At 43.8% G+C, this 576,716-nt stretch overlaps 1 protein-coding gene and 1 long non-coding RNA gene across 2 annotated transcripts; both read left to right on the top strand.

Annotated features, from left to right (window-relative positions):
• The first annotated feature begins 129,777 nt into the window (after positions 1–129,777).
• OLFML2B (olfactomedin like 2B) lies at positions 129,778–501,960 on the top strand. Its single transcript, XM_077452619.1, has 8 exons — positions 129,778–130,439; positions 313,998–314,261; positions 324,877–324,984; positions 325,899–326,075; positions 351,380–351,590; positions 436,925–437,452; positions 445,222–445,398; positions 488,999–501,960. Exons 1-8 carry the CDS (start codon positions 130,242–130,244, stop codon positions 489,598–489,600), a joined length of 2,265 nt encoding a protein of 754 aa, XP_077308745.1. The 5' UTR covers positions 129,778–130,241; the 3' UTR covers positions 489,601–501,960.
• A 34,154-nt stretch (positions 501,961–536,114) lies between these two features.
• On the top strand, positions 536,115–542,978 carry LOC143928030 (uncharacterized). The gene is made up of 2 exons (XR_013262368.1): positions 536,115–536,700; positions 540,598–542,978. It is a non-coding gene; the product is annotated as an uncharacterized LOC143928030 (long non-coding RNA).
• The last annotated feature ends 33,738 nt before the right edge of the window (positions 542,979–576,716 follow it).

Below are 576,716 nucleotides of genomic sequence, written 5' to 3'. Positions count from 1 at the left end.
CAGTGCCCCCCCCCCCTGTTCCCCCCCCGCACTCTGCACTCCCCCCAGTGCTCTTCCCCCCCAGTGCTCCCCCCTGTTCTTCCCCCCAGTGCTCTCCTCCCTGTTCTTTGCCCCCAAGTGCTCTCCCCCTGTTCTTTCCCCCCCAGTGCTCTCCACTCCCCCCTGTTCTCCCACCTGTTCTCCTCCCCCAGTGCTCCCCAGTGCTCTCCCCCATGTTCCCCCCTGTTCTCCCCCAGTGCTCTCCCCCGTTCCCCCAGTGCTCTCCCCCCTGTGCTCTCCTCTCCCCCAGTGCCCTCCCCCCTGTTCTTCCCCCAGCGCTCTGCACTCTCCCCCCTGTTCTTCCCCCCCAGTTTTCTCCCCCCTGTTCTTCCCCCCCAAGTGCTCTCCCCCTGTTCTCCCCCCAGTGCTCTCCACTCCCCCAGTGCCCTCCCCCTGTTCCCCCCAGCGCTCTGCACTCTCCCCCCTGTTCTTCCCCCCAAGTGCTCTCCCCCCTGTTCTTCCCCCCAAGTGCTCTCCCCCCTGCTCTTCCCCCCAGTGCTCTCCCCCTGCTCTTCCCCCCCCAGTGCTCTCCCCCCGTTCTCCCCCCAGTGCTCTCCTCTCCCCCCAGTGCTCTCCCCCCTGTTCTCCCTCCTCGGTGCTCTCCACTCCCCCCAGTGCTCTCTCCCCTGTTCTCCCCCCTAGTGCTCTCCATTCCCCCCAGTGCTCCCCCCGTGCTCTCCCCCCCCCCCCCCCCAGTGTTCTCCCCCCTCAGTGCTCTCCACTCCCCCCAGTGCTCTCTCCCCTGTTCTCCCCCCCAGTGCTCTCCACTCCCCCCAGTGCTCCCCCCGTGCTCTCCCCCTGTTCCCCCCAGTGCTCTCCCCCCAAGTGCTCTCCACTCCCCCCCAGTGCTCTCCCCCGTTCCCCCACCAGTGCTCTCTCCCCTGTTCTCCCCCCAAGTGCTCTCCACTCCCCTCAGTGCTCTCCCCCCTGTTCTATCCCCCAGTGCTCTCCACTCCCCCCAGTGCCCTCCCCCCTGTTCCCCCCCCCCCCGCACTCTGCACTCCCCCCCCAGTGCTCTTCCCCCCAGTGCTCCCCCCTGTTCTTCCCCCCAGTGCTCTCCTCCCTGTTCTTTCCCCCCAAGTGCTCTCCCCCTGTTCTTTCCCCCCCAGTGCTCTCCACTCCCCCCTGTTCTCCCCCCCAGTGCTCCCCAGTGCTCTCCCCCATGTCCCCCCTGTCCCCCCCAGTGCTCTCCCCCCTGTTCTCCCCCAGTGCTCCCCCCTGTTCTTCCCCCCAGTGCTCTCCTCCATGTTCTTTCCCCCCAAGTGCTCTCCCCCTGTTCTTTCCCCCCCAGTGCTCTCCACTCCCCCCTGTTCTCCCCCCTGTTCTCCCCCCCCCAGTGCTCCCCAGTGCTCTCCCCCATGTTCCCCCTGTCCCCCCCCCCAGTGCTCTCCCCCCGTGCTCTCCTCCCTGTTCTTCCTCCCAAGTGCTCTCCCCCCTGTTCTCCTCCCAGTGCTCTCCACTCCCCCAGTGCCCTCCCCCCTGTTCCCCCCAACGCTCTGCACTCTCCCCCCTGTTCTTCCCCCCAAGTGCTCTCCCCCCTGCTCTTCCCCCCCAGTGCTCTCCCCCTGCTCTTTCCCCCCAGTGCTCTCCCCCCGTTCTCCCCCCCAGTGCTCTCCTCTCCCCCCCAGTGCTCTCCACTCCCCCCAGTGCTCTCCCCCCTGTTATCCCCCCAGTGCTCTCCACTTCCCCCAGTGCTCTCCCCTCTTTTCTTTCGCCCCTCCAGTGCTCTCCAGCTCTCCCATCACTCTCCAGCCCCCACCCCAGTGCTCTTCAGCCCCCCATTCTCCCCACCCCTGTTCTTTCTGGCCCCCTGGTGCTCTCCAGCCCCCCCAGTGCTCTCTACCCCCCCCCCCCCCGCGCTTTCCACCCCTGTTCTTTTTGGCTCCCCCAAGCACTCTCCACTCCCCACTCCTGTACTCTCCACTCCCCCCTGCATTTTGCCCCCATCCATGTGCTCTCCAACCCTACCAGTGCTCTCCACCCCCCAAAATGCTCTCCAGTCCCCCATGCTTTCCACCTCTGTTCTTTCTGGCCCCCACTGGTGCTCTCAAGCTCCCCCCCCATTGCTCTCCAGTCCCCCCTGCTCTTTGTACCCCCCCAAGTACGCTCCAGCCCCGTGCTCTCCACCCCTGTTTTTCTGCCCCCCCAGTGCTCTTCACCACCCCACACTCTACCGTGCTCTCCATCCCTGTTTTTTTGGCCCCCCCAGTGCTCTCAAGTTCCCCCCAGTGCTCTCCGCTCCACACCCCTGTGATCTCCACTCACCCCTGCTTTTTGAGGATGGCTGAAGGTGCAGGTGGCCAGGGACCACTCCATCTCACAGCAAACAGATCCTCTGGAAGGAGCACCATCCCCATCCAAAACGAGAACAGAACCCTGCCTGCTGCTGGCCGTAATGGATATCCTGCTGGCATGCAAGGTACTGTATCGAGCATCAACAACACACCTTCCCACAGACAGGGACTGCAGACTGGGAAATGGGGCACAGGAGGGGCTGCAATGATGGGCACAGTGAGACTGCATTCACGGCACAGTAAAGCTGCATTTGATGGACACAGTAAGGCTGAAATGGTGGGCACAGTGAGGGCGCAATGTGGGCACAGTGAGGGCGCATTTGTGGGCACAGTGAGTGAGCATTTGTGGGAACAGTGAGGCTGCATTTGTGGGCACAGTGAGGCTGCATTTGTGGGCACAGTGAGGCTGCATTGATGGGGACAGTGAGGCTGCATTTGATGGGCACTGGTGAGGCTGCATTGAGCTCTTGTATCATGTCTGCAGTCTCTGACCATTTCCTGTATCATGTCTGCAGTCTATGAGGGAGTCTGGAATTTGAATATATATATATATATATATATATATATATATATATATATATATATATATACAAAGTCCTATGTGATTTAATATCTATATATAATATTCTCTTCATCAAATGTGCTTTAAAATGTATGGTTTTCCCTTTCATGAACAAGAAAATAATGGCGTTATGCTGTTGGGCTGGTATAATAATGCTGTGGGGCTGGTATGACATTTTTTCCAGGGCTGGTTTTTATTCCCAGTCCAGCCCTGCATCAGTTCCCTGATGAACTGATAAAATAATGGATATTGTAAAACACGTCTTCTGATTGTAAAGCATGGGGAGAGGTAACCAACCTCAAGGGACTTTTAACGGTATCAGAAATGACATATAATAAAGAAAATCACATAGTAATCACTCAAAAAGAACATTTGAATAAAAAATTCTTAGAAATTTATTATACACAAAAGTTACACAAGAGAATTCGTTGAATATAGAGTGCATGTTCCAATGTTCAAAATCAAGGTTTCAAAAAGAATCCAAAAGGTAGATATGATTACTACAAAAAAATCACAAATATACTTTTTATATATATATATATATATATATATATATATATATATATATATATATATATATATATATATACAAAAAACAGGGCATCTAGGTCGTTCAGGGTCAAAGGGGCTGGAAGATCACATACTCACCCACTGTATATTCACAAGATAATTCAATAAAAAAAACCCCGTATAGAATAATAGCAAAAATGGAGAGCCTCAGTAGTGGTAGGGGAACATCCGGGCTATAGGTGCTTGCAGGGAAACGCTTTAGAATATCAGTCTAGGTACAAAATCAGAAAAAGGGAACAAAACCCCCTATAATTTATAAAGAATTATATTCCTCTTTGAAATCGCAAATTTAGCGATTTCAACAGGATATATGCAAAATACATAAATGCATAAATAATCTGAAGTAATTACCTGATAGGATCAATTGGATAAATTAACCCAAAAGAAGGGGACAGGGGCTGCCGTAGCCGTTCTGAGGCTTCATAAAGAGAGAGGTATCCCCCGGCCGCTCAGATCAAGAATCAAATTAACTTCGCAGTGCAAAGAGGCATATCAGATCTAGTAAAAGTAAAAAGCAAAAAACAGACCACAAACAAGGACCGCAGGTTAGCTCTGGTGAATACCTTGATAAAAAATCAAATAGAATCAATAGCCAAGCTGGTTACAGCGGAGACAGTCAGCTGCCTACCTTATTGTACAGACATATGGACTTTCCAAGCACCAAGTCCTCCACAGAGAGGGTGAAAGGCAGTGAAGCGCTGCTTTATAAAGCATCTCCCCCCACTGGGAACGCTGCCGGAGGGCAGGCGGAAGTGCCCCAACAATCGATCTCGGAGGAAACCGAGGAGTGTTCCGCGCATGCGCGCCGCGACGTAGACCGTTCGTCACCCATACACGGCGGCCATTTTGGAAAGTCCTACATCCACCCACAGTGATGGCAAACAGGAGAATTCCAATGATACAACTCCTGCAACTGCGTTGGATGGTAAAACAACACAGGAAATGCCATATTAACTGAGGGAAAGCCCACAATATATATATAAACTTATATTTATGATTTTTTTGTAGTAATCATATCTACCTTTTGGCTTCTTTTTGAAACCTTGATTTTGAACATTGGAACATGCACTCTATATTCAACGAATTCTCTTTATGTGTCTATCCATACAGTATTACACTTGTCAATGATATTTAAAGCTACTGAAGAAACTCGTCTATGAGTGAAACATGTTGAGCACCATATCACATTGACTGAGTTTGAAAATGATTCTTCAAAATCTCCATGTATTGTATGGATCTGTATTTGTGTTGATAGTGTTGTTTTAGCAAAATGTGTAACTTTTGTGTATAATAAATTTCTAAGAATTTTTTATTCAAAGTTCTTTTTGAGTGATTACTATGTGATCTTCTTTATTATATGTCATTTCTGATACCGTTAAAAGTCCCTTGAGGTTGGTTACCTCTCCCCATGCTTTACATTTTATAATTAAATATTTGGGATGTGGTATTGTTATGTTTTGGTGGCTTCACTTCACTCTTTAAATTACGTCTTCTGATTGGTCATTACGTCACTTCCTGTCTACGGAGCTTGCGTTCCACGCTGAGGCGCACTTCCGGTTACGGTTTTTCAAAGTGTCGGATGCTGAATGCAATATAAATCACCACTACTACAGCATTCGCAAGGCAGCCAATTTAAAAATTACTGTAGAGATTGTACTGCCATACCCCTTTTCTTCTCACCAGTGATGTATCATCTCTGCCTCTCTATTGGACTAGTGACTCTGGATACAACCAGCTTTTTGTGAGTAGCCATTTGGCTGTGTGATTTTATTTCATTAAAAGTTTTTTATACATACTGCACTTAGGTATGGCGCATTCCTCCTTTCTCCTCATCCCTATTCTACACTGACAATAGAATCACAATAACACACTATAGCACTCTAACTGTCTAGTAGCACTGAACAGAGCCCTTCTCTAAATCTCTCCATGCTGATATCACACTACAAATGGCTGCTATTGAAAGAATACTTTTATAGTGTCGGGCAGGAATAAGAGCAATGAGCCATGATTGGATAGAGTCATCATGACAGCGTCCAATCATGACTCTGGCAGTGCTCTGTGCCCTGAATGGGCAAAGCTTTCATTGCTTCAGTCAATCAGGGATTCCAATGCACTGTGTGGCAGTGCAGCGCATTGTGGTAATTTGGCCAGCTGAACAAATGATCGAACACCTCGATAATTTGGGCATTCGTCGAATGGGTGAAGAGCCAATTCTCAACGAGAACTAATGCTCGGGCTGAACCATTCGCCCATCCATAGTCATCAGGATTGACCACTGGCTGGAGCTGCTGGGCTGCCCTGAAGCCAACATGCTCTCTGTAGATTCATTCAGTGTTGCAGGAGGCTTTCTGACAGACAGTAGTAGTTAGTAAGCCCCTGCTGCAGATGCTGCTAATTTAACATTGTGGGAGCCTGCTATCCTTTTTTAAAATATTTTTTTCTGCTTTCCAAGCTTCTTTTTACAGCCCCAGGCCATGGAAAATGATCTCACATGCTGCCATCATTGCCACGTCTAGTCTACTTGAGCAGACCCTGACATTATGCGCATATCCTTCTACCTGCCACTGTTAACATATCCTGCCACTGTTGTACTCCTGCTACTATTGCCATATAAAAATGGGTCCAAAACCACTTGTTATTTGAGCCTCACATTTTAGCAACTGTTTTACAGTTGCAAATGCTATGAACTTTGTTAAAAATAGTTCACCCTGGGCTCTGAGGCATTTTATCTGTAGAGTTACAGTGTTCCGGCACCACCAACACCCAAAACCCATTTTTTTTTGCAGCTGTGTGACAGGTGCAGATACGGTGAATGTTTGTTAAAGCAGGGTTCATTCTGTCCTTCTGCCCTCTTCTGTACAAGAATTTTTCTGTAAAAGTACAGGGTTATCATGTTTGGGCACCAACAACACCCAAAACCAAATTTTTTCATAGTTGTGTGATGTGATGGTACACAATATACATATATATCGGGTTAGGGATGAGCTTCGTGTTCGAGTAAAACTTATGTTCGACTTGAACATTGTCTGTTCGGCTGTTCGCCGAATTCCAAACATTATGGCCCGCTTGCGCCAAATTCGAGAGGCACGTCACGGCCCATAATTCACTGCAGCATCCCACACTACATAAGGCCGCCTGCGTGGCGGCCTTGTGTAGTGTGTTGTAGCGGTGGTTAAAGACAGACAGAGAGAGAGACAGTGTCATTTCATTTGAGTTAGATAGCGAGTTGGTTAGCTTCAGTTACAGTGTGTAGAGGATATATATGCATCCCAGGTGTGTTGTATATATATTTATATACTGTATTCAGTTTAGCTAGATCCGTTCCTGTTATTCTCTTCATAATATACTGACAGGGAGGGAGCTGCCCTGCATGTTCACTAGTGTACTGTGGCCTTTGCAGAGTGTGCACCTAAAGCTTTACCTGAATACAATTGCCAGTGTTCTCATACAAATACAGACAGGGAGCTGCAGTATTTAGTTTTAGTGTCCTTTGCAGAGTGTGCACCTAAAGCTTTACCTGAATCCAATTGCCGGCGTTCTCATACAAATACAGGCAGGGAGCTGCAGTATTTTGTTTTAGTGTCCTTTGCACAGTGTGCACCTAAAGCTTACCTGAATACAATTGCCGGTGTTCTCATAGTAATAATACTACAGGCAGGCAGTTGATTCTGCCAGCTGCAGTATAATCAGATTATATATACGTCCCAGCTTTGTGCAGCTACATCTCCCTGCAGGCCATTAGTATGTCTGGAAGGCCAACAAGGAGAGGTAGACAGTCACGAGCCAATAAAAGAGGGCAAGCAGGCTCTGTGTCTAGAGGCAACAGTGCTGGTCATGGACACAGTGCATCCTCATCAGCACGTGGCCATGGGACACACTTGTCCTTTTTTTCGGCAGCTGGCCATATTGAGCCGCAACATGCCGAAGACTTGGTAGAGTGGATGGCCAAGCCGTCCTCATCCTCCTCATCCTCTCTCACCCAGGCTCAGGGTACTTTGTCTGGCAAAGCAGCTGCCAATCCGGCCTCTTCCCTCAGCTCAATGGCATCAGTCACTCCTTCCCTAGCCCCACCAGGTCCTCCTGAGAAGTCCCCCGAACTGTTTGAGCACAGTGTTGGGAATATGCTCCAGGAGGATGCCCAGCATTTTGAAGGCTCTGATGATGGTACCCAGCTAGAGGAAGGCAGTAACATGAGCCCAGAGAGAGGGGGTGCCTAAGAAGGACAGCAATCATGCAGTCATGTTCCCCCAACTGCATCATACTGCTAGGTTTGCTCCAGTGATGAGGAGGGAGGGGATGATGAGGTCACTGACTCTACGTGGGTGCCTGATAGGAGAGAGGAGGATGCACATCTCCAATGAGGCAGGATGCCCTCCAGGGGCCAGTTTAAGGACAGCACACCGACTGCATCACACTGCAGAGCTCCGCATGTGCAGGGCGCTGCTGTCTCCGCGCGTTTTTCAAAAAGTTCTTTGGTGTGGAACTCTTTTAAGATGGGTGCATCAGATCGCACTGCTGTTATTTGCAACATATGTCTCAAGTGTATCTCGTGTAGCCAAAACATCAGCCGCTTGGGCACCACATGCTTGACCAGACATATGTCGACCTGACATGCAGTTTGTTGGCAAGCGTACCTAAAAGACTCACACCAAAGAACCAAGTGGACCTCTCCTTGCTCCTCATCAGCTAGGATCTCCAACCCCACTATACCTTCAGTCCTCTCTGAAACCTGCACTGAGAAGAATGAAGGTGTAGAATTAGGTGTGTTACAGCCAAGTACTTGTGGGCAATCTGCCATCAGTACACAGACGTTAGATTGTACCAGGCAAATTTCCCTGCCCCAGCTGCTGCACCGCCAAAAGAAGTTCACTCCCAGCCATCCACATGCCCAGTGGTTGAATGCTAGCTTGGCTAAATTGCTAGCACTTCAACTGCTGCCTTTTCAGTTGGTAGACTCTGCCCCCTTCCGTGAGTTTGTGGAATGTGCGGTTCCTCAGTGGCAGGTTCCCAAATGCCACTTTTTCTCACAGAAGGCAATTCCAGCTCTTTACTGACATGTAGAAGGGAATGTCTTGGCTTCGCTGGACAGGGCAGTCAGCGGTAAGGTGCATATTACCGCTGACTCATGGTCCAGCAGGCATGGACAGGGACGTTACCTATCTTTCACGGTGCATTGGGTGACTCTGCTGGCAGCTGGGAAGGATGCAGGACAAGGTGCAGTAGTGTTGGAGGTTGTTCCGCCACCACGCCTCCAAAATGCTACTATTGGTGATTCTGACACACCTCTCTCCTCCACCCCCCCCTTCTTCTTCCTTCATGGCCTCTTCCTGTGCTTTGACCTCGGAATCAGAGGTGCTCCGTAGGCTTTCAAGGGGCTACGCAAGTACGCAGGCAAAAAGATGCCATGCAGTGTTTGCGCTGGTGTGCTTGGGGGACAGGAACCACACTGGGGTGGGGATTCTTTCAGCTCTACAGGGGAAGGCTGAGAGGTGGTTGATGCCCCACCAGCTTAAGCCAGGAATGGTGGTTTGGGACAATGCCACCAACCTCCTCTCCGCCCTCCGACAGGGACAACTGACCCATGTGCCCTGTTTGGCTCACGTCCTTAACTTGGTGGTGCAGTGGTTCTTGGGCAGGTACCCGGGCTTACAGGATGTCCTGAGGCAGGCCAGGATAGTCTGTGTGCATTTCCGCCACTCATATAATGCCAGTGCTTGGCTGGCTGACTTTCAAAAGGAATTTAACCTGCCCAAGAACCGCCTAATTTGTGACATGCCCACCAGGTGGAACTCAACATTGCCCATGCTGCAACAGCTGTACACGCAGCATCAATGAGTACCTGTGCGACTATGGAACTAGGACAGGGTCAGGGAAGCTTGTTTTTTTTTCCCTACATCAGTGGGCCATGATCAGGGATGCATGCACTGTCCTGTCACCATTTGAGGAGGCCACGAGGATGGTGAGCAGTGGCAGTGCATGCATCAGTGACACTGTCCCTCTTGTCCACCTGTTGGAGCACACACTGCTTGGAATAATGGGCCGGGCACTTGAGGCAGAACAGAGGCAGGAAGAGGAGGACTTCCTTACCTCCCAAGGCCCCCTTTATCCAGAAAGTGTTCCTGCTGGCCTGCTGATCACACATGAAGAGGAGGAGGATTGTGTCAGCATGGAGGTGGAGCCTGGCACTCAGCATCAGCAATAGTCTTTAAGGGATCATTTACAGCCAAAAGAAACCCATGAACTTGTACATGGCTGGGAGGAGGTGGCTGCGGATCATGTCGCCTTAGTGACCCAGAGGACTCCAGACCGAATGCCTCAGCTAACCTATGCTGCATGGCCTCCTTGATCCTGCAAAACCTACGGAAGGATCCTCGTATTTGACAGATCAAGGAGAGGGATCATTACTGGCTGGAAACCCTCCTTGATCCACATTACAAGGGTAAGGTTGTGGACCTTATCTTGCCGTCACAGAGGGAGCAGAGGATGAAACATCTCTGGGAGGCCTTGCAGAAAGGTCTGTGCAATGTGTTCCAGCAACCATCACCAGCGTCTGATTTACATGGTGCAGGAATAGTTAGGGGCAAGATCAGACTTGGACACCTTTCCCACCAAAAATCCTCTGGGCTACTGGGTCTTGAGGATGGATCAATGACCAGAGCTTGCACAGTATGCAATTGAGCTACTGGCCTGTCCTGCATCCAGCGTTCTTTCGGAACACACATTCAGTGCTGCTGGAGGCTTTGTAACCGATCACAGGGTGCGCCTGTCCATCGACTTGGTTGATCGACTGACCTTCATAAAAATGAATCAGTCTTGGATTACCACCAGCTACCAAGCACTTGATGCTGATGTAACCAAATATTTTTTTTTAAATGTCAGATCCCTTCAAGACTGCCTATGCTGATGCTGAGTGACTATCCTGTTATGCTGAGTGACTATCCTCTTCCTCCTTAATGATCATGCTGATAGCTTGTAAGAACATTTTTGGCTCTGGGCGTCACCACCAGTGGCTAAGGCCCAATTTTCAGCCCCTGTTTAACAGGGGCGTGTAATTACAATTTTTTATGCAATATTTTGCCGGACTGTTCGTTGCTGCGCTTAACTACAATATCTGTGAGGGGTTGCAGTGTTGTGGCACCAGCACCAGTGCCTAAGTCCCAATTTTTTAGCCCCTGTTTAACAGGGGCGTGTAATTACAATTTTTGATGCAATACTTTGCAGCAGAGCTCATTCCTGCGCTCCAACTAGAGTATCTGTAAGGAGTTGCAGTGTTGTGGCACCAACACCAGTGCCTAAGGCCCAATTTTTCAGCCCCTGTTTAACAGGGGCGTGTAATTACAATTTTTTATGCAATACTTTGCAGCCGGGCACATTCCTGAGCTCCAACTAGAGTATCTGTGAGGGGTTGCAGTGTTGTGGCACCAGAACTAGTGCCTAAGGCCCAATTTTTTAGCCCCTGTTTAAGAGGGTTGTGTAAGTACAATTTTTGATGCAATATTTTTCAGGAAGGGTTCGTTGCTGTGCTCAACTACAATATTTGTGAGTGGTTGCAGTGTTGTGGCACCAGCACCAGTGCCTAAGACCCGATTTTTCAGCCCCTGTTTAACAGGGGCATGTAATTACAATTTTTGATGCAATACTTTGCAGCAGGGCTCATTCCTGCGCTCAAACTAAAGTTTCTGTGAGATGTTGCCATGTTGTTGCACCAGTGCCTAAGGCCCAATTTGTCTGCCCCTGTTCAACAGGTGCATGTAATTATAATTCTTGATATAATATTTCACAGCAGGGCCCATTCCAGCGCCCACCAAGAGTAACTGTGAGGCAACACCAACACCTAAGGCCCAAATTTCTGCAGAGCATATAGGACAGGCCCCTGTTTTCAAACATCCAACTTATAAACGACTCCTACTTGCAAACGGAGGCAACAGGAAGTGAGATGAAATCTACCCCTAGGAAGAGAAATTCTCTCCTATAAGTGTTGACAAAAAATGTGTCTCCTCTCCACTGATGCTTTATCACCAATCCATGTTTCACTAAAAACCCCGTCTTCTGAAGAGGTGCACAGACAGCAAAACAAATGTTACAGGGGTGATAACCCTTCCCTATGTTTTTGGCTGGAGCTATACTTTAAAATGTACCAGTTCAAAATTACAAACAGATTCTACTTAAGAACAAACCTACAGTCCCTGTCTTGTTTGCACCGCCTGTATACTGCTGTTCAGAGTATATAGGGTTTGGGGGCCCCACGCCTTTCCTTTTTTAAATTTGGGTGCAGAGTTCCCCTTAATAGCCATACAAGACCCAAAGGGCCTGGTAATGGACGGGGGGCGGGGGGGGGTACTCATGCCGTTTGTCTCACTGATTTTCATCCACATTGCCGGGACCAGACATTACATTAAAGCCGCAAGCAGTTTTAAATGACTTTTATTCCTTTAAAAGTGTAATTTTGTGCAGGGACTGTTCTAAGAATGGGAAACATGCACCACTTTACAGGCGTACTATAGACACCCCCCAGGTACGATATTTAAAGGAATATTTCACTTTTTTTTTCCACTTTAAGCATCATTAAAATCACTGCTCCCAAAAAACTGCCATTTTTAAAACTTTTTTTTTGCATTGATACATGTCCCCTGGGGCAGGACCTGGGTCCCCAAACCCTTTAGGACAATAACTTGCAAATTAGCCTTTAAAATTAGCACTTTGATTTTGAACATTCGAGTCCTATAGACTTTAACAGGGTTCTAAAGTTTGCGCAAATTTTCGGTCCGTTCGCAGGTTCTGGTGTGAACCGAACCGGGGGGTGTTCGGCTCATCCCTACCTGCCAGTAAAATGTAGAAGAGTCTATGCAAATGTTTTGTTGGGGCGTATACACATCTGCAAATTTTTGGGACATGCAGTTACAAGGAGCCTGAATTTTGTGGAGCTGACAATAGTCAGGTCACCTCGAGGATGACAGACAGTATTGTCATTGAAATGCATGAAACACATAATATTTTTATATCTACGTCTAGCCATTGCACCACAGAACATGAGCATATGATGAATTGGGAAGAAATAAAAGTGCAGCGCTTAGCCTCTAAATATGAATGTGACTTAATAAAAAAATATATAAATATTTGTGAAAAACCTAAATAATGTGAAAGTCATTAATGAAAAATACTTTCAAAGCTCAAATGTCCAATGAAATCAAAAGACGTTTATCTATAACTCAAGTGTCTAATAGAGTGAAAAAAACAAACTATAAAACCAAATAATCATAAAAAATGATGCAGCACAGTATAAATAATGTCCCAAGTGAATATAAAACAAAAAGTGATTAATCTTGTTTGTTCAAACAACGATAATAATGCTTGACCACGTGGACCCTTCACCTCTGTAAATCAATAATGAATGGAGGCTTACCAGATCACCGGTGACCCCCTGTTAAGGGAGGTCAGTCTGGGCAGATACGATCACATAGACGTTTTGATACAGGAAGCCGGAAAACGACCCAATCCTTCGGATATCACGTAATCTCCAAATCTGCTCGGATCCTCTCATAGGCCTCGAAGCGTCATATCACCAGAAAAAACAAAACAAAAGTGCGCCAAATCGTGTAGTATGGTTTGAACAGATTTTTATTCAACTGAATAATTTGAGCGCTGAAAAGTGACTCCACTGAGTCACACGAAAATAAACATAACGTTTAAAAACGAACAGATTGCTAGCAAAATAAAAAACAAAAAAATGAATGCTAATGCACAAAGGGTGTGAGCGTGGCTACCCGATGATCGTTTCGTCAAAGGTCTGACGTCATCAGGGGTCGTCAGACCTTTGACGAAACGATCGTCGGGTAGCCACGCTCACACCCTTTGTGCATTAGCATTCATTTTTTAGTTTTTTATTTTGCTAGCAATCTGTTCGTTTTTAAACGCTATGTTTATTTTCGTGTGACTCGGTGGAGTCACTTTTCAGCACTCAAATTATTCGGTTGAATAAAAATCTGTTCAAACCATACTACGCGATTTGGCGCACTTTTTTTTTCTGGTGATATGATGCTTCGAGGCCTATGAGAGGATCCGAGCAGATTTGGAGATTACGTGATATCCGAAGGATTGGGTCGTTTTCCGGCTTCCTGTATCAAAACGTCTATGTGATCGTATCTGCGCAGACTGACCTCCCTTAACAGGGGGTCACCGGTGATCTGGTATGCCTCCATTCATTATTGATTTACAGAGGTGAAGGGTCCACGTGGTCAAGCATTATTATCGTTGTTTGAACAAACAAGATTAATCACTTTTTGTTTTATATTCACTTGGGACATTATTTATACTGTGCTGCATCATTTTTTATGATTATTTGGTTTTATAGTTTGTTTTTTCACTCTATTGGACACTTGAGTTATAGATAAACGTCTTTTGATTTCATTGGACATTTGAGCTTTGAAAGTATTTTTCATTAATGACTTTCACATTATTTAGGTTTTTCACAAATATTTATATATTTTTTTATTAAGTCACATTCATATTTAGAGGCTAAACGCTGCACTTTTATTTCTTCTGTTTTCGTTGTGCCCGGTATCCTGGTTACAGTGTTCAGCTGCTGATTTTTATTTTATCTTATTTTATTTTACTAAGCGCAGATTTTTTATTATTTATATGATGAATTGGGTCTGTGGACAAATATGACTGCAATTCATTATTTTTTGTAAAGCCTTTGTTACAGGTTAGGCCCAAAAAAGTCTTAAATTTGAAAACTGTGATATGTTTCCATTCAATTAGACTAGCAAGGTAGGAATTAAATCAATCAATCAATTAAAGGAATCAGATTATAGAGGTCTTCTGTGAAAAACAGCTAAAAAAGTCAAGGGGTGTTGTTAAATTTGCTGTTTCTACCTGAACCCCAGGCTGTAAATGGGAGAATAACAGATGTTGATGAATCTGGGGGCAGCCAATTAGGGTTTGTAAGCACCTCTGGAAGACTACTATGGGCTCTAAGGGCCTGTGCTCAAATTCTTGGTTGCTGCATTTGCATTCCCCTACTAGTGCTAGCTACCTCACCAGCCTGTACTGCACTTCTGGTACTAGCCACTTCACCATGGGAGCTACTGCAGTGCCAGTGTCTAAAAGGCCAGGATTTACTAGGCGACTGGTGCTTGCCAGATCACCAAAAAGTAGTCCAGTGCTAGTACTGGCACTCTGCTACATATGATAATAATCATGCCTTTCTAGCACCTGCTAGGTTGCTGACCTGGGGTCAGGTATGCCGAATCTGAGCAGCACTCCTTCTCCATCATCTGAGCTGCTTTGTACATGTTCTTATTCTGAGCTGGATTCAGTCAGTGAGGCTTCCCCTTCGCTCTCATCTGACATTCTCAGAATCCTGTAGGCCTCTTTAGTACAGGTACCTAGTGCGACTATGGGAAAAAGAGCACCTGGCTGTCAGGGACTGCTTGCATACTAGAAGAAAAATATACGTGTTAGTTAGGGTTGCCACATGTTCAGGATTTACCAAGACAGTCAGGGTTTTGAATCATCTCTCTGGGTTTCAGGCGGACTGAAACCTGGACACATTATTCAGACCAGGCTGTGGCTCCCCAAGTAACCAAGATAGTCACACACAAATCTGTTGCCTTCCGGGAGCTGCGGGCAGCCATTTTGGGGCAGGTTTAGCATCACTGGGGGCAGGGTGATGATGTCAGCAAGAGCAATTTGGCCAAACCCACTATTCTCTGCACACTATGCACACGGCATTACTACTCTCCTTGGGACACCCAAAGGTCTCCCGGGCTGTGTTCAGGCTTGAAGAAAAGGTGACAACCCTAATGCTAGTGCAAGCAGAGATCAGGCCTGATCTCGCTAACACTGCGATATTGTGTACAATGTATCAAGGGTGGCAGTGGTCAGAGATTATACTGACACTGCACTTGCTGGGGGGGAAATGGGGGAGGGACTAACGCAAGTGCTGGCAGCGAACTGGGCTGGTCCGGCTAACACTGCCTTTTTGGGGAGACTATACTATTAGAGACACTAGTATAGTTCTTATTGTAATCAAGATACTGATCTGATCAGACACTATACTAGGAATGGCTTTATAGTGTGACTGTAATAGTGTTGCTCACAATCAAGAGGTTACCTATGGATGGTGATAGTGTGGCAGACAATCTGGCACTATCTGATGCTAGTTGGGAGGGACACTAACTGACTCTAATGCTACCTGAAATCGCCTGTGACACTAAAACAGTGATCCAGTACTGTACACTGTGCAAATTACACTGTGACAGGGCAATCAAAGGCTTAACTGGAGAGCAAACAAAGGGTTAAATGTGCCTATCTAGGTGTATGCAAGTGTGTATACGCTGTTTCCACTCACACAGGACCTATTTTCTTCTTTCTCTCTGAACCAAAAAGGGCTCAGAGAGAGAAGCGGAATTCAGGTCATGTGTCTGTGTTTACTAACATCGACACAGGCTGTGCTGTGATTTGCTACAGATGATTATCAGGTTCCGGGCCAAAATCATTGGCTGGAAACTGATGAAAAAATTGTGCTGTAGCAAATCACAGCACAGATCACCCAGGGGCGCACACGCATGCCCTAAACCTGGGACAGGTTAGAGGATGTAAATGTACGTGATCTAACTTGTCTATGCTGCTCTGTGTCCCAATAAATGTACTGTGGCCAGGCGGTAAGTGATTAATGGGTAGCGAGTCTCTACAATATTCAGGACTGCCATGTTTGTAAAATCACATTTCTTATACAGTGAGGGAAAAAAGTATTTGATCCACTGCTGATTTTGAACATTTGCCCAATGACAAAAAAATATCACTCTATAATTTTAATGGTAGGTTTATTTTAACAGTGAGAGACAGAATAACAACAAAAATATCCAGGAAAAAAAAACATATTTAAAAATGTATAAATTGATTTGCATTTTAATGAGTGAAATAAGTATTTGATCCCCTATCAATCAGCAAGATTTCTGGCTCCCAGTTGTCTTCTTTACAGGTAACGAGCTGAGATTATGAGCATTCTCTTAAAGGGAGTGCTCCTAATCTCAGCGTGTTACCTGTATAAAAGACACCTGTCCACAGAAGCAATAAATCAATCAGATTCCAACCTCTCCACCATGGCCAAGACCAAAAAACTGTCCAAGGATGTCAGGGCCAAGATTGTAGACCTACACAAGGCTGGAATGGGCTACAACACCAATCGCCCAGCAGCTTCGTGAGAGGATGACCACAGTTGGTGAGATTTTTCGCAAATAGAAGAAACAGAAAATAGCCATCAATCTCCCTTGGTATGGGGCTCCATGCAAGATCTTGCCTCGTTGAGTTTCAATGACCGTGAGAATGGGGAGGAACCAGTCCAAAACTACACGGGAGAATCTTGTCAATGATCTCAAGGCAGCTGGGACCATAGTCACCAAGAAAACAAATGGTAACACACTACGCCATGAAGGACTGAAATCCTGCAGCGCCCACAAGGTCCCCCTGCTCAAGAAAGCACATGTACAGGCCCGTCTGAAGTTTGCTAATGAACATCTGAATGATTCAGAGGAGAACTAGGTGAAAGTGTTGTGGTCAGATGAGACCAAAATCAAGCTCTTTGACATCAACTCAACTTGCCGTGTTTAGAGGAGGAGGAATGCTACTTATGACCCCAAGATCACCATCCCTGCCGTCAAACATGAAGTTGGAAACATTATGCTTTGGGGGTGTTTTTCTGCTAAAGGGACATGACAACTTCACTGCATCGAAGGGACGGTTGACGGGGCTATTTATCATCAAATCTTGGGTGAGAACCTCCTTTCCTCAGCCAGGGCATTGAAAATGGGCCATGGATGGGTATTCCAGCATGGCAATGACCCAAAACACATGACCAGGGCAACAAAGGAGGGGCTCTAGGAGAAGCACATTAAGGTCCTGGAGTGGCCTAGCCAGTTTTCAGACCTTAATCCCATAGAAAATATGTGGAGGGAGCTGAAGGTTCGAACTACCAAACGTCAGCCTCAAAATCTTAATGACTTGGAGAGGATCTGCAAAGAGGAGTGGGACAAAATCCCTCCTGAGATGTGTGTAAACCCGGTGGCCAACTACAAGAAATGACTGACCTCTGTAATTGCCAACAAGGGTTTTGATACCAAGTACTAAGTCATGTTTTGCGAAGGAGTCAAATACCTATTTTACTCATTAAAATGCAAATCAATTTATAACTTTTTTGAAATGCGTTTTTCTGGATATTTTTGTTGTTGTTCTGTCTCTCGCTGTTAAAATAAACCTACCATTAAAATTATAGACTGATCATTTGTTTGTCAGTGGACAAAGGTACAAAATCAGCAGGGGATCAAATACTTTTTTCCCTCACTGTATTGCTGCATTGGGCCCCAATCAAACTGATTGCATACTCTCCAGTAACTGTAAGGACATTTTTGGTGTTGTCTCTGAATATGGCATTGACTTTTTTTATTGTTTGGCAGAACATTTGCCTTAGCTCTAAAATGTAGATTTGTGGTTTGTACAAAGCAGTGGAGTATCCAGGGTATGGCAGATATGGCAAGTGCCATGGATGCCATGTGAAGGGGGCACTTGTGAGTGGCTGGACAGTAAGGCACTTACCACATACTTGCTGGCAACAGTCACAATTTTGTTGGGACATTCCTGGGTTTTGGACCTGTAGTGTCCGATATCCCACTAAAAAAACTTGAATTGCTCCGCTGTCACCCAGCTCCATCCACATGGTATTCTGGGAGGGATGTAGCAGCCAGCTACTAGCTAAGGAGATAACAGGGGCATCCTAACCAAAGAGTGCCTGGGGTACAGAAGGCTCTGCCCTCCGAGGTGTCAGCTGATTGCAACTGCCGTCACATGACACGTCTGTAATTAATGATTATGTGTGTGCATTGATTTTGTCATTGTTTTTGTATGAGTTACTGTGTGCACCAATGTATTTTAATGAGTGTGCCAGTGTGTTGGCATCATCAGTGATTTTTGTATCAGTGTGTGCCCGCAGACCATTGTGTGTGTGTGTGTGTGGGCTGAGTGTAGAAAGAGAAGAAACAGAAAAAAATGACTTTGAGCACATCGTAGACCAGTTTGCATCCGTGTAAAAAGTAAGGAAAGTAAGGAAGGTACAGTTGTAATTTTTATGTAGTGCCAGGCCATAGTTTGTTAATTGAGAGATTAAAGAGCTTGACTTGTCATTTTGTTAGCTGTTTTTTTAAGGTTATCTGAAAGATGGGTTTCAAATGTTTTGACAGGGGAACAGTTTCAAAGCTTGCCATAGGCGCAATTTGCACTAAGTACATTGGGGAAGATGTACTATAACTGGAACACACAGAATCTGTCACAAGTGTGCAAAGTCACCAATCAGCTTCTAATTTCAGCTTGTTGAATTAAGTTTTGACAATAAAACCTAGACGGTGATTGATTACTATGCACAATGCACCAGATTCTCTGTGCACCAGTTGTAGTAAATTTCCCACATTGTGTTACTGATTAGGAAATCACAACAAGCTATGCTCCGTCACTCACTCTTCTCCTGTTTGGCAATTTATATTAGGTTAATACAAAGCTTTAATGTTTTTTTTTGGTTTTTTTAAATGTATACCTTATGGTATTTTTTAGATGTATTATAATAAATGTAGAATTTCGCGCAAAAGTGAAATAACTCAAAATTAAAAATACGGAGCCTATGGAAGTGATAACTGCTAGGAAGGTGTTTTCAAAATATATTTTAAGTGTAAAAAAGATAAGTGCAGTGGAGAGGAAAAGAAAAAAAAATGAAAGTGTACAAAATAAAGTAAAGATAAAAAAAAAAAAAAAAGTGAAAATAGAAAAAAAATAATAAATAAAGATAGAAGTGAGAATCAAAATAAAAAATAAAATAAAAATAAAACTAGAAATAAAAATACAAATAAATATAAAATTAAAAATTAAAAATAAAATAAAAATAAAGATTTAAAAATGTAAAAAATAAAAAATTGAAAAAATTGGTGAAAAATTGAAAATATAATCAAGGTGAGGAGTGTATAAGGTATACAACAATTAACTCGTTAATCCCTCTTGGATAAATATATGTATGTATGTATGTATGTATATCAAAAAGTGCTCAGTGGGCTAATTAATAAACAGCATAAATAAATAAATACAATACGAGGGTAATAAGTATATATAAATAAGTAATAAGGTTAATCGTGATGGAGTATAAACAACATTTGTGAATAACATGTATGAATTCAATCAATCAGGGGTAAAGTTCATAAAAAAATTATAAATAACTAAAGTTCATAGGTGAAATTCATAAAGGGTTAAAGTTCATAAAGTGCTGACAGATATTCTTCCAATCATATGGTCTGTCTGGACTTTCACCTTCTTTCTTTATATTAAGTGCATATAATCTTCTATTGGACACTTCCATATACTGCTGCATAGTGGCTCTGGGATCAGATCAACTTCTGAGTAGAACTCCTCTCTGTGTTCCTCCACACATAGGATCTTCATCTCTCTGCAATGTGTCAAATAGGAAAAGAGAAAGAAAGCCTCCACTAGTGCAGTATGTTTAGACCAAAGGAATGTATTTATTAAATAACTATAGATGGTCTCTTACATTGTAACAATATAAAAACAGCAGAGTAAAAAAATGGTAACAGGTCGGCGTCAGAAACGCCTTCTCACATATCTTGTGACAAACGTCCGTCTCAGCCAATCCCCACGCGTTACGGCTGGGTGCCTTCACCTTCCATAGGCTCCATATTTTTAATTTTGAGTTATTTCACTTTTGAACAAAATTCTACATTTATTATTTTTCTTTTGGTGTCATTGTGAACACGCAAATTTTGCAGCACTTGTGAATACACCCACATTGGTTTATACACACATAGTCCTTCCCTATTTACTTCCAGTAGCGTGAAGGCCTTCACTACTTCTACATTTTTAGATGTATTGCCTCTGATTCTTCTTCCAAAGCTCAATTATGACTTCTACACCAAAAAATGTGTTGTTTTGGCCAAATCTACCTAGCACATATTTCTTTTGAGGTGGAAATCAATCATATTGGATTGTTGCTGCTGTATGTGAGTGTAGCACTCCAAGGCTGCATTGCTAGAGTGCTAGGATTTTTGATTGTTAGTGTAGGTAAATTTCAGGTTTGGCTGGCAGTCAAGCCTGTGTGTTTCTTCTTGGGTTGGGCAGAGATCCAGGGAGAGCTGGATGACTCACAGGCAGCATCACTGACACCTCCTCCTTACTTCTAAAATGTACTGGAACCTTCTAGAAAAATTGGAGGAGAAGTAAGGTTGAGCTAGAGGGAGCTTCCCAGTCTGGGGGGGGGGGGTGAGCTTGGGCCTGGGCTCGGGTGTTGACAGGACCCTCTTCAAGACACATAGAGGTGTCCTGGCTAGGAGGCCTGGGAGCAAGGAGAGGACAGCGGGAGAACACTACCAGGCAAGTCTCCAATAAATAAAGGAACAGCCAAGAGGGCTGGTGAGTGACCCCCATTTGGAAACTGGGAGGCATGCCTGAAAGGACTGGGATGGAGCAATCTGGGATGGATGTAAAAGCCAGTTGGGTGGATTGTGGAGAAAGGGGCAGCTGCAGTCAGGAGGGCTGGCAGTGCCTGTAGATATGGTACTGGGAGCAGTAGCCACAGATAGGACAGCTAGCACCAAAGACTTCTATTTTTTGGCTACACCTTAGGGCCCGTGGTCCCTGCCTGCAAAGGGAATTTGTCCAGGTTCAACTGAGACTGAATCTGAAACTGTGCTAACTGGTTCTGGGAGTTGTGGTTCTACAAGCAAGTCTGTGTTGGAGGTATAAGAGGACAGTGTGTATATACTGGGTGTATGTAGTTTAAGTCCCTAACGAGTTCTACTGATCAAATGGGCATCCCATATCTACTGTTTCCTATCCAGGTTAAATTCCCATAACAAAAAAACAAAACAGACAAAGCTGTAAGGACTGCTTCTTGTCTCTTAACTGAATGTAAAATTTGTGTGTCTGGTTGTGCAGGTTGGGAGACAATCACATTCATCAGCAGCCCTACATTGATAGTGCTACATAAGCAAACCAATTATATAAAAGTAATATAAATGATTAAACAAGCAATTTATGTGATGCCAGAATATGGTGTTACTGACGTTGTCCCAGAGAGTAATTAATAATGTTCTGTAATTCTTGTGTAGCTTTAAGGTATGTTATTTAAAGGAATTGCATATTTTTATGTTATCCTTTAAGGTTCTCTAAAATGGCCTCTCCATGTTAAACAATATTTTTCACAAAAAAATGTATTGGTATATAGCACCCTGATGTTTAGGCAGGGTTGCTCTTAAATTTTATGAAGTATAAAAACAAGAGAGAGTGCACGCCAGCCCTAGTGTATTAACATTTATTTAAAATAACCAATGTTAAAAAAACAGTTATTGCACTCACAGACTGCCAATGTTATTATGACATTCAGATCAAAAAACTCCTCCACGGCTGCCTCTTCTCCCGATTTGCAGGCTCTCTATGATGGCTTACAGGGAGGCTGAACGAACATATGAGGGCTTAGTATAGCTTGCTACGTGCTGACACACTATCCCACTCCATTCGCACACATGCACGAACCAGCCGGCTGTGCGTGACGTCACTCGCGGCCAGGGGGAGGATCTCTCTGCATATGCACTGGCTCCTGGAACGCACAACAACCTGTTACCATGACAACATGTTTCGGGGATGTGGCCTCCTTCTTCATGTGATGCCCTATGGTCAAATAGTGACTTAAATATGCACATACCCTACCGCCCTTCCTCGCTTCCTATATAATATTTATATATTAATCAATTTATATATATATATATATATATATATATATATATATATATATATATATATATATATATATATATATATATATATTTTTTTTTTTATGAGATCCTGTTGTGTGCATCTTTTTTATTCCGCTCGTATTGTGTATAAAAATTCTTATTATAATTTTATTATTCGATTTTTAATTTATAGCAATATTTGCTGCACTATGGTATATATATATTCTCTTATGTTTATATTATATGAAATACCATTGTAAAATTACAATTGGTAAATGTATGTTCTTTGCTGTTACTAAATTGCTCTTTCTATTAGTTAGACTTGTCCTTAGGCATGCCCTCTGTCCCTAACATGATGCTGTCTGTGATTGGCTGTCAGCGAGGAAGGGCGGTAGGGTATGTGCATATTTAAGTCACTATTTGACCACAGGGCATCATCTGAAGAAGGAGGCCATGCCTCCGAAACATGTTGTCATGGTAACAGGTTGTTGTGCGTTCCAGGAGCCAGTGCGTAGGCAGAGAGATCCTCCCCCTGGCCGCGAGTGACCACGCACAGCCAGCTGGTCCGTGCATGTGTGCGAATGGAGTGGGATAGTGTGTCAGCACATAGCAGGCTATACTAAGCTCTCATACGTTCGTTCAGCCTCGCTGTAAGCCATCATAGAGAGCCTGCAAATCAGGAGAAGAGGCAGCCGTGGAGGAGTTTTTTGATCTGAATGCCATAACATCGGCAGTCTGTGAGTGCAATACCTCATTTTTTAACATTGGTTATTTTAAATAAACGTTAATACACTAGGGCTGGCGTGCGCTCTCTCTTGTTTTTATACTTCATAGATGTGTCTGCCACCCAGTGGACTTTGGAAAGAGCTGCAACACCCGGAGTGGAGTGATTTTATAAGATGCACCCAAGTGAACTATATGGGTGGAGACAGCGCCTATCTTGATTCAGGTTATATATATTTGCTCTTAAATTTACCTGCCAGGTATAGTTGCCTTGGCTAATTGTTAGGGATCAATTGATTTCACCCTAAGTCTGGAATTTTTGCACTTCTCTCTTCTGCTAGGTGGCCGGGTACCTGGCGACATTAGATAAGACAAGAGCAATAGTGACAGATTAGCAGTATTTGGCGTATCTCAGCCAATGGACAAGGGTGTTTTTAAATCCCTTGGCCTGCTGGGAGAACCTATATATTTGGGTGGAGTCAGGTAATCAGTGTTCTGTGCCACCTGGACAGCTGTCTGGGTGGACGTTTGTTGTGCTGCCCGGCTGCTAGGCCAGAGTCTGAGGCCTATCCCAAGGACATCTGGCTGCTAGGCTGTCTGAGGGCCTATCCAGAAGCAAGAGAGCAGCGTAGGGTTGGGCTTGCAGTCCAACCAGAAGTGATGGTTCTGCTGGCCAGAGAACCCATTGTGGTCAGAGGTAGAGGGGAAGCTAAGGGACCAGCCACCTCATTACCAGGGACCACAGTGAGTAGCTTAAGCAAGTACCAAAACAATGTTCTCACCAACCAGGGGATTATGAAGAATTGGAAAACGTCAGCAGGTGTCAAGCCAGGGACCCAGCCAGCGGAGATGATGCTTACAGAGCAGGTTTGTGTGCCAAGCCAGGGACCAAGCAGGCCAGTGGGGTGAAATTTGAGAAATATCTGGAGTGCCAAGTTGGGACCCAGCAGGGAAGTGGGACTGACGCTTGAGGAAGATACTGAGTGTAAAGATTGGAAGAGCTCTGGGTATCCAGTAGCAGTGGATCAGTAGGTCTAGTGAGAGAGACTGGGAGCTCAGCGGAGTGAAGACCTATAAGGAGTGAAAGTAAAGGAAGTGAAGAAGTTTGTTACAACTTGTGTTAGAAACTGTTGTAAGACTGTTGCCATAGGAGACAGTGATCCTACACCGTGTGACCACCACTGTAGGACCACCATTCTACAGATGTGGTGTCTGGCTGGGTGCCTTTCCCTACATGGCTGTCTACCTATAGAAGTCTTGGAGTCTGCTAATTAAAGTGGGAGTCCACCGGGAGTTCCGCCGTTTAAAAAAAAAAAAAGCCAGCAACTACAAATACTGCAGCTGCTGACTTTTAAAATAATGACACTTACCCGCCCAGCGTGCCCGCGATGTCGGCACCCGAAGCCGATCTCTCGATCGTCTCTCGGGTGCTGCCGCCGCCATCTTGGGTATGGGAATCAGGAAGTGGAGCCTTTCGGCTTAATTTCCCGGTTACCTACTGCGCATGCGCGAGTCGCGCTGCGCAATAAGGATGGTCCCCGCTGTCTCTGGGATCCATGTGTTTCCCAGCAGGCAGCGGGGGACTTTCGGAAAGGGGCGTAGATTCTGCGGAAAGGGGCGTACCTTCTGCAGAATCTACGCGGAAGTGGGTGCAGATACCTGTACTGTACAGGTACCTGCACCCCCCTCCCCCCTGAAAGGTGCCAATTGTGGCGCCGGAGGGGGGGAGGATTCCAATGAGCGGAAGGTCCACTTTAGGGTGGACCTCCGCTTTAAGATTGCAACCATCTAAGGGTGTCCTGGCCCTAAACCCTCTCTCCCACAGTTCAGTTCAAGAGACAATAAATCTTTTTGCATTCAAGAAGTGTCTGGTGCCCATGAATCTACCTTGCATTACACCCACCATGCCTCGTAACCCACTCTACATAGAATAATTTCAGTTGTCTCTAAATCTGGAGGTAACTATTAGGCCTAAAGAGGCCCGGGACTTTGCTACAGGTACATGTCCATTAGGTCAGTGCCTGGCAGGCCCTTTCTTTGTCAATCTTTTGACTTTTAGCTTAGAAAATGTTCACTGCTGAAACAAACCTTTGCCCTACATGCCTTTTGTAATGTGTGCAGCTTCTGACAGAGACCCCCAGGATCTGGAGAAGATGGAATTTTGCACAGCACACTGAGAACCAAATCTGTTTTTAACCCCCCTGTGAAAGATAATAAACATTAGTGATGGACGAACTTCCGACGGGACGTTTCGCGAACGCGAAACGCGAACGGACACAAACGTTCGCGAAAACGACCGTTCGCCGCGGGCTCCATTGACTTCAATGGGAGGCGAATTTCGCAAACCTTTAGGTCGAATTTGCGGCCACGGGGTAATTATTAGGGGGTAGCACGTAGTCCCACCACCTGGACAATAGCATAATACATGTATGAGGTGAATTTGGGATCGATAACTACAAGCATTTTTTTTTTATTTGGGAAATTGTTCTGACAATTCAGGACTATGGAGCTAATGAAGGCAATGGAGGAGAGGGAAGGTCAGGGACCAGGGTAGGCAAACAAGAGGGTGCAGGAGATACAGAGCACTGACAGCAGCACCGTAATACAGAGCACTGACATCAGCACCGTGACATACAGCGCTGACAGCAGCTCCGTGACATACAGCGCTGACAGCAGCTCCGTGACATACAGCGCTGACAGCAGCTCCGTGACATACAGCGCTGACAGCAGCTCCGTGACATACAGCGCTGACAGCAGCTCCGTGACATACAGCGCTGACAGCAGCACCGTGACATACAGCGCTGACAGCAGCTCCGTGACATACAGCGCTGACAGCAGCTCCGTGACATACAGCGCTGACAGCAGCTCCGTGACATACAGCACTGACAGCAGCTCCGTGACATACAGCGCTGACAGCAGCTCCGTGACATACAGCGCTGACAGCAGCACCGTGACATACAGCGCTGACAGCAGCTCCGTGACATACAGCGCTGACAGCAGCTCCGTGACATACAGCGCTGACAGCAGCTCCGTGACATACAGCGCTGACAGCAGCTCCGTGACATACAGCGCTGACAGCAGCTCCGTGACATACAGCGCTGACAGCAGCTCCGTGACATACAGCGCTGACAGCAGCTCCGTGACATACAGCGCTGACAGCAGCTCCGTGACATACAGCGCTGACAGCAGCTCCGTGACATACAGCGCTGACAGCAGCACCGTAAGCAGCCCCAGGAGGAAGTCAGCACAGCACAGGGATGGTGTGATCCCCTCATAATAAGAACCCCCAGGAGGAAGTCAGCACAGCACAGGGATGGTGGGAGCCCCTCATAATAAGAACACCCAGGAGGAAGTCAGCACAGCACAGGGATGGTGGGAACCCCTCATAATAAGCAGCCCCAGTAGAAATATGACACCGCTCAACCTCTTCAAAGAGGAGGGTAGGGGCATATAGTACGGTGTGCTTTTTTGGGTCAGGGAAGTGAGCCAAATGAATTAAGAAGGTCTGTGTGCTTGATTCCAAAAATTGTTTATAGACATATACATGGTCTACTGATCACATGTGTTGAATTCCTCCGAGATCCATGCCTCATTCATTTTTAGAAATGTGAGGTAGTTAACACTGTGGTGAGCTAGGCGAGTACGCTTATCGGTCACAATCCCCCCTGCTGCGCTGAACGTCCTTTCGGACAGGACACTGGATGAGGGGCAAGCCAACAGTTCGATTGCAAATTGGGCAAGCTCTGGCCAGAGGTCAAGCCTGCCCACCCAGTAGTCTAGGGGTTCATCACTCCTCAGAGCGTCCACATCGGCCGTTAACCCAATGTAGTCGGACACCTGACGGTCTAGGCGTTCCCTGATGCTGGATCCGGATGACACCTGTCGATGGGTCGGCTGAAAGAATGACCTCATATCCGAAGTCACCAACACATCTTCAAACCGGCCTCTTCTTGCAGGCGCTGTTGGATTGGTACCCGCAAATCCTTCTCTGGGAGTGGGAATTGCTCCTCTGCCAGCGCACGCAAAAGCAGAATGCAGCATTTCTCGAAGCAAGGCCTGGAAGTGCTGCATTCTGACAGCCCTCTGCGACGGCGGTAACATTTCCGCCATTTTGTGTTTGTACCGGGGGTCTAAGTACGTTGCCACCCAGTACTGGTCCTTGACCCTCATGCTTTTTATACGGGGGTCCCTATTAAAACACTGGAGCATGAAGGCCCCCATTTGCACTAAAGTGGAAGCGGTGTGGTGGCCTGGCTCCTGCTCATCATCCAGGATAATGTCGTCCTCTTCATTCTCCTCTCCCCATCCTCGCACAACAGGGATCCCAGAAAGGTTTAAAGCATGCTCTTCTTGCTCCTGCTCATCCGCCCCGGCACCATCCTCCTCTGACTCCTCATCAGACTCCTGTTGTTGACTTGTCTCAGATAGAGTAGCCCCCCCTGGGAATTCATCCAGCATTGCGACTTCCTCATCTTCCCGCTCCTGCTCCTCCACAGCCTGATCAATGACACGACGCAATGCACGCTCCAGAAAGAAGGCATAAGGTACCATGTCACTGATGGCGCCATGGCTGCGACTGACCAGTTTGGTGATCTCCTCAAATGGCCGCAGAAGTCTGCATGTGTCGCGCATGAGCAGCCACTGGCGCGGTGAAAAAAAACCCAGCTCCCCAGAACCGTTTCTTTCGCAGAGTTCATACAGGTAGACGTTAACTGCACGTTTCTGCTGGAGCAGCCTATCAAGCATATAGAAGGTTGAGTTCCATCGCGTCGGGCAATCGCAAATAAGACGTCTGACCGGCAGATGGTGTCGCCGCTGAATGTCAGCAAGGCGAGCCATGGCCGTGTAAGATCTTCTGAAATGGGCCGAGATTTTCCTTGCCTGCCGCAAGATGTCCTGGACCCCAGGGTATTTGACAAGGAATCGCTGCACGACCAAGTTTAAGACGTGTGCCATGCACGGCACGTGCGTGATTTTGCCCTGTTTCAATGCGCTAAGCAGATTGGCACCGTTGTCACACACCACTTTACCAACTGTCAAATTGAGCGGTGTTAGCCACTCATCTGCCTGTGAACGCAAAGCTGAAAGGAGTGCCGGGCCAGTGTGGCTCTTTGCTTCCAGGCACAACAGACGCAGCACGGCATGGCAACGTCTCACCTGGCATGTGGAATAGGTTCTGGGGAGCTTGGGCGGTGCAGTGGAAGAGACGCTAGCAGCGGAAAAGGAGGAGGCAGCTGAGGAGGAGAGGGAGGAGGATGGAGTAGGAGGAGGAGAAGAAGAGTCAGGCCTGCATGCAATCCGTGGCGGTAAAACCAAATCTACACGGGTGCCACGGGTTACATGCTTGACGGCCGTCAGAAGGTTCACCCAGTGGGCAGTAAAACTGATATACCTTCCCTGCCCGTGTTTGCTAGACCACGTGTCTGTGGTCAGATGTATCTTGGCACCGACACTGTGTGCCAGAGATACATTCACTTGCCGCTGAACATGGCCATATAGCTCTGGGATGCCCTTCTCTGAGAAATACTTCCTTCCTGGGACCTTCCATTGTGGTGTTCCAATGGCCACAAATTTGCGAAAGGCCTCCGAGTCCACCAGTTTATATGGCAGTAGTTGGCGGGCTATGAGTTCTGACAAGCCAGCCGCCAACCGTTGGGCAAGAGGGTTATCCGGCGTCATCATTTTTTTACGCTCAAACATTAGGCCCACGGAAGCCTGCCTTTTTGCAGAAAAATGTGAGCTTGGCGTGATGGAAGGTGGAGTGGAGGACAATTGTGAGGAGAGAGGAGAAGGAGAAGTAGAAGACGAGGCTGGACGGTGAGAGCCTGCAGTGTGGCTTTGTGTGTTCCGTTGCTCCCACTGGGCTCGGTGATGGCTGCTCATGTGCCTTCTTAAGGCGGTCGTCCCTAGGTGAGTATTGGGCTTACCGCGACTAACGCGTTGACTGCAAAGATTGCAGATGGCAACGCTATTGTCAGCAGCGGACACGTTAAAAAAAGCCCACACTGCGGAGCCATGTGCCGGTGTCCTGGGAGCGCCAGATGTGACCGTACATGGTCGATGACTCGCTCCTGATACATTTGCAGTCTGCTTTGTCCCTGCTGTGCAATGTAAGTCATTGCTGCTTCTCCTCCCTATCTGCTGGTCCATATCTCCCTCTGAACTCCCCTCCTCTTCCTCTCTTGTGGGCACCCACGTGACATCACTAGACACGTCATCATCAACGTCACCTTCCCCACCGCTATAAGTAGAGTAGGCAGCAACACCGGGGACCAACCTCCTCCTTGGGCTGATCTGGGTACTGGCGTCAGACTGCTGAGTAGCGCTTGTTGCTACCTCCTCTTCCTGATCCAATACCAAGAGTGGCTGCGCATCAGAAATGTCCTCTTGATATGGATCGGAAAATAATTCCAGTGACTCAAGCGGAAGGTATGTGGTGGTGGTGGTGGTGGTCGTGTTGTTGGTGGTAGTGTCTTTGGGGGTGCACATAGCAGAGAGTGAAGAAGAGGGTGCAGATCGAGAGGATGAGGAGGGTGCAGAAGAGTAAGGCTGAGCGAGCCACTCAACCAAGTCTGGTGCATCCTTTAAAGTAATTGAACGCACCTTCTGCAACTTCCCACTTTGGCTCAAGCCTGTTGCTCCTGCCCTACCCCTACCACCCCTGCGGAAGGGCCTGCCTCTTCCTCTGCATGTCATTTTTTAAATGACCCTGTGACAAAACTCTTAGTCCCTATACCGCTGAAGGACTGCTGCAGTATAGGTGAGCGGTCAGCAGTGGTGCACGTCAACCCTATCTATTGTGGACCTATAGCGGTCCTTACAGAACAGCAGACTGTACCGCACTCAAGCCTATGTACCGTAGCACCCTATACCAAGTTACCAGTCCTTATAAGAACTTTTGTGGACCAAGCAGGTTGTGTATTAGTGTTTAGCAGACTGTACGTCAGTCCCTATACCGCTGAAGGACTGCTGCAGTATAGGGCAGCGGTCAGCAGTGGTGCACGTCAACCCTATCTATTGTGGACCGATAGCGGTCCTTACAGAACAGCAGACTGTACCGCACTCAAGCCTATGTACCGTAGCACCCTATACCAAGTTACCAGTCCTTATAAGAACTTTTGTGGACCAAGCAGGTTGTGTGTTAGTGTTTAGCAGACTGTGCGTCAGTCCCTATACCGCTGAAGGACTGCTGCAGTATAGGGCAGCGGTCAGCAGTAGTGCACGGCAACCCTATGTATTGTGGACCGATAGCGGTCCTTACAGAACAGCAGACTGTAACGCACTCAGGCCTATGTACCGTAGCACCCTATACCAAGTTACCAGTCCTTATAAAAACTTTTGTGGACCAAGCAGGTTGTGTGTTAGTGTTTAGCAGACTGTGCGTCAGTCCCTATACCGCTGAAGGACTGCTGCAGTATAGGGCAGCGGTCAGCAGTGGTGCACGTCAACCCTATCTATTGTGGACCGATAGCGGTCCTTACAGAACAGCAGACTGTACCGCACTCAAGCCTATGTACCGTAGCACCCTATACCAAGTTACCAGTCCTTATAAGAACTTTTGTGGACCAAGCAGGTTGTGTATTAGTGTTTAGCAGACTGTACGTCAGTCCCTATACCGCTGAAGGACTGCTGCAGTATAGGGCAGCGGTCAGCAGTGGTGCACGTCAACCCTATCTATTGTGGACCGATAGCGGTCCTTACAGAACAGCAGACTGTACCGCACTCAAGCCTATGTACCGTAGCACCCTATACCAAGTTACCAGTCCTTATAAGAACTTTTGTGGAACAAGCAGGTTGTGTGTTAGTGATTAGCAGACTGTACGTCAGTCCCTATACCAATGAAGGACTGCTGCAGTATAGGGCAGCGGTCAGCAGTAGTGCACGGCAACCCTATGTATTGTGGACCGATAGCGGTCCTTACAGAACAGCAGACTGTACTGCACTCAGGCCTATGTACCGTAGCACCCTATACCAAGTTACCAGTCCTTATAAGAACTTTTGTGGACCAAGCAGGTTGTGTGTTAGTGTTTAGCAGACTGTGCGTCAGTCCCTATACCGCTGAAGGACTGCTGCAGTATAGGGCAGCGGTCAGCAGTAGTGCACGGCAACCCTATGTATTGTGGACCGATAGCGGTCCTTACAGAACAGCAGACTGTAACGCACTCAGGCCTATGTACCGTAGCACCCTATACCAAGTTACCAGTCCTTATAAGAACTTTTGTGGACCAAGCAGGTTGTGTGTTAGTGATTAGCAGACTGTACGTCAGTCCCTATACCAATGAAGGACTGCTGCAGTATAGGGCAGCGGTCAGCAGTAGTGCACGGCAACCCTATGTATTGTGGACCGATAGCGGTCCTTACAGAACAGCAGACTGTAACGCACTCAGGCCTATGTACCGTAGCACCCTATACCAAGTTACCAGTCCTTATAAAAACTTTTGTGGACCAAGCAGGTTGTGTGTTAGTGTTTAGCAGACTGTGCGTCAGTCCCTATACCGCTGAAGGACTGCTGCAGTATAGGGCAGCGGTCAGCAGTGGTGCACGTCAACCCTATCTATTGTGGACCGATAGCGGTCCTTACAGAACAGCAGACTGTACCGCACTCAAGCCTATGTACCGTAGCACCCTATACCAAGTTACCAGTCCTTATAAGAACTTTTGTGGACCAAGCAGGTTGTGTATTAGTGTTTAGCAGACTGTACGTCAGTCCCTATACCGCTGAAGGACTGCTGCAGTATAGGGCAGCGGTCAGCAGTGGTGCACGTCAACCCTATCTATTGTGGACCGATAGCGGTCCTTACAGAACAGCAGACTGTACCGCACTCAAGCCTATGTACCGTAGCACCCTATACCAAGTTACCAGTCCTTATAAGAACTTTTGTGGAACAAGCAGGTTGTGTGTTAGTGATTAGCAGACTGTACGTCAGTCCCTATACCAATGAAGGACTGCTGCAGTATAGGGCAGCGGTCAGCAGTAGTGCACGGCAACCCTATGTATTGTGGACCGATAGCGGTCCTTACAGAACAGCAGACTGTAACGCACTCAGGCCTATGTACCGTAGCACCCTATACCAAGTTACCAGTCCTTATAAGAACTTTTGTGGACCAAGCAGGTTGTGTGTTAGTGATTAGCAGACTGTACGTCAGTCCCTATACCAATGAAGGACTGCTGCAGTATAGGGCAGCGGTCAGCAGTAGTGCACGGCAACCCTATGTATTGTGGACCGATAGCGGTCCTTACAGAACAGCAGACTGTACTGCACTCAGGCCTATGTACCGTAGCACCCTATACCAAGTTACCAGTCCTTATAAAAACTTTTGTGGACCAAGCAGGTTGTGTGTTAGTGTTTAGCAGACTGTGCGTCAGTCCCTATACCGCTGAAGGACTGCTGCAGTATAGGGCAGCGGTCAGCAGTAGTGCACGGCAACCCTATGTATTGTGGACCGATAGCGGTCCTTACAGAACAGCAGACTGTAACGCACTCAGGCCTATGTACCGTAGCACCCTATACCAAGTTACCAGTCCTTATAAGAACTTTTGTGGACCAAGCAGGTTGTGTGTTAGTGATTAGCAGACTGTACGTCAGTCCCTATACCAATGAAGGACTGCTGCAGTATAGGGCAGCGGTCAGCAGTAGTGCACGGCAACCCTATGTATTGTGGACCGATAGCGGTCCTTACAGAACAGCAGACTGTACCGCACCCAAGCCTATGTACCGTAGCACCCTAGACAGACCAAGTTACCAGTCCTGATAAAGAGCTTTGTGGAACAAGTGAGTTGTGAATGATTAGCAGACTGCAGCAGAAGGGCAGCAGTCAAGTATAATATTCTTTCTATATTTGGAAGAAAGAATATTATACGTGTACAAGCCTATTACCGTACCACTGATACCAGTCCTGAAAAGAACCTTTGTGGAACTAATAGTAACAGCAAGTCTTTAAAATTATCCTCACTGCCTGACACACTGCTTCCTGCCTGTCCCTATACAAATTGGCAAAAAAGAGTAGGCTGGAACGATTAGCTGGAACAGCTCTTTTGTGGACCTGATAGTAACAGCTAATGATGATGATGATGATGATGATGAAGAAAGACTAATCTGGCTGAGCTGTCCCTAAAATAGCAGCATACAGCGCTCTGTCCCTTTATCTAAACTGACAAAAGAAACTCAGGCTGCTGACCTAACACCTATACCAGTCCTGAAAAGAACTTTTGTGTACCAAATAGCTAGCGTTTTCTCTGTCCCTACTCCACACAGGATCCTTTCCCTACAGTGACAGAAGAAAGAATGTAAAATGGCCACCGGATCGGGTGTATTTATAGGTTAGGGGGAATGTCCAAGTGTCCATGAGCTGTCATGTCTCAATTGGTTGTCCTGTAACACATGATAAACGTGTCACGAAAGGTTAAAGTTCTTGTATACATTAAACACGTAAGTCCGCCGGGGCGAACGACGGAAAAAGGCGTTCGAACCCGCGGACGGCGAAAGTCGGAAATTCGCCGCGAAACGACCGCCGGGCGAACCGTTCGGCCATCACTAATAAACATATTGAGATTTTTAAAAGAGTGGTTTTAGAGGAAGCAAAGGATCTAAAGATAAAGAAGAAGGAAGAACCGAACTACATAAAAAAGTGGCATTTGTAAACTCACAAAAAGGAAGGACCTTGTCATTCGTCCAGCAGACAAGGGAGGTGCGATTGTAGTCTTCTCAAAGGAACAATATCATAATAGTATGAAGGGTATGCTTGAGGATGAAAACATTTAATATTAAACTATTGGGCAATCCCATGTTTTGCACTTGAACAAGTAGTGCACCTAGCATTAAAGAAAAACATACTTAAAAAAAAAGAAGCCAGATTTTTAATACCAGACTCATGTCATCTACCAATAATATATTCACTCCCTAAAATACATAAAGATAATATCAATCCACCACTGAGGCCAATAGTGAATGGAATTAATTCATTCACCTCCAGAATAGGTCAGTACATAGATCATTATCTACAACCAGCTGTACAGAGCACAGAAGCATACCTAAAGGATACAAAACAGATGTTACAGATCGTCAAGAGTATCCCTAAAGAAGATGGCCTGTGGATAATGGCTACCACAGATGTTTCATCTTTATATACGATAATACTACACCACCAAGCTTGTGAAGCTCTGAAATGGGGTTTGAGGACACATACTAAGCTACTGTGTATACAGAGAAAGTTTTTAATAAAATGTCTAGATTTTTGTCTAAAGAACAACTATTTCTGGTATAATAAAAACTATTACCATCAACAGACTGGAGTTGCGATGGGAGCCAAATTTGCTTCAAGTGCTTCAAAGATATATTGATGACGTCCTTATCCTGTGGAAGGGAGATCCCAATCAACTTATTCTATTTTTTGAAAATCTCAATATAAATGACAGGAATATCAAACTGTCTTGGGACATCAATGAGAAGATAATAACATTCCTAGACTTGCAAATCATACAAGAAGAATCGACAGTGAGGACACACACGCATTTTAAAAACATTGATAGGAACAGCTACCTCCTGATAGAGAGCTGTCGCCACAAAAACTGGCTCTTCAATGTCCCCAAAGGACAACTTATGCAGGTATAAGGTGCAATTGTACGAATATAGACATGTTTCTGGATCAGGCAGAGAAGATGGGACAGAGATTCACCAGAAAAGGCTATGATCATCTGTTTATTAATAAGAAGATAGCAGAAGTGACAGGTATGAATCGCAACGCACTAATTAAAGAAAAGATTAAACAAGAGTCAACAATGGCGGTAGCACCCATAATTTTGGACTATAGTGTACAGCACAAGAAGAATTATTTAACGACATTGGCATATACTTCTGGCAGATAAACAACTACAAGACACCTTACCAGCTAACCATAGATTTATATATAAAGGAGCATCAACTATTTGGGATAAAGGTGTGAAAAATGTACAAGATCCATCCAAGTAACCGTTTACTTTTTTCAGAGGAAAAGGTTTCTACCCCTGCAAAAGATGTTTTGCGTGTATGAGAACCAAAGTCAAAATGAAAAGAAATTCGAGTTTACATCCACAAGCACGGGAGATACATATGAGGTCAAAGACTTTATTTTCTGCAATACAGAAGGAGTTGTGTATGTCTTTGAATGCAGCTTCAGCCTACAATATATCGGACGCACTAAGAGACCCTTGAAGATCCGGATTAAAGAACATGTCCAAAATATACTTAAGGGATACGATAAGCACAGTGAGTCAAAACACTTTTTGTTATGCCACAATAAGGACCCCACTGAGTTAAAATTCTGGGGAATAAAACCTTATATCAAACACTGGCAAGGTGGCCATAAGTTTAGAACCCTCAGTCAGCTGGAATCTAAATGGATCTTTACGTTGGATACTTTCTCGCCCAGAGGTTTAAATATTTAATTTGACCTGCTTTCTTAGCGACTTTTAGATTTTTATCATTTTTACCCCCCGTATTTATCCACATATTTGTTTCCCAGTGGGCTATTCCATCCATATCCTTAATTTCAAAATTTTAGATGCACCCCTCTCTTCCGTCCACACATTTGTTTCCCAGGGTGCTATTCCATTCGTATCCTTAATTTCAATATTTTAGATGCACCTCTCTTACTTCTCTTCTCGTTTAAACATGTATTTTATATACGTACACACATTTTGTCTCTCAGAAACTTTTTTAAAAATTCTAATTTCTTTTTTTCAGGAATGTATTGTATTTTATTATTTTTTTAATGATACTGTGAGGTATTTTGCACATTTTCAGTATTTATCATAAAATTTATTTCATGCATACATCAGTGCTGATGTCTATTTCGACCCGTTTTTAAACATAATTAACATCTGATTTTTTAGCCTATATTTATGCACTAGCTTTGTTGTGTGCAGCCCATGCCTTTACTCCCCTTTTTTTCATCCTTTTGGCTGCTACTGCACACCATATAACCCAATGAATGAATAATCCAGTCTAACATAGAAGATGTCTGGGTATGTGGTCACGCAGAGTACGAGATAACCAAGTAATTGGCCACGCTGTATAACAATTGACAACCAAGAAAATGGCCATAATCCATAGTAATAAATAACCAATAAAATGGCTGCGTTTGTATACACACATAGCCTCTGGGAAAATGGCCGTTATACCATCTTTTGCATTGAGCTACAAGAAAATGGCTGCTCGTTATAGTTAATACTGGAGACTATTTAAAGACATTTTTCTGTGCCTTCCCTTTATTCCCTTGATGAAGTCACGTGATCGTGACGCCACATGTAGGGAAGGAGAGGCACTCAGACTGATGTGGGCAGATGAGCTTGCCGGTCTTAGGAGATAAGTTCATTGATTACATATGCTTGTGAGTGCCACTTTGCTGTTGTTTTAATAAATGCTACTTATGTTTTAAATACTACACTATACAGAATCCCCCTTCTCTTTTTCACTCTCCTTTATATGCGGATTAAAGATGAATATTTAACCATATTGCTTCAAGACACAGCTATCCCAGGTGTATATATATTAAGGAAAATTGTTGGCCATACTTACCGTAATTTTCCTTTCCTGTATTCTCCCCATGTCAGCCTACTATGGGACAGCTCCGCCCCCTCTGACCCCTCCAGGACCACCTTTTTTCCAGCCCATAAAGGGCGGCTGTCGGATCAAGATGATGTTCCATCACCCTTCCTCTCGACGGATGATAGGGTGGGAATATCCCGCTGGCATGGGGAGGATCCAGAAAAGGAAAATTACGGTAAGTATGGGCAACAATTTTCCTTATTCCTGGACCTCCCCATGTCAGCCTACTATGGGATGTAGCAAGCTTCTTTCAAAAAGGGAGGGAAGAATAAAAGACTGGGAGAGAGAACTGCTGCTAAACAAATGTAATGCCCGACAGCAGCAGAAATCACAGATGAACCAAACAATTCCGTAGGAGAGAACGCTACATTCAGCCTATAATGCTGGATGAAAGTGTTGGGAGCACTCCGGCTTGCTGCTCTGCAAACTACCTTGGGTGACACCTTCGCATAGGCTGCCCATGATGCTGTTATACCTCTAGTCGAATGTGCCCTAACCTCCGCTGGCGGGGGAAGACCTAGTGACTCGTAAGTGATCTGGATGGTCTTTACACTCCAGGATGAGACAATCCTAGGGAAAGATGAACAGTTGATCGTGCTTGCGAAACTTCTCAGTCCGCTCTAAATAAGCTGAAATAGAGGAGACCAAGTCTAGCTTCTTCCAATCACCTTGGGACTGATCTACGGTGAAGGCTGGCAAGATAGTCTCCCAATTCATGTGAAAAGCCTTAGAGACCTTCGGTAGAAAGCTAGGAAGCGGCCTGAGAACAATCTTGTCGGGAAAAATCATACAAAAAGGCTATTTGGATGAAAAAGCGCATAATTCGGAAACTCACCTAGCGGAGGCAATGGCCGTCAGGAATACTGTCCTCAATGTCAAATGAAATACCGAACAGGATGATGTTGGGTCAAAAGGAGGAGCCAACAAGGCTTTTAAGATCAGAGTCAGGTCCTATTTTGGAAAAAAAAGACTTCGGGGAGGTCTGATCTTAATGGCTGCCTTCAGGAACAGACCACGAGCGGTTCCATTTCCCACCTGGAGTTCGTCATTGCTGAAAGGGCCGAAACCTGGACCTCCAGGGAGTTGTAAGCCAGGCCATCATCTAGTCCCTGCTGGAGAAACTCCAAGATGTTTGAGACTGAAGGAGATTTGGGCTGCCAGCTCTTCTTCACAGTGATATGACAGAAAGCCTTTCATACTCAGTGATAGGTCGCGTTTGTCAATCTTTTCCGAGACTGCAACAAGGTGTTCAATACTTCCTCCGAGAAGCCTAAACTCTTTAGAGAACTCCTATCAATTTCCACGCCATTAGCCTCAGACTCCTGGGATTTGGATGACATATTCCGTTCTGGAGTAGGAGATCCCGACAGCATGGCAGCGGGATTGGCTGACACATTTTCATTCTCCACACCAGCGGGAACCAAGGCCTTCTGGACCAAAATGGTAGAATTGCTATGGCTGTCACTTCCTCCCTGTAAATCTTCAGTATGGTCTTGAGGATTAAAGGAAGCGGAGGGAACACATACACCACAGGGAAGTCCCACGGTTTGGACAGGGCATCTTGGCCGCAAGCTTGTGGATGGTATGTTCTGGAGAAGAACCAAGTAAGCTGGGCATTCCTCCCTGATGCCATGAGGTCTATAACAGGTAAGCCCCAAATCCTGAAGATCCTCCGCAGGAATTTCGGATTCAAGGCCCACTCGCCGGGATCCACGAAGTTTCCACTCAAATGGTCCGCTAATGTGTTCACGGGGCCCGGGAGATATGCTCCCATCAAAGAAACAAGGTTCTTCTCTGCCCACTGGAATATCTAGCATGCAACCTGAAGTAGGACTCAACTCCTGGTGCCCCCTTGATGGGACACATATGCAACAGTGGCCTTGTTGTCGGACAGTATTTTGACCGCTTGATCTTTCAAAAGTGGCTGGAAGGCTAGAAGAGCGTGCCGGATGGTCTCTAACTCCAAGAAATTCGATGTTTGCGGGACGTCGGGGGGCCACCGACCTTGAGCCTGTTGACCCAGGCAGTGGGCTCCTCAACCCCCGAGACTGGCATCGGTAGTGAGTACTACTGGTTCTGGAGGCCGAAGGGATAGGCAAGGTTACATGAAACTGTCCACCAACGAAGGGATTGCCCTATCGACCTCGGAATGCATATCCTCTGACTCAGGGAGTGACGATTCCATCGGAGAAGGAAATTGCGGTGAAAAATCTTCTCCACCTGGCCCAAGATACTACCGGAATCGTGGCTGATAATACTCCGAGATAGCGCATGCACTCTCTTGCAGCAAGGAATGCCAATCCGAAATTTTCCTCTGAGGAAGAAAGACTCGACCTTGTTTTGTGTCAAACTTTACCCCCAGGTATTCTAAAACTTGGGTTGGCTGCATCTAACTTTTTTCGATGATTGACTAGCCAGCCAAACCGGGCTAGTGTCTCGCAGGTGAGGGCCACATAACAAAGGAGAAGATGATCTGAAGACGCTAGTAATAGCAGATCGTCTAGATAATGAAAAATTTGAACATCTCTGACTCTGAGGGTGGCGATGATGGCTGAAAGTACTTTCGAAAAGGTTCTGGGTGCTGTGCACAGGCCAAACGGGGGGCACCGAAACTGGTAATGAGCACCTTCCACCGCAAACTTGAGGAACCGATGATAAGCTGGATGGATGGAAACATGTAAATAGGCGTCTGCCATGTCTATGGAGGCCATCCAGTCTCCCTCCTTCACCACAGAAATAATGATCTCCAGGGACTCCATCCTGAAAGGCAGGACCCTCATGTATGAGTTCCGAGCTTTCAGATCTAGCACTGGTCTGAAACCCCCCGAAGCTTTCGCCACTAGGAACAATGGGGAATAAACCCCTAAGCCCTATTCTCATCTTGGCACCGGGACAATGACTTTTGCTGTCAGCAATCCACTTATATAACCTTGCAAACACTGTCTCTTCTCCGGAGAAGTCGGAACCCTGGTTTACACAAACAGTGACTGCGGAGGCATTGACCCGAACTCAAGACAATAGCCGGCCCGAATTATGGCCAACACCCATGAGTCCTGAATTTCGTCCGCCCAAACCCCCCCTCAACTGAGCGAGCCTTGCTCCCACGTGAGGGAGAAACCTTCAAAAGGCCTTATCAGCGGACTTCGGGGGTTGGCCCTGCTTGGGCTTAGAAGCCTTCGGAAAGGACGAACCAACTGGCCTCCATTGCCTGGAGAATGGCCTACCGTAGGAAGGGCTGCATGTGTCTGCTCCTCTCTTGTGGGATTAAACCTGATCTGCCACCGGACACACGTTGGATCGCAAATTCCAAAGGCTTACCGTAAAGGAGTTTCCCATCAAAAGGCACCGAACATAGACTCTGTTTTGAAGAATTATCCGCCGCCCAGTGCCTTAACCATAATGCTCTTCGAGCTGTCACGGAGTGGGCCATAATCTTCGCCATCATTCTGACCTAATCAATGGTCGCTTCAGCCAGAAATTCGACAGCTGTTTTCACGAACTGCAGGGGCGAGGAACACCCCGATCCAAGTTCCTCCCCAGAACAACCATCCAATTCTGCCACCCAAGTCTTGGCCTGCACGTCGCCCCCGCTACCGAATATAACCTCCTCAGATCCGTATCCACTCTCCGATTCATGGGATCCCTAAACGAGACTGAATCCTCTAACGGAAGAGTGATATGACGGGCCAAACGCTGCAGTGAGGCATCCACCCTGGGGGTAGTGTCCCATAACTCCGCATCCTTCACACTAAATGGATATAGCTTCAAAAATCTGTTGTTGATAGTAAACCTTCTTTCTGGCCTAGCGCATTCATCTTCCAAAATTTCCCAGATCTCAAAGATGAGAGGAAAAAAGGCAAGGAGTTTTTCAATTTCGGATAGTATTTCCGTTGCTTTTTGGGGGGAGGAGTCTCTTCCTGCCACAGTAATGCGTCCTTCACCGCCTCCACCAAAATGGGGACCAAGGCAAAATCGAAGGTGCGTTATTGTGGAATCCCCTCCGCCTCTGAGGAATTAGAAGCGGACCCTCTGCCTGACTCCAGAACCAAATCTGAAGAAGATGCTGAACGGGCGGTCTTCCTGGATGCTCCTCTCAACCCCTCTCTGACTGCCGATTTATTGCAGGATTCCACACGTCGAGCATCAGGAGCGTCATCCCGCACGGCTTCTTTAAGACAGGAAGCGCACACCAATCTCCCCGGAAGGGCTTCAGCCCTAACAGCCTGCTGGAGAGGGGGACCTGGACGAAGAGGAGGCCTGTCCCTTGTGCCTGCCAGATCTGGTCTCTTTAGAGGCTCTATGATGGCTTGAACCTCCTTGGCTCGGGTATGAGTGACTTTGATGAGGCTCTGAAGAGGGAGATCTGGAATACCGAGATTGCGGAGAGAAATGCAGGTGCATGCGACTCTGCGACTCGGCATGTCGCAAATTCCTCTTGCTCTTTCGTGGTAGCGGAGTAGACTTAGAGCCTCTCTGCGGGCATTTAGCTTGCACTGGGCTTTTCTCTCTGTAAGAAAACACAGAGGAGATGCTCTCTTTAAAAAAAAAAAAACACACACACCTTTCCATGGGCTCTTCAGTGCAAATAGGCAGGGTACACAGGCAGGCTGATAGTCCTAAAAGGAAAGGAAGGCTAAATACATGCACAGTGGTATAAAAATAAACAACTAAAAAACAAAGTAGCAGCTGAAAAGTTCCTACCTAAGTGCAGAGCAGAGCTTACTGAGCTGAAGCGCTTAGTGCTGATCTCTCCCAGACTGCAGGGAAGCCCAGAGCGAGGGAGACCACCCCTTAAGACAAGACAGTGTCTGAGTCATCAGAGAGCGCCTCAGAGGTTGCTAGGCAAGCGGACGAGGAGGGGAATAGCAGTGACGTCACCCGCCCAGCACAGCGCCGATCTGCAGACACAAGGGAGGGCTACAGAGCCCCAGACACACCAGGGAAAGGTACAGTAGGTGACCGCGATATTATGTTAATCTCGCCACTTTTATTGACACCTACGAGCCCGGTCGCGGGAGCCAGTGGCGAGCCGGCTCGCATCGGGAAAGGAAAAATGTTTCTTTTCCTTTCCCGATAAGCAACAAGCATCGCTGGCCAAGTTCACACTGGGGCAGGAATCCGATTTGGATTCCCGCCAATACCAGGCACTGTATTTGGTATGAATCCTGAGGGAGAACTCCAAACCAAATAAATAAAAAAACGGCATGTGTTCCCCCTCTGGAGGCATACCAGGCCCTTAGGTCCGGTAGGGATTTTAAGGGGAATCCCCTACACCGAAAAAAACGGCATGGGGTTCCCCCCAAAATCCCTACCAGACCCCTATCCGAGCACGCAGCCCGGCTGGTCAGGAAAGGTGGTGGGGACGAGCGAGCAGCCCCCCTCCTGAGCCGTACCAGGCCGCGTGCCCTCAACATGGGGAGTGGGTGCTTTGGGGGAAGGGGTGCGCCCTGCGGCCCCCCACCCCAAAGCGCGCCTTGTCCCCATGTTGATGATGACAAGGGCCTCTTCCCGACAACCCTGGCCATTGGTTTCGGGGTCTGCGGGAGGGGGGCTTATCGGAATCCGGGAGCCCCCTTTAATAAAGGGGCCCCCGGATCCCGGCCCCCCCACCCTATGTGAATGAGTATGGGGTACAATGTACCCCTACCCATTCACCTGTGAAAAAAATGTAAAAAAAACACAAAACACAAGGTTTAAAAATAATTTATTCCACTGCTCCGGGGGGTCTTCCATCTTGGGGGGGTCTTCTCGCCGGACTCCTCTGCTATCTTCTGCTCTTTAACTAGCTCTTTTAGCTCTTTTTTTCTTTTTCGCCACCACCGCCCGGGGGTCTTCTTCCGACTTCGGGGGTCTTGTCCCCCTCTTCGGTTCTTCTTGCCGGGCCTCCGCTTTCTTCCTTTAGCTCTTTTACTAGCAGAGGCCCGGTCTTCCGTCGCTGCCGCCCCTTCTTCCGACTTTGGGGGTCTTCTCCCCCTCTCGGTTCTTCTTGCCGGGCCACCGCTTCTTCTTCCAGCTCTTTTACTAGCGGTGGCCCGGCCCTCTGCTGCCGCTGCCGCCGCCGCCACCTTCCATTCTTCTTCTTCTTCTGCTTCTTCCTTCTTTTGATGTTGACTCAACGCTCTCTCTCCGGCCGCAATGCCAGGGATGCGGTGTGCGGTGACTTATATAGTGACAAGGGGCGGGGTCACAGGTTGATGTCACATGGTGACCCTGCCCCCTTATGATGTCACAGTCCTGGAGGATGCCCCTTGTCCCTATATAAGTCGCCGTGCACCTCGTCCCTGGCATTGTGGCCGGAGAGAGCGTCGAGTCAACATCTCAAGAAGGAAGAAGCAGAAGAAGAAGAAGAACGGAAGGCGGCGGCGGCAGCAGAAGACCGAGCCACCACTAGTAAAAGAGCTGGAAGAAGAAGTGGTGGCCCGGAGAGAAGAACCGAAGAGAGGGACAAGACCCCCGAAGTCAGAAGAAGGGGTGATGGAAGACCAGGCCTCCGCTAGTAAAAGAGTTAAAGGAAGAAAGCGGAGGCCCGGCAAGAAGAACCGAAGAGGGGGACAAGACCCCCGAAGTCGGAAGAAGACCCCTGGGCGGCGGCGGCGAAGAAGAAAGCCAGGCTCCTCCGCTAGTAAAAGAGCCAGTAAAAGAGCAGAAGATAGCAGAGGAGTCCGGCGAGAAGACCCCCCAAGACGGAAGACCCCGGAGCAGTGCAATAAATTATTTTTAAAGAACAAATTTTGCTGGGTTTAGAAAGGCTGCACACCCCAAAGCTGTATTAAAAAAAAAGATATAGAGACACTCCCCATGGGATTTTTTAGCAGCAAATGAGAGACATTGATAAAAAGTTTCAAAAGTTTTTATTATTATTAAACACTAAGTGATAGGTATATCACAGTGAATTAGATAAAAAAATCTGAGCTCTGGTGTAACAATACAGATCTGCAAATCTCTATACAGTATTATGCGATTCAACAATTGTTCACAGATAATACATATCTCCATTATATTAAAAATCTACTTTTAAGTTCCCACATTTTTGTTTTTACGTATCATAGAGAAGCCACTTAATGTGAGGAAATACCCCAATGCATTTAGACTTGGGACTGGTCGCAGTCTTCCTCAGGGGGTTTCTTTATTTCTATCAACATAATCAGTGGACAATTAGTATTAAAAACAATATCATTCAATGGGCAATTATACAGACATCTCTATATAATATATTTACCCTTTCCGTGAGATACGAATATGTAAACCAGAGACTCTCATGCAAGTATCCAAATTCATTGAAGGCAAACCCGAACTGTCTCCATCCCACTATTCAAATCCACCAAATCTCCCAGGAGGGGGAAAGAGGAGAGAGGGGGAGAAAAGATATGTTTTTTTACATAAAGCGGGGGTCCTTATGACCTACAAGCGGTCACAAAGCTTTTGAGGCTTCCACCATCCAAGCGAGGGAACAGAGGATTTTTCCTAAAGAAAAATTATTTAATTAATTTGTTTTAAAAAATGATGAATCATTTTTGTATCTACTATCTAAAAATAATGCATATTGACATGTGATGTATTTTCACATGTTCATACATACACATACATGTTTCACTGCATGAATACGTTTGGTCATCTGTTGAATATATGGATCATGTATAACACACACACACATACATATATGTGTAGTATTTAGCCACATAAATGTATTACTTTACCATTACTTTCCTTTCCTCCTCCCTGTATATCGGATAGTCAATACGCATTATTTTTAGATAGGAGATACAAAAATGATTCATCATTTTTTCAAACAAATAAATAAAATAATGAGGGCACGCAGCCTGGTATGGCTCAGGAGGGGGGGCTCGCTCGTCCCCACCCCCTTTCCTGACTGGCCGGGCTGCGTGCTCGGATAGGGGTCTGGTATGGATTTTGGGGGGAATCCCACGCCGTTTTTTTCGGCATAGGGGATTCCCCTTAAAACCCCTACCGGTAGTAAGTGCCTGGTATGCCCCCGAAAGCATGCAGGCTTCATTAGTGAGGCGACATTATCGCCACTCTCTCGCTCGCTCGCTACTATATATGACATTTTCTTATTGCAGCCAGCGCGAGAACCAGCGCAACGGGATTGCGCTGGTTAGAGAAGCCTGTCGCCGGGAACCAGCGCGATCTTGTCGCACACAATATCGGTGGCACCTACTGTAAAAGCTGAAATAAAAATGAAGAGAGACTTACCCCAGCACCTCCACAAGCCTGCCTGTTCTTCCTCTGCCACACACACAGTTGTTTAAACTGAAGCATAGATCCCAGCACCATGGGAACCCACCACCTTGGGAGATTTACAGCCCGTCTGGGGGGTTCTTCTGTGCCGGGAGAGGCTTAACCCGGACAGGACATAAAACCGGCCCAGATTAATATATATATATATATATATATATATATATATATATCTTCTTTTTTACATTTTTTTTATAAAAATAATTTGAAAAGGCATCCGGATCGAGGACAAAAAAAGAACATTGTCTTGGTCCGACAGCCGCCCTTTATGGGCTGGAAAAAAGGTGGTCCTGGAGGGTACAGAGCTGACCCATAGTAGGCTGACATGGGGAGGTCCAGGAAATATGTATATATATATATATATATATATATATATATATATATATATATATATATATATATATAGATAGATAGATAGATAGATAGATAGATAGATAGATAGATAGATAGATAGATAGATAGATATAGATAGATATAGATAGATATAGATAGATAGATATAGATAGATATAGATATACGGTTGCCGCAAAGGTAAGATACACACCACTTTTATTGGTGTGTATCTTTACACGAAGAGGAGATGTGTATCTTTCCAGCACGTTTTTTGTACATTTGAATGCTATTTTGTACAATTGTCATTTTCGTACATTGATTTTAACTACTGCGTATTGTATATTTTACAGTGGTATTAGCAATTTATGTATGCACTTTACACTGCCCTGACTACTGTTTGGAATTAATCTTTTAATTTATTTTATTTTACGATTTTTTATTCACATTGTTGATTTATCCCTATTGACATTTCCTATATACTGCTGCCTTTAGCAGTGACTTTTTTTTACCCATTTTGTTGGGAACAGCACAGCACCACCTTTCTTTGATTCTAATTACTATGGGTAGGGTTTTACCCTTATTCGGTGCCTGCGGCAGTTCCATTATCTTCTTTATATGGTAGCGCAGGAATAATTATACACTTCACAGCTTCTGACATTCTTCTGTTTTATGTAATTAGTATTTGTGAATTTATGCCCTTTAAGTGGGCTTCAGCTACTCCAGTCCTAAGGATTTATTCACTCCACATTTCTCAGAAAGTGAAATATAGTTGAGAATATTCATGAGTTTCTAAAAATTATAGGGCGAAACAATACATAAAGAAATGCTAATCCTTTTCACAGCATATTATGCCAGAAAGACACATATATAGTGCCTTTACTGAGCAAACTGAACATACAGTAACATATATTTAAATTTAAAGCTGGGAATATTACAAAAACCATCAGTGCACACTAATTGTGTTACATATAGCATGAGTAAAACAAAAATAAAACCTTACAAAACTTCATCATGAATTATATATATAGTATAAGACGATAAAGGCAGGGCCTGGAGGTACACGCTCTTGGCCCTTAAATTATCACTGGCAATTTCTAGCACAATTCTTATAGAAAGGTGGAGGGAGGGAAGGGAAAGAGGGAATAAAAGGAAACATTTTTATTTTATTTTTTTGTTAGGGGAGGAAGGTAAGGGTAGAATCAGAGGTGTAAATTTCCCAAGTTTCTCCCTCCTAAATTATCATACTTTCCTTTTCTTGTTGAAGCTGTTATGTCACAAACACAGGGAGCGAGGGGAGTTGGGGGATAATGAAGGGGAGAGGACAAGTGGGCAGGGGAGAGGTAGATTTGGGGAGCAAGGATTAGAATTTTGAGATTTTTTTTCTTTTTCGTTTTTCTATTCTTTTATTTATTTATTTTTAGCAAGGAAGACTATCTGGAGTTTTTGTATCTGTATGCGCCCCCCCCCCCCCCCCCCACCTCTCTTGCATACCCTATGGGGAAGTGGGGAAGAAACGTGATGCATATTGCTATCTTGACTAAGAGATACACCGTTTACAAAATGTATGTTTGTGTATTTATGTTCTGTCATCTTTGAAATGTTAGTCCATTGGAAGAATACTGCATTGGCTTTTTTTTTTTTAAAGAAATGTTTTGCAATTGTTTTTTCTTAAATTGAATGAAAAAACGATTTAAACTATGAATCTAATTTCAATTTAGAGGACTAAAGGCAAAATTACTGCTTACAGATCTCAGCTGAATATTTAGCTCAGTTCAATGAGTACATGCAGCAGACTGTGAAAGAAAGGATCCCTAGCTAAGTACTTTAACATTTGTGGGTTACAGAAACTTGATCTCCATCACAGTGTCTTCAACCATGTCTCTGTGTTGCAGTATTAAAATAGTCCTATAGGTGTCACTTTTTGACCACAAATCAGTCGAACACAGTACTTGAGACTGATGGTATAGCTGACTTGGCTATTTAAAACCCAATAATATATTACTGGACAAAAATATATACCAAAGATCAAAAAATACAGACCATCTGTTCTGACAATATAACCAAGAGGTTCACCTTTTTTTCCTTTCTTGTCATGTAAGCTAAAATGTCAAAAGCGGTTTTACTGACTTGAACATAGCAATTAGCTGACAAACTAAAGCCACTGTGTTCACTCAATGGATATCTTGAGTACGAGTAATGCACAGCAAGATCATATAAAAATCAACAGACAAAACGTGCAGATATGAAAAGGGCCACAAAGTAATATATATATATATATATATATATATATATATATATATATATATGTAAAGATTTTTTATTCTGCAATCTACGTTTAGATTCCTTGTATGATATGAAATTTAGCGAGTAACCACTGAAATTAAAGGGTAACTCCACTTTTGTGGAAAAAAATGAATATACCATATACAATTGCTACACAAGTTATATAGTAATTTATTATTATTAAAACAATTCCTTTTTTTTTTTTTGCAAACTGCAGCTGCGGTAATTTTCTGTCAAATTCTGTGTGATATGACAATCTGTAGTGTTCTGTACACCATTGCGTACCGTGTACAAAATGCCTCCATAAATTAGATTTCCAGTTTGTGACAACAACGCTGCACTAAGATACAAGTCGGGTTTGGGCATCCTCTGCATAAAAAAATTTAATTTTTGATCAAATAAGCTCTAAGGGTTAATCACTTCTAAAGGGATGCAGACACTACTACTCAGTGTTAATTTCGTTGATGAAAAGACTATGACTAAAACTATAAAACTAAAATTGTTGCTCTGTGTGTAAATATCCAAAAACAATACAAACAAATAAATATAAACCATATATCTTGATCAGGTGCTACTCCTTTAGGCTAGATTCACATTGCAGCGATGCGGGAACGCAGTGAATTCGCGGTGGGTTCCCGCATCACATACCTCCCGGCGGCAGTTCACACTGCCCTATGCGAACTGCTGGGAGTGTCAGTGAAACGTTAATGACACCCCCAGATCAGTTCGCATATCGCAGTGCGATCTGCAAACTCGGACAGGAATGGGATCGCATGGTGTGAACACCAATGCGATCTGATTCTGCTGCGGACAAAAAAAAGGGTCCTGTGCGAGTTTGGGCCGTGTGCAATGCGAATTCAGCCATACTATCTGTATAGCTGAACTCGCATCGCACAGAGATCGGATGTGATTTGCACTGCAGTGCGGTGCGAATCCCATCCGTTCTCATAAACCGCTGCAGTGTGAACCCAGCCTTAATGCAAATTATTGTAAAAACCATAACTGTGAACCAGTGAAAAAAAGTGTGAAGTCCATATGAACTAAGTGTCCTTATACATAAATATCCAATAAAAAGAAATTGTGTCCATCTTGTCATTTTAAACCCAACAGTGTGTAATCAGTGCTCCCACCCCTGCTAAAATCACAGCCCCTTACTAGATCGTTCAACCCCAAATTATAGGTGGTCTAACAAGGCATGAAGCTGCATGGATCTTGCTTGAAGGATCTTATGGCATTAGGCATATGGGTTTCAAGTGATAAGATCGACACGATTTCTTTTTATTGAATATTAATGCATATGGTCACTTAATTCATAGGTGTACAAATCAAAAAGAGGGGGAAAACACTGCTCTCCCTATATAAGTGACAACAAATTGTGATATAACACAAAACAGCAGCTAACATACAAACAAACTAAGTCAAAATAACGAATGATAACAAACAATGTAGCGCTATAATGTCAAAAAATGTAAAAAACCTAGACATAAATCACCAAATGATCTGATAGTGAAATCAAACTTAAAAGGTCAGCACACATATCATATGTGCAGTCTAGTAAGGAATACAGAAAATGTGCTTCAGTGAACTAACAATATGAGCATAAAAAAGTCCAGCTATGACAAAATAATGTGAAACGTGAGTCCAGATATTCCGTTGGTATGAACTATGTATAGCCTTCCGTTCACAGCCAGAAAATATTATAGAAAACGGTGGATACCCTTACCGAAAATGGTGGACACAAACTACTGTATAGTAAATGTGTCATGCAGGCTTATGTGCGTCACACACCATTCGTACACGTCAGGTCATGGATCACCATCCGAATAGTCGCTGCCCACTTCAGGATCGGTACACCTCAGATCTCCAGGGTTTTCAACTCTCTCTCGAAGGTTCCGGTCAGCTAGGAGCTCAGAGCGGGTTCACCATAAACAAAAAGTAAGGACACAATGCCTCTCATAGTGAAATTCCACCATTAAAGGTTTTATTTGAAAAAAAATTCCAAATGATATATAAAAAATGACATAAAAAATATCCAAAAAGAATCACGTGATCCAATAAAAATGAACGATAAAAAGAGCAATATGGGGAGCAGGAAACGCTAGCCCGATGCGTTTCGACTAATAAGCCTTCTACTGGGGCATGGCTGTGAATGGAAGGCTATACATAGTTCATACCAACTAAATATCTGGACTCACGTTTCACATTATTTTGTCATAGCTGGACTTTTTTATGCTCATATTGTTAGTTCACTGAAGCACATTTTCTGTATCCCTTACTAGACTGCACAACATGTGATATGTGTGCTGACCTTTTAAGTTTGATTTCACTATCAGATCATTTGGTGATTTATGTCAAGGTTTTTTACATTTTTTTACATTATAGCGCTACATTGTTACTTAATTCATATGGCTCACAGCTCATGGTTGCAGTGCAGTTTTTCTACTGGAAAATGCTTCTTGGGATGTGGGAAAAAAAATATTCAGGAGGTGACAGGCTTGCCTTCTGAAGACCTGCCTACCTATTATACTGCCCTCTGAAAAGCAATCCACCACAGATCACTTCTCAGAGAGCCACAGGCACTGTCACCTATCTGAAAAAGATTGCTTGCTGCAGAGGCCACTGGGCAGTGACATTTATAAAGCAACTGAAGCATGCTGCAGATTCATTAGTAAATAGTGTAGTGCTGCTCTTTATTAGGGATGAGCCGAACAACCCCCCCACTTTGGTTCACAGCAGAACTCGATTGTCTCACGGGGAGGCTGAACAGGGAGATGCCGATGTAAACAGCATCTCCCCTTTCTGCCTAGCAACTGACACTGATCTCTACTCCCTGTGATTGGAGCAGAGATCAGTGTTCACTAACACACAGCCACGCCCCCCACAGTTAGTAACACGCCCCTAGGACACACTTAACCCCTACACTGCCACCCCTGGTTAACCCCTTCACTGCCAGTGTCATTTACAAAGGAATCAGTGCATTTGTATAGCACTGATTGCTGTATAAATGACAATGGTCCCAAAAATGTGTCAAAAATGTCCGATGTATCCTCCATAATGTTGCAGTCACAATAGAAATCACTGATCGCCGCCATTACTAGTTAAAAAAAAATTATTAATAAAAATGCCATAAAATTATCCCCTATATTGTAAACGCTATAAATTTTGTGCAAACCAATCAATAACTGCTTATTGCGATTTTTTCCCCAAAAATATGTAGAAGAATAGGGATGAGCCGAACACCCCCCTGTTCGGTTCGCACCAGAACCTGCGAACAGACCTAAACTTCATGTGAACTTTAGAACCCTATTAAAGTCTATGGGACTCGAACATTCACAATCTAAAGTGCTCATTTTAAAGGTTAATATGCAGGTTACTGTCCTAAAAAGTGTTTGGGGACCTGGGTCCTGCCCCAGGGGACATGGATCAATGCAAAAAAAAGTTTTAAAAACGGCCGTTTTTTCAGGAGCAGTGATTTTAATAATGATTAAAGTGAAACAATAAAAGTGTAATATTCCTTTAAATTTCGTAGCTGGGGGGTATCTATAGTATGCCTGTGAAGGGGCGCATGTTTCTGCTGCTTAGAACTGTCCCTGCACAAAGTGTCATTTGTGCAGGAAAAAAAGTATTTTAAAATCACTTGCGGCTAAATTGTTGGCTCCCCGTAATACAGAGAACACTCAATGAGTGTTCTCTGTATTAGCCGACAATTCATTCATTCATTGATAAAAAAAAAAAGCGTGGGGGTTCCCCTAAATTCAATTACCGGGCCCTTCAGGTCTGACATGGATATTAAGGGGAACCCCGTGTCAAATAAAAAAAAATTGACGTGGGGGTCCCCCTAAATATCCATACCAGCCCCTTCAGGTCTGATATGGATATTAAGGGGAACCCCGCATCAAATTAAAAAAAAATTGACGTGGAGGTCCCCCTAAAAATCCATACCAGACCCTTTATCCGAGCACGCAACCTGGCAGGCCGCAGGAAAAGAGGGGGGGAAGAGAGAGCGCCCCCCTCCTGAACTGTACCAGGCCACATACCCTCAACATTGGGAGGATGCTTTGGGGGTCTGTGACCCCTCAAAGCACCTTGTCCCCATGTTGATGAGGACAAGGGCCTCATCCTCACAACCCTGGCCGGTGGTTGTGAGGGTCTGCGGGCGGGGGGCTTATCAGAATCTGGAAGCCCCCCCGATGGATGATCATATCCAGCGACGGGGGATCTCTCAGTCCAGCGCTGTCCATACATCCTTCTTCTGTCTCCACTGCGGAGACTGCGGAGATCCCAGCGCTGACGTTTCTTATATTAGGAGGGCGGGGCCACTCGTCATCTGACCCCGCCCCCTCTGACGCTGGTGAAGGGAGCCAGGGGTTCCCCAGTGATGTGTGGGTGACCCCGCCCCCTCTGATGTAACGGAAACCTGCGTTACATCAGAGGGGGTGGGGTCACCCACACGTCACTGGGGAACCCCTGGCTTCCCTCTCCAGCGTCAGAGGGGCGGGGTCAGGTGACGGGTGGCCCCGCCCTCCTAATATATGAAACGTCAGCGCTGGGATCTCCGCAGTCTCCGCAGTGGAGACAGAAGAAGGATGTATGGACAGCGCTGGACTGAGAGATCCCCGTCGCTGGATATGATCATCCATCGCTGGACCCCGGAGATCCGTCGCTGGATAGCAAGAGTGGATTAGCAACGCTGGAATCTTTTTTTTATTTTTAATAAAGGAATTTTTCAAAAGTGTGTTTGTCTTATTTAACCATTTTGACACTTTCTTTGTGAAATGGTAGGGGTACTTTTGTACCCCCTTACCATTTCAAACAGGGGGGGGCCGGGATCTGGGGGTCCCCTTGTTAAAGGGGGCTTCCAGATTCTGATAAGCCCCCCACCCGCAGACCCTCACAACCACCGGCCAGGGTTGTGAGGATGAGGCCCTTGTCCTCATCAACATGGGGACAAGGTGCTTTGAGGGGTCACAGACCCCCAAAGCATTCTCCCAATGTTGAGGGTATGTGGCCTGGTACAGTTCAGGAGGGAGGGGGGCCTCTCTCTCGTCCCCCCTCTTTTCCTGCGGCCTGCCAGGTTGCGTGCTCGGATAAAGGGTCTGGTATGGATTTTTAGGGGGACCCCCACGTCAATTTTTTTTTAATTTGATGCAGGGTTCCCCTTAATATCCATATCAGACCTGAAGGGTCTGGTATGGATATTTAGGGGGACCCCACGTCAATTTTTTTTTTTTATTTGACACGGGGTTCCCCTTAATGTCCATGTCAGACCTGAAGGGCCTGGTAATTGAATTTAGGGGAACCCCCACGCTTTTTTTTTTTTTATCAATGAATGAATGAATTGTCGGCTAATACAGAGAACACTCATTGAGTGTTCTCTGTATTACGGGAGCTGACAATTTAGCCGCAAGTGATTTTAAAAGACTTTTTTTCCTGCACAAATGACACTTTGTGCAGGGACAGTTCTAAGCACCAGAAACATGCGCCCCTTCACAGGCATACTATAGATACCCCCCAGCTACGAAATTTAAAGGAATATTACACTTTTATTGTTTCACTTTAATCATTATTAAAATCACTGCTCCTGAAAAAACTGCCGTTTTTAAAACTTTTTTTTGCATTGATCCATGTCCCCTGGGGCAGGACCCAGGTCCCCAAACACTTTTTAGGACAGTAACTTGCATATTACCCTTTAAAATGAGCACTTTAGATTGTGAACGTTCGAGTCCCATAGACTTTAATAGGGTTCTAAAGTGCACACAAAGTTTAGGTCTGTTCGCAGGTTCTGGTGCGAACCGAACAGGGGGGTGTTCGGCTCATCCCTAGCCAGAACATTGACCTCCTTGCTACCCTAGAATCTATCACTTTACCAGGTACCATGCCTAAGGACTGGTTGCTTGTTTCTTCATAGTCCTTGTTTACTCATAGCAACTACATTCCTTCTTCTTGTCTAGCCCAGTTAACTCTTTTTGTAGTAGCTGAGATTCATACTTCACATGTGCTTTACAGACTCAAGTTCTTTTGATATGCCAGAATCAACATCCACCCCTTTGAATAACTTCAGACCAGGCTGGGATCAGTTGATGCAACTTTACCTAAAGTGATTGTAAACATTTTTTTTTTTTTAAATAACAAACATGTATATACTTACCTGCTCTGTGCAATTGTTTTGTGCAGAGGAGCCCTAATCCTCCTTTTCTGGGTCCCCCCCCCCTGCGATCCAGACCCCTCCTCTTCATTGATTGCCCCCACGGAAAGCTGCTTTCCATGGGGGCACCCATGCAGGCTCGCTCCAGAGTTCCGCTGCTGCGTCCATTGACACAGACAGTGGGACTAGGCCCCACCCCCTACTTCCGTGCTTTCGATTGACAACAGCGGGAGCCAGTGGCTCCTGCTGTTATCAATCTATCCAATGAGGAGGGTGACGGTGGCTGGAGCCACTGCACTCGTGCTCATTGCTGGATTGGATCAGGCACAGGTAAGAAAAAGGGGGGGGGGGCTGCAGCACAGAAGGTTTTTCAGCTTAATGCATAGAATGCATTAAGGTGAAAAACCTTAAGGCTTTACCACCACTTTAAAAGTCTTCCAGTAATAAAGTTCAATGTGAACAGAATCCATTTCCTAACCCTAACTACAACGGAATGGCTGCCCAGGCATACCTATGCAAGATAGTAGTCCATTTTGGCGTTTGCCATGATTGGATGATCTCCAGAACCCTGGAGCCTTCTCAATGTGATTCACAGCATGTCTTGCCTGAGAGTTAACAGAAAGCCAGCAAGCACGGGAGCTGTCCCAAACCCAGCCTTCTTCCATATTTATATTACTGGTGAGTAGACTGGATCCAAAAAGCCTGGGAACTGACCACACAGACTTAACTCCCCCCCTCAGCCTGGGCCAGCCATTAACTGAGTAGTGCAGCAATAAACAACCTGCCTACAAGCTCACCAAGCCAGCTCAATCTGTCAGAACTACACCTCCCATAATCCTTGCAGTCCACATCCTGTGTGCCTTCCTATTGAGTGGAGGGCAAGTGCACAGCTCTACAATAAGATCTGCTCCTGTAGCTGTGCCTGTGTAAAAGTATTCTCTCAGCTACCGGACACAGAATGCTTATCCTGTTAGTGCCACAGACTGGGCTACACATTAATATATTCAACAAAAATGTAATTGTAGAATGCAAGCGACAGAAGATTCCTTGTTGCATTTCATTGCTCTATCTCTGTTATTAGTAAATGCAGGGATGCAGGGCATGAGAAAATATCTTCTTTCAACACTAGAGGAGCAATGGCCATTATGGTGGAAACCAAGAGTGGAAAAAAGGACTGTGGCTATCTGCCATGACTGGCTAGGAGGATGGCTATCCCCTAACAGTAGAGAAGGATCCTGATTTGCTATGTGGCCAGGAAAAACTGTACCTCTCTCCAACAGACACAATAAGAAATGGGATGAAGGCCTGCGCAATGTATGAACTTCAAGGAACCATGTTGAGGCAAGGAAGGGAGAGAGTTCACTGCCTGGTTGCCTACAAGCGCCAGGAGCCTTGGAGGTAATTTTATCTGCCTACCTAGTAATATGCTGGTGAAACCTACAGAGAGCCAGGACCAGTGTGCAGAACCACTGCATTGAGTCTAAAGCCTCGTACACATGATCGTACTTTCTGTCAACAAAACCGTGGAATTTTGTTCGAAGGGTGTTGCCTCCAACTTGTCTTGCATACACACGGTCACACAAATGTTGGCCAATAATTATGAACATAGTGGCGTACAAGACGTATGAGGAGCAGATAAAAAGGGAGTGTAATAGTCATGCGCCACCCTTTGGGCTCCTTCTGCTAATCTTGTGTTAATCTCGTGTTAGTAGAAGTTTGATGAGTGACAATTCCTGCTTTTCAGTTAGTTTCTGCTTTTCAGGTTGTGCTTGTCGGTTTGTATCTGTTTTTCAGTGCGTGTTTTGTCAGGTCATGTCTGTTTTTCAGCGCGTTCTATTTATAGTTATTTATAAGAACTTTCAATTGAGCAGGCATCCAATTCGTGCACGAAAGCAGAGATCTCCTCCCTAAGAAGCCAGGAAGGGCTCCTTCGGCATAAAGACAAGATTTTTGTCCCACAGCAAGCCAGGCTTCAAGTTTTGAGAACTTTTCATGACCACCAGCTGTCTGGCCACTTTGGGGTCCGAAAAATGACCAAACTGGTCCAACCGTCTTTATGGTGGCCCACTCTGAGATCCGATTGTAAGGAGTATGTCAACTCTTGTACAACATGCCAGTGGAATTAAGGGTCCACTGCTAAATCCTGGGGCCTGTTAAGACCTCTGCCAGTCCCGGAACAGCCTTGGAAAAATATTACATTGAACTTCATTGTAGATTTACCGCTTTAGAAGAATTCACAACCATCTTGGTAGTTGTAGACTAGCTGTCCAAGATGGCACACTTCTTGCCAATGATGGGCACACCTTCCGCCATGGACACAGCAAAAACCTTTATCAGAAAAGTAGTCAGATTGCATGGTGTACCAGACAACATTGTGTCAGATAAAGGTGTCCAATTACCATCTAGGTTCTGGAGGAACCTTTGCAAATTGCTGTCAGTTGAGATATGTTTTTCCACAGCCTACTACCCCCAGAGCAACGGTCAGACGGAAAGGACTAACCAGACGCTAGAGCAGTATCTGAGATGTTTTTGTTCCTTTTCTCAGGACGAATGGATTTCATTATTGCCCTGTGCGGAATTTGCATACAATAACTCTGTGCACACTGCTACCAACCAGTCGCCCTTCTGGACGAATTATGGCTATCATCCTTCATTTTTACCCAATATCATCCCGAATCCTCAGTTCTGGCAGTTCAGGACAGCTAAACACACATAATGTTATTGTTGTTAATGTAAGTAATGCATTAATGATAAAAAATATTCATCCTTTTCAACTCCATTAATTAATTGCTTGGAGTCCCTAAAATTGCTTGATTTTGGTAGATTTTACAGCACAGTGGGGGTTATTTACTAAAGGCAAATCCTCTTTGCACTACAAGTGCACTTGAAAGTGCACTGAGAGTGCACTTGTAATGCAAAATGGATTTGCCTTTAGTAAATAACCCCCATTGTCACTGTAACTACACCAACTTAACGAATAAACTGGTATTGAGCATTGAAATAAGAAGCCACACATTGTTAAGTATAAAACATTTTACTCCAAGTACATTCACATGTGCATTACAAACGGTTTTGGAACAAACCAACATCTTGGTGTATAACATGTATGTTTGACATAAATTTGCCTTTTTTGGGGCTAAACAGGCATGTTTAAAAACATAACATACAATCTCTTATATGCGAATGTTAAAGCGACAGAGAGTAGAGCGTGTAAACAATGGGAGAAGGATCTTTCGATCCCAATCTCAGAAGAGAACTGGGAGCAAATTTTCCTCAACATCCACAAGGGTTCCATAAACGTACATGCGCAGGAAAATGGATATAAAATTCAATCCAGATGGTATCGCACACCTACACTCCTTAACAAATTTGACCCGACTATCTCCGACGCCTGCTGGCGTTGCCATCAGGCAAAAGGTACCCTACTACATATCTGGTGGGAATGCCTAGCCCTACAAACATTTTGGAAAGAAATCCAGCGCATTACCTCCAGAATCACCTGTCTTGACATACCATTCTCTCCAGCACAATTTCTCCTTCACCACTCGCCAATTCCTCACAAGTCGTATCAGAAGTCCCTGGCACTACACTTAATAAACGCAGCTAAACAGTGTATAGCCATACACTGGAAATCATCACATACACCGTCGCTCAAAGAATGGATCGCCAAAGTAAGAAAAATTGCTGAAATGGAAAAGCTCATACACATGGCCCATGACACCCCAACCAAATTTAGTAAAAAATGGTCCGGTTGGAAATCCTTCCAAACAACGCCTGAATTCGATACATTAATTAACTCCTCTACCTAGACCATGTACGACATATGAGAAGCAGGGGGTGAACAATTGAGAACTCGTACAACCCACATCATCAACAACACCCATAACTTGCTGACCCCCTCCTCTCCATACACAAAAATACCAAAATATAAGCACCTAACCCTATACTTTTATTCCTCCAGTCAACCGGACAACAGATTCTCCTATCCAGATTCAGTTAACAGGAAGTCAGAGACAATACCCCCCCTCACCCCCCCCACCCCTTTTTTTTCTTCTTCTTCTCTCCCTTTCCCCTTCCCTTGGTCCCCCTATCCTTCTGTCAATCCCATTTCCCTCTTTACCCCTCCCCCCTAGTCCGAATGAACTGCAGTCTTACCAATTTCGCTAATATGCCTTCTTTCAGACTACATAAACATAACCTTAAATATTGAATTTTGCTCACGAGTCCATCACTTTATCACCTTATCATCTCCACATAAACTCAATTACTACTGTTCGCCGACTGTTGTTCCACAACACACTATCTGGGACTCCCTCTCTCACACATAGTCACCAAGCTGAATCTCACTCTGTGTTATGCCGCGTACACACGATCAAACAAGCGGGTGGAAAAGTCCGGCAAACTGAAGTCCGCCGGACAATCCCCCCATGTGTAGCCTCCGGCATACTTTTTTGACCCGAAAGTACGGCGGACTTAGAAAGTAGTTTTGCACTCCAATCTTCCCGCCGGACTCGCATTTCGGCGGACAATCCGGCCGTGTGTGTGCCAGTCCGCCGTACTTTTGAAATGAACGGACTTTTCCCGCCCGGAGAAAAGTACACTCATTTGAGCGGGTCTCCAGGTAGGCGGGGCCGGCGAAGGAGATGTCACTGGCCCCGCCACCTGGTATGGACTTAAAGGGGAGCCCCAACACCGAAAAAAATCGCGGTCCACATCAGACCCTCGTCCGAGCACGCTACCTGGCCGGCCAGGAAAGGGGGGGACGAGCGAGCGCCCCACCCTCCTGAGTTGTATCAGGCCGCGTGCCCTCAACACGGGGGGTGCCTTGGGGAAGGGGGGCCGCGCGGCCCCCCCACCCCAAAGCACCTTGTCCCCATGTTGATGAGGATAAAGGCCTCTTCCCGACAACCCTGGCCATTGGTTGTCGGGGTCTGCGAGGGGCTTATCGGAATCCGGGAGCCCGCTTTAATAAGGGGGCCCCCGGATACCGGCCCCCCCACCCTATGTGAATGAGTATGGGTTACAATGTACCCCTACCCATTCACCTGTAAAATAAAGTACAAAAAAAACCACACAACACACAAGATAAAATAGTTTATTGCACAGCTCCGGGGGTCTTCCGTCTTTGGGGGTCTTCTCGCCGGACTCCTCCGCTATCTTCTTGTAGCTCTTTTGCTAACGGAGGAGCCCGGCATTCTTCTTCGTGGCCGCGGCCTCTTCTTCCGACTTCGGGGGTCTTGTCCCCCTCTTCGGTTCTTCTGCCGGGCCACTGCGCCTTCTTATAGCTCTTTTACAGGTGGTGGCCCGGTCTTCTGTCGCCGCCTTCCGTTCTTCTTCTTCTCCTTCTTCTCCTGGAGATGTTGACTCGACGCTCTCTGTGGCCGCAATGCCAGGGACGCGCTGCGTGGCGACTTTTATAAGGACAAGGGGCAGGGTCATCTGTTGATGTCACATGGGTTGATGTCACATGGTGACCCCGCCCCCTTACGATGTCACAGTCCCGTAGGATGCTGGGACTGTCGCCATGTGACATCAACCCATGTGACATCAACCCATGTGACATCAACCGATGACCCCGCCCCTTGTCCCTATAAAAGTCGCCGCGCAGCGCGTCCCTGGCATTGCGGCCACAGAGAGCGTTGAGTCAACATCTCCAGGAGAAGAAGGAGATGAAGAAGAACGGAAGGCGGCGGCGGCGACAGAAGACCGGAGAGGGGGACAAGACCCCCGAAGTCGGAAGAAGAGGCCGCGGCGACGAAGAAGAATGCCGGGCTCCTCCGCTAGCAAAAGAGCTAAAAGAAGATAGCGGAGGAGTCCGGCGAGAAGAACCCCAAAGACGGAAGACCCTCGAAGCTGTGCAATAAACTATTTTATCTTGTGTGTTTTTTTGTACTTTATTTTACAGGTGAATGGGTAGGGGTCCATTGTACCCCATACTCATTCACATAGGGTGGGGGGCCGGTATCCGGGGGCCCCCTTTTTAAAGGGGGCTCCCGGATTCCGATAAGCCCCTAGCCCGCAGACCCCGACAACCAACGGGCAGGGTTATCGGGAAGAGGCCCACAAGGTGCTTTGGGGTGAGGGGGCCGCACGGCCCGCCCTTCCCCAAGGCACCCCCCATGTTGAGGGCACGCGGCCTGGCACGGCTCAGGAGGGGGGCACTCGATCGTCCCCCCTTTCCTGGCCGGCCGGGTAGCGTGCTCGGACAAGGGTCTGATGTGGACCGTGGGGGTACCCCACGCCGATTTTTTTGGGCGTTGGGGTTCCCCTTTCAGTCCATAACAGGTGGCGGGGCCAGCGACGTCTCCTTCGCGGGCCCCGCCTACCTGGAGACGCGCTCGAAATGAGCGGACTTTCCTCCGCGTGCGTGGGCGAGTCCGTTCAGTAGGGCGGATAGTACGGCGGACTTAGTACGCCGTATTAGTCCGCTGAAAAAGTGCCGTGTGTGGGCAAGTAGCCCATTCGGAAAGTTCGGCGGACAGTCTGGCGGGAAGTCCGCCAGCAGTCTGGCGGGAAGTCCGCCAGACTAAGTCCGTCGGATAGACGGCTACGTGTGTACGCGGCATTAGAGTCTGCAAGCTTAAGTTAATGGAGATGTACCTATAGCATAGCCAAAGACTATTATGTTTACCAGAATTGCTACTATGCTGTTTCTGATTTATGTGCTCGTGTTAGTTTTCTGTGCATGTTATTTTATGTACTGCCTGTTATATTAAATAAAATAAATTTTGTGAAAAAAAAAACATAACATACACATCCCCAACTCAGGAACTTACAAAGTTCGACTTTGCTAAAGTGAAGGCTATATGAGACATTAGTATGTCAAAACTGTGTTGATCTTGCCTTCATCATATGGGGTGATCTCACCCCTCTAAAAGCCAAATTTTGAAGATACACACAAATTGGGACTCCAAATTTGGATTTCCCTCATGATCCCATGCATAAAATGTGTGTCTTTTCCCTACATCTATTATGCTAAAGCCACAAAACACACAGGGGGTTATTTAATAAAGGAAAATCCACTTTGCACTGAAAGTGCACATGGAAGTAAAGTCACTGTAGATCCGAGGGGGACACGTAAGGAAAATAAAAAACAGCATTTTAGCTTGCATATGATTAGATGATAAAATCAGCAGAGCTTTCACTCATTTCAGATCTATCCCTTAGATTTAGAGCAGCTGCACTGGCAAGTGCACTTTCAGTGCACTTTCAAGTACACTTGCAGTGCAAAGTGGATTTGCCTTTTCGTAAATAACCCCCACAGTGTGTCAACATGTGCTATCTCCCATCATGGGATATCAATGTACATGTTTTGTGAGTGCAACCTCTTCCTCCAAACTAAAGTAGGTGAGAGGAAGGGGTTGCACCCCCAAAACACATCCATTGATCCCCCATGATGGGAGCTAGCTCATGTTGACACACTGGGGCTTATCTCAGAAAGGACAATCCACTTTGCCCTACAAGTGCACTTGCATTGCACTAGTAAGGCAAAGTGGTTTTGCCTTTTTGAAATAAGCCCCAGTGTGTCAACATTTGCTAGCTCCCATCATGGGGGATCAATGGACATGGTAGGGGGGTACAACCTCTTCCTCTCACCTACTTTAATTTGGAGGAAGGGGTTGCACCCGCAAAATGCGTACACTTTGCGGATCTTCAAAATTTGGTTTTGCAATTCATTTAAAACTGGAAAATACGTACAACATAATGACAACTTTAAAATGTATTTTTTGTTTAGCTTTTGCCTAATATATCTATGATGTTGCTCAGTCTTTTTTGAACATCATGGATGTTTTGTTTCACCTTTTCCTAATCAAGATTACAAACCATGATCTCACTGATCAGGATTTGTGCACTTGCACTGCTGAAGTGAGTTTCTTCTTCTACAACATCCACATCACCTAAAAAAAAAAAAAACACACCATGGGGGTTATTTACTAAAGGCAAATCCACTTTGCACTGCAAGTGCAAGCTACAAGTGCAAAGTGCACTTGAAATAGCACTGAAAGTCCACTTGGAAGTGCAGTCGCTGTAGATCCAAGGGGGACATGAAAGGAAAATAAAAAAACAGCATTTTAGCTTGCACATGATTGGATAATAAAATCAGCAGAGCTTCCCCTCATGTCAGATCTACCCCTCAGATTTACAGTGACTGCACTTCCAAGTGCACTTTCAGTGCAATTTCAAGTGCACTTTGCACTTGTAGCTTGCGCTTGCACTTGTACTGCAAAGTGGATTTGCCTTTCATAAATAACCCCCCATGTATTATAAATATGCAGACATCCATCTATTACCTGAAACTGTGGTCTCAGACACTGACCTGTTGTCGACACCATTTCTAACACTTCACCCAGCACTTCCTGAACATCTGCATCCACATCTTCAGGGTGTGTGGTGAGTCGCCTTTCTTCATTCAGTGTGGGGTTACTGGTGTCCTCAGATGACTCTATTCTTTTCTCCCCTATGTGAATACAAAAAAGGTATACTTAGCAGACACATATGTTAGGCTACAAATAGTAATATGAAACATTGCTTGGAAGTGTCTTCCAATTGTCTGTTTTGGCAGAGTTCCAAGCTGAATTCATGATTTTTTCCCTTTCAAAAGCTTGAATACTCACCTGTTTTGTGCAAGTTTCACACATAAAGAGATCTCTAGTATCTACTGGAGCACCTGTGTGGGACACCACAACAAGGGTGTTATGGTGTCCCACACTAGTGCTCTTGCATCCAGATGTGTAAACAGCTGCTGAGTGTCCTCTCCTGACATGGAATAAAGTTGTAATTTCATTATAGTTTCAAACACATCTAGACAACAACGTAATAAACGTATTTTAATCAAAATAGGCCTGAACAAATGTAGCATACCTTGTATCTGCCAAAAATGACATTAGTGGTCGAACGAACGATGTTTAATACAAACGATTCCTGTGTCCACAAACCTCAAACTTGGCATTTTAACCACTTAACGACCGCCACATGCCATTGTACGTCATCGCAATGGCATGTACAGGCACAAGCACGTACATGTACGTGCTTGCCTTCCAGCGGGTGGAGGGTCCGATCGGACCCCCTCCCGCTGGATGCGGCGGTCCGGTTCGCTTCAGGAGCGATCCGGCATGAGGGGATGAGGGGATGGCCGTTGGTTTCTGGCCATCACTGTCAGGGCAGTTAGTGTTAGGTCCAGGGTAGCCCCCTATCACCCCCAATAAATATTTAACCCCCTGATTGCCCTTAGAGTTAACCCTTTCACCCCCTTTTGCCAGTGACACTAAGCGATCATTTTTCTGATCGCTGCATTAGTGTCGCTAGTGTCGCTAGGTAGCTAGTTATTTTTTTAGGTTCACCGCCAGGTTTTTATAGCGCTAGGTACCCCGATATACTACCCAATAATGGTTTTAACCCCCTGATTGCCCCTAATTAACCCTTTCACCCCCTTTTGCCAGTGTCACTAAGCGATAATTTTTCTGATTGCTGCATTAGTGTCGCTAGTGTCGCTAGGTAGCTAGTTATTTTTTTAGGTTCACCGCCAGGTTTTTATAGCGCTAGGTACCCCGATATACTACCCAATAACGGTTTTAACCCCCTGATTGCCCCTAGTTAACCCTTTCACCCCCTTTTGCCAGTGTCATTAAGCGATAATTTTTCTGATCGCTGCATTAGTGTCAATAGGTAGCTAGTTATTTTTTTAGGTTCACCGCCAGATTTTTATAGCGCTAGGTACCCCGATATACTACCCAATAACGGTTTTAACCCCCTCATTGCCCCTAGTTAACCCTTTCACCCCCTTTTGCCAGTGTCACTAAGCGATCATTTTTCTGATCGCTGCATTAGTGTCACTAGTGTCGCTAGGTAGCTAGTTATTTTTTTAGGTTCACCACAGGTTTTTATAGCGCCAGGGACCCCCATATACTACCTAATAAAAATTTGAACCCCCTGATTGCCCCTAGTTAACCCTTTCACCAGTGATCACCGTATAAGTGTTACGGGTGACTCTGGTTAGTTAGTTTGCTTTTTATAGCATCAGGGCACCCACCATTTATTACCCAATAAAGGTTTAACTCCCTGATCACCCGGCGGGTGATATCAATTAGGTTTTAGGGTCAGGGTCTGAGTCGCCCCAGGCAGCGCTAGGCTAGTGCCAGTACCGCTAACACCCACGCGCAAAGCATAAACCTCCCGTAGTGGTATAGAATCTGAACAGATCAATATCTGATCTGATCAGATCTATACTAGCGTCCCCAGCAGTTTAGGGTTCCAAAAAAACGCATTGTTAGCGGGATCAGCCCAGATACCTGCTAGCACCTACGTTTTGCCCCTCCGCCCAGCCCACCCAAGCGCAGTATCGATCGATCGCTGTCACTTACAAAACACTAAACACATAACTGCAGCGTTCGCAGAGTCAGGCCTGATCCCTGCGATCGCTAACAGTTTTTTTTGGTAGCATTTTATATTTAAATCCGGAAAGCAGTGCTTGGTTTTCGGGGTCCCGTACGTCGCTAGGCTCCCAAAAAGTCCCCCACATGTGATATCCCCGTACTCGGGAGAAGCAGCAGAATTTATTTTGGGGTATAATTTGACTTATGCCCATAGCATGTGTGAGCAATATATCATTTAGTGACAACTTTGTGCAAAAAAAAAAAAAATTTAATATTCCTGCAACTTGTGGCAAAATATAAAATATTTCATGGACTCAACATACCTCTCAGTAAATAGCTTGGGGTGTCTACTTTCCAAAATGGGGTCATTTGGGGGGGTTTTGTGTTATTTTGGCATTTTATGGCCTTCGAAACTGTGATAGATAGTGAGGAGTGAAATCAAAAATTTGCACCCTTAGAAACCCTGAAGGCAGTGATTGGTTTTGGGGGTGCCGTACGCAGCTAGACTCCCAAAAATTCCCACATATGTGGTATCCCCGTACTCTGGAGAAGCAGAAGAATATATTTTGGGGTGCAATTCCACATATAACATGTGTGAGCAATATATCATTTAGTGACAACTTTTTGTAAACTTTTTTTTTTGTGTCATTATTCAATCACTTGGGACAAAAAAAAAATTCAATGGGCTCAACATGCCCCTCAGCAATTTCCTTGGGGTGTCTACTTTCCAAAATTGGGTAATTTTGGGGGGTTTTGTGTTATTTTGGCATTTTATGGCCTTCGAAACTGTGATAGGTAGTGAGGAGTGAAATCAAAAATTTGCACCCTAATGCTGCGTACACACAACCGGAATTTCGACAGAGTTCTGACGGAGTTCTGACAGAGTTTTGACGGACTTTCCGAATGAACAGACTTGGCCACACACAATCACACCAAAGTCCGACGGATTCGAATGTGATGACATACGACCGGACTAGAATAAGGAAGTTCATAGTCAGTAGCCAATAGCTGCCCTCCCATCGGTTTTTGTCCGTCGGACTAGCACACACAAGAGCGGATTTCTCGGTAGGAACTGGGTCCGGCGGAGTTCTTTCGTAAAAATTTGAAACATGTTCCATTTCTAAAGTCTGTCAGACTTTTGCGAATCAAAAGTCCGCTGCAGCCCACACACGATCGAATAGTCTGCCGGAATCATTCCGTCAGACTTTTGATGTTGAAAAGTCCAGTCGTGTGTACGCGGCATTAGAAATCCTGAAGGCAGTGATTGGATTTTAGGGTGCCGTATGCGGCTAGACTCCCAAAAAGTCCCACATATGTGGTATCCCCGTACTCAGGAGAAGCAGCAGAATATATTTTGGGGTGCAATTCCACATATAACTATGGCATGTGTGAGCAATATATCATTTAGTGACAACTTTTTGTAAACTTTTTTTTTTGTGTCATTATTCAATCACTTGGGACAAAAACAAAACAAAAAAAATATTCAGTGGGCTCAACATGCCCCTCAGCAATTTCCTTGGGGTGTCTACTTTCCAAAATGGGGTCATTTGGGGGGGGGGGGTTGTACTGCCCTGCCATTTTAGCACCTCAAGAAATTAGATAGGCAGTCATAAATTAAAAGCTGTGTAAATTCCAGAAAATGTACTCTAGTTTGTAGACGCTATAACTTTTGCGCAAACCAATAAATATACGCTTATTGACATTTTTTTTTACTAAAGACATGTGGCTGAATAAATTTTGCCCTAAATGTATGACTAAAATTGAGTTTATTCGATTTTTCTTATAACAAAAAGTATTTTCCAGTTTTTCCATTTATATCGCAAAAAATAAAAATCGCAGAGGCAATCAAATGCCATCAAAAGAAAGCTCTATTCGTGGGAAGAAAAGGACGCAAATTTCGTTTGGGTACAACATTGCATTTACCAGTTAAAGCAGTGCAGTGCAAAATTGTAAAAAGGCTGAAAATTGGTCCGGGGCTGAAGTGGTTAAACTGTACAACAGTAAAGAAAAGCACATGGATCAGCACAGAAGTAATAATAATAATAATAGGAACACACGACAAATACTTTTTTGCAGCACTTTCCTGATCATTCATTCTATACTGATCTTGCTCACTCAATTTCAGGTCGGACCAGCGTTTCCTCAATTGATCCTTGGATTGTCATACCCAAAAATTCCTGTGCAGACTTCTGACAACTTTGGCCTTACTCACATTAGGGTATCTGTACGGCTCATGATTGCCATCATAGTCTGTCCTCTTTAAGATTTCCACCATCTCCACCATCTCTTCAAAGGACTTATTTGAGGCCTTATATCTCCTGCTGGATCTGGAACTGCCTTGCTCCGGGCTTTCGTCACTGATAACAGCACACACCTGTTGTGTCTCCGCCATGTGCTCTCCCACTGCCTGGAAAGAGAAGAGGCGGGGAATACACTAGAAAAAAGGACAGGGGCATAGTTTGACGCATGCACAGTGTATATAAAGCATAATACGGGGGCGACGTATGTACAATCTGTGAGTGGAGGACAGAGGATAGTTATCGCTGATCATTTAAACAAAGGTACAATTGTAAATTGGGGCATCAGTGGTTAGTGGTCTATACTGCTTATAGATTGAGGCCTATATTGGGACAAGATTATGAGAGTTTAGGCTGACATTAGGGTTTGTCTTGTGTTGTGTCTTGCAGATAAATTGGTTGACAAATTTACGGCCCCAGATTTTCTGCCTGACTTTATTGAAAAATACCTGGAGCTGCCATGTCTCTGGCAACTAAAATGCAAGGACTATTCAAACAAGATAAAGAGGAAGGTAGCGATGGAGAAACTGTTGGAATTAGTGAAGCCTGTTTATCTGACGGCAGACATCAACTATTTGAAGCTCAAAATTGGTAGCCTGAGGAGCACATATTATAGGGAGCGCAAGAAAGTCCAGATTCTCCAGAGATCCGGAGCAGAAACAGATGACGTATATGTCCCCAGGCTGTGGTACTACAACAGCCTGCGTTTTTTGTCTGACATGATGGAACCCAGGGCATCGCTCTCAACACTTCCTTCAACATCAGCTGAGGCTCCTGAGGTTCAACCTGGTCTTTCCACCCAGGAAGAAGATGTGGAGGAGCCCAGCTTAACCCAGGTATAGCATTGTTGAACATATTTCTTGTCAAAAATTGAATAATGTTAACTAGATGTTATCGATCAGAGATTTAACAAAGTAGTTTACATATAAATAGACAGTAGTAGCCAAAAATGATTGGGACAAGAATGAAAAATGCTGGGGTCAGAATGATAGTCTTTACTATTTGTTAACATTCAATTTGCAACAGTCATGAGCTCAAAATTGTGTGTGATTGATGACCACAAACCTAAAACCATGCACCATTTTTATACACAGGAAAGCCTCAGCCAGGAGGAGGCCGTGGCAAGCAGCCTGAACGATTTGCAGGTTCCTCCCCTTTGCCCTCAAACCAAAAGGACCAGGAAGCCAAGGAATCTGGAGGAGGCTGCTTTCTTTTGACATGCCACAGTGGCAATTAGTATGGCTCCTGATGGCCAGGAGGGGTTTTTATGTGTCACAGCCAATACATTAAAATAATTCTGCAGGCCTTAAACAAGGGGACGAGGGGCAAACTCACCCATCAAACATACCTCTGAGTTGGACCATGGTCCTCTACCACCTCAACCAACACAGCCCCCCCCCCCCCCCCCACCACCACCACCACCACCACAGCAGCATGGAAGGAAGTCTGGAAGAAGGTGTTGAGAGTGATGGCTGGGTTCAGTGTGATCTGGCAAAAAAGGCAGGCTGTTGGAAGATCACAGCCTCGGGACATATATGTCATCTGCTGTTGTTCCAGAGTCCTGGACCATATTGTGCTCCTTATTAAATTGACTCCTCAGGTTACCAATTTGGACAGTCAAATAATTGATGTCTGCCCTGGGGTACAAAGGCTTCACCAATTCCAACTATTTCTCTATCGCTGGCTTCCTCTTTATTTTGTTATAACCTTGTGCTCCCTAATAAATTAAAGATTTTTGCTTTGCTTTGCCAAATACTTGGCTGTGTGTTTTACTTCAAAAAGGACAGTTTTTATTTGTGAGTAGGCAGGTAGATTTAAAAAATAGAATGTCAAATTAACAAGAGACACCAACATAGTTGTATCTTTGAGGTTAAAAAATACAAGATAATAATGGTGTTGTGGTAACTTGACACACAAAACTAAAAAAAATTATTCTGGAAAAATATTATGGAAATCATTAGAAAAAAAAAAATATATATTATGGAGATCACTAGAAAAATAAATATTATTCTGGAGATCACTAGAAAAAAATGATTATGGGGATCACTAGAAAAAAAATGAAAAAAATATTATTCTGGAGATCAATAGAAAAAAACACAAAACATAAAATATTATTCTGGAGATCACTAGAAAAAAAAAAAAACACAAAAAAACATTATTCTGGAGATCACTAGAAAAAAAAAGAAATACGTTTGTCAGAACTCTGGATATCAGCAGCAAAGCAGCTTCATTGTTATACTATTATAAAGAAGAAGAGAATGCGCTGAATTGAGAGATTTCATAATTTGCCATGTCACGAATGTGATATCTCCATTACAAACGCTAGTTTTACAGGACCGATCGCTTCCGGCTCGTACTTGATTCCTAGCAGGCGTGTTTGTACTTTGGACTTTTGTCCGACGGACTTGTGTACACACGATCGGAAAGTCTGGCAATACACATTTGTTGGTGGAAAATTTGAGAGCATGCTAGCTAACATTTGTTGGCGGAAAGTAAGACAACAAATCTCCGACACATGGCCGGACTTACTGCCAAGCTCAAATATAACATTTCCCGTCAGAAAAAGGGACCGTGTGTACACGGCATAACAGTGACTGTGCTACTGAGAGCTGTGAGTACAGGGTTGCTGTGTTGAGCACACCAAACCTTTGCTGCTATTCCTGTGCTGATGTGTTGAGCTCAACAGAGACTGTGTTACTGTTCCTGTACTGCTGTGTTGAACCCATCGGAGACTGCATTGCTTGTCTGGGCATAACTGTCTAGTTAGTGGGAGCTGAACATCATGTATAATACCAGTAACACTACTGCTGTTATACATGACAGTCATTTACTGTGAGACAAATGGAAAGATAATAATGTGAGCTATGGACTCAGGGAATATGGGTAATTGTGTGCTGAATGGATTGAAGCATATATGATTATACTCACATATGGACTTAAATTGCTACTATCCTAAACCACCATCATTTGGGCTTGATATGGATTTTCTATTGTATGGTTTAAAAATGAATATGATAAAAGGAGATATGGAAGGACAACTGTTCAAATCACTGTGCTTTTTCATCTAAAGTTGGCCAGTGAATAGTTGTAAAGAGAACCTTAAAGAAGTATTGTCAGAAATTGAAAAGGACTATAAAACCCTCATGAGCACCCTGTGCACATAGAACCACCACTATGGTTCCTAATCAGCATTGTCAGCTTTCTAGCTTCTCACACCACCCACCACTATCCAACAACGCTGGAAAAATGAAACAAGCTTTTAACAAACAGCACAGAGGAGAGGGGAAGTTCCAGACACAGAGCACCCAGGGCTTGTCCCCGCCTCCTCTGGACAGTGGACACAACAGATCAAACATCTTCAGCCCTCCATGCCATGCATCCTTGTGCCCTCTTTTGCTCCATGTGTATACATGAAATATCTCCTGCAGCCACCAGTTAGTTAAGAGGAGACTACTCCAGTAGTATCTGATGGCTTGTATTGTGTGAATGACAACGACTTATGAGCAGCACTGGCCATTCCCAAAAACACAAGCCAACAAAAGCATACGCCCACAGTTACTACATTCGTTTGCTGTAGTGTTTGTGCTGTTTGTTCTGTTGTCGGCTTGTGTGTGCAGTTGTCAGTTTTTGTTTTTTTGAATGGCCAGTGCTGCCCCCAGCCACTGTATTTGTAAGCAGGTTAGATTATCCAGTTAGGTGCTGTTCTGGCTGAGAGGGTAGGAGATAATGCCTTTCCCAGTTCTTTGCTTTTTGGCAGGTATCTTTGGGTCCAATCCTGTGATATATAAATTGGGACAGTGGTCAATATGAAGGACTCAGAAGTGTGGAGCCCAGAGCCCCTGAGGAAGCCAGCTAAGGTTGGTTCAGATTCAAGTTATCTCCAGCAGCTTGGTCTCAACAAAGGCCTAGCAGAGAGCTAAGACAGGTGTCCATAAGGGAGAGAGATGGCGAATAAAACCCACGAGAAGCAGAAGGATGTTGCTTATCATCATTGGAATGTAAAGTCATCAGAGCCTGGGGTCATCCTGAAGACACAGCACTGAAGATGCCTCTGAAGGACTTGCATCTACATGAGAATCCTTTTGAAGGACTTATAATTGCTTGGACTTCACGTTTGCAGGTATGCCAAGGCAGCACAGCCTGTAGTTAGAGTTGAGAAATTAGGGAAGAATTGTGCCTTTGAATGTTGGACTCTGTAATTGCCTTTGTGATTTTCTAAGTAAAGCATTTGAAACGTTGTCCCTGCCTGGTCTGAAGTACTGAAAGGGGTGTAATGCAAGTAACTGCCACACATAGTTCACAGAGTGGGCCCTAAACACATTGGGGTAGGAAGACATAAGTAGTTACCTAGGTTAACAGAGGTATTACAGCAGCCTGTCGATAGCATGTGCCTGTTATAGGTGGAATGCCATCTAGCAGTGAGGGAGATGTTGTCGGCACTGCTTCTGCCAGCGGTCTGTCTCCCATAGGCAACAGAAACAGTTTCACACCACAGAGGTTCCCATCCTGTACAGAGGTACAAATGTTCATGAGTTAAGCTGAGTGCATGTGTGGAGCACATGCAGAGCACATGGTGGGGCCCACTCCGCTACTGGGAAATAGTAGTGGAAAATTCTGAACAGGTGGATGCGGACAAGGATCAGTATGTTTCTCCTAAATGCAGACTACAGAGAAGGTGTACATTGTCACAGGGAACCGAGAATTACCTGGAGAACAGTTGCAGTGCAAGTGTACATGGTGTAATTTCATATCTAAGAGTAGGGGCCCGCCTTAAGGTCGAGTATTCCCCCATGGAAGCCTCATCCTCATCCCAGGGCATTGATGAAAACAATACAAAGCATAGGTATCCCATGTGTACTGAAGTGACCATGTACAATGTGCCTAGCGTAGCCAAGAAGAACCCACCCTGAGGTAGGCTTCCTATGTGACCCACACTTGGCACTCAATGAGAAGGGCAACATGGCGGAAGTACCAAGTAACTAGTTAGTGACTGTCAGAGATTGTGGGCTCAGTCTTTTATTCTTACAAATGGATCAGATGAAGCACAGAGATTCATGGCACAGATGGATGTAGAATGTAGTGGGGGTAGGGCTTCAGTGCAACCTGTATGTCCCCCATAGGAACTCCCATTATTTGGGCTTCTGCATGGGGTGGAGCTACAGTCAGCACTGACGGTAATAACAACTGCATTTTATTTCCAAACAACAGCACAGATTTCAAATGGGAAAAGTGCTATGCTCACTAACATCAAGTGAGGGTTCTTCTTTAAGGGGAAGATGTAAGGATAAAAATATGGTCTGCCATTGCTAAGTGCTGGTTCCAAGCTGTTGTTTACTCCAGTGAACTTGACTTTAAAATAGTGCACCAATGTTGTATCCTCAGCAACATGACAATTTTAAGGGCAATCAACTGTCCACGCCACTCGATCTTTTTCTCCCAGATGCTATACAGATAGTTCTGCTACCTGTGAAAAAACAGGTAATGAGAATGGAAATGTAGGAAGCACCCACTCTTCCGAAACATTTATTTTTATAATTCTATGGGATGGCTAATAAAGACAGCGTGATCAAAAGTAAAAACGAATGACTGGAAATATGGAAAAAGTAACCTTAGCTCATATTTACTCTAGAAAGAGAGCAAAAATAAATCCATAAATCACCTAATATATTCAAAAGCAAATATACACTCTAGCAAGGTTTCTCTGAGCAGAAAATATTCAACCAATCATAGAAATAACACTAGAGGGCGCAGATTCACTTTGTTATAAGTCAGAGAAAGGCAACTTGTGCATAAATGTATGCTTTTAACATGTATCTATAAATCTAAGTAAAGAAACCACAAACTATGAACATATAAAGAAGCATGGATAAATAACTTTGAATTAAAAATGATAACGTATTGCTGAAAAAACATATATAAAAGCTTTTATAATACTAATGGTACTAATGTGAACAAACATACCCGTTTATGAAAAAATCATATATTAATATATAAATGAATAATGACATGGTAGTATGAATCAAAGACAATAGTAACAAAAAGATAAAAATTTGATCATTGCATGCAAGGTGCTTTACATCAAGTTAGACAGCCCATTAAAAATGAATGAGCTATAACGCACCTCAACACCCAAAAATGTCTGTCCTGCAGAATTTTTTGCAGTATCTCAATGCACACTAAAGAAGCTGGAGTGTAATAACTCCAGAATTGGTGTTAGTGGCAGTAATAATAACCCCCAGCATTGTTGTCAGTGTGTGCAAAAATAATCCCCAGCATTGGTGTCAGTGAGTGCAATATTAACTCCCACCATTGGTGTCAGTAGACATAACAAAAACCTCCTAATTGGTGTCAGTAAGTGCAATAATAACCTTCAACTCTGGTGTCATTAAGTGCAATATTAACATCAAACATTGATGTCTGAATGCAATAATAACCCAAAACTAACCCCCAACATTGGTGTCAGTGGACACAATAACAAACCTATAATGATAGTGTCAGTGGACACAATACTAACCCCCAACATTGGTGTTAGTGGGCGCAATAATAACTCCCAGCATTGGTGTCAGTGGACACAATATAACATCACCTGCATTGGTGTCAGTGGAATCAATAATAACCCCCAACATTGGTTTCAGTGGGTACAATAAAATGTCCCTGCATTGGTGTCTGTACTATAAGTACCCTATATGCACCCAAACCCTGCATTGGTAGTCAGCGGCAATGGAACTCCTCCTTCCTGCTTTGGTGGTTATGTCAGTAAAAGTTAACCTCCATTGGAGGTCATAGCAGTGAAGGATAACTCCATCCCCTCACATTGGTGATATTTTACCTGGTCACAAACTCCTGCGCTGCTCTCTTTCTCCCCCATGCCAGGACTTTAGACCCCTTTCACACTGGGGCGTTTTTCAGGTGCTTTAGCGTTAAAAAAAGCGCATGTAAAATGCCTGAAAGAAGCCTCATCTGCAATTCCAATGTGAAAGCCCGAGTACTTTCACACTGAGACCCCTTTCACACTATGGTGTTTTTCAGGCGCTTTAGCATTAAAATAAGCGCCTATAAAGCACCTGAAAGAAGCCTCAACTGCAATCTCAATGTGAAAGCCCAAGTGCTTTCACACTGAAGCGCTGCGCTGGCAGGGCATCAAAAAAAGTCCTGCAAGCAGCTGCTTTGCAGCGCTTTTGGAGCGGTGAATACACCTCTCCCAAAGCACCCCTTCCCATTGAAAGCAATGGGAAGCACCTGCAAAACACCTGAAAAGCGCTTGCAAAGGCGCTTTTGGCAGCAGCGCTTTGTGGGCGCTTTTAACCCTGTATTTGGCCACTAGCAGGGGTTAAAAGTGCCCCAATAGCGCTCAAAAACGCTGGTAAAGTGCTGCTAGTTTAAGCGGTGATTTACAAGCGTTTTTCGGATGCTGACATTGTGAAAGGGCTCTTAAAGCACTTGGGCTTTCACATTGGGATTGCAGATGAGGCTTCTTTCAAGTGATTTACAGGCACTTTTTTAACGCCAAAGTGCCTGAAAAACGCCCGTGTGAAAAGGGTCTTACTTGTACTTTGAGATAACTCTGCATTACAGTACAGTCTCTCTTTCAGTTCAGTGGGTATTGGAACACAGGGAAATTTCCAGCACCCAGCACCCTGCTGTCTAACTGGTGCCCAATAGCTCAAGGGCTGCATGCAGCCTGGATGTTGGGTAAAAGGGTTTTAGCCACTTCAGCCCCAGAAAAATTTACCGCTTTCCTGACCAGAGCACACTTTTTGCGATTCGGCACTGCGTCGCTTTAACTGAAAATTACACGGTCGTGCAATATTGTACCCAAACAAAATTGATGCCATTGTTTTCCCCACAAATAGAGCTTTCATTAGGTGGTAATTGATCGCCTCTGCAGATTTTAGTTTTTCCACTATAAACAAAAAAATGCAACAATTTTGAAAAAAATGTTTTTGCTATAATAAATATCCCCTAAAAATATATAAAAAAAAACATTTTTTTCCTAAGTTTGGGCCAATATGTATTCTTCTACATATTTTTGGTAAAAAAAATCGCAATAAGCGTATATTGATTGGTTTGCGCAAAAGTTATAGCGTCTACAATATAGGGGATAGATTTATAGTATTTTTATTATTCTTTTTTTTTACTAGTAATGGTGGCGATCTGCAAGTTTTATTGTGACTGTGACATTATGGTGGACACATCAGAAAATGTTGACACATTTTTGAAACCATTGGCATTAATACAGCAATCAGTGCATTGATTACTGTAAAAATTTCACTGGCAGTGAAAGGGTTAACACTAGGGGGACGGTGACGGTGATGGGTTAACTGTGTTCTTTGGGAGGTGATTCTAACTGAAGGGGGAGGGACTAACTACAGGAAGTGACAGATCGTAGTTCCTAGCTAATAGGAACACACGATCTGTCACTCCTGTCAGAACAGAACAGGGAAGTGTGTGTTTACACACACTCATCCCTGTTCTGTCTCTCCTCTTCACGATCGCTTGGCCATGAGCACCGCCACCCCCGCTGTGCTGCAGGGGTGCATGCGCCTGCTATCCGGACCCCACAAGCCCACATACAGTTGCGTGGTTTCATGCAGGGGAGCCAACCTGCCGCAGTAAAACTGCGCCAACTGGTCCGGAAGTGGTTAAAGAAAAATATGTAGAAATTGTTGAGAATGGTGTTTGCAAATGACTTCCCTCATTTAATTACATAACATCTGCCTAATTTTACCCAATTAAAGATAATTTTCCCTAGAAATGCACTACTGTAATGACATCATTGAGAGTGGTATTTCCTTTGTAACCAATGATGTCACTAAAGACAGGGTTACTTTAAAGGCTTGTTCACACCAGGTACGCTTGGACTGTGCTGTGCATGCTTTATAGGTGTGGTGGTGGGGTTGTTGCAGCGTGGTGCGGCAGGGATAACATACATAATCCAAGTGTGATGAAAGAACTTGTATTGAAACAATGCAAAGACAGTTCACAATAAACTCAGTGGGAAGACAACCCAACCCGGAAATTTCAGAGATCCATGTAGAGAGCAGGTTACAGCTGAGCTGACAGCACCTGTTAGGAAGGGCAGAATGCGACTTGGTCATCTCATGCCCAATCCAGAGAAGTTGTGAGCCCTACACTTTCCCTCCTCGTCAGGAACCTTTCCCTGTCATTAGCTCTGTTCCCACCAGGCGGCGTACCTGTCTGCTCACTCGCAAAATGAGCACCAAGCCTGGGGGCCAGGGTCTTAAAAAGGCTCTGCCTGAACCAAGTTTGCTGCTAGGGTCAAATAGGGTGGCAACATCCAAGTGGATAGCTTCTCCAGTGACCTGGCAAACTATAAAGGAACCATGATCCTTTTGACTTCCACTCCAACTGTAATGCCCCTGCAGAAGAGAGTTACCTGCAGTGGAAAAAGTAGACTACACCTGCCTACAGGTAGCCCAACATAAGACATGGCAAAAGCCTTGTTTTCTATGAGGGCTATTGACAACATTGCATTGCAGTGGTCTGTACTCTTTATTAAAGCACAGAGGGTTGTGATGCAAACAATTGCATTACATAGTTATATAGTTGGTGAAAAAAGACACCAGTCCATCCAGTTCAACCTATGATGTGTGTGTGTGTGTGTGTTTATGTCAATAGTATATTGTATACTACTGTTTGTTGTGGTCTTTGAGGTGCCCATCTAATAGCTCTTTGAAACTATCAACGCTCCCTGCTGATACCACGTGTGTGGAAGAGAATTTCACATCCTTACCGCACTGACAGTAAAGAACCCTCTACACAGTTTATGGTTAAACCCCTTCTCTTCCAACTTTAGTGAATGGCCACGTGTCTTTTTAAATTCCCTTTCACTAAATCATTTTTTATCTATGCTAGGGTCACCAGTACGGTATTTGTACATTGATATCATATCATATCCCTTTTCAATTACATTGCTACTGTGTGAGTAGATCTTAAAGTAGGAGCTCATCCACAACTAACTCTAAACCTACTCGCAGCCACATTCTACAACTAATCTAGCTAGCCCTGCAAAGATAAAATCACTATACTTACCTGTGCTGCAGCTACTCCAGTCCCTTGCTGAGCTGTCAGCGGTGGTTTCAGGAGTGTGCAGGAGAGGCAGCTAACAACAGAAGCCCCATAGTAAGTCTATGGGTGACGTCACTTCCTAGGGATTTCCCATTCATTGTTGGTTCTCTCCGGCACACAGCATCCACCGATGAGCACCACACCAAATCTGCTTCAGAAAAGATATGTATAGTGATTTCTTCTTTACGGCTAGATAGATTTGTTTTAGAATGTGGCTGAGGGTAGATTTAGCATTAGTTAGGTTTTGGATGAACTTCTACTTTAATGAAATCTCACATCATTTTAAATTTAATAAAGATCTAACATAAAAAAAGTAAACAATGCGATGCACTAGGATTGTCGCATCTATACTCTTTCCTCCCAGCACACATCAGTGGCCATGTAATCAGTGCGGCTTGCTGGTGTGAATAAGCCTTTACAACAATCAAACTTCAGTGTCAGTATTAACCTTTACTACTGTTAGGTGTGACTACTGCAAGTCACCTATTCATCAAGTTATGTTACCGTTTCCCAATTGTTATTAGAGTTCTTATCTAAGCAATGAGACACGGAAAGAAGTTCTCAGTATATCTGCTCAGAAGGTCGCACCCAACTCTGAGGTTCTTTATTAACACAGCTCTTTTATGCACTCAAAAGACAGGCGTTAGAAATGTTGAAACAAAACAACAATTTCCATAAAAGGCAATTTTCTAAGTGTCTTCTGCTTTTAGAGTTGATGTGGCAGATGACCCTTACGACATGGTTTCCTCTTATGTGTACGTGACTGCACCCATCCGGACTTAAGGATGATGTGTCTTTAAGATACTGAGAATAAAACAGACGAGATAAGCATTTAGTGAAACATACTGTCAACCATCTTGGTTTCTTATACCTTGATCCTCACAATTTCCCCCTTTGACATCACCCTTCCCTCTTACCCTGGGTCCACCTGAACAAGTTCTAGTCGGCCTATGTCCAAAGTACTCTCCCTGACCGCGAGTTGTCAGAGGGGTATACACCCATCCCCCTGGATAGTACCAACATCTAAAATTCAGGAAGAGTGGCTTTTCTGAAAGATGGGTGATGTCAAGGAACCAAATCCACCTATCTTATCCAACTTACAAAAGTTCCATCTTTTCTACAGCATTTACCTTGGCTTTCTTGCAAAAGCACATGAGCAGTTTAAAGCACGCATAAAGAAGAAATACAAATAAAAGCACCACTATAATTGTCATCGCTGCCTTCTTAAGCCAAGAGAATAACCCTGAGAAGCTAAAAGTTCCACCAAACGGATCCCAGTCACGGCCAATATTACGGGCCTTCTCCTGTAGATCCTTTACTTCCGTGCGGTGTCGTGCAATGATGTCATAATAGTCGGGTATCTCGATGCTGGTGTTATGTATCCAAGTACAACATTCATAGTCTTCTGTAGCCTCACAGAGTCCTGTTAATGCTGCACTCATACTTTCAATTGCTAACTCATGTAATTCTATTTGTTTTGTGATGGCTCTGGTCTCTAGATTTAACTTAGTAATGTCATCAGAGTTTTTCTCCAAAATATCATTAATTATTCCAGTATAGTTATTTAGTCGCTTCATTAAGTCTATACCCCATCCTGTCCAGGACGGGAACCAAGCCCATGCCATGTCCTGCTCTAAGAATATTTCTCTCTTGCTACGATATCTGAGGGGATATCTGGGGTGCATACTAGCTTCTAGTAGGTGATCACCTCGTTCATCACCCACTACTCCCATTACTGGTACCAAACTTGCGAGGTAGCACCATCCCTGAGCCCTTCTAGGTATCCAGGTATAACACTTATCCCCACAACAGATGTATATATTGTTTCCTAGAGCTACTGATCTTGAACTGATATTATTTCTATAACGAGAGGTGTATCCATAGAGGGATAAGTTGGATACTAACCACCTAACATTATTATCCACAATGTTAGTGAGGAAGTCAGATAATGTCTGGTGTGTGCTGGAATTACTGGGGTAGAAGCTTCCATTTAATACGACAATGGACAAATTAAACTTGCTGTCTTGGCATTCTCTATTTCCTCCCGTTGTGTTCCCTAAGTTGAAACACCAGGCAGGGGGAAAGGCGAGACCATTTGATTTAAACATTACTGTCTTGCTGGTATTTGTTCCAGTTATGTTAATGCTACTGTTAGCAAGGTCAGTATAATTTATAGGAACTGCCATCAGTGGTATTTTTGCTGTACTGGGGTGTAATTTACTGCAAATCCAACATTTCTCATATCCTGACTTCCGAGCATAAGCATATTTAAACTTCAGTAATAACATTTTTTTAGAAAATCCTTCATCCTTGTGAATTTCATTCTGTGAGGTAACCAAACTATTGGTCAGGATTACTGAAACAAAAAGAATAAAAAGATACATGTTGTCATTTGCCAACTGGCTCCTTTTTACAGTGTGAAGCGTGGATCCAGGTAGGTTTCCCTTCCAATTTCACTGATGTTGCTGTAGTCAGTAGCACCTGGAAAGGACCCTCGAACCTTGGTTCCAGTGTCTTCCTGGTATGTTTCTTTACATACACATAGTCTCCTGGCTGTAGGTCGTGTGTACCTGTGACAGAATTAGGGTCTGGAAGAGAAGAATACACACTCTTGTGGATTTTAGTTAGACGCTGTTGCAATTGTATCACATATGTAGTTAAACTATCACATTGCAATTGCATACTTTGAGGAAAATATAAACCTAATCTGGGTACACTTCCAAAAAGTATTTCATATGGGGATAACCCGGTTTTTCCTGTTGGAGTGTACCTAATAGAGAACAAAGCTAAAGGCAGACATTCTGGCCAAGGTTTATTTAACTCTTGCATAGCTTTTTGTATTTTTAACTTTATTGTCCCATTTACTCTTTCTACTGATCCTGAACTCTGTGGGTGGTAAGGGGTGTGGAAACTTTGTTGAACCCCTAACATAGCCATTACATTCTGCATGATTTCTCCTGTAAAGTGTGTTCCCCTATCTGATTCTATGGTTTCAGGAAGACCAAACCTAGGTATTAACTCTGTGATCAGTTTCTTCGCTGTGGCTTTCGCTGTGGCTGACTTCACTGGATAACTTTCTGGCCAGCCTGAAAATAAGCAGATGCACACGAGACAAAATTCAAATGGGCCGCTCTTAGGCATTTGGATATAATCAATTTGCAGTCTCTGAAAGGGATACTGGGCCCGGACCTGATGTTTACGTGGGGTTTTCACTCTCTGTCCTGGGTTATTTAACAGACAGATTTGGCATGCAGCACAGTAGTTCCTTGCAGTACTACTGAATCCAGGGGCTAGCCATCCTTGGCTTACAATCCTATACATAGAATTGGAGCTGACATGAGTGGGCAAGTGGACAGCCGCTGCCATTGCGGGGTATAGAGAGGCGGGTAGACATATTTTGTCTCCCTCTCTCCATACATTGTCAAGGCCTGGTGCAGCTCCCTCCTTAACCCAACGGTCCTTCTCAGTAGTCCCTGCTTGTTCCTGTAGTTCGATCAGCTGCTGCCATGTGGTTTCGGGCATACTCACCTGTACCGTGGCTAAGGTCTCAGGGCTTACTTCCCCTAGAGCTGCCTTCTTTGCAGCTAAATCTGCAAATGCGTTTCCTTTTGCCTCAGTTGTTTTTGCGCTCGTGTGTGCCGCTATCTTCATAATGGCTACTCTTCTAACTTTTTGAAGATTGTTCAGGACTCTTTTGATTCCTTCACCATGTTTAACAGGTGTGCCTGCTGCTGTAAGGTAACCTCTAGCTTTCCATATGTGGCCATAATCATGTGCCACACCGTAGGCGTATGCAGAATCAGTGTAAATGTTCCCTTCTTGTCCCTCTAAGTGTTCTAAGGCTTTTTCTAAAGCTGTTAGTTCCGCTTCTTGTGCAGACATGTGTGCTGGTAGTGACTTTGCCTCAATTACCTGTGTGTCCGTTACCACAGCATAACCTGTGTGATATTTACCTTTGTCATCGGCAAATCTACTACCATCTATGTACAGTGTGTGTTCTGCATTTGCAATGGGTGTGTCTGTGACATGTGGGAACCCCGTGGTCTCTTGTTCCATAAGTTGAAAACAATCGTGTTCATCAGATGTTATGTCATGAAATGAAAGTGTGTCAGAATCCTGAGTTTCTTGTGCTGTGCCTTCACCATTACTCCCCCCTGTCAAATCTGTCTGTAAGGGTAAAAGTTGTGCTAAGTTAAAGGAAGTGCATCGCTGGAAGGTAACATTGGGAGGTAGGAGCAAGGTGCATTGCAGACGCAGCTGCCTCGCCATTGATATGTGTTTTGGCTGAACTTGTGACAAGATGGCGTGTATGTCATGTGTGGTATGTACCACTACAGGATTGTCTAGGACAATTTCTGAGGATTTGTCAATGATAATTGACACTGCTGCGACTGCTCGTACACAGGACGGTGATCCTCTAGAGACAGGATCGAGAGCCGCTGAGAAATATGCTACCGGCCTTTGTTTGATGTGTTGTTGTGTCAACACCCCTGTTGCGTGTCCCGTGATTTCAGCAATGTACAAATGAAATGTTTTGGTATAGTCAGGGATCCCGATCGCAGGTGCCGAAATTAGTAACTTTCTTAAGGTGCTAAAAGACTTATGACCTGCTTCTGTGAGTACATAGGGTACTATTTTCAAGCAATCATATAATGGCTGCATCAGAGAACTGGCATGTGGTATCCATTGTCTACAATATGACACTATTCCCAGAAACATACGAAGTTGCTTAAAGTTGCGTGGGACATTCATTTGTCTTATGGCCTGGACTCGTTCTTCAGTGAGGTGTTGAGTACCCTGGGATATACAGTGGCCCAAAAAGACAACCTTTTTCTGGCATACCTGTAACTTAGTTCTATTCACTTTGCACCCTTTTTCAGCCAGGAATTGTAACAATGATAGAGTGGCTTTTAAACAAGTATCGTTATCCAGACAACATAACAATAGGTCATCTACATATTGCAACAATACACAAGTGTCAGGTGGTTGCCATTCCCCCAACACTGTCTGTAGGGCTTGCGAGTATAGAGTTGGCGAATGCGCCATCCCTTGCGGTAGGCGTGTCCAGGTCAACTGGCGGTTTTTGAGACGGAACGCAAACCACGGTTGACATTCCTCCGCCAGGGGTACAGAAAAGAAAGCATTAGCCAAGTCTATAACAGTAAATGAGGAGCTATCTGATGGTACTTCTGAAAGTAAAGTATGCGGGTTTGGTACTAGTGGCGTTATTGGGGCCAATATTTTGTTTACCGCCCTTAGGTCTTGTACCATTCTATACTTTACTGGGCCATCCCCCAATGTCTTTTTCTTGACTGGATACAATGGGGTATTGGCTGGTGACTGTATTTCTTTTAATGCTCCACTTTTGAGTAGAGCCTCCACTTGTAGTTCTATAGCTGCTTCCTGGGGCGTACTGAGTGGGTACTGTTTCTGCTGGGGGAGAACTGCTCCTGGAATCAGCTGTAGAGTAACCGGGGGTATGGGCAGAAGCCCAACGTCTGCTGGATGTGTTTCCCATAGCCCTTCCGGAAGGCTAGACAGAATTTGATCTATTTCCGGCGAGGGTGCATTGGACAGTTCTGGTTCTTCTTCCAAGCATTGTATTTTATTACAGATTTCTATACCCTCTGGGTCATCTCCTATTGCTAGGGTGACCATACCATCTGGATGATAAGTAATGTTTGCTCCTATTTTCTGAAGAATATCTGCTCCTAATAAATTAGTAGGGGCTCCTCTGGAAATCAAAAAGCGTGACAAAAACATGTGATTCCCTATTTTTACTTTTAAAGGTTTAGTCAGTGGGGCATCGGACAAAAGACCGTCATAACCACTTATGGGTATGGTGTCACGGGATGTCATGTGTGGAGGGACTACTGAATCAGATAATAAGCTGCGTGATGCTCCCGTGTCAACTAAACAAGGAATATGTTTACCTTCCACCTTCATCAACACGTGGAGCATTTTATTCTCTGATTCAGCTAGGACTGGGGCAAGTCATGCGGTCGGATCGTCCCTATCGTTGGTACGCCTCTGTCTGTTGTCCCTCGTGTCTCTGTCCGTGTTTCCTTCCTGTTCGTCTTTTATTCTTTTCCTACAGTCTCTTTTTATATGTCCCACCTTGTTGCAGTAATAACAGGTAAGAGGTTTACGGGAGGAATTCCCTCCTTCATTGACCCGGGCAACAGTGTTAACTCCCGGTGTCCTTCTGGGTTTAGTTTCTGCTAAATCAGCCTCTATGCCTTGTGCTTTCTGCAACAATGTTCCTCTGTCCCGTATGGCTCTCCATTCGGGAGTACATGCCTTCAGTTTGTCACCTATTTGGGGTACTAGTCCTTCCATAAACTGCCGATTGAAAGCCCTAATGGTGACGGGTAAGGCTAAATCTAGACCTTCGTCAGCCATCATGCTTTCCATGTTGAGGTAAAATTCTGTAACAGTCTGACCTGGGGCCTGTTTTATGGGCGCTGTCGAACCCCTTTCCTGCTGTTTCCTTTGGCAAAATTCTCGTAACTGATTAATAAACAGGGGTCTAGAGTCTATATGACGGGGGTGTACTCCTGGTGGATTTGCCGCTGGATCCCCTTGTGGTCTATGTGGAGCAATTTCATTCATAAATTGATTAAACATCGTTAGTGTCATTTTATGTCTACACAAATCTTCCCCATCTTGCCAAGCTGCTTCATGTGTGTCTAGTAATTGTGTCACGAATCTACAGAATGCGGCAGGTTTTGCTACGGGATCAGGAGCATTCTGTATTAATGCCATAAGAGTGTCAGCCGACCAAGGTGTCCATGTCCTCAGAACGACTTGTTGAGTCACTGTAGGTGGCTGTCCTGCTTGACCCGCATTTGGATTATTTACTTGTATTACCCTAGTCCGACTGTGGACTGGAGCTACGGACTCTGGTCTTTGAGCTCCGCAATGTACACATTCCTGTGCCCAGTCTGTATTCTGGGTACCGCATACTCGGCATACCCATCCTCTTCCTCTTAAGGAAGGATAAAGTTTTGGTCTTTCGTTACCCGGTGTGGTAGTGGTATAAGGAGGTGGAGTACCTTCCGTTTTTACTCCATCCTCGGGAGCAGAATCGAGACTCTTGCGTCGGACCTTCATGTCCCATCCACCCTGTTCATGACAATACTTCCATCCCTCCTCTTTAGCCCTGTTGGAAACCTTAATTAAACATTGTATTTGTGATACCCATCTGTTCTGCAGGACCTCTCCCTGTCTGTCTCTCTTTATATTCTCCCAACCTTCTACACTTAGCCCATTTTCTCCATCCATTCCAAATTTCTTGAGAACCCTATTCGTGCCCTGTGCCTTGTCCTTCCCATACAACATTGTAATTATGTCTTTAACAGCATAACATTTCTGAGATTCCTCCTGGGGTTTACCATGTGTCTGGCCCATTTTGACAGTCCTGCCTAGGTGGCGTTTGGATCACTTACTAAGTGTCTCGTTGCCTTCTCCTCCTAGGGTGCCAAAATACTAAAACTTTGTCTGGGGTACTTATTCTGAAACCGAACTACTTTTACACCCCAACCAGATAAATGTGACTACTAATACAACAGAAACAATAATCACAATCATCACTTGTAGGTGGCCAAACACATATGACTAGATCTCCGGGACTTTGTGGAGACCTTATTCCCTTCCCTTTAACATGGAATTTCTCAGCAATCGTTTCTTATTCCTGCTTTATTGAGGCAGTCAGGACTTATACTTTCAACCCGTTTTTAGGCTCATGAATCAAAAAGCGTATATCAAACTTAAGTGTCGGACCCCCCAAGTACTCTTACGAGTTAAGGGCGCATTCCGTTACTCATTGGGATGATATATGTTTCAATTCACACCATACAAACAGGGCTTATCTCAGTCACAACAGACAGATGACAAGGAGACAGACAAGAAACAACGGTAACATAAGTCAAATATTAAATTCAAGACTCGCTTACTACAGAGGTTGGTATTACCTGAAGAACAATACAGACAGATCGGGTGGGCACAAATCTAAGAAGCACAGAGTTTATAAGAAAATAAAGCTTTTCTTACCTGCGCAGGTTTTGTCTGTGGTTCCTGATGTGCCCGACCTCTTCGTTCCGTCCTTATGTTCGTTCGCCTCTTGTAGTTTCTTTAGCGAAGTCCCTGTTCGTGCGCCAGAATGTTAGGTGTGACTACTGCAAGTCACCTATTCATCAAGTTATGTTACCGTTTCCCAATTGTTATTAGAGTTCTTATCTAAGCAATGAGACACGGAAAGAAGTTCTCAGTATATCTGCTCAGAAGGTCGCACCCAACTCTGAGGTTCTTTATTAACACAGCTCTTTTATGCACTCAAAAGACAGGCGTTAGAAATGTTGAAACAAAACAACAATTTCCATAAAAGGCAATTTTCTAAGTGTCTTCTGCTTTTAGAGTTGATGTGGCAGATGACCCTTACGACATGGTTTCCTCTTATGTGTACGTGACTGCACCCATCCGGACTTAAGGATGATGTGTCTTTAAGATACTGAGAATAAAACAGACGAGATAAGCATTTAGTGAAACATACTGTCAACCATCTTGGTTTCTTATACCTTGATCCTCACACTACTCCTTCACAGTCCAAGCTAGCATTGCAAGTGCTCTTAGCAGTCTGTACCCATTTCAAGTTCCCTTTTTGCAAGTTCCTAATGGTGTGATTTAATTCAATCTTCTTCCTTTTTTATGTATGTTTAACCACTTACAGACCGGACCATTTTGCTGGTCAAAGACCAGACCACTTTTTGCGATTCGGCACTGCGTCGTTTTAACTGACAATTGCGTGGTCGTGCGACGTGGCTCCCAAACAAAATTGACGTCCTTTTTTTCCCACAAATATAGCTTTCTTTTGGTGGTATTTGATCACCCCTGCGTTTTTTTTTTTTGCGTTATGAACAAAAATAGAGTGACAATTTTGAAAAAAATGCATTATTTTTTACTTTTTGTTATAATAAATATCCCCCAAAAATATATAAAAAGACATTTCCTGACGCATCATGGCAGCACACACACTGGGTTGTGACTCCGCCCCCACAACCTGATAGGACTGGTTAGCTATAAGATTTGAAGAGGAGTCCACCGTTGCATTCTCCTTTTTTTCCTCACCTGAATAGGTCATCACGTTTGCGATCGGTTAGCAATGGAGCCCCTTACCGCACTACCCCATCTAGGTTCGGCCTCTCCTACCTGGAAGCCCCTGTCCGTACGGTCTCTAAATGAGCTATAACGCAGGGGGCCCCACTCTGGTGGTCTCAGGGGCAAGACAACAAAATCAACATACAAGATCTTTAAAAGACAAAACCTTAAAAAGGTTTTAATAGTTTGCAGCGGTCTCCCTCCTATCTGTTTTGGTTCCTACTTACTTCCCAGGCATGCCTCTCTTTCTGCTTGTTTTTCTCTTTTCTTCACTTTTTTCTCCTTTCTTTTCGCTCTGGGCACGCTGAGCCCTGTAGTTCCACAGCGCTGTGACCTCTCCATCATGGCGGCCGCATTCTGACGCTCGGCGCTCAGGAAGTGACGTTTTCCCCTTGCCCTCTTCATTTGCCAGCATCCAAGATGGCACGGCGCGGCCGGCCAGTGCGCATGCGCGGCGGTGACGTCACTCCTCCAGCGACGGCGGGCTATTTAAAAACTGACTTTTTCGTTCTAAAGTGCTGCTTGTGTTTTCTACACCATCTACCACCCTGGTCTTTGCACACAGCCTGCTGCCTTGCAAGACAAGTCCTCCTTGATCTCTGGTAAGCCTTTTTCTATCATCTTTATGTTACTTTACCATTTATTTCTGTGTCAGCACCTTCTGCCCATACTCTGCATTGGCTCTTACACTGAAAAACCTCTGGTCACAGGTGTACTCTATTCTTCCCTATGGAGACCGCTGCCTTAGTAGACCATCCCAGAACTACAAGGTAAGGGGACGTATGGATTGGTAAGTAGTGAAGAGGAGAAAAAGAGAGCACTGCCATTAATACCTTTCATTTTGGTAGCTCTGGCAGGTCATCGGGGTCATCCCATTCTAAAAGAAAGGAACGTTCCCCCTCAAGACACTCTCACTCTCGGCGTAGTCGGTCAAGGTCTTCCCGTCATCGCAGAGAAGCGTCACCCTCACACTGAGAGGAGCACCATACCCGTCCTGCGGGTAATACCTGCTGGGTCTGTGGAGCGCAAGCATTACCTAGTAAGCTTGTTTGCCAAATCTGTCTGGAGGAAGCAACTCGAGACAAAGAAGCTGACGCTAGAGAAGCTTCCAATATTATAAGAGACTCGGTTAAAGAAACAATTTTGCAGGTGACATCATATGATCCAATCAGGTCATCTAACTCAGCCTCAACTTCTCACACCCCTCAGGATCCAGATGACTCCCAGGGGATGAGGAACCCCTGGCCCCTACAGTTTTCGACTTCGCATTAATAAACCCATTTGCGAAATCAGTGAGGGGGCGATCGGTTGGGAAGAAGAGAGAGACATCCCACCTAAGTTACGGAAATATTTCCCTAACCTAAAATTTATTGAGGAGCTAGAGGAGCTCATAAAAGATGAATGGCAAAAACCAGAAAAGAAGTCCGGCTTGAATAACAGATTAGCAAAGCTCTATCCCCTAAAAGAGCCAGCAGTGAACCCTCTTATCTCCGCTCCCGTGGTAGACTCCTCACTGATGCGTTTAGCGCGCCATGTAACCCTACCAATAGAAGATGCCGTAACTTTTAAGGATGTGATGGATCGCAAGATCGACCTCGACCTTAAGAATGCCTATTCAGCAGCGGGGGGGGGCCTGTAGGCCAGCAATTGCTCTAGCAGCGGTCGGTAGAGCCATCACCTCCTAGACGTCTGGCGTTGAAAAATTAATTATGGAAGCAGCAGACCAAGACAAGATTATTTCAGCACTCAAGGAACTCAGCCTTGCGGGTGATTTCGTAGCAGAGGCGGCGGTGGACGTTATACGGTCCTCAGCAAGAGCGATGTTAGCCTCAGTAACTTCCAGAAGAGCTCTCTGGCTGAAACCTTGGGTTGCTGACGCAACTTCCAAATCCAACTGGTGTAAGATCCCTTATGATGGCACTAACCTTTTTGGTTCAAAATTAGATTCCGCAATATCAAAGGTCACGGGGGGAAAATTGGGTCTAATACCGTCGGACAGAAGATCCAAACAACAGAAAAATCCGCCCTTCAGACGACACTTGCCAAAAAGTTACCGGGACGTAAGATCTTATAGACCCGGGAAAGAATTCAAACGGAATTGGCGAAGCACGTAACCCTCTTTTGTGAGAGTCCAAAAATCAAAGACAACCATTCCGGGAGACCAACAAAAATCTTTTTGATGCCACGCATGCCCAGCCCGCAATAGTAGGTGCGAGGCTGAGGCTATTTGCCCAAGTATAGATAGACAAAATAAAGGACCCCTGGACGATATCCACCGTTCAGCAAGGTCACAGGTGGAAGTTCAAGCAAAAACCGCCAAAAAACCACTACAGGCCTACCAAACTACCTTTTTCGTGCCTGAAACTAAAGCTTTTGGTCAAATACATTATGGAGTTACTCCAAAAACAAGCAATCATAGAAGTTCCACAGGAGCAGAGAGGAGAAGGTTTTTACTCTCCCCTTTTCTTGGTGTTAAAGAAAACAGGAGACCTGAGGCCTGTGTTGGACTTAAAAAAGTTGAACCAAACGATTCTAGTCGAATCGTTCAGGATGGAGAGTCTCCAATCAATATTACTAACAATAGGAGAGAAAGATTGGATGCTCTCGGTCGATTTGTCCGACGCTTATCTACACATTCCAGTGCATCAAACCTTTCAAAAGTACCTGCGCTTTGCGATAGGCAGGCAACACTTTCAATTCAAAAGCCTCCCATTCGGGATATCGACGGCACCCAGGACCTTCACAAAGGTGGTACTTCCGGTTATAGCACTATTGAGAGAGAGGGGTCTAAGAGTCCTACACTATCTCGACGATATTCTTCTTCTAGCAGACAATCGAGAAACACTTCTACGACATCGTTCAATTCTGATTTCCACACTCCAGCAATTCGGGTGGATAGTGAATTGGAGGAAGAGCAGCCTGGTCCCAGTACAGAAAATGGTCTTCCTAGGAGCCGAATTGGACACCAGATCCAACACAGTAGGACTTCCCCAGGAAAAATGTTATCCTCTTATCCGCAAAGTAAAAAAGCTACTGTCAGTAGACCACCTGTCTGCAAGAAAATGCTTAAGCGTTCTGGGCTCAATGTCATCAACCTTTCTATTGGTTCAGTGGTCCCAATTGAACTCGAGGGTATTCCAGAATTCGTTCCTAAAACAATGGAACGGGGTGTCAATGTCACAACAAATGACAATCACCAGGACAGTCAAGGAGTCAGTACGATGGTGGACCCAAACCAGCAGTTTAGCACGCCGTCGTCCTATCGTTCATCCTCTCCCAGAAATAGTAACGTCGGACGCCAGTTATCTTGGGTGGGGAGCGTATCATCTAGACCGGGGAGCACAGGGCCGCTGGCCCTTCTGTCCACTAGGGATAGTCTCAAACGTTCAGTGTCCTCCTGCGCATGGACAATACAGTGGCTGTGAATTATGTCCACAGGCAAGGGGGCACCAGAAGCAAGGTCCTAATGCAGGAATTTCGACCTATAATCGAGTGGGCTCAAGTCTACCTGATGGATTTGAAGGCAGTATACGTACCCGCGATTCACAACCAACTCGCGGACGAGCTAAGTCGAATATTTATTTCAAACAACGAGTGGTCTCTCAGTCACAAGGCCTTTACTCTTCTGACACGTAAATGGGGCGTTCCCGATATAGATCTGGCAGCAACTCCAGCGAACCGCAAATGTACTCGCTTTTTAGCAAGGACCGCCTATCCAGCAGCAACAGGGATCGACTGTCTCCACTATCCTTGGGAATTTCGCCTAGGTTACATATTCCCTCCGGTGACCCTGATAGCCAGGTTTCTGGTCAGACTGAGGAGTTCGTCTTCCACAGTAATAGCAGTGTTGCCCTTCTGGCCCAGAAGACCATGGTTTCCGACCATTCTGCAATTGAACACAGAGGAGCCTCTCCCACTTCCGCTGTTCCCAGACTTGCTCTCACAATTGAAATTCCTACACCCGTCACCAGAGCGATTACACCTGACGGCTTGGAAACTGAAAGGGAAAGGTTGCTAGATCAGGGTTGTTCATTAAGAGTAATATCCACCTTACAACAAGCAAGGAAGAAATCGACAAACAACATATATAATAAGATTTGGAAGAAATTTTCCGCAATAGCCCAACTACAGTCCTGGAACCCCCTTTCTCCATCAGTCTCTCAGGTGTTAGAATTCCTACAACTAGGTCTAGAGAAAGGATTAAGGTCAAGCACCTTAAAAGTTCACGTCTCTGCCATATCCGCAATGACAGGAATCAAGTGGGCTTTAAACCCCCTCATCATTCAGTTTCAGAAGGCATGCCTAAAAATAAGGCCTCCCAGAAAACCAACCTTTCCGACCTGGGACCTGTCGATCGTTCTGGAAGCTTTAACCACTTCAATACCGGGCACTTAAACACCTTCCTGCCCAGACCAATTTTGAGCTTTCAGCGCTGTCGCACTTTGAATGACAATTGCGCGGTCATGCTACACTGTACCTAAATGAAATTGTTATAATTTTTTTCCCACAAATAGAGCTTTCTTTTGGTGGTATTTGATCACCTCTACGGTTTTTATTTTTTGCGCTACAAATAAAAAAATACCGAAAATTTTGAAAAAAAAATGTTTTTTTTTGTTTCAGTTTCAAAACTTTGTAAATAAGTACGTTTTCTCCTTCACTGATGGGCACTGATGGGGCTACACTGATGGGCACTGATAAGGCGGCACTGATGGGCACCAATGAAGTGGCACTGATGAGGTGGCATTGATGGACACTGATAGGCGGCACTGATAGGCGGCACGGATGGGCGACACGGATGGGCGACACGGATGGGCGACATGGATGGACACTGATAGGTGGCACAAATTGGCACTGATAGCTGGCATGGATTGGCATGGATGGGCGGCAGAGATGGGCATGGATAGGCGGCACAGATGGGCATGGGTGGGCACTGATAGGCGGCACAGGTGGGCACTCATAGGCGGCACAGGTGGGCACTCATAGGCGGCACAGGTGGGCACTCATAACAGGTGGGCACTCATAGGCGGCACAGGTGGGCACTCATAGGCGGCATTGGTGTTATACTGTACTAATGGATGCCAATCAGTGCCAAACAATAATGCATGCCAATCAATGATGCCCATTGTGGGCACTGATTGGCATCCATTATGGGCACTGATTGGCATCCATTGTGCTGACTATGGACATCCCTGGTGGTCTAGGGAGGATTACCTTTTCCCTGGTGGTGTCCCTGGTGGTCCAGTGTGGGCATCCTCGGGGGGGCTGTGCTGATAATCGATCAGCACAGACCCCCCCTGTCAGAGGAGCAGCCGATCAGCTCTCCTCTACTCGCGTCTGACAGACGCGAGTGAGGAAAAGCCGATCACCGGCTCTTCCCATTTACACTGTGATCGGCCGTGATTGGACACGACTGATCACATGGTAAAGAGTCTCCGTCAGAGACTCTTTACCGAGATCGTAGTTGCCGGGTGTCAGACTGACACCCCGCAACAACGATCGCCGCGATGCACGCGCCCCCGGGGGCGCGCAGCGGCTCATAATCCTGAGGACGTCATATGACGTCCGGTCAGGATTATCAAACCACTTTGCTGCAATCTTTTTGTAATAGGGCGGGCGGAAAGTGGTTAACAAAAGAACCTTTCTCGCCGGTGTGATCAGTATCCCTATGGGACTTGACACTAAAACTATCATTTCTAGTTGCAATCACATCGGCCAAGAGGGTCTCTGAGCTGCAAGCTCTATTAATCAGAGAACCACACCTAGTTTTTTCCCCAGACAGGGTCGTACTCAGACCTTCGGAACAGTTCGTGCCAAAGGTAGCATCTAGCTTCCACTTTAATCCGGAGATCAATCTTCCTGTTTTTCTCAACACAGACGGAAATCCGCACCCTCCGGACGTGAAGTCTGCAATCTCTGCCTACCTGGAGGCTACCGCTCCATTCAGGAAGTCAGAAAATCTCCTGGTCATTCCGCATGGCGCCAAAAAAGGTCAAGCGGCTTCTTCAAGGACAATATCTTCATGGCTGATTAAAGTCATCAAGAAAGCATATCTAGTTCAACACCTTCCAATACCGGAAAACCTGAAGGCGCAGAGACTATTTGCAAGGCAGCAACTTGGTCATCAAAAACCACATTCATGTCGCACTATAGAATAGATCCGGCTCAATTAACTACGGTTGAGTTCGGGAGATCAATTATTCAATCAAATTCATCCATATCTTGTACTTGAGTAAATAAAAAACTTCTGAAAGGCACCCTCCCATGTAGCGAGTTATTTCCCAGTGTGTGTGCTGCCATGATGCGTCAGGAAAACGGAAAATTGTATACTCACCTTTCCGTAATTTTCCTTTCCTGACGCATCCCATGGCAGCACACTGAATCCCACCCCTCTAAGGTGATAGTTACTGAGAATGCAACGGTGGATTCCTCTTCAAATCTTATAGCTAACCAGTCCTATCAGGTTGTGGGGGCGGAGTCACAACCCAGTGTGTGTGCTGCCATGGGATGCGTCAGGAAAGGAAATTTACAGAAAGGTGAGTATACAATTTTCCGTTTTTTTTCCCTCGGTTTAGGCCAATACGTATTCTTCTACATATTTTTGGTAAAAAAATCGCAATAAGCGATTATTGATTGGTTTGCGCAAAAGTTATAGCGTTTACAAAATAGGGATAGTTTTATGGCATTTTTATTAATAATTTTTTATTCGTTTTTTTTTTACTAGTAATGGCGGTGATCAGCGATTTTTATTGTGACTGCGACATTGCGGCGGACACATCGGACATTTTTGACACATTTTTGGGACCACTGTCATTTATACAGTAATCACTGCTATATAAATGCAGTGATTCCTGTGTAAATGACACTGGCAGTGAAGGGGTTAACCAGGGGGTGGCAGTGTAGAGGTTAAGTGTTCCTAGGGGTGTGTTACTAACTGTGGGGGGGCTGGGCTTTCATTTAGTGAACACTAATCTCTGTTCCAATCACATGGAGCAGAGATCAGCGTCACTAGTTGCTAGGCAGAATGGGGAAATGCTGTTTACACGGCATTCCTCCATTCAGCCGTCCCGTGAGACGATCGCGGGTATCCCCACGGCGATCGAGTCTGCGGAACCCGCGACCGGACTCACGGGGGTCCCGACCAGCACGCTCGCAATGGCAGGGCGGCATTGAAGATTGGACGTACCTGCTGACGTACATCGGCATGCGCCGGTCGGGAACCGGTTAAACAGTAAATTCGCTCCCATTTTGTCCCATGTTAATTTTTTTATTAAGTTTAACCACTTCACCCCTGGAAGATTTTACCCCCTTCCTGACCAGAGCACTTTTTACAATGTGGCACTGCGTTGCTTTGACAGGTAATTGCACGTTCATGCAATGCTGTATCCTTTTTTTTCCACAAAAATAGCTTTCTTTGGTAGTATTTGATCACCTCTGCCGTGTTTATTGTTTGTGATATAAATGAAAAATATTTTCTACTTTTTGTTATAAAAAAATACAAAAAACACAATTTTAGTCATACATTTAGGCCAAAATGTATTCACCAACAATACTTCACAATACTTATTCTTCAATAAGCGTATATTTATTGGTTTGCACAAAAGTTATAGCGTCTACAAACTAGGGTATATTTTCTGAAATTTATGCAGCTTTTAGTTTATTACTGCCAATCTCATTTTTTGAGGTGCTAAAATGGTATGGCAGTACAGAATCTCCCCAAATAACCCCATTTTGGAAAGTAGACACCCCAAGGAATTTGCTGAGAGGCATGTTGAGCACATTGATTATTTAACAAGTGATTGAAAAAAAAAATTGCACAAGTTGTTATTGAAATTATATATTGCTCAACATGCCATGAGTAGATGTGAAATTACACCCCAAAATAAATTCTGCTGCTTCACATGTGGTACAGGGATACCACATGTGTGAGACTTTTTGGGAGTCTAGCCATGTGCAGGACCCCGAAAACCAATCACCGCATTCAGGCTTTCTAAGGGCGTGAATTTTTGATTTCAATCCTCACTACCTATCACAGTTTCAGGGCCATGAAGTGCCCAGATAGCACAAACCCCCCCAAATGAGATTTTGGAAAGTAGACACCCCAAGCTATCTACTGAGTGACATGTTGAGTATTTAGTAGATCTCGCTTTTTGTCACAAAGTTTTGAAAATTGAAAAAAGAAAAAAGAAACATTTTCCTTTTCTTTCTTCATTTTCCAAAACAAATGAGAGCTGTGAAATACTTACCATGTCTCTTAAATACCTTGGAGTGTTTTCTTTCCAAAATGGAGTTATTTGGGGGGTATTGTGATATCTTGACATTTCAGGGCCTTTGAAACTGTGATATGTAGTGAGGAGTAAAATCACCATTTTACGCCCTTAGAAATCCTGACGGCAGTGATTGGTTTTTGGGGTCCTGTACGTGGCTAGGCTCCCAAAAAGTCCCGTACATGTGGTATCTCTGTATTTAAGAGAAGCAACAGCATGTATTTTGGGATGTAATTTCACATATACCCATTGCATATTTGAGCAATATATCATTCAGTGACAACTTTGTGCAAAAAAAATAAAAATAAATAAAATAAAAAAGTTCATAATTTTCCCAACACTTGTGGCAAAATATGAAATATTACATGGACTCAACATTTCTTAAAAATCCTGAAGGCGTTGATTGGTTTTCGGGGTCCTGTACGCAATGTTGCCCACCATCAGTATTTTTACTGGCAGCCAGTAAAAAACTGGCATTTTTCTCCCAGTAAATTCCAGTGAGAGGAATGGTTGCCAGTAAAAAATATGGCTGTGACGCTGGCAAAGATCATCTGAGTACCTGCTACAGTGTGTTCAGATAGCGCTGACCAGGGGTGGGTCTGGCAGAGGTGGTGCCTGGGAGTATTGTGTTATGTCATGGTGCAAGGGAGCTGAATGAAGTGACAGGAACCTTGTGTGCAGGTCTGCGGGACTATTAGTGTTTGGACTGGAGTGGACTGAAGTAACCACCAGGCGTGGAGAGAGACTGTCACTGTGACTCAGGAGGTGACATTTCATGTCGGTGAGGTGTCATCATAATCTGTGCTGCTGCGCATTGCTATCAGTGACACTGTGAGAGTCAATTTTATGTGTGTACCTGCTTATTCTAACTTCTTGCCATCCTGAGTCCTGTCCCTGAGCTACTTACTGTATTGAAAAGAAAATAATATGTTTTTTGCCATAGTATCTACCTTAAATCAAATTAGTAATTGCATATTGTATTTGTTTGAAGCCTAAATACTGAAATTTGCACTTAAAACTGTAATTTTGTAACTTTTGGAAATGTCAGTAAAAACTTGGCTGTGGCAGTAAATTTTGGGTGTTATGTCCATGTCAGTAAATTTCAATCCGGTAAGTTGGCAATACTGCCTGTACGTGGTTAGGCTCCCAAAAAGTCCGACACATGTGGTATCCCCATACTGCCTGTACACGGTTAGGCTCTCAAAAAGTCCCACACATGTGGTATCCCCGTACTGCCTGTATGCAGTTAGGCTCCCAAAAAAATCCCACACATGTGGTATCTCCGTACTCAAAGCAGCAGAATGTAATTCCACATATACCCATGTCATGTGTGAGCAATATATAATTTAGTAACAATTTTGTGTAAAAAAAAAGAAAATTTTAATTTTCTCGAAAATTGTGGCAAAATATAAAATATTTAATGGACTCAACATGCCTACCAGCAAATAGCTTGGGTGTCTACTTTCCCAAAAAATTTTCATTTGGGGGGGGGGGGGGGGGTTGAACTGTCCTGGTATTTTGCACAACATTAAAAGCTTATGCCACACATCACCCACTCTTCTAACCCCTTGAACACAGAGCTCTTTCTAACACTTTTTGTTTACATGAAAAACATTTTTGCTAGAAAATTACTTAGAACCTCCAAACATTATATATTTTTGTAAAGCAAAGGTCCTGTAGATTAAAATGTTGGGTGTTTTTTGAAAAAAATAATTTTTGATTTATTTCAATGCACTAAAACACACTATATTGCCCTCTGTCAAGAGCAATGGCACAACCATCCACCCATCCCAACATGCCAGGGTGGCAGGTCTTATCCTGGACTATGAACTCTCCTTTTGGCCCCACATCCAATCTCTTTACAAAGCTTGCCGCCTCAACCTCCACAACATCTCCAAACTACACCCCTTCCTAACCAATGAAACCACAAAGCTCCTGGTTCACTTCCCGATTATCAATGCCTTTGACACGGTTGACCACCCCCTCCTCCTCCAAAAAACGTTACTCATTCGGTCTCCGTGATGGTGCTCCTCTGTGGCTCTCATGCTACATATCCCAACACACCTTTAGTGTCACTTACAATTCTACTTCCTCCTCTCCTCTTCCTTTCTCAGCTGGGGTCCCCCAAGGTTCTGTTCTTGGACTTCTCCTATTTTTAATCTACACCTCTTTCCTGGGTCAGCTGATAGCCTCACATGGTTTTCAATATCATTGCTACGCTGATGACACACAAATCTATCTGTCCACCCCTCAACTCACTCCATCAGTCTCCTCAAACATCACTAACTTACTAACAGACATATCTGTCTTGTTGTCACACCACTTCCTCAAACTCAACTTGTCCAAAACCAAACTCATAATATTTCCTCCCCTACTTGCCTCTTCCCCTGACTTCTCTGTCAAGAGCAATGGCAGAACCATCCACCAATCCCTACATGCCAGGGTGGTAGTTGTTATCCTGGACTCTGAACTCTCCTTTTTGTCCTACTTCCAATCCCTTTCCAAAGCTTGCCACCTCAACTGCCGCAACATTTCCAAACTACGTCCCTTCTTAACCAATGAAACCACAAAGCTCCTGATTCATTCCCTGGTTATCTCTCGCCTTAACTACTCCAACTCCCATTGGCTTACATTTAAATAGACTACCCCCCTTCAGTCCATCATGAATGCTGCTGGCAGACTCATCCACCTTACAAACTGCTCAGCATCTGCTACCCCCTCTGCCAATCCCTCCATTGGCTGCCACTCGCCCAACAAATTAAATTCAAAATACTAACAATAAGTTACATAGCCATCCACAACTCAAAAATACAACACAAAATACCAACCTAATTGTCCTCTTCTTTCCTCCCAAGACCTTCTGCTCTCTAGCTCCCTCATCTCCTTCTCCCATATTCACATCCAGGACTTGTCCTGAGCTTCTCCCATCCTCTGGAATACCCTGCCCCAATCTGTCAGACTATCTACTTTTAGGCAATCCCTGAAAACTTTTCTCTTCGGAGAAGCCTACCCTGCCTCCACCTAACAACTGCACTTTTATTTTCTTCATCAGCTCATCCCCCACAGTTATTACCCTTCATATCACTCGACCCTCCCCTCCTAGACTGTAAGCTCTAACGAGCAGGGCCCTCCGATTCGTCCTGTATGAAATTGTATTGTAATTGTACCATCTGCTGTAATGTTGTAAAGTACTGCGCAAACTTTCGGCACTATATAAATCCTGTATAATAATAATAATAAATAATATAGTAATAAAATATAAAAGATGAGATGAAAGATAAAAGATGCAGAGTACATAGATACCAAACACGACATGCTTTAAAATTTCCACAAACATGCAGCGGTGACAAACTACATACATTTTTAAAAACCTTTACAGGTCACCACTTTAGATTTACAGAGGAGGTCTACTGCTAAAATTACTGCCCTCAATCTGACATTTGCAGTGATACCTCATATGCCTGATGCAATTGCTGTTTATATATAACACGAGACTTTGCATTTTAATTTTATTTTTACACTGTGCCTTTAATTTTTTAATCAAAATATTAAATATGCCCTATGATAGCAATATGTAGTGACAGGTACAAAAAAAATTGAGTCTTTTAGACTCTAGATTTCTCCTCTGCCCTCAAAGCATCTGACCACACACAGATCAGTGTGATAAGGTGCTTTTCCAATTTCCCCATGATGCTGTTTATAGCCAGAGAAACAAAAGTCATGAAATGCTTGTAGTTTCAGGTTTCTTAGGCCATAGAGATGATTGAAGTCATTCTGATCCTCAATCATCTCTATGGTCAGCTGGCGGAACCACCGGCTGCATTCTCAGGTTCCCCGGTGGGACAGGAAAGCCCTCCAACCATGGAAGAAGGCATGAGGGGGGACGTTCCCTCTCACTGCTTGTAAAAGCAGTCTAGCAGCTGATTAGCCGCTAGGATTGATTTTACATGAAAGCCGACCACTGGCTAAAAAGAACAATACCAAGATGATTCCTAAACCTACAGGCATCATTCTGGTGTAACCACTTAAAGTCCAGCAACATACCAGTACGTTGCTGGTCCTTTTTGGTCATATATTGTAATGTTCTTTTTTTCAAAGAGATTGATCAGTGGGTATGCCCACCATTAGAATAGCACCCTGCATCCACCCACTTCTAATGATGGCCGTACATGCACCGTTTTGTTTTTTTAACTGTGATATCACCTCCTACAGTGCTGGAGTCGCTGATTTACGTATCGTGAGAGCAACCGCTGTTGCTGTCAAGATAAATGAATCAGTGCTGCAGCTGAATGGCGTACCTGAAAACAAAATAATGGTTAACAATAGAACACAGTAAACAGTAAAGTATAAAAGAATACCTGAAAAGCAAAAATGATAAAGCATAGTAACAATAAAACATTGCAGTTAAAAAATACAGTAAAACAGGGCAGAATAGAGAGAGAACAATAAAACGACACCTATTTTTGGCTTTTTTATTTTAAATATATATATATATATATATATATATATATATATATATATATATATATATATAAAACATTTTTTTGCACTTTTATTTGTAACTGTAACTGAAACTGTAATGGTTCCAGGTTCGGGTCTCTCAAAATGCGATGGCATCTTGGGAGACCCTGTGAAAGTGTACCCTAGACTGTGTCGTGCTGTAACCTACACTAATACTCCACTAGTGTGTGGTAGCGTTGGAAACATTCACTGATGCAGAGACCAGGTTGGCCAGGACAGGAGGGACAATAGCAGGTGTCACGCCTATATCTACGTTTTCCACAAACACAACATCTTCTTTGGGGTGATCATTGGGTAGGGGTACCAGGGAGGACATGCCTCTCATGCAGCAGGCTCATTGCATTTGCATTGGGAAGTTGGGGCATAGCACCATCTGGAAACAGAAGGGCTGTGACGACCTCTTCCTGGAATTAAAGGAAGGATCCAGTTCATCCTGACACTTTGTGCAGCACATAAGCGGGATATCAGGAAATCCGGTTTGTAGCGGTGGCTAGGAGGAGAGATAATAGATCCTGAAAGAGAGCAGCCACAACAGCAGGCCAGACCTGAAGATGTGGCCAGACCAAACAGAGACTATGAACCAGAGAAGTTCATTAATACAATGAGTGGCTACCCTGAAGTATGGGATCTGAAGAATACTTATTATGCCAACCGCAGCAAAAGGACAATGGCATGGAACAAGATTGTGGAAAAACACATGCCAGAGTGGGAAGACCACAACAGGAAGCAGAGAGCCAGCAAAAGTGAGTACTAGAAGTCCCAAATCCCTAATCCCGCTCACTATAGTCCCAAATCCCTAACCTTAACTCCGCTCCCACTAGTCCCAAATCCCCAACTCTTAACCCTAATCCCACTTCCACTAGTCCCAAATCCCTAACCCTAACCCCACTACCACTAGTCCCAGAATTGTAACCTTAATCCCACTCCCAATTGTCCCAAAACCATAACCCTAATCCCTCTCCCTATAGTTCAAATCCCTAACCCTAATCCCTCTCCCACTAGTCTCAAATCCCAACTCTTAACCCTAATGCCGCTGCCACTAGTCCCAAAACCCTAACCCCACTCCCTATAGTCCCAAATTCCTATCCCTAACCTTAATCCCACTAGTCCCAAATCCCTAACCCTAATCCCACTCATATAGACCCAGATCCCTAACCCTAATCCCACTCCTACTAGTCCCAAATCCCTAACCCTAATCCCACTAGTCCCAAAACTCTAACCATAATCCCACTCATCCCAGAACCCTAACCCCACTCCCACTAGTCCCAAACCCCTAACCTTAATCCCACTCGTTCCAAAACCCTTACCCTAATCCCACTCCCTATAGTTCCAAATCCCTAACTCTAATCCTACTCTCCCTAATCCTAAATCCCTAACCCTAATCCCACTAGTCCCAAATCTCTAACTCTAACCCTAATCACACTCCCACTAGTCCTTAAAACCCTAACCATAATCCCACTCCTACTAGTCCCTAAAACCCTAATCCTAATCCCACTCCCACTAGTCCCAAAATCCTAACCCCACTAGTCTCAAATTCCTAACCCTAATCCCACTAATCGCAAATCCCTAACCCTGATCCCACTAGTCCCAAATCCCTAACTCTAACCCTAATCCCACTCCCACTAGTCCCTAAAACCCTAAACTCACTCCCACTAGTCCCAAAACCCTAACACTGTTCCCTATAGTCCCAAATCCCTAACCCACCTTCCACTAGTCCCAAAACCCTGACCCTAATCCTGCTCCCACTAGTCCCAAATCCCTAACCCTAATCCCACTCATCCCAAATCACTAACTCTAATCCTGCTTCCACTAGTCCCAAATCCCCAACCCTAACCCAAATCCCACTCCCACTAGTCCCAAATACCCAACTCTTAACCCTAATCCCACTAGTCTCAAAACCTCAACCCTACTCACACTAGTCCCAAATCCCCAACTCTTAACCCTAATCCCACTCCCATAGTCCCAAAATCCTAACCCTAATCCCACTAGTCCCAAATCCCTAACCCCTATCCTATAGTCCTAATCACATAATTACAAGATTCATCTTTAGTATTGATGTTATAATTATTATTATTACATTGATAAAAGACAAACACCCCATTTACTATTTTTATTACATGACACATAATCACCAAATATATAGATAGCTTTTTGTTCAAAGTATGTTCTCAACACAAATTAAGATACTCCAAAAATAATTAGACAGGAAGTTTACTAACTTGGTTCAATGCTAGGTACAAACCATGTAATAATGAATTCTACTAAACAGTTTCTAAAATAAGCTAAAAAAACATATTATAAAAGTTTCATAAACATGGTCTCATCAATGGGACCACAGAACTAACTCTTTATTAAAGTTTTATCTCATTTAGAAAATTTGCCATTTGTTGGCAAGTATTCCAAAAGCACAATCAACTAGCCTGCATGCCCGACAAAGACAGTAACTGAATATTCTCTTACGGGGGTTGAGATTCCTCAGTTAGTATGGCTTCATTAGGTGTTCATTAATAGCAAATGCCTCATCAGCCACGAAAACAAAAGTCATATCTGTATTTTCTGTCCCAGGTAGTGGTTTGTTCTCAAGAAAATCTAGTTTATTTGCAGCAAGCCACTATCCAAATTTAAATTCTGGAAGACAGTTGAGTCTGCACAACTTCCAAATGCTCCTATGTTGACAAAGAGGAATTTTTAGTCTGCATCTACAACAGCCATCAGTACAATCGAAATCATTTCCTTTCAGTTTTTTTCAGCTATAAACAAAAAAAGACCGTCAATTAAAAAAAAAACGCAATATTTTTTACTGTTTGCACAAAAGTTATAGTGTCTACAAAATAGGGGATAGTTTTATGGCATTTTTATTAATATTTTTTTTTTTACTAGTAATGGCGGCAATCTGTGATTTTTATCATGACTGGAACATTATGGCGGACAGATCGGACACTTTTGGTGCTATTTTGAGACCAGTCACATTTATACAGCGATCCTACAGCGATTACTGTGTAAATGTGACTGGCAGTGAATGGGGTTAACCACTAGGGGGCACTGCAGGGGCTAAGTGTGTCCTAGGGAGTGATTCTAACTGCGGGGGGCTGAGCTACGTGTGACATGACACTGATCACAGGGAGCTGTGATCAGTGTCCTGTCACTAGGAAGAATGGGGGAATGCTGGTTTATATCAGCATTTCTCCATTCTTCATCTCTGTGAGATGATCGTGGGTATCCCCTGGTGGATGATGCAGTATCAGTCCGATGCTGTATCTGTTCCCCACCGACTCCGCAGTGGGAACTGACCGAACAAACACACTGATCGCCCTCCCTCCACCCCCTCCGCTCCCTCCCCCCTTCCGGGGCATCACGAGCCCACAATGCCACATCTTAAACTGCAACGTACAGGTATGTTAATTTACCTGCCCTTCTGCTTACGTATATCGACGTGAGCCGGTCGGCAAGGGGTTAAACTGGCCGTATATGCTTTAAAATTTGGATGGTTCAACAGGCTGAAGAGACTTATTTTACCCAAGTTGATACATCGATCAACTTGGATAACTTGGATTTTTTACATAGATTACTGCTAGCGATTTGCCGGCTTTTTGCCGGCTGGGAAGATTCCCTGTGTTCCTCTGCCAGCAGAACACATTGCACACTGCAGGAGGCATTCCCCTATCAACACTGACTGTGTTGATGGGGGAATCAAACTATTTGCCTTCCTTCCACCCGTACTGGAAGTAAAGAAAACTGAACTTTTATGCTAGTACTAGAAAAACATAAAACAAAACGTGCTGTCACTTTGATTATTAGATACCAAATCACATCCCTCTGTATGTCCCTGTTTTTCAGCCTCAAGCAAGTTGATTATGTTTCCTTAAAGTAAACTGATCACAAACCTGCACAATTCAAACTGAGCATATGATTAAAAAAATGCACAAACCAAGGTTACCGTCAGTGAAAGTACTCCTTTGATGTAGAGCTGGATTAAGACCAAGCAAGGCCCTAGGCAAGTTATTAGCTTTGGCCCCGTCTTCTAAGCCACCTTCCATATGCACAGCCTGTTCGCATATTCCACTAATATAGGAAAATACCAAACAAGTGTTTCCACCTCAGAGAAAGGTTCTGTATTACTATTTTATTTTCTGATGATTTATACATTTTCTTATTCTTACTACTTTCATATACCTTAAGGGCTCATTTAGCAGTTTTTTGCTGCATTGCAGTGCATTGACACACTTGTATTCTGCTCTGCATTAAGGCAAGCCATTCATTCACCAACGCACTGCAATGTGTACAAAAACATGCCATGTAGGTGTGAAAGAGACCTTTAGGCTGGATTCACCCTTAAGTACAGAGCGGCTCACAGCAGGGGTCCGGTGTGTTCCTGTTCACCGTTTCAGGTCCAATTTCTGTCCGAATTTTTGGCTGAATGTGGACCTGAAACAGAGCAGAAGACACACAGGGCTCCTGTGAACCGGCTCCATGTAGAGCCAATCACAAACTCCTGACATGCGAATTGGATGCGGGTTTCACAATAATGTGAACCCAGCCTAAAGTGTTATGAAACTCAAAACTTTAAATTTCATCTTAAGATTTAACCTTTTGCAGCCCATGTAAAGCATATGTGTCCATGGACGGCTGAGGTTTCTGTGTTGAGAATGTGCTCACTGCACAGTCCCAGCACAGTGACTGAGCTGTCATAGACATCTCCCAGTTTTTAACAATGATCGGGAGCCAGTGGGACGGACTCCAGATCATGTGTCCACTGTGACAGCCAATCACACCCATGGCCACCTATTAGGCAGCTTGTTCCACCCTCTGGGTGTAAAGAACACTTAAAGGGACACAAAGGCTGGGCAGGAAGGGGTTACAAATATTTTATCTGACTATATGTGTGGTGATGTTATGTGCAAAAAATACATAGATTTTTACTAAATACCTGGTGATCCTGCCAGTTCATCAGAGTTTCTTTATCAGAGTGGCAACATTATGCTAGCTGATCCATTGTAGGGATGAGCCTGCGGTGTTCGTTTGTTCTAAAACAAACTGAACATATGAGGCGTTTGCGGAAAATTCATGCCCTGTGGAACTCCCCATAATGCACTGCGAGATTGCAGTGCATTGCTGTATGATGATTGGCCAAAGCATGCACCTGCTCTGCATGCTTTGGCCAATCATAGTGTGCTCTGCTGAGAGAGCCATGATTGGCCAAAGTCCACGCCCCACACTTTATAAGGCTCCTTACAGAGCGGCTGTGTGTAGTGTTGTTGGCATGGACAGAGAGATATCTTGAGTTAGATTAAGCAGGCAGTTTATTCAGTTAGTGGCAGTGTATTTGAGATAGAGAATATATATATACACTCTACATTCAGTGTAGCTTATATCTACAGTGCATTCCATGGTGTACAGTTTCTAAGGCCCCTTTCACACTGGGATAGTGCGGGCGCCGGGCGCCTGCCCCTTTACCGTCGTTTTAGGGGCGGTATTCGGCTGCTAGCGGGGCGCTTTTACCCCCTGCTAACGGCCGAGAAAGGGTTAAAACCACCACAAAGCGCTGCTGCAGTGGCGCTTTACTGGCGGTATAGCCGCGCTGCCCCATTTATTACAATGGGCAGTGCGGCTATCGTCCTGCCAGCACACCGCTCCAGTGTAAAAGCCTTGGTGGCTTGCTGTGTATTTCGGATGGTGTCAAGTCTCAATTAAGGGCCACTATTTTCTTACTCTATGGGGGATTCCCCACCATTACACTTGCACATTCCCTGCATGTTCGGATGTATTGGTACAGCCCTCGCAGCTGATTATAGTCCGCTCATCTGGGCTGGGAGGTAGTGCTAATTGGTGGTTGTATTTAAAAAGGGAGCCCACTGGAAAAAAAATGGTTAAAAGCCAGCAGCTATAAATACTACAGCTGCTGACTTTTAAAAAATGGACACTCATCTGTCCCAGGGTCCAGCGATGTCGGCAGCTGAGTTCGATCGATCGCTCAGCTCTTGGCTGCTGCCACTGCCATTCTCGGCGAGGGAATCAGGAAGTGAAGCATTGCGGCTTCACTTCCTAGTCCCCTACTGCGCATGCGCGAGTCGCGCAGGGCAATGGGAATGGTCCGCGCTGTCTCTGGGACCCGTGTGTGTCCCAGCAGACAGCACGTCGGGACAGGAAGAAGCATAGACTCCCGTGGGAGTCTATGCCCGGAAGTGGGTGCAAATACCTGTCTTAGGTATCTGCACCCCCCTCCCCACTGAAAGGTGCCAACTGTGACACCAGAGGGGGGGGGGATTCCAATGAGCGGAAGTTCCACTTTAGGGTGGAACCCCGCTTTAAGGATCAGCTGTAAGGGCTCTCTAGCCTGGCATGTTCATCCAGGACCTCTGTTGAACAGGTAAGGCTACACACTGGGACTTTCTCTTTGTCATTTAAATTTCTGTTTAGGTTGTGAAGTAATTAATGTTACTCTGCTCCCTAGATCTACTGTTGCAGCCATGATTAGCATGGATTTGATCTAGTACCTGCTAAAATTGATCATTGGGAACTAATGTATGCCAGTTAACTGGTAAGTTCAGTTATAATGTGGCTTGCTTTTAGCTCTATCTGCCATAAGCTGCATATTAACTAATGGTGACTACCACACTCTTTGGTTTATGCAGGTTCGGGTTTATCCCTTGCTGGTTATTTGAAGGCTTTTACACAGTCCATTTTATTACTCATCCTGAAGCATTGAATATAGGTATTGGAACCATCTTTATTTATGAATATTGGATTGATCTGTCATGTCATAATATGACATTGTATAGCGAATATTTTTGTGTAATCCACATATCCATAGGCATGTGCCTGGGCACACCCTAATTCCCTGCCACACCCCAGGGCTTTTTTGCTGGCAGGATCTCCATTCTGGCACCTCTGCTTTTGGACAATGGGAACGCTGTGACTATGTGAGTGGGACTGTATTTTATTTGGTTGTATAACTCCTGTGAGTGCAGACACTGAACGCGGAGTGAGCAGGCAAAGACCGCATTTTCCGATGCTACTTCTATAGTTCCGGCTACTACATCCCTGACAGCTGAATATCACTCCACCGCCTGCTGTCAGGGATGCCACAAGTATAGAGGTAGCATTAGGGCTGGATTAACCCCACTGTTTTTAAGCAAGACCTGCCTACTGCCAGCGCGGGGCTTCCAGTCCACCACTGCCCTTTGTCCGAGAAAAGTATTTGCCAGGACTATTCCAGGCAGAGGAGGAGGGGGTAGCTTTTTCCTCCCTACTCCACCTCCGAGTGCAACAACCTGAGGAGAGGAGGATGCGTCGGGACTCAGGAAATGTCAATGGTTGGGGGCACAGATTTTAGCAGTGTGTATGTGTGTGTGCGCTCGGCTCTGCAGCAGGCAGGGAGAGAGGGGGGTGTAGTGCTTTTCATCTATCCTCTGAATTCTTTAATTTGTTGTATTCAACAGCTAGTAAGAAGTGCGTATCACTGTTCACATGTTCAGGGATATTCTTCTCATCACATGAATATAAGCCAACATGCTCTTTGGTTCCCAGTCACTATGCAATGTTCTGTACCTGAAGTCCAAGATATGTCATGGGTAACTTACCCATAGTACAGCTGTGCAGTGTTAATTTTGGCAGAAAATGTGATTTCGTTTTAGTCTTAGTCTTAGGACTAAAATTGCATTTTACTTTTAGTCCCATTTTAATCTTCTGCAATTGTTTTAGTTTTAGTCGTATTTAGTCAACTAAATCTCCAGTACATTTTAGTCTACTAAAATGTCCTATGTTTTAGTCGACTAAAATGTCCTATGTTTTAGTCGACTAAAATCTCCAGTAAATTCTAGTCAACTAAAACTCATTTTAGTCTTCTAAAATCTAATAGGGGTAATTAAATTGTAATGCTTTAGTTAAACATTTCTCTACAATAGCCAAACTCATTAGATACTGCTGGAGTGAAAAATCTAATGATATTATTTATGTGTTAATTTTGAAGTCAAATTTCAGTTTAGTTTTAGTCTTTTGACTAAAATGGCATTTTAGTTTTAGTCCCCTTTTAGTCTTTTGACTAAAATGGCGTTTTATTCGTATTTTAGTCATCTCAGTTGTTTTAGTCACATTTTAGTAGACTAAAATAGTATTCATTTAGTTGACTAAAATGTTTTAGTCATTTTAATCGACAAAATTAACACTGCAGCCGTGTTAGCTTAATGGCATCCTATTGTAGTAATAGCCTTACAAGGGCCTAATTAGAGGGTATAAGTGCATATCCTGTGTAAATATCATCACATCTCCTGCAGGGGATAAATATTGACCCCCCTGTCTCAAGGATTAGTAAGTCATTCTCTGGTAAATGTGGCTGCTAATTGCACATTCATACTTCCTTGGGTTGAATTACCCAGTCGGCAGATTCTGCCAAGCACAACTGTACATTAAATATATAAATATATTAGCCCTCAAAATTTCCACTCACATTTTGCGAGTGGAAAATGAGGGCTTGCGAGCTGGACTGCTGCCTGAGAGAGGGGGGGAGAGAGCACCACCGGCGGGGTTGATTGGGATCGTTTCAAGAGGTGAGCTGCAGAATAGCACGCTGTTACGGACACTTACATCATAATTGTTACCACTCTGCTCGACACAGCTCCGCCTCCTCCTGACCTGTGCCTTTGATAGACAGAATGCCGGTCCAATGCTGTGATGCGTTCTATCTATCACAGGCACAGGTCAGGAGGAGGCGGAGCTGTGTCGAGCAGAGCGGTGACAATTATAATGTAAGCGCCGGTAACAGTGTGCTATCCTGTTTCCTGCGGCTCTCCTCTTCCTCCAGCCATGCATTCCTCTGCCCAGGAGAGGCTGCAATGGGCGCAGTGTGGCTGCAAAAGGGTGCAGTGTGGCTGCAATGGTGGGCGCAGTGTGGCTGCAATGGTGGGTGCAGTGTGGCTGCATTGAGGGGCACAGGTGAGGCTTCACTGATAAAGTAGTTGTTAACATTTATATTTATAATATTTTTGTAACTTATTTTTGCATAAAACATTTAAGTGTAATTTCATGAGATAATTTATGAGGGTGTGTCTAGGGGCGGAATTAGGGGCGGGGGGGTGGTTGGGCAGGGTAGGGATTGAGTGAGACACTGGTGGCGAGTAACCTTTGAGGCCTGGCTAGTAGCTCAGGACTTTGAATTTTGAATGTGTGTGTGTGTGTATATATATGTATATGTGTGTATAATGCTAATGCACTTCAGGCGATGTACACAGTATCTAATACAGTCTAGTGTGGTGTTGGAAAACAAAAATATCACATGTCCGGAAAGCAACCAAGGAGAGGCAGAAGCTCACAGGCCACTAAAAGAGGGAAAGCAGCCTCTGTGTCTACAGTCAACAGCAATGGTGTATCCTCTGCAGGTGGCTGTGGGTCACGCTTGTCCTTTTTTTCTGCTGTTGGCCATGTTATTGAGCCACAACAGGCAGAAGAGTTGGTGGAGTGTTACCCAGGTACAGTAGTTTGCCTTCCAACGCAGCTGTCAAAGTGGCCTATTCCACCGTCTCCTTGTCCAGTCACTCCTTCCGTAGCCTCAACATCATGTACAGAGTCCCCAGAGCACTTTTGATTTTTCTCATTCGCATTCCATAGACTTTAACGGTGTTCACGTGTGAATGAATTTTCTCCTATCACCTTCCAGGACGGCACACCTGAGAGATGAGGGCTCCTCCCTACAGGAAACACAATCACTTGACAGCTTTGTTATAAGTCCCCATCCTTCCCCTTGATCCTCAGTATTGATTGTGTTTATCCCAAACACAGCAGCATGTTTGTTTTTTTGCAAGACCGAATGACCGGGGAGGGTCTGATAGTCCCTGTTGAGACAGGTTTTAGGGAAGTTGAGGAGGGCTGAACTAACCTGCAGGCTTGTCCTCTCTCACAGGTCGCCCCCAAGTTAGCACCACCACTCTGGCCACAGGGAGTGCGCATCATTGCTGTGGCTGTTTGAATCTCCACTGCCAGCCGCTCTCCTCATTGCTGAAGTTTCAGGAAGTCCTGTCTTCCAAGCCTCACTCTGAAGCACACCCGCATCACCCTGAGTCACACCCCGGAGAAGCATGAAGAGCCGCGTGGAGAGCAGAGCAAGGCGGTGAGAAGCAGTCGGCCGGCTGTACCTGCCCCACCAGTGGTACCAGCAGCCCAGGACCCTGCTAACCTCCTCATGCAACAAAAGGAAGGGAAAGCAACTATTGCGGGCAGATCCAGGTCGGGACCCGGTGGGTACAACCCCCTTGGAAAGGGAGGTGGGGAAGGGGGTAAGAAAATCTAGATTCTTGGTGTCAAGAATCCTGGAAGAGTCAGGACAGGCTGAACTTTACCTTACCCTTCCTCCCTCCCCAGTACAAGCCCGCAGTCTGAGGGAAGACATATAATGTTATATATATTATGTCTCTTATCTTGCAGAGTCCCCCGGCGGAGCCCAGGAGGCCCCAGATAAACACCCTCCTGCCGCTACAGGGCATTGGAACTACCATGCTCCTTCACTGGGGAAGGATTAGTATCGGAAGTTCAGGCTATGCCTAGCATAGATTGTCTGACCGCACATCAGAAATGCTCACCATGGGAAGTTGTTTTGTGTCTTTTCTGTTATATAACTATCTTATGGCTCAATGGCAAGGCATAATATTGATTATGTGACTGTACACTGTTGCTTATCAGAAACTCATAACATTGAATTGTTAGTGACACTTCTGTTATATAACCGTACACTACTTCCAATCAGAAAGGTACAACACAGAAATGTCAGTGGCATTTCTGCTGGTTATACGAATGTACAAGTTGCTATTCAGAAACGCACAGCATTCAGTTTGTTGCTAGTGGCATTTCTGTTATAGGACTATGCATTGTTGCAAATCAGTTGTGCCTAGTATTGAATTATTGTTGGTGACATCTCTGAACATTCGGTTCTTTGACTATACCCTGTTGTTAATCAGAAGTGTGTTAGTGTCACTCTGCTGGTTATGACTGCACATGGTCCAGCACCAGCAGTACACAACTGTAGGTCGCAGGTGTCTTGTCTGTTATCATACTGGGTAGGGATGAGCTTGGTGTTCGATTCGAATGCATGTTCGACTCGAACACCGACTGTTCGCCCGTTCGGCGAAGCCAGAACTCTGTGGGCGGTTCGCGCCAAATTCGCGTGGCGCTCACGGCCCACAATGCACTGCGCCATCGCAGTGCATTGCTGGCTCATGATTGGCCAAGCATGCACTGTGACCCCGCATGCTTGGCCAATCACAGCGCCGGCAGCGAGGAGAGCTATAATTGTTATAGCTCAGGCTGTGTAGTACACACCCCACACTATATAAGGCCGCCAGCGCGGCGGCCTTGTGTAGTGTTCCGGCGTCTGCAGGAGTTAGTGGGTGTTGTGTGCCTTTAGTGCAGTATACACCTGTATCTACCCTTTATTGCTGTTCTCTAATAGAGCCATCTGAAGGAGTTAGCGGGTGTTGTGTGCTTCCAGCGCAGTATATACCTGTATCTACTTTTATTGCTGTTCTAGAGCCATCTGCAGGAGTTAGTGGGTGTTGTGTGCTTCCAGTGCAGTATACACATGTATCTTCCTTTATTGCTGTTCTCTAACAGAGCCATCTGCAGGAGTTAGTGGGTGTTGTGTGCTTCCAGCGCAGTATACACCTGTATCTACCTTTATTACTGTTCTCTAATAGAGCCCTCTGCAGGAGTTAGTGGGTGTTGTGTGCTTCCAGTGCAGTATACACCTGTATCTACCTTTATTGATGTTCTCTATTAGAGCCATCTGCAGGAGTTAGTGGGTGTTGTGTGCCTCCAGTGCAGTATACACCTGTATCTATCTTTATTGCTGTTCTCTAATAGAGCCATCTACAGGAGTTAGTGGGTGTCGTGTGCCTCCAGCACAGCACAGTATACACCTGTATCTACCCTGTATTGCTGGTGTTCTATAATAAAGGCATCTGCAGGAATTAGTGGGTGTTTTGTGCCTCCAGCACAGCACAGTATACACCTGTATCTACCCTTTAATTGCTGGTGTTCTATAATAAAGGCATCTGCAGGAGTTAGTGGGTGTTGTGTGCCTCCAGCACAGCACAATATACACCTGTATCTACCCTTTATTGCTGGTGTTCTCTAATACAGCCATCTGCAGGAGTTAGTGGGTGTTGTGTGCCTCTAGCGCAGTATACACCTGTATCTACCCTTTAATTGCTGGTGTTCTATAATAAAGGCATCTGCAGGAGTTAGTGGGTGTTGTGTGCCTCCAGCACAGCACAATATACACCTGTATCTACCCTTTATTGCTGGTGTTCTCTAATACAGCCATCTGCAGGAGTTAGTGGGTGTTGTGTGCCTCTAGCGCAGTATACACCTGTATCTACCCTTTATTGCTGTTCTCAAATAGAGCCATCTGCAGGAGTTAATGGGTGTTGTGTGCCTCCAGCACAGCACAGTATACACCTGTATCTACCCTTTATTGCTGGTGTTCTCTCATACAGGCATCTGCAATAGTTAGTGGGTGTTGTGTGCCTCCAGCACACTATACACCTGTATCTACCCTTTATTGCTGGTGTTCTATAATACAGTCATCTGCAGGAGTTAGTGGGTGTTGTGTGCCTCCAGCACAATATACACTACCCAATTGCTGGTTTTCCTAATCTCCCTGCAGGCCATTACCATGTCTGGAAGGCAAACAAGGAGAGGCAGACAGGCGCGAGCCGATAAAAGATGGCAAGCAGGCTCTGTGTCTAGCGACAACAGTGCTGGTTGTGGATGCGGTGCATCGTCATCAGCACGTGACCATGGAACACGCTTGTCCTTATTTTCAGCAGCTGGACGCATTGCGCCATAATGCCGAAGACTTGGTAGAGTGGAAGACCAAGCCCTCCTCATCCTCTCTTACCCAGGCTCAGGGTACTAGCAAAGTAGCTGCCAACGCATCGTCTTCCCTCGTCTCAATGTCATCATTAGTGACTCCTTCCCTAGACCCACCACAAAGCGCAGGCGCGCGAAACATGTAAGCAGGAGAGTCGGCATAGCAACCTTCCCCTTCACAGCCTTCCACGTGACAAGCCTCCCATGTGATCCACAGCCGCTCGGACAAGCGGCGTTGCAAGCAGTGCAACGTTCTCTAAGCTGCCTATGTGTACAGCTGATACCATCTTGTGACTAAGCTTGACCCTTACCACCCAGCGTGCAGCATTACACCTCTGCCTCCAAGCCGAATGCTTCAGATGGAGCTGAAGTAAACACCTCCCCCTCGTTCATCAGACTTGACTCATCAGCTCTGCAGCCCATTGAACACCTATGAAGTGAGTGTCCCTAGGAACATTGTTCCATTCGTTTACACTGACCTTTCATACATGCTCTGGGTTCTTCCAGATGACTGATTGCAGTCATTAGGCATCCGATAGCTTTGCACATTGGTCTTTGGTTTCCACCTTCCCAAAGTTACAACTGAGAGATCTGAGGAGCTTTTCATTATCAAACATCTGTCCGTTTTATGATTGGTGTTTTTTATGTGTTTTAGATCCTACAGGGATCAGATGTCTGTGTTCACTTTTTACATTTAATAAATGACATTTTAAAGTCTTTTTCACATCAATCTACTAGTCTCTTTGATGCGCTGTTTTTGATCGTTTTTTCTGCTGCATCCATTTTTTGTCAAGTCCATAATGGGTTAACAGCCGCACATTGAGACCATCTACAGGACATTTATTTAAATAAACGAACATCCCACGAGATAGTCAAGCGCTCTAAAAGAGACCATTCATTTGTGCGCCAACTTTATATTGTTTCCCTTTTATCCAGACAGTGTTCCTGCTGTGCCACCCATCACACAGGAAGAGGATGAGGAGGAGGAAGAGGAGGAGGAGGATGATTGTGTCAGCATGGAGGTGGAGGCTGGCACTCAGCATCAGCAGCAGCAGTCTTGTAGGGATGATTTACAGTCCCAAGAAACACGTGGACTTGTACGTGGCTGGGAGGAGGTAGCTGCGGATCATGTTGCCCTTAGTGACCCAGAGGACTCCGGACCGAATGCCTCAGCTAACCTACGCTGCATGGCCTCTCTGATCCTGCAAAGCCTGCGGAAGGATCCTCGTATTCTTCGGATCAAGGAGAGGGACCATTACTGGCTGGCCACTCTCCTTGATCCACGGTACAAGGGTAAGGTTGCTGACCTTATCTTGCCATCGCAGAGGGAGCAGAGGATGAGACATCTCCGGGAGGCCTTGCAGAAAGGTCTGTGCAACGTGTTCCCAGAGACTGGGAGGTTACAAACCCCTGGTCCTGGACAACGTGTTGCTGAGGCATCTGTCAGAAGGAGCGGTGGAGAAGGTGGCCGTCTGACTGATGCTTTCAGACAATTTTTTAGTCCGCAGCCCCAAGGTATGATCGGTTCCAGCAACCATCGCCAGCGTCTGATTTACATGGTGCAGGAATACCTAGGGGCAAGGTCAGACTTGGACACCTTTCCCACCGAAAATCCTCTGGCTTACTGGGTCTTGAGGATGGATCACTGGCCAGAGCTTGCACAGTATGCAATTGAGCTACTGGCCTGTCCTGCATCCAGCGTTCTTTCAGTGCTGCTGGAGGCTTTGTTACCGATAACAGGGTGCGCCTGTCCACCGAATCAGTTGATCGACTGACCTTCATCAAGATGAATCAGTCTTGGATCACCCACAGCTACCAAGCACCTGAAGCTGATGAAACCAAATAATTTTTTTTGAAATATCACATCCCTTTAAGACTGCCTATGCTGATGCTGAGTGACTGTCCTGTTATGTTGATTGTCTATCCTCTTCCTCCTCCGCTGATATGTTGGAAGAACATTTCTGGTTCTGGGTGATGCCATCAGCCCAATTTTTCTGCCCCTGTTTAACAGGGGCGTTTAATTAAAATTTTTGATGCAATGCTTTGCAGCAGGGCTAATTCCTGCAATAAAACTAGAGTATATGGGAGAGGTTGCAGTGTGGTGGCACTAGCACCAGTGCCTAAGGCCCAATTTTTCTGCCCCTGTTTAACAGGGGCGTTTAATTACAATTTTTGATGCAATGCTTTGCAGCAGGGCTAATTCCTGCAATAAAACTAGAGTATATGGGAGAGGTTGCAGTGTCGTGGCACCAGCACCAGTGCCTAAGGCCCAATTTTTCTGCCCCTGTTTAACAGGGGCGTTTAAGTACAATTTTTGATGCAATGCTTTGCAGCAGGGCTAATTCCTGCAATAAAACTAGAGTATATGGGAGAGGTTGCAGTGTGGTGGCACCAGTACCAGTGCCTAAGGCCCAATTTTTCTGCCCCTGTTTAACAGGGGCGTTTAAGTACAATTTTTGATGCAATGCTTTGCAGCAGGGCTAATTCCTGCAATAAAACTAGAGTATATGGGAGAGGTTGCAGTGTGGTGGCACTAGCACCAGTGCCTAAGGCCCAATTTTTCTGCCCCTGTTTAACAGGGGCGTTTAATTAAAATTTTTGATGCAATGCTTTGCAGCAGGGCTAATTCCTGCAATAAAACTAGAGTATATGGGAGAGGTTGCAGTGTGGTGGCACCAGCACCAGTGCCTAAGGCCCAATTTTTCTGCCCCTGTTTAACAGGGGCGTTTAAGTACAATTTTTGATGCAATGCTTTGCAGCAAGGCTAATTCCTGCAATAAAACTAGAGTATATGGGAGAGGTTGCAGTGTCGTGGCACCAGCACCAGTGCCTAAGGCCCAATTTTTCTGCCCCTTTTTAACAGGGACATGTAATTACAATTCTTGATATAATATTTCACAGGAGGGCCCGTTCCTGTGCCCACCCAGAGTAACTGTGAGGACTTATAGTGTTGTGGCACCAGCACCACAACCACCAAAGGTAAGTTTTTCTACCACTGTTCAACAATGGCATGTAATTACAATTCTTGATATAATCGTTCACAGCAGGGCGCTCCAGCGCCCACCAAGAGTCACTTTGAGGGCTTACAATGTTGTGGCAAAACCAACACCTTGTTCCACCATTTCTGCAGAGCATATAGGGCAGGCCCCTACTTTCAAACATCCAACTTACAAACATCTCCTACTTGCAAACGGAAGGAGACAACAGCAAGTGAGATGAAAAAAGATGTACGACAAAACAAATTATACAGGGGTGATAACCCTTCCCTATGTTTTCCAAAAAGCTTAAAAATTGTTTTTTTGACTGGAGCTACACTTTAAAAATGTACCAGTTGAAAATTACAAACAGATTCAACTTAACACAACAAACCTACACAGTCCCTGTCTTGTTTGCACCGCCTGTATACTGCTGTTTTGAGTATATAGGGCCTGGGGGCCACACGCATTTCCTTTTTTTAATATGGGTACGGGGTTCCCCTTAATATGCGTACAAGACCCAAAGGGGCTGGTAATGGGCAGGGAGGGCTACCCATGCCATTTTTCTCAATGATTTTCAACCATATTGCAGGAACCAGATATAACATTAAAACCGCAAGCAGTTTTAAATGATGTTATTTCCGTTTAATGTCATTTTGTGCAGGGACTGTTCTAAACACGGGAAACACGTGGCATTTCCCAGGCATACTACAGACACCCCCCAGGCACCATATTTAAAGGAATATTTCACTTTTTTTTCACTTATTTCACTAATGACTCTAATCGTCATTAAAATCAGTGCTCCCACCAAAACGGACATTTTAAAAAACATTTTAGGCATTGACCCATGTCCCCTGGGGCAGGAGCCAGGTCCCCAAACCCTTTTTAGGACAGTATCTTGCATATTAGCCGTTAAAATTAGCACTTTTAATTTCGAACGTTCGAGTCCCATAGACTTCAATGGGGTTCTAAAGTTCGTATGAATTTGGGGTCCGTTCGAAAGTTCTGGTGCGAACCGAACCGGGGGGTGTTCGGCTCATCCCTATTACTGGGTCTTGAGGATGGATCACTGGCCAGAGCTTGCACAGTATGCAATTGAGCTACTGGCCTGTCCTGCATCCAGTGTTCTTTCAGAACGCACCTTCAGTGCTGCTGGTGGCTTTGTAACCAATCATAGGGTGCGCCTGTCCACCGACTCGGTTGATCGACTGACATTCATAAAGATGAATCAGTCTTGGATCACCACCAGCTACCAAGCACCTGAAGCTGATGTAACCGAATATTTTTTTTTGAAATATCACATCCCTTCAAGACTGAAAATATGGTAATAATAGGGGCGCTAAAATATAAACATCAATTACAAACAAGTGTGAAACGTATTAATCATAAACAACTGGAGTGGTAGACAACCTATCACCATAATAAACGTAAGACAATTGCAAAAAATGTATAAATAATAAAGTCCCAATTAGATGCTAGAGAACAACATATATCCACAGTCCATACAGTGATTCATTTAGTGATAAACTCCATCTATATCCATTTGCCAAAAAACTACTGAAATCTTCTACAGAATTGTGAAACGTCTCTTCACCAAATTTTGGACACAGACAACACCCCAACCGTGAAGATATAGTTGTCTTCTTACCAGATGGTGTTGACTACTTTACTTAAAAAGATAGTCAAATGAGCTTATGCAGGTGATTCCCTGCTCACATGGAATAAGATGGATCTCTTATGGAAAAAACCTTCCTCCTCATAGACTCAGACAGGTCATAAAAAAAGGAGAGCAAACAATATCCATAGTGTAACACCGTTTAATAAAAAAAAAAAAAAAAAAAAATTAAAAACATAAAGCCAAATGGTTGCTTACATTTCCCGGTGCCCGACCTGGCACTGGGGCTGCTTGCTTAAACCAATCGTTTCGTGGTAGATGCATAGTTCCTCGTTGTGTACGGCGTGCGTTCCACCGAAAATAGACGACAACCAAAACGTCCGGAACTGTGCGTATACGAACGTGACTAGGTACCGCCTCGACGTACGTTTCGTTTTCACGTCCTCAGGAAGCGTACCTAGTCACAGGGTCAACGTTCTTTATAGTGTCCCGATCGATCGTGAAGACCAATAGGAAACACCCTATTTTGTATGCAGCCTCAGTCCCACTCAAGGCTTAATGGATAATCCATTGTTCATAAAACATACTTGCATAATACAAATAAAAAATTCTTAATACAAATAAAAACCAGATATAATTCACCCTATATCACAGGGAAGAGGAAACCATAAATAACAAAAAATTCATATTAATTAAAAATCTTGTCAATTAGTTCTTATTCATTGAAAAAAAAGAGTAGAAGGGAATTACCTTCTTGTAATTTACAAGATTGTCCTCTAGATGTCAGTCTACAGGCGAAAATATCTTATACCACTGATTAGGCAGAACATTGCTTTTATACCTAGATGTTTAATTGCACTTTCTTTAATTTTGTTAGTACTACTCCCAAAGAAAAATATATTAAAAATCTTCACAATTGGGCCCTCATATAATAATTTTAAAACCCATTCGTATTCACCATCACCAATCTCATTTCTTACCCGATTTAAATTAATTTAGAAAAATCTTCCTAAAAATATATTATAAACAACTATGTGTTCATTTTATCTATATATGTATGGAAACCTACCCTATATAATGAGACAAATTCTATTTGGAAAGAAAAGCTCTAGAACGAAAAAGAACGGCCTCAATCATTTGACAAAAAACAATTCAGATCAAGCTCTATGTTCATTCCTAAAGGCTGCATTGTCTTTAATTTATATATCCATTTTGTTTCATTCTTTGATATTTCCCTTTTCATATGTGTTCCTCTCCAATGTTTTGAAATCTTGTCAATCCCATAAAATTTACAAAGTGAAGGATCACTATCATGATGTGATTTGAAATGTCTTGACACACTGTGATTGGGAAAACCTTTCCTAATATTTGTGAGATGTTCATTAATTCAAATTTTTAACTGTCTGGTGGTTCGGCCTACATACTGTATTGAGCATGGGCATTCTAGCACATAGGTAACATGATCCGAGTTACATGTGATTAATGGTTTGATTTTATACTCCATCTTAGTAGCTTGTGATTGAAACTGAATAACCTTTTTAGATGAGCCAGGTCTTCTGGTTAGCTTACAGGCTTTACATCTGGTACAATAATGAAAACCGGACCCATCCAGAAAGGTTGAAAGCTTTTTTGGGGGGTCTGGGACATTACGGGCTATTTGGTTTCTCAAACCTGGTGCCCTTCTGTAAATAAATTTGGGGTTCTGTGGAATTATAGATGCTAGATCCTTATCTTGCTGCAAAATGGGCCAATACTTTTTAAAAATGGTTTCCACCTGTCTATACTGTCTATTGAACCCTGTCACAAAGGCTGTAGCTCTTTGGTGCTCTGGTTTGGCTTTTGATACCAATAAAGTTTGTCTATCCATCTGGGACACCTGTGTTACAACTTTCTCTAGGGTTTTTTGGGAGTAACCTTTTTCTAGGAACCTACTGGTTAGAACCTGAGCCTGTGAGTGGAAGTCAGACTCTTCCTCGCAGTTACGTTTTAATCGCATATATTGTCCTTTCGGAACTGCTCCTATCCACTGTGGGTGGTGACAACTATGTGTAGGCACGTACCCATTTCTATCTGTAGCTTTGAAGTAAGTTTTGGTAACAAACTTATTATGCTTTTTAGAAATAGTGAGGTCCAAGTAGTTCACTTCCTCCTTACTGTATTCGGCTGTGAACTTCAAGCAGTACTGATTACCATTCATCTTATTCAAAAATTCTTTAAAACTATCCAAAGTGCCCTTCCAAAAAAGAATCACATCATCAATGTATCTTTTATAAAAAATAAGGGATTTATTCATATTTTTATAGATGGTTTCTGATTCCCATCTATTCAGAACAATATTGGCTACACTGGGAGCATAACGTGCTCCCATGGCCACTCCTGCTATTTGATTATAATAATCATAATTGGCCCAGAAGAAGTTATTACTCATAGCGAGATCAAGGCCTTTAATTAAATAATTTATCTGAACCTTCTTGAGTTTGGATTCTTTTGTTAGTGCCCACTTTATTGCTGTAAGTGCATCCTTATGTTGGATATTAGTGTACAGTGACTCAATATCCACCGTGATCATGATGGTGTCTTCTGATGCTACTAGATCCTGTAGATGCACCAACAGATCTCTGCTATCTTTCAAATAAGAAGGACTTTTGGTCACTAGTGGTTTAAAAAAACCATCTAGATATTCCCCTAGTCTTAACAGGGAATCCATCCCGCTTACTATAGGTCGGCCCGGTGGGCGCTCATTGTTTTTGTGTATTTTTGGTAATATATACATTACTGGAATTTTTGGAGCATAAGGTATAAGGTAATCAGCTTCCTTTTGTTTTAGGATTTCTTTATATAGGCCCTCTGTTACCCAATCTGTGAGTTGTATTTTTAATTTTAAAGTAGGATCACCATTTAATTGTTTATAAGTATTTGTATCATTTAACCACTTTCAGACCGGACCAATTTGCTGGTCAAAGACCAGACCACTTTTTGCGATTCGGCACTGCGTCGCTTTAACTGACAATTGCGCGGTCGTGCGACGTGGCTCCAAAACAAAATTAACGTCCTTTTTTCCCACAAATAGAGCTTTCTTTTGGTGGTATTTGATCACCCCTGCGTTTTTTTTTTTTTTTGCGCTATAAACAAAAATAGAGCGATCATTTTGAAAAAAACGCATTATTTTTTACTTTTTGTAATAATAAATATCCCCCAAAAATATATAAAAAAACATTTTTTTCCCTCAGTTTAGGCCGATACGTATTCTTCTACATATTTTTGGTAAAAAAAAATCGCAATAAGCGATTATTGATTGGTTTGCGCAAAAGTTATAGCGTTTACAAAATAGGGATAGTTTTATAGCATTTTTATTAATAATTTTTTTTATTTTTTTTTTTACTAGTAATGGCGGCGATCTGCGATTTTTATTGTGACTGCGACATTGTGGGGGACCCATCGGACATTTTTGACACATTTTTGGGACCATTATCATTTATAGTAATCACTGCTATATAAATGCAGTGATTCCTGTGTAAATGACACTGGCAGTGAAAGGGTTAACCAGTGGGTGGCAGTGTAGGGGTTAAGTGTTCCTAGGGGTGTGTTACTAACTGTGGGGGGGTTGGGCTTTCATTTAGTGTACACTGATCTCTGCTCCAATCACATGGAGCAGAGATCAGCGTCACTAGTTGCTAGGCAGAATGGAAAAATGTTGTTTATACAGCATTTCCTCCATTCGGCCGCTCCGTGAGACAATCGCGGGGATGCCCGCGGCGATCGAGTCCGCGGGTCCCGCGACCGGACTCACGGGGGTCCCGACCAGCGCGGGAGCGCCCGGCTGGCGGCGCGCTCCCGATGGCACGGCGGCAACGAATATTGGACGTACATGTACGCCAATATGCCTGCCCGTGCCATTCTGTCGACGTACATCGTCGTGCGCTGGTCGGGAAGTGGTTAATAATCGTCCCATTTCCTGGTAATAATATTCACGAGATAATATCACCAGACCTCCCCCCTTGTCTGCTGCTCGTATCACTATCTGTTTATTTTCCTCTATCATTTTTATACCTTCCCAGATGGTTTTATTTTTAGCGTGTCTTTTAATTTCTAAATTCCTCACATCATGCTGTACCATATTTTTGAAAACTTCTATGTGGTGATGCATTCCTTTGTTAGGATTGAACACAGAATCATTTTTTAACCCACTATGTACATATGAGGGCTCTGTAGTGGAAATATTTGTTTTTATATTGGGGTTTGCAAAATATTTTTTAATATTGAGTTTCCTCACATATTTCTCGATGTCAACAAATAATTCAAACTTGTCCACATCTTTATCATAATTGTTTTTTGTCAAATGATTGAGGCCGTTCTTTTTCGTTCTAGAGCTTTTCTTTCCAAATAGAATTTGTCTCATTATATAGGGTAGGTTTCCATACATATATAGATAAGATGAACACATAGTTGGTTAATAATATATTTTTAGGAAGATTTTTCTAAATTAATTTAAATCAGGTAAGAAATGAGATTGGTGATGGTGAATACGAATGGGTTTTAAAATTATTATATGAGGGCCCAATTGTGAAGATTTTTAATATATTTTTCTTTGGGAGTAGTACTAACAAAATTAAAGAAAGTGCAATTAAACATCTAGGTATAAAAGCAATTTTCTGCCTAATCAGTGGTATAAGATATTTTCGCCTGTAGACTGACATCTAGAGGACAATCTTGTAAATTACAAGAAGGTAATTTCCTTCCCCTCTTTTTTTTCAATGAATAAGAACTAATTGACAAGATTTTTAATTAATATGAATTTTTTGTTATTTATGGTTTCCTCTTCCCTGTGATATAGGGTGAATTATATCTGGTTTTTATTTGTATTAAGAATTTTTTATTTGTATTATGCAAGTATGTTTTATGAACAATGGATTATCCATTAAGCCTTGAGTGGGACTGAGGCTGCGTACAAAATAGGGTGTTTCCTATTGGTCTTCACGATCGATCGGGACACTATAAAGAACGTTGACCCTGTGACTAGGTACGCTTCCTGAGGACGTGAAAACGAAACGTACATCGAGGCGGTACCTAGTCATGTTCGTATACGCACAGCTCCGGACGTTTTGGTTGTCGGCTGTTTTCGGTGGAACGCACGCAGTACACAACGAAGAACTACGCATCTACCACGAAACGATTGGTTTAAGCAAGCAGCCCCAGTGCCAGGTCGGGCACCGGGAAATGTAAGCAACCATTTGGCTTTATGTTTTTAAATTTTTTTTTTAATTAAACGTGTTACACTATGGATATTGTTTGCTCTCCTTTTTTTATGACCTGTCTGAGTCTATGAGGAGGAAGGTTTTTTCCATAAGAGATCCATCTTATTCCATGTGAGCAGGGAATCACCTGCATAAGCTCATTTGACTATCTTTTTAAGTAAAGTAGTCAACACCATCTGGTAAGAAGACAACTATATCTTCACGGTTGGGGTGTTGTCTGTGTCCAAAATTTGGTGAAGGGACGTTTCACAATTCTGTAGAAGATTTCAGTCGTTTTTTGGCAAATGGATATAGACGGAGTTTATCACTAAATGAATCACTGTATGGACTATGGATATATGTTGTTCTCTAGCATCTAATTGGGACTTTATTATTTATTAATTTTTTGCAATTGTCTTACGTTTATTATGGTGATAGGTTGTCTACCACTCTAGTTGTTTATGATTAATAAGTTTCACACTTGTTTGTAATTGATGTTTATATTTTAGCGCCCCTATTATTACCATATTTTCAGCACGGCAAGTTTTTTTTCCTCTTGTTTCTAGGGAGCAGCTATTAGTGTTTCACTTAGCTTAGTATTGTATCACTGATTATTTATATATTTTTTTCACATAGTATTTTATTAAGTGGCGTGGAGTTTATTTGCTGCTGTTTTTCAGTCGTATTTACACATCCCTTCAAGACTGCCTAAGCTGATGCTGAGTGACTGTCCTATTATGATGACTGTCTATCCTCTTCCTCCTCCGCTGATGTCTTGGAAGAACATTTTTGGTTGTGGGTGATGCCACCAGCCCAGTTTTTCAGCCCCTGTTTAACAGGGGCATGTAATTACAATTTTTGATGCAATGCTTTGCAGCAAGGCTCATTCCTGCACTCCAAATAGAGTATATGGGAGAGGTTGCAGTGTCGTGGCACCAGCACCAGTGCCTAAGGCCCAATTTTTCAGCCCCTGTTTAACAGGGGTGTGCAATTACACTTTTTTGCTGCAATGCTTTGCAGCAGGGCTCATTCCTGCACTCCAAATAGAGTATATGGGAGAGGTTGCAGTGTCATGGCACCAGCACCAGTGCCTAAGGCCCAATTTTTCAGCCCCTGTTTAACAGGACGTGTAATTAAGATTTTGATGCAATGCTTTGCAGCAGGGCTCATTCCTGTAATCCAACTAGAGTATATGGTAAAGGTTGCAGTGTATAGGCCCAATTTTTCAGCCCCTGTTTAACAGGGGCATGTAATACAATTTTTATGCAATGCTTTGCAGCAGGGCTCATTCCTGCACTCCAACTAGAGTATCTGGGAGAGGTTGCAGTGTTGTGGCACCAGCAAGCAGTGCCTAAGGCCCAATTTTTCAGCCCCTGTTTAACAGGGGCATGTAATTACAATTCTTGATATAATATTTCACAGCAGGGCCCGTTCCTTTGCCCACAGAGAGTAACTGTGAGGACTTATTGTGTTGTGGCACCAGCACCACCACCACCAAAGGCCCAATTTTTCTACCACTGTTCAAAAATGGCATGTAATTAGAATTCTTGATATAATCGTTCACAGCAGGGCGCTCCAGAACCCACCAAGAGTCACTTTGAAGGCTTACAGTGTTGTGGCAACACCAACACCTTAGGCCCCCATTTCTGCAGAGCATATAGGGCAGGCCCCTAGTTTTAAACATCCAACTTACAAACGTCTCCTACTTGCAAACGGAATGAGACAACAGGAAGTGAGATGAAAAAAGACAGACGGCAAAACAAATTATACAGGGGTGATAACCCTTCCCTATGTTTTCATAAAAGCTTAAAAATAGATTTTTTGACTGGAGCTACACTTTAAAAATGTACCAGTTCAAAATTGCAAAACTTAACAGTGCGAGGTTACCCTTAATATCCATACCAGACCTGAAAGGCCTGGTATGGAATTTGGGGGGACCCCCACGCAATTTAAACTTTTTTATTTTATTTTGGTTCGGGGCTCCCCTTAATATTCATACCGGGCCCGACTGTGGGGGAATCTCATGCCATTTTTTTCAATGACTTCTTTTATCTGTATTGCCGGGACCAACAATTCATTATAGCCGCAAGTTCTTTTAAATTACTTTTTTTCCTATAGAAATGTCTTTTGTGCAGGGACTGTTGTAAACACGGAAACCATGCACCACTTTCCAGGCATACTACAGTATAGACACCCCCCCAGGTACGAAATGTAAAGGAATATTTCACTTTTATTGTTTCACTTTAAGCATTATTAAAATCACTACTCCCGAAAAAACTGCCATTTTTAAAACTTTTTTTTGCATTGATACATGTCCCTTGAGGCAGGACCCGGGTCCCCAAACATTTTTTATGACAATACCATGCATATAAGCCTTTAAATTTATCACTTTTGATTTCTCCCATAGACTTTTAAAGGGTGTTCCGCGGCTTTCGAATTTGCAGAGAACACCCCAAATTGTTCGTTATTTGGCGAACATATGAACACCCGATGTTCGAGTCGACCGTAAGTTTGACTCGAACATCGGGCTCGTCCCTACTCCCCAGCAGTGAGAAAAACAAATGCGTTCATTAGTAAAAGCAGCACACATTATGCTTGTTAGGCACACAGTTAACCCTTTTATTGCCCCTAGATGTTAACCCCCTCAAAGCCAGTGTCATTAGTACAGTAACAGTGTATAGTATTATTACTGATCACTGTATTAGTGCCACTGGTGATGTCAGTGACAGCTAGTTAGTTCCCACCCAGTGTCAATTAGTGTCAGAGCAGTACCACTATAAGTTGCTGATCACCGCTATTAGTAGTATGAAAAATAAATAACTAAAAATTCCAGTGTACACACCAGTGTACATACTATAGATGTTATAACTTTCAACCAAACCAATCTATATACACTTATTAGGATTTTTTATTTTTACCAAACTCATGTAGCAGAATACATTTTGGCCTAAATTTATGATGAAATTATATTTTTTTCATTGTTTTACAGCAGAAAATAGAAAATATTGACTATTGTCTGTATTTGATGTACAGTACAGTGTCAGGTTATAAGACCAGTCTGTACCCTGCTTACATCGTACTGTACATTATATACAGACCAGTCTGTACCCTGACACCGTACTGTACACAATACAGACCAGTAAATACTGCAGCATCGTACTGTATATCATATACAGATTAGTATGTACCCTGGCACCATACTGTACATTAGATATAGACCAGCCTGTACCCTGCTGACACCTTACAGTACATTATAAACTGAGCAAAATTATAAATGCAACACTTTTATGTTTGCCCCTATTTATCATGTGCTGAACTTAAAGATTTATGACTTTTTCTATGTACACAAAAGGCCTATTTCTCTCAAATATTGTTCACAAATCTGTCTAAATCTGTGTTAGTGAGCACTTCTCTCGGTTACAACAAGGAACTGCTGTCAGGTCAAGACCCCGATGAGGACAACAAGGATGCAGATGAGCTTTCCTTAGACGGTTTCTGACAGTTTGTCCAGAAATTCTTTGGTTATGCAAACTGATAGTTGCAGCAGCTGTCCGGGTGGTTGGTCTCAGATGATCTTAGAGGTGAAGATGCTAGATGCGGAGGTCCTGGGCTGATGTGATTGCACGTGGTCTGTGGTTGTGCGGACAGTTGGATGTACTGCCAAATTCAATTCATGGGCAACAGCTCTGGTGGACATTCCTGTAGTCGGCACGCCAATTGCATGCTCCCTCAAAACTTTTGACATCTTTGGGATTGTGCTGTGTGATAAAACATTTTAGAGTGGTCTTTTATTGTGGCCAGCCTAAATTACACCTGTGCAATAATCATACTGTCTAATCAGCATCTAGATATACCACACCTGTGAGGTGGATGGATTATCTCGGCAAAGGAGGAGTGCTCACTAAATCAGATTTAGACAGATTTGTGAACAATATTTGAGAGAAGTAGGTCTTTTGTGTACATAGAAAAAGTCATAGATCTTTGAGTTAAGCTCATGATAAATAGGGGCAAGCACAAAAATGTTGCATTTATCATTTTGCTCAGTGTATATAGACCAGTCTGTACCCTGCTGACACCGTACTGTACATCATATACAGACCAGTCTGTAACCTGACATCGCACTTAACATTATATACAGACCAGTCTGTACCCTGACACTGTGCTGTACATTACATACAAACCAGTCTGTATCCTGTGGACAGCGTACTGTACATCATATATAGACCAGTCTGTACCCTAACACTGTACTGTACTGTATATACAGACCAGTCAGTATTCTGACACTGCTGTACATTATATACAGACCAGTCTGTACCCCGCTGACACCGTACTGTACATCATACACAGACCAGTCTGTACCCTGACACCATGCTGTACATTATATACAGACCAGTCTGTACCCTGACACCATACTGCACATTATATATAGACCAGTCTGTACCCTGACACCGTACTGTACATTATATACAGACCAGTCTGTACCCTGACACCATACTGTACATTATATACAGACCAGTCTGTACCCTGACCATCTTTATAAACAGGAAGTGGTTTGTTTATGATTGTTTGGTGGTCATAGAGCTGTCCCTCATTTGGAGTGATCATTTACCTTATAAATACGCAGTGGCTGCAGTGGACCAGCACCCCAGAGGATGCCTTATTAGGATGAAACGTGGGCACGGGCTCAGCTGATGCCACTGCGTTACTTGGTTTTATCCATATGCTTTTAATGTCTTCTCAAATGTGAGTGCCCATTTTATAATTTTTTCAATAAATGTTTTATATTTAAAACGGAATCACACTATGTGGCCCCATTTTTCTCCTTTTGCCATATGTCATATTGAGAGGAACCACTTATGAATTTTGGTCATTATCATACCTCCCAACATTTTGAGATGGGAATGAGGGACACCTACTAGCAGATGTATGTAGACATAGGACACACCTCTGCCACACCCCCTTAAAGGAGAAATAACCCCCAAAAAAGGTTAATTAAATCCACAAGTGCTTTTTTTTACTGCTACTATTCCTTTATATTGGCTTTTAAAATGTACAAATGCAGCAATTTAGAAACTGGATGAAAGGTTTAGCACTGCAAAACACGTTTGGATAGGTAAAAAGTGCATTCTATATACATCTATTTAGATCAGTCCAAAATGAGGGACAAATGAGGAGGAAAGAGGGACATAGGGACATTGCTCCAAATCAGGGACAGTCCGTCAAAATCAGGGACAGTTGGGAGGTATGCATTATACCTATGGTGGATACCTATTGATGTCACTCCTTTAACAGATCCCTACCAGATTGGTCTATATTGTTAGTCGTGGTTTCTGTACCTTTCTTTGGGTGTGTTACACCAAAAGCTTGGTTGACCCATCAGGCATACGCCTAGCTGGGTTCATCCCGTCTGGTAAGCCTTTTTCCTTACAGTGGTGGATTATCTACAGACAACCAGTTCACCCAAATTCACAGTCACATTATTGTTTGCCATATTATATGGACTATATGCACTTTATATGCACTAACACTGTTGGTATGCTTAAATTTGTCATTATTTTTGGGCAATCTTAATTTGTTGAGTATTTATCTGCACTTTTATATACTGTATCCATTTTTAATGGAAATAATCTCATTGTTTATTTAATCTTTCATCAGCGCTGAACTATATTACTTTTTTGTACCCTGACACCGTACTGCACATTATATATAGACCAGTCTGTACCCTGACACCGTACTGTACATTATATATAGACCAGTCTGTACCCTGACACCATGCTGTGCATTATTTATAAACCAGCCTGTATACTGCTGAGACCATGCTGTACATTATATATAGACCAGTCTGTACCCTGACACCATGCTGTGCATTATTTAAAAACCAGCCTGTATACTGCTGACACCATGCTGTGCATTATATATAGACCAGTCTGTACCCTGACACCGTGCTGTGCATTATTTATAAACCAGCCTGTGTACTGCTGACACCATGCTGTACATTATATACAGACCAGTCTGTACCCTGACACTGTGCTCTAACTCATATGCCGACCAGTCTGTAACCTGACACCGTACTGTAGTGTCATAGACACACACTAATTACAAGCAAACAGATCACAGGTGAGTATGGTTACATTTAATAGCCATTCAAACCCCTTTGTGTCAACTTGTGTGCATGTTATCAGGTCAAAATCACCAGGGTATGTAAACTTTTGATCAGGTTCATTTGGGTAGTTTCTGTTGCCATTATGCTTTAAAAAGAGTAAACACAGTTGATTGATAATAAATGGCTTCAGTCAAACACTAACCACGAGTGAAAGAAAAGTTTTTGTGTTATCATTCATATTCTCTGAAAATTGGCCAAGAAATCATAAATTCTACCAGAGTATGTAAACGTATGAGTACAATTGTATATATTCTGCTACATATTTTTGGTAAAAAAAATCCCAATAAGCGTATATTGATTGGTTTGTGCAAAAGTTATAGCGTCTACAAACTATGAGATATTTTTCTTGATTTTATATTTATTTATTTTACTAATAATGGCAGGGATCAGTGACTTATTGCGGCACTGCGACATTGCAGCAGACAAATCGGTCACAGAGTGACACTTTTCTGGGGACCAGTAATACCAATACAGTGATCAGTGCTAAATAATATGCACTGATACTGTACTAATGACATTGGCAGGGAAGGAGTTAACATCAGAGGCAATCAAAGGGTTAAATGTGTCCCTAGGGAGTGCTTTCTACTGTAGGGGGGTGCTTGTACTGTAAGAAGACAGACATCTGTGTTTCTGTTTAGCAGAAACACAAGATCTCTGTGTTCTCCTGTCACGGAACAGTGATATGCCTTGTTTACATAGGCAGACCGCCGTTCTTTCTGCCTTGGGAATGAACGGCGGGTCCTGGCAGACATCAGCTGATCACTGATTTGAAGTCTGTAAACTTTCTTTGTGAAGATCTCCCACCTTTACTTCTTAATTCTGTGACACATATTCATTATGTCCTATGGGTAAGCATTCCTGTGTCACACATTTCACAGAGCCTGCCTTCTGAAATACAGAGGAGCTGGGAGGAGGAGTTATAGGAGGCGGGGTCAGTGCAGGAATCACTGAGTACTGGCAGCAATGTACCATGGGATATGGTTAGGGTTGCTACTTTTTCTTCAAGCCAAACCCGAACACTTTAGCAGCGCGCTGCAATTTTTATTTATTTTTTACGGGGGAACACTGTGGACTGTGGTATAAAATGGAACTCTGATGTAAGGGGGTTTACCAAAGCAACCACTTAAAACAGAATTCCCAGCATTTCCCATTAAATCAAGGTTCCCAAAGCACTCCCTTACAGAGTCCACAGAGTACCCCTTACATCCGAGCCCCCCTTACCTTAGTGTACTGACTTGCTCAGGGGCAGGACAGAGACGGGAGGGAGGGGGCCTATACGCTGGGTGGTTGTGGTATTTGGTTAAAGAGGAAGTAAACTCTCCTACTCTGATGCTTCTTTTCATTTAGTCCATTATAATAAGTCATTATCAGACTATAGCCACTGTAATCCAGCTCAAATCGCATATTACTTACTGTTTAAAGAAACTTTAAAAAAAACTTGTTTCCAGGGGTAAGGCAGCGCCATCTTAAGTATTGTTCTCCGAGTCCACAGTGGAGTGTATTTCTGCCCTTACATTGAGCACTTCCTGTAGTGTTAACCAAGCCTCCTTCTCAATCCAACGTTTCTATGGCAACCCTGCTTCCCTGTTCATAGCTTACTTGTTTATTTCATAGTATTTACTTGTGCCGATGTCTAACATTTGCCTTTGTCAGACTTATCAGCTTCAGCTGATAAGACTGCAGTAATGGCTAAGTTTGAGGAAGCGCTGAGTGATTAGCAGTCTCCTGGGAATTCAGTGGTGTGCTGTAGGAAGTCCTGATAACCGATAGATAAGCACATAGAGAGTGTGTCGTAAATCAGGGGAGATCTGGGCATGCTCAGTGACTTCATTCTACAGAACAAAAAGGCTTACAACAATACTAAGCAAGTAAGGAGAGATCTACAATCAGTGTTCATTAGGATTTTTTATGCTGATTTACATGGGACAAAGTTGTGGGGGAGGGTTTACAACCACTTTAATGGGGAGCATAGGTGGGTGCAACTTAGGCAACAGAGGGAATCTGTGCCACACTGGGTCAATAGTGCATGTCCTGGCATGCCACAGTTGGAGGGGGGGGGGGGGGTTGCACTCCTGTTTGAATAATGTGTCTGGTTGTCATTCAAAACCCAGACTGTCTGGGTGAATCCTGGACAGGTGGCAACCCTAGATATGGTACATAGGAAAACTGAAAGTAAACAGCAGATGAGAAAATACAAAGCATGCTGGGAATCCAGGAAGTTGTGGGAAGAAATGGCCAGCAGACAGGCAGAACTCACAACATGAAGGGGATTTTTTTTTTAATGTAAGCTTATATTGGATCTTCATCAATAATTATTGTTTGTGCTGTTGTTACAATGCTGGCGTTATAAAAGGAAAGTGTATGCTGTGACCTTAGAACTCCTTTTTGTAATTAGCGAACTGCAGAGGCTAGAAAGTGCTGCGTCTGCAGCTCGTCATTAAGACTGTAATGTTTGTATTGGCAGGGATGTCCACAGAAGAATTTACTATAAAGGAAAACACACCTGATTTCCAAATGGTTCCTAGCAATCACAATATTACAGCATAATAAATTGACCTGGGTATCAGTTTCCCCGACTGGAAAAGTCATTAAGTTTTCCAAAAAGTAAGCACACATAGGAAGAGCTCCTCCCCGCTACCTCTCCTCCTTTGTGCAGCGTGGTGAAGCCTTGTGATATTCTGTCCCAGCTGCTCTAAGCTCCCTGCCTGGAGATCTTATCCTGTGCTCTTCAGCACCTCCATCCCTTTCTTGTGCTGAAACCTGAGAAGTCTAAAGAAAGCCTCCCCAGCCTTTCTGTCTGGCTGTGCCTTTCATCTTACCATATACAGGGACTGCATACAGACAACTGCACAAGCAGGCAAACTATGCTAAGCATGTTGCAGGCTGAAATCCTTTGAGAAGTCTAAGAAAAAGACAAAACTTGCAGGACATCACAATCCCATTTCTTTTATATATACTGTAACTTTTCTAATAGAGTGGTTATGCTTTACCAGGTTCACAATGTGTTAATGTGGAGAAGAAGATAAGTGGAATTGGGATGCACGACGACGTTTGACAGCGCAGAATAAGCACATTTTGGAGACGGGTGAAGGTGTCAGGTCACAGCTGTCTACTGCTTCTCTTATGGATCCAGGCAGGATTTTGGTATTGTTTTTCATTCTTTTCTATGGTGGAGTATGTATGGGATCTACTACCCCTGGAGCAACCACAGGGAGCCCTAATTATCCATCGGTGCAGGAGGTTACAGAATCTAATGTTCGGGAATCAGGAGAGGACATACTGGAGGATGAGTCTGAAAACCAGGAGAACATTCTGTCCCAGGTATCATCTCTTTTTGTAGCGTCACTGTTCTTCTCTTCTATGGGATCCCAATGTCAATATGTCATTTTGCTGCTAACCTATCATTCAGTACTTATTGCATTCACCCTGTCATGATACACACATTAAACCTGCACATATGTAAAGCTAGAACGGTATTTTTAGTTTTGGATAGAGCAGGGAAGAGCTAGAACATTAGTAAGGATTTTATTGCTTTCTAGGGAGATTCACCATCTCTTAGTGGTTGATTCACTAAAGGCAAATAGACTGTTCACTTTGCAAGGCAAATTGCAGATTACAAGGGAATTTTCCATCATCCAATCATGTGGAAGCAAAAATGTTTTTTCTTTGCACATGATTGGGTATTTTTTGCAAAGTAAAATTTTACCAGATGTACCAGGCTCTGGGGAATATTTTTTTGCAAAGTGAAAAGCCTGTTTGGCTTTAATAAATGAACATAAAAGTCCAAAATGCAGTGCTTGAATTCACATGAAGGTTTTTCATTAAACAGATAGAAAATACGAAGGTACATTCACCAACTTCTGTGTGTATGGAAAAGCACACCACACCCAAGTGAATCCAATCTGCTTACCAGAACGAAATGATATATAGGCATATAATCATCAATCTCAGGAAATCATGGTGTCACTCTCCAGATGATATGGGTAAAGCGGGAGAGGTCCAATCATCAAATAGCTTATGGTCACCAAATTATCGAACTCCCAAGCTAGACTGTATATGATAACCATTCACCAATTTAGCATTTACCCAAATGGAAACAAGAGGCAGCAATAGTGAAGCCCGTAAGGTAAAAAAGCAGTCATTTATTGTAGTTCATGTGCAGGTAATAGTCGAATACAGTCATCATGATGTAAAATAAAATCAGCGGCTCTCAGCATGCTTGCATCGGCCAGCCTGACATGTTTCACCCGAAAGCATATCATCAGAGGCGTAGTAATTGAAACCCTATGTGTCCTGGTGGTAACCTGGAGTGAAAGTACAAAATGATGAGTTGTCACTGGAACAGTAATAGAGGGGAAGTGGGGACACTTATTCCAGTCATAAATGTCTAAAGCTGGCGATACTCTGTAAGATTTCCCTCATTCAGACCCATGTGTTGAACCAAAGAAGTTAATTGTTTTCCCCATCCATGCCAAGCAGCTTGAATGGAAGATTCTCCCCAGCCAGCTGTTGTATTTTAAGTATAACTGAACAAGAAGCACCAAGCAAATGATTCTCAGCCCCTAATGTAAAGTGTGAACTCTTTCGCAGTGTAATTCATTGTTAATGGAACCTTAAATATGCCAAGCGGAAGAGCAAGAACCTGCAACAAATGCAGAAAAGCACACGTTTACAAAATGTGCAAGAGTCTGAAGTCTAAAAAAGGTACACAAGCTTCTTTGCTACATTTTATATGTTGTATGGCAGCCCATTAAAATGCCCTACATGCTGCCGGATGCATGAAGCATGGCAACTTGAAAAAACACACATGTGTAGTGTGAATGGGGGTTGGGTGTCCAACAGTATGTATTTGATTTTATAAGTGTCCCAATGTAAAAAAGGCAGCCAAAGTGTTTCAGGGGCCCAAGTTATCCCACTTCATCAGGGCTTTAGGACATAAATGGTTTCTAATTGACTCTTGGACACATCAGTCAAAGTCAGGGCAGAATTGTGAATGCCTGTTTTAAAGGCAGAGCAACAAAGCATCAGAAAAAATATGTTTGGCTTTAGCTGAAGTTTTTCTGGACTGTTATTCATGACATATTGGTATGGTGCAAAAGAGTAAAGTGCTTCATACTCAATGATTACTTTTTAAGGTAAAAGATATCTTTTAGTGCCATTATTTTAGGTAGATGTCACACCTTTTGTTATAGCTTCAGTCTTACTTCCATCATCTTGGATTCCACAAGAATCACCAGTCACATAAAAACCGGAATGCTTTTCTTAGAAAAAAGCATTTCTCATAGCAACCAAATTTCATAATTTTTGCAGGCAAAAACAAGAAAGGGAGAGAGTAATACACATGTGCAATTTGTTTTGTTCCAAATGTAAAGTCTGAACAGTTTTGGTTATTCAGAGATTCAGATGTATCGGGTGAATCTCAGATGAATCTCTGAATGAAATAGCCACGAATATTGTTGAAATTCGTTGAATTTATTCATTTTCTAACTAATTCATCAGCTCTCAGCGGGCTTAACTGCTGAGAGATGAAATGTAAACAAAATAATGCCGGCAATAGAAAAGTCAGAAAAAAACAGCGTGCGCCCCCCAACTTGGGGGTATGAATTCATTATTCCTCTACCGTGGTGCAAAACTCTTTTTCGTTATATCTGAGTAGACACATTGACTGAGTTCAAATTTTAGAGGTATTTGTTTTTCTACTGTGTTGTTAAAAGAAACAACAACCAGAATTTCTTGTGGGAGTTGAAAGTTTATTTTCATGTTGCTTTTTTCCCTTTCTGTGAAAGCCTGTGAGCAATATGAGGTGGCAGCTCGGAATAGTATTTACAGTATAATAAGGAATGTGGTGCTTATAAAGCTGACGATTGCAGAATTGTAAATTTGTATAAGAAATATCATGCAATTTTCATACCACTATGTAATTAAGGTTGTTATATAAACTAAATACATGTCTTATTGATATATGTGTGTTCCTGTGCATTTGTAAAACATAGGGTGATGCTTAATAAAACCTCAGAAGATCCCTACAGCCTCTTGCACATGGGTACGTCTAAGGCTGGGTTCACACTGCTGCGATGCGGGAACGCTGCGAATCCACTGCGGGTTCTCGCATCGCATGCCTCCCGGCGGCAGTTCACACTGCCCTATGCCAACTGCTGGGAGTGTTAGTGAAAAGTTAATGACACCTCCAAATCAGTTCGCATATCGCAGTGTGATCTGCAAACTCGGACAGGAATTGGATTGCATGGTGTGAACACCCATGCGATCCGATTCTGCTGCGTACCAAAAAAAGGGTCCTGTACGAGTTTGGGCCGGATACGATGCGAATTCAGCCATACTATCTGTATGGCTGAAATCACATCGCACAGAGATCGCATGTGATTTGCACTGCAGTGCGGTGCGAATCACATCCGATCTCGTACACCGCAGCAGTGTGAACCCAGCCTGACTGCTGTGCGTCCAGGAAGCACAATTGTAGCGCCCATCCCCACTGCCAGCAGCCTGTCAAATTCTTTGGCAGGCATGCTCCTGGATGGAGCTGAACCCTGTACTGAGTGGTACTTGCAATTAGGGCCCTATGTGTTCAGGGATGAATGCCCAAAAGGTATGCAAGGGGCCGAACGTGTGTTTTTTTTTTTTTCACCCTATGTAGAACTTTAAAGCACTATTGGCTGCTTGACAGCTGAGCTCCACAAGTAATATCTCTAAATCTGGCCATACCAATATTCTGGTGGCAATGGTGTAAGATGGACATTCCTCTCTCTTTGGAAAGATTTCCTCTCACTTACCAGGTAATGAGGGGAAATCTTCCCAGCAGCACACAGACAGCAAACAATAACCTGATAGGGACTTCATCTCTTTCCTACTTTATCTAAAACAAGTTTTTACTATATATAAACCTTAAAATTATTGGTTAAGGCCCCTTTCACACGGGGTGGACCCCGTTTTCATCAGCAGGGAATCTATCAACTGATCCTCTGCTGATTGAAGCAGAGCAGGCGGATGACAGGTTTGTGTCCTCTCAGTTTCTGCACAGCAGACACGGACAGAGCTCGCTCTGCTTTATGTGCATTTTGTGCATTCTGCTTTATGGGCGGCCTGGTGTAAATAGATTCCACTGTCTGTCAGCATCTGATGGGTCCCCTTTCGTTTTTTGTAGCGGCCTGGATTGGAGGTAGGTGGGTGTAGGCACAAGTCTGTGTACACCCGCTGGTCTATAGGAGTGAATGGACCGTTTGATCAGGTCCACCTCACCTCATTCTAAACAATAGCCCTGTTGTCCATTAAACTCACCTATAAATGCTGGCTGTAGCTCTACCCTCCTTTGAAGCCCAAATTATGGGTGTACTTGTGGGGAGAGGTACAGCCAGCATAGGACGTCATAGAAATGCGATGCTGCAACCCACAATAAATATTCTGATAACATTTATTGTAACACTTATATATGCTGCACATACCATCCAACACTATAGTAAGAGAAGTTATAGTCCGGCAACTCTACGCAACTTAACCGCTTGACCACTTTCTTTTGGTGATATTTGATCACCTCTGGGGTTTTTATTTTTTGCACTATAAATGAAAAAAAAAATTGTTTCTGTTAATAAAAGTTTGCAAATTAGTAATTTTTCTTTATACATTTTGGTCAAAATTTATACTGCTACATATCTTTGGTAAAAATAACACAAATCAGTGTAAATTATTTGGTCTTTGTGAAAGTTTTAGGCCGCGTACACACGGGCGGACTGTCTGGCCAACTAAGTCCGTCAGACAATCCGACAGACAGTCCGTCCTACTTTTGAATGAACGGACTTGACCACACACGATGAACAGACAGTCCGCTGAAAGCTTGCGCGATGACGTGTACAGCACGTACGACGGGACTAGAAATACGACGTCCAATACACTGCAATGCAACCTTCGGCCGTGTAAATCCTTTCTGAGCATGCGCCATACTTAGTCCGTCCAACTTGCCTACTCACGAGCGGACTGTCTGCTGAAACCAAAGTTGGACGGACAATATTACGGAAATTCCGAAAGACTTAGTCCGCCAGACTGTCCGCTGAAAAAGTCCGCTGAAGCCCACACACGAGTGGACTGTCCGCTGAAACACGTTTCAGCGGACCAAGTCCGTCAGACAGTCCGCCCGTGTGTACGCGGCCCTAGAGTCTACAAGCTATGGTGCCAATCACTGAAAATTAATCACACACCTGATGTACTGAAAGGCTATATCATTTCTTGAGACCCTAACAAGCCAGGAAAGTACAAATACCCCCCAAATTACCCCTTTTTTGAAAGTATACATTTCAAGATATTTAGTAAGAGGCATGGTTAGTTTTTTTCCCTCAATTCTTTGCAAAATTAAAAAAAAAAAATTATTTTTTGTTTTTCACAAAATTGTCATAGTAACAGGTTATTTCTCTGACATGGCATGTGCATACCACAAATTACACCCCAAAATAAATTCTACTACCCTTCCTGAGTATGGCAATACCACATGTGTGAGACTTTTACACAGCCTGGCCACATACAGAGGCCCTACATTGAAGTAGCACCTTCAGGCATTCTAGGAGCATAAATTACACATCTAATTTCTCAACCACCTATTACACTTTTAAAGACCCTGGAACACCAGGACAATGGAAACACCTACAAAATGACCCCATTTTGCAAAGCAAGAACCCCAACGTAATAACGTATAATCTATGAGGCATAATGAGTCTTTTGAATGGTTCATTTTTTTCCCAGAAGTTTTGGGAAAATGTGGAATAACAATAATGAGCACTGTAGTGGCGCAGATGAGCACTGTAGTGGCACTGATGGCACAAATGAGCAATGTAGTGGCACTGACGTGGCACTGATGGCCACTGTAGTGACACTGGTGGCAACACTGTGGCACTGATGGTACAGATGAGCACTGTAATGTCACTTATGGCACAGTAGTAGCACTGATGGGCACTGTAGTGGCACAGGTAAAACTGATGTGGCACAGATGAGCACTGTAGTATCACTGATGGGCACTGTAGTGGCACAAGTGACACTGATGTGGCACTGATGAGTACTGTAGTGGCACTGGTGGCACTTTAGGGCACAGATTAGCACTGTAGTGGCATTGATGTGGCACTGTATGGCACTGCTGGACACTGCAAAAATCAATCAGACTCACAGTTTATCATTCAATCTCTCTTCTCTCCTCACACACTCTATTGGCGTAAGGAGAGAAGAGAGCTGGACCTCTGCATGACCCCAGTTTGTTTACATTGTGATCGCTCCTTCTTTGGAAGGAATGATCACGTGGTAAAGGGCCCACTGTCATTGGCCCTTTACCGTGATCCATGATGCGCCGGATCCTATAAACCTAGTGAGCTTGGACACTTCCCAGGGGGTGCGCGGGCAGTGCGAGTTCGGGAGGACATCCACGAGCAAGCCAACCACGCTGTAGCTGTCTTTTGGCTATGGCCTGGTCGACATGTGGTTTAATAAAATCTGTAAAGGCTTTATTAAGGATCCAACAAGACACATGGAAAATCCATTACACAGCAGGTTAACCATTACATATTTTACTTCAAGTTGCATTGAGTTGCCTGACTTGAACTTCTTTCCCTACAGCAATTGTAGATCCACTCCCCCTTTCTAAGCTGGGTGATCTTTTACTATTACGAAAGAACAGTCAGTACTGCTTGTCCATTTGTAATAGTGGCTCTGTGTAAAGCATCTTCCTGTGCCCTGTGTGTGTACAAGCCACTGCAGATACAGTAGATGACACTTTTACTATTATGAATGAAAAGGCAGCACTGATTCTTTATTCATAATAGTGACAATTCACTCAGAACTGTGTGATCTTTTGTGAATGACAGTGCTGGTCTCCAAAGCTGTTGCTTCTAATCCATCACTTTTTTAGCAGGGTTTTTGGACAGAAGGGACAACTATTTGACCATGCTGCTTAGATACCAAGGCTAGAGCTGAACGTGACCAATTGCTATATATACCTAGTCCCCTGAGGGAAATAAAAAAAACAACACAAAAAAAAAACTGTAATGAGACTTGTTTTTTAAGCTTTAGGCACATGAATACTTTTCAGGATATTTCTTAGGCACAGTTAATTTTACGAAATGTTCCCTATAACATAGCAAATCTCCACTATTTGAGGGCAAGACATTGCAATTAAAGAATAAACAATATTTTCATACAAAACATACTGAAGCTTGATTGAGGTCTAATGCCTGAAACTGATGAAAGGGTCAGATTAAAGGTGTCCATAAATAGCTTGATAATAGCAAACATTTCAAGTGAATATGGCCACGTCACAACCACAACCCAAATTATAAGCTTGCATTGCATACAGTATTCCCATTAAAAAAAAAAAAAAAAACAGGCATTCAAGAGGCAACAGTATCTGAAAAGTGATTCATTGCAAGATATCCCTCAATTATTGCTACAGTGGAAATTGTTTTCCCTGGCCAGAAAGGCAGGGAAATATCATTGGTGGGAGTTCAAATCCTTCCCCACTCTATTGAAAACAAAAAAAAATGTGGATGAATATATACTTACACGCACCTTTATGAAAAAAATAATAAATGCACATTTTTGCAGGGGAAAAATGTGCATTTATAATTTTTTCTCACTGGGATCTGCAAAGCATTGCCCCTATGATCAGTAGACTACAGTACAATGTGTCCTGTTTTCTGGTACTCAGGTCTCCCACAGCAGCCTGCAAAACAGTGACGCCAGGCAGCTGGGGATGACATCAGCAGAAGGCGAGAAAAGAGGCTGTGGATAATGCTCACAGCTCTTTTCGGGTGCTTTTGGCTCTGTTCAGAGAGGCACAGCTCAGTTCGGAGAGAGGCAGGGCAGAACACGGGGCACGGATAACAGAATCACCAACAATTGATTATGCCAGTCACAGCATCAATGCCGCATCGTAGACTGCTGAATCGCGATGCATTGATGCTGTGATTAAATTCAGCACCCCTACTGCAGACACATCCTCAATCTTTCTGGCTTTACCTCCATATGAGCTTAGTTAAAAAGCTACAGCACGTGTTAGTGGACTACAAGTGCTCTGATTAGCATATACATAGTCCACTGAGAACTAAAAGTGTGATTTTAATTGTGACAGTGGCTGCGGGAGAAGGGAATCCCTGCTGGTTGTTGCAGGGGAGGATCTCAGAGGGTGAGAGGGGGATGCTAGAACTAGTGATGGCCGAACAGTTCGCCCGGCCCTCTTTTCGCGGCGAATTTCGGCTGTTCGCGGTCCGCCAGTTCGGCGGACTATTGGCGTCGTTCGCCCGGCGGACTTCCGTGTTTTTACTGTGTCACTACTAATCAGTCACACACAACCTACTTGGTCCACAAAGGTCCTTATAAGGACTGGTAACTTGGTGAAGGGTGCTACAGTACATAGGGTTGAGTGCGGTACAGTCTGCTGTTCTGTAAGGACCGCTATCGGTCCACAATAGATAGGGTTGAGGTGCACCACTGCTGACCGCTGCCCTATACTGCAGCAGTCCTTCAGCAGTATAGGGACTGACGTACAGTCTGCTAATCAGTCACACACAACCTACTTGGTCCACAAAGGTCCTTATAAGGACTGGTAACTTGGTGAAGGGTGCTACAGTACATAGGGTTGAGTGCGGTACAGTCTGCTGTTCTGTAAGGAACGCTATCGGTCCACAATAGATGGGGTTGAGGTGCACCACTGCTGACCGCTGCCCTATACTGCAGCAGTCCTTCAGCAGTATAGGGACTGACGTACAGTCTGCTAATCAGTCACACACAACCTACTTGGTCCACAAAGGTCCTTATGAGGACTGGTAACTTGGTGAAGGGTGCTACAGTACATAGGGTTGAGTGAGGTACAGTCTGCTGTTCTGTAAGGACCGCTATCGGTCCACAATACATAGGGTTGAGGTGCACCACTGCTGACCGCTGCCCTATACTGCAGCAGTCCTTCAGTAGTATAGGGACTGACGTACAGTCTGCTAATCAGTCACACACAACCTACTTGGTCCACAAAAGGTCCTTATAAGGACTGGTAACTTGGTGAAGGGTGCTACAGTACATAGGGTTGAGTGCGGTACAGTCTGCTGTTCCGTAAGGACCGCTATCGGTCCACAATAGATAGGGTTGAGGTGCACCACTGCTGACCGCTGCCCTATACTGCAGCAGTCCTTCAGCAGTATAGGGACTGACGTACAGTCTGCTAATCAGTCACACACAACCTACTTGGTCCACAAAGGTCCTTATAAGGACTGGTAACTTGGTGAAGGGTGCTACAGTACATAGGGTTGAGTGCGGTACAGTCTGCTGTTCTGTAAGGAACGCTATCGGTCCACAATAGATGGGGTTGAGGTGCACCACTGCTGACCGCTGTCCTATACTGCAGCAGTCCTTCAGCAGTATAGGGACTGATGTACAGTCTGCTAATCAGTCACACACAACCTACTTGGTCCACAAAGGTCCTTATAAGGACTGGTAACTTGGTGAAGGGTGCTACAGTACATAGGGTTGAGTGCGGTACAGTCTGCTGTTCTGTAAGGACCGCTATCGGTCCACAATAGATAGGGTTGAGGTGCACCACTGCTGACCGCTGCCCTATACTGCAGCAGTCCTTCAGCAGTATAGGGACTGACGTACAGTCTGCTAATCAGTCACACACAACCTACTTGGTCCACAAAGGTCCTTATGAGGACTGGTAACTTGGTGAAGGGTGCTACAGTACATAGGGTTGAGTGAGGTACAGTCTGCTGTTCTGTAAGGACCGCTATCGGTCCACAATAGATAGGGTTGAGGTGCACCACTGCTGACCGCTGCCCTATACTGCAGCAGTCCTTCAGCAGTATAGGGACTGACGTACAGTCTGCTAATCAGTCACACACAACCTACTTGGTCCACAAAAGGTCCTTATAAGGACTGGTAACTTGGTGAAGGGTGCTACAGTACATAGGGTTGAGTGCGGTACAGTCTGCTGTTCCGTAAGGACCGCTATCGGTCCACAATAGATAGGGTTGAGGTGCACCACTGCTGACCGCTGCCCTATACTGCAGCAGTCCTTCAGCAGTATAGGGACTGACGTACAGTCTGCTAATCAGTCACACACAACCTACTTGGTCCACAAAGGTCCTTATAAGGACTGGTAACTTGGTGAAGGGTGCTACAGTACATAGGGTTGAGTGCGGTACAGTCTGCTGTTCTGTAAGGACTGCTATCGGTCCACAATAGATAGGGTTGAGGTGCACCACTGCTGACCGCTGCCCTATACTGCAGCAGTCCTTCAGCAGTATAGGGACTGACGTACAGTCTGCTAATCAGTCACACACAACCTACTTGGTCCACAAAGGTCCTTATAAGGACTGGTAACTTGGTGAAGGGTGCTACAGTACATAGGGTTGAGTGAGGTACAGTCTGCTGTTCTGTAAGGACCGGTATCGGTCCACAATACATAGGGTTGACGTGCACCACTGCTGACCGCTGCCCTATACTGCAGCAGTCCTTCAGCAGTATAGGGACTGACGTACAGTCTGCTAATCAGTCACACACAACTACTTGGTCCACAAAGGTCCTTATAAGGACTGGTAACTTGGTGAAGGGTGCTACAGTACATAGGGTTGAGTGCGGTACAGTCTGCTGTTCTGTAAGGACCGGTATCGGCCCACAATACATAGGGTTGAGGTGCACCACTGCTGACCGCTGCCCTATACTGCAGCAGTCCTTCATCGGTATAGGGACTAAGCGTTTTGTCACAGGGTGATTTAAAAAATGACAGGCAGAGGAAGAGGCAGGCACTTCCGCAGGGGTGGTAGGGGTAGGGCAGGAGCACCAGCCTTGAGCCAAAGTGGGAAGTTGCAGAAGGTGCGTTCAATTACTTTAAAGGACGCACCAGACTTGGTTGAGTTGCTCACTCAGCCTTACTCTTCTGCACCCTCCTCATCCTCTCGATCTGCACCCTCTTCTTCACTCTCTGCTATGTGCACCCCCAAAGACACTACCACCAACAACACCACCACCACCACCACCACCACATACCTTCCGCTTGAGTCACAGGAATTATTTTCCGATCCATATCAAGAGGACATTTCTGATGCGCAGCCACTCTTGGTATTGGATCAGGAAGAGGAGTTAGCAACAACCGCTACTCAGCAGTCTGACGACAGTACCCAGATCAGCCCAAGGAGGAGGTTGGTCCCCGGTGTTGCTGCCTACTCCGAGATCTCTACTTATAGCGGTGGGGAAGGTGACGTTGATGATGACGTGTCTAGTGATGTCACGTGGGTGCCCACAAGAGAGGAAGAGGAGGGGAGTTCAGAGGGAGATATGGACCAGCAGATAGGGAGGAGAAGCAGGAATAACTTACATTGCACAGGAGGGACAAAGCAGACTGCAAATGTATCAGGAGCGAGTCATCGACCATGTACGGTCACATCTGGCGCTCCCAGGACACCGGCACATGGCTCTGCAGTGTGGGCTTTTTTTAATGTGTCCGCTGCTGACAATAGCGTTGCCATCTGCAATCTTTGCAGTCAACGCATTAGTCGCGGTAAGCCCAACACTCACCTAGGGACGACCGCCTTAAGAAGGCACGTGGGCAGCCATCACCGAGCCGAGTGGGAGCAACGGAACACACAAAGCCACACTGCAGGCTCTCACCATCCAGCCTCGTCTTCTACTTCTCCTTCTCCTCTCTCCTCACAATTGTCCTCCACTCCACCTTCCATCACGCCAAGCTCACATTTTTCTGCAAAAAGGCAGGCTTCCGTGGGCCTAATGTTCGAGCGTAAAAAAATGATGACGCGGGATAACCCTCTTGCCCAACGATTGACGGCTGGCTTGTCAGAACTCATAGCCCGCCAACTACTGCCATATAAACTGGTGGACTCGGAGGCCTTTCGCAAATTTGTGGCCATTGGAACACCACAATGGAAGGTCCCAGGAAGGAAGTATTTCTCTGAGAAGGGCATCCCAGAGCTATATGGCCATGTTCAGTGGCAAGTGAATGTATCTCTGGCACACAGTGTCGGTGCCAAGATACATCTGACCACAGACACGTGGTCTAGTAAACACGGGCAGGGAAGGTTTATCACTTTTACTGCCCACTGGGTGAACCTTCTGACGGCCGTCAAGCATGTAACCCGTGGCACCCGTGTAGATTTGGTTTTACCGCCACGGATTGCATGCAGGCCTGACTCTTCTTCTCCTCCTCCTCCTACTCCATCCTCCTCCCTCTCCTCCTCAGCTGCCTCCTCCTTTTCTGCTGCTAGCGTCTCTTCCGCTGCACCGCCCAAGCTCCCCAGAACCTATTCCACATGCCAGGTGAGACGTTGCCATGCCGTGCTGTGTCTGTTGTGCCTGGAAGCCAAGAGCCACACTGGCCCGGCACTCCTTTCAGCTTTGCGTTCACAGGCAGATCAGTGGCTAACACCGCTCAATTTGACAGTTGGTAAAGTGGTGTGTGACAATGGTGCCAATCTGCTTAGCGCATTGAAACAGGGCAAAATCACGCACGTGCCATGCATGGCACACGTCTTAAACTTGGTCGTGCATCGATTCCTTGTCAAATACCCTGGGGTCCAGGACATCTTGCGGCAGGCAAGGAAAATCTCGGCCCATTTCAGAAGATCTTACACGGCCATGGCTCGCCTTGCTGACATTCAGCGGCGACACAATCTGCCGGTCAGAGGTCTTATTTGCAATTGCCCGACGCGATGGAACTCAACCTTCTATATGCTTGATAGGCTGCTCCAGCAGAAACGTGCAGTTAACGTCTACCTGTATGAACTCTGCAGCAGAAACGGTTCTGGGGAGCTGGGGTTTTTTTCACCACGCCAGTGGCTGCTCATGCGCGACGCATGCAGACTTCTGCGGCCATTTGAGGAGATCACCAAACTGGTCAGTCGCAGCCATGGCGCCATCAGTGACATGGTACCTTATGCCTTCTTTATGGAGCGTGCATTGCGTCGTGTCATTGATCAGGCTGTGGAGGAGCAGGAGCGGGAAGATGAGGAAGTCGCAATGCTGGATGAATTCCCAGGGGGGGCTACTCTATCTGAGACAAGTCAACAACAGGAGTCTGAAGAGGACTCAGAGGAGGATGGTGCCGGGGCGGATGAGGAGGAGCAAGAAGAGCATGCTTTAAACCTTTCTGAGATCCCTGTTGTGCGTGGATGGGGAGAGGAGAATGAAGAGGACGACATTATCCTGGATGATGAGCAGGAGCCAGGCCACCACACCGCTTCCACTTTAGTGCAAATGGGGGCCTTCATGCTCCAGTGTTTTAATAGGGACCCCCGTATAAAAAGCATAAGGGTCAAGGACCAGTACTGGCTGGCAACGTACTTAGACCCCCGGTACAAACACAAAATGGCCGAAATGTTACCGCCGTCGCAGAGGGCTGTCAGAATGCAGCACTTCCAGGCCTTGCTTCGAGAAATGCTGCATTCTGCTTTTGCGTGCGCTGGCAGAGGAGCAATTCCCACTCTTAGAGAAGGATTTGGGGGTACCAATCCAACAGCGCCTGCAAGAAGAGGCCGGTTTGAAGATGTGTTGGTGACTTCAGATATGAGGTCATTCTTTCAGCTGACCCATCGACAGGTGTCATCCGGATCCAGCATCAGGGAACGCCTAGACCATCAGGTGTCCGACTACATTGGGTTAACGGCCGATGTGGGCGCTCTGAGGAGTGATGAACCCCTGGACTACTGGGTGGGCAGGCTTGACCTCTGGCCAGAGCTTGCCCAATTTGCAATCGAACTGTTGGCTTGCCCCTCATCCAGTGTCCTGTCCGAAAGGACGTTCAGCGCAGCAGGGGGGATCGTGACCGATAAGCGTACTCGCCTAGCTCACGACAGTGTTAACTACCTCACATTTCTAAAAATGAATGAGGCATGGATCTCGGAGGAATTCAACACATGTGACCAGTAGACCATGTATATGTCTATAAACAATTTTTTTAATCAAGCACACAGACCTTCTTTCTTCATTTGGCTCACTTCCTTGTCCCAAAAAAGCACACCGTACTATATGCCCCTACCCTCCTCTTTGAAGAGGTTGAGAGGTGTCATATTTCTACTGGGGCTGCTTATGAGGGGATCACACCATCCCTGTGCTGTGCTGACTTCCTCCTGGGGGTTCTTATTATGAGGGGATCACACCATCCCTGTGCTGTGCTGACTTACTCCTGGGGGTTCTTATTATGAGGGGATCACACCATCCCTGTGCTGTGCTGAGTTTCTCCTGGGCCTGCTTATTATGAGGGGATCACACCATCCCTGTGCTGTGCTGACTTACTCCTGGGGGTTCTTATTATGAGGGGATCACACCATCCCTGTCCTGTGCTGATTTACTCCTGGGGGTTCTTATTATGAGGGGATCACACCATCCCTGTGCTGTGCTGAGTTTCTCCTGGGCCTGCTTATTATGAGGGGATCACACCATCCCTGTGCTGTGCTGACTTACTCCTGGGGGTTCTTATTATGAGGGCATCACACCATCCCTGTGCTGTGCTGAGTTTCTCCTAGGCCTGCTTATTATGAGGGGATCACACCATCCCTGTGCTGTGCTGACTTACTCCTGGGGGTTCTTATTATGAGGGGCTCACACCATCCCTGTGCTGTGCTGAGTTTCTCCTGGGGGTTCTTATTATGAGGGGATCACACCATCCCTGTGCTGTGCTGACTTACTCCTGGGGGTTCTTATTATGAGGGGATCACACCATCCCTGTCCTTTGCTGATTTACTCCTGGGCCTGCTTATTATGAGGGGATCACACCATCCCTGTCCTGTGCTGACCTACTCCTGGGGGTTCTTATTATGAGGGGATCACACCATCCCTGTGCTGTGCTGACTTCCTCCTGGGGGTTCTTATTATGAGGGGATCACACCATCCCTGTGCTGTGCTGACTTCCTCCTGGGGGTTCTTATTATGAGGGGATCACACCATCCCTGTGCTGTGCTGATTTTCTCCTGGGCCTGCTTATTATGAGGGGATCACACCATCCCTGTGCTGTGCTGACTTCCTCCTGGGGCTGCTTACGGTGCTGCTGTCAGTGCTGTATATCACGGTGCTGGTGTGAGTGCTTAATGTCACGCTGCTGCTGTCAGTGCTGTATATCACGGTGCTGATGTCAGTGCTTAATGTCACGCTTCTGATGTCAGTGCTCTCTATCACGCTGCTGCTGTCAGTGCTGTATATCACGGTGCTGATGTCAGTGCTTAATGTCACGCTTCTGATGTCAGTGCTCTCTATCACGGTGCTGCTGTCAGTGCTGTATATCACGGTGCTGATGTCAGTGCTTAATGTCACGCCTCTGATGTCAGTGCTCTCTATCACGGTGCTGCTGTTAGTGCTGTATATCACGGTGCTGATGTCAGTGCTTAATGTCACGCTTCTGATGTCAGTGCTCTCTATCACGGTGCTGCTGTCAGTGCTGTATATCACGGTGCTGATGTCAGTGCTTAATGTCACGCTTATGATGTCAGTGCTCTCTATCACGGTGCTGCTGTCAGTGCTGTATATCACGGTGCTGATGTCAGTGCTTAATGTCACGCTTCTGATGTCAGTGCTCTCTATCACGGTGCTGCTGTCAGTGCTGTATATCACGGTGCTGATGTCAGTGCTTTATGTCACGCTGCTGATGTCAGTGCTCTCTATCACGGTGCTGTTGTCAGATGACTATCACGGTGCAGGTGTCATTGCTGTATGTCACGCTGCTGATGTCAGTGCTCTGTATCACGGTGCTGCTGTCAGATGACTCTATCACGGTGCAGGTGTTATTGCTGTATGTCACGCTGCTGGTGATCATCTCCTGCACCCTCTTCTTTGCCTACTCTGGTCCCTGACCTTCCGTCTCCTCCATTGCCTTCATGTGCTCCACAGTCCTGAATTGTCAGAACAATTTCCCATATAAAAAAAGAATGCTTGTAGTTATCGATCCCAAATTCACCTCATACATGTATTATGTCATTGGCCATGTGGTGGGACTATGTTTGCCCAGCTAATAATTATTTTGTGGCTGCAAATTTGACCTAAAGGTTTGCGAAGTTCGCCTCCCATTGAAGTCAATGGGGCCCGCCGCAAACTTTCCGTTTCGCAAACTATCGGCCGCGTTCGCGGTCCGCGTTCGCGGAACGTCCCGTCGGAAGTTCGTCCATCACTAGCTAGAACATGTTACTGCCATATTTAGGGTGTGACATGTAACATGTTCTAAAGGCAAACTTATCCTTTAAGATGTGATAACAAGCTTCTTGACAGTTCAAATGTCCTTATTGTTTCTCTGGGCTTATGAAATCTCCCTTCAAGCATGGTCCTCTCTACCTACCTGGAGCAGAGAGAAAATTCAGGGTACCTTGGGTACCATTGCTAATGTTATCAGCCAATTCCTTCCACACATCTCTCTGCCAATGATTGAAAGGAAGGAGGGAAATCTTCCAGTCATGGAAACAGATAATCGTAAAAACCTGCTGGATGACCTAATCCTTTTCCACGCCATCCAGAAATAAAATACGGTTGTCTGCATTGTTACAGAATTCTAAAAGAATTTTAATAGACATGTTCTCATGTTCACAATTGCTCGGAAGAAAAATAAATACAGGCACTGGCAAACTGTTGGTGACAATACAAGAGATTGAACTATAGTCTGCCTTGTGTTACTGCCATCATTACATATAGTACTCAGAAATATATACTCACCGGCCACTTTATTAGGTACACCTTCCTAGTACCGATTGGACCCACTTTTGCCTTCAGAACTGCCTTAATTCTTTGTGGCAAAGATTCAACAAGGTGTTGGAAACATTCCTCAGATATTTTGGTCCATATTGACATGATAGCATCACAGAGTTGTTGCAGATTTGTCAGCTGCACATCCAAGATGCGAATCTCCCTTTCCACCACATCCCAAAGGTGCTCTATTGGATTGAGATCTGGTGACTGTAAAGGCCATTGGAGTACAGTGACCTCATTGTCATGTTCAAGAAACCAGTTTGAGATAATTTGAGCTTTGTGACATGGTGCATTATCCTGCTGGAATTTGTCATCAGAAGATGTGTACACTATAATCATAAAGGGGTGGACATGGTCAGCAACAATACTCAGCTAGGCTGTGGCATTTAAACAATGCTCAGTTGGTACTAAGGGGCACAACACGTGCCAAGAGAAAGAGAAGTGAAAAATCCAACAGTGTGTATGCTACATCAGACAATTAACAATAAACAGAGTATAGCCTTAGGTAAATAGTAAGAACAATACACATAAAAGTACCATCATTCAAATGAATGATTTTCAAGAAATGAGGGTTCTAGGAATGCTGGGGCAGTTGCTGATACTGCTTTGCATCCGCGCCCAAAGGGTTTTGTTATGTGGACTATCTCGGTACTTGCTAGGAAAGACACAAAAAATTTGTTATAAAAATGAAAAATTATTTAATAAAGACAAAAAAATTACACATTGAGACATTAACAATATTAAAATCATATACACCACAGTTTAACAAACTACCGATGGGTTCCCCGTAAGGTCTCTGTTGAAGAGGAGTATAGAAAAATGTCCTAATTTCCTGAGGAATTTTTTATATACTCCAACCAAAAGGTGCATTCTATGCATCCAAAAATATAGAAAATATACCAAATCAAATCATTATTCAACTAAAAAAATAATGTCAAGCCAATAACTCCAAGGCCAATAATAAATAACACGTAATCTCCTCCGATTCCGCAACATGTCTGGTTGACAATCGGACGCTCAGAAAACTGAACTGAAAAGCACAGAATGAAAATCAACACTCACCAAACTTCTACTAACACGAAATTGGCAGAAGGAGCCCAAAGGGTGGAGCTAAAGAGCTGGAAAACCACATAGTATGTTTAGTGAGTCACTAAGTTCGTGATTGTTGGCCAACAATTGTGTGCCATTTGTATGCAAGACAAGTTTGGGCCAACGCAACAAAAAAAGTTGACGGATTTGTTGGCCAACAATCCGATTGTGTGTTTACTGTTGCCTTTCTATCATCTCAAACCTGTCTGCCTATTCTCCTCTGACCTCTGATATCAATAAGGCATTTTTGTCCACACAGCTGCTGTTCACTGAATATTTTTTCTTTTTTGCACTATGCTCTGTATACCCTAGAGATGGTTGTGCATGAAAAACCCAGTAGATCAGCAGTTTTTGAAATATTCAGACCAGCCTGTCTGGCATCAACAACCATGCCACGTTCAAAGACACTTAAATCCCCTTTATTCCCCATTCTGATGCCCAGCTTGAACTTCAGCAAGTCAACTTCACCATGTGTCGATGCCTAAATGCATTGAGTTGCTGCTATGTGATTGACTTATTAGCAAATTGTGTTACCAAACAAATGAACAGGTATACCTAATAAAGTGTCCGGTGAATGTAGATCACATTTTAGTGATGATTGTAAAATGTGCCATCAGATAAATAAGCTTAGATATACAATATTTATCTACATCAAATAAAAGGGTATGTTATCAGTAGACAACACAGAGGTTCATAACTTTGAAGGGGTTGTCTAATTGCCAAATAAATGAAAATCCCTGCTTAGACTTCTGTTACACAATTTGATATTTTGCATACATTTTTCAGTCAAATCAAGATGAGTTAAGTGAGCAACATTCTTGTTTAACCACTTTCAGACCGGACCATTTTGCTGGTCAATGACCAGAGGTCTTTTTACAATTTGGCACTGCGCTGCTTTAACTGGTAATTGCGCGGTCATGCAATGTTGTACCCAAACAAAATTTGCGTCCTTTTCTTCCCACAAATAGAGCTTTCTTTTGATGGTATTTGATTGCCTCTGCGATTTTTATTTTTTGCGATATAAACGTAAAAAGACCGCAAATTTTGAAAAAAAATGATATTTTCTACTTTTTGTTATTAGAAAAATCCAATAAACTCAATTTTAGTCATACATTTAGGCCAAAATGTATTCAGCCACATGTCTTTGGTAAAAAAAAAGTCAATAACTGTATATTTATTGGTTTGCTTAAAAGTTGTCACATCTACAAACTAAGGTACGTTTTCTGGAATTTACGCAGCTTTTAGTTTACGACTGCCTATCTCAATTCTTGAGGTGCTTAAATGGCAGGGCAGTACAAAACCCCCCCAAATGACCCCATTTTGGAAAATAGACCCCCTAAGGAAATTGATAAGTGGCATGTTGAGCCCATTGAATATTTTATTTTTTTGCCTCAAGCGATTGAATAATGACAAAAAAATATATATATATTTTTTTTTTACACAAAGTTGTCACTAAATGATATATTGCTCACACATGCCATGGGCATATGTGAAATGACACCTCAAAATAAATTCTGCTGCTTCTCCTGAGTACGGGGATACCACATGTGTGGGATTTTTTGGGAGCCTAGCCGCGTACGGGGCCCCGAAAGCCAAGAACCGCCTTCAGGTTTTCTAAGGGCGTAAATATTTGACTTCACTCCTCACTACCTATTACAGTTTTGAAGGCCATAAAATGCCAAGGTGGCACAAAACCCCCACAAATGATCCCATTTTAGAAAGTAGACACCCCAAGCTATTTGCTGAGAGGCATGTTGAGTCCATGGAATATTTTATATTTTGCCACAAGTTGCGGGAAAATTACAAACTTTTTTTTTTTATTTATTTTTTTCACAAAGTTGTCACTAAATGATATATTGCTCACGCATGCCATGGGCATATGTGAAATGACACCCCAAAATAAATTCTGCTGCTTCTCCTGAGTACGGGGATACCACATATGTGGGACTTTTTGGGAGCCTAGCCGCGTACGGGGCCCCGAAAACCAAGCACCGCCTTCAGGCTTTCTAAGGGCGTTACAGTTTTGAAGGCCATAAAATGCCAAGATGGCACAAACCCCCCCCCAAATGACCCCATTTTGGAAAGTAGACACCCCTAAATTTAGGGGTAGACTAGTGAGACTAGGTAATAAATGGCGGGTGCCCTGAAACTATAAAAAAATAACTAACCAACCAGCGTCACCTGTAACAGTTATATGGTGAAAGGGTTAACTAGGGGGCAATCAGGGGGCTTTATGCGGTAGTATATGGGGGTCCCTGGCACTATAAAAAGCTGCGGCGAACCTAAATACCTACCTGCCTAACTAGCGTCACCTGTGACACTAATACAGCGATCAGAAAAACGATCGCTTATTAGGCTGGGTTCACACTGGAGCGATGCAGGAACGCCACGAATCCGCGGCGGGTTCCCGCATCGCATGCCTCCCGGCGGCAGTTCACACTGCCCTATGCGAACTGCTGGGAGTGTCAGTGAAATGTTAATGACACCCCCAGATCAGTTCGCATATCGCAGTGCGATCTGCAAACTCGGATCGCATGGTGTGAACACCCATGCGATCCGATTCTGCTGCGGACCAAAAAAAGAGTCCCGTGCGAGTTTGCGGCGGGTGCGGCGGGTGCGACACGAATTCAGCCATACTATCTGTATGGCTGAACTCGAATCGCACAGAGATCGGATGTGATTTGCACTGCAGTGCGGTGCGAATCACATTCGTTCTCATAAACCGCTGCAATGTGAACCCAGCCTTAGTGAAACTGGCGACGGGGGGTGATCACGGGGTTAAACCTTTATTGGGGGGGTTAGGGGGGTACATTAGAACTAAAGGGGGGTAACCCTAACTGCCCTAACAGTTATTACAGTCACAAATGACACCAATGCAAAAAAAAAAATGCAATTGGTGTCACTGTGACTGGGGGGGCAGGGGTAATTGGGGGGGTGATCGGGGGGTGAAGGGGGGGTGTGAGTGTGCCTGGCATGTTCTACTGTGTAGTGTCGTGTTGGTGCAACTCACCGATCCTCTCTCCTCGGTGCCAGAACGAAAAATACCGACACGGAGGAGAGATTACATCACTTCCTCTCCTGTGTTTACATTACAGGAGAGGAAGTGATGTCACGGAGCATTTCTATTCGTCGGGAGCGATCGCGAGGGGGTGGCCATGAATGAATGGCCGCCCCCTCATCCCGGATCGCTCCCGAACGAATACCGACCGCCGCAGGCACCGGGGGGGGGGGGCCCGATCGGGCCCCCCACCCGCGGGAAGGCAGGGACGTATATATACGCCCATATGCCTGCCCGTGCCATTCTGTCGACGTATATCGTCGTGGGGCGGTCGGCAAGTGGTTAATATGACTGCAGAAACTGAGTCAGGTAACTAGGAAATATTTTCACCAAAATAAAAGTGAATCCAATATGGTAAAGTGCATAAAAAATGCATTAAAAAACTCACATCATAATTAATGAATAAATAAATCCACAATTCATAAACAATTTACACAACTAGTGAATTATTAAATATATAAATAATCCCAAAAAAGTTAATAAAGTTCATAGAAGATGAAGAGTTCATCGCAGTAAATTGCTGGAAAGGCCAAAGTACTCTGTATGCGCATCTGGAAATACCCAGAAAAATCTTGCGCCTCCAGTATTCACCAGAGTGTGCGCCATCAAGAGGGATATCAAAGCCTCTTACCAGAATCTAAGATTTCCTTATAAAGAAGGTCTAAGCCCTTGTACACACGGTCGGAGAATCCGTCGGAATGTGTCCTATCGGACAGTGTTGTCGGATAATCTGACTGTGTGTGGTATGCATCGGACTGATTCCGTCGGAATATCTGTCGGACCCAATTTTTCAACTTGTTGGAAATATTTCCCGACCAACTGGTTTGATCGGACATACTCCGATCATGTGTAGAGAATTTTTATCGGACCAAGTGCCACGCATGCTCAGATCAAATTCCTACATCAAAGCTATTGACTACTAGCCTGAACGTAGTCCCATCGTAACGAAATTACGTCATCACGTTCTGAATGATCGGATTTTTCGACAACTTAGTCCGACCGTGTGTATGCAACAATTTCGGACAAGATCCGACGGACAAAATCCGACGGATTTGGTTGTCGAAATCTCCGACCGTGTGTACAGGGGCTAACAGCACTTAAGGTAGAGAACCCTAAATGGATGGATCACAACTCTGGGGTCTGGGATTAGCCAGCATGCCAGGTAGCCACATATATCCCCACTCAGTACTTCTCAGGCCGGCATCTCACACTAGGTATGCGACAATATACTTGTAACGAGAATCCAAGTAACCACATGTAAAAAGAAGGTCGCTCATTGTGCAGTATTAAAACCAGATGTAGCACCCTCTAGTGTGCTAGGGTTGTTAGTGCAGGTTTGTTAGTGTAGAATAGTTAGTGTAGGAAAATTGTATTGTAGCTCACGGCTAAGCCTGAGCTGGGAATCCGGGTCAGGGTTCAGTGAGTCAGGGCTGGATGACTCATCCTCTTCTCTTTGGTGCCCCCCCTGTTTTCTGGGACATTGGAGAATGTTCTAGACATAGCGGGTGGAGGCTAGGAGGAGCTGATTGGAATATTTGAGGACCTCAGCCAATCCCCAGTAAAGGATTGGCAGGGAACAGGCCACCTCATAAATAGGCATGAGTCATGCCAGCAGGGCAGTCGGGTGGAAAATGGAGATGGAGTGCTGAGGCTGTCGACCTAGTCTGGGGGGGTGACCTCGGCACAGTGCTTGGGTGCTGGAAAGACTCTGCGAAAACACACGGAGGAAGTTCTTCCTGGAGGCACAAGAGCAAGGCGAAAGCACAGCAGGAGCAGGTCAGCACTACTGGGAGATCTCCTGAGACTCAGCCGGGTGGGCTGGGGAGTGTCAGTCTGGAGAGCTAGTGAAAGGGGCATATGCAGCTAGGTGGGTTGGCAGTGCCCGAAGAGGTGGTGCTCTATGGGCACTGCTGGGTGGCACTGACGGGGGGCACTTATTTATTGATGGGTGGCACTGGCAGGGGGCAGGTGGGCACTGGCAGGGCTGGCTGTGATCGGGACTGATGTCCCGATCACGGCCGCCGGTGATCGGCTCTTTTTTTTTCTCCTCGTGCTGACAGCGCGAGGAGGAATAATAGCCGATTACCGGCTCTGTTGTATCAAATGATCAGCTGTCATTGGCTGACAGCTGATCACGTGGTAAGGGGTCGGGATCGACCCCTTGCTCGGATCTGTGATCAGGCGAGTCTCATAGACTCGCCAATCACAGAGCGCGCCGCGCGCCCCTCAGGGGGCGCGCAGGCCGCTCGTGCACGGGACGACGTCAATAGACGTAGTCCCGGCAAAGGAGGTCCGTGCTGTAGCCGTCATTTGACTATAGCGCAGATCTCAACTGGTTAAGGTAAGCAAAAAAGCCGGGCCTTATTATGGGTACAAACAACAAAGAATATACACATATGTGCTATTGCTGTGATTGTCAGGAGCGGAAGCATTTATTTTGGGTTGTTCTCTGGAGGTAGGTTATGGGAATAGCAAGAGATTTACAGCAATTTTTTTTACTATTTTGGAACAGTTTACCTTTGATAGGACAAAATCAGGAGATATCCGTTGTTGTTTACCACCAAATAAAAGCCCAATTCATCTTGAAAAAAAAAAAAAACACTGGGATACAAAAAGTAATTTGACTGACATATACGGTTTTACTAAAAATTATCAAAATTGCAAATCTGTTTTCAAGTTTTAGGATTTGTTTTAATCTCCATCGTGAAGGGGTTAATGTAAACCTTTGTTCACTTTAGTCATCAAATCATCCCAGGTAAATGATTTTTTCAAACTTTCCTGCACTTATTGGGAACTAAAAGTGAACACAACTTCACTTTGGTTAGTTTTCAGTTTTTAAGAGAGCATTTGTTACTTCAATAGTAAATCAGCCTCATTGGCTTCCATCCTCGTCATTCTATTTCAAAGTGACCAATATCCAGCCCCCTACACAGCTAAGATCTGGTCAGGATGTTCCCTCTCTCCGTGGGTTATATCAACATACCCTGCAGGATAGAAAAAGTGTTTATGTTTTGGTTTCATCTAATAAAGAGGTATGTCTGCATAATGGAATGCACCATGTTTGCTTGTTTTATGGATAAATAGCTTAGCTGCATTTTAGGCCAACATAAAATCTACACTTACAGCCACACAAATTACTCTTCTTTGGGCATGTTTTCCTCTTTCTAACTGTCATCATAAAAACATGTAATGGTTACCATTAGTGATGGACGAACTTCCGACGGGACGTTTCGCGAACGCGAAACGCGAACGGACACAAACGTTCGCGAAAACGACCGTTCGCCGCGGGCTCCATTGACTTCAATGGGAGGCGAATTTCGCAAACCTTTAGGTCGAATTTGCGGCCACGGGGTAATTATTAGGGGGTAGCACGTAGTCCCACCACCTGGACAATAGCATAATACATGTATGAGGTGAATTTGGGATCGATAACTACAAGCATTTTTTTTTTATTTGGGAAATTGTTCTGACAATTCAGGACTATGGAGCTAATGAAGGCAATGGAGGAGAGGGAAGGTCAGGGACCAGGGTAGGCAAACAAGAGGGTGCAGGAGATACAGAGCACTGACAGCAGCACCGTAATACAGAGCACTGACATCAGCACCGTGACATACAGCGCTGACAGCAGCTCCGTGACATACAGCGCTGACAGCAGCTCCGTGACATACAGCGCTGACAGCAGCTCCGTGACATACAGCGCTGACAGCAGCTCCGTGACATACAGCGCTGACAGCAGCTCCGTGACATACAGCGCTGACAGCAGCACCGTGACATACAGCGCTGACAGCAGCTCCGTGACATACAGCGCTGACAGCAGCTCCGTGACATACAGCGCTGACAGCAGCTCCGTGACATACAGCACTGACAGCAGCTCCGTGACATACAGCGCTGACAGCAGCTCCGTGACATACAGCGCTGACAGCAGCACCGTGACATACAGCGCTGACAGCAGCTCCGTGACATACAGCGCTGACAGCAGCTCCGTGACATACAGCGCTGACAGCAGCTCCGTGACATACAGCGCTGACAGCAGCTCCGTGACATACAGCGCTGACAGCAGCTCCGTGACATACAGCGCTGACAGCAGCACCGTGACATACAGCGCTGACAGCAGCTCCGTGACATACAGCGCTGACAGCAGCTCCGTGACATACAGCGCTGACAGCAGCTCCGTGACATACAGCACTGACAGCAGCTCCGTGACATACAGCGCTGACAGCAGCTCCGTGACATACAGCGCTGACAGCAGCACCGTGACATACAGCGCTGACAGCAGCTCCGTGACATACAGCGCTGACAGCAGCTCCGTGACATACAGCGCTGACAGCAGCTCCGTGACATACAGCGCTGACAGCAGCTCCGTGACATACAGCGCTGACAGCAGCTCCGTGACATACAGCGCTGACAGCAGCTCCGTGACATACAGCGCTGACAGCAGCTCCGTGACATACAGCGCTGACAGCAGCTCCGTGACATACAGCGCTGACAGCAGCTCCGTGACATACAGCGCTGACAGCAGCTCCGTGACATACAGCGCTGACAGCAGCTCCGTGACATACAGCGCTGACAGCAGCTCCGTGACATACAGCGCTGACAGCAGCACCGTAAGCAGCCCCAGGAGGAAGTCAGCACAGCACAGGGATGGTGTGATCCCCTCATAATAAGAACCCCCAGGAGGAAGTCAGCACAGCACAGGGATGGTGGGAGCCCCTCATAATAAGAACACCCAGGAGGAAGTCAGCACAGCACAGGGATGGTGGGAACCCCTCATAATAAGCAGCCCCAGTAGAAATATGACACCGCTCAACCTCTTCAAAGAGGAGGGTAGGGGCATATAGTACGGTGTGCTTTTTTGGGTCAGGGAAGTGAGCCAAATGAATTAAGAAGGTCTGTGTGCTTGATTCCAAAAATTGTTTATAGACATATACATGGTCTACTGATCACATGTGTTGAATTCCTCCGAGATCCATGCCTCATTCATTTTTAGAAATGTGAGGTAGTTAACACTGTGGTGAGCTAGGCGAGTACGCTTATCGGTCACAATCCCCCCTGCTGCGCTGAACGTCCTTTCGGACAGGACACTGGATGAGGGGCAAGCCAACAGTTCGATTGCAAATTGGGCAAGCTCTGGCCAGAGGTCAAGCCTGCCCACCCAGTAGTCTAGGGGTTCATCACTCCTCAGAGCGTCCACATCGGCCGTTAACCCAATGTAGTCGGACACCTGACGGTCTAGGCGTTCCCTGATGCTGGATCCGGATGACACCTGTCGATGGGTCGGCTGAAAGAATGACCTCATATCCGAAGTCACCAACACATCTTCAAACCGGCCTCTTCTTGCAGGCGCTGTTGGATTGGTACCCGCAAATCCTTCTCTGGGAGTGGGAATTGCTCCTCTGCCAGCGCACGCAAAAGCAGAATGCAGCATTTCTCGAAGCAAGGCCTGGAAGTGCTGCATTCTGACAGCCCTCTGCGACGGCGGTAACATTTCCGCCATTTTGTGTTTGTACCGGGGGTCTAAGTACGTTGCCACCCAGTACTGGTCCTTGACCCTCATGCTTTTTATACGGGGGTCCCTATTAAAACACTGGAGCATGAAGGCCCCCATTTGCACTAAAGTGGAAGCGGTGTGGTGGCCTGGCTCCTGCTCATCATCCAGGATAATGTCGTCCTCTTCATTCTCCTCTCCCCATCCTCGCACAACAGGGATCCCAGAAAGGTTTAAAGCATGCTCTTCTTGCTCCTGCTCATCCGCCCCGGCACCATCCTCCTCTGACTCCTCATCAGACTCCTGTTGTTGACTTGTCTCAGATAGAGTAGCCCCCCCTGGGAATTCATCCAGCATTGCGACTTCCTCATCTTCCCGCTCCTGCTCCTCCACAGCCTGATCAATGACACGACGCAATGCACGCTCCAGAAAGAAGGCATAAGGTACCATGTCACTGATGGCGCCATGGCTGCGACTGACCAGTTTGGTGATCTCCTCAAATGGCCGCAGAAGTCTGCATGTGTCGCGCATGAGCAGCCACTGGCGCGGTGAAAAAAAACCCAGCTCCCCAGAACCGTTTCTTTCGCAGAGTTCATACAGGTAGACGTTAACTGCACGTTTCTGCTGGAGCAGCCTATCAAGCATATAGAAGGTTGAGTTCCATCGCGTCGGGCAATCGCAAATAAGACGTCTGACCGGCAGATGGTGTCGCCGCTGAATGTCAGCAAGGCGAGCCATGGCCGTGTAAGATCTTCTGAAATGGGCCGAGATTTTCCTTGCCTGCCGCAAGATGTCCTGGACCCCAGGGTATTTGACAAGGAATCGCTGCACGACCAAGTTTAAGACGTGTGCCATGCACGGCACGTGCGTGATTTTGCCCTGTTTCAATGCGCTAAGCAGATTGGCACCGTTGTCACACACCACTTTACCAACTGTCAAATTGAGCGGTGTTAGCCACTCATCTGCCTGTGAACGCAAAGCTGAAAGGAGTGCCGGGCCAGTGTGGCTCTTTGCTTCCAGGCACAACAGACGCAGCACGGCATGGCAACGTCTCACCTGGCATGTGGAATAGGTTCTGGGGAGCTTGGGCGGTGCAGTGGAAGAGACGCTAGCAGCGGAAAAGGAGGAGGCAGCTGAGGAGGAGAGGGAGGAGGATGGAGTAGGAGGAGGAGAAGAAGAGTCAGGCCTGCATGCAATCCGTGGCGGTAAAACCAAATCTACACGGGTGCCACGGGTTACATGCTTGACGGCCGTCAGAAGGTTCACCCAGTGGGCAGTAAAACTGATATACCTTCCCTGCCCGTGTTTGCTAGACCACGTGTCTGTGGTCAGATGTATCTTGGCACCGACACTGTGTGCCAGAGATACATTCACTTGCCGCTGAACATGGCCATATAGCTCTGGGATGCCCTTCTCTGAGAAATACTTCCTTCCTGGGACCTTCCATTGTGGTGTTCCAATGGCCACAAATTTGCGAAAGGCCTCCGAGTCCACCAGTTTATATGGCAGTAGTTGGCGGGCTATGAGTTCTGACAAGCCAGCCGCCAACCGTTGGGCAAGAGGGTTATCCGGCGTCATCATTTTTTTACGCTCAAACATTAGGCCCACGGAAGCCTGCCTTTTTGCAGAAAAATGTGAGCTTGGCGTGATGGAAGGTGGAGTGGAGGACAATTGTGAGGAGAGAGGAGAAGGAGAAGTAGAAGACGAGGCTGGACGGTGAGAGCCTGCAGTGTGGCTTTGTGTGTTCCGTTGCTCCCACTGGGCTCGGTGATGGCTGCTCATGTGCCTTCTTAAGGCGGTCGTCCCTAGGTGAGTATTGGGCTTACCGCGACTAACGCGTTGACTGCAAAGATTGCAGATGGCAACGCTATTGTCAGCAGCGGACACGTTAAAAAAAGCCCACACTGCGGAGCCATGTGCCGGTGTCCTGGGAGCGCCAGATGTGACCGTACATGGTCGATGACTCGCTCCTGATACATTTGCAGTCTGCTTTGTCCCTGCTGTGCAATGTAAGTCATTGCTGCTTCTCCTCCCTATCTGCTGGTCCATATCTCCCTCTGAACTCCCCTCCTCTTCCTCTCTTGTGGGCACCCACGTGACATCACTAGACACGTCATCATCAACGTCACCTTCCCCACCGCTATAAGTAGAGTAGGCAGCAACACCGGGGACCAACCTCCTCCTTGGGCTGATCTGGGTACTGGCGTCAGACTGCTGAGTAGCGCTTGTTGCTACCTCCTCTTCCTGATCCAATACCAAGAGTGGCTGCGCATCAGAAATGTCCTCTTGATATGGATCGGAAAATAATTCCAGTGACTCAAGCGGAAGGTATGTGGTGGTGGTGGTGGTGGTCGTGTTGTTGGTGGTAGTGTCTTTGGGGGTGCACATAGCAGAGAGTGAAGAAGAGGGTGCAGATCGAGAGGATGAGGAGGGTGCAGAAGAGTAAGGCTGAGCGAGCCACTCAACCAAGTCTGGTGCATCCTTTAAAGTAATTGAACGCACCTTCTGCAACTTCCCACTTTGGCTCAAGCCTGTTGCTCCTGCCCTACCCCTACCACCCCTGCGGAAGGGCCTGCCTCTTCCTCTGCATGTCATTTTTTAAATGACCCTGTGACAAAACTCTTAGTCCCTATACCGCTGAAGGACTGCTGCAGTATAGGTGAGCGGTCAGCAGTGGTGCACGTCAACCCTATCTATTGTGGACCGATAGCGGTCCTTACAGAACAGCAGACTGTACCGCACTCAAGCCTATGTACCGTAGCACCCTATACCAAGTTACCAGTCCTTATAAGAACTTTTGTGGACCAAGCAGGTTGTGTATTAGTGTTTAGCAGACTGTACGTCAGTCCCTATACCGCTGAAGGACTGCTGCAGTATAGGGCAGCGGTCAGCAGTGGTGCACGTCAACCCTATCTATTGTGGACCGATAGCGGTCCTTACAGAACAGCAGACTGTACCGCACTCAAGCCTATGTACCGTAGCACCCTATACCAAGTTACCAGTCCTTATAAGAACTTTTGTGGACCAAGCAGGTTGTGTATTAGTGTTTAGCAGACTGTACGTCAGTCCCTATACCGCTGAAGGACTGCTGCAGTATAGGGCAGCGGTCAGCAGTGGTGCACGTCAACCCTATCTATTGTGGACCGATAGCGGTCCTTACAGAACAGCAGACTGTACCGCACTCAAGCCTATGTACCGTAGCACCCTATACCAAGTTACCAGTCCTTATAAGAACTTTTGTGGAACAAGCAGGTTGTGTGTTAGTGATTAGCAGACTGTACGTCAGTCCCTATACCAATGAAGGACTGCTGCAGTATAGGGCAGCGGTCAGCAGTAGTGCACGGCAACCCTATGTATTGTGGACCGATAGCGGTCCTTACAGAACAGCAGACTGTACCGCACTCAAGCCTATGTACCGTAGCACCCTATACCAAGTTACCAGTCCTTATAAGAACTTTTGTGGACCAAGCAGGTTGTGTATTAGTGTTTAGCAGACTGTACGTCAGTCCCTATACCGCTGAAGGACTGCTGCAGTATAGGGCAGCGGTCAGCAGTGGTGCACGTCAACCCTATCTATTGTGGACCGATAGCGGTCCTTACAGAACAGCAGACTGTACCGCACTCAAGCCTATGTACCGTAGCACCCTATACCAAGTTACCAGTCCTTATAAGAACTTTTGTGGACCAAGCAGGTTGTGTATTAGTGTTTAGCAGACTGTACGTCAGTCCCTATACCGCTGAAGGACTGCTGCAGTATAGGGCAGCGGTCAGCAGTGGTGCACGTCAACCCTATCTATTGTGGACCGATAGCGGTCCTTACAGAACAGCAGACTGTACCGCACTCAAGCCTATGTACCGTAGCACCCTATACCAAGTTACCAGTCCTTATAAGAACTTTTGTGGACCAAGCAGGTTGTGTATTAGTGTTTAGCAGACTGTACGTCAGTCCCTATACCGCTGAAGGACTGCTGCAGTATAGGGCAGCGGTCAGCAGTGGTGCACGTCAACCCTATCTATTGTGGACCGATAGCGGTCCTTACAGAACAGCAGACTGTACCGCACTCAAGCCTATGTACCGTAGCACCCTATACCAAGTTACCAGTCCTTATAAGAACTTTTGTGGAACAAGCAGGTTGTGTGTTAGTGATTAGCAGACTGTACGTCAGTCCCTATACCAATGAAGGACTGCTGCAGTATAGGGCAGCGGTCAGCAGTAGTGCACGGCAACCCTATGTATTGTGGACCGATAGCGGTCCTTACAGAACAGCAGACTGTACCGCACTCAAGCCTATGTACCGTAGCACCCTATACCAAGTTACCAGTCCTTATAAGAACTTTTGTGGACCAAGCAGGTTGTGTATTAGTGTTTAGCAGACTGTACGTCAGTCCCTATACCGCTGAAGGACTGCTGCAGTATAGGGCAGCGGTCAGCAGTGGTGCACGTCAACCCTATGTATTGTGGACCGATAGCGGTCCTTACAGAACAGCAGACTGTAACGCACTCAGGCCTATGTACCGTAGCACCCTATACCAAGTTACCAGTCCTTATAAGAACTTTTGTGGACCAAGCAGGTTGTGTGTTAGTGATTAGCAGACTGTACGTCAGTCCCTATACCAATGAAGGACTGCTGCAGTATAGGGCAGCGGTCAGCAGTAGTGCACGGCAACCCTATGTATTGTGGACCGATAGCGGTCCTTACAGAACAGCAGACTGTAACGCACTCAGGCCTATGTACCGTAGCACCCTATACCAAGTTACCAGTCCTTATAAAAACTTTTGTGGACCAAGCAGGTTGTGTGTTAGTGTTTAGCAGACTGTGCGTCAGTCCCTATACCGCTGAAGGACTGCTGCAGTATAGGGCAGCGGTCAGCAGTGGTGCACGTCAACCCTATCTATTGTGGACCGATAGCGGTCCTTACAGAACAGCAGACTGTACCGCACTCAAGCCTATGTACCGTAGCACCCTATACCAAGTTACCAGTCCTTATAAGAACTTTTGTGGACCAAGCAGGTTGTGTATTAGTGTTTAGCAGACTGTACGTCAGTCCCTATACCGCTGAAGGACTGCTGCAGTATAGGGCAGCGGTCAGCAGTGGTGCACGTCAACCCTATGTATTGTGGACCGATAGCGGTCCTTACAGAACAGCAGACTGTAACGCACTCAGGCCTATGTACCGTAGCACCCTATACCAAGTTACCAGTCCTTATAAGAACTTTTGTGGACCAAGCAGGTTGTGTGTTAGTGATTAGCAGACTGTACGTCAGTCCCTATACCAATGAAGGACTGCTGCAGTATAGGGCAGCGGTCAGCAGTAGTGCACGGCAACCCTATGTATTGTGGACCGATAGCGGTCCTTACAGAACAGCAGACTGTACTGCACTCAGGCCTATGTACCGTAGCACCCTATACCAAGTTACCAGTCCTTATAAAAACTTTTGTGGACCAAGCAGGTTGTGTGTTAGTGTTTAGCAGACTGTGCGTCAGTCCCTATACCGCTGAAGGACTGCTGCAGTATAGGGCAGCGGTCAGCAGTAGTGCACGGCAACCCTATGTATTGTGGACCGATAGCGGTCCTTACAGAACAGCAGACTGTAACGCACTCAGGCCTATGTACCGTAGCACCCTATACCAAGTTACCAGTCCTTATAAGAACTTTTGTGGACCAAGCAGGTTGTGTGTTAGTGATTAGCAGACTGTACGTCAGTCCCTATACCAATGAAGGACTGCTGCAGTATAGGGCAGCGGTCAGCAGTAGTGCACGGCAACCCTATGTATTGTGGACCGATAGCGGTCCTTACAGAACAGCAGACTGTACCGCACCCAAGCCTATGTACCGTAGCACCCTAGACAGACCAAGTTACCAGTCCTGATAAAGAGCTTTGTGGAACAAGTGAGTTGTGAATGATTAGCAGACTGCAGCAGAAGGGCAGCAGTCAAGTATAATATTCTTTCTATATTTGGAAGAAAGAATATTATACGTGTACAAGCCTATTACCGTACCACTGATACCAGTCCTGAAAAGAACCTTTGTGGAACTAATAGTAACAGCAAGTCTTTAAAATTATCCTCACTGCCTGACACACTGCTTCCTGCCTGTCCCTATACAAATTGGCAAAAAAGAGTAGGCTGGAACGATTAGCTGGAACAGCTCTTTTGTGGACCTGATAGTAACAGCTAATGATGATGATGATGATGATGATGAAGAAAGACTAATCTGGCTGAGCTGTCCCTAAAATAGCAGCATACAGCGCTCTGTCCCTTTATCTAAACTGACAAAAGAAACTCAGGCTGCTGACCTAACACCTATACCAGTCCTGAAAAGAACTTTTGTGTACCAAATAGCTAGCGTTTTCTCTGTCCCTACTCCACACAGGATCCTTTCCCTACAGTGACAGAAGAAAGAATGTAAAATGGCCACCGGATCGGGTGTATTTATAGGTTAGGGGGAATGTCCAAGTGTCCATGAGCTGTCATGTCTCAATTGGTTGTCCTGTAACACATGATAAACGTGTCACGAAAGGTTAAAGTTCTTGTATACATTAAACACGTAAGTCCGCCGGGGCGAACGACGGAAAAAGGCGTTCGAACCCGCGGACGGCGAAAGTCGGAAATTCGCCGCGAAACGACCGCCGGGCGAACCGTTCGGCCATCACTAGTTACCATGACCTGTTACTACATAGGAGCAGATCTGCAAAAAATTATGTACAGATTTCATCTGTTGTTTATGTTCTGTACTTGTCTTATATAAATAACTGTTTGTTTTTTTATTATTAAATAAGGTTTTTCTAACATTAATGTAACATGACAGAATGTTTTTCTCATATGAATTTTTTAACATTTAAGCTGCCCATACAGAGCATGAATGATACAGACGCAGTCACTGTCTGAATATTTAGCAGCTGTGGAATGAATACAATAGTTAACGGGGTAGATACCTTCATCCATGCTGTTCGGCATGGATGGGTAATTGGTTGATTCTTATTTAACTCACAGGGCTAAATGAAAGTAAACCCTCCTATTATTTTCAGCCAAGGAAGCTGCCATCTTGGCCTCTGCTTAGTCTTTAACTGTCATGATGCTGCACATGTGATCAGTTATGACCCCAGCCATTGGATGGTTTGACAGTTTGGTTGAGAGCACAACCAATGTGACAGTTAGCATTTCCGGCATGCCGGGAATTTAACAGTTTTTTTAAACTATTATATCAATGGGTTTATTTCTACTTTAACCTGGTTTCCCACACTTTTTTCTGTACTCTTCTTTCTTCCCTGTGCTAATAATAAAAGGTAGGAGGGCTCTGCCCAGACACACTGTCGCATGGGAAGAAGGAGAGGCTGACAACTAAAGATGTACTGCATTCAGCCAGAAACTACCCACCCAGAGGGAGAGGAGCCTGCTGAGGGGCTGCTGAGCCATGTAGTCCCACAACACAGTGAGATAGTCTGCTGCATGGGAAAGAAGGCACAGACAAGCCACTGTATGTAATCTCCAGCTGCTTACAGAGAAGAGAGAAGGGGGAGCAGTCCCATCTTGGAGAGCAAGCCTGCCTGCTGTCACGAAACTGTGTGACATAAAAAATTGCAACGACTGCTAAAAAAAATACATATAATGTTTGGTGGCTCTAAGTAATTAAAAAAAAGATTTTTGCATATATGAGAGAAGTGTCAGGCAAGTGGTTAACATTGAGTGAGTCAACTAGAGTTCAGTTGTTTGTTCAAGTAAAGGTACCCCATGTGTAAGGCAGTGACCCTGTTCAAGTCTAGCATAGCACAGAAGAACCCACCTGGGGTAGGCTTCAAATGTGACCCACACTTGGTGCCCAACGAGGAGGGGAATATGGAGGAGGTACCACCCACCTACCCCTTACAAGCAGAGCCCTGATTCACTACCAACAATAATCATGCTGGCCAAGGGAACCTCCCACCATCTTCCTGTCACAGGAATGGAGTAGGGCACATAACCCTATTGTTTGGAGAAACTCTGCCACTTTGGTTGATCAAAATTAAATGAAAAGTCCACATGATCAGCCTTTTAAACTTTTTAGTGCAACTGGAACAAAGTGCACAATTCTTTCCAAAACATGTCCACCACTGCATCTTTGCACCCAACAACAGCAACACTGTATACTTCAATTTCAACTTTAACATGTGGATGCCAACCAACACTTCATGTTTTTACTAAAATATAGAAAAATTAATCTCTTGCGCAACCAGTATCAAATCTAAATTAACCACTTGACTTCTGGAAAAATGTACCCCCCTTCATGACCAAGCCATGTTTTGGCACTGTGTTACTTTAAAATTTATAGCATTTTCTTCCCACAAATAGAGATTTTTTTGGAGGTATTTGATTACCACTGGGTTTTTTATTTTTTTTGCGCTATAAATGAAAAAATAGCAAACTATATTTTTCTTTCTATTATAATAAAAATCCAATAAAAAATGTAAAAAGACTAATTTCTTCATAAATGTAGGCCAATTTGTATTCTCCTACATATTTTTGATTAAAAAAAATCCCAGAAAGTGTATATTGATGGTTTTCTGGCCAGAGCCACGTGGGTGACGAATATACTACATGCACTGTATAGTGCTTTACATTCTGGATCTGATTCTCTTGTGAGGACCAAGGTGCCCCCATGTGGCTTTCTCTGGTACTTGATATTTATGGTTCCTTGGTACCACCTGTGGTCACACACCTGCCCATTTTGCTGACACCACTGGCAATTTGTTACTGAATAGTCAACATCATATGCTCAAACCATATAGTAATTATGGGTGCTATGAATACTAGCAGACAATGTATCCCCTGAAAAAGCCCAGTGGGCGACACATGTTGGGAATTGTCATTATAATACTGCTATGCAATTAAGGACAACAAGAAATAATCAAGACTGTACATGTTTTTATATGTATTTGTCTTTTAACAATTCTTGAATAATGAATTTTTAAAGAAGCCTATGTTGGTTTGTATGAAGCAGCAAAAAAAGTCCCATTATTTCTTTCTTTTGCTCCATTTGCATACTATGTGGGGATACTCACCTAGTTCTAGGCCTTTGACATCGGTGTCTGAGCATATTAATTGGGCTAGCGGTTCAATGGGTCAGACAAACAACAGGGGAGAGCGGAAACCCTTGGCACATGCCCCTCCTAATATTGAATAAATATGACTTATAGCCAGCATTTTAAATATTGGCCCTTGGCTTATCATATAGGAAGGAGACCCACATTAGGAAATGGGGGCCCAGTGCTGAAGGAATGTTTTCATACAGTATAGTGCACCAGGGGAAAAGCTGTGCAAATGCCTGTATATGGTTGGTAAATGAGCTTTGACAGGAAAATGTATTGTGCATGGTTTAAATATAATATAGTTATACATGTTTTCTCTGCCACCAGCAATAACAAATAAAGTATTTCTAGGCTCAATTCCCACATATCCTATATTACCAAAAGTATTGGGACACTTGCCTTTAAACGCACATGAACCTTAGTCACAACTCGGTCTTAATCTGTAGGGTTCAATATTGCGTTATAACCGCTTCAACTCTTCTGGGAAGGCTGTCTACAAGGTTTAACCACTTGCCGCCCGCCCTATAGGCAATTGACGGTGGCAAAGTGGTTTCATAATCCTGATCGGACGTCATATGACGTGATCAGGATTTTGAGCCGCTGCGCGCCCCCGGGGGCACGCATCGCGGCGATCGTTGTTGCGGGGTGTGAGTCTGACACCCTGCAACTACGATCTCCGTAAAGAGTCTCAGACGGAGACTCTTTACCGCGTGATCCAATCACGGCTGATCACAGTGTAAATAGGAAGAGCCGGTGATCGGCTTTTCCTCACTCGCGTCTGTCAGACGGCTGCTTCTCTAAAAGGGGGGGTCTGTGCTGATCGATTATCAGCGCAGCCCCCCCCGAGGATGCCCACATTGGACCACCAGGGACGCCACCAGACCACCAGGGATGCCCAGGACAAGGTAATCCTCCCTAGACCACCAGGGATGCCAGTCAATGCCCACAATGGATGCCTATCAGTGCCCATAATGGATGCCAATCAGTGCCCACAATGGGCATCACTGATTGGCATGCATTATTGTTTGGCACTGATTGGCATCCATTAGTACAGTACAACATAATACAATGCCGCCTATCAGTGCCCACCTGTGCCGCCTATCAGTGCCCACCTGTGCTGCCTATCAGTGCCCATCCATGCCACCTATCAGTGCCTATCCATGCCCATCTGTGCCGCCTATCCATGCCCATTTGTGCCGCCTATCATTGCCCATCTGAGCCGCCCATCCATGCCCATCTGTGCCGCCCATCCATGCCAATCCGTGCCAGCTATCAGTGCTAATTTGTGCCACCTATCAGTGCCCATCCGTGTCGCCCATCAGTGCCACCATCAGTGCCGCCTATCAGTGTCGCCTATTAGTGCCACATATCAGTGTCCATCAATGCCACCTCTTCAGTGCCACTTCATTGGTGCCACATCATTGGTGCCCATCAGTGCCGCCTTATCAGTGCCCATCAGTGAAGGAGAAAACATACTTATTTACAAAGTTTTGAAACTGAAACAAAAAAAAAAATTCGGTATTTTTTTATTTGTTTAGCAAAAAATAAAAACCGTAGAGGTAATCAAATACCACCAAAAGAAAGCTCTATTTGGGGGAAAAAAATGATAAAAATTTCATTTGAGTACAGTGTAGCATGACCGCGCAATTGTCATTCAAAGTGCGACAGCACTGAAAGCTCAAAATTGTTCTGGGCAGGAAGGTGTTTAAGTGCCCAGTATTGAAGTGGTTAAAGCCGCGTACACACATAGCCGTCTGTCCGACGTACTTAGTCTGGCGGACTTCCCGCCAGACTGTCCGTCGGCCTATCCGAACGGGCTACTTGCCCACACACGGCACTTTTTCAGCGGACTAATACGGCGTACTAAGTCCGCCGTACTATCCGCCCTACTTTTGAAATGAACGGACTCGCCCACACACGCGGAGGAAAGTCCGCTCATTTCGAGCGCGTCTCCAGGTAGGTGGGGCCCGCGAAGGATACGTCGCTGGCCCCGCCGCCTGGTATGGACTTAAAGGGGAACCCCAACGCCGAAAAAAATCGGCGTGGGGGTCCCCCCAGGTCCACATCAGACCCTTGTCCGAGCACGCTACCCAGCCGGCCAGGAAAGGGGGGGCGAGCTAGCGCCCCCCCCCCTCCTGAGCCGTACCAGGCCGCGTGCCCTCAACATGGGGGGTGCCTTGGGGAAGGGCGGCAGAAGACCGGGCCACCGCCTGTAAAAGAGCTAGAAGAAGGCGTGGTGGCCCGGCAGAAGAACCGAAGAGGGGGACAAGACCCCCGAAGTCGGAAGAAGGGCGGCGGTGAGGAAGAAAGCCGGGCTCCTCCGCTAGTAAAAGAGCTACAAGAAGATAGCGGAGGAGTCCGGCGAGAAGACCCCCAAAGACGGAAGACCCCCGGAGCTGTGCAATAAACTATTTTAACCCTTATGTGTTGTGTTTTTTTTGTACTTTATTTTACAGGTGAATGGGTAGGGGTACATTGTACCCCATACTCATTCACATAGGGTGGGGGGCCGGTATCCGGGGGCCCCCTTATTAAAGGGGGCTCCCGGATTCCGATAAGCCCCCCGCCCGCAGACCCCGACAACCAACGGCCAGGGTTGTCGGGAAGAGGCCCTTGTCCTCATCAACATGGGGACAAGGTGCTTTGGGGTGGGGGGGCCGCGCGGCCCCCCCTTCCCCAAGGCACCCCCCATGTTGAGGGCACGCGGCCTGGTACGGCTCAGGGGGGGGGGCGCTCGCTCGCCCCCCCTTTCCTGGCCGGCCGGGTAGCGTGCTCGGACAAGGGTCTGATGTGGACCTGGGGGGACCCCCACGCCGATTTTTTTCGGCGTTGGTTTTCCCCTTTAAGTCCATACCAGGCGGCGGGGCCAGCGACGTATCCTTCGCGGGCCCCGTCTACCTGGAGATGCACTCGAAATGAGCGGACTTTTCTCCGGGCGGGAAAAGTCTGTTCATTTCAAAAGTACGGCGGACTGGCATACACACGGCCGGATTGTCCGCCGAAATGCGAGTCCGGCGGGAAGATTGGAGTGTAAAACTACTTTCTAAGTCCGCCGTACTTTCGGGTCAAAAAAGTATGCTGGAGGCTACACACGGGGGGATTGTCCGGCGGACTTGAGTTTGCCGGACTTTTCCACCCGCTTGTTTGATCGTGTGTACGCGGCATAAGAGTGTCTATGGGAATGTCTGACCATTCTTCCAGAAGCACATTTGTGAGGTCAGGCACTGATGTGGACAAGATGGCCTGGCTTGCTGAGCTGATACTGGTTGGAAAGGTTGGAGCCTGGCTGCATGACCTATCTTGGGTATCGGTACATCAAGCCTATATGCAATGCGAGATACCCCTGTAGGGGTTATTGGACCTGGTAAATGGGGACCCAAGAGAGGGAGCACTTAAAAGTCACCTGGATTTTGTTCCTGTGTTTATCGTCACCAAGCACTTAATTATCACATAAGACTTTGTTTGGATTGATTTTTTTTATGTATTTTTTGGACTTGGCACGCTAATTTTTTGGGGTCGTTTTATAACATTTCAACAATTTTTTAATATTTAATATTTGTCTTGCACTTTTGGGACTATTTTTAGTCATGCCCCTGGATGACGCAATTTTGTTGCAAAACGCATAGGGATCAGTGGTACGCTATACATCACCTCGTGTTTGTGACGGTTTCCAGGAGAACGGGCCTGTCTGTGTGCGTCCGGCCGGCGCAACAGACTTAAGGCTTATTTTCTTCTATACATTTGTAAGTGCATTTTTATTTTTTTATTTTGAGAAATAAAGGGTTTTACACTATTTGGAGCTTTATCTTCCCTTTATGGTTCCGATGTCCCTTCTTTTGAGTCCTTCTTTGGGCCTTGAGGAATAACCTTGGGAACAGGCCTTCTTCCCAATCCCCACTGGAGTAGTGGAACCAGGAGGAAAGTGAGGATCCCCCTTTGGCCGGAAGTCATTCTTACAAGTCTCGTGTGACCCTCTGTAGTGGGGGGTCATGTTTTTCTGGTAAGCGGCAAATTTTTATCACATGTTGGTGGCAGATTGAACACTTACCCTCTCATTGGACTAAGTGGCAGTTTTTCCATGAATATGGTGGTTTAGTTTTGGAAGGACTTCATCTTCACACTTTATAATAATTGTTTTTGTGGTTTATGCATACGGACTCACTGTTCAAATACTGGATGTTTTTGTTTTATTTTCTTTTATGCCGATAGAGGCCCACATAACGGAAATTTATGTTGTAAGAGTCAATTTTCATGTTTAAAGTTTTTTATATGTGCTTTACACTATGCACACATGTTCACTAATTTATGGTCATTATATTGTGTTTTCAATTTTATTAATTTTTGTGCACAATCAGTTGTTTGCATAAGTTAAGCACGGCTTAGTAGTATATTTTTTCATTTTTTCTGTATTTATGTGACACAGTAAAGCCGCAGCTAAACGTTCATTCCCACAAGTATCACTTTAGAGTACATATAATTTACACTTTTTCTTTTACCTTAGCGCAGTTTCTCACATTCTTTCGCTATTTTTATATATGTACAGTGCCTTGCGAAAGTATTCGGCCCCCTTGAACTTTTCAACCTTTTGGAACATTTCAGGCTTCAAACATAAAGATATAATATTTTTATTTTTTGTGAAGAATCACCAACAAGTGGGACACAATTGTGAAGTGGAACGAAATCTATTGAATTTTTGAAACTTTTTTAACTAATAAAAAAATGAAAAGTGGGGCGTGCAAAATTATTCGTCCCCCTTGCGTTAATACTTTGTAGAGCCACCTTTTGCTGCGATTACAGCTGCAAGTCCCTTGGGGTATGTCTCTATCAGTTTTGCACATGGAGAGACTGAAATTCTTGCCCATTCTTCCTTGCAAAACAGCTCGAGCTCAGTGAGGTTGGATGGAGAGCGTTTGTGAACAGCAGTTTTCAGCTCTTTTCACAGATTCTCGATTGGATTCAGGTCTGGACTTTGACTTGGCCATTCTAACACCTGGATACGTTTATTTGTGAACCATTCCTTTGTAGATTTTGCTGTATGTTTGGGATCATTGTCTTGTTGGAAGATAAATCTCTGTCCCAGTTTCAGGTCTTTTGCAGACTCCAACAGGTTTTCATCCAGAATGGTCCTGTATTTGGCTGCATCCATCTTCCACTCAATTTTAACCATCTTCCCTGTCCCTGCTGAAGAAAAGCAGGCCCAAACCATGATGCTGCCACCACCATGTTTGAGCTGTGTTGCTTTTACGCCAAACATATCATTTTGCATTGTGGGCAAAAAGTTGGATTTTGGTTTCATCTGACCAGAGCACCTTCTTCCACATGTTTGGTGTGTCTCCCAGGTGGCTTGTGGCAAACTTTAGACGAGACTTTTTATGGATATCTTTGAGAAATGGCTTTCTTCTTGCCACTCTTCCATAAAGGCCAGATTTGTGCAGTGTACGACTGATTGTTGTCCTATGGACAGACTCTCCCACCTCAGCTTTAGTTCTCTGCAGTTCATCCAGAGTGATCATGGACCTCTTGGCTGCATCTCTGATCAGTCTTCTCCTTGTCTGAGCTGAAAGTTTAGAGGGATGGCCAGGTCTTGGTAGATTTGCAGTGGTCTGATACTCCTTCCATTTCAAAATGATCGCTTGCACAGTGCTCCTTGGGATGTTTAAAGCTTGGGAAATCTTTTTGTATCCAAATCCGGCTTTAAACTTCTCCACAACAGTATTATGGACCTGCCTGGTGTGTTCCTTGGTCTTCATGATGCTCTCTGCGCTTTCAACAAAACCCTGAGACTATCACAGAGCAGGTGCATTTATACAGAGACTTGATTACACACAGGTGGATTCTATTTATCACCATCAGTCATTTAGGACAACATTGGATCATTCAGAGATCCTCACTGAACTTCTGGAGTGAGTTTGCTGCACTGAAAGTAAAGGGGCCGAATAATTTTGCACGCACCACTTTTCAGTTTTTTATTTGCTAAAAAAAGTTTTGAAATATCCAATAGATTTTGTTCCACTTCACAATTGTGTCCCACTTGTTGGTGATTCTTCACAAAAAATTAAAATTGTATATCTTTATGTTTGAAGCCTGAAATGTGGCAAAAGGTTGAAAAGTTCAAGGGGGCCGAATACTTTCGCAAGGCACTGTATATATATTCTTTTTATATACCTGCATTTTTGGTACTAGAGTATCACAGTTTATGTATCACTTTTAAACATTTATTTATATCAAGTTCATATTTATTTGGCAACCTAGTGAGGTTTGCACCACTGGTATATGCACATTGGTAATTTATTAGGATTGCACTATTGGTATATGCACTACAGCTATGCAGAGGTTTGATCATTCCGGCCCCATCATGCTTGCATGCTGCAGCTTCTAGGTAGTGAGGATGAACAATCATGATTCTGTCCCTGTGCTGACAAGACCTACATTAGGGTAAAGGTGAAGAAGCGGAGACTCAGCAGAACAGCCATCTGGTGCCACTCACATTTACTCATGCTGGCTCTCATGGGAGTCAATACACAGATTTTCAAACTGCAGCACCCCTTCTGCCTTTCCAGCCTGACCATGGCTCAATTATATCTCTTCTTTCCCAAGCCAGGGCTAGGTAGACAGAGTATAGAGTTTTGCTGCCTGTAATTACAGTGATAGGCAGTGAGAATCTTAGACCCCTCTCACACTGACGGACCAGGGATCCTCTACTGAGCGGGCAGATCCGCTGGAGGACTCCGCCAGTGTGAAAGGGGCCTAAGTGCAGATGGACAAACCTGCAGGACTCCAGGATTTAGCTGAATGAGGGATAGCCTCGCTCATTCTGGGCCCGTTGGGAGGTATGCTACAATGCTGCATTTTTTTAAGTGTGGTTGGTGCATAAGAGAATCGTGGAAGCCAATTTTCCAAAATTTCCAACAGATATTAAAAATGACACTTTGTAAATGCTACACTTACTGTATATTTGGCAATAGCAACATTTAGATTGCTCTTAGTTTTATTGCATTACTTGGTTTCAGCTTTAAAAAGGCTCTTTAACTCAAGGGACATGCTACATTATTTTCCTTCGCCCCCCCCCCCCCCCCCACAGCTACAAGAAGTTACGTAATGAGGAGAAGTACTGCGTAGCTGGGTCACACAGACAGTAAATAGACATTGCCAGAAAAGGAGAGGGTTATGAGGTACAAGAAAGGAGGGAGTTTGCTAGGGAACTGAGCCATTTGAATTAGTTTGATTTGCAAGTTTAGGGGTGCATTGCGAAAGATTAAAAAATAGTTTAAGGCAAGGACAACTTCTATATGCTTTTCCACATTGTATTTCATTTCTACAATTTTTTTTTAACAAAATTGAAGACTGTAAACTTACTTTCGCATGCATTTATGTCCTTGAATGCACATTCACAATGCTCACTATGTAAAGCCTCAGATTGCGAGTAACGCGGTGTACGAGCATTTCACAATACAAGCTGTTTTTTGTTTTTAAAACCTGACTCAGTTTGCGAACATTGTCTCGCAAGATAAGCAGGATTCAAGCCTCTGGGGTGTGCAGTACTGCATGTGGCCAGAGGTTACGGGGACGACAGTGACGCTCGGAGACGTTTGGAGACACTCGGAAACACTCCGTGCCCGAGTGTCTCTGTGTGGTCTCCGACAGTTTCCGAGTGTCTCTGGCCCCCACATCTGGCCACATGCGGTACTGCATACAATAGCAGTGACACTGGAACTAATTATCTGAGTTTCCATTGATTCTTATCTGGACCTCGCTTTGATATACCAGTGCTTTGGATTACAAGCATGCTTCTGGAACAAATTATGCTCATAATCCAAGGTACTACTGTACAGAGATGCTAAGAGGAGGAGTTTAAGAGGTGAAATCAGTACAGGAATCATAACTTTCAAGCAGCAAGGTATCATGGGATATGCAAGTAAGATATAGATACTCAGTACCCTAATTCTTGTGTACCTCTTAAATTCTACTAATTAATCTCCATACAACAAATTAATAACTATTAATAATATAACGTATCATATAAATGAATAAATAAGGGCTTAATACAATGTAATAATAAACTAATAAATGAATATGATTAGAGAAAAAAAAAACACTTCCACTGTGCTTGTTATGCCCCGTACACAGAGTCGGATTTTCCAACGGAAAATGTTCGATGGGAACTTTTTGTCAGAAATTCCGACCGTGTGTAGGCTCCATCGGACATTTTCCATCGTAATTTCCATCACACAAAATTTGAGAGCTGGATCTGAAATTTTCCCACAACAAAATCTGTTGTCAGAAATTCCGATCGCGTGTACACAATTCCGACGCACAAAGTTCCACGCATGCTCAGAATCAAGCAGAAGAGCCACACTGGCTATTGAACTTCATTTTTCTCGCCTCATTGTACCTGTTGTATGTCACCACCTTCTTGACGTACGCAATTTCCGACCAACTTTGTGTGACCGTGTGTATGCAAGACAAGTTTGAGCCAACATCCGTCGGAAAAAAATCCATGGATTTTGTTGTCGGAATGTCCGATCAATGTCTGAATGTGTGTACATTGCATTACAGTGTAAATGAAAACCTTAAAGTCCAAAATAAGCCCATCAACACCCTTTGGTGATGCCACCAATTCCCTTTTGTTTCATAATTCCACCAAACAGTGCTGCTGACAGGTATGAGGCTGGATAATGGAGGCCCCGTGTGGAGTAGGAATACACATATACGGCTTTTTTAGAGACAGATTGTGTTGTTCCAGTAGGAAACTCATTGAGATCCTTGTGATGTGGGGAAATGTGATGACCATTATGTAATCCAGCTGAAATATTCCACAGGCTGCACTAGACGTCCTATAACCTAGAGGTGGGGGTGAGGGTGAGCTTACATTCACATGAGTGGTGGTGGTAATGGAAAAGATGTCATCACAGACTGTGAAAAGAGAACTGTTGTTTGGTGGAAATATGCGACCAAAGTGAATTGGTGTCATCGCTGAAATTTGTTGATGGCCATATGTTGAACTTTGAGGTTTTGAATAATTTAGACTAAGAAGTACAGAGGAAAGTGTTTTTAATCACAGTTTATCATTGTATTGTATTAAGCACACTGTTTATATGATCTGTTATAATATTATTCAATAATTTGATGTATGTAGATTCATTAATTGAGTTCAAGAGATACATGTAGGGTTACAGGGTGGTTGTCACATCCTCCATGCTTCCTTCCTTGCTGGGCGCCAAGCAAAGGTCATATGAGAGGCCTATTTCGGAGTGGGTTATTCAAGGCTACAACTTGTATAGGGCCACATTGTTCACATGGGGTACCGCTACTTTGTGCCATCTTCATCAACACCCTGGGACATGGCTGAGACTGTCATGGGGGAATACTCAACCTTAAGATGGGCCTCTACTCTTAGAGATGAACGTATATCATATATACTTGCACTACAACTGTTCACCAGTTAACTGTCGGTTCTCGTGGCAATGTACACCTTCTCTGTAGTCTGCATTTAGATGGAACATGCTAAACTCTTTCCTCATCCACCTGTCCAGCATTTTCCACTACCGCTCACCAGCACTTTGCACGGGCTCCACACGTGCACTTAACTTAAAGAGGAGTTCCATCCCCCCTCCAAAAATTAAGAGTCAACAGCTACAAATACTGTAGCCTCTGACGTTTACTATTAAAATGGTTGTAAACCGCTGCACTTTTTCTTTTTTCTTACCTGCAAGGCAAAGGCATAATGTGCTAGTATGCATTGCATACTAGCACATTATATGAAACTAACTTCAAAACAAAGCCTCCATCTTTACCCGGTCTTCCTTCTGGGCTCGCGGACTCCTGCTGTGTGACTGACCGGAGCTGCCATGACATTACTTCCTCGTATGCACGTGGGAGCTGCCTGTCATACCACACAGGCGGCCATTCATTCAGAGTGCATGTACCAGTGATGCCACTGGCTGCATGTACAGTAAATATCTCCTAATTTGCATGTTAAGGAGATATTTATGTAGCGGGGTCTCTTTAAGGACTATAAAACTACTGTTCCCAGAACCCCGCTGGTTCCCAGAATGTTTGGAGTTATGCCCCAGAGACTCATGGGGGAGGGCATATAAGGAGGGGGAGAGGCCTAGTTCGCTCTCTTTGGACACCCCCCCCCCCTCTCCTAGCAAGAGGAGGTCTGTGCTGAACTGCTGGAGGCACAAGGCCTGAAGCCTGGGCCTTGTGCTCTTTTCCAAAGAGCCCTCTGCCAGCCTAGCTGCACCTGAGAGACATTTTCTCATCCTTGCTGCAGTACACCAGAAGGATTGAAGACTCGGAGGTCGGTGGATTCCTGTTCCTAGACGAATCGGCGGAGGAAATGGACTTGGACTTGTCCAGGTGGTGAGAGCTGTTTAAAGACAGATACTTTATCTTTATTATTCGTTTGGATTACAAAGTTGTTCTTCAAGTGCACCACCGAAAGATTGCTAGCGAATATTGTCTCACTGGACTTCCATCTAGATCAGTCAGGCCTGACTGCATAGGTAGATAGTGCTGGGTGTTAGTTTACCCATGCGGGGAAGTAGCTGAAAAAGGGCAGCGCTAGAGTTGCATAGCAATACTTTATTATGCTGATTACTCTGTTTATCTTTATTACTGGTTACTGCAGGGACCTGCTTATGTGTTGCAAACCAAATGTTCGATTCATGTTATTCCTTTTATAAAAAACAACAAGTAAAGTCAGTTATATACTTTCAAAGATTGTCTATGAGCTTGAGTTATCCACCCACGCACACACACATATTTAGAGTATAAGCGATTTAATGTGTATTGCTAGATACTAACTGTGCCAGAGTGGGTAGAGCAGATTGCCGGGGGGGTTGGCGGAGCTGTGCTCAGGGCCCAAACCAAACTTGCGGCCCTCTTAAGTGAGGGTATCGCTATATTTACACTACCTATAGGTAAGCCTTATTATAGACTTACCTATAGGTAAAACTTAAATATGGATGTTTACTTCCTCTTTAAGGAACTTATCTATCCAGCGGGGCTTTCACACTACACACAATGGTGCAGCTTCTTTAGGGCGCATTGCAGGCGCTATTTCTAACACTATAGCGCCTGCAAAATGCCCTGGTGTGAAAGGGGTCTAACAGGTACATGCTACTGACAGGCTGCTTGCTAAACATCCGTTACCTTAGGTAAACACTTGTGTCTTCACATTACTCCACTCTACACTGATGTCTTCATACCACAATGTGTTAAGACCCACTCGGTGAACTATGTGTGCCAGTTACTTGCAATATACCCCTTTCAGTAACCTTAGGCCAGGCAAGGCAACATTTCAATAATTTACTTAAGGAAAGTACAAAATGAAAATTTCAAAGTCCAATATACTGTACATGCATAGGGTCTTTCCTACATCCCTAATCCTAAGTACAGGCTTGTGCTGCATCGGCATACCTGCAAAGGTGAAGTCCAGCAATTATAGTCATTAAAGGAGTTGTAAACCCTTGTTTAAAAAAATAAAATAAAAATAACAAACATGTCTATACTTACCTGCTCTGTGCAATCATTTTGTACAGAGCAGCCCCGATCTCCGGGGGTTCCCCTGCCAGCACTCCAGGCCCCTGATCTTCATTGAATGCTCCCATGGAAAGCCACTTTCCCTGGGGGGCACCCATACATGATCATTTCCAAGTCCCGCTGCTGTATCTATTGTCACAGACAGTGGGACTCGGCTCCGCCCCCTGCTCCTATGTCACTGGATTTGATTGGCAGCAGCGGGAGCCAATGTCTCCTGCTGCTATCAATCTGTCCAATGTGAAGAGAAACAGCGGCTAGAGTCGCTGTTCTCGTGCACATTGCTGGATCGATCGGGCTCAGGTGAGAAAAAGGGAAGGTCTGGGGGGAGCTGCAGTACAGAAGGCTTTTCACCTTAATGCATAGAATGCAATAAAGTGAAAAACCTTTTGGCTTTAAAACCACTTGAGTGCAGATGTAAGTTCTTCAGAGGCATTACTCCAGTGCTTGGGTCTTCAGGGTGAACCTCAGGTTCAGATAAATTTAAATCCCCATGGTGATAGGCGACATATGGGTATCAATTTCAATCTCTCTCTCGCTCTCTCTCTCTGGCACAGGTCTCAGCACTCTCTCTCTCTCGGGCTCTCCGTGGGGGGAAAAATCAAGTCTGCCTCCAGGGCTGATCACTCGCAGGCAATCGTCACATAGCGTTTACATTCAAATTCTGCAAGTAGCTACGGGAGGCAACCCCATTAAAAGCAATTGGAGGCTGCTGTTTTCTCACATCTACTGTAGAAGCTGTGAGGCCTACACTCAGATGTAAATGTGGCCTACGGATGAGATATACAAGCATAAAACTAAAGCCTGGTTCCCATGGTTTAGATGGGATCACAAAGCCAAAATATATCAAGGAATTGGTGCATGTTAAAGTGTATTGATGGACTGAGGTACTTCCTGAACTACTGGGAAATCATCAGCTAGTTCATCAACAAACAGTTATTTCATTCCCAGGCTGCATTCCCTGCATTCCTTTCACTTTTGGTAGATGCTGTGCCAGTTATTGACAAAAGTAATATCACCACATCAACTGCTCCAATCATTCTCACATTCTTTCTCTGTCACAATATTATTAACTTGGCCATGATCTCATGAGCAGTCTTGCCCACATAAAGAATAGGAAAGGAGGCAAGAAGCAACATGTAGAATCCCAGCAATACTGCATTTACAAAATGACTCGATCATGAACTCTTTCTCATCCCTAAAACAGAATTTTTATATATATATATATATATATATATATATATATATATACTGTAATCAAAAGTATGTGGATAACCCTCAGAATTGGTGTTTGCATTGAAGGGTACTGTTAATGCTACGGCATACAAAGATATTTTCTTTATTTTTTTCAAAAACATATAAATACTACAGGGTGCTTCAGGGAAGACTATTGAAAACATACAGGTTTATATCTCTGATCTCTGAAGCATTCAATAACAAATATATGCAAAAGAAAAAGGCTTGTCAGCCTTTAAAACATTCGTATAAAAAGAAATAACAGCCGCAAAGCAGACCATAGCTAAAGCATGGAAAACACCTTTACTGAATACAGCAGAAACCAAGCACAGAATGAATTGGGCATTGTTACATGCAAAAATGGAAGCTTTGGATAAGGAAAATTTGATAGAGTTTGATGTTACATGGAGACCATGGATCACTCATTGGGGGTTAATTACGAAAAGGCAAATCCACTTTGCACTGCAAGCGCACTTGGAAGTGCAGTCGCTGTAAATCTGAGGGGTAGATCTGAAATGAGTGGAAACTCTGTTGATTTTATCCAATCATGTGCAAGCTAAAATGCTGTTTTTTATTTTCATTGCAAGTCCCCCTCAGATCTACAGCGACTGCACTTCCAAGCGCACTTGCAGTGCAAAGTGGATTTTCCTTTAGTAAATAACCCCCATTGTCTACATACTAACTTTGAAAATCAAATACTCTTGTCATGGTAATTTATACTCTGTCATATCGTTACCACAGTACTTTATAGAAGTGGTTATGCTTCTAGAATCCCTATACCCCCTTTACTCCTTTACCTTTCCTACTCCTTATTTTCTTTCTTTTCCTTTTTTACGATTTTCTTCTTAAAACTATTACATATATGATTTGATATCAACAGGTCATTTTGAATGAATTTAGAGGACATCGATATCATTACAATCATTAATATTGTAGTTATACTTTACTCAGCAGTTTAACACACATGATACTTCAGACACAAAAGAAATATTATCCTCACATCTGATTAGCACAAATCTATATATACAGATCTAATTTACTAACAATATAGCTTAAGTTTACTTTATCGATTTATTAAATAAGAATTTTATCAATTATAGATTTTCTCCTATCTTCCTTGCAATGATCTTTCAATAAAAACCTTTGAACAAGAAAAAGCAACAACAGACAAATAAGTTAAAAGTGGTGCGGGTAACAGACGATATGGTCCCAATAAAGATTATGCTAATGAGCACTATGAGTTGTAGAGATAGAAAGAGAAAGGAAGGGAGCAGAGGAGAAAAGGGAAAAAACAGGGGCAATGGGGAGGAAAAAGGAAGGGAGGGGAGAGAGATAACTGTGGGGGGGAGGGGGTCACTCCGGTCCAGCTCATCGGCCATGACTGAAGTTGCTCCAAAAAGTTCAAGAAGGCGACAGTCCATGTTCTTTGGGAGAAAATGAGAAACCCAGGGATCCCAGACTCTATGGAATTTTTCCATGGCAATTTAGCCTTATGTTTTTTTTGTTGACTAAGGCCCGTTGCATGCAAGATTTAACTTTAGATATCGGTAATGTATCAGACAACCAGGCCATCTCTATCATCTGCTTTGCAGCTGTCAAGACATGGGTCATCAAAGCATGTTGTCGCAGAGTGATCCCTGCCAGACATAGATTAAGAAGGGCTTCTTGCAAAAGCATAGGGGATTGACTTTTACAATAGTTTATGTAAACTAGGGTCTGAAACATTTGTGCCACTGGGCAGGACCACCAGATGTGGAAATATGACCCGTGTCTGGACAGCTGCGAAAACAGGTCGGAGGTTTGGTTGGGTAGGCACAGCCTAGCCTGGATGGCTCCATGAGCCAGCTAAAGGGAACCTTGTAATTGGTATCAACCACTGATACATTTCTGGAGCAAGACTTGGTAGTAACACAGATATAAGTCCAAACTTGTGGATCCATTTACATTCCCAGGTCCCCCATTCCAATGTTGCATCTAGTATATGTAGTAGAGGGGGAGGGGGGTTCACCTCTCAATGTTTCCCCTGTTATGTATTAAAATACATCTGCGGATTACCAAGAGCGAGAAGGGTTATTCCAGAAGTAGTTTACATAGGTTGGACTTGATGGACTTTTTTTAACCTCACCTACTATGTAACTATGTAAGACTATATTATGTATGCATCCCCCCCCCCCCCCCCCCCCCAAAGTTTTGCATATCTCTAGTGGAACGAGCGGGGATGGAACGGAATATTGTGTAATCTCATCCCTTGATGTTTCTTATGTTATACAGTGCTTCTTTATTGTTCATTTTTTGCTTTTCTCACATAATTCTAAAATGTGGATGATGATATACTAAGTTTAATATCAACATATACCCTTCTGTGATGTAAACAAATAATATCTTGTTTTATAACAAGCAACTAATCTTTATTACAATGGCAAACGCTGATTTTGTACTTCTTCAAAATGTTCTGAATAAAAATATTGGAAATGAAAATGATCAAAAATCCCCTGTGATTTTTGATATGAAGATGGCCAAAAAGTTAGAGGGGTTTTTAAACTAGGCGACAGGGGGTGAGGGTCCAGAGATAGAGGTAGTCAGCGTGGAACATATTTCAGAGAGTAATATTAGGGGCATTAGTGGTAGCGTAACCAAAGCACATAAACCCAATGTAAGTATAGTAGCAAGTCCTATTTGCAATCTCGAAACACCCAAGAGGATAGTATGTGACTGGTCAAAATATATTAATGCATTAAAGTGTTCATTCACCAATGCCAGAAGTCTGCCAAGCAAAATAGGGGAGATGGAAGCTCTGTGCATCAGGACAGCTATGATGTAATCAGTATTGCTGAAAGTTAGCTTCATTCCTCACATGACTGGGCTATTAATATTCCTGGCTATGCACTCATTCCAAAAGACAGAGTAAAAAGGAAAGGTGGAGGGGTCTGTCTGTATGTGAGAAGTGATCTCAAAGCGAGTGTGAAAGAGGACCTGGTGGATGGAGAGTGTGATGAGTCTGAAGCATTATGGGTGCAACTGCATACAGATGTGCGTAGTTCAAAGTTAATCATTGGAGTTTGTTATAGACCACCCAATGTTAATGAGGAGGTGGAGACTCAGCTCCTTGCACAGATGGAAAGGACTGCAAGGGCTGGAACAGTGATAATAATGGGGGATTTTAACTACCCAGAAATTGACTGGAGTAATGGCACTGCTGGGACAGTTAAAGGGCAAAAATTTGTAAACCTATTACAGGACAATTTTATGGTCCAGTTTATTAAGGCCCCAACTAGGAATGATGCTCTGTTGGACCTGATAATCTCAAACCATGCAGAGCTTATTACTAATGTTCAGATAAAGGAACACCTGGGTAGCAGTGACCATAACATGATTTCATTTGATGTTAGCTGTAAGCAAAAATCACATACGGGAATTTCAAGAGAGCAAATTTTCCAAGGATGAGGGCTGCTCTCCAGGACTTAGACTGGGAGAGAATATTGGCATCAATGGGCACAGAACAGAAATGGGAATTCTTCAAAAAGACTGTTTGTGAACTCACTGCAAAGTATATTCCCAAGGGCAATAAGTTGAAAAGGCTAAAAATAAAACCTATGTGGCTCACGGCCAAAATAAAAAAAAAAAGCTATAAACTATAAGAAAAGAGCTTTTAAAAAATATAACAATGAAGGACTAGTGTCATTTAAATGTTACAAAGAATATAACAGAATATGTAAAAAGGAAATCAAGGATGCAAAAATGCAAAACGAAAGACAGATTGCAAAAGATAGTAGGACAAACCCCAAAAAATTCTTCAAATATGTTAATAGTAAAAAGGTCAAGTCTGAGCATGTAGGCCTTTTACAAAATAATCTAGAGTGGGTGACTGGGGACAAAGACAAGGCTAATTTATTAAATACTTTATTCAGCTCTGTGTATACAAAGGAGCATGGGGGAGCTCATGTCCATAACGGGTGACACAGCCCTAAATCCACAATGGCTCAAAAGTGATATGGTCCAGAAATATTTAGACAGAATAAAGGTAAATAAAGCACCTGGACCTGATGGCATCCATCCATGATCATTAAAGAATTGAGCTCTGTAATTTCAAAGCCATTGTATCAAATCTTTAGGGACTCATTAATGACAGGAATAGTACCACTGGATTGGTGCAGGGACAATGCGGTGCCTATATTTAAAGAGGTCTTTACCAAGTAACTATAGACCTGTTAGTTTAACTTCTATAGTTGGGAAGATACTGGAAAGATTAATAAAAGACCACATAGACGGGTTCTTGAAGGAAAAAATATTTTAAGCAACAGACAGCATGGATTCATGAATGACAGAAGTTTTCAGACAAACCTGATTTCTTTTTATGAGGAGGTAAGTAAAACCTTGGACAGAGGGGTAGCGGTAGACGTGGTATACATGGACTTTGCAAAAGGGTTCAGTACAGTTCCGCACACATGGCTCATGTGTAAGGTCTAGAGGTTTGGAAATATCAGTTTGTAAATGGATAGAAAACTGGCTAAAAGACAGAATTCAGAGAGTAGTGGTTAATGATTCTTACTCTGAATGGTCTAAGATTATCAGTGGCGTACCCCAAGGTTCAGTGCTGGAACCCTTACTTTTTAATATCTTTATAAATGATATTGGGTCTGGGATCAAAAGTAACATTTCTGTCTTTGCAGATGACACCAAGCTATGCAGTGTAATAACGTCCTTACAGGATGTCTCCAATTTACAAGCCGACATCAATGCTCTGTCTAATTGGGCGACTATGTGGCAGATGAGGTTTAATGTTGAGAAATGTAAAGTTATGCACTTGGGGCCTAAGAATATGCATGCACCATACATACTAGGGGGAGTACAACTGGGGGAATCCATAGTGGAGAAGGATCTGGGGGTTTTGGTAGATCATAAGCTCAAGCTGCGGTTTCCAAAGCGAGCAAAGTCCTTTCTTGTATTAAGAGAGGTATGGACTCCAGAGAGAAATATATAATTTTGTCCATATTCAAATCATTAGTAAGACCTCATCTGGAATATGAAGTTCAGTTTTGGGCACCAGTTCTCAAAAAGGATATTGAGGAACTGGAGAGTGCAGAGAAGGTCAACCATACTGATAAGAGGCATGGAGGAGCTCAGCTATGAGGAAAGATTAGAGGAACTGAATTTATTCACTCTTGATAAGAGGAGATTAAGGGGGGATATGATCAACGTGTACAAATATATAAGGGGTCCATATAGTGAATTTGGTGTTGAGTTATTCACTTTACAGTCAACACAGAGGACAAGAGGGCACTCTTTACAGCTAGAGGAAAAGAGATTTAATCTCCAAATATGGAAAGGTTTCTTCACAGTAAGAGCTGTGTAAATGTGGAATAGACTCTCTGCAGAGGTGGTTCTGGCCTGCTCAGTGGATTGCTTTAACCGCTTAAGATCCACGCTATAGCCGAATGACAGCTACAGCGCAGACCTGCTTTGCCGGAACTACGTCTATTGACGTTGTCCCGTGCACGAGCGGCCTGCGCGCCCCCTGAGGGGCGCGCGCGGCGCGCTCTGTGATCAGCGAGTCTATGAGACTCGCCTGATCACAGATCGGAGCAAGGGGTCGACCCCGACCCCTTACCACGTGATCGGCTGTCAGCCAATGACAGCTGATCAAGTGATCACAACAGAGCCGGTAATCGGCTATTTTTCCTCCTCGCGCTGACAGCGCGAGGAGAAAAAAATAAAGCCGATCACCGGCGGCCATGAGAGGGACTTCAGTCCCGATCACGGCCAAGTCATCAGTGCCCACCTGCCCCCTGCCAGTGCAACCTACTTATAGTTAAAGTGCCACCCATCAGTACCACCCCTTAGTGCCCATAGTGCCCCCATTAGTGCCACCCATCAGGGCCCATGGTGCCACCCATCAGTGCCCATAGTGCCACCTATCAGTGCCACCTATCAGTGCCCACAATCTGCCTCAACAACAGTGCGGCACATCATATCCCACATATCCGTGCCCATCAGTGTCATCTACCAGTGCCCATCAGTGCCGCCCATCAGTGCCCAGCAGTGCCACCTATCAGAGCCACCTATCAGTGCCACCTATCAGTGCCCATCAGTCCCATCTATCAGTGGTACCTATCCGTGCCCATCTGTGCCACCCATCCGTGCCACCCATCCATGCCATCTTATCTGTGCCCATCTTTGCCCATCAGTGCCGCCTTATCTGTGCCCATCAGTGCTGCCTTATCTGTGCCTATCAGTACCGCCTTATCTGTGCCTATCAGTGCCACCTTAACCATGCCTATCAGTGCCCACCAGTGCAGCCTATCAGTGCCCACCAGTGCAGCCTATCAGTGCCCACCAGTGCCACCTCATCAGCGCATTTCAATGAAGGAGAAAAATTACCTGTTTGCAAAATTTTATAACAAAATATTAAACATGATTTTTTTTTTTTTTGCATGTTTTTTTGTTTGTTTAGCAAAAAATAAAACTCCCAGCTGTAATTAAATACCACCAAATGAAAGCTCTATTTGTGGGAAAAAAATGATAAAAAAAATTGTCATTCAAAGTGCATCAGCGCTGAAAGCTGAAAATTGGTCTGGGCAGGAGGGGAGTTTAAGTGCCCAGTAAGAAAGTGGTTAAGAAAGGCCTGGATAATTTCCTAAATGTACATAATATAACTGGGTACTAACATTTATCGGTAAAGTTGATCCAGGGAAAATCCGATTGCCTCTCGGGGGATCAGGAAGGAATTTTTTCCCCTGCTGTAGTAAATTAGGTCATGCTCTGCTGGGGTTTTTCACCTTCCTCTGGATCAACTGTGGGTATAGAATTGGGTATATTGGATTGTACGATATTATTTTTTTTTGTTGTTGAATGAGATGGACTTGTGCCTTTTTTTTCAATCTGACTAACTATGTAACTATATATACCCAGGGTGGATTTGATTTAAATCACTAGTAAAAAGGCTTGATTTCATAGTTTGAATAAGGACACCAGTCCATCCAGTTCAACCTGAGTGAGTGTCTACAATTGTCCCTATCCATGTACATTGCACACCCACATTGGTCCCTACCCTCAAGGAGACCACAATCCAAGGTCCCCATTCATATACTAGGGCCAATTTTGGACAGAGGCCAATTAACCTACCTGCATGTCTTTGGATTATGGGAGGAAACCAGAGTACCTGGAGGAAACCCATGCAGGCACAGGGAGAACATGCAAACTCCAGGCAGGTAGTGTCATGGTTGGGGTTTGAACCAGTGACCTTCTTACTGCTAGGTGAGAGTGCTAACCACTACACCTCTGTGCTGCCTCAATTTAAATCATAATTTTTAACCACTTTAACCCAGAAAGGTTTTACCCCCTTAATGACCATGCCATTTTTTGCGATACGGCACTGCAATACTTTAACTGACAACTGTGCTGTCACGCGACGCTGTACACAAATAAAATTTATGTCATTTTTTTCCCACGAGTAGTGCTTTCTTTTTGTTGTATTTACGACAAAAATCTTTACGGTTTTAATTTTTTTCGCTATAAACAAAAGAGCAAAATTAAAAAAAAAAAAAAACTATTTTATACTTTCTGCTATAAAACACATCCAATAAATAATTTTTTTATAAATCAAATTTCTTCATCAATTTAGGACAATATGTAATCTGCTACATATTTTTGGTAAAAAAAATCGCAGTAAGCGTATATTGATTTGTTTGTGCAAATGATATTGTGTCTACAAACTATGGGATATTTTTATGGCATTTTGCTTTCTTTCTTTCTTTTTTTTACTAGTAATGGAGGCGATCAGCGATTTTTTTGCGGGACTGCGACATTGCGGCAGACAAATCAAACACCATCAGGGGCGATCAAAGGGTTAATTTGTGTGCCTAGCTGGTGCTTGCTAACTGTGGGGGTTACTCTGAATGAATGAAGACAGAGATCGGTGTCCCTGCTTAGCAGGAACACAAGATCTCTATCTTCACCCCTGTCAGAACAGTGATTTGCTTTATTTAAAGGCAGATCGCCTTTTTGCTTCTCTGAGGAATGATCACGGGTGGCAGGCGGACACATCTGGTCCACCGGACCCGCTGATTGACATCCTCTGTGTCCAATCAGCACGCCTCTGGCAGTGCGCACGTGCCCCACAGTATCTATTGCACGAAATGACATACAGGTACGTCATTTCATGCAATAAAGCTGACTTGCCACATTAAAAGTGTGGTAGGCGGCAGGCAAGTGGTTAAAGGGAAACTGTCATCTCTGTCCTGCAGTGGCTCCTCCTCTGACCCGCTGTTGACCCACCAACAGTCCCATTCACTTTAATGGGCCGGCTAATGATTCAGTTCTGATATCGTTTGAAAAGAATATGTATAAGTTGGGTGTCTATTTTGTAGAATTCATTTTGTATCCTGATAAGTTGCTGAATTCTTCAAGCAATGGTGTAAATTGGGGAGGGTGATGTGGGGGATCAGTTAAAGTTAGCAATATAACGTATATTCTTTATGTTCAACCCTAATCTCATGTATTTTTGCATTAGTGTATATCTGCCTTCAGCAAGGGAGACACAGTATAAACAACAAAGGTAATAATAGGCACCCTTGACGCATGCCATTATACATGGGAAAGGTAGAGAATAGGGATGGGCCGAATGGATGACTGTTTGCAACAGAACTTTCGAACACCACGAAAGTTCAGACCCATATAAGGAACCCCATTAAAGTCAATGGGACCCAAATGTCAAAAATAAAAAGTGTCCATTTTAAAGGCTTATATGCAAGTAATTGGGTATACAGTGGTTTGGTTATAGTGGACCGGGTCCTGCCCTGGGGGACATTTATCAATAAAAAAGACGTTTGAAAAATGTAATTTTTAAATGAGCAGTCATTTTTTTGATTTGTAACGTGCAAGCATAAAAATGAAAAATTATTGTGTATCATGAGGCCACAATGTAGTGCACTGGGAACAAGAATAGAGATTTTTTGGGATACATTCTGGTGTCACTTTGACTTTGGATAGAACTAACAGGTGCGTAAAAATTGGTCTTTGGGTGTCAGTGGCTCCTTCCCACCGTAACCTTATAGAGGTAATCTTGATGAAAGCAAGAATTGGCCTTGCTGTAAAAAATTGCAATGATATGCACCTGTCAAGCAGGTGCAGAAAATTGGTCTTTGGGTGTCGGTGGCGCCTTCCCACCATACCCCTATAGAGGTACTCTTGATGAAAGCAAGAATTGGCCTTGTAGAAAATTGCAATGAGGTGCTGAAAAATTGGTCTTTGGGTGTTAATTGTGCCCATGAAACCTATACCAAAAACATTTTTCCAGAAGAAATGATTGAACACCCTCAAAACTAGGCATCCTCGAAGTCCTGCAGAGATTCCACATCCCAAAAAGACTTAATCAGTGACATTGGCATCAGAGGCTTCCTAGCTGGTAATCCAGGGCTGATTAATTTTTGTAAAAGTCAAATGGTCCACAGAGGTCTGTGGACAGACGCGTTTTATGAACAGTAACGAAACCTCCTGCAGCACTTAATGCCGTTCTGAAATCACGCTGGATGCAGGGCAGCCTAACAACTCAATATAATACTGGGCAAGTTCTGACCAGGGGTCTATTCTCATGACCCAGTAAATCAGTGGATCGTCAGCTGGAAAGCTCTCCATCTCTGTTTTGGCTCTAAGGTAATCGTCCACCATGTGATGCAGATGCTATCGATGGGATGTTGAAGCTGATATCCCTGGGCGCCGAGGACTAAAAAAATTCCAAAATGCCTCACTTAGGTGGACGCCTTCTCCAAATCTCCTCTCTTGACTGACAGAAGACTCGTTTTCCACGTCACTGTAACTTACTGGAGTTAGGAAAAACATTCAATAAAATCCTCTTTAACGTGTCCTCAAGAGATTTTATCTTCTGCATTCTCTGTGGGGATGGGATGAGTTCCCCTTATATCAGTGGTCAAGCAGGGTTGCCAATCAATAATCATTCTTCTCCTTTATGAGACGTATTCTTGGGTCCTTTTGCAGGTTTTGAAGCATGAGGTTGCTCATGCGCCTCAAATTTGCAGAGGCTTGAGAAGCAGACTCCTCTGGGTCACTCAGGATGACAGCATCTGGAACTTCCTCCTCCCAGCCACATATTATTCCCAAGGGTCCTGGGGTTGGAAAGCCATCACTTACAGATTGATGCATGTCTTCTTCTTTGAAGCCTATGGAAGTGCCATAATCCTCCTCCTCATCCTCCTCCCCTCTCTCCTCCTGTGTGTTCTGTGACATAGGAATGATGGTGTCTGGATAAAGTGGGCCTTGAGAGGAAATTAAGTCTTCCTCCTGATGCTCTGCCTCCAGTGCCCTGTCCATAATGCCGCGCAGAGTCTGCTCCAGCAGGAACACAACAGGGACTGTGTCACTGATGCATGCATTGTCATGGCTCACCATCCTTGTGGCCTCCTCAAATGGTGACAATACAGTGCATGCATGCTTAATGATCAGCCATTGGCATGGGGGAAAAAAGTTGAGGAGGCTTGAGCCTGCTGCCGTTCCATACTGGCAGAGGTACTCATTGACAGCCCTCTGCTGCATGTATAGCCACTGCAGCATTACCAAAGTTGAGTTCCACATGGTGGGCATGCCATAAATCAGGCGATTTACGGGCAGGAGGAATTCCTTCTGAATTTCAGCCAAATGAGCACTGGCTGCGCATGACTGCCTGAAATGGCTACAGACTCTTCTGGCCTGCTTTAGCACATCTTGAAACCTTGGGTACGTACTTAGGAAATGCTGCACCACCAAATTGAGGACATGTGCCAGGCATGGCACGTGTATCAACTTTCCCAGTCTAAGGGCATGGCACCTTTTAGCCTGACTCTGGGAATAGCCCTTTGAACACTTAGGGGGTACCTGATGTTCACAGGACAATTCTGCAGAGGAGGGCATGGAGGTGGTGGAGGAGGAAGAGAGGTTAGAGCTCACAGGCCTGGCATAATCACCACCAGCTGTATGGAGACATAGGGGCACAACAAGCTGCTGCACCGAGCCCTGCCCTGTATCCTTTCGAGTTGCAAACAGCGTTACCCAGTTTGCTGTGAACTAAATATATCATCCCTGCCCATGCTTGCTGGACCATGTGTCAGCAGTAAGGTGGATTTTATGGCTGACTGCCTTGCCCAACAATGCCAGAACATTCCCTTCCATGTGATGGTAGAGAGATGGAATGGCCTTACTTGAAAAGTAGTAGCGACTGGGAACCATACCAACAGCACATTGTGCAAATTCACAGAAGGGGGCAGAATCCACCAGGCTGAAAGGCAGAAGTTGGAGAGCCAACAGCTTTGACAAGCTTACATTCAGAAGCTGGGCATATGGGTGGCAGGGACTGTATTTTTTTTCTGCTACAGCAGATAGGGCAGAGAAATTTGCTGGCTACAGTCTACAACTGGTGGTATGCTGCTAGCAGATGTGCTGCTATGACCTGGGACACCCTGTGCTATACCATCATCCCCGTCAGTGGAGGCTGCTGAGAGGTAATGACTCAGTATCGCAGGGGCAGACTGAAGTGGGTAAGGAGGAGGAGGGACGTATTTGTGCCCCTTTTGTGTGGCTTTTAGGTGCACTTGCCAACGGGCTGAGTGGTTGGATGTTAAATGCCTTGTTAAGCAGGTAGTACCCAAATGGTTGGTGTTTTTGCCATGTTTGATGTGCCTGAGACACAGTTTGCAGACAGCAACAGTGCGATCTGCTTCAGATGTGCTGAAAAAGGCCCAGCCAGCTGAGCTTTGGGGAGTGGACCGGGAGATAATAGCTGCAGAATGTGATGGAATAGGGTGGCTGCTCTCTACTCTTTCTTGATGTTGGCCTCCTTGGGGCTGTGCCACCTCACTTTCAGTTTCCTCCTCTGCTCTATCTGGCACCCAAGTTGCATTAGTGACCTCATCATCATCATCATCTCCATCTCCATCTCCTCCATCTTCATCATTACCACTGGAGACAACTTGACAATACGCTGCGGCTTAGGGAACATTAATGCCAATTTGTCCACCAGTGTTCTTCCCTCTCTCTAGGCTCATGTTCCTGTCATCCTCAACCTCAGAACCAACATCTGAATCCAGTAATGGCTGGGCATCATCAAAGGAGCAAGTGAATGACACAGTGGTCAAATAACTCAGCTGACTCCTTAATGGCTGATGTTGGGGCTATGGCAGTAATAGATGTGGACAATGAGGCAGGTTTATCCATTCTGGCAACTGCAGGGGACTTTGCACTTGTCTCTGCTTGTGTGACAGAGGATGAGGAGGATGAGGAAGGTTTAGTAAGCCAGTCCACCACCTCTTCTGCTGGCTGGATAGCACGGGCAAGCTCACTAAACATAGGAAATGATGCCCTGCCTGAGCACTGACCACCACGTCCACCTTTGCCTGTGGACACATTTGTTGCTGGCCCCCTTAGGCCGCGTACACACGCGGGGACTGTTCGCTCAACTTTGTCCGCTGAACAGTGTTTCGGCGGACAGTCCGCTCGTGTGTGGGCTTTCAGCGGACAGTTTCAGCGGACAGTCTGCTGAACAAAGTTTTTCGGAAATTCCGAAAAACTGTCCGCTGAAACTTTGTTTCAGCGAACAGTCCCCTCGTGTGTAGGCTTGTTCGTCAAACTAAGTTCCGCGCATGCTCAGAAAGGATTTACACGCCGAAGTTTGCATTGCAGTGTATAGGACGTCGTTTTCTAGTCCCGTCGTACGTGCCGTTCACGTCATCGCGCACGGTTTCAGCGGACTGTTCGTTCGTCGTGTGTGGCCAAGTCCGTCCATGTTAATTTTGAGCGGACTGTCCGCTGAAACTGTTTGACGGACAAAGTTGAGCGAACAGTCCCCGCGTGTGTACGCGGCCTTACAGTGCCAAGGGAACGTTTGCCTCTCCTAGTTGTCCTGCCAGACATTATTGGGAGGGAAGGGGCGGTGCTTATAAGCAAATGTAGAGAAGAAGTTGAAATCTGTACCTAGATCCACTTTAATCAATGTAAAGAGGTGTTTGATGCACTTTAATTTGAGTACTCACACTACACAGACACACTCCACAGATACACTATAATATACTGCAATATAATGCATCAAACGTACAGTGACGCACAGAACTATATGGCATTAAACTGGCAGTAACGCACACAGAAGTAAATGGCGTTAAACTGTCAGTAATGCACAAAACTATATGGCGTTAAATTTAACACCATTTACTTCAATATCAATAAAATTTTGTGTGCGTTACTGCCACTGCCATATCAATTTGTGTGCGTTACTGCCAATTTAACGCACACACAACTATATGGCATTAAACTGGCAGTAACGCACACAAAACTATATGGCGTTAAATTGGCAGTAACGCACATAGAACTATATGGCCTTATACTGGCAGTAACACACACAAAATGATATAGCAGTGGCAGTAACTTTATTGATATTGAAGTAAATGGCATTAAACTGGCAGTAACGCACACAGAAGAATATGGCGTTAAACTGGCAGTAACGCACAAAATTAAATGGTGTTAAACTGGCAATAATGCACACAAAATTATATGGTGTTAAACTTGCAGTAACACACGCAAAACTATATGGCGTTAAACTTGCAGTAATGCACAGAGAAGAAAATGATGTTAAACTGGCAGTAACGCACACAAAACTATATGGCGTTAAACTGTTAGTAACGCACACAGAAGAATAGGGCATTAAACATGCAGTAATGCACAAAACTATATGGCAGTAACGCACACACGCACACATTTTGTTTTGGAATTTCATCCGAAAAATTTATTTAGTTACTCCTGAAATAAATTTTTATTTATTTATTTTCATTAAAAAATGCATTCGTCCGAAAATTCTGAAATAATTAAGGTTGAATCTGTCATTGAAGGCTTATGGTGTCTGTCGAATGTTCTAAGAAGGTTCGACGGAGCAGCTGAACTGTAGGACGCCGCAATCATACATTTCCAGTCAAATTTTCCGCCTACAAGCTATAGTAGAATTCTAATGTTGTATGACACTAGTAATAATTATATTTATTAATTATTATTACTAGTCAACCAACATTAGAATTCTTCTATAGCCTATGGGCGGAGTATTTGACCATAAATGTCAGTTTGCGGCGACTGCTTCTTCGAATCTTCACGTCAAATCTTTTCTCTCTATGTCGAATAATCTTGGACTAATAGAGTTAGGTTAGGCACATTCAACCTTTTTTGCTATTGTCTCTGTAATGTCGAATCTTTTCTCTCTATGTCGAATCTTTTCTCTCTATGAAGAATAATCTTGGACTAATAGAGCTACGGTTAGGCATATTCGACCACAGGTTTGATGGACACAGATCGCTATTGTCAGCGTCATGTCAAATCTCCTATCTATATCGAACTGTTGTCACAACGAAAACAAAAATAAAGCATTTGTTTATGTCGGATCTTTCGGTTTTTGGATTCTGAATGTTAGTTAACTTTGTTAAAACGATAAAAAAATTTAAATGTATGGCATTAAACTGGCAGTAACACACACAAAACTATATGGCGTTAAACTGGCAGTAATGCACACAAAGTTATATGGCGTTAAACTGGCAGTAATGCACACAAAGTTATATGGCGTTAAACTGGCAGTAACGCACACAAAACTATATGGCATTAAACTGGCAGTAATGCGCACAGAAGAAAATGGGGTTAAACTGGCAGTAAAGCGCAAAACTATATGGCTTTAAACTGGTAGTAACACATACAAAACTATATGGCGTTAAACTGGTAGTAAAACGCACACAAAACTATATGGCGTTAAACTGGCAGTAATGCACAGAAAAGTAAATGGCATTAAACTGGCAGTAACGCAATCAAATAGACTACGTTCAAAAATCACTACACTGACGCTATCTATCTAACTGTCCCTACTCTAGCTATACACTAATGTAAAGATTACTGACACAATCTCACTACACTACATTGAAACTATGAGTTGTCCCTACTCTACACTAATGTATGTATGAATGACATGGTTTCACTACACTACAGTGAAACTATCTGAGCTATCCCTACTCTAGCTGTACACTATGCAAAGCTGAATGATGGTCCTCCTCACTACACTATCCCTAGACTGACACTAAACTAATATTCTACACTGACAATTGAAGCAAAATAGTACAATATAGCACACTAACTAATAACACTCTCCACGCCAAAATCACACTGTAAATGGCTGCCAATGAAAGAATACTTTTTTACTGTGCGGCAGGAATGAGCCATGATTGGATAAAGTCATGATGACAGTATCCAATCATGACTCTGTCAGTGCTCTGTGCCCTGATTGGCTTGAGCACTGCAATTCCTTGTTGTCAAACGTGTGTTTGGCTGTTTGCCAAATGACCGAACAATGAAAGTTCAGCCCAAAACTTATGCTCGGACTGAAACATTCGCCCATCCCTAGTAGAGAACAGAACATTTAACCTGAGATGGGAGAGAAAAATATAATGCCTGGATCATTGCAAAAAATAAAAGGGGGCCCTAGATGTTGCAGTGTAGAAAACATACATACTATCCTAACCTATCAAATGCTTTTTGAGCATCTAAACTTAACAGTAGGGATGGCATATTAGCTTTATTCACCATTTAAATTAAATCAATTGTCCTTCCTCTGTTATCCCCTGTCTGTCTATAAAAAAACAAAGCCAACTTGGTCTTTGTTAAGCAATTAATAGTAGTAATGACAGCTGAATGGCTGAAGTGTTTGTGAAAAAATTGTGTAATCTGAATTAAGTAATGCTCTGGGACTATAATTAGCTGGAGAAGCAGTATTTGGATATAACTGTAATATATGAATGTAAAAATTGAGGGATATTTCCCCTTTGAATAGGCAGCAGTAGAGTTCCAAAAGATGAGGGGCTAATATAGGAATTTGTTTTTAAAAATAAATATAAGGTAGGACATAAGGTCCCAAGGATTAATGAAAAGGAAGTTATTTATCCACTTGCCGACCAGCCGCCGCAGTTTTACTGCGGCAGAATGGCACGGCTGGGCAAAACAACGTTATGTAACGTCACTTCGCCCCCAGAGCCGATGCTAGTGCCCAGCAGTCACGATCACCGATGGGCTCCCACGATCGCTGGTGGCACACCGAAAACCGGCATCTGTGTATGTAAACAGTTTCCGGTTCTCTGAGGGGAGAAGAGACCGATCGTCTGTTCATACAAAGTATGAACAGCAATCTGTCATCTCCCCTAGACAGTCCCCTTCCCCCTTCAGTTATAACACAGAGAGGGAACACAATTAACCCCTTCCCTGCCAGTGACATTTTTACAGTAATCAGTGTATTTTTAATAGCACTGATCGCTGTAAAATACCAGTGGTCCCAAAAATGTGTCAAAAGTGTCTGATGTGTCCACCATAATGTTGCAGTCCCGATAAAAATCACAGATCGCTGCCATTACTAGAAAAAAATAATAATAATAAATGCCATTTTTTAGACGCTATAACTTTTGCGCAAACCGATCAATATACGCTAATTGCAATTTTTTTTACCAAAAATATGTAGAAGTATACATATTGACCTAAACTGAGGAAAAATATATTTTTAATATATAATTTTGGGGGGATATTTATTATAGCAAAAAGTTAAAAATATTGAGTTTTTTTTCAAAATTTTAGTTTTTTTTTGTTTATATCACAAAAAATAAAAACCGCAGAGGTGAGCAAATACCACCAAAATAAATCTCTATTTGTGTGAAAAAAGGACGTAAATTTTGTTTGGGTGCAATGTCGCACAACCGCGCAATTGTCAGTTAAAGTGATGCAGTGCTGAATCGCAAAAAGTGCTCTGGTCAGGAAGGGGGGGGGGGGGGGGTGAAGCAGTTAACTACACCAGAGAGCTCCTCTAGAGTTATTTCGGTGTTATGAGAAGCTAAATAGAAGACATTTTGGGCAGTGTAAGGTAGGACATAAATTTATCAAACCCCTCTGACTAAAAGGGAGAATGGACATTAGAGGATACCAGGTGTACAGTTTACTATAGTAGTCACAGACAGTGGGGGGTACAGCTGAAAGTTAACCCGTTTCACACTACAGTTGGCGCTTACTCATAACCTCCTATCCAGGACTCATACCATCTGTCCTATCTGTATAACCTTGGAACTGATCTCACCTGATGGTAGGGCCTCTCCTATCCCACTCAAAGAGTGGCATGTAGAGTGTCCAGTCAAGAGAGAAACACAGCTACAAAGGCGCATACATTATATACTATATAGTATAGCATGCAATGCATACTAGCACATTATGCCATTGTCTTGCAGATTTTTTTTTTCTCCAGCAGTTTACTACCGCTTTAACATAATAAAGGATTCTTTAGAACATTGCAACATTTTCAAGAACATATGCTGGTAAACCTTCCATCAGTTCCTTCAGATGTCCATAGCCCAAGTCTGCTGATGCAATAGGTATACATCTCCATCCCCGATGGCTATTTCTGTCATAATCACTGAGCTTCTTTAAAAAGCCTCTAACCTGACATTTTAATCTATAATTGTCAGAAATGTTCCACTTAAACCAACAAACTTTGTTCATCAATCCTTTAGGTTAGTTAGAGTGACCATATATAAGAGGATAAACTCAGTATACTCCAAGTGGTCCTTGTGCTGGATTGGGTCCAGGATAGTGTCTTAAGTAGTTAGGCTGGAAGTGTTTCATATTTTGTGTACTGGTCAAATACTGGTGCTGACTGGGACACATTAGTGATGTTGTGGCCATTGGTTGGAAGCGCAGAGAGCAGTGGGGGATGCAGGGATCTTACACAGTTGAAAGGGTTGGATATTAAAGATTTTTTGGCTGTCATTGCTCTGCAAAATCTGCGTGAAGATTGGTGGTAAGTCTTACCATTGTTTATTTACAGTTTTTTCTAGTTCATTTTTTAAGCCAGCAGAGTCTTTTAGCACTCTGATCTGAGCTTTAGCACTGATGATTTTGAGGCAATATGTAATGCAGCTACTATTTAGCGCAAAACAGGGACTGTACTAATTATTTAACTTCAGCCAAACAGCTATACAGACAATATACATATACTGTAAGGGAGCTGTTTTACCTGCCAAAGGTTTTTGTGTTTCTGTCTTTCCAGTACTGAGACTTATATAGCTCTGCCACCCGGTTATGTCTGGAAGAGAACAGATCTTTGTACAACACTTATGGGTCTTCTTCACTCCACCTGTAACTGGACAATGAAAGCTGCACACTAAAGAGATTATTTCCTCGACACTAAGGCCCCTTTCACATGGACGATCCATTCAGGTTTATGGAGCGTCGGATGTCAGCTGACATCTGACCCGCTCCGATCCGAAAAAGTGTGACGGAGGAAAAAGCTATTTTTCCATCCATCATCGGATCGGATCAGGTGACGACAGACACTTCGGTCTCCCAGAGTCCTGCTGTGTAAGCCCTTGTACACACGGTCGGAGTTTCCGACGGAATGTGTCCTATCGGACTGTTTTGTCGGATAATCCGACTTTGTGTGGTCTTCATCGGACTGTTTCCATCGGATTATCCGACGGACCAAGTTTTCCAACTTGTCAGTAAAATTTTCCGACAAAATGCTCCGATCGGACATACTCCGATCATGTGTAGCCTACTCCAACGGACAAAGTGCCACGCATGCTCAGATCAAATTCCTAGACCAAAGCTATTGGCTACTAGCCTGAACGTAGTCCCGTCGTAACGAAATAACGTCATCACGTTATGTACAATTGGATTTTGCGACAACTTTGTCCGACCGTGTGTATGCAACAGTTTTGGACAAAATCCGTCGGACAAAATCCAAAGGATTTGGTTGTCAGAATGTCCGACCGTGTGTACAAGGGCTAAGACATTCAATAGGCTGATACCAAATCAAATTCAGATACCTACACTGCTTTTATCTAAAAACACATTTATGTATTAACCTCCCTGGTGGTATCCCCGAGTCTGGCTTGGGGTAAGATTTAAATACCATAAGCGGGATTGCATCGCTGGATCCATGGAGGGGTTTACTTACCTTGTCCCCTGGATCCAGCGATGTCTCCCTGCACTGTGACCTGCGAGCCATCCTCCGCTCGATCTGTCACATCGCAGAGCTCTGTTCCCTGCGAGCGTTGCGACGCACGGGGACGGAGTTTGGAGCCAAATTCAAAAAGTAAAATACACAGTATAGATACAGTATACTGTATTCTTACAGATTACAGTACTGTATCAAATAATTACACATCCCCTTTTTCCCTAGTGGTGTGTCCAGTGTCCTGCATACAGTTTTATATTATAAATACTGTTCTTTATGCCAGGAAACTGGAGATTGTCCATAGCAACCAAAAAGTGTCAGTTTACATCAAAATTGGTTTTAGACCAGCTAGAAAACAGTGATAATAAATTAGAATCGCTTGCAGAATTAAGCGATGGTAATTTGTGGGGAAATTCGTCATCAAACACTAAAAGTAATGACAGTGAAAATTCTGCAACTCAGCATATTTCAGTGTTTTTGATTTGATTACATTATTTATAAATTTTTATTATTATAATATTATTATTATATTATTATTTGTTATACTTATTTATAGTTATTTATTTATTTATTTATAGTCTTTCATATTTGCTTTGAGTTCAACTTTAATGTCACCATTCTGAATTATCCTTTAAAGAAATAGGATGCATTTAAACATTTTCCTCTTGCACTTACAGACATTTACCACCTGTTTCCACCTACCCCATGCTGAAAAAGATGGCAAGGATTGTCAAATATAATGTGTTTTACACATTTCATATTAATCGATTATCATATGATTTTGTTTGAAGAAAAAAGGGTATGAGGTGTTTGCTCATTCTAATCGATTCTAATAAGGAGGTTCTTATAAAAACTATAGACAGCAGACTTTGGCTGAAAGGGTCAGATTTGTTGATCACGCTTTTTTTTTTTAAAGCAAACTTTGACATTGAATTTGCATGTAGCGATGTTATCGATGAACTAGAATCAGACATCCATCACTGGGTGTGGAATCATAACTGATGAATGAATGAATGAAAATATTTGTATAGCGCACAATGCGAACTGAATCGCCTCTAGGCGCTGTGGCGAGCTTTGATCATCTGCTAAAAGAGGAAGGTCTTGAGTTTTTTCCTAAAAGCCAGGTGATTTTCTTCCAGGCGGATGTTGATTGGTAGAGCATTCCATAGCCGAGGCCCTTGTACAGCGAATCTCCGATCCCCCTTGGATTTATACCGGGCTTTGGGCACGAGGAGGAGGTTTTTGTTGGCTGATCGAAGACTGCAGTTTGGTGTGTAATTATTTATTTTCTCCATTAGGTATTGCGGAGCTTCTCTATGCACACATTTGTGGGTGAGGCAAAGGGTCTTGAACGTGATCTGATTTTTTACGGTTAGCCAATGTAAGCTCCTCAGCGAAGGAGAGATGGATTCCCAGGGTTTTTTCCCTGTTATCAGCCTTGCCGCCGTGTTTTGGATCAGTTGTAATCGCGCAAGTTGATATTGTGGTAATCCTATGTAAAGCGAATTTGCGTAGTCCAGTCGTGAATTAATGATTGTTCCAACTACCACTGCTTTGTCATTCTTTGGGATAAAAGGGATGAGTCTGCGCAGCATGCGCAGCAGATGGTGAGATCCACTGACTACAGATCCTATTTGCGCATCCATTGACATTTGTGCATCTAAAATAACCCCCGAGACTCTTCGCTTTGGTCTTTGGGGAGATAGTCTGCCCAAAGACGGTTGGTGGCGATCAGGAGGTTTTGGTTGCGGGCTTATGATTTGGGTGTAAGATAAGAAGCTCTGTCTTTGATTCGTTCAGCTGGAGGGAGTTAGTGGTCATTCAGTCCTCTATTGATTTGAGGAAGTTTTCAAGTTGTTGTTGGTGATCTTTTTTTCCATTGATCCGGAAATAAAGTTGCGTGTCGTCAGCGTAAGAGTGGAAGCAGAGATCTGAGCATCTGATGATTTGAAGGAGTGGGCGAATGTAAATGTTGAAGAGAACGGGTGACAAAGGAGAGCCTTGAGGGACTCCGCAGGTGACTGCCCGAGTTTCGGAGAGGAATTTTCCTAGTTTCACTGTCTGTGACCGATTTCCTAGGAAGGACGCGAACCACTGGAGATCTATGTCTTGAACTCCGGCTACTTCTGTGAGGTGGACGAGTAGAGTATTGTGATCTACTGTATCAAACGCTGCACTTAGGTCTAGCAGTACGAGGAGACACGGCTCTCCGTCATCTGCTGCTTCGAGGGCGTCATCCCAAATCTTGAGGAGAGCTGTTTCTGTTCCATGACCCGGGCAGAAGCCTGATTGCAGCGGGTCCAGGAGTTTGTGAGTATCCAGGTGAAATTGTAGCTGATGTACTACAGCTTTCTCCATTAACTTAGAAATGGTGTTGAGGCTTGTAATTGGCCTACGGTTGTTTGGATCCTGAGGGTTCAGGTTTGGTTTCTTGAGTAGAGGTTTGACGATGCCTTGTTTGAGGATGCTGGGAACAATCCCTTAGTGGAATGATCTGTTTATGAGGTAGGTTATAGTTGGAGCCACGATGTCGGAGCATTCTTTCAGTAGTTTTGTGGGGATGATGTCAATAGGTGAGGTACTGTCACGCAGTTTATTAATGATGTTTTTTGCGGTGTCTACGGTAATTGCGGATAGTGAAAATCTTGGCGGTTGCGGTATGTTGGTGCAGACATCCTATTTATGTATTTGCTGGCTGAGGTTGGATGTTTTCTTCTGACAAATTGTTTCCCTGATGGTTTTGACTTTATCGACTGATTGGCTAATACTCTAAATAAATATATTATATTACCAGCCAATGCTCCAAAGAGGGCCTATACCTGGGTCTGCAATATGTTTTACTGCTGTACACTATATAATTTTTTGCTCATTGAAATCCTGTTGGACTGATTTCATACACTTTAATATTGTTTCTGTTATAGCACTGCTCTGTTGTCCTTGGATTCAGTATTGATTTGCCATGGCAATAATATATACATATTTATTATGTTCATGATAATCACCAGATCACCAGATCAAGACCCTTGTTGAACATTGGAATAAACATATTACCTGTATTTATTGGCGTATAACACGCATTTTTCCCCCCTGAAGATAGAGGGTAAACAGTGCCTGGGTGTTATACGCCGATAACATGTTTTACCAACAGGGGGCAGAGATCGGGTGGTCCACCCCGGGAGTCACCCATTGGGGGGGGTGTCAGGCTGGCCACGCGACCTCTTGGCCCTGGGACAGTGCTGACTGCATAGTCTAAAGGTGAGAAAAAAAATCACTTGCCAGCCCCTTCACCCCCTCCTGTGTCAGTGTCATTGTAAAACAAAGCTTCTAAATATCTCAATAACCCATTTTTTTCTGGCTGCTATCCTTTAGATTGGAGGAGGAGAGCAGTCACATGACCATCTATGTAACAACAGAGAGCAGTCATGTGACCAGGTTGATGAAAAAAACTGAGCTAATGAGGTATATGGAGGCTTGGTTTTACAATATGAGTGACACAGGGGGAGCAGTGCAGAAGGGGCTGGCAGTGATTTTTTCGTAACTACAGAGTATGCTGGCAGTGCTGTCCCAGGAGACTGGGGGGTCTTCTGGAAGTGCAGGGGGGCTGTGTACTGTGCAGGGGGCTGTATACTGTATGGGGGCTATATACTGGGGAGGAGGGCTGTATACTGGGGAGGGGGCTGTGTAATGTGCTGGGGGAGGGGGATGTATACTGAAAGGGGGCCGTATACTGGGGAGGGGGGCTGTGTACTGTGCAGGGGGGGCTGTATACTGGATGGGGGGCTGTGTACTGTGCAAGGGTCTGTATACTGGTTGGGGGGTTGTGTACTGTGAGGGGGCTGTATACTGGGGAGGGGGGCTGTATACTGTGCAGGGGGAGTGAGGCTGTATACTGGATGTGGGGCTGTATACTGGGGAGGAGGGCTGTGTACTGTGCAGGGGAGAGGGGCTGTGTACTGGGGAGGGGGACTGTGTACTGTGCAAGGTGGGCTGTGTACTGGATGGGAGGGGGGCTGTGTACTTTGCAGGGGGAGGGGAACTATGTACTGAAAGGGGGCTGTGAAAAAACATTTTCTTTAAACTTCCCTCTTAAAATTGGTGTGCGTGTTATATGCCGATAAATCAGTACTTATAATTCTGCTTTCATTGAGGGTATTCTAATTGTATTGTTTTTTTTTTTTAATTTAAGGGGTGATTTTGATCTTGCATATGAAAGCTGTGTGATATTATATCTGTATGGAATAAAGACTGAGTTACAATTTCAAGAGCTATGCAGCATTGTATAGTTGTGGGCGAGATCATTTTGTGGTTCACTCGCTTTTCCCAGTAGACATGCTCAAAGGTGCTGATATAGGTGAGTACCATATTTATCGACGTATAACACACACTTTTTTCCACTTAAAATCAGGGGAAAATCGTGGGTGCATGTTATACTCCAATCCCCTGCCAGTTGTGAGCCTGTAGGCGGCTTTCGGCCGTTCTCGGCAGCTTTCAGCCATTCTCGGCGACTTTCGACCGCCCTTGGCCGTTCTCACAAGCTTTTGGCTGCCTTCGGCCATTCTCGGCGGCTTTCGGTTTCGTTTTCAGCCGTTCTCGCCGGCTTTCGGCCGAAGGCGGCCGAAAGCCATCGAGAATGGCGGGAGGAGCAGGACATCCAGCACTGTATCTCGGCGGTGCCATTTTTAAATGGCAAAGCTGAGCATAACACTGACAAGGCTGCATGATAAAGCTGAATGACAAGGTTGCAAACGACACCGACAATGCTGAATGACAAGGCTGCAAATGACCCTGACAAAGCTGAATGACAAGGCTACAAATGACACTGTCAAAGCTGAATGACAAGGCTGCAAAGTACACTGACAAGACTGCAGATGGACACTGACAAGGCTACAATGATAGACACTGATAATGCTGCATTGATGGGCATTTAAATGTAAGTTTTTTTCCTTAAACTTCCTTCCTAAAGTTTTTTTCCTTAAAATTCCCTCCTAAACTTGGGGTGCATGTTATACTCCGGCACGCATTATACGCAGATAAATACGTTATAATATAAGTTTGCTGTATATTATGAAATGTCAACAATTTATTCATTCTGGCTTGTAAAGATACTGATAGGTCCACAATGATAATTTAAAGGGTTTTTGCGATTTGTGTGAGTGCACAACTATTTTTCTTCAGCGGAGCATTCTACCTTCTGTTCTGGAGCAACAATATAAGCACAGCGTTGGTTCACGCTAATTTGTTACTGGGTTAGTGGGAGAACATAGTCGCTTTTTCCTGGAAACATGACCTCTTATACAGCCCACATACAGATTAAGAACAGATATTTTGATGATGTCGTCATCCTTTGAGATGGCCCCAAGACAGTTTTCTGTGTTTTTGCAACTGTAAAAAAAACATTGTCTGAAATCAGTTGTCCTTCTTTTAATTTCATAGTCCTTACAATTTGTAAAGGTGAAATAGGAAGCGTATGCACTACAATTGATAGAAAAGCAACTTTAATTCATAGTTTATTTGACTGAGAAATTAAACCCAGTCTTAGGGTCACCTTTTAAATGAGAGAAGAAGTACCAAAGGTGAAGAACAAACTTCTTTATGAGAGTAAAATTGGATAAAAATAAAATGGTAGACTGACTGGCAGGCGACCGGAGAGGTGCTCAAATGACGAGAAGTGGAGCTAGGCCCCTCCGGTACGGGCTGGAATGTTTTATAACGTGTGGTAGGATGCTACCCCTCTCTTCATGCACAGAGAGGTCAGTCTCACATCAGGCCCAGGCGGAAGAAAGCTCTGCGTGGGTTTTTACTTATTTTATAGCTACTCCCAGTAATCTCCCCGGTGGATGTGAAGATCTTTGGGATTTGTAGTTAGGGCGCATAAACATGCCAAAGCCATTATCACACTGAGCAACTACTCCTCCCACAATCCCTTTTGTTTGGCTCACAAATATAATGTCACTTGATAGCACTGAGCACTAGAGGTTCATGCAATACGTGGAAATACCGGAAGATCACTGTACTTCACGGTTGTAGTCCATATTGCTTGATCTCCCCACCACTTGAAAGTCTTTGGTACCTAAAGACAGAACACAACCTATCTGAGGGTCTTGGGCGGACAATGATTTTTATATCAGACTCCCTAATGGATCCCATCTCATGACCTCTTTAGTCAGCTGAGGTAGTTCTTTGCTGCGTACTTTGGGTCAGATTAAAGTAGTACTTTGGTACTCCTGCAGGGGTGACTCCCACAGCTTTGGCCCCTACGGCCTCTCTATGCTTATACTCTACTCCATGGCACACAGCCTGTACTCCTTCAAGAGGCAAATTAACCCAACTCCTTCCAGTCTGAATGGAGTGAGGCATTCGGGGAAAGAGTGTCAGCATCTCTGTTTCCCACCCCTGGTTGATATCTCAAGCTGAACTGAAACACACAGGGTGGCTAACCATCATTGTCCAGTGGCGTCCAACTTTGCAGTGGATAGTAAATAAGTCAATGGGTTGTTGTCAGTCTTCACCACAAAGGTAGCCCTGTACAGATAGTCACATAGTTTATTGATCATGGCCCACTTGACGGCCAAGAACCCCAAGTTATGCATAGGATAGTTCTTCTCAGGCAGGTGAGGCTGTGACTCACATAGACCACTGGGTGAGGTTTTCCATTCGACTCTTGGTACAACATCTCTGCTGGCATCCACGTGTAATTCATATGGTTTTGATGGATCAGCGTAGGCCAACACCAGGCTGTCCTTCAGCCGTTCAAAGCACCTTTCACATTTCACTGTTCATTGTTCCTGGATAGATTCACGAGGCTTCTTGGGACCCCCCTAAAAAAGTGGCAGAGGCCCCTGTTAGTCCCTGTGGCATTCTATGAAACTCGAAAAACCCCAGTGGACTGATGAAAGCCATCTTCTCTTGGTCATTTGGGTGCATGGGTATCTGGAAGTACCCACTCTTTAGATCCAACACACTAAACCATTTGGCCCCAAATAAGCATTGCAGGGCTTCTTTGATGTGAGGGGTAGTGTTTTGATGTGGGATAGTCCTTCGGTTCAAAGGTCAGTAATCGATACACATCCAAAGGGATCCATTCTTCCTTACTACCACAAACAGGGAGGCATAGGGGCTCCTGGACTCCTTAATGACCCATGACTTCTTTAACTCACCCAATTGCTCCCGAAGATCCTCCAGATCACATAAGGGGATTTGCCTTGCCCTTTCTCGAAAGGGCTTATCTTCGGTAGGTTGAATTCGGAATTGAGCACTCTTGGCACAGCCCACATCAAAGTCATTCTTGGAAAACAGTTTCTCCCATCAAGCTATATGAGCTTTAATCCTCGCCTCCCACAGAGGGGCAAGATTTGGGCAGTGGAAAGTGGTTCTTCTCCCATCTCCCTTCTGAGTTACCTCATCCCCCGCTACTAGGGTGGCAGCACTCACTTTTCCAATTACCATCCGAGCCTTAAGCTGATTGGGTGCCTGTTGACATTCCGCACGCAGGAATTTGCCCCCCCCCCCACTTATTAGTAAGGCTCGAGTGGGGATGATCTCTGGGACCAGTTCTATTCCAACCTCTTCTTCTACTGAGTCAGCTTCTACCATCACATACGGACCTGTCTAGTCCCATGACAGCTTGACCGTGGTCTTCAGACAGGACTTCTCTCCAGGCTGTAACACCTTCTTGTGGGTGTCAAGTCGCCACAATGTCCCCACTCCTTCAGCAGGTACCTTCTTCTCTTGCAACACTCTCTGAAATGCCTGCCTCAGTTGAGGATGAATCTTCCCTAATGGAGCGCCCTCCACATCTAGAGGAATAAGAAGTCTCCTCACCAGGTTTGTGTTGGTGCCTATCAACAGGGAATTTCCTCACAGGTGACTCTATAGTTTGGGCCCTAACCAACCTCTTTGGAGACAGTGGAGTTGGTCTAACCACTCGTTCAGCAAGGTGTGCATAGAGCTTAATTCTATGGCTCGTTTGGGTGCCGAATGATTGGAGGTTGGAGATTGGAGGTGACCGTTGACTTATGCCCCTCCTTTTCTTGTCTCTTTTCTTGTCTTTGGAGTGCATTTTTACCTTGGGACTCTCAACTAGCTACTTCTCTGAGATCCCTTGAAGTTTCCTGCCAGCTTTGGGAAAAGCAATTTCTGTAAGGCCTTTAGGACTTCAGTGAGTAACTGAGATCTGATGCCAGACTTGGGGCACTCAGCCCAAAAATGTCCAATCTCTCCTCACCCATAACATCTCTTCTCTTGCCCTTGGTACAGTTTTTGTTCACTTTGCCGAGTTCCTTGTTCCTGGGCCTTCGCTTGGGTCTCCATCACTCACATCAGAGCATGATACATTTGAGTTTGAGCCTGAGCTAACTGGGCCATCAATTCTGTGGGTCTGAGCTCCGCCACAGGTTTGTTGATGTCAGGAAGGGCCGATACCACTGGTTTGGACTCAGTCCCATCTATTTCTGCATGAACAGCTCAAGCCACCACTTTCTCTTTGTTCCCAGCAATAGAGTTCAATTCTCTTGATCTTTGGCTTTTCTCATCTAACCGAGTCTCTTCCTCTCGTACTTCTCTGATCAATTCAGGATATGTGGGTACTATTTGAGTTTTCTTCAGCAATAACTTTAGTATGCTGGGATTTGGTGACAATAGGGGCGCTTTTAGAAAAAGAGGAAAAAACTCACTTGTGTTCAGGAAGACGTGAAAACGTAACGTATGTCGAGGCGGTACCTGGTCACGTTCGTATACGCAAATTTCTGGTCCTCTTGCTTGTCAGTCGCGTTTGGTGGAATGCACGTCGTACACAACGATGAACCACGAGTACATCACAAAACGATCTGTTAAGCAAGCAGCCCCAGTGCCAGGTCGGGCACTGAGTAATGTAAGCAGCCATTTGGCTTTATGTTTTTAAAATTTTTGTTTTAAATAAACAGTATTATGCTATGGATATTGTTTGCTCTTTCTTCATGCCCCATCTGAGCCTATGTGGAGGAACGTGTTTTCCATAGAGTTTGTATCAAATTCCATGTGAGCAGGCACTCACCTGCACAAGCTCAGCTGACTATCTTTTTAATTAAAGTAGTCATTACAATCTGGTAAGGAGACTATTGTATCTTCACGATTGGGTGTCTTCGTGCTCAAATTTGTGGTGAAGGGATTTTTCACTCATTTCAGAAGATTTCATTGTATTCTGGCAAATGGATTTAGATGAAGCTTATCACAATTGTATCTGTAGAGTTTAATCACTGCATGGACTTTGGCTATATGTTTTCTTTTTCCAGTATCTAATTGGGACTATATAATTAATTATTTTTGCAATTATTTTTTGTTTTTTGTTTATTATTGTATGTTTAGTGGGTTGGTACACCACTCCAATCATGTATGGGTGTTATTGCAGTATTTTTCACTCATTTCATGTAATGTCTAAGATATGGGTTTTTTCCTCTTTTTCTAAAAGCGCCCCTATTGTCATCAAATCCCAGCGAATTAAGTTTCTTACTATAGATCCTTTCTAGGGAGCAGCAATAAAATTATCACAATATTAGTTTGTTATTAGAGTACTCACAATTAGTATCACAAGGTATTTTTAGTAAGTGGCGCAGAGTTTATTTGTAGCTGCTATCATCTGCATGCACATAATAACTTTAGTATGATGGGGTGATTTGGCCGATACCCATGCAGAACCCAGTTCAAGCAAGCCTGGTCAACATCTTTAGGGTCAATACCCTTCTTGAGGATAATCTGATGTAACATCCTGTCTACTTGGGAAATGTATTTGGACAGACTCTCTCACTTCTGTTGGTGAGTGGGGCTGAATTTATACATTAGGTCAGCAATAGTTTCAACCCTCCCGAATACAGCATACAGGGCATCTATGTAGTCCATGGCAACGCGAGTCTTCTTTCCCATCCTCAGATTACAGATCACATCAGCCACTGGGCCTCGAAAGCTCTCACTAAGCCATTATCGTTTTACAGCCTCTAGAACACTCCACTCTTCCATGGCGTGCAGGACCTGACTCATCCATGTCTCAAACTCATCTTCTTCCATGGGGGTCTGCAATCGCCCTGAGAAAAAAAGTAATCGATAGCTCTGATTGGCATTTCCAGATCCGTTCTTCACCAAGTTATCGACCAATCAGCTCTTATCCATGTAGAAAGAAAGGGGAGGAGCACTATGCCCTTGTGGGTCAGCTCCCACAGGTACACGGCTGCTTCTCAGGCTGCTTCTCAGTCTCAGTCAACTCTCTTGAGTTTTTGTCGAGGGCTGCTTCTCAGTCTGTTCTCTTTCCATGTTGAGTGGGAACACTGTTGTAGTCACTCCAGTCAGACGTATCTCTTCCTCCTGGAAGAACACAGGCAACTCCTCCTGCCATTCTTTTAATGCCCTGAGTTCATCCAACTCCTCTGTGGCTTCTGTTTCCAAAATGTATGCCCTCATGTCGTGGTACCAGGGCTCTCAGCCACCTTCTAATCTCCCTCTCGGTGTGCTTATTTCCCAAGATCTTCAGAACAGTGCTTTTCTCTATTAGAGCTCCATTGAGGCGGCCTCCCACGTGGATCATGGCTCTTGTCTAGGTCGGCTAGGTCTAGCTGCATATAGCATCCCGGACGAGCCCCCAAATGTAGCACGACCCCTTAAGGGACTGCTTGAAATTACCTGCCTGTCTGCACTGCCATGACCTGTTGAATATTCCAACCCACCTGACACTCTGGGTTCCGACATCCTTGAGTAAAAAAATCAGACAACTCTGTGTATTTATGTTCTACTAATATTTACTTGAACCAGGTAAAAGGATGTTGTCACAAAGATGAGGTAATATATCTTCTGAGTTTTAGGCAACATTGCCAACTGAGCAAAGGAATTCCCCCAAATGACACAAGACAAGGTATTAACAGATAAACAGTAGGTTATATACACTTCCTCAAATAAATAATGCTAGCCCCTGAAAGGATAAATACAGCTAACAGATTATACTGACACACTGCGGAAGATGGAACCTGTCCAGCCTATAACTGTTATTCTAAAGAGAAATTAGGTTTAGAAGTACTGATATAAGGGCCCTTGTATCAGTAATAGCAGTAATGTCCCTGTTGCAGATCTGATGTTCTTCACCAGTACATAGGAGCTCATTAAATGTAATCCGGTGTAGTGGAAAGCAACAGGTTTCTTGAAGTGAAGAAGGCTAAAGATGTCTAAGCACAGTGTTCAAAATAGGTTCAGTAAAGTATTCCTAAGGTAAAGATGTCTGTGCAAAGTGTCCCAGTGAAACCGTGACAAAGAATGGGTAAAGGTTGGATGATTGCCCTCTCACCAATGACCAGGCCGATATGATGTTTTCCGGACAGGATCTTGTCTAGCAACACTCGTGCAGTGGATCTGCCATCTTGATCTCCTGATGTGAAGCTTGGTACACTGGTGCTGGATGGATTTCAGATGATGCAAAGCAGAGCTAAGCCCCTCCGGTACAGGTTGGAGTGTTTTATATTGCATGGTAGGCTGCGACCCCTCTCTCCATGCACGGAAAGGTCCTTCTCATGCCAGGCCCAGGAGGAAGAGAGCTCCGCGCAGACTTTTACTTCTTTTATAGCTACTCCCAGCAATCTCCTCGATGGCAGCGAAGATCCCTGGGATACGTAGTCAGGGTGCATAAACATGCCAAAACCATTATCAATCTGAGGGACTACTCCTCACACAATCCCTTTTGTTTGGCTCACAAATATAATGTCACGTGATAGCACTGAGCACTAGAGGGACATGTAATATGTGGAAATACTGGAAGATCACTGCACTTCATGGTTGTAGTCCAAATTGCTACACCAGAAACAGAGAAAAAGGATTTTGGCTTTATATACTTAATCCTGGTGGTTTTACACTTTTTTATCCAACAGACTTATTTGCAGTCTGTTGTAATTATTAGAAATCTTTAATTTCGTAAAGTTGTTCGATATACCTCTTGATTTATGATATGCTTAACCCTTTCCTTGCTAGGCTCTGTGCTCCATTTTGTACACTCAGGTGGCCAGACCATTTTTGCAATTTTTCCTTTGTTTTATATTTTTCACTTATAGCTTTCAGAATTTGTGAAAGACCCCCCCAAACCTCATATTTTCTGAAATCACATAAGTAGAATAAAAAGAAGGTGCTACTGATTTTTTAGACCCAGTGGTATTTGCACAAATGTTTATCAAACCAATATATCTGCAAAAAAAAATAAAATAAAAAATAAAACATTATTAGCAGATAAAAACACAGCTAATTTTACAAAATTCCTGCTAAATCCATACTAAATATAATAGCTTAACCTGTATGGAGTTAATTAATAACAAAAAGTTTAAATTTTTTTGCGTCTTTTTGCACAATGGGGAAAATCAAACGTACGCAAAATGTAAATATCCAAATTTCTCTAAAAATCTGAAGGTTTTCATTTTTCCCTTACAGCTTTCAAAAAGACTCCTCAAACTAGACATTTTCTAAAAGCACATGGCCAGCAAAATAAAAAAAGTGCTACAGATTTTTTGGGCCCCGCAATAATTGCGCAAATGTCATATCACTATTTTCACTAAAAATACACAATTTCTTAATATTGCACATAAACACAATGTAACTTATAATATTACTGCTAAATTAGTACTAAAGCCTCGTACTAAAGTGTACGCCCATGGGGGGGCCATGTTTACCCATGCAGTGATGCACAGGTGTTCCGTGCATCCCTGTAGAGGCAGCCCCATTGATGTCAATTGGGATTCAACGGCTGCACAGGCATAGCTGCTGTTCTCAATCTGACATCAGTGTGGGTGTGGGTACATGACCCCGAATGCAAACAGTGTGAGCTCAGGGGCATGCATGCGGACCTACATGGATGTAAAATTGGGAGCAACAGCTCTGTTCGTGCAGTTGCCACATCCCAAATGACATCAATGGCACTGCCTGAACAGAGATGCATGGAAAACCCATGCATCCCTGTAAAGGTACACTGTGTATGCCCTGTGTGAACAAGACCTTAGGCCCCTTTCACAGAAGCCCACTGATTGGGTCTGTCTGTCTATTTTTGAGGTGGGCCCAATCGCACCTTCCATTGTTCTCTATGGAGAGATTGATATAAATGGGCATGTGTCCATTTACACCCACCTGCATCTGATCCAGTCCCCTAAAAACAGATGGATGGGGATTCCATTGCCTATCCATCTAGCAGATCGGATCGGATTGGCACCCAATGGAAAAGGCCAGGTGGTCCATTTCCATCTGACCATCCCATAGAGAATAGCGAGCTTTGTCCACTCTGCATTAGTGGAGCGGACACGGACTTGTCATCTGCCTGTTCAGCGGGGATCAACAGACAGATTCCCCCGCTGAGCAACTGATCTGCTTTTTCAGAGTCCACTCCATGTGAAAGGAGTCTTACCAGGAGAGGTCGGTCCATTAGGGGCGCTGCTCCCCTGCAGGGCACCAGACTAATAAGTTTGTGTGAGTTTTTTTTTTTTCAAGCCACATAATTGGAGCCTGAGGCTGAAAAAGGTTGGGTTCTGGCGCAGAGCATTGCACCCCAAACCCACCAACCTTGTTAGTTGTGACAACAACATATTAATATTTGCTATCTTCTTTCGACTTCTCCTCCTGGCCAATCAGGATGGACCGAGTTGGCCAGGAGGAAAAGCTGAGGTATTCATGGAGGGGTGAATGTGGGCAGACCTGGGGGGGGGCTTACTATGTTTGTTTTTTTTTCTTTACTTTTTACATTTTTTTTTAGTCATTGAATTTTTTTGGGGGGAGGGGGACCATCACCGTGTAGGAGTGAGTGTGGGTGGACCTGGGGGGGGGGGGGGTCTTACTATGTTTTTTTTATTATTATTACTATTTAACTATCAAAGATCAGAGGTCTACACAGATCCCCAATATCTCTTTTTTTGAAAGAGAGAAAGGGACTGAAGATAGTCCCTTTTCTCTGCAGCACTTTACTTGAAGGAATGAGAATCTGTATAGAGATTCCATTCATTCAGAAAATTACAGTCTGATACATTATAACACTCACAGTTACAATATGTCAGTGTCAGTGGGCACATAGCAATGATCAGTACTGATCGCTGCATGTGCCCTCTTGTCTACAGGGAGGAGTTTAGTAAACACATGTTTACTAAAGCCCCCCAAGCCCCAGCTTCACCCCTGCCGCAATCCCCAGCCTGACAGATCACACATGATGGTGGCTGCAGGGAGCGGGTTTGCGGGGGTGGGTCGGATTGGGTGAAGGGGGGTAATCAATGCTGGGGGTGAAGAAGGGGACGAAGGGGATAGGAAAAGAGAGTGGGAGGGCAGTTTTAGATTGAAGGGTACGGCAGGGGGTGGAGAAGCAGGGGACAGGGAAGCGGTGGCGTGGGTGGGGGGCACAGTCAAATTAGGGGTTATTAACTTTGATTATCGAGTTGTAATCTGCTGATCAGTTGAACAAGTCTGATATAAGCTTATGGTCATTGAAGTGACCATAAGCTTACAGGAGAGAGAGAAATGAGGCATCCTGCCTGTGGCCAATCATAGCTCAGGCTGTGTAGTGCACGCCCCACACTATATAAGGCCGCCTTTAAGGCGGCCTCGTGTAGTGTGTTGCTTAGCATCTGAAGCAGTGGGTGTTCTGTGTACCTTCAACACAGTACACACCAATCGTTTTTGGCTGATTTCCTATCTTGCTGCTGTGTAGTGGTTGTTGTCTGTGCCCTGACTGCAGTATACACCACTATATTCACCTCACCTATATAGCTAGTGATCTAGCTTTAACCACTTAACAACTGCCCATTGCCGATTAACGGCTTCAGGGGGGTTGTTTAACTCTGAGAGGCCGTTAATTAACGGCCTCCCAGAATTCTGCTCTCGCGTGCCCCGAGGTGTGCGCACTCGAGAGCATCCGTGACCGCCGGGTCGCATCACGGATCACGGTAAACGGCCGCTCATAGCGGCCGTTTACCACGTGATTGCTCCGTCAAATGACGAAGTGATCACTTGGAAACAAACCGGCGTCATGTTATGACGCCTGTTCCTCCCTCCCCTCTCTGTACCGATCGGTACAGCGGAGGGGAAAGAGATCGGTGTCAGCAGCGATGTGGGCTGCATCTGCAGTGCCCACATCGCTGCTCACCGAATTTAACCCCTCAATTACCTGCCAATACTCTGCAATACCAGTGCATACTCTGCAGTACCCTGCCATTACTCTGCAGTACCCCGCCATTACTCTGCAGTGCAGTACCCTGCCATTACTCTGCAGTGCAGTACCCTGCCATTACTCTGCAGTGCAGTACCCTGCCATTACTCTGCAGTACCCCCCAATACTCTGCAGTACCCGCCATTACTCTGCAGTACCCGCCATTACTCTGCAGTACCCCCCATTACTCTGCAGTAACCCCCATTACTCTGCAGTACCCCCCAATACTCTGCAGTACCCGCCATTACTCTGCAGTACCCGCCATTACTCTGCAGTACCCCCAATACTCTGCAGTACCCTGCCATTACTCTGCAGTGCAGTACCCTGCCATTACTCTGCAGTACCCCCCATTACTCTGCAGTAACCCCCATTACTCTGCAGTACCCCCAATACTCTGCAGTACCCTGCCATTACTCTGTAGTACCCCCCAATACTCTGCAGTACCCTGCTATTACTCTGTAGTACCCCGCCAATACCCCGCCAATACTCTGTAATACCCTGCCATAAATTGCCATACCCAGCCATACTCAGAGATACCCAGCCATACTCGGTGATACCCTGAAATACCCAGCCATAGACGCCCCCCACCCCTCACCACCCTCCGGTGCTTCTACCAACTCGCCAGTACGATCAAAGCCAGAATCTTTTTTTTATTTTTTATTTCAGGCTTCCCAGCCTAGAGGTGAGATGTGGGGTCATATTGACCCCCCAGATTTCACTGTAAAGAGGACCTGTCACCCCATATTCCTATTACAAGGGATGTTTACATTTCTTGTAATAGGAATAAAAGTGATCAAAAATATATTTTTGGGGAAAAAAATGTCAAACTAACATAAATAAAGTAAAATGAACAATAAAAAAATAAAATAAAAATTAAAGCGCCCATGTCCCCATGTGCTCGCATGTGCCACACATGTGAGGTATCGCCGAGAATGTTAGAGCGAGAGCAATAATTCTAGTCCTAGACCTCCTCTGCAACTCAAAACATGTGGAAAAAGTGGGGGAAAACACTGCACTATAACTAAATGTAAAACAAAAAAAGCAGCTGCCAACACTTAAAACAAACAAAGTTCAACAGTCAAAAGGTAAAAAATAGTGTAGCGCTTCTGTAATAGTGAATGTGATCAACACATACACAAAAAAAAAAAAAAAAAAATTCCAAATAAATGGTCACATGAGAAAGTCCAAATACATAAAATAAAGTCCAATGGAATGGGTATGAACTTCCGTGATGTAACTGGTACAAGGATGGTTAGGCCATTTCAAGGGAAGAGAGGGATCTTGCTAAACAGATATACCCATGTAAAACAGCTTGTCTGTAGACATCAGGGAAGTAATAAAATACTCTTACCAACTGTGTTGGACTCACACGGTCATATGACAGTTGAGTCTGTAAAGCTTGGGGTCCCAATCTAGGGCCAGGGGGTGGATCGATGAAGGTCCGTCAAACTGGTGAGAGAACTCCAACCGACTGTGTGCCAAGCGATGTGTTTCACGGATGGAACATCAGGATGGTTTCTTATCCAACTCGGACGTAGCACGATCAACACCGATACTCCGATCACCCCGAAATAGGGTGAAAGATGTTAGAGGTTTTTTAGGCCAAAAAAGAGAAAGGAAAAAGAGAGCTCCACATGGTGCTGGTCAGACGGTATAAAACGGCAAATTTATTTAAAAGTCAAAAAAATTATATAAAATATTTTATGACTTAGTGATCACAAAAAGATAGGTAAAAATGAAAGTAAAAGCAATGTAGGGTGCCAACAGCTAGCCCGACGCGTTTCGACACATATGTCTTCGACTTTCATTTTTACCTATCTTTTTGTGATCACTAAGTCATAAAATATTTTATATAATTTTTTTGACTTTTAAATAAATTTGCCGTTTTATACCGTCTGACCCGCACCATGTGGAGCTCTCTTTTTCCTTTCTCTTTTTTGGCCTAAAAAATCTCTAACATCTTTCACCCTATTTCAGGGTGATCGGAGTATCGGTGTTGATCGTGCTACGTCCGAGTTGGATAAGAAACCATCCTGATGTTCCATCCGTGAAACACATCGCTTGGCACACAGTCAGTTGGAGTTCTCTCACCAGTTTGACGGACCTTCATCGATCCACCCCCTGGCCCTAGATTGGGACCCCAAGCTTTACAGACTCAACTGTCATATGACCGTGTGAGTCCAACACAGTTGGTAAGAGTATTTTATTACTTCCCTGATGTCTACAGACAAGCTGTTTTACATGGGTATATCTGTTTAGCAAGATCCCTCTCTTCCCTTGAAATGGCCTAACCATCCTTGTACCAGTTACATCACGGAAGTTCATACCCATTCCATTGGACTTTATTTTATGTATATGGACTTTCTCATGTGACCATTTATTTGGAATTTTTTTTTTTTGTGTATGTGTTGATCACATTCACTATTACAGAAGCGCTACACTATTTTTTACCTTTTAACTCAAAACATGTAACCAGTAAAAAAAAAAATTAAAGCGTCGCCTATGGGGATTTTTTAAGTAGCGACGTTTGGCGCCATTCCACGGGCATGTGCAATTTTGAAGAGTGACATGTTTGATATCTATTTACTCAGCATAACTTCATCTTTCACTTTATGCAAACATTGGGCTAACAAGTGGTTAATAATAGAGCTTGCAGTCAGTAGTGTTAGGAGATAGTGCGTGCTGTCTGCGTGCTCTGTACCCAGTACATACCGCTATAATATAGGGCAGGCCCCTACTTTCAAACATCCAACTTACAAACATCTCCTACTTGCAAACGCAAGGAGACAGCAGCAAGTGAGATCAAAAAAGATGGACGACAAAACAAATTATACAGGGGTGATAACCCTTCCCTATGTTTTCCAAAAAGCTTAAAGATAGTTTTTTGACTGGAGCTACACTTTAAAAATGTACCGGTTGAAAATGACAAACAGATTCAACTTAACACAACAAACCTACACAGTCCCTGTCTTGTTTGCACCGCCTGTATACTGCTGTTCTGAGTATATAGGGCCTGGGGGCCACACGCATTTCCTTTTTTTAATATGGGTACGGGGTTCCCCTTAATATGCGTACAAGACCCAAATAGGCTGGTAATGGGCAGGGAGGGCTACCCATGCCATGTTTCTCAATGATTTTCAACCATATTGCAGGAACCAGATATAACATTAAAACCGCAAGCAGTTTTAAATGGTGTTATTTCCGTTTAATGTCATTTTGTGCAGGGACTGTTCTAAACACGGGAAACACGTGGCACTTCACAGGCATACTACAGACACCCCACAGGCACCATATTTAAAGGAATATTTCACTTTTTTTTTTTCACTTTAATCGTCATTAAAATCAGTGCTCCCACCAAGCAGCAGTTTTTAAAACTTTTTTTTGCAGTGACCCATGTCCCCTGAGGCAGGAGGCAGGTCCCCAAACCCTTTTTAGGACACTATCTTGCATATTAGCCGTTAAAATTAGCACTTTCCAATTCGAACGTTCGAGTCCCATAGACTTCAATGGGGTTCTAACGTTCGTACCGAACGCGGGGGTCGTTCGCAAGTTCTGGTGCGAACCGAACCGGGGGGTGTTCGGCTCATCCCTAGTGGGAGCCAAACCATCACTTCCAGAACGCATTGTTCTTCTTTACACTGACGATAGTTCTTACTGACATTGGCTGTATGTTTTGGGTTGTTGTTCTGCTACAGAAAAAAGTTGGGGCCAATCACACTGCTCTCTCATCGTATGGCACAATGAATAAGTATCTGCCTGTATTATTTATTAGCATTGAGGACACCATTGATCCTGACCAAATCTTTAACTCTATTTGCAGAAATGCAGTCTCAAACTTGCAAGGGAGCTGCACCATGCCTCACTGTTGCCTGCTAACACTCATTATTGTACCACTCTCCAGCCCTTCAGCAAACAAACTTACTGCTGCTACAGCAAATATTTCTACTTTTGACTCATCAGTCCAGAGCACCTGCTGCCATTTTTCTGCACCCCAGTTCCAATGTTCTCCTGAATAGTTGAGTCACTTAGCCTTGTTTCCACATCAGAGGTATGGTTTTTCGGCCACAATTCTTCCACGAAGACCACTTCTGGCCAGACTTCCATGGATAGTAGATGGATGTATCTGGATCCCACTAGTTTCCACCAGTTCTGTTCTGATGGCACTGCTGGATATCTTCCGATGTTAAAAGGAAGTATGCATGATGTTTCTTTCATCTGCTGCAATAAGTTTCCTTGGCCGACCACTGCATCTACAGTTCTCAACGTAGTGTGCTTATTCAAAAGAGCTTGAATGGTATATCTTGAAACCCAAGTCCGCTTTGAAATCTCTGCCCAGGAGAGACATTGCTGATGCAGTATAACTACCTTGTATCTTGTTGCTGTGTTCAGTCTTGCCATGCTGTATGACTTGTGACACAAAACTGTCTTCCACAACCTCACCTTTGTAGCAGTTTAGCTGTTCCTCAATTGATTAATCATATACCTGACTTTACCCTACAAAATCCCTGAAAACTGATGCTGGTTTGAAGTCAAAGGGTAGTCGTATCAAATATTGATTTGATTTTTCTTCTGTTCACTCACCTTGCATTTTGTAAATTGACAAAAATGAACAGTTAAACAATATATTTTTGAAAGCATTCTTACTTTATAGCATTTCTTCACATCTGCCTAAAACTTTTGCATAGTACTATAAATATTTTTTTTTTTATTGACTAGCTAATTTATGATAACAGCATGGTGTTTATGTTAATTTATATCACGTGCTTTTAGTGGTCGATCATTAAGAGTACTGGTTTATTAATTAAGATTTATATATATATATATATATATATATATATATATATATATATATATATTTATTTATTTATTTATTTATTTTTCCCTGCATCTTATTGGATTATCATTCCAGCGCAAACGTTCACCACATTTACTTTGCTCTGGGGAAAAATCTTGTGCAAAGTGCAACTTCCCTTGTACAGTGAACAGCCTATCTGGCTTTAATAAATCAACCCCAGTGCAGGATAATTTTTTTGACTAGAGGAACAGCTAGTATTTTTAACAGACCAAAAGCGAGAAAATAAGCATTTACATACATTTTAATAAAACTAAAGTAAAAAATAAAATATAAGTGGGTAAAATAAAACAGTAAAAACAATCAAATAGTTGACAATCCACCAGATTTATCTGCTATCTGAACAAGCAGATAGTAGCAGAGGACAGGAACTGTGAACAGAGTAGATGTACAGTATTGTTGCTTATCGTCTCCAGAAAGGTACACGTGCCAAAAATCAACTTTGGACCTGCTTGTACAGCTCCCTGTCTGACAGAAGGCAGTCTCACAGAAGCCGGTCTCATGAATGTCTTCTTTCGAATGAGCATGCTGTAAAACTTGCATCCGATCAGCTCTGGCAGCCAAGGGGGGTAGTCCCCCTGTAAACACAATAGCTCAGTGGAGGAGATCACCGCACTAACATCACTTGTGTTAGTATGGCAATATGTACATTTTTCTTTGTATCACCCACTGGGTTGCACAAAAAAGAAAAGACTTGATTTTTTTTTCCTCTTTATTTTACCAAATACTAACCACATTTCTAGAAATAGAGGGAAATGTTGCAATAATATTTGTTTAAAGTGATTATTTATTTTTTGCTTGCTTTTGTTTTAATTTCGTTTTAAATTGGTATTTCCTGAAGTTTATAGTTTTTGTAAACCCTTTGCTTAACACTTTATTGAATACCAACTCAAAAGCTTCTCTAGCTTATTCAAAGTTGCCCAAATATTCCCAGACCTGTATTTTGGTCTAGTAGAAGACTTTACTTTTTAATTCAGCTAAGCTACACATGTATAAGAAAATATAATATACTATATATAGTTCTTTACTAGAAACACACATTTCAGTGTTCCAGCCTATGACTAGTATGTTGAAATTACCCAATAATAAGAGTTATATGTTTTACTTTCTTTAATTTTAAATTGTATGAACATTTGAACTTTAGCAGTGTCCCCTGTGTGAGTGGCTTATAACTGTCAGGGCTGGGCTCAGCCCTTCTTTCCTCTGAGCTAGCCGCTCAGCTGTCAGGTAATTGCCAGCTCCTATCTCTCCACAGTGACTCACCTGTTGATGATATCCTGCTTGTCAGTCATGTCTACTTAAGCCGTCCAGCCCAGATGATCTCTGCCTTCGCCTTGGTCAACATCACAGAGACTGCGTTCCTGTTAAAGACTTGCTTGGCTGACATCCTTCAGGCTCCAGATCCTGCTTGCTGTTCCACTATGCTGATCTCTGACTCCCTGACTTTCTCTCTTGTCTGACTATCCGTTCTGGTTACCGAACTTTGGCTATGTTTTGACTACGTTTGTTCTATTTACTTTTATTATTTACAAGTGTGATTTAACCATACTTCTGTCTCAGTTTGATTCATGGTTTCTGACAATAACAAACCTCAGTTAGTACAGTTATTATTTGTATCAAATACATTTGCCCAAACATAGTCCACATTGCCAGTTTTGAGTGTGATTACATATCTGAGTACGGGTCCCCCACTTACATCAGGGTCCCCAGAGATCCTCCACTTACATCAGGTACCCCAGAGAACTTTCCTACTTACATCAGGGACCCCAGAGAACCTCCCTACTTACATTAGGGTCCCCAGAGAGCCCCCCCTTACATGAGTGTCCCCAGAGAGCCCCTCCTTACATCAGGGTCCTCAGAGAGCCTCCCCTTACATCAGAGTCCCCATAGACCCCCTCCTTACATCAGGATCCCCAGAGAACCCCCCTTACATCAGTGTCCCCAGAGAGCCTCTCCAAACATCAGGTTCCCCAGAGAGCCTCTCCCTACATTAGGTTCCCCAGAGAGCCTCCCCCTACATTAGGGTCCCCAGAGAGCCTCCCCCTACATCAAGGTCCCCAGAGAGCCTCCCCTTTCATCAGAGTCTCCAGAGAGCCCCCTCCTTACATCAGGGTTCCCAGAGAGCCCCCTCCTTACATCAGGGTCTCCAGAGAGCCCCCTCCTTACATAAGGGTCCCCAGAGAGCAACCCCTCTTACATAAGGGTGCCCAGAGAGCCCCCTCCTTACATAAGGGTCCCCAGAGAGCAACCCCTCTTACATAAGGGTCCCCAGAGAGCAACCCCTCTTACATTTGTCTCCCCAGAGGGCCCCTTCCTTACATTAGTGTCCCCAGAGGGCCCCCCTTTACATCAGGGTACCCAGACAGCTGACCCCCCCTTTCAGAGGTTTCCCTGTGCCTGGCTGGTGGAGGTGGGAGGCGGCGATCGGCAACTCTATGGTGTCCACAGGCAGGGGGATCTCCCTGCGGCTTGTAGGTGCAGGGGAGATGCCAGGTCTTGGGCCCCCCACAGCGGCAGAACGGCAGGGCCCAGTCGCCAGTGCGACTGCAGCGACCCCTATAGTTCCGCCGCTGTAAGCCAGCTATGTGGGTTTGGGAGGCTGAGAAAGTTAAGGTGGCTAGTGGGTCCAGGGGGCTGGAGGGAATCTGGAAGTCTCTATAGAAAGAGGAAGCTCAAGGGGCTGGAAAACGCTATCAGGAGCCCAGGAGTGGGCCTGTACAGCATGGTGCTGCAACCAAGCCCGAGAGAGTCTGAATAGCCTGTGTTCTGGCAGACCAAAGAGATCGGCGGTGCTGTCGACAAAAGAGTCAGGTGGCTTGGTGTTTTCAATGATTTGCTGAAGCTGGAAAATCCCCTGAGTGGGAATCTTTGTTGGAACTTTTACTTTGCTTTTTCATTTAAATAAAAGTGGGCTGTCATGTCCTTAAAACTGAAGTTCAGACTGATGTGAATGTTAAAAACACATCTAACACTGAAATAATCAACCCATATTACACTATAATTTTTAAATACATTATATTCTTCCAAATTTATGTTTCAGTCACGACTAATATCCAACGAGGTTTCCATACCCCTCCATATACCAGCTTTGGGCTATCACCCCATTTTGCTGATGTTGTTTTGTTAAATTCTTGCTTAACAGGGCTATATTTACATGTCAGGAGCCTATAGACACAAAACATCTTGTGCCTTAAGCGACACCCATATACATGCCACACCCTGTGGTAGAGCACAGTATGCCCTGAGCAGTCATCAATGAATGTGAGGAAACATGGTTTCTTTCCTGGAGTCTGAGCTTTCAAAGGACTACAAAAGTCTGTGTGAGTTAATCTCATATTAGTCATGTTCTGCCATTAGTACTTCTGGGAAAAGATTTCCTGGGGAGGGGAAGAAGGGAAATGTGCCGAAGCATGGAGTGGGTAAAGTAGTGCCCTCTCCATGCTCTAATAGGATGCAAGTTTTAAAATTTTCATTTAGATTTGGCATAGTAAATGATTTGATGACAAGTTAGAGATGTGCTTGTGGGTGAGGCCACTCACTCTCCACAAGCACGGGCATACCTCTCCTCTCCTCATGTGTACATACTCAGCAATGCCCGGGACCAGACGGGGCCGCGGTTATGTGAAGGTCATCATTATGGTGGTACCCCATGCAGCTGTTCCTTTGTGAAGCATTCTATTCCATGTTACTACACACCTTCCCTGTTGTATGGTGCATTTACAAGGGACGCTTCTGAGCCCATACCCTCTGCAACAGTCCAGTGTATCTCTACCACTTCACTCCCAGTGACAGGATAGTGTCCCGCTGTGTACCTAGTGCAGACCTAATGTGTGCACATAATTAACTCCTTCCGCTCTCCTGTACCATGCGGCTGGGTATATGGTGTCTACGTACCATAGGTTCAGTCCCAGATACTTTTGAGGGAACCAACTGCTAGGGAAGAAGCCAGAAGCACACCCCCTCGCTACCGGAGGACCTGTTACCCGCACCAGGCAACACGCTTTATATCTGGCTGGTATATCTTCACACCAGTTCTTGGTCACCCATGGCAAATGCTCTGCTGTTCTGACTCCTATGTCAAGTTAACCCTTTTTACTGGCCTTGCTTTTGTACTCTGAGTGTGCTTTACAGGCCCTGTTCCATGTACCAACATGCAGTCCTTTGAATAACATCACGTCCAGTAATGGTTCCTAGTCCATGGAGAATCCCAGCAGGAAGCCACATGCTCAAGTAGGAAATGGTACAGCAGTTCTTCCTCTGTAAATCCAATATAGAAAAGAGTGCTCTGAGCCCTCCCCTGGATTTTATGTGGCTTGCAGCAGTGGGCAGGACTCAGAAATCCCAGGAAAAGAATCTAGACACAGTTAACCCCTTCCCATCCTGAGCAGCCACAACTGTTTGTATAACTACACATTGCAATTAATACAACAGCAAAAATGCATTCAATCACACCCCACAAGCACCTGCCTACATACCCTATTACAGCTGGGTTAGTAATGCACAAAGTTTTAAAAAACTAGGGGGGAAATACTGAGTAGATGCAACCTTTTTTACCCTCTCAATAAGTAGTGAACAATTTCCTACTCCTACTGAATGCTTTTATTTTCTTCCCATATTCCCATGGTTCTTATTTATCAACATTCTATCCACAGCTGCAAAGTCAAAGTTTTTACTTGAAACAACAGTTATTATCTTGAGAATAAATTGCACTGCTTAGGGGCCCTAGTCCGTTCCACCAAGTCATTTTATTGTCTTTTTTTTGTAATGCATTTTTTGAATTGGAAAATAAATGGGGATGTTTTTCAATGGTCCCCAAAGGGAAGGTAAATAAAGGCATTATCAAACTGAACTCTCCACAGCTTTATCCATTGACGTAAGTCAGCCTACCACCATGCTACTCAAAAAGGAAAAATAGTTGCTTTTAGTAGCTACAACATTGGATGTTGGTTGAGAAATAGTGCTTGTATCACTACATTGATTTAATGCTGATATAACTTTTCCTATGAAACTAAAGACCCCTAAACTGTTTGATTTAGAATTTCTTCTTCCTCACTGTCACTCTGCTGTCTCTGATCTCTGAATTGAATTAAGTACGGTAAATAGTGCAATTTTGTATTTATACAACAATAATTACATTTCCTTTTTCAGCCAAATGGTTTTAAACAGTAGTACAAATAAATGCCCTAGAGAACAGAAGTATGTTAAAAATGTGTTCAATCTAATTAAAACATGATGTTTGTTTAACCACTTAATAACCGGCCTATAGCCGATTAACGGCTACAGGTCGGTTTGCTATCTCTGAGAGGCCGTTAATTAACGGCCTCCCGGAGAATCGTTCCTGCGTGCCCCCTGGGGCGCGCACGCCGGAACATCCGTGCTCGCCGAGTTCACGGGACCTGGCGCAACACGGATCGCGGTAAAGGACCAATGGCAGCGGTCCTTTACCACGTGATCGCTCCGTCCAATGACGGAGCGATCACAAATGTAAACAATTCGGCTTGCCAGGTCATTCTAAGGTCATCAGTCTCCTCTCCTCACACCGATGCAGCGTGAGAGGAGAGGAGAACAATCGAGTGAAATGATAAATAACTGTGAGTGCCCAGCAGTGCCCAAATAGTGCCACAACAGTGCCAGAACAGTGCCAGAACAGTGCCATCTATCACCTGTGCCACCTCTGTGCCATCTGTGCCACCTCTGTGCCACCTGTGCCACCTCTGTGCCACCTCTGTGCCAGCAGAGCCACACCAGTGCCACTACAGTGCATACCAGTGCCACTACAGTGCATACCAGTGCCATACCAGTGCCACACCAGTGCCATACCAGTTCCACACCAGTGCCACCTGTGCCCATCAGTGCCACCTGTGCCCATCAGTGCTCATCTGCGCCACTGCAGTGCCACATCAGTGCCGTCTGTGCCCACTAGTGCCGCCTGTGCCCACCAGTGCCGCCTGTGCCCACCAGTGTCGCCTGTGCCCACCAGTGCCATCTGTGTGCCCACCAGTGCCATCTGTGTGCTAATCAGTGCCACCAGAGCCACACCAGTGCCACCAAAGTCACTATAGTGCCCATCAGTGCCACCTGTGCCCATCAGTGCCACCTGCGCCCATCAGTGCCACCTGCGCCCATCAGTGCCACCTGTGCCACTGCAGTGCCCTATCAGTGCCGCCTGCGTCCATCAGTGCCGCCTGTGTCCATCAGTGGCGCCTGTGTCCATCAATGCCCACCTGTGCCATCTGTGTCCATCAGTGCCCACCTGTGCCGCCTGTGCCACGACAGTGCTCTGCAGTGCAGCCTCACCAGCCACCAGAATGGCAAAAAAATATTTTACTAGTGAGGAAGCCTACAAGCTTCTAAGTATGACCAGCGAGAGCAGCGGGGAGCTCTCTGAGTCTCAGTCTGATACGGATTCGGCCTATGAACCCGTTACAAGCAGCGGGTCTGATACAGAATCAGAAGAGGAATGTGTGCCAGTGAAAAGAAGGCGTTCTGGTGTGGAGCCGCAGCCTACTACCGTGGACGGCAGAGCAGAGCCGTCCACCTCGAGAGCAGAGCCGTCCACCTCAAGAGCAGTGCCGTCCACCTCAAGAGCAGTGCCGTCAACCTCAAGAGCAGTGCCGTCAACCTCAAGAGCAGTGCCGTCCACCCCGAGAGCAGTGCCACCCACCCCGAGAGCAGTGCCGCCCACCCCGAGAGCAGTGCCGTCCACCTCGAATAGGGGCCATGCCAGCCTTCCCTATGCCCTTCAACACCCCCTGTGGCTGCCCTCTAATTCCGGGGAAGCAAATATCCCCCCCTTCACCGCCCAGCCAGGTGTCCAGGTGAACACCGATGATTTTTCAATGCTAGATTTTTTTCATTTGGCTTTCACCGAAGACTTACTATCATCCACTGTGGCCCAGTGCAACCTCTACGCACAGCAGCACATAGTAAGCAACCCTGGCTCTAGTTATGCCCGTCCCTTTCAGTGGAGAGAACTAACCGTAGAGGAATTCAAAATTTTCTTAGGCCTAACTTTTTCAATGGGACTTTCAAAAAAAAAAACAATTGTACTCCTATTGGTCTACCAAACCTGTCCACCACATGCCACTCTTCTCATTTCTTATGCCAAGATCACGATACCTAATGATTTTGCGGTTCCTCCACTACAATGACAACACCCAGTGCCTTCCCCGAAATGACCCAGCTTTTGACAAATTATTTAAAATTCGGCCACTTCTAAATTATTTCTCTGAAAAATTTCCCCAATTATATACCCCCGATCAGAACATTTCCGTGGATGAGTCCCTTGTAAAATTCTCAGGCAGGCTTGGCATCAAACAGTTTATCCCCAGCAAAAGGGCCCGATATGGGGTTAAAATGTACAAACTTTGCGAACGAGCCACGGGGTACATCTACTCCTTCCTGGTGTACGAAGGAAAGGACTCCCAACTGTACCCCCCTGAATGCCCAGACTACATTGGAGCCAGCGGAAGAGTGGTCTGGCAGCTTGTCTATCCACTCTTTGGAAAGGGATACCATCTTTATGTGGATAATTTTTATACGAGCTTGCCCCTCTTCCGCAATCTTCACCGGAGAGACACCCCAGCATGTGGTACAGTGAGAGCCAATAGAAAGGGCTTCCCGCAAAAACTAGTCAATGAAAGGCTACAACGAGGGGAGACAGCATCTTTGCGGAACCAGGAGCTATTGGCTGTCAAGTGGAGGGACAAACGAAACGTCCACATGCTGACGACAATACATAATGACACCTACATAGAAGTCTTCAGAAGAAACGGCCCAATCCAGAAACCAGCCTGCATCTATGATTACAATTTGTTTATGGGAGGAGTGGACTTTAACGATCAGATGATTGAACCCTACCTTCCCACAAGAAAATCCCGCCACTGGTATAAAAAAGTGTCCATTTATCTTTTCAGTTTGGCCATGTATAACACTTATGTCCTTTACCAAAAATCTACAGAGAACCCCGTATCCTATCTGTACTACCAAGAAGAAGTTATTTCCGCCCTTTTGTACCCTGAAGGCCCACCAGAAACTATTCGCTCTGATTGTGTGAGCAGACTCCACGAGCGCCACTTTCCTGACAAAATCCCTCTCCCCGAAACAGGCTACAGGCGTCAGAAGAAATGCCGGGTGTGCTCCAGAGGAGGAATTAGAAGAGACACCACGTTTTATTGTCCCGATTGTCCTTCCCAACCAGGCCTCTGTATAGGTGAATGCTTCCGCCGTTACCATACTTCTCTACATTATTAGGGAAGTATGGTAAACCTAATTTCCTGTCATTTTCCTCCACACCCCTTATGCCACTGCACTGAACTGTACATACCCAGGGGTCAAGTGCTGGGGAAAAAAGTGTGAGAACTCTCACCCAAGATCCACTCCCCCACCAAAAAAAATAAAAATAAATAAAGGTACGCTCATATGCATATATATTTCACAGAAAATACAGTACATTTATTGTAAAGTGCCAGTTTACAAATACAAAATAAGTTTACTTGTCAAACAGAATAATCAACACAATGGGTGATGATCTTTCCCTCACAGGGAATTTCTAACACAAATACACCCTGTTCCAAATTCAAATACAGCAAATTAGAAAATATCACACATACTGGAATAACTTTGCCCTTGCCGTGCAAGATTATCGGCAACGGATCAAAAAACTCACGGATCAGATCATTCCTTGGATCTGAGTCACAGATCGGATCTTTTTTCGGATCAGCAAATAATAATTGAATTTGCAAAAACCTGTGAAAAATGTCACCACCATATAGTCCCCACTGCAATATACATCTCCCCTACTGTAATATCCACGTCATCTCCCCCAATAATATTTTGGCTGAGCATGGATGGGTATGGCTGGGTATTAGCAGAATATGTATTGGCAGGGTAAGTATTGGCAGGGTATTGCAGAATATTGGCAGGATAAGTATTGGCAGGGTATTGCAGAGTATTGGCAGGGTATGGCAGATTATTGCTGGGTATTGTAGATTATTGGCAGGGCATTGCAGGGTAAGTATTGCAGAGTCTTGGCAGGGTAAGTATTGCAGAGTAAGTATCGGCAGGGTATGTATTGCAGAGTATTGGCAGGGTATAGCAGAGTATTGGTGGAGTAATGCAGAGTATTGGCGGAGTATTGGTGGAGTAATGCAGAGCATTGGTGGAGTAATACAGAGTATTGGTGGAGTAATGCAGAGTATTGGCGGAGTATTGGTGGAGTAATGCAGAGTATTGGTGGAGTAATGCAGAGTATTGGTGGAGTAATGCAGAGTATTGGTGGAGTAATGCAGAGTATTGGCAGAGTATTGGTGGAGTAATGCAGAGCATTGGTGGAGTAATGCAGAGTATTGGTGGAGTAATGCAGAGTATTGGTGGAGTAATGCAGAGTATTGGCGGAGTATTGGTGGAGTAATGCAGAGTATTGGTGGAGTAATGCAGAGTATTGGCAGAGTAATGCGGAGTATTGGTGGAGTAATGCAGAGTATTGGTGGAGTAATGCAGAGTATTGGTAGAGTAATGCGGAGTAATGCAGATTATTGGTGGAGTAATGCAGAGTATTGGTAGTGTAATGCAGAGTATTGGTGGAGTAATGCAGAGTATTGGTGGAGTAATGCAGAGTATTGGCGGAGTATTGGTGGAGTAATGCAGAGTATTGGTGGAGTAATGCAGAGTATTGGCGGAGTATTGGTGGAGTAATGCAGAGTATTGGTGGAATAATGCAGAGTATTGGTGGAGTAATGCAGAGTATTGGAGTAATGCAGAGTATTGGTGGAGTAATGCAGAGTATTGGCGGAGTATTGGTGGAGTAATGCAGAGTATTGGTGGAGTAATGCAGAGTATTGGCAGAGTATTGGTGGAGTAATGCAGAGTATTGGCGGAGTAATGCAGAGTATTGGCGGAGTAATGCAGAGTATTGGCGGAGTATTGGTGGAGTAATGCAGAGTATTGGCGGAGTATTGGTGGAGTAATGCAGAGTATTGGTGGAGTAATGCAGAGTATTGGCGGAGTATTGTTGGAGTAATGCAGAGTATTGGTGGAGTAATGCAGAATAATGCAGAGTATTGGTAGAGTAATGCAGAGTATTGGCGGAGTAATGCAGAGTATGGGCGGAGTAATGCAGAGTATTGGCGGAGTAATGCAGAGTATTGGCGGAGTAATGCAGAGTATGGGCGGAGTAATGCAGAGTATTGGCGGAGTAATGCAGAGTATTGGCAGAGTAATGCAGAGTATTGGCGGAGTAATGCAGAGTATTGGCGGAGTAATGCAGAGTATGGGCGGAGTAATGCAGAGTATGGGCGGAGTAATGCAGAGTATTGGCGGAGTAATGCAGAGTATTGGCGGAGTAATGCAGAGTATGGGCGGAGTAATGCAGAGTATTGGCAGAGTAATGCAGAGTATTGGCGGGGTAATGCAGAGTATTGGCGGGATAATGCAGAGTATTGGCGGGGTAATGCAGAGTATTGGCGGGGTAATGCAGAGTATTGGCAGAGTAATTCAGAGTATTGGCAGAGTAATGCAGAGTATTGGCGGGTAATGCAGAGTATTGGCGGGGTAATGCAGAGTATTGGCAGAGTAATGCAGAGTATTGGCAGAGTAATGCAGAGTATTGGCGGGGTAATGCAGAGTATTGGCAGAGTAATGCAGAGTATTGGCAGAGTAATTCAGAGTATTGGCAGGGTAATGCAGAGTATTGGCGGGGTAATGCAGAGTATTGGCGGGGTAATGCAGAGTATTGGCAGAGTAATGCAAAGTATTGGCAGAGTAATGCAGAGTATTGGCGGGGTAATGCAGAGTATTGGCGGGGTAATGCAGAGTATTGGCGGGGTAATGCAGAGTATTTGCGGGGTAATGCAGAGTATTGGTGGAGTAATGCAGAGTATTGGCGGGGTATTGCAGAGTATTGAGTAATGCAGAGTATTGGCAGGGTAATGCAGAGTGCTAGTGACTAACCTGGTTTACTTCTCGGGAGAGCACTGGGTAGAGGGGAGGGAGGAGACAGTCCGTATGCCAGCGGCGTGTGTCTGCCGCTGGCTGCGCTGGAGGCCGCATGCGCACTGCCCACTGACTCCAGTGCGTGCCCACGTGTACGGCCGATGTCATGTGACCGGTTGCTAGACGCGGAGCGGCCCTAGCCTAGCAACCAGTCACTGACTCGGGCTGCAGAGGAGCGGCGGGCTACGCACGAGCGGCGGGCTATTCGGGCTGCTAATGGGAACGGCGTTCCCGTTGTGGAAATAGTACGGGAACGCCATTCCCATGCGTTCCCGCAGGACTCGAGCCCTGTACATACCTCTGCCTTCTCCGGAACCGACCCTGGCCTGTTATACGACCAAGCTCCTGCCTAACGCTAAACGTACCTCTGCCTTCTCCGGAACCGACCCTGGCCTGTTATACAACCAAGCTTCTGCCTAACGCTAAACATACTTCTGCCTTCTCCGGAACTGACCCTGGCCTGTTATGCGACCATGCTTCTGCCTAACGCTAAACTGTACCTACCTCTGCCTGCTCTGGAACTGACCATGGACTGTTTGACCACGTTTTTTGCCTGCCTCTTGGATTGATCTTTTACCCTGCTAGGCTAGTGGGAACAAAGGGGTCTCACATATGTGAGGGGCTCCAGAATTGTTTTCTGGGTGAAGAAAACAAATTTTTTCGTTTTCTCATTCCCGGATTAGGGTCTGGAGACTCGGAGGCTTCAAAGAGATTTGGGCGGGAGAAGCCTCTACCCCTGTCCCCATTATTTCATAGCCTGCTACTCGGACCATGTCCCTGCTTACTCCCAGGATGGACAATATTCCTGCCTGCTACCTGGACAATTCCATTTACTGTCGCTGACCATGTCCCTGCCTGCTGCCTGGATCAGGGCTCTCCTGCGGACAATTGGACTACTAAAACCACAATTATTTTTTTTTGTTTACCCCTTACTCAGAAGAATGTATTTTAGGGTGTAATTATTGGTATGTACGTGCTATGTTAGAAATATGAAGGGCCTTCAAAAATGTGATAGATTGTAAGGAAATTGGCTGCACAATTTATGCTCCTAGAACGCCTGAAGTTGCTACGTCAATGTTGGGCCTTTGTATGTGGCCAGGCTGTGTAAAAGTCTCACACATGTGGTATCGCCATACTCAGGAGGAGTAACAGAATATATTTTGGGGTGTCATTTTTGCTATGTACATACTATGTGTTAGAAATATCTTATAAATGGACAACTTTTTGTAAAAAAAAATGCATTTTCATTTTTGTCCACATTTTCCAAAAACTTTGGGAAAAAAATGAACCGTTCCAAAGACTCATTATGCCTCCTAGATTATACGTCGGGGTGTTAGCTTTCCAAAATGGGGTCACTTTGTGGGCGTTTCCATTGTCCTGGTGCTCCAGGGCCTTCATAAGTGTAATAGGTAGTTGAGATATTAGATGTGTAATTTATGCTCCTAGAACGCCTGAAGTTGCTACTTCAATGTTGGACTTGTGTATGGGGCCAGGCTGTGTAAAAGTCTAACACATGTGGTATCGCCATACTCAGGAGGAGTAGCAGAATTTATTTTGGGGTGTCATTTTTGCTATGTACATGCTATGTGTTGGAAATATCTTATAAATGGACAACTTTTAGTAAAAAAAAATGCATTTTCATTTTTTTCCACAATTTCCAAAAACTTTGGGAAAAAAATGAACCGTTCCAAAGACTCATTATGCCTCATAGATTATACGTCGGGGTGTTAGCTTTCCAAAATGGGGTCACTTTGTGTTCGTTTCCATTGTCCTGGTGCTCCAGGGCCTTCATAAGTGTAATAGGTGGTTAAGGTATTAGATGTGTAATTTATGCTCCTAGAACGCCTGAAGTTGCTACTTCAATGTTGGATTTGTGTATGTGGCCAGGCTGTGTAAAAGTCTAACACATGTGGTATCGCCATACTCAGGAGGAGTAGCAGAATATATTTTGGGGTGTCATTTTTGCTATGTACATGCTATGTGTTGGAAATATCTTATAAATGGACAACTTTTAGTAAAAAAAAATGCATTTTCATTTTTTTCCACAATTTCCAAAAACTTTGTGAAAAAAATGAACCGTTCCAAAGACTCATTATGCCTCATAGATTATACATCGGGGTGTTAGCTTTCCAAAATGGGGTCACTTTGTGGGCGTTTCCATTGACCTGGTGCTCCAGGGCCTTCATAAGTGTAATAGCTGGTTGAGATATTAGATGTGTAATTTATGCTCCTAGAACGCCTGAAGTTGCTACTTCAATGTTGGACTTGTGTATGTGGCCAGACTGTGTAAAAGTCTAACACATGTGGTATCGCCATACTCAGGAGGAGTAGCAGAATATATTTTGGGGTGTCATTTTTGCTATGTACATGCTATGTGTTGGAAATATCTTATAAATGGACAACTTTTTGTAAAAAAAAATGCATTTTCATTTTTTTCCACAATTTCCAAAAACTTTATGAAAAAAATGAACCGTTCCAAAGACTCATTATGCCTCATAGATTATACGTTGGGGTGTCAGCTTTCCAAGATGGGGTCACTTTGTGGGCGTTTCCATTGTCCTGGTGCTCCAGGGCCTTCAAAAGTGTAATAGGTGGTTGAGATATTAGATGTGTAATTTATGCTCCTAGAACGCCTGAAGTTGCTACTTCAATGTTGGACCTGTGTATGTGGCCAGACTGTGTAAAAGTCTCACACATGTGGTATCACCGTACTCAGGAGGAGCAGCAGAATGTATTTTGGGGTTTCATTTGTGGAATGTATATGCCGTGTGAGAGAAATAGCCTGGTAAAATGACAATTTGGTGTGAAAAAAAATTAAAATAAAAAAAATCTTTATTTTGCAAAGAATTGTGGGAAAAAATTACAACTTCAAAAAACTAACCGTGCCACGTACTAAATACCTTGGAATGTCTACTTTCCAAAAAGGGGTCATTTGGTTTTTTTTTTTGTACATTACTGGCTTGTTAGGGTCTCCAGAAATGAGATAGACTGTCAGTACATCAGCTGTGATCAAATTGATACATTTTCAGTGATTGGCACCATAGCTTGTAGACCCTATAACTTTCACGCAGAATAAATAATATCCACTAATTTGGGTTATTTTTACTAAAGACATTTAGCAGTATACATTTTTGGCCAAATTTATGAAGAAAAATTACTTATTTGCAAAAAATTTTAATAGAAATGAAGAAAAATGCTTTTTTTTACAAAATTTTCGGTATTTTTTCATTAATAGCACAAAAAATAAAAAACGCAGAGGTGATCAAATACCACCAAAAGAAAGCTCTATTTGTGGGAAAAAAAGGACGAAAATTTCAGATGGGTACAGTGTTGCATGACCGAGTAATTGTCATTCAAATTGTGAGAGCACTGAAAGCTGAAAATTGGTCTGGTTATTAAGGGTGTTTAAGTGCCCAGTGGTCAAGTGGTTAAGCTACTATAATAATCAAAAAGAGAAATGCATATATGTACCATACGCAATTTTTTTCTTAAGCTGGCCATACACCTATAGATTATCTACAGATTTTCTATGGTTTGATGGAAAAAGTGGGAGGTTCCTCCATCCACACAGTTTAGCGAACATGCAGAAATCTGTTGCACTTTTTCCATCTAACCATAGAAAATCTGCAGATAATCTATAGGTGTATGGCCAGCTTTATTTAGTTTGTAATGCTTCTAGGTTGGCAACAGATGGACACAGCGAAAACAGTGAGCATTTGCCTCTGCTGAGTTGGTCACAAGGAACAGCTGCAATACTCTCTCACACACAATTAACAGCTGATAACAGTATACATGTGGTGAAAAATAACAAAAACTAACACCTTTACAAAAGCAAATGCAAATTATGGTCAATATAAAGGCCCTTAGAGCTGTCCACATTGGTCCAAACTTTGAATACTAGACAATATAATTGGCATCTCTTTTTGAGAAACCAATTAATATTTCAATATCTTTTTCCTTGTATTATCTATTGTAGTGGTTCTCAACCTCAGTCCTCAAGTACCCCCAACAGATCATGTGGGCAGGTTTTCCTTTATCTTGCACAGGTGCTTTAAATAAGAGTCAATGGCTTGGTATTTTGGACAGCTATTTTATCTTAAGCCCCGTACACACGAGCGGACTTTTCAACATCCAAAGTCCGACGGAATGATTCCGTCAGACTATTCGATCGTGTGTGGGCTGCAACGGACTTTTGATTCGCAAAAGTCTGAGAGACTTTAGAAAATGGAACATGCTTCAAATTTTTCCGACGGAACTCCGCCGGACCCAGTTCCTACCGAAAAATTTGCTCGTGTGTATGCTATTCCGACGGACTAAAACCGACACTAGGGCAGCTATTGGCTACTGGCTATGAACTTCCTTATTCGAGTTCAGTCGTACGTCATCACGTTCGAATCCGTCGGAGTTTGGTGTGATTGTGTGTGGCCAAGTCCGCTCAGTCGAAAAGTCCGTCAGAACTCTGTCGGAACTCCGGCAGAACTCCGGCAGAACTCCTTCGGAAGTCTGTCAGACATAAGTCCTCTTGTGTGTACGGGGCTTAAGAGAAATTCCCAAAACATGGCCTGTTGGAGGTACTTGAGGGCTGAGGTTGAGAACCACTGATCTATTGTTTATTACTATTTTATGCTTGTTACCGTATACCTCATTCCATGGTGAATAAATACATTATTGACATAATGGTAGTGCTATTACTTTTTAGTCTTGAGAAACCCTTGGTATCTACAGTACATGTGAAATGTGTGAGTGCATTCTTCAGAGGTTTACAAATTCTGGACTCCTAATGCTTAGTAAGACCCCTTTCACACCGAGGGCGTTTTGCAGGCGCTAACGCGTTAGAAATAGCGCCTGCAATATGCCCTCAATCTGCTGCTCCTTTATCTCCAGTGTGAAAGCCCCGAGGGCTTTCACACCGGAGCGTTGTGCTGGCAGAACGTCAGGAAAAGTCCTGCCAGCAGCTTCTTTGGAGCAGTGAAGGAGCGGTGTGTTTACCGCTCCTCCACCGCTGCTCCCCATTGAAATTAATGGGGCAGCGCTGTATTATCGCCGGCAAAATGCTGCTATTGCGGCATTTTGTGGGTGGTTTTAACCCTTTCTCGGCCGCTAGCGGCGGGGTAAAAAAAGCCCTACTAGCGGCCTAAATGCGCTGCAAATCCGACGGTAAAACGCTGCTAAAAATAGCGGCATTTTACCGCCGACGCTATAGACTCTGTGGTGTGAAAGGGGTCTAAAAGTATACAGAGTTCTATTAAAATCGAGGCATAAATGTGAAATACTTGTGCAACATTTAGTACCCCTTGGCCTCTGAAGAAGGTGAAAGCTGAAACCTTGGTCGGGATCTTATTTAAAAAGATAAAAGCTAATATCTTATGCTGACTTGTATGCACATCTGGTGAGCTTCCCCAATAAAACAGTGGTGTTCTTTAGGTATCTTTGCTTCTCTTTTTGCGCTGTTTGTTTTTTTTTTTTTTTTCAACCCAGAAATTGTAAAAGTGTACAGCTGAAGGTGAAATTGATGTGAGCGGAATGAGTGGTGGAGTTCTGATTGCAAGAAAGGCAGAAAAATTCTGCTGTCATTTGTTAGATTGAATTGCTAAAAAAAAAAAAGCTATATTTCGGTATTATTATCAAACTAAATCTTTGAGGGCTGGCCAATATAGAGAGCAACTGATTAGATAAAGATTAGTTCATGGATTCCTTTTGGATAAATATGGGAGATAGAGAACGTTCAAAGAAAGGGTGAATTCCTTTTTCCACTCTTTGTAGAATTTGCCTGCACCAGATCAGAAGAACTCCAATATTTAATCCATACAGAGGAAATTAAACCAGAGTAGTTTAATAAGGGGCTTCAAATGGAACACACACTGTGGAATAGGTACAAAGTTTTATTGATACAAAAATCAGAAATAGAAACATATCATATGTAAAAATAGCCAGAACAATTAATCGGAACCTTCATCAATAGAATGATTAAAACTTAACTTGACAACGTTGTCATGATTAAAAAACAGCCCGGGTTCATCAGCACACTCAGTCACTTCACATACACATGGGGATGGCTGATAATTCAAAGACTTAGCCCTTGTACACACGGCCGGAGATTCCGACAACCAAATCTGTCGGATTTTGTCCGCCGTTTTTTTTTTCCGACGGATTTTGTCCGAAACTGTTGCATACACACGGTCGGCCAAAGTTGTCGGAAAATCCGACGTGATGACGTTATTTCGTTACGATGGGACTATGTTCATGCTAGTAGCCAATAGCTTTGGTGTATGAATTTGATCTGAGCATGCGTGGCACTTTGTCCAATCGGAATTCTCTACACATGATTGGAGTATGTCCGATCGGAGCATTTTGTCGGAAAATTTTACCAACAAGTTGGAAAACTTGGTCCGTCGGATACTCCGACTGAAACAGTCCGATGTAGACCACACACAATCGGAATATCCGTCAAAACGGTCCGATCGATCACATTCCGTCGGAATCTCCGACCGTGTGTACAAGGGCTAAGATAAGGCATCCAGTAGCACCAAATCTTAAGAAATACAGTATATTCGCTCAAGGATCCCTTGAACTCTATGACACACAGCAGTGTCAAACATTGGAAGTGAGGATATTGATCCCAGGAAACAGTCAATTACAAATAGTTTTTTATGGAATAAAATGTCTTAATAATGCTGCACTTAGATGGCAGTGCTCTACTTCTTTCTTTGTCGTCAACTCTGACCAGTTTCCCTGGCCCTGCTGAGAAAAGCATCCCCACACCATGATGCAACCAGCACCTTGTTTCACGGTGGGGATCGTGTATCAGGGTGATGTGCAGTGTTAGTTTTCCGCCAACATAGCATTTTGCTTTTAGGCCAAAAAGTTAAATTTTGGTCTCATTTGACCAGAGCACGTTCTTCCACATATTTGCTGTGTCCCTCACATGGCTTCTCACAAGCTGCAAACGGGACTTCTTATGGCTTGCTTTCAACAGTGGCTTTCTTCTTGCCACTCTTTCATAAAGGTCAGATTTGTGGAGTGCACAACTAATAGTTGTCCTGTGGACAGATTCTTTGACCTGAGCTGTTGATATATGCAGCTCCTCCAGAGTTACCATGGTCTTCTTGGCTGCTTCTCTGAATAATGCTCTCCTTGCCCGGCCTGTCGGTTTAGGTGGATGGCTATGTCTTGGTTGGTTTGCAGTTCTGCTATACTCTATACTATACTATTTTGGATGATGGATTGCACAGTGCTCTGTAAGATGTTCAAAGCTTGGGATATTTTATTATAACAATATTATTGTTATAACAAATTATTATTTTGTTATGGCCTGTCTGGTGTGTTCCTTGGTCTTCATGAAGCTTTATGTTCAGTAAGGTTCTCTAACAAACCTCTTAGGGTTCAAAGAACAGCTGTATTTATACTGAGCCTGAGACTCTAATTGGCTTAAAAAAAGGGTGGGCTTGGGGCGCAGAGCACTGCGCCCTGAGCCCACCCAGTTGTGTGACAATGGTAAATTAATATTCGCTATAGTCTTACTGTTTCTCCTCCCAGTCAATCAGGAAGTGGGTCATAGGACCCAATTGGCTGAGAGGAGAAGCAATTGTATTTGACACGGAGGAAGAGGAGAGGCAGGGTGAAGCCACGTGAAGCTGCCGAGGAGGAGACACAGTGTAAAGCCACAGAGGAGGAAGCCGCCAAGCAGGAGAGGATGAAGGAAGGAGCCAAAGTGGTTTGACTGATCGACCAACCCAAGGTCCCAAATGGGGGGGTGGTTGGTGGGTTGTTTTCTGCCCCCCCAAAAGATGGATGCATCAGCTGCCGCTGCTTAAGGCCCCTACACATGATCAGAAAGTTGTACAAAAAATACCACTTTCAAAGCAATCGTGCGATAGTCTGATCATTAGTACAGAGCTTTCGGGAGCCAATCAAGACAGTTCATCCGATCGGAAAAGCACAACATTTTTTTTGGTATGATACCAGATCGTACATTTTTTGTTTAATCAGTATATTTGTCATTTGAAATTACAATACAAATACACTACAACACATTACATCACTTCTATTCTGTCATACGGGAATTGTCTTACCTTTAGTAAACTCTTAATTTTCAATATATAATTAGCATGCAAAAAAAAAAAAAATGGATGATCATTCGTCCAATAATCTCATTGTGTGTACCAGGCATTAGGTGGAACTTAAAGTAATGTAAAGGATATTATTTTCATTTAAAATAAAAAAATATGTTATACTTTCCTGCTGTAGTATTGCACAGAGCAGTCGCTTACCTCCTCCTCTGAAGTACCTGCTCCTTCTTCTTACTAGTGCCCCCCTCAGCAAGCTGAGTAGGCACCTGTGCAAGTGCACTCTCAAGCCAGGCTGTGTGCATCCATAGACACACACAGCACAACTCGAGCATGCACAAAGCCTTCTTCCCCCACCCTCAATCCTCACAGAATTTGACTGACAGAAGAAGGAGCCTATGGCTCCCGATGCTGCCTGTGTCTCCCGTGTGACCAGGAAGAAAAGGAGCAGTGATACCACGGTTCATGAGAAAATTAAAAGATGTACAAAAAAGAGTATCAACCCTCTACAGACAGCTGAAGTCTCCGTCCTATTGCACCCTTCTGGGTTTTATTAATGGATGGGAACACAAATTCAACACTTCACTTACCGTTGAAAAAAAATTTGTAAGATTTGTAAAAATTTGTAAAAAATTTGTAAAAACAAGGTTGTAGCACTAGCCCATTCTTCATCAGTTGCTTCTAGAGTATACTTAAATAATCTAACTTTAAAGGGGTTGTAAAGGTAAATGTTTTTTCACCTTAATGCATACTATGCATTAAGGTGAAAAAACATCTCACAGTCCCGGCGCCCCCAGCCCCCCCGTTTTACTTACCTCACCCCTCGAAAGTCCCGCGCTTGCCCCCGCCGTCCTTTCCGCTGTTCTGCCTGGCCGCTGATTGGCTGGAGTGGATGGATGGAAAGCAGCGCAGCCATTGGCTCGCGCTGCTGTCAATCACATCCACTGACGCGGAGCGCCGGGGGCAGGGCCGTGTGATACAGCGAGCGGCTATAGCCGCCGGCTGTATCACGGAGCGTGCCCGCAGATGCTTCTCACCATGCGAGGGAGCTCGCATGAATGTGAGAAGTACCTGCAGGAGGAAGCTGAGACAGCTGCCGAGGGACCCCAGAAGAGCAGGTTCGGGGCCACTCTGTGCAAAACGAGCTGCACAGTGGAGGTAAGTATAACATGTTTGTTATTTTTTATTCACTTTACAATCCCTTTAAACTATTATCATCAACATACCATTGTGTTTGCACCAGATCTGGCCACACCACAAAAATACATATTGAAGAGACTGCACCTAAGTAGGATACTCAAAAATACATGTTAACCACTTCCCGACCAGCGCACGATGATGTTCGTCGACAGAATGGCACGGGCAGGCATATTGGCGTACAGGTACGTCCAATATTCAATGCCGCCCTGCCATCGGGAGCGCGCCACCGGCGGCGCGCTCCCGCGCTGGTCGGGACCCCCGTGAGTCTGGTCACGGGACCCGCGGACTCGATCGCCGCGGGCATCCCCGCGATCGTCTCACGGAGCGGCCGAATGGAGGAAATGCAAAGTAAACAGCATTTCTCCATTCTGCCTAGCAACTAGTGACGCTGATCTCTGCTCCATGTGATTGGAGCAGAGATCAGTGTTCACTAAATGAAAGCCCAACCCCCCCACAGTTAATAACACACCCCTAGGAACACTTAACCCCTACACTGCCACCCACTGGTTAACCCCTTCACTGCCAGTGTCATTTACACAGGAATCACTGCATTTATATAGCAGTGATTACTGTATAAATGACAATGGTCCCAAAAATGTGTCAAAAATGTCCGATGGGTCCCCCACAATTTTGCAGTCACAATAAAAATCGCTGATCTCCGCCATTACTAGTAAAAAAAAAAATAATAGAAAATTATTAATAAAAATGCTATAAAACTATCCCTATTTTGTAAACGCTATAACTTTTGCGCAAACCACTCAATAATCGCTTATTGTGATTTTTTTTACCAAAAATATGTAGAAGAATACGTATCGGTCTAAACTGAGGGAAAAAAATGTTTTTTTATATATTTTTGGGGGATATTTATTATAACAAAAAGTAAAAAATAATGCGTTGTTTTCAAAATTGTCGCTCTATTTTTGTTTATAGCGCAAAAAATAAAAACCGCAGGGGTGATCAAATACCACCAAAAGAAAGCTCTATTTGTGGGAAAAAAAGGACGTCAATTTTGTTTGGGAGCCACGTCGCACGACCGCGCAATTGTCAGTTAAAGCGACGCAGTGCCGAATCGCAAAAAGTGGTCTGGTCTTTGACCAGAAAAATGGTCCGGTCTGCAAGTGGTTAAAGAGGCTGCAGTAAGCTCTACACCCACATTATGTGGTTTTATCCAGTAATACAAGATTAATGGAAACGCATACTTGACACACTTAAAGATATAGAGGGATCTGTCCTCAGTCGCAATCCCTGGACCCGACTGTTCCACTGTACTGGAGTCTGTCAGTATTGAAAGTCTCTTACCCCAGTCCACCTCAATGCTGCTAAAAGTCTCATCCCTGTATACTGGAAACAACATTCTGCACCAACAGAGAGGGAATGGCTGATAAGATTGGATCAGTACTGTATTATGGAAGACAGAATGCAGCATACGTGTAGCCATGCCCCCGTAGGGGTTTCTGAATATTGTGGATAACTCTTCACTCTGTACAGCCTGGCATCCACCTCTCAGACACTCAGAGATATAGAACAGTCCATAAGCTTTGTTTTGTTTTTTATTGAGGGGGTTGAACTTGGATGGGAAAGTAAAATTATGATATGCCCAGAAAGATTCAGTATAACTTGCTTGGGACTACTATATACACTCCAGTCTTCTCTCCAGCACAACTTTTACTCAAGACCTCTTTTCCTTCACACCTCCAGCAGTTCACTTGCTGCAGACCATTACTCCTCCAGCACTTTACTTGCTGCAGATTCCCAGACCAGCTAGTAGGGATGAGCTTTATGTTCAGATCGAACATGAGTTTGACTGGAACATTGGCGAAATACGAACATTATGGGGCGTTCGCGCCAAATTCAAGCGGAGCGGCATGCCCCATAATGCACTACGACTTCACAGTGCATTGCTGTCTGATGATTGGCCAAGCATGCACTATGACCTGCATGCTTTGGCCAATCACTGTGCCATCAGCAAATAACATTTTACAGCATGTCTGGAAGGCCACCAAAGAGAGGCAGATGCTCACAGGCCACTAAAAGAGGGCAAACAGGCTCTGCGTCTACAGCCAACAGTGCTGGTCATGGACACGGTGCATCCTCAGCCCGCGGCCATGGGGCACGCTTGTCCTTTTTTCGGCAGCTAGCTGCGTTGATGCATCAACAACATGCATAACAGTTGGTAGAGTGACTAAGCTATCCTCATCCTCCTCATCCTCTGTCACCCTGCCATCATGCACGGAGTAGTCCCCCGATCTGTTCGACCACAGTGACGGGTACATGTGGCAGGAGGATGCACAGCATTTTGAAGGCTCCGATGATGACATCCAGGTGGAGGAAGGCAGTAACGTGAGCCCAGAGAAAGGGGTGCCCAAGAAGGACAAGAAACTGGCAGTAATTTTCTCCCAGCTGCAGCATACTGCCAGGTTTGTTCCAGTGGCGAGGAGGGAGGGGATGATGAGGTCACTGACTCTACGTGGGTGCCTGATAGAAGAGAGGAGGAGAAGGAGGCACATCTCCAACAAGGCAGGATGCCCTCCAGGGGCCAGCTTAAGGGCAGCCACCCGGCTGCATCACACTGCAGAGCTCTGCCTGTGCAGGGTGCTGAATGTATTTTGAAAAGTTCTTTGGTATGGGCCTTTTTTGATATGTGTGCAGCAGATCGCACCGTTGCTGTTTGCAACATATGTCTGAAGTGTATCAAGCATGGAAAAAATAGCAGCCGCTTGGGCACCACATGCTTGACCAGACATATGTTGACCTCCCATGCAGTCCATTAGCAACAATACTTAAAAGACCCACACCAAAGAACAAGGCGGACCTCTCCTTGCTCCTCATCAGCTGGGATCTCCAACCCCACTATACGTTCAGTCCTCTTAGAGACCTGCACTGAGAGGAATGAAGGTGTAGAATTAGGTGTGCCAAGTACTTCCAGGCAATCTGCTATCACTACACCAACATCCGATTGTAGCAGGCAGATTTCCCTACCCCAGTTTCTAAACCGTCAAAATAAATTTGGTCCCAGCCATCCACAGGTTCCCAAATGCATATTACCACTGACTCACGGTCCAGCAGGCATGGACAGGGACATTACCTTTATTTCACGGCGCACTGGGTAACTCTGCTGGCAGCTGGGAAGGCTGCAGGACAGGGTGCAGTATTGTTGGAGCTTGTTCCGCCACCACACCTCCAAAATGCTAGTAGTGGTACCATGCCGTGCTTGAGTTGGTCTGTCCTGTCACCATTTGAGGAGGCCATGAGGATGGTGAGCAGTGACAGTGCACGCATCAGTGATACTGTCCCTCTTGCCTTCCTGTTGGAGCACACACTTCGTGAAATAATGGACAGGGCAATTGAAGCAGAATCGAGGGAGGAAGAGGGGGACTTCCTTACTTCTCAAGGCCCCCTTTATCCAGACAGTATTCCTGCGGGCCCGCTGATCACACAGGAAGAGGAGGATGAGGATTGTGTCAGCATGGAGGTGGAGCCCAGCATCATCAGCAGTCTTCAAGGAATCGTTTTCAGTCCCCAGAAACTCATGGACTTGTAATGGTTGGAGGTGGCTGTGGATCATGTCATCCTTAGTGACCCAGAGGACTGGATCGAATGCCTAAGCAAACCTTCACTGCATGGCCTCCCTGATCCTGCAAATCCTGCGAAATGACCCACGGATTCGGAGAGGGATCATTACTGGCTGGCAACCCTTCTTGATCCACGTTACAAGGGTAAGGTTGCGGAACTTATCCAGCCTTCGCAGAGGGAGCAGAGGATGAAATATATTCGGGGGGCCTTGCGGAAAGGTTTGTGCAATGCGTTTCCAGAGCCTGGGAGGTTAAAATGTCCTGGTTCTCCTGGACAACGTATTGCTGAGGCTTCGGTCAATCACAGAAGGAGCTTTGGAGAAGGTAGCCATCTGACCGATGCGTTCAGACAATTCTTTAGTCCGCAGCCCCAATCTAATCGGTTCCAGCAACCATCGCCTGCATCTGATTTACATGGTGCAGGAATACCTAGGGGCAAGATCAGATTTGGAGACCTTTCCAACCAAAAATCCACTGGGTTACTGGGTCCTGAGGATGGATCACTGGCCAGAGCTTGCACAATATGCAGTTGAGCTACTGGCCTGTCCTGCATCCAGCATTCTTTGTGAATGCACATTCAGTGCTGCTTGAGGCTTTGTAACCGGTGACAGAGTGCTCCTGTCCACAGACTCAGTTGATCGGCTCACCCTCATAAAAATGAGTCAGTCTTGGATCACCAGCTACCAAGCACCTGATCCTGAAGTAACCGATTCATTTTTTAATGAATGTGAGATCCCTTGAAAACTGCCTATGCTGAGTGACTATCCTGTTATGCTGAGTGACTATCCTATTCCTCCTCCATGTTCATGTTGATAGCTTCTAAGAACATTTTTGTTTCAGGGCACCATCGCCATTAGGTTCACCATCCAGCAGGATAATAACCCCAAACACACTGCTAAAGCAACACTTGAGTGATTTAAGGGGAAAGATGTTAATGTGTTGGAATGGCCTAGTCAAAGTCCAGACCTCAATCCAATTGAAAATCTGTGGTCAGACTTAGAGATTGCTGTTCACAAGCGCAAATAATCCAACTTGAAGGAGCTGGAGCAGTTTTGCAAGGAGGAATGGGCAAATATCCCAGTGGTAAGATGTGGCAAGCTCATAGAGACTTATCCAAAGTGACTTGGAGCTGTGATAGCCGCAAAAGGTGGCTCTACAAAGTATTGACTAATAGTTATGCACATTTACTTTTTTCTGTTATTTTGTCCTATTTGTTGTTTGCTGCACAATATAAAAACAAAAAACATCTTCAAAGTTGTGGGCATGTTCTGTAAATTAAATGATGCAAATCCTCAAACAATCCATGTTAATTCCAGGTTGTGAGGCAACAAAACACGAAAAATGCTAAGGGGGGGGGGGGGGGTGAATTCAACTTTTGTACTTTTGCAAGGCACTGTAAGGTTTTTCACCTTAATGCATAGAATGCATTAAGGTATAAAAACCTTGAGACTTTACAACTTTAAGTGCTGGTCTGCCACCTTGTGCATGTTCCTATTTGCCCCTTCCCTATGATTGAAGATCCTCCTGGCCAAAACGTACATGCAGAAAGCAGGCCAGCTCTTGCCTCCAGGAAATGTCAGTCTAGCATCTTACTGTGGAATAGGAATTGGGGCATCAGATGAGTGGTCATTTAAAGCGGGAGTCCGCCGGGAGTCCGCGTTTTTTTTTTAAAAGCCAGCAGCTACAAATACTGCAGCTGCTGAGTTTTAAAATAGTGACACTTACCTGTCCAGTGCACCCGCGATGTCGGCACCCGAAGCCGATCTCTCGATCGTCTCTCGGGTGCTGCCGCCGCCATCTTGGGTATGCGAATCAGGAATTGGACCCTTTCGGCTTCATTTCCCGGTTCCCTACTGCGCATGCGCGAGTCGCGCTGCGCAATAAGGATGGACCCGCTGCCTCTGGGATCTGTGTGTTTCCCAGCAGGCAGCGGGGGACTTTCGGAAAGGGGCGTAATCTACGCCCCTTTCCGCAGAGAGCTATCCCGGAAGTGGGTGCAGATACCTGTACTGTACAGGTACCTGCACCCCCCTCCCCCCTGAAAGGTGCCAATTGTGGCGCCGGAGGGGGGGAGGAATCCAATGAGCGGAAGGTCCACTTTAGGGTGGACCTCCGCTTTAAAACTCTGTGTGGCACAATGTGTGATAATACAGTTTATTTTAAAAAAAAAATGGTTTAAATAGTAAATGAGATTGTGACTTTGTCAAATGCAGAACATTTGAAAACAAACTTTGAAGAGAAGAGTGGTTAGTCAGAGGTTAAACAGAGGACATCTGGGATTTATTGTTGCCACAGGGCTAAGTATCTGTATAAACAAGAAAGCTCTATTTGCTAATGCAGAACAGATACCTGAAGACACTAATGGATAAAGAAGTGTTGACATTTGGATCCATGAAAATGCTAATATTTAAAACATACTTTGGAGGTGTTACTACAAAAAAATATTTGTAAAAAGCAATGTGACAATTAAAATTCTGTGGTTTTTGCTAGGCATTGGAGCGTCAACCCATAATTGATTATCAAACTTGATGAGTTGGGGGTAGAAGGATTTCAGATGCACTATTTCAAGGAAAAATCTGTAACAGAATAGGTAATTGGTGGAATGATCAGACAGAGAGTAAATGTAACTTGCAGTTTACTAAATATGTGAAAAATGTGAATCAATAATGCAAGACAGAATGTCAGAGCATGCATACACTGCAAAATAATGCAAAACCGATTATGAAAGTTGCACACACATGGACTCCTCATAGCAATGTCTCAGTGGCTCAGTTGTAGTAACATGTGGCTGAATAGCATAGACCACATAGATTACTATAGCATATGAGAGTCTAGCTGATAATCAGTACTTCAGCAAAAAAAAATTTAGAACATAAACAGCTACTTGTGCTTATCCTCCATAAACATCCCACTAAGTGAAGTCCAGGGTAACTCCGGTAACACAGGAAAACAGCTGGAGGGATCCCAGGCCTGAGAATATGGGGGGTGGGGTGCTCTTCACAGGAGCTGGGTCTTTCAGAGAAGCTGTGTGCGATTAGGTTCCTGACCACCTGCCAGCATCCTGGTTCTAACTGTACAGGGCCTCTTATCTGACTACTACTTAAAGTGGTTGTAAACCCTTACAAACCACTTTGACCTACAGGTAAGCCTAGATTAAGGCTTACCTGTAGGTCCAAGAAATATCTCCTAAACCTACACGGAGCATAAAATAAAACATTATGTGGTAGGGAGAGTGACCTGTTAAGGAATGTACTGTATAGTTGTATTTCTATACCACTTTAGCTATGGGTCCATTACATTTAATGGACCCATTAAATTCAGCAGTTGTATCAGGGTTGAATTGAACCTCTCACATGTGCAAGGGCCTTGAGGGTGGTACAAGGAGTATGCAACTTCTTAATCTGTAGCGAGTGGCACCAATCTTAGAACAAATCACTTTCACAACAGGGTCCCTGGCCCCCTGTATTTCCTCCAGACAGCCATAAGGAAGCCAGAAGTGTTTCCATGCCATCTGGGCAGCAAACCTGTTGGTCTGATTGTGGATTGGTACTGCCACTACAAACTTGGTAAAGTGGTCCACCATAACTAGATCACAATGGTATCTTCTGACATGTCCAGTCTAAAGCTGATGGTCAGTACTTCTTGTAGGGCAGATATGTGCCAAGTCAAAGGTCAGCACTGAACAGACCACATACTGTAGTGTCAGAAGATTTGTGCAACCAACTGTAACGTACTCACACGCATAGCTTGTCTTTCAAACCAGGTGAACATTTTGTGGACATCTCAGTGTCCCACTTTGACATGAATTCTCTCTGTCACGGACTCTAGACTGTTCAGACTGCCAAACTGTCCCTTAAGACAAGACTTAGAAACTCAATCTCACATTAGATGACACTTCATTGATTTGAGCTTCAGTCCATACTGGTGCAACCTGGCTAATGTAGCATTTAGGTGTGCAAGATGGTCATCTAGATAAGGATGGGCGAACTTTTTCTGTTCAGACGTTTGACGAACAGCCGAACAAATCATTCAACTGTTTATTCGGCCCCCCAAACCGACCACAATTCATTGCAGTGCTGAACAGTGCATTGCAAGCCCTGATTGGCTGAAGCAGTGAAAACTTCAGCCAGTCAGGGCACAGAGCACTGTCAGAGTCATGATTGGACACTGTCATCATGACTTTATCCAATCATGGCTCATTCCCGCCCCACATTATAAAAGTATTCTTTCAATGGCAGCCATTTTCAGTGTGATTTCGGCGTGGAGAAAAAAAGAACAGGGCTCTGTTCAGTGCTATTAGTTAGTGTACAATACTGTGCTATTTTGCTTCCATTGTCAGTGCAGATTATTTGTTTAGTGTCAGTGTAGGGATAGTGTGAATGCAGGAGGACCATCATTCAGCTTTGCATAGTGTGCAGTTAGAGTAGGGACAGCTCAGATAGTTTCACTGTAGTGTAGTGAGACCATGTCATTCATACATACATTAGTGTAGGTAGAGTAGGGACAGCTCAGAAATGTTTCAGTGTAATGTAGTGAGACATTGTCAGTAATCTTTACATTAGTGTATAGCTAGAGTAGGGACAGTTCAGATAGTGTAGTTACGGTTGAACACTGTCTATTTGATTGCGTTACTGCCAGTTTAATGCCATTAACGTCTGTGTGCGTTACTGCCAGTTTAACGCCATTAACGTCTGTGTGCATTACTGTCAGTTTAACGCCATTTATTTTTGTATGCGTTACTGCCAGTTTTAACGCCATATAGTTCTGTGCGCTACTGCCAGTTTAACGCCATATAGTTTTGTGCGTTATTGCCAGTTTAATGCCATTTCCTTCTGTGTGCGTTACTGCCAACTTAACGCCATATAGTTCTGTGTGCATTACTGCCAGTTTAACACCATATAGTTTTGTGTGCATTACTGACAGTTTTTTTTTTCTTCTGCCACATCAGCGTACTCATTCAAGAGACTTGAATCACCTTATATCTCCTTATGTCTCTTCTCAATTCGGCATCATCGTGGCCTTTATAATTCTCTTATATCACTTTTATTCTATTTTCGTTTCCTGTGGGGGTTCCCCCCCCCCCACTCTCCTTTTGAGGCCAAAGATAAACGTATTCTCATTCATACAATATAACTTAAACCCACCTAGTTAAACATTTATAGTTCATCTCGACCGTTCGGCTGTCCACCGCCGAGCTATGAGTTAGTGTCAAGACTTTTCCTATAGTGATCCTATCAATTTGTGTACCCAGTTCCCATTTTTAATATATGGCGGGATCTCCAGTTTGACCATCTTCAACAACAGGTTATACATTTTTGATATGATATTCTTTGTATTATCCATTGTACATAGCCTTTTTAATGGCGTCAGATCATTGCTAGCTCTAATAGGCTGAGGTAAATTTTTTAGGAAGTGACTCAACTGTAGATACCGCCAATCATTAATTTCCATTAATTCCCTTTTAATTTTAATTTCATGCAGTGACAACATTTTCCCCTCCTTCATGGCATCTCTCAATTGGGCCCTCTCTCCCTTCATCCAACCCCCTCCTATTGACTTTTTCCCCGGTGTAAAGTAATTATTTTCATTTAGTGAAATTAGTGGAGAATTATATTTCCCATTTAATTTCCATATTCCATATTATACTATTCAACCTTACCTTACACAGTGTATTTTCTACATTAGCCCACCTCTTTTCGTTTTTTTCCCTAACCCATTCGGGGATTCTTAACAGTACTACCGCATTATAATATTTTTGAATGTCAGGGATTGCTAGACCTCTGTCTGTGTCTTTTGTCCTGTGTTAATATTGAAAAAGAAACTCTGGGTTTTCTATTTTTCCATACGAAGTTCATCATCAATGATTTTAATTTTCTAAAATATAATTATGGGAGTGGTACTGGGAGCATTTGAAACTTATATGTTATCTTGGGAAGGATAGTCATTTTTAACGTGTTTACGCGTCCTATCCACGAAAGTGGCCTATTTAATAACTCTTTGCTTACTTTTTTTATTTCGTCTGATAAGGGGATATAGTTTATTTTATATATCTTATTCATGGAATTCGCTAACTTGACTCCTAAATATTTTAGTTCTTTCCTCCACGGGAACTTAAATTCCTGTTGCAACCTCGTGACTTCGTTTTTGTTCAGGTTGATATTTAATATCTCCGATTTTGTTAGGTTTATTTTGAAGTTCGAAATTTCTCCATACTTTTCCAGGATCTTTAATAGGTTGGGCATTGTATTCCATCAGTTACCAATGAAAAAAAGAATGTCGTCTGCGAATGCTGTGAGTTTATGTTCATCGTCCCCTATCCTTATTCCTCTTATTTTGGGATCTTTTTGAATCGTAGAAAGTAATGGCTCTAAAGACAAAACAAAAAGGAGGGGGGACAGGGGACACCTCTGTCTCGTCCTATTTTTTATCTCGAAGGATGTAGAGACTGCCCCATTAATTTTTACAGTTGCTGTTGGCTGATGGTACAATGTTTTAACACGCTGGACCAGTCTCGGGCCAAACCCCATAGTTTCTAATGTCTGGAACATGAATCCCCAGTCTACCCTGTCGAACGCTTTTTCTGCGTCCGTTGACAGGAATAGACCTGGGGACCCACTCTCTCTTATCTCTTCTCACCCCGTTGTCTCGTCCTTCCCTTCCTGTTACAAAACCAACCTGGTCCGGATGTGCCAGCGTGTTCAACAAGCCCCTCAGCCACCCTGCCAATACTTTAGCATACAATTTTATGTCCGCATTTAAAAGGGATAATGGCCTATAACTTGAGCACAGCGAGCCTATCCTTTCCTTCCTCCAGATGACGGTAATCATTGTGGACAACGCTTCCTTACTCATTTCATAATCTTTTTCTAATCTATTCATGTAGCCGCATAACTTGAGGGTTAAAATCTCTTTAAACTTTTTATAATACAGTGTTGTGAACCCATCCAGGCCCGGGCTTTTGCCCGGGTGGGAATCCCCCAACACTCCATTTATTTCTTCCTCAGTGATGTGCCTTTCCAATATCTCCCTATCACTTTCAGAGATTTTTGACAATTCTGCGTTTTTCAAAAAGGTTTTAATTCTATCTCTTTTCCCTCCAAGTTGACCTTCCTTCTGTTCTACAGCGTACCACCCCTTATAGTCGTTCATAAATGTTTCTGCTATATCATTTGTCTTATACAATGTTTCCCCATTTTTGATTTGTATTTTTTCTATGTAATTTATAGATTTCTTTTTCTGCAGCATTCTAGCTAAATGTTTATTGGGTTTATTTCCCCACTGATATCTTTCTTTAGAAATTCTGTTAAAGGTTGTTTTTTGTTTCTTGCTCCAAGAGTTCTTTAAGTTCATCCCTTTTTAAAAACAATTTTTTGATATAGCTCTCTATTTTGACCCTGGAAAGGTTTATGCTCTTGTTCAGCTCTATTAATTTAGTCAACTCATTTTTAAATTTTCTCCAATCTCTCTTTTTTTGTCTTTGTTCCCATGGCTATAAGAACCCCCCTAATGTAAGCTTTATGAACTTCCCATAAAATAGATCCTGAGATTTCTTCTGTGTTATTGATTAAGAAGTATTGTTTGAGTTCTTCTCCCACTCTTCTAATATCCTCCTCATCTCGTTACTGCCACTTTAACGCCATATAGTTCTGTATGCGTTACCGACAGTTTATCGTCATGTAGTTCTGTGCGCATTACTACCAGTTTAACACCATATAGTTCTGTGTGCGTTACTGCCAGTTTAACACCATATAGTTTTATGTGCGTTACTGCCAGTTTAACGCCATATAGTTCTGTGTGCGCTACTGCCAGTTTACCACCATATAGTTCTGTGTGCATTACTGACAATTTAATGCCATTTACTTATGTGTGCGTTACTGCCAAGTTAACGCCATATAGTTCTGTGTGCGTTACTGCTAGTTTAACGCCATATAGTTCTGTGTGTATTATTGTCAGTTTAATGCCATATAATTCTCTGTGCATTACTGCCAGTTTAACGCCATTTACTTCTGTGTGCATTACTGCCAGTTTAACCTCATTTACTTTTGTGTGAGCTAATGACAGTTTAATGCCATATAGATCTGTGCTCGTTACTGCCAGTTTAACACCATATAGTTCTGTGTGCGATACTGACAGTTTAACGCCATATAGTTCTGTGTGCGTTACTGACAATTTAATGCCATATAGTTTTGGGTGTCACTGTACATTTGGCGCATTATATTGCAGTATATTATAGTGTATCCACGGAGTGTGTCTGTGTAGTGTGAGTACTCAAATTAAAGTGCAGCGAACACCTCTTTACATGATTAAAAGTGCATCATTAAAGTGCATCCACGTACAGATTTCAACTTCTTTTTTATATTTCTTTATAAACACCGCCCCCTCCCTCCCAATAATGTCTGTGAGGACAACAAGAAGAGGCAGATGTTCCCTTGGCCCTGTAAGGGGGCCAGCAACAAATGTGTCCACAAGCAAAGGTGGATATGGTGGTCAGTCCTCAGGCAGGGCATCATTTCCTCTGTTTGGTGAGTTTGCTCCTGCTATCCAGCCACAGCATGCAGAGGAGGTGGTGGAATGGCTTATTAAACCTGCCTCATCCTCCTCATTGTTATTATTATTATTATACAAGATTATGCAGCACTCCTCATCCTCTGTCACCCTCTGTCACACAAGCAAAGACAAATGTGCAGTCCCCTGCTGTTGCCAGAGTGGATAAACTTGCCTCCTTGTCCACATATATTCCTGTCATAGCCCCTACATCAGCCACTGAGGAGTCAGCTGAGTTATTTGACCATAGCATCAGCCACTTGCTCCTTGATGATGCCCAGCCATTACTAGATTCAGATGTTGGTTCTGAGGTTGAGGATGACAAGAATATGAGCCTAGAGAGAGGGAACAACACTGGTAGACAAATTAGCATTCATGTTCCCCAAGCCACAGCATATTGCCAAGTTGTCTCCAGTGGACCCCATAAGGGAGTGTGACACACGTGTGGAGGGATCTGGTGATAGGTGCACAGTTTACAGACAACATTGAGATCACCATTTGTGTTCACTTTGGACTTTCTCTCTCATCATCCTCTGATGCTGCTGTCCGGCGATTGTTATTATTTATTATTTTTTATCATGTCAAATGGACATTTTTTAGCCTGGCTATTTTAGTATTGACAGGAGAGCTGCTTATGATGAATTTTTTCTGATTCTATTTTAGTATTAGGTATATTTATCATATGGAAAGATTAACTATATTGTAGGAGATTAACCACTTAAGCCCCGGACCATTTTGCTGGCCAAAGACCAGAGCACTATTTGCGATTCGTCACTGCGTCACTTTAACTGACAATTCTGCGGTTGTGCGATGTGGCTCCCAAACAAAATTGATGTATTATTTTCCCACAAATAGAGCTTTTGGTGGTATTTGATCAGTTCTGCAGCTTTTATTTTTTGCACTATAAACAAACAAATATTGACAATTTTGAAAAAAATGAATTTTTTGCTTTTTGCTATAATAAATATACCCAAAAAATATATTTAAAAAAAATGTTTTCCTCAGCTTAGGCCAATACGTATTATTCTACATATTTTTGGTAAAAAAATCACAAAAAGCGTTTACTGATTGGTTTGCGCAAACGTTATAGTGTCTACAATATAGGGAATAGTTTTATGACATTTTTTTAAATATTTTTTTTACCAGTAATGGCGGCGATCAGCGATTTTTATCATGACTGTGACATTATGGCAGATGGACAATTTTGGCGTGATTTTGGGTCCATTCACATTTATACAGCGATCAGTGTGATTAAAATTGCATTGATTACTGTGTAAATGTGACTGACAGTGAAGGGGTTAACACTAGGTGGCACTGTAGGGGTTAAATGTGTCCTGGGGAGTGATTCTAACTGCAGGGGGATGGGCTAGCTGTGACACATCACTGATCATAGCTCCTGATCACAGGGAGTTATGATCAGTGACACTATCACTAGGCAGAATGGGGAGATGCTTGTTTACATTAGCATCTCCCCATTCTTCCTCTCCGTGAGACGATCGAGGGTATCTCTGCGAACATCGAGTCTGCGGGACCTGCGACCTGACTCACCGAGGTCCTGGCCGGCACGGTGGTAAATTTAAAGGGATGTACAGGTACGCCCATTTGCCCAGTCGTGCCATTCTGCCGACTTACATCGGCATGCGCCAGTTGGGAACCGGTTAAAAAATTTGATTGAGGCCTTGAATGAGGCCCACGAATGCTACAAAAGGCTACTGATAGACATCACAAATCACAAATCAACCTACCATTCTTGTGGGTGACAAATTATCAACCAAAAATGTGAATGTACACATTCCATCTGCAAAAATGGGCCACAAGTTTCCAGATTAAGACTCAAATTCCATGTTTCATGTGTCCTTGCTCAAACCATTTCATGAAAACTCCTTCGCTGGGAGAATTCTACTACCCCCTCTACCTGTTGAGGTGCAAGGTGAGGAAAAATTTGAGAACATTCTTGATTACAGGAACATTCAGGCCCATAGATTAAGGATTTTCACCATAGGTTTCCTTGCAATCCATAAGACATCCAGGTGAAATCCCCAAAGGGACAAGCAAGCACAGTGGTGTAGTGGGTAGCACTCTTGCCTAGCAGTAAAAAGGTTTTCTGGTTCAATTCCCAACCACGACACTACCTGCCTGGAGTTTGCATGTTCTCCCTGTGCCTGTGTGGTTTTCCTCCGGGTACTCTGGTTTCCTCCCACACTCCAAAGACATACTAGTAGGTTAATTGGCTTCTGTCCAAAATTGTCAGTGCTATATGGGTACCATAAATAAATAATAATATAATAGATGGGCATCTTAATGAGACACAGTACAGGGATTGTAGACACTCACTCAGGATGGGCTGGTGTCTTTATTCAACCTTACTAACTATGTAACTATGAGTACTTTAAGGCCGCGTACACACGCAGGGACTGTTCGCTCAACTTTGTCCGCTGAACAGTGTTTCGGCGGACAGTCCGCTCGTGTGTGGGCTTTCAGGGGACAGTCTGACGAACAAAGTTTTTCGGAAATTCCGAAAAACTGTCCGCTGAAACTTGGTTTGAGCGGACAGTCCGCCCGTGTGTAGGCTTGTTCGTCAAACTAAGTCTCGCGCATGCTCAGAAAGAATTTACACGCCGAAGGTTGCATTGCAGTGTATAGGACGTCGTTTTCTAGTCCCGTCGTACGTGCCGTTCACGTCATCGCGCACGGTTTCAGCGGACTGTTCGTTCGTCGTGTGTGGGCAAGTCCGTCCATGCTAATTTTGAGCGGACTGTCCGCTGAAACTGTTTGACGGACAAAGTTGAGCGAACAGTCCCCGCGTGTGTACGCGGCCTCAGAACTGAAATCTGAACACACAATATCTTTGGTGTTTGGCAGCAGCTCGTCTTGCTGAGCCACCTGAGATGCTGGACAGCTCCATGTCTTTCTTCTTCAAATATTTTATCAGAGTATAACCAAAAGCAATATTTTTTCTTTTTGTTATGTTTTAGAATGCAGAGGGATTAGAATGCTTGTCAGTTTTATTGCTGTCTGTGCCCCTGATTCACCCTCTCTATTTGTCTTGTTTACTATTATCATTGATAGTGAAAGTAAAACAAAATCCCAAATTTTGGGTTATTACCAGAAAAGTAATAAAAGGGAAATCTTCCAATGTGGCATTAGTTCTGGTGACCTGGAGGTCCCCAAGTTATTCCCTTGATTTGCAGGAATTTCCTCTCACTTCTTGTTTTAGTTATGGGACAGATAGTGAAGTGAAATTTCCAAAATGGAACACAAATAGCGAAAAAAAATCTAACAGGGGTTATAACCCTTCCCTACTCTGTCCAAAATGCCTTAAGGCAGAGTATATAGAGGTTTACAGAAGGAAGAGCTTTATACTTTGGACTTTCTTGGCTTGTCTCTTATTTCTGGTAGACCTTGAACACTTTGCTCTTCCCATGGACTTCCTGATTTAAGCCATGTCTCTGTACTCCCTGTTTGCAAGATTATTGTGCTCTATCCAGCTGATATCTTTGCTCTTCGGCTTGTTCCTTGACTATGCTTCTACTTAATCCCACGCTGCAACCACTTATTACTGATCTATGGCTTGTTCCTCGACTATGCTATCTGATATATCTGCTACTGGACCCAGGCTTGCTCACCTCCTGGTAGCACAATCCTAAGGACTGCCACCTGATACTAACACACAGCACAACCTATATCCACCATCAGCAGCTCTGGTGAGTTAGTGCTTATACCCCACACATCAGATCAGCTCACATCAACCACCAGGGTGACCTGCAGATTTACTTATTCTGCTGGTCTGTGGGAGCCTCTCTACTGCTATAGCTACTGGTCTCTGAGTCTGACCCCTGATCGTGGCATTGTGTTCAAAGGCCAGGGTGTCCCTGCCTTGCTGGCTGCCAAGCCCTGCACTGGATTTGAGGATGTATTTTTCCCTGGTAACCTGATTCTCACAATGGATCCCAGCCTGATAAGCAGGGGAGGAGTACTGGGGATAGCAATGGTCCAAGGGGCATAGTCATCGTGGGAGTCCAAACTTCCCATCAATATTCTTGGGCTAAGGGCCATTCACCTAGCCCTTTTGTGGTGGACTGAGCGGGTTTAGGGATGACCAGTGAGGGTTAAGTCGGACAATGCCACCTCTGTGGCCTATTTCGATCATAAGGGGGGGGGGGGGGGGCACCAAAAGCTGCATGGCCTTTTGAGATGTTTACCCAATTTAAACTTGGGCCAAAAGACACATTTGCTCAGATTGGAAAAGGATGTTCAGATGTCTTAGCAACAAAAAGAAGCTAGGCCTGCAAAAGATCCTGAGGGTTAGACACTAAAAGCTAACACCAGCCATAACATGAAATGACAAAAAAAAAACACACAAGAGAAAAAAATGGACAGAGATCTTGCCCATGGAATTTTGGCACGATTAAACAGATAAAATAATCATCATGTGTAAAAAACAACACACTTTATCCTTGACCAGTGGCTATCTGTTTTCCACCACAATAGTTTGTTTCTTTTGCCAGGTTTAACGTTTCTACAAATGCACTAGCAGTCAAAACAGGAAGTGAGAGGAAATTCCTCCACGTTAACCACCTTGCGCCCGCCCTATAGCCGATTTACGGCCTTAGAGCAGGCGCTTTCCTGCAATTGGCCGTCCCTGGACGGCCTGTTGTTTACTTCCGCAATGCGCGCCGCCGTGGGCGCGCATCGCGGAAGTTCTGTGTTCGCCGTGTCCCCCGGGGACAGGCAAACACAGATCGCTGTAAACGGCCAATCACAGCGGCTGTTTACAGCGTGATCGGCGTGTCCAATGGGAGATGATCTCATATGTAAACATATGAGATCATCTCTCAGCGCCGCTCTCCCTCCTCACACAGACAGCGTGTGAGAGGGGAGAGATGAACGGCTGCAGCAGCCGTCAGTGCACAGTGTAAAAAAAAAGTGCCATCCTCCCCCAGTGCCATCCTCCCCCAGTGCAATCCTGCCCCAGTGCCATCCTGCCCCAGTGCCATCCGCCCCAGTGCCATCCGCCCCAGTGCCATCCTGCCCCAGTGCCATCCTGCCCCAGTGCCATCCGCCCCAGTGTCATCCACCCCAGTGCAATCCACCCCACCCCAGTGCCACCTGCCCCCAGTGCTATCTGTCCCCAGTGCCACCTGTTGTCAGTGCCATTTGTCCCCAGTGGCATCTGTCATCAGTGCCACGTGTCATTAGTGCCACATAGTGCCATCTGTCATCAGTGCCACGTATTAGTGCCATCTGTCATCAGTGCCACGTATCAGTGCCATTTGTCATCAGTGCCACCTGTCAGTGTCACGTGCCATCTGTTGTCAGTGTCACGTGTCATCAATGCCACTTATCAGTGCCATCTGTCATCAGTGTCACGCGTCATCGGTGCCACGTATTAGTGCCATCTGTCATCGGTGGCACGTATTAGTGCCACGTATTAGTGCCACGTGTCATCAGTGCCACGTATTAGTGCCACGTGTCATCAGTGCCACGTATTAGTGCCACGTGTCATCAGTGCCACGTATTAGTGCCATCTGTCATCAGTGACACGTATAAGTGTCATCATTGCCACGTATCAGTGCCATCTGTCATCAGTGTCACGTGTCATTGTCCTGGTATTTCAAAAGTGTAATAAGTAGTCAACAAGTTAGATGTGTAATTTATGCTCCTAGAACACGTGATGGCACTCCCTGCATGTTGGGCCTCTCTATGTGGCCAGGCTGTGAAAAAATCACACACATGTGGTATTGTAATACTCAGGAGGAGTAGCAGAATTTTTTTGGGGGTGTCATTTGTGGTATACAGATGCCATGTGAGAGAAATAACCTATTACAATGACAATTTTGTGGAGAAAAATAAAAAAAATGAAAAATCTTAATTTTGCAAAGAATTGTGGGAAAAAAATGACAACCTCAAAAAGCTCACTATGCCTCTTACTAAATACCTTGGAATGTCTACTTTCCAAAAAGGGGTCATTTGGGGGGTATTTGTACTTTCCTGACTTGTTCGGGTCACAAGAAGCGAGATAGTCCACCAGTACATCAGATGTGATCAATTTTGTGCGATTCGCACCACAGCTTGTAGACTCTCTAACTTTCACAAAGACCAAATAATATCCACTAATTTGGGTTATTTTTACCAAAGATATGTAGCAGTATAAATTGTGGCCAAAATTTATGAAGAAAAATTAATAATTTGCATAATTCTGTCACAGAAACAAAGAAATATGCGTTTTTTTTCAAAATTTTCAGTCTTTTTTCATTTATAGCGCAAAAAATAAAAATCCCAGAGGTGATCAAATACCACCAAAAGAAAGCTCTATTTGTGGGAAAAAAAGGACAAAAAATTCATTTGGGTACAGTGTTGCATGACTGAGTAATTGTCATTCAAAGTGTGAGAGCACCAAAAGCTGAAAATTGGTCTGGTCAGGAAGGGTGTTTAAGTGCCCAGTAAGCAAGTGGTTAAAGTGGTTGCAAAGGTTGAAGTTTTTTTTTTTTACCTTAATGCATTCTATGCATGAAGGTAGAAAACCTTCTGGGTGCAGGTCCCCCCACAACCCCCCAATACTCACCTGAGTCCCCTCTCAAACTAGCAATGTGCACAAAAGCCTGGGCTGTCTTGGGACTGCCTCTCCTCGTTGGCCACTGCCTCCACTACTGTCAAACACAGCCAGTGAGCAAATAAGGAGAGAGCGGGGGCAGGACAGAGTGGTGGCTCTATGTGTCTGATGGAGCAGGGCTCTGGAGAAAGCATGTACCAGTGCCTCATAGCAAACGACTTGATATTTGGGTCACTTGTCAAGGGTGAGTAGCCAGGAGCTCCAGCAAGGGGCAAAGAAGAAGAGGGTCAGGGCTGCTCTGTGCAAAACCATTACACATAGCAGGTAGGAAGGTTAGGAAGGTTTCTTTTAAAGCCAAACCTTTAATATCACTTTAAGGGAATTCTTTGGGCCTCCCAAGTCACCAGAACTGGTGTCCCCATTGGTAGGTTTGCTCTCTGTTACTTTTCTGGTGACAACCCAAAATTTGAGATTTTCTTTTACTGTCACTTTCAATGATAACAGTAAACAGAGCAAATATAGAGTGTGAATCTCCCTAATGTGGGCACAGAGAGCCACATAAACCTAAAAGATATTCTTAACCATCTCCACTCCAACAGTAAACATTTTTTTAACTTCAACTATAGTTTATTGTTCTTCTAGTTGCTAAATGTACTGTCTTCTGGACAATGCAGTTTGTTTGCAATCTGCCCTAACGTGCCTCTTTGCCTTGTCTCTATTATCGGAGATATGAATTCATCCCTTTAAAGCCTAATATACATAATCATATGTAGATAAGGCATTGTCTCAACCTTATTAACCTTTAATAACTTACTAGGAAGTCAGAATATATTTTTCTAAAGAGCTCTATGCCAATTGGTAAGTAGGATTTTACTTGGGCTGTCACTCTAAGGCCGCGTACACACGGGCGGATTGTCTGCCCAACTAAGTTCGTCAGACAATCCGACAGACAGTTCGTCCTAATTTTGAATGAACGGACTTGACCACACACGATGAACAGACAGTCCGCCGAAAGCTTGCACGATGACGTACGGCACGTACGACGGGACTAGAAATAGGAAGTCCAAGACACAGCAAAGCACCCTTTGGGCTCCTTCTGCTGACTTTGCGTTAGTAGAAGTTTGGTTAGAGACGATTCGCGCTTTTCAGACTTCAGCTTAATTTGTCCGTTTACTGCGGCGCAGTCTACCTGTGAGGTTTGTATCTGTCTTTTGGTACGTGTGGATCAGTTGTACCTGTTATTAGGCGCTTCTGGTCCGCTCGTTTCTGGGTTTCAGGTCGTTCTTCATAGGTCTGGCTGTTCTTCAGTGCGTTCAGTTGAGCTTGTTTGTCCAGCCGACCGTTTCAAAGCCATGGAGAGTGGACGTACTCGGGAACGAGTTCGTGCTATATTGGGGCTTGGTGTTGGGGTTAATACTTTGACCCGAGCCCAGTCTGTGAACAGGGTGAGGAGGAGTTCATGGACAAAGAAGTGGTTGCGCCAGCGTGACCAATTCTCGCATATGCCTTTACTCCGTGAGATCCGTGAGAATAATCCTGATGATTTCAGGAATTATCTCAGGATGACGGACCCCGTTTTTCACCGTCTGCTGGCTTTGCTGACCCCTTATATCAGCAGGCAGGATACCTGCATGCGGCAAGCCATCACTCCGGAGCAGAGGCTCGTCGCCATGTTGCGCTACTTGGCGACAGGGAGAAGCCTTCAGGACCTCAAGTTCTCGACAGGCATCTCCCCCCAGGCTCTGGGGATCATTATTCCAGAGACCTGTTCTGCCATTATTCGGGTCCTGCAGAAGGAATATATGAAGGTAAGTTTGTTCTTTTAATATTGCATTATATGCATTATATGCATTGTATGTTTGTATTCATTTCATCATGACTTTTAATATCCATGACAGGAATATGATGTGAATGTCCCCTTTATATGAATGCATGCATTTTTTTTTTTGTTTTTTTTATTTTTTTTTTTATGTTTTTTTTTATTTTTTTTATTTTTTTTTGAGCTTTTTACCTTTTTGTGTCCCACGTGCATATTTGCTTTCACTAACGTCCTCAGCATTCAATCCTGGGCCCCTATACACCCACAGCCGAGACTGTTTTTCTCTATAATTCATATTGTCAGCTCCATTGTACTATTTTACTGGCCCCCCCCACCCTTTGTATACTCTTTGTATACACCCTTTGTGTGTGTGTGTGTGTGTGTGTGTATATATAGATATAGATATAGATATATATATATATATATATATATATATATATATATATATATATATATATAGATTGTCTACTCATTAATTAGTCCCCCCACCCCACTCAAATTGGTTGCAGGTATTGTCTACTCATTAATTAGTCCCCCCACCCCACTCAAATTGGTTGCAGGTATTGTCTACTCATTAATTAGTCCCCCCACCCCACTCAAATTGGTTGCAGGTATTGTCTACTCATTAATTAGTCCCCCCACCCCACTCACCCACCTAACTTATGTCCCCTGGTCCATCAGAGGGCTGATTAATCTGTGAATTGGGCCGCCTATTTTTATTTATTTTTTTGCAGAAAAAAATTTGCAATATTTCTGTTTAACTGTTGTTCCAAAATGTTTTTGAGTTTTATTTGTTATGAATTGTTTTTATTTAATGACTATTTTTTTTTTTCCTGTGTTTGACTCCCCAGTTTCCTTCCACGCCACAGGAATGGCAGACTGTGGCTTCCCAATTCGCTGCCCGTTGGGACTTTCCCAACTGCGGAGGGGTGATCGACGGGAAACATGTGAGGATTGTGCCCCCACCCCATTCGGGGTCCTACTATTGGAATTATAAGGGGTTCCATAGTGTGGTGCTAATGGCGGTGGTGTCAGCACAATGTGACTTTCTTTATGTGGATGTGGGGAAGAACGGCCGGATGTCTGACGGAGGAGTCTTTAGGCAGACCGAGTTCTGCCACCGTCTCATCACTGGTGGCCTGGACTTGCCACCAGATGCCGAGAATGTGGAGGGTCTACCGTTTGTGTTTCTAGCTGATGAAGCGTTCGGTCTGAGTGACCATCTGATGAAACCCTTCCCCCAAAGGACCCTCACCCTGGAGAGGAGGGTTTTTAATTACCGGCAAGGGTTGTGGAGAGTACCTTTGGCATTATGGCCAGCCGGTTCCGTCTGTTACTGACATCGATCAACCTAGCAGAGTATAAACTGAACTATGTGATTCTTTGCTGCTGCATTTTGCACAATTTTCTCCGCAAACTTTCAGGGAACCAGTACCTGCAGCCTATTGGGCCTGAGGCCGGACTAATATTACCAGAACTCACAGGGCTGGATCATGCCCTTCCTGGCTTAGCCCCCCAAACAGCACGTGAGGTGCGTGACCGCTATGTCAGCTATTTTAATGGTAGGGGGGCTATTCCAATGCCAGCTGACCAATAAAAATTTATTTTTCTTGAAATATGTATTGTCTGTTCAAATTTTTAAGTTTGGTTCTTGTTTGCTTTTCACGGTGCTTGTCTCCTACATTCTCCTAATTCAGGGATATGCAATTGGCCAACCTCCAGCTGGTGCAAAACTACAAGTCAATCATGCCTCTGGGTCTCATGCTTGTGGCTGTCAGTCTTGCTATGCTTCATGGGACTTGTAGTTCTGCAACAGCTGGATTTCCACTAATTGCATATTCCTGTCCTAGTGCATTTGTATTGCAAAGTGGTTTTTGCCAATAGTAAATAAGGCCCTTTGTGACAGAAAACACAAAATGACTTCCCAAACTGGTATTGAGTATTGAAAGAAGTAGACACACACACACACACACATCTTTTTTTTGGTTTTTTTAATAGTGCACATTCCAACCAGTGCCTCTTTTTTAGATATTTTTCTTTTTGTTTTTTTTGTTTTTTGTAATTTTTTTTTATTTTATTTTTTTTGGAAGCATAGAAATATATAGATATATCTATATATAAAATACAATTATAAAAAAAATACATAAAATCTAATTTTTAACTATTTACAGAAAACAAGGGGTAAAGCCAAATTTTGAAGATGCACACCAAAAATTGGTAATGTCAACATGTGCTATGTACCATCATGAGTGATCAATGGACGTGTTTGGTGGGTGCAATCCCTTCCTCTCACATACTAGAATGAGGAAGGGTTTGCAAACACCAAATGCGTCCATTGCGATCCTCTGATGGCACATAGCACATGTTGACACACCGTGTGCATCTTCAAAATTTGGCCTCTAAAAACAATGTTGTAAAAACATTAAAAACATTTTGGCAGGGAAATGAAGAACATGATCTTTCGTTTTAGGGAAAAGGGGCTTAGATTCTCCCTAAAACATCGATCATGTTCTTCATTTCCTGCCTCATAGTGACCAGTTGCTGTTGCATGGCATGGATGTTGTTCTCCATTAAATCCATCCTGCCATTCCAGGCCATGATCTGCCCAATCAGCCTCTGGGCACTGTCGGTCGTAAATGGCTCTGCAGCTTGTTGTCCTTCCACAACCAGATCATCACCTAAAAACATGTGTAGATAAAAAATTGGTTAACATATACAGCCATTAATTGTTTACCTTAAGCTGGGTTGTCAGACACTCACTTTGTGGGGTGTGTATCTCCACCACCTCTTGCTCCTCCACATCTAGCCCTGGGCTGGGCTGATCCAGCTCAGACACGGGGCTTGGCTGCTCCCTCACGGACACGGGGCTTGGCTGCTCCCTCAGGTACACGGGGCTTGGCTGTTCCCTCACGGACACGGGGCTGGGCAGCTCCATCATGGACACGGGGCTTGGGCTAATTGCCCAATCAGGCTGGTGAGGTCGGGGGGTCCTGGGCTGCTCCGCCTCTTGTCTGAGTCTTTGTTCCCCTATGAGAATGAAAAAAAAAAAAAAAAGGTATACTTTTAAGCATAGTGATATTTGAGTTCAGAAATTGGAATATGAAACATTGGTTTGAAGTGGTGTACAATTATTAGCTGGTTATTACAAGCTCCTAGTTTAATACATCATTAAAATGACATTTTTTTAGTTAGGCTGTGTTCAGACTGCTGCGATGTGCGAACGCTGCAAATCTACTGTGGTTTCACGCATCCCATGCCTCCCGGAGGCAGTTCACACTGCCCTATGTGACCTGCTGGGAGTGTCAGTGTAAAGTTTTATAGACACCTCCAAATTAGTTCTCATATCACAGTGCAATCTTTAAACTCGGACAGGAATCGGACCACATGGTGTGAACACCCATGTGATCCAATTCGGCTGTGGACTAAAAAAAGGGCCATGTACAAGTTTGGGCCGGATGCGATGCGAATTCAGCCATACTATATGTATGGCTGAAATCGCATCACACAGAGATCACATGTGATTTGCACTGCAGTGCGGTGCAAATCACATTTGATCTCGTACATTGCAGCAATGTGAACCTAGCCTTTAACCAAACTGTGATACTTTATATCTTTTGTCCAAGTTTCACAGACGGACACACTCGAATCATCCCCTTGAGTACCTGTGTGTGATTATGTCAAAAAATGTTCTATGATGTCCCAAACTACACTAAATGATTCCCAGTCCAGATGTTGAACCAGCATTTTATCTATCTATCTATCTATCTATCTATCTATCTATCTATCTATCTATCTATCTATCTATCTATCTATCTATCTATCTATCTATCTATCTATCTCATTTTTTTATTGAGACTACATTGCACTGAATAAATTTATGAAACTTTATTAAAAATTTATATCCTAAACTGAGTGTGACAATTCAGTTTATCATGAACAATACAAAAAAAATAATAACTAATTAAAATCTAATCCAACACCAGATAAATTTACACCATATACAAATTCATGCTATTTACGGCCACATATACGAACAAGCATATGCGCTCATTACATGAACTATTAACTACACGAACGATCAAATTCGCCAGATTTACATATAATACCTATACGAACGATTATGTCCGCCAGACACGATCAAATTCGCCAGATTTACATATAATACCTATACGTACGATTATGTCCGACAGTCACGATAAACGCAGAGTTTACTCACTTATTCTCAGGGCCTTTTTGATGCGATGATATTGGTACGGCTCCCTGGACTTGATGTCGGACCATCGTTTCCGGAGCTGGTCCTTGCCTCTTCGTACCCCAAATTTGCTCTGCAAAGTTGTGACGACCATATCCATGATGCCGCTTTTGCGGATATTGGGTTTGGGGTACGGGCCATTTTCCCCATCATAATCCTCCCTTCTTAATATATCCACCATCTCCACCATCTCTTCAAAGGCCATGTTTGTGGCCTTATATCTCTTCCTTGCTCCGGAAGCATGGGGTTCTTGGCTTTCCTCCGCGCTGCTCACTGAATTTCCGTCCGCCATTTTCACCTATCAATCTCCCACAGCGGAACGAGGGTAAAAGGGGCGGGGAAATACGGTCACACGGAACGTCAGGGGCGGGCGACGCAGGCGGAGCTTGAACGCATGCGCTGTATATAAAGCGTTACCGCGAGGCCGTACGCTTGTCCGAACGGAAGCAGCGAGTACTACACGCGACGGTAAGATAGTTATCTTTTTATTTTATTTTAATTTTAAGCCTGCGTTAGGAATGTATATAGTGAAATTTCACCTTATTGATGGTTAATTGATTTCTATGTGGGTTGGTGGTTGAGTGGGGTTGGTGTTTTGTGTGGTAGTGTGGGGGTGGGGGTGGGTGTATGGGGGGGGGTAGTGTGTGTGTGTGTGTGTGTGTGTGTATGTGTGTGTGTGTGTGTGTGGGGGGGGGGGGAGGTGGGTGTATGGGGGGTAGTGTGTGTGTGGGGGGGGTAGTGTGTGGGGGTAGTGTGTGTGTGTGTGTATGGGGGGTAGTGTGGGTGTGGGGGGGTAGTGTGTGTGTGTGTGTGTGTGGGGTAGTGTGGGTGTGTGGGGGGGTAGTGTGTGTGTGTGTGTGGGGTAGCGTGTGTGGTAGTGTGGGTGCGTGGGGGGGGGTAGTGTGTGTGTGGGGGGGGGTAGCGTGTGTGGTAGTGTGTGTGTGTGGGTGTAGTGTGTGTCTTGCCTACATTGTCACAATATAAATAGTGTGCATTTGGTCTGACATTATTTTTTTTTTATTTTTTATTTTTCAGAAATCAAAATGCAAAAGTATAACCCAGACCCCTTTAAGGAGGAGATCTTCCTCTCCACATTTATTGATCTAATAGAATCACACAGGAGCCTTTGGGATTCCAAACACCCACAATATTCCAGCCGTCCTGGCCGGAGGAAGACACTGGAGACAGTTTTGACGTTTGTGAAAACCCGACTCCCCCAGGCAGACACTGACTTTGTGAACTCCAAAATTCAGAACCTGCGTAGCGTGTATAGGCGGGAGCGCAAAAAGATCCTAGAGTCCCAAACATCAGGATCAGCAGCAGGTCAGGTCTATGTAACTAAGCTGTGGTATTACGACAGGCTGCGTTTTCTGGATGACACGTCAGAAGCCAGGCAGTCACTTTCCACTCTTCCGTCTACCCTTCCCTCCACCCTTCCCTCCACCTCAGGTGAGCCATCCCTGGAAGATCCAGACCCTTCCTTGCTGGACGAAGTTGATGCGCCCAGCTGGAGCCAGGTATATTTTAGTTTCTAAAGTTAGGATTGCTCAAATATTAATGATGTAAAGTTCAATGTTTGAATTGCTTCCAAATCTAGGATTTCATCACAAATTAAATTAGATAGAAGGATACAGTAGTTTCCACAACTGTGGCTCAAATCTTGGTGAACTGATGGAAAAATTATGGTGTCAAAATGATAGCCTTTTGTATTTCAAGACAAATGTATTTGCAAGTGAGAACTGTAAAATTGTTAGTGATTGATGATTTCAAAATATAGACATATTTTATTTATTGATTTCTTTGTTTTTTTACACAGGATGAGCTCACCCAGGAGGAGGCCGGGACCAGTGGTATGGAGGAGGAGGCCGGGACCAGCCACACACAGGAGCTAGCTGGGCCCAGCAGGAGTCGGACCGAAAGCCAGGTCCCTCCCCTCCGCCTAGCCAGCAAAAGACCCAGGAGGATGACACGTACAGAGGAGGAGTCCTTGGCACTTATACGCCAAGCCACCCAAGTGCTGAGCAAACCCCCCAATCCTGAGGAGGCCTACGGTACTTATTTAGCAAGCAGGTTGTTAGAAATGGAGAAGGCACAGCGCAACTTGTGCGAAGCCATTTTTTTTTATGCCATTTAACGGGGTCTGAAGGGTGAGCTAACACCGACCACCAAACTGTATAACACAGACCCTACTCCTCCTCCTCCTCCTCCTCCTCCTCCTCCTCCTCCTCCTCCTACCACAAGTCCACCACCAGAGGCACAGCCTCCAGCGAAGCGCGGAGGGAAGGCTAGACGGAAGAGTCGGAAGTGACTGCCTGGCTTCAGTCTGCTCTGAAAGAAGACGCAGGCTGTTGTAGTACCACAGTCTGGGGACATAGATCTCATCTGCTGCTGTTCCTGGTCTTTGGGATTCTAGGACCATGTTGTGCTCCCTATTTACATGTTACACAGGTTCTGAATTTTGGTGGCCACTCACTTGATGTGTGCCTGGGGGACAAAAGGCTTCACAAACGTCAAAATTGTCTCCAGTGTTGCCTCCCTCTTGATTTAGTTTTGTTCTGACGAAAAATAAATATTTATTATTTCCAAAAATATTGTATGTTTTTTTTTGTTATTTTGGCTTAAAAAACAGAGTTTATTTGTGAGTAGGCAGGTACATGTCAAAAGACTCTGGGGGTTATTTACAAAACACACGTTCATGTTAATATAAATATGCTAACTTCAAGTGCAATTTTTAAAGCACTGCAAGTGCACTTGGAAGTGCAGTCGCTGTAAATTTGAGGCTTAACATTTGAAATGAGGGGAAGCTCTGCTGATTTTGAACATGCAATCATGTGTAAGCTAAAATGCTGGTTTGGGTATCTATCTATCTATCTATCTATCTATCTATCTATCTATCTATCTATCTATCTATCTATCTATCTATCTATCTATCTCTACTTACATAGTCCTGCTTGGCCAAAAAAATGCAAGTCCATCTTGTTTCAAACCCCCCCCCCCCCCACAAAAAAAATAAAAATAAAAAAATAAATATTTTTAACTGACAATAGTAGTTCCAAAAATATATAGTAATAGATAAATTCTATAATTAAAAAAAAATATATATATATATATATATATATATATATATATATATATATATATATATATTTTTTTATTATTATTATTTTTATATATATATATATATATATATATATATATATATATATATATATATATATATATATATATATATATATATTTTTTTTTTTTGGGTTTTTTATATATATATATATATTTTTTTTTTACATCTATATTTTTGGATTTTTTTTAGTTTTTTTTTATTTAGTTTTTTTAAATATTTTTCTAAAATTGGAAGATTAATCATAGGATGAGGATGAATAAAAGCATTTGGTATAACTCTGTGTGAATATAAGCAGCAAAGCTACTTCACTTTTCTTGCATTATGAAGAAGAAAAGAATGGGCTATATTAAAAAACCACAAAATTAGCAGCATGACGAATATGCTAGCTTCAATACGAACACTAGTTTTACAAGACCGAGCGCTTCCGCCCTGTCCGCCTTGTAAACCCTTTCTGGGGATGCGTCATACTTAGTCCGTCCAACTTGCCTACTCACGAGCGGACTGTCCGCTGAAACCAAGTTTGGACGGACAAAATTACGGAAATTCCGAAAGACTTAGTCCGTCAGACTGTCCGCTGAAAAAGTCCGCTGAAGCCCACACACGAGCGGATTGTCCGCTGAAACGCGGTTCAGCGGACTAAGTTGGGCAGACAATTCGCCCGTGTGTACGCGGCCTAATTAAATTATTATCTTCCCTCAGTGGATCATCAAGTTGGCAAAACAGTTTCTACAAAACAATGCCTTGCCTATCAATATAACTGTTTGACATTGCTTTCTTGAGCACAAGTTCTTGAAAAAAACACGTAGGGAGCCAAAGAGGTCGTCACTATTCTTTTTTATTGACTTTATCCTAAATTATATCTTCTATTCCCTGGTTTCCATCTTCTAGTTTGGACTGCACATATTCAAAACAAAAATTTTCTTACTATATCAAATAAGACTATGAGAAATAACATCATAGCAATACAACAGCTCTACCTGAATAAGAAGTACAGTAGCTTTACTTCCAACAATCAAGTAGGGAAGAAAACCTTATTCACAGCATCCTAAGGGGTCCTCAGAGATGTACTGCAAAAGAAATAATAAGGGGAGGGCAATGAAATCTATATGAACTCAGTTTTAGCTCTTTAAGATACTCCACATATATGTCCCAAACTAACAAATACCCGATACTCAGTGAAAAAAACCTAACATTCTCCAATATAGGTAGGCATGTAGAGGGGAAAGAAAGAGGAAAAGGCCCAGTAGATTCATTTAAAGTACATATATTTGCATTTTTTTTTTTATTGATTAAAGGTTTTACATGAGCAATCAAAAGCTTATCATTGAAAGCACCCATATCAGTGGTAAATATATAATAAATAAATGTGTCTAAACACTCGAATTGCTACATTTGCAGAAGAGCTTGTTCTGAAAAAAAATAAAACAAAGCAAAAAAAAAAAAACATATTCAGCACATCTTTCAAAGACATGCACATGTATCCATGTTTTTTACCTCTAAAAATATTGATTTACTGTATGGTATAGAAAAATATCCATTGAGTTGTTATTGTGCTCCCAGCTTAAACTGGCCATATATGGATTAAAATTCATCTGGTTCAGCAAGGACCAGCTGAATTTTGATCCATGTATGGGCTAGCTGATTGTACATTAATCAATCAATTAATCAACGCGTGTACAACCAGCCTGCTGGGTTTTTTATATAGTCAGCAACACTTAAAATTGCATTCTGATGGCGGATAAGGCTCCCTGCCTGTCAGAATATAATATCACAGTGGGAAGGACTCCCCCAACCACCGTAAATGTTTGGATTGGGGAATTAGCTATTTTTTTCCCTTCAACCTACTGGTTGAACAAAAAAATTAATCATCTATGGGCAGCCTTACTATTTGGGCCTGCATGCTAGACTGCAAAACTCCACCCTGCCCCCACAGTTCTCTCTACCTCATGAATTGAACACACATTATTATTTTTTCTTCCAGCAAACAAAGCTACTGTAGAGCCTTCTCAAACACTGTGTAAAAGTAAAGGGCTGTAGGGATATGTAGTTCTGGGGGCATGCTTACAGCAATAGGAACAGAACTCTGAAGTTGACCCAGCAAGATTCTTACAAGGAGATGTGGATAGTGGAACAGCAGACCCCGGATTGGTAGACAGCAAGCAGCAGAGGACAGCGGCTGGTAGCGCACACCGGCAGGGCAGGGGAGCAGCTGGATGCGTGGTCAGACAAGCCAGTTTAATAACAGATGGTCAGATGCAGGCATAGACAGCAGGCAAGGAATCGTCAGGGTGCAGGCAAGGATTGGAAACACGTGAAAAAATGTCTCCTAAAGAGCACAGTATGGCAGACTCCCAGTACAGGGAGGTTAGGAAAGCTGCATGAACAACTGTGATAAATGAGTATTTTTTAGCCAACATGGTTGAATAAACACATTATTAATACAATTCTCAAAGAAAAGTGCACTTTCTCATTTGAAGATTTTGATAAATATTATTATACAGGATTTACATAATAACATTTATACTAACTAATACAACTTTGCATTAACTGTTTACATGTAATACATTGGTTTAAAAACCTAATAAGATAAAATAACATAAGGAAAGTTCATCAGGTCAAGAATACCTGTGAGATTCCACCTACTTTTTGAAATCTCCGGAAGCATTTATTGCATGTTGACTTTAAAAATGACAACCCTTTATATTACCACTTAACACAAATTCATCCTTAAGGTGGATTTTGCACTAAAATGTTGTCTGTTACATACTGTCCACCCATCTAAATATGCTGCATTATATCTGCAAAAAAAACAAAAAAACCTGTCGAAAAAAGTTACAAAATATTTTTATTCATATATTTGACTTTTACACTGGAGTAGGTGAAATTACAATATTTTCTGTGAGCTCTTGGGAAGACTGAGTATCCCAAATACAACAGAGTTTATTTTCCAACTTCTCTAAACAGTTTTCATAGGTTATAATGCAGTGATTCCAAATGAGAGGAGTGGGAGAGGGCTCAGTATGTCATAAAGGTTGTTGCTTTAGTGCAAGGTCCAATTTAAATCAGTTTTCAGCGTTCTACCCACAGATCCATTAATGCCTATGAATCTAAACAATTTTACATAACACTGTATTAATAATACTCACACATATTTTATTTTGACAAAAAATACTTTATGTTAACTAAAGGCATGGCTATGGGCACCATTTTACCATATTTAGAGACAATATTATTGGTAGTAGTTTTGGGAGTACTTTTAAACATCATCTTTGAAAGATACATCAGCTTCCCACTTTATTTTGGCATGTCATGTACTGCCGGCATGCCAATATTAATAAATTAGCTCAACAAGTTATTGTCACATTTACTTTCAATCATGACCCACCATAGATTTTCTATATTTCTTGTGTATATTTCAAAACGATAATAAAATACAATACAAAGCATTTTTTAAGAAGGTAGACACTATTTTTTTTATAGACTTTTTTATAGAGCACTCTTTAGAAAAGTTGTAAAATGAGCATCCCTCTTGGACAATTGAAACACATTTTACAACATAACAATTGACAAGCCTTCATACTTTTGAGGAAATTTAACTGTTTGACATTGCTTTCTTGCTTGCTTTTTTGAATAAAATTCCAGAACAAAAGCCCTAGAACTGGATTGAGTTGATTGAGGTACCATATTTCAATAAAAAAAAAAAATAATAATATCACAATTGTAGAACATGGTTTAAATTTAATACAGTGACATTAAAAAAAGTGCTGAAAAAATAATGACACATCATTTTGAAGGGCCTCTGTCTGAAATAAATTTTAACATCAATGGGTTATTTTAGAAGATTTTAATAAAATAAAAAATGTGTTAGTATTCAGCCACCAGAAAACCTTGGTAACACAAAACATATCTTAACAGGATCTTCAGCCAAATAGATTAGTTAGTAGCTTTGAATGGCATCATCCAAGATGCCTAACGTGAAACCACTTCAGTAACAGAACTGAAACCATAAAATCCTCCAGTACCCATAAAACCTTTTTGTTAAAATTCCTGATAATTTGTGATATTGATAACATAATATATTTCCTGGAATGCCCCTGTGGATAGAAGTACGTTGGCAGAACAACACAAAAGCTTAGAATAAGAACTGTCCATCTTCAAAAGGATGTGGCTTGAGCGCTATAAAACTCTTTACTCAGCCCCCTACACACACATCTGTTGCCTGCTAGTATCTGTTTTGTATCTGACTTTTGTTTTGCATATGCCAACTCTGAGTGTTTTCTTAGTAACCCATAGATGATTCAACAAGGGTAGAAGGAAAGAAAATTGCACAATACCCTCATCAACACAGTCAGTGTTGATGGAGAAATGCCCCCCACAGTGCTATTGTGTTCTGCTGGTGCGGGGGGGGGGGGGGGGGGGGTTGTACCCAAGTTTATTGATAGAGCGATTTAGCTCCAATCAGCCTGCCCATAGATGGAATAGATGGAATGAATCTCTGTTGGTTGCTGCTAAACCGGCCGAATTGAGATCCATGTGTGGCTGGGTTCAGTCTCTTTCTGCTAGGCTGTCAAGTACTACTGTTAAGGACTACTGTATAGTTTTATAGAGTTTTCTTTAGCCCTGTTGATCGAACATTTGTAATTGCGAACAGGGGTTTACAAATTAGTGCCCTTTATAAAGAAAGGAAAGCTTTCTTTTATCATAATATAATTTAAAAATATATTGTGATTTTGTAATACACGATGATATGTAGCTGGGAAAATTATATCAATATAATATACTATCAAATGTGTGCCTGTTAACCAACAAGGTAATATAGAGATTGGGTGAAAGCAAATGATTGTCATACTATATGCATGTGGAATGCATCATGTAAAATATTTATTTTCTATGTTGAATGCATATGTGTTACATTTGATGAAATGTTTATTATTGCAAAAAAAAAAGGGGATTTAAAAGACCAAGGCCTGATACTATGACATACAATATCACTTTAAAATCTACTGTATAGAATAAAAAAACACCAAAATAAAGCCCCAGAGAGTGTAGAATGTCCTTATGACATGTCCTTAGAAGTCCATGGAACAACGAAGACTAAAAACAGACCAAGTTGTTCTTTCAACCTGCCCCCTTTTTAAGGTTTTAGTCTAAGGATTAGTCTAAGGGTAGACCTTTGTTAATCCCAAGCATGTTGAAATTCACTTAGTGTTAACTGACTCGCTATCGCTGATGGAAATATATTCCAAGCATTCACTACTTTTTGGGTAGAACTATGCTTTATAAAGGTATTCTAGAACCTTCCTCTTGTAGTTTGAAGGCAAGCCCTCATGTTCTTGATCTCAGCTTTATAATGAAAATGTTGCACTTTTTGCGATTCGGCAGTGCGTTGCTTTAACTGACATATGTGGGATCATGTGACATTACACCCAAACAAAATTGATTTTCTTTTTTCCCACAAATAAAGCTTTCTTCTGGTGGTATTTGATCACCTCTGCGGTTTTTGTTTTTTGCACTATAAACAAAAAAAGATGACAGGGAGCAGTGATCTCTGTCATGTCACAAGGCAGAACTGGGAAATGCCTTGTGTACATAGGCACTTCGCCGTTCTGCAGCTGCATGACACGATCGCCAGGAGACCAACGGACATCGAGTCTGCGGGTCCCGCGGGCACGGTCACGCTGTATGCGATGGGAGCATGCACTAGCCCCTCCATTTAAAGGGGACTTACAGGTACGCCCATTAGCCCACCAACCGACATATATCGGCGTGCAGCGGTCGGCAAGTGGTTGATGTATTTAAAGTTTTTACTGCCCCCTCTTTCTCTTCTTCCCTTAAGCCTGTATATATTCCCACAGTCTCTCCAGATTTGTTTTATCCCTGAGATCTTTCCCCATTTTTGTTGCCCGTCCCTGTATTTGCTTTATCATTGTCTTTTTGTAAGTGAGGTCTCCAGAACTGAATACAATGCCCTAATAGGGTCTAACTAAAGCTCTGTATAGTGCAGCAGAAATGCACGATAGATTTCCTTTTCATGCAGGTATTACATTTTGTCTAAAAATTGGTCAAAATCTGTATTAATGAATGAATCTGCACAACTTTTTGGTTAACATCCCCAGAAACGGAAGAGTTGGCTGGAATTTAGACAAACTTAGGCTTACGTAAATTGTGTGGGGAGTAACTAGGGGCCCCTCCTTTTTTTTGTTTCCCTTACCCACCTACAATAAGGAATCACTTTGGAATTTAATAAAATAGATTAAGGGGTTGTATATCATATAGGAACAAAGTAATGGGGTGTGGTTTTGTTTGCACATCACTAAGGAGAAATACAAAGCTGGTACAGAGTTGTAAATCTCTCCTCTTCATATTTATTTATTTACTTATTTTTTGGGTAGTGAAAGTCACTTTATAATGACATTCATAAAACATAGCAGGGAATTAAGGATACTATGATTGGTAATAATTAGGGGGGAGGGGGGTTATTTAAAATATATAAAAAAAAAAATATATATATATATATATATATATATATATATATATATATTATTATTATTATTATTATTATTATTATTATTATTATTAATAAAAGAAAGTAAGTAAATAAGGGTAAAGAGATACACCACAAATTTTTTTTTTTTTTAACTTTTTTTTATTCTTCTTTTCTTTCCTTGGGGGGGGGGAGGGGGGGTTGGGAGATGGCGGAATACTTTTGATTCTTTTGGAAAGTATTTTGAGATTGATACATGTGTTATATTGATTGTGGTCTTTTATGCGTCTTACTTTTGTATGTATATGTATTTTAAAAGGATGTTTATATATAAGAATTTGAAATTATATGGAATGTTTTTTTGTATATGTGAAAAATATCTTAATAAAAATAATTGAAATGTTCCTGCAGCAGTCAGTTTATACAGAAGAAGTCATAAAATGATATTAGGCTTTATGTAAAGCTGCCCATATATGAGTCTGTTTTTTCTTCAATCAGTGGGTTAAATAAAAAAAAACTGACCTCATTCCCCCATCCACACACTTGAGGTGGATAGGGGAATCCTCTCCGATGTGTCTTTGTATTCTGATAGCAGGGAGACTTCCCCTCCATCAGAGCACACAGATCAGTGCTGCAGTCTATAGCCTACAGCATTGATCGAGTGGAAATTTTCCAACAGGGTAGTTGAAAAGAAGTCAATTGGTAGCTCAAACTCTGTTCAAAGTGCCCGTACATGGATCGAAATTTGGCTGGCGCTTGCTGAGCAAGCCAAATTTTGATCCATCTATGGCCAGCTTGAAGAGTGGGCCATTCACCTCCCATCTCTAAATGAGCATGCTGTTTGTAAGTGCCCATCCATGTCTTTAAAATGCAGAGTCTGGCCCTGTTTTATTTAGAGATTAAGACAGTGTGTAAACTAAAAATGTAATTGGGGTCCTTTTTGCAGTTTGGTACTGTGATCTGTTTCCCGATGCTGTCCAGATTTAAACCCCAGACTGTCTTTTAGCTTCTGTTTATCTGCAACTTCCTCTGACTATTCCTGTTAAAAACATGATCAGAACACAAATACAAAAAGCTGAGGTTTGTCTGAAAAACAACCTCAGCTTGTCTTCATGTTATTCTGCTGTCTGTTCTTTTGGCCCTTGACACCTTGACTGCCCACTTCTTAGCAAGTCACCAATGGTATGTATTGGTGTAGTTGCCACTAGTAACAAACATTCACCAAATCACCCCGCTGCCAGATTCCCATACATCACTTGCAGAGGCAATGAACAGTCTTTTGCTGGTTTTGTTTTGTTTATTTGTGGGGGTACAACTTGGTTGGGGAAAAGGGTATATGGGATGTCTATAGGATAGTTGACTTGCCATCATATTTTAAGGTTGTAAAAGTTAGCTCATGGTTAGAGCCAGAAGAGATGATGTGCATGTATTTATGGCTATGATCTTTCCTCCTGCATCAACGTTGCTCCTCCTCTGCTTAACTCCCGCAGACTATTTCTGCCAGGCGTTCCCCATCCATTACCGTTTAAGGGATAAGGACATCACTCTTGACCGTGTAAGGGTGATGTTCCCAGAACTTTTCTCCTCCTGCACAAATCTTATCAGCACTTCTTTCCTCCTGCACAAATCTTATATTGAAGTAAAGTAATGACACATCTTCTTCTGAAGCTAGAAGGACTCACTCTGAATAAATCCTTTAAGCTGGATCTGGTGGCTCGCAGCTACTAAGCCAGAGGCCTGCAGCACCTCTCCTCGGAGGCCAAGTAGTTTAAAAGCACATTGTTGGATGGTGGACTACTGTTCCCAGCCATCCCAGCTTGCAAATCCTGTGCCCTCAGGCTACATCAATTTGACACATCTCCCTACAGTCTCTCCTCTGATCCAGGACTCCCCATCATTGACCGTGTAATGATGAAGACTTTTCTAATGACAGTGTAGAAGCAAAGTTCCATCACAAACTTCCTGGCACATCCAGCCCTCCACTGTGGTACAATCACCGACCTTTCTCTGCCCTGAGTCCTTGATGGAGAACTTGACCAGATCATACGTTCCAACAGCTTCACATGCTTCTCTGCTCCAGGAGTTCTTTACCAATGACTGTGTAATAGTAAAGACATTGCCAATGACTGTATAATGACAAAGTTCCTTCACAGCTCTCCCTGGGCCTCCTCCTCTGACCCTCCCCCCCAGATGGGGGTGCCCTCCTGCTGCTGTATAGTATTCCATCCTCCACTTCACTCAGCTGACAACTCTCCCCAGTGGCATGTTACCTCAGCTTATATAGGAGGCTCGCCCCCTGCCAATACCAGTTGAGGATTGGTCAGGGATCTCACATGAGCTGGCCGACACTCCAGTTCTAGGCCCTGCCACTTTTCCAGAACATTCTCCCTGGAAGCAGGGGAGATGCCTTAGAACTAGAGCACAGCTGGCCACACCCACTGCTACTCTAACCACTCCCAGCCCCCAGTTAAAAACAGACAGGCCTAGCTTGCAGCATAGGCCTGCCTAAATTTGCCTGTGCTGAAAGTTCATAGTAAAATCCTATTACTAGAATCTACCTATTGGTAGAGGGTGTTACATCTACATACCATGGAAAATCATGCTTCTTAGGCTATATACTCCAGAGGTGCCCATATTACCCTTTGAGTTTTCATTACCTTATTACATTTGCTGCATCAATTAGGGCATTCACATTGCATAAAGAGAGGTTGGAATTAGAATATACGTACATAATGACCTTCAGATTTTTTGGAAAGGAATTAACATTGCATGGACCACCATAACATTAATTGAAGTGAATAATTATCTTTGATCTTCACATGTCTTTCTATTCAAGTTTAGGATTTTAAAGTAAATTTGTCACCATCTCACGATTTATTCATCATCTCATATTTTGAAACGTGTCAGGAAATCGTGTCTCTGAACCATGTGTTAGTTCCTCAATTATGTTCCTGCTAACCATTATGTACTAAATATAAAACAACTAATACCAGCCATGTGTTCAGAAGATAACAGCTGTATTCCTTTGTTGTTTTCTGTGCAAATGTTTGGCTCATAGATTTAATATGCCTAACATTTCAAAGGCTTACATGTTGGGTCCTTTTATTAATGACTAACATGGATCAGCACTCTGAGCAGCTGAGAAGTAGGGATGAGCTTGGTTTTCAGTCAAAAGCATGTTCGACTCAAACACCGGCGTTTCGTCTGTTCCGAACATTATGGGCCATTCGTGCCATGTTCGTGTGGTGCTCACAGCCCACAATGCACTGCGCCATCACAGTGCATTGCTGGCTGATGATTGGCCAAGCATGCACTGTGACCCCGCATGCTTGGCCAATCACAGCGCCGACAGCGAGGAGAGCCATAATTGGCCACAGGCACGATGCCTGTAGCCAATTATAGCTCAGGGGGTTTAGTACACGCCCCGCACTATATAAGGCCGCCAGCACGGCGGCCTTGTGTAGTGTGTTGTGACGTTCAGGGAGAGAGCAGGCTAGGCAGGGGCAGTGTCATCTTTTCTTGCGAACCTAGCACAGTTACAGTGGGTGTATTGTTCCTCCTGCACAGTATACACCTGAAGCTTCCCCTTATTGCTGGTGTTGTTCTGTTTCTATAACACAGGCATCTGCAGCAGTTACACTGGGTGTATTGTGCCTCCTGCACAGTATACACTTGAAGCTACCCCCAATTGCTGGTGTTGTTCTGTTTCTATACCACAGACAGCTGCAGCAGTTAGAGTCAGTGTATTGTGCCACCTGCACCAAATACACCTGAAGCTACCCCCAATTGCTGGTGTTGTTCTGTTCCTATACCACAGGCAGTTGCAGCAGTTACAGTGAGTGTATTGGGTCTCCTGCACTGTATACACCTGAAGCTACCCCAAATTGCTGGTGTTGTTCTGTTTCTATACCATAGGCAGCTGCAGCAGTTAGAGTCAGTGTATTGTGCCACCTGCACAGTATACACCTGAAGTGGGTGTACAGGCAGTCCCCAGGTTACAAACAAGATAGGGACTGTAGGTTTGTTCTTAAGTTGAATCTGTTTGTAAGTCGGGACAGGTCAATTTTTTATGTGTAGCTCCAGCCAAAAAATCTGTTTTGAAGCTTTTTGGATAGCATAGGGAAGAGTTATCATCCCTGTAATGTTTGTTTTGCTGTCTGTGCCGCTGTTCAGACAATTTCACCTCACTTTCTGTCCCAATGACAATTGGATTTTGAAAATTTTGGGCTGTTAAGGAAACCTGGACTGGTGATGAGGCATCAGTGGAGACCCATTTTTCCCATATTAACTCTTACAGGAGTGAATTTCCCTTCCTAGGGGTAGATTTCCTCTCACTTCCTGTTGTCTCCCTCCGTTTGTAGGTAGAAGTCGTTTGTAAGTCAGATGTTTGTAAGTAGGGGACTGCCTGTATTGTGCCTCCGGCACAGTATACACCTGAAGCTACCCCCAATTGCTGGTGTTGTTCTGTTTCTATACCACAGGCAGCTGCAGCAGTCACAGTGGGTGTATTGTGCCTCCTGCACAGTATACACCTGAAGCTACCCCCAATTGCTAGTGTTGTTCTGTTCCTATACCACAGGCAGCTGCAGCAGTTAGAGTTGGTGTATTGTGCCTCCTGCACAGTATACACCTGAAGCTCCCCCAATTTCTGGTGTTCTGTTCCTATACCACAGGCAGCTGCAGCTGTTACAGTGGGCGTATTGGGCCTCCTGCACCGTATACACTTGAAGCTACCCCCAATTGCTTGTGTTGTTCTGTTTCTATACCACAGGCACCAAGCACCTGAAGCTGATGTAACCGAATCATTTTTTTTTAAATGTCACATCCCTTCAAGACACCCTATGCTGATGCTGAGTGACTATCCTGTTATGTTGACTGATTATCCTCTTCCTCCTCAATGATCCTGCTGATAGCTTAGAAGAACATTTTTGGTTCTGGGCACCGCCACCAGTGCCTAAGGCCTAATTTTTCAGTCCCTGTTTAACAGGAGCATGTAATTACAATTGTTGATGCAATGCTTTGCAGCAGGGCTCATTCCTGCTCTCCAACTAGAGCATCTGGGAGAGGTTGCAGTGTCGTGGCACCAGCACCAGTGCCTAAGGCCCAATTTTTCAGAACCCGTTTAACAGGGGCATGTAATTACAATTTTTGATGCAATGCTTTGCAGCAGGGCTCATTCCTGCTCTCCAACTAGAGTTTCTGTGAGGTGTTGCAGTGTTGTGGCACCAGTGCCCAAGGCCCAATTTTTCAGCCACTGTTTAACAGGTGCACCGAGAGTAACTGTGAGGACTTACAGTGTTGTGGCACCAGCACCACCACCAAAGGCCCAATTTTTCTACCACTGTTCAACAATGGCATGTAATTACAACTCTTGATATAATAGTTCACAGCAGGGCGCTCCAGCACCCACCAAGAGTCACTTTGAGGGCTTACAGTTTTAATTTGTGGCAACACCAACACCTTAGGCCCAAATTTTTGCAGAGCATATAGGGCAGGCCCCTACTTTCAAACATCCAACTTACAAACGTCTCCTACTTGCAAACGGAAGGAGACAGCAGAAAGTGAGATGAAAAAAGACGGACGGCCAAAACAATTATACAGGGGTGATAACCCTTCCCTATGTTTTGCAAAAAGCTTAAAAATAGATTTTTTGACTGGAGCTACACTTTAAAAATGTACCACTTCAAAATTACAAACAGATTATACTTAACACAACAAACCTACACAGTCCCTGTCTTGTTTGCACCGCTTGTATAGTGCTATTCGGAGTATATAGGGCCTGGGGGCATCATGCCTTTCCTTTTTTTAATTTGGGGTATGGGTTTCCCCTTAATATCCTTATAAGACCCAAGGTGGCTGGTAATGGGCAAGGGGGCTACCCATGCCATTTTTCTCACTGATTTTCATCCATATTGCCAGAACCAGACATTACATTAAAACCTCAAGCAGTTTTAAATGACTTTTTTTCCGTTAAATGTCATTTTGTGCAGGGACTGTTCTAAGCATGGGAAACACGTGCCACTTCACAGGCATACTATAGATATCACGCACGATATTTGAAGGAATATTTCACTTTTTTTTCACTTTAAGCGTCATTAAAATCAGTGCTCCCGAAAAAACTGCAGTTTTTAAAAATATTTTTTGCATTGATCCATGTCCCCTGGGGCAGGAGCCGGGCCCCCAAACCCTTTTTAGGACAATAACTTGCATATTAGTCTTTAAAATGAGCACTTTTGATTTCGACCATTCGAGTCCTATAGACTTTAATGGGGTTCTAAAGTTCGTACGAATTTTCGGTCTGTTAGAAGGTTCTGGTGCGAACCGAACCGGGGGGTGTTCGGCTCATCCCTACTGAGAAGTAACAGAATATGATTGGCTTCTATAATTACAAATGCATGCATAGCATAACTCACCTTAGGGCTTATTCACCTTAGGGCCCATTCACACAAGCCTGGCTGGGCTGTGTTACTCAGCACAGTTTGAACACAAGGGCCAGCCAAATACCCTGAGTTCACATCAGTGTGCTGCTATAGTGTATTCTAGGTAAATGGAGCATCTTTTATTTAAGCAAAACACATTACAAAGTGTCACAATGCATCATACAAAAGAAAAAAACAATGTACCCTTTAAAAAGGGCACAAAATAAATCAACTGTAATGCAGTTAAAACAAAATGCAAAGCCAAGCCACTTAGGCAGCTCCACAAATTCCTCCTTATATTTGTCATGCTGCTGTCTGTATAGAATGAAAGTAGTACAGTGATTATAACTGAGAAAAAAGTAACCTGATCAAACCAACATCCACATAATTGTTGCTTTTTGCCCTCTCCATCCTAAATAGCCAGCTTAATGTTGACTGACATACAGACTGATATCAGCATACATTCATGTTTGTAGTCTTGCCAACCATCTAGCTACGGGTTTACAATATGCTTAAGAATTTATAAAAAGGGCATATTGATGTCAGAGCAGATTTTTGAAAGTTAATCCATAATTAGTTTTGATACAATGCATACTGTCTACCCAGTGGAGGGAGAAAATCATCCAGTGCCCCTCCCCCATCCCGGTTTAATATCCATAAGCAGGAGCATAGATAGATTTTTCCTACTATTATGTTCAGCTTTCTCAAAGTATAATGCAGTTTATCATTCTAACATCTTACAGCCTCTAATGTTGTTTGCCCATGGCTGCTCACTGAAGCTATAAGGCATTTGCAACACTCATCATCACTAACAGTGACAGCGCTAGCAAGGAAATAACTAGTAATCACAGTGCCAGATTGCAGACATTTTATGGATCCCTGTTGTCAAACAGAAGGAGAAGAAAAACACATTGAACAACCTACTAGCTACCACAGTCCCAGAGCTAAAGCATACAGCATATTGTTTTCTGCCTTAATAAATTTAGTTTTAATAACACCTTAGCCCTTGTACACACGGTCTGACATTCCGACGGAAAATGTCCGATCGGACCGTGTTGTCAGATAATCCGACTGTGTGTGGCCTCCATCGGACTGTTTCCGTCAGAATATCCGACGGACAAAGTTTTAGAGCTGTGCTCTAAAACTTTCTGACAACATGATCCGATCGGACTTTGTCCGATTGTGTGTAGAGAATTCCGATCGGACAAAGTGCCACGCATGCTCAGTTCAAATTCCTAGACCAAGGCTATTGGCTACTAGCCTGAACGTAGTCCCGTTGTAACGAAATAACGTCATCCGACCGTGTGTATGCATCACAAGTTTCAGATAAAATCCGTCGCACAAAATCAGACGGATTTTGTTGTCGGAATGTCCGACCGTGTGTACAAGGGCTTAGACTGGTGGCCTGTAGGACAAAAATGTTCCCTTGCATTGATGATCAGTATGAGGACGAATTCCCTCTTACAGTAAAGGTCAATTTGATTAAGAACACTCAATTATGTTGTTGGTTGGTGTGAGGAAGAATTCTCCCTCTTTCGATGGTCTGTGTGAGGAAAAATACCCCCCTCTGTTGGTGTTCAGTGTTAGGAACCTGCCTCTTTTGTTTGTAGTCATTATGATAACGAATGCCCTCTTATTCTGGTGGCAAGAAGTGTCAAGAAGAATGCTCCCTTATATTTGTGGTCAGAGTCAGGAAAAATTTCCCCTCATGTTGGTGGTCAGTGTGAGGAAGCATGCCCCCGCTCATTGCAGCCAATAGGGGTAAATATATTTAAGGGCCCCTTTCTCACCAGAGTGCCCCATCATTGCACCTTGAGTTAAAGCAAATGAATGGGCTTCCACCATACCACATTGGACCAAAAATTGGATATGCACTTAGTTTGGTCAGCAGAGCATACCACAAAGTAGTATGTTTCTGTTTACCTGGGGTGCACTGCAATACAAGTATGTCAGGAATGTGCATTGGGTTACTACTGCATTACCTTAGCGTGCAGGTATAAATGGGCCTTTACTGTATGTTACTGTAACATGTGTACCATGTTGCAGTTCTTTTTCAGTACCATTTGTTGCAAATGTCACCTTAATGCACTTTGCAATAACAGTCAAAGCAAATGCTTGGCAGCGCATCATACTGCACAGATAAAAAATAAAACCATTGGGTCCTTTTCTTTCGCCCATTTTTGTTTGTATGCAGCCCGTTCACAGGACACTGCACAATTGCAAATCCACCCTCAGGAATCTCCAATTGAGACCCAAGGTAGCTGACTAGGAGGATGCAGCTTGCTAAGTGGGCCTCTCTTCTCCCCCTTGCATGTTAATACTGTTCGTGGGGCAGCTGTCCCTCCTGACCCCCCACCCCCATTACCCAAGAGCTGGTTCCACTCATCACTATACAAGGATCCTGGAAACTGACCAGTTTAGTGGTGTCAAGTCATTAATGGTTACTGTGGTTCTAATGTTGCCAGTCTCTAGAATTATCATATTATATAGTTAATATATAATATAAAATATATCATTTAATTATATACAGTATATCACTATTTTTTATAAATCAACCGACACAAGCACAGGTAATTGAAACAGCTGTAGGATAAAAGGATGCCAGAGGAACCTGTTGTAAATTGCTGCTGGAGACAAACACAAAGTTTGCAGAAAATGTTTTGGAGGGCGCCCTTAGTATAGCTCGAAAACACAAAATCAGTGCCAGTGAAAGAGAATTAAGAAATCATTTTACTGTTCCATACCAGTTACTGTACTTTGAGCTTTCTTTCCTGACAGGCAGCCAGTGAGAAATGAAGTGAAGCATTTTTTGTGATGACTAAAATCATTATATTGAAATACTAGGTCAGTGTGCGCAAAATACAAATATATTTATTAAAAGATAGAGTTTTCATGGAAGTATTTTCCATTACATTTCCTACTTTGCAAGAAACAAAATGTAAAACCTCTGTTGGCTTCTGCCTGAAATGATGTCATCAGGAAATATTACCTACTTGTACTGCAGCCACAGCTATTAAACTATATATAGATAATGACATGGAATTTTTTTTTTCCTGTTCCTCAATGTTCATTGGTTTCTGGAAGTTTTGTTTCCTTCTCTTGGCCAGAGAGCAATCAGATAATCAAGAGCAGTTGAGCAGAGCAGCCACGTCAGTTACATTTTGCAGCTGTTCTGCACTAGAAAAAGGCACAACTGTACATATACATTACAGGATATTGGAAACATTCTTGTACTAGCTGACTTTTTGGTTTGTGTTAGTATTAACAAACTATGTAATAATTGCCTACAGTTTTACAATGTACAAGAATTTGAGATGCTGTAGATGTAGTAGATGATGCTACCAATTAGCTACATAGTTGCATTAAATAGATAAACTCAAAAGTATCTTATTTTTCTACCTTTTGGGAAAGTTCTTTATTAAAAAAATAAAAATAGTAAATTTAATTGAAATAAACTTAGCAAAATGCACCCGGCGAGATTTTTCGTGTGTGGGGTAAATGCAGATGCCCCCCAACGGGATGTGTGCTTTTTGCCTCCCACAGAAGAAAAAGACAAAACTATACTGAGAGACAAAAGAGAACAAAACAACAAAAGATATGTTCAAAACTAATTATTTATAGATAATCTAAAAGAAATGTTTTTATTTGGAGATAATGTAAAGCCTATGTATACCAGACGACCTAAACATATTGCCCCTGCCAGGACAATTCACCTTTCGGGGACACAAAGAAATCTGCAAATTGATTTCTGATGCTCATGGCCCATGCAAGTCCATAAATTGTCCTGAGCAGGATTTAGCGGTGCTGGTTTATGGGTGCCTCTCTCCTTATCACAAAGGAAATTATGGAGCACACAGCAGGCTAGGATGACTTTGATCGCATTTTCATCATCCAACTGCATGCAGGACATGAGTATTCACCACTTTGCTTTGCAGAAGCCACATAGGCATTCAGCAACCCAGCGGGCATGGCTCAGATGATAATTAAAAATGTTCTCTTTGTGGCTATATCCATATCCACTGTATAGATGCATTTTATTCTCTGCTAATCTGAAAGCCTTATCTGCCACGATAGCCAGCAGAAGACTTGGCTCTGCTGTGGACGGGATTCAGGTATCACCTTGGCTGCTGAAGGATCCGACGTCAGCTAGTATAAAACATAGGTGTGCATCAGCCAATGCCAAGAGGACGACTAAAAAGTACTTTTTATAATTGAAATAAAGAGATCCAGGTTTGAGCAGCTTTTACCCTGACATAATTGTCATCCATGACACTGACACAATTGGGAAACTGTCTTCTCCCAAAGTTCATTGGCAATCGCTTCAAATGTCTCTTCACTTGGCTTAGGTATGACAATGTCATGCAGCTCCTCACGAATTTCCTGGCATGTTTCATGTGTCACTTTTGCCACAGTAAACACTCCCATAAGGAAGTAGTGATGCAATGATTCAAAAGATTGTCCTGTTGCAAGAAGTCTGGAAAAAAAAATTGAATCGTGAACAAAATAGACATAAGTAATAAAAAAATAAAAAATAAAAAAATGTGAAAAATATAAAAACACAACGGTGGCTGCTTTTCTCATCCAATTCTCTCCATCTCCTCTCCCTCATTTAACAGATAAAGAAGGAGAATTGCTTCATCCATTTTTTTCAGGACAGAGTCTCTCTCTCTCTACCCAAATGATGCCCAGACTGCTAATATATAATCTTTTTCCAATGCATTGTGGGCACTTTGGAGTGAAAAATCTTTAAAAAAATTAGCAAAGGAGAGTGCTTTGTGAAAAAATTATTATAAACACTAACGCATCTTAACGCATACAAACACGCGCTAAACGCAGCTAAAAGTGCATTTTTTTTCTGCCGCGTTTTCCTACCAAGACTTCTGGCACTAAACGGAGTTTAAAATACCCAGTGTGCATAGGTTTAACACTAAAGAGACACACATTAGGGCAGCTCTGTTAAGCTAATACATCATTTAAATGTATTGTAAATACACGCAGTGTAAGTATCTGAATTTAACCTGGTATCAGCCTTTTGCAGTCCCTTTACAATAGTGGTGGATTGTGGGAGAAAGAAGCGGTACAGTAGACACTCAGTTAAAGTGCTGACAAGAAGCATACTGATAAAAGAAAGCAGTGTGACAAAGAGATGAGCCCATTGCTGTCCTGCTTCACCTTTCACTGCCCAGCAACAAGCTGGGGCAAGTCCAGGATAACCTTGTCTCAGAGGAAGAGGGTTCAACTATGCTGGCCATCATTGGCTATTTATTTTCATCTTGTCATTTTTGCTGAAATTGTTCTTTAAAATAAATTCTCTAAATTATTTTTTTTTTTATTATTACTATACATGATTTATATAGCGCCAACAGTTTACGCAGTGCTTTACAATGTATGGGGGGGGGGGGGGGAAACAACACAATTACAGTACAATACAAAAGGGCCCTACTCATAGAGCTTACATTCTAAAAGGAGGGGGTGGTACAAAAGGTAATAGCTGCAGAGAATGATTTGATGAGGGCAGCTCGGAGACAGAAGTTGTTAGGTGGGTGTGGGATAGACTTCCCTGAATAAATGAGTTTTCAGGGATCTCCTAAAGGTGGACAGGGTAGGGGCTGATTGGACAGACTGGGGCAGGGAGTTCCAGAGGATGGGAGAGGCTCTGGAGAAGTCCTTAAGGCATGGGAGGAGGTAACAAGGGAGATAGGGAGCAGGAGGTCCTGGGAGCAGCGGAGGGGACGATTTGGGCAATATCTGCAGATGAGGTTGGTTATGTAGATGGGGGTGATTTTGTGGATGGCTTTGTTTGTTATGGTTAGCATTTTGAATTTTACACGATGGGGTAGGGGAAGCCAGTGAAGGGATTGGCAGAGAGAGGCGGCAGTCACAGATCGATAAGTGAGGTGTATTAGTCTAGCAGCAGCATTCATAATAGACTGAAGGGGGATAGACTGCTTAAAGATAGGCCATTAAGGTAGTAGTCAAGACAGGAAATAATCAAGGAGTGAATGAGTTGCTTTGTGGTGTCATTAGTCAGGAAGGGCCGAATTCTGGAGATATTGCGGAGGTGAAGGCGGCAGGATTTAGCTAGTGATTGGATGTGGGGGCTGAAGGAGAGGTCAGAGTCAAGGATTACACCCAGGACCCTGGCATGTGTGGAAGGACCAATGGTTGTGTTGTTGATATTAATGGTGAAGTCATGGGGGGGGGATCGTGAAGGAGGAAATATAACAAGCTCAGATTTAGAAAGATTGAGTTTGAGGAAGTGGTGTGACATCCATACTCATATGTCATTCAGTAAGTTTGAGATTTGTGAGGAGATCAAGGGGGTGAGTTGAGGAGTGGAGAGATAGATCTGGGTGTCGTCACATAGGGGTGGTATTGAAACCATGGGAGGTTATCAACTGGCCCAGGGAAGAGGTATAGAGCGAGAATAGGAGGGGCCCAAGGACGAAACCTTGGGGTATCCCAACAGAAAGAGGAAGGGGAGTGGAGAAGATGGAGTTGTAAAGACACTGAAAGTGTGCTGAGATAGGTAGGAGGAGAACCAGCATAAAGCAGAATCACGGAGGCCAAGGGAGTGTAATTTGCTGAGGAGGAGCAGGTGGTCAACTGTGTCAAAGGCAGCAGAGAGGTCTAAAAGTATGGAGTAGTGGTAGTTGGTTTTAGCAGTTAGTAGATCATTGGTGAGTTTTAGTAGGGAAGTTTCAGTAGAATGTTGTGGGTGGAAGCCAGATGGTAGGGGGTCGAGAAGGTTGTTGTCCATGAGGCAGAGACTCATTTGGTCATGGACAAGGCGTTCGATGAGCTTGGAGGCAAACGGGAGCAGGGAGATGTTATTAAGTTATTCAAACAGGTGGGGTCTAGTGGGGGTTTTTTGAGTATAGGGGTAACCAGTGAATGTTTGAGCGGGGAAGGAAAGGTGCCAGAGGAGAGGGAGAGGTGGAAGATGTGGGTTAGGGAGTTGAGGATAGAGTGGGATGGTTTTCACAGTAATTGTGAGGGGACAGGGTCCAGGGAACAGGTAGTGAGGTGTGCCATGGAGAGGAGTTTATCAACTTCATCTGTGGTAACTGGGCAAAAAGAGGAGAGTATTGAGTGTAGTGTTGGACCTGTTGTGTTGGGTAGGGGAGAAAGTTGAATGCTGGATATCTCCTTGCGAATTGTGTCGATTTTGCTATTGAAATGGTTGGCAATCTGTTGAGCGGTAAGTAAGTTGGTTGGTGGGGGCAGTGGGGGGTGAAGTAAGGAATTAAGGGTAGAAAAGAGTTGATGAGGTTTGGATGAGAGGGTTTTGATGAGAGTGTTGTAATAGGTTTGTTTAGCAGTGTGGAGGCAGGAGTTGTATTTGAGAAGGGCAGATTTGTAGAGGGTAAAGTCTTACTGGGAATTTGATTTACGTCATGCTCGCCCAAGAGTGTTCTTGAGGACATATGTGGTGCAGAAGAGATATGTACATTTCAACCCCTAGTGTTCAGATTGAGTGAGCCCTTACAGTTTTTTTAAGCTTTTTAGATTAAAATGGTAGTAAGGCCCGCTTGCTCATTTTCACCTACAGGTAAACCTATAATAAGGCTTACCTGTAGGTAAAATTAATATCTCCTAAATGTGCACCATTTATGAGATATTACAGAGATACAAGGAAAAAAAGAAGGGGGCGCCTCTGGGTGTAGATTTTTTTTAAAAGGCAGTTTATTCACAATTCATTCTAAAAGCAGAGAGATTTTGCACTCACATTTTCCATAATAAAAGTAACCATGTAGAATAAGAGGGGTCATCTGATTCAGTCCGTCAATCTTATTTCGGTCCGCAAGTGTCCTGTTATCCTCTCCTGGCGTTACCACTGGTTAGTTGTTCAAAAGAAGCCGGCTCGGTGGACGCAGGGGATGTTATTCCAAAGCGAGGCTTGGTTTGCTGTGACACAGGGTCGCGGAATTATGACGTCACGGCGGGCGACACGTTTCCTGAGCGTTCGGGTCGAGGTGGGAGGACGACCGCGCTCTTTCATCAGGCCTGATTGGCCTGATGAAATCTCTGCTTTTAGAATGAATTGTGAATAAACTGCCTTTTAAAAAAATCTACACCCAGAGGCGCCCCCTTCTTTTTTTCCTTGTATCTCTGTAATAATCTAGGAGCCTGGTTTCAGCTCCCTGCGGTGGCAGCCCTGCGTGTTGAATTTCCACTCCTAAGGAACGAAAGACATTTTCCTGGGACTTGATAATTGAAATATCTCATATGTACCATCGTTTTATATTATTTTATACAGACAGCCTCTTCTTTGAGCATACTATTATGTGATGTTTGCGCCTTAACTTGTTGTGTATTTATGAGATATTCACCTTGGATGCAGCCAGCTACGTCACCGGCGTTTGTGCTCTGAAGGTTTGACATATCTTGTCGGACATTCAGAGCTTCGGGCTCTGGACAATCACATAACCGGTCAACATGTCAGCCCTTTGAGCGGTGACAGTACAGCGCTGGAAGGCTTTGTTCCAAGATGAGTATTTTATAATGTGCTAGTATGCGATGCACTTTAGCACATTATGCTATTGCCTTGCAGTTGTTTTGTTTTTTGTTTTGCTTTTTTCAACAGCCGCGGTTTACAACTGCTTTAAAACACCATCTGAAGGTGGATGGGCACAATATGTCCAAGGTCTGCCCTCTTGCTTTAGGAATATTAAAAAAAAAAATTTTTTTGGGTGGGGGTTGGTGGGTCCAAACCTGTAGAACAGACCTGCAAAAACAGATTAGATTTGCCTATTTTTAGTCGGCATCCTTCAGTACAGGTACGGTAGATTCATTCATTTTTACACTGAATGAAAGTTCCTACTACTGGTGTAGGATCCTCAGGAATAGTTCTTGAAGGTATATTAATATCTGCTGAAGCAGATGTGGAAATGATTAAGCCCAGCGGGTGCCAGAGGAGTGATCCTGGGAATGGGACCATGTGCTGAAGCTTGTCAGCTGATTAAAAACTTTGCTTTTGAAGACATTGGCGTGTGCCTTTTCTTTTGGATTATACTGAGCTATGTGTGGATTATACTGAGCTATGTGATGAATTGAAAGCCAGCACCTGATTCTAGCACATAAGGAGAGTGCTAGAAGGGTTGGAATTGTGCACTATTCTTTGACGCTACAAGCTGTCAAAATGGATTGAGTTTTTCAGTCCCCCCACACATCAGCCATGATAAGCCCATATAGAGAATATCTGTCTACCTATCTGTCTACCTATCTATCTATCTATCTATCTATCTATCTATCTATCTATCTATCTATCTATCTATCTATCTATCTATCTATCTATCTATCTATCTATCTATCTATCTATCTATCTATCTATCTATCTATCTATCTATCTATCTATCTATCTATCTATCTATCTATCTATCTATCTATCTATCTATCTATCTATCTATCTATCTATCTATCTACCTTTTTTAGCTGGCCTCCCAGTTAGAACTTGAGGAAAGACAGTAGACAGCTTGTTGCTTTTTTTCAGAATAAAGTGTGGGATCACTTTTACAACCATCAACTGAATATTTAAAAATAGAAAAAAACTGTTGCAATCAAATATTGTAAAAACATTCTCTCCTAATCTTTTTATCCTCAACTTCTGTACCAGGCTATTCCAAATGTATCACATCAAAAGCATTTTTAAATCCCACTTTTGAACTTTCCTCCTTATAAAACTGATCATGTTAGACATGGACTGTTTTTTACAAACACATGCTGATTCTATTATTACATTGTGCTCTATTATGTATATTTCAGATGCTTTTCTTTAGATTGCTTTCACATAAATGATGCACAACAGAATCCAGGCTTGTTGCATAAAATTTACAGTTTCTAGCTTTTTTCCTTTCTTGAAATGACTTCTGCTCTATGCCAGTCTTATGGAAATGTTGTAGTTAAAAGTGCAGCCATGAACATTGAGCTCAGTTACTGAGCATAATTATTTTAGAACACAGGGATGAATGTCATCTGGACCAGGTACTTTATATAATTACTGTTTGAGTGTAATTGTTTTTCTGTGTTAGGCTAGTAACATTGAATGGGAGCATTATAGTTTATCTAAAGCCAAAAACTTTTTGCTAGTTTTGTAGAGAAAGTTTAGAGCCTCTGTCATGTTTAAGTGCTCATGCACACGGACGTTTTAAAAAACTGGCTGCAAAGCTAGCTCCGACGCCTTGGCGTTTTTGCACGTTTTTGCGCGTTTTTAGCGTTAGCGTTAAGTAGCGTTTTTAAAGAAACACATCTCTTGGCTATAGCACTCAGAAAACAAAGAAAATATGTTGCGCGTTTATGCGCGTTTTTGCGCGTTTGTGTGCGTTTTCCCACGATTCGCGTTTTTACAGCTCTAGCTCCGTGCCACGGAATGCACTGGTCCTGGGTTTTTTTTACAGCTTAAAAACACCTATGCCATTTTCAGCTCAAAAACGCCTAGGTGGGCATGAAGCCATAGACTAACATGGACAGGCCTTTTTAGGCTGCAAAAAACGCTCAAAAAAGTGGCTGTAAAAACGTCCGTGTGCATGAGGCCTTAATGTTGTCCTTACTGGGCAGACTCACCATTTCTTTTCACTCTGGTGATCATTTTCTTCAGGATTAAAATGAAGGAATAAAAAACAACATTTTAAGTTGTTACTGGATCAGAAGTAGAGGGGAAATCTTCCAATTCCATTTGTTCTGGTGACAAAGCGTCGCTGCAGCGGCATTTTGCAGGCAGATGTACCCTTTTTTCGACCATTAGCGGGAGTTAAAACTGCCTCACTAGTGGCCAAAGAGCGGCACTAAAACGACGGTAAGGGGGCGCTAAAAATAGCACCGCTTTACCACCAATGGCTGTGGCGGCCCAGTGTGAAAGGGGTCTAGGAAGTGCTCAACAGCTGCTGTGAATTCCAGAAGCTGAAATGGCCCCTTTAAGCTTCAATGGTCCAGCCATTGTCTGCACTCCCTCCTTTTCCCTGCAGCAGTCGTCTATTAAAACAAGAGAGCCAGTGTTGCTGGATCACAAAACCAAACCAGAGCAGAGTTAAAGTAGGTAAGCAATAAGCACACACATCTTTTTAATAAAGGTTAGGCAGGATAGGTAGGAGTAGGGGGAAGGGAACATTTTTAAATAGTCATAGTTAGGTAAGATCGGTTATGGTTATGTTTTTCTTCCACTTTTGGGACAAACAACTTTAATTCCCTGCTTAAATATCTCTTCTCATTGCTTGATTAACTGTCGTGATGAACATAACTAAAACTGAAAAACAGATTGCTAGTAAATTCCCTAAACTTTACAAGTATATAAACCCTAAGACTGACCACATTTGTTCAAGATGGAGTGCTGCAACACATGCTTTGGGGTACCATACAAAATCAATGGTAACACAGTGCTGATTCTGTGTGTTACAATGTATTTTGTTAACACAAGGTAAAAATGTAGACATTGTAGCACGTTAGATGTAAAAAGCCAGTCTGAAGGCCGTACACACAATTGGATTTTTGGCAGAAAATCTGACTGTGTGTACACTCCATCAGACAATTGTTGTTGGACTTTCCGCCAACAAATGATGGCTAGCATGTTTTCAAATTTTCCACCAACAAATGTGTGTTGTCGGACTGTATGATCGTGTGCACACAAGTCCATTGGACAAAAGTCCAAAGTACAAACACGCATGCTCGGAAGCCAGGACAAGCCAGAATCGGTCGGTCTTGTAAACTAGCATCGTAATGGAGAATTAACATATGTGACGTGACAAATAAAGAAGAAGAGAATATGCGCTGCATTTCGAGATTTCATAAATGGGATAATAATGAAGCTGCTTTGCTGGTGATACTGATGGAGTAAATTTGCAAACAAATCTTTTAACACAACACCATTATCTCATACTTTTAAAATCAAATATACAACTATGTTGGTGTGCCTTGTTAATTTTACATTGTATTTTTTAAAATGTAACTGTCTACTCCCAAAATGTCTTTTGAAGTAAAACACAAGTATTATTCTACACAATTTTTTTTATTGTGCATTAAAAAAGAAAACAAAATTAGACATCCTATCTGCCAATAGAACTTAACCAAAAAGTGTATTCTATGCATCCAAAAATCTAGAAAATATACCAAATCAAATCATTATTTAACCAAAACCATAATGTCAAAGCAATAACTCCAAGACCAATAATAAATAGCACGTTATCTCCTCCGATTCTGCAAAATGGCCTTTCAGAAATGAACTGAAAAGCATGAAATGAAAGACGCAAACTGAAAAGCGCTAAATGAGAAAGCGAAAAGAAAAGCACGAATCAACACTCACCAAACTTCTACTAACACGAAAATTAGCAGAAGGAGCCCAAGGTTTGGCGCTAAAGAGCTGAAAAACAACGTAGTACGTCACTACATTCATATTTGTTGCCCAACATTTGTGTGGCCGTGTGTATGCAAGACAAGTTTGAGCCAACGCCCTTCGGACAAAATTCCATGGTTTTGTTGGCAGAAAGTCCGATCGTGTGTACAAAGCTGTCAGAAACCATGAACCAGACCGAGACAGAAGTACGATTAAATCAAACTTGTTTATTAATAAAAAAAATAAAAAGGTAAATAGAGTAAGCGTAGTCAAAGTATAGCCAGAGTCCAGTAACCGGATCGAGTAGTCAGCCAGGCCAGAGTTCAGTAACCAAATCGGGTAATCAGCCAGGCCAGAAGTCAGGGATCCAAGTAGAGGAACAGCAAGCAGGATAAGGAGCCAGAATTGATGTCAGCAAGCCAGTCTTTAAACAGGAATGCAGAAGATGGTTTCTTGTGATGTGACCAAGACGAAGGCAGTGATGAAGTGAGCTGGACAGCTAAGTAGGCAGGTCAGATGAGAATAATCAGAAACAGCTGGGTAACTGTGGAGAGAAATGAGAGCTGGCAATTAGCCCACAGCTGAGCAGCCAGCCCAGAGAAGGAAGGGCTAAGCCAGCCCTGACAGAGACATTAGAGTTTATTAAAGGGTCAGTAAAGGAATTTTTTTTTTTTAAATAACAAACATGCTATACTTATCTCCACTGTGCAGCTCATTTTGCACAGAGTGGCCAGCAACCTGGTCTTCTGGGGTTCCTCGGCGGCTGTCTCGGCTCCCTCCCGTAAGACGCCACAACTTCATGGGAGCTCCCTTGCATAATGTGGAGTGCTTGCGGGTGCGCTCCCGTGATACAGCTGGTGGCCATAGCTGTTCACTGTATCACTCGGCCTCGCCCCCGCCGCGCCGCATTATTGGATGTGATTGACAGCAGCATGAGTCAATGGCTGTGCTGCTTTCAATCCATCCACTCTAGCCAATCAACGGCCAAGGTGAGTGGCAAAGAGGACGTCGGGGCAAGCGTGGGACTTTTGAGGGGTCAGGTAAGTAAAACGAGGGGGATGGGGGGGCCGACACTGTCAGATGTTTTTCACATTAATGCATAGAATGCATTGAGGTGAAAAAACTTTTACCTTTACAACCCTTTTAACTGCATCCAACCACAATGCCAAATCACAGGTATATGTATTGTGTGAATTGGTTTACTTTGGGAAAACAAGGCATGCTTTTGGTGATACAGCCTTCAAAGAGTTATTTAATTTATTGTACATTTAGAAGGTAGAAAATGAATACATTTTAAATATATACTTTTTTTACAGTTTGACCACATTATGGTGTCAATATAAATGGGACCAATTGCGGAACACAGTAGAACTACAAAGTTCTACTGTGTTCCATAATTGGTCCCATTTATATTGACACCATAATAATAATTTCTGGACTAAAACGTGGAAAAGTAATTTACAATGAGAATAATACTTTTTTTTATTTTTCAGATTCTTTTAAACAATTAAGCTACAAAAACTAAAGGGCATTATGGCATTATGAAAAAAAAAATGTTTTGAATGTTAACGTGCTTATAAACCCTCTCATATACCCAGTGAACAGAAAAGTCTCAGATGATCCTACGTTAGTTTTACTTGTTTATACGCAGTCTTCTCTTTTCTATATCCCTTCAAATTGCTGAATTTCAATTAATTCCTTCTGCATCTGTCAGTAGCACAGAGCAGGGTGTGGGGAATTGCAGTTAGAACTCTGATACACTCTGTGAGAGCTGATTGGAGGAAAGCTTCCAGATCCCAGCCTTTCCCCCATGTAAATTGGTAACAGGTACATTGTACCCTTACCATTTCACAAAAAAGTGTTAAAATAGTAAAAAAAAAGACAGGAGACACTTTGGAATAAGTTCTTTATTAAAAGATAAAAAAAATAAAAATGTCCCGTGATGTAAATCCATTTCACGCCGCTGACAAACCGAAAAAATAAAAAGCTGCAACAGCTCCACCTCCATGGGACGCCACGGGGCATCAGAGGGGGCAGGGTCATCCATTTACATCACCGGGTGGCCCCGCCCTCAGCTATATAACAGCTGTCACAGAGAAGAAGCATCACTTGCCGGGAGCCTCACATGAAGGCAGAGCTGTTGCGGCTTTTTTTAAATAAAATTAGGCTCGTCGCAGTGTGAGATGGATTTACATCACGGGACATTTACATTTTTTTATCTTTTAATAAAGAACCAAAGTGTCTCCTGTCTTTTTTACTATTTTTGACACTTTTTTTTGTGTTTTGTGCTCGGTATAATGAGCACCTGCAAATAGTAGGGACAGAGTTTGTGTCCAATGCAAAACTATAATTATTATTGTTATAATACAGAATTTATATAGCGCCGACATTTTACACAAAACTTTACAACTTGAGGGTAGACAGTACAAATAAAATACACTAACAGTAGGAAGTAGGAATCAGAAAGCCCTGCTCGTTAGTACTTACAGTCTTAGAGGGAGGGTCAGGAGATACAAGAGGTAATAACTGTGGGGGATGTGCTGATGGCAAAAATAAATGTTGAGTTGTTAGGTGGGGGCCAGATAGGCTTCTCTGAAGAAAAGAGTTTTCAGGGATCGTCTGAAAGTAGACAAAGTAGGAGATAGTCCGACTGATTGGGATAGAGCATTCCAGAGGATGGGAGAGGCTCGGAAGAAGTCCTGTAGGTGAGCATGGGGTGAGATGGCAAGGGAGCTAGAGAGCAGGAGGTCTTGGGAGGAGTAAAGAGGACGATTTGGTTGGTATTTTGAGACCAGGTTAGTGATGTAGCTGGGGGCCAGGTTGTGGATGGCTTTGTAAGTTATTGTTAGTATTTTTAATTTAATTAGTTGGTTGAGTGGCTGCCAATGGAGGGATTAGCAGTCAGGGATAGCCGACGCAGAGTGGTTTGTAAGGTCGATGAGCCTGAAAGCGGTGTTCATGATGGACTGAAGGGCGATAGCCTATTTAGGAGTAAGCTAATGAGGAGAGAGTTGCAGCAGTCAAGGCGAGAGATGACCAGTGAGTGGATTAGAAGCTTTGTGGTGACATTGGTTAGGAAGGGGCGTGCCTTGGAGACATTGGAGGCTGTGGCAGCAAGCTTTGGACATCGATTGGATGTGGGGTCGAAAGGATAATTCAGAGTCCAGGATTATACCTAGGACCTTGGCATGGGGGGACGGGTTGATAGTTGATACGTTGATTTTGACAGAGAAATCAGGGCAAGTGGCATGTGGGGAGGAGATATCATGAGTTCATTTTTGGATAGGTTGCGTTTGAGGAAGTGATGTTACATCCATGTCTGTTAGTAAGTTATTGATGTGTGAGAAGACAGATGCAGTGAGTTTCTATGAATTGGAGATCTCCTCACAAATTGTATTAATCTTATTTTGAAGTGATTGGCGATCTCCTGGGCAGTGAGTGAGTTAGAAGGTGGCAGCAGTGGAGGACAGAGTAGAGTGTTAAAGGAGAAGAGATGATGAGGACTGGATGATAATGTGTTAATGAGCATGATAAAATAGGTCTGTTTGGGTGTGTGGAGGCAGGTATAGCGCAGAATACTGTTTGAAGTCTTCATGGGACTTGGCCTTACGCCACAGATTCTCAAGAGCGCAGCTACGTTTTCTGAGACTGGTGTCATCTGTTTGCCAGGGTTGTAGTGGTCAGGGCCTGATTCTGCGTATAGTGAGGGGGGTGAGCTTGCCAAATCTGATGTACTGTCTGGAATGGGGGGGAATGTATGTGTTTAGACACCATGCTTGAAAATTAGCTTCTTTGATGCCTTGAAACATCTTTTTTCGATATGGAGATTTCTATGCTTTAACTTGCTGCCCTCTGCTTGCACTTTAAGGCCTCATACACACGGGCAGAAAAAATGCTGCTGTTAGAGGCATCTGATATTTTTTTTATTGCTCCTGATAGCAACTCTGGGTTATCTCATGTGCATATTCACATTGTGTTGGTTACAGGCATATTTTAGAGCAGCATTCAGGAGCAAAAGAAAATGCCCAAACCTGCTTTCCGAGAGGAGTTTTCTAACATAATCTACACCTGTGTGCGTGTTAAACAGAGTGAAACGTACACCTAATTACGAGCATATGTGTGCACATTTTTTCAAATGGCTAGAATAAAATAATGTTATGAGTTTACACTCATACCAACCTAAATGCAGTACATAAACACATACAGTGCCTTGCGAAAGTATTCGGCCTCCTTGAACTTTTCAACCTTTTGCCACACTTCAGGCTTCAAACATAAAGATATAAAATTTTAATTTTTTGTGAAGAATCACCAACAAGTGGGACACAATTGTGAAGTGGAACGAAATCTATTGGATATTTTAAACTTTTTTAGCAAATAAAAAACTGAAAAGTGGTGCGTGCAAAATTATTTGGCCCCTTTACTTTCAGTGCAGCAAACTCACTCCAGAAGTTCAGCAAGGATCTCTGAATGATCCAATGTTGTCCTAAATGACTGATGGTGATAAATAGAATCCACCTGTGTGTAATCAAGTCTCTGTATAAATGCACCTGCTCTGTGATAGTCTCAGGGTTCTGTTGCAAGCACAGAGAGCATCATGAAGACCAAGGAACACACCAGGCAGGTCCATAATACTGTTGTGGAGAAGTTTAAAGCCGGATTTGAATACAAAAAGATTTCCCAAGCTTTAAACATCCCAAGGAGCACTGTGCAAGCGATCATTTTGAAATGGAAGGAGTATCTGACCACTGCAAATCTACCAAGACCTGGCCGTCCCTCTAAACTTTCAGCTCAGACAAGGAGAAGACTGATAAGAGATGCAGCCAAGAGGCCCATGATCACTCTGGATGAACTGCAGAGAACTACAGCTGAGGTGGGAGAGTCTGTCCATAGGACAACAATCAGTCGTACACTGCACAAATCTGGCCTTTATGGAAGAGTGGCAAGAAGAAAGCCAATTCTCAAAGATATCCACAAAAAGTCTTGTCTAAAGTTTGCCACAAGCCACCTGGGAGACACACCAAACATGTGGAAGAAGGTGCTCTGGTCAGATGAAACCAAAATCGAACTTTTTGCCCATAATGCAAAACGATATGTTTGGCGTAAAAGCAACACAGCTCATCACCCTCAACACACCATCCCCACTGTCAAACATGGTGGTGGCAGCATCATGGTTTGGGCCTGCTTTTCTTCAGCAGGGACAGGGAAGATGGTTAAAATTGAGGGGAAGATGGATGCAGCCAAATACAGGACCATTCTGGATGAAAACCTGTTGGAGTCTGCAAAAGACCTGAAACTGGGACAGAGATGTATCTTCCAACAAGACAATGATCCCAAACATACAGCAAAATCTACAAAGGAATGGTTCACAAATAAACGTATCCAGGTGTTAGAATGGCCAAGTCAAAGTCCAGACCTGAATCCAATCGAGAATCTGTGGAAAGAGCTGAAAACTGCTGTTCACAAACGCTCTCCATCCAACCTCACTGAGCTCGAGCTGTTTTGCAAGGAAGAACGGGCAAGAATTTCAGTCTCTCGATGTGCAAAACTGATAGAGACATACCCCAAGCGACTTGCAGCTGTAATTGCAGCAAAAGGTGGCTTTACAAAGTATTAACGCAAGGGGGCCGAATAATTTTGCACGCCCCACTTTTCATTTTTTTATTAGTTAAAAAAGTTTGAAAAATCCAATAGATTTCGTTCCACTTCACAGTTGTGTCCCACTTGTTGGTGATTCTTCACAAAAAATACAAATTTTATATCTTCATGTTTGAAGCCTGAAATGTGGCAAAAGGTTGAAAAGTTCAAGGGGGCCGAATACTTTCGCAAGGCACTGTAGGTAAACACGCATTAAGTATGCTCATAAATGCCCAAAAAATGCACCACTAGAGGCAACTTTTCTGACAAGTTCTGACTGAAAAATGCAGAATATTTTCATACGCCCTTTTGCATGAGGCCTAATAAAGAACTATATAGATCAAACTATTTTATAAACAAGTCATTTGGGTGGACATCTTTGAAAATATTTGCCTAATTTATGTTATTAGGCTGTTGTTTTAATGCACAAGGCATTTGCTAGGGGAGTGGAATGAACTTCGTTACAGGGTAAAAAAAGAGCGGGTACTTGGTTTTGACCCCCCCAAAAAATGTAAGTGCCAAATGTGGCAGGAAGGAGGAGGGAAGAGGCAAATAAGTGAAACTTCAACTTTTAGGTGAAATTCCACTTTAACTGGTTAAGCATTTCTTTCCCGCTTACGGACTGCCCGCCGCCATTGTACGTCAGTATTTGACGTAGAATACGATAGCTGCCATTACCCTGATATATTCTTAAATGGTGGGCGGTCCTCTTTCTGGTAAAAGTGGTCTCCGTGGCGGATTCACTGCGAGATCACTTTTATCTGGCGCCCCCCCTCCCGCCATGCTCCGGTCATCTCCGCCGCTTACCAGAGCTGGTGGTAGCAGCAGAGACGATTGTGTCCTCTCCCCTGGCAGGTCTTGAGCGGAGTGAGGGAAAGATGGTCCCCACTCGGCTCCATAACATTGGATGACGGAAGCAACGTCAAACGTCACTTATGCCCAATGGTTTTAAAGGAAAAAAAATGTTTTCTTTTTTTTAATTGCATTTAAGTGTAAATGTGAGATCTGAGGACTTTTTGACCCCAGATCCCACATTTAAGAGGTCCTGTCATGTTTTTTTTCTATTTTCTATTACAAGGGAAGTTTACATTCCTTGTAACAGCAATATACATGACCCAATAAATTTTTTTAAAAGGACAGTGTAAACAAAAAAAGTAAAATAAAAAACTTAAAGCTCCCTGTCCTGTCGAGCTCGTGCACAGAAGTGAGCACATAAGTCGCGCCCGCATATGAAAACGGTGTTCAAAGCACACATGTGAAGTATTGACACAATCGTTAGAATGAGAGCGATAATTCTAGGACTAGAGCTCCACTGTAACTCAAAATTGGTAACCTGTAGAAATTTTTAAACTTGCCTATGGAGATTTTAAAGGGTCAAAGTTTGTCGCCATTCTACGAGCGGGAGCAATTTTGAAGCATGTTGGGTATCAATTTACTCAGCGTAACATTATCTTTCACAGTATTAAAACAATTGGGCAAACTTTACTGTTGTCTTCTTTTTTAATAAAAAAAAGTGTATTAGTATAAGTGTATTAGTATAAGTGCTGTATAAACTGTATGTAGCATCAGCTACCATTCTGTTCCCAGGAAACATAATTGAGTCGGGCTGAGCGATGCTCAGCCATTCATGGGAAATTTTGTATCTCATCAATGAATACAGGGCTTCCTCTTACTGGCTGATGTGGAGAGATGGGCAGATGACGTAAGATTTCAACCTCAACAAATCAGTGGAAGCCTTGTATTCATTCATAAATATACAAGGCTTTCTGTGAATGGTTGAACAAAGCTCAACCCGAGATGGTTTTGTTCTTGGGATGAGCCATAAACACAACGCTGTGTGCAGAATGTAGCTGAAGCTAACGCTAACAGCATGTGCAACTATTAGTAAACCAAATAATTTGTTAGAGAGGATGAGGGTGAGGGGGTTTTTGCACACAGAAAGCATAGAATGCATTAAGATTAAAAAAAACTTCTACCTTTACAACCACTTTAACTGCATTCCTGTTCTTATTCTGAGCGCAACAGTTGTTCAATTTGTTGCTAGGGAACATATCCTGCTGCAGCACTGCTACTGTTGAACCTACGTCCCCAGTACTCTTCCTCCTAGCATGTGTAGCCATGGTGTTGCAGCTAGTAACAAACAATCCACCAAATCATCCCACTGCCATACTTCATAACTCACTTTCATAGACAATGAAGTATTTTTCGAGTTTTGTTTTTGTTGTTTTATTGGGGTGTACAACTTGGATAGGGACTGGAATATGGGATGCCCATAGGATTAATCATTGCCATCATATTTATAATTGAAACACAAAAGCACAAAGTAAGGCCGCGTACACACGGGCGGACTGTTCGCCCAACTTTGTCCGCTGAACAGTGTTTGGGCGGACAGTCCGCTCGTGTGTGGGCTTTCAGCGGACAGTTTCAGCGGACAGTTTGACGAACAAGGTTTTTCGGAAATTCCGTAAAACTGTCCGCTGAAACCTTGTTTGAGCGAACAGTCCGCCCGTGTGTAGGCTTGTTCGTCAAACTAAGTTCCGCGCATGCTCAGAAAGGATTTACACGCCGAAAGTTATAATGCAGTGTATAGGACGTCGTATTTTTCGTCCCGTCGTACGTGCCGTTCACGTCATCGCGCACGGTTTCAGCAAACTGTTCGTTCGTCGTGTGTGGGCATGTCCGTCCATGCTAATTTTGAGCGGACTGTTTGCCGAAACTGTTTGAAGGACAAAGTTGGGCGAACAGTCCCCGCGTGTGTACGCGGCCTTAGAGCCAGAAGATTACATGCACATGGACATTAAATGTAAATCTCTTCCTGCATCTCCATGTAGACTGTTGCTTCTCCTCTGCTCTCCTCCCGCAGACTAATTGCTTCCAAGGATTCCTCCTTCAATACCGTGTTAGAGAATGAGGACACCACTTCTGACCATGTAGAAATGATGTTCTCAGAAACTTCTTCTCTCCTGCACAAAGCTTGGTTCCCTCTACTCACACTGGTTTCCTCCTGAACACACTTGTGGTTACCGAAATGAAGTATGTCACATCTTCTTCTATTGAGTAATAGGGGCCCACTCTGAATTAGTACCTTTACTGGCTCTGGTTGCTCGCTGCTACTAGGCCTGAGGCCTGCAAAACCTCTCCCAGGAGGCCTAGTAGGTTACAAGCAGTGCTGGGACAAGGTCTTCTAGAGCCCAGGGCGAACATGCCAAACTGAGCCCCCCCCAAGATGTATGAGTATTATGTGGCAACAAAGATCCTCCTCAACAAAAAAACTGAGCACTACTCCTTTTCACTCCTCAAAGCATAATTTTCCCTCCTCCCAGTACAAATCACCCCCCCTTTGAAAGCCCCCCTCCCAGTACAAATCTTTGCCCCCTATCCCCCAAATCCCCCCAGCACAAACGCCCCCCCCCCCAAAAAAAAAAATCACCTCTCCTAGCACAAATTCTCTACCCCTAAAAATTCCTAATTTCCCCTCCCAGTATACATCATCTCTCTCCCCCCACTGGAAATCCCCCCAGCACAAATCCTCTTCTCTCATTCCCCTTCCCCACACAAAGCCCCCTAAATTAACACTCTTAGCATACCCCCACACATTTCCCCTCCTAGAACAACACTTACCCTCTGCCACCCTCCAAGTTCCCCTTTCCAACAAAAATTCCCTCCCCCCAATCTCCTTGCGGTGCCTCCTTCACCTCACATGGTACCACAGTGCCCAGGGCAGCCGTCCCTTCTGCCCACCCCTTGTCCCGGCCCTGGTTACAAGCATGACTTTAGGTAATGGACTACTGTTCCCAGCCAACCCGATTTGCAAATCATGTGCCCTCAGGCCACATTCACTTGACAGAGATCCCCACAGTCTCTTTTCTGATCCAGAACTCCTCATCATCCACCGTGTGTATGATGAAGACTCTGCTAATGACCGTGTAAAAGCAGAGTTCCCTCACAAACTTCCTGGCTCCACCAGCCCTCCACTGTGGTAACACTCACTGCCCTTCCACAGCACTGAGTCCTTGATGAGGAACTTGACTGGACCATGCTTTCTGAGGCCGCGTACACACGCGTGGACTGTTCGCCCAACTTTGTCCGTCCAACAGTTTCGGCAAACAGTCCGCTCAAAATTAGCATGGACGGACATGCCCACACACGACGAACGAACAGTTTGCTGAAACCGTGCGCGATGACGTGAACGGCACGTACGACGGGACGAAAAATACGATGTCCTATTGTGAGGGGTTAGCTCGGTAGCGGGTGTGTGTGACCCCCTGGATGGGTTCACAACACAAAGTCAGGCACAGCAGACAGCGGTGTAGGTTCAAAAAACAAAAGATCCGGTTTATTTATGCTCCATGCAGTGATACACATAACAGCCAAACAAAATAAAACAAGAAAATAAATCCTGGTCAGCTTGACCTCTAACTACACACATAGACTCCCTGTCTAACAACTGGGTACAGCCTTGTGCTGTACCAGTCCCTGCCTATTGTAAAGGTTTTGCCACACAGGCGTTAACTCACCGCACAGTACAGGTGACACACTCCCCAGTCTATACAACACAAAACTGGTTCCAGGATGGAGCATCTCCCTATGCATGCTGGGGTTTTTTGTAGAGGCCTTAATGAGCCCACATACTTCAGCTGGGCTCATTAACTCTTCCCCTCTAATTGTAAAGGTCTGCATAAAGCCTGAATCTAGGACACACATATTTACCATCCTGAATACAACCAGGTGATTTTACCTGCGTGCTGCCACATACCCCCCCCTCTTGTTTCAACCTTGGGGTTGTAACACAAGCAGTTAGACACGCATGTATCCGAGACAAAGCATCCACATTTCCCATTTTAACACCAGGGCGATGCTTCACTGTAAAGTTAAATTCCTGTAGGGCCAGGAACCACCTATTTACCCTTCTATTGGTCTCCTTGTTTTGAGCCATCCACTTTAAAGGAGCGTGATCAGTCACCAGGTCAAAGTGCCTACCTAGCAGATAGTACCGAAGGGAATCTAGAGCCCACTTCACTGCTAAACATTCCTTCTCAATCGTGGAGTAATTTACCTCATGGGACTTCAACTTCCTGCTGAGGTAAATGACTGGGTGCTCTTCCCCGTTCCAGACCTGGGATAACACTGCTCCTAACCCAACGTCTGATGCATCAGTTTGTACCACGAAGTCCTTAGAGAAGTCTGGTGAGTACAACACTGGCTGGCTACATAAGGCTGTTTTTAAGGACTGAAATGCTTCTTCAGCCTCTGGGGACCATTTAACCATAACAGACTCTTTCCCTTTTGTCAGGTTGGTGAGGGGCACAGCCTGAGAAGCAAAATGGGGAATGAATCGTCGATAATAGCCAGCGATTCCCAGAAAGGCTCGTACCTGTTTCTTGCTGTTGGGACGTGGCCAACTCTGTATGGCCTCGACTTTATTGACTTGGGGTTTTATCACCCCCCTCCCAATAGTGTACCCAAGATATTTGGCCTCCTCCTGTCCAATGGTACACTTCTTTGGATTGGCCGTAAACCCAGCTTCCCGGATAGAGTCTAGGACTGCTTGTACTTTTGGTAAATGTGAGACCCAGTCTGTGCTATGAATAATCACATCATCCAGGTAAGCTGCAGCATATTTCTGATGGGGCCTCAGAATCTTATCCATTTTCCGCTGGAATGTTGCCGGTGCATTCTGTAACCCAAACGGCATTCTCTTATATTGGAATGCCCCATCTGGGGTTACAAACGCAGTTTTCTCCTTGGCCGACTCGGCCAGGGGAATTTGCCAATACCCTTTGGTGAGATCAAGAGTTGTCATATATCGGGCTGTTCCCAGCCGGTCAATCAACTCATCTATACGCGGCATGGGGTAGGTGTCAAATTTTGTAACTTTATTTAATTGTCGAAAATCGTTACAAAACCGCCAGCTCCCATCAGGTTTGGGCACTAGTACAATAGGACTGGACCAGTCACTCTGGGACTCCTCTATCACACCCAATTCCAGCATCCTTTGAACCTCCCCACGTATTGCCTCCCGTCGGGCCTCTGGTATTCTATAAGGTTTTAGTTTTACCCTTTCTCCTGGCGGGGTGATAATGTCATGCTCTACGCCAGATGTTTGTCCCGGCAGCTCAGAGAAAATCTCTTTGTTACGAAGTACAAACTCTTTAACCTCCTGTTGTTGGGCTTTCGATAAGGTGTCTGCTATTCCAACCTCAGGAACTAAGCAATCAGGCTGTACTTGTGACAAAGTCTCTGCGACTAGGGATTCCCTATCCCTCCAGGCTTTCAGCAGATTGACGTGATAGATCTGCTCCGGCTTTCGCCTTCCTGGCTGTCTAACCCTGTAGTTCACCTCACTAATTTTTTCAATTACTTCATATGGACCTTGCCATTTGGCCAGAAATTTGCTTTCAACCGTAGGGACTAGCACCAAGACCCTATCCCCCGGGGAAAAAGTACGTGTCTTGGCCCCACGGTTGTACACTCTCTGCTGTGCTAACTGCGCTTGGGTTAAATGTTCCTTTACAATTGGCATTACCTGTGCAATTCTATCTTGCATCAGGGCGACATGCTCAATCACACTCCTGTGAGGAGAACTCTCATTTTCCCAAGTTTCCTTGGCGATATCCAGCAGCCCTCTTGGGTGTCTCCCATAGAGCAACTCGAAGGGTGAGAAACCCGTAGAGGATTGGGGTACCTCCCTAATGGCAAACATCAGATAGGGTATTAGACAGTCCCAATTCTTTCCATCTCTATCCACCACCTTCTTTAACATTTGTTTTAGGGTTTTGTTGAATCTTTCAACCAACCCATCTGTTTGGGGGTGATACACAGATGTACGCAATTGCTTCACTTTGTACAACTTGCATAATTCTTTCATAACCCGGGACATAAAGGGTGTACCTTGGTCCGTAAGCAGTTCCTTACAAATACCCACACGGCTAAAAACAAGAGATAGCTCTTTGGCTATGGTTTTGGCCGAGGTATTTCGAAGAGGAATTGCTTCCGGATAACGGGTGGCATAGTCCAATATAACCAAAATGTACTGATGCCCCCTAGCGGACTTCATTATCGGACCTACCAAATCCATTGCGATCCTTTCAAAGGGGACCTCAATGATAGGAAGAGGTACCAGCGGGTTACGGAAATGTGGCATAGGTGCCGACTTCTGACACACAGGGCAGGAGGAACAATAATTTTCTGTTTCCTTCATGACCCCAGGCCAATAGAATCTCTGCAGTACCCTCTCTCTGGTTTTTTCGGTCCCCAGATGACCTCCCAGAATGTGCCCATGGGCCAATTCTAACACCAACTTCCTGTAAGGTTTGGGCACCACAAGTTGCTCAATGGTTTCTTCTGCCCTTTGAGCCACTCGATATAGCAGGTCCCTTTCCATAGTGAAGTAAGGATAAGGGCAAGTCTTATCTGGGTTCACTAACTCGCCATCTATTTTCACCACATTTTCCCGTGCCTTTATTAGGGTGGGGTCTTTTAACTGTTCTGTGGCAAAATTTTCCCTGTGAACCTCAAGATCCAAAAACTCCACAGACGGCATGTTTTCATCTGAGGATGTTGGCTCCTCCCCAGTTTCTCGAGTTTCCCCCGCCAATACCGACAAGGGAAATTCAGGAGAGTCCTCACCACCCCCAGAGGAATTCTGGTCATCTTCCTGGTCTATAGGGGCACCAGTGGGGGGCTCAGGACAATCCCAGAGTTCCCAGAATTTTGGAAAATCCCTTCCCACAATAGCATCATGTGGTAAGTGAGACACTAACCCCACCTGATGAGAGAGGTTACCTTTGGGGGTCTCAAAAAACACTGAAGTTACAGGATACTCTCGGGTGTCCCCATGCACACAAATAACAGCCACCCTGTTCTTCCCAGAGACCTCTGTAGTAACTAATTCAGCTTTTATCAATGTTACCAGGCTACCTGAATCTAGCAACACATCAACATTTCTACCATTAATACACATTTTACATAAATGTCTCTCAGGTCCCCGAATGGCAGTGCATGCAACTGTCGCAAACAGCGACTGACGTCTCTCCCTTATAAAGTCACATTGCATAGGCTCATCCACAACTGGGCAATTGGCTGCAATATGTCCCTCTTGCCGGCAGCGGTAACAAATAATTTTTTTCGCTGCCTCTTGCAGCATGGGCTTCCTGGGCTGCTCCCGCCAGACCTTAGGTAGAACTCCCACCCTCTCACTCTCTCCACCCTCACCCCTTGGAGTCATCTTACCCGCCACTGGGAATGATCTGGTCTTAGGGGGGAAAGTCCGTGAGTCCCTGGAAGATGTGGTCAGGTTCTCTGTAGCCAAGTACCTCTCAACCAGATCCACAAGTTTATCTGCATTTTCTGGGTCTCCATGGCTTACCCATTTTTGGATGGCAGTAGGAAGAGCTCTCAGGAAACGATCCATAACAACACGTTCCACAATGTTTGGTGCAGTCAAAGTCTCTGGCTGCAGCCACTTCCTGCTCAGGTGAATGAGATCATACATTTGAGACCTGGGAGGTTTTCCAACCTGAAAAGTCCAGTTATGCACACGCTGAGCCCGGACGGCCAGGGTGACACCCAGCCGTGCCAATATTTCTGCTTTTAGCACCACATAGTCTTTTGCTTGGTCAGGCTCTAGGTCATAATAAGCTTTCTGCGATTCCCCAGTTAACAGAGGGGCCACCAGTCCAGCCCATTGCTCCTTAGGCCACTTTTCCCTTTCAGCAGTCCTTTCAAATGTGGTCAAAAACACCTCCGGATCATCCTCTCCAGTCATTTTTGTCAATAAACGGCTCACACCAAAGGATGCGGTATTATTGTAACCACTTGCTTCATTGGTCTGCGGACGTTGCTGTATTAATGTCTCTATTTTCTGTTGAAAACTCTGCTCTTGCTTCTGCAACAGGTCTATAAAGCGGGCTTCAGATCGCTGCTGGGCTTGTTGCTGAGCTTCCAAACTCTGCTGCAAAGTTGCATTTGTCTGCTGCTGATTCGCATTTGTCTGCTGCTGGGCTTGTTGCTGAGCTTCCAAACTCTGCTGGTGAGCCTTCTGCTGATTTTCCAGACTCTGCTGCAAAGTTGCATTTGTCTGCTGCTGGGCTGCAAGGCTCCTTTGTAAACCTGCATTTGTTTGCTGCTGATTTGCATTTGCTTGTTGCTGGTTTGCATTTGCTAGAGCCAGCTGTCTCAGTATCTCCTCCATGCTGGCCTTAACAAAAAAAAAAAAAGTGCCAAAATTCTCCACCAACTGTGAGGGGTTAGCTCGGTAGCGGGTGTGTGTGACCCCCTGGATGGGTTCACAACACAAAGTCAGGCACAGCAGACAGCGGTGTAGGTTCAAAAAACAAAAGATCCGGTTTATTTATGCTCCATGCAGTGATACACATAACAGCCAAACAAAATAAAACAAGAAAATAAATCCTGGTCAGCTTGACCTCTAACTACACACATAGACTCCCTGTCTAACAACTGGGTACAGCCTTGTGCTGTACCAGTCCCTGCCTATTGTAAAGGTTTTGCCACACAGGCGTTAACTCACCGCACAGTACAGGTGACACACTCCCCAGTCTATACAACACAAAACTGGTTCCAGGATGGAGCATCTCCCTATGCATGCTGGGGTTTTTTGTAGAGGCCTTAATGAGCCCACATACTTCAGCTGGGCTCATTAACTCTTCCCCTCTAATTGTAAAGGTCTGCATAAAGCCTGAATCTAGGACACACATATTTACCATCCTGAATACAACCAGGTGATTTTACCTGCGTGCTGCCACACCTATACACTGCATTATAGCTTTCGGCGTGAAAATCCTTTCTGAGCATGCGCGCAACTTTGTTTGACGAACAAGCCTACACACGAGCGGACTGTTCGCTGAAACAAGGTTTCAGCGGACAGTTTTTCGGAAATTCCGAAAAACCTTGTCCGTCACACTGTCCGCTGAAACTGTCCGCTGAAAGCCCACACACGAGCGGACTGTCCGCCCAAACACTGTTCAGCGGACAAAGTTGGGCGAACAGTCCGCCCGTGTGTACGCGGCCTGACAGCTTCACCTGGCCTTCTGCTCCAGGAGTGCTCTACCATCCGACCGTGTGGTAGCAGAGACATTGCCAATGACTCATGTAGAGATCTCGATCAAGCTAGGTGAATGAGAGCTGAGGATCTCCCGGGTCTCTCCCTCTTGATAGGCTGAGATGCAGAAGTCATTGGCTTCTGCTGCTGTCAATCACAGCTAGTGTGGAGGGAAACAGGGGCTGAGCCACGCTCTCTGTGTCATATGAACGCAGAGAGCAGGGCACAGGAGCGAGCACGCACTAGTGCCCCCATAGCAAGCGACTTTCCATGGGGGCACTCGGCAGGGGCCCAGAGTGCTAACTGTGGACCCAAGAAGAGGAGGATCTGGGCTGCTCTATGCAAAAACATTGCACAGAGCAGGTAAGCATGACATGTTTGATATAAAAAAAAATGCCTTTACAAACGCTTCTTGCTTTTAACATATTACTTTTAAAAAATGTGTGGCTGTACAGAAGATTTTTAGTAGCCTGATTGAGAGATCAATCTCCCACAATTGTGCAATGCTTCAGTTTAATCGTGTAGCATAAACTATTAGTGATTGTCATCCTTTCTTGGCTTCCAAAGACTTTAAGAGATGCTACAAGATTACTCACTCAACATATGCTCATTTAGAAAATCCTTATGTGATTTTTTTCCCCATTCAAGTATATCCAATGTGGTTAGTCTTCCCATGAGAGACTAGTCCCATAACAACCACTCATCAATCTGCTACAGTAGCACAAGGAAGCGATTTGATCACTGTGAGATTTATTCAGTCTCAAAGATTAAAATCACTATAGGCTTAGGAAACAACTATTGGAATGAACAAGCAGACCGTAAACTTTCAGCATTACTCAAAAAACAACAGTTAAAACAGTATTACCATTGTTTGCTTTGCCCTCATTTTATATTATGCAGTTTAACAAACAAATCCTAATTTTTCATTCCAAACCTTGTAATAAATGTATACTTGTTTAACATGCCTGTGCTAGGGTTATGTTTATAAATGGTCTCCTCCAATGGCCAGCAGCACACACTTTGCATATCTGCTGGCTCTCAATCCCTGCTACCACTGACAGCGTCTCCAATGACAATGACAGAATGGTTCCCAATCACATCATCACCATGTCAGCTAAGGCTGCAGTGGCATTTTCTGTTTTATCAATTTTAAACTGTAAATACCCATTATTAAAATAATTTAATAAATAAATGATTATCTAAAAACATTTTTTTCCAACATTTTCATGCATTTGCCAGCTTATAGTTAAACAAATAAGGGATTTTTATTAAAACAGCGTACCAAATAAATACAATTTGTAATGCTTGAAGAAAGCATTATAAAGCCCATATTTTACAGTGGTTATTGATTAAATAAAGACAATTTTAAGATAAAATATACCTTTACTAAACAAAATGATTCTAAATAAATATAAACTAATTACAAAATAAGTGTGGCAAACAAAATATACACAATAATGATACTTAAAGCTGTTATAAAGTCTTTTATTTACCTAAAATCAAAAAACATATTATACTTACCTGCTGATATGTAGCCCCTCCTCCTCAGTGTAGCCACCATAGCAAGCCGCATGCTATGAGGCAGACATGCAGGCTCGCTCCCACGCTCAGCTGCATGCGTCTATTGACACACACAGGGCAGCTTGGCCCCACCCCTGCTCTCTGCTCACAGAATTTTATTCACAACAACAGGAGCCAATGGCTCCCACTACTGCCTCTCTGTCCTATTAAAGTAGCAAGAGAGAAGGGAGCTACTATAGAGGGGCATATCGCTGAATCGAACGAGGCCTCAGGTAAATATTTACGGAGATGAGGGAGCAATACTACTACTGAGACATTTTTTGTACTTTAACCACTTCAGCCCTCAAAATATTTGGCTGCTGAATGACCGGCCATTTTTTGCGATTCAGCACTGCGTTGCTTTAACTGACAATTGCGCGGTCAACAATGCTGCACCCAAACAAAATTGACGTCCTTTTTTTCCCACAAATAGAGCTTTCTTTTGGTGGTATTTGATTGCCTCTGTGGTTTTTATTTTTTACGCTATAAACAAAAAAAAGAGCGACAATTTTGAAAAAAACACAATATTTTTTACTTTTTGTTATAATAAATATCCCCCAAAAAGATATAAAAAAACTATTTTTTTCCTGTTTAGGCCAATATGTATTCTTCTACATATTTTTTGTAATAAAAATTGCAATTTAGCGTATATTGATTGGTTTGCACAGAAGTTATAGCGTCTACAAAATGGGGGATAGATTTATAGCATTTTTATTATTATTTTTTATTTTACTAGTAATGGCGGCAATCTGCAATCTTTTAGCGGGCCTGCGACATTATGGCGGACACATTGGACACTTTTGACACATTTTTGGGACCATTGGCATTTATACAGCGATCAGTGCTATAAAAATGCACTGATTACTGTAAAAATGTCACTGGCAGGGAGGGGGTTAACACTTGGGGGTGATCAAGGGGGTTAACTGTGTTCCCTGTGTGTGTCTCTAACTGCAGGGGGAAGGAACTGACCTAGAGGAAGTGACGGAGCGTGGTCCCTAGCTTATAGGAACTCATCGCGACGATCGGTCTCTCCTCACAGAACAGGGATTTGTGTGTTTACACACACTTGTCCCTGTTCTGCCTCTCGTGCCCGCGTTCGCTCGTGGTCGGCAGTCATCGCGACCGTAGACCACAAGCATCAGCACCCCTGCTGTGCAGTGGAGCGAGTAGGTGTGCCTGCTATCCCAATCCTGCGAGCCAATGTATAGCTACAACGCGGGCCGGGCATTATGATGAAAAAAAGTCATAGTTTTAAAACCACTTTTAAGTAAACATTTACTGAGAGGACATGAAGGCTGCAATTGCTGACCATTTCTTCTGAAAATGCTAGTTGCCTGGCTGTCATATTAACATTGTGGCTTCAATATTTTGTGAGCCACTTATTCAGAATACGCATGCAAATCACAAGTTCTGGCCTCACTTTGAATTTCTAATTGGCATGCCTCCATTAGGTCAGTGTCAGAGTATTGAAACCAAAGAAAGCCAGGCAATTGCCCCCTGGAGTTTTATTTAAACACATGTTTTCTTTAAAAGAATGAGTATTTAGCGGGCTTGGTGAAGAACTGTTCGGAAATGGCCACCACAGAAATCATCTGCATAATGTGCTCACTCCGAGCTGCTCCCCACTAACCACTCGATTCCTTAGTACATTGCCACCACTCCTTGTCATCTTACACTCAGTAAATATAAATTATTTTTCTCAAGACTAATGCCGCGTACACACGACCGGACTTTTTGACAGCAAAGGTCCGACTGACTCGTTTCAATTCGATTGTGTGTGGGCTCCACCGGACCATTGCTTGCCAAAAATCTGTCTGACTTTAGAAATAGAACATGTTTTAAATTTTTCCACCAGAACTCCCCCGGACCAAGAAATCAGTTTCGTCTGTATGCTAGTCCAACAGACAAAAACCGACGCTAGGGCAGCTATTGGCTACTTGCTATGAACTTCCTTATTCTAGTCCGGTCGTACGTCATCACGTTAGAATCCGTTGGACTTTGGTGTGGTTGTGTGTGGCCAAGTCCGTTCATTCGGAAAGTCCGTCGGAAAGACCGCTAGACCTAGTCCCTCGAAAAGTCCGGTCGTGTGTACGCGGCATTAGGGCTGATTCACAAACACACACTAAATCATAAACTTGAGTGCAGTGCATTTCATTGCTATGCCATTCATTTTGAATAGCACCTCAATAGACTTGGACAGAGCACCCTAATGTGCAGGCATTTTAACACACACCACACAGATGTGAACCAAATGTACATTGTGTTAAACTGTTTGTGGTGCATTGTTATGAATATTCTCTTACCTAGTCCTCACTTAGACAAACTGTGAACTGTAATGTTGTTACTAAATGAAAGGAAGTAGAAAGCAGATCTGTCAGATGTTGTAAAAATGTTTAATCTGGCAGATAAAGGGGTAAAGCAGCAGAAGGACTGAGCTATGCAAATGTGAGACGTGTGCAAACATCCAAGAATGTTATAGCTACTGTGCATAGCTTTGTGTTTTATACGACTCTGTTATCTCTGCCCTTAAACTGGCCATATGCCAGTACATTTTCCATATGTTTAGGAAATTTCATGGGTTTCCTCTGTGCAATCACCTACTTAACGTTTGGCCCTCATGTTTGCTCTTGTGCCTATATCGGTCACCAAGGTTGACCTGCCTTATTCGCGAAGCCCCCTCTTTTGTTCCTTATATACCTGTATTGCCAAATAATTTGAGCATGGCATCTATCTTGTGATGTTTACATAAAAAAAAAAAATCAATAAAAAAATTTCACAGAGTCATTTGTTCCAACACATCTGCTTGTCTATGACTAAGTTAAGAAAATTGTAGTACAAGGACAAATCACATTTATCTTCGCAATTTTTTTAGCTTAACCATAGACCAGCAGACTTTTGCTCCTTTTACTTATTCTTACTTATTGTTACACGTAACTTACTTACTTGTTACACATAACCTTTTCCATATGATTTAAGTCATATTCTTATGAGCATTATTGCAAACAGTGTGACCTCAGCGCTCCATATAGCAATTTTTCATCTAGTTTAGTTGGAAGGATAACAGATGACATTTCACAAAATTTTGCCGTCGTTTTTGCATAATAAGCACATGTTATTTTGTATGGGGTAAAAATCAAAACCTTCTGCCCTGGATTTCATGACAAACCTATTGTAAACTCAATATGGTTCTATTAACATAGATAGTCCTGTAATTTGCCCTTCATTCTTGTCATCTTTGTTCATCATGGGCAGGGCCGCTGTTAGAAATCATGGGGCCCTGTACAGCCTACCCGTCTGGGCCCCCTTTAACCCCGCCCTCGACCCCATCCTAGGCTCCTCACCTGACCCAACCTCTGCAGATTTGTCACCGTTTACATATGCACACGTGTTCATTATTGTGCATGAATACAGGGGGACAGAGGCAGTTTAATAATGTTTTCAATTTTATTTTATTACAAAAAAAAAATGTACACTGTATCTTTAATTTCCTTTTGTATCTCTTTTATGAACAACCTCCCTTCTGATAGCATAGGGCAGTGACAGGTCATCCTTCTGGAGAGGTCTCTCCTCTGGCCTCCAAAGCAGTTGATCAAACAAAGATCGATTTGATCAGATGTTTGTTTAAGCCAGTAATGGCTTGCTTATATGAGACCATGTAAGTAGGAAGCACATCATCAGCTCCTCTCACTGTATCCCAGGAACTGGATGTTGCTGCCCACATCCTTAATGGGACCCCTGATTGAACGGGAGAGCAACGGTGGTGAAACCCCCTTCCACTGCCTGCAAAAGTAATCCAGGGGCTTCTTAGCCACTAAGATTACTTTTACTTTGTGTAGACTTTTTGGGGCTAAAAAATAATATCCTGATCATTGCTGCTGCAGCCATGACCAAGACATCACCCTTCCAATCCAGCAATGTACCAGTGCATTGCTGGACAGAAAGTGGTTAAAGGGGGGTGATTGGGAGGCACATGTTTACTGCCCCCCCCAAGGAAAGTGTAAAGTAGCATCTCACAGCATTTTATGATTATCAGAATTATGGAAATTACAGAGGTAGCACAGTCAGCATGTGCTCTGTCATGGATCTGTCAGTGTCACATTGCTTTTGGGTGCTGACTTTGTTAACTGTGTGTTACAAACTTTAACCCTGCAATAGCATACAGCAATAACAAAGTAAGCACCAAACAGCAATATGACACACTGACAGATCCATGACAGAGCACATGCTGACTGTGCTGCCTGCATGAGTGTCATAATGCTGATAATCATGACCTGCTATGCTGTGTGACAGTGTGTAAGCCTACCTACACGAGACAGTGAGGATTCTATCAGCTGTTGTCCACTCACTCTGCAGTGCAGGTCCAGCCATGCTGTCCTCCAGGTTCTTGCTCCCTCTCATCCACTGAGCTGCCTGTTGCCTCACCTCAGTCTCGGCAGTCGGCATGGGAGGCGGAGCTAAGTGGAGCCTTGTATTATCACTCCGCCAGGGAAGGCAGTGGCAGCCGGATCTATTTAACTAGCAGAGCAATATGCGGTGAAGCTTTATGTACATGCGCCCGAAAAAGGAAAAATAGTCCAAGCGCTGTGCTCACCCTCTGGGCCCCTCTGTAGAACAGATGGGGCCCAGCAAAATGTAATTACAACCCCCCTCTTTCTCTAAGCAAGTATTAGTGGGGGAGAACTTAGTTTAGAAAGCTCTAGTTTTTAATTTGCAGAAATTAACTGTAAAGCTGCCCGGGCCCCCCTGTGGAGCTGATGGGGGCGGGCCCAGTACAACAGGGCTGACAGTACTGCCCTATCAGCAGCCCTGATCATGGGAATCAGCATTCCTACAGAAGCCTGAGTAGTTCATCTGAACCACTGGTTTGCAGACCAGTTTCACATGTTTGCAAAATGCTGACTTCAGCATCCCCATTTCCCTTTAGCAGACTGGGAATACCCTGCATTTTAGCTCAGTGTGTGGTTAACCAATTCATAAACATTGCCAGATTTTGAGAAGACAATAGAGAGATCCAACTGTTTTCTAAAAACCATTGAAGCCAATGATTGTCTCCTAAGTCAGCACAATATTCAAAAAATGCTTTACCTCCAAGGAGAAAATGATATGGTGCCTTAATAAAGGAAAACATGTTTGGTTTGGTCTTTAATTTGAGAAGAAATGCTTACTGAATAGTTATGATATTACACAGAAAGGATTTATACAACTTCATACATTGTAATTATTTCTTCAAACATCTCATTTGTTCACAACATAAATGGTTCCATTATGAGGTACGAGTTACTGTATATGAATCATTTTAAACTCAAGCAGATTTTAATCAGTTTTGTTGCCTAACAGCTCAGTGCTAAAACTCTGCATACCTCAGACCTATGCCTAAAGCTGTACTCAGGCCAAGGCAGCCCAATGAGAAATTGCATAGTAATGGGGCGCCAGACTGAGTGCAGTATAAATCATATATTTAATAAAAACAAGTAGTAACTCACAGGTTAAATTAAATGAGTTCAGTATGTGGTGAAAATCGACATTTTCCCAGAGTCTCATAAATTTCTTCCCTTTGCATCATGGGGCACTGGTGTGGTCTTACAGGGATCCAGAGAATTCTGGGAACCAGGAGGCAGGAAACAAGAAGCAGCTGGTCGTGACTTCACAGGAACAGGAAATGTGATTATTCACAGTGGCAAGGAATGGTACTGCATTTCGAAGCTACAGCTTCTTCATCAGGCTGGTCTGATGAAGAAGCTGTAGCTTAGAAATTCATTGGGTCTGATGAAGAAGCTGTGTCACTGCACCCCAATAGATATGAATGGGCTGCCTGTATGCAGCATAAACAAGGCATTCATTTCACAGGTAATGGATTTTAGCACCCATCTGAGTAAGGCCTTACAGCAATATTTGATAGTTTTGGGAGTATAAGTATAAATTAGATTTAATCTTAAATCTTTTTCCCCTTAACTTCTCTACATTGTTATGCTATCTTTCCTGCATTTTGTTGATAAATTAAAACGAACTATAATATTGAACGACATGCATTCTTTGATGGCAGTTCTCATTCTTTTTCACAGCTGCTGGGCGATTATGACAAGGTCAAAGCCATATCCGAAGGAACTAACTGCAAGTGCAAGTGTGTTGTGAAGCCACTGAACAGAGATTCATGTCAAATAAAAAAAGACAGCCCTCCAGTGGAAGAAGATTACTATACTGTGGAGACTATAACTTCTGGACCCGACTGTAAATGTGCATGTGTGGCACCACCATCTGCTCTAAACCCTTGTGAGGGAGATTTTCGCCTAAGGAAATTACAAGAAGCAGAGAAAAATGGTTTCAAGGTAGTTGTTCCATACTAATACATACTTTAGCTACTTCTTACTCTTAGAATTACAGTTTAACCATATGGTTCATATTTTTAGCATTAGAATTTACGTTTCCTGAAATGCACATTTCTACACAAAATCCCTGGGGGCCAGTTTACACAATTCTATAAAACTCTTAGCAGATATTTCAGAGCTTTGAGATATGAACTCATAATTTCTCAAGGCTCTGAGATAATTCAAATTCTGAGACAGTCAATATTATGGTTATGACTTATCTTGAGAGGCCACTTTGGCAGTTACCGTATTTATCGGCATAATAACATGCACCCTCATTTTAAGAGGGAAGTTTCAGGAAAAAAACTTACATTTTAAATAAAGAACTTTGAAGCAAAATTAGGGTCACAGCTCATCAATGAAGTCTCACCAGTGCCCATCTGCAGCCACTAAATTGCCCAATAATGCACCCTGCTCAGTGCCCATCTGCAGCCACTAAATTGCCCAACAATGCAGTCTGTTCAGTGTCCATCTGCAGCCTCACCTTTCCCATCATTGCAGCCTCGCCAGTGTTGGATTACACAGTGTTGGATTATCCCTGTCTCCGAGGGAAGAGGAGGAGCAAGCGCCGCTGAATTACACAGAGCCGCGATCTCCTGTGTACCCAGCGCTCCGTCACTCACAGCCACGCCTTCTGCTCATATGATAGACAGAACAGTGGCCCAGTGCGGGGCCAGGAGGTGTGGCTGTGCGTAATGGAACGCCAGGTACATAGGAGATTGCGGCTCTATGTAGTTCCCTCAGAGACAGCAGGGATCGGCGTATAACACGCACATACGATTTCCCCCTGATTTTCAGGGGGGAAAAGTGTGTGTTATATGCCAATAAATACGGTAATTGCTATCATATATTGATGAATCAAGCCCAGTATCACAGAACTGAGAGATGAACAAGAGCTGGTGTAAATCACTTCATGTGATTTAGAGCTGGGCAATTTTCTCCCAAAAAAAACTTGATTCACAATTCAAATCGAGGGTTTTTTTGGTGCAGTGCGGCATGGTGTCAGCGCCGGTCCCGGGGAGCTGCAGGCAGGAGTTTTTAGGCGAGGCTGCAGCTTCAGCCTAGTCCGTGGCATCCGGCCTAATGGACTAGGCCAAAGCTGCAGCCTTGCCTGAAAACTCCTGCCCACAGCTCCTCAGGACCGGTGCGGTGTCAGTGCCGGTCATGGTGAAAAAAAAATCAAAAAAATCGATTTGCTGAAATTTTGAATCGATTTGACCTCTCAACCCAATTCAAGATTTTTTCCCCAGCCCTACTTGAGCATGCAGAAGTACATGCAGAGCAAACATGATGTCTGGAAGCAGACAGTCTGAATCCAGGGCTGATCATCTGCAGATAATCATCACATGTTCATATATTAGAACGGGCATGAATAACTGCAGGCACTGTCAGCCTCCCATTGCTGTGAATGGGGCTTCCCAAACCACAGGGAAACCCTGTTGAGTCTTATTGGGAAATCATAGCGCCATATGCAAGGGTGAATGAGGCCTTCAAGTTTCTGGTGTTATACTGTAAAAACACACTTTAGATACCAAGTTTTTATGTTCATAGATATGAAACCAGGTATTGCAGAAGGTTTACAATTGTTAGGCATCTAATAATTAAACTCATTGCTACGTAAACACGTCTCTGAGATTACAAATCAGAATTTTGAGATATTATCTAAGATTTCAAACTTTCCTCAAATATTACCTAAAAATTCTGATATGGCATTCAAGATCTCTGAAATATTATCTCAAAAGTTTGACATTCTACTTCAGATTCTTTATGGGCTCACCGTAGTATTATCTTATAATCCTGACTTACAAACTCAAACTCCGGGGAGGGGGGGGGGGGATCATTTAATGCATTAAAAAAAAAACAGTAAAGTTGGCCCAGTTTTTTTGTATAATGTGAAAGATGATGTTATGCCAGTAAATAGATACCTAACATGTCATGCTTCAAAACTGCACACACCTGTGGAATGGTGCCAAACTTCCATACTTACACATTCCCATAGGCAACACTTTAAAAATGTTTACAGGTTACATGTTGTGAGTTACAGAGGAGGTCTAGTGCTAGAATTATTGCTCTCACTCTAACGTTTGCGACGATACCTCACATGTGGTTTGCACGCTGTTTACCTATGTGGGCGTTACTTATGTATGCTTTCGCTTCTGCGAGTGAGCACGCGGGCACAGTGGCGGCTTAAAACATGTTTTTATTGTTAATTTTACTTTTATTTTTCTATTTTGACACTTTTTTTTTACATTTATTTTTGTTTGATCACTTTTATTCCTATTATGTCCCTTGTAATAGGAATAGTGCTTGACGGGTCCTCTTTACAGTGAGATCTGGAGTCAATAAGTCTCCAGATCTCACCTCAAAAATCCAAATCTCTCCATTCTCCATGCTAGTTTCCAGTTTTCCATGCCTTTTTTAAAGGAATAGTTTTCCTATTAGCCTTAACATTTGCCAGAGTTCGGGCCAAGAGTGGCATGTGAGTAGATGTGAGTAGATGCATCTCACAGAGCTCCCTGTTCCCGGCCTCACAGACGCACTTTCTCTGCACCATGCTGGTCTCCAGTGCCTGCTACATCCCTTGGAGCTATCTCCGGTCTGTTTTAGAGCCAAGATGACCGGAAAGAACAAGGAAGATGCTCTGTTGACTGAAATCCTACATGGCGCCGTGGCGGCCCTGTCCCATCGCGGGCCATGTGGTACAGAGAAACTGAAGCAAACCGTGAGTAAGACCGCTAAAGATCCTCCTCGAGACATGAGTTTCTATCCTCAAAAACTATCTGCGGCTTTAGAAAGGAAGGTAGAGGTAAACTCAGAGTATTCAACTGAGCTGCCTGATACTGAGCATGGTGTGACTCAGGTTCCAGCTCCCAATGCAGAACAGGCAGATCAGCCACACAGTGACAGGGAGGACATGGAAGGAGCCCAAGGACAGCCTACACTGGCAGATATCCTCCAGGCACCACAAAAGTGCACAGCCTCCGTGGAAACTCTGAAAGACCAGTTTGGGGTCTGAAGGAAGCAGTGACATTGATCAGGCAAGATTTGCAGAAAGTTCGGGAGTGAACCACAGTGGTTGAAGGAAGGGTTAGTCATGTGGAGGATTAACTGCCCCCTCTGATTAGAGAATCTCAGGCTACTGCACACCTAGCCAGAGTCACAGATCAATGTGCAAAGGACATTTAAAACCGCCTGAGGCGCAACAATGTCCTTAGTCTCAGCCTGCCAAAAAAGAGGGTAGAGATCCCACTGCCTACATAGAACAATGGCTGCTAAATTTATTCGGTAAGGAAGCATTTACCTCCCTCTATGCAGTGGAGAGGGTATACCAAGTACATCCCAAGCCTTTACAGCCAGGCTGCCCTGCCCGTTTCATGCTGGGATGCCTTCTCAATTACAGGGGCAAAGAGATAATTCTACATCTTGCAAGAGAAAGGAAGAATGTCCAGTTTAATGGAGCTAGGATCTCATTCTATCTTGACTTCTCAGCAGAGGTGTAAAAGAGCATAGCACGATTTATCACAGTAAAGCAATGCCTCCAAAAACTGCAGGCCTCGTATTCAATGCTTACCCAGCAAAACTCCGTGTTACAGCTGGGGGACTTCTTTGAACATGCAGCGGAGACCATGGTCTGGCTTGATGTCAATGAGCATTCCTTTTGCCCAGCAGGGAGACCATCGGTGGAAGATGTCTTAGAAAATCCCTACACGTAGATGGTCTGTGTATCAACCTGGTTACTACATTGGAGAGACTCATTATTTCACCCTGAACTGAGAGCGTCCATGGAACTATTTCCTTGTTATCGTGAAACAAGTGGGACATGAGAAATAGCTGTACCACTGATTTTTCACCTTTATTTCTTATACTTTTTGATTTTTGTTTCTTGGCATAAGCTGCCTGTAAGGTGAACGGAGAGACCTGTTGTCCTCCAACAACATTTATGCCACTATTTACTTTGACTTCTATATGCAAGTTTGTTGATGATGTCAGGAGTCTAGGGGTTTCCGGACTTCCCCCGGATGCCCTGCTCTGCAGATTTCACTTCACCAGAGTGTTATGCTGTATTGCCTATTACCTACTAAGGGTACTCAGGTTGTAACCTATATTTCTCCAAGAGCATGTGATGGAGACATGTTCTTCAGAAACTGCATTCCTGCCTGGGAGGATGGCTCCTCTGGATTTGTTCTTATACTGTCTCATATAATGTCTCTTTGCCCTCATGACGACAGTCTCAGTTATATCATGGAACATTCGAGGAATACATGATCCCTTAAATGCACTATGGTGCCCACTGCGCTTCAGAAACATTTACCTGCTATCTGTGCCCTACAGGAGCCCCCCCCCCCCCCCCCTTCAAGTGACACTGTGAGGTTGATTTACTGAAGGAAAATCCACTTTGCACTACTGCGAGTGCACTTGGAAGTGCAGTCGCTGTAGATTTGAGGGGAAGATCTGAAATGAGGGGAAGATCTGCTGATTTCTATCATCTAATCATGTACAAACAAAAATGCTCTTTTTTATTTTCCTTGCATGCCCCCCTCAGATCTACAGGGACTGCACTTGCAGTGCAATGTGGATTTGCCTTTAGAAAATAAACCCCTGTATCATGCCTAAACTTTGCCTGGGGGAGGAAAGTGTACCACTCTACCCACACTAATTACTCTGGGGGTGTAAGCATGTTAGTTCATAACTCATTGGATTTCCATGAAATGGACCACTCCATAGATACAGAAGGGAGATATGTTTTTTTTAGCTTTCTGCATATATACTTTGAAATTTATTTTAGCATTTGTGTACATCCCTCCTCCTTTCAAAGGTGAAATTTTACGTGCTATTTCTCAGGTTGAACTGGATGGACTGGTGTCTTTATTCAACCTTACTAACTATGTAACTTTGTTGATGTACCAGCTGGGTTATCCTGATTTACCAATATTCATTTTGGAGATTTTAACTGTTACATTGATCATAATCTTGGCAAGCTACCCCCTGTTACTACTCATCGTACTGCCTTAAGGAAATTTATGGAGGAGGACTGGATAGATCCTTGGCGGAATGTGCATCCAGGAGAGAGGCTTTTCTCCTGCTTTTCTAAAATGCACACTTCCCTATCAAAGATAGATCTCTGCCTATGCACTCTAGTGGTTGAGGGGGATTTCGGATCACTCTCCCATATTGGTCAGCTTGGGGGTCCACCCTATGTCAACCTCGCAGCGTGCTTCCTGGACACTGAATGCTGTTTGGTTTAATCTCCTCCCTGCCCCAGACAATGTAAAAGCAAACATTTCTGACAACTGGCAGACCCTGACCATGGAGTTCTGCTTGGTAGGCCTTTAAAGCCTTCCTTTGGGGGCTATTTATCTCGGAAATTCAGGCCATTAAGGGGACCAGGTGACTCAGCTGGTGTGTTAATTAGAGCAAAAGTTTATAGCAGACCCATCTGATGAGAATAGAAATTGTTGGTTATCTACACAGGAAGCGCTCCCCTGCATTACCACCTCTGCACCTGAGAGGAAACTATTTTTCCACAGATTGGCATTCGATGGGAAAGGGGAACAGACTGGTCACCTGCTGGCTAAATTGGCACATGCTCAGCAGATATCCCTCTCAATTGGGGCCCTGCAGCAACCGGACAGTCAAATTGTTAATTCCCCAGACCTCAGAATATACAGCTTACTATTCTGCCCTGTATCAGTCCAAAAGTGACTACACTGAGGATTCATTGCAGTCCTATATCCAAGAAATTCCATTACCCTCTCTTTCTGATACTTCTCATAGATTTTTGGATGCTTCTCTCACTGTTGAGGAACTATGGTTGGTGACCAGTTTGTTTCCTAACTGCGCGGATGGGATACCCATTGATGTCTATAAAATGTATGCTGATTATATTTTACCACACTTACTGAAGGTTTTTAATGAGGCAAAAACTTCTCAATGTCTCTATAGTCCTCATATTAAAGACTGGTATGGAGCTTCTCGCTTCTCCAATGTGACGTCAAAATATTAACCAAATGTTTTGTACTTTGGTTAAATAAGGTCATAACCTCTATCATTCATGCAGACCAATCTGGCTTTATGCTGCAAAAGCCTACAGCCATTAACCTACGCAGACTGTTTCTCAATTTACAGTCTCCGTCAGATAATATTGGAGATAGGGCACTGCTCTCTCTTGACGCCCACAAGGCATTTGATAGCATTGAGTGGTCCTATCTTTGGGCTATTATGGGGAAGTTTGGTTTCCAGGAGACCTTTATCTCTTGGGTGTAGCTCTTATACAGTGACCTGAGGGCAGTTATTAGGGAGGCTGGCAGGTTATCCCCCTGTTTTGATCTACACAGAGGAGCCAGGCAGGATTGCCCTCTATTCCCTCTCCTCTTTGCCCTAGCCATTGAGCCCATGGCGGCACTCATCTGAGCCAAGCCTAAAATATGTGGATTCAAATATGGTGAGCTTCATGAAAAATGCATGCTTTACGCGGATTATGCTATGCTATAGATATAGATCCTTTTTTGGCAGTCTAAAAACCAGAAAGTTAAACTAGAACAATTTCAGCAGCCTAAAGATGCAGATGCTTGGCCTTACCCAATCCCTGGCTGTATTATCTAGCCTCAGAACTGCAATACATTGCACAAGCTATGCACCGGACAGCAAAGGCAGAGGTGGGGGACTTGGACCCCTCGACCAGATTACTTCAACATACAGCAGTTCGGAGAGAAATAGCTAGTGGCTTGGAGGGCCTGGCATTTAGGAAGTCAAACAAGTTATACCCTACATATGTCCTCATCCAAAAAGTATGGAACAAGGCCAGACAGCTACAGCTGGTCACAGGACTCACATGGTTCAGTCCCATTTGGGCAAATGCCCACTACCCAGAACTAGCTATGTTGCAATATGGGGTAAATTGGATGAGATACGGTGTACAAAGCCAAGTGTGTCTTGCCTACAGTTACAGTGCATCCGGAAAGTATTCACATCACTTTACTTGTTCCACATTTTGTTATGTTACAGCCTTATTCCAAAATGGTTTAAATTCATTATTTTTCTCAAAATTCTACAAATAATACCCCATAATGACAACATTAAAAAAGTTTGTTTGAAATCTTTGATAATTTATTAAAAACAAAAAATGAAAAAATCCTATGTAAATAAGTATTCACAGCCTTTTCCATGACACTCAAAATTGAGCTCATCCTGTTTCCACTAATCATCCTTGAGATGTTTATACAACTTGATTGGAGTCCACCTGTAGTAAATTCAGTTGATTGGACATGATTTGGAAAGGCATACACCTGTTTATAAAAAGTCTGATACCGCATACACACGAGCGGGTTTTCCATCGGAAAAAACGTGGATGGTTTTTCAGATGGAATTCCGCTCAAGCTTGGCTTGCATACAAACGGTCACACAAAAGTTCTCGGAACTTTTGACTGCCAAGAACGCGATGAAGTACAACACTGCGACGAGCCGAGAAAATAAAGTTCAATGCTTCCGAGCATGCGTCAAATTGTTTCGGAGCAGGTGTAGGAATTTTGCGCGTCGGAATCTGTACAGATGATCAGAATTTTCAATCAGAACTTTTTCCAACTGAAAAACAGAGAACCTGCTCTCAATCTTTTGCTGGCTGGAATTCTGCCAGCAAAAGTCCGATGGAGCATACACATGGTCGGAATTTCTGACCAAAAGCTAACATGCAACTTTTGCTTGCAGAATTTCTGATCATGTGAATGGGACTCTTCCTACAGCAGGCCGCCCAGCCAAACTGAGCGATTAGAGTAGAAGAGCCTTAGGGAGGTGACCAAGAACCCGGTGGTCACTCTGACAGAGCTTCAGCATTTCTCTGTGGAGAGAGGAGAAGGCACATGACAGCCCACTTGGAGTTTGCCAAAAGGTATCTGAAGGACTCTCAGATCATGAGAAACAAAATTCTCTGGTCTGATGAAACAAAGATTTAACTCTTTGGCCTGAATTGCGAGCGTCATGTCTGGAGGAAACCAAGCATCGTTCATCACCTGGCCAATGCCATCCCTACAGTGAAGCATGGTGGTGGTAGCATCATGCTATGGGGCTGTTTTTCAGTGGCATGAACTGGGAGACTAGTCAGGATTGAGGGAAAGATGAATGCAGAAATGTACAGAGACTTCCTTGATGGAAACCTGATCCAGAGTGCTCTGGACCACAGACTGGGGTGAAAGTTAATCTTCCAACAAGACAATGACCCTAAGCACACAGCCAAGATAACAAAGGAGTGGATATGGGACAACTCTGTGACTGTCATTGCATGGCCCAGCCAGAGCCCAAAATTGAACCCGATTGAACATCTTTGGAGAGATCTGAAAATGGCTGTGCACTGATGCTCCCCATCCAACCTGCTGGGGCTTGAGAGGTTCTGCAAAGAAGAATGGGAGAAACTGCCCAAAAATAGGTGTGCCAAGCTTGTAGTATCATACACAAAAAGAATTTAGGCTGTAATTAGTGCCAAAGGTGCTTCACCAAAGTATTGAGCAAAGGCTGTGAATACTTATGTACATGTGATTTTGTCCTTTATTTTAAAATTAAAATAAACTTCTTTCATGTTGTCATTATGGGGTATTGTTTGTAGAATTTTGAGGAAAATTATGAGTTGTATCAATTTTGGAATAAGTCTGTAACATTTTGTTGCCAGCAATTTAGATATTAATGGCTGTGTGTTGAGTTATTTTGAGGGGACAGCAAATTTACACTGTTATACAAGCTGTACACTCAATACTTTACATTGTAGCAAAGTGTAATTTCTTCAGTGTTGTCACATGAAATGATATAATAAAATATTTACAAAAATTTGAGGAATTTACTCAGTTTTGTGAGATACTGTAAAAGGGGTTATTATCGCAATATTATTTCATGCTGTTATACAATTTCTATAGAGACTATCCCAACTAGGTGTCCTGCCGTTGGGAAAAAGATGAAGGTGCATTTGAAGAGGAGCAATGGGAAGAGACCCTCCTGGTAGTACAACAGTGTTCCCTGAATGTAGCGCTATGCCTATCACAAATTTATCTACTGTCAAAAGTCCATTATATGCCTGTAAAACTCTTTCGAATGGGTACAAGAGAAAATTGTGCTCTATGGATCATGGAGATCTAATTATTATTATTATTATTATTATTATTATACAGGATTTATATACACAACAATTTGCACATGGCTGTACAACATGGGGGCAGACAGTACAGTTACAATACAATTCAATACAGGAGGGATCAGAGGACCCTGCTTGTAGATCTTTCAATATAATTCACATTATGTGGCACTGTCCGAAATTGCAATGTATACTTGGTATTTTGGATGATTTACTTGTAGAAGACTCAGTTAGACCAGCCATAACTGGAGCCTTCTTTCAGGCTTGCCTATTAATTTTATTAAACTGGACAGCCGCTAGGATGGGTGATACTTTAAGGCTTGAAAGGTATATTTTTCAACACAGTGGGTGCTTTGGAAAATTCGAGGTTTGGCTCCAATTGACCTTGTCCTGAACCACTTACAGATTCATTCATCCCTTTTGGAGAATCTATGTCAGAGCATTTGACCCATAGTTCCTCTATTTTTTTATGTAGGTCAGATGCTAAGAGAGATATACCATAAGTAAAATAAAAAAGTGAACACAACGAAAGCAGTATTGAACCCAAAAGCAAAAATGTATTGTAGCTAACCAATTCTTAGATGTGATGGCTGCACTATTTTTCTTTTTTTAGATTTTCTTTCCTATTTTCATTTGGTGATTCAGCCAATAAACCTATTGTTTTTCAACAGACAAGCTCTTCTGCAAATGTTTTAGTTAAAAGTGTTGAGACAAACCATTTAACACTGACAGCAGTACTTACAATGATTGACTTTTGCTGATTCATGTAAAAACCTTTATCCCAAAAGAAATAAAACTGTTGCTGTAACTGCTTGTATAGCTAAGTTCGGCTTCAGTTTGTTTGTGTATTTAAATCTGCTTGTACATCTAACACTCCCCTCCCCCAAACTAAAAATGCTTCTGTCCAAAGGTTCCCCCTGTGGTCCTTTATCCAGAGTGGGGGCACTCCAATACAGGAGGTATGTTACTGGCCAGATCATCAGGTGAAAACAGAGGAAAAAAGAGCCTAAAAAAAGAAAACTAATACTAATACAGCCTTCACATGTAATGATTGGTAAGCTGCAATATATTACATTTTTGGTTTTTGGTTTATATTCACTTTAACAGTGGTAGCATATATTTTTATAAAACTTACCAATAGTTATATTTGTAAAGATAATCCAATTATTATCTTGAGCAATTAGTAATACTGCATAAATGATTGCCTTTCTTTACTGCACTAATAACAAGTATACAAATCACCATGGAATAAACTCAGAGATTAGTTGCAATGTAGTAAATTCATAGTACTTTTTTCCTTTTTGGAGCAAATTGGCATTTATAAACAATACAAAAATCAAGTTTCTAGATGTTTGGACATTCTTCTTGGTAATTAGCTTTTCCATCAAAAATGTAAACATTATAAATTTTAGGGGCGCATTTCAAAGAGTGACAGCATTTGTTTGTTTTCCTGTCCCTTAGCTATCAACCATTATAGAAATGCTGGAAGGAGCTTTCTATGGATTAGATCTACTGAAACTGCATAGTGTGACTACAAAAATGATTGGCCGTATTGAGAAACTTGAAGAGGTAAGCTTTTAGAGTACATTTTTTGCTTTCTAAAGTATAGAATAAATTATCTATTATATAATTTGATTTGTGTACATTAAATTATATAAGAAAATATTCCAATATGTTTTTTTATATACAAAAGGATGTGAGTGGATCTCCAATGTATGTTTATATTATCTAAGAGACAGCAGTTCATTACAGGAGAACTAGATGGATTAGATTTATATGTTGCTATTGTGGAAATTATGGTTTTGGAAAGTGTATTCAATTTTAGTTATATTACATGTTACATAATAAGAGCTACAACGTTGTTAGGGTTAAGCAATAATGTATTACGACAAACTGTAAAAGCAGCTTTCAAGTGCACAAATCATCTGTAGTAACCAGCTGGACAGGGATTGAGAGGTTCGAGACTCCCAGCTGTTCAGACAGGAAAACCAAGTTCAGGTATACAGTGAGGAAACCAGATGCAGAGGCTACAGATGTATGCTAGGGGTGGATAGTCAGAGGTCAGTTTTGGAACTAAACAGTCTTTTCGGTTTATAGTAACCTCCTTTACACATAGGCAAAGATACAGCCACAGAGAGTAAAAGGTAAGGCAGAGTCAGAGGAAGGTACAATAAAAATGATATAGACAAGGACAGGATCAGAGCCAGGAAGTTGCAGGCCATACAGCTTCTGACTCAACCTATTTTCAGTGAAGTTATTGCGTCATGCCAGAGGCTGAAGGGACAAGTGTAAACCATAATTGTTAGTAAATTACTTCAATTCTATAAGATACGTTTCCTATATATGTGGAGAGACATGGTCAAACAAATGTGCACTTACTGATCCTTATCAGGATTTGATTCTACTTGGATTACCTGATCAGAACTGTAGTACAATATTAGTCTTTGAACAACTAGCTATATTCACTAACTATATTTCTGCAGGTTATTTCTAAAAATATCACAAAAAAGCAAGAAAAAATGAAAGACACTGAGGACAAAATTCGGACTGAAGCAAGCAAGAAAAATGAATATAATAGTACAAAAACTAGAGATGAAGAGCTCGACAACATTGGAAAAATTCTTCAAAGAGATGCAGCTGCAGCCTACACTGATGCACATGTAAGTCTATACCTTCACATGCTCTTCGCCATTTAGTGCTACATTATGCAGATAAATGTCAGCAATGGCTCTCAGTGGTCCTCCCATATCCAAAACAACATTTTTTTAACTAAAGCTCCATACACACTATCAGATTTTCTGCTGATTTTTTCCTTCAGATTTACCAAAACCATATAATATGAGGTCAAACCTTTCAGTTTGTATGCAATCAGGCAGGCCCTTGCACTACATGGTTTTGGTAAATCTGAAGACAAAAATCAGCAGAAAATCTGATAGTGTGTATAGGGCTTTAAACACATTAAAGTAAAATGTGGCAGTTAAACTCTGTCTTAGTAAATTCTTCATTTTATATCTAAAGCTGGCCATAGATGTGTAATTTTTTTTAGTTCAACCAGCAGGTTAAATAAAAAAACCTGACCTGATTCCCCCATTCACACATTTGAGGTGGAGAAGAGAATCACCCCCCCCCCCCCTGAATCTTTGTATTCTGACTGAGGGGAGGTCCCCCCACCATCAGAATCCACATATCAGTGCTGCAGTCTATACCCTATAACTGTTGATTTACCTGAAATTTTCCAAAAGGGCGGTTAAATAGAAAACGAACAGTAGATTGACTTCTGTTCAACCACAGAGGTCATACATGGATGGAAATTTGACTGTTCCCTGCTGAAACAGCTGAATTTTAATCCATGAATGGCCAGCTTAAGAGGGAGGGAGGCTTCATGACTGCATGAAGTCTAAAGCTGAACACAATAATGATTTTGGTAAGGCTAGTATAGCACAGCGAAATAGAGCTACTCTAGTACAGCTCCTTCGCGTGCCATAAGCACAGTACTTTTTAAAGAGGAAATGAACACTAGAAGCTGTGCCCAAAAAAATGATGGCCAAAGGAAAAGGGATAGTTTTCATTATTGCCTGGTCTCCCTCTAGGAGGCGATCCTTTGCCAATACTGGCTTTCTATGACTTGTTCTGCACTGCATCTCTGTGTGGAGGTGGCCATTTTGGAAGCAGCAGGGATGTGCTTCCTTGAGCCTCCAGCAAAGAAAACAGTCAACAGCGCAGTAGTAGGAAACTCCTGAAATCTAATCAGCACTTGACCATCTTTAGAAAGTAGTTTGATAAGCACTATTTAAGACAAATAAATATGTATTTACCATAAATAAAAACAAACACTGAAATGTTGAGATGTACCTGAGGGTCTTACTAATATTATATGACAGTCCTCCTAAGTTGGCCATAGATGGGTAGAATTTCAAAAAAAAAATCTTAGGAAAAGAATGTTCTAAGAATGTAAATTTTTCGAATTATTTGCGAAACTATTGGTGAAACTGATGTTCATTTTCAACTGCAGTGACAAGAAAATTATAAGAAGCCGGATGAAAAAAAATTCTAAAACAAAAAATGTATGTGGTTTTCATTTGGTAAAGTCCATTCATTCCAAAATCAAATGTTAAAAGCAAACAAAATCCTTCGAACAACATTCGCATGTTCTGAATTTCCTAAGACTTTTTCTTTAAAATTCTATCCATCTATGGCCAGCTTTACAAATTAAATTTCTTTTATTGATCACTTATTGATCACTACACGAAAAAACAACCAAATAATGCAGCAATATGAAATATGCCAGGGATTACTGCATGTAATGGGAGTTAATGTCAAGATGTTAAATTCTCATACCTTAAGAACTATGTTGTTGATTTACTAAAGGCAAATCCACTTTTCACTACAAGTGCACTGCAAGTGTACTTGGGAGTGCAGTCACTGTAGATCTAAGGGGAAGATCTGAAATGAGGGGAAGCTCTGCTGATTTTATCATCCAATCATGTACAAGCAAAAATGCTGTTTTTTATTTTCCTTGCATGTCCCCGTCAGATCTACAGCGACTGCACTTCCAGTGCACTTGTAGTGCAAAGTGGATTTGCCTTTAGTAAATTAACCCCCCCCCCCCCCCCCCCCATACCTTAAAGACACTATAGCAGGGATATGCAATTAGCGGACCTCCAGCTGTTGCAGAACTACAACTCTAATGAGGCATAGCAAGGCTCCGACAGCCACAAGCATGACACCCAGAGTCAGAGGCATGATGGGACTTGCAGTTTTGCAACAGCTGGAGGTCCGCTAATTGCCTATCCCTGCACTATAGCATTGATGGGCCATTACTTCTTTTTAGTCTAACTTTTCTACATCCACACACAAGCAAGAAGTAAATTCCATGTGATCAAATGGTGGCTACACTCATGAAATATTTCTTTCTTTGACCTAATGAATTAAAAATATTTGTAGATAACAAAGCTAATTTTTGCATTTTGTTTTTAGTTTATTAACTCATGTTTGCTGTGGCATTGAAAATTTGATAAGCTTGACAAACATGTAATGGTAAATGGAATAGATATTCTATATTAGCGGCCAGAAAATATATGCAGTGTAGATAATACAAGAAAAATAATGATGAAATGCATCTTAATTTTGTAATTAATTTTCCTTAAGCTTGTATTATTGCTTTCAAAAGCTATGTGGAATAAATCAAGTACACACCTATTAACTTGTACTATAATGTGGTATTATTGTTAAAATATAAAGTAGTTTATGCATATATTATGGCTGCACTGTACAGGGTAAAAAGACACATGTCTACAGAATAGAACTGGCAATAAAAATGTGGAGTGGGATTATGGAATTCTAGGGTTTACTGAAATGGAGGGGGTCATAAAAATTAAAGTTCTGCATCTGAGGTGAGGTTATCAAGGGGAATCAGTGTGGTGCTATAGCCAAAAAGTGTGAAAACATTTAAATTCAATTAATTTACAAATAAACAAAAGTGTTGTTCAAATCAAATTTAAATAAGTGTTACACCATATTGTAGTATTACACCACAATGTAATAAAACAAAATAGTCTTCTAAAGTATACATAAGTTAATTAATACACTATACATAAAACGCACATATCACGAGTGCAATTCATAAAAGTGCTAGAATTTAACACCACAGTCCCATTACTGCAAGCAAGTTCACATAGAATGCCACTCCACCAAGATTCTGCTATGAACACTTCCTTATTAGGATTGTGCCCCAGCTTATCCATGTGTTCAGCCTTTCAGTGTATAAACATAGTAGAACTTTATCCACAATGTCCAGTGCTATGCTCAGCCATAGTGCTCCACCCAAAGTGCAGATTTGCAGCTCACCCTATTGCCAGACCTATATTTGCATACAGGTCTGATAGCGCTTTAAATCACTGCACCAGGCACCAGTGTCCTCAGTAGAACAAGTAGAAAAAAATATCAAAAGACACTGGGAAATCCTGAAGACAGACCATCAATTGGGACAGATTTTACCGGATGTATTGAAATTTACATACATAATTAATTATCTTTCATATGATTGGTGGACTGGTGCATTTTAAAAACTGACTGAGGACGCTGGTGCCTGGTGCAGTAATTTAAATCGCTATCAAACCTGTATGCAAATATAGGTCTGACAATAAGGTGAGGGGCTAATCTACACTTTGGGTGGAACACTTAAGCTGAGCACAGCACTGGATGGTGTGGATATTGTTCTACTATGTCTATATACTGAAAGTCTGAACACATGGATAAACTAGTACACTGATCTTAATAAAGAAGTGTGCATAGAATAATTGTGGGGAAGTAGCATTTTATGTGAACTTGCTTGCAGCATTGGGACTGTGGTGTTAAATTCTAGCACTTATATGAATTGCACTAGAGGAGGCTCTTCATGAATCTACAAGCCTTTCATGACTATATTTGCTCAAGGGTGATCATTGGCATAGATTTGACCAAGGCTTTCAATTTGATGGAGTTGGGTTACTTGTGGCAATGTCTGAGGGTTTTCTGGTTTGATCCACGTTTTATCAAATGGGTGCAGCTACTATATCAGGCCCCAGTGGCCAGGGTGTCTGTGAATGGCTGGGTCTCTGACTTGTTTCCCCTTCATTGGGGAACATGCCACATAGTTTAGACCGGTCACATGCTATCCACTTATTGGGTGTTCTGAGATTGCAACTAGGACTTGTTACTATACTTACCTTGGGTTTATGTGCTTTAGTCAGCCTACCACTAATGCCTCCAATATTACCCTCTGGACTATGTTCCACACTGACAATGTCTACCTCTGGACCTTCCCCCCATCGCCTAGTTTAAAAGCCCCTCTAACGTTTTGGCCATCTTTATTCCCAGCAGATCTGCACCCTCTTCATTTAGGTTCAGTCCGTCCCTTCTGTAGTACTGGTGACGTGTCTTTTTGTAATTTAATGGTTATGTAATCTGTCTGACAAAGTGAAACATGATAAAAGAGCTCAAAAAGCAACACATCATGCCGCGATCTCAAGAAATTACTCTGTCTGACTTAATTAATTAGTTTTTGTCATTTAATGGTTATGTAATGTATATTTATTTTATTTCTTTACTTTTTTGTTGCTGTCTTTGTAAGGTGACCTTGGGTGGTCTAAAAGGCACCTATAAATAAAATGTATTATTTAAATTAAATAGAGCTGTCTGACAAAGTGAAGCACACTAAAAGATCTCATAAGCAACACATAATGCCGCTATCTAAAAAAATTCAAAAACAGATGAGAACAGTCTGGAAAGGGTTACAAAGACATTTATAAAGCTTTGGGACTCTAGCAAACCACAGTGAAAGTCATTATTCACAAATGGTGTAAACTTGGAAAAGTGGTGAACTTCCCAAGGAGTGGTTGACCTACCCCAAGAGCAACAATGACAACTCATCCAGGAGGTCATAAAAGAACCCAGAACAACATCTAAAGAACTGCAGGCCTCACTTTACTCAGTTAAGGTCAGTGTCCATGATTCAACCATAAGAAAGAGACTGGGCAAAAAAGACGGAGCTCCCAGGCGAAAGCCACTGCTGACCAAAAAGAACACAAAGGTTCGTCTCAAATTTGCCAAACAACATCTTGATTATCCCCAAGAATTTTTAGCAAATATTCTGTGGACTGATGAGAGGAAAAGTTGTGTGTACCGTTACATCTGGTGTAAAACAAACACAGCATTTCATAAAAAGAACATCATACCAACTGTCAAACATAGTGGTGGTAGTATGATGGTCTGAGGCTGCTTTACAGCTTCAGGACCTGGACAACTTGCCATAATTGATGTAACCATGAAATCTGCGCTCTACCAGAAGGGGGGCACAACCAGTTATTAGGTTTAGGGGCAATGACTTTTTCACATAGGGCTAGGCAGGTTTGGACAGCTTTTTTTCCCTTAATAAATTAAATCATCATTTAAAAACTGCTTTTTGTATTTACTCAGGTTATCTTTGTATAATACATTTTTTTTTGGATGATCTAAATCATTTAATGTGACAAATATGCAAAAAATAAATAAAAAAATCTGGAAGGGGCAAATACTTTTTCACAGCACTGTAGATCACTAAGGAGTAGATTCTAGACAACTAAGGGAGCTGAATTGAAAAAAAAGGCAATGACATAATTGGACCATAAAATATTGCCTATACACTTCAAGAGCAAAAGCAAGCAATTTTCGAAAGCAGAATATAGTCAAGTTTACTAAAAGATTTGCGTAAAGGAACTGACAAAATAAAAAAATTGTTAAGGATGCATGTTAAACTCTCTATAATATTAGTCCAATAACCTGGGAGTAGGTCACCATCGTGATGAGTTTTTACTATATTGAAGGGCTAATCTTGGCCAAAATGTTGAGCATTTTTAGATTTCTGATGATAGAATAAATGCTATAATCCTGGAATTGCTTACAGCAACTGAAAATAATTTTTTAGCAGGGATGCTCAACTGGTGGCCCTTGGGCCACATGTGGCCTGCAGATCCCTCTAATGTAGCCTGCGACTTCATGCTCTGGAAACCGGGTCAGCAAGCCCAGATTGCAGGTTGCCAACCCAGCATTCCAGAGCATCAGAGTGGATGGAGCCAGCAAGCAGCTGCAGAGGAAGCAGCTGCTGCATAAGCCAGCTTCTGTCCCAGGTGAAGTATATTTGGTATCACTCTGCTTGGGGCAGGAAACTTTATAACAGCCTAGCGATTTCAGCAGAAGCTGAAAGACAAAAAGGTCAGTTTTTTTAAACATCACATAGTTTTGCAGTGGGCATATGAGCACAAACAAAAAAAAAGGTTATTAGGCTGCTTTCACATTGATCCGCAGATGCAGCGTAGTGCACCTGAGGCTTTTTCACAGGTTAGCTGCACTGAGCCATATGCCGCGTACACACGATCGGACTTTCTGACAACAAAACCGTGGATTTTTGTCCGAAGGATGTTGGCTCAAATTTGTCTTGCATGCACAAGGTCACACAAATGTTGGGCCAAAATTCCAAACGTGAGAACGCGGTGACATCCCACATGTACAACAGGACTATAAAAAGGAAGTTCAATAGCCAGTGCGCCACCCTTTGGGCTCCTTCTGCTAATCTTGTGTTTATCTCGTGCTAGTAGAAGTTTGGTGAGAGACGATTCATGCTTTTCAGCCTCGTGCTTTTCAGTTTCTTTCTGCTTTTCAGTTTGTGCTTGCGGGTTCGTATCTGTTCTTCAGTGCGTGTTGTCAGTTCGATCCTGTCTTTCAATGCATTCTATTTTATAGTTCGCTTCTGTTTTTTAGTGCGTTCTTGTCCACTCGTTTCTGATTTTCAGCTCGCTCTTCTTGGGTCCTTTCTGATTTTCAGTGTGTTCTGTTAGTTCGTTCTGACCAGCCGACCGTTTTCTAGCCATGTTGCGTTCTCATCGGAGAGCTTGTGCGGTTGTTGAGCTTGGTGTTGGAGTTCTTGCTTTGCCCCAATTCCAGTCCATAAACAGGGCAAGGAGGAGTTCATGGACCAAGAATTGGTTGCTCCAGCATGACCAGTTCTCTTGTATGCCTTTGCTGCAGGAGATCCAGGAGTATAATCCTGACTATTTTCAGGAATTAGCTCTGGATGACGGACCTTGTTTTTCACCATCTGTTGGCTTTGCTTACCCCCTATATTACCAAGCAGGACACTTGCATGCGGCAAGCCATCACTCCTGAGCAGAGTCTTGTCGTCATCAAGCAGGACACCTGCGTGTGGCAAGCCATCACTCCCGAGCAGAGTCTTGTCGCCATCTTGCGGTACTTGGCAACGGGGAGAAGTCTCCAGGATATTAAATTCATGACTGGGATCTCCCCCAGGCTTTGGAAATCATTATTCCAGAGACCTGTTCTGCCATAATTCAGGTCCTGCAGAAGGACTATATTAAGGTAAGTTTTATCCTTTAACAGCACATTCTATGTATTAAATGTTTGCTAATGTATTGTATTTATTTCATCATTCCATAATTACCATGATTGTAATATGCCGTGGATGTCCTCTTTGTCCTCATGCATGCTGTAAGCTTTTAATGCTCCTTTTTTGTTCTTCATGCATATTTGCCTTCACTAACCTCCCCAGCATGCTATCATGGGCCCATACACACCTAGCCTAGTCTTTTGTATTTTGTCTGCTCCATTGTAGTGCTTACCCTAAACACCCCCTAAAATGTGTCCAAATGTTATTTTTGTCCTTAAATTCAGGCAGAGTGTAAGAGGCTTTTTTGGGGGCCAAAACTAATTTTGAACCCTCCCTCCCCCCCAACCACTAAGTCAACCGATAACAATACTCTATCTGCTGACTTTCCAAACGCATACACATTATACCTACCTCCTTTGTGATCATATTAATGGATGAATTCACCAAAGCATGTAGTGCAAGGGCCTGCCTGAATACTTTCAAATGGTACTGTTTAAAGTTTTATTCTCCTATTATCTTGATAGGAATGTAAAAATGTGCTTCAATTTGTACAGTATGTATTCATATTTTTGGATTATGAAGCTTCTTACCTGTCCAGCGGGCTGCCAATAGTGTAAGTAAGGAGGGGCCTGCCAAAGTAATACACATTATTTATGCATTCATCTCTCAATGAAGTGGAGAGGGTTACCTGTCCAAAGCATCTAACCCCCCACCATAAAAAATGTACAATGGCTCATCAGAGGGCATGAGGAATCTGATAAGTGTACCTTATATTTTATCTATAAATACTCATTTCAATAAATGTTATACTTAAGTTGACCAAGAATGTCTGTGTCTAATCTGCTTGCAATGTTATTTTTTTTCTTGTTTGACTCCACAGTTGCCTTTCAACCCACAGGAATGGCAGTCTGTGGCCTCCCAATTTGCCCAGTAGTGGGACTTTCCCAACTGCGGTGGGGCAATAGATGGGAAACACGTCTACATCATCCCACCCCTCAACTCTGGGTCGTACTATTATAACAATATGGGGTATAGTAGTATCTTGTTGTTGGCGGTGGTGTCGATGACTTATGAGTTCCTCTATGTGGACGTGGGGAAGAATGGCCTGATATCTGATGGTGGAGTCCTCACCCAGATGGAGTTCTACAGACAGCTCCAGAATGTCAGCTTGGGCTTGCCACCTCCAGAAGACAACGTGGCGGGCCTCCCATTCGTGTTTGTAGCAGATGAAGCGTTTGCACTGGAGGACCATCTTATGTGACCATTCCCTATGAGGACCCTCACCCCGGACCAGAGGGTTTTTAATTATCGGCTGGCCAGAACCAGAAGAGTGGTTGAAAATGCCTTTGGCATAATGGTCAGCCGGTTCTGCCTATTCCTTACTACAATAAATATGGCAGAATATAAACTAAACCACATTATTCTTTGCTGCTGCATTTTGCACAATTGTTTAAGAAAAAATGCAGCCAGCTATCTGGCCTCAGTTGAGACTGAGGCCGGCTCACTGGACCAAAACATGATGCCACTTGAACCTGGCCATCCTGGCTTGCCTCCCCCAAAGCGCCCGCAAAGCTATCTGAAGTACTTTGCAGGTAGGGGGCAATTGATATGCCAGATACTGTTTAAAACCTATGAAGAATAAATTTGTTGTTAAAAACTGGACTCATATTTCATTTGATTTACTGCTGGTGTTTCTTTTATCTGTCTCCTAGGTTCTCCAATGGCCTTTTTTTTGGGCATTTTCTTCAATAGTGTAAACGTAACTTATTTGATACATGAAGAGACAATCTCTTCTTCAGCTGACTATTATGTTGTGCTATGGGTCTGCTACACACACACACAATATTTTTTTTGTTAATGTATGTAATCCATTAATAATAAAAATAATCATCCTTTTCAACTCCATGAACAAATTGCTTCGAGTCCCTAAAATGGCCTTATTGGACATATTTGAGGCCTTATATCTTGTCCTGGATCTGGAGCTGCCTTGCTCCGGGCTTTCTTCATTGCTGCTCTCTGCAGGCACCTGCTGTGTCTCCGCCATGTGCTCTCCCACTGTGCCGAAAGAGAAGAGACGGGGAATACACTAGAAAGAAGGACAGGGTTGGAGTTTCACGCATGTGCAGTGTATATAAAGCATAACACATGTGCATCATACGTACGATCTGTGAGCAGAGGACAGAGTAGCGTAAGCGCCGATCGTGCAAACAAAGGTACAATTTTAACTTGAGGCATCAGTGGTTAGTGGCCTATACTGCTTATAAATTGAGGCCTATATTGGGAAAAAATTAGGAGAGTTTAGCCTGACATTAGGGTTTGTCTTGTGTTGTGACAGAGAAAATGGATACATTTACAGACCCAGCCTTTCTGCCAAACTTCATAGACAGGTACAGGGAGCTGCCATGTCTCTGACAAGTCAAAAACAGGGACTACTCCAACAAGCTAAAGATGAAGTCAGAGCTGGAGCAACTGTTGGAATTGGTGAAGCCGGTGACTCCCACGGCAGACATTGCCTATTTGAATGCCAAAATTGGTAGTTTGAGGAGCACATATAATAGGGAGCGCAAGAGGGTCCAGGATTCCATGAGATCAGGAGCAGCAGCAGATGATGTTTATGTCCCTAGGCTGTGGTACTACGACAGACTGCGTTTTTTGTCAGACCAGAGCAAACCCATGCCATCACGATCTACACTTCCTTCCACACTTCCTTCCACACTTGCTTCCACACTTCCTTCATCATCAGATGAGGCTTCAGATGTCCAACCTGGGCCTTCCACCCAGGAAGATGTGGAGGAGCCCAGCATGAGCCAGGTATAGCATTGTTCAACATATTTTTGGACAAAAATTGAATGATGTTAACTAGATGCTATTATTGATCACTAATTTCTGATTTACCAAAGTGCTTTACATATCAATAGACAATAGTAGCCAAAAATGATTGGAACAAGAATGAAAAATGCTGGGGTCAGAATGATAGTCTTTTCTATTTGTTAGCATTCAACTTGCAACAGTCATGAGCTCAAAATTATGTTTGATTGATGACCAAAAAACTAAAACTATGTACCATTTTCATACACAGAAAAGTCTCAGCCAGGAGGAGGCAGTGGAAAGCAGCCTGACTGAATCACAGGTTGCTCCCCTCCTCCTTCAAACCAAAAGGACTAGGAAGGCAAGGAACCTGGAGGAGTCAGTGACTACTTTTATTCGCCAGGCTACTGCTGTACTAACAACGACCCTTGGTGGCCCCACGAGTCATATGGCTGTCTGACAGCCAGTAAACTGGAATGAATGGAGGAGGGCCAATGTCTCATCTGTGAGGAGATAATTCTTCAGGCCCTAAACAAGGGGACGAGGAGTGAACTCACAACTAAAAGCCATGTGTGGGAGTTGGACCATTCTTCATCACCTCCAGCAACACCACCACCTCCAGCAACACCACCACCATCACAGCCACCCAACCCACCACAGCAGCTTGGAAGGAAGTGTGGAAGGAACTGTTGAGAGTGATGGCCTGGGTTTAGTGTGGTCTACTGCAGACGCAGACTATTGTAAGACCACAGCCTCAGGACATATATTTTTATCTGCTTCTACTCCCAATCTCTCGGAGTCCTGGACCGTATTGTGCTCCTTATTAAATGGACTCATCAAGTTACCAATTTTGCCTGTCAAATAATTGATGTCTGCCCTGGGGTACAAAGGCTTCACCAATTCCAACTGTTTCTCCAACGTTGCCTTCCTGTTTATTTTGTTAAGACCTCTATTAAATTAAAAAATTTTGTTTTGACAAATACTTGGCTATGTTTTTTACTTCAAAGAGGACCATTTGTTTGTGAGTAGGCAGGTACATTTCAAAAATACAATGTCAAATTCAAAACGGTCACCAACATGAGTTTAACAAATACAAGATAATAATGGCGTTGTGGTAACTTGACAAACAAAACCACAAAAAATATTAGGGAGACCACTATATATATATATATATATATATATATATATATATATATATATAAGATTATTCTGGAGATCTTGAGAAAAAAAAAGGAGATCACTAGAAAAAGAAATAAATAAAATTATTCAGGAGATCATGAGAAATAATAGAAAATCAATTTGTCAGAACTCTGTGTGAATATCAGCAGCAAAGCAACTTTCATTATTCTAGCATTCTAAAGAAGAAGAGAATGTGCTGCTTTGAAAGATTTAAAAATTTGCAGCGTGACGAATGTGAGCACTTCCATCTCATACTTGATTCTGAGCATGTATTAATTTTTGTGCGAGGACTTTCCGACAACAAAGTGAAGTTGGCTGAAAATTTGAGTACCTACTCTCAAACATTTGTGGGCGAAAATTCTGAGAGCACTTGTTCGATGGAGAATACACACAGTCGGACTTTCCGACAACAAGCTCACATCGAACATTTCCCGTCGGAAAATCCGATTGTGTGTACGCGGCAATAGATGTCTTCTAGGTGTGAAAGCAGCTTTATAGGGGGCTCAGGACAGTAAGGCTTATTTACTGTTACCCAAAAGTAAAAGCTGGAGCCCGGGCTGAGGATGCCATTTATCCTTTCATAGGGGTCTGATTCATGATGTGTGGCTCACAGACACATTTTCTACTATAAGGGCTTATTTACAATTGCATTTTGAGAGGCAGTAAACCCTATAGTTGAGCTATATTTTGACCAAACCCCCCAACCACTGGTATAGTACCAAAGGTCGCAATGTCAACCCCGCCTCATGCTCCAGGGGGCCCATGTCACCACCCTGTCCCACACTTGGACAGGAAGGGTGGCATATACAGGAACTGATCTTCTCCTTTTTCTTCCGGCAACTGCTGAAAGCTGGCTTCTCCTCCTCTTCCTTCCAACAGCGTTAGTGGCTGTGGGAATGCTATGCAAAAAAAAACAAAATTGAAATTCTTGACCATTTTATTTCATTGTGACCCTCAACCAATTTCCAAATTACATAAGTGGCTCTCGCTATTCAAAAGGTTGAGCACCTCTGATTTATAGTGTGACACAATCTTTTGCAAAACAGTGCCAAGATAAGAGAAAACCTGCTATAAGAATAACACATTTCCCATCCAGAGCTACTCCTGACATTGCAATTGGAGTTTCATGAACATTTGAAGAGCACTAAACTTATAACAGAAACTCTGCCTGGCCTGTCTGCTGAGGTAGAATGATTTCATTTCTCTTTTAAAAAACAAATATTGTTTAACAGTTGCTCATTTTATAAGAGTGTATATTGGCTGTTTCCCATAAGAGAAGAAGATAATTCACCAATGTCATTTTTGTGGATTTATTTTAAACTTAACAGAATGCTATTCAACATGACTAATGCTCTGGGCATGTACAAAGGACTGTAACAAGAGTTGGAAAATCTCATTTTGAAACTTTATTGAAATGCCTAGATTACGTTGTTGTTTGTTTTATACATGCTCAATTAATATGTATGCATTCAGGTTGCATCCAAGCAGCCAGGCATTTAAGTTAGCCAAGACAAAATAAGTAGTGAGGCCATATGCTATATACAGTTTGTCATGATCATGTCCTTTGTGGACCTGCAGAGCATCGAAAGTAGAACAACAAAGACTTCTAGAAAATAGCTGAAATGTTTAATCTGCTCTTAAAGGGTAGCGAAAGGGATGGAGTCTTAAAGGAAGAAGGTTGGAACTGGTGAACAATGGGCTCAGCAGAAATCTTTGTTAACAGCACAGATTCTGAACTGGCTATGCATACTATAAGTCTCTTTTTGTAATATAAACTGATATAAGTCTCCAGGAATTATGATCCATAAAAACCCAAAACAAGATAATGTGGAAAATGTGATTATTTTAGCCAGTAGGGGGCTGAGACCTTCTTGGTGAAACTCTACCAACTGTTGTTTGTTTAAGTTGGAACTTCTTGCAGTAGTGCTGCCAATTACAAAGCAATTCAAGGAATACTTGGCAGGAAGTAAGGTACAGCTTTTTGTGGACAATAATCCTATGGCCTATTAGTGCACAGTTAAATTAGTGGATACGAGTTGCCAGTTTTTTTGCAAGCCCAGAAATGTCTTGTCACTGCCTATGTGCTGATGCACAAAATTAAAAAGCCCTCCTTACACTTGTATATATGTCAGCCCCCCACACACACACATGTATATATGTCAGCCTCCCACACACCTGTATATTTGTCAGGCCCCCTCACACCTGTATATATGTCAGCCCCCCACACACACCTGTATATATGTCAGCCCCCCCACACACACCTGTATATATGTCAGCCTCCCACACACCTGTATATTTGTCAGGCCCCCTCACACCTGTATATATGTCAGCCCCACACACACCTGTATATATGTCAGCCCCCCCACACACACCTGTATATATGTCAGCCTCCCACACACCTGTATATTTGTCAACCCCCCTCCCACCTGTATATATATCAGCCCCCCCAACACCAATATATTTATCAGCCCCCCTCACACCTATATATTTGTCAGCCCCCCACAAACACTTGTATATATGTCAGCTCACCACACACACCTGTATATGTGTCAGCCCCCCCCCCCCCCACACACCTGTATATACATCAGCCCCTCCCACACACTTGTATATATGCCAGGCCCCCCACACACACACACCTTTATATATGTCAGCCCCCCAACACACATGTATATATGTCACTCGCCACACACACTTGTATATATGTTAGCCCCCTCACACACACACACACACACACACACACACACACACACACACACACACACACCTGTATATATGTCAGCACCAATCACACACCTGTATATATGTCAGCCCTTGTGTTGCCACCTTTTCTTCAAGCCAAACCCAAAAACTTTTGCGGCGCACCATCAGTAGAGCAGTGGATGGTGTCAGTAGAGCAGTGGTCAGTGTCAGCAGAGCAGTGGATGGCATCAGCAGAGCAGTGGATGGCATCAGTAGAGCAGAGGACGGTGTCAGCAGAGCAGTGGATGGCGTCAGCAGAGCAGTGGATGGCGTCAGTAGAGCAGTGGATGGTGTCGGTAGGGCAGTGGACAGTATCAGTAGGGCAGTGGATGGTGTCAGTAAAGTAGAGGACGGTGTCAGTAGGGCAGCGGATGGTGTCAGTAGAGCAGAGGACAGAGGTTAGCAGGGCAGTGGACGATGTCTGTAGAGCAGTGAATGGTGTCAGTAGAGCAGTGGATAGTGTTGGTAGGGCAGTGGATGGTGTCAGTAGAGCAGTGAATGGTGTCAGTAGGGCAGTGGACAGTGTCAGTAAAACAGAGGACGGTGTCAATAGCTCAGTGGATCGTGTCGGTAGAGCAGTGGATGGTGTCAGTAGAGCAGAGAACGGTGTCAGTAGAGCAGAAGACGGTGTCAGTAGGGCAGTGGACAGTGTCACCATGTGAGAACTGTATATACTGATGGTGTATGGGGGTGAAAACTGTATATATGGAGGGTGTATGGGGGGACTGTATATATGGGGGAGAACTGTATATACAGGGGGACTGTATATAGGGGGCTGTATATATGGATGGTGTATGGGGGGAGAACTGTATATATGGGTGGCTGTATATAAGGGGGGCTATATATATGGGGGGGGGCTGTATATATGGATGGTGTATGAGGAGGAGATAACTATATGGATGGATGGTATATGGGAGGAGGGCGGCAGAACTGTATGGATATTGTATGGTGGGGGGCTGTGTATGTATGTATAGTGTATGGTGGGGGGAGTGTGGGGGTGTATGTATGTATAGTGTATGGTTGGGGGGGGTGAGAGTACTTTGAAATCCTGACATACTAACATGACAAAAACGTACCTCACAAGCTGGGCTTCAGTCCCAGTGTGATCTCTGTACAATTTCCAACAGAGCAGCAGGGAATGGGGAGGCTCCGCCTTAAACCCCACCTCCTTGTCCCTTCTGCAGCCTGCCAGAGGAGAGCACCAGGCAACCTGGAGGCTCTGCCTCTGCCTCTGTGTCCCGTCTGCAGCACACAGAGCAGATGGAGGTGAGCTGACAATGCAGGGGGGTAGATAGGGAGGCACTCAGGCAGCAGTAGAAGAAATCAAGCGGTGCTGCTGACCCAAACTCGAGGAGACACGGCCACACTGATGGTACAGGCACAGGGAGCCACTGGCGGGTCTGAAATAAATAATGTGCCCGGGTTTTAGGCAGGCAAAGACCCAGGCACATGTTTCATGTGGCAACCTTGTCATCCCCCCCACACAAACAACTGTATATATGTCAGCCCCCCACACACCTGTATATATGGCAGACCCACATATACACAAATCTGTAAACATACAAGGGTCTGGCCCCTCCTTCTACACAAACAGCTCCCCTCCATTTCCTTCACATCACCTACTTGTAAAAAAGATCTTCCTACCTGGTTCTAGCTAATTTCACAAAGCTGACGTGTTGCCTGCACAGAGAAGCACAGTACACAAGGGGTGCACATGCACATAGTAGCCAGCAGTGGCAGTAAAGAGCTCAATGTCTGAGCTTAATGCCGCAGAGAACAGAGCCAGCCAAGATTGTTTCTGTAATGACAGAAGGGCTCCCCTTCATCCATCCTGCCTTCTTCTGGCCCAGACGGGTCCCTTACAGTTGTAATGGCTGTAACCCCCTGATAGCGGCACTGACTGTGACATACTGAAGCAGAACATGATCCACTCCCTTCAGAGACTAGGCCGCAGGGCAATATTCAAACATGAAAACAACCTCAAACACAAATTTACACTGTTATACAAGCTGTATACTCTCACTACTTTACATTGTAGCAAAGTGTAATTTCTTCAGGGTTGTCACATGAATAGATACATGTCACATGATGCTACATTCACCCTCTGGCTCTGTTCTACATTCTCTAACCCACATCTTCAATCTCTCCCTCTCTTCTGGAATCTTCCCCAACTCTCTAAAACAATCACTGGTCAGCCCCATACTTAAAAAGCCCTCACTGGACCCATACAATCTTACCAACCTACCCCCCATCTCCTTGCTCCCCTTTTTATCCAAACACCTTCGTCTACAACCAACTGAGCGACCACCTTGCTGAAAATAGCCTTCTTGATCCCCTTCAGTCTGGACACTCAACAGAAACTGCTCTCCTAAAACTAACAATCAATGTACTAATGGCCAAAACTAATGGACACTATTCTGTACTCCTACTCCTGGACCTCTCTGCTGGCTTTGATCAGGTTGACCACCCCCTCCTCAAAAAAATGCATGCCTATCTGTGCCTGTTCTCTTCGCTGGTTCTCTTCCTACCTATCCAACTGCACCTTTAGCGTTACTTACAATTATACTTCCTCCTCTTCTCTTCCTTTCTCTGTTGAGGACCCCCAAGGTTCTGTTCTTGGACCTCTTCTATTTTCAATCTGCACCACCTCCCTGGGTGAGCTGATAGCCTCCCATGGCTTTCAATACCACCTCTACGACACCCAAATCAATTTCTCTAACCCTCAGCTCACTCCTTTAGTCTCCCCGTGTATCACAAATTTACTATCAGATATATTAGTTTGGATGTCACACCACTCAAACTTAATCTATCCAAAACCAAACTTATAATTTTTCCTCCCCCATGTGCCTCTTCCCCTGATCTCTCTGTCAAAATGGATGGCACAACTTTAAGCCCATCCCTGCATGCCAAGGCCCTGGATGTAGTCCTGGACTCTGAACTCTCCTTTAACCCCCCTAGCGGTAATCCCGAGTCTGGCTCGGGTTAGGATTTTACTGATAGGAGCGGTAACCCCGAGCCAGACTCGGGATCGCTTCGCTGGATGCAGGGCAGGACATAGTGAGAGTTACCTACCTTGTCCCCTGGATCCAGCGATGTCCTCCGTGCTGTGTGATCGAGCCGTCCTCCGCTCGATTCACAGTGCCGAATGCCGCCGAGCTCCGTTCCCTGCGGCGTTACGGCGCATGTGAGCGGAGAACGGCGGCAAATTCATAAAAGTACACAAAACACACACAGCACTGTAATCTTACAGATTACAGTGCTGTATTACAAAATTACACACCTCTTTGTCCCTAGTGGTCTGTGCAATGCCCTGCATGCACTTTTATATTATAAATACTGTTTTTTCTGTCTGGAATTTGGAGATTGTCCATAGCAACCAAAAAGTGTCCCTTTTTCAGTGTTTTAGGATTTGATTACATTGAATATATATTGAATATTTTTTATTATTCTTTATTATATTATAAACTTTATCATACCCGGGATGTCTGCTAGACTCTGGTTTGAACATATTCAAGTGAGTTATTCCTAAGAATTACAGGACTACAATATAAGACGCCAAATTTCCATGCAAAATAATTGTACTGCTTTCAGCACCTAAATCCAGACTGAATCATACTGCCAGGGAGGTTAAGCACCACATCCAATCACTGTCCAAATCTTGCCGCCTCAACCTTCACAACATCTCCAAAATATGCCCCTTGCTAACCAATGACACAACAAAGCTCTTAATTCCCTCCCTGGTCATCTCTCACCTCAACTACTGCAACTCCCTCCTCATTGGCTTACCTCTACATAGTCTATCCCCCTTCAAGCTATCATGAATGCTGCTGCCAGACTCATCCACCTTACCAATCACTCCCTGCCTGCTACTCCTCTCTGTAAATCCCTCCACTGGCTTCCACTCACCCAACAAATTAAATTCAAAATTCAAAATACTAACAATTACTTACAAAGCCACCCACAACTCTGCCCCCAGCTACATCACTGACCTAGTCTCAAAATACCAACCTAATCGTTCTCTTCCTCATCACCTCCTCCTATGCTCACCTCCAGGACTTTTCCAGAGCCTCTCCATCTTTTAGAGCTCCTTACCCCAATCTGTCCGACTATCTTCTAATCTATTAGCTGTTAGATGATCCCTGAAAACCCTCCTCTTCAGAGAAGCCTATCCTACCCACACCTAACAACTGTATTTTCATTTTCTCCATCTGATCATCCCCCACAGCTATTACCTTTTTTCCACTTGACTCTCCCTTCTAGATTGTAAGCTTTAATGAGCAGGGCCCTCTGATCCCTCCTGTATTGAATTGTATTGTAACTGTACTGTCTGTCCCCATGTTGCAAAAAGCTGCACAAACTGTTGGCGCTATATAACTCCTGCACAGTAATAAAATAATAATAATATAATAAAATATTCAAAAAAATGTTAGATACTGTATATGCAGCCCACTTCCATGAGGCTGCAAATATGTGTCACGTCAGCGTGAAGTGGTTAAAGCGGTTCTTCACCCTAAAGAGGAAGTTCCGCTAGTATTATCCCTCCCCCCCTCCGGTGCCACAATCGGCACCTTTCAGGGGGGAGGGGGGTGCAGTTACCTGAATAATCCAGGTAACTGCACCCACTTCCGGCCAGACCGCCGCAGACCCCCGCATCGCTCCGCCCCCCCCCCCCCCCCCGTTGTGTTCTGTGAAACACACAGTTCCCAGAGACACAGCGGGGGACCATAAGAGAAGCGCAGCGCGACTCGCGCATGCGCAGTAGGGAACCGGGTAGTGAAGCCCTCATGCTTCACTTCCCGATTCCCTGACAGAGGATGGCGGCGGTGGCTGCAGCGAGACGAGCGATCGCTCGTCATCTGCCGCCGACATCGCTGGAACCTGGGACAGGTAAGTGTGATATTATTAAAAGTCAGCAGCTGCAATATTAGTAGCTGCTGGCTTTTAATATTTTTTTTTTTAGGTGCAGCTCCTCTTTAAAAAAAGGGCCTATTACATAAAATAAAAAATAATAACTCCACTTTCCCAAAGAAAAAACCCCCTAAATACCACACACTAAAACAAACAAACAGACCGCTTTTTTTTAGAGAAAGCCCTGCCAAAAACAGCAACTTTCTATTGACAAGACAGCAGCTAAAAGTGAAAAGTACACTTTGCATGCAAATTTGCCCAGAGCTTAATGAATTTGATGAAGTTAACTTTGCAAAAAACACCCAATGGTGTGCAAGGAAAATCTCTCTTCCAGGAGCCTTGTTGAGAAGCATGCAAATACAATTACTGGCACTCTAATTTTCCTCTGATAATTCTTTATTGAAGATCGTTCCATACAGTGTAACAGGCTTTCATTTTTGCGTAAAAGGCCTTAGTCATAACTAATTGAAACACTTTGCAACATTGTTAAAAAAGCCTTCCACACAAGGCAAGGTAGCAATTAAAAAGTTTATACTTCACAAAATATATAGAGACAGAGAAGACCAAAATTAAAAGAAAGAGAAGTAGCAAGTTAAGGAAATATTTTAAACCAATAAACATGCCACATTGTGCCCAGTCATCCTAGACTGAATTCTCAATATACACTGAGCTTCCCATTCAAGCAATCTTTTATGAACATCTCCACCCTAAGTTGAGAAAAGACCATTTTCATACCATAAAACAGAAAGTCATGACCCTGCATAAACATTTTGAAAGTGGTGGTATGTAATGGAGAGATGGGATGCACAAACATTCTGACCCCACATAAATGTCCCTAATCCAGTACGGAGGTGCCTGATGGTGCACCCAACATATTAGAAATGACATGTGGAGCAAATTCTTACATAAACCTTTTTTATGCTACAATTAATAAACTGCGTCTTGGAGTAACGTTAACAGATACCGCCAATCATAACTTCTTTAATTTTGGTGTGCACCCCACAATACCTGCAGGTGTACAGCAAGTAAAGTTCTGTGCGTCCTCCATCTTACTAGCACACATTCTTTTTTCAGGACCACATTACCGTATTATACTCAGGACATTATTATAGTTACTGAAGTGTGTGCTGACAAATATTGGTACATCCACAGTTTTATCATGTTTTTTTATTATCCTCCAGGAGCTCCTCTCTGTTTCACTAGTGCCATTAATTAATATCTGGTCGTATATATTTCCCTTATTGTTATAAAACTTTTATAATGAAAAGTATAACCTTTTTAATTGCTGCCCTACTTTGAGTAGGAGACTATTTTAGCAATGGTACAGAGTGTTTTAATTAGCTGTGACATTAAAATATGTCATGACTGATTTATTAAAGGAGTAGAGCATGCTTACTATGCAAATAAAATTTTTACTTTGCAGGATAATTTTTACTTAGATTCATGAATAGGGTGAATTTGTGCTGCCTTCAGCCATCCAGCCATGAGCAAGCAAAATCCTTTTTTCTTATTTTCTTTGCACATAGTTTGATATACCTTGCAAAGTGAATTTTCACCACTTTCACTAAGGTACAGTGCCTTACAAAAGTATTTACCCCCCTTGACTTTTTACCCTATTTTGTTATATTACAGCCTTTAGTTCAATGTTTTTTTTTTTTATCTGAATTATATGTGATGGATCAGAACACAATAGTCTAAGTTGGTAAAGTAAAATTAGAAAAATATATTCATAAAACAATTTTTCAGAAATAAAAAACTGATAATTGGCATGTGCGTATGTATTCACCCCCTTTGTTATGAAGCCCATAAAAAGCTCTGGCACAACCAGTTACCTTCGGAAGTCACATAATTATTGAAAGTATATCCACCTGTATGCAATCTATGTGTCACATGATCTGTCATATACACACCTTTTTGAAAGGCCCCAGAGGCTGCAACACCTAAGCAAGAGGCCCCACTAATCAAACACTGCCATGAAGACCAAGAAACTCTCCAAACAAGTAAGGGACAATGAATGTTGAGAAGTACAAGTCAGGGTTAGGTTATAAAAAAATATCCAGATAGTTGATGATCCCTAGGAGCACCATCAAATCTATCATAACCAAATGGAAAGAACATGGCGCAACAGCAAATCTGCCAAGAGACGGCCTAACACCAGAACTCATGGACCGGGCAAGGAGGGCATTAATCAGAGAGGCAGCACAGAGACCTAAGGTAACCCTGGAGGAGTTGCAGAGTTCCACAGCAGAGACTGAAGTATCTGTACATTGACGACAATAAATCGTACGCTCCACAGAGTTGGGCTTTATGACAGAGTGGCCTGAAAAAAGCCATTACTTTCAGCATTAAAAAATGGCACGTTTTGAGTTTGCAAAAAGGCATGTGGGAAACTCCCAAAATGTATGGAGGAAGGTGCTCTGGTCTGATGAGACTAAAAGTGAACTTTTTGGCCATCAAAGAAAACGCTATGTCTGGCACAAACCCAACACATCACATCACACAAAGAACACCATCCCCACAGTGAAACATGGTGGTGGCAGCATCATGCTGTGAGGATGTTTTTCAGCATTCGGGACTGAGAAACTGGTCAGAGTTGAGGGAAAGATGGATGGTTCTAAATACAGGGATATTCTTGAACAAAACCTGTACCACTTTGTGTGTGATTTGAGGCCAGGACAGAGGTTCCCCTTCCAGCAGGACAATGACCCCAAACACACTGCTAAAGCAACACTTGAGTGGTTTAAAGGGAAACATATAAATGTGTTGGAATGGCCTAGTCAAAGCTCAGACCTCAATCCAATAGAAAATCTGTGGTCAGACTTAAAGATTGCTGTTCACAAGCACAAACCATCCAACCTGAAGGATCTGGAGCAGTTTTGCAAGGAGGAATGGACAAAAATCCCAGTAGTAAGATGTGGCAAGCTCATAGAGACTTATCCAAAGCGACTTGGAGCTGTGATAGCCACAAAAGTTGGTTCTACAAAGTATTGACTTTAGGGGGGTGAATAGTTATGCACATTGATTTTTTTCTGTCATTTTGTCCTATTTGTTGTTTGCTTCACAATAAAATAAAATAAAAAAAACAGCTTCAAAGTTGTGGGCATGTTCTGTAAATTAAATGCAAATCCTCAAACAATTAATGTTTATTCCAGGTTGTGAGGCAACAAAACACGAAAAAAAGCCAAGGGGGTGAATACTTTTGCAAGGCACTGTAGTTCCTTTTTCATGATTGAGAGTGAAGTTGACGTTTATTTTTATATAGTTGACCCTTTTAATTTCGAAAACATTTTTAGGCACACTATGTTCAAAAGGTTGCCTACCCCTGAGTATTCATAGTGAAACAAACGACTTTGCAACATCATAAATCTTTTTTAACACTGCAGAGGCTGCTAGTGATAATTTACTCAGAGGCAGCGAGAAGTACCTTAGGAACAATTTAGAGATCTGCATCTGCATTTACTCCCTTTATGCCTGTGTCATTCTGATTTCTCAGTACCCCCCTAGATAGCCAACTATTCCAATGCATTGAGTTTAGAGACTACAAGTGTAAATGATGACGAGTGATGAGCCAGAATAAAAGAACGCATCCCTGGCATCCTTTCAGACAACATGTTCTTCACTGCTGGCCACTGGGTAGTGTGCAGATTTTAAATGTGCTGTGGGGATCATTTGCTTAATATAGAAATGGTAAAGCTCTAGCTCTCAATATGTAACGTGCAACATGTAACCCAATCAATAAATGAATGTAAATAAATAATATTACATATCATTTAGTGGCACCAATTGGTGATCCATAATCTCAATTCATCATTTGTCTAGGGCAAAAAAGTGAAAAGGGAAAACATTCTAAAAATAAATAATTTAAAATAATTAGAAATAATTATAATAAACCAATCAAATATGTCTCATGTAATAAATCTATGGGGGTTATTTACTAAAGGAAACTCCACTTTGCACTGAAAGTGCACTTGGAAGTAAAGTTGCTGTAGATCCGAGGGGGATATGCAAGGAAAATAAAAACAGCATTTTAGCTTGCACAATTATTGGATGTTAAAATCAGCAGAGCTTCCCCTTATTTCAAATCTACCCCTTAGATTTAGAGCGACTGCACTGGATTTTGAGGGGGACCCCCACACCATTTTTTTGGGGTGCGGGTTCCCCTTAAAATCCATGCCAGACCTGAAGTGTCTGGTATGGATTTTGAGGGGGACCCCCACTACATTTTTTTTGGCGTGGGGTTCCCCTTTATATCCATACCAGACCTGAAGGGCCTGGTATGGAATTTCGGGGGACCTCCATGCATTTTTTTTTTTAATTTTTTTTTTTCTTAATGCTAACATGACATGTGTGCAAATGTGTCTTAAAAAAACCATAGAAGTGAACCAGCGCAAAAAAAAAGTCAAGTTGAGAGGTGTGCCTGTTCAACTTATGCAAATGCATCTATATGGCTTGACATTTACTAAGATTTTGCCGACAGTGAACCAAAGCACAGTGCATAAATTGACCTTGGACAGTTATAACTATACTAGACTTCCTCACATCACCCACATCACCTCCATAATATTGGCATTTCCACCTTATTTTAATTCTGAGTTGAATAATGCGTGCGCCATGTCTATAGCGGCGCAAGGATCGCTGCCTCCCATGCGCCGGCATGTTAATAGTAAATGGGGAATTGCATTGTGTTACAGGCGCAAATGCTCTGTGAATACGAAAACGGCCGTTGCGCATCGGCGTGCGCCGCAACTCATGGCGCAAAGCATTTGTGAATCAGCCCCATTGTGTTGTTTGATTCCTTCTCAAATGTGAGTGCTTTTTAGCTTAATAAAATACAACTTGAAGGGCCTGGTATGGATTTTGGGCAGATTGTTTTCTCACTTACAGGCTCCTTTGCTACATTCTGCTATCAGCTGGCATTACCCAGCTGACAGGAGGGATAAGTTACTGGTTGTTAGGGCACTGGTGGGTGCTGGCTCCTTAACAACCTACAAAAATGCATCAAAATGCATGTACATGCATTTTTTGGTGCATTTTTATTGAAGTTTATGTGACCAAAATCACCCTGAAATTGCACGAATGTGGTACAAGCACCCTTTTTCAAAATTACACTGTGCTGTGCTACATTGATGTGAATGAGCAACACAATGTGATTTTCAATGTCATGCAATTATGTGCACCTCAAGTCACATCTGAAATCGCATTCGTGTGAACCAGGCCTAAACAAAACTGCCCTGAGATATTTCCTTCCCTGCAGATTAGTCATCATTAACCACTTGGCGACCGCCCAACGTACATGTACAGCAGGGTGGTGGCTCTCCTGCACAAAATCACATACCTGATTGGACACAGCAGGAGCCAACCAGCGGGTCCGGTGAACCCAATGTCCGCTGGGACCCACCGATCGTTCCCGAGAGAGAGGCAAAACATCAGCCTACCTATGTTAACAAGGCAGATAGACATTCTGTTAGTAGGAGAGACAGAGATCTTGTGTTTGTGGTAAGCAGGAACACGGATCTCTGTCTTCCCACAGTTAAAGCATTCCCCACACAGTAAGAAAGCACACCCAATGAACACATATAACCCTTTGATAACCCCTGAGTTTAATCTCTTCACCTGCCAGTGTCATTCATACAGTGACAGTGCATATTGTTTTAGCACTGATCACTGTATTAGAGTCGCTGGTCCACAAAAAAGTGTCAAAAGTGTCACTCATTGTCCGATTTGTGGACTGCAATATCGCGGTTCCGCTATAAGTCCCTGATCACCGTCATTAATAGTAAAAAAATACAAATTTATAAAAATTCCATAAAAATATCCCAGAGTTTGCAGATGCTATAACTTTTGCGCAAACCAATCAGTATACACTTATTGGGATTTTACCAAAAATATGTAGCAGAATACATATTGGCCTAAATGGATGAAGAAATGTGATTTTTTACATTTTTATTGGATGTGTTTTATAGCAGAAAATAAAAAATATTGTTTTTTTTCAAAATTTTTGTTTTTTTGGGTTTATAGCACAAAAAATAAAAACCACAGAGGTGATCAAATACCACCAAAAGAAAGCTATTTGTGGGAAAAAAAGATATCAATTTTATTTGTGTACAGCGTCGCACAACTGCTCAATTGTCAGTTAAAATAACGCAGTGCCGTATTGCAAAAATGGCCCGGTCATAAAGTGGGTAAACCTACATAGTTACATAGTAGGTGTACAACCTTTCTGAGGACTGGTTTCCAGAACTGGACAACATACTCCAGGTGCGGCCGGACCAGAGACTTTTAGATTGGGAGCATTATTGTTTTATCCATAGAATGCATTAAGATAAAAAAAACCTTCCCCTTTACAACTCGTTAACTTAAATGTTCTGATCAATTGATTGATTGCTTCTTCGTATTTCTTATGTGCATTAGGAAAAGTATGAAGAAAGGTTTCTTAGAGATGAACAGGCAAAAGCTGAAGATCCAAAGCCCCATTCTCCACCACCTCAGCAAGTTCAAAGGTGGCCAATTACTTCACGTCAAATTAAAGTGAGATCAAAACCGGTCCAAAAGCCTGTTGTCCGAGGTGTAACATTTTACAAGGCAAAAGATACAGAAGATGACAGTGACATGGATGAGTTGCGTAAGTGAGAACTGATGTAACTTTTGTGCCTAGTAGTCTTATTTTAGCCATATATTATTTTTAATTTTGTAATATTTGTCAACTGCATATGCAATATGATCATTAAAGCATATTGTACAACTAAAAGAAGGTTCACAAATAAAGTACATATTATTCTGGAAAGCATTATTTTCTGAATAAATAATAAATATGTCTAAAATGTTTTCCTTAAAGCGGAGCTCCATCAAAAGGGGAAGTTCCACTTTAAGGCCTCCTCCCTGACTCCTGTTTGTGAAACTGAGCTTTTGGGGAGGAGGGGGGGGGGGAGCGGGTACCTGATTTTGATAGGTACCGCTCCCACTTCCGGTCTGGTCGCCTTAGGCGATGAGACGCTTGTCTTACCCCCTCCCTCTTGAAGTCTTCTGGGACACATGACAAGTCCCAGATTATGACGATCTGACGATAATACATTATATATATATATATATATATATATATATATATATATATATATATATATATATATATATATATATATATATATATATATATATATATATTGTGGCAGCACGCAGGTAAAATCACCTGGTTGTATCCAGGATGGGAAATATGTGTGTCCTAGATTCAGGCTTTATGCAGACTTTTACAATTAGAGGGGAAGAGTTAATGAGCCCAGCTGTAGTAAGTGGGCTCATTAAGACCTCTACAAAAAACCCCAGCATGCATAGGGAGATGCTCCATCCTGGAACCAGTTTTGTGTTGTATAGACTAGGGAGTGTGTCACCTGTACTGTGCGGTGAGTTAACGCCTGTGTGGCAAAACCTTTACAACAAAGGCAGGGACTGGTACAGCACAAGGCTGCACCCAGTTGTTAGACAGGGAGTCTACGTGTGTAGTTAGAGGTCAAGCTGACCAGGATTTATTTTCTTGTTTTATTTTGTTTGGCTGTTATATGTATCACTGCATGTAGCATAAATAAACCGGATCTTTTGTTTTTTTAACCTACACCGCTGTCTGCTGTGCCTGACTTTGTGTTGTGAACCCATCCAGGGGGTCACACACACCCGCTGCCGAGCTAACCCCTCACAGTTGGTGGAGAATTTTGGCACTTTTTTTTTTTGTTAAGGCCAGCATGGAGGAGATACTGAGACAGCTGGCTCTAGCAAATGCAAACCAGCAACAAGCAAATGCAAATCAGCAGCAAACAAATGCAGGTTTACAAAAGAGCCTTGCAGCCCAGCAGCAGATAAATGCAACTTTGCAGCAGAGTTTGGAAAATCAGCAGAAGGCTCACCAGCAGAGTTTGGAAGCTCAGCAACAAGCCCAGCAGCGATCTGAAGCCCGCTTCATAGACCTGTTGCAGAAGCAAGAGCAGAATTTTCAACAGAAAATAGAGACATTAATACAGCAACGTCCGCAGACCAATGAAGCAAGTGGTTACAATAATACCGCATCCTTTGGTGTGAGCCGTTTACTGACAAAAATGACTGGAGAGGATGATCCGGAGGTGTTTTTGACCACATTTGAAAGGACTGCTGAAAGGGAAAAGTGGCCTAAGGAGCAATGGGCTGGACTGGTGGCCCCTCTGTTAACTGGGGAATCGCAGAAAGCTTATTATGACCTAGAGCCTGACCAAGCAAAAGACTATGTGGTGCTAAAAGCAGAAATATTGGCACGGCTGGGTGTCACCCTGGCCGTCCGGGCTCAGCGTGTGCATAACTGGACTTTTCAGGTTGGAAAACCTCCCAGGTCTCAAATGTATGATCTCATTCACCTGAGCAGGAAGTGGCTGCACCAAACATTGTGGAACGTGTTGTTATGGATCGTTTCCTGAGAGCTCTTCCTACTGCCATCCAAAAATGGGTAAGCCATGGAGACCCAGAAAATGCAGATAAACTTGTGGATCTGGTTGAGAGGTACTTGGCTACAGAGAACCTGACCACCTCTTCCAGGGACTCACGGACTTTCCCCCCTAAGACCAGATCATCCCCAGTGACGGGTAAGATGACTCCAAGGGGTGAGGGTGGAGAGAGTGAGAGGGTGGGAGTTCTACCTAAGGTCTGGCGGGAGCAGCCCAGGAAGCCCATGCTGCAAGAGGCACCGAAAAAGATTATTTGCTACCGCTGCCGGCAAGAGGGACATATTGCAGCCAATTGCCCAGTTGTGGATGAGCCTATGCAATGTGACTTTATAAGGGAGAGACGTCAGTCGCTGTTTGCGACAGTTGCATGCACTGCCATTCGGGGACCTGAGAGACATTTATGTAAAATGTGTATTAATGGTAGACATGTTGATGTGTTGCTAGATTCAGGTAGCCTGGTAACATTGATAAAAGCTGAATTAGTTACTACAGAGGTCTCTGGGAAGAACAGGGTGGCTGTTATTTGTGTCCATGGGGACACCCGAGAGTATCCTGTAACTTCAGTGTTTTTTGAGACCCCCAAAGTTAACCTCTCTCATCAGGTGGGGTTAGTGTCTCACTTACCACATGATGCTATTGTGGGAAGGGATTTTCCAAAATTCTGGGAACTCTGGGATTGTCCTGAGCCCCCCACTGGTGCCCCTATAAACCAGGAAGATGACCAGAATTCCTCTGGGGGTGGTGAGGACTCTCCTGAATTTCCCTTGTCGGTATTGGCGGGGGAAACTGGAGAAACTGGGGAGGAGCCAACATCCTCAGTTGAAAACATGCCGTCTGTGGAGTTTTCGGATCTTGAGGTTCACAGGGAAAATTTTGCCACAGAACAGTTAAAAGACCCCACCCTAATAAAGGCACGGGAAAATGTGGTGAAAATAGATGGCGAGTTAGTGAACCCAGATAAGACTTGCACTTACCCGTACTTCACTGTGGAAAGGGACCTGCTGTATCGAGTGGCTCAAAGGGCAGAAGAAACCATTGAGCAACTTGTGGTGCCCAAACCTTACAGGAAGTTGGTGTTAGAATTGGCCCATGGGCACATTCTGGGAGGTCATCTGGGGACCGAAAAAACCAGAGAGAGGGTATTGCGGAGATTCTATTGGCCTGGGGTCATGAAGGAAACAGAAAATTATTGTTCCTCCTGCCCTGTGTGTCAAAAGTCGGCACCTATGCCACATTTCCGTAACCCGCTGGTACCTCTTCCTATCATTGAGGTCCCCTTTGAAAGGATCGCAATGGATTTGGTAGGTCCGATAATGAAGTCCGCTAGGGGGCATCAGTACATTTTGGTTATATTGGACTATGCCACCCGATATCCGGAAGCAATTCCTCTTCGAAATACCTCGGCCAAAACCATAGCCAAAGAGCTATCTCTTGTTTTTAGCCGCGTGGGTATTTGTAAGGAACTGCTTACGGACCAAGGTACACCCTTTATGTCCCGGGTTATGAAAGAATTATGCAAGTTGTACAAAGTGAAGCAATTGCGTACATCTGTGTATCACCCCCAAACAGATGGGTTGGTTGAAAGATTCAACAAAACCCTAAAACAAATGTTAAAGAAGGTGGTGGATAGAGATGGAAAGAATTGGGATTGTCTAATACCCTATCTGATGTTTGCCATTAGGGAGGTACCCCAATCCTCTACGGGTTTCTCACCCTTCGAGTTGCTCTATGGGAGACACCCAAGAGGGCTGCTGGATATCGCCAAGGAAACTTGGGAAAATGAGAGTTCTCCTCACAGGAGTGTGATTGAGCATGTCGCCCTGATGCAAGATAGAATTGCACAGGTAATGCCAATTGTAAAGGAACATTTAACCCAAGCGCAGTTAGCACAGCAGAGAGTGTACAACCGTGGGGCCAAGACACGTACTTTTTCCCCGGGGGATAGGGTCTTGGTGCTAGTCCCTACGGTTGAAAGCAAATTTCTGGCCAAAATGGCAAGGTCCATATGAAGTAATTGAAAAAATGAGTGAGGTGAACTACAGGGTTAGACAGCCAGGAAGGCGAAAGCCGGAGCAGATCTATCACGTCAATCTGCTGAAAGCCTGGAGGGATAGGGAATCCCTAGTCGCAGAGACTTTGTCACAAGTACAGCCTGATTGCTTAGTTCCTGAGGTTGGAATAGCAGACACCTTATCGAAAGCCCAACAACAGGAGGTTAAAGAGTTTGTACTTCGTAACAAAGAGATTTTCTCTGAGCTGCCAGGACAAACATCTGGCGTAGAGCATGACATTATCACCCCGCCAGGAGAAAGGGTAAAACTAAAACCTTATAGAATACCAGAGGCCCGACGGGAGGCAATACGTGGGGAGGTTCAAAGGATGCTGGAATTGGGTGTGATAGAGGAGTCCCAGAGTGACTGGTCCAGTCCTATCGTACTAGTGCCCAAACCTGATGGGAGCTGGCGGTTTTGTAACGATTTTCGACAATTAAATAAAGTTACAAAATTTGACACCTACCCCATGCCGCGTATAGATGAGTTCATTGACCGGCTGGGAACAGCCCGATATATGACAACTCTTGATCTCACCAAAGGGTATTGGCAAATTCCCCTGGCCGAGTCGGCCAAGGAGAAAACTGCGTTTGTAACCCCAGATGGGGCATTCCAATATAAGAGAATGCCGTTTGGGTTACAGAATGCACCGGCAACATTCCAGCGGAAAATGGATAAGATTCTGAGGCCCCATCAGAAATATGCTGCAGCTTACCTGGATGATGTGATTATTCATAGCACAGACTGGGTCTCACATTTACCAAAAGTACAAGCAGTCCTAGACTCTATCCGGGAAGCTGGGTTTACTGCCAATCCAAAGAAGTGTACCATTGGACAGGAGGAGACCAAATATCTTGGGTACACTATTGGGAGGGGGGTGATAAAACCCCAAGTCAATAAAGTCGAGGCCATACAGAGTTGGCCACGTCCCAACAGCAAGAAACAGGTACGAGCCTTTCTGGGAATCGCTGGCTATTATCGACGATTCATTCCCCATTTTGCTTCTCAGGCTGTGCCCCTCACCAACCTGACGAAAGGGAAAGAGTCGGTCATGGTTAAATGGTCCCCAGAGGCTGAAGAAGCATTTCAGTCCTTAAAAACAGCCTTATGTAGCCAGCCAGTGTTGTACTCACCAGACTTCTCTAAGGACTTCGCGGTACAAACTGATGCATCAGACGTTGGGTTAGGAGCAGTGTTATCCCAGGTCTGGAACGGGGAAGAGCACCCAGTCATTTACCTCAGCAGGAAGTTGAAGTCCCATGAGGTAAATTACTCCACGATTGAGAAGGAATGTTTAGCAGTGAAGTGGGCTCTAGATTCCCTTCGGTACTATCTGCTAGGTAGGCACTTTGACCTGGTGACTGATCACGCTCCTTTAAAGTGGATGGCTCAAAACAAGGAGACCAATAGAAGGGTAAATAGGTGGTTCCTGGCCCTACAGGAATTTAACTTTACAGTTAAGCATCGCCCTGGTGTTAAAATGGGGAATGTGGATGCTTTGTCTCGGATACATGCGTGTCTGGCTGCTTGTGTTACAACCCCAAGGTTGAAACAAGAGGGGGGGGTATGTGGCAGCACGCAGGTAAAATCACCTGGTTGTATCCAGGATGGGAAATATGTGTGTCCTAGATTCAGGCTTTATGCAGACTTTTACAATTAGAGGGGAAGAGTTAATGAGCCCAGCTGTAGTAAGTGGGCTCATTAAGACCTCTACAAAAAACCCCAGCATGCATAGGGAGATGCTCCATCCTGGAACCAGTTTTGTGTTGTATAGACTGGGGAGTGTGTCACCTGTACTGTGCGGTGAGTTAACGCCTGTGTGGCAAAACCTTTACAACAAAGGCAGGGACTGGTACAGCACAAGGCTGCACCCAGTTGTTAGACAGGGAGTCTACGTGTGTAGTTAGAGGTCAAGCTGACCAGGATTTATTTTCTTGTTTTATTTTGTTTGGCTGTTATATGTATCACTGCATGTAGCATAAATAAACCGGATCTTTTGTTTTTTTAACCTACACCGCTGTCTGCTGTGCCTGACTTTGTGTTGTGAACCCATCCAGGGGGTCACACACACCCGCTGCCGAGCTAACCCCTCACAATATATATTGGTATATGATGTGCAGAGCCCGTTGTATGTGCAGCCTGGTATATGATGTGCAGAGCCCTGTGTATAATGTGCAGCCTGGTATATGATGTGCATAGCAGGGTGTATAATGTGCAGCCTGGTATATGATGTACAGAGCCCTGTGTGTAATGTGCAGCCTGGTATATTATGTGCAGAGCCCGGTGTATAATGTGCAGCCTGGTATATGATATGCAGATCCTGGTGTATAATGTGCAGCCTGGTATATGATGTGCAGAGCCCTGTGTATAATGTGCAGCCTGATATATGATGTACAGAGCCCTGTGTATAATGTGCAGCCTGGTATATGTGGATTCTATAAGGGGTGTGGCTTATGGGAAGTGAGAGGGGCCAAACATGGAGTGGCGGGGTCTTGCGCCCCCCCCCATCCTAAAACTTCACCAGCCGCCGCTGAATATCTCTCAACATGCACAAAGTTTCTGATCTTATCTCCTGGGACTACCTACATTTTACACTGCAAAGTTGGGGCTTTGGGAATTTTCTAGCCTGGCTGAAATTAGGGATGAGCTTCGTGTTCGAGTCGAACGTACGTTCGACTCGAACATTGGCTGTTCGGCCGTTCGGCGAATTCCGAACGCTTGGGCCGTTCGCGTCAAAATTCGAGTGACGCGCGCGCGGACCACAATGCACTGCGGTGGCGCAGTGCATTGCTGCCCCATGATTGGCCAAGCATGCACTGTGACCCCGCATGCTTGGCCAATCGCAGCGCCGGCAGCGAGGAGAGCCATGATTGGCCACAGGCATCCTGCCTGTGGCCAATCATAGCTCAGGCTGTGTAGTGCACGCCCCACACTATATAAGGCCGCCTTTGAGGCGGCCTCGTGTAGTGTGTTACTTAGCATCTGAAGCAGTGGGTGTTCTGTGTACCTTCAACACAGTACACACCAATCGTTTTTGGCTGATTTCCTATCTTGCTGCTGTGTAGTGGTTTTTGTCTGTGCCCTGACTGCAGTATACACCACTATATTCACCTCACCTATATAGCTAGTGATCTAGCTTTAACCACTTAACAACTGCCCATTGCCGATTAACGGCTTCAGGGGGGTTGTTTAACTCTGAGAGGCCGTTAATTAACGGCCTCCCAGAATTCTGCTCTCGCGTGCCCCGAGGTGTGCGCACTCGAGAGCATCCGTGACCGCCGGGTCGCATCACGGTAAACGGCCGCTCATAGCGGAGTGATCACTTGGAAACAAACCGGCGTCATGTTATGACGCCTGTTCCTCCCTCCCCTCTCTGTACCGATCGGTACAGCAGAGGGGAAAGAGATCGGTGTCAGCAGCGATGTGGGCTGCATCTGCAGTGCCCACATCGCTGCTCACCGAATTTAACCCCTCAATTCCCTGCCAATACTCTGCAATACCAGTGCATACTCTGCAGTACCCTGCCATTACTCTGCAGTACCCCGCCATTACTCTGCAGTGCAGTACCCTGCCATTACTCTGCAGTGCAGTACCCTGCCATTACTCTGCAGTACCCCCCATTACTCTGCAGTAACCCCCATTACTCTGCAGTACCCCCCAATACTCTGCAGTACCCGCCGTTACTCTGCAGTACCCGCCGTTACTCTGCAGTACCCCCAATACTCTGCAGTACCCTGCCATTACTCTGCAGTGCAGTACCCTGCCATTACTCTGCAGTACCCCCCATTACTCTGCAGTAACCCCCATTACTCTGCAGTACCCCCCAATACTCTGCAGTACCCGCCATTACTCTGCAGTACCTCCAATACTCTGCAGTACCCTGCCATTACTCTGTAGTTCTGTAGTACCCCCCAATACTCTGCAGTACCCTGCTATTACTCTGTAGTACCCCGCCAATACCCCGCCAATACTCTGTAATACCCTGCCATAAATTGCCATACCCAGCCATACTCAGAGATACCCAGCCATACTCGGTGATACCCTGAAATACCCAGCCATAGACGCCCCCCACCCCTCACCGCCCTCCGGTGCTTCTACCAACTCGCCAGTACGATCAAAGGCTTCCCAGCCTAGAGGTGAGATGTGGGGTCATATTGACCCCCCAGATTTCACTGTAAAGAGGACCTGTCACCCCATATTCCTATTACATGGGATGTTTACATTTCTTGTAATAGGAATAAAAGTGATCAAAAATATATTTTTGGGGAAAAAAATGTCAAACTAAAATAAATAAAGTAAAATGAACAATAAAAAAATAAAATAAAAATTAAAGCGCCCATGTCCCCATGTGCTCGCATGTGCCACACATGTGAGGTATCGCCGAGAATGTTAGAGCGAGAGCAATAATTCTAGTCCTAGACCTCCTCTGCAACTCAAAACATGTAACCAGTAAAAAAAAAAAAATTAAAGCGTCGCCTATGGAGATTTTTTAAGTAGCGACGTTTGGCGCCATTCCACGGGCATGTGCAATTTTGAAGAGTAACATGTTTGATATCTATTTACTCAGCATAACCTCATCTTTCACTTTATGCAAACATTGGGCTAACAAGTGGTTAATAATAGAGCTTGCAGTCAGTAGTGTTAGGAGATAGTGCGTGCTGTCTGCGTGCTCTGTACCCAGTACATACCGCTATAATATAGGGCAGGCCCCTACTTTCAAACATCCAACTTACAAACATCTCCTACTTGCAAACGCAAGGAGACAGCAGCAAGTGAGATGAAAAAAGATGGACGACAAAACAAATTATACAGGGGTGATAACCCTTCCCTATGTTTTCCAAAAAGCTTAAAGATAGTTTTTTTGACTGGAGCTACACTTTAAAAATGTACCGGTTGAAAATGACAAACAGATTCAACTTAACACAACAAACCTACACAGTCCCTGTCTTGTTTGCACCGCCTGTATACTGCTGTTCTGAGTATATAGGGCCTGGGGGCCACACGCATTTCCTTTTTTTAATATGGGTACGGGGTTCCCTTTAATATGCGTACAAGACCCAAATAGGCTGGTAATGGGCAGGGAGGGCTACCCATGCCATGTTTCTCAATGATTTTCAACCATATTGCAGGAACCAGATATAACATTAAAACCGCAAGCAGTTTTAAATGGTGTTATTTCCGTTTAATGTCATTTTGTGCAGGGACTGTTCTAAACACGGGAAACACGTGGCACTTCACAGGCATACTACAGACAACCCCCAAGCACCATATTTAAAGGAATATTTCACTTTTTTTTTTTCACTTTAATCGCCATTAAAATCAGTGCTCCCGCCAAAACGGCAGTTTTTAAAACTTTTTTTTGCAGTGACCCATGTCCCCTGAGGCAGGAGGCAGGTCCCCAAACCCTTTTTAGGACACTATCTTGCATATTAGCCGTTAAAATTAGCACTTTCCAATTCGAACGTTCGAGTCCCATAGACTTCAATGGGGTTCTAACGTTCGTACCGAACGCGGGGGTCGTTCGCAAGTTCTGGTGCGAACCGAACCGGGGGGTGTTCGGCTCATCCCTAGCTGAAATCAATCTTTCCTAACCCCACAGCCATGTGGCTCTTAACATTTCCTTGTCCAGCTCCACACTCGCCACAATTCAAGTGATTGTAAAAATAAAAGCTATAAAAAAATGGAATGGAATTTTATACTGACCTTCTCTATGCAATGGTTTTGCACAGTGCAGTCCCCGATCCTTCTCTGCCGGGGTCCCCTGCCAGCACTCTGGGCTCCTCCTGTTCTCTGTGTGCCACCAGAGAAAACTGATTCGATCTCAAGCCGGGCAATTGACACACCTAGTGTGGTTCGACCCCATCCCCACCTGCAGGGCTGCTGATAGAAATCATGGGGCCCTGTACAGCCCACCTGACGGGGCCTCCTTTAGCCACACCCCTGGTGCCTTCTTCATCCCCACCCCTGGCCCTGCCCCTATACCGAGAGGCTAGTGTATACGAAAAGGCTAGTGTATACAGAGAGGCTAGAGTCTATAGACAGGCTAGGAGTATATAGACAGACTAGTGTATACAGAGAGGCTAAGGTATACCTAAGGTATACAGAGAGGCTGGGTATACAGAGAGGCTGGGTACACAGAGAGGCTGGGTACACAGAGAGGCTAGTGTATACAGAGAGGCTGGTGTATACAGAGAGGCTGGGCATACAAAGAGGCTAGGGCATACAGAGAGCACCCCCCACCAATTTAACACAACTAGAGGATGATTAAATTAAATGTAATCAGTATACACAGGTTTACTTCTTCTGAGAGATATTAACCACTTAAGGACCACCGTATTGCCAATGTACGTCAACACAATGGCACAGGCAGGCACAATCACGTAAATGTACGTGCCTGCCTTCCAGCGGGTGGGGGGTCCGATCGGACCCCCTCCCGTTGGATACGACGGTCCGGTTCGCTCCAGGAGCTCTCCGTGATGAGGGGATGGCCGTTGGTTTTTGGCCACCCCCTCTGGATCGCTCCTGACCAATGAGAAGCTTCCTCCCACTGTGTATTGTTTACACAGGAAGGAGGAAGTGATGTCATTCTCCTCGGGGCGGTCTTTTTGACCGGACTACGAGGAGAAGACTAATAGTAAGTGTGCACCAACACTACACTGACATGTAGGTACACACAGGCACACAAACCCCCCCCCCCCCGAGCCCCCCCCGATCGCCCCCGATCCCCCCCCGCCCCCCCCCCCCCCCCAGTCACAGTGTCACTGATTGCATTGATCATTTCTTTACTGATCAATGCATTCAGTGTCAGTTGTGACAGTAAAAACTGTCAGGACAGTTAGTGTTAGGTCCAGGGTAGCCCCCTATCACCCCCCAATAAAGATTTAACCCCCTGATTGCCCCTAGAGTTAACCCTTTCACCCCCTTTTGCCAGTGTCACTAAGCGATCATTTTTCTGATCGCTGCATGTGTCGCTAGGTAGCTAGTTATTTTTTTAGGTTCACCGCCAGGTTTTTATCTCGCTAGGTACCCCGATATACTACCCAATAATGGTTTTAACCCCCTGATTGCCGCTAGTTAACCCTTTCACCCCCTTTTGCCAGTGTCACTAAGCGATCGTTTTTCTGATCGCTGCATTAGTGTCGCTACAGTAGCTAGGTAGCTAGTTATTTTTTTAGGTTCACCGCCAGGTTTTTATAGCGCTAGGTACCCCGATATACTACCCAATAATGGTTTTAACCCCCTGATTGCCGCTAGTTAACCCTTTCACCCCCTTTTGCCAGTGTCACTAAGCGATCATTTTTCTGATCGCTGCATCAGTGTCGCTAGTGTCGCTAGGTAGCTAGTTATTTTTTTAGGTTCACCGCCAGGTTTTTATATCGCTAGGTACCCCGATATACTACCCAATAATGGTTTTAACCCCCTGATTTCCGCTAGTTAACCCTTTCACCCCTTTTGCCAGTGTCACTAAGCGATCGTTTTTCTGATCGCTGCATTAGTGTCGCTACAGTCGCTAGGTAGCTAGTTATTTTTTTAGGTTCACCGCCAGGTTTTTATAGCGCTAAGTACCCCGATATACTACCCAATAATGGTTTAACCCCCTGATTGCCGCTAGTTAACCCTTTCACCCCCTTTTGCCAGTGTCACTAAGCGATAATTTTTCTGATCGCTGCATCAGTGTCGCTAGTGTCGCTAGGTAGCTAGTTATTTTTTTAGGTTCACCGCCAGGTTTTTATAGCACTAGGTACCCCGATATACTACCCAATAATGGTTTTAACCCCCTGATTGCTGCTAGTTAACCCTTTCACCCCCTTTCACCAGCGATCACAGTATAAGTGTCACTGGTGACGCTGGTTAGCCAGTTAGTTATTTAGGTTCCCCATCAGGTTTTTATATAGCGCCAGGGACCCCCATATACTACCTAATAAAAATTTGAACCCCCTGATTGCCCCTAGTTAACCCTTTCACCACTGATCACCGTATAAGTGTTACGGGTGACTCTGGTTAGTTTGTTTTTTATAGCATCAGGGCACCCACCATTTATTACCCAATAAAGGTTTAACCCCCTGATCACCCGGCGGGTGATATCAATTAGGTTTTAGGGTCAGGGTCTGCGTCGCCCCAGGCAGTGCTAAGTTAGTGCCAGTACCGCTAACACCCACACGCAAAGCATACACCTCCCGTAGTGCTATAGAATCTGAACAGATCAATATCTGATCTGATCAGATCTATACTAGCGTCCCCAGCAGTTTAGGGTTCCAAAAAAACGCATTGTTAGTGGGATCAGCCCAGATACCTGCTAGCACCTGCATTTTGCCCCTCTGCCCAGCCCACCCAAGTGCAGTATCGATCGATCACTGTCACTTACAAAACACTAAACACATAACTGCAGCGATCGCAGAGTCAGGCCTGATCCCTGCCATCGCTAACAGGTTTTTTGGTAGCATTTTATATTTAAATCCGGAAGGCAGTGCTTGGTTCTCGGGGTCCCGTACGTGGCTAGGCTCCCAAAAAGTCCCCCACATGTGGTATCCCCGTACTCGGGAGAAGCAGCAGAATTTATTTTGGGGTGTAATTTGACTTCTGCCCATAGCATGTGTGAGCAATATATCATTTAGTGACAACTTTGTGCAAAAAAAAAAAAGTTTGTAATATTCCCGCAACTTTTGGCAAAATATAAAATATTCCATGGACTCAACATGCCTCTCAGTAAATAGCTTGGGGTGTCTACTTTCCAAAATGGGGTCATTTGGGGGGGTTTTGTGCTATTTTGGCATTTTATGGCCTTCGAAACTGTGATAGGTAGTGAGGAGTTAAATCAAAAATTTGCACCCTTAGAAATCCTGAAGGTGGTGATTGGTTTTCGGGGTGCCGTGCGCGACTAGACTCCCAAAAAGTCCCACACATGTGGTATCCCCGTACTCAGGAGAAGCAGCAGAATGTATTTTGGGGTGTCATTTCACATATGCCCATAGCATGTGTGAGCAATATATCATTTAGTGACAACTTTGTGCAAAAAAAAAAAAGTTTGTAATATTCCCGCAACTTGTGGCAAAATATAAAATATTCCATGGACTCAACATGCCTCTCAGTAAATAGCTTGGGGTGTCTTCTTTCCAAAATGGGGTCATTTTGGGAGGTTTTGTGCTATTTTGGCATTTTATGGCCTTCGAAACTGTGATAGGTAGTGAGGAGTTAAATCAAAAATTTGCACCCTTAGAAATCCTGAAGGTGGTGATTGGTTTTCGGGGTGCCGTGCGCGACTAGACTCCCAAAAAGTCCCACACATGTGGTATCCCCATACTCGGGAGAAGTAGCGGAATATATTTTGGGGTGCAATTCCACATATAACCATGGCATGTGTGAGCAATATATAATTTTTTTTTTTTTGTCATTATTCAATCCCTTAGGACAAAAAAAATAAATATTCAATGGGCTCAACATACCCATCAGCAATTTCCTTGGGGTGTCTACTTTCCAAAATGGGGTCATTTGGGGGGTATTTGTACTGCCCTGCCATTTTAGCACCTCAAGAAATGAGATAGGCAGTCATAAATTAAAAGCTGTGTAAATTCCAGAAAATTTATTCTAGTTTGTAGACGCTATAACTTTTGCGCAAACCAAAAAATATACGCTTATTGACATTTTTTTTTACTAAAGACATGTGGCTGAATAAATTTTGCCCTCAATGTATGACTAAAATTTAGTTTATTCGATTTTTCTTATAACAAAAAGAAGAAAATATCTTTTTTTTTCAAAATTTTCGCTCTTTTTCCATTTATATCGCAGAAAAAAAAAATCGCAGAGGCAATCAAATACCATCAAAAGAAAGCTCTATTTGTGGGAAGAAAAGGACACAAATTTCGTTTGGGTGCAATATTGTATGACCGCGCAATTACCAGTTAAAGCAGCGCAGTGCGAAATTGCAAAAAGACCTCTGGTCCTTAAGGTGTTTATTGGTCCGGAGCTGAAGTGGTTAAAGGAACACTCTAACCACCGTGACCACTTCAGTAATTTGAAGTGGTCAAGGTGGCAGGAGTCAGTATGCGGGATGGCATGAATATACCAAGGTGGTCTAATGATCGTCTTCTGTCTAACAGCTGCTAAACTGCTAAACCAGCTAAACTAAATTTTGATGTGTGTGTACCCAGCTTTACCCAATTCCTTGCTTCAGCTGGCTTCTTCCAGTGCCAACTGGTTCCCCACAATGCCTGTGTATGTTTTACTGACTATGCTCAGTTGCTCACACTCCAGCCCCCCTATCATACCATACAGGGTTCATGTTCCTGTATGGTATGTGATGAGGCTGAGGTTTTGGTGGAGGAAAAGAGCTCTGCAACTGGTTGTAGCATGGAAACAGGTAAGTGAAAGAGTCTATTCTCACCCTTTATTCCCTCTCCCCACACACTGCAAGATTGGACTTTATTTAATTTTCTGGAGATTATCTGTATTATATATATGTTGTAAAGTTTGGGGATACTAGCTCCGTGGGACTAAGTGCATAAACCGGTATAAGGTGAAACCAAAATATATTTATTTATAGTTAAATCAAAAATAAAGCTTTTCTTCAGCATACAAAAAAACGTAAATTAAAGTCCACTTATCTTCAGCACAAATAATACGAAAAGAAAGCACCTACAGTTCTGTAGTCAGGTCTTCACCAAAAAGTTTCTTTAGAGTCCTTGCAGAGATCTTTTTGCAGCCTCCAAAACGGCAAAACAGCAATACAACAACACAGCCAGACAGCTCCTCAAACAGGTGTTCATCTCCTTCTCCTCCTCACCACCACCTCTCTACTACTTCCTGTCTTATAGGCTGTCTTCTTGGAGGCTGTTAATCCCCTGTGGGCCGAATCCCTGTGATCAGGGAGGGAGGCTCTTTCCCACCCAAATGTCACTTCAGAGCCTCCCAAATTCCGGGTCCCAACTATCTCTCTTAAATATAGAGAGGACCGCGAGTCAGTCTTCTCCCAAAACTATCCCCGGAATTTGTCACCCATTTTTGGGTGACCCCCTGAGGCCTACCAGGATTCCCTTAAAGGGACCACATCCCGAATATAGGCGCTACATAGCACCCGTCCAGGACCCAACCTTGGCGTCCTGTACATATCCTCCCCCTCTGCCTCAACGCAGAGGTGTTGGAGGCACCATTTGACACCATACAGTGGACCCGGGAGAGGGCATCGGCATTCTGATGTAGTCTCCCGGATCTGTGCTCCACCACAAAATTGAACTCCTGGAGAGACAGGAACCATCTCGTTACTCTGGCATTAGTGTGTTTATTTTGCCTCATTCAGGTCAGTGGGGCATGGTCGGATACCAGGCGAAACCTTCTGCCTAGTAGGAAATACCGCAAGGAGTCCAAGGCCCACTTAATGGCAAGACACTCCCGCTCCACCACCACGTAGTTTTTCTCCGCTGCCGTCAGCTTTCTACTTAGAAAAACTACGGGGTGCTCTTCCCCGTTCATTACCTGCGACAGGACTGCTCCTAACCCCTCATTTGAAGCGTCTGTCTGTACTACAAAATCCTTAGTAAAGTCTGGAGCAACAAGCACCGGATCCTGGCACAATGCCGCCTTAAGCTTCTGAAAAGCTTTTTCGACATCGTCGTTCCATTTTACCATCACCGACTTTCTGCCTTTGGTCAAGTCAGTCAAGGGTGCAGCAATGGTGGCAAAGTTGGGGATAAACCTCCGGTAGTAGCCAACTATGCCCAAAAACGCTCTGACCTGCTTCTTGGTTAGGGGCCAGTCCTGTATGGCTTTCACTTTACTCATTTGGGGCTTTACCAGCCCTCTACCCACAATGTACCCTAGGTACTTGGCTTCCTCCACCCCAACAGCACATTTTTCTGGATTGATGGTGAATCCTGCTCTTCTCAAGGAGTCTACGACTGCCTGAACTCGGGGAAGATGTGACTCCCAATCAGGGCTGAAGATGACGATGTCATCCAAATAAACCGAAGCGTACCGATGATGTGGACGCAAAGTTTTGCCCATGGCCCTTTGGAACGTAGTGGGGGCAGAGTGTAAACCAAATGGCATTCGTTTGTACTGGAAGTGGCCTTCCGGGGTAGAGAAGGCCATTTTCTCCCTAGCTTCCTTGGTCAGGGGAATCTGCCAGTACCCTTTCGTGAGGTCCAGCGTGGTAATATACCTGGCAGGCCCCAACCTCTCAATGAGCTCATCTACCCGTGGCATGGGATAAGCATCAAACTTGGAGATTTCATTCAGTTTTCTAAAATCATTGCAGAAGCGAAGAGTGCCGTTGGGTTTGGGTACCAACACGATTGGACTCGACCACTTGCTCTGCGATTCCTCGATGACATCAAGCTCGAGCATTCTTTTGACCTCTTCAGACACTGCCATTCTATGAGCTTCTGGGATACGGTAAGGCTTTAACCACTTGAGAGCCGCGCTATAGCCAAATGACAGCTACAGCGCGGATCTCCTTTTCCGGGACGACGTCAATAGATGTAGTCCCGTGTACGAGCGGCCTGCGCGGCGTGCTCTGTGATCGGTGAGTCCATGAGACTCGCCTGATCATTGATCCGTGCAAGGGGTCGATCCCGACCCCTTATCACGTGATCAGCTGTCAGCCAATGACAGCTGATCATGTGATATAATGGAGCCGGTAATCGGCTAGTATTCCTCCTCGCGCTGACAGCGCGAGGAGAAAAAAAAAAGCCGATCACCGGCGGCCGTGATCGGGACATCAGTCCCGATCACGGCCAGCAATGCAAGCGCCCACCTGCCTCCTGCCAGTGCCCACCTGCCCCCTGCAGTGCCACCCTAATTAAAAGTAAGTGCCCCCCGTCAGTGCCACCCAGCAGTGCCCACAGTGCCACCCAGCAGTGCCACCCACAGTGCCACCCACAGTGCCCACAATCTGCCTCAAAGGTGCTGCACCCCAGTGCCGCCCATCAGTGCCCAGCAGTGCCGCCCATCAGTGCCCAGCAGTGCCACCTATCAGAGCCACCTATCAGTGCCACCTATCAGTGCCCATCAGTCCCATCTATCAGTGGTACCTATCAGTGCCCATCCGTGCCACCCATCCGTGCCACCCATCCGTGCCACCCATCCGTGCCATCTTATCTGTGCCCATCTTTGCCCATCAGTGCCGCCTTATCTGTGCCCATCGGTGCCGCCTTATCTGTGCCTATTAGTGCCGCCTTAACTATGCCTATCAGTGCCCACCAGTGCAGCCTATCAGTGCCCACCAATGCAGCCTATCAGTGCCCACCAATGCAGCCCATCAGTGCCCACCAATGCAGCCTATCAGTGCCGCCTAATCAGCGCACTTCAATGAAGGAGAAAAATGACCCGTTTGCAACATTTTATAACAAACTATTAAAACATGATTTTTTTTTTTTGCATCTTTTTTTATTTATTTAGCAAAAAATAAAACTCCGAGCTGTAACTAAATACCACCAAAAGAAAGCTCTATTTGTGGGAAAAAAAATGATAAAAATTTCATTTGGGTACAGTGTTGTATGCCCGCGCAATTGTCATTTAAAGTGCATCAGCGCTGAAAGCTGAAAATTGGTCTGGGACTGAGGGGAGTTTAAGTGCCCAGTAAGCAAGTGGTTAACCAACCCTGAAAACATGTCCCTATTTCTTTGAAGAAACTCCTTTGCTTGCTGGGCTTGGGGTCTAGTTAAGGTAGCAGCCACCTGCACCAGGTCGATCCCTGCATGGTCTCCTGACTGTACCGCTACCACCGCGGATACCTGGTCTCTGTCTCTCCAGGGTTTCAACAAATTCACGAGGTAGATCTGGTATGGTTTCCTTTTCCCTGGCTGGTGTACCTTGTAGTTTACCTCCCCCACTTTTTCCACTATCTCAAACGGACCTTGCCACTTGCCCAAGAACTTGCTCTCCACTGTGGGTATTAGGACAGCCACCCGGTCTCCTACTTGAAACTGTCTGACTTTCGCAGACAGGTTATACACCCTTCTTTGGGCTTCCTGAGCCCTCTGCATGTGCTCCCTCACCAGCGGCATCATCTTAGCCACTCTCTTTTGCATTTGAGAGATATGCTCTACTATAGTTTTGTGTGGTGAGGACTCACATTCCCATATTTCCTTTACCAGATCCAGCAACCCCCGAGGCCGTCGCCCATACATTAGCTCAAATGGGGAGAAGCCCGCGGAAGTTTGTGGAACCTCCTCGATGCCAAACAAAAGGGCAGGGAGTAACATATTCCAATCCTTCGCGTCCTTCTGGACGACTCTTTTTAGCATGGTCTTTAAAGTTTTATTAAACCTCTCAACTAGGCCATCGGTCTGCGGGTGATAGACGAACGTCCGCAACTGTTTGATTTGAAACAGTTTGCACAGGTCGTTAATATCTCTTCGGGAAAACCAGTTCGCGAAAACATTTGAAATAGTTCCTGGGCAAGGGCTTTAGAGGAAGTTTTCCTCAAAGGAACTGCTTCTGGGTACCTGGTTGCGTAGTCTAGGATGACTAATATATACTGGTGCCCCCTTGCCGATTTTACCAGGAGTCCCACGAGATCCATAGCGATCCGCTCGAATGGAACCTCAATAATTGGCAAGGGTACCAGAGGGCTTCTATAGTGGGGCACTGGGGCAGTTAACTGGCAAACGGGACAAGATGCACAATATCTTTTAACCTCAACCTTCACCCCTGGCCAGTAAAACCGGTCGGTTATCCTGGCTTCTGTTTTCTCTGCCCCCAAGTGTCCACCCAGTGCGTCGTTGGGGAACCAGCAACTGCTCTATAGTTTCCCCACGGCTTTCCGCCACTCGATAAAGCAAGTCCCCCTTTAACGCAAAATGAGGAAACCTCTGATCTGCTCCTGGCATTTGTGAGACCCAATCCACAACAGAAACCTGCTCTCGGGCATTGACCAAGTTAGGATCCCGCAACTGGGCGGTGCCAAACACACCCCTGGGTACATCTAGATCTGGGCGTACTGGCCTTGAGCATGTTTCCCCTTCACTTTCCTCAACCAGGGACTGCAATGGGGAGAGCTCCTCGTCATCCTCCCCCAGCATAACTTGTAACGGGAAGACTCCCCCCCCTCAGAGTTTAACTCGGTTTTGCAATCTGAAACAGGCACATCCTTCAACTTAATATTCTCTACAGTATCATTATCAATAATGGGTATCTCTGTATCAGTGGGGTGGGTTGTGGGGGTTTCAGGCCCAGGTCCCTCAGACTCTTCTGGCTGTCCTGGCAGCCCCATCTGTACCTGGCTCCACAGTTCGAAAAATAGTGAACAGTCCCGACCCACTATAATGTCATGTATTAGGCTTCTCACTACCCCGAACCTCTTGGGTCACTGAGGTATGGCCATAGGACACAGTCATCTAAACCATGGGGTACTCCTTGGTGTCCCCATGGATGCACACTACCCGTAGGGTTTTCCTTACAGGGCCAAGTCTCCCAATCACCCTGGCATGTACCAATGTTACCATTCTACCAGAGTCCAGTAGCGCCCTGGCAGGAAGGTGGTTCACCCACACTTCACACTCAAACTGTCCTGCAATTGGATCCAGGTGAGTGGTGCAGACTCTGTTTTTTCTATGATAAAATCAATAAGCATATTGAAAAGCAAACTAGCTGCAGCTGTGCAAAACACTTATGCCGTGTACACACGATCAGACTATCCAGCGGACTTAGTCTGGCAGACAAACTGCCGGAAAGTCCGCTGGACTTTCCGAACGAGTGGACCTGCCCACACACGACCAGACTTTTCTGCCGGACTATGGTGGGAGTCCGCTGTACTTTTGAAATGAACAGACTTTCCCGCACACGGAGGAAAGTTCATTCATTTTGAATGCGGCTCCAGGTAGCCGGGACTAGCAAAGGAAGTCAATGTTGCCGCCTTCGCCACCTTCACTGCTAGTAAAAGAGCTAAAGGATGAATGCAGAGGCCCGGCAAGAAGAACCGAAGAAGGGGACAAGACCCCCGAAGAGGGGGACAAGACCCCCAAAGTCAGAAGAAGACCCCGCGACAAAGAAGAAAGCCGGGCTCCTCTGCTAGTAAAAGAGCTAGCAGAAGATGGAGTCCAGTGAGAAGACCCCCCAAGATGGAAGAAGACCCCTGGAGCTGTGCAATAAATTATTTTAAACCCTTTTGTGTTATGTTTTATTAAAAAAATTTTCACAGGTGAATGGGTAGGGGTACATTGTACCCCATACTCATTCACATAGGGTGGGGGGCGGTATCTGGGGGCCCCCTTATTAAAGGGGGCTCCCAGATTCCGATAAGCCCCCCGCCCACAGACCCCGACAACCAACGGCCAGGGTTGTCGGGAAGAAGCTCTTGTCCTCATCAACATGGGGACAAGGTGCTTTGGGGTGGGGGCCGTGCGGCCCCTCTTTCCCAAAGCACCCCCCCATGTTGAGGGCACGCGGCCTGGTATGGCTCAGGAGGGGGGAGCACTCGCTCGTCCCCACCCCCTTTCCTGACCGGCCAGGTAGCGTGCTCGGATAAGGGTCTGATATGGACCTTGGGGGGGACCCCCGTGCTGTTTTTTCGGTGTAGGGCTTCCCCTTTAAGTCCATACCAAGTGATGGGGCCGGCGACAATGACTTCCTTCGCTAGTCTCTGTTACCTGGAGCCTCTTTCAAAATGAACAGAATTTCCTCCGTGTGCAGGAAAGTCCGTTCATTTCAATATCCGGCGGACTAACACACACACGGCCAGATTGTCCACCGGAGTCGCAGTCCGGCGGACAATTTTTGAGTCAAAACGACTTTCTAAGTCCGCCGGACTTTTGTGTTAAAAAAAAGTCCCCCGGAGCCCACACATGGGTGGACCAAGTCCGCCGGATAGTCTGATCATGTGTACGCAGCATTACAGTAAGTCATTTCAGCTAAAATGAGCAATACTAACCTTTGAAGCCAGAGGTGTACTTACATTTTCCACAGCACACCATTACATCTATTGATATTTTTGTTAAATAAATGATTGAAAAGGGCAATTGTTTGTGTTGTTATTCAAGTATATCACCTTTGTTTGCAGGCACTCCTTAAATCAATATGTAATTTTTTGATGTTGAAAAAGCCAACAATTTCCATGAGGCATACTTACTTTTTCACATACCTTTATTTACAGAGATTAAGTTCAGTTTTTAATTAACCATGCCTCTTTAAATCATTAAATCATGCCCTGTATGTTGGGCACAGCTTTTCTCTCTTCAGTATGCCCAAGGGGTCGCCAGATCTTTTACAATCCTAGCAACAGCTGTTATTTATTTGCTCAATGCCCTTTTTAGGTTCTTAGAGAAGCTAATGGAAAAACATGTTTTCAAATCAGCAACTTCCTAGTGTTAGAAAGATTTATGGTCTGCTACTGGTGAAGTCACCAAATACAGACTGGCAAAAATATTATCATGTATGTCTGATGAATGTGAGCTGAACATTGTACTGTGCAGCTTGTATTTTACCCTTCGTTTATTTGACATCATTATATTTACTCCACAGTGTGACTGCTTACATGCTGACATCAACAGTGCGAGTGCTGTAAAAATTATAGCCTGTCCCCACTGAAGTCACTTCATACTAGGTTGCCAACTAAAATCTTCCCAATAATACATTGTATAAAGATGATTAATTCTGAGCACACTGTAATCTGTACACTGGGCATAGAGTTTATTTTAATATATATTAAAATAATTTGAGTTTTATGCTTTAGGCATCTGTAAATAGAGATTCATGATTCAAATTTACTTAATTCAAATTAAAAATCAAATTAAATTCAAGATTGTCACTAATCATTTATTCAGTAGCCAGAGATGTTGCTCCAGGTAGAAGACTTTCACACTGTATCTGTCACAAACAGTATTTGTCAACAAGTCTAATAGATATTTTAGGTAGATTACGATATTCAGAATCTCTTGACAATGTATGCCAGTCAGTGTTGCCCAACACGCAGCCTGTTGGCCCTCTGCTTGCAGCCCGACACCTCTTCTGAGCGCCAGAGCAGCAGAAGAGTGCAGGGTTCTGGAAAACTCTCTGCATCTCAGCACTGATAGATTCTATTGGGAAACAGAGTGATCTTCACCCATGGTACAAGCAAATCCTGGCCTTGGGAGAGAGAGCATTGTGGGAGCGTTTAGTCAGCTAATTGGTCACCAATGATAGGGGGTTTAATTTCACTGTCACTGACCACCAATGAGGAGGGGGTTAGAAAACACTGACAATACCCCAATGAATGGAAGAGATGTGGAAATGTTCAATATCCAAATTGGGCCCAAAGTGTCAATATTTTTTGTGGCCACAATTATTTTCCAGCACTGCCTTAACCCTATTGGGCATGGGGTTCCCAAGAGCTTCACAGGTTGCCACTGGAGTCCTCTTCCACTCCTCCATGATGACATCATGGAGCTGGTGGATGTTAGAGACCTTACGCTCCTTGGCCAGTCCATCACCTTTACCCTCAGCTGCGATGCATACTAGCTCATTATGCCTTTGTCTTGCAGGTTTTTTTTTTGTGTTTTTTTTCAAAGGTTGACAACCTCTTTAATTGCCTGGCTATTGAAGCCAAGGTCAGGAGAATCTGGCGAGTCTCTAATTAAGTCATTCCTACATCTTTGAAGGTTGGGAGGACTGCTTAAAGCAGTGATTCTCAACCAGGGTTCCTCCAGAGGTTGCTAGGGGTTCCTTCAACATTGGGCCATTTTTGCCTCTCGGATAAGTTTCCATCTACACCATTGATCTTTTTAGCTATCTGTAAGGAGGTAATTCTTCCCAATGACCACAACTGCAAGGAGCATTCTTCTCACTGACCATCACACTAATGTATCATGAGTTGTAGATTTCTAATCTTTAGCAGGGGTTCCCCCGAGACTGGAGAACTATTTCAAAGGTTCCTCTGTGTTGAAAAGGTTGGGAAAGGCTGGCTTAAAGGAAGATTACTGCAAAACTTGGAAGTCTTATTTTGCCTGGTGTGGGGCTAGAAGTTTTCATCTTCATAATTACTGTATGTTGTCGGCTGTATGTTGGACTTCCCCTAAACAGGAGTTGATATTCATCTGGCCTTCAGTATGATAAAAGATCATCTTTTGTCCTTAGCATTCCTTTTTTTCAAACGCTGATTGCTTGCACAGAGGGTCATACACACTGCTCTTCTGGTCTGACTGCTGTTGACTTTGTGGGATCTCAGTTTGGTTCTTTCTGTTTTACATGAATCTGTTTGAGTCCATTTGGGGCCTTCCTTTAGTTTTTAGTTTTTTTCCACATAAATAATTTCTCTTGTTGCCATTAGTTCGGCTCATAGGGTTTCTGAACTGACTGTCTTTTCTTCCAAGGAGCTGTTCCTGGCACTCCACTTTGTCTCGTTGGTTCTTCAGCCACAGCTATAATTTTTTGATAGAAATTTCTGCCTTGCATCTCAACCAGGACATTGCATTGCCTTCTTTTTATCCTAAGCATCAGATGCAGGGGGACAAAGCTCTTTACATTTTGGATGTTGTTTGTGTTATCAGGGATTACCTGACGTCAACTGCCACAATTCAGCAATCAGAGTCTCTCTTGCATATGCCAAGTCTACAGTTTCCCTTTGAATTCTTCCGCTTATTATTTCTCAAGCTTACCATTTGAAAGGAAAAGTTTCACATTTTTTCAATGCTGGCTCATTCTACCAGAATTGCCTCCCGAGCTATTTGTGTTCAAGCTTCAGTAGTCCTAGTGTCATGTCTACACCAATGCAGGTGGTCAGGCACTATAGCTGGCTACTGTGTTTCTTCACCTATAGCAGCCCCCTTTCCTATAAGTCAAGAAGGCCTACCATTACTCCAGGACTTATTCAATTCTATAGTGCCTGGCCACCACACCAGGGCAGATGCAACCTGAGCAAAGCAAACAGATACTTGGGGTTAGTAGACAGATAACGTGGTTCAATGACAGCCCAGGTAAAAGGCAGGCTGAGTTCAAGGAATAGTCCAGTAAAGCTGCTACCTGGCCTTTAACAAAAAAGCCAGGTGCATGTTAGAGCCAGTGGGAACTCTTCCTTTGGCCACAGTGTTTTTTTGCAGATTGCTGCATGAGTTTATTTTTGTTTGGTTTTCCTTTTGGAGCCTGTTGGATAGGTCCTGCATTATCATATACACCCCTCCCCTCCATCCCAGGTTCAGTGCTTTGGAACATGCCTGTCTTAAGGACACAAGAAGACGCTATTTGTCAACTAATGTGTAACAACAACAATTAGATTTGTTGGCCTACCTGTCTATTTCTTCTTCTAACATAATGGGACACTGTAGTATAGTTTAAGGCTTGCTAAAAAAAACTGAGCGAGTATAGTTATGCCTAAGAGGGGACTTCCTGTCTTTTTTTTGCCAGTATCCAGTGTTCTCTGTGTCCTGTGGATGTGTCCTGTGGAAGTTAAAAATACCATTTTATATTAATTTAAAATGTCTTCCTTTTCACAAAAATACATTTTTTTTAAAAAAATTGACAACTTAAACCTATTGACACGAGACCTTTATATGTGTCATTTTTGAATGTATAACATTTGTGTCAAACATACCGTATATACTCGAGTATAGGCCGACCCGAATATAAGCCGAGGCCCCCAATTTACCCCCAAAAAAACTGGCAAACTTATTGACTCGTGTATAAGCCGAGGGTGAGACATGCCTGTCCATCCCTGTGTGTGTGTCCGTCCATCCCTGTGTGTCCGTCCATCCCTGTGTGTCCGTCCATCCCTGTGTGTGTGTCCGTCCATCCCTGTGTGTGTGTCCGTCCATCCCTGTGTGTCCGTCCATCCCTGTGTGTCCGTCCATCCATCCCTGTGTGTGTGTGTGTCCATCCATCCATCCATCCCTGTGTGTGTGTGTGTCCATCCATCCATCCATCCCTGTGTGTGTGTGTCTCCATCCATCCATCCATCCCTGTGTGTGTGTGTCTCCATCCATCCATCCCTGTGTGTGTGTGTGTCTCCATCCATCCATCCCTGTGTGTGTGTGTATCCATCCATCCCTGTGTGTGTGTGTCCGTGTGTGTGTGTGTGTGTGTGTGTGTGTGTGTGTGTGTGTGTGTGTGTGTGTGTGTGTGTGTGTGTGTGTGTGTCCAGCCTACCTGTGTCCCGAGCCTGTGTCCCGTGCCTTGCCTCCTTGCCTCCGTCCCGTGCCTTGCCTCCTTGCCTCTGTCCCGTGCCGTGCCTTGCCTCCGTCCCGTGTCGTGCCTTGCCTCCGTCCCGTCCCGTGCCGTGCCTTGCCTTGCCTCCGTCCCGTGTCGTGCCTTGCCTCCGTCCCGTCCCGTGCCGTGCCTTGCCTTGCCTCCATCCCGTGCCTTGCCAGGATCGCCGCTCTTCGTCGGCGCCTCGGCGGACATTCTACCATTCAAACGCCGCGCCTCCGCCTTCGCCTGTGATAGGCGGAACACTGAATTTCCCAGCAGCCTGTGTTCCGCCTATCACGGACATCGTCTCATCCTCGTCCGTAGTACGAGGATGAGACGATGTCCGTGATAGGCGGAACACAGGCTGCTGGGAAATTCAGTGTTCCGCCTATCACAGGCGAAGGCGGAGGCGCGGCGTTTGAATGGTAGAATGTCCGCTGTCTGTCTGCTCGACACGCTGATCGAGCAGGCAGACAGCGATGACTCGAGTATAAGCCGAGGGGGGCACTTTCAGCCTCAAAAAAGAGGCTGAAAATCTCGGCTTATACTCGAGTATATACGGTAAGTAATTTTAGCACACATGCAAAATATATTAGCACAGTGGTGTAGTGGGTAGCACTTTTTCCTAGCAGTAAAAAGGGTTTCTGGTTCACACCCCAACCACAGCACTACCTGCCTGGAGTTTGCATGTTCTCCCTGTGTCTGTGTGGGTTTCCTCCAGTTACTCAGGTTTCCTTCCACACTCCAAAGGTAGGTTAATTGGATCCTGTCTAAATTGTCCCTAGTGTGTATGAATGAGAGTTAGGGCCTTAGATTGTAAGCTCCTTGAGGGTAGGGACTGATGTGAATGTGCAATGTATATGTAAAGCGTTGCATAAATTGATGGCGCTATATGAGTAACTGAAATAAATAATAATAATATAGCATATTGTCACATAATATTTACTCAACTGTTTCCTGGAGCAAAGATCCATTTCATCAAAGGAAAGCAGTGACAAGTGAGGACACTGATTTCAGCAGACTTTAGGCAAGTTCATCATCAGAGCAGCATGGTAAGTTGCCTTCAGTTAGAGTTATTATTCAGGAAAAAAGACAAGTGAAGGTTTTAGATGGCTGTGACTGCTAGCTAAGCCCAAAAAGATGTCAATCCTGCACGCCACTGCTCCTCCATTGCAAATTATGTGGGGCAGTGTGGGAGGAAGGAGGCCACTTTTCCTCAAAGGTGAATTATAAGGGATATGTTGAATGTGTTTTTATGCTATTTTCAGTGTATACTCCTGCAGTGTATTACTGCAAGTCTGGAGAACCTATTGGATGACAGTTTTTGAAAACACTGTACTAGTCAGTGACTTGTAAACTATACACCATATGGGGTAGAGCTCATCATCAATATAGCAATGTTTTAAATCCTGCCAAGGTGTGTATATAGTACATCTACGGAGGCTTAAATACTAGATGCACTAAACATACGTTAAAACTAGGCACATTTAGATCCTAAATTATTATTCTGGTCAATTCAATGAATTAATGCCTAAGAGCTTGACCTGCCTAAACGCGCCTGAATGCATTTACAAAAAAGTTCACGTTTTTGACACTGCTTTTCTCCTGCCAGGAGAAAAGCATTAAGAAGAGCTGGGCAAACACCCAGTGTGCATGAGGCCTTCCTGCTCAGACAGCTTCTGTAAAGTGTTTCTTGATATACTGGCAGAAAACTGTCAACAGAGCTTTGGCACAACTTCACCTTCTTTCTCCAGTCACCTAACTACTATGTTGCTAACATACAGCTATGAAAAAAATACATCTTATATTTTTTTTAACTCTGAGCTGGTGACTTGGGACAAACAGAAAGCAAACCAGTTTGATATCTGATTCCTTATGTCTGTAGATGTAAAGCAGATTGTGGGGCTTGTGTACAGTATGAGAATAGAAATGGACTCAATTTCAAATGTACCATGTATCTCTAGCCAAATTTTTTTTTTGTATTTTCCTGTACAGTTGAAAATGGGAAGAACCTTTGCCAGATTTGTATTGCTGTCTGTATCCCTGCTGGGGAGATTCATCTGTTTAGTTTCCTGGGGAGAATTGTCATCAGGACAGAAAGTGAAGGGAAATCCAATAATATTGTTAATAATGTTTTTATGGTAGTCACTGGGACAAGAACAGAGAGAAAATACTCCAATAATGATACCTCTTCTGGTCATAACTTGGTCAGAGAGGATTTCCCTCATTGTGGAGAGCTTTATTTTCACTATTGTATCTCTGTAACAGGAAATAAAGAAATAAAAAAATAAAATAAAATCCCCAATGAGACATGGTCAACAGAAGAGAAACAAGACAAGGGTTTTAATAGTTACCTGTTCTATCCAAAAAAAAAAAAGATTTTGTCTAGAGAGAGATACACTTGATCAATAAATACTGTGGTCGGATAGCACCCCTGCATTTATCCAGCTATTTGCACTGTGACCAAATTTGACAGTTCAGATCAAGCCTCATTATAGGTCTCTTCATTTGCATCTCACTTTGAACTCAACCATTTCGACTTTGTAAACCCTAAAGGAAGGGGACAATTCTGCTAAAACGCGTTGGCTTTTTTATAAAGCTGCTTCAATAAAACATTTGGATCAGACCTCTAGGTGTCATACATTTTTGTACTGGCACTAGTTGTTACTGCTGTGTATGACATTCTCAAGTATACACCTTGCTATACCACCCTCACAGAGTTTTCACAGTTTGACATGAAGACCTATACAAACAAACCCAAGGATAAACCGAGGAAAAAAACAAGCTTTACTTACCACCAGCCCACAGACAACCAATTAACCTGTCTAACAATATGCGTTAAAAACAGGGGTTTAGTCTGCACACATTTGCAAATGCATGTGTAAGCCACAGAGCCCCGCCAAGGCACCCCAGTATCTGTGGTACCTAACACTAACTTATGAGTGTCCCCACAGTGGAGGCACAGGTGGTGAAAGCAGGTGGACTGAAGGGGAGACACCCCTTCTTAAAGGTACAGGAGCACAGCGAACACCCAGCACAATGGCAACACAGGTGTCAGTGGGATGCCTGACCAAAAAACACAACCTGTGACGCAAAAAGACACCACCCGCTCACACCTATAGCTGGCTATCGCAGTAAGAAACTTGGAAGGCTAAGAACAGATACGATAGATATCATATCAACAGATATGATATGATGACCTGTAGCAGCAGTTTATTGATACATTTATGCATGGACATGACTTGGCTTTGAAGTCAAGTCAGCTATAATCATTAATGTGTTATCATCTACAGAGGTCAGATAAACCTCAGCACTACTACGTTACATTTTATTATTATCTGCAACACGACACTGGAAGAATTACACAAATGTTTGGTTGGGTACCACTGGATAAAATGTGGCCAGCTCCATTGTTTGTAAAGAATAGGGATGCTCGATTTTCGAGTCGAACAAAAGTTTGACTCGAATGTCGGGTGTTCGCCCGTGCACCAAATGGCGAAAAATCTGGGGCATTCACGGGAAATTCGAGCACCGCGGAACACCCCATGATGCACTGCGAGGTCGCAGTGCATTAGTGTCTGATGATTGGCCAAAGCATGCACCTGACCTGCATGCTTTGGCCAATCACAGCGCACTCTTTCAGAGAGAGCCATAAATGGCCAAATCAAGGCTCAGGGGGACTAAGCCTATGTATAATGTGTGACTGTGGACAAAGATAGATTGAGCTAGTTTAGGTTAGTTAGTTAGTTGCAGTGTATTTTATGTATATATCTATCTATCTATATATATATATATATATATATATATATATATATATATATACAGTCAGACTATTATGTATATATATTGTAAGGGATCTTCCCGGGGTAGGGTGAGTTTGGACACAGTTCACAGCAGACTTGGAATTTATAAAGCAGACCTTGGCGTTTATTCGGGGTACAAACAGTCCAACAAACAGAAATATACGGCAACACCGTGCTTTTTAAGTACAACAGAAAAAAATAATAAAAAAAACAACCTAGCCCGGCTGGGCGCTTACTAACAGGTTCTTCTCACCTATCTGACACTTATAAATACAGCGTCTTTCGCCTGGATATCGCAGGGTGGGTTTTAGCTCCAGCAGTGGCTGCGCTCGCAGCTTCCTCCAACACACAGACTGTTCATTTCCCTGGCTGAGAGCGAGCACCTGCAGGCCCCGCAGAGCCTTTACCTTCCCAGGCTAATTAGGATCAAAGCTCACCTGATCCAAAACCCAGAACTGGATCGGGGGGGGGGGGTGTGTGGAATGACAGGTCCCTCTACCAAACCTACCTGCCCTTCCATATAAACCCAGGCCCGGCAAGATTAAATAACAACTCAGCAGCATATTGCTGCTGAGAAACTGATCCATCCTGGACTTACCATCTCACACTGTGTAGCAACCTAGGTGAGATGTACACCCCCTCGACCACTTCTCCAGTGACATGTCTACATATCCCCCCCCTCTTTTTCAGACCGGAGGGCTGAGCCTTTTGTCCCCACAGACAACTTACCCTCGACAATGCGTCAGCATTTGCCTGTAATTTCCCTGGCCTGTGTTCCACAGTGAAATTAAAGTTTTGTAAGGACAGAAACCATCTAGTCACTCTTGCATTTCTCTCCTTGTTTAACTTCATCCATGTTAGGGGGGCATGGTCTGTCACCAACTTGAATTTCCTGCCTAGCAAGTAATACTTTAAAGATTCTAGGGCCCACTTCACTGCCAAACATTCTCGCTCCACAATGGCATAATTTTTCTCGGCCGGGGTTAGTTTTCTACTCAAGTACGTCACCGGATGCTCCTCACCATTCACTACTTGTGAGAGTACTGCACCTAAGCCTGTGTTAGAGGCATCTGTCTGGACCAGAAATTCTCGCCTGAAATCGGGGGTAACTAACACAGGTGGTTGGCACAAGGCAGACTTAAGGCTTTGGAAAGCCTTCTCGGCCTCTGGGGTCCACGTGACCATTGCTGTCTTTCCGCCCTTTGTCAAGTCAGTTAGTGGAGCAGCAACTGAGGCAAAGTTCGGCACAAATCTACGGTAATAACCCGTAATACCCAGGAAAGCTCTAACCTGTTTCCTTGTCAGGGGTCTAGGCCAATTCTGTATTGCCTCAATTTTATTTAGCTGGGGCTTAATCAATCCTCTCCCAACAATGTAGCCCAGATATTTGGCCTCTTCTAGGGCTAGAGCACACTTCTCGGCATTTATGGTCAACCCTGCATCACTTATGGTATCCAACACGGCCTGTACCTTACAGAGGTGACTTTCCCAATCAGGGCTAAAAATGACCACATCATCGAGGTAGGCGGCTGAGTAATCCCGATGTGGTCGCAGAATCAAGTCCATCAACCTCTGGAAAGTTGCAGGCGCTCCATGTAACCCGAATGGCATCACTACATACTGGAATAGCCCATCAGCGGTGGAGAATGCAGTTTTCTCTTTAGCCTCGCCAGAAAGTGGAATCTGCCAGTAGCCCTTTGTGAGATCGAGGGTGGTTATGTACCTGGCATTACCTAACTTCTCAATCAACTCATCTACCCTGGGCATAGGATAAGCATCGAACTTGGAGATCTCATTCAACTTTCTGAAATCGTTACAGAACCTCCAAGTTCCATTGGGCTTTGGGATTAGCACAATCGGGCTGGACCATTCACTCTGTGACACCTCAATTACCCCCAGATCAAGCTCTGCTTCTAGGCTCAGTTTCAATGTGATGATGGATGAGGTGGGTACGCCCTGGGAGGTCAGAGAACTTGTTTTTGTTTTTCTGTAAAAATTCCTGAGCCTCCTGTTTCTGTGACACTGATAGAGTATCACCTACCTTGACTGGAGGGATTGGTGGTGACAAATTATTAACAGTATTTGTCGCCACCAAGGATTCCCTGTCTTTCCAGGGCTTGATCAAGTTTATGTGATAAACTTGGAAAGGCTTCCTTCTACCTGGTTGGTGCACCTTGTAGTTCACCTCACTGATCTTTTCAACAATTTCATAAGGACCTTGCCACTTCGCCAAGAATTTACTCTCAACAGTGGGGACTAGTATAAGGACCCTATCGCCTGGGTTGAATGTCCTGATTCTTGCGGACCGGTTGTAAATTCTACTTTGGGCCTCTTGAGCTCTCTGGAGGTGTTCCCTTACCAGGGGCATTACAGTGGCTATACGGTCCTGCATTTGTGCTACATGCTCAATAACACTCTTGTATGGGGTGGACTCATTCTCCCATGTCTCTTTTGCAATGTCCAGTAGACCCCTAGGGTGACGACCATAGACCAACTCGAATGGTGAGAACCCTGTGGACGCTTGGGGCACTTCCCTAATAGCAAACATGAGGTAGGGTAATAAATGATCCCAGTCACGACCATCTTTTCCCACCACTTTCTTCAACATATGTTTCAAAGTTTTATTAAATCTCTCCACCAATCCGTCCGTCTGGGGGTGGTATACAGAGGTACGGATGTGTGAGACTTTAAATAGTTTGCATAATTCCTTCATCAGTTTTGACATAAATGGCGTACCTTGGTCAGTTAGGATTTCTTTGGGGATCCCAGTCCTAGAGAACATATAAAACAACTCACGTGCAATTGTTTTAGATGCAGTGTTTCTTAAGGGTACAGCCTCAGGATAGCGGGTCGCATAATCTATGACTACCAAAATATACTGGTGTCCTCTAGCTGACTTTACAACGGGACCCACTAAATCCATGGCAATACGCTCAAAAGGCACCTCTATAATAGGGAGCGAAACCAAAGGACTGCGAAAATGTGACACTGGGGCACTAACCTGACATGTGGGGCACGACTCGCAGTATTTTTTAATGTCATCATATATCGCCGGCCAAAAAAACCTCTGGAGAACCCTCTCTCGCGTTTTGTCAGTCCCCAAGTGTCCCCCAAGAACATGGTTATGTGCCATGTCAAGCACCTGACGCCGGTACGGCTTAGGTACCAGAAGCTGTTCCACAATCTCATCCTTAATCTTATTGACTCTATAGAAAAGATCATTAGTCACCGAAAAATGTGGAAATCTTTTTTCAGCATCTGGTTCCTGAGGTACCCCATTCATAACAGCAACCTGCTCTCTCGCATTTTTGAGAGTGGGGTCCTGTAATTGTGCAGCACCAAAATTATCCCTAGACACCTCTAAGTTTAGTATATTTTGCTCAGTGGGAGGAGCCTCCTCCTCCCCAGCCAGGACCTGCAAAGGAGAACAATCATTTTCATCCTGCACACTTCTATCATTCACAGGGGACAAAGCAACCCCCTTAGAGGTATCCTCACTCCTTTTGGGGATTTTCCTTTTTTCCCAGAGAGCCCAGAATAATGGAAAATCGCGCCCTAATATTACATTATGCATGAGGTTTTTAACCACACCCACTTCATATTGTACGGTGCCTTGTTCAGTCCCGACTTTAGCCAGCACTATAGGGTACACTTTTGTATCACCATGTATGCACACAACACTCATATGCTTCTTAGACTCTAAGTCCCCAGCCACCAGGCTAGCATGCACCAAGGTTACGAGGCTTCCCGAGTCCATTAACGCCTCAACGGGAAGGTCATTGATTGTAATATTGCAGATTTGCGGTTCAGTCTCTAGTCCAGGAACTGCAGCACAAGATGGTTCCGCAAATAGCGACTGACGCCGGCTAGCGTCACACTCCATGGGTTCAGTGGTAAGAGGGCAACGGGCAGACACGTGTCCCGCCTCATGGCATCTCCAACACTGGATAGGGCCTGGTCTCTTTGGCAAGGAGTCCTTTTTAGAGCCCCTTAGCCACCCGGGACCATCACCAGTCTTTTGTCCCTGAGACACCACTTGAGCCCTTTTCCCTCCATCAGCACCCCTCCACACTCCCCCAATAGATGGAAGTCTCTTACCAGCTGACGGCACAGATCTGGCGCTCCGGGGAGGTGAAGATGCTGCAGGAACATCACGGAGGTAGTCCTCAGTCGCCTGGAACCTCTCCACAAGGTTGACAAGTTCGTTTGCATTCTTAGGATCACCTTGTCCCACCCAGCGTTGCAGGTCAGTAGGAAGCGCTCGGAGGTAGCGATCCATCACGACCTTCTCTAGGATTTGTGCAGGAGTAGAAGTGTCTGGCTCCAACCACTTTCTTGCCAAATGGATTAGGTCATACATCTGGGACCTCGCTGATTTGTCCAGACTGTAGCTCCAGTTGCGTACCCTCCGGGCACGGACTGCAGTAGTAACTCCTAGTCGGGCAAGTACCTCCTCTTTTAGCCGAGTATAGTCCTTAACCTCTTGCTCACTGAGGTCATAGTAGGCCTTTTGAGGTTCACCTGTTAAATAGGGCGCAATTACCTCTGCCCACTCAGCGGCTGGTAACTTCTCTCGCTCAGCCACGCGCTCAAATACTGTTAGATAGGCCTCAACATCGTCCTCAGCAGTCATCTTTTGCAGCGCTTGCTGCACAGTCCTTCTCCCAAAAAAAATCTCTGGAGCGGCTCCCTCCACTGTGGGTGGATTAGCAACCACAGGCGCCTCTCGATTTACTATCAGGTGCTCGATAAGTTGTTGTTGGCTTTGGCGCAAAGCTTGCAACTCTTCCTTATGCATCTGCTGTTGTGCAGCCATGGACTGTTCATGTCGTCTATTGGCCTCTGTCTGAGCCTGCTGTTGTTGCAAACTCACTTGCATAAACTGCTTCAGCATCTCCCCCATGTTGCTGGACTGTTCTTGGAGTGTAGTTGCAGCTTTCACCCAGGACATAAGCAGCTGTAGCCAAGTCTGTCCACACCGTTGCCCCTAGCAACCGTGTTGCCCGAATTCTCCACCAATTGTAAGGGATCTTCCCGGGGTAGGGTGAGTTTGGACACAGTTCACAGCAGACTTGGAATTTATAAAGCAGACCTTGTCGTTTATTCGGGGTACAAACAGTCCAACAAACAGAAATATACGGCAACACCGTGCTTTTTAAGTACAACAGAAAAAAATAATAAAAAAAACAACCTAGCCCGGCTGGGCGCTTACTAACAGGTTCTTCTCACCTATCTGACACTTATAAATACAGCGTCTTTCGCCTGGATATCGCAGGGTGGGTTTTAGCTCCAGCAGTGGCTGCGCTCGCAGCTTCCTCCAACACACAGACTGTTCATTTCCCTGGCTGAGAGCGAGCACCTGCAGGCCCCGCAGAGCCTTTACCTTCCCAGGCTAATTAGGATCAAAGCTCACCTGATCCAAAACCCAGAACTGGATCGGGGGGGGGGGTGTGTGGAATGACAGGTCCCTCTACCAAACCTACCTGCCCTTCCATATAAACCCAGGCCCGGCAAGATTAAATAACAACTCAGCAGCATATTGCTGCTGAGAAACTGATCCATCCTGGACTTACCATCTCACACTGTGTAGCAACCTAGGTGAGATGTACACCCCCTCGACCACTTCTCCAGTGACATGTCTACAATATATATATATATATATATATATATATATATATATATATATATATATATATATATATATATATACTCTGCATTCAGTGTAAATTTGCTGTCCCCTCAAAATAACTCAACACACAGCCATTAATGTCTAAACCGCTGGCAACAAAAGTGAGTACACCCCTAAGTGCAAATGTCCAAATTGGGCCCAAAGTGTCAATATTTTATGGGGCCACTATTATTTTCCAGTACTGCCTTAATCCTCTTGGGCGTGGAGTTCACCAGAGCTTCACAGGTTGCCACTGGGGTCTTCTTCCACTCCTCCATGACGACATCACAGAGCTGGTGGATGTTAGAGACCTTGTGCTCCTCCACCTTCCATTTGAGAATGCCCCACAAATGCTCAAAAGTGTTTAGGTCTGGAGACATGCTTGGCCAGTCCATCACCTTTACCCTCAGCTTCTTTAGCAAGGCAGTGGTTGTCTTGAAGGTGTGTTTGGGGTCATTATCATGTTGGAATACTGCCCTGCGGGCCAGTCTCCGAAGTATGTCGCAGTACATGTTGACATTCATGGTTCCCTCAATGAACTGTAGCTCCCCAGTGCCGGCAGCACTCATGCAGCCCCAGACCATGACACTCCCACCACCATGCTTGACTGTAGGCAAGACACACTTGTCTTTGTACTCCTCACCTGGTTGCTGCCACACACGCTTGATACCATCTGAACCAAATACGTTTATCTTGGTCGCAAACTGTTAGCAGGCTTTCTTGTGCATCCTCTTTAGAAGAGGCTTCCTTCTCGGATGACAGCCATGCAGACAAATTTGATGCAGCATGCGACATATGGTCTGAGCACTGACAGGCTGACCCCCCCACCCCTTCTATCTCTGTAGTAATGCTGGCAGCACTCATATGTCTATTTCCCAAAGACAACCTCTGTATATGACGCTGAGCACGTGCACTCAACTTCTTTGGTCGACCATGGCAAGGTATGTTCTAAGTGGAACCTGTCCTGTTGTATGGTTTTTGCCACCATGTTGCAGCTCAGTTTCAGGGTCTTGGCAATCTTCTTATAGTCTAGGCCATCTTTATGTAGAGAAACAATTCTTTTTTTCAGATCCTCAAAGAGTTCTTTGCTATGAGGTGCCATGTTGAACTTCCAGTGACCAGTATGAGAGAGTGAGAGCGATAATACCAAATTGAACACCCCTGCTCCCTATTCACACCGAAGACCTTGTAACTCTAACGAGTCACATGACACCGGGGAGGGAAAATGGCTTATTGGGCCCAATTTGGACATTTTCACTTAGGGGGTACTCGCATTTGTTGACAGCGATTTAGACATTAATGTCTGTGTGTTGAGTTATTTTGCGGGGTAGGAGCGTCTGGCCAGATGCAGCAGCAGGTGCTGGTGAAGGTGAAGATCTTCAGATGCAGGAGCTCTCTACAGCAGAAGGCAGCCGATGAAGATTGGCAAACTGGCTGTGGTATCAGACCGGGTAGTGCACGGATCTGGAGAGGCAGAAGCAAGCCCGGAAGGATCTCTGGGTGGGAGAGCAGCAGAAACAGCAGCAAGCAGAAGCCAGCAGAAGAATCAGGTAACAAGCAGGGGTTCGGCAACAGGTATCAGTCCAGAAGGGTCAAACAAGCCGGGGTCGGAGCAGGAGAAGGCAGCAGAGTCAAACGGAAGCCGGGTCAGGTGTCAGGTAGGATTCAGGCAGAATAACGGGTTGCTTCAGGTACTAGCTGCAGACGAACAGCACAGAACATCTGCAGCTGTACCTTTAAAAAGAGCCACTGGCGCCAATCGCGCTAGAGCGCACACGTGCGTGCGTGTGCCGCGCGCACATACGAACGGCGTGCACCCGCGCGCGTCTGGAGATGCGCGTGCCCACGACGACCCGCGGCACGAACGCGCGTGCGCGAACGGAGACCCGATCGCACGGAACGGACGGATTCCTGACAATAATACAGTGCAGCTGGTGTACAGTTTCTAATAAACTTCAGGCAGTGTACACAGTATATTATACAGTGTGTACAGTTTCTAATACAGTGCAGGCAGTGTACACAGTATATAATACAGTGTAAACAGTTTCTAATTTACTTCAGGAGGTGTATACAGAATAAAATACAGTGCAGCCGATGTACTGTTTCTAATACAGCGCTGGCGGTGTACACAGTATATAATACAGTGTAGTGTGCTGTGAAAAGAAAAAAATCCCCATCATGTCCGGAAGGCCACCAAGGAGAGCCACAGCATGCAGAAGAGTTGGTGGAGGGGATAATGAAACCGTCCTCATCCTCCTCATCCTTCATCATTCAGGCTCATAGTAGTTTGCCTTCCAACGCAGCTGCCAACGTGGCCTATTCCACTGGCTCCTTGTCCACAGTTACTCCCTCTGTAGCCCCACCATCATGCATGCAGGAGTCCCCAGAATTATTTGACAACAGTGTCAATTACATGCTGCTGGAAGATGAGCAGCAATTTGAAGGCTCCAATGTTGGTTCCCAGATGGTGGAAGGGAGTAACATGAGCCTAGAGAGAGGGGTTGCCACAGAAGGACAAGAAACTGGCAGTCATGTTCCCCAAGCTGCAGCATACTGCCACGTTTGATTCAGTGAGGAGGAGGGAGGGGATGATGAGGTTACTGACTGTACTTGGGTGCCTGAGAGAAGAGAGGAGGAAAGTGAGGAGGAGGCACAACTCCAATGAGGCAGGATGTCCTCCAGGGGTCAGCTTAAGGGCAGCCAACCTATTGCATCACACCACAGAGCTTTGCAGGTGCTGGGCGCTACTGAATCCCCGCTGACTTTTAAAAGTTCATTGGTGTTGGCCTTTTTTGACATGTGTGCAGCACGTGTGTCTGAAGCGGATCAAGCATGGCCAGAACAGCAGCCACTTGGGCACCATAAGTTTGACAAGACATATGAGGACCTGCCATGCAGTCCATTGGCAGCAGTACCTGAAAGACCTACATCATAGAAAAAGGCAGACTTCTCCTTGCTCCTCATCTCAAACCTTACTATACCTTCAGTCCTCTCAAAAACCTGCACTGAGAGGAATGAAGGTATAGCGATAGGTGTCACAAGTACTTGCAGCCAATCAGCTAATAGTACACCACCAGTTGATTTCAGCAGGCAAATTTCCCTACCCCAGATGCTGAACCGTAAAAAGAAATTTGGTCCCAGCCATCCACATGCTCAGTGTCTAAATGCTAGCTTGGCCAAATTGCTAGCACTTCAACTGCTGCCTTTTCAGCTGGTAGACTCTGCCCCTTTCGTGAATTTGTGAAATGTGCTGTACCACAGTGGTAGGTTCCAAAATGCCATTTCTTTTCACACAAGGCAATTCCGGCTCTCTACTGCCATTTGGAAGGCAATGTTTTGGCCTCGTTTGACAGGGCCGTCTGCAGTAAGGTTCATATTACCACTGACTCATTGTCCAGCAGACATGGCAGGGACGTTACCTTTCCTTCACGGCGCACTGGGTAACTCTGCTGGTAGCTGGGAAGGATGTAGGACAGGGTTCAGTGTTGGAGCTTGTTCCGCCGCCATGCCTCCAAAAAGCTAGTGGTTATTCTGCCACAACAGCTGTATGCTCCCCTCCCTCCTCTTCTTCTTTCTCTATGGCCTCTTCTGCAGAACTGTCCTCTGAACCAGCAGTGCTCCCTTAACGCTGAAATTCTGCCACAGCTCTCTTCTCCGCCCCCTACTTTTCTTCTTCCTCTATGGCCTCTTCTGCAGATTTGTCCTTTGAACCAGTTGTTCTCCGTAAGCGTTCAAGGGGCTACACAAGCATTCAGGCAAAATTATGTCATGCAGTGCTTGAGTTGGTCTGCCTAGGGGACAGGAGCCACACTGGGGCAGAGATTCTGTCAGCTCTGCAGGGGCAGGCTCAGAGGTGGTTGACGCCACACCAGCTTCAGCCAGGAATGGTTGTATGCGACAATAGCACCAACCTTCTCTCTCTCCGCTTTCTGACAGGGACACTTGACCCATGTTCTATGTTTGGCACACGTCCTGAACTTGGTGGTGCAGCATTCCTTGAGGTACCTAGGCTTACAAGATCTCCTGAGGCAGGCCAGAAAAGTCTGTGGTCATATTTGCCGGTCATACAATGCCAGTGCTCGGCTTGCTGACATTCAAAGGGAATGCAACCTGCCTATCAACTGCCTCATTTGTGCCATGCTCACCAGGTGGAACTCAAAATTAGCAATGCTGCAGCAGCTGCACACATAGCAGAGGGTCTTCAATGAGTACCGAATATGGTTCCAGGATGGGGTCAGGGGAGCTTGGCTTCTTTTCTCCATGCTAGTGGCTACTGATCAAGGATGCATGCACTGTCCTGACACCAATTTGAGGAGGCCACGAGGATGGTGAGCAGTGACAATGCATGCATCAGTGGCACTGTCCCTCTAGTCTTCCTGCTGGAGCACACACTTCATGGAATCATGGACAGGCACAACAGAGGGAGGAAGAGGAGGACTTTCTTTCCTCTCAAGGCCCCCTTTATCCAGATAGCATTCCTGCAGGCCCACCAAACACACAGGAAGAAGAGGAGGAGGAGGATTGTGTCAGAATGGATATAGAGGATAACACTCAGCAGCAGTCTTCAAGGGATGGTTTTCAGTCCCCAGAAACCCAAGGAGTTGTACATGGCTCGGAAAACATATTTACAGATAAGGTCATCCTTAGTTACCCTGAGAATCGAATGCATCTGCAAACTTACTCTGCATGGCCTCCCTGATTCTGCAAAGTCTGCGAAAGGACCCTAGGATTCGTGGTATCAAGGAGTGGAATCATTACTGGCTGGCAACCCTTCTTGATCCACATTACAAGGCTAAAGTTGCAGAACTCATCCTGCCTTCGCAGAGGGAGCACAGGATGAAACATCCTCAGGAGGCTTTGAATGCCTTTATGTAACTAATTTCCAGACCCTGGGAGGTTACCATTTCCTGGTGCTGGACAACGTGTTTCTGAGGCTTTGTTCGGTCAGAGGAAGAGAGGTGGAGAAGAATGCCTTTAATCAATTTTTCAGTCCTCAGCACCAAGGTTTGATGGGCTCAAGCAACCATCGCCAGCCTCTGCATTATATGGTGCAGGAATATCTAGGGGCAAGAGCAGACTTGGAAAACTTTCCAACAGAGCATCCACTAGGTTACTGGGTCTTGAGGTTGGACCACTGGCCAGAACTTGCTCAATATGCAATTGAGCTACTGGCCTGTCCAGCATCCAGCTTGCATTCTGAATGCACATTCAGTGCTGCTGGAGGGTTTCTAACAGATCAAAGCGTGCGCCTGTCCACAGACTTCTTTGATAGGCTCACATTTATAAAAATGAATCAGTCCTGATCTGCAGCCATCAAGCACCTGATGCTGATGTAACTGATTGAATTTGCTATGGATCTGGGATCCCTTGAAGACTGCCTATGCGGCCTAACCTATTCCCCCTCAATCGTGATGATGCTAGCTTTTAACAAAATTTTTGGTTTAGGGCACCACCACCCAAGGCGCAATGTTTCTGTGCCTGTTTAACAGGGGCATGTAATTACAATTTTTGAAATGATATTTAACAGCAGGGCCCATTCCTGTGCCCAACGAGAGTAACTGTGAGGGGTTACCATATTCTGCCACAACCAACACCTAAGGCATAATTTTTCAGCAGAGTATACAGTGCAGTCCGTATAGTATATATACTGCAATTCAGAGTATATAGTGCAGTCCATATAGTATATATGCTGCAGTTCAGAGTATATAGTGCAGTCATGTCCATGCCAGGGCCTTTGGGTCTGGTATGGATTTGGGGGGGACCCCCACGCCACTTTAAAAAAAAATTGGCATGGAGTTCCCCTTAATATCCATACTCGACCAGAAGGGCCTGGTATCGACTGTTTTTTTTCAATGGTTTTTTATGTATATTGCCAGAATCTGGCAATCCATTACAGCCGGGAGCAATTTTACATGAATTTTTTTCTTTTCTAAATGTCATTTTGCTGCAGTACTGTTCTAAACATGGGGGAAATGTGCTACTTTACAGGCAGACTAAGGACCCCCCCATGCATGATATTTAAAGGAATATTTCATTTTTATTGTTTCACTTTGAGCTTTCTTAAACTCACTGCTCCTGAAAAAACAGACATTTTAAAAACATTTGTTTCCATTGATACATGTCCCCTGGGTCAGGTCCCCAAACACTTTTTATGGCAATAACTTGCATATAAGCATTAAAAATCAGCACTTATGATTTTTCACGTTCGTGTCCCATAGACTTTAATGGTGTTCGCACATATTTTTTGTCTGTTAGCAAGTTCTGGTGCAAACCGTACCTGGGGGTGTTTGGCTCATCGCTAGTGAAGAATAGAGGTGTTTATTTCTGGGGTAGCCTCTGTACAGTTTGAAAGGGCTTCCATGCGCCACGCAGACAAGGTACACTGGTATTTGTAGTTTCACAAAGGCCATAAGCAATCAAACGAACTACATAAATGCAACAAATGCTCTTATGAGTTTTGGAATTGTCAGAGTAGTATAAAAAAAATGCTGCTTTTCTTATGGCCCCAAGGGTCCTTTCTCTTTCTTTCACATAATTGGCATATGCCCCAATGATACTCAACAGTAACACACCCTAAACTACAGGTTTTCTATTAATGCCTGTTTTTTTATGTTTTGCATTTAATATTTTATACTAGAAGACTTGTATCATTGCCAAAATGACATACAGAAGGTAGATTTCATGTCTCAGACCCTTACTGCTGAGCTGAGCAATGTTTTTGAGTATCGCTGGATTGTTTTTAATGTGACCATATAATAAAGATTTTTTTTTTCGTTTTCCTTGTTCTCCCTTTGTACCTCTTTGAATGGGGCCTTCTTTTTATGAGTGTTATGAAGATCTTAGGAACCAAGGGATTCCTGTGCTTTTCAGTAATTTTACCCTGCTCTGTTTGATCATTTTGTAATAAGTGTTTAATTAAATCTGGTGAGCGAGTTATACAGCTGGCGTGCATTGTGAAGGGGAAGAAGCACAATACCACAATGGAGATTGGTTATGACATTTCTCACCCTGTAGAAGTTCTTTGTCTAAATATGGCATGGTTTGATGGATTTATATTTGATTTATTATTATTATTATTATTATTATTTATTATATGATTTTGCACAATTAAATTTTTAACTGCATCACTTGTAGGATTGTTGAATACTTTTTATATTTATTAATGTATTCATTTAATGCACTTCTCTTTACATTTTTAGGTTGTTTTATTATGGTATGAATTGTTAGTTTTTTATATATTTATTTTTTGGGTTGCACTGTATGTTAGATTTCATTAGCTATGTTAGATATTTCATTTTAAGGCTGCACTAGCTCAAGATTGTACCCTAAACTATTTCTGAGTTTGAATTTGGTATCTTGATATAACTAGTCATTTGTTACAATTGTAAGCTTCTGTCTTTTTAGTGAATAGTTTTGTAGCATTTCTTAGCTGTTTTATACACATCCTACAAAATGGATGGGCTGCCTTACTACTTTGTGGAAATGCAAAGGTGTGGATCCGCAATAAAATCTAGCAGTGTTGAGAAAAGATAGTTCTTCATAAAGTGTATATTTTTCCATCATAACTAATCCTGGCTTCATCTTTGTATCTTTATCTATTAACCACTTCATTACAGGGCACTTTTACCCAGTGGCGGCTGGTGTTTTTTTTGTTTTGGGGGGTGTCCAACCGAGGACAGTTGAGACATCAAAGCCCCGCACTTACCCAATCTAGGAAGCGGGCTGGCAGGCAGTGTGCCCGGCAGCTTTATTCCTCCTCCTGTGGTGTGGATCACGGCAGCTTCCACTGTGCATCCCCCTCCTCCTCCTAGGCATTTAATAGGATTGCCTGACCTTTCAGCCAATCAGGAAATGGTTACCAGACCCTTGCTTCCTGATTGGCGGAGAGGCGATTAAGTGTTAGAAAAGCGAATATTCCTTTGATTTTCTAACACACCTGGGAAGTCTCAAAGGGCAATGTTCTGCGCCACAAGTCAACCCTATTTTGAAGCCTATGGCTCTAATCAGGTGGTGTTTCAGACTAAGAGCTCTCAGTCTGAACACATGAAGAGAGGTCATATCTACCATCACGTCTGCTGAAGGCTGCCCAGTGGGGAGGTAAAGTAACATGCTTGAAAGTCCCGCCTACAACTATAGTCATTAAGCCCAACATCAGCCTGTTCTGCAAAGATGGAAAGCATCAAGTGAAGAGTGCTTATCTGTTTGATTGATAAGCATTTAAACCAGCATTATTTAGCTGTCGTGTGGTTCTACCCACATGTTGTAAAGAGCATGGGCACTCCAGAACATATGTCACATGATCAGAGTGACACGTGATAAGCGGTTTGATTTTAAATTCTTGTTTCGTCACCAACGATTTAAAAATAACATTTTTTAAAAATAGTTTCCACTTGTCTATACTATTGGTGGAAGCCTGATATAAATGCTACCTCCCCCTTATATTATTTTTTTAGGTTTAGTGACCAGAAGTGTCTGTCTACCCATAGCTGACACCTGTCCAACAAGTTTCTCAAGTGTGCGCAGTGGATAGCCTTTCTCCACAAACCTTTCGGTCAGAACCTCTGCCTGTAGAAAGAAATCAGCATCAATGTCACAATTCCACCTAACATGCATATATTGTCTCTTAGGGACAGCCCCTATCCACTGTGGATGGTGGCAACTGTGGGTTGGCACAAAAGCATTCCTATCTGTTTCCTTGAAGAACGTCTTTGTGCCAATGGTGTTCTGATATTTAGTGAGAGTAAGATCCAGATAATTTACAGTCACTAGACTGTATTCTGCCTAACATTTTAAACCATAACTGTTGTTATTCATTTTTCCCAAGAAATCCCCAAAACTTTTTTTTGATGATGACATCATCAATGTACCTTTTATAAAAAAAGGAGCGACTTGGTTAAATTTTTGAAAATGGTTGCTACTTCCCATTTGTTTAACGTTATATTTGCCACTCTTGGAGCATAACGTGCTCCCATAGCGACACCATCTGTTTGATTGTAATAATCACTGAGCACCCAAAAATAGTTGTTACCCATGGCCATAGATAATCCTTCCACCAGAAATTTGGTTTGGGATTGGTTTGGGATTTGGTCATGTTGGGTTCTTTTGACAGAGCCCATTTTACTGCTTCTAATACGTCCTTCTGGCATAGATGTGTATAGAGAGACTCAATATCTACTGTGACCATTAGTGTGTTATCAGTTACAGTAATGGTTTGGAGAAGTAAAATAAGTTCACTATTGTCTTTTAAGTAGGATTGGCTCCGTGTGACTAGAGGCTGGAGGAATTTATTAAGATATTCCCCCAACCTAGAGTACAGAGAGCCACTCACAATGGGGCGACCCAGTGGGTTTTCTTTGTTCTTATGTATTTTGAGTACTATATAGAGCATGTATAATAAGATAATCTGCTTCTTTTTGGTTTAATATTTTCTTTGATAATTCTTTTTCTACCCATCCTGATAGTTCAGTTTTTAACTGTGGTGCTCAGTTTTTTTATAGGTGGCGGTATCATTAACCACTTGCAGACCGGACCATCCCGATGGCAGGGCGGCATTGAATATTGGACGTACCTGTACGCCAATATGCCTGCCCGTGCCATTCTGTCGACGTACATCGTCGTGCGCTGGTCGGGAAGTGGTTAAGTAATCTCTTCATTTCTGTGTTATAGTAGTCTCTATTTAGTACTACCAGCCCTCCTTCTTTATCCGCTGGTCTAACCACTAACTGTCTATTGTCTTCCAACAATTTTATCCCCTCCCAGATAGATTGATTATTATGGTGCTTCATTACCTCTAACTGTCGGACCTCATCTTGTACCATATTTCTAAACACTTCTATGTAGCGATTGGTACCCTATTTCAGGTTCAATACAGAATTGTTTTTTAAACCTGTGTAGGAAGGGGTCATCCACGTTTTTTCCTATGCAGTTAGTGGTTTGGCCTGCAAAATGTTTTTTGATATTTCATTTCCTAATATATTTCTCAATGTCGATAAATAAATCAAACGTATCCACATTTTTGTTTGGTGCAAATTTTAAACCTTGTGATAGAACTTCTAGTTCTATTTCAGAAAAGGTGGCTCCTGCTAGATTAAAAATTCCTGAATTCAATTGTCTCTTTCTTTATCTTTCTCCTTCTTCCTCTTCTTTTTTCTATACGTTCTTTGTGGTATTGTGGTGGATTGGGTGGGATTTTGTAGGGTTCCTTCCACCCTATCCAAAACAACAACAAAAAAACAAGTACAAATACAAAAATATGCCATTTTAAATTGTTGGTGGTGAAACAAGAATTTAAAATCAAACCGCTTATCACGTGTCACTGATCATGTGGCATACGTTCTGGAGTGCCTGTGCTCTTTACAATATGTGGGTAGAACCACACGACAGCTAAAGATTAGAATCAACGAGCACCTAACAAATATTAAAAAAGGTTATCCCAACCATAGCATCTCCAGACATTTTCAACTCTTCCACAACAGTGATCCAACACTTCTAACGTGCTATGGTAGAGACAAAGTATAAAAACATTGGAGGGGTACACAAATGAAGGAGCCATATCTCAAAATGAAACCCATTGGCTGTACAAATTGCACACTATGCAGCCTTTTGGGATGAATATCAAACTATACTTCAATTGATTTTTAACAAACTATTAATTTCCTCATGTGTGCACACCCACCTTGCTTTTTAGCATTATATTTGGCAACCCTACCTAGGGTTTTCTGGTTTGTTGATGTTCTAATTATTTTTATTTCTCTGGTCCTCCCCTATCGGGAATTAGATACAACCTCATTAGGGTGTCTAATGCCCCGTACACACGAGCGGACTTTTCAACATCCAAAGTCCGAAGGACCGAGTCCGTCAGACTATCCGATCGTGTGTGGGCTGCAACGGACTTTTGATTCGCCAAAGTCTGACGGACTTTAGAAATGAAGCATGCTTCAAATTTTCCCGAAGGAACTCCGCCGGACCCGGTCCCCTTCGAAAACTCCGCTCGTGTGTATGCTACTCCGACGGACTAAAACCGACGCTAGGGCAGCTATTGGCTACTGTCTATGAACTTCCTACGTCAAATCCAGTCGTACGTCATCACGTTCGACTCCGTCGGAGTTTGGTGTGATGGTGTGTGGTCAAGTCCGCCAGAACTCCGTCGGAACTCCGTCGGAACTCCGGCGGAACTCCTTTGGAGGTCTGTCAGACTTAATCCCTCTCGTGTGTACGGGGCATATGGCTTTCCATTTTTTAAGATTTTTTAAAGATTTTTAAGATTTTTTAAGAGATTAGAGGGATTGTTATTGTTTTTATTCAATTTTTAAATATATATAATCTTACATCTATTGTGTGCAATGGATATTGGATATATCCAACCATGTATACAAACAATTATTGAAATTGTATGTAATGGAAATATCATCAGCCTAAATGTGAACCAGCACTGCGGCTGCACATCAGAGGTTCCCTCGTATATTATTTATATTTTTTTCCATTACAAATTGCGTATCTGAATTGGATTTTTTATCCTTTTATCTATGGCATCAAAACTAATGTCATGTGCTAAGGATTTTGTCCATTCAATGTGGTATAGGAGTCAAGTGTAACAGTTTCTATACTTTATTGCACAATTAGTCTGTGTTGGCTGCTCACTCTTTTTGGATAGGCGTGGTATTATCACCACATTTAGTAGTCAATTGTATTAGATGCTTTTTCTAGCCGCAAACAATGTATTTGAATCATGAATATGCAATACCATTTCTTTCCCTGGTGTGCAATTATCACACCCACTAGCCCACCTCCTTCCATTACAATACACTGTTTCCTAGGGACCAAGGTACGCTTCCTGAAGACGTTCATCACAAAATGTACGTCGGAGCGATACCTAGTCACGCTGTTAGGGTCCTGGTGTTAAAGCCCGACTTGTAGGAGGAGACCTCTCTTACAACGCTGGTTCAGGAGCCGCTGGAATGGGAACAGCGGTCTCGAGAGCACAGTGGGTAGGAGTGCCTGCTGGATAGGGCCGCTGGAACTGATAGCAGAGCGGAGATTCCTCTGGAAGGCTGAGCGACTGGAGGTTGCTAGAAGGCTGAGAAATGCAAGTAGTAGCTTCAGAAGCCGAGGACTGAACAGGCAGCAGGCTGGAGCAGGGTCAGACGGTCCGGGTCAGCAGGCAAGCAGACAGGTGGAATCAGTAGGCAAAAGAGGTGTCGGTAAAACTGGCAGAGGTCGGCAACGGAATCACAGGCAGGAGAAGTAGTGAGGTCAGACAGGCCGGGTCGGGTTTGGAGAAGGCAGAGAAGTCAAGCGAAGCCGGGTCTGTAACGGTAGCAGGTAATCAGGTTCAGGATCAGGTATTCAGGTACACAGGAGCTGAGACGAAACAGCGCCGCACCAGCGCACTTGGGGAACTTTTAAGTGTTCAGTGGCGGCAAGTAGCACACGCACACCACTCACGACCACGCAAACTAGCGCGCGCACGAACGCTCGCGCGAACGTGCACACTAACGCGTAAACGATCGCGCACGCGAACGCGTACGCGAACACGCAGGAAACACGCGCCGACGCCTGTGTGCACGCAGCTGTGCCTGTCCATTGCTGGTAAGTTCCTGACATTGCCCCCTCCCAAGGGGCAGCCTCCGGATGCCCAACAAGTCCCTCTTTTCTGGATGGGCAGATAAGTATGCACGAATTAACCGCCTGGCATGGATATTGCTGTCAGGTTCCCAGGAATTGTTTTCCGGCCCAAACCCCTTCCATTTAATCAAAAACTGAATACGTCCCTGTCTTCTTCTGCAATCGAGGATGGCTTCCCCCTCATACTCTTCGTTTCCATCCACTAAGATGGGCTCTGGAGGTCTAGTTCCTCTATCAGGAAAAGGGTCAGGGACGGCAGGTTTCAGCAGTGACACATGAAACACCGGGTGAATCCTAAGCGACTCGGGCAGGGTTAACTCATAGGAAACTTCATTGATCTTCCTCTTTACCGGGAATGGTCCCATAAATTTAGGTGCAAGTTTCCTGGAAGGACAAGCCAATTTAATGTTATTGGTAGAAAGCCATACCTGGTCGCCAGGTTGTAGGGTCAGTTCCCCTCTTCTTCTCCGGTCAAAGGCTCTCTTGCTGTCTGCCTGGGCTTTAGCCACTGCCTCCTGCAACACCCGGTTATTGTGGCTGAGGAAGTCCACTGTCTCCTGGACCGCTGGAACTGAGGTTTCTGAAAGAAAGTCAGGCAGAAAAGTTAAATGAAAGCCATAATTGGCGAAAAAAGGGGACTGACCGGTGGCCGAATGACAAGCATTGTTGTAGGCAAATTCTGCCAAAGGCAGCAGGGACACCCAATCATTCTGTACGAATGATGTGAAGCACCTAATGTACTGTTCAAGAGTCTGGTTGGTCCTTTCTGTCTGCCCGTTAGTTTGGGGATGATAGGCCGAGGACAGGGCCAGCTCAATTTTCAGGATCTCACACAGGGCCCTCCAGAAACGTGAGGTGAACTGCACTCCTCTGTCGGACACTATATTTGCTGGAATTCCATGTAACCTCACAATCTCCTTAACGAATACGCGGGCAGTCTCCACAGCAGATGGGGTCCCTTTTAGGGGTAAAAAATGGGCCATTTTGGACAGCCGGTCTACAACCACAAAGATAGTCGAGCACCCCTCAGAACATGGGAGCTCGACGATAAAGTCCATGCTAATCATTCTCCAGGGTCTATCGGGCACAGGTAAGGGTTTCAGCAGTCCCCAAGCCCGATTTCTTGGCGTCTTGTTCTGGATACAAACAGGACAGGAGCTGACGTACTTCTCGCAAAAGTCCTTCAAATTGGGCCACCAGAACGTGCGTTGTACGAGTTCAAGGGTCTTGCGGACCCCAAAGTGGCCTGCCAGCGGGTGGTCGTGAAGAAGGGACAACACTTTGGCTCGAGCATTCTTGGGGACAAAGATTTGACTTCCCCTCCAGAACAAGCCATCTCTGGACATTAAGGTGATCCCGGGGGGTTTTGAGGAGTCAGAGGATGCTTCTTTGATCACAGAGAGAAGGTCTGACTGTAAAAGTAAAAAATTTCCGGCAGGCAGGATGGTATCAGGAACAGATGAGTCCTTTGGATTGTCATACATACGTGACAGCGCATCCGGTTTCACGTTCTTCGATCCGGGGCGGTACGTGATATGAAAGGAGAAACGTGAGAAGAACAGAGCCCAGCGGGCTTGTCGGGGTCTCAGTCGTTTGGCAGACCTTAGGTACTCTAAGTTCTTATGATCGGTATATATTAGTACCGGGTGAGCAGCGCCCACCAATAGATATCTCCACTCCTCCAAGGCAGCTTTGATAGCGAGCAATTCTCGGTCGCCCACGTCATAATTTCTCTCTGCGGAAGAGAGTTTCCTGGAGAAGAACCCCACAGGGTGCATTAGGTCCTTGTTGCCTCGACGTTGGGAGATGACTGCTCCTACAGCCACTTCAGAAGCGTCTACTTCGAGGATGAAGGGTAGAGACGGGTCCGGATGACTGAGAATTGGGGCAGACGTGAAAAGTCGCTTAAGTTCTTCAAAGGCACTCTGGGCCTCCTGAGTCCAGCAGAAGCGAGAGTTTTGTTTGGTCAGTTGCGTGATGGGCGCAATAATAGCAGAAAAGCCTCTAATGAATTTCCTATAGAAGTTTGCGAAGCCGATGAAGCGTTGTACGCCCTTCTTATCCAGAGGCGCTGGCCAGTCTAGCACAGCAGACACTTTCTGGGGATCCATCTTGATGCCCGTTGGGGAGATCACTAGTCCCAAGAATCGGATGCTCTGTAACTCGAATTCGCATTTCTCAGCCTTTGCGTAGAGTCGATGTTGACGAAGACGGTTTAGGACCTTGCGGACATGTTCCCGATGCTGATCGAGAGAACTGGAAAATATTAAGATGTCGTCCAGGTAGACAATTACGAATACATCAAGAAAATCTCTGAATACGTCGTTAATTAGGTGTTGGAACGTGGCCGGGGCGTTGCAGAGCCCGAAGGGCATTACCAAGTATTCATAATGCCCGAATCGGGTCCGGAAGGCTGTCTTCCATTCATGCCCGGCCTGAATGCGAACTAGGTTATACGCTCCTCTTAGATCAAGCTTAGTGAATATGATAGCGGACCTCAGTCTCTGGAAGAGTTCGGGTATCAAAGGTAAGGGGTAGCGGTTCTTAACCATAATCTTGTTTAACTCCCTATAGTCCACACACGGTCGGAGGGTCTGATCTTTTTTAGTGACGAAGAAGATTCCGGCTCCTGCTGGGGAAGTTGAAGGGCGAATGAACCCCTTCTCTAGGTTCTCATCCAAGTAGGTCTTAAGTGCCCCCTGCTCCTTTTCTGATAGAGGAAAAATACGTCCGAAAGGAATCTCTGCCCCAGGGAGTAGTTCAATCGGACAATCATAGGGGCGGTGAGGAGGTAGAGTGTCTGCTCCCTTCTTACTGAAAACATCAATAAATTCGTGGTAGTGCTTGGGTACAGTCTGAAGTAGATCTTGATCAGAGTCTACACATAAAAGGGTGGCAGAAGGCTTGGTGGAGTCTGTTAGGCAGTGCTTCAAACAATAGGAAGAAGGAAACGTGACTTCTCTAGTAACCCAATTGATGTAGGGGTTATGGGCTTGGAGCCAGGGTATGCCCAGAATGATCGGAAACATTGGAGAGGAAATTACATCAAGGGTCAGGAATTCCTTATGCTGAGAGGAGATGATGACAAGCAGAGGAAGAGTCTCTTGAATTACCTTCCCAGAACTGATGCTAGATCCATCAGCCAGAAAAACTGAAAGTCCATGAGCCTTGTCTCGTAACGGGATGCCCTGTTGGCCCGCAAAGGTGGAATCAATAAAGCAGCTGCACGCCCCGGAGTCAATGATAGCGTTGACTGTCACCGTCCTTCCTTGGAGCTGTAGTAAAAGAGGAACATTAAGGTGGGTTGAATTGGCAGACAATGCAGAGAGACTAGTAGAGGCAGAAGATAGACACTTACTTGTCTTGACAGGGCAGTTAAAGACATAGTGACCCGAACCACCACAGTAGAGGCAGAGATTCTGCTGCTGGCGACGTGCACGTTCTTCTGGAGGTAAAGCAGGCCGCATTAGACCCAATTGCATGGGCTCAGAGGTGTCAGGAGCCGAGCAGGGCGGAATAGAGCTGGGCGGAGGTAAATAACGGGAAGCAGGCATTGGGGCTTTCGCTGTCATCCAAACTGGGCGGGCTTGCTGGGCGGAGCGCTCTGATCTTCGCTCCCGGAGACGACGGTCAATCTGGATTGCCAAGGAGATCAGGGCCTCCAGGGTTTCTGGTATGCCGACTCGAGCAAGTTCGTCCTTAAGCCCCTCGGATAATCCCATGCGGAGTTGATGCCTCAAAGCCGCATCATTCCATTCCGTGTCTGCGCTCCAGCGTCGAAAGTCCGTGACGTAGTCCTCGGCCGGGCTACGGCCCTGCTGGAGCGCAAACAGGGCAGATTCAGCTGTGGCAGTCCTTTGGGGGTCCTCGTAAAGCTGGGCCATGGCCTCAAAAAAGGATTGCAGAGAGAAAGTCGAGACTGAATCTCCTTCAAGTAGACGGTGGGCCCAGGTCTGGGGTTCTCCTTGTAAGAGGGAGATTACAAATCCTACTTTAGTGACTTCCAGGGAGAAAGTCCGTGGTTGTAGGGCGAAATAGAGCTGACAGGCGTTCCGAAAAGCCCGAAATTTGGTTCGATCCCCAGAGAACCTCTCTGGGATGGGCACCCTTGGTTCAGGTGGAAGCATGACAACGGATGGTGAGGCGGCAGGCTGTACTGGTGGGGGGGAAGGAGCAGAAGCCGCGTGACCAGTATCAGTAAGGTTCTGGACCTGTCCTTCAAGTCTGGCGTAGCCATCCTGCAGCGATTTTACGGCTTGGGTAAGGGCCGTCAGATGCGTGCAAATCTCCTTCATGGGAGAGGTCTCTCCTGCGGGCTCAGTCATGGCTGTTTCGTACTGTTAGGGTCCTGGTGTTAAAGCCCAACTTGTAGGAGGAGACCTCTCTTACAACGCTGGTTCAGGAGCCGCTGGAATGGGAACAGCGGTCTCGAGAGCACAGTGGGTAGAAGTGCCTGCTGGATAGGGCCGCTGGAACTGATAGCAGAGCGGAGATTCCTCTGGAAGGCTGAGCGACTGGAGGTTGCTAGAAGGCTGAGAAATGCAAGTAGTAGCTTCAGAAGCCGAGGACTGAACAGGCGGCAGGCTGGAGCAGGGTCAGACGGTCCGGGTCAGCAGGCAAGCAGACAGGTGGAATCAGTAGGCAAAAGAGGTGTCGGTAAAACTGGCAGAGGTCGGCAACGGAATCACAGGCAGGAGAAGTAGCGAGGTCAGACAGGCCGGGTCGGGTTTGGAGAAGGCAGAGAAGTCAAGCGAAGCCGGGCCGGTAACGGTAGCAGGTAATCAGGTTCAGGATCAGGTATTCAGGTACACAGGAGCTGAGACGAAACAGCGCCACACCAGCGCACTTGGGGAACTTTTAAGTGTTCAGTGGCGGCAAGTAGCGCACGCACACCACTCACGACCACGCAAACTAGCGCGCACACGAACGCTCGCGCGAACGTGCACACTAACGCGTAAACGATCACGCACGCGAACGCGTACGCGAACGCGCAGGAAACACGCGCCGACGCCTGTGTGCACGCAGCTGTGCCTGTCCATTGCTGGTAAGTTCCTGACACACGCTATCTACACACCACATCCGTTCTTCCTGGTTGTCGCTAACGTCAGGTGGACTGCACGCCGACCACGGAGGTGTTTCACGGCATCTATGCACAGCTCCACTAGCGATTAGCGAGCAGCCCCAGTGCTGGGAAGGCACTACTACATGTAAGTGGCCATTTGGCTATGTTGTATGCTTTTAACTTGTTTTATTAAACTGTATTACGCTATGGACAACTTTATTGTCTTCTATATATCCCATGTCTAAACAATCTGATTAAGAAGTTCTTTTTTCCAACTGATCTCCAGTCTCCATATGTGAGCAGGCACAATCCTGTACAAGCGCTGTATGACATTCTTTTTAATTAAAGAAGTCAACTATATCTGGTAAACAGACTGCATACCCAATACTGTGGGGTGTCGTTTGTCTCTTGGTGAAGGAATTCCCACTATTTACTTAGAAGATTCTCTAATATATTTACAAGATCACTTTGTCTACAACAGAAATGTGTTTTCCACAATTGGGACTATAATATAATAATTTTTTTCACATAATTTTTTTTGTGATCGATTGTTTTTGTATGATTTTTTTATTCACTTAGGTTCAACACTTGGTGTTTCATATTTTTAGTTAGTTTTTTTTTTAATTATGTTATTCGTGTAATTAGTCTATTCCACTATTGCCACGATCACTAGCGCCCTCTACCTACTAAAAATTGTCATATTAACAGGTAATTTCTTTCATATGGCATAGACATACTTGCAATTACACCCCAAAACACATTCTGCTACTCATCCTGAGTATGGTAATACGACACATATTAGCCCACACGGTCGGAGATTCCGACTACCAAATCCGTCGGAGTAATTCCTACGGATTAATTCCGGAAGAGGTCCGGAAGTGATGTTGCATACACACGGTCAGACTAAGTTGTCGGAAAATCCAATTGTACATAACGTGATGACGTTATTTAGTTAGACGGGACTACGTTCAGGCTAGTAGCCAATAGCTTTGTTCTAGGAATTTGATCTGAGCATGTGTGGCACTTTGTCCGTCGGAGTAGGCTACACATGATCGGAGTATGTCCGATAGGAGCATTTTGTCTGAAAATTTTACCGGCAAGTTGGAAAACTTGATCCGTCGGATATTCCGATGAAAACAGTCCGATGCAGACCACACACAGTCGGAATATCTGACAAAACGGTCCGATAGGACACATTCTGTCGGAATCTCCGACCGTGTGTACAAGGGCTAAGACTTTTTCTCAGCTTGGCCCAACCTTCAGGTGTTCTAGGGACATACATTAGACATTAAATTTTTTTTTTATACCAGTAGAGGAACTTTCTAGTTGATAAATAGGACTGTAGCATCTGACCATTTAAATACACCCCCCCCCCCCCCGAACTGATTGTAATCATAAGTATACTCAGGCTTTTGGATAGGACCGCATCCTCCATGAATTTTTACAGGGGTGTAATTCTGGATGGTGGACAGAACGTGCACATCTCTCTTATCCCTCCACTTCCGGGCCACGACTTCCTCATTCCTCAGACTTGCTGATTCCCCCCCCCCCCCCTTTGTAGCTATGTGGTCACCCTAGTTTGTTTTTTCAGGTGGTACCGCAGGCCAAGGTTTTTCCACTTGTACTGATGTAGGTTGGGCACTCAGGGGGATGGAGCTGGGAGTCTTTGCCTTTGTACATGAGGAAGGCATGCACATATACCGTGGCTCTTTCACAATGCTATTTGAGTTTCAAGCCATACTTGATCCTTTAACTTGGAATGTATTGCTTGAATTGCATCCGCCCAGTGAAGTGGACAAGGGATTCATCCACACAAATGTTTTGGTCAGGGACATACATTTTGGCAAATCTCTTAAAAAATTTTTTTATTAATAGGCAGATTTTATATAGTTTGTCATAGTTGGGATGATCTTGGGGAGTGTGAGTTATCATTGAAATGCAGGAAGTGCATGATCATCATGTCATAGCATGACCTGGATATCACAGCAGAATAAATTTACATGTGATGGATGGGGTGAGTGGACCAGTAAGCATTAAAAAAAAATTTTTGAACCCCCATGTTAAATGTAAGGCCCAGAAACAATTTCAACTCCTCCAGTGTGAGACGTATCCAATGAAACAGAAAGGCAAAGGACGAATTGGGGTTGTTTTCAATATATTGCTCTGCAAAAAGGTTATTCTGATCCACGATGTACTGAAGTAAATTGGCCAAGAAAAACAACTAGAAGAATTGTCAGTGGCTGTGCAGTGAAAGGGGGGAGTGTAGCTGACCTGAGCCGTGCCGTGTGGGAACCAGAACATGCGGTGTAGGAGCCAGAATAAACAGCGTTCCTTGTCAAGATGTTTGACAATGGAACGCAGCTACTGTAGCACTCATAGCACGCATGCTCAGAAACACATTGCATACTAGTGACCTCAGAATCCTGTCCCAAGCTGTTTTGCTGCTCAAGCCTCATTCTGGTTCCTACTCCGCACGGCCGTTCTCTGTCCTCGTGGTCACCGGACAGGATAATCTAGCTAGAGCGCTGTTTTTCCCAGGCTCAGACAACTCACCACCCGTATCCTTCTTAGGACTTGATGTGTTGTACTTTGCCAGCAAGAAGTGGATGCTCTGTGACTGTCCCCTCAAAATAACTCAACACACAGCCATTAATGTCTAAACCGCTGGCAACAAAAGTGAGTACAACCCTAAGTGAAAATGTCCAAATTGGGCCTAATTAGCCCTTTTCTCTCCCCGTTCTCATGTGACTCGTCAGTGTTACAAGGTCTCAAGTGTGAATGGGGAGCAGGTGTGTTAAATTTGGTGTTATCGCTCTCACTCCTTCATACTGGTCACTGGATGTTCAACATGGCACCTCATGGCAAAAAAACTCTCTGAGGATCTGAAAAAAAGAATTGTTCCTCTACATAAAGATAGCCTAGGCTATAAGAAGATTGCCAAGACCATAAAAACTGAGCTGTAGCATGGTAGCCAAGATCATACAGCGGTTTAACAGGAAGCAGGGGGTAAAGGTGATGGACCGGCCAAGCATGTCTCCAGACCTAAACCCTATTGAGCATCTACAGGGCATATATATATATATATATATATATATATATATATATATATATATATATATATATATATATATATATATATACAGTCTAGTGTATATATATATATATATATATATATATATATATACTCTGCATTCAGTGTAGCCTATATCTACAGTGTATTCGGTGGTATATATATATATATATATATATATATATATATATATATATATATATATATATATATATATATATATATATATTAGAGATGCACATTTAATCGTTAAAAAATTATGATCTCAATTCATCCCCTCTGACGATCTCTCCTGCAGAGGTTGCCGATTCTTTCATATAAACAAGTGGAGAAACTATCTGCTCACTCAGCTGTCAAAAGAAAACATCCGGGCAGTCTGCCAAGTTTTTTTAACTTGCAACATTGTAACGACGCTTCCTTCTGAGATCAAAGAGATAGAACTTCTGTGTAAATAAATAATCCAGGCAGACTGCCAAGTTTTCAACAACCTGTAAATGCAGGAAGTTTAACTTAAAGTCAAAATCTTTTTCTGACACTTTTTTTTAAGTTAAAATCAATATTTTTTGCTGGAAAATTACTTGGAACCCCCAAACATTATAGCTCTGCTATTTTAGCAGAGACCCTAGGGAATAAAATGGCAATTGCTGCAATATTTTATGTCCCATTGTATTTGCCCAGCGGTCTTTCAAATGCAATTTTTGGGGAAACAATTCACTTCAATTAATAAAAAAAAAAAAAAACAGTAAAGTTAGCCCAATTTTTTTGTTTTAATGCGAAAGATGATGTTACGCCACGAGAATCGTGATCTATTTTCTAAGCAAAAAAATTGTTATTTTCATTTTAGCCAGAATCGTGCAGCATACATACATATACTCTGCATTCAGAGTAGTCTATATATACAGTGCATTTGGTGGTGTATAGTTTCTAATACACTTCATATGCGGTGTACACAGTATATAATACTGTGTAGTGTGATGTTGCAAAACAAAAAATACATAATGTGCAGAAAGGCACCAAGGAAAGACAGACGGTCACAGGCCACTAAAAGAGGGCAAGCAGCCTCTGTATCTACAGTCAACAGTGGTGGTCATGGATATGTTGCCTCCTCTGCAGGTAGCCATGGGGCGCGCTTGTCTTTTTTCTGCTGCTGGCTGTGCTATTGAGCCACAGCATGCAGAAGAGTTGGTGGAGTGGATAACAAAGCCGTCCTCATCCTCCTCATCTTCTGTCACCCAGGCTCAGAGTAGTTTGCCTTTCAATGCAGACGTCAAAGCAGCCTGTTCCACCAGCTTCCTGTCCAGTCGCTCCTTCTGTAGCCCCACCATCATCAACAGAGGAGTCCCCAGAATTATTCGAACACAGTGTCAGTTAAATGCTGCTGGAGGATGTGCAGCGATTTGAAGGCTCTGATGTTGGTTCACAGGTTGAGGAAAGGAGTAACGTGAGCTTAGCACTTGGGTGCCTGAGAGAAGAGAGGAGAAGGAGGCTCCAAATTGCTAGTGGTGATTCTGCCACAGCTCTCTCCTCCACCCCCACCTCTTCTTCTTCCACTATGGCCTTTTCTGCAGATTTGTCCTCTGAACCAGCAGTGCTCCGTAAGCATTCAAGGGGCTACGCCAACAGTCAGGCTAAAAGATGCCATGCGGCGCTTGAGTTGGTCTGCCAAGGGGAACAAGAGCCACACTGGAGCAGAGATTCTGTCAGCTTTGCAGGGGCAGGCTCAGAGGTGGTAGACGCCACACCAGCTTCAGCCAGGAATGGTTGTATGTGACAATGGCACCAACCTTCTCTCCACCCTCTGACAGGGAAACTTGACCCAAATTCCATGTTTGGCACACATCCTGAATTTGGTGGTGCAGCGGTTCTTGCCCAGGTACCCAGGCTTACAAGATCTCCTGAGGCAGGCCAAAAAAGTCTGTGGCCATTTCCACCGGTCATACAATACCAGTGTTCGGCTGGCTGACATTCAAAGGGGATGCAACCTGCCTGCCCACCAACTGCCTCATTTGTGACATGCCCACTAGGTGGAAGTCAACATTGGCAATGCTGCAGTGGCTTCACACACAGCAGAGGGCCATCAATGAGTACCTGTGCGAGTATTTCACCAGGACAGGGCACCAGGAAATAGCGGCGATTTACCGCTGACGCATGCACCACCCCAGCGTTAAAGGGGCCTTATTGAGTTTTTTTTTTTTTTTAAAGAGTGAGGCTTTTCAGATATACATATTATCCAAACAATGTTAAAGCCACATTGTTTATTAAGAATACGCTTTTTTAAAAAGTGAAGAAGAATATTAAACACCCAAATAAATGTAAATCACAAATTTTCTCAAAACTGTAGAGTTCAAATAGGAACTGTTATCACAGTAGGCATGATGCTATGTTAGTCACTTTGATATATGTATAATGAAATCAATTGTAGATATATGGGTTAAAAGATGCTCTGTGTTGCTTGATTTTGTACTCCAACATGATGACATTTTTGTTTCAAATGTCTCTTTATTTTATATTTTAAAACTTACATTCAACATTTATCCCCCAAAAAAAAAAAAACACAACATACATCAAATCCATCTCATCCATCCCCCCTTCCCTTCTTATTACAAAAATTCTTACAAGTTCCCCGAGGTACCCAATTCCTCCCATCTTTTCCAATACTTTGAAATTTTTTTCTCTACATAACCTTCTTGCCTTATTTGCTTTTCCAAAAACAGAACTTCGCTCATCTAATTTTTCCACTCTGTTAATGTTGGGGCCTCTTCTACTTTCCAATTACGTGCTATTACAGCTTTAGCTACTGAAGTCATCTGATGCAAAAATTCTATCTCTTTCTCTTTAAGTTTATTTGATGTATGAGAGAATAATACAGATTTTATATCCATTTCTATTCTTATACCTGTCACCTTCTGATATAGTTCTATTATCTTAACCCAAAATACTCTTATCTTCCAGCAGCTATACCAAATATGTTCTAAAGTACCCTTTTCTATCTTACACCTCCAGCAGATTTCAGAGTTTCCTTTATTTATTCTATTCATAACCACTGTTCTTCTATACCATCTTAAGATAATTTTATAGTTTTTTTCCTGGTATTTAGTGGCTAAAGGTATTTTATATAATCTTGCAAATATCCCTTCCCATTCTTTCTCTGTCATCTCATTCCCTATTTCTTCCTCCCATTTTCTTACTCCTACTATTTTTTTAATATCACCAACAGGAAGTAATAGGTTATATATTTTAGATAGTTTTTTATTTGCTTTATCCTTATTTATTGCCATTTGTTCAAATACTGTTAATTGTCTATTAAAGAGGGATTCCACCAAAAAAAAAATATTAAAAGCCAGCAGCTATAAATACTACAGCTGCTATATAAAAAATTAGCCCTCGCGCCACTAGGTAATAAAGTGACTAAAGTGAATATATATCTAAATTAGTGTTCAACGAATAAATAGAAAATATGCAAAAAAATATATAACATGTGAACCATAGAGTGATAAAAAGTGCAAGTGCTAATCAATAGTGCAAAAAATGCAGCGAGACAAAATAGTGAACACAAACTATCAAGTGAGATAAATAAAACAAAGAGTCCTGCGCAAATCGTGCCACTCTTATAAAAATAAAAATATGTATATATATATATATATATATAAATATATAAAAAATATATAATAAAAGCGTGAAACAGTCAATATATGTATGAGAAAAATTAGTCCAAAAATCACCCACAAATGAGTGAGGATAAAATATGGAAAAAGCGGGACCAAATGCTACAAAGTCCACTAATCTAGGCTCTCAGAACTCTCACCTTTAGATGAAATAAGCAAGCAGATCAAATATAGCCCCAGAGACTTCTCCTTTGATTCACTGTATAAAGCCACTAAGGAAATGCAGGTGAAGGATGTGATGCAAAACTTCCGCCACTAGAGGGCCAATCCCAGCATATAGGTATTGCACTGTAGATATTCACATCTATTCCGTAGTGTATGGCTCGAAAACAAGAGGGAGAGGGGGAAGGAGAGAGAGAGAGGGGACTCCAATAGTGTAGTAGTTAAAATAAGCAGATGTATTTATTTAAAAGTAACCAAGACTCTCACATTTCAAATATATAAAAAACACAGAGTGAGGAAGATGGTGGTCTGGCGTCTTCCGCCAGTCTTACTCTACTTCCGGTTTGTCCTACGGCCACTCCCTACGCGTTACGTCATACCACGGGACTTCTTCAGGGGGATCTACAGCTGCTGACTTTTAATAAATGGACACTCACCTGTCCCGGGTTCCAGCGATGCCGGCAGCCGAGGCCGATCGATCGCTCGGCCCTCGGCTGCTGCCGCCACCATTCTAGGTGAGGGAATCAGGAAGTGAAGCGAATCGGATTCACTTCCCGGTTCCCTACTGCGCATGCGCGAGTTGTGCCGCGCAATAGGAAATCTCCGCGCTGTCACTGGGACCTGTGTGTGTCCCAGCAGACAGCGCGGCAGGGCAGGAAATGGCGTAGACTCCCACGGGAGTCTATGCCCGGAAGTGGGTGTAAATACCTGTCTTTGACAGGTATCTCCACCCCCCTCCCCCCTGAAAGGTGTCAATTGTGACACCGGAGGGGGGGGGGGATCCGATCAGCGGAGGTTCCACTTTAGGGTGGAATCCCGCTTTAATCATTGTCACCATTGGGTCTACAAACGTTTTTAATTGAAAATACTGAAACCGTTTATTTTTATATTCTTGCCCCAGTTCCTGTAGTGTTGGAATTTTCCCCTCCTCCATGATTTGTATTATCCATTCATGTTCCTCCATATTCCACTTCAGGAATTTATTCTCTTTTAAGGCTGGCATAAATTCAGGATTGGTGAATAGTGGAGTCATAGGGCCTATTAATGATGACAATTTACCTTTTTTTATCATATCATCCCATATTTTTAAAGTTGTTCTTACAAAAATATGAGTTTCCTTCTCCTTTGATCTTAACTTAGGATTCACCCATGGTTGATGTTTTAATTTAACCCCTAGTATATCTTCTTCTAGTTTTATCCATTGCTTGTCTTTTGTATTATGTTGCCAATCTATTATTCTCATTAAGGCTGGGTTCACACTATAGCGATGCGGGAACGCCGCGAATCCGCGGCGTTTTCCCGCATCGCTCACCTCCCGCAGGCAGTTCACACTGCCCTATGCGGACGGCTGGGGGTGTCAATGTTATGTTAATGACACCCCCAGATCCGTCGGCATATCGCAGTGCGATCTGCCGACTCGCACAGGAATCGGATCGCATGGGGGTTCCGTTGCGGACCCAAAAAAGGGTCCCGTGCGAGTTCGCTGCGGGAGCGCTGCGAGTTCAGCCATACTATCTGTATGGCTGAACTCGCAGCGCTACGGAGATCAGATGTGATTTGCTGTGCGAATCACATCCGGATCTCCCCCCGCAGCGGTGTGAACCAGGCCTAAAGAAGCAGCTTGAAGATACTTAAGGAAGTCAGGCACTGCCAATCCTCCATTATTTTTCGTTCTAATTAATACTTCTCTGCATACTCTGGGGGTCTTATGCAGGGGCGTACCTAGAGAATTCGGCACCCGGGGCAACTCCTATATCTGGCACCCCCCCTCACTTTAAAATGTAAAAACACCGCACTGTGTCCCCTGCATACCTCTGCATCCCCCAATATCTCTTTGTCACTACATTGTACCCCCTCTCCACAACTGGACTCCTTTACATTGCACAGCCCCCCGCAGCTCTGTATCCCTTTACATTACACACCTCTGGACCCCTTTACATTACAAAACCGGTGAACATCTAGACCCCTTTACATTACACAACCCTCTAGACCTCTTTACATTACACAGCATCCTGCACCTCTGGACCCCTTTACATTACATAGCATCCTGCACCTCAGGACACCTTTACATTACAAAACCCTCTGCACCTTTGGACCCCTTTCAATTACACAGCACCCTGCACCTCTAGACCCATTTACATTACACAACCCCCTGAACCTCAGGGCCCCTTTACATTACATAGCACCCTGCACCTCAGGACACCTTTACATTACAAAACCCTCTGCACCTCTGGACCCCTTTACATTACACAACCCCCTGCACCTCTGGACCCATTTACATTACACAGCCCCCTGCACCTGTGGACCCCTTTACATTACACAGCCCCCTGCACCTCTGGACCTCTTTACATTACACAGCCCCCTGCACCTCAGGACACCTTTACATTACAAAACCCTATGCACCTTTGGACCCCTTTACATTACACAGCACCCTGCACCTCTGGACCCATTTACATTACACAACCCCCTGAACCTCAGGGCCCCTTTACATTACACAACACCCTGCACCTCAGGACACCTTTACATTACAAAACCCTCTGCACCTCCTGGACCCCTTTACATTACAAAACCCTCTGCACCTCTGGTCCCCTTTGCATTACACAACCCCCTGCACCTGTGGACCCCTTTACATTACACAGCCCCCTGCACCTCTGGACTTCTTTACATTACACAGCACTGTGCACCTCAGGACACCTTTACATTACAAAACCCTCTGCACCTTTGGACCGCTTTACATTACACAGCACCCTGCACCTCTGGACCCATTTACATTACACAACCCCCTGAACCTCAGGGCCCCTTTACATTACACAGCACCCTGCACCTCTAGACCCCTTTACATTACACAGCACCCTACACCTCTAGACCCCTTTACATTACACAGCACTGTGCACCTCAGGACACCTTTACATTACAAAACCCTCTGCACCTCCTGGACCCCTTTACATTACACAGCACCCTGCGCCTCAGGACCCCTTTACATTACACAACCCCCTGCACCTCAGGACCCCTTTACATTACACAACCCCCTACACTTCAGGACCCCTTTACATTACACAACCCCCTGCACTTCAGGACCCCTTTACATTACACAGCACCCTGAAGCCTTTGGGTTCACACTGGTGTCCTGGAGTTTGTCGCAGTGTTGGGGTATATGCAGTTTTTCTGCATATAATCCTAATTTTTAGCTGCAGTCCCACAGACGTCTATTAGCTTGTGTAATTTTACTGTGTTTTCTGAAAGATTCAGTATAGAGGACATTCGGTGCGCTTTCAGAAAATGGTGCAAAAATGTGTAACCTAATAGAAGTCTGTGGGACTGTAGTGAAAATTGAGGCAACTAAACCACAGCGCATCAGTGTGAACCCACCAGAGTCCTGGTTCACATATATGCGATGCGATGCAGGAATCGGTGAGATTCCAGTGCAGATTCCTGCATTGCATGTTGCTTGTTGGCTGTTCACACTGCCCTTTGCAAGCTGCTACGGGTGTCAATGTAAAATTAATGACATCCCCAGATCGGTTTGCAAATTGCAGTGAGAACTGTGAAATGGTGCAAGAATCGCATTGCATAGGTGTAAACACCCATCCAATCCAATTCCAGTGCAACCAAAAAAAGGGTCCCTCACCATTTTGGTGCAAATGTGATTTCAGCCATACAATTTGTATGGCTGAATTTGCATCGCACAGACATTGCATGTGATTTACACAGTAATTCAGTGCGAATCACATGCAATGTCTATGAACACAGTAGTGTAAACCCTGGTAAAGGAACATGATGGGGAGCATGATGGGAATATGATGGGAACATGATGGAAAGATACTGGAGGACAACAGAGGAAAGAAGGGGAGTGAATGAGATTTGGGAGAGAGAGGGCAGAGTCTGGACACATGGACAGTGCTGATAACTTACTTGGATGTTCTTCCTCACACTGTTTAAATGTTCCCTCCCCCACATTCTTTTCAGAGCAGCTCAGCACACAGGCTGCACGGAGCATGGATGGGACACGCAGGGGAGAGAGGGGGCAGAGCTAAGGCAGACTCTTCCATCTCTGTGGAGGGGAGGGGGGGGGGGAATTGTACTCACTCACTGGGCTGTTATAATTAAACAGAGAGTGAGAGCATTGTGACAATGGGTCAGTCTGCCTGAGGTCTCCCTGCTCAGCATGTCACATCGGCTGCACTACCAAGCCTGTCCCACTCTCACTGTTTCATACAGGGGAGCTGCCTGACACCCCCCTAATGTGTGGCACCTGGGGCGGACCGCACCCCCCGCCCCCTAGTTAGTACGCCACTGGTCTTATGCGACCATACAAAACTTTCTACCATTTCTCTTAATTCTTTCATAATCTTTTTTGATGGTATAATGGGTACTGTTTAAAAAATATATAGCATAATTGGTAAGATCTCCATCTTTACAATATTTATTCTCCCAAACCATGAATAAGTTATTTTATCATATTTTCCTAAAAGTATTTTTTACCTTATGAATTGCCAAACTATAATTCATATCTTGCAACAGTTTTAAATGTCTTGGAATATATATTCCCAAATATTTTATCGCATCTACTTTCCATTTAAAAGGGAAATCCTTTCGTAAGAGATTTTGCATTTTTTCTTCTAGTGTAATATTCATTAATTCGGATTTATCATAATTTACTTTAAAGTTGCTCATTTCCCCAAATCTATCAAACTCTTTTATTAAATTTGGTATTGTAATTATAGGGTTAGTTATATACACTAAAAGATCATCCGCATACGCGGCCATCTTATATTCTTTATCTTTTATCTTTATCCCTTTAATATCTTTATTTATCCTTATGGCTTCCATAAGATGTTCCATTATCATAATATATAAGAGTGGTGATAAGGGACACCCTTGTCGGGTTCCATTTGAGATCTTTATATATTCCGATAATATCCCATTTGTTCTAACTTTAGCCCTTGAGTTTTTATATAATGCCATAATTCTTCCTAGCATCTTAGGTCCCATTGCTGTTTGTTTCAATACTTCCTCTAAGAACTGCCATCCCACCCTATCAAATGCTTTTTCAGCGTCTATAGTTAATAAGCAGGTAGGGATGGCAGCTCTCTGGGCGTATTCAACCAATGTACATGTCTTAATAATATTATCCCTTGTTTCTCTCCCTTACATAAATCCCGTTTGTTCCAAGTTTATATATTCTGATATTATCGCCGATATTCGTTTAGATAAAATCTTTGAGAATATTCTTATATCTATATTCGTTAAGGATATAGGTCTATAATTTTTACATAATGATTGATCCTTTTCTGGTTTTAATATTAATATAATATGAGCTTCTGTACTTTGTACCGCAAATGGCTGTTCTAAAGATATAGAATTATATGTTCTCTTAAGAATGGGTATTATTAAATCCTTAAATGTCTTATAAAATCTGGCGGTATATCCATCTGGACCTGGACTTTTACCTAAAACAAGCTCTTTAATAGCCTGTTTTATCTCTTCTGTTGTAATTTCCTCCTCTAATCCCTCCATGTTTCCTTTTGAACAATTAAATATAGCCATTTCTTTTACATATTTTCGTATTTTCTCTCTTTTATCATCTTTTCCCTTATCTTCCTGTCCATCTTTTATATTGTATAGTTTCGAGTAGTATGTATGGAAGGTTTCAGATATTTCCTCTGGGTCATATGTTGTTTCCCCATTTGATTTTACAATTTTTTGTATGTAACTTGGTGGTTGTTGTTTTTTTAATGCTCGAGCTAGTAGCTTCCCAGGTTTATTTCCAAATTTATACCATTGTTCTCTATTCTTATCCCTTATCTGAAGGAATTCTTCATCAAGCATTGATTGCAATTCCAATTGTTTTTCCTTTAATTTAGTTCTATCATCTGATTTCATATTTTCCTTATGTATTACTTCTAATGCTCTAATCTCTATTTCCAACTGAGATTTTTTTTGTATTTTTTCTTTTTTTATTCTTGCTCCATGCTTGATGAATATTCCCCTCAGCACGCATTTTAATGTTTCCCATTGTATTGGAGGTGAAGTTTCATCTCTTTCATGGATTATCAAGAATTCTTTTATGACATTTTGAACTTCCATCTCACATTTTTTTATCTTTAATCAGGTTATCATTTAATCTCCATATCCCATTCTTTTTTTTTGTATCAACATGATGACATTTTTAAGAATATTAAACATTGGTAAATCATAATCATAATTTATAAATAGTATTTCATAAATTGTCTCAAAATTGTAGGGTTCAAATAGAGCCCGTTATCGCAGTGAGCATGATTGTATGTTTATCGATATAACACTATAGAGGACTAATATCAATATAAGGGAGGTTAATATACGATCTTAGGGGCTAAGATTATGGATGCATCATACATACTGGGGGGGAGGGGACAACTGGGAGAATCAATGGCAGAGAAGGATCTGAGTGTTCTGGTAGATCATAAGATAATAATGGCATGTCAAGTTGCGGTTTCAAAAGTGAGCAAAATCCTTTCTTGTATTGGAGCATTACTAAACCCACAATAGTAAAAGAAGTCTGTGTATGCAGTAAAGAATGTTTGTTATACTCACTGTGGAACTTAAGGGGTTAATCCTCTGCATTGTGTAAAAAGGCTGTTTGATCCTGTCTTCTTTGATCCTCACCTTCTTCAACTGTCCTAAATCCATCTGCTGATAGCACAGCAGAGCCCTAGCAGGCACTCTGCACATGCTCAGTTTCATGTATATTGCTAGAGTTTTTTTTTCTTGGGAGGGTGGATGTGATCAGCACAGGGCCAATCAGCACTGTCCAGACAGAGGGTCAGGGATCCTGCAGCCTCATAGGACAATAAGAGTAGAATGAAAGCTTCTCCAACAAGCTTTAACCAACACTGATAAAAGTCACAAGACTGCTATATACTGCTGATGAGAAAAGGTATTTATCAGTTTATATTTACTAAAATAATTGCATTTCCATGTTCTGTCTACTGTGGGAGACAGGATATAGTGAATACGGGACATGCAGTTCAGTTCACAAAATGGATAGCAGGGGAACTGGAGAACTTGCAGGGCAACCAAACTGATAAGATGCATGGAGGAACTCAGTTATAAGATGTATTAGAGGAACTGAATTTATTTTATATCTTGAGAAGAAGAGATTAAGGGGTGATATGATCAACATGTGTAAATTCATAAGGGGTCCATATAGTTAACTTGGTGTTGAGTTATTCACTTTAAGGTCATCACAGAGGACAAGGGGGCACTCTTTACCTCTAGAGGAAAAGAGATATAATCTCCAATTACAGAAAGTTTTCTTCACAGTAAGAGCTGTGAAAATGTGAAATAGACTCCCTCAAAAGCTGATTCTGACCAACTCAGATGATTGTTTCAAAAATAAATGTACATAATATAACTGAATACTAACATTTATAGGTAAAGTTGATCCAGGGAATATCCAATGGCCTCTTGGGGGATCAGGAAGGAATTGTTTTCCCCTGTTGGAGAAAATTGGATCATCCTTTGCTGTTTTTTTTGTGCCTTTCTCTGGATTAACTATGGGTATAGGATTGTGTATATGGGGTGTTTTTATGGTATAATGTTTTTCCCTTTTATTGGTTGAACTAGAAAGTGGTGTGACTTTTTTTCAACCAGACTAACTATGTGACTATGTGATATGTGACAATCGTTTTTTAATGGGATAACAGGCTTTATTTAAACCCAACAGTTTAGAGACAATTGGTGGTTTACATTTATTTGTAAATTGTAAATATTTGGACTGGATGATGCTCTGAGTTGTTTGATGCTGTATCCCCAACAGCAGGGTAAGAAATTGTATCATATATAAACAAGTCACGACATCCACAGTTTGAAATGTATGGTGGTAATGTATTTTCTCAGCAGTTGTAAATTGTATTTGTCACACCTGGGATCCCCCACAGTCCCCTGGTCAGACAGTGGAATACACACAAGTATGGATAAAGTTTTTTTAATCGTAAAATGGACTGATATAAGATAATCCATGTTCATTCTATGTACGTATGGTATGTATGGCTGAATATAAGAATGCAGCATTGTATGTAACTCTAATAATAATAATAATAAGTGTTTTGTATGCATGGATATGTCATATGTCCTGTGCAATCGTGAAGAAGTGACCCTTGGTTCATAAAAAGCGTTGACAAATGAACTCCCCATCCAAGAATTATACAGTGGCATGTTGAAAAAAACTGTAATTTTTTATTTTTGTTACAGAAAGTTTGATGTATGTATGATATACAGTATATGGTAAAGTGTCAGACGAAGAGGCTTTGCTGTGGTAGAAACATTTCATTTACAATATCTAATCAGTTTGTGTTTTGTGTTTACACACTCAATATGCATTATTAACCACTTGCCGCCCGCCCTATTACAAATTGACGGCGGCAAAGTGGTTTCATTATCCTAACCCAACGTCATATGACGTGATTAGGATAATAAGCCGCTGCGCGCCCCCGGGGGCGCGCATCGCGGCGATCGTTGTTGCGGGGTGTCAGTCTGACACCCGGCAACTACGATCTCGGTAAAGAGTCTCCGACGGAGACTCTTTACCATGTGATCAGCCGTGTCCAATCACGGCTGATCACAGTGTAAATGGGAAGAGCCGGTGATCGGCTTTCCCTCACTCGCGTCTGTCAGACGCGAGTAGAGGAGAGCCGATCGGCTGCTCCTCTGACAGGGGGGGTCTGTGCTGATCGATTATCAGCACAGCCCCCCCGAGGATGCCCACACTGGACCACCAGGGACACCACTAGACCACCAGGGAAAAGGTAATAAAAATACATAATCCTCCCTAGACCACCAGGGTGCCAGTCAGCACAATGGGTGCCAATCAGTGCCCATAATGGATGCCAATCAGTGGCCACAATGGGCATCACTGATTGGCATGCATTATTGTTTGGCACTGATTGGCATCCATTACTATAACACCGATGCCGCCTATAAGTGCCCACCTGTGCCGCCTATGAGTGCCCACCTGTGCCGCCTGAGTGCCCACCTGTGCCGCCTGAGTGCCCACCTGTGCCGCCTATCCATGCCCACCTGTGCCGCCTATCTATGCCCACCTGTGCCGCCTATCTATGCCCACCTGTGCCGCCTATCTATGCCCACCTGTGCCGCCTATCCATGCCCACCTGTGCCGCCTATCCATGCCCATCCGTGCCGCCCATCCGTGCCAGCTATCAGTGCCAATTTGTGCCACCTATCAGTGTCCGTCCGTGTCGCCCATCCGTGTTGCCCATCCGTGTCGCCCATCCGTGTCGCCCATCCGTGTCGCCCATCAGTGCCGCCTATCAGTGCCGCCTATCAGTGCCACTTCATTGGTGCCACATTGGTGCCCATCAGTGCCACCTTATCAGTGCCCATCAGTGTAGCCCCATCAGTGCCCATCAGTGAAGGAGAAAACATACTTATTTACAAAGTTTTGAAACTGAAACAAAAAAAAACATTTTTTTTTTCAAAATTTTCGGTATTTTTTTATTTGTAGCGCAAAAAATAAAAACCGTAGAGGTGATCAAATACCACCAAAAGAAAGCTCTATTTGTGGGAAAAAAATGATAAAAATTTCATTTGGGTACAGTGTAGCATGACCGCGCAATTGTCATTCAAAGTGCGACAGCGCTGAAAGCTCAAAATTGGTCTGGGCAGGAAGGTGTTTAAGTGCCCTGTATTGAAGTGGTTAACAAGATAATGTGATTTTTAACAGACAATATTTGGATAAAATGTGCACCTGAAAAAGGTTCCAAAAAAATCTTTTATATAAGGGTACTTTTTTGCTACATATTGGAGAAAGTCATACAAGGAAGAATATATTTATTTGTACAACAAGCATTCAAATTTTGCATTGTGGGGTGGCCTTACTGCAAGGGGATTTTTTTTTCTGGTCTATAAAATTTGAGATTTAACCGAATCGTTGTAGGTAGAAGCAGAGTGATGGCAATTGAGATTTTTTTTCTTTTTTCTACAAATCTCTGCATTTATTACAAAAACAAAATGTAAATGAGCAATCATATACTAAAGTGAAAGCCCTCCCCCCCCCCCCCCACATCAGGACACACTGATCAGCCCTTACAAGCGCTGATCAGATGCTGATCGGCTGCTGCCTTTACAGCATATTCGTTGAGGCCAGCTTCTGTAGGACAAACTGCTGAACACACTGGCCGAATGTTAGCCTGTTTATTTGAAACTGACAGATACTTGGCCCATGTGTACCAGCCTTTAGGGTCAAAGCAGGTACAGGTGTGGCATCATATTGACATCAGATATTGGTTTTCCTGCTTGTCCTGAGTTTGCTACTTTATAAATCTTGGCTTCTAAAGATTACTAGATTTGTATTTTTTTCCTTTTCAAAATGACCAGGTTCAATACAAATCTATGTATTTATTTGCTACTCTTGGCATACATATATTGGCCATGCTGTATTTTAGTAAAATGTGCTTTTCCACACCTATTAGGTCACAGTAACAAAAATATTATTCTTGCAGCGGCGTAATTTTCAGTCAATATAGAGGGCTGTCACATATTCATATTTTTGTGTACTGTGTCAAATAAAAGGAGGCTTTATGTTTTTTTTCTAAAAGTTTTACTAAACAGAGGCTTGTCTACATGTAATAAATGATTCCATTCTTCAGATATAAGACCCCAGTCAATAAAAGAATAGAGTTAGGCAATGTTCCGGGGGGGGTGGGTAATGGGGAGTAACGATCTCTTCATCCACCTCATTTGTATGGGAAATGGGACCCTGTCTGCTGGCTGCCATAAAAAAATTAACTGTCTATGCCTAAATTAAGCTTGTAATGACTTGGTCAAATTCAGACACAAGATCTCTAATGCTGCATACACATGATTGGAATTCTCGTCAAAAAAAGCTCTGATGGTTTTCCCATCGGAATTCCGTTGGAATTCCGCTCAAACTGCCTTGCCTACACACGATCACACCAATTTCCAACCATCAAGAATGTGGTGAAGTACAACACATACGACGGGACTAGAAAAAAAAGTTCAATACCTAGCCAATGGCTTCCATCTCATACTTAAATCCGAGCATGCGTGAATTTTTGCGTGTCGGAATTGCATACACACGATCGGAATTTCCAATAGAAAGTTTTTCCATTGCGAAAATTGAGAACATGCTATCAAATGTTTGCTGGCGGGAATTCGGCCAGCTAAATTCCGATGGAGCATACATATGGTTGCATTTTCTGATGAAAAGCTCTCATCGGTCTTTTGCTGGCCGAAATCGTGTGTACGCGGCATTACAAACACTATTAGAAAGATCAGTTTCTGATGTAGCTGGAGAAGAAACACACATTTTGTTGTAGGTTTCAATTTCCTGAATTTCTTCCTTCTTAAAATCTCCAGAGACAGGGCTGTGTCTTTGCACTGTAGACTGTGAACACTACATGATCAAAGTACACCTATCTTAGATTAATTAATGGAAAATGACATGCTATAAAAATGTACAGTGCCTTGAAAAAGTATTCATATTTTCCACATTTTGTCATATTACAACCAAAATAGTAAATGTATTTATTGGGATTTTATGTGATAGACCAACACAAAGTGGCACCTAATTGTGAAGTGGAAGGAAAATGATAAATGGTTTTCAAACTTTTTTACAAATAAATGTGTGAAAAGTGTGGTGTGCATTTGTATTCAGCCCCCCTGAGTCAATACTTTGTAGAACCACCTTTTGCTGCAATTACAGCTGTGAGTCTTTTTGGGTATGTCTCTACCAGCTTTGCACATCTAGAGAGTGACATTTTTGCCTATTCTTCTTTGCAAAATAGCTCAAGCTCTGTCAGATTGGATGGGGAGCGTCTGTGAACAGCAATTTTCAAGCCTTGCCACATATTCTCAATTGGATTTAGGTCTGGACTTTGACGGGGCCATTCTAAGCCCCTGTACACACGGTCGGAGATTTCCACAACCAAATCCGTCGGATTTTGCCCGTCGGATTTTGTCCGTCGGATCTTGTCCGAAACTGTTGCATACATATGGTCGGACAAAGTTGGTAAAAAATCCGATCTTTCAGAACGTGATGATGTAATTTCGTTACGATGGGACTACATTCAGGCTAGTAGCCAATAGCTTTGATGTAGGAATTTGATCTGAGCATGCGTGGCACTTGGTCCGATCAAAATTCTCTACACATGATCGGAGTATGTCCGATCGGCCCAGTTGGTCAGGAAATATATCCAACATGTTGGAAAATTGGGTCCGACGGATATTCCGACGGAATCAGTCCGATGCATACCACACACAGTCAGATTATCCGACGACGCGGTCCGATAGGACACATTCCAACGGATTCTCCGACCGTGTGTACAAGGGCTAACACATGAATATGCTTTGATCTAAACCATTCCTTTGTAGTTCTGACTGTATTTTTAGGGTTGTTGTCCTGATAGAAGGTGAACCTCCACCCCAGTCTCAAGTCTTTTGCAGACTCTAACAGGTTTCCGTCTAAGATTGCCCTGTATTTGGCTCCATCCATCTTCCTATCAACTCTGACCAGCTTCCCTATCCTGCTGAAGAAAAGCATCCCCACAACATGATGATGCCACCACCATGTTTCACGGTGGGGATGGTGTGTTCAGGGTGATGTGCAGTGTTAGTTTTCCACCACACAGTATTAGGTCAAAAAGTTCAATTTTGATCTCATCTGACCAGAACACCTTCTTCCACATGTTAGCTGTGTCCCCCACATGGCTTTCTTGCAAACTGCAAATTGGTCTTCTTATGGCTTTCTTTCAACAATGGCTTTCTTCTTGCCACTCCTCCACAAAGGCCAGATTTGTGGAGTTCACGACTAATGGTTGTCCTGTGGACAGATTCTTCCACTTGAGCTGTGAATCTCTGCAGCTCTTCCAGAGTTACCATGGGCCTCCTTGATGCTTCTCTGATTAATGCTCTCCTTGCCTGGTCTGTTAATTTAGGTGGACGGCCATGACTTGGTAGGTTTGCATTTGTGCCATACTCTTTCCATTTTCGGATGATGGATTGAACAGTGCTTTGTGAGATGTTCAAAGCTTGGGATTTTTTTTATAACCTAACCCTGCTTTAAAATTCTCCACAACTTTATCCATGACCTGTCTGGTGTGTCCCTTGCCCTTTATGATGCTGTTTGTTCACTGGAGTTCTCCAACAAACCTCTGAGGGCTTCACAGAACAGCTGTATTTATACAGACATTAAATTACACACAGATGGGCTCTATTTACTAATTAGGTGACTTCTGAAGGCAATTAGTTCCACTAGATTTTAGTTTGGTGTATCAGAGTAAAGGGGACTGAATAGAGATGCATGACACACTTTTTAGATATTTATTTGTAAAACATTTTGAAAATCATTTATCATTCTCCTTCCACTTCACAATTGTGTTCCACATTGTGTACATAAAATTCCAATGAAATACATTTACGTTTTTGGTTGTAACCTGACAAAATATGGAACATTTCAAGGGTATGAATACTTTTTCAAGGCACTGTAAATAGTTTTAGAGAACTGTGCAAGGAATTCTTTGAGCTGAGGCCAAAAAAGAAAGAAAATGACCAGGACAAGACATGCTAGGTTCTAAAAATGCTCTCCTGGAGCTGGAAAAAGACAATGCTTCATAGTTACTCATGCGTATGATTGCTAACAAACATGGTAGTGCATAAATTAAGGACTCATGTGTTGGTGTCTGAAAAGCAATCCATGGTGGATACATTTTCGGAGAGTGATTTAGGAGTGGCTGAGAGGCATTAGTATTCAATACTGCTGCCTCCTGGATGCTTGATTACTTTCTAAATATGGGCACCACATTGGCTTTACACCAATTCAGTGGGTACCATTCCAGTCATTAACGAAAAAAAACACTTTGAAATGACAGAGCTCAATTATTTTAGGATCCTTGGGTGGATGCCATCTGGTCCAGGTGCTTTATCCACCTTTATTCTGTCTAAATATTTTTGGACCATACCACGTTTGAGCCATTGTGGATCATTTGGGGCTCATTTGTGTCAATATCATTTGTACCATCCATACCATCTCCATTATGGACATGAGTTCCCCTATGCACATACACAGAGCTGAAGAAAGTATTTAATACATTTGCATTCTCTTTGTCCCCAGTCACCCACTCTAGATTACTTTGTAAAGGGCCTACATGCTCAGACCTGACCTTTTTTCTATTAATATATTTGAAGAATTTTTTGGGGTTTATCTTACTATCTTTTGCAATATGTCGTTCGTTTTGAATTTTTGCGGTCTTGATTTCCTTTTTACATATTCTGTTATATTTTTGTAACATTTAAAGGATGATAGTGTTCCTTCATTTTTATATTTTTTAAAATATCTTTTCTTATTATTTATAACTTTTTTTTAACTTTGGCTGTGAGCCACATAGGTTTTATTTTTAGAATTTTAAACTTATTGCCCATGGGAATATACTTTGCAATGAGTTCACATATAGTCTTTTTGAAGAATTTCCATTTCTGTTCTGTGTTCATTGATGCCAATAGTCCCTCCCAGTCTAAGTCCTGTAGAGCAGCCCTCATTCTTAGAAAATTTGCTCTCTTAAAGTTGTGTTTTTATCTTTCCCGAATGTGTTTGTTGCTTACAGCTAACATTAAATGAAATCATGTTATGGTCACTACTACCCAGATGTTCTCTTATATGAATATTGGTAATAAGCTCTGCATGGTTTGAGATTACTAAGTCCAGCAGAGCATCATTCCTAGACGGGGCCTCAATATACTGGACCATAAAATTGGTCCTTGTAATTGGGCCTTGTAATAGGCTTATACATGTTTGCCCTTTAACTGTCCCAGCAGTGCCATTATTCTAGTCAATTTCCGGATAGTTAAAATCCCCCATTGTTATTATCACTGTTCCAGCCCTTGCACCCCTTTCCATCTGTGCAAGGAGCTTTTTCTCCACCTGTTCTTTAACACTGGGAGGTCTATAACAAACTCCAATGACAACCTTTGTAGTACACACACCCTTGTATAGTTCCACCCATAATGCTTCAGACTCATCACACTCTCCCTCAACTAGGTCCTCTTTCACACTCACTTTGAGATCACTTCTTACATAGAGACAGACACCACCACCCCTCCATTTTACCCTGTCATTCTGAAAGAGAGCATAGCCAGGAATATTAATAGCCTAGTCATGTGAAGAATGAAGCCAACATTCAGCAATACCAATTAAATCATAGTTCCCCTTGTGCACCAAGGCTTCCAACTCACCTATTTTGCTTAGCAGACTTCTGGCATTGGTGAACAAACACTTTAATTCATTTTCACACTTTAGCCTACAAATAAAGCACACATGATGTGCAAACTGATATTGGTTGGAGTAGTCCAGCTGAAGCCTAATTGATCTCTCATCCAACATAAGGGTTGCAAAATGCTATTTTGTATCATAAGTTACCTGTTACTTTACTATATTGACTGACATCCTCTGTGGCTGTCTGTAGTGGCAGCCACAATAGGTCTACTACACTGTCAGAGTCTGCACTATGTGTCACTTTTAGTCCACATTAAGCTGTAAAATTAGCCCTTTTGCCACAGATGCTGGGCATTTCTCTCTACCTCTCTTGTGTAATTTTTCCACAAAATTTACATTGTACTGAAGTTGTAGGAAGCATTTTTGTTGTATGTGCCTCTATGCAGACATGCCATCGTACCTTCTCTCATCCTTAGAATGTCTTCTCTCAGTATGAAGGTTCTGTTTATCTGCACGTAGGCAGTTTGCCCACTCTGTTCGTTTTAGTGTGGTTGCCCAGGCTATGGATAAGGGGTTAATACTGCTTTGCATCCCCTGCACATGTTTTCTGAATTTTTTGGGGTCCAGACTCCTGACCTGTGATATATAAAAGACAGAGGTTTGCGTCCCAAGAGAGTGTGAGATAGTGAGCTAAGGACAGGAACCTTTCAGGACTTGCTAAGGCTTGTAGTTCATATTTTGGAAAACACCCATGCTATGAACTTCTCTAGTCGAATTATGCCACTTATAGGCTTCACCTATAAAGATTCCACCTGTGTAGGTACGCTGGGTCAGCTGGTGTTAGAGTTAGTTAGGGAAAGGACATTTTGTCATGTGCTGTATGCCATGCCGAATTTTCAGTAAAAGCTGTTTACCTGCACAAAGCCTGGTCTGAAGTTACTCAAGGCTGCATGTTAGAGGTTCTGGCGTTCTTTAAGGGGTCGGAGTCTACAACAGCACACTAGGGGTTCTGGTAACATTACAACACCAAGAGGTTAAATTGCAACCAGTTGTTGTTGTGGTACCTGGTTAGGTGAAAGGTCCTCCAGTAGCGAGGTGGTCCAGTGTTACAGCTTCCTCTGTAGCAGTTGGTCTCCGTCAATCTCCCAGAGTGGATTAGCATTATAGCCTGATCACTAGGTATGAAGGAGTAAGAGTTAAGTTGAACACTTATGAGCTCTTTGCTAGGTGCTCAGCGGGACCTCATTATGTTCCTAGGAGTGAGGTAACAGTGGTAGACTGACTGGTGAAGTGGGCATATGCTCTGCATATCCCTTCTAATGCAATACATACACCTGTTCCAGCATGTAGGACACAGGACAGCATCTTCTGGAGGAACTCCACACACAACATTGTAACACTACACACAAGTGGCTCATCTCTGAGTTGGGAGACTGCCTTAGTATTTGACTTTCACATGACCGTGACCCTTCCTGGTCCCAAGCAATGGTGAACACACCTTCGGGTGAGGTGTAACACCTGTGCTAGAATGAGTGACCCCGCTCATTGCCTGGATTAGCCCAGAAGAACCCACCCTGGGGTTGGCCTGCCATGTATACCACACTTTAATGGGGAACATGGAGAAAGTTTCACCCGCCTCCCCTATGTGCCTACATTTCTTCATACCCAGAGCTTCTTCTCTTATGCCACGTACACACGACTGGACTTTCCAGCAGACTAGGTCAGATCGTGTGTGGGATAATCCAATAGTCTTTCTTTAAAAAAATCAGAAGGACCTAGAAGTAGAACATGTTTCAAATCTGCCCGATGGACTCAATTCCTATCAGGAAAACCGTTCATCTGTATGCTGGACCAAATACAACGCAAGGGAAGCTATTGAACGGATTTTCAAACATAGTCCGTTTGTGTGTAGGCAAGTCCGTTCATTTGGAAGTCCGTCAGAACTCTGTCGAAAGTCCGTCGGGAAGACCGCCAGAACTTTTCTGTTGGAAAGTCTGGTCGTGTGTACTCGGCATTAGAAGTCTTTCTCTGAGGTTAGAATCTTACATTGCACACACTATTGATGAGAGTCTTTTGGCGCGTACACACGAGCGGACTTTTCAACATCCAAAGTCCGCCGGACTGATTCCGTCAGACTATTCGATCGTGTGTGGGCTGCAACGGACTTTTGATTCGCCAAAGTCTGACGGACTTTAGAATATGGAACATGCTTCAAATTTTTCCGACGGAACTTCGCCGGACCCGGTCCCTTCGAAAAATTCGCTCGTGTGTATGCTATTCCGACGGACTAAAACCGACGCTAGGGCAGCTATTGGCTACTGGCTATGAACTTCCTTATTCGAGTCGAGTCGTACGTCATCACGTTCGAATCCATCGGAGTTTAGTGTGATTGTGTGTGGCCAAGTCCGCTCAGTCGAAAAGTCCGTCAGAATTCTGTCGGAACTCCGGCAGAACTCCTTCGGAAGTCTGTCGGACATAAGTCCTCTCGTGTGTACGGGGCTTTTGAAATCATCAAACTCGCATTTTCATTTCTTTGATATAGCTGTCCACAGGAAAAAGAATATAATTTTACAGTTTCATTCTTTTTAGGATTACAATGGCTATCAAATACTTTAATAATGTCTTTCAAAATCAAGATTTTGGTATGATTTTCTCTGAAGTCTGCAAAAATGATCTGCCTTTTCCCTTTGCCTTCATACTTCTCATCTCTGGGTGCTACTGTGAGATCCACCTACAGAGCAAATTCCCCTTTCTAGTGCTTTGATGTTTGAGACAAATTAGAAAAACTTACATCTAGTCTTGCAGGGGGTCCACACTCCATGGTGTCTTCATATGTACAGTGATACTTCAAGTAATACTAAACTGTCAGCTTTTTTGCACTTTCTGCAGCTGATTTAATCACTTACTAAGTATGCAGCTTCTTTATATTTTAATCCTTGCCTATGTTTTAATTTAAGCTGGTGCAATGACCACTTCCCCAGCTTTCTGGCTCCTTTCTCTTGCTGCATGCTATGAAGCCACTGTTGCAGCAGGTACTAGAGCTGTGCCATCAATAGAAACACACAAATCCATAGCCTGGGCTGGCAAGGCACTCCCCTGCTCTTCACACCTGCTCCCTATTCACTTTTAAAAGCTAACAGATTGGCACAAGACAATCACAGAGTTTGACAGGCTGCCCCCCCCAGTTAAACTCCAGAGCCCCATGCAAACAAAATTATCAAATGGATCAGTCAATGTGTTTTCTACCATTTTAAAACTCAAGGTAGACCCCAAAAATTGTCAGTCTTGAGGTCTAATGCCTGTTTTGTGTTGTGGCTGTATGTTCAAGTACAAACTTTGCTGTCTCTTTGTTACTCCATGTTTAAAAAGCTCTTGGCTCATAAATTTTTTTTATAATATAAATGGTCTAGGCAATACAATATCCTGTAACTCGCTATTTTAAAAAAAAACTACAATCATCTCGATAAAAAAATATGACAACCTGTTTATTCTATGGGTCAATGTCTGTGATGTTGATGAATTGTCTGTTGCTACTACACACCTGGAAAATCCCTTATGAATGATCTATTCTCTATTTCCAAGACTGTGCCTTCTTCTACTCTGAGTGAAAGTCCATAAGTTGTTCTACATTATTCATTGTGGAAAATCTTAAAAGCAAAAATACATCTTTCTTGAGTCCTAAAATTTTTTTCCTAATGCTGGTGTTACTTAGTGGATGGATCCATGAATAGCAGGGTATACTGTATTAACTCATCCATCTTGTCGTGCAATGCCTGTCAAATGCTGCCTGTTGGCCAGATACCTTTATATTGTGTACAAAAATGCTTATGGTGCTGTCCAGGTCGATGCTATGCTTTGTTTCTACTGCCCCCCCCCCCCCTATTATATATATATATATATATATATATTATTTCTATATGAATTCTCTATTCTATATATTAGTTCAGCTCCTATAAATTTAAACCACGTTTATCAGAAAGATACACCTGCAGTGAATGTTTAGTAAATATCACATTTATTTTTTTCCAAAATACATTATTTTTTAAAATTTGTGGCATACTTTGTCCAGTCACCAAGGTTAAGCCAAAGATCTTTTTTCTACATACTATTTTATTTTATTTTTTTCACAATGAATAGGACTGTCTGGTCTACAAGGATGAATTATGTGATGCTCATCTCTACTTTTGCCACAATTTTAGGGATTTTTCCCAAAATGTATCCTTTTATTGTAAAATAATTGAGTTACAAAAAAGTCAGGCAATCTGACATTTAGCAAAATATAGAGCTCTTCAATATATCTCACATCAGATAGATACAAGTGTACAGGAGAAATGCTAAGAAGGGGTGCAACCCTGAGTGCAGATTCACACAGGGGCAACAAGACTTCAGTGCGACTTTGCAAGGCGACTTCAACACAAATCAACGTGACTTACAACACGACTTCAAGTCGCCCCCAGGACAGGCGACTTTGGCTGTGGCCAATCAGAGAATAATCAGCTCTCTGGGAGGGAGGGGTTTGCCTGGGTAAATAAATTTATTTTCCTGTAAAGTCGCTTCAATATAGATGGAGATCCGACTTGGAGACGACTTCCATTGAATTCTATGGGTACAGGTTGCCTAGGAGTCACCTTGAAGTAGTACAGGAACCTTTTCTGAAGTTGGAGTGACTTCAGTAGTGTACGTTAAGACGGCTCTCATTGACTATAATGACTATAATGTAATTCCCAATGTCAATCGACTTGGAGCGACTTGAGGGCTGACAAGTCGGATCCCAAGTTGTAGTGAGAACCGACCTTAGACAATATGGAAAAAGAGAAAAACAAAGAAAGAAATTTATATACTGCATGTAAGCATTCCCTTCCCCCCTTAATAATAGTGTACCTTGGGTACACTTCTCAGCTGATACTTACTTAGTGGGATATCAGGGAGACAGATAAGAGATCTTTTTTTTTTTTTTACTATCTGCCCAGTCTTCTGGGTTAAATTCCAATATTATGTTGTGTTTTTACACTCTATCATAAAATCTCTAGTAAACCCTTCATATTGAAAGTGTATCAAAGTTGGAGACTGGACATCTAGAAAACGGGTTGTATTCAATGAAAAAATACAAGGATTTTTCTGAAAAATGGCAATGTGGCACAAGCAATACCCTGTAGTCACTAGGCAGAATTTCAGCTGCTCAGTACTCGACCTGGAAGACTGCTGCTGCCCATGTGGTAGCAGCGACAGTGATTCACAGCTTACACAGGGATTGGTCAGGTATGAGATATGCATACATACATTAGTCCATGCTGGACCAATGTAGCTATGCAAAAAAAAAATTCCTCAAATTCAGTTTTAAGAAAATGTTTAGATTCTTAAATTTGTTGTATCACATATAAATTGCAAAGCTAAGCCTAAATGGCAATTTTACATTGAGAGACCATGGGGTGAGGCACCATTGAACTTAATGGGAGAGTTTGGCAGGCAGTGCTGCATGTCAGATTCCACACCAGAGTTAAAATTGCCACAGCAAGTGTAAAGCCCTGTCCATTTGTAGTGTTACAGTTCGGGTGGGCGGTAGGGTTGCCATTTTATTCCTTTAAAACCAGACACATATTAATTACACAGGTTCTGTGGCTAATTGAATGCAGATAAGGCATTTAGTGAGTTTAACCCCTTGGAGCCTGGTCCTTGCAGTCGGGAGTTTTTGGGTCACATGACCGCCGTGACAGCCAATTACAGCGGTCACGTGGTATTAAGCCCCGCCCCACCTCCCGGCGTCATAAACCTCTTAAAAGGTTCAGGAGGCGCCTGCGCTTAGAGGTTAATTACCACCTTAATCAGCCACAGAACCTGGTTAATTTATATGTTTTCGGTTTTAAAGGGATGAGGTGGCAACCCTAGTGGGCGGCCTGGAGAGGGCACTAAAAGTGTGGCTCAGCTGACCTGGCCATCCACCTAAAAGAGGTCTACCTATGCTGTGCAATCACAAATGACCTTCACATACTGCTGTCAGGATAATCTTGCTTGCCTATGTGTGAGGTAAGTAGTGGCTATTGCCTATGCATGCATGATTAATGCCCAAAGAGAAATGTGAGAACAGCTTGCAAGGAGTGCACCAGTTAGCACCCATAACTGTGATGAATGACAGAGATATCTTTGTGAACCATGATTTTAACTAATTATGGCATAGAGTAGCAGTGACAAACACCAGTGCCAGGTAAAATATAGACCTATGTGCTCCCACAATGCCTGTTTATGGCAGATTGTATACACATTATTAAATAGTGAAAAATGGCTTACATACTGTATAAACTAGCATACTGTATGTATCTACTTCAAGCAAATTCGGCACAGACTGAGTCAGCTCTGGGTTTGTGCAAATTGGTAATTCGACTAAGCAAATTGTTTTTGTTTTGTTTTTTTAGGAAATGTTTGGTGCTTTTTTGCACACATTTTGCTTATTTTTATTACACACCCTTACCAGGAGCCACCAAATTTAAAGAGGAAGTAAACCCTGATGGGTTTACTTCCTCTTTGATTCCCTGCAAAGGTAAAGCATAATGGACTACTATGCATCGCATAGTAGCCCATTATGTGTCACTTACCTGACACAGGAGCCAGCAAAGTCACCGCTGTCCCCTGTAGTCCAGAGCCTCCATCTTCTTGGTGGGTCTCGCAGCTCCGCCGCTGTCATTCGTCGGAGCTGCGATGACGTCACTCCCACGCATGCGCACGGGAGCCGCCACTCGCGGCATATCGCCATTAACTGCGTCGCGCTCAGTGCCTGTCTTTCGGCAAATATCTCCTAAACCGTGTAGGTTTAGGAGATATTTCTTGGACCTACAGGTAAGCCTTAATCTAGGCTTACCTGTAGGTCAAAGTGGTTTGTAAGGGTTTACAACCATTTTAAGATGTAATTCCTTTAGCAAGTTGGCTGTTAAACTAAATTCCAAATATAATTTTACTAGTGCAGGTAAGTAATTAAAAGCAGCAATTTCACTGGATCTACCAAAGTTGTTCTTTTTTTTTTTTAATTACATATTCAAAAATTGATATTGATAACAATATCAAGAAACTTTTGCATTGCTCCATACAAATCTAAGGCCGCGTACACACGGGCGGACTGTTCGCCCAACTTTGTCCGCTGAACAGTGTTTCAGCGGACAGTCCGCTCGTGTGTGGGCTTCAGTGGACAGTTTCAGCGGACAGTCTGACGAACAAAGTTTTTTGGAATTTCCGTAAGACAGTCCGCTGAAACTTGGTTTTGTCCGTCCAAACTTGGTTTCAGCGGACAGTCCGCTCGTGTGTAGGCAAGTTGGACGGACTAAGTATCGCGCATACTCAGAAAGGGTTTACACGGCCGAAGGTTGCATTGCAGTGTATAGGACGTCGTTTTTCTAGTCCCGTCGTACGTGCTGTACACGTCATCACGCTCGTTTTCAGCGGACTGTTCGTTCATAGTGTGTGGTCAAGTCCGTTCATGCAAATTTTGAGCGGACTGTTTGTCGGATTGTTTGACGAACAAAGTTGGGCGAACAGTCCGCCCGTGTGTACGCGGCCTAAGGAATTACCTAGTAAAAACTGAAATATAAATGCATACATTATGAGCTATTATGAGTCCTGGGTAGTAGTCAAGCCGTAGGCCTGTACTCCATACATAATTGAAGTTTATTTACAAAAGGCAAATAGGTTCTTCACTTTGTAAGAGAATTTTCCCCAGAGCTCAGTGAATGTGGTGAAATTTCACTTTACAAAGAATACCGAATCAAATGTGAGGAAAATATTTTTTTTAAAACCACAGCATTTTGCTTGCACATGATTGAAGGATGGAAGTCATTTACTAAGTTCTGGGGCTAAGCACTGTTCACAGGTGCAATGCTTTACAGGCACCTATGGGGAAACATAATAAATGCACTTTTTTCCCGGCAAAAAAAAATGTGCATTTACTATTTTTCACATTAAGGTGAACTCAAAGGGGTTTTAAACCCTTGTGTTTTTCACCTTAATACATCCTATGCATTAAGGTGAAAAAACTTCTGAAACCGACCTGCCCCCCAACCCCCCCCCCCCCCCCCCGTTTTACTCACCCAAGCCCTTCATTCCCTTGGTTGAGACTCGCTCTTCCTCTTTGTCCAGGGTTCATGGCTCTTGATTGGATAGAGTGATAGCAGCGCAGCCATTGGCTCCCACTGGTGTCAATCAAATGCAATGACACTGGGGCAGGGCAGAGTCCGGCATTCTATGTCTATCGACGCAGACGCTGGACTCGGGAGCACACCCGCAAGGTAGTCCCCAGGGAGAGCGCATCTCCCAGGGGGTTTACTGATGTGAGGAGGAGCCGCGAGTGCTGCTGGGAAACCCCAGAAGGCGATGATCAGGGTCACACTGTGCAAAACTAACTGTACAGTGGAGGTAAGTATGATATCTTTGTTATTTAAAAAACAAAACAAAACATAGGTTTACAATCACTTTAACCACTTGAGACCCGTGCTATAGCCGAATGACGGCTACAGCGCGGACCTCCTTTGCCGGGACTATGTCTATTGACATCGTCCCGTGCACGAGCGGCCTGCGCGCCCCCTGAGGGGCGCGCGCGGCGTGCTCTGTGATCGGCGAGTCTATGAGACTCGCCTGATCACCGATCTGAGCAAGGGGTCGATCCCGACCCCTTATCACGTGATCAGCTGTCAGCCAATGACAGCTGATCATGTGATACAACGGAGCCGGTAATCGGCTATTATTCCTCCTCACGCTGACAGCGCGAGGAGAAAAAAAAAGAGCCGATCACCGGCGGCCGTGATCGGGACATCAGTCCCGATCACGGCCAGCCCTGCCAGTGCCCACCTGCCCCCTGCCAGTGCCACCTCAATAAAAAATAAGTGCCCCCCCCCGTCAGTGCCACCCAGCAGTGCCCACAGTGCCACCCAGCAGTGCCCACAGTGCCCACAATCTGCCTCAACAAAGGTGCTGCACCCCAGTGCCACATATCCGTGCCCATCAGTGTCATCTACCAGTGCCCATCAGTGCCGCCCATCAGTGCCCAGCAGTGCCACCTATCAGAGCCACCTATCAGTGCCCATCGGTCCCATCTATCAGTGGTACCTATCAGTGCCCCTTAGTGCTACCCATCCGTGCCACCCATCCGTGCCATCTTATCAGTGCCCATCTTTGCCCATCAGTGCCGCCTTATCTGTGCCCATCGGTGCCGCCTTATCTGTGCCTATTAGTGCCACCTTAACTATGCCTATCAGTGCCCACCAGTGCAGCCTATCAGTGCCCACCAGTGCAGCCTATCAGTGCCCACCAATGCAGCCTATCAGTGCCCACCAGTGCAGCCTATCAGTGCCGCCTCATCAGCACACTTCAATGAAGGAGAAAAATGACCTGTTTGCAAAATTTTATAACAAACTATTAAACATGAATTTTTTTTTTTTTTGCATCTTTTTTTGTTTGTTTAGCAAAAAATAAAACTCCCAGCTGTAATTAAATGCCACCAAAAGAAAGCTCTATTTGTGGGAAAAAAATGATAAACATTTCATTTGGGTACAGTGTTGTATGACCGCGTAATTGTCATTCAAAGTGCATCAGCGCTGAAAGCTGAAAATTGGTCTGGGCAGGAGGGGGGTTTAAGTGCCCAGTAAGCAAGTGGTTAAACAAAACTACACAGGAACAGCTTAACAACAAAAATGTGAATGTCCTGAAATGGACAAGAGTCTAGATCTCAATCCAATAAAGAATGTGTCTGGAATCGACAAAGGCTGTTCGCTCACAATCTTTGTGTAACCTAACAGAGCTGAAGCTGTTTGCAAAGAGGAATAGGGGATTGCAGTGTCCAGACGTATTAAACTGACAGAGACCTATCCACAGGGATTCAAGGCTGTTATTGCTGCCTTACTGAATACTGACCTGTGTAATATTTATGCAGCCAGCTATTCTCTGTTTTCCCTTTTATATCATTTTGCAGAGACCTTTTTTTTACTATGACATGTAAATGGGTTTGTAAGGGTAATGAAAAAAATAAAATAAAAATAACAAACATTGCTATACTTAGCTGCTGTAAGCAATAAAAAAATTGCAAAGAGCGGCCGTGAAACTCCTCTTTTTTGGGTCCCCCACTGGCGCTCCTGGCCCCTACCCTCTGTCCAGTGCCCCTATGGGAAGCCGCTTCCCATGGGGGCACTCATGCATGCTTGCTCCCGAACCCACCTGCTGCGTCCATTCACACAGACAGCACGACTCTGCCCCGCCCCATCTCCCTTATCACTGGCTTTGATTGACAGCACTGAGAGCCAATAACATGCACAGTGCTGGATCGAATAAGGGCTCAGGTAAGTAAAAGGTGGGGGGAGGGGATGCTACAAGGAATGAATTAAGGTAAAAAATGTTTAGGCTTCACAACCACTTTCATTTCGTTAAGTTCAGTTGGAAGACACAGTGGAGATCTTGAATCTCTGATCACTGGGTTATAGCACCACCCTCAGAAGTAGAACACTGGGTGGAAAAACAAACAGACCCTGATGGTGGTCAAACCCTCTATCTGCTATAGATAGCTCCGTTTTTTGTCTAGTGTTCTGGCATAAGGACCACAATTTCTCTCCTGGAAATCTTAGTTCCCATTTTGCAGTAAAATCTTATTTACATAGTTCCGTAGAGCTGGCTGAAAGCCTAAATAATCTATACAGATTCTTGATATCTGTGGGTTCAGCTGTGACCAAGTGACTTGTTGCTCTGTCACATCGTCCCCTCCAGGAAGACAGCGTCCCTGTAACAGAAGTGATCTGGGAGGGTTTTATTGCATTATTCCTAATGTGCATGGACACAGGATAACATTGAGCTGCTTCTACAGGCAAAACACAGAACTCCTGTAGAAGTGGAATTTTAAGCCAGTATGCATGGATACTTACCTGTAAGAAGGCATTTGTATACATAATTGTAGCTGTCTAAATTTTCACCTAAAAATGTGCTGCATTACCCGCCTCCTGATAGGAAAGTAAAGAACTGTTTTTTTATAGGCTAGTAGAGAATTAATGTATATTGTCTGAGACTTAAATTGTAACTTTACCTTATTATATTCTTTTGAACTTTCAGAGGATGATGCATTTAGTGGGGACAACGCCATAGACAACACCATAGACATGCTAATTGAAGACCAACTATTAAAACATGAAATTCAGCAGCTCAGTACGACAGAAGGTCCAATTTCCGCTAGTGAACCATCAACTTCAAATGATATTAAAACCAAATTGGCAACAGAACTGTATGATGTATCAAGTATAGGAATAATCTCAACATTATCTTCCTTGAGGAAGAGTTCAGAAGCCACTTTCACAACTATGGAATTAACAGAGCAAGCCACTACAGTTCAATACACAACCAACCAGGTATCGGATGACCAAATTGCAACGACTATGGAGGCTACAACAACTTCACAGACTACAGAAAGCACTATCAGTCCAACAGTAGTCATAAAACATATCCAGGCATCAACACTTGATACCAGCACAGTGGCACCATTACAACCTACTTTAACAGCATCCAGATCAAGGAAATCTACTGTTACTAAGCAGAACACTGTTGATAGCAAAGAAGAGGAAGATGATCTTGTGAAAGTTATTGGTAAGTATAACTTTTTTTGGTATGTATAGCACAACAGTATATATTTTTATAAAATCTAGTAGTATGAATAAAAATCTGTATTGATACTATAAAAATTAGTTGGGTATTTCAGACCCGTCAGGCTAAAATCTGTTAATGTACATAGATTCACAAATATGATCAATATGTGATGAGAGAGGTTTGAATACTGAACAGTGTAAATATCAGAGACAAACAAATGCGTCTTATGCCACGTACACACGATCAGACCAAGTCCGCCGGACAATCTGCCCATGTGTGGGCTCCGGTGGACTTTTTTTCCCCAAAAGTCCGGCGGACTTAGAAAGTAGTTTGGACTCAAAACTAAATGGGGCTCCCAGATTCCAATAAGCCCCCCGCTCGCAGACCCCGACAACCAACGGCCAGGGTTGTCAGGAAGAGGCCCTTGTCCTCATCAACATGGGGACAAGGTGCTTTGGGGTGGGGGGGCCGCACCCCCCCATGTTGAGGGCATGCGGCCTGGTATGGCTCAGGAGGTGGGGGGCCGCTCGCTCGTCCCCACCCCCTTTCCTGACCGGCCAGGTAGCATGCTCGGATAAGGGTCTGATATGGACCTAGGGGGGACCCCCATGCCATTTTTTCCTGAAGGAAAAACTCAGCAGAAAAACTGATAGTGTGTATGGGGTTTTACACATAATTCTCCTGTATTTCTAAAATGACTGTGTTCCAGAAGTACTATGGGTGTACATGGACATCAAGGGGGCTACTGTCCATTACAGAACTAACAACCTCAACCACTACTTACATTTTAATACACTGTGGTAGTCCAAGCAGTTACAGTGGCAACACAGGGTCATGACACTGCAGTTAAACTCTTTTCGGAATCTATGGAGAAAACAGTCATTTGCCACACAGTTCAGTTAACGTTTAGTATAAAGGGCTCCCCAGCCAGGAGAAAGTACAAAACATGCAAGTCCTTCAGGCAGATCAGTGTGTCAGCTTCCCACTGGAGTCCAGGCACAAACAGTTCTCCCATCTTCAGACACAACATAAAAAATCCGTATTTCTCTGGGCTCATCTATTTATTGGGCCATATCTGCCTTCCAAAATGTACACATTTTGATGCACTTTCCCAGAATACTAAACACATAAATCCTTTTGAGAGCAAGATGCCACCTGATGATCCTGGAGATCCTGTCATTTTACTATATCGTCCAGGTAAAGGGGGCATGGTCTGACACCAGCTCAAAGGGCCAGCCCAAAAAGTATTACTGTGAGTGTTCCTAAAGTCTATTTTATCAGGGGACAGTCCTTTACCACAATTGAATTATTTTGCATACAGGACACAGGAATTGAATCTTAGACCATATGTTATATGCAGTTACCTTAAGGTGATTGGACACTGGTAAAAGCTTTGAAGGAACAACCCCCCATTTACTCATATTACTCCACACCACCATTATGCGAAGATCCAGTTTTTTTGATAGTGTCCTTAGGTGATGGGCTTTTCCTGTTAGAGAAGGTTTTTCCTGTTTGTCACGAGTTTTCCTTTCCTTCTTGTAATGATACTTTCATTGGACTGCTTATTGCTTTATGGCTCACTAGCAGTTTTGGGATCATTTATATTTGATTTACATTTCAGGAACAATACCCGGACCCTGCAGCAGAGGGGCCGGGCAGGTAATGTTTTCTTTGTAGTGCCTATAAGACTTCTAAATGCACACTTTTAGCTGCCATCTTCTGCCAATTCAAGCCGATCACCTGCTGTCTCATTTGTTGCCTGATACCACAAAGACACAGAGGTTGATATACTAAAACTGGAGAGTGCAAAATCTGGAGCAGCTGTGCATAGAAACCAATCAATTTCCAGGTTTGTTGTTAAAGCTTAAGTCTTTTTTCACATTGGTGAAAAGTCGCACCCTATTGTTGGCAATGGAACTGTTCAAATTGGTGTGATGCTGTTTGCGGTGCCACACCCATTTGAAAAAGTAGTTCCTGCACTTTTTTGGGCGATTTCAGGTGCAACTTGGCTGACATCTGTACAACACCTGAAATCGCCAAAAAAAGTGCAGGAACTACTGACATGCAACTTTGAACTCCTCACAGACGTACGACATGCGGCCTGTCAGACTAAAGAAGAATTACTTCTTCAGCTTCCTGCAACATGCTGGCTCCTGTGGATTCATACAGTGAGACAGTGCGTACTAATCTCTGGATAGCCAACATAGTGCTGCAGATATCTCATATATTCCTATGAGTACAAACAAAGAAGCCCATTCCTAGAAACCATTTCCCTATTCTTGATCAAGCAGATGGAGCCTTATACAATGACTCAATGTCTCAAGTCTAAGCCCTTGTACACACACGGTCGGAGAATCTGTCGGAATGAGTCTTATCGGACCGTGTCGTCAGATAATCCGACTGTGTGTGGTATGCATCAGACTGATTCCGTCCGAATCTCCATCCGACCCAATTTTCCAACATGTTGGAAATATTTCCCGACCAACTGGGCCGGACGGACCTAATCCGATCATGTGTAGAGCATTTTGATCGAACCAAGTGCCACGCATGCTCAGATCAAATTCCTACATCAAAGCTATTGGCTACTAGCCTGAATGTAGTCCCATCGTAACGAAATTACGTCATCATGTTCTGAAAGATCTGATTTTTCGCCAACTTGGCCCGACTGTGTGTATGCAACAGTTTCGGACACAATCCGTCCGACTAAATCCGACGGGCAAAATCCGACGGATTTGGTTGGCAAAATCTCCGACCGTGTGTACGTGGGCTAAGAGCCAATTTACTCCTTCTGACTACCCCATGGAAGTGGAATTTAAAAAGAAATGGACTGCTCCCACTGTGGACTTGACCATTCTTGCACTAAGTCTAGTGTGCCTATTGAGGGCATTCCCTCCTTTAAGAATTCAATTGGTAATCACATGAAGACTCTTTTAAAGTCCTCCTTTTCACTGGCAGGCTTAGCCCTGAAGCTGGCTATTGCCATTTTGTCAGTTGTCCAGACTATGGAACAATGAACTCGATAGTGAACTGTCCTCTGAATTAGATAATCCCAATCTTGCTGCAAGATTACAACTCTTGTGCTCAAACTATTCTGTGTAGATCCTAAGAAGAGTGCGATTCATCAGATCTCCAGAAAGTCCTTACTTTCTATGCATATGCACAGAAATGTATGGCTTAAAGCTTAGTTGGCAGATCAGGCAATACAGTAAAGGTGCCTTTTATGTATGTTTTTCAAAGGCAAGTTTCTCTTTGAGAATTCCTATGAGGAATACATTGATGCAGCTACAGAGGAAAGTGGGTTCCTACCCCACTATCCACTAGCACACGTTCCTTTTGAATAGTCAATAACAAGGCTTTATCAAAATCCTACATCTGTATGTTTAGGGATATAACATCTATTGAAATTACTACAGTAATGAGGTTCTCTTGTAAACCTGTCACTAAATCTACTGCAGTAGCTATGCTTCTGCCTGGTCTCTCATAGATCTGCTATTTTTATGTCTCATATGAAAAATGTTCTAACTTTAAGAGCAAACACCAGGTGATGGGTTATACAACCCATCTATTCATACCTCAAAGTAGTCCTTACATTGCTGAAAAATCACCACACTCCATGGTGCTATATCATTAGACCAGTAATCACACCCTGAACATTTATTTCCCAGGGTACCCTGCAGATCCTTTATTACATGGGTCCTAAGTCAAATCTTTGAACCTCGTGCCTAATTGCTTATGCTTATGTTTCTCTGTTTGATTGATGCCACATCCTTTTCAGACTCCTCACATGGTCTTCTACTATTTGGGGTGTCTGGATCTAATCCTGTCATCATTCTTGTTGTAAACATTTTTTGTCAGTCGTAGGCCCTGTGTTCATGAACATGCTTGTAATGGCACCCTTTGATTGCCCTTCTATGAGAATTTTCTCGGGTTATGGTCGCAAACTTCTTTGGGACAGTCAGTGCCCAATTTTTTTCACTCAAGGTTACAGGAACTCTACGCCTGAATATGTGGGGAAGTCATCGCCACTACCTAGACCCCTTTTTCATACAGATCTCTCTAGCATTCAAGCCCTATAATCTGCCCTTAATTTTTTTAAGCTCTTTCTTCTCATTTTAGGTCAAGGATTACCCAGTTACCTGTTTTATGATCAGATAAGTCATTCTGCTCTCGCCTTCTCAAAGACCTGGCCTATGGTACTGGTTGACTCCACTCACTGGCTTAGAACTGTAATTACGCAATTGCTCTATATACTCTCGCCAAGAGATCGTCCAGCATTTCTACTTTCTCAATATTCGCCAGTTAGGCACGCCCCACCTCAAGGTTTTGTGTGTCTCTTTTCTAGGGGGATGCAGATTGCACCCCCCCCCCCATATTCTGTAGTCTATCAGGTGAGGTAGTTCTCACCTAGCTTGATTATAGGGATCCCAATCCTAAAAAATGGTTCCCATTACTCATCCTGAAACCTCTTCTGTATGTAATTGCCAAACACCTAGCCCCTGGTTCCCTGTAGGTCTTGGTTAGGTCTTGTATATTATAACATGTTACCTTTCACACTCCGTGTGCACTCTCTTTTGCAAGAAGTTACTCTCCTTTATCATGACTTTCTGTGCCCTTTTGGGGAATTCCTCAGGTGCTCTTGCTCACATAAAGCCCTCCTTTTGTGCTCAACTCCCTTAAAAGGGCCCCTGTAAGAACAGATCCTTCTTATCTATGTTGTCCTTGGCAGCTGTAGTTCTGCCTCAGCTATTATGCTACATAGGGACAAAGTGTCCCTCTTTAAGTCCTTCTTGCTTCCATGTAGTTTTCCTATCGCCTTCTGTGACATGTCATTCTCCCTCCCATGTTTGTATTGAAGGCATGTTAAACAGTTATAGTCATCCTTATAGATGGGGTCAGGACTGTCATCTTTGACATGTATTCCCTTGCAAACAGACCCGTCTTACTTTCCTAACAGAGTGAACTCCCTATGGTATTACAGTCTCCTCTTCCACCAAGCTGGGTGGAATTTTGTCTCCTTTTTTAGGGCTTCTGCCCTGAGGGAATGAGTCTCTCCTTCTATATCTGAGCCCATATTTAACCTTTCCTACCTATTCTACTATCTCATTTCCATGCCATCTTGGGAGGAATTTGCTCTCAGCTGTTGGCTCCAACAAAAGCATCTAATCCTCTCTTGTGCAGCCTGCAAACGTTCTCTGACTATAAGCATTACATCTGGCATTCAGCTATGCATTTATTCAATGTGTTCCACTATGCTTTGATAGGGAGTAGCCTCTTGTTCCCATGTCTCGTTAACAACATCCAGAAATCCACAGGTGTGTCGCCCATAAACCAGCTTAAAAGCCAAGAACCCTGTGGATGTCTAGGGTACACCCCCTATAGCAAACAATAAATAAGGCAGTAAACAATCCCAGTTATGACCCTTGTTTTCAACCACTTTCTTGAGCATTTCATTTAGGGCTTTGTTGAATCGTTCCACTACCCCATCAGTCTGCAGATGATGTACGAAAGTCTACATATGCTGAATTTTAAACTACAGATCTCCTTCATAACATGTGGATGGCTAGGGTATACCACTTATAGCAAACAATAAATGTGGCAGTAAACAATCCCAGTATTGGCAATGTTTTTCAACTACTTTCTTGAGCATTCCCTTTAGGGTTCTGTTGAATCATTTCGCTAACCTATCAGTCTGCAGATGATGTATGAAAGTCCACAAGTGCTTAATTTTAAACACTTTACAGAGCCCCTTCATAACCTTAAACATAAATGTAATACCCGGATTCTGTCAGGCTCTTGGACTGAGGCCCTGTTTTAATAAACACGTAAAACAGATGGTGGGCTGAACACCCACCCAGTTCAGTTTGCGCCAGAACTCTCAAACATTACAAACGTTCAGACCCGACCCGCGAACCCTATTAAAGTCTATGAGTCTTGTACTTGAAAAATCAAAAGTACCCATTTTTATGGCTTTAAAAAGGGTATGGGGCCTGGGTAATGCCCTGGGGGATATGTATCAATGCAAAAAAAAACATTATATAATATCGTTATTTAAAGAAGCAGTGATTTTAATGATGCTTAAAGTGAAAAATAAAAATTAAAAATTCCTTTAAATATAGTGCCTGGGGGATCCTCTTAGTCTGTGGCACATCTGTGCTGTGTATAGAACCTGCAGCAGCAAAACATTTCCAAAGGAAAATAAATACATTTAAAATTGACTTGTGGCTGCTAGCCATTGGCGACGCCATTGGTGACACCACCCCCTTGTGATGTCACTGACAGCATGAATCAATCAGTGACATTACAAGGGGGGTGGTGCCACCAGGTGATTTCATCAGGTGGCCCTGCCCGTTACTTATTTAAGACCTGTCACACGGAAGAGCAGGCATTCAGCGGTTAGCCTTCGCCACGGCCAGAGCATTTTTTTCAGGTCCGGCGGTGTGACGGGCGTTGTGATTGATGATGGATCTACATTGACAGGACATTGTTTTTTTAATAAAGGAATTGTCAAAAACTGTCTCCCTTCTTTATTTATTTTTGACACTTTTTTGGTGAATGAATAGGGGTACAATGTACCCCATACTCATTTACATAAGTGGAACTTGGGTCTGGGGCCCCCTTGCTAAAGTGAGCTTCCAGATTCCAATAAGCTCCCTGCCCACAGACCCCCATAACCACCGCCCAGGGTTGTGGGGAAGAGGCCCTTGTCCCCATCAACAAGGTGCTTTGGGGCAGGGGGGCAGAGCCAAAGCACCCCCCCCCCCCATGTTGAGGGCATGTGGTCTGGTATGGTTCAGGAGCACCTTTCCTTTCCTGGCCTGCCAGGCTGCTTGCTTGGATAAGGGTCTGGTATTGAATTTGGGGGGGACCCCACACCATTTTTTTCTTAATTTTAGCGTGGGGTTTATCTTAAAATCCATACCAAACCCAAAGGGCTTCCCAAGCTGTTTTGTGTTTATAATTTTCTATTGCCGGCTATTTTTTTTTATCATTTAGCTGCCAGCTGGGAAGCCATCTTCTCTGCCCTGCTTTTTAACAACCTATTGACCGTGTGCTCGCTGGGCAAACATCATGTCGAGTGCACAGGAAATTCGGGTGTTCGGTGGGCAGAAATACAAAATGTTGAGTTGTCACCAGAACAGGAATAGAGGGGAAATCTCCCAATGTGAACTGCAGTGTAGGGGGCAGCTGTCTAAGATTTCATCTTACCATTGCGTCTACAGGACAGGAAGTGGATGGAAATGTTTCCAACGGGACACAGATGGCAAACAAAAAAAAATACGTTTTTAACCATTCCCTACTCTATCAAACATGAAAAAAGGTTTGGCTTTAGATATATTTTAGGGTCCACGTGTCTGAGTGGTGTTCTATGCCTTATTGTTACAATGCTAATGTGTGTGTCATTTTCATGCAATCGTCTTTGTTTAGCCAGCTGTCCATAACATACCCACATTCCTTACAGTTCCTGTTACATCTGTGACTCTTGTAATTCAGTAATGATTTCATTGTTTGAATATTGCTCTAATATGTGCTTAGGGATTATTTTCCTCAATGTTTTGGTTTAATATACTGACACCAAAATCCAAAGGAACTACAAAGATTCTGCTTTAGTGGCAGGCCCATTATACTGTAAATATAATCCTGTGTAGAGAAGGCAGGAAAGAAGATTCAAAAACAGCATCATAAAAAGTCGATGTGTACTACAGATGTGAGATCAACTTCAAAAGCTTTTGTGACTAACTCATATTTTCTCTCCCCTTGGAAAACATCAGGACGATGCAAAGACACTTTATCTACAATTTCTGGGCCTACAACTCAAAACACCTATGGACGTAATGAAGGAGCCTGGATGAAAGATCCTCTAGCAAAAGATGAGAAAATTTATATAACAAATTACTATTATGGAAACACGTTAGTGGAATTTCGGAATCTGGACAACTTTAAACAAGGTAAAATGGAAAAATTTACACTTATTCATTTGACATCTGGATTTCTTGGAGCTATGCTGTTATTTCACTAATGTGTACATCCTGTTTGGTTGAGAAAAATAAATCCTTTACAAATCTGCTATATGCATCATAAGGGTTTTCACCAAAGATTAAATGCTTATTGCTAACCCTAACAATACCCAAAGGTACCTAAAGGCAATACAATCTGACTGTTCTTTTGAGAAAAATATTTGTTAGGCGATCAGATCTTAGCTAAATCAAACTAACAGGGAACACTTTAATTTCTGTTTACAATACCAGGTATGATGGAATTTAAAATGTCCTTTTATGAAGCAGTGAAATCTATTCTCAGAGGAGATCTTTCTCCTCTATGTGTCAGTTTATGAAGCGGAGAAGATCGCTTCACCCTTGAAGGAGTAAAGTGATCTACAAACGCTTCTAACATTGGAGAACGGCCCCTGATACTGGAATCTCGTGAGACTTTACGAGATTACAGTACTAGAAATTCACAGATACACAGAGATGTCAGTTTATTAACCACTTCCCGACCGTCGCACAGCGATGTACGTCGGCAGAATGTCACGGGCAGGCATATTGGCATACAGGTAAGTGCATTTCTATATGCCGCCCTGCCATCGCGTGCATGCCCCTGGCAGCATGCTCGCGTGACGGTCGGGACACCCGTGAGTTCGGTCCCGGGTCCCGCGAACTCGATCGCCGCGGGGATCGTCTCACAGGGAGGCTGAACGGGGAGATGCCGTTGTAAACAGCATCTCCCCGTTCTTCCTAGCAACAAGTGACACTGATCTCTGCTCCATGTGATTGGAGCAGGGATCAGTGTTCACTAACACAAAGCCCAGCCCCCCACAGTTAGTAACACGACCCTAGGAACACTTAACCTCTACACTGCCACCCCCTGGTTAACCCCTTCACTGCCAGTGTCATTTACACAGGAATCAGTGCATTTGTATAGCACCGATTGCTGTATAAATGACAACGGTCCCAAAAATGTGTAAAAAATGTCTGATGTGTCCGCCATAATGTCGCAGTCACAATAAAAATCACTGATCGCCGCCATTACTAGTAAAAAAACAAATTATTCATAAAAATGCCATAAAACTATCCCCTATTTTGTAAACACTATAACTTTTGCACAAACCAATCAATAATCGCTTATTGAGATTTTTTACCAAAAATATGTAGAAGAATACTTACGTATCAGCCTAAACTGAGGGAAAAAAAGTTTTAAAAGATATTTATTATTATATTTATTATTATAAAAAGTAAAAAATAATGAATTTTTTTCAAAATTGTCGCTCTATTTTTGTTAATAGCACAAAAAATAAAAACCGCAGGGTTGATCAAATACCACCAAAAGAAAGCTCCATTTGTGGGAAAAAAAGAACGTCAATTTTGTTTGGGAGCCACATCGCACAACTACGCAATTGTCAGTTAAAGCAACGCAGTGCCGAATCGCAAAAAGTGGTCTGGTCTTAAGCCAGCAAAATGGTTTGGTCTGAAAGTGGTTAAGCAGTGATAAATTATCACCGCTCAGTACACTGATAGACGGTTAGAAGTTAAGAAGTCAAATTATAGAAGTTAATTATCTAACTCTTTCCTCCTCAGATCCCCCCACATTCCCTCTTCACTCCCCGATTCTCCACCTCTGAGCTGGTGAATTGGGGAGTGTGAATTCTGACACAGCGATACGCCAGATGTTAGTCCCTCTTGCCTCTGGGCTGCTCACAAGGCCGTCCTCAGAGGGCACCTTATTCAAATTGCATCCCAAGTTAACAAAGCTCATAAGACTGACATTGATAAGTTGGAACGGGAGTTCGCAGCATTATCCAAAAAACATAAGGCTAACCCCTCAGAGGTCCCCACCTCAGTTCTAGATGCAGATCGAACGGCTCTAAATTTAGCACTCACTACCAGGGCTGAAAAAGGGATCCGCTGGAACCATTCCCGATTTTATTGCCGGGGTGATAGAATAGGCTCGCTGTTAGCACGCAGACTCTCACCGAAGAGCAAACCCACTGCACTCCCCAAAATCAAAATCCAAGGTAGCACTTTGTCTGAAAACCCTCAACGTATAATGGGACAATTCCACTCCTTTTACCAATCCCTTTACAGTAATAAGGACAGCCCGTCCCAATCGGAGGTTGATAGGTTTCTAGACATGGTTCAGAACCCAGTCTTGAAGACTAAACATCGACAGATTCTAGATGCCCCCATCTCACAGGAGGAGGTCTGTGCTGTGATTAAACGTTTAAAGGCCCACTCTGCTCCTGGCCCGGACAGCTTCTCTGTCCCCTATTATAAATCCTTCTCCACCACCCTAGCTCCCTATATGGCCCGTTTTTATAATGAGCTCAGACGAGGTGGTCAGTTAGACACCTCTATTAATATGGCCTATGTAACGGTCATCCCTAAGCCAGACAAAAATCCCAGTTCTGTTTGCAACTATAGATCGATTTCTCTTATTAATAATGATCTAAGGATTCTGACTAAAATCCTTGCAGACCGCCTGGCCTCCTTCATTAGTCTATACATCCATAAAGACCAAGTGGGCTTTATACCAGGGAGACAGGGCCCAGACCAAACACGCCGTGCCATTGACCTGATTTCCCTTCTAAATTCTAACTGAGACAAGGGGGCTCCAAGACAGGGCTGCCTTTTATCCCTTGACCTGCAAAAAGCCTTCGATTCCATTCATTGGCCATATATCTTTTCAACCTTACAGCGTTGGGGCTTTGGCAATTAATTTCTCAATGTTCTGTGTGCACTCTACTCTACCCCCTCAGCCCAGGTGCGTCTGCAGGGATTCTACTCTGAATCTTTTCCCATATTAAGGGGTACAAGACAAGGGTGTCCCCTGTCCCCACTAATTTTCACCATCGCGATTGAATCACTGGCAATCTCTATCAGAAACGATCCGAGCATTCAGGGTATTCAATGTGGCACTCAAACCCACAAATGCACATTATTTGCTGATGACATACTACTATTTGTCTCCTCCCCTCTAACATCTCTTCCCAACATTTGTCGCCTCCTAGAGGACTTTGGTATAGCGTCGGGGCTCAAGGTCAACTATAACAAATCCCAAGTACTTAACATTAATATTCCAGGACTGCTCCTCTCCAGGCTCCGGGAGAGCTTTGGGTTCTCGTGGAGTGACTCGTTCATCACGTACTTGGGGATAAAACTCACTCCCAGGGTGGATCTCCTCTACCAAGCTAACTACCCACCTCTATATAAAAACTGGAGGAGGATCTCTCTCGGTGGTCAGGGCTTTCCATGTCTTGGTTGGGTAGGATCAATACGATAAAGATGACCCTACTCCCCCATATGCTATACTACCTTAGAGCCCTTCCGATATCAGTTATTAAAACCCACCTTGAACACTTTCAAGCCAAAATCATTAAATTCATCTGGGGTAAGAGTGGCCACAGATTCGCCAAATCTGTTTTATTTAGATCCAGGTTAGAGGGAGGGCTTGGCCTGCCCAAACTGCTCTGGTACTTCCAAGCGGCACAACTAGCACAGCTCTCCAAGGTTTATTCACGATGGGAACACCCCGACTGGATACACATTGAGAGACAGGCGGTCCCTCTTCATACTCTGGATTTTCTCCTCTGGAGCCCTAGGAAATTAAGACCTCTGATTCTGTCCCCAGTGCTGTCCCATTTGTTTGCCCTGTGGGATTCCCTAAAACTTAATGAACACCTAACCTCCCCCATGGAACCTCTGAAACACCTATTCCACAACCCAGAATTCCATCCGGGTCTAGACATTAGAGCTTTCAAGTGGTGGCTTGATAAAGTAATGTACAGAATAGGCCACTTCCTTAGACCCCTGGGCCCTCTCACGAAAGTGTTCTGTGTTAGTAAATTAGATATTCCCAGGTCTGAATTCTTCAGATTCACGCAGATTTCCGCGTTCCTTCACTTTTTTTTTTTTTTTTTTATTCTTTATTTCTTTGCAAGAACAAAACAGTACATGGGTTATTAATAATAATTATACATAAGAAACACTTTCTAATAACCATATCTTGCCATTTTTATAAACAAACAAAACAACGTATGATATCAATACAATATCAATTCCCCTCAACGATTTCCTACCTTCTCCTTTGGAGAGAAAAAAAAAAAAAGGGGGGGGGGAAGAGAGCAGAAAGAGGATTTCTGCGTTCCTTCACAAACAATGTATATCACTCCCAAATGGCCCGCAAATAACCCCATACGAACACTGGTGTGGGCAGGAGATCGAGCAGAGGGGTGGGATCTCCCTGATCTGCAGGGCGCTATCATCCAGGAAGTCCAAGATACCTTACATGCTGGCATGGAAAGGTGATTTAGCTCAAAGCTGGAGCTTGGAGACCTGGCAAAGGAATTTTTTTATATTCTTACAAAGGCATTTTGAATACCAGTCTCATAGAAGCTAGCATAAAAGTTTTTACCAGATGGTACCTAGTGCCCACAAAATTGGCTAACATCTTCCCAGCAGCATCTCCCCTCTGTTTTAGGGGCTGCAACCTCAGGGGTGACATGCTTCATGTATGGTGGTCCTGCCCCAGGATTCAGCATTTTTGGCATAAAATATTCTCATGGATCAGCAAACTTGTTTCAAGGCCTATTCTAACATCTCCCCTCACGGCTCTCCTCAATTTCCCTGTAAAGGAAACTTCCAAGATTACACAACGCCTCATCTACTTTATTTTACTAGGGGCCAAGCTCACCCTGGCTAAAGCCTGGAATAAAACATCGGTTTCACCCAGACTATCTATGAGAAAGATATCCTGGATCATGAACCAAGAGAAGATGGCTAGTGTAATCTTGGACCGTTCCGAGAAATTCTACCACACTTGGGAACCTTGGGCTTCATTTGTTGGAATCACTCTCCCACACTGATCTCCTAATCATCCTAGTTTGATCTTTACTCCTCCGGACGACTTTCTCACTTTTTTCCCCCTTTTCTTCTCATCTCTTCTACACTTCTTTTCACTTCCTCTCTGATTGCTCTCCTTTTCCTCTTCTTTGCTTAAAACAAGGCTGAAGCAACCTCGAGAAGCAGCACTCCCGCGACCAAGGTTTACAATTTTTTTTTTCTTACAACCTGGTGTGGGCGCTACTACTCGACGATTAAGTCCCTCGGGTAGAGGATATGTTATAAGTAAAATTCTACTGGTTTCTACCTTGCGAGGGAGTTTTATATAATATTTTGCCTCCTTGGTAGCCCGCGCCTGGTATTTGCTGAGAACTCAAGGACGTGTTTTCTAGTTCAAACTTGTTCCGTTTTTTAGTCTTGTTAGGTAAAGGTTACGGTGCTACTCCTCCCTCCGTGGGGTTGGGGGGCCGGGGGGAGTTGCCCAGCCGCAGCGTGTTCCCTTATGGGGGGGCGGCCGGGGGCCCCCCCTCGGCTAATCTCACCTCCAGGCGTGGGGCACTGACAAAAGGTCTTTGGGTCCCTAATTTGCATTGAGGCCCTGATCTTCTTATTTTAAATCTGGTTGTGTAACCACATCTTATTAGCCTTAACCTGGTCATGGGTTGGTTTTCTTATTTTGTTACGTTGTCTTCTCATCCTCATGATGTATTTCGCTTGCTTAGGGGCGATGTGCCTCATGGTACTTCAGCATTTCCATGTAATGTCACCCTTTGTTTTCGAAATAATAAAAATCTATTGAAACTGAATTCTGACACAGATCACCAGTGAAGCGCTGAGATCGCAGCTTCATAAACTGGCTGTTACTGTGTCAGTCTATGAGGATTCTCCATGTGCGGAGATAATCAGCGGGAGAACAAGTTCTAACACTTCTCCCCCCAATTATCTCTGGTTCATAAACTGTTTATGGGCTGTGATCAGCGGCGATCCTCGGGATCTTTGCTGATCACTGCTTCATAAACGGACACCTATGTGCTAATAAAAATGGACAAGTCTTTGATTTACACACATACATTTACCAAAATTCATTGTTGCATTGTATTCTGAATAAAGCCTGGAACTGCTGTCCAATCTGTGGTTGAGTATTTTAGTTATTGTACTGCGGACCATACCTGTGTCCTTTACTGCTAGAGCTATCAAGATTTGAGGATGTGTCAACCAGGCACAAATCATCAACAATCAATAACAGCATCAAAAACAATCACTGAACACAAAACAAAAAAAAAAAATATGCTTGCTAAGTAGTGTATTTGAATGGACAGCCAATCTGTCAATAGGTAAGTTGCTGCACTTAGCATATCATAGTGTTGTATAGCAACTAAATGCAGACATCTCAAACAGCAGGGAAACTCATCTCCCCAGCACTGGGATGTCAGTTCTACACTGCATTATGCCCTATACACATGGGCGGACTTTCCGACGGAAAATGTGCGATCGGACTGTGTTTTTGGAAATTCCGATCGTGTGTCTGCTCCATCGGAATTTCAGACACAGAAAGTTTGAGATCTTGATCTAAAATTTTCCGACAACAAAATCTGATTGTTTAAATTCCAAGCGTGTGTATACAATGCCGATGCACAAAGTGCCACGCATGCTCAGAATAAATTACAACACGAAAGCTATTGGCTACTGTCCTCTTTATAGTCCTGTCATACGTGTTGTACATCACCTCGTTCTGAACAATCGGATTTTCCGACAACTTTGTGCGACCGTGTGCATACAAGACAAGTTTGGGCCAAAATCCGTTGGAAAAAATCAGACGGATTTTGTCCTTCGGAATGTCCGACCCTGTGTACAGGGCATTAGTGTCTAGTGTTATAGGTTCAGTACTTTAAGATCCTTTGATGAATTCCTTGGTTCGTTTGCCAGTAGTGAAAAAACTGTATAATGAACATAAATAAAACACAATTGGCTTGTAATACTGCATACTGTATATTGTAAAATAGAAGGCTCATCCTATAGTGGCCATGGTAACCATCCATGAGCAGGGACACCCAGGAACTGTCCAAGCAGGTTTGTTCTACTAAATATTCAATAACTTGCGCCATGCAAAATATGTGTATATACAGTTGTGCTCAAAAGTTTGCATACCCTGGCAGAAATTGTGACATTTTGGCATTTATATTGAAAATATGACTAATCATGCCAAAAAACTGTCTTTTATTCAAGGATAGTGATCACATGAAGCCATTTATTATCACATTGTTTGTTTTTTGGCTCCTTTTAAAATTATAATGATAACAGAAATCACCCAAATGGCTCTGATCAAAGGTTCAAATACCCTGGAATGTTTGACCATGGTACAAACACAGAAGGTGGCACACACAGGTTAAAATGGCTATTAAAGGTTAATTTCCCACATTTGTGGCTTTTTATATCGCAGTTAGTGTCTGTGTATGAATAGTCAATGAGTTTGTTAGCTCTCACTCGGATGCCCTAAGCAGGCTAGACACTGAGCCATGAGGAGGTAGAAAAGAACAGTCAAAAGACCTGCGTAACAAAGTAATGGAACTTTATAAAAAATGGAAAAGGATATAAAAAGATGCCCAAAGCCTTGAATATGCTAGTCAGTACTGTTTAATCCCTTATAAAGAAATGGAAAGTTTGGGGCTTTTTTGATACCAAGCCATGGTCAGGTAGCCCAAGAATGACAAGTGGGCACAAATTAACAGCCCACAACATGGGATTGTGGCCGCCACGTTATTTAATAAAGTTTTTTTTAATTTTATAAAAAAAAGAAAAGAAGAGAGCCTGTCACAAGGCTTGAAGTGGGAAACGCGTTTTTTCCTGCATGTGTATGGGGCTATAAAGGGCCCAGCATGACAGACCTGTTTGCAGTTGTCCTGGATTGGCTTGGCGAGCTCCTCAGCTATCATACATGAAGTCGCTAGTGAGGAAGGTCTTGGAGAAGGCAGCGTCTGAAGGCGGCCATGAGTGGTTACGCTGGTGCCTGGCGATGGCAGAAGATGACCCAGCATCTGAGGTAAAAGCGCAGCATCAGATTCCCCCAAGAAGAGCGGAGACAGAAGAGATGACCCAGCCAGCAAGTCTTACCTCAGCCCAGCACTCCCCAGCTTGCAGGCTTCAACGGAGCCGGTGTCTTGTAAAATAGTGTCCTCCATCAGATGGTGTCCCCTGCGTACTGCGCATGCGCAGTACACAGGAACACAGATTCCGAAAATTGCCGAGGATGAACGGCGCCTGCGCCGTGAGTCCAGGTTCTATCCCCACTATCCAAGTGGACATAGAGTTAGAATAAAAAAGAGCCGAGCGGAGCGAGGCCAAGCCCGAAGCGTGGCGAGCGAAGCTCGCCCGCGAGGGGCCCTCTAAAATTCTTAACCCTATGTCCGCTTGGATAGTGGGGCTACCCCCTCCACTCACGGCGCAGGCGCCGTTCAGCTTCGGAGTTTTTCCGAAGCCTCGTCTGCTCCGTACTGCGCATGCGCAGTACGGAGCGGACAGCATTTGATAGGCGGACACTATTAGGCAGAACACCGGCCATCTGAACGTCCAAAGTCGGATGCAGCGTTGGATCGGAAGGATAGGATCTGCCCAACTGAAGAAGAGGAAGATGGCATTCCTCTGCCGCTTACTGGGGCAGTTGGCAGCAGTGAAGGCGATTGGATCCTGTGCCCTGCTTGGCATGGAGCTGAGTGAGGGGAAGATGGCCCCCACCCAGCTCCATACCATTGCAGGGCGGAAGCGATGTCAAAACGTCACTTCCGCCCATAGCTTTTAAAGGGACTTTTTTTTTTTTAAACAACTTCTTTTTATTGCATTTTAGGGTAAATATGAGATCTAATATCTTTTTGACCCCAGATATCATATTTAAGAGGTCCTGTCATGCAAGGGATGTTTACATTCCTTGTAATAGGAATAAGAGGGACACAATTTTTTTTTATATAAGAATAGTGTAAAAATAAAAAGTAAAACGCATACGTGAGTAGCGCCCGCATATGAAAACGGTGTTCAAACCACATATGTGAGGTATCACCACGATCGTTAGAGCGAGAGTAACTCAAAACATGCAAGCTGTAGAATTTTTTAAATGTCGCCTATGAAGATTTTTAAGGATAAATGTTTGTCGCCACTCCACAAGCGGCGTGACATGTTGGGTATCAATTTACTCGGCGTAACATCATCTTACATAATATAAAAAAAAAATGGGCTAACTTTTCCTGTTGTCTTATTTTTTAATTGAAAAAAGTGTATTATTTCCAAAAAAAAGTGCGCTTGTAGGACCGCTGCGCAAATAAAGTGCAACAGAAAGTATTGCAACGACCACCATTTTATTCTCTAAGGTGTGAGAAAATAAAATAAATAAATAAATTATTATTATATACAAAGTTTTAGGGCTCCAGGACCCAGATAAGATCTACATACCAGACACAAATCCTGGAGCCCTCACAATTTGTATGTGAGAAACCTAGGTGACACATGTACACTGTCCACAAATCTGTCAGCTAGCGCTTACAATATACACTCACTAGCCACTTTATTAGGTACAACTTGCAAGTATTGGGTTGGACCCACTTTTCTCTTCAGAACTGCATTAATTCTTCATGGTATAGATTCAACAAGGTGTTGGAAACATTACTCAGAGATTTTGGTCCATATTGGCGTGATAGCATCACGCAGTGGCTACAGATTTGTTGGCTGCAAATACATGATGTGAATCTCCCATTCCACCACATCCACCACAGGGTACTCTATTGGATTAAGATCTGATGGCTTTGGAGGTCATTGGAGTCCAGTGATCTCATTGTCATGTTCAAGAAAACAGTTTGAGATGATTTGAGTTTTGTGACATTATCCTGCTAGGTAGCCATCAGAAGATAGGTAGACTGTAGTCATAAAGGGATGGACATGATCAGCAACAATATTCAGGTAAGCCATGGCGTTTAAACAATGCTCAATTGGTACTAAGGGGCTCAAAGTGTGCCAAGAAAATATCCCCCACACCATTACAACACCAGACAGAAACTGTTGATACAAGGCAGGGTTGATCCATGCGTTCATGTTGTTTAAGCCAAATTCTGACCCTACATCTGAATATCACAGCTGCAATCGAGACTCATCAGACCACGCAACATTTTTTCAATCTTCTATTGTACCATTTTGGTGTTTTTTTGCGAATTGTAGCCTCAGTTTCCTGTTCTTAGCTGACAGGAGTGGCACCCAGTGTGGTCTTCTGCTGCTGTAGCCCATCTGCTGCTGTGCATTCAGAGATGGTATTCTGCATACCTTGGTTGTAACAAGTTGTTATTTGATTTACTGTTGCCTTTTTATCATCTCAAACCAGTATGCCCATTCTCCTCTGACCTCTGACACCACCAAGGTGTATTTGTCCACACAACTGCTGCTCACTGGATATTTTCTCTTTTTTGGACCATTCTCTGTAAACCTTAGAGATGGTTGTGCATGAAAATCCCAGTAGATCAGCAATTTTTGAAATACTCAGACCAGCCCATCTGGCACCAACAACCATGCCAATTTCAAAGTCACTTAAATCCCCTTTCTTCCCAATTCTGATGCTCAGTTTTAACTTCATCAAGTTGTCTTCACCACATCTAGATGCCTGAATGCCTTGAGTTGCTGCCGTGTGATTGGCTGATTATCAATATGTGTTACCAAGCAATTGAACAGGTGTACCTAATAAAGTGTCCGGTGAGTGTAATGAGGATTCTGTAATACTAGGTGATGCTAGCAGCTGAACATCTGGTGATGCTGGTATTTCAAATGAAACCCTGGGATGCCCCTAAAAAATCTTAACTCTAAGGTCCAAATTCTTAGAGTTTATGGGTCTGTATATGACATATTTCCACCATAGCAGCCAAAGAACTTCTGGGAATATATAGACTTTTATGTGCTATTATAGTGGCAGGAGCCACATCTACACAGTACAACTAGTAATCACATTACTAGTATTTCCTGTCAATGTGCATGGCATTGGGCAGCTGTAATAACACAGCTTTAAACAATACTGTGCTTGCAGGCATTAATGCCAGGAAGTATTTCTAAATGGTTTCCAGCTGCTGTAGTAAAGATTGTATTGTCATGATGAATAGCTAGTTTCAGGTGCAACCAAATGGGAAAACATTCTGGATAGAACGCATATTGAATCAGAAAGGATTCTAAGACAGAGAACTCAAGCTAGCATTAACATAAATTCTGTACTTATTCATTTTAGATAAAGCTCCTCAGACAACTACAGTGTAGGGATGAGCTTCGAGTTCGAGTCGAACTCATGTTCGACTCGAACATTGCCTGTTCGCCTGTTTAGAACAGTGAACAATTTGGGCTGTTCGCAGCAAATTCGAAAAGCCGGAACACCCTATACAAGTCTATGGGAGAAATCTAAAGTGCTCATTTTAAAGGGTAATATGCAGGTTACTGTCCTAAAAAGTGTTAGGGGACCTGGGTCCTGCCCCAGGGGACATGGATCAATGCAAAAAAAAGTTTTAAAAACGGCCGTTTTTTTCAGGAGCAGTGATTTTAATAATGATTAAAGTGAAACAATAAAAATTTAATATTCCTTTAAATTTCGTAGCTGGGGGGTATCTATAGTATGCCTGTGAAGGGGCGCATGTTTCTGGTGCTTAGAACTGTCCCTGCACAAAATGTCATTTGTGCAGGAAAAAAAGTCTTTTAAAATCACTTGTGGCTAAATTGTCGAGTCTCCGTAATACAGAGAACACTCAATGAGTGTTCTCTGTATTAGCCGACAATTCATTCATTCATTGATTAAAAGAAAAAAAAAAAAAAAGCGTGGGGGTTCCCCTAAATTCAATTACCAGGCCCTTCAGGTCTGACATGGATATTAAGGGGAACCCCGCATCAAATTAAAAAAAAAATTGACGTGGGGGTCCCCCTAAAAATCCATATCAGACCCTTTATCCGAGCACGCAACCTGGCAGGCCGCAGGAAAAGAGGGGGGGACGAGAGAGCGGCCCCCCTCCCTCCTGAACCGTACCAGGCCACATACCCTCAACATTGGGAGGATGCTTTGGGGGTCTGTGACCCCTCAAAGCACCTTGTCCCCATGTTGATAAGGACAAGGGCCTCATCCTCACAACCCTGGCCGTTGGTTGTGAGGGTCTGCGGGCGGGGGGCTTATCAGAATCTGGAAGCCCCCTTGAACAAGGGGACCCCCAGATCCCGGCCCCCCCCCTGTTTGAAATGGTAAGGGGGTACAAAAGTACCCCTACCATTTCACAAAGAAAGTGTCAAAATGGTTAAATAAGACAAACACACTTTTGAAAAATTCCTTTATTAAAAATGAAAAAAATAAAAAAAAGATTCCAGCGGTGCTAATCCACTCTTGCTATCCAGCGACGGATCTCCGGGGTCCAGCGATGGATGATCATATCCAGCGACGGGGGATCTCTCAGTCCAGCGCTGTCCATACATCCTTCTTCTGTCTCCACTCCGGAGACAATGCAGAGAGCCCAGCGCTGACGTTTCTTATATTAGGAGGGCGGGGCCACCCGTCACCTGACCCCGCCCCCTCTGACGCTGGTGAAGGGAGCCAGGGGTTCCCCAGTGACGTGTGGGTGACCCCGCCCCCTCTGATGTAACGGAAACCTGCGTTACATCAGAGGGGGCGGGGTCACCCACACGTCACTGGGGAACCCCTGGCTTCCCTCTCCAGCGTCAGAGGGGCGGGGTCAGGTGACAGGTGGCCCCGCCCTCCTAATATAAGAAACGTCAGCGCTGGGCTCTCTGCAGTGTCTCCGGAGTGGAGACAGAAGAAGGATGTATGGACAGCGCTGGACTGAGAGATCCCCCGTCGCTGGATATGATCATCCATCGCTGGACCCCGGAGATCCGTCGCTGGATAGCAAGAGTGGATTAGCACCGCTGGAACCTTTTTTTTATTTTTTTCATTTTTAATAAAGGAATTTTTCAAAAGTGTGTTTGTCTTATTTAACCATTTTGACACTTTCTTTGTGAAATGGTAGGGGTACTTTTGTACCCCCTTACCATTTCAAACAGGGGGGGCCGGGATCTGGGGGTCCCCTTGTTAAAGGGGGCTTCCAGATTCTGATAAGCCCCCCGCCCGCAGACCCTCACAACCAACGGCCAGGGTTGTGAGGATTAGGCCCTTGTCCTTATCAACATGGGGACAAGGTGCTTTGAGGGGTCACAGACCCCCAAAGCATCCTCCCAATGTTGAGGGTATGTGGCCTGGTACGGTTCAGGAGGGAGGGGGGGCCGCTCTCTCGTCCCCCCCCCTCTTTTCCTGCGGCCTGCCAGGTTGCGTGCTCGGATAAAGGGTCTGATATGGATTTTTAGGGGGACCCCCACCTCAATTTTTTTTTAAATTTGACACGGGGTTCCCCTTAATATCCATGTCAGACCTGAAGGGCCTGGTAATTGAATTTAGGGGAACCCCACGCTTTTTTTTTTTTTTTTTTTTAATCAATGAATGAATGAATTGTCGGCTAATACAGAGAACACTCATTGAGTGTTCTCTGTATTACGGAGACCCGACAATTTAGCCGCAAGGGATTTTAAAAGACTTTTTTTCCTGCACAAATGACACTTTGTGCAGGGACAGTTCTAAGCACCATAAACATGCGCCCCTTCACAGGCATACTATAGATACCCCCCAGCTACGAAATTTAAAGGAATATTACACTTTTATTGTTTCACTTTAATCATTATTAAAATCCCTGCTCCTGAAAAAACGGCCGTTTTAAAAACTTTTTTTTGCATTGATCCATGTCCCCTGGGGCAGGACCCAGGTCCCCAAACACTTTTTAGGACAGTAACCTGCATATTACCCTTTAAAATGAGCACTTTAGATTGTGAACGTTCGAGTCCCATAGACTTTAATAGGGTTCTAAAGTTCACACGAAGTTTAGGTCTGTTCGCAGGTTCTGGTGCGAACTGAACAGGGGGGTGTTTGGCTCATCCCTACTACAGTGACTTGAAAAGGTATTCACGCCCCTTGAAATTTTCCACATTTTGTTATGTTTTAACAAAAAACATAATTGTATTTTACTGGGATTTTATGTGAACCGCTCCTATCCATTGAAATCAATGGGGCAGCACTATACCGCCGGCCTAAATGGCCATTTAGGCTCTGAGGAAAGGGGTTCTCCCCTGAAATGCGTCAGCCATTTTGTTGGCGTATTGCTCGATCCACTTGACATCAGGTCCAGGCTTGTTGATGTTTGGAGGAGCGGACTGTACTGTATTCATTATGCCTTTTATCAATACTCGTTTGTGAGTATTCATTTTGCTATGTGTTTTATTTGAATAAAGGTCTATCAGCGGTAATGCACTAGGTCGGTGTGCCCCCCTTTTTAACCCTGGAGGAGCTACAGAGATCCACAGCTCAGGTGGGAGAATCTGTTAACAGGAAAACTATTAGTCCTGCACTCCACAAATCTGGCTTTTATGGAAGAGTGGCAAGAAGAAAGCCATTGTTGAAAGAAACCCATAAGAAGTCCCGTTTTCATCTTATGAGAAGCCATGTGGGGGACACAGCAAGCAGGTGGATAAGGTGCTCTGGTCAGATGAGACCAAAATTTAACTTTTTGGTCTAAAAGCAAAGCACTATGTGTGGCAGAAAACTAACACTGCACGTCACCCTGAACACACCATCCCCACCTTGAAACATGGTGGTGGCAGCATCATGTTGTGGGGATGCTTTTCTTCAGCAGTGACAGGGAAGCTGGTCAGAGTTAATGGGAAGATGGATGGAGCCAAATACAAGGCAATCTTAGCATAAACCTGTTATGCCACGTACACACGATCGGACAATCCGCCCGTGTGTGGGCTCCGGCGGATTTTTTGTTCACTTTTGAAATGAACGGACTTGCCCACACATGGAGTAAAGTCCGTTCATTTTGAACGTGGCTCCAGGTAGACAGAACTATAGAAGGAAGTCAATGTTGCCACCTCCATCGGCGATATTGACACCTCGCGAGCCCCGTCACCTGGTATGGAGTTAAAGGGGAACCCTTACGCTGAAAAAAATGGCATGGTGGTCCCCCCAAAGTCCATAGCAGACACTCATCCAAGCATGCAGCCCAGCCGGTCAGGAAATGGGGTGGGGACGAGCGAGCGCCCCCCCCCCCCCCCCCCCCCGAGCCGTACTTATCAGAATCCGGGAGCTCCCCAGACTCACCTTCGAGCTGGACAACAACTCTAAACATACAGCCAGAGCTACAATGGAATGGTTCAGATCAAAGCGTATTTATGTGTTAGAATGGCCCAGTCAAAGCCCAGACCAAATCCAATTGAGAATCTGTGGCAAGACTTTAAACTTGCTGTTCACATAGGCTCTCCAGCCAGTCTAACAGAGCTTGAGCTATTTTGCAAAGAAGAATGGGCAAAAATGTCACTCTCTATATGTGCAAAGCTGGTAGAGACAAACCCAAAAGATTTGCAGCTGTAATTGCAACAAAAGGTGGTTCTACAAAGTATTGACTCGGGGACTGAATACAAATGCACGCCACACTTTTCACATATTTATGTGCAAAACATTTTGAAAACCATTTATCATTTTCCTTCCACTTAACAATTATGTGCCACTTTGTGTTGGTCTATCACATAATATCCCAATAAAATACATTTATGTTTTTGCTTGTAACATGACAAAATTAGGAAAATTTCAAGGGGCATGAATATTATTTCAATGCACTGTACATGGTATGCGCTCCTTGAAATAGAAGATGTGCATTCCATTGAATTAGTATGTGTAGCATATGTTTTAAAATGGTCTACACTTAAATACACTTGAATATTTTTATTGAACATTAAGATATTAAGATATTCATCAGAAAATGTCTACTCTTACAGTAGCCTATTTTTTACTAACTTGGAAGCATTGTGATGAATAAACTTCCTTGCACTCTTCCCTTTCAAACTTCCCTTCCACTCAAACCATGTTGGTCCCAGCATATTGAAATGGTGCCTGTCTAAGTATATTTATTAAAGCTGAGCTCTGGGTAGATACGAAGGACATGATTTAATCCTGCTATGTATTTATTTAAGCATATTTTTTTTTTTTTAAATGTAATGTAATTAAAAGGTTTGAAGGACAATGAAGCACACATAGATTGCAATTCAACGTGAGCTGCTCAAATACCAGGTCAGCTGGAATATATTGACATACAATAGGTATGAGGTTGAGAGATTGTAATAACAGACATGGGACATAGGAGTAAACACATTATAGCAATATTGTGAGGACAAGCAGTCCATCTGCAGTTATGACGCAGTATGCATAAAGATCACAATTTATGCAAGAGACAAATCATTCATTTGTTAATCAGTGGCCTACTCACCAAATTAATTTTTAATGCAAGCTGTCCCTGTATAGTAGAGTTCGTAGAGGAAGGGAAGAAACAGCAGAAGGAGCCAATAAGATGTGCTGCAGTGCGAGGAGCATGCTGATAGGAGAAGAGAACAGAGTAACGGAGAGATTAGCTCATCAGTCTGCTGCTTCTCCTTTTACTATCCTGGAGGAGGGACAAGACCTGCCCTGCTGTACTGTGGCAGAGCTGTATTTAAACTTAGGGTTGGATAGACGATTGAAGGTGATGAAAATTGCTTACCAAATAATCAGCATCAACGGATCAGGCACTACCCAACTGCATTCCCCAGGGCAGAAAACCTTCAAAGTTATGAGCTCTGAATCTTCCTGGAGTCTAAGTCTAAAATGGGTAGGAGTTTGTCCATTTTAGGTGAACTACATACATGGGAGGAAAGTGGCCCATTTGGTTTGCATGTTGGAGATGAAACAGATGAAGAGGCCTTCTAGGAAATGGAGATGATAGGTAGAAGAGACAGAGATATTCCCAGCTGAGAATATAAGGCCTTCTAAAAATAGGAAGTGAACTCAGATCTGCGGTCTGAAAGAATGTTCCTCGAAAGGCCATAAAGCTTGACAATTTCTTGTAATAAAATACTGACAAATTGGATAAAGCCAAAAAAAAGTCTACCATCACCTAGATGGTTACCCGATACCTCAAAGGAAGGCACGTCAACATCAAAATCTACAAGGAGATGAGTCTAAGGCCTTGTACACACGGCCTGACATTCTGACAACCAAATTCGTTGGATTTTGTCCGACGGATTTTGTCCGACGGATTTTGTCCGAAACTGTTGCATACACACGGTTGGACAAAGTTGTCGGAAAATCCGATTGTACATAACGTGATGACGTAATTTAGTTATGACGGGACTACGTTCAGGCTAGTAGCCAATAGCTTTGGTCTTGGAATTTGATCTGAGCATGCGTGGCACTTTGTCCGTCGGAGTAGGCTACACATGATCGGAGTATGTCCGATCGGAGCATTTTGTCTGAAAATTGGAAAACAGTCCGATGGAGACCACACACAGTTGGATTATCCGACAAAACGGTCTGATAGGACACATTCCGTCGGAATCTCTGACCGTGTGTACAAGGGCTAAGGGCATTCAAAACAGGTAGCAGTAAGAGCGGGCCAAATGAAAAACAATGGAAAAGAAGAGAAATAGCCTTTTGCCCTATACACATACGGTCAAACATACAAAATCCATCTGGTCCCCACCAGTGCTTCTTGCTCCTCCTCTTCAGACAGTGCCCCCCAATAGCAAGTAGCTTTCTCTGTCAGGGACACAGACCTTTACATTCCCCCAGTGAAAGCATTTCCCCCACAGTTAGTAAGCACATCCAGGGAACACATTTAACCCTTTGATCGCCTCTGATGTTAACCCCTTTCCTACCAGTGTCAGTAGAGTAACAATGCATTTTTTTTTTTTTTTTTTTTTTTTAGCAATGATCACTGTTTTAGTGTTACTGGTCCCCAAAAAGTGTCAGTTAGATGTCTGATCTTTATCTGCAGCAATATTGCAGTCCCACTATATTGATCACCACCATTCCTAGTAATAAAATAAATAAAAATAAAATAAATAAAAATAAAATATACCAAAGTTTGTAGTTGCTATAACTTTTGTGCAAACCAATCAATATACACATATTGGGATTTTTTTTTACCAAATATATGTAGCAGAATACATATTGACCTAAAGTGATGAAGAAATGATTGATTTTGAAGTAAAAAATATTGTTGTTTTTTTTTTTCAAAATTGTTGGTCTTTTTTTTTGTATATAGCTCAAAACACAAAAACTGCAGAGGTGATCAAATACTACCAAAAGAAAACTCTATTTGTGGGGAAAAAAAGGACATACATTTTTTTGGGGTACATCGTCGCATGACCGGGTAATTGTCAGTTAAAAAAACACAGTGCCGTATCGCAAGAAATGACCTGGTCATGGGGGTAAACCTTCCGGGGCTGAAGTGGTTAAACAAAAAGTGAATAATAAAAAAAAACATTTCCTATAGAAGCACATCTTTGTCCAAGTTTCTGCTTACTTGCTCATAAAAAGTGAGATTTATTTGACAACTTGGCTTTTTTTCTATGGTGTCTATTATTTTTATGATATTATGTTTTAAGCTCATACCACAATGTATATGGCTCATAACTCACCCCAACTTCCCTACAAATATTTTAAACTTACAGGTCTGTTGTTTCTGGATAAAAATAGTGTTTCTTTGCGAAATATAAGAACACGTTTGCTTTGTGCCACTGCATTGTTACCAAGCCAGCCAGTAAAGAATCTTTAAAACCTAAAAACAATGCTTTAGAGAGAAAGTAAGGTCGGGCCAAAACTCTGTTAACATTTTGCAGACATGTACACAGCTTTTCTACTTCTGTCAATATTTAAAGAAAAGCTTTACAGAAGCTGACCGAGCAGAAAGACAGACAAAGGAAAAAAGCAAACACTTTCTTGGAAAGGATTTCTCATGTATCCCCTTTTTGAAATAGACAGCGTCATTTAGTAAAATATTTGAATTTGTAGATGTCTCTTCGGATGCACTTCACAGCAATTCTAACAGGATTTAACAAAATTCTTATTGTAAACTAGACACATATCTGCTGCATGTGGTGTATAGTTTGCATGGCACAGAGTAGTACAGTGTTTTCCAGAACTGTCATCCAGTACTTTTAGTAGTGAATGTTCTCCAGACGTCCAGAAAGTTGGACAGGTGTTAGCTGGTAATGGCAAAAAAACGAATTCAACATGTTCCTTGTGATTCTGTCAAAAGTAAACATTTTTAAAAGAGAAATTATTAAGAAATCCTCTGAGGGCTATTCAAATTTAAACTGGTACTGTAAGATAACGCACACTTTGTTTGACAATTGCACGGTAATGCAACGCTGTACCCAAATGACATTTTTATCTTTTTTTCACACAAATAGTTTTTCATTTGTGGTTTTTTATTTTTTGCTAAACAAGCAAAAAAAGACTGACAATTTTGAAAAAAAAATGTAAAACTTTTTTTATAGTTTCTTTAACCACTTGAGACCCACGCTATAGCCGAATGATGGCTACAGCGCGGACCTCCTTTTCCGGGACTTCGTCTATTGACGTCGTCCCGTGCACGAGCGGCCTGAGGGGCGCGCGCGGTGCGCTCTGTGATCGGCGAGTCTATGAGACTTGCCTGATCACTGATCTGAGCAAGGGGTCGATCCCGACCCCTTATCACGTGATCAGCTGTCAGCCAATGACAGCTGATCATGTGATACAACGGAGTCGGTAATTGGCTATTATTCCTCCTCGCGCTGACAGCGCGAGGAGAAAAAAAAAGAGCCGATCACCGGCGGCCGTGATCGGGACATTAGTCCCGATCACGGCCAGCCCTGCCAGTGCCCACCTGCCCCCTGCCAGTGCCACCTCATTAAAAAATAAGTGCCCCCCGTCAGTGCCACCAGCAGTGCCCACAGTGCCACCCAGCAGTGCCCACAGTGCCACCCAGCAGTGCCACCCAGCAGTGCCCACAGTGCCACCCAGCAGTGCCCACAATCTGCCTCAACAAAGGTGCTGCACCCCAGTGCCACATATCCGTGCCCATAAGTGTCATCTACCAGTGCCCAGCAGTGCCGCCCATCAGTGCCCAGCAGTGCCACCTATCAGAGCCACCTATCAGTGCCACCTATCAGTGCCCATCAGTCCCATCTATCAGTGGTACCTATCAGTGCCCCTTAGTGCCACCCATCCGTGCCATATTATCTGTGCCCATCTTTGCCCATCAGTGCCGCCTTATCTGTGCCCATCGGTGCCGCCTTATCTGTGCCTATTAGTGCCGCCTTAACTATGCCTATCAGTGCCCACCAGTGCAGCCTATCAGTGCCCACCAATGCAGCCTATCAGTGCCCACCAGTGCAGCCTATCAGTGCCCACCAGTGCAGCCTATCAGTGCCGCCTCATCAGCGCACTTCAATGAAGGAGAAAAATGACCTGTTTGCAAAATTTTATAACAAACTATTAAACATTATTTTTATTTTTTATTTTTTTGCATTTTTTTTTGTTTGTTTAGCAAAAAATAAAACTCCCAGCTGTAATGAAATACCACCAAAAGAAAGCTCTATTTGTGGGGAAAAAATGATAAAAATTTCATTTGGGTACAGTGTTGTATGCCCGCGCAATTGTCATTCAAAGTGCATCAGCGCTGAAAGCTGAAAATTGGTCTGGGCAGGAGGGAGGTTTAAGTGCCTAGTAAGCAAGTGGTTAATAAAATTTTGCAAAAAAGTAATTTTTCTCCTTCACTGATGGGCACTGATGGGCTGAAATTGTTTCTTACTATTTTTTCCTGACAGCCTACGTGATTTTCCGAACCTGTCATTTTCTCCCCTCAATTCCGCTTGTTTGGAACAAGCAATGCATGTAATGCCATGTACACACGACCAGGCATTCCGGCAGACTAGGTCCGACGGAATTAATCAATCGTGTGGGCTAATCCGATTGTATTTTATTTAAAAAATCAGACGGACCTAGAAATAGAACATGTTTCAAATCTGTCCGACGGAATTCCTATCTGGAAAACTATTTGTCTCTATTCTTGTCTGATGGACCAAATACAACACAAGGGAAGCTATTGGCTACTGGCTATTGAACTTCCTTTTTTAGGCCCGTCTTACGTCATCACGTTCAAAATAAACTGACTTTCGAACGGACTTACTCCGTTCATGTGTAGCCAAGTCCGTTCGTTCGGAAAGTCCATCGGAACTCCGCCAAAAGTCTGTTGGGAAGACCGTCGGACCTAGTCTGCCGGAAAGTCAGGTCATGTGTACGCGGCATTAGTTGCAGTCATGTGCACTGCTTTTTGCACACTACAAATCCAGTAGTCCATAGTCCCTAGTCCTTCTCATGGGCAAGCAAGAAAGGGTGACTACATTCCTACATGCAGTGGGACAAGGAAAAACAAATGTAGTCACCCTCTAACAGGAATCCAGATCATATCACCAAAAAATGGAATTACGTACCGGTAATGTCCTTTTCCAGGAGTCTTTCAGGACAGCCACCTTTGAGAGACACTGGCTCCTCCCCTCTTAGGAAACACCGCCTTGATTTTCATGATTTAAGCCTCCTCCTCCCTTCGTTCCTCAGTTCTTCCAGAGTACCTCCGGCCAACTGGGGAGACACAAGAACACGTCAAATAAACAAACTTTTAAGTCTTACCTGACGGCCTCATGTAATGAGTTCCCGATGATCTGCAAAAAACTTGGGTGGGAACCGGTGCTGTCCTGAAAGACTCCTGGAAAAGGACATTACCGGTACGTAATTCCATTTTTCCCCAATCGTCTTTCAGGACAGCCACCTTTGAGAGGATAAGCGAGTACCCTGTCTTAGGGTGGGACCTACTGCTTGCAGCACCTTGTGACCAAAGGGCTTGGTCTTTGGCTGAGAGAAGATCCAATCTATAGTGCTTCACGAACGTAGAAAACTTGAACCACGTTGCGGCTCTACAGATCTGTTCAGGAGACACACCAGCCCACATTGTCTGCGGAGTTGCCGCTGTCCTGGCTGAGTGTGCTTTAATTCTAACTGGAGGCTTTAATACCCCAACCGCGCAAGTCTGCCCAATGGCTGACCTTAATCATCTGGTTAGCGTACGTCTAAAGGCTTTGGAACCCTTCCTAGCCCCTGGAAGTAACACCAAAGGTAAATCAGACTTCCTGAACTGGCTTTGTGTAACCAAAATAATGAAGGACACGTCCAAGAAGATGTGTCCTGTTCGCTCACTGGTTTTGAACGAAAAATAGGCAGCATAATCTCTCGGACTCTCTGAGGATTAGAGACTACCATTAGGTAAAAAGGCCAGAATGATCTTAAAAACTGAATGGTCTGGAAAGGGAGTGCCTTAACAGAAAAGGTTTCGAGTTTACTCACTTTCCTTGCCGCAGTGATCGCCACAAAAAACAGTTTTGAGAGTGATCAACCATAACCAGCCAGATTCCAATTGCTGAAAAAGGTTCCTTTGTGGGAACCTGTAAAACTAATGAGTGACCCCGACTGGGAAGGGGGCGACCAAAGGCTTGGTCTTTGCCTACTTAAGGCTCTAAGAACCTTACTATACCAAGGTCTGATGTTAGATGCCCTTCCAGGAATACGCTAAAAGCGAAAACCTGACTCTTCAATGTTTATGGGGCTAAACCTTTATCTGCCCCTGACTGCAGGAACTCTAGAACGGCTACGAGGCTGTGCACATTGAAGGAGTTCTCTGAGCATCAGCTGTTGAACCGTCTCCATACCTTCAAGAAAATGGTCTGAGTTTCTATTTACCTGCAATTCAGAAGAGTGGCTATTAAACAGTCTGAGACCTCTTTGCCCTTCAGCAATTCCTTCTCAGTAGCCAAGCTGCAAGAATCCACCTGGGGACCGCAGACTGGACCCTGGGAGAAGGGATACTCCTAGACCGGGAAAACCCGGGGGGGGGGTTCCCCTGACAGGCCCTTCAGAATGGAGAACCACGGCCTCCTGGGCCCAAGAGGTGTGATTAAAAAATAGGTAGTAATCCCCACCTGAAAACTTCCCTGACCCTGCAGGAATCAGAACGGGAGGGGAGAAAGCATAGCACTTAGAGAAACCCTAACTCTGTGCTTTAGTGTGTCTGCTCCCGACCTCCCATCTCCCCTGTTCATGGAACAGGAGATGGCTTCCTTTGCGTTTTCCCTTGAGAAAAAGAGAGGTCCATCCAAGGAATCCCCCAACTCTGGGTGATCCATTCGAAGAACCTCCTGCTTGAGAACCTGGTTGCTCTGAGGAAATCTAAAATCAGGATTTGCTCTCCTTCAAAACAGATCACTGAAAAGACAGGATTTCAATATTCGGCCCATCTGAGGATGGCCTTCGCTAGGACCCATAAAGGATCCGCTCCAGGAGTCCCCATCCTGTCGACGCAAGCCACTGCCAAGGGATTGTTTCCATGACTCTTACATGAAGTCTCCAGAGAACTCTGAGAGGTCCTGAGAACCAGATCTACTGTTCTCAACTCCCTCCAATTTGAGGATCTCTTAGATTCCTTCCTCTCCCAGGTACCCTGTACCAAACAGGAGTCTAGGTGTGTACCCCAACCTAAGCCGTTCGTATCGGTTGTAACCACCCTGGATACTGGGAAACTCCATTCTAGGTCTTGTAACAAACGTGCTCCCTTTCCCAAAGGGACCTCTTTACCTGAGTTGGAACCAAAGAGTCCCAAGACCCCTGACTGTGGTCCCAAATCTTCAAGATGAATAGTTTACAGAAGACGGTAACATGACCCCGTCCACTGAACTGCTAGGAGCGTGGCTGTCAGTAAACTCAACCTGCCTAACTGAGTTTTTGACAGTTGCCCTGGAGAAACAACAGTGCTCTGTCTATCTTCTGGATCTTCTCCAAGGAGGGAAGACCTTTTGTTCTGTTGAGCCCAGCACCTACCCCAGGAAGGTGACCCCCTGGTAAGGAATTTAAGTTGGGTTTCTCTAGGTTCAGAGGCCAACCCAGGCTCACAAACAGGTCTTTTGTTACCTGTTGATCCCAAATCGACTGCGTCAGAGAAGGTACAAACCGGAGAAGATCTTCAGGACACACGATCACCGAGACTCCCCTGAGACGCAGGAATGCCAGAACTTCTACCATCACTTTGGTGAAGATAGGAGGAGGAAAGGGACAGCCCAAAAGGGAAGTGCTTTGAACTGAATGTGTAGCACCCCTACAGAAGTTATCACTGCCAGCCTAAGGAAACGCTGGTGGTTCTCTGCAATGGGAATATGCAGGTATGCATCCATACTATCCATGCCCTGAAAAAGTTTTGGTGGAAGAGGTGTCCTCACCCAGTGACCAAAACCAACGAAAGCCATCTGTAGGTGACTAAGACACACAGACGTTTCAGGTTCAGGATGAGCCTGAATTTTCCCAAAGGCTTGTGAACCACAAAAATGTGAGAATAGGAGCCCTTTCTATATATCCTGCTGGGACCTGTATTACCACTTCCTGTTCCTCTAACTCCTGAAGAGGAAAGAAGGGCACATTTTGGCAGCTCAGTGACAAGGAGTCTCAAAAGAGGAGAGCTCTGAAAACTCCAAACGGTAACCTCTTACGATGATCCCCAACACAAACTGATTGGAGGTGATCATCTCCCACTGGGGGAGGAAGGCCCCTTTTTTACTGCTCCCCATATTTCTTCTTAAGGGGAAAGGCCTTTTTCTTATCAGCCGTGCGATCTAGCACTGCTTCAAGACCTGGCCCAAACAGCAGTAAACAGTAGCAGTAACAGCAGTCTCCTGTAAAAAGGATTCCAGAGCTTTGCTTTGGACGCCTTGTCCCCCTGCCATGTCTTCAGCCTTAAGGCCCTCCAGGCTGAGTTGGCCAGAGCCGAGGACCTTGCATACATTCGCATGGATTGAGTCGAAGCACCCGCAGTGTATGCTGACTCCTTAAGCACCATGGGAGAGGAGGATAGAAAAGTCTCCTCTGCTGTCATTGCTTCATGCATTAATCTGGATAAGCCAACACTTCATATTACGAGCCACCACTGTGGCTTCTATGTCAGGCTTAAAGATTTTCTTATTATAAATCCCAGGCATCCTTCAGAAGTGAATCCATCCAACAGCAGGTTTCCTGTAAAAAGGATTACACAGAGCTTTTGCCTTGGACGCCTTGACCCCCTGCCATGTCTTCAGCCTTGGAGCCCTCCAGGCTGAGTTGGTCAGAGCCGAAGATCTTGCATACATTCGCCTGGATTGAATCGAAGCAGCGTATGCCAACACCTTAAGCAGTATGGGAAAGGAGGATAGACTTCAGAAGTGAGTCCATCATTTCAAACATAGGGTCTGAAAGTATTCCCATGTCCCTGAGGACAGGTCAGTATGCCTGGACGTCTGAAGAAAGGTAGTCTCTAACCTGGGAGATTCTATTCCAGACAAGAGCTTCCTCTTCCGCCCAAGAAAAAACCTTTGCTTTAAAGCACCAGAAAAGAAAGGTTTTCCTTCGGGACCCCGCCATCCTGATGGCATCGATCAAGACATCATGAACCGGGAACACCCGCTTCCCCCAGGTCCTAGTACATCTGATCGTGGGGTGACAATGCCTTCTTCCTAAAGTGGTATGAATAGCTCTCAAGAGCTTATCCACTTCATCCAGGGGGAAGTTTATATCGAGGGGTTCTTTTGGGTTCCCCACCCAAGCCCTCACCTTTATCAGAGTCCCTTGGAAGTCTGAGACGGCACTGTCAACTTCTTCCTCAACTTCCTCTCTGGAACCCTCTAGACTCTCCCTTAACCTGCAGGAGGAACATCCATCGGGTTAGGTGGAACACTCTGCTGTGCTGGTGAAAGAGTGCTCTGGAGCTGAGGCCATTGTAACCTTCACAGAAGCCGCCAGATATGCACCGTGTTCTGCTGCCTGTTTCCTAATGGCGCTCAAACAGGGACCTGAACCCTCTGAGGCCACTGGAACCTTAGGTTAAAGGTCTGACTGAGCTATCCGGTGCCTCAATACACTCTTTACCAAGTGCCTTTGAACCAGGGATTCCCCCAAAGAGGCTCTATATGAAGGACGCTCCCTCCTAGAACCAAAGGGAGACTTGCTCATGTCCTTCAGAGACCTAGAGATAAAAGAGCAGCATAAAATCCTAAAAAAACAAACACCAGCACTACTTAAGAGGACCACCGGGAGTGCCCTCCCCTAGGATCAATCTCCATCTGGATCCCAGACGCACTGCCCTTCCCCCCGACCACCTAGGGGGAAAAAACACCAGTGGAGCTACTGGTTGTAAGGTAAGGGAACCCCTCGCCAGGGCTTTTACCTTTGAGTGGCTGGTGCCGTTACTCCTGGAGCTCCCGAAGCCACTGCTTTGGACATTCTCCTGTTGAGGAAGAGTGGTACGAACGTGCCTCCAACAGCTACCTGTGCAACTGTAGAAAGAGAGGCTGCACCAGCCGAACGCTAGGTTCCCCTCCACGTGCCGCGTCCGGAACCGGAAGACGCGGATCCAACGAAGAGGTCCGCCCCCACCGGAATTGACGTCGCCCGCCAACCGGTCCGGCCTCTGGCTCCCAGCCGACTGGATACACAGGGGGGCCTTGGACGTCCTCGTTGCAGCGCCCCACTGGGCGAAACGCAGGGATGAACCTCCCCAAAAACTTCCTGCTTTCCCCAAGCGAAGATTGGAGTGCGTATAGAGAAAAAGGTCAGTCAAAAGTTCAGCTTCCCCAGCCGACCGGACTGCCTGTTCCGTTAAAACACCCGCGGGTGAACGGACGGACGACCCTGTAAAACTTCCTGCTTTCCCCAAGCGAAGTTTAGGGTGTATAGACAGTACGAACGCTTCAGCTCCCCGCTGATCCGACTGTCAAGGGCCGACCGATAGACGGTCGGGTAACCGAGTGGGGCCGGGGCTCCGCTCGGATAGCTTCAGTCTCACCAACCGAATTCAGCTAAGGTTCCTTAGCGATGTCTCCCCACCGGAGGAAACACCATAACTGAGGAACGAAGGGAGGAGGAGGCTTAAATCATGAAAATCAAGGCGGTGTTTCCTAAGAGGGGAGGAGCCAGTGTCTCTCAAAGGTGGCTGTCCTGAAAGACGATTGGGGAAAAAAGGAATTTGGAGATTTGAAGGAGGCTAAGAGGGTGGCACAGTGGTGTAGTGGTTAGCACTCTCACCTAGCAGTAAGAAGGGTTGCTGGTTCAAATCCCAACCATGACACTACCTGCCTGGAGTTTGCATGTTCTCCCTGTGCCTGCGTGGGTTTCCTCCGGGCACTCTGGTTTCCTCCCCCAATCCAAAGACATGCAGGTAGGTAAATTGACTTCTGTTCAAAATTGACCCTAGGATATGAATGGGGACCTTGGATTGTGGGCTACTTGAGGGTAGGGACCAACATGAGTGTGCAATGTACAGGGATGGGGACAATTGTAGACAATCACTCAGGTTGAACTGGATGGACTGATGTCTTTATTCAACCTAACTAACTATGAAACTATGAAGAGAAATAGATGGTACTTTTCTGAGGTAAGAATGCATGAATAGAATTTTTTATTTTATAAACCAGAATTTAGTGTCATTTTAAGCAACCCCTCCTTCATTTTGATTGTTTATCCGCCCAATTTTCTTTTTGCAGTTCTTGTTGACTTTTCAACTCTCAAAATATAAGTGGTCTATTTAAAAAAAAAAGCACAACAAATAATATCCCAAATGTTTGTAATATATGTGTAAGGTCAGTTTTTATTTTTTGCCTTTCGCTGGGAGAATTTAACATTCTATAACATTAAATCCCAACTGAAAAAAAGCCATAAGAACATTTTACCATATACAATGGGTATAGAAAAGACTCACCATTCTTTAAGCGTTTGCCGCCCGCCGGACGTTATACGACAGCAAGGCGGCACGGCTCTTGTTCTGGGTGGGCGTCATATGACGTCCATCCATTTAAACAGGACATGCATGTGATCATGTGTGCACAACCCTGTACCTTCGGTGGCGACATGTCACGGAGACACTGCTCGCCACCAGGGGGGGTGAACAGCCATTGTGCATGGCTGTTTACTACGTGATCGAACGTGACTTCAGATGGTGCTTTCACACTTTGCATGGCGCATGCGCTCGAGCACGTCAGTGGTGGCGTGTTCCCGGGAACAATGTTTACCACAAGATCGGCTGTGATCCTTTCACAGCCAATCACTAAATGTACACATAGAGCGGTAACAAGATGTTACCGGCTTCTTCTCCTCACACACTGATCGTGTGTGCGAAGGTGATTGCGGTAACATCTCGTTACCGCTTACAGTATACACCAACACACACTGGTTTCCCCCCCAATAAAGAGGACCTGTCACCACCCATCAAAGTACCTGTCATCACCCATCAAAGTACCTGTCACAGTTCATCCGAGTACCGGTCACAATTCATCTGAGTACCCGAGTACCTGTCACAGTCCATCTGAGTACCCGAGTACCTGTCACAGTCCATATGAGTACCAGAGTACCTGAGTACCTGTCACAGTACATATGAGTACCAGAGTACCTGAGTACCTGTCACAGTCCATCTGAGTACCTGAGTACTGGTCACAGTCCATCTAGTCCAGTAGTCGAGTACCTGTCACACCTGTGTACCTATTACAGTTCATATGAGTACCTATCTGTAGCCCATTAGAGTACCCGAGTACCTGTCACCAGGCCAACAGAATACCCATCAGAATACTCAAGTACCTGTCACCAGGCCACCAGAGTACCTGTGTACCTGTCACCAGCCAATTAGAGTACCGAGTACCAGTCTGCAGCTCAACAAGTTACCCGAGTACCTATCTGCAGCCCATCAGAGTACCCAAGTGCCTCTCTGCAGCCCATGCCTCATAAAATATACATTGGGTTGTTTGCTTTCCAAAATGGGGTCATTTTGTGGGGTAATTCCACTGGCCTGATGCTCAAGGACCTTCAAAAGTGTGATAGGTAGGAATGAAATGAGATGTGTAATTTATGCTCCTAGAACACCTGAAGGTACTACTTCAATGTTGGGCCTCTGTATGTGGACTGTCTGTGTAAAAGTCTCACACATGTGATATCGCCATACTCAGGATGAGTAGCAGAATGTGATTTGGGGTGTAATTTTTGCTATATACATGCTATGTGTTAGAAATATCTTATAAACTGGCAGGTTTGTGTAAAAAAATGCGTTTTCATTTATGTTCTTAGAACGCCTGAAGGTGCTTCTTCAATGTTGGGGCTTTCTATGTGGCCAGGCTGTGTAAAAGTCTCACACATGTGGTATCGCCATACTCGGGAAGAGTATCAGAATGTATTTTATGCCGTGTGAGAGAAATAACCTGATAATATAACAATTTTGTAAAAAAAAAATCTTAATTTTTCAAAGAATTGTGGGAAAAAAATACAACTTAAAACTCACCATGCTACCTTAATCTAGGCTTACTTGTAGGTCAAAGTGGTTTGTAAGGGTTTACAACCACTTTAATTTACTTCCATCTTGAGGTTGTTCTGGTTATTGCACTATCCTTTTCGGTTTATTATCTGTGTCCCCTCCCATCTTCTTTTTTTTTTAAACTTTATTTCTTTATTAAGATATTTATTTTGTTTACAAAATACATCAAAATTAAACATCCCCTCAGTCCCCCCCCCCCTCCCATCACCTTATCAGATAAAAATATAACAAAAAAAAAGGGTGGCCTAAGAGGGGATTGGTATCATGAGGGCCATCCTAGCTGATGTTCCATGTATTTTAGATTCCCACTCTATCACACTTCCCTCTCATCCCCATTCTCACACACTTACACCCTCTTCATTTGCCCTCTTACTTTAATTCCTATTGGGTCACTTTTCATCGTTAAAATATTTTTTTCACACTATTATTATTCACATATCAATCCCTCTGGCTTCCCACCAAGGTTTCCACATCTTGTCATATTTCTTTAAAGTCCCTTGTTTTATATATAACACTTTCTCTTTAAGAATTACCACATTCATGCTATTTATCCATTCTCTACCAGGCGGAGGTGACACCGACAACCATCTTAGGGCAATCAGTTTCCTTGCCTAAAATAGGCATCTCAGAACCGCCGTCTGGCTGCTTTCCGGGTTTCCAACTCCTTCAACTAATCCCAGGAGACAATACTTCGCCTCTATCCTGGTGGAGGTTCCAAACACCCGATCAATGGTTCCTGTCACCTCCGTCCAGTAGCAGATCAACTTCAGGCATCTCCAAAACATGTGAATCATGTCTCCCTCCATGTCCCCGCACCGGGGGCAGCTTGCGTCCGGCCGTCGGCCAAATTGAAAAAGTTTACGAGGAGTATAATAAGTTCTATATAATAAGAACAGATGTGACATCCTCTGAGAGGGAGAGAGTGATACCAACGGAGCCAGTTCAAGAACTCGATTCCATTGTATTTCGGAGAGATCTGCCACATTTTTTTCCCACCTCCTCTTGTACATAGGGATCTCTATTCCTCCCATTCTCCCCTTGTTTATATGTGGGTATATTTTCGAAATTAAACCTTTTCTTGTTTCTGCATTAATTAATCCCATCTTCTGATCTTCTGATGTATTTCCTGTTCCTGTTTCACTGTCTTGTGAGGAAAGAGATGGCCACTTCTGTATAGGCCTTATGTAATCTGCTCGCATCCTGGAATACATTACCATGTTTTGACCTGCAGATACCATCTTTCATTCATCTGCCACTCTTGTTGTTTGCTCTACCTGCTGCTTGAAATAAAGACCCACGCTGATGAATTGCTGTCTGGTGAATTCAAGCTATCAGAGGCAGTGGCGGCTGGTGCTCCATTTTTTTAGGGGGGCGCAAAAAACCCCCAACCAACCCCCCCCCCCCCCCAACGTCACTTGCCGTGATGGGGCCTATAGACAGAAAGACAGAGGGATAGATTGGATAGGACAGACAGATAGACAAATAAACAGATATACATAAGATAGACATACAGACAGGTAGATATGCAGTTAAACAGATAAATAGATATACATAGATAGATATACAGACAGATGGACAGATGGACAGATAGATATACATAGAGATAGATAGATATACAGATAGATAGATAGATAGATAGATAGACATACAGATAGATAGATATACATACAGGTAAATAGATAGATATACATACAGATAGATAGATATACAGACAGATAGATAGATATATATACATATTGTGAAGTTTGGGGATACTAGCTCCGCGGGATTAAGTGCATAAACCGTTGTCAGGTGAAACCAAAATATATTTATTTATAATTAAATCAAAAATAAAGCTTTTCTTCAGCATGTAAAAACTGTAAATTAAAGTCCGCTTATCTTCAGCACAAAATAATACAAAAAAAAAAGCACCTACAGTTCTGTAGATAGGTCTTCACCAAAAAGAGTCCTTGCAGAGATCTTTTTGCAGCCTCCAAAACAGCAAACAGCAAATAGCAAATATAACAACACAGCCAGACAGCTCCTCAGACAGGTGTTCATCTCCTTCTCCTCCTCACCACCACCTCTCTGTCCACTTCCTGTCTTATGGGCTGTCTGTCTTCCTGGAGGCCGTTAACCCCCTGTGGGCCAAATCCCTGTGGTCAGGGAGGGAGGCTCTTTCCCACCCAAATGTCACTTTAGAGCCTCCCAAATTCCGGGTCCCAACTGCCTCTCTTAAAAATATAGAGAGGACCGCGAATCAGTCTTCTCCCGAAAACTATACCCGGAATCCATCACCCATTTTTGGGTGACCCCCTGAGGCCTACCATGATTCCCTTAAAGGGACCACATCCCAAATATAGGAGCCACATAGTACCCGTCCAGGACCCAACCTTGGCGTCCTGTACAATATAGATAGATAGATAGATAGATAGATAGATAGATAGATAGATAGATAGATAGATAGATAGATATACATACAGATAGATATACATACAGATAGACAGACAGACAGATAGAAATACATACAGATAGATAGATAGATAGATAGATAGATAGATAGATAGATAGATAGATAGATAGATAGATAGATAGATAGATAGGTATACAAACAGATAGACAGATAGACAGACAGACAGATAGAAATACATACAGATAGATAGATAGATATACAGATAGATAGATAGATAGATAGATAGATAGATAGATAGATAGATAGATAGATAGATAGATAGATAGATAGACAGATATACATATAAATAGCTAGATAGATATACATACAGATCGAGAGAGAGAGAGAGAGAGGGGGTGAGAGGGAGAGGGAGAACACTGACCTGTGGAGGATGACAGTAGGACGCAGTGCTGGGAGCCCTGGTTGTATACACAGTATATTAGAAGACATGTCAGATCCACTGCACAACTCCGCTATAGCAGTTCAGACTTTTTCCCACCCTGGCCAGGCCCCACCATGCTTGGTACTCCTGTTGCATGCAAGATAAGTTTTCCCCTGCCACTCTACCCTTCCAGTTACCGGTGCTTAGTGATAAGTTTTTGGCATTTTTCCTTGCCCAGCAACAGCTAGCCAGTTCCACCTAAACCATCCCCCTCCACCCCCCTTCTCCATGGGAGCATCAGCACTTACCTTGATGACTGTGTGCCCCTCTCCGGTGTTCTCCGCTCCTCTCCTGCGATGTGCTCTACTCCTCTTACTTCCTGTTTCCTCTCTTGGGTGCAATGGGAGAGAGAAGACAGGAAGTGACATCTGAGTCAGATGTCAGTCAAACTGCACAGTGCCCAGCCGTAGTGAGCCCAGCCGGGCGGAAACTACTCAGCGCTTCAGAAAGCACCCCAAGGCGGGCTAAACGCCCGCAAATGAAGCGCCACGTCTGCAATCTCATGATTGCATTGACGTGGCGGTTCCCATAGTGCACTGTGTCCGGCGCTCGAACACAGTGCACTTCCTTAAAGAACTTTTTTTTTAAAGGAGCAGTTTTAAACTTTTTTTTTGTGACTACACAGAAGGGGGGGCGGCGCCCGGGCGCCCCCTATGGACGGGCGGCCACTGGTCAGCGGTGAACAGTCTATACGATCCACTGGGATTTGTTGCTCCCATCACCATAAGGTAAATCCTTATTAACACAGCTATCAGAGACTATTAAAGATTGGGATACTCCACTACCAACAAACATTCAAAGTGGGAGTCCTGGAAACAATCTCTACATGCCTTAGATGGAATTGACATACCACACTGCTACACTTCAGCTTCCGTTGTTGCAAGTCAGAGAATAGAGATTCACATCTTCTCAGATGCATCTTCTGAGGCCATAGCAGCTGTTGCCTACGTCAAGGTAAGAGATCTCTCAATCAAGCCCACATCAAATTCTACACAGACAGCAAAGTTATTTTGGGCTATACAATGGGACAAAACACTTCTATGTCTATGTCAACAACCGTGTAGAAAGAATCAGAAAATCCACATTCCATCAGAGCTTAATCATTCAGATCATGCCACCAGGCAAATGTCTGCAAGTGTCTTTGCAAATTCTTCTTGGTTAAAAGGACCTGAATTCTTGCTAGATCATACACAAGAAACTGCAGCTGAGGTCTTCTAGATCCTGACCACGATCCAGAGATTTGTCCAGACATCAAGATTTTTGTTACCAGATATGAGCAAAGATTCATTTTGAGTTGTTAACGCTTTGAACGTTTCTCCAAGTGGACAAGGCCTGCATGCACTATTGCTAGTCCATATTGCTCACTGCTATTCCAATAAGTCCAATGATGCTGACTGCCAAGGATGGCACTTATGCCAAAAAACTATTTCTGCAAAGAACATTGCTGAAAGTGAACTGATCATAACAGCTGGCAGAACCCAAGGTGGTCAAGCAAATAGCAAATTATGGACAGTGCTGTTCACCTGCATAAGTGTGCGTGTGGTACACATTGAAGTAATAGAATCCATGGGTGCTTCAAGTTTTATCATTGCTCTAAGGCGATTTCCTGCCATCAGAGGGTCAGTGAAGTCATTAAGATCAGACTGCGAAACCAACTTTACTGGAGCCTGCTGAAAGTTACATCTCGATTCTAAGCCAATCCAGCACTTTTTTTCCTTTTCTTTTTTTTTTTATTTAATTTATATTCAAATTCACAAATACAAACACAAAATAAATGCATTCAATAATTTCCCATACATACATATTTCTTTTCCCTCCCCCACCCATATCCCTCCACCCCACCAAACCTCTCCACCTCCAATTCCCCCACCCAGTAATATTAGATACACATTACAATCAACAACTTATCAAAAATATAAGTAAATACAAAGTTGAACAATCTACTCTTTCCCTTCTCCCTCCCACCTCCCCTCCCCATTTTCTCTCTCTCCTTCATCCATAACTCTTACATCCCTTTCACTCTTGCTCACTACTCACACCACTTTCCCCAAATTTTGACAAACTTCCTATAGCTACCTCTTTTCCTATATATGTATTCCTCCTTTTTTATTGTATCTTTAACTACTTCCATCCATTCCTTTACTGTAGGTGCTTCCCTCCTCTGCCATTTATACGCAATTAGTTTTCTCCCTTGAAAAAGGCATCTGATTACAGCTATCTGGATATCCCCCAGGACCTCCTCCTTTTCTATCAATCCCATTATACAGATTTTAGCTTCTACTTCTAGAGATAACCCAAGCACTTGATTTATTTTTCCTATTACTCCTTCCCAATATCTGTATAATCTTGGGCATCGCCAAATCATATGTATCAAATCCCCCCTTCGATCTCCACATCTTGGACATTCTGCGTCTTGCCTACTCCCAAACCTGAACAACTTAAAGGGGGTATAATATACCCTGTGTATTAAATACATTTGAGATATAATATGTGATGGGGATAATGAAACTTTCGCTCCCAGCGCCAAAACCCTCTCCCACTGTTCAACCGATATTGGGCCCACGTCTCTCTCCCATTTTACCCTTTTTTATCCTCTATCACCCCTTCTTGTTCTATTCTCTTTAAATACCCATAGATATCTGAGATAACCCCTTTCGATGTATTACTATTTATAATTCTCCTGAGTACGGGCATCTTGCTCCACTCCAGAATCCTTCCTCTAAATTGTGCCTCTAGCGCATGTTTAATTTGTATATAATTGAAGAAGGTATGGGCAGGTAACCCATATTCATCCCTTAATTCCTGAAATGTTTTCAACCTCCCATCCCTATACAGTTGTGCTAAGAAGTGGACACCCCTCCGATCCCATTCTACTACTCTCCCCATTTTTTTAATTTCCACTAAATTTTTATTTTCCCATATTGGGGAAAATTCCATATATCCTCTATACCCCAAAATTACTTTTACCTCCTCCCAGCATTTTACCATCAGTTGAACTGTAGGGTATCTGGTCCTAAATGAGTCGGCCTCCACCGCTTCCACAACCGTATCATGTGGGGTATCCCTCCCCAGGGGGCAGCCTCCCTTCTCCTCTGCTACTGCTAAGTTACCTCCTTTCATATACTGTAATTGGGCAGCCAAAAAATAATGTCTCATATTGGGTAATGCCAACCCTCCCAGTTCCCTTGGTCTCTGTAATACTTGTAAACTAATTCTTGCCACTCCATTCTTCCATATTACTTCTCTAAACAAACTTTCCATTTATTTGAACCAATATTTTGGAATCCAAACTGGTGAATTTTGTATGACATACAATATTTGAGGCATCCACACCATCTTAATTAAATTACACCTACCGGCTACTGACAGGGGGAGGTTCTTCCATACTCTAGTTTTCCGCTTTAATTTTGACATAAGTGGGACTAAATTCCCTGCTATATACTGCCTCGGATCTGGCGTCATGTTCACTCCCAAGTACTTCATTTGCTTAACTATTTTAATTTGGGATACCTGTCCTGGCAATGGAATATCCAGGGGATCCACTAGAAGGAGGACTGATTTTTCCCAGTTGATTTCAAGTCCAGAGAAATATCCAAATTCTTTTATCAGTGTCATTGCCGCCACCAATGAGGGCCCCATATCCCCCAAAAACAGCAGCATGTCGTCTGCATACATAGCGACCTTTTCCTCTTCATTCCCCCTTTTTAAACCCCTGGATATCCTGCGACTCTCTCAAGGCTATGGCCAGAGGCTCCACCGGGAGGGCGAAAAGCAGGGGCGACAAGGGGCACCCCTGTCTTGTCCCCCTCTCCAAGTGGAACCCCTCTGAGCATTCCCCATTTATCCTCACTTTCGCCCTTGGTCCTGTATACAGCACTCTTATCCATTGCATAAATCTCGGCCCAAATTGGAATTCCGTTAACACCTTCCTCAAATAATGCCATTCCACACTATCGAAGGCTTTCGTTGCATCTAGGGACATGACTGCTCTACTCCCTTCATTTTCTGAGGGAATCTGAATATTTAAATAGGCACGTCTCACATTCATATTTGTGGACCGCCCTGGGATAAACCCAGTTTGGTCCTGATGTACTAATTTTGTAATTATATTTTTTACCCTTGTTGCAAGTACTTTTGCCAGAATCTTAACATCTGAACATAGTAACGATATAGGTCGATATGATGCGGTCTCCAATTGGTTTTTCCCTTCTTTTGCCAGGACCACCACTGTGGCCTCCATCATTGATAGCGGCAACTGCCCCACTTCAAAAGCCCTGTTGAACACCTGTAGAAGGGCGGGTAAAAGTATATCCCCACATTTTTTATAAATCTCTATCTGCAGTCCATCCGGACCTGGGGCTTTCTGATTTATCATTTCTGCTGTTACTTTTTGCAACTCCTCCAGAGTCAATGGAGCCTCCAAGCCCTCCCTATCTTCCTCCAATAAACTGGGTAATGTTATTTTTCCGAAAAATTCCTGCATCTCCCCTTCTACATTGGGATTTGAAACTTTATATTATTCCTCATAATATTTTCTAAACTCTTCCACTATCTCAGGTGTTGACTTCCTTATACCTCCCTCCCTGTCCAAGATCGCCGGTATTATTGGGGATGAACTATTTGATTTAGCGATTAATGATAAAACCCTCCCCACTTGTTCCCCTTCACCAAAGAGGGTCTGCTTCTGGAACTGCCTTTTCTTCTCCTCTTTCTCCCATATAAGTCTTTTATAATCTACCTGATTCTCCTCCCATTCCCTATAACTCTCTTCTGTAGGGGCCCTTAGATACCTTTCTTCTGATCTCCTTACCTTCTCTTTTGCTTCTATTTCCTTAACTGTCCCATTTTTCTTGATCTGAGATATCTTTTTTATTAATTCCCCCCTTAGGAAGGCTTTCAGGGCATCCCACATTATTCCCAAGGACGTAGATCCTACGTTTATACTCAAGAATTCTTTTAAATTCGCTTTTACCCCCTCCGTGTTATCCATTAATTCTAACCAGAATGGATTTATTTTCCATTCCCTTCTACTGCATCCTCTCCTTATTGTCATTGAGAGCGTCACAGGTGAATGGTCTGAAATTCCCCTTGGTTCGTACTCCACCTTCTCCACCATCCCCAGCGCCTCTTCATTACATAGCACCATATCGATCCTGGACAAGGTGGAGTACGTCCTGGAATGGCAAGAATACTGTTTCCTTAAGGGGTTCCACCTTCTCCATATGTCCACAAAACCTGTTTCTTCACAAAATTGGAATAGCAACCCACTGGGTCCCTCCCTACTACCTGCCTTCTGTGGAAACCTGTCTATTTTTTGGTCCATTATCATGTTAAAATCCCCTGCTATTATAACCGGGATTCCAGGCTTGTCAATTATAAACTTCAACAGTTTATTTAATATTTCTGCATTTAATGGCGGTGGGATATACACACTTGCAATCACACATACTTTGTCTTCTATACCACAAAAAAGAAACACATATCTCCCTTTATCATCTATGATGCTCTGCCTGCAGGATAAACCCGACCCAGGATCTATCAGGACACTTACCCCCATTGAATAAGATGTGTACGTAGAATGATATTGTATCCTATACTTCCTGTGTCTTAACACACTGATTGTATCTCGATCCAGATGGGTCTCCTGCAAACAGAGCATCCCATAGTTACCCATATTTCCCATGGAAAATATCGCACGCCTCTTCAGCTCTTCCTTCTCCCCCCCCTGCACATTCCAAGAACAAATTTTTACACTTTTAAGCCCCATACACACTATCAGTTTTTCTGCTGAGTTTTTCCTTCAGACTTACCAAAACCATATAATATGAGGTCAAACCTTAGGAGTTTCAATGTGTATGCAATCAGGCAGGCCCTTCCACTACATGGTTTTGGTAAACCTGATGGAAAAACTCAGCAGAAAAACTGATAGTGTGTATGGGGCTTTAGTGAAATTCCCTACTTTACTACTTACTCCCATACTTAAACCCAAAATCGCAATATCAAACTTCTATTCTCCATTCTGTGTGCTTTCTCTGTGTTTTAACACGTGGTCTCCCCCTACTATTTTCCGGTGCTCCCTAGCTAGATCACACTCACGTTTTATTTCTAGAATTTGCTATATTCCATACACACATTTTTAACACATTTTATTAAAGTTTAACAATTTATTGCCTTGTGCCTCACTCAATTTCATTTTCTTGTGACCTTTTCACTGACCACCATATTTATTGCTATTCCACACATCAACTCTGTGCTTAAATATTTTTTGTGCAAATGACAATCTTTTACCATGCCTTCCTATACCCTTCCTTAACCTTTCAACCTCCTTTCTTACTCTATCATTCATCCATTCAAACTCACGATCCCTTTTCTTTTTCCCTTTCCCCTCCCCACCCACCCCATACCCCACTTGGGGCCCTTCTAAGGGGCTTCCAAAATGACCGTTTATACCTCCCAGAGTGATATATCCTTCCCGCCTACCCACCCTACCAACCCACTCCTATTACTCTTATTTCTAAGACATAAAAATATTCCCTTTTGCAGCCGAGAGAAAGAGGGAAAAAAAAAAAAAAAGGGGGGGGAAGGAGACAAAAAGAGCAAAGTGGGAGCATTCCCCTTTAGTCCAAATCACAATCCGGAAATAGTGTCCATTTTCTTTCTGTTTTCATATTATATTATTCCCCTCTGTTGAAACTGACACTCATTTTTCTCCAACCACAATTTAACTTCTTCTGGACTATTAAAAAATACAATTTCCCCCAATGCTGATACTCTCAACTTTGCCGTATAAAGTAATGCATAGTTCACTTTGAGACTTTGCAATTTCCTTTTGCACTCTATAAACTTGGCTCTCTGTCTTTGCAGCTCGGGGGAAAAATCCGGATACAATGAAATCTTTATCCCATTATATTCAAGATTACTCAGTTCTCTTGCTCTTTGAAGGATACCAATTTTATCTCTGTAGGACAATAGTTGGATGATTATAGGTCTGGGCTGGCTTCTTCCTGCCACCGTCCTAAACGGAATTCTATACGCCCTTTCAATTGCAAAGACTCTTGATAGCTTCTCGCTCCCTACTTTTTCCTTTATCCATGTTTCCATAAATTCAATAGGACTATTGCCTTCACTTTTCTCCGGGAGACCTAAGACTCTGATATTTTTTCTGCGTATAATATTCTCCATATTGTCCATTTTATCCATACACACATTTAACTGGCCCTTCATCACTTGCATCTCTTGTTTCAGCGGAAACAAATCATCCTCCACCTGGCTGACTCTCCCCTCCAGGTCTGTAATGCGAACCGCAGCTTTCTGTACTTCATTTTTTTAATTTAACACATCTTCTCTTATCTGTTTTAATTGATCTGATACCTCATCCAGTGATAATTTACATGCATTAACCGCAGATAAAATTTCTTTTAAAGATGGTTCTCTTCCTTTTACCAAAATTCCTCCTTCTACACCAATCTCAATGTCCTGTCCAATACCCTTCTCTATGGAGGGATTACTCACGGACTCCTGTGCTTCCAATATTCCATCTATTACAGCTATGGTGTCTAGTTGGGCTGCTGTGTTTGCTGTTTTATTTAAACTTGTCGGCAATATTTCTGTCACCAAGCCCTGGCTCTTCCTTCCAGCCGTTTGCACTGCCATTGTAATCTGCTGCCGCCCCTCTCCCATTTGCACATTCTTTTTAGGTGTTTGGTTTGGAGTCTGATTAGGTGTGTGGGCATATCGCTCGAGTTTAGAAGCTGCGGCTGCAGCAGCTGCGCCTGTCGGCCCAGACGAGTGACCAGCCTTATCCTTAGAACTGCGCAATGCTTGTGACCCATTGTGTGTGGCCGCCTCCTCTGCCCCCATTTTCCCGGTCATACCTTATGGTCTGATGTCTCTTCCACCGGGGGGGGGGGGGGTAGCGCTCTATCCCACCCTCCGCCTTTATTCTCTCTCTCACCGGGATTTTCTGCGTGGGGATCGATGTTCCTCTGTGGGAGAGCTGTCTACGGCGGCCGCCAAACTCCTCCGCTGTTGCGCCCTTCGCTGACCGGCCGCTCCATTACTTTGCGGCATCACGACGTCTCAGCGTCCCGTCGTCTCAGCGTCCTGGCTTCTCCTTCCCTCCTCCTCCTCCACACTACTATCCAGCACTTTTTAGCTGAAAAGGGCTGTACTTGAATTTTCAATCCACCTCATTCTTCCCACATGGGTGGCTTATAAGAGAGAATGATAGGCATTATACATAAGATCCTGGATTCCATGGTAATGGCCTTGAAATCCACAAGGCTTACTCATGGGAGTTTAACCACTTTTCTGGCAGAAGTGTCTGTGTTGTGCTCTTGCCTCTTCTCAGAAGAGTGTTCATCTGTACAGCACTAGATCGCTCTTACTGTAGATCGCACTGTACACACACACAGCACCACCCACCTCTGCCAAGGGCTGCTCACCTACCGGAAGAAGGAAATGTGGATAGGGGATGCTATGTGTGTGTGTGTACAGTGCGATCTACAGTAAGAGCGATCCTGTGCTATATAGATGAACACTCTTCTGACAGGAGGCAAGAACACAACACAGCACACCTCCTCTCTTTTCTCTCTGCCACTTCTCCTTCCACTGCTCAAGCCTACAGGCTGCCGTCTCCTTGTCCCGGTTCTAAGTGCGGGTGGGGGAAGGAGCTAAACAGCTGCTGGACAAGCATGGCGCATCAATCAAAGAAGGACCAGCTTGGGGGGCAGAACTGAAATCTGGCTGGGCACAACCCACCCCAGCACCCCCCTAAATGTGGCAATGTGTGTCTCTCACCTAGCAGCTGAAAGCTGGTGGTATGTGGAGAAAGAAACCGGCTTTCAATTGCTGGAGGGAGAGACACACATGGCATCACTCTGTCATCCTTCATTCTCTGCTCCACTGATCCTCCTGATTCTGGGCCCCTCTGTGTTCCGGGCTCCCCTACAGGAGAACTGGTGGTCCCCCCATCTGCGACCCTGTCTAGTTGTGAATTCCCATTCACCTATTGTTTCTGTCTGCTAATGTGGCTAATTTGACTAAACTCTTAAGGCTACTCAATGACGGGATTAGCCATGAGTCAGCTGTACCTCGTTACCTAAACCATTGTGTGATATTTTGGGTAAAAATATTTGGGTCATTGTTATCCACTCAAGGACCGGTCCTATTTTTGCTAGAAAATTACTTATAACCCCCAAACAATATATATAGATAGATAGCTAGATAGATAGATAGATAGATAGATAGATAGATAGATAGATAGATAGATAGATAGATAGATAGATAGAGTTTTATTTTATTTTTTCAGACACCCTAGATAATAAAATGGGGGTTGTTGCAATACTTTAGGTCACACTGTATTTGGCCAGCAGTCTCACAAGCACAATTTTTTTTGAAAAAATGTACTTTTTTTAATAAAAAAATAAGAAATTAGACACGCTGAGTAACCAATATACGTGTTAACATGTCATGCTTCAAAATTCCCGCTCATGGAAAGGTGACAAACTTTTACCCTTAGTCTCCATAGGCGATGTTTAAATTTTTTTAGAGGATACCAGTTTGGAGTTACAGAGCAGGTCTAATACTCAAATTATTACTCTCGCTCTAACATTCACAGCGATACCTCATGTGTGTGGTTTGAACACCATTTTCATATGCGGGTGCAACTTACGTATGCGTTCACTTCTGCGCGTGAGCTCGGCAGGTTGGGGTGCTTTAAAAAAAAAAATCGTATTTATTTTACTTTTTGTTTTTTATTTTTACACTGTCCTTTTTAAAAAAAAATGTTAGAGAAGACCTGAGCGTGGCAGGAGGTCCCCCACCAATAAAAGTGATCTTGCGGCGACCACTTTTATCTGAAAGCGAACCCCAGTATTCCCCTTCAAACAGCCGACCACCAACTGCGGTGGGTGGTCCTTGAGTAGTTAATGTGGTGATTGACCTCCTTCTTAAGTGTATAAAAGCCTGTATTCTTGTTCAAATAAACAATTCTTATTCTGGTTCACTCCAAAACTGGATTGCCTAGTTCTTGGCGTAACTATTTCCAGATTCACTGGTCCATGTGGACCAGTTAAATACCAGTATTTCTCTTTGCGGAGATACCCAGTCAGTGTGTCTGGAGTCTGTCACATGTATACTTTTTACATTTGATATAACAAAGTGCTTTATACCAGAAATATGATTATAGTGCCTTTATAAGGGCACATTGCAAAATAAAAATTTTAATTCTTTTTTAACTCTAAAATTTGTAGTTAAACTTTTAAATAACCCTTATTGTTTTTATTAATTATTTTATTACCTTTTCTTAACTTTTTTTAATAGCATTTTAAATGTGCGTTCCTTTTTTTAGTGCCAAATTAAAAAACTCAAGAGGGGTGTACTTTTTCATCCTCGTCCTTGGTACCAGATGACCTTCTCCCTGCACTGATCAAAACCATACTCTGCTAAATCAACCATTCCTATGCCAATCTTTGTGTGCTTAGGCAGATTTCACACAGAAAAGGGAAGTTAGACCCAATTATAGTGGTTATACCAGTCCAAAAAAATCATCCCATTTCTTAGTAGTACCATGCAGTCCAGTTTATATCCTTATAAGAGAGTTGATGGTTAGGATCAGACACTCTCAAGACTGTTCTTCTTGATGCAAGCCCGAACCGACCACCTGGGAAACGGAGGCTCCATGTGCACAGTGGCTTAGTGGTTAGTGCTTCTGCCTTGCAGCACTGTGGTCCCCGGTATGGACACTACCTGCATGGAGTTTGCATGTACTCCTGGCGCTTATGTGGATTTCCTACATGTGCTCTGATTTCCTCCCATATTTTATTAGGCTCCTGTCTTGATTGGCCCTAATATGTGTCTGACTGTATGTATGCATGTGAAGTAGGGACCTTAGATTGTTAAAACCTTGAGGGCAGGAACTGATGTTAATGCACAGTATATAAAGTGCTGTGTAAATTGTAGACGCTAAATAAATACCTGTAATGATAATCTGTATAAATCCTATTGGCAGTTAAAGTTGAACACCAGAAACAAAACCTTTCATCCAAATATATTCCTCAATAGGTAAAAAGGATATTAGTCAACTTTGTGTCCACCAAATGTCTTTGCAAACCCAGTTGTTACCTTTTAAAAGTAGTAGTGTTATTATCACTACACATAGCCTACACAGAGTTCCAGAAGGCCCATCCACCACAGGCTGCCTACAGAAAACTACAGGAGGGGGGATACAAAACAATGTACCCTTCATGAGAAGAGAGAGTAGCAGTGTCTGGTCTTAATAAACATAGTTCCTGCACGGAGGTAAAATTTCACACTAGATTACTGCGCCCCCAGTTTCAAGTAAGAATACACATACTTCTTGTATTTAGACAACTTTTTCTTACTTATCCCATGATTCAGCTTTAATAGAATAAAGGTAATCAGGTGTTTTGAAGTATTAGTATGCTGCATATTGTTGCTATTTTATTTAATGATCATTATGTGTTTGCAAAACTATTTTCAGTCTTTTTTTGTAAATTTTTACAGGTCGTTGGAGCAACTCCTACAAGCTTCCCTACAGCTGGATTGGCACTGGTCATGTTGTGTATAATGGATCTTTCTATTATAACAGGGCTTTTACTCGTAATATCATAAAATATGATCTAAAGCACCGATATGTGGCAGCCTGGGCTATGCTCCATGACGTAGTTTATGAGGAAGCTACCCCTTGGAGGTGGAGAGGTCACTCTGACATAGATTTTGCAATTGATGAGAATGGATTGTGGGTTATCTATCCAGCATTTGATGATGAAGGTTTTCAACAGGAAGTTATTGTTCTCAGCAAGTTAAATTCTGTGGACCTTACCACTCAGAAAGAGACAACATGGAGGACTGGGCTAAGAAAAGACTTCTATGGCAACTGTTTTGTAATCTGTGGGGTGTTGTATGCAGTGGACAACTACAACAAAAAAACTGCTAATATATCTTATGCTTTTGACACACATACAAACACCCAAATTGTTCCAAGACTGCTGTTTGAAAATGAATATGCCTATACCACACAAATAGATTACAATCCAAAAGATCGGCTGTTATATGCCTGGGATAATGGACATCAAGTTACTTATAATGTGATATTTGCATACTAAAATCCCCTTGAAACTTTGCCATTGAAAAAAAGGGCATTTCTGAATTTTTTAAATATTATGTCAGAGTTTTGTTTTTTCCCTGGGCATCTGAAGACCAAAAATTGTATTTTTCTATATACCTTATATAATTTAGCCGCCAATTTAATAATACGCATTTTCATCTGTAAGGTTGATAGAATCAACTCTAATTACTATACAACAAATATAAAAACAATTTTTAAAATCCAATTAATATTCACACAAATATCTTATTTTATGCAAGACGTGCAAACAATATTTTCAATATGAAATATTTCATTTAATATTATTGTATTTTCACTCACAGTTTTATTATTAATAGATACACAGTTTATAACTTATATATGGAGGAAATATGATTTTCCCATTGGTATATTAAACGTTTCTTTATGGTAAGATTGGTTAAATTGGAACTCCAAGCAAAATTATTTTTTTCTAGTATTCCATACAGTGGGGAAAGATTACATCCAGTGTCAAGTGTTATTGCTTTACAGATATAGCAGACAATTTGTATGGGTGTTGTAAATAGCATTCATCCCTCATTTATTACAAACTATAGAAAATTGTCATACTTTTTTTTTTTTTGCAGGATTCCCTGTCTACAGTATGTACCTGTCCCACATTCTTTCATGGCACTGGTACATAGATGATATATTAATGCTAGGAGATTGTGAGCACCCAATATTGGTATATTTCATAAAAATATTAAATGTAAATTAGTTACTTAACATTTACTATGATGTGTAGCCAGAGTAAGATCTCTTTATTAGATATATGTATTCTGATGAACAATGATTGCATGCCACCTAGTATATTGTAAATCTCCAGCTGGGAATATCATTTTACATGAGGCCAGCGCACATCCAGCCCCATTATATAAATCAATACTGTATAATCAATACTTGTAAATTAGATGGAATTGTTCCAAACTTTACGTTTTTCAGAAGTAAGCCGATGCACCCAGACTAAGAGCGAGTATCCGTAGATATAGTATAAAGAGACCTAAAAAAGCATTCCAGGGGGCCAAATTAAAATCTAGAGATTCTTTGCTATATAAGAAAGTTCCAACAACTAAAACCCAAACTGTCAAACCTAGTATATCATATACTTGACAACATAATCAAATTAAAAACATCATGAAAAAATACTGGTATATGCTGAGAGCAGACCCTCAAGTAAATTAATGTATTTAACCAATCCAAACATAGTATAAAGGAGGGCTACTTAAATAAAGGATAGTAGTAGTAGCAGTAGTAGAGGTAGGTCAGTAGTCACCTAGAAAATACAAACAGAAACCAAAATATAGTAAAAGGGACAACCAAATGTGGCAACTTTACATTTTACAAATATATTTGTAATAAAAAAACTATTCTTTGTAAATGGAAAGCAATGAAATCCATGATATTTTGTAAATTGCTAAACCATAGGAGTTGTTTACTAATTATATTGTGAAGGCAGTGCTACTATGTAGGGAAGACAAAACTTAATCTGTAGTATAGGATATATTATCACACCTGCGCCATGAAGATTGGTGACTTGAAAACTCCAACAGGGATGCATACGGCCATGCACCATGAATACAAAAAAATTCAAGTCAAAATTGTAGTTCTACATTGGGTATACCCGAATCCCAGAGAGGGATACTTACATGGCCATCTGTTACAAGTTGAGACAAGGTTGATTTATTCACTTCTGGCAAAGTTTTGACCTGGATTGAATTAAACTATCAACCTCACACAATTTCTTTAGATGTAAACAAATTATTTATGTTTGTGCAACAATACTATTAGAGAACTACGCATTATTATGTATTTTAATTGCTGTCAAATTGAATTGCCGTCTCTGTCCTCATCTCGACTTCCTTTCTTTCCCCATGACCATTATCACTGTGACAAAATTTTAAGGATAATATAAAATTTCATAGCAGGACATATGTTCTGTCAAAGTTGGTATTTACTTCATACCCTGTTTGGGATCTGGGACAGGAACTGAGAGTCAAATATCTCAACTTCCCCAGCAGGAAGCAGTAAAAGCCCCACAGGCTTTCTAAACCTCCCCACATTATCCAAAACTGGAAAATAATGTTTGTCTGGAGTTCCACTTATAGCTGTGTATTTATCTATCCCATAGCAAACACCAAATTTTATTCACAATTATGGAAGGATAAATTAGTAATATTTCGATCTAGGGATTAGAGTCAACTGCATGTAGCCACAAAGAAATTGTAAGCATACAGCTATTTGCCATAGCTGTATGCAGTATTTTGTTTTGCTTTCCCGTTCTGGAGCTTTGGAGAGGGTATAATTGGCTGAACTGAGTTAACTGTGTAAGTAAGTTATAGGCACTGTAAAGTAATGAGTTGCTTATTAAGTGTGGAGATCTGTGGCTTGATTATCAAGGGCACCAGTTTCAAATATCTATCCATAACTTACAACCCTCTTTTCTTTTATTATTTTGCCATGAACAACACAAATTATATAGCAACAATGTGGTCATTCTATTTTCTTCAAAATTATTTTAACTTAGGGACGATCTGCCTATGGCAAGATTTCAATTTTAGATAATTAATATAATTGTGCAATATAACCTTAAAGCAGCATATTGTTTTACTTGGCCCAGTGTACATTCACGTGAAAAGATGGATTTAAGAACTGATTTTTCTGGAGCAGTGGAGATGAACCTGCTCTCTAAATCATGCTATGTTGATCATAAGTCAACACATAACATTTGCCATCAGAATTTCCTTGTTTTTTAGTTTTATTAAGCATTTCCTGGCAGAAACAGAGAGACAGTGTTTGATGCCTATTATGTTAGCAATTTGGCTTTCATGTTGACGACCCTCGAGCATCAATATTTGGGGTTACTGATTTAGAACAAGTATGCAGATAAGGACTTTATTGTTGATTTTTCTTTACAAGTAGTACTTTACTCTGACATTCCTGATATTCATGTTTGTATCAGATCTGTATTGAAGCCAGTAGGTCAGCATAATAGCCAAGCAGCTAGCATTGTTTGTAAGTCGGCAATAGTATTCCATATATTTCTTCTATATTCAGGCTGGGTTCACACTATCTTTCGCATGTCGCTCACAGCAGGGGTCCGGTGCGTCCCTGTTTACCATTTTAGGTCTGATTTCAGCCCAAACTTTTGGCTGAATTTGGACCTGAAATGGACCAAAAGACAAACAGGGCTCCTGTGCAAATTCGCATTGGAGCCGCAGTGGAGATATGAACTGGCTCCATAGAGAGCCAGCCAAAATCCTCTGTTATTGCAGATTGGATGTAGGGAGGGAACTCGCATGCAATTCACATTAGTGTGAACCCAGCCTCAGGCAAGGCTTTATAGGCTTGATTTGAATTAATATTTGCATATCTACCTTCTAGCTGGAGAAGATGTGCTCACTATCAACAAAGTTTTAAAAAATTGTGAAACTTGCATTTCTTGCCAAAAGAACACACTTTTGGTAGATTTATGATATCATTATGACACGGAATCAGTTCAATGTCAAAGTAATTATCAGCTTTGCACACTTGTTATGAGCGATGTGTGGTAGATTCTTAGTTGCCCCTATAATTATGTCAAAATGTGTTTTTACCTAGTAACTGTCTACATATTGACCCCGGTTTACTAAAGAAACAGAGCACGCGAACTTTCAAAGCAAATTTTCACTTTTCTTAGTGAATGTGTTGAAAATTCTTTTTGCAAAGCATACCCAATCACGGGACACCTCTAAAGTGTGGCACTTAATATAAAATATACAAACATTTGCAAATAATCAGTAAAGTGCAAAATACAGAATGGCAAAATATAAATAAAGTGTAAATGTCATGCGTGACAATGTCCATACATAAACTTAAAGTGGATGTAAGCCCAATGTCATCATTTCTACTGCCATAGGGGTTATCTATAAGGATATACATGCCTCCTGCATGTATCTTTACCTGTCAAATGTCTCCCCTCTGTCTGCTATGAGACCTGAAAAAATGGCATACTCTGTGGGTGGGTTTGTTGTCTGAAGCTCAGTGGGTGGAGTTGGGATGTCAGTAGACTCCCCACCTACCTCTACACTTACCTTGTCAATATGCATACTCTACTGTGTATTTCTTACACTGAACATCTGCTATGATCACTAACATCCAGTGAAAAGACAGGAAAGTAACCACATGACTTCAGCATGCCAAATCATGCTGAGGTGGGGAACAGCCAATTCTGGCAGAGCAGCAGAAGAAAGGAGTGGGAGGGAATTAAAAAAGAATGCATGTCTCTTAGTCTAGTGCACGAGATATGTAAATCACCTGTCACTCACAGTAAGGAGGAGGGGGAGGATTTTACAAAGTTTTTCTGTGTTTGTCAAGATGTATCTGACTGAACAATAAAAGAGTATTGCTCTTTATGGCAAGACTGGCCTCATATGATAGGAAATCTTATACTCTACATTATGACATCAAAAAAAAATTTGGGGTTTACATCCACTTTAATCGAAGTGTCCATACACAGATCAAATTAGAGCGATGCAATCTCATGAACAATTTCCCCTTGCCAGTGTATAGGTGAAATAAATGACTTGTCCACATATGAAGTCCTGCATACCCCACACTGTAATCAGAGCCCTACCATAAATTTCTGACCCTCAAGATAAGTCATAAGTGCTTTTAACCGGGTGAACTTATCTTTGGATAAACTGCAACATAGGACTCCTCTGGGACTCACCTCACAATCATAAGGCACTTTAGAAACCAAATGCTTTACAAAACAGGCTTCTCCCCTTGGCTTCACTCATCATATGTGTACATAAAGTTAAAAGACAAATGAAGTGCTCCTCATAGTGTAAACCATAAAACAACTTTTATTAAAATGCCCGATCCCCCAGTGGTTGGGTTAAATCATATTTTAATCTGATCATTAGGGGATCAGCATTTGCATAATGAGCCGGATCTGCCACCTAGGTTCGTCCTCCAACCAGTGCCAATCTTCATTCTGTTTGCTTCTATATAAAGTGTGGTTATAGACATGTACCCTGTGCCCCAATTATAGCACATATGACAAAACGTGTTGGGCGTAACCAGGTTACACACCACAACATGCGCAGACCAGCCGGTGGCCATTTTTGTGTCTGACAGAATCAAGCTGGTATTGAACTATATACAGGCGTTTTATACAAGCTTGGGTAATTTTTCTAATTGTTAGTGCATTTGCTTTTTAAATAAAAGGTTTTTTTTATGGATTTACATTTGGAGTGCTTTTTCTTCTATCCACACATGCATGAATTATACATTTTTGGTTTCTCAAATGCCTTTCGATTGTGAGGGGAGTCCGGAGAAGTTCTATATTGCTGCTTGGTCTGAGGATAATTTCGCCTGCTAAAAGCGCTTATGACCACTCTAAATTTGAGGGTCAAAAGTATCTGGTAAGTCTCTGTGATAACAGTGTGATGATATTTGCTCTTAATATTTAGCAATTTCGTGTTTTGCACTTCACTAATTATTTGCACGTTTGTATATGTTGTATTAAGTGCGACACTTTAGAAGTCTCAATTGTCATATATCTTGTATCAGGATATAGTGAAGGCTGCTGTATTTTTACCCAATCACTTGCAGTAAAAATGTAAAAAAACTAAATCAGGATTTTTAAAGTCAAGACAATTTCACCTCATTCACCAAGCTGAAAATTCCCTTTGCAAACAGAAAACTCTCATATTAGTGAATGAGGTGAAATTGTGCTGACTTCAGTCATCTAATTGCACAGTATTGCACATAGAATAGAACAATGTTATATATAAATGTCTTGTTCTTGTTTGACTTTGCCTAAAAAAAATAAGATGCAGAAGAAAGAAGTTAGACATAGAAAGATATTATGTTTTCTAAACAATAACTATTACATGTCCACCCCCTTAAATTTTATTGCCCTCTACCAAAACTCTTGACAAGATATTATTCTCTAAAAGGGGTTGTTTGTTTCCCTAAATTCCAGCTTTTGTGGGGCTCAGCCACCATCCTTAGGGACATAGGCTTCCTATCTTAACTCCTTCCCTGTTGGTTGGAAGTCATTGCTCAAGGGGACTGACTTCCAGTCATCACATTTCACTGAATGACTCAGTAGCATAAAGGGGCCCTTTACCCTTAAGAGCGCCTGGATTCCAATTTAAGGTGAGTACGTCAAAAGTGCATCCTTTGAGTTGTTGCAAATTATGATGTCTCTCTTCCTGTATACATGTCTACAGATATATGCTCTTATAAAACCCTGGAAGCCTGCTTCCACCAAGGTGTCCCCTTCCAAAAAGCATACAATATGTGGTACACTCAATGCTGCCATAAGCCATAACCTTGTACATACAGACTAGGTCTACACTTTAAATTTTCCCTTCTTTTGTTCTAGATTATGTAACACTGGATAAAGTTTATTTCAAACTATTGACAAGCCCATTGCATTGTGGATAATATAGGGTTCTGTGAGATTTCTGAATACTGGTCACTTGGCACAACTCCAAAACCGTCTTATCTCAAAACAGGTCTCCTAGATAGTCCAGATAACTGTAGACCCGAAAAAAATCACACAAACACAAGAACATGCTTATGGCCTCAATGTTCTGATCATATATGGTGGACACAAACCAACACTAGTATGGAGCTGTGGTTGTGGTCTACAGGGAAAACTGCCATATTCCCCCTGTCACTTTGGGGCAGACCTTTGCTAGTTTCTATTTCACTCTGAAATAAAAACTGGCACAGGTGAAGCAAATAAACCTGATACAAGTCTATCATGTAATTCCTTTGTCTCAAGTATTGAACTGAGCACTTGCTAAATTTCATCTAAAGATCAAACTTTGAAGACTATGCTCAGGTATCAAAATTTTTATTTCCAAATTACATTTAGATATCAATAAAATATAGCAAAACATGTTCAACGTTCCCAAAGTCCCCAAAACGGTATCCAGAGACATGTGTTTGCACAGACACAAGCCAAAGGTTCCATAAAGATGGTGGTTGGTCCTTCATAGGCACTTTAATCTGATAGCACCTACAATCACATTAAGAGTGGAAAACTAATGGGCTTCTCTAGGACTTTTCCCCCAATCTGGGTAGCTGGTTTCTCTCATCATGATGGCATTGATGTTGACTCAGAAATGTGACATCCTGACCAGAATTATGGGGGTCGCTCAGGAGCACTTATTTTCCTCTCATGTTCTACACCAGTGGTCTGCAAGCTGTGGCTTAGGGGAGAGATGCAGTCCATTGCTTGCCTTTATCCAGCCCTTGGGACACTATTCCTCCCACTGGTACGAGACACTATTCTGCCAACTAACACCGATAATGGGGCACTATTTCTCACTATGATACCATTGATGAGTCACTATTCCTCCCCCTAACACCAAATATGGCAATTTTTACTTCCACTGATGTCTGGACAATTTTCACCCCCCTGGCCACAGTCTTGCCCCCCTAAAGTCTGAAGAACAATAAACTGACCCTTCGTTTAGAAAGTTTGGCGACCCCTGTTCTACACTACCAGCATACAACTGATTCATATCTAGAATAGAAGTGGTCCTAAGTGTGCTACGTAATACCATCAAATTTCTCCTTTTTTTGGGAACTCTTTTAAATCACTCTTTACCAAGTTTAAAAAGTATTGACTATTCCAGCTTATTAGGGAAATATTGAGGAAGTGAATTGCAGTTCTTGCACAACACTGAGCACAATTTTCTAAAAGAGTTTTTGTTCAGTAGCAGTAGGGACCGCTGTGCACCTTTATTGTGTGTTGACATGTTAGCACCATCACATCTTGCACAATCCTGTGCATTTGTTATAGGAAGGGAAATTGTCATCTTTTGGTGGGCTCCAAGCCAATGTTAAATGTGTTCCTTCAAAATTCTTGAGTCTCAGAATGACTTAACCAAAATATAGGATTTGCCCAAGAGTCACTTCCCTTTCAAGTTTTGGAGCACATTTATTTGTCAACATTGACTCTTCTTAAGAATGAACAACACAATGCAGTCTTTTACCTGGTTTTAACAAATGAAAAGTAGCCCTTAGAGGGCATATCTGCATATATATATATCCGAATCCCATCAAATGGGATGGGGAAGGCCATAGAATCCCATCACATGGGGCAGGGGAAGGCCCTAACCCTATGGAAGCTCTGACCTAATATCCAGCAGTGACACGTGACAGTGTAGTGTATAGGAGGTATCTGATCCTTACCCTCCCTGTTATAAAGTGAACCTATTACTGTACCCCTAAAATGTGACCTCAATACCATGCTAAAGTGATTTTGCTTGTTAGTATTTCAAAATAATGAAAGAAATTTCAAGATGATGATTTGTTTTTAGTTTGATATGAATTGCACACAAAGCTTATTTTTGTATGTGTGGTGGAGCCTCTGTGTTCCAGCCTGACCATTTCTGTCACTACTACTTTTAGGATATCCTCTTAGTTTATCCTCAAAAACCTTTTTGAGTAAGCCATTAAAATGGACTAGGTGAATGTGCAAATAATAGCAATTTCAGAAATCTTCTAAAGTTTAATTTACTGTAATTTGAAATTGAAAAGACACCAGTTGTGAAACCAGCTTTTTCTAACAAAGGGATAATGCTGTTGACAGCAGACATTTTTATGTGCAATATCATTTACTTTTATACTTTTTCGGCTTTATGCACTGTGGTTGAAGGTACAGCAAAATATAATTTTTAAGCTTTAATTTAAGAATTGATTAATTTAGCAACATGGATTATGCCATATTTAGGAACATAAAAAACAGTTGTGATTTATATGTTGTAGATATTACATTTAAATAGAACATATTTTATACTGACAGTTCCTAGCAATCGAACATAAATCCTATTTTACACTCAATCTGGATTGTCAAAGACATTTTGCAGATCATAATTAAAAACGTGGCAAATATGAGTATGATACATGTGATACATCAGATCACTCACATAGGACAACTATGTCAAAAATGAGAAGTTGAACTCTGGGCACAAAACTTTCACTTAAATATTTTCCTTAAAAGATATAAACCCACTTTGTGTGCGCCAAATGCCTCTGCAAACCCAGTTATAACTATGTGAAAGTAGCAGTGACATTATGGGGTAGATTTACTAAAGCTGGTGCACTCAGACTCTGACTGGTTTCTATGCAGAAGTGAGCCTGGTTTTGCACTCACCATGTTAGTAAATAAACCCCTATGTTTGTACTGCACATAGCTTGAGCTGTTCGAGAAACCCAATAGGCCCAGTCACTACAGGCTGCCTGCAGAAAACTAAAGACGGGGGGGCAGAGACAAGACCAGTCATCATGCACAAGGAGAGGGACACAAAGCACATCAAGATTAGGGATGGGCAAACGGTTCAGCCTGAGCATAAGTTTGGGCCGAACTTTGGTGGTTCTAACGTTCAGCGAACAAAGGACATTATGCTATATTCGTGGGTAATTCAAAAGCCACGCAACCCCATTAAAGTCTATGGGACACTAATATGGAAAAAACATTGTACATTGATACATGTCCGCTGGGGCAGTACCTGGGTCCCCAAACACTTTTTATGATAATAACTTGCACATAAGCCTTTAAATTGAGCACTTTTGTTTTTTCATGTTTGTGTCCCATAGACTTAAATGGTGTTTGTGTGTTCATCCAAATTTTTTGGTGCAAACCGAACCGGAGGTGTCCGGCTCATCCTTAATCAAGATTCAAGCAAGAATACACATGCCTCTTGATCAAAGAGCTAAGCTTTAGGTTGGGTTCACACCATTTTGAATTGGATGCGGGTTCCCTCACTCACTGTGCATCTTTAGGTCCGTTTCAGCTCCAAAGTCAGCCAAAAATTTGTGCTGAATTTGGAGCTGAAACAGTGAACCAGGACACACTGGACCCCATATGTGAACCCAACCTTAACGTTGAAAGGAGGTAAGCAATAGCAGCAGATCAAGAGATGAAGGTGGCATTCAAGAAAGGTCAGGGAGGCAGGTCTAGTAGTGAGAAGCAGATCTAGGAAATACACTATATTTTCAAAAGTATTGGGATGCCTACCTTTACAAGCACATTAATTTTAATGGCATCCCAGTCTTAGTCTATAGGGTTCAATATTGAGTTGGCCCACCCTTTGCAGCTATAACAGCTTCAACTCTTCTGGGAAGGCTGTCCACGAGGTTTAGGAGTGTGTCTATGGGGGTGTTTGACCATTCTTCCAGAAGCGCATTTGTGAGGTCAGGCACTGATGTTGGATGAGAAGGCCTGACTTGCAGTCTAATTTATCCCAAAGGTGTTCTATCAGGTTGAGGTCAGGACTCTGTGCAGGCCAGTCAAGTTCCTCCACCCCAAACCAGCTCATGCATATCTTTATGGACCTTGCTATGTGCACTTGTCCAAATCCCAGAATAGTTGAAGCTGTTATAGCTGCAAAGGGTAGGCCAACTCAATATTGAACCTTACCGACTAAGACTGGGATGCCATTAAAGTTCATGTGTGTCTAAAGGTAGGTGTACCAATACTTTTGACAATATACTGTATGTTTGAAGGCTGGATGTACTTGTAGTAGATGTACTAGCTATCGGGGATAGAATAGAATTATTAAATCATTAAATATATTTAAGTCAACAAGTGTAACTTAGATTCAAAATCAACTTGTTGTGATCACCCTGAACAGTAGAACTGTGAGAGGGAGGGGTGGCAATAATAACCAATCATTTATGCTGATTGCAAATATACTGACAAGGAACATGCTGATAGGAGGAGGGAGCAGAAGAATGAGATCACCAGACTTCTGTTGCTCTTAATTGTCCGATTACATCCTGGGGCAGTAAGATGATCTAGCATTACCTAATGCCGCATACAAATGACTGGACTTTTCGACGGACTAGGTCCGACGGTCTTCCTAACGGACTTTCGGCGGAGGTCCGATGGACTTTCTGAACAAACGGACTTGGCCACACATGACTGGACTAAGTCTGTTCGAAAGTCCGTTCGTTTTGAATGTGATGACGTAAACAGGACTAAACAAGGAAGTTCAATAGCCAGTAGCCAATAGCTTCCCTTGCGTCGTATTTGGTCCGTCGGACCAGCACACAGAAGAAAAGTTTTCCAGATTTTTAGTCCGTCAAACTTAAGTCCGTCAGATAGATTTGAAACATGTTTTATTTCTAGGTCCATTGGACCTAATCAGGTGCTTTAAAAGAAAACCCCTCCGCTGTAATTCATGCACCCAGTGCCCTGAAGGGGGCTGGACGCATAAATAGGGGGTGGCTGCGGCGGCCATGGATAGATTCATGCTATGCATGAATCTATCCATTGCATATAGGGGGGTAGAGCAGAGAGAGGGGGTGGCGCCAGGTGCCCCTAATGGATGGGCCACCACTGATCATATTAAATGAAGAGGGCAAGCATGACAGGCAGCTTGCATTAACAGAAGGTGAGTTCAAAAATTGCAGCCTCCATACTCTTGCCATGACAGGTTTTCAGGGCCAGTTCACACCATAGAAATGCAGTTGTTCAAGGTGCTTTTCTGCATGTGCGTTTTTGGTGCGCTTTTGATGCATTTTGGTGCATTTTTGATGCAGTACATTGCTTTATTCTTGACCTTAAATAAGGACATGTGTGTTCCAGTGCGTTTTTGGTGCATTTAGGTGCTTTTGGGATGCGTTTTATACCGTTCCAGTACAGTCCAGTGCAGGAAAAATGTATCATGTTATACTTTTTTCTGTAACTGGAACTGCAAGCACTGGTGTGAACTATGCCATTGAAAACCATATATCCATGTGTTTTTGAAGCAGAACAAAAATGCACTGGACTACGTGTGGTGTGAACTGGCCCTTAAAGTACATTTGCTTGTAGTTTTGCTAATGTGAAACAAATGTTCTGTAAAGTGCTAATTGAATTAGATTCCCCTTAAGTAAATTATTTTGACATCTCTGTCAAGTCAGTATGGGCTAGTTGAGAATTTATTTGAAGCTGGCAAGAGCAGGAAAGAGTTAAGTTATTTTTACTTGTTCCTGACCTAAAATGCATGCATTCAAACCCACCGTGCAGAGTTCTCCTTTAAGAAGAAACACATTGTGTGATTATCCATTAATATAATATTTGTCATTGCCAAACAAAGCCTTAATTACTTTACCAATATATATGCTTAATATGTGTAATAGTGGTGGTAATAAAAAATTCATGGAAATGAATCAAAATAACAGATGGTTCCCAATCTTTGTACAAATATACAGACATTGTAAGAGAAGTGCAGGACTCCCCACAAACGTGTTTATATTAATCAGCAGGTTGTTGACCAATCTGTTATGTTGCTTTAATTGTCTGTGTGATTTAATCTGCTTTAAATATATAAATGAAATTTTATGGTAACATTGTTTCTTTATTTGTTTGTTTTCAAGATGTGTCCCCTATACACAAGATAGGATCGATCACTTTTGCAGAAAAGTTGTCTACAAAAGTAATAAATACATTTTGAGTGCATTTTGAGTGCTTACACTTGAAGCAAACCCGTCACAAGCCACATTTTGTAGCTATTATTATAAGTATGGTACTTAGCAGACAGAGCTGCTGTTGCCTTGTTTCTACTTTCATTCATGTAAACCTGTCATTACACAAAATACTTATCTGTTGGAAGATGCAACCTAGCTCCATGGCAGCCCCATCACTTGCAGTGATGCTGGACAGATGCGTCACTGTCCTAGAATAAGTATGCAACTTCTTATGTCACACAATGTCAGCCTCTCTTAAGCCCCATACACACTATAAGATTTTCTGCAGACTTTTGTTTTCAGATTTACCAAAACCATATAATATGAGGTCAAACCTTAAGAGTTTCAATGTGTATGCAATCAGGCAGGCCCTTGCACTACATTTTGTTTTGGTAAATCTAAAGACAAAAATCTGCAGAAAATCCAAGAGTGTGTATGGGTCCTTAGAAAGTTATTATTTTAAGGACATAATTCCCTTTAAAATGCTAGTTGGTTGGCTGTCTTTGAACTCAAACCTTTCTGACTCACTAACCACCTGAAACAAACAAGCAGCTAGTGCAGTCAGAGGACATCCACAACTCCTGATCTGCACATTTGTTCTGGTAAAGTATGGAAGCAATGGAATCAAAATAATGCCAACTGCTTAAAGTGGAAGAAAGACCTATCTGTAGCTATTCTTAAAAATGTTCCCTCCCCCCTCATCCTACCTGCCCTGTATAAAAAAATATCTGTGTACTTTCCTGTTTTAAACTGCTCCAGTCATGTGATCCTGGAGCTCTAACTCCCCTGCTGCAGGGGAGAGGATCGAGCACCAACAATGGCTGAGCCATGGGAGCTTATAAATGACATCACAGCTCTGAGAATTCCCATCCGTTGAGTGTTCCCTTACGCAATGGAGCTGTAGGGTCACATGATTGGACTACAGGAGAGGAGGGAGTGTCCACAACAGCTGGGCCACGTGAGCCTATGAGTGACATCATGATTCTGGGATTTCACAGCCATTGTTAAGCCCAGGTTCATGCTGATGCAGGGGTTGAAATCGAGTTCAGCTCAACTCACACGATTTCAAACCCATGTCAGTCTGAGTTCCTGCACAGATGTCTATTGAAATTGCTCCCGGAGTCGCCAAAAGTAGTGCAGGAACAAAGTTGGTGTCACACCGATTCGGACAGTGCCGTTGCCGGCAATAGATGGAAATGTGACACGTCAAATCACATGTCAAAACGGCTCGATGTGAATGTGGGCTTATGCTGCCTACACATGATCGGACTTTCCGGTGGACCAGAGTCCATCAGACAATTTGATTGTGTGTGAAAAAGTCAGTGGACTTTTTCTTCCCAAAAGTCTGGCGGACCTAGAAATAAGACTGGCTTCAAATTTGTCCGCCGGACCAAGTCCGTCGAAAAGTCCTAAGTGTTCCCTTACACAGGGGTGCTGTAGAATCACTTGATTGGACCAGATTAAAAATAAGTAAGCACACAGAGGGGGAGGGAATATTTTTAAGAATAGTTATAGTTAAGTTTTTTCCACTTGAAGTGTAATATGCATAACTGACAAAGTATCTGCTGCACACATACAACTGTGAACAGGTAACTAATATTCCTACAAACAGTATTTTTTTCATCTGTAGCAACAAAAACAGACTGATGATGCAGCAGGATACCTGGTTGTGATGACAATTAATTTTTTTCAGAAACATACAACATGCATTACAGTTATGAAAGTATTAAAACCCATCCTCTATCAGGAGCAGATATGCAGTTATGGTGGATTTCTCACTATGCATATAGGGTGCAACTAGAAAGTCGTGTTGGTATAGGCAGACGGTGAAGTCCCCAGTACAGGGGCATTGCTGTGAAGTGTACACTGTCATCTGAGTTGTTTTACTATTGCATGCATGCTGGTTGCCAGGGCCCAGCCTCATGGGCGTCCGCAGAAGTTTTTCCAAGGGGGGGCATCATTTCAAGGCCACTCATGCTCTGCCCCTTTTCGAAAATCTCATGAAAATCTTTACACTGGTAATACATATGTGTTATATAACAGATAATTCATCTTCACTTTGTATTGGAAGTTACTCTGACCGCTGTGTTCCAGGCCCATATAGCCTAGAGAATGTACATCTTTTTACATTGCAATACATCTGTTGTGGCCATATTTTGATCTCATACTGTCACTGTATAGACTGTTTTCATCAAGATAAAAATATGGCCACAACAGATGTATTGCAATGTAAAAAGATGTACATTCTCTAGGCTATATGGGCCTGGTACCCAGCCACCTGAGTAACCTTGCGGACGCCCATGCTTTCAAAAACCAGCCCTGGAAAAAATTTCATACCAGCCTCACAGCATTATTATACCAGCCCAACAGCATAACGTCATTATTTTCTTGTTCATGAAAGGGAAAAACCATAAATTTTAAAGCACATTTGATGAAGAGAGTATTAGATATAGATATGAAATCACATAGGGCTTTTTATATATATATATTCAAATTCCAGTTAATAGTGGTAAGTGATCAATCATCAAGGGGGACGCCAGGAACTCAGAACGTGGGGGGGGGAACCACCTTCTGCAGAAAGAATACTAAAAGGTAAGGGGGGTGGGTTACTAATATAAGGAGGAAACCCTTTATATCAGTGCCCCTTACATTATCGTATTCACTCCCCCCTTACATCAGTGACCCCCGACTGGCCTGGCGGTGCTTTCACTGACCTCCTCTCAGGTGCACTGTGCAGGGCTCAGTCAGTCGGCTCCAGCTTGGAGGTTTTATCCTATAGTCTCCTATCCACAGTCCACACAAGTCTGACTTCTCCCATGACCCCCATCCCGGCGGTGCTCCCACTTTTGACTCCTCTCCAGACTCCCTCAGAGACTGCAGACATGCTACAGGAGATGGACAGAGACTGCAGACTTGATGCAAGAGCTCAATGCAGCCTCACCAGTGCCCATCAAATTCAGCCTCACTGTGCCCACCAAATGCAGCCTCACTGTGCCCATCAAATGCAGCCTCACTGTGCCCATCAAATGCAGCCTCACTGTGCCCACCAAACGCAGCCTCACTGTGCCCACCAAATGCAGCCTCACTGTGCCCTTCAAATGCAGCCTCACTGTGCCCTTCAAATGCAGCCTCACTGTGCCCTTCAAATGCAGCCTCACTGTGCCCTTCAAATGCAGCCTCACTGTGCCCTTCAAATGCAGCCTCACCGTGTCTATAAAATGCAGCTTTACTGTGCCGTGAATGCAGTCTCACTGTGCACATCATTGCAGCCCCTCCTGTGCCCCATGTCCCAGTCTGCAGTCCCTGTCTGTGGGAAGGTGTGTTGTTTATGCTCTGTACAGTACCTTGCATGCCAGCAGGATATCCATGACGGCCAGCAGCAGGCAGGGTCTGTTCTCGTTTTGGATGGGGACGGTGCTCCTTCCAGAGGATCTGTCTGCTGTGAGATGGAGTGGTCCCTGGCCACCTGCACCTTCAGCCGTCCTCATTTTCTGGCCCCAGTCAGCCTTCCCTCTGGTCCTGGGGAAGTGGAGAGCACTGAGTGGGAGTTGGAGAGAAGGGGGAGCAAAGAGTACTGGCGGGGTTGGAGAACACATGGGTGGGGGCAAAGAGTGAGGGGGAGTGGAGATCACAGGGGTGGGGAGCGGAGAGCGCTTGGGGGGGAACTTGAGAGCACTGGGGGGGCCAACAAGAACAGGGGTAGAGAGCACGGTAGGCTGAGAGCACTGGGGGGGCTAAGAGTGTGGGGTGGTGAAGAGCACTGGGGGGGGGGCACAAAGAGCAGGGGTGAGTGGAGAGCAATGGGGGGGAGCTTGAGAGCACCAGTGGGGGCCAGAAAGAACAGGGGTGGAAAGCACGGGGGACTGGAGAGCACTATGGGGGGTGGAGAGCACATGGGTGGGCGCAAAATGCAGGGGGAGAGGAGAGTACAGGGGTGGGGAGTGGAGGGTGCTAAGGGGGAGCCAAAAAGAACAGGGGTGGAGAGCACGGAGAGTAGAGAGCACTGGGGGGGGCTGGAGAGCACCAGGGGGGCAGATAGAACAGGGGTGGGGAGTAAGGAGGGCTGGCGAGCACTGGGGTGGGGGCTAGAGAGTGATGGGGAGAGCTGAAGAGCACTGGGGGGGGGAAAGAACAGGGGGGGAGCATTGGGGGGAGGGGAGAGCACTGAGGGGAGAGCACTGGAGGGGAAAGAACAGGGGGAGAGAGGAGAGCACTGGGGGAGAGCACTGGGGGGAGTGGAGGGCACGGGGGGGGGGGGAGCACTGGGGGGAACAGGGGCGGAGAGCACTGGGGGGGAAAGCACTGGGATGGTGGCTAGAGAAGGATGGGGAGAGCAGCAAGAACAGGGGAGGAGAAAACTGGGGGGGGGGGGGGGGCAGGAGAGTGTGGTGGTGGTGGAGGAGAGCACTGGAGGGGGTGGCAGGAGAGTGTGGTGGTGATGGAGACCACTGGGGGGGGGGGGCAGGAGAGTGTGGCGGTGGAGAAGAGCACTGGGGGGAGGCAGGAGAGTGTGGTGGTGGAGGAGAGCACTGGAGGGGGTGGCAGGAGAGTGTGGTGGTGGAGGAGAGCACTGGAGGGGGTGGCAGGAGAGTGTGGTGGTAGAGGAGACCACTGGGGGGGGCAGGAGAGTGCGGTGGTGGAGGAGAGCACTGGGGGGGCAGGAGAGTGCCGTGGTGGAAGAGAAGAGCACTGGGGGGGGCAGGAGAGTGCGTGGTGGAAGAGAGCACAGTGGTGGAAGAGAGCATGGGGGGCAGGAGAGTGTGGTGGTGGAGGAGAGCACTGGGGGGGGCAGGAGAGTGCGGTGGTGGAGGAGAGCACTGGGGGGGCAGAAGAGTGCGGTGGTGGAAGAGAAGAGCACTGGGGGGGCAGGAGAGTGCGGTGGTGGAGGAGAGCATGGGGGGGCAGGAGAGTGCAGTGGTGAAGGAGAGCACTGGGGGGGCAGGAGAGTGCGGTGGTGGAAGAGAAGAGCACTGGGGGGGCAGGAGAGTGCGGTGGTGGAAGAGAAGAGCACTGGGGGGGCAGGAGAGTGCGGTGGTGGAGGAGAGCACTGGGGGGGCAGGAGAGTGCGGTGGTGGAAGAGAGCACTGGGGGGGGGCAGGAGAGTGTGGTGGTGGAGGAGAGCACGGGGGGGGCAGGAGAGTGCAGTGGTGGAGGAGAGCACTGGGGGGGTCAGGAGAGTGCGGTGGTGGAGGAGAGCACTGGGGGGGCAGGAGAGTGCGGTGGTGGAAGAGAGCACTGGGGGGGCAGGAGAGTGCAGTGGTGGAAGAGAGCACTGGGGGGGGGGCAGGAGAGTGTGGTGGTGGAGGAGAGCACGGGGGGCAGGAGAGTGCGGTGGTGGAGGAGAGCACTGGGGGGTGGCAGGAGAGTGCAGTGGTGGAGGAGAGCACTGGGGGGGTCAGGAGAGTGCGGTGGTGGAGGAGAGCACTGGGAGGGCAGGAGAGTGCGGTGGTGGAAGAGAAGAGCACTGGGGGGGCAGGAGAGTGCGGTGGTGGAGGAGAGCACTGGGGGGGCAGGAGAGTGCGGTGGTGGAGGAGAGCACTGGGGGGGCAGGAGAGTGCGGTGGTGGAAGAGAAGAGCACTGGGGGGGGCAGGAGAGTGCGGTGGTGGAAGAGAGCACGGGGGGGCAGGAGAGTGTGGTGGTGGAGGAGAGCACGGGGGGCAGGAGAGTGCGGTGGTGGAGAAGAGGAGCACTGGGGGGGGGGGGCAGGAGAGTGCGGTGGTGGAGGAGAGCACTGGGGGGGTCAGGAGAGTGCGTGGTGGAAGAGAAGAGCAGGGGGGCAGGAGAGTGCGGTGGTGGAAGAGAGCACGGGTGGCAGGAGAGTGCGGTGGTGGAAGAGAAGAGCAGGGGGGGGGCAGGAGAGTGCGGTGGTGGAGGAGAGCACTGGGGGGGCAGGAGAGTGCAGTGGTGGAGGAGAGCACTGGGGGGGCAGGAGAGTGCGGTGGTGGAAGAGAAGAGCACTGGGGGGGGCAGGAGAGTGCGGTGGTGGAAGAGAGCACGGGGGGGCAGGAGAGTGTGGTGGTGGAGGAGAGCACGGGGGGCAGGAGAGTGCGGTGGTGGAGAAGAGGAGCACTGGGGGGGGGGGGGCAGGAGAGTGCGGTGGTGGAGGAGAGCACTGGGGGGGTCAGGAGAGTGCGTGGTGGAAGAGAAGAGCAGGGGGGCAGGAGAGTGCGGTGGTGGAAGAGAGCACGGGTGGCAGGAGAGTGCGGTGGTGGAAGAGAAGAGCAGGGGGGGGGCAGGAGAGTGCGGTGGTGGAGGAGAGCACTGCAGCCCCCCTCCCCCCCTCGATCCTCCTATCCAGGCACTGTAGCACAGATGGGCATCTACTCCTGTGTATCACAGCGCTGAATGGCTGTGTTCGGCGGCCGCTCTGTAACACAGTCCCGCCCCCCCCAGACCGGCTCATGTGATAGGCGGAATGTTGATTCTCTCTACTATCACACGAGATGGTCTGGGGGGGCGGGACTGTGTTACAGAGCGGCCGCCGAACACAGCCATCCAGCGCTGTGATACACAGGAGAGAGCGGACTCAGAAAAAAAAATAATGCAGCATGGCGGCGGCGGCGGCAGTGGCAACACCTTGGGGATTCCAGGGGGGGGCACTTGACCCCCCTTGCCCCCTGCTGTGGACGCCCATGCCCAGCCTGATTGTGTTAAGTTGATTAGTGCTCCTCTTCCTCCACCTGCTACTATTGTACCTGTCATTAGGCACACACATGCTTGCACTGCATTAGCAACATTGAAACAATACAGCTCAGAAGTAACTTGCAGCTGGCAATATAGAGTGAGTGTCTTGTTTTATTGTTATACGTGCCATTTATTACTTTTATGTTCATTTTTGCACAAGGGATTTGTGTGTGAGCGCTGCAGAAATTGTTTATTTACCATATTCTTAACGCCCTGCAATACCCTTAAAATAAAAGCTCCTCCATAGTGGAATTATCAGGCAAAGACCCTTTGCTGGGACAAATAAATATATTAGTGGGCAAATAAACCTGGTGCTAAAGTTAAACACGCTTCCCAATCAATACGCCCCTATTAAGTGGAACATCTGAGGCACAGGCACAGCAAACCCTACTAAAATTATTAAAATCTTTCACAACAATTTAATCAAACTGTATGCTACACCCTCAACCTTTTAGCCCCACACAGCTGACCGAATTCTACAGAATACAGTACCCTTCCACAAATCTCAGGGGAAGCTCCGGAAAATTATTACACCTAAAAGCATACATTTATTATATTGCAGCTCACCAATTCATAGATGTGAGGGCTGAATTAGTTTTATTTTTTAGGCTTTCTCCTATTTTCATCTAGTGATCTGATCAGCAAGTCTGTTGTTTTTTAAAAGAACAAGCTCTCCTCCAGATGTATCAGTTACAGGGATGGGACAGATCATTTAACACTGGCAGGGGTGCTTACAATGATCAGCTGTTATTCATGTAAAACCTATATTCCAAAAAAAAAAAATGTTTGCTGTAACTGATTACAAATTGTTAGCTGGAGTTTGGTTGCAAGTTGTCATGGTATTTAAATCTGCTAGTACATGTAACACTCCCAGACTAACACTGCTGTTGTCTGCTGTGCCCACAGTGCTCCTTCACCCAGATTGTAGGCACTCTAATACAGGTGGTGTGTTGCTGACCAGATCACCAGGTAAAACAGGGGGAAAAAGGCTATAAAAAGAAACCTAATGTAGCCATCACATCTAATGATTGGTAATCTGGAGTATATTACATTTTTGGTTTTGGGTTTAATACTGCTTTAATTATAGCATTTCAGTTGAAGAGCTACTATATTATATCACATCTTTGAAATCTGCTAAAAGCTCAGGCCTTGATGGATTTTCATTTTTTTTTTTGTATAAAAACTTTGCATCACTTCTTGCTCCATAGCCGATGCAAATATTTAACAATGACAGTCAGGATCCAAACTCCTCTTACCTTCTAACTCATAACAGTACAGTGGGAATGAAGTCAAACACAGATTGCTTAGATCTTAATGCCCCGTACACGCGGTCGGACTTTCAGGTGGAAAATGTGCGATTGGATCTTGTTGTCGGAAAATCCGATTGCGTGTGGGCTCCATCGGACTTTTTCAGTCGGAATTTCCGACACACAAAGTTTGAGAGCTGGATCTAAAATTTTCCAACAACAAAATCCGATTGTTTAAATTCTGATTGTGTATAGACACCGCGTTCTGAACGATCGGATTTTGTGCAAACGTGTGTATGCAAGACAAGTTTGGGCCAAAATCCATCAGAAATAATCTGACGGATTTTGTTGTCGGAATGTCCGACCGTGTGTACAGGGCATAATACTTACCGACTAATATCTCTACTTAACATAGAGATCAATATTTTAACCAGAATTCTAGCTAAAAGAATTGGAACTTTCCTGCCCTCCTTAATTAATTGTGATTAGGTGGGATTCATCCCCCAAATGCAAACAACTATTAATATACACAAGACTATCCATCGTATTTATGTTTTCACATCCAGATGCATACCAGGATTTTTGCTGTCCCTGGATCTGCAAACGTGTCTTGACCGATTCTTTTCAGACTATATAAAATATATTCTATCTAGATGGGGCTTTGGAATTCACTTTTTACAATGGGTCCAGGTGCGTTATGCTGGTCTAGCAGCAGAGATTAAATACCTGGGAGCTAAATCATTCAATTCTGTTGCTTTCCTATTGAACAAGGTACCCTACAGTATAGCCCCTTTTTTGGTATACTGTGTGCCCTCTGCCAATCTAAAATCATCCCACATAAAAGGGGTAGAATTGGCAGGACTGAAAAATAGGGGCAGTCTCTTTGTTGATGATCTTTTTTTTTTTTTTTTTTTTTCCAAACAGCGAGTTTATTGGTAAACGAGCCAGTAAAAAAATTTACAGTTTTGGTACATCCAACAATAGGGGGCAGCAACAATCAAAAACAGTGCACTGACATAGAATATTACAGGCCAGATCCATTAAAACTGTAACAATATATATGAACACATACACTGTAGGGCGTACGGTGCAGACAAAATAATAATCTTTGAAAGCATGTTCAGGTTACCCACTGGTCCCTGGTTAGAGCAATGGGACAAACAGCACATCATAAGTTCGCTCAATACATGAAGATTAATAAGATCCATCACTGCCCTGTCCCGCCCGTACCCTCTACCCTCTGGGATATCAAAAAGCAGCTCACCCAATCCCCTGAACGCGGGCCAAAGGAACATGTCTCACCTCGCACCACCTTCCCGAGAAAAAACTCGCAACGGACCAGAGGGACTAGTCCACACAAGTGTCTGGGTTATTAAGCCACCGATCCCATATCTTATTAAATTTGGTGGGGCAGCCCCTATGTGCGTAGATGACTTTCTTCATAGGCAGCGTTGAATTTACCTCAGCTACCCAGGCCCTAAGTGTCGGGGCGTCGGGCCGCATCCACAGCCTAGCAATTACCTTCCTAGCGCTAAATAACGTTTCCTGTATAAAAACAGCGTGTGAAGGGTCGGCCAGGGGAACCAGCGTCAGGCCCAGGATGCAGGTTTTAGGGTCCACCTGCAGAGGGGAACCCATACGGTCGTGAAGGAATTGAACAATTTGCAGCCAGAAGGTCTGGATGTCCGGGCACGACCACATCAAGTGGTAGAAGGAGCACGGAAGACCCTTACACCGTGGGCACCCCGGCTCCTGAGTAGGTTTGTATCTGCAAATTCTCGCAGGAGTAAGATAAGATTTATGTACAATATACAATTGAGTCAGCCTATCAGATATCTTAGGGGAAGCCTGTTTAACGTTGTCCAATACTTCCTCCCATTCCTCAGTCTCCAGCGGGCCCATTTCCTCTTCCCACCTGTGTTTTGCTACCTCAGCAATTCTGGATTCAGAGCGTCGTCTAAGGGAACCATATAAAGTGGAGATCAGTTTGGAGGGCTCCTCACCAATAATAACACCTACCAGTGACAGTTCCTGAGGATCGGGGAATCCCTCCCCATGGGACAACTGTGCATAATGAAAAACCATATGCGAAGGGATCTTAAACCCCCCCTGCAGTGCCCGGAAACTGCGCACTCCCAGCAGGGTGACGACCTGGTGCAGGTACACCACCCCTCTGGAGGCCCAGAGACCCGCCCCCGGTAGCCCCCGAAGCTCCCCCAGGCAGGGGTTGTGCCACAAGGGTGTGTGGGAATGTACCCAGTCTGCCCCCACCATCCTCAGGGCGATCTCCCATACCTGCCTATGTTGAAGCATCAATGGGGCGCAACCCTTCATGCACCTACTAGTCTCCTTACCCCTAAACAGAACCTGAAGGGGAGAGTGGGCATGGCTACGTGGCATTCTGCATATAAGAGCTTGATACCTAGGAGCATCTGTTTTATGTAGGTGAAAGAAATTAGAAAGTTGGGCAGCTATGTAATATGCATGGAAGTCAGGAAGCGCGGCTCCCCCCAAGTTAGTAGGGTTCTTTAACGTATTCCAGGCTAATTTGTGTCGTCCGGAGCCCCAGACGAAGGAATTAAGGATAGTATCCATGGTTTTAAAATACTTAAGTGGGATTAGGATAGAGGAGTGCCAGAATTTATATAGAAATTTGGGCAGCAGAATCATTTTAATTAAGTTGATCCTTCCCATTACACCAAGGGGGAGCCTTGCCCAGGATTGAGTTTTACACTCCAGATACGAAATCAGAGGTTCAATATTATGAGCTATATAGTCGGGGGGTTCCTTTGTGATCTGGACGCCCAGGTACTGAATAGAAGATACTCTGCTCAGCGGAAGGGAGGCCGCATCACGCATCGGTGGAGACATATCAATGGGGAGGATCTGCGACTTCGCCCAATTAATAGTAAGGCCTGAGTGTTTACCAAATTCCTCGATGGTACAAAGCGCGGCCCTCAAAGAGGGCCCCTCATCCTCAAGATACAGGAGCATGTCATCAGCGTACAAGCTTACTGTTTCTACTATTGTCCCCATTCTAAGGCCCCTGATTTGGATATTAGATCTGAGAGATATAGCCAACTGCTCCACCACCAGGGCATAGAGGAGCGGGGACAGCGGGCATCCCTGTCTGGTCCCCCGCCTCAGGGGAAGGGGATCCGACAGCCAACCATTCACCGCCACTCGCGCCTCCGGGGAAAAATATAAAATTTTGACCCATTTCAAAAAATTAGGTCCAAACCCAAATCGTCTAAGGCATTCCCACAAATACTCCCACTCCACCGAGTCAAATGCCCTAGCCGCATCCAATGCCACCACAGCCCTAGTACCCACATTCTCATGGGAAGCCTGCAGGTTCATATGAAGTCTACGGATGTTCATCGCCGTGTTTTTACCGGGCATGAATCCCGTTTGATCCGGGTGGATAAGGGACAGAACATGAGAGTTCAATCGGGATGCTAATATTTTGGCCAATATTTTGATATCCGCCTGTAGCAGTGAGATCGGGCGGTACGAATCAGGGCGGTGCGGGTCTTTACCTGGTTTTCGAATGACCACTATCGTCGCTTGACGTAAAGTGTTCGGGAGAGAGTCAGATTCAAAAAGGTAAGTGTACAAATTTAGCAACTCAGGGGCCAACACCTCAGAGTATGCGGTGCAGAAATCCAATGGTAAACCATCTTGCCCAGGGGCCTTGGATGCGGCTAAGGACGAGAGTGCCAGCTCAATTTCCTCAAGCGTGATCGGGGCCTCTAAGTCAGTAATCTGGGTCATAGAGAGTTGTGGAAATAGGACATCCTGTAAAAATGTCCGGGTCTCCTGTGGGGTGACCTCTACCCGGGAAGCGTAAAGGTCCTCATAGTAGGACCAGAACATTTCGGCCACCCTCCCTGGGTCTGAAATAAGTGCCCCACTCTCATCCGCTGCAGTGAGTAAGGCGGAGGCCAATGAACACATGTCCCGGACAGCAGGCATACAGTCAAGGAAGGGCGGCCCCATCAGCAGGGGACACATAGCAAACCAGCATATTACCGCGGGGTGATGATACCGTTAGGCCCGACGATGCCTGTCAGCCTCTCGCCGATCCAGCCACTCCACCACCTGCGCCGGGTCATCGAAAAAGTGAGCACGATCCTCTCCCAAAACACGGAGCTTCGCCGGGTACATCATGGCATACTTAAGGTGATTAATCCGCAACCTCCGCTTGACCTCGACGAAGCGAGCCCGCTGTTTCTGGACTTCTGCGGAGAAGTCCGGGAAAGCCATGATGTATCCCGATCGGTAGGGGATATTGCCCTTCTCCCTACTCAAGCGCAGAACGGCATCACGGTCCCGGAAATTTAACCGCTTGGCGATGAGTGTACGGGGCGGCGCACCCTCCGGCGGGCGTCTCACAGGCATACGATGTGCCCGTTCCACGATAAAAGTAGTAGAGAAAGCTTCCCTGCCATAGGTTTGGGTCAAGAGGTTCTCAAGGGAGGTAGGTGGATCCGAGCCCTCCTTACCCTCCGGCAGGCCTATAAAACGGAGGTTAGACCTGCGGGATCTATTTTCAAGATCATCTTCTTTTTGGGTGAGAAGATGGAGTTGGCGCCTCAACTCCTCGTGGGAGTGTTGCAGTGGGTGAATCACATCTTCCACCTGGCTGATCCTGTCCTCCGTCTCTTTCACTCGATCCTTGAGTTTAGACATGTCTTGTCTTATGAGGGATACGTCAACCCTGATCTCCTCGATTTTTGTAGTAAGGGAGGACTGGCAGGCAGAGATAGCTTCCAGCACCTTCTCAGTGTCATTCGTCGTTTGTGGAGGAGGAGATGGCGAGGGGGCGCCATCTTGAGCTGCCTCCCTATCCTGTCTGCGGTACTTGTCCAGGGAAGACATCGCCGCACTGTTCTTCTTGGTAGGAGACATGGCAGGGTAGGTGCAGGGGACTTAATCCGTCGATTCCCGTTAGTATTTGGCTGTCACCGATGCACAGGATAGTTACACAGGATGAACTGGGAGTAGAGCACAACTCACTAGCGACCTACTCCATCACCGTCCAGGCCACGCCCCCCCTTGTTGATGATCTTTTGCTTACAATAACTAAGGCGCAAACCTCTACTCCTAATCTACTATGGACTTTGGATGAATTTTCCTCTATCTTGGGTCTTACTGTCAACGAGAGTGAAGGCCTCAGCTTTAAATGCCACCTTGCCTAAATCCTCACTGGACCTTCTTCAGAACAAATTCTCCTACATTTGCTCTCCCACATGCATATGCTACCTTGGTGTCAGAGTTACATCATCATATAATATGCTTTACTCTGATAATTACATACCCATTTTTCACTCTTTAAAATTCTCATGGTCATGGTCTCAGTACTCTCTTTCATTGTTCTGCTTCTCACACTTTTATACTATTTTCAAAACACTTCCCATAGTTATTCCTGCATTTAGTCTTAGGTCCTTAAAGAATAGTATTAATACTTTTATCTGGAACTCCATCAGACCAATAAGTTCTCGAGAATTTACTCTATAAGCACAAAAGGGAGGGGAGGAGGGGGAAAGGGGGGAAGACAAAGGTCCACCAAACAATATGCTTTATTATCATACATCCCAGAATTTACATTTCAGTGATGGCACGTCTGTGGATCTTCATAGATCCCCCTGTAGTCGTCCTATCATTCTTTCCACATTCCCCTTGCTTATCCCATCCCTCAGGCTTAAGGACTTAAGCTTGTTAATGAAGCATTCTTTGAAAATAATGGAATTTAAAAAAAGGAGGCTTGATGTCCCCCCATATTCCACTTTTGCCTCCTATATCACAAACTCTATTTCAGCCAGGTTATGCCAGCCTGAAAACTTTTCCTTGATGGTCTTCAGTGGGTTATCATAGGAAATATCATCTTTTGACCTCCTCCTCTATTATCTCTTGACCTGTCTTGAACACGAATGCCTACATAACCTGGGGGGCCAAACTTGATCTCTACATTGTACTCACAATTAAAAAAGATACTGCAACATAGCAGTAATAATAATTACAACTAGAGGACACCTGGAAGTTAGGGTTCGACGGGTTCGGTCGAACTTCACAAAAAAGTTTGAGTTCGGGACCCGAACTTGACCACGAACCCAAACTTTTGAGGACTAAAATTGCTCTACAAAAGTAATGGGAAGTGCTAGAGAGCTGCAAATGGCAGCAAAATGTTGTTAAGGGCATGGCAAGTGCTCTGCAAACAAATGTGGATAGGGAAATAACTTAACCCCCCTGACGGTCTTCCCGAGTCTGGCTCGGGGTGGAATTCTTATACCAAAAGCGGTAACCCCGAGCCAGACTCGGGACCGCATCGCTGGATCCAGGAGGATGTTTACTTACCTTCTCCCTCGGATCCAGCGTTGTTTCCCCGCTGTACGAGCGAGCCGTGTCTCGCTCGATCTATCACGGAGCCGATCTCCGTTCCCTGCGAGCGTTGCGACGCACGGGGATGGAGATCGGCGCCAAATTCAAAAAGTGAAACACACAGTATACATACAGTATAATGTAATCTTACAGATTACATTGCTGTATGTAAATATTTCACATCTCCTTTGTCCCTAGTGGTCTGCCCAGTGTCCTGCATGCAGTTTTATATTATAAAAACTGTTCTTTATGCCTGGAAACTGGATATTGTCCATAGCAACCAAACTGTCCCTTTACATCAAAAATGATTTTAGACCAGCTAGAAAACAGCGATAATAAATTGGAGTCACTCGCAGAATTGAGGGATAGCGATTTGTGGGGAGAGCCGTCATCAAATATTGAAAAGTAATGACAGTGACAATTCTGCAACTGAGCAAATTTCAGTGTTTTTGATTTGATTGATTATTGAATCATTTTTATTATTGTTATATTATTATTTGGTACAATTATTTATAATTATTTTTTATATTATAATTTATGATTTCATTTTTCAAACTTTATTATACCCGGGATGTCTGCTAGACTCTGGTTTGGACAGATTTAAGAGAGTTATTCCTAAGAATTACAGGACTACAATAGAAAACGCCAAATTTTCATGCAAAATAATAGTACCACTTTTAGCACCTAAAATCCGAAATAATCGTACCGCCAGGGAGGTTAAAATAACATAAAATACATAAAAATAAAAAATAATAATCTTGAGCTAGGAGGATGAGGTCCATATGGAGTAGGAGGTTGAGGTGGTGGTGGATGTGGCAGTGTAGGTGGAAGCAGCAGTTGAGGACACTGTTTTTTTTTTTTTCTAATTAGGGTACACCCCAAAAGAGTGAGAAAGATCAAAAATACAACAATGGCTGGGTACATGTCTATTCTGCACAAGGTACAGACAAGTCCTGTGGGATCCATGGCTGGCTCATTTTAATGAACATGAGCTTGTCCACATTAGCTCTGGACAGGCGGCTGCGCTTGTCTGTGATAAAGCCCCCTGCCGTGCTAAATACACATTCAGATAATATACTGGCTACAGGGCAGACCAGAACCTCCAAGGCGTAAAGGGCAAGCTCAGGCCATGTGCCCATTTTGGAGACCCAGAAGTTGAAGGGGGCAGACCCGTCATTCAGTATGTGTAGGCATGTGCACACATACTGCTCTACAATGTTGGTGAAATGCTGCATCCTGCTAAGACGTTCCATATCAGCTGGTGTTGCTGGTTGTTGTGGTGTGCTGACAAAGCTTTTCCACATTTTGGCCATGCTAACCCTACCTTCTGAGGTGCTGGTTCCTCTTCCATTGCCTTCCCCTTGTGTTTCCACTGTGCCTTCGCTGCCAGGTGGGAATGCCACCAGAAGCGCGTCTACCAGCGCGCGCTTGTACTCGCGCATCTTACGATCACACTCCAGTGAAGGAATTAAGGATGGTACGTTATCCTTGTAACGGGGATCCAGCAGCGTGGCCACTCAGTAATCAGCACCAGTTAGAATGGGGGCAACTCGGCGATCGTTGTGGAGACACTGCAGCATGTAGTCGCTCATGTGTGCCAGGCTGCCCCGAGGCAATGAGAAGCTGTCCTCTATGGGAGGTGTATCGTCTGTGTCCTCTGTATCCCCCACCCCCCCAGCCATGCACCAGTGATGGCAATGAGCTGATCTGGGTGCCACCCTGCTGTGAACATGGTTCCTCCTCCTCCATCTCCTCCTCCTCATCCTCCACCTCATCATCCTCCAGAACTGTGCCCTTGCTGGACAAGTGTGTACCTGCCAAGCTGCGGTTTCCAAAGCGAGCAAAGTCCTTTCTTGTATTAAGAGAGGTATGTACTCCAGAGAGAGAGATATCATTTTGCCCCTGTTCAAATCATTAGTAAGACCTCATCTGGAATATGCCGTTCAGTTTTGGGCACCAGTTCTCAAAAAGGATATCGGGGAACTGGAGAAAGTGCAGAGAAGGGCAACCAAACTGATAAGAGGCATGGAGCAACTCAGCTATGAGGAAAGATTAGAGGAACTGAATTTATTCACTCTTGATAAGAGGAGATTAAGGGGGGATTTGATCAACATGTACAAATATATAAGGGGTCCATATAGGGAACTTGGTGTCGAGTTATTCACTTTAAAGTCAACAAAGAGGACAAGGGGGCACTCTTTACGTCTAGAGGAGAGGAGATTTCATCTCCAAATACGGAAAGGTTTCTTCACAGTAAGAGCTGTGAAAATGTGGAATAGACTCCCTGCAGAGGTGGTTATGGCCAGCTCAGTGGATTGCTTTAAGAAAGGCCTGGATTATTTCCTAAGTGTACGTAATATAACTGGGTACTAAAATTTATAGGTAAAGTTGATCCGGGGAAAATCCGATTGCCTCTCGGGGGATCAGGAAGGAATTTTTTCCCCTGCTTTAGCAAATTGGATCATGCTCTGCTGGGGTTTTTTGCCTTCCTCTGGATCAACTGTGGGTATAGAATTGGGTATATGGGCTGGTATATGTATGTGTGTATATATATATATATATATATATATATATATATATATATGTGTATATATATATGTATGTATGTGTGTATATGTGTATATATATATGTATAGTATATTTTATTTTATTTATTTTTATTTTATTTTTTTTGGTTGAACTGGATGGACTTGTGTCTTTTTTCAACCTGACTAACTATGTAACTATGTAACTATGTAACCTGGCATTTGTTGGTGCAGGAACCGACTCTCGGAGCCACTTGTGAATGAGTGCCCTGAAAGCCTTGGAAATTATCCCTTTTCTTCCTCCTCCTCCTGTGCCACATCCTCTTCCATCATCTCTCAAAGCGTTTTTTCAAGGAGGCATAGAACTGGGATAGTAACGCTGAGAACGGCGTCATCAGCACTGCCCATGTTGGTGGAGTACTCGAAACAGCGCAACCAGGCACACAGGTCTCACATGGAGGCCCAGTTATTGGTGGTGAAGTGGTGCTGTGGTGCTGTTCCGCAGAGCGACTTATGTGTGCGTACTGCAGCTGAAACTCCACTATCGCCTGCTGCTGCTCGCACAGTCTGGCTAGCATGTGCAAGGTGGAGTTCCACCTTGTGGGCACGTCACATATGAGGTGGTGAGCGGGAAGGGCGAAATTACGCTGCAGCGCTGGCAGGTGAGCAGCAGCAGGATGAGAACGCCGGAAGTGTGCACAGAGGGCCCACACTTTCTGCAGCAGCTCTGGCATATCGGAGTAATTTTTGAGGAACCTCTGCACAACCGAATTCAGCACATGCGCCAGGCAAGGCATGTGCATCAAACCGGCTAGGCCCAGAGCTGCTACGAGATTTTGCCCATTATCGCACACCACCAGGCCGGGCTTGAGGCTCACTGCCCCCAACCACTCATTGGTCTGTTGTTCCATGTCCCTCCACAACTCCTGCGCGGTGTGGGTTTCCCACCCCCCAAACAGGAAAGTTTTAAAACTGCCTGCTGTCGTTTACCCCTGGCTGTGCTGAAGTTGGCGGTGAAGGTGTTACACTGACCGGATGAGGAGGCGGTAGAGGAAGAGGAAGCAGAGTAGAAGGAGTTAGCAACCGGAGCCAAACTGAAGTGCCCTGCGATCCTCGGTGGTGGAAGGACATGCTATCCGCCTCAGCCCAGTCGCCACTGCATTTACCCAGTGTGCTGTTAGGGAGATATAATGTCCCTGACCGTGCTTACTGGTCCATGTATCCGTAGTTAGGTGGACCTTGCCATAGATGGTGTTGCGCAGTGCACACCTGATTTTGTCCCCCACTTGGTTGTGCAGGGAAGGGATGGCTCGCCTGGAAAAGTAGTGGCAGCTAAGTACGACATACTGTGAGACAGCCAATGCCATCAGGCTTTTAAAACTCTGTGTCTCCCCCAGATGGAATGACAGCATTTCAAAGGCCAGGAATTTTGAAATGCTGGCATTCAGGCTCAGGGATCACGGGTGGGTACTTCCTCTTCCGCTCCAGTGTTTGGGAGATAGAGAGCTGAACGCTTCCATTGGACATTGTGGAGATAGTTGGTGTCCCAGGTGGTAGTGTTGCTGGCAGATCCTCTGTTTGCGGGGTGACAGGTGCCACTGTCACTACAGAGGTGGATGAATAGGCCAAGACTGTAGCAGAATAGGAAGCGGGAGGAGCCAGAGACGGTTTTTGACGTGTCTACTCCACTGCAGCTCGTTCTTTGCACTTAGATGCCTGGTCATGCAGGTTGTGCTCAGGTTGAGAACATTTATGCCTCGCTTCAGGCTCTGATTGCACAGCATGCAAACCACTCATGTCTTGTCATCAGCACATTGTCTGAATAACAGCCACGCTAGGTAACTCCTTGGACCTGGCTTTGGTGTGCCCAGTCCCTTGCTGCATTGGGCAGTAGTTTTTTGCCCTAAATGTGTGTTTTTTTTGAATAGCAGAAAAGAGCAACAGTATCTAAAGGCTGTATCTCACAGCTACAGCTATGCAGAAAATGCACCAAAAATGTTTTTTTTGCCCTAAATTATTATTTTTTGAATAGCAGAATAAAACAGTATCTAAAGTGTGTATCTCACACATACAGATATGCAGAAAACTTTGGCAAAAATATTTTTTGGGGAATAACAGAATAACACAACAGCATCCAAAATGTGTATCTCACTAAATACACATAAATGCAGGTAATACAGTAAAATATCTTTTTTTTTTGCCCTAAATGGGTGTTTTTAGAATAGCAGAATAGACCAACAGTATCTAAAGGGTGTATCTCACATTAACATATGTAGTGCTGGTGCACTGAGCTTGCATAAAATGCCCGCCGACGCCAACCTAACTAACAGATGGATAAAAGTTATATTTTCTCTGGCACTGGGCTCAGGGCAAGGTAAAAAGATTGTGCACCGCACCCACACAACAAAATCAAGGTAGATCGCTGAGTAATTTGATTTCTGAATCAGGACTTCTATCTAATTCTCTCCCTCAAAGCAGCAGCAACAGCAACCTTTCCCTACACTATCTAAAGCAGACTGACGTATTTTGCTATGTGCCTCTAGCTTATATAGAGGCTGGGGCACATGCTGCACTGGCCAACCACAGCCATGCCATTAGTAGGCATGGCTGTGATGGCTTCTAAAGGCATACGAGTTATTTTAGCTTTTTCAGCTTTTTAAAATACGCCATTACATTGCTGAACACCAAACTCAAACCCGAACATACAGTAAATTGTTCGGGTTCGGGTCCGGGTACCAAAAACCCAAAAGTCCAGTACAAACCTGAACTTTACAGTTGGGGTTCGCTCAACCCTAATTACAACAACGAAAAGATTCATCCTCAACACTAATAAGATACTCGCGCCCCCCCCCCAAAAAGGAATAGAGGTGGGGTTTTTCAATCAGAATAAGCTTATTTTAAAAAAAAATCAGCAGAAGCAGAAAATACCCCCCTGGTCATGGGATACATAATTTCTCAACTAAAATAAATTCTACTACTATTTATATAATAGATACAGGGTTCCCTCTTAGCCTGGAACTTTGTAAAATCGTCTTAGCCTTGAACTTTGGAAAATATATGTACCCATTTCTCGGCTTCCATAATTTAATTGACTTGTTTCACCCAGTGTTCTTTCCAAAGAGCGGGATTAGCTTATTAGCAGTGTTGAATAAATGGGGAACTATACTCTTCTTATATGCCCCAATGGAGCTCAAAATGTCATGCTGTTTTTGCTATAAAGTTTTGCAAATAATCTTTCTTCATAAATGTAAGCTAAATGTATTTTACTACATTTCTTTGGTAAAAATGACCCAAATCATTGTATAATATATCCTTTAGTCTGTGTGAAAGCTAGAGTCTACAAACTATGGTATGTGTGTGTGTGTGTGTGTGTGTGTGTATGTGTGTATATATATATATATATATATATATATATATATATATATATATATATATATATATATAATTTGAAAATTGATCAGTTCTGATGAACTGACTGTCCATCTCTTTTCTTGAGGCCACGACAGTACAACCCCCCCCCCCCCCCCCCAACATATCCCTTTTTGTTGGAAAGTAGACAGTCCAATGCATTTTATAAGAGGAATGGTAAGTTTTTTTTAAGTTGTACATTTTTGTAATTTAACCACTTCAGCTCCGGACCAATAAACACCTTAAGGACCAGAGGTCTTTTTCCAATTTCGCACTGTGCTGCTTTAACTGGTAATTGTGCGGTCATGCAATATTGCACCCAAACGAAATTTGCGTCCTTTTCTTCCCACAAATAGAGCTTTCTTTTGATGGTATTTGATTGCCTCTGCGATTTTTTTTTTTGCGATATAAATGGAAAAAGAGCGAAAATTTTGAAAAAAAAAGATATTTTCTTCTTTTTGTTATAAGAAAAATCGAATTAGTCATACATTGAGGGCAAAATTTATTCAGCCACATGTCTTTAGTAAAAAAAATGTCAATAATCGTATATTTTTTGGTTTGCGCAAAAGTTATAGCGTCTACAAACTAGAGTACATTTTCTGGAATTTACACAGCTTTTCATTTATGACTGCCTATCTCATTTCTTGAGGTGCTAAAATGGCAGGGCAGTACAAACCCCCCCCCCCAAATGACCCCATTTTGGAAAGTAGACACCCCAAGGAAATTGCTGATGGGTATGTTGAGCCCATTGAATATTTATTTTTTTTGTCCTAAGGGATTGAATAATTACAAAAAAAAAAATTTTTTACAAAAAGTTGTCACTAAATGATATATTGCTCACACATGCCATGGTTATATGTGGAATTGCACCCCAAAATATATTCCGCTACTTCTCCCGAGTATGGGGATACCACATGTGTGGGACTTTTTGGGAGTCTACTCGCGCACGGCACCCCGAAAACCAATCACCACCTTCAGGATTTCTAAGGGTGCAAATTTTTGATTTAACTCCTCACTACCTATCACAGTTTCGAAGGCCATAAAATGCCAAAATAGCACAAAACCCCCCAAAATGACCCCATTTTGGAAAGAAGACACCCCAAGCTATTTACTGAGAGGCATGTTGAGTCCATGGAATATTTTATATTTTGCCACAAGTTGCGGGAATATTACAAACTTTTTTTTTTTGCACAAAGTTGTCACTAAATGATATATTGCTCACACATGCTATGGGCATATGTGAAATGACACCCCAAAATACATTCTGCTGCTTCTCCTGAGTACGGGGATACCACATGTGTGGGACTTTTTGGGAGCCTAGCCGCGTACGGGACCCCGAAATCCAAGCACCGCCTTCAGGATTTCTAAGGGCATACATTTTTTATTTTACTCCTCACTACCTATCACTACCTATCACAGTTTTGAAGGCCATAAAATGCCAAGATGGCACAAAACCCCCCCAAATGACCCCATTTTGGAAAGTAGACACCCCAAGCCATTTGCTGAGGGCCATGTTGAGACCATTGAATTTTTTTTTTTGTCCCAAGGGATTGAATAATGACAAAAAATAAAAAAAAAATTTTTTTTTACAAAAAGTTGTCACTAAATGATATATTGCTCACACATGCCATGGTTATATGTGGAATTGCACCCCAAAATATATTCCGCTACTTCTCCCGAGTATGGGGATACCACATGTGTGGGACTTTTTGGGAGTCTAGTCGCGCACGGCACCCCGAAAACCAATCACCACCTTTAGGATTTCTAAGGGTGCAAATTTTTGATTTAACTCCTCACTACCTATCACAGTTTCGAAGGCCATAAAATGCCAAAATAGCACAAAACCCCCCAAAATGACCCCATTTTGGAAAGTAGACACCCCAAGCTATTTACTGAGAGGCATGTTGAGTCCATGGAATATGTAATATTTTGCCAAAAGTTGCGGGAATATTACAAACTTCTTTTTTTTTGCACAAAGTTGTCACTAAATGATATATTGCTCACACATGCTATGGGCAGAAGTCAAATTACACCCCAAAATAAATTCTGCTGCTTCTCCCGAGTACGGGGATACCACATGTGGGGGACTTTTTGGGAGCCTAGCCACGTACGGGACCCCCAAAACCAAGCACTGCCTTCCGGATTTAAATATAAAATGCTACCAAAAAAACTGTTAGCGATCGCAGGGATCAGGCCTGACTCTGCGATCGCTGCAGTTATGTGTTTAGCGTTTTGTAAGTGACAGTGATCGATCGATACTGCACTTGGGTGGGCTGGGCAGAGGGGCAAAACGCAGGTGCTAGCAGGTATCTGGGCTGATCCTGCTAACAATGCGTTTTTTTGGAACCCTAAACTGCTGGGGATGCTAGTATAGATCTGATCAGATCAGATATTGATCTGTTCAGATTCTATACCACTACAGGAGGTGTATGCTTTGCGCGTGGGTGTTAGCGGTACTGGCACTAACCTAGCGCTGCCTGGGGCGACGCAGACCCTGACCCTAAAACCTAATTGATATCACCCGCCGGGTGATCAGCGGGTTAAACCTTTATTGGGTAATAAATGGTGGGTGCCCTGATGCTATAAAAAGCAAACTAACCAGAGTCACCCGTAACACTTATACGGTGATCAGTGGTGAAAGGGTTAACTAGGGGCAATCAGGGGGTTCAAATTTTTATTAGGTAGTATATGGGGGTCCCTGGCGCTATATAAAAACCTGACGGGGAACCTAAATAACTAACTGGCTAACCAGCGTCACCAGTGACACTTATACTGTGATCGCTGGTGAAAGGGTTAACTAGGGGCAATCAGGGGGTTAAAACCATTATTGGGTAGTATATCGGGGGTACCTAGTGCTATAAAAACCTGGCGGTGAACCTAAAAAAATAACTAGCTACCTAGCGACAGTAGCGACACTGATGCAGCGATCAGAAAAATTATCGCTTAGTGACACTGGCAAAAGGGGGTGAAAGGGCTAACTAGGGGCAATCAGGATGTTAAAACCATTATTGGGTAGTATATCGGGGTACCTAGCGATATAAAAACCTGGCGGTGAACCTAAAAAAATAACTAGCTACCTAGCGACAGTAGCGACACTGATGCAGCGATCAGAAAAATGATCGCTTAGTGACACTGGCAAAAGGGGGTGAAAGGGTTAACTAGGGGCAATCAGGATGTTAAAACTATTATTGGGTAGTATATCGGGGTACCTAGCACTATAAAAACCTGGCGGTGAACCTAAAAAAATAACTAGCTACCTAGCGACAGTAGCGACACTGATGCAGCGATCAGAAAAATGATCGCTTAGTGACACTGGCAAAAGGGGGTGAAAGGGTTAACTAGGGGCAATCAGGATGTTAAAACCATTATTGGGTAGTATATCGGGGTACCTAGCGCTATAAAAACCTGGCGGTGAACCTAAAAAAATAACTAGCTACCTAGCGACAGTAGCGACACTGATGCAGCGATCAGAAAAATGATCGCTTAGTGACAGTGGCAAAAGGGGGTGAAAGGGTTAACTAGGGGCAATCAGGATGTTAAAACCATTATTGGGTAGTATATCGGGGTACCTAGCGCTATAAAAACCTGGCGGTGAACCTAAAAAAATAACTAGCTACCTAGCGACAGTAGCGACACTGATGCAGCGATCAGAAAAATGATCGCTTAGTGACAGTGGCAAAAGGGGGTGAAAGGGTTAACTAGGGGCAATCAGGATGTTAAAACCATTATTGGGTAGTATATCGGGGTACCTAGCGATATAAAAACCTGGCGGTGAACCTAAAAAAATAACTAGCTACCTAGCGACACTAGCGACTCTGATGTAGCGATCAGAAAAATTATCGCTTAGTGACACTGGCAAAAGGGGGTGAAAGGGTTAACTCTAGGGGCAATCAGGGGGTTAAATCTTTATTGGGGGGTGATAGGGGGCTACCCTGGACCTAACACTAACTGCCCTGACAGTTTTTACTTTTACAACTGACACTGAATGCATTGATCAGTAAAGAAATGATCAATGCAATCAGTGACACTGTGACTGGGGGGGGGAGGGGGGGGGCGATCGGGGGGGGGGATCGGGGAGGGGTTTGTGTACCTACGTGTACCTATGTGTCAGTGTAGTGTTTTGGTGCACTTACTTTGTGTCTTCTCCTCGTAGTCCGGTCAAAAAGACCCCCCCTAGGAGAATGACATCACTTCCTCCTTCCTGTGTAAACAATACACAGTGGGAGGAAGTTCGTCATTGGCCAGGAGCGATCGAGAGGGGGTGGCCAGAAACCAACGGCCATCCCCCCATCACGGATCGCTCCCGGAGGGAAACGGACCGCCGTAGCCAGCGGGAGGGGGTCCGATCGGACCCCCCACCCGCTGGAAGGCAGGCACGTACATCTACGTGCTTGTGCCTGCCTGTGCCATTCTGATGACGTAGAATGGCAATACGGCGGTCCTTAAGTGGTTAAACAAGTTATGTTTCACAAACGGCGCAGGCATACTTATAATTACACTCCAATACACATTCTATGCCTCCCAAGTATGGGGGGGTCCCACATTTGTGAGACTTTTTCACATCCTAGATGCATAGATGGGCCCAAAAATCTAATGAGCGCCTTTTGGCTTTCAAGTAGCATAAATTACACAACTAATTTCCTGACTACCTATCACATTTTTGGAGGCCCAGACAGGAAACCAGGACAGTGGAAGCACCCACAAAATTATCTAATTTATGGAAAAAAAACACTCCAAGGTTTTTTCTAAGAATTATATTGAGTCTTTTAAAAAGATGTCATTGTTTACCACAAGTTTTTGAAAAATGTAGAAAATTACATTTTCTTTTTCTTCTTCTTTTTTTTTTTTTTTTTTTATATACACAAAGTTGTCAATAAAATATATTGAACTCACAGCATAGGTATACCTATAAATACACACAACAAAACACATTCTGCTACTCTACACCACATGTGATTTCACACTTTTATCGCTAATGTGCCCAGCCACCGACAAAATGATGTGCTTACCAGAAGGTAGGGCATAAGGAGCGTTATAGTAACAAACCAGTCACAACCCCTCGCCTACACCAGATGTCTTGCAATTCAGGGACAATGCTCCATGTACTGTAGATCTTTATGAAGCTCCACATTCCCATTCACACCCAATGAGTATGCTCAGAAAACAGAGAGAGAAGCTTCCCATAGTGTAAAATCATCAATACTCTTTTTTTAATTGTAACCGAAAATGCACTTACATAAAAACAAAGTTCGATTGCATAAATAACAAGCCGGCTGGCAAATCGGGAGCCTGTCCTCCTCTCGTACAACGTGGTGACGTCACAGCGTGCCCTCCCAGATGTGTTTCATCAGACATGATGTTTTCAATGTTTGGTTTCAAAGCTAAGTGATTTTCTTTCAACACAAAGATCTTCTCGCTATGGACTCTTGTTATTAATTTAATAAGTCTGGGACTTTATGGTAAATGTAGTGCTGTTTGATTACAAACTTTTTTATTGGCACAGCTCTTTTTCTTCTACTTCCATTATTGTGTGTGTATCCCACAGTGGAGCAGCAGCCTTACAATTTTCAACATTCACTGTAATTTTTTAATATCATGATTTATTTTGTCATTGATTTTGAATTTTTATATTATTTTTATTATGTAGTATTATTTTTTAGGTCTCAGCACGGTCTTACCCCCTTTGTTTTTTCTACACCACATGTGTCAGTCTTTTTCATAGCCTAGTCGCATAGAAGGGGTCAAATCCAAGGAGCACCTTCAGGCTTTCCAGGGGCATAAATTATACATCTAATTTCCTGACTACCTATCACATTTTTGGAAGCTCTGGAGCACCAGGACAGTGGAAACTCACAAAATGACCATATTTTGGAAAGCAAACCCCAAGGTATTTTCTAAAAGGCAGGGTAAGTCTTTTGAAGGCTTCATTTTTTGACACATGTTTTTGGAACATGTTGAATGAAAATTACTTGTTTTTTATTTATTTATTTTTTTACACAAAGTTGTCAACTCAATAAAATATTTCTCAAACACATCATGGGCATATTTCGAATTACAACCCAAAGCACATTCTGCTACTACTGAGTATTACAGTACCACACATGTGAGAGGTTTTCAATGCTTGGATTGGTTATGCACTGGAGATTGTATCTTGTGTATCACACAAATCAGCCAATTGTATCAAAACCAATGTACTGTAATGGTCATCTCTATATGAGGGGAATTTGGTTTAGTATAGCGCCATCTATACCCGTTCCCGTTCCTATAAGCCTAACCTACTGGTACATTGCTGCCCCCAGGAATGCCATGTTCATTGGCCAGGAAGTACAGGAGGATAAAGAAAGGAAAAACAAAATAATTCATGTTCCAGTTATCTGCATTACCTGCAGGGAGTGGCTGGTACTTTGGGATTGGTGTCTCGCAGGAATGTAGTCAGCAGGATTTGCAGATGGCCCAGGCCAGGTGCAGGCAGAGACATGGTCAGCAAACAGGCAAAGTATCGGTCCAGGCAAAAATGTGATCAATAAACAGGCTGGGGTTAGTATAGGTGGCAGGCAGAGACACCAAACACTGCATTGGTGTGGCGGGTATAAGGAACACTGTTGCTGGCATACACCGGTTAGGTGACACTTCGACTGGTGTAGTGGTAATCAGGAAAACTGTTGTTTATGGCTCTGGTGTGGTGGCAATCAAAAACACTGATTCTAGCTACACTGGTCTGGCGACACTATGTAGCTGGTGCGGTGGTGATTGGAGAATTGTGACTGGTTGCACTATTGGGGCTTGTTCAGACACAAGGTTGCAGCTGTATAACCTTGCAGATTTTACCACCCCTCAATAGCTATCCCCTTTGGCTGCAGAGGCAGTATGTAAAAAAAAAAAAAAAAAATGATATGCATTGTAATACTCATATTCTAGCCTGTATAATCCTAATGCAATCCATGAAAAATAAGCACCATAATAAAATGTCACTTTATAAAAAACATATAAGTACTGAACATAGAATGGTATCATATCAGGACATCAAGGGTTTTAGCTGTGAAGAATGGCTTTTATTCATGACACTTGTTCACTATTGTGATGCTGTGGTTGGCCACTAAGTTGTGCCAAACCCCCCCAGGGTTGGTTCTCACTACAACTCTTGAACATTGCAAAAGTTTGGACCCAAACCCCATGGAAGTCTATGGGACCCGAATTTGAAAAATCAAAACTTTCCATTTTGAAGGCTTATATGCAAGTTATTGGCCATAAAAAAGCAAATGGGGGCCCGGGTACTGCCCTTGGTGGAAATATATCAATCAATATATAATTTTTTTTTAAAAGATCGTTTTTACAGGAGCAGTGATTTTAATGATGCTTAAAGTGAAACATTACAAATTCCTTTAAATATAGTGCCTGGGGGCTCCCCTTAGTCTGCCTGTAAAGTGGCGCATCTGTACCTTGTATAGAACCTACTGCAGCAAAACTGTCATTTCTAAAGTAAAAAATGGCATTTAAATTGCTCGCAATACAAAAATGACAAAATTCATACCAGACCCTTATCCGAGCATGCAGCCCGGCAGATCGGGAAAGAACTATACCAGGCCACATGCCTTCAACATGGAAGGGTGCTTTGGGGTGGGGGGGACAAGGGCCTCTTCTGACAAACCTGGGCTGTGGTTGTGGGGGTCTGTGGACGGGGGTTTATCGGAATCACATTTCCCTTTACATTGTACCCCCATTCACCAAAAAAAGTGGCAAAAATAAACAAGAGGCAGTTTGTGAAAATTCCTTTATTTAAAAAAATTCCTTTATTTAAAAAAAAAAAAGTCCCCCCCGTTGTAGATCCACCACCAATCATGACACCCGCTGCACCGCCAGACCCTGTGCATGCTAGGTCAGTGATGTCACAAGGGGCCGGTGCCAACAGGTGATGTCACCAGGTGGCCCCGCCTCTTACCTGTTTAAGAACTGTCAAATGGCAGAGCAGGCATTTGGTGGTTAGCCTTCATCGTGGGCTAAGCGTTTTTCTTTTCTTTTTTTTGGGGTCCCGCAGTGCAGTGGGTGTCATGATTGATGATCTACATCAGGAGACATTGTTTTTTTATTTTTTTAATAAAGGAATTGTCAAAAACTGCAGAGTGAATGGGTAGGCGTACAATGTACTAGACATGCGCAGAATGGAAAAATTTGATTAATTACGGATATATTCGTTATGTTACTAATTTTGTTTCTGAATTCATTTAGTGTCATTTCAGATTTAATTTATTTTTGTTTCGTTTTCGTTAAATTTAGTCTATTAATTTTCTAACGAATTCCACATTTTCAGAACAATTGGAATTTGGATCGGTGGAAAAATAATCGACCAATTCAAATTCTGTGTGAAGAATAACTGGTTGTTAACCACTTGTCTCCTAGGCACCTTCACCCTCTTCCTGCCTAGGCCAATTTTCAGCATTCAGCGCTGTCACACTTTGACAAATGCGCAGTCATGCAACACAGTGCGCAAATATTATTTTTTTCACACAAATGGAGCTTTCTTTTGGTGGTATTTAATCATTGCCATTTTTTTATTTTTTGCTAAAAAAAAAATGAAAAAAGACCAGAACATTTTGAAAAAAAAGGATTTCTTTCAGTCAGTAAATTTTGTAAATAAGTAATTTTTCTCCATTGATGTGCACTGATGAGGCTGCACTGATGGGCTGTACAGATGAGGAGGCACTAATGGACACTGATGAGGCTGCACTGAAGGTCATTGGTTAGGTGGCACTGGTGAGGAGGCACTATTATGCCGCACTGACGGGTACTGATAGGGGCACTGATGGGCAGCACTGACTGGCATCACCAATGGGCACTGATTGGTGTCATTGATGGGCACTGCTGGTGCTGTACTGTAATCAGGGTACTGATGATCACCTGTACAGGTCTCCCCTGTGAGGTGATGCCGCTCTGTTACGTACCTGCCGGATTAGCCTGACGTGCAGTGGGAAGGCTGTCTCGTACAACCCCAGCTCAAGGGCCACCGATGTTGCAACAGTGGTCACAAGAGCCTGGCGGTGTATGGGTGCCTGGTTCGTCTTTGGTCTTGTCAGTTCAGCTGGTGCAGCAGGAAACAGGAAGCAGGCTGGTAAGCTGGGGAGACACTGAATACGTAGTCAGACAAGCCGGGTTTGGTAACAGGTGATCAGATGTAGATATAGACGACAGGCAGAGAATGGTCAGGATACAGGCAAAGTTCGGCAACAGGATATCAAGCAGTGTAGAGCAGAGCGTGGTTACAAGGCAGGCCAAGGTCAGGATAGCAGAGATCAAATCGTAGTCAAACAAGCCGGGTCAAACACAGGAAACAGATCGGATCACAGAAACAAGCAGTCACTGGAACAGGTATGAGCTGCAGACCAGACAGCAAAGACACAGTGCTGCTGAGGTGTTTAAATAAGGCAGCCTGTTACCAATCACTGAAATTAGTCTGTACTATTTTAACCCCTAGGTGGCAGATCCATGACACGCTGATAGGCTCTCCTCCCCACACACTCTCTCAGTGTGAGGCGATCGGGGCCGTCTTTAAGGCAGGGCAAAAGGGGCAGCTGCCCTGGGCCCTGTCATTGGCATGGGGCCCAAAGCAGGTACCTCATACTTGCCAACTATCCCAGTTTAAATTCCCTTGTCCCTTGATGTTTTAGTGCTGTGTATCTCAGTGTGAAGTGCTGCTACTAATGCTTCCCAGCTCTGGCCTATTGTTGTGTACAGTTGACTCACCTGCAGATCCTGTGTTTACATGTAAATAACCGGCATTCATATGTAAATAGCAGCAGCAGTGATATGTAAATAGTTGCATCCAGCGGCATAGATATGTAAATAAAGACGGCATTCATATGTATATCATACCACCTGCAGTGAAGAGATGAGGCCCTGTAATTTCTAACAACCAATCAGTGAGCAGTATTGATGTACGGTAATCTCTAGCAACCAATCAAGAAGCAGAAATCATGTGCTGTAACATGTAGCAACTAATCAGTGTGCCATAATGTGTGATGTAACCTCTAGCAACCTGTAAGTAAGGGTAATGATACACTGTAACCTCTGGCAACCAATCGCAATCGCTTCCTGATCTGATACAGTAATCTGATTTTAAGTCTAGCTGCTATTTATTGTATGTCTCAGAGCAGGTGGAGAGCGAAACTGTATGGAGAGGGGGGCTCAAGAAAACATTTGCCCAGGGTCCAATCAATATTAAAGATGGCCCTGGAGGCGATAAATGGCACTTCCTAGTTTACATGTGACCGGCTGCGATTGGACATAGCCGATCACATTAGCTCTTTACCAAGATCAGGTCGCGTCATATCTTAGGAACAAGGCGTGGCCACGATCGCCGTGCTACACATCAGTTCTGGGGCGCCATAATATGACGTCGTCCCAGAACGAGAGTGCCACCCCTCCACAATCATTTTACTATACGACAGGTGGCAAGTGGTTAAGCAGTAGGCCTTAACAACCAGCGGGCTTCCCTTTTCTGAGCCATACCAGGAAACATGCCCTCAGCATGGGGGCATCCGAATCTCCAAATAACCAAAAATTCAACCAAATTGCTATTCACAACGAAACGAATTGTGGGATTGTGGAAGTGGGCTTTCAGATTCGCATAAGCCCACTACCCGCAGACCCCCACAACCACCGCCCAGGGATGTGGGGAAGAGGCCCTTGTACCTAAGGACAGAGCACCCCTGCCCCAAAGCACCCCTCCATGTTGAAGGTATGTGACTTAGTTTCGTTCATGAGGGGGGTGCTCGCTTGTTCCCCCACCCCTTTCCTGTCCTGCCAGGCTGCATGCTCGAAAAAGGATCTGGTATGAATTTTGGGGGACCCCATGCTGTTTTTTAAATTTTGGCATAGGGTTCCCCTTAAAATCCATACCAGACCCGAAGGACCTGATATGGATTTGAGGGGGACTCCCCACACTGTTTTTTTTTCACTTTTTTTCTACTGCGGCAATGCTTTTTATCATTCAGCTGTCAGCGGGGAAGCCTGTTGAAGCTAATGACTCATCCGTTGTTATGGACACAGCGGCCCGCTCCTTAACAACCAGCTATTCACTGTGCACTGATTGGGAAAAGCTTTTCCCAATCAGGGCTTAGAATGCACTGTGCAGCATTGTGGGGAGCTCGGCACGTGAACATACCACCGAGCACCCTGCAAATTGAAGTGTTCGCCGAACAGGTGATGTTCGGGCTGAACTTTTGCTTGGCTCGAACTATTCGCCCAATTCTATTGGTCACAGCTATTACATGGTTCAAGGCCCCTTACCAGGGCCATCAAGTTTGAAAAGGAGAGTCAGTCCTTCTAATGTAAGCAGTGTCTGCAAGGTAAAGCCATATAGCATAAACTACATTCAGGCAGTAAGGAGAAATGTATTTTTGATGTACTGGAATTAGACAGAGAGGTGTAAGAACAATGTCCTGGTTGAGGTGAAATGGCAAACCCACCTTAGGTGGAAGTTGCTTTAAGCCTCAGTACCACCTTATCCTTCTGTAAGTGTTCTTTACAGGACAAGGCTGCCACTTCAGACACATGCCTCACAGGTGATGGCAAATAGGAAGTCAACTTTGTGAGTAGGAGTAGAAGGGGGAGTATTCATGATAGGTTCAAAAGGCTGTTTCTGAAGTGCAGACAGAACCAAATACTTGTTCAGAGTTAGGGATGGGCCTTATGTTCTGGTCGAACATGGGTTCGACTCGAACATTGGCTGTTCACCCGTTCGCTGAATAGCAAACAATTTGGGGTGTTGGCGGCAATTTCGAAAGCCACGAACACCATTTAAAAGTTTATGGGAGAATCTGTGGTGGGCGGAGGTGCAGGAGCTGGATAGCAAGGACTGGGAAGACATGGAATTATCCACTCCAGCCCCTGGCTGCTGCTAGGGATAAACTGATCCAATTCAAAATCCTACACGGGATCTACTATACGCCCCAGCGCCTCCATCGCATATACCCAGCCGTGTCAGCCAGCTGCTGGAGATGCTCTGGTACTCCTGCAGATTTCACGCATATATCTGGCATTGCAGGACTAATTCAGGACTGTTAGCAGGAGGTAACCCAATTCATCCATAGTTTGACTACTATTCCTATTCCCCTGACAATCAGTGTCTGTCTCCTTGGCCTAGTGGAACATCTGCCATTTGCCGAAGCAACACACATCCTAATAGGTATCCTTTTTTTCTATGCAAGAAAAGCCATTGTATTGAAGTGGAAGTCAACCACTCCCCCCACACTGTCCTCATGGAAGCAATTAGTTAACGCAATGATACCCCTCTATAAAGCAACATATCTGTCCCGAGGATGCCCGAAAAAATATGACAAGGTCTTGCATTTGTGGACAGACTCAGACTCCACAATAGATGATCAGCCCTCAGGGGATCAACCCAGATAGATCTCCTTTATCTCTATCTAGCTTTTCGTGAGCGCTGAAGCCTAGACCCCAGATGGTTAGTCAGAGAGGCTAGCTTAAAAACCAAAACCACTACATTTATTCTACATCTATCCTCAAATGCCCTTATAGAGTCCAAGGCCAATAACTAAAACCAAGAGACAGTCCCCCAAGAAACATTATCTCATTGCAAAATCCTAACATGTGTTACCTGAGCATCGAATGTGTGGTGTTTAGTTATGTTGCTTTTTGATAAAAAAGCAGTAATATGTTATGCACATGACTGTGTGCACCGTAGGCCAGGGTATGCCCCAAAGGCCCTGTTTTGTACTGCAAAAGAAAAAATTTAAATAAAGAGAAATTTAAAAAAAAATAAACAAAAGTCCATGGGAGAAATCAAAAGTGCTAATTTTAAAGGCTTATATGCAAGTTATTGTCATAAAAAGTCTTTGGGGACCTGGGTTCTGACCCAGGGGACATGTATCAATGCAAAAAAAAAGTTTTAAACACGGCTGTTTTTTCAGGAGCAGTGATTTTAATAATGCTTAAAGTGAAACAATAAAAGAGTAATATTCCTTTAAATTTCATACCTGGGGGGCGTTTATAGTATGTCTGTAAAGTGGCGCATGTTTCCCATGTTTGGAACAGTCCGAGTGCAAAATGACATTTCTAAAGGAAACAAAAGTTATTTAAAAGTACTATCGCTAGCGCCAGCTATAATGAATTGTCAGTCCAGCAATACACATGAAAGTTAATTGATAAAAACGGCATGGAATTTCCCCACAGGGGAACCCCGAACCAAAATTTTTTAAAAAAATGTGTTGGATCACCCTAAATTCCATACCAGGCCCTTCAGGTCTGGGATGGATATCAAGGGGAACCCCGTGCCAAAATTGAAAAAAAAAATGGTGTGGGATCCCCCTCAAAATCCATACCAGACCCTTCACATCTGGTATGAATTTTAAGGGGAACCCCAGTGCCAATTTTTTTTAAAAAATGCTGTGGGGTCCCCCAAAAATCCATACCAGACCCTTATCGAGCACACAACCTGGCAGGCTGCAGGAAAAGGAGGGGGATGAGAGAGTGCCACCCCGAACCATACAAGGCCACATGCCCTCAACATTGGGAGGGTGCTTTGGGGTAGCGCCCCCCCAAAGCACCTTGTCCCCATGTTGATAAGGAGAAGGGCCTCATCCCCACAACCCTTGCCTGGTGGTTGTGGGGGTCTGCGGGCGGATGGCTTATCGGAATCTGGAAGCCCCCTTTAATAAGGGGACCCCCAGATCCTGCCCCCCAGTGTGAATTGGTAATGGGGTACAAATGTACCCCCTACCATTTCACAAAAAGTGTCAAAAATGTTAAAGACTATAAGGTATAAGGTACCTTTTTTTATTTATACTTTACTTTAATTTTATAAAGCCTGGGTTATGTGTACGTAACAGACTACTGATAACGTGATAATTAGTAGCGTGACAGAAAGAAGATGATTACTCAAGTCTGACCAGAAGGTCAGTCTCAAGTTTCTATACAAGCATCAATTGTCTGTTTCAACTTGTGATACCAACTGCATGGTGAGGTAATGCTGGTTGAGAATGGTTTTGCTGAACTCTTGACATATTTGGGGTCAGTCAGCAGACACTGATGTGCAAAGCGTAACGAGCTAACTAACCTTTGGTCTATATTTATTAACAAGGACTATTGTTTGAGGAAGTATAATGCTGACGTATGTTTATGTGTAATGCCTTCTAAGGGGCAGGGTCTTTTTCTCCTACTGCATAAAAGGCTATGTGTAAGTTAATAAACCTAGCAGCCATTATTCACGTACAAATCGTGTATGTGTGATGTCTGTCCACCGGTGAAACGGGATCTCCGCTCCTCCATCCTAGCCTAGGCAACCAGGGGTAACTGGTATTATTAAGAAGACGAGCAACCTAACAGTTTTGGTACCAGAAGTGGGGTTCGTCTTGCGACAGGTAGGTCACTTTACTCTTTTTACCTGATTGGTGAATGGTGTAAACACTTACTCTGTCCGGGCGGCCGCTACGAACTTAGTTTAAATTTAAAAGAAGTAACTGTGCCTTCGCGGCGGACTAGGCTGGTCCCTCGGAAGGTTAAAAGGGCTCGCAAGGAATTTATAGGTTTAGGGGAGTCCGACTAGGTTGGTCTGACTTAAAACTATTGGTGATAGTATTTTTAACACGGGAAGTAGTAGATTACGCCCGTGACAAAGGGATTGGTGGAGTGGACGCCCATTTGAAAAAAAATTTTTTTTAAAGTGCACTATAAATTGATAAATGTATTGCAATACGGTTATTTCATGTCTTAAAGTATATTAAGAATATGTCTGTTCCTCTCTAGGTACGTGTGTAAGTATATAGAGTATAAGTTTTAATATAGAGTATAAGGAAAATAATTGTTGTTGTTTAAATGAGTGCAGAGTATGAGGAGCCCTCTTGTAGTGACATAGCATCCGCCTGCCCCCATTGCACGTTAGGTCTACTCTTCCTAAGAATAGATGACAAGTGGATTTTACTGACCACCAGACCAGGGGGGTTCTCTTGCAGACTTGGTGTAAGAGGGGTATATCCCGCCACCAGGAAAGATTTACCCTTCATCGTATATTAAGGGTAAATCTTCATAGTTTTATATAAGTCCATCTGCCCCAAAAAAGATCAGGGATCCTACTCCCAGACCAGAGACCGGATTGTTGGACAAACCAGGTGTTATCACCTGTGTCCTGCCACTAGACACACACTGCCCAGACTACTAGATGGGGAATTCTGCAGCAACCCAAGCCATGGCCACCCCATCACCCTATGAATTTGTCAGTAATATGATCCCTGGCCCCCAGGTAGAACCATTTTGGACACAAGTCCGGGAAAGGTGTCACCAATTGGGAATCCATGACCCAGGACCCCAAGGTCCTTGTTCAGAGGAAGACTGGCAAGAAGTCAGTAAAATTTGTCAGGTACATAAGCATTCTTATCCTCCCTGCAAAGGGGCTGACCCACAATACATGAAGGATTGTTTCTGTGCATGGAACAAATGCCTTGGAAAATATAGGCAATTGTGGACAGCAAGGACATTGGAAATCCCAGTGCCCTTATAGGACTGGACAGATTAGAGCAAGAGGCAGAGGCAGGGGATTTAACCCCCAGACCCGCCCACAGTATCCCCGTTATCTGCCATACCAGAACCCTCGTCAACCACTACCCCAATATCCTACACAGCCACAAATAATGCACCGAGGGAAACTCTGTTGGTATTAATGGGACACCTGTCACCCATCCCATCACTCCACCACTGACTGTAGCCACTCCAGAAGGACAGAAATTATGTACCCAAACTTTTGCCGTCTTGTCCTCATGCCCTGTGCCCCTTATGGGACGGGACCTCTTGGCACAACTGTGTATTACCATTAAGTTTAATAGAGAAGGTTCCCTTACAGCTAGTTCACCATTATGTGACTTACATGGCCCTAAGCGACATGCACACAGAGGCTTCTTTATGCTACTCCCCGCCTCTCTCGAAACACATGCTATCTGGGCAGAAAATAAAGGGACCGTGGGATTTGTTAACTGCACACCCTACTCCCCCCAAATGCGTCCTGACGCAGAAGCACAATATCACAAACAATACCCCCTGCCCCCCGAAAAGACCCAAGGCATTGCCCCCCAGATCGATGACTACATATCTAAAGGCATCCTAAAACCAATCATTAGCCCCTGGAACACACCCATTTACCCTGTAAAGAAGGCCAGTGGCGAGTGGAGACTCGTCCAAGACCTCAGAGCAGTAAACAAACAAGTGATTCCCCTCCCACCCCTAGTCTCAGACATCACTTTTATTTTCTCATGCATACCGGCAGACTCTCTATGCTACACAGTAATTGATTTAGCGAATGCTTTCTTTAGCATTCCCATTGCAGAGGAAGCCCAACCTATGTTTGCTTTCTCCTGGGCCGGGGGCCAACTAACCTGGCAAGGGTATGTAGACAGTCCAGCCGTCTTCTCTATGGTACTCAACGAGACTGTCAAGTCTTGGACTTCTGAGCGTGGGTCGGTACTAATACAGTATGTGGACGACCTGCTCCTGTGCAGTCGAACTGCTGAAGATTGTGCGGTCGATTCAACATCACTGTTGGGACACCTAGCCCGAGCCGGACATCTCGCCTCCAGGAAGAAGGTGCAATGGTGCCAATCCCAGGTTGAATACTTAGGTTGTATCCTTAGAGAAGGAACAAGGCTGGTGTCACCTAAACGTGCCGCAGCCCTACAAGCTCTCAGTCCGCCAAAAGACAAGGCCGCCCTACTCTCATTTTTGGGTGCAATGGTATATTGCCGCCAATGGATTCCTGACTGTTCTCATTATGATAGTATCCTAAGAGAGGCTACTGGCTCGGCAGCCCCTAAATTAATAGATTGGACTGAAGACAGACTACAAGCTTTTCAAGCTCTATTAAACAGTCTGTCATGTGCACCCGCCCTGGGATTGGTAGACTATGGTAAAGCTTTTCAGCTGTACTGTGTAGTTTCAGGGAAATCTTTTGCCGCGGTTCTCACACAACAACATGGAACAGGATACCGCCCGGTTTCTTACCTATCCAAGAAACTCCCTGTCCAGGTTCAAGGCATGCCGTCATGTCTCCAGAATTTAGCAGCCTGTGCTATGGCAGTACAGGACGCTAACAAAATGATCTTGGGCCACCCAATGACACTTTTCACCACCCATTCTGTCACCCACCTCATACAGAACATGAACACCCAACACATGACCTCACAAAGGCTCAGCGGTTATGAGATTACCCTTATGAACACTGACAATCTATCTCTTAAATATGTTCCCGTTAGCAACCCTGCTGTCCGCCTCCTGCACTCCATGCTGCGTCTACCACAAGACCCAGACCAGCTTCATGACTGTGTGGAAAAAGTGGAATCCATCACATCCCCTAGACCTGATCTCACGGATACACCTATTATAGATGCGGAAGATGTTTTCGTTGACGGTAGTTGCTCCCGCCCCTCTGATTCCACTTTCCTAACAGGTTATGCGATAGTCCAATTACCAGACAAGGTGCTAGAAGCCAAGCCGCTACCTCCCTCTTCAGCCCAAGTAGCAGAATTGGAAGCTCTCATCAGAGCCTGCATTCTATTCACTGATAAAAAGGTGAACATTTACACTGACAGTAGATATGCTTTCGGATTGGTGCATGACTTTGGTGTGATATGGGCTAATAGAGGTTTCAAAACCGCAGACAATAGACTAATTGCCAATTCAACACATATTATGGCTCTTCTCCAGACCATCCTTCTCCCAAAGGAAGTGGCTATTATCAAGGTAAAAGCCCATTCCTCGGATAACAGTGAAATATCCAAGGGTAACGCCCTAGCCGATAGGACTGCAAAGCAGGCTGCCGCCTCCTCCCCTAACCCCCCTGCCCCCACAACAGTTTTCTTTAAAGAGCATTTCACTTAATCTAACTTCAAAACAATTGTAGCACAAATACAAACAATGGCCACAGACCAGGACGTTCGTTTCTGGGTCGCTGCAGGATTGACCAAAGACCCCGAGGGTCTTTGGACAAAAGAGGGGAAGGTACTGGGAATACCTGAAGCAAGTTGCATTCTCATACTCTCATACCTCCATGGCCCAGGACACATAGGAGCTGCCCCTTTAACCAACCTGTATAATAAATCTTTTTGTACAAATAATTTGAATAAACAAATCCAACTTCTGACTATTACCCCCATTAGACCCTAACTCTGACATTAACATTTATTCCCAACAGGAAGTGTACGTGAAAAATCTGGTAAGTATGCTCCACGAAATAAACGAACAAGTTTCTGTCACCTTTTTCCCTCTTGCCACAGAACCAACGCATCCCTTCATCCCTGGGGATAAAGTGCTGATCAAACAATTAGCACAAAGAAAGAGTATCGGACCGGCTTTCTCAGGACCATGGAAGGTGGAAAAGGTATCCAGGACCGCAGTGTTAACAGACCTAGGAAACACCTGGATCCACGCCAGCCGTCTTAAGAAGTGTCCCCAGCTTCCCTCGACTCCAGAGCCCCTGGCAGTGACAGAGAGCAGCAACTCCCAAGAACAAGATCTACAAGAAGTTCAGAGAGGCATAGAACAAATTTCCCTGGAAGATCCCACACCCCCTCAGAAGGACAAAACAGAGCCAACAACTGCCGGGATGAGAAACGAAGAAGAAGAACAGAACTCTTAGATAACAAATAATCAGAACTTTAAAAAACAAAGATGCTTTCTCCATCAGTGTCAGGGAAGGCCTTGTGCCTCTTATGCTGTATTACCCTAGTAGTGTTTTTACCAACCTGGTTGATAGCTAATTGTATATACCACCCAGAAAATTTGGGACCATTAAAAGGGATTTGTGGGACTCCCCCCCCCCCAAGACAAATAACACACCCGCTGCTAGACACAAAAGAAGTGAACCTCCCCAAGAGTTCACTGATAAAATGTTGTTATTAAAATTTAAATACAGTTATGCCCAAAAATTAGGTTTTGATAAATGCTGGATATGTAGTAAGCTTCACCCTAGTACTGCTAGGATTCCTTTGATGGCCATACCTTTAAATTTCACCCTTCTCCTTAAAGGCACACCCCCAATAGTTCTTACCGATGTTACAAGAAAAGCTTCTAACAAAACCCTCACTTTTCAGATCATAGGTAGAAGCCATTATCCAGATTGGTGTTTTAGGTTGGGAAATACTACCAAGGGAGCCGAAATTTGTAAGCAATCAAAGCTTAATATTTCAATGACAGCATTAAACGAGACCTTTTATAGAACTCAAGACACCACCTTAAACACCACATTATACCAATTGTTAAATACCAGCACCACTTCCCCTATGGCTCAACTCTTATCAACTCTTACATTTTCTGGCTATTCCGACAAATTGTATAAAGTGTTCCTCAAGCGCCCCATAGCCTTGGGGAATAATACTTATATCTGTTGTGGGAAGCTTTGTCACCCTTGGATCCCCACAAAACCCCAGGGATGGTGTTATCTCGCAGCACTAGCCCCCATTATGGGTGTGTTGGGGGATAAAGAAGGGAGTCACCTTCTTGAAGCCAGTGTTCATCCCAGATATCCCCTTAAACATCGTAATAAGAGAAAGATATTCCTAGAAAAAGATATGGCATGGGCCTGGTTCCCATCCTGGACAGGATGGGGAATAGATTTAATGAAGAGACTGAATAATTATACTGGAATTATTGATGAGATCTTGGAAAAGAATTCCGACGATATCACTAAATTAAACATAGAAACTAGGGCAATAAGGAAACAGCTAGAACTACATGAACTGGCCATAGAAAGTATGAGTGCAGCACTCACAGGGCTTTGTGAAGTTACGGAAGACTATGAGTGCTGTACCTGGATTCATAATACTAGCATTGAAATACCTGATTACTATAATATAATTGCACAACACAGAAAAGAAGTAAATAAACTCCAAGACGAGGCTAGGAATATTGCAATAACATGGGACCCTCTAGCCAATTTTAGTCTTGGAAATATAACCTCTTGGTTAAAAAACACAGCCATGACTATTGTGATCATATTGTTTTTTATTTTATTTTTATACGCTTGCTATAGAATTGTAGGATGTCTTTGTTCTGCTAAGGGGACTATATCAAATCAGGAGACCCTAAAGTTAACCGCCATTCCCAATAGTTCAAATATTTGGTATGAGAATCAGGAACATGAACCTTGATTAGGTTTTGACCATTCTGTATAGTACAGAATGGCCAAAGGGAGGATTATAAGGTATAAGGTACCTTTTTTTATTTATACTTTACTTTAATTTTATAAAGCCTGGGTTATGTGTACGTAACAGACTACTGATAACGTGATAATTAGTAGCGTGACAGAAAGAAGATGATTACTCAAGTCTGACCAGAAGGTCAGTCTCAAGTTTCTATACAAGCATCAATTGTCTGTTTCAACTTGTGATACCAACTGCATGGTGAGGTAATGCTGGTTGAGAATGGTTTTGCTGAACTCTTGACATATTTGGGGTCAGTCAGCAGACACTGATGTGCAAAGCGTAACGAGCTAACTAACCTTTGGTCTATATTTATTAACAAGGACTATTGTTTGAGGAAGTATAATGCTGACGTATGTTTATGTGTAATGCCTTCTAAGGGGCAGGGTCTTTTTCTCCTACTGCATAAAAGGCTATGTGTAAGTTAATAAACCTAGCAGCCATTATTCACGTACAAATCGTGTATGTGTGATGTCTGTCCACCGGTGAAACGGGATCTCCGCTCCTCCATCCTAGCCTAGGCAACCAGGGGTAACTGGTATTATTAAGAAGACGAGCAACCTAACAAAGACAAGAGACAGTTTTTGATAATTTCTTTATTAACCACTACAATACAGGGCACTTTCACCCCCTTCCTTCCCAGCCCAATTTTCAGCTTTCATCGCTCTAGCGCTTTCAGTGAAAATTGCGCGGTCGTGCTACACTGTACCCAAATGAAATTGTTATAATTTTGTTCGCACAAATAGAGCTTTATTTTGGTGTTATTTATTCAAGAGCTTATTAACGATATAAGCGCAAAAAAAGCGGAAATTTGGAAAAAAAACAATATTTTCTTTTTTCTATTTGAAAAGAATTCCAATAAAATCAAATTTTGTCATAAATTTAAGCCAAAATGTATTCTGCTACATGTTTTTGGTAAAAAAAATTCCGTTAAGTGTATAATAATTGGTTTGTGTGATCAGGGACATATGTACGCAAATGATCATGTACATATGTGTGCAGGTGATCACGTACATATGTGTGCAGATAATCATTGGGACATGTGATTTTAGTGGGGCATATGTGGGGGACATGTTTTTATTATTAGGGACATGTGTTTTTATTATTTGGGGACATGTATGTTTTGGGGACATGTGTGTTTTGGGGACATATGTGGGGACTGTGTTTGTACTGTGTGGTGTGTTGTGTGTTGACACTAGACTGATGATCAGTGAGTAAAAAGCTGTAAAAAACAGCTCATACTCACTGATCATCAGCCGGCTGCAGCGATCTGCTCTCCTCTCCTCAGCGATGACTTCCGTGTGAGGAGAGGAGAGCCGATTGCCTAGCAACCGGCTGTTTGTTTACATCACATGACGGCCGTGATTGGACACGGCCGTCATGTGATCAGGAGGGCCAATCACAGAGCCCTCCTGCCGATCTGAGATGTGCCGTGTCCGGGTGACACGAGCACATCGGAATCGCGCCGCTGCGCGGGCACGCGCGCGCGTGCGATCCCGCTACTTCTGAAGGACGTTCCTAAACGTCCTATCAGGAGTAGCCGGCTCCCACCCGGCCGTATATATGCATTGGCCAGGTGGGAAGTGGTTAATTTCTTCTTCTTTCCCCGCTTCTTCTTCCATCTTCTTTCTTCTGGTCTTTTTTCAGTGTTCTTCTTCTTCCTCCATCTTCTTCTTCCCCCGCTTCTTCCTCCACTTCTTCCTCCGGTATTCTCATCCGGCATCTTCCTCCGTTTCTTCACCGCTTCGTCCTCCGGACGATCTGCCTCAGTGGGAGTCTTCCGCTGTGTGACGCTTCTGTTGAGGTGACAGTTCTTATATAACGGAGGACGGGGCCACCTGCTGACTCCCCCCTCTGACGCACGGGGACTTCCCTATGGCTTTCTATGTAAAAAATGCTTTTTTTCACTCACTGTAAATATGTACAGGAGGAGATAGTTGAGAGACACCCTGTACTGAGATTTGCCCCTTGATGGTACTCCTGTCCAAATGCTGATATAGACCTATTTGCAGAAAGGTTAGAATTCTTCCCATAAGGTGTTTTTTTTTTTTTTTTATGAAATCTTTACCCACACTAGGGTAAAGTAAGCCTACCACGTGTGATGTTAGACCTTGTGCGATGTAGACTTCCAAGCTTTTAAAAGTGTGGGAATTACCGATTCAGGGAGACCTCTGTTTTTCAAAACCTGGGCTTCAACAGCCATGCTATTAAAGCCAGTAGACTGCTTACTATTTGTCTATGCCTGGGATATGAACAGCAAACAAATCTAGAATGTTAAGCTTTGCCAAGGTGAGAATAATTTCTACCAATCTATCAATACTTGCTGCAGCAAGACTTCTGCTTCCTCCCTAATGATTAATGTACACCACTGAAAAAAGAAAACGGTGGACACCGCGTTATGCTAAGGAAAAAATAATCCATAAAAGATCAACAGTTCATATACATTTAAAAGTCCCACTTTGCAGTGAATAAAATGCTCGTGCTTGAAATCATAAAGGTGCTCCAATTTCACAGTGCAGACAGAGGTGCCCCACGTGGATGTCCACTCACCCTTGTATATTGACCCCCTATCTCTAGGATGGTCGCTTGTGCCTTCTGGGGATAATTACCCCTGGGTAGTGTCTTCCAGATCACCCATGAAGGACTACCCTGAGCTTAGGTGGGGAGAGAAATGAAAGAGACAGGGGGCTCCCATACTGTAGATCCCTTATTTATTAAATGTATTTATTAAAAAATGATAAAATACAAATGAGATCCACTCATGGTGCCTGATTCCTGGCACCCAGTGTGGTCAGCATGTGTATATGTATGGGGTATTTCGGGCAAAATCTCGTGTAGACACCATCAGCACAGTGTGGCTCGATCCCCTATAGTATTTCCAGGCGAATGTATGGTCGCGATGATGCGCCAATGAGTGTGGCCATCATCAGGAAGCTCTAAATCCGCCATCTTGGTTGTGGGCTTATATACCCATAACGGTTAACAGCCTTCCTTATGATTAATTAACAATGTTTTAATTTAAAAACGCATACTGGACACCACTGGGAGCTTACAATATAGATAACAAATCTAAATGTTTGGAGTACTAAAATCCATCAGGTTTCATTCTGGGATATTCTTTTGATCATATTTTAACCTCTCCAGTGTCCCTTTATGCTATCAATAGCATAGAAGGTCATCTCAGCTGGGTTGTTCCCATGTTTCAATCGGAAATGGTTAGAAACACTATGTTTTGGGAACCCATTACGTATATTCATGATGTGTTCACTGATGCGTTTGGTTAGGGTTCTGGATGACCTTCCAACATATTGGTACCCACGTGTACATTCCACCACATATGTGACGTGTTTTGTCCCACATGTGTTGACATGTTTTATGGGTTATTGTTTCAATGTTTGGTTGAAGGTGCACACTAACTTTCACACCTGCTGCTGGCGATTTTTTTGTTTTATTATTGTATTTCTTTGGCACAATTGTTTTTTTTCTTTTACACTAATGTGCACAACTGCTGTCGTGTTTGTATGGAATCTGTTTGTATGGCCTACCTGTCAGGGAATCCAGCATTGAAGGGACATCCAAATTACCCAAAGCTTTAGAATGTTGATTGGAAGACAAGATTCCTCTTGCAACCAAGTCCCCTACACAAACAAGGTGGCTAGGAATCTTTCCCAACCTTTCAGGCTGGCATCCATTGTTAGGATCTTTCAAGACAGGCAGAAAAAAGAAACCAAGTCCAATTCCTAAGCCACCCCACCTGAATAAACCTGTCTGGTGAGTCAGTTTGCCTGGGAACTGAACCAATTTGTCCCCAATGACAGAATGTTGTGTTGTAGGAGCCTGGAGTGGAACTGAGCATATGGGACTGTCTCGAAGGAAGCTACCATCAGTTCCAGAGGTCTCACAGGATAACAATGCTTGAAAGCACCTGGACTGTAGAGTCCGAATCTGGGAGGAAAGAGTCAGAAGATTGTCTTGGTAGATTAAAAACTCTAGCTTGAGACTCAGATATTGCAAGTGGTGTGTTAGTTCCAGCACTGACTTCTATAGGTTCAGGATCCAACCCACCCTTTTAAGTTCTGGAATGCCTGTATCACACTGTTACATAATCATATCATATTGTATCACATAAAATGCACCAACTGTTCCATTAGTAGAAGATTGCTCAAGTATCCCACACTGGTAATACCCAGGGAGTATAATGCCGCGTACACACAAGCGGACTGTATGGCGTACTTAGTCCGTCGAAACACATTTCAGCGGACAGTCCGCTCGTGTGTGGGCTTCAGCTGACTTTTTCAGCGTGCAGTCCGGCGTACTAAGAATTTCGGATTTTTCTAAATTCTGTCTGTCATACTTTGGTTTCAGCGGACAATCCGATCGTCAGTATGCTAGTTCGACGGACTAAGAATGGCGCATGCCCAGAAAGGATTTACACGGCGGAAGGGTGCTTTGCTGTGTATTGGACTTCCTATTTCTAGTCCCGTCGTACGTGCTGTACACGTCATCGCGCAAGCTTTCGACGGACTGTTTGGGTATCCGTGTGTGGTCAAGTCCGTTCAGTGGAAAGTACGACGGACTGTCCGTCGGATTGTATGACGAACTAAGTACGCCATACAGTCCGCTCGTGTGTACGCGGCATATGAAGTCTAGGCCGGGTGCGAATAAATTTATGAACTCACAGGGTGTGGAAAACCAACCAAATAATTGAGCTACAAACTGTTACTGCTTTTCTACCACAGCAAAAAGGAGGTAGAATTGATGTGCCGGAAAGATGGGAACATGCAAGTACACATGTTCAGATGCTAGAAAATCTCCCTTGGGAAATGCACAAAATTGTTTATAGCCTATTCTACCTATTACACCCGCAGAGAAATTATGCTGAAGTGGAAATTGGATGCACTGCCCACCGTCACCACCTGGAGAAATACCCTAAATGCTATATTACCTCTGTATAAGATAACATATGTTAACAGGAACTGTCCAAGTAAATATGACAAAATATAGTCTTCATGGATAGACTGCCTCCCATTGGAGGTCCCTTCACCCAGCCCAGAAGTTGACCCTTTGTCTCGATCCTTTAAGGTTGGGCTGATTGTGGATCTGCAGGTGTTAAGGGTGCCCCCCTATGCCCCCCCTCCCCTTCCCTTGTCTCGCCTTACCCTGTCCCCCCTTTATATATATATTCCACAGCCAGTTGATCTGGCTCGCCCCCCCTCCCCTTTCTCCCTACTCCCTTCCCCTTTGGGGAAAACCCTTCTATTGTAACCATTTTGAAATCACTGGTTTGGGTGAGGGAACCCCCCTGGTAAAGACCTGCTAAATATAATTGTGGATTCTATTGGAAGTTTGGTTATTGGTTAATTTATTAACGACAATGCAGTTACCTGTAAATTGCTTTTCTTTATCGTACATCACAGGACACAGTACACTATTAATGACTATCTGGGTTATAAGCTACCTTTAGGTAATTGGACACTGGCAACCGATAGCAAGAAGTTCCTCCCATATGGGAAGTACCTCAGTTTTTTCACCAGTGTCTTGAAGGTGATGGTCATGGCTGTTGAAGCTCTTCAAATTCTTCAATGATGTCCCAGTGAGGACGTTGTAATCAGATCCATTCGGATGGCACAAGAAAGCTAAAGTGGATGGTACCCAAGCCTCGGTTCAAGAACGAGGTTTTGCTTGTAACGTCTCTAAGGCCGCGTACACACGGGCGGACTGTCTGACGGACTTAGTCCGTCGAAACACATTTCAGCGGACAGTCCACTCGTGTGTGGGCTTCAGCTGACTTTTTCAGCGTGCAGTCTGGCGTACTAAGTATTTCGGATTTTTCGAAATTCTGTCCGTCGTACTTTGGTTTCAGCGGACAATCTGCTCGTCAGTGGGCTAGTTCGACGGACTAAGAATGGCGCATGCTCAGAAAGGATTTACACGGCGGAAGGGTGCTTTGCTGTGTATTGGACTTCCTATTTCTAGTCCCGTCGTACGTGCTGTACACGTCATCGCGCAAGCTTTCGACGGACTGTTTGTGCATCCGTGTGTGGTCAAGTCCGTTCAGTCGAAAGTATGACGGACTGTCCGTCGGATTGTATGACGGACTAAGTAGGCCATACAGTCCGCTCGTGTGTATGCGGCATTAGTCTTCGGTTCATACGTTCACCAGGTTTTACCAGGTGGATGTTAGATCTCACAGCATGTTGCAGGCAGCTTTATTTTCTTCCAAATATATTTCTTTATTGAAAACAATAATGGACATCATTACATAGCATATTTCTCATTGCACAGATAACTTCATCATGAAATGATCATTAACATTGAATAATAACAATTAGGGAACGGGGAAAGGGATATCAACATCTTAACAGGCAATATTTAGCAGAGTTCCCAGTAAGCAGCGATCAGTTCGAATCCGACCTATTAAGGGGCAACTTGCGGTGTATGGGGTTTATGCGGGTAAATGAGTGCCCTAAAAGATGCCACGTACCCTCAATCAGGGGGGAGCCAGGATGTTCATGATCGATCCCTGGTGTCTATGGGTGATTGCGTATAGACATTTAATGTTTCTTTACCTCGGATTCTGTTTCCTGGCTGTCTGAATCATTGTTTTCTGCAGCCTATGGACTGTCTGAGTGGGATTTGCCAGGTGACAAATTCCTCATCTGCTCTGCTTTGTAGAGGGTTCCCCTAGACGGGGACATGAAGGAAACCAATCTGTAGGGAGCTCTGGCTGGGCTGAGTTAATCGATGTTGGGGGTAATTCAGTATCCTAGTGGGGGAAATGAGGGTGGGAAAGCGGGGTGGCGAGGGGAAGGGTGGGAGGGCACCGGTCATTACAACCACTTTAGTAGCAAGGAGGGGGTTGCACACACAAAGCGTGTAAATTGATCCCCCATGATGGGAGATAGCACACGTTGACACACTGTGTGCATCTTCCAAATTTGGCTTTTCTAAAAATATAAAAGTGTTTTGGAAAAATTAAAATGGATACTAGCTAGTTTTGGGTGTTTCAGGTTCTCCCTAAAACATCAATGATGTTCTTCATTTTTTGTTGAACATCATTGATGTTTTTCTTGATATTATCTAAATCGCGATTGCACCCCATTATCTCCCCGAAGAGGATCTGGGCACTTTCACTGGTAAAATGCAATTCTTCTTCCGCAACATCCACATCACCTAAAAATAAACAAAAAAAAACACTGTATTATAAATATGTAGGCATACATTGATTAGCTTACCTGAAGCTGTGGTCCCCGACACTCACCTGTTGTGGTGCCAATTTCGCCAATCTCTACAATCTCTCCTTCCTCCTCTGCTTCTAGTGTTGTTATTTCCACTTCTTCGGGAGGTGTGGAGTCCCTGATGTCCTCAGACGTCCCGAGTTCTCTCCCCTATAAGAATGTAAAAAAGGAATACTTAGCACACAGATATTTGAGGGCAGAAATAGGAATATGAAACATTGCTTGGAAGTGTAGTACAATTGTGTTTTTTGGCAGAGTTCAAAGCTGAAAACATTATTTTTGACACTTTCTAAAGCTGAAATACTTACCTGTTGTGTGAACAAATGTAGTCAAGTGCAACTTGCCAAAACATCGTTTTTGGAGTGGGCTAACGAACGATGTTTATTACGAACGATTGAACCCATGAACATGAAAGTGGCCATTTTAAACTGTATAACATTAAATCAAAGCACATGGCGCAGTATACAAGCAATAATAATGTGAACAAACGACAACTACTTACTTACTACGAGAACTCGCTTGATCCTTCTGTACTGATCGTGCTCAATCAGTTTCAGGTCTGACCAGCATTTTCTCAGTTGATCCACGGATCGTCTTACCCCAAAATTCTTCTGAAGACTCTTCAGAACTTTAGTCATGATCTTGGAATTTCTGACATTTGGGTTTGGGTAAGGTCCATACTTCCCATCATAGTTGTTCCTCTTCAATATGTACACCATCTCCAACATCTCTCCAAAAGACATATTTGAGGCCTTAAATCTCCTCCTCCCGGATCGAGACGTTTCTGGATCCGGGCTTTTCTTGTCCTCCTCCTCGTTACTAGTATTCTTTGTGTGCACCTGCTGTGTCTCCGCCATGTGCAATCCCCACTGCGCCAAAAGAGAAGGGGCGGGGAATAGACTAGAAAGGGGTGGGCGGAGTTTCATGCGCACTGTATATAAACCGCAACACACGGGTGTCGTACCTACGATCAGTGAGCAGAGGGTGGAGCTGATGCGCCGATCGTTCAAACGAAGGTACAATTTTAACTTGGTACATCACTAGCCTATACTGCTTCTAGATTGAGGCCTATATTGGGACAAGATTAGGAGAGTTTAGCCTGACATTAGGGTTTGTCTTGTGTCTTGCAGATAATAATATGGATGGGTTTAAAGACCACAGCTCATCGACACGTACAGGGAGCTGCCCTGTCTGTGGCAAGCTAAACATCCCCACTACAGCAACAAATTAAAGAGGCAGGCAGCGATGGAGAAACTGCTGGAGTTTGTGAAGTCGGTGGTCCCCAGGGCAGACAATAACTATTTAAGAACGAAAATTGGTGGCCTGAGGAGTGCATATCTGAGGGAGCACAAGAAGGTGCTGGAGTCCATGAAAACTGGAGCTGCAGCAGATGAAGTTTATGTCCCCAGGCTGTGGTACTATGAGAGGATGCATTTTCTGTCAGACCAGGCTGAGGTCAGGGAATCCCTCTCTACTCTTCCTTCCACGCTTCCTTCTACACTTCATTCCACCCCTGCTGAGTCTTCCGATGCCCAACCTGGGCCTTCCAGTCAGGAAGGTGTGGAGGGGTCCCAGCTTGAGCCAGGTATAGTATTCTACATATTTTTGGAGTAAAAATGAATGATGTTACCAAATGAACCAAATGAATGATGTTACCAAATGAACCAAATGAACCAAAAACTAAAACTATGTCCCTTTTTCATACACAGGAAGACATCAGCCAGGAGGAGGGTGTGGAATGCGGCAGCCAGGAAAAGGCTTTGGAATGTGGCAGCCAGGAGGAGGCAGGGGTAAGTGGCAGCCAAGAGGTGGGCAGGCCTAGGAGCCTGACTCAATCACAAGTCCCTCCCCTCCACCTTCCACCCAAAAGGGCCAGAAAGGGGGCAATGTGGAGGAGTCAGCGCTCAAGCTAATTGGGGAGGCTTCTGCGGCCCTCAAAGCCACCCTCACATATCAAGAGGCCTTTCCGCCTTGGGTGCGTGCAAACTGCAGCAAATGGAGGAGGGGCAGCACCTCATGTGTGAGGAGCTAATTATACAAACTCTGAATAAGGGGTTGAAGGGCCAAATGACACAAACAACACACTTGTGTGACTTGGACCATGCTCCTCCTCCTCCTTCTGCCCCACCTCCAGCACCACAGCCACAGCCTGGAAGGAAGCGTGGAAGGAAGACCAGAGAGTGATGACATGGGTTCAGTCTGGTCAGACAGAAGATGCAGGCTCTTGTATGACCACAGCCTGGGGACATAGATATCATCTGCTGCTGTTCCGGGTTTCTTGGACTTCTGGACCAGACTGTTCTCCCTCAGATATGTACTCCTCAGGCCACCAATTTTTGCGTTTAAGTAGTTGATGTGTGCCCTGGGGCAAAAGGCTTTGCTAATTTCCCCAGTTTCTCCAGCGCTGCCTCCCTCTTTATTTGTTTATGACACCTAAATAAAGTTTTTTTTTGGTTCAAGAAATACTTGCCTGTGTTTAACTTCAAAAAGGACAGTTTATTTGTGAGTAGGCAGGTACATTTAAATTAATAACAAGGGGCACCAAAACCAAACAACCTCCTAGAAATTAAAAAAAAGAAAACAATAAAATAAAAACATAATAATGGTGTTGTGGTAAGTTGACACACAAAACACACCAAAAAAATTCCGAAGATGAGCAAAGGAGATCTTGATTAAAAAACCAACCACAAAATTTACAGAAAAAAAAATCAAAAATGATTGAGATCTGACGAATTAAAATATTGTATTCATGAAATCAGGAAAAAGAATAAAGAAATACGTTTTGGAGAAGTGTGTGTAAATATGAGCAGCAAAAAAACGTCATTCTTGTAGCATTATAAACAAAAAGAGAATGTGCAGCATTAAACAATTTTTAATATTGCAGCGTGACAAATGTGCTATATCGATTATGAATGGTAGTTTTACCTGACCGAGCGCTTCCGTCTCAGAATTTATTCTGAGCATGTGTGGCACTTTGTCCGTCGGACTAGGCTACACGCAATCAGAATTTATGCGCATCGGATCATGTTGTTGGAAAATTTTATATTCAGCTCTCAAACTTTGTTGGTCGGACATTCCGACGGAAAAAGTCAGATGGAGCCCACACACGGTCGGATTATCCGACAACACGGTCTGATCGGACATTTTCCGACGCAATGTCCGACCGTGTGTACGGGGGGCTTAGGGTCATGGTAATTGGCCAGTAACTGTTTACCTGCTTATATTACTTTATTCTGCTTGAGTACCTAGGTTATTCGCGGTTTCTCATCCTATAAAGGTTTAAAATCTGAGCATAACCTGGGAATCATCTCTCCTTGAAGTCCTACCAAGAGGAGTGCGTCCATGGTATCAAATTGCATGGTATGCTCGTGCAATGTGATTCCTTGGGTATAAAGCACCCTGGGGGGAGCAGTTGCAATTAAACTATTGTTATAAACCACCATTTAGCTAAGGTAAGTAAAATGTACAGAAGCTGTACAAATTCTAACTTGGATCTATTTGCCTACTAAATGCAGGTCTATCGAGTCTCTACTACAGACCAAGCTGGGGGAGGCACTGTCGCTTGTCTTGGAAACTATGCGTTTTAGTTTAGGTTGTGCTCATATATCATTAACAGTGAGCAGCAGCCTTAGGTCTGACCTTCGAATAGAAGCTCCGTGCCTCCCTCAGTTGCCCATTCCATGAGCCCATTGTTGGGGCTCCTAGAATAACCTATGCAACAATAAAATAAAACATTAACATAACAAAAACAAATGTAAAAATACAAAAAATGGGGGGGCGAGTTCCCTATAGTAACCAGATCTCAGGAGATAATTGTTAAGTGTTGCCCCCCGAACAATAACTGGTGACATAGTCCATACATTCTCAGTGATATTACGTTATATTTGTCACATATTTCTAGGGATACCTATGTGTCTGTAATCAACGTCTAAGACTCTTCCAGCATGTCTTCCATGTCCATTCTGATAATCTGTGTCCATGGGATTACAGTTGATGATGTCTCTTGGGGTAGAGCATAGTTACATAGTTAGTAAGGTTGAATAAACACACCAGTCCATCCAGTTCAACCTGAGTGAGTGTCTACAATTGTCCCTATCCCTGTACATTGCACACTCACATTGGCCCCTACCCTCAAGGAGCCCACAATCCAAGGTCCCCATTCATATACTAGTGTCACGTACCTAGTAGGCGAGCCCGGAATGCAGGGAGCGGCCCCTCGTATCCCCTGGCTAAAGAACCCCTGGAGGTGGTAACAGGGATTCAAAAGTTCAGAGGGCACAAGTGCCTGGCAGGTAGAGGCAGGTCCGGATAGTCAGCAGCACACCGGCAGCAAGTAGCTAGGGCTGATGACAATCGGCTGGTGTAGGCAGGCACAAGTTGGTAGACTGGCAAGCAGACGATCGTCAGCGGAGAAAGCAGTCACAGGAAATCCGAACGGGTTGGCAGGAACAGCAGAGTCGGGTACAGGCCGGGTCGGCAGCAGGCGGTCAACACAGTACAAGAGGACGAGGCAGAGAGGTGGTCGGACAAGCAAGTAGTCGAAGGCAGGCAGCAACGGATCGTGGTCAAGAACAAGCCGGGTCACAGGAATCTAGGCAACGGGTACAGGTAACAGAATAGCAGAATCTCCGAACACGCTGTAGACTGGACAGCAAGAAGGGAATGGAGCAGAGACCTTAAGAAGCCTTTAGGGCGCCAAAACGGTCGCACGACGAGTCAGCTTGCCCCCGCGAGTGGCTGTGCGCCCGTTCGTGACCCCGCGTGCACGCGTGCGCTCGTTCGTGCCGACGCGAGTGCGTCCGTTCGCGCTAACGCGCGTCAAAGGGGAACGACGGGTTCTCAACAACAGGCTTCTGCGGGTAATTCTCCCGCGTGCGACCGGGACGCCAGGAAATCGTGACAACTAGGGTCAATTTTGGACAGAAGCCAATTAACCTACCTGCATGTCTTTGAAGTGTGGAAGGAAACCGGAGTACCTGGAGGAAACCCACGCAGGCACAGGGAGAACATGCAAACTCCAGGCAGGTAATGTTGTGGCATCCACCACTGTAGAGCAGTAGTGATCATTCCCTGTCAAGTCTAGTTAAGCTATTATGGGTCATGAAAAATACATTAGGATGTTTCAACAGTCTTTTCTGAGTGAGAGTGGTTGTGGTGAGCGTGCACTCCGTAAGGGAGCCGGGTTGGATAGGACAGGAAAGTAATGGTCAGATAACGTGAGGTTACCTCTAATTCTGTATGAAGATGAGGCATAGGAAAAATCTGCAGGTCGAGTGTGTCCAGGTTTACTCTTTGATGGAGTTTGCTTCAAAGTCTTTGCAGAATTTAGGGATGTACAATAGTTCGCTGGGAATGTCTTGTACTTCTAATAACTGTGGGGGAGTCTTGTCATCCATTGACTGGTGACATCTACAAGTGGCGAGCCTTGCAGTAATCAGGTGAGGCGGTGGGGCTTCCATTTCTCAGGGGTCCTTGGTGCGGAGAAGAGGGTAGATGAGCGCGTCGGCGCGGCTTATGCTGAAGTTGCCCGCTTCAATAACATCATCCTTTGAGCTTGTTCTGTGTAACGGTGGGAGGCAAAAGTCACTGTATCAGTCTGGTAACTTGACCACTGGGATGTTGAGTGCAGAACAGAAGTGATCTAGATCCTTTAGGGACCCTGAGGTTTGCTGTGTGACCATTTGTGGAAGCTGACAGGCAAAAGGGAAACTTCCATCTGTAAACTATCGCCTTCGCCCTCCGCACGTCTAGCAGGGGTCTCAGTTCCCTGCTCCTCTGCAGGGTTATTTTGGATAAGTCCTAGAAGATTTTTATGTCTTCCCCCTGGTATGTGAAGCGAATTTGCCCCCTGGCCTTCCTCAGAATCTCTTCTTTGAGGATAAAGTCTGTGAGGCAGCAGATCACATCCCGCGGGGGATCTGTGTCTCTACCTCTTGAGCGCAAGGCCCTGTGCATGCGTTCCATCGTGATTTGTGTGTCAGGGGCTCTTTCCAGCAGGTCACTAAACAGTGCTGTGATCGCCTTCCTTTGTTCTCATCTGGAATATCTCCAGGATTTCGTGGCTTTGTTGCGACGATTGGCTCCTGGGGGACCTCAATCTGGTTGCCGAGGGGCTTTGGGGAGAGCTCTCCATATGTTAGTTTGGGTGTTGGCGGCTGTAGACAGCTTGCTGGGCCTCATGGAACTGGAGCAATGTGTTCAAGCATCCATTATGGAACAGAGCCAGCCACGCCCCCCGCAGGCAGCTTTATAAGTGCGGGGGTCCATTGGGGCTTGGAAATGCTGTGTCTCCCTCCCCTTGATTTAGGACATCCCAGATAGTCATTAATAGTGATCTGTGTCCTGTGATGTACGATAAAGAAAAATGAATTTTTAATACAGCTTATCTGTAAAATCCTTTTCTTGAAGAACATCACTGGACACAGATGTCCCTCCTCTCTTTTCTGGGCTCTTCATTGCTTGCTACAAAACTGAGGTACTTCCAGTATGGGTGGGGTTATATGGGAGGAACCTTCTTGCTATTGGTTGCCAGTGTCCAATCACCTAAAGGTAGCGTATAACCCAGACAGTCATTAATAGTGCTCTGTGTCCCGTGATGTACTTCAAGAAAAGGATTTTACAGGTAATCTGTATTAAAAATCCATTTATCTATAACTGTGCTAATCTCATGCTCTTTGTACAATATACTGTAAACTGACATGTATATTTTGATCACGATAAACTTACCTTTGTTAAAAAAACAAGCGTGGATTTCATGCATTTTTTGAACTTGGAGGACATTTTAATTGGACAACGTGAAGTGGATAGGGGGCAGAGAGCATACATCTTTGTACCCTTTGAAAACTACATTTCTTTCCCAGGCATCTAAGATATTATCTGACCAGGTGTCCTTAAAGGACAAGACACTTCACATCTTGGAGGTCAAAGCCTGAGAATAACAAAGGAAGACCTTTTTAGTCTTTCCTGCTTGTGGCATAAGCTTGTTAAGCTGGGCAAATTAATCAGTGTGAGCATAGACGTGAATATTGCAACAAAGTAAATGAAGGTACCCCAGACGACGTCAATCTTATGATAAAACACGTGTCGGGTGTACAGGATGTGCTGACGTCATCGCATTACTCTCTGAGCGAACGGGCGCTCGCAAGCTGGCCGGCGATACGTGCTATTTTACTTCTGATTTCTGTAAGTGTGACCTATTTTATTTGAATAAACGTTTGTATCAGTATTTCACTATGGGAAGCCCCCTTGTTTTTATTTCTGAGTGACAACCATTTTAAAATTGTGAATCCATGGATTATTCCTACACCGATTTACCGGCTGCAGGTTGTCCCCTTGTCCTAGACTCCAGATCCTCCCGGATAAAGGCTTGGGTTTATAACCGCAGGCTCTCATTGCCTGCCCTCTAGTAAGGGCATCATTTTTATGGTGTTCAGCACTTGGTGGTGGAAGATTATACTCATAACAGATATCCTATTCACCCACTTTTTGACAAGTTCATCTGTGGACTTTAATTATTAGACCATCCACTTTAGCTCATATGTTTTAATTTGTTTCATCACTGTTTGAATATTATATACAGTGCCTTGCAAAAGTATCCGGCCCCCTTGAACTTTTCAACCTTTTGCCACATTTCAGGCTTCAAACATAAAGATATAAAATTTTAATTTTTTGTGAAGAATCACCAACAAGTGGGACACAATTGTGAAGTGGAACGAAATCTATTGGATAATTTAAACTTTTTTAGCAAATAAAAAACTGAAAAGTGGGGCGTGCAAAATTATTCGGCCCCCTTGCGTTAATACTTTGTAGAGCCAACTTTTGCTGCGATTACAGCTGCAAGTCGCTTGGGGTATGTCTCTATCAGTTTTGCACATCGAGAGACTGAAATTCTTGCCCATTCTTCCTTGCAAAAAAGCTCAAGCTCAGTGAGGTTGGATGGAGAGCGTTTGTGAACAGCAGTTTTCAGCTCTTTCCACAGATTCTCGATTGGATTCAGGTCTGGACTTTGACTTGGCCATTCTAACACCTGGATACGTTTATTTGTGAACCATTCCTTTGTAGATTTTGCTGTATGTTTGGGATCATTGTCTTGTTGGAAGATAAATCTCCGTCCCAGTTTCAGGTCTTTTGCAGACTCCAACAGGTTTTCATCCAGAATGGTCCTGTATTTGGCTGCATCCATCTTCCCCTCAATTTTAACCATCTTCCCTGTCCCTGCTGAAGAAAAGCAGGCCCAAACCATGATGCTTCCACCACCATGTTTGACAGTGGGGATGGTGTGTTGAGGGTGATGAGCTGTGTTGCTTTTACGCCAAACATATCGCTTTGCATTGTGGGCAAAAAGTTTGATTTTGGTTTCATCTGACCAGAGCACCTTCTTCCACATGTTTGGTATGTCTCCCAGGTGGCTTGTGTGTGGCAAACTTTAGACAAGACTTTTTATGGATATCTTTGAGAAATGGCTTTCTTCTTGCCACTCTTCCATAAAGGCCAGATTTGTGCAGTGTACGACTAATTGTTGTCCTATGGACAGACTCTCCCACCTCAGCTGTAGTTCTCTGCAGTTCATCCAGAGTGATCATGGGCCTCTTGGCTGCATCTCTGATCAGTCTTCACCTTGTCTGAGCTGAAAGTTTAGAGGGACGGCCAGGTCTTGGTAGATTTGCAGTGGTCTGATACTCCTTCCATTTCAAAATGATTGCTTGCACAGTGCTCCTTGGGATGTTTAAAGCTTGACAAATCTTTTTGTATCCAAATCCAGCTTTAAACTTCTCCACAACAGTATTACGGACCTGCCTGGTGTGTTCCTTGGTCTTCATGATGCTCTCTGTGCTTTCAACAGAACCCTGAGACTATCACAGAGCAGGTGCATTTATACAGAGACTTGATTACACACAGGTGGATTCTATTTATCACCATCAGTCATTTAGGACAACATTGGATCATTCAGAGATCCTCGCTGAACTTCCGGAGTGAGTTTGCTGCACTGAAAGTAAAGGGGCCGAATAATTTTGCACGCACCACTTTTCAGTTTTTTATTTTCTAAAAAAGTTTAAATTATCCAATAGATTTCGTTCCACTTCACAATTGTGTCCCACTTGTTGGTGATTCTTCACAAAAAATTCAAATTTTATATCTTTATGTTTGAAGCCTGAAATGTGGCAAAAGGTTGAAAAGTTCAAGGGGCCGAATACTTTCGCAAGGCACTGTATATGATCATCACAGTTCTTTATAAGAAAAAATGTGTAGGAGTGTGCCTTTGTGGCCACTAGGGATGAGCTTGGTGTTCGAGTCAAACGCATGTTCGACTCGAACACTGGCTGTTCGTCCGTTCGGCAAAGCCAGAACTCTGTGGGCCGTTCACGCCAAATTCGTGTGGCGCTCACGGCCCACAATGCACTGTGCCATCACAGTGCATTTCTGGCTCATGATTGGCCAAGCATGCACTGTGACCCCGCATGCTTGGCCAATCACAGCGCCGGCAGCGAGGAGAGCCCTGATTGGCCACAGGCAGAATTGCCTGTGGCCAATTATAGCTCAGGCTGTTTAGTACATGCCCCACACTATATAAGGCTGCCAGCATGGCGGCCTTGTGTAGTGTTCCGGCGTCTGCAGGAGTTAGTGGGTGTTGTGTGCCTTCAGCGCAGTATACACCTGTATCTACCTATATTGCTGTTCTCTAATTGAGCCATCTGCAGGAGTTAGTGGGTGTTGTGTGCTTCCAGCGCAGTATACACTTGTAGCTACCTATATTGCTGTTCTCTAATTGAGCCATCTGCAGGAGTTAGTGGGTGTTGTGTGCTTCCAGCGCAGTATAGACCTGTATCTACCTATATTGCTGTTCTCTAATTGAGCCATCTGCAGGAGCTAGTTGGTAATACAAGAAAGAAAGGGAGGGCTCTTGGACTTTATAGGCACTGGTACAAAAGACTGATTAAATTGGTTAAAAAGATATAGTTTTATTTACAAAAAAACATGTATTACATAGGTACATAATTAAAAGAAAAGGAACAGAACAAGTCATATATATTCCAACATTTATCAGCAGAAGATGCTACCATCATTTCTATTGTCATTCGGTAATATTATGACTGAAGCGTGACAGAATGATATCTTCAGTTAATAGATAACCTCAGTTTTATACTGTAGGTGACAAAATGGTAGAACATCAAAGATGGTAAGATGCTGTTATTGACTTCATGCCCGACATGTTTCGCGTAATTAAGAACGCTTCCTCTGGGGCCCAGTTATGACTAATTCTTAAAAGCAAGAAAAAAAGAACACATATTTTTTTTATTCATTTATAAAGTACAATAGAAATGTGTACTTTGTTGTATTGTATAAATGAATAAAAATGTTTTGTTCTTTTTTCTTGCTTTTAAGAATTAGTCATAATTGGGCCTCAGGGGAAGCTTTTTAATTACGCGAAACATGTCGGGCATGAAGTCAGTAGCAGCATCTTACCATCTTTGATGTTCTACCATCTTGTCACCTACAATATAAAACTGAGGTTATCTATTAATTGAAGATATCATTCTGTCACGCTTTAGTCATAATATTGCTGAATGACAATAGAAATGATGGTAACCTCTTCTGCTGATAAATGTTGGAATATATATGACTTGTTCCGTTCCTTTTCTTTTAATTATGTATAAATGTAATACATGTTTTTTGTAAATAAAACTATATCTTTTTAACCAATTTAATCAGTCTTTTGTACCAGTGCCTATAAAGTCCAAGAGCCTTCCCTTTCTTTCTTGTATTATTGTCTGTAATTCAGGACGTGGCACTTTTTGTAAAAAAAAACTCTCTTAAGCTATATCCACCATACAACTAGGTGTATTTATATATCCATCTCATATTCCCCTTTCTTTCCTCAAAGGATCTAGTTGGTGTTGTGTGCCTCCAGCGCAGTATATACCTATAGCTACCTATATTGCTGTTCTCTAATTGAGCCATCTGCAGGAGTTAGTTGGTGTTGTGTGCCTCCAGCGCAGTATAGACCTGTAGCTACTTATATTGCTGTTCTCTAATTGAGCCATCTGCAGGAGTTAGTGGGTGTTGTGTGCTTCCAGCGCAGTATAGACCTGTAGCTACTTATATTGCTGTTCTCTAATTGAGCCATCTGCAGGAGTTAGTGGGTGTTGTGTGCTTCCAGTGCAGTATACACCTGTATCTACCTATATTGCTGTTCTCTAATTGAGCCACCTGCAGGAGTTAGTGGGTGTTGTGTGCCTCCAGCGCAGTATACACCTGTATCTACCCTTTATTGCTGGTGTTCTCTAATACAGCCATCTGCGGGAGTTAGTGGGTGTTGTGTGCTTCCAGCACAGCACAATATACACCTGAATCTACCCTTTATTGCTGGAGTTCTATAATAAAGGCATCTGCAGGAGTTAGTGGGTGTTGTGTGCCTCCAGCACAGCACAATATACACCTGTATCTACCCTTTATTGCTGGTGTTCTCTAATACAGCCATCTGCAGGAGTTAGTGGGTGATGTGTGCCTCCAGCGCAGTATACACCTGTATCTACCCTTTATTGCTGTTCTCAAATAGAGCCATCTGCAGGAGTTAATGGGTGTTGTGTGCCTCCAACACAGCACAATATACACCTGTATCTACCCTTTATTGCTGGTGATCTCTAATACAGCCATCTGCAGGAGTTAGTGGGTGATGTGTGCCTCCAGCGCAGTATACACCTGTATCTACCCTTTATTGCTGTTCTCAAATAGAGCCATCTGCAGGAGTTAATGGGTGTTGTGTGCCTCCAACACAGCACAATATACACCTGTATCTACCCTTTATTGCTGTTGTTCTCTCATACAGCCATCTGCAGGAGTTAGTGGGCGTTGTGTGCCTCCAGCGCAGTATACACCTGTATCTACCCTTTATTGCTGTTCTCAAATAGAGCCATCTGCAGGAGTGAGTGGGTGGTGTGTGCCTCCAGCACAGCACAGTATACACCTGTATCTACCCTTTATTGGTGGTTTTCTCTCATACAGGCATCTGCAGTAGTTAGTGGGTGTTGTGTGCCTCCAGCCCAGTATACACCTGTATCTACCCTTTATTGCTGGTGTTCTATCATACAGGCATCTGCAGGAGTTAGTGGGTGTTGTGTGCCTCCAGCACAATATACACTACCCAATTGCTGGTTTTCCCATCTCCCTGAAGGCCATTACCATGTCTGGAAGGCCAACAAGGAGATGCAGACAGGCACGAGCCAATAAAAGAGGGCAAGCAGGCTCTGTGTCTAGAGACAACAGTGCTGGTCGTGGATGCGGTACATCGTCATCAGCACGTGGCCATGGGACACGCTTGTCCTTGTTTTCGGCAGCTGGATGCGTTGCGACTCATCATGCCGATGACTTGGTAGAGTGGATGACCAAGCTCTCTTCATCCTCCTCATCCTCTCTCACCCAGGCTCAGGGTACTAGCAAAGCAGCTTCCAACGCATCCTCTTCCCTCGTCTCAATGTCATCATCGGTCACTCCTTCCCTAGACCCACCATGTCCTCCTAAGGAGTTCCCCGAACTGTTTAAGCACAGTGTTGCGCACATGCTCCAGGAGGATGCCCAGTATTTTGTACGCTCTAATGATGATACTCAGCTAGAGGAAGGCAGTAGCGTGAGCGCTAAGAGAGGGGATGCTCAAGAAGGACAGCAATCTGGCAGTTATGTTCCACAAGCTGAAGCATACTGCCAGGTTTGCTCCAGTGATGAAGACGGAGGGGATAATGAGGTCACTGACTCCACGTGGGTGTATGGTAGGAGGGAGGAGGAGGAGGAGGCACGTCTCCAATGAGGCAGGATGCCCTCCGGGGGCCAGCTTAGGGGCAGCACACTGACTGAATGACAAACCACAGAGCTCTGCCTGTGCAGGGCGCTGCCTCTGCGTGTTATTCTAAAAGATCTTTGGTGCGGGCCTTTTTTCAGACGAGTGCATCAGATCGCAACGCTGCTATTTGCAACATATGTCGCAAGCATATCTTGTGTGGCCAAAACATCAGCCGCTTGGGCACCACATGCTTGACCAAACATATGTTGACCTGCCATGCAGCTCGTTGGCAAGCTTACCTCAAAGACCCACACTAAAGAACAAAGCTCTCCTTGCTGCTCATCAGCTGGGATCTCCAACCCCAATAGACCTTCAGTCCTCTCTGAAACCTGCACTGAGAGGAATGAAGGTGTAGAATTAGGTGTGTCACAGCCAAGTGCTTGCGGGCACTCTGCTAGCAGTACACCCACGTCTGATTGTAGCAGGCAAATTTCCCTGCCCCAGCTGCTGGACCGTAGAAAGAAGTTCACTCCCAGCCATCCACATGCCCAGCGGTTGAATGCTAGCTTGGCTAAATTGCTAGCACTTCAACTGCTGCCTTTTCAGTTGGTAGACTCGGCCCCCTTCTGCGAATTTGTGCAATGTGCGGTTCCTCAGTGGCAGGTCCCCAAACGCCACTTTTTCTCACGGAAGGCGATTCTTTTAGCACCTAAAATCCGAAATAATCGTACCGCCAGGGAGGTTAAAATAACATAAAATACATAAAAATAAAAAATAATAATCTTGAGCTAGGAGGATGAGGTCCATATGGAGTAGGAGGTTGAGGTGGTGGTGGATGTAGCAGTGTAGGTGGAAGCAGCAGTGGAGGACACTGTTTTTTTTTTTTCTAATTAGGGTACACCCCAAAAGAGTGAGAAAGATCAAAAATACAACAATGGCTGGGTAAGGCCGGTATACATGCCTATTCTGCACAAGGTACAGACAAGTCCTGTGGGATCCATGGCTGGCTCATTTTAATGAACATGAGCTTGTCCACATTAGCTCTGGACAGGCGGCTGCGCTTGTCTGTGATAAAGCCCCCTGCCGTGCTAAATACACATTCAGATAATATACTGGCTACAGGGCAGACCAGAACCTCCAAGGCGTAAAGGGCAAGCTCAGGCCATGTGCCCAATTTGGAGACCCAGAAGTTGAAGGGGGCAGACCCGTCATTCAGTATGTGTAGGCATGTGCACACATACTGCTCTACAATGTTGGTGAAATGCTGCATCCTGCTAAGACGTTCCATATCAGCTGGTGTTGCTGGTTGTTGTGGTGTGCTGACAAAGCTTTTCCACATTTTGGCCATGCTAACCCTACCTTCTGAGGTGCTGGTTCCTCTTCCATTGCCTTCCCCTTGTGTTTCCACTGTGCCTTCGCTGCCAGGTGGGAATGCCACCAGAAGCGCGTCTACCAGCGCGCGCTTGTACTCGCGCATCTTACGATCACACTCCAGTGAAGGAATTAAGGATGGTACGTTATCCTTGTAACGGGGATCCAGCAGCGTGGCCACTCAGTAATCAGCACCAGTTAGAATGGGGGCAACTCGGCGATCGTTGTGGAGACACTGCAGCATGTAGTCGCTCATGTGTGCCAGGCTGCCCCGAGGCAATGAGAAGCTGTCCTCTGTGGGAGGTGTATCGTCTGTGTCCTCTGTATCCCCCACCCCCCCAGCCATGCACCAGTGATGGCAATGAGCTGGTCTGGGTGCCACCCTGCTGTGAACATGGTTCCTCCTCCTCCATCTCCTCCTCCTCATCCTCCACCTCATCATCCTCCAGAACTGTGCCCTTGCTGGACAAGTGTGTACCTGGCGTTTGTTGGTGCAGGAACCCACCCCCTGAGCCACTTGTGAATGACTGCCCTGAAAGCCTTGGAAATTATCCCTTTACTTCCTCCTCCTCCTGTGCCACATCCTCTTCCATCATCGCGCAAAGCGTTTTTTCAAGGAGGCATAGAACTGGGATAGTAACGCTGAGAACGGCGTCATCAGCACTGCCCATGTTGGTGGAGTACTCGAAACAGCGCAACCAGGCACACAGGTCTCACATGGAGGCCCAGTTATTGGTGGTGAAGTGGTGCTGTGGTGCTGTTCCGCAGAGCGACTTATGTGTGCGTACTGCAGCTGAAACTCCACTATCACCTGCTGCTGCTCGCACAGTCTGGCTAGCATGTGCAAGGTGGAGTTCCACCTTGTGGGCACTTCACATATGAGGTGGTGAGCGGGAAGGGCGAAATTACGCTGCAGCGCTGGCAGGTGAGCAGCAGCAGGATGAGAACGCCGGAAGTATGCACAGAGGGCCCCCACTTTCTGCAGCAGCTCTGGCATATTGGAGTAATTTTTGAGGAACCTCTGCACAACCAAATTCAGCACATGCGCCAGGCAAGGCATGTGCATCAAACCGGCTAGGCCCAGAGCTGCTACGAGATTTTGCCCATTATCGCACACCACCAGGCTGGGCTTGAGGCTCACTGCCCCCAACCACTCATCGGTCTGTTGTTCCATGTCCCTCCACAACTCCTGCGCGGTGTGGGTTTTTCCCCCCCAAACAGGAAAGTTTTAAAACTGCCTGCTGTCGTTTACCCCTGGCTGTGCTGAAGTTGGTGGTGAAGGTGTTACACTGACCGGATGAGGAGGCGGTAGAGGAAGAGGAAGCAGAGTAGAAGGAGTTAGCAACCGGAGCCAAACTGAAGCGCCCTGCAATCCTCGGTGGTGGAAGGACATGCTATCCGCCTCAGCCCAGTCGCCACTGCATTTACCCAGTGTGCTGTTAGGGAGATATAATGTCCCTGACCGTGCTTACTGGTCCATGTATCCGTAGTTAGGTGGACCTTGCCATAGATGGTGTTGCGCAGTGCACACCTGATTTTGTCCCCCACTTGGTTGTGCAGGGAAGGGATGGCTCGCCTGGAAAAGTAGTGGCAGCTAAGTACGACATACTGTGAGACAGCCAATGCCATCAGGCTTTTAAAACTCTGTGTCTCCCCCAGATGGAATGACAGCATTTCAAAGGCCAGGAATTTTGAAATGCTGGCATTCAGGCTCAGGGATCACGGGTGGGTACTTCCTCTTCCGCTCCAGGGTTTGGGAGATAGAGAGCTGAACGCTTCCATGGGACATTGTGGAGATAGTTGGTGTCCCAGGTGGTAGTGTTGCTGGCAGATCCTCTGTTTGCGGGGTGACAGGTGCCACTGTCACTACAGAGGTGGATGAATAGGCCAAGACTGTAGCAGAATAGGAAGCGGGAGGAGCCAGAGATGGTTTTTGACGTGTCTACTCCACTGCAGCTCGTTCTTTGCACTTAGATGCCTGGTCATGCAGGTTGTGCTCAGGTTGAGAACATTTATGCCTCGCTTCAGACTCTGATTGCACAGCATGCAAACCACTCATGTCTTGTCATCAGCACATTGTCTGAATAACTGCCACGCTAGGTAACTCCTTGGACCTGGCTTTGGTGTGCCCAGTCCCTTGCTGCATTGGGCAGTAGCATTTTGCCCTAAATGTGTGTTTTTTTTGAATAGCAGAAAAGAGCAACAGTATCTAAAGGCTGTATCTCACAGCTACAGCTATGCAGAAAAGGCACCAAAAATGTTTTTTTTGCCCTAAATTATTATTTTTTGAATAGCAGAATAAAACAGTATCTAAAGTGTGTATCTCACACATACAGATATGCAGAAAACTTTGGCAAAAATATTTTTTGGGGAATAACAGAATAACACAACAGCATCTAAAATGTGTATCTCACTAAATACACATAAATGCAGGTAATACAGTAAAATATCTTTTTTTTTGCCCTAAATGGGTGTTTTTAGAATAGCAGAATAGACCAACAGTATCTAAAGGGTGTATCTCACATTAACATATGTAGTGCTGGTGCACTGAGCTTGCATAAAATGCCCGCCGACGCCAACCTAACTAACAGATGGATAAAAGTTATCTTTTCTCTGGCACTGGGCTCAGGGCAAGGTAAAAAGATTGTGCACCGCACCCACACAACAAAATCAAGGTAGATCGCTGAGTAATTTGATTTCTGAATCAGGACTTCTATCTAATTCTCTCCCTCAAAGCAGCAGCAACAGCAACCTTTCCCTACACTATCTAAAGCAGACTGACGTATTTTGCTATGTGCCTCTAGCTTATATAGAGGCTGGGGCACATGCTGCACTGGCCAACCACAGCCATGCCATTAGTAGGCATGGCTGTGATGGCTTATAAAGGCATACGAGTTATTTTAGCTTTTTCAGCTTTTTAAAATACGCCATTACATTGCTGAACACCAAACTCAAACCCGAACATACAGTAAATTGTTCGGTTCGGGTCCGGGTACCAAAAACCCAAAAGTCCAGTACAAACCTGAACTTTACAGTTGGGGTTCGCTCAACCCTAATTACAACAATGAAAAGATTCATCCTCAACACTAATAAGATACTCGCGCCCCCCCCCCCCCCCCAAAAAAGGAATAGAGGTGGGGTTTTTCAATCAGAATAAGCTTATTTAAAAAAAAAAAATCAGCAGAAGCAGAAAATACCCCCCTGGTCATGGGATACATAATTTCTCAACTAAAATAAATTCTACTACTATTTATATAATAGATACAGGGTTCCCTCTTAGCCTGGAACTTTGTAAAATCGTCTTAGCCTTGAACTTTGGAAAATATATGTACCCATTTCTCGGCTTCCATAATTTAATTGACTTGTTTCACCCAGTGTTCTTTCCAAAGAGCGGGATTAGCTTATTAGCAGTGTTGAATAAATGGGGAACTATACTCTTCTTATATGCCCCAATGGAGCTCAAAATGTCATGCTGTTTTTGCTATAAAGTTTTGCAAATAATCTTTCTTCATAAATGTAAGCTAAATGTATTTTACTACATTTCTTTGGTAAAAATGACCCAAATCATTGTATATCCTTTAGTCTGTGTGAAAGCTAGAGTCTACAAACTATGGTATGTGTGTGTGTGTGTGTGTGTGTGTGTGTGTGTGTGTATATATATATATATATATATATATATATATATATATATATAATTTGAAAATTGATCAGTTCTGATGAACTGACTGTCCATCTCTTTTCTTGAGGCCACGACAGTACAAACCCCCCCCCAACATATCCCTTTTTGTTGGAAAGTAGACAGTCCAATGCATTTTATAAGAGGAATGGTGAGTTTTTTTTAAGTTGTACATTTTTGTAATTTAAACAAGTTATGTTTCACAAACGGCGCAGGCATACTTATAATTACTCTCCAATACACATTCTATGCCTCCCAAGTATGGGGGGGTCCCACATTTGTGAGACTTTTTCACATCCTAGATGCATAGATGGGCCCAAAAATCGAATGAGCGCCTTTTGGCTTTCAAGTAGCATAAATTACACAACTAATTTCCTGACTACCTATCACATTTTTGGAGGCCCAGACAGGAAACCAGGACAGTGGAAGCACCCACCAAATTATCTAATTTAGGGAAAAAAAACACTCCAAGGTTTTTTCTAAGAATTATATTGAGTCTTTTAAAAAGATGTCATTGTTTACCACAAGTTTTTGAAAAATGTAGAAAATTACATTTTCTTTTTCTTCTTCTTTTTTTTATACACAAAGTTGTCAATAAAATATATTGAACTCACAGCATAGGTATACCTATAAATACACACAACAAAACACATTCTGCTACTCTACACCACATGTGATTTCACACTTTTATCGCTAATGTGCCCAGCCACCGACAAAATTATGTGCTTACCAGAAGGTAGGGCATAAGGAGCGTTATAGTAACAAACCAGTCACAACCCCTCGCCTACACCAGATGTCTTGCAATTCAGGGACAATGCTCCATGTACTGTAGATCTTTATGAAGCTCCACATTCCCATTCACACCCAATGAGTATGCTCAGAAAACAGAGAGAGAAGCTTCCCATAGTGTAAAATCATCAATACTCTTTTTTTAATTGTAACCGAAAATGCACTTACATAAAAACAAAGTTCGATTGCATAAATAACAAGCCGGCTGGCAAATCGGGAGCCTGTCCTCCTCTCGTACAACGTGGTGACGTCACAGCGTGCCCTCCCAGATGTGTTTCATCAGACGTGATGTTTTCAATGTTTGGTTTCAAAGCTAAGTGATTTTCTTTCAACACAAAGATCTTCTCGCTATGGACTCTTGTTATTAATTTAATAAGTCTGGGACTTTATGCTAAATGTAGTGCTGTTTGATTACAAACTTTTTTATTGGCACAGCTCTTTTTCTTCTACTTCCATTATTGTGTGTGTATCCCACAGTGGAGCAGCAGCCTTACAATTTTCTTTTCAAATGTTTTTATTGAGATTTTTAGCAGAGTTAGTTACAACAAGGGTTACAAAACAAAAAAAAATAATATATAGTAATAAAAGTAACATAACACAGTATAATGTAGTGACAGGGTTTTCTCAGCACAATATAGCATATGAACAAATAATCCACAATAAAGAATAAAGTAGTATTCCCAAGTATCTAATATTCATAGTCATAAAGGGACTCGAACAAGAGTAAGTCTCTTAGAATTTGTATAATAAAGTCCGTAATATAATTATTGTAAGATTTATAAATAGCGATATGGATAATGGCCACTTCTGGACCCCAAGACACCCCTCACAGGGATCTATCTGTGTCTTGGAGTACCTAGTCCAACATCCTAAAGGAAATTCAAACACAGTAGTTATCTTTTATGAAGTTAAATAAAGATCTATTCTTACTCCGCAGCTCAATTCAGATAAACAAACATGTGATATATTTGTCACTTTGTTATGAAATAATTTTTAAAGCCATCCAAAAAAAAATATTAAAATGCACAGGAGTTCTTTCTTCTATATGATTAAAGAATCAGCATTATCTAAATAGTGGAAGTATAATTTTTGTACCATGTACTCCAAGGTTCCCATAGTTGTTGTTCCTTAATATATAGGGATTTGTCATTAGGAAATAACAATTCGTAGGAGTGGTGGAGTTGGGTTAATTCTATAACTTCTGTCATAGTAGGAAGAGAGTCAGTTTTCCATTTTCTAGTTATGGATAGTCTCACAGCTAAAAGTATATGTGTTACTACTTTACGATATTGTTTGGGAATCGTATGTAAATTCATATTCAGAATGGCTAGTTCTGGTGAAAGTTGAAGGACAATACCTGTTACGGAAGTGAGTAAATGGGAGATTGCCTGCCAGTAGTTATGTAAGCTTGGGCAGTCCCACATAATATGAAATAGGGTCCCCAATTGGGTACAATTTCTCCAGCAAGTAGGTGACGAGTTCCCCTTGAATTTTGCTAGGATATGTGGAGTCAGGTATTGTCTTTGAACAATTTTTTGTGCCAGTTCCCATAGTGTAACACATGCAGTGGCCCTATATATGCTTCGTAGGGAAGCCATCCATTGTTTAATTGAAAAGTCTTGCCCCAAATCTTGTTCCCATTTAAGGAAGGAAGGTAGTTTGCTGGGTATGTTTTTTTCCCCTAGAATTGGGTATATTGTAGCTACTCCTTTCTGTGAGGTGGCATGGTTATTGAGGAAAGACCATATTTTAACCGGGATTGAAGCTCTGAGTTGTGGATTGTGTAGCAGACACTTTTCTATTTGAATATATGTAGATCGTTCAGAATTCAGAAGCTGTAATTCATTACTTAACTGAGAAAAAGACTTTAATGAGCCCTGTTGGAAGAAGGAACCAAGTTTGATATCCCGACCCAAATTCCAGTCGTGTATTTGTACGCCAGGAATTAATGTTGGTATAATTGTTAGAGGAGGGTTTAACACCGTTATTGGAGTTTTATCCCATTTGTATGTGATGATTCTCTGCCAAGAGTGTAGCGTCGCTTTCACCGTTGGTGGGTATTGAGCTGTAATTGTGGACTTAATTTTCCTACTAAGTAACCAGAATTGCATATTAGGCTGTCGTGTGATGTCTTTCTCAATTTGTCCCCATAAAGTTTTAGGAGTAGGCAAGAACCATTCTTGCAATTGGGTCAAAAGAGTTGCGTCATAATAATCCTGTAGATCAGGTACGGTCGCACCACCTATATTTCTATGTTTAATTAGTATATGGTATGCGCAACGGGATTTTTTGCCATTCCATAGATATTTTCCCAAACTGCTTTGTAAGGATTTAAAGTAGTATTTAGGGATACATATTGGAAGGGACCTGAGTTGATATAATAATTTTGGTAAGGTCATCATTTTGAAAGCTGCCAGGCGACCAGCCCATGTAAATTCGAATTTACTAAGTGTTGTCAGATCTGTTTCAAAATGTTTCTTAAATGGTAAAAAGTTTGTTTTAAATAACTGTTTTGTTTTGTTAGTGAGAGTGATTCCTAAGTAAGAAATCCCCTCGTCTTTCCAGTGGTAGGGGTATTTATTAGACAATAACTGCCTGGTTGTGTTATCTAATCCTAGGTCTAAAATATTGGACTTAGTTTCATTGATTTTATAATATGATGCTGCTCCAAATGTCGTTAGTATATTTTGGAGATTGGGGAGAGATGAAATAGGATCAGACACTATAAGCACTATGTCATCTGCGAACAGACTTATTTTATTATCTATTTGCCCAATTTTTATACCAGATAGTTTTGTGTCAGATCGTATACGTTCTGCTAGAGGTTCGATGGCTAAATTAAATATTAAAGGAGATAAGGGGCAACCTTGTCGTGTTCCATTCGAGATGCCAAAGGGCCTAGACATCATATCATTTGTGTATACTCTCGCTGAGGGGCCCTTATACAGTGCAAAAATTGCCGATAAAATATTTCCAGGAAAGCCAAATTTTAAAAGCACTGACTGTAAATAGCCCCAATGGACCCTATCAAACGCCTTCTCTGCATCCAAAGAAAGGAGCAGAGAAGGCGTTTGATGTCTCTCAGTGAAGTGTATAATATCAATCAGACGTCTTGTTGCATCTGAAGATTGTCGACCTTTAGTAAAGCCAGATTGATCTTTGTGAATGAGGTCTGGTATGTAGTTCATCAGTCGATTCGCTATTGCTTTGGCGTATATTTTGATGTCAATGTTCAATAATGAAATCGGTCTGAAATTTTGGGGAGCATTGGGATCTTTGCCTGGTTTGGGCAGTGTTATGATCAAGGCCTGAAGCATCTCAGCCGGAAATTCTGATTTGGATGCCGCTTCGTTAAAAAGTGAGCATAAGTGGGGAGCCAGTATATCTCAAAGTAATTTATAGTATTCTCCTATCATTCCGTCTGGGCCCGGAGATTTATTGTTGGGCAGGGAGTCTACAGTTCTAGCAATTTCTTCCACTGAAAATGGGACGTTAAGATCAGAGATTTGATCAGTAGTTAATGATGGGAGATTAATAGTATCTAAGAAATCACTTATTATCTTTGGGGTAGGTGTGGGAGTTTGAGAATCATCTTTAAGATTGTAAAGGGAGCTATAATAACAGCTAAATGCATCCGCTATGTCTTGGGGGTCTTGCAATTTTTCTCTAGTAATAGGGTGGTATAGATATGGAATCTTTGATTTGGAATATCTGCCTTTGATCCGAAGTGCTATGTTTTTTCCTGCTTTGTTGCTAGTATGGTAATATTTAGCTTTAAGTTTTCTAGTATGTTTTTCAAATGTATCCAATAAAGTCGTTCTGAGTTCCTGTCGTAATATTTGTAGTTTAGTTTTCAGTTGTTGTGATGGGTGACATTGGTTTTGGGAATCTAATGTTTTAATGTCAGCAGTAAGTTTCTCAATGAGTTTCGTTTTATTTTTCCTGAATTGAGCATTCAGTTGCATTAGGATTCCCCTACTAAATGCTTTATGAGCACCCCATAGGGTGGCGGAGTCTGACACCGATCCCACATTATATTTAAAGAATTCAGTTATCTGGTTTTGTATAGCTGTAGCATAGGTAGGCATTTTGATAAGATATGCATTTGTTCGCCATAGAAAATGGGTCGTTTGAGAGTGTTTAGGTAGAATAGTCATACTAATTGGGGCATGATCAGTCCAAGTGATGGGTGCAATGTCAGACTCCCTCACCCGCTGCAATAACCACTTATCCGTAAAAATATAATCGATACGAGTATAGGTATTATGTACCAGGGAATGATATGTGTATTCACGATCTCCAGGATGATGGCATCTCCATACATCATAGAGATCGCTTTTATTCAAAAAAAATTTAAGTGCACAGCTGGTTCTGGTTTTGGGATTAGAAGTGTCTAGTTCTTGTTCATGTATTGTGTTGAAGTCTCCACAAATTATTAAGGCACCTTTTCGGCATTTACCTATTTTTCTCATCAGGCCATTCAGAAAATGGGATTGCCTTTTATTAGGCGCATACACATTTACCAATGTAGTAAGTGCATTATCAATGGTACATATTAATATGAGGTATCGTCCATTGGTATCTACAATAGATTCATGCAATTGAAAATTAACTGAATGATGTATGGCAATAAGTACTCCTCTTTTTTTCTGTTGGCCTGATGCTGTAAATATGTGAGGAAAGTTCTTATGGGTGCAAGTGGGAATAGCGCCTGTTTTGAAATGGGTTTCTTGTATACACAATATTTGACATCGCTGGGTGTTAGCCATTTGCCACATCGACGCTCTTTTTGCTGGATGGTTAAGACCATTAGTATTTAAAGATATTAACTTTATACTCATAAAAGGATATTAATAAGATGGAAAAAGTAAGTACATACTAGCCTGATAATAGCTTTAAATTCTACTTCCATGTGAACAATCTGTAGTCTGAAATGACTATGAATGTCCAAAAATTTAGTGACTGAAAAGTTTTGATTCAAATTTTGTAGGTTCACAACATACCTGTCCCTTTGAATGCTATGAGTTGTGTATAGGATACTGTGAAGAAAAAAATAAAAGTAAAAGCACAAACAAAAATATAACCAAACATTAAACTTAACTTGCAGTGGTAAACATTTCAATGTATACTGCAACATTAGAATGGGGAATTAGTTCAAAGGTCAGCTGTTCCAAAGATTTAGTATCGCACGGCACGGCGGGCAAGCTGATAGATCGGTTTCCTATAGATAGGATTGTATTTTGACCGGATCTAGTCAATGAAAGCTAATGCCATTGTGGCGTAAGTTTCTCTGGATTCTTCTTAGCTCCGATAGGTGGAGTTGGTTCGGGGATAATACCCCATGCGTGAAGTAACTTAATGCCTTGTTCCACAGAAGTGATTGTATGGTAGGTGTCGTTCTTCTGTATCAGTAGTTTAGATGGTTGTTTCCAACGGTATTCAATTTTATGATTACGCAGAGCTTTTGTAATCATGGAAAGTTGTCTTCTCATATCTAGAGTATGTTTTGACAAGTCAGCATAAATCTGGATTGTATTATATGGTTGTGGAAGTTGTTCTAGATGTCGCACTTTATATAGGATTTGTTCTTTAACATGGTAGAAGTGTACTCTAAGTAGTACATCACGTGGTATCTGTGGAGGGAGAAATGACGGTTTCGGAATCCGATGGATACGATCAATTGTGAGCTCTAAGGCTGGTATAGCTGGCAGCAAGTTGGAGAATAAGTCAGTGGCATATTTTTTAAGATCAGACTGCTGTATATTTTCAGGGATACCCCTGATTTTGAGATTGTTCTTCCTTGAGCGGTCTTCTAAATCTGCGATTTTAAATTTAAGCCACTCTTTTTCAGCTTTATTTTCTTCATGAGCATCTATTAAATCATTAATAGTATTGGTCATGTCTCCCATAGAGTTTTCAATAGTGTGTACTCTTTCACCTAAGGAGTTCACTGCTTTGGAGAATTGATTTGTGAGTTGTAAAATATCCGTATGAAGCGAAGTATGTAAAGTTAATAGCATTTCTTTTAATTGGGTGTCCAGAATAGGCTGGTTATTAGTGGGGAATGCGGCTATAGGTGAAGCTATAGGAGTTATGACTGTGTTATCTTGACTAATATGAGGTATTTTATAGCTTACCTCCTGGCCTGTGAAATCCAGTTTGATATGAGTTTTAGCCGGGCTGCGACATGTAGGGCTGAGGTAATCTTCCTCATGAGGAGATTCCAGATGTGTTTTGTGAGGTAATTCTTCTAGAGCAGCATCAGGCCTGTCAGTGTATTGCGCTCTCCCTGAGGAGGCTGTTGCTGGTACAGCAGCTGTGAGAGGATCTGTGCCATCTTTTTTTCTCCTTCCCACTGACTGAGAGGAGAATGTCGTTAGTTTTTTCATTTTCCGTTCGTCTTTCCGCTTTTTTGACATCACCTTCGGATTCAGGAACTCTTCCGTCGTCTGTTCGTATCTTTTTTACCGATATTCGCTGTAAATTGTCGCTAATATGCCTGTTCGTGTCACAGAGCTCTCTCACAGAGCTTCCATTCAGCTCATGCGCTGGCCACGCCCCTCGCCTTACAATTTTCAACATTCACTGTAATTTTTTAATATCATGATTTATTTTGTCATTGATTTTGAATTTTTATATTATTTTTATTATGTAGTATTATTTTTTAGGTCTCAGCACGGTCTTACCCCCTTTGTTTTGTCTACACCACATGTGTCAGTCTTTTTCATAGCCTAGTCGCATAGAAGGGGTCAAATCCAAGGAGCACCTTCAGGCTTTCCAGGGGCATAAATTATACATCTAATTTCCTGACTACCTATCACATTTTTGGAAGCTCTGGAGCACCAGGACAGTGGAAACTCACAAAATGACCATATTTTGGAAAGCAAACACCCCAAGGTATTTTCTAAAAGGCAGGGTAAGTCTTTTGAAGGCTTCATTTTTTGACACATGTTTTTGGAACATGTTGAATGAAAATTACTTGTTTTTTATTTATTTATTTTTTTACACAAAGTTGTCAACTCAATAAAATATTTCTCAAACACATCATGGGCATATTTCGAATTACAACCCAAAGCACATTCTGCTACTACTGAGTATTACAGTACCACACATGTGAGAGGTTTTCAATGCTTGGATTGGTTATGCACTGGAGATTGTATCTTGTGTATCACACAAATCAGCCAATTGTATCAAAACCAATGTACTGTAATGGTCATCTCTATATGAGGGGAATATGGTTTAGTATAGCGCCATCTATACCCGTCCCCGTTCCTATAAGCCTAACCTACTGGTACATTGCTGCCCCCAGGAATGCCATGTTCACTGGCCAGGAAGTACAGGAGGATAAAGAAAGGAAAAACAAAATAATTCATGTTCCAGTTATCTGCATTACCTGCAGGGAGTGGCTGGTACTTTGGGACTGGTGTCTCGCAGGAATGTAGTCAGCAGGATTTGCAGATGGCCCAGGCCAGGTGCAGGCAGAGACATGGTCAGCAAACAGGCAAAGTATCGGTCCAGGCAAAAATGTGATCAATAAACAGGCTGGGGTTAGTATAGGTGGCAGGCAGAGACACCAAACACTGCATTGGTGTGGCGTGTATAAGGAACACTGTTGCTGGCATACACCGGTTAGGTGACACTTCGACTGGTGTAGTGGTAATCAGGAAAACTGTTGTTTATGGCTCTGGTGTGGTGGCAATCAAAAACACTGATTCTAGCTACACTGGTCTAGCGACACTATGTAGCTGGTGCGGTGGTGATTGGAGAATTGTGACTGGTTGCACTATTGGGGCTTGTTCAGACACAAGGTTGCAGCTGTATAACCTTGCAGATTTTACCACCCCTCAATAGCTATCCCCTTTGGCTGCAGAGGCAGTATGTAAAAAAAAAAAAAAAAAATGATATGCATTGTAATACTCATATTCTAGCCTGTATAATCCTAATGCAATCCATGAAAAATAAGCACCATAATACAATGTCACATTATAAAAAACATATGATAAGTACTGAACATAGAATGGTATCATATCAGGACATCAAGGGTTTTAGCTGTGAAGAATGGCTTTTATTCATGACACTTGTTCACTATTGTGATGCTGTGGTTGGCCACTAAGTTGGGCCAAACCCCCCCAGGGTTGGTTCTCACTACAACTCTTGAACATTGCAAAAGTTTGGACCCAAACCCCATGGAAGTCTATGGGACCCGAATTTGAAAAATCAAAACTTTCCATTTTGAAGGCTTATATGCAAGTTATTGGCCATAAAAAAGCATATGGGGGCCCGGGTACTGCCCTTGGTGGAAATATATCAATCAATATATAATTTTTTTTTAAAAGATCGTTTTTAC

This window comes from Lithobates pipiens, unplaced genomic scaffold, assembly GCF_037356315.1.
Source record: "Lithobates pipiens isolate NorthernLeopardFrog02 unplaced genomic scaffold, aLitPip1_a1.2 Scaffold_23, whole genome shotgun sequence".
Classification (NCBI taxonomy): Eukaryota; Metazoa; Chordata; class Amphibia; order Anura; family Ranidae; genus Lithobates; species Lithobates pipiens.
Note: the sequence above shows the minus strand (reverse complement) of the source record. Positions and strands in the feature narration are given on the sequence as shown.

Bases quoted from the DNA above. Each gene is read 5' to 3' on its own strand.
- OLFML2B (XM_077452619.1), top strand. From the start codon at position 130,242: ATGGATCCAGGCAGGATTTTGGTATTGTTTTTCATTCTTTTCTATGGT. The intron at 326,076-351,379 runs GTAAGTCTATAC...TATGTGCATTAG, and splicing joins CAGCCTACACTGATGCACAT to GAAAAGTATGAAGAAAGGTT. The intron at 437,453-445,221 runs GTAAGTATAACT...GGAAAACATCAG, and splicing joins TGATCTTGTGAAAGTTATTG to GACGATGCAAAGACACTTTA.